This window comes from Cydia amplana, chromosome 3 (assembly GCF_948474715.1).
Source record: "Cydia amplana chromosome 3, ilCydAmpl1.1, whole genome shotgun sequence".
NCBI lineage: Eukaryota > Metazoa > Arthropoda > Insecta > Lepidoptera > Tortricidae > Cydia > Cydia amplana.
In genome coordinates, this window is record NC_086071.1 from 8,776,086 (window position 1) to 9,352,801 (window position 576,716).

A 576,716-nucleotide genomic window follows, 5' to 3' on the forward strand; every position below is an offset into this window, starting at 1 on the left:
ACAGCGCAAATGTTTGCCCCGCGGAAATCTGCAAGCTGTAAATGGATGAAGCAACATTTCACTCGTTGCTTTCAATTAATCAAACATTTTTATATAACCGACGCACTCGGCGATTACGAAAAAGCGAGCTAGTCTGTAAATCTTGGATTTATAACCAGTCAACCAGTGCCAGTGGTTGCACCGCCGAGATACACCGCAGAGCTGGCATGGCTAACCTCGATAAGATCTGAAAGTACAGAGGTATTTGACGTGCAACTAAAGTGCGCTTGGTACGAGCTACCCTCTTTTCAATATTCCAGTAAGGTGCCGAAACATGGAGCCTCAAAAAGTGCGAAGTGGCAAAGGTTGGCGTTTTTTAGATGTGGTGTTAACGAAGACTGCTGGTTATACCAGGACAGCTAGAAAAACAAACCCCTCCATTCTCAGAGAGCACAATATCGCCACTCAGCTCTTCACAACATGCAATGGGTGAGCTGGTAAACCCTTAGATTCTTTGGACATATTATCCAACGCATGATGTGGAGAAAAACATGAATTTAGTCCGAATGAATGGCAATCGTGCTTGCGACAGTCTGCACCGTGAAGTCACACGGCTTACGACCGCACGAAATGGAAACTAATTACATGTGGTCGCGATCTTCAGCAATGAAAAAACGAGAAAGAAGATACATCTCAGTGAGCCTGATGCTAGTTCGACAAAAAAACGATTAAAAGGAAGCCATAGCAGTCCACTATGTCATGTGTCACTATGCCAAATTTCAAGGGCATTTCTGTTTTGTTAAAGTACGACATTTTTAAATAATACGAAAAACCATGGAAATCATGAGAAAATAGAGGGTTACCGATCGAAGGTCAATGAGACCAGGTAACCCCTTATTGCAAGCCAGTTACTAGGGAAATCAAGTTATTATACCTTTCCTATATTAATTTACAAACCCTATTTTACTCACAGCCTATTCAAAACTACACGTAGTTCACTGACCAGCAACCTGGATTAATCAAATTTTCAAGAAAAACAACAGTTTAATGATTTTTCTTAAGAAACCTGAAAGTCAAGGTCACGCCGATTTCACGCCGAAAACACGCCGCCGCCGCCGATTTTTTGGCAAACGCCGCCGCCGATCATTTTTTAATCGGCGCACACGTCTAAGCTATAGTCACATCCAAAATTTCAAGTCTGTAGGTCATTTAGTTCCGAAGTTAAGCGAAAGCAAAGTTTCGCATTTATGACACTCATTCACTCATGATCATCAGAATAGAAGTAGTACTTCCCATAAACTCAGAGAGCTGAAATTTGGTACAAAGTTAGGGTTTAATGGCCACATAAAGGGAAAACCTAAAAATATTGCAATATCAGTCACGTTTTAAAGATCTAAGAACTGCATAAGTAAGTTTGTAATCCCATATAAATATATGATATTACAAAGTTACTGTTGCAGTTCCTACAAATAGTAGGTAAAGTAAAGGTACACTACGATGTACGATGTGAGTATGAATGAAGATATGTTTAGTTATGATATGTGTATACTTAGTATGGGTATAGGTACCCGAAAAGAAGAACTACAAAAAGAGATGAGATCCCATCAAAAACATTACATGTAAAAAAAAGGTGCAAGTCTCGCAACGCTTTTACTACAAAAAAGTTTTGAGATGTAATGTGAAACCAAATCGGTTATTTTAATCTGTGCCAGGGGGTGTTAAAACCGTATCAATAAGATATCTTTAATTTGTAATACATATAATGACATGGCAATCGCACATAATGCTTTACTCGTAAATATGTGTAATGCTCAAACTGCAATTAGCGCTAGCGTTATGTTCAATTAGAATTATTTTTAATAGGTGACGATGATCCTTTTGTCATTATGCAGCCGTGCGATGGCCAAGTCATTATACGTATTACAAATTAAAGATATCTTATTGATACGGTTTTAACACCCCCTGGCACAGATTAAAATAACCGACTTGGTTTCACATTACATCTCAAAACTTTTTTGTAGTAAAAGCGTTGCGAGACTTGCACCTTTTTACATGTAATGTTTTTGATGGGATAAATACTTACTGTACAATATAACAGATTGATACGTCCGGTGGATTCGAAGGTGGGATGTATTGTACCTATTTTGACGAAGCAATTTGCCTATTTCGTTTTTATGTAAGGTTAGTAGCTTTTTAATGTGAATATACAGGGTGTCCCAAGAAATAGTGATGTACTGAAGCTGGGAGGTAGAGGACCTAGAGGGCTATCTGAATCACCCCTATGTATGTTCCGCGATTTTTCGTATTTTCGGAGTTATGATTTTTTTCAATTTTTCACCTAATTTTTAATTCTATTCAACGATCTAACGATACTAAATGTTACCATACTGAATTGGCCTATCTATCAGCTTAGCACACAAAAAAAATCAAGCATCTACCGCAATAATTCACGTCACCATAAATAAAAATCTCATCGTACTCGGCGATAGGTGAAAAATTAAAAAAAATCATAACTCCGAAAATACGAAAAATCGCGGAACATACATGGGGGTGATTCAGATAGCCCTCTAGGTCCTCTACCTCCCAGCTTCAGTATATCACTACTTCTTGGGACACCCTGTATATTAGTTACTAATAAATACGTAATTACATTTCCTGCCTTACACATGAGACCTAAATCACCTAAAGCGCCCCTAAAAAACATATGCGGCCATATGTACCTACAAAGCAAAAAGATTGCGAATTATACTATATGGTATTACGCGCCGTGTGGAAAAATTGCTTGATAAGATTTGTAGTTAACTCAGGTTTTAAAGCTCAACTCTTAAGTTTGATTTATAGACGGCCAGGAATCGATAGCGTAAAGACTGCCTTAATTGAGACCTTGTTGGGACCTTGGGTGCATCATTATGATATACTTTGTTTAAGTTAAAGCAAACTCTGCCTTTTTAGGTCAAGATACGGCACGCGGGCTCATTTTAAAGCAGGAACCTATGTCCCAATTCTGCTTTAAGGTGAGTATCGAGTATCGGGTCAGCTTGATCGCAATGATTTTAAGAGTTCCCGTGTGTGTTTAAATAACTATAATTAGGGAGGTTTTTTTTCACTTCAACTCTTCGGATCTTGTAAGTCTTTAATAAAATACGAGTCTTCAAAATCTCTTCTTTTTTTTAACATCAGTAGGTACATGCAGTCAACATCAATAGTAGCCGATGAAACAATGCTCCAAAAGCATTTGCCATATAGTATTCTTTTCCAGATCGATATACTGTAAAAATAACAACACCTTGAAGATATTTATCCATTTATTTTCTTGTCTTCTTCCAATTCACAATAATCTCTTCTCTTGACAACCGCCTGCTAGCACGACTCAACAACCAAAGAGAGCTGTCCGCCAAGTGTCTTTCTTTTTATACCCAACCAATAACAGTCTTCAATTTCAAACTACCCTTAACTTTAAAAACTTATTAAGTAGGTATGCTAGGTCTTATTTCAAACTACCCGTAACTTTAAAAACGAATTAAATAGGTATGCTAAATACCAAAAACCCTACACTCGTCCATCCTGACTCCGTGTATGTCCTCATACACGTGCCAGGTGGAAACCCTACACTTGGCCGACAGACTACGTATACTACTTAACAGTGGATACACTAATCGCATAGGATACGAAACAGTTTCAATCAGGCATCAGCAAGTCAAAATCTCAAAAACATCATCTAAATAACCTTTCGTATGCCTGCCACACAATTTGGACTAGAATTTACAGTTTCAAGGTTATTAATTCAGTGGTAAATTTTGACTAAAGCATACGACGGGTTAAAATTGTTACTCTTCTGCCGGAGACATCCTGCTGGAGACGGCTCGCACCGGACTCTGGCGGCGCGAGGCGGGCTCCTGCTGGAGACGGCTCGCACCGGACTCTGGCGGCGCGAGGCGGGCTCCTGCTGGAGACGGCTCGCATCGGACTCTGGCGGCGCGAGGCGGGCTCCTGCTGGAGACGGCTCGCATCGGACTCAGGCGGCGCGAGGCGGGGGACGCCGGTAGAGGTGCGGCGCTCAACTTGCTAAAAATATCCAACATTGGGTTAATAATCACAACAGTGTACACCTTGACTAGTAATTCAGGGTAACAGATCATTAATTGCCATTTATTATTCGATTTTCATGAGTAATGATCATCTCTATCTGCAGGTAGATAGTACACGAACCAATTCAATTCTCGTGACTGAAACAACAGAGTACACGAACCAATTCAATTCTCGTGACTGAAGCACTATCAATCTTCCTGCCATATATAATATGAACCAGTTCAAATCTTTTCTAAAATGGTAGTACTTAGCTGTGTCAGCACACGAATCAAATCAAATTCTCGTGGCTTCAACATCATTTTCCATTATCATGTCAAGAAATCTTCAATTATAAACCTCACTCTTGAGACAGGAATATTTCCCGAGAACCTTTTAGTAACTTTAACCCTGACTATAATTTATAAAATATTAAACCCTGACTATAATTTATAAAATATTACTATGATGAATAACAGCGATAATTAAGTAATTATTGTGTACAACTTGACCTATTATGTTCCCATTATCAATGCATTAATCATCTGGTACTAAAAACCTATACCTAATAGCTCCCCTCCCAATGTTTTCAGAGAAGGTCGTATATTCTAGCTTGTTAGGATTTATCCAACCTGACAAAGTACTTAGTCCATCAATTGCAAGACGCGTTGGGATTTTCAGACTATTAGATTTTTTTGTAATATGCATATTGTTTTATGAAAGACTTGAACAGTATATTAATTCACTAAAAGTCTTTACAGCATACCAAATCCTGCAGTTCGGGAATAAACATAGCACCTAATTAGGCGTGTTTCCGCAGAAAAAGGACCAGTAATATTTTCTCTACACGTTGAATTAAATAAATTATACGTTTCAAATGTTACATGGCAGACATAAACGATAGAACTGCAAAAACCTGATGTTTTACCTATCCGTACCTTCAGACTTGTTCTAGAATACAATCAAAAATGTATACCATGGAATCGCATATTTTGTAACTGAAATATGGTATCATTTAACTACTGGGGTGATTACGACGACGTTGTAATTATGTTTAGGTTGTAAGAAAACTGCCCACGCAACATGTATCACCAATATCCACTCAGAGATTTCTTCAAGGAAATACTTGCGTTAATTGAGATCTACATACTGGAGCTTCGCCTTTTTGTAAACATAAAATATTAAGAATAAATCTTTTAATTACGATTTGCGCACTAGTATAAATATAATTATCAAATTTCAAGTTCGGCAATAAGTAAAAGTATAAAAGTGAATTCTTTACCGCAATACGTGTCTTTAATAACCTCCCAGTTGAAATTAATATCTCTTATTATTAAATTATCTCTTTTAAAAACTGCCTCAATGGTAATCTACTATTATTTGACGAGTTTTTTATAGTTCATGCATTATTTAATATATCAGCTTATCTAGTAATGAGATAATGTTTATTATTGTACATCTATTTTTATCAAGTCTTAATTTAAACATAATATTTAAACATAATAATATAACCAATAAGAGGCCATCAATCCTCCTCGATCTCGGTTTAATTGTGGCGAGTTCTACAGGTTCAACCATGCACTCTTCATTATCGCTTATATTAAAATCATCATATTAAAATCATTTCAATGTAATGCTGCAACATTAACTGCAGTAACCTATGAATTAAAAATATGATTCAATAATTCAATGATTCAATAATTCAACGATTCTACAATTCAATAATTCAACGATTCTACAATTCAATAATTCAACGATTCTACAATTCAATAATTCAACGATTCTACAATTCAATAATTCAACGATTCTACAATTCAATAATTCAACGATTCTACAATTCAATAATTCAACGATTCTACAATTCAATAATTCAACGATTCTACAATTCAATAATTCAACGATTCTACAATTCATTAATTCAACGATTCTACAATTCAATAATTCAACGATTCTACAATTCAATAATTCAACGATTCTACAATTCAATAATTCAACGATTCTACAATTCAATAATTCAACGATTCTACAATTCAATAATTCAACGATTCTACAATTCAATAATTCAACGATTCTACAATTCAATAATTCAACGATTCTACAATTCAATAATTCAACGATTCTACAATTCAATAATTCAACGATTCTACAATTCAATAATTCAACGATTCTACAATTCAATAATTCAACGATTCTACAATTCAATAATTCAACGATTCTACAATTCAATCAACCAACGATTCTACAATTCAATCAACCAACGATTCTACAATTCAATCAACCAACGATTCTACAATTCAATCAACCAACGATTCTACAATTCAATCAACCAACGATTCTACAATTCAATCAAGCAACGATTCTACAATTCAATCAACCAACGATTCTACAATTCAATCAACCAACGATTCTACAATTCAATCAACCAACGATTCTACAATTCAATCGACCAACGATTCTACAATTCAATCGACCAACGATTCTACAATTCAATCAACCAACGATTCTACAATTCAATCAACCAATGACTCTACAATTCAATCAACCAATGACTATAATTCAAGCCCAATAACTATAATTCAAGCCCAATGACTATAATTCAAGCCCAATGACTATAAATTATGACTATAATTCAATCAACCAATGACTCGATCATTCAATAAACCAAACGACTCGATCATTCAATAAACCAAACGACTCGATCATTCAATAAACCAAACGACTCGATCATTCAATAAACCAAACGACTCGATCATTCAATAAACCAAACGACTCGATCATTCAATAAACCAAACGACTCGATCATTCAATAAACCAAACGACTCTATAATTCAATAAACCAAATGACTCTATAATTCAATAAACCAAATGACTCCAAATGACTCTATAATTCAATAAACCAAATGACTCTATAATTCAATAAACCAAATGACTCTATAATTCAATAAACCAAATGACTCTATAATTCAATAAACCAAATGACTCTATAATTCAATAAACCAAATGACTCTATAATTCAATAAACCAAATGACTCTATAATTCTATAAACCAAATGACTCTATAATTCTATAAACCAAATGACTCTGTAATTCAATAAACCAAATGACTCTATAATTCAATAAACCAAATGACTCTATAATTCAATAAACCAAATGACTGTATAATTCAATAAACCAAATATAAACCAAATGACTCTATAATTCAATAAACCAAATGACTCTATAATTCAATAAACCAAATGACTCTATAATTCAATAAACCAAATGACTCTATAATTCAATAAACCAAATGACTCTATAATTCAATAAACCAAATGACTCTATAATTCAATAAACCAAATGACTCTATAATTCAATAAACCAAATGACTCTATAATTCAATAAACCAAATGACTCTATAATTCAATAAACCAAATGACTCTATAATTCAATAAACCAAATGACTCTATAATTCAATAAACCAAATGACTCTATAATTCAATAAACCAAATGACTCTATAATTCAATAAACCAAATGACTCTATAATTCAATAAACCAAATGACTCTATAATTCAATAAACCAAATGACTCTATAATTCAATAAACCAAATGACTCTATAATTCAATAAACCAAATGACTCTATAATTCAATAAATCAAATGACTATAATTCAATAAACCAAATGACTCTATAATTCAATAAACCAAATGACTCTATAATTCAATAAACCAAATGACTCTATAATCCAATAAACCAAATGACTCCATAATTCAATAAACCAAATGACTATCAATACTCGATACTCGATACTAGATACTCGATACTCGATACTCGATACTCGATACTCGATACTCGATACTCGATACTAGATACTAGATACTCGATACTCGATACTCGATACTCGATACTCGATACTCGATACTCGATACTCGATACTCGATACTCGATACTCGATACTCGATACTCGATACTCGATACTCGATACTCGATACTCGATACTCGATACTCGATACTCGATACTCGATACTCGATACTCGATACTCGATACTCGATACTCGATACTCGATACTCGATACTCGATACTCGATACTCGATACTCGATACTCGATACTCGATACTCGACCAATAAATAAACAAAGCAACAAATCAATCAATTCACAGAAAATGTGCCGTTAATGAGCTAATTATTGTCCAATTTTGTTTATAATCAGATGGCATTATAAATGTGGAGCTTCCTTGCAGTTCAAATAGAAATCACAAAAGTTGGTCAAAGGCCTGACCGGCTGAGAACCACTCATAGATCGTATCTATTATTTCGTAAGATAAGATATATACGCGTTATTATATCGCATTGACATATTTAGGCAAAAATTTCTCATAATTGGTACACAAGTAATAGTTTCTATCGGTTCATCAAATTTATTTTTCTCAACTTATCCTCTGGCAATATATTCATCTTATACTTATGTTATATGTGCTAGATGTCGATGAACGAGATGAAGTCAAGCAATTCACGGTATCTAACACACATTACCATATCAAATCATTCATAATATAATAGTAAAAGTAGGTGTACATGACCTGATGTCCAGTGGCGCGTGCCTCTCGCTAAGGCTGTCGAAGCGGGGTTACTCCTGACTTTCACAACAGGACTCTGCTTCGGTCTGGATTCCTTTTTCACTGCCGCTGTTATTCCAGCTACATTCCCTTTCGCGAAGACCGAGGCTTCTGGTGTTCGCAAGCGCCGTTGATCATCATGAGTCATCGTCAGCCATATTCTCCAACAACTCGGCATGAAACGTAAAAGTATCCGGTGTTACATATACCTATATACTATATCATAATACCTTATAAACTATAAAGGAATTATATGACAAAATAATGTTTAACGTTTGCATAGTAAGCCATCTACTTATATTCCACAAATTTTAACATTAAGGATCAAAATCAAAACTCAAAATCTTCAATTAAATTGCGAGACCTGGTTATAAATCATAAATATCTATTTATCTCTGAAACTATGCGCCGTAGTGAAGAAATAATGAAAATTAAGGCACCCTTGAATACTCCAACCAACACATATCAAGACCCAGGTGCTGACATATTCTGCCTAATTCCCACATGTGTGTGGGCAAGTAAGTAGCAAAGAAGTTAATAACTACAGTCACGTATCTATTTATTAAGAAGAACACGTGTACTTGATTTTGTTAACTGAACATTATTATGCCTAGCTGTCGTCGGTGGCATGGTGGTTAAATACTTTGAATTCTCGACCAACTGACGCATATATTCTTATGATTACACATTGATATTATGTCCATTTAATTACATTTATGGGTCAAACTAACCTAAGTTTAACTGATATGCAATTAGATAGCCTATAATCATAATCATCATAATATTATTAATAAATGATGCAGGTACTCATTTAAATTAAATAAAAATGTTACCAGTACCATATTTCTTACGTAATCCATTAGAATTTCGTATAGTTAATTAATTATCTCCAAGCTCAGAATAAGGGTCATGTTATCAGTTATCTCACTAAATCAATAAGTAATAGCAGTAGGCGTGTACTTACGTTCTGCACACTTCTGAAGTGTAAAAATAACAACACCTTGAAGATATTTATCCATTTATTTTCTTGTCTTCTTCCAATTCACAATAATCTCTTCTCTTGACAACCGCCTGCTAGCACGACTCAACAACCAAAGAGAGCTGTCCGCCAAGTGTCTTTCTTTTTATACCCAACCAATAACAGTCTTCAATTTCAAACTACCCTTAACTTTAAAAACTTATTAAGTAGGTATGCTAGGTCTTATTTCAAACTACCCGTAACTTTAAAAACGAATTAAATAGGTATGCTAAATACCAAAAACCCTACAATACTCATATCCCTACAGTTCGCGTTTTAAAGTGTCTTTCACAGTCTAATTGTTCTACATACAGGGATATATATATCTTATTGTTAAGTTATTGTTAAGCATCACCTCATCTCATCGTAATCCTCGTGTATAAAAATATAACAATGGCGGCATTGGACATTTCCACAGTCGGTATCTATATTTATACAGGGTGGCCCATTTAGATCGGTCAGTATGGGAAAGTCTGAAACTATAAGACATACGAAGATCTGTTCTTAGGAACCATGTTATCGATTTTAATAACAAGAAAAACTGCATTCATATATTAAAAAAAAAACCTGTACTCTCAATAATAAAAAGGCGGTGGTCATTTCGAACACTTGCTAAAATAAATTTTAAAGAATATGAAAACAATGCATTTTGTTCATTTTAGACATCATGTTTCATAGTAAAATTTACTGCTTAAGACCTACACAATCGATACCTATCTAAATAAAAATAGTTTTAGTTTTATTTTTCAAAACGTCCGGGTTCGATTCCCGAGCTGAGTACAGTTTTTTTAAAAGTATGAATGCAGTTTTTCATGTTATTAAAATCGTTGACATGGTTCCTAAGAACAGATCTTCGTATGTCTTATTAGGGCGAGCGAAGCGAGCCCTATTACTATTCGACAAACTATGCATTCTTGTGGTACACTTTACGGAAAAACTACTGCACTGTTAGGTTTGAGATTTAACATAGTAATTTAAATTCATGTCTAGATGTGTTATCAAACATAAAAATATCATCTTATAAACTTAAAAAAATAAAATAATGTAATAAAACTTTGTATTACTACTAGCGCCATCTGTTGGCAAAATAATGAGTTAACATTCGTGCTAATGTTAATTATTTATTTCTCTAACAGATGGCGTTAGTAGTAAATAAAGAAATAAATATTGGACATTCTTATACAAATCGACTAAGCCCCAGAAAAGCTCAATTGTGGGTACTCAAACAACGATACCTATGTGGTGTTTTCAATTTCAATAACGTCGATGGCGCTTACGCCATTAACAACGATGAATACTAAAGTGGGTTAACATTTTGGATTCAGACCCACCTCGCTTCGCTTGGTTTAATTCCCAATTTAGCAATTAAGTGTCTGTGAATACCTACTAGAATAATCAATCTTGCTGTATATTCACTGCGGAGGTCAATTCACTCGTATGTTTGTGACGCTCATGAACTGATCAGTCATGTTGTGTTAGCAAACTTAAATCGGGTATTTTCAGTTCGAGAAACAGTTTTGGCGCCATTCATTTATTACGTAAGACGATTTTGAGGTGAAGGGGGGTCGAACATATCTTATTTTTTCATTTTTTTCTTACTCGGGGGAGGGAGGGGTTTTCATAGTTCTTACATAAGTAAGATGATAACAAAGATGCGATTTTTTATAATTTCTAGAGGAGAGGGTCAAAAACTGGCAAAATTTTCTTACGTAATTAATGAATGGCGCTTTTAGTGTTACTATTGCTTGGAACTGCTAAAATTAAAGTCCGTCAACCAAATCTTGTCAGTAGTAAAAGGCGGCAAATTTGAAAAATCGCGGGTTAGCAACACTGTGTTCAAATAATTCCAAAACGCGTGTCATCTGTGTTTTATCTGTGGAATGTGGATCGTGAATGACAGCCGTCACCTTATTTGTTTTCATTTGGTTTTCATTCTGAATTGTTTCTGTTTCAAGAGATATTTCTGCTGTCACCATTAAATACCAATATATTAAATAAGAATAAGCAAAGCTAAGGGGCCTACAATGTACAATCATGCTCGTTGATGGTAAACATTACTAAAAATTGAGGTTATGACAAGTATTGGAAGAACTCTTTCGAACTTTTAAGATTATGTTCAGTTTTTTTTGTTTTAGGGTTAAAAGGCATAAATAAAATTAAAACGTATGCCTAAATCTATCCAACAAGACTATAAATTGTGTCCTGGAAACCGTCCATAGGCCCACATGTCTAATATTTTCAGCAATCAGTTGTGACTATTTACAAAGGTAAACCTTTTAAACAGTATTAAGAGCCTTGATTATATCGCCGTTCTTTCGCAATATCTACCTAATCCATACATGTTTGTTGCAGGATTAAATCTTGCCCAATATAAGGCGTTCGTAGTAGGTAGTATCTTTTCAGACAATACTTACCTATGGCGGTTTATGTACGTGTACAACGCAACCAAGTCGAAAAGTGACCCTTATCTTATTTACCTTTAAATTAAATAAACACTCAAATATCAGTTGTTTTATTTTTAATATGTATATTGTACAATATATACCAATAAAAAAAATTACACAGGTATGTCATATTCATCCAGAACAGTACACTAATTTACATTAACAAGTGGCATATTATATTGTAAATAACAAATATATGCACTATCTAATTATCTGCATTTTGATATGATTTTATTTTAGTAAACTTAGAAGACATAGATAGGGAACAAAGAGAATATAAGCACTACGATAGGGAGTTGTTTTTGATATCTTCAAATTTGTTCATCATTTTGATTAACATTGTTTTAACATCGCTTTTAAATTGTCCGTCCATGTTTAAATTTTTTTCAATAAACCGCGAGTGACAATTTGAATATGATTTGAATTGACGTACGCAGGGCGCGCTCAGCGGAAAAAAAAAACTGTTGGTTCGATGTACATTGCTGCTTTTCTTAGCGCAATACTGCTCTTTGAGTGTTGCCCTACTTTAGTTTGCTTTACATTGCTACTGACAAGATTTGGTTGACGGACTATATAAATAAAGTCATATTAATATAGTCTGCGCGGAAAGAGAAGAGTCGTGGAATGTATGGGGCCCAATACATTCCACGACTCTTCTCTTTCCGCACAGACTATACAAACTTCAGTGACTTAGGGCCGATACGTACACGACTACAACTTGTATGTAACTGCAACATATATAGATAGACACACGCTGTTTTGGACATCCGACTCGTCATGTGATCACTGGGTAGACCGGTTAAGTACCCAAGATAGCTGATGCTGAACCCTGACAGTACCTAGTGGAGCTCGGGTTTTATACAACAGCACACGCTGTTTTGGTCATGCGACTCGTCTTGATGAGTACTTAGGAAAGTAGTACCCAAGATAGAGCTGATGCTGAACCTTGGCTGTACTTAGTGGAACTCAGGTTTGGTGTAACACAGGCACGCGCTGTCTTAGTCAATCGACAAGTCTTTATAAGCACTTGAAAGAGCAATACCCAAGATAGAGCTGATGCTGAACCTTGGCTGTACCTAGTGGAACTCAGGTTTGATGCAACATAGACACACTCTGTTTTGGACATCCGACTCATCATGATGTGCACTTGGGAGAGCAGTACCCAAGATAGAGCTGATGCTGAACCCTGGCAATACCTATTAGTGGAACTCAGGTTTGTTGCAACATAGGCACACGCTGTTTTGGTCATCCGACTCGTCTCGATGAGCACTTAGGAGAGTAGTACCCAAGATAAAGCTGATGCTGAACCCGGGCTGTGCTTATTGGAACTCAGGTTAGGTGCAACGTAGACACACGCTGTTTTGGACATCCGACTCGTCTCGATGAGCACTTAGGAGAGTAGTACCCAAGATAAAGCTGATGCTGAACCCGGGCTGTGCTTATTGGAACTCAGGTTAGGTGCAACGTAGGCACATGCTGTTTTGGTCATCCGACTCGTCTTGATGAGCACTTAGGAGATTAGTACCCAAGATAGAGCTGATGCTGAACCCTGGCTGTACCTAATGGAACAGTGTACCTGGTGGCCAGTAGGTATCCAGACGGGATAGTTTTTCGCTCAATTGTGTGGTGTGGACGCAAAAATTAAATTCAAGGACATTGGCTCGCTGACCCAACGTTATGTAGGAAAGCCAGTTGTCTTCCTTACAAAAAGTACTGGGCGACCGTGTAGGATGTAATAAGCGCTTATGAAATTGTATATTACGTGTGGATGATATTGGCAATATGATTTTGTCGTCTGGACACGTTTTTAATGGACAAAGTAAAAGCTGTGACAGACAGGTGTACCGGACAGCAACCGGGGTCCGGTTAGTACATTTCTTTCTTGCTCTCACTTATAGCTGCGTTCTTAACGGACTTATTACGTACCCACTCGATCGAACATGAAACAAGCATCGGATTGGATCAAAGTCTAGGTCCGGTACGTTTAGGTAGAAAAACTCCGCGAGCCCTTACAAAGCTCTGCTTTTTGCTAGTAGTTTCAGACTTTCCCATACTGACCGATCTAAATGGGCCACCCTGTATATTCACATAAAAACAAATTGCATTTAACAAATCCTATCACAAATCAGCTTATAAATAGACTGAGAAATCTTTACAGCAAGCTAGAATATATGGAGCTATTCCCATTTCTTTTTTTGTAAATCGTTTGAACGGCGCACGTAAAAAAGTCCAAAGCTTTTGTTCGATTCGCATCCCTTATTTATGTATGAATGAGCCATTAGTTCCAACGGCCGCCGCAGGCGTCCGGGGCGCGGCGGTAGCAGACACCACACTGCAGGCAAGGAACAGAAGTTAAAAATTAACTATAATTTTAAAATTCAGAGTTTTTTTTTATCAACATAACTCGGAAATGTTCACCTTGTTATAGCAAAAACACTACAGACACGGACAGTTCTACATTATGGTCTAACTCAAATAAAAAGAAAACATTATTTTATTAATTTAGCGGACCGGTAGTTGTACGAAAATCAATTACACTGTACCTATTGTCATCAACATGTATCTTGAGGTGTGTTTATTTGTATTGTATTGTTTTGTATACTCTATTTTATCTTCTAAGAAAATTAAATCGCGCTACAGCTTACATTTTAAGCTATAGGATAGAGTGAAATAAGGTTAGCACTTATCAATCACAGTACGTGTCTCATTCTTACAAGACCGTTGTGTGTGATAGTATGAAACCTTAAAAAACATAAAAAAGTGTGTATAAGTTGTTTTTTATGTGAAATTCGATTTTTAAGATGCTTATTTCCTCGCATGTCTGGAAAATAGCACAATTTATGTCTCGGCAGGAAAAGCAATTCTTGAATTCCTTTTCTTCCGGACCCAGGAATCGACAATGTACTTATTACTTACGTTAAACCGGTCCGTGTCCGGGCCGGAGCTTCCGGCGCTTCGTTTTCTATGGAAAGCATCACGTGACCACCTGTCATTGTCATAGAAACGGACACGGCCCGGTTTAACGTAAGTAATCCGTAAACCTCCGTCTCGACGGATAACTTCAGTGTGTTTGACAAGAGCGTGATCAGGGTTCATGTATATTTTAAGGATGTGGCACAGAAAAAAAAAGTTCTAGCTGAATAGAATGTTCTTTTGCCTACAATGCTTCGTAAAAAATAATAAAAACCTTTTGACAGTTTCCCAGCTAAACTTCAATAAAAAAAAGAATGTCGCTTACGATTCACGTTATTATGTGGCAGTGTTCTTCTGTACGTACCCGAAAGGGCCCAAAATGTTACGAAACCAAGCTGACTGCATATAAATAAATCGAAGGCGTTTGTAATTAAGTGGGTGAAGCTATATGGAGTATAAAAATGTTTACGATTTACCAGAAAACGGGAAAAAATTAAAAAGACCTCCTCCAAAACGGGTCTTGCAGATGTTTTCAAAAAATTCACTTCTATCATTGCGTTCTGGGCCTTCTGAGCAAGAAAACTAAAGAAAAAAGGTTTGAAGATATCTCTAGATACAATCAGAAGGCGTTTGAATGAAAATGGTTTAAAATATCGCAATACAAGTTTTACCGGTCACGCTCTTATCGTACATATAGTGTACCTACCTACCTCATCCAAGAATTCCATGCTTTTCGACCCTAGATAAAAATTAAAGTACATACATACTACTTACTGTGTTCTACTAGTGTTGCGATCATGAAGCCGCCATTGTTTGATTTCGTAGTCTCCTTTCACGGTTCCCCAGGTTGGCCGCACAACACGGAACTACAAATAGAAGGTACAAATACAAACATTTCTCAAAAGACTATAGTTCTGCTTCGACACATACGAGTACCTAATTACCTATACATATAATACAGGACCTCCTTCTAGGAAACTCTTAGAAAATAACGTTGTTTAACTTTATAACAAGTTGAAAAAATGTTTATAAACCTTAGCCAGATTTATAAAAAAAAATGAAATTTTCTTGATATTACTTATGTCAAAGTATGTCATAAAACTATAGATTTTTTATTTTTTTAATTCGATATTTATAAATAAATAAAAAGAATACCTATTGAAAGCCAGGAAAAAAATTAATTAAGTACAATACTAAAATACCGGTACCTAAAGTGTTACGCACAACATAAATTTTTAATCTCAGACTTGATATAAATATGCAATAAATTCGTATTGGAGATATTACACATATGATATAAATATGTCAAAGTTATTACACGTATTATTTTCCCCGATTGGCAATTTTTGGTGTTCGTTTGGTACAAACTAAAGAGCTTCGATAATGCCAATAGTTACTTAATACGAGCCGACATTATTCACCAAACCTTAGTGAGATTATTGAGATTAACACCCTATAAAAGAAGTTTAATCATAAGTACCTTCTCTCTTAGGGATTGGCGACGTTTCACGACCGCAGAAAACGGCGCAGACATAGTTATTCAACATTAAAAAAACAAGCAACGGGTTGCACTCCGGGAGTGCCGGCAGAAGTGAAAACTCAATGACATTGTAACCGATAACTACAGAAATATCTACATTTCACCCGAGCGAAGCCGGGTTTTCATCTAGTATATTTATAAAGCACTCACTCATTTTCTTTCGCTATTTTACACAGACGGTCAAGCTATCATCAGTCACAGTCGCAGTCGTGTGAATAAATACACATGTATCCTTATATATTTGTATCATTCAAACGCTTTTTTAACGCGCGTTGAAAAAGCTGCCATGCGAATAGGGCCTTACGCTTGTTTAAAATTCGAAATTAAAATTTGTAGCGTTAATTGTTTAAAATTCGAATAGACATTGTAAAGTTACCTTGCAGACCTCGCATCTAAATATATTTGGTTTGGTTAAATTTTGAGTTTTATTCACCAGAACTAGAGTTCACTTTTATTAGCGATTTCATCAAGATGTAGCTTTATTGAATTATGTCATTGAGTGGTCCTTACGGTCCTTACGCTTCTTACGCTCTCGAGATTATAATTTTTTCCCCACCTCAAAAAGTGCCCAGCGCCGCTAAAGAAGTTTTCACTTCAAAAATTGATAAATCCGTTTTACCTGGTAGAGGCAAGTAAACGGGTACTGAAGGCGAGTAAAAATAATATACGATTTCAAGCTAGCATAGTCATTGTCATTAACATTACACCACACGCACTTGAAGCTTGCCTAAAACATACTGATGATTATGTAGCGCAATTAGAAGTACTCTATGTCTTACTGTTCCCAATTCCCCCACGTACCCTACGCAGTTTCGTAGTCCTAGATGACTAAAATATATTTTTGTTTTGTATTGTACCTTCACCTTAAGGCGTTATCCTTAAGGAGATTATTAAACCCTTGCTCAACATGTTTACACATAACAAATATTGCTTTGAAACATATGTCAAAAGTAAAATTCAAGTATGAGAAGCGCAGCCCAATAAAGCGTTGTTTGCCGCAAAATTTAATAAGCCAATGCAACTTGAACGCTCTTTTATAAAATGGCTGCCACAGGACGTGTTGTAGGTAATATGTGGCAGAGAGAGGAGATTAAAAATGTAATTTCCGGAACTGTCGTCACTACGGTGGCCGTTAGACACAGTGATGTATTATAAATGTTTACATCTAGACCAGGGATGTAAGGCATCAAACGCATCTTTTTGGAATAAATGTCGTTAGGCTTGGTCCAGCTATTACATCTTTTAGTAAGTTGAAATTCGATTTTAGTAGAAATTAATTACTTAGTCATTATGATATGGAAAAACAATCTTTGCCTCTGCTACTTAGAACTCCTTTTGAAGTTTTTTTAAAAATAGTGTATTTTATCTGCAGTAGAGATTACTTCAGATTACATAGCGCATGCCAGGATATTGTAGAAATCAAATTATTTTTTTCATTAGTTTATGAATATTTTAACTTCACATTCGCTTGACTATCGTCTAATCTCAAGAAATAGCGTAATGTCTAGGTATATAGCCATTGCTATAATGAACCTACAATTTAATTGATTGCTTCCTTTACCTTCTATAGAAACATATAAGTGAATGAACCCGTTCAAAGCTGTCCGTGAAATTCACAGTATACACGAACAATATACTCGTAACTGTCAAGTGACTGTTACATTTGTTAATTCTGTTAATTGGCCTCTCATGTCTGTCGAGCCATATGCTAAAGTGAAGCTCCGAATTTTCATCCTAAGAATATCTCATGAATATTAAATACCATTTCCATTAACGTATGACGGAACGAGCGTAGCGATGTGCCATGGGAATGTTCCCGTTCGATAATACTTCCTGGCTAGGTATATAGCAATAAATAAATTAAAATTAATAAATAACCCTTAAATGCATGATTTTTTCTTTTTGGCCGAAATTAATATATGTATCACATAATTGTTTGCCGTTTCTAGGAAAAATAGTAAAAAAAATTATATCATCGATTTTCACTGCGAAATCAGTGTTAAAAGTTGCATAGGCTAAATCATATTTTTGGAAATATATAGGTATTTGTAAAGGGTATAGGAAAAATCTTAACTGCCATCAGAAAGGTACACTATTTATGGTGTTCCTATGATAAAGTTTGTAAATATAAAATAATTACAAACCCCGAAAAATCTGCCCAAAATCACATACTAAAAATCATCAACTTCCAGGTTTTTCCAAATTTTCCGACATTTCGTCAATAAACAAATGTAATTTTTATGAATTAAAATACTGCGTAAATTTATGTAATAATTCGGAAAATTTATTAGTTTTACTATTGAAATAATATACAAGAACAAATAGAATTTGTTTAATAATGCATAACATTTGATGTTTATGTTGTGTGTATAAATGCATCACTATGCATTTAAGGGATAAATATTAGGGGATAAATAAATAAATACTATAGGACATTTTTATCACGAATTGCGACCCTACGCTCAGTAGCTTAGTAACAGTAGCAGGCTTGTAACAATAACTTTATAAATTTAATTTGGAGGGGACACAAAGAACAATGATCCAACATTTTTTTTTCTAGAATTGCCGTTTAAATTTCAGTACTTAAGTTATCATACATCATAAGTATTTACTATTTATATAACCTGATAATGTGCGTGGATACTTTGGCCCCATCCCACGTCCAGTGCTCGGCCTGGAAACCGGGGACAGCTGCAGAAGATGGCCAACTTAACAAGTGCCGCAAATATGCATTTTAAAAGACAATTACATATTTGTGGCGCTTACAGTCGAAACCTTTGTGCCATGGTTATCAGACAAGTTGTAAAAGAAATTTCAAATAAACTTGTCTGGGTGTCTGGCGACTTTCGGCAAATATTTCGCTCAGCGGCTAAGTTTGTCAATCCAGCGGGGAAACGCAGCAAGCGTCCTGGGGGTTTTTAATGTTTAATATTTGTATCTTGTCAATTTACTTTATTGTAATAAAATATTATAAATTAATAAATAAACCTGATTATTATAATGGAAAAGAATGAAAGTATTTAAGAAAATTATCGTACTTACTAGCATTGTTCTGACAGCTAATCTGTCTGAGAAATGTGTTGTGGGGGAGTTCAATACCAGGTGATTTAAAAATTTAAGAATGAAAAAAGGCTTTACCAGCTTGTAGGCACGATGTAGGTAGAGATCTAAAATATAAAGTAAATAATGTTTAAACTACCCAAGTACCCACTAATTATCTACAAATAAAATAATTATTCATTATCTGAAGTGAATGCCGTTTTCTTTACTGTTACAATCAGGAACACGGTACAATGAGCAGATATTACGGTCCCTCACTATTGGCGCGTCGCAGTTATTAAGGAGATGTGTTTCACCTCCGCTCAGACCAATTACACGGGGTCGCCTCACCTCCGCTGAAATGCAATCAGCGAGCGGTGACATTTAAAAATAAATTCAAACTTGGGACACTGCGACATATATTATAAGATGATCACTGCCGTATTCGAACTTCAAGATATTCACAAGAGACGACACGTACTAGATCTATTCTAGATACGTTATAGTTTAGATTTTAACTAGTTCTCTTTTGCAGCGCAATTCGGGCAACCAATGTCACTTTTACGTTAGATAGAGTTAGATATCTAATAGATGTGAATTAGATCTGTAAGCCATATCTTGTGGAAATCGTTCAAGAGTATCTCCAGAATCGCGCAAATGTCAAATTTGACAGGTTAGATCTTAAACATATCGTTATCGTATCTTGGTGATGACTAAAAGATATCTTATAGATGTCTATTTCAAAATCCGAATCGGGCCCTCAGTCTCATGCATAGCAAAACTTTTGTAGGTTCAACAATAAATATCTAGTATTTATTGTTGAACCTACAAAAGTTCAGCAACTACAAATGCGTCGCATAAATACGTCATTCGCAATAATAACTACCTGTAAATGATATTCCAACTACAAATCATTCCATGTTTTGAACCCAGTTTACATTTTCTATTCCCCTAACAAGATAACACAATTCTACCCTGTTCACACAGAGCATATGATACGAGTAGGTACGAGTAATATAAATGCATGCCTGAACAAGATTCATATGCGCTTAACGTTTTCTTACCCATTGACTCGAATAATTCGCTTCGGCGTACTTCAGTAGCGTAATGGAAAATCTTGAGTAATTCTTGTGAGAACGGTGAAAAACAAACTTATGGTTTTGTATGATTGTCGTCGTTGTTATCTGAAAATTAAAGAATTCCCAACATTAAGTATGTGTTTTATATGAAATATTGGCAATGTGCAATATTTCATATTTTAGCTAGCTAAAATTATTCGTAATTTGATTTTCGAGACTGAAACTAACGTAACGATTTAGTATTTAGTTAGAGCTATAACGTTTTCCACGAAATTTAGGTAAACTAGTATAACGAGGATCTCATTAGAGCTCTTTGCGAGCAAGTAGTTAATTGAAATAGGTATAGGTACATACTTACTTAGTTATGTCGTCGAAGGGATCAGCAGACCTAAGTGCGAATACATGTCCAGACTTCTGGCCGATTACAAAATTGACGTCCTGAATATACAGGAAACGCACGCAAAGGATGATCAGGATATAGAGAACAGAGGCCAAATACCCGGCTATCAACTACTCAAGGCGCGAACCACCGCAGCTACGGTATCGCCACTTACATTCGAGCCGGCCTGTTTCACGCAAGCGTGGTCTATTCTGATGAGTCTGCTGAAAACTACATCATAGTCGTACAAATTGAAGACATCAAGATAGCCAACATATACAAACCGCCTTCGGCATCTTGGGCAAATAATGGGCCTCCTCCTTTCCCTCACCCGTGCGTCTACATCGGCGATTTTAACAGTCACCACACGTCATGGCGCTACTCTAGTGACGACGCAAATGGGCTTACTTTGGCACAGTGGGCCGAAACTTCTAACTTATTCCTCGTTTTCGACGCTAAAGAGAGAGGTACTTTCCATTCGGCCCGCTGGAAAAAAGATTATAACCCGGATCTCGTCTTTGTTACTAAGGATGCCACTGGCAGGCCCCTCCCAACGAACCGGGTCGTACTCAAAGATTTCCCCAACAGTCAGCACAGGCCAGTAATAGTGGATGTAGGCATGAAAATTCCTCTCATCAACTCTATGCCCCTCCCTCGCTGGAATTTCAGGCGCGCGGATTGGAACGCGTTTGCAAGGCAAATCGAGGCTGGTGTCCGTTTCATCCCACCCGCAGCAGGAAACTACAACCGTTTTACGGGCCTCATACTATCATCTGCTAAACGCCACGTGTGCAGAGGTTTCAGGAAGGAGTATATACCAGGCTGGAATAGCGACAGTGAAAAACTGTATAAAACCTATCGGGAAACAGGCGACTGCACAACTGGAACTGAACTCCTGCAGACACTGGATGACAGCCGTACTAGCAAGTGGAAAGACACGGTTAACTGTATGGATTTCAAGCGGTCAAGTCGAAAGGCGTGGAATGTTCTTAACAAACTTACGGGGAAAAGAACGGCACCACGACATGCCTCTGCAATTCATCCGAACGAAATCGCAAACAGGATGGTGTCCATTTCTAGAGCAAAAGGCGTGAAATTGGAGACCAAGAAAGTCAAGAAAAGAATGAAGGAACTTAAGTCGAACCTCGTGGAAGATCCAAAATTAGCAGAACCTTTTACAGCCGAGGAAGTCCAAAGGACAATTAAAGGGCTTCAGATGGGGAAAGCTGCCGGAGTTGATGGTATCTATAACGAGTTTCTGCTTGGGCTGGGCCCCAAGGCGATAAAGTGGCTATCTCTTTTCTTTTCAGATGTTCTCCACTCCAACAAACTCCCCAAAGCGTTTAAACAATCAAGGGTGATAGCACTGCTAAAACCAGCCAAAAGAGACGACGACCCTTCCAGCTACCGCCCGATTTCTTTACTCAGCAACTGCTATAAACTGCTAGAAAGACTGATTTACCGCAGAATAGCTCCTCTTATAGACCGGTTGGTACCGGTTGAACAGGCGGGTTTTAGAGCTGGACGGAGCTGCACGGACCAGGTACTAGCCCTAACAACTCACCTGGAGAACGGTTTCCAGAAAGGGCTAAAGTCTGGGGCTGTTTTTGTGGACCTGACTGCTGCTTACGACACCGTCTGGAGGGAGGGGTTACTCTGTAAGCTACTGCTAGCCGTCCCTAATCTGACCATCTTCAGGCTAATCGCCAACATGCTCTCCCAGAGGCTGTTCAACGTGCACTTAGGTTCGGAAGTTAGCGACACCAGAGTGTTAAGCAACGGGCTGCCCCAGGGATCGGTACTGGCACCTATTTTGTTCAACCTTTACATCCACGACCTCCCAAATACCACTGCCAGGAAGTTTATTTACGCTGACGATATTTGCCTCGTGAATCAGCACAAAAACTTCAAAAACTTAGAGGTTTCACTATCCGGCGATATGGAGGTGCTAGCCAAATACTTCAGGATATGGCGACTAACACCCAGCCCTAGCAAAACAGAGGTATCCTGTTTCCATCTGGCGAATCAATGTGCCACGCAGGAGCTTAAGGTGCATTTTGAAGGATCCACACTTAATCATAATTTTTCCCCAAAATACCTGGGAATCACTCTCGATCGATCCCTTACATATAAGCAACATCTTACCGGCACAGCTCGTAAACTCCAGACCCGAAACAACATTCTCCAGAAATTAAGCGGTACTTCTTGGGGAGCAAGTGCCGATGTCCTGAGAACTTCTGCTCTGTCCTTAGTGTACTCCACGGCTGAGTATTGCGCACCGGCATGGTTGGGCAGTGCCCACGCCACCAGAGTGGGACGTTGAGCTGAATAGGGCCATGCGACTCATCTCCGGTACGCTACTCTCAACCCCTTCCCACTGGCTGCCAGTGCTTTCTCGGATCGCTCCGCCTGACTTGAGAAGGAAAGAGGCCCTGATGCGGGAAGCGGTAAAGATCCAAAAGAACCCAGCCCTACTAATTCATGCGGAGTTTATGAGCCCAGCCAACTGTCGCCTAAAATCCAGGAATGCCTCTTACAGTATCTTTAAGGGCCTTGTCGATACTTGTTTCAACCTGAAGCGTGAGTGGTCACAGTCGTGGAACTCACTGATGGCGGGAAAGCTGGGCTCCGGAATCACTCCAGGTGCCATAATCAAAGGATCTGACCTCCCAAGACGGCACTGGTGCAACCTCAACAGACTTCGCACTGGCCATGGTCGCTGTGCTTACTACAAACACCGCTGTGGATGGGTGGAATCCCCGGCTTGCATTTGTGGCGAGACTGCACAAACAATTCAGCACATTATAGAGGATTGCCCCATAACGCGCTATGCCAACGGACCTCCGGAAGACCTGATCGTCCTTAACGACGAGGCCACCAAGTGGCTGATTGGACTTAATTTGAATTTATAACTGTTTGTTTTCTGTTTACTATACTACGCCATACGATTAAATAAATACTTAGTTATGGAAAAAAATTTTTAGGGTTCATCAGCGTTGGAACGGTAATCCTGTTGCGTCTTACCATTGTGACCTTTATTTTCCATTACGCCATTTTAATCATATTTATGGATAAAAGGACAATAAAGATGCGTGCAGCCCCGTGCATGCGATAGTGGCGAACCTCCCTCCTTCCTTTATTACTTATTATCCTTTATTACTTTTTGATCTCCTGGTACGCGAGCTAGCTTTATCCTATTAGATTCTTTTATGTAATAGGACTTATGGCATTCTCTCTAGACATCTGGTTTTAACTCCCGACGCGTTTTAAAAGTGTGATATTAAAAGTTTAACATGTGTAACTCTCTGTGTAACTTAGAAGCGCGTAATTGGGTGCATTCATTGCATTAGGTACTACGAAATACTTTTATATTGAATGCCCATTCAATAGCTAATAAAAATGTACATTTCCGCCTTAATGCTTGCGTTCACCTCATACCTAAAGTACTGTAATACTCATGTTATTTTATTCGTGTTATCGGTGCGATAAAATTTTATAAGCATACTACGAAATAGGTACCTTTATCCCCATGGAAGTTTTACACCTAAGACACCATTAAAGTAAATCCATGATTCCTATGTGGCGGAAAATTGCAATGTAGTAAGTAGTACTGGTAGTAGTAAACTATGGAGTTTCTTTTCCAGTCTTTTGTATAGGTAACTTCTATCGAACATAGGTAATTATTGAACATTTCATCGATGAAAGAATAGGGAGATTAGTTCAAAACCGTGACACTAGGTTAAAAAAGGACTAACATTACTTTGATTGCTATTGCAATATGATTTTAGGTCAGCAGATTTTTTAGTTTCTCAAAACCGGACGGGGTAAAACCGGATCGTTCCTGTTTTGTACATGTGCCTTTTTTGGACAATACACGGAAAAACGAAGCTTGGGTATAATGTGTATTAGAATTAGTATTGATAAACCTAGTAAGCTACTTATAACCTAAACCAATTAAGTATTATTTAAACTAGAATAATTTTCCAATTTCGTTACTTTTTGTTTAAAACTCGTGGGAAAGTAATTGTAAATAAATGTTTCATTTAAAATTTTAAATGTTTATCATTCAAAATTACCTACCTACTGAGCAAGCATGATAAAATAATAAATGAGCGTTTCAAAGAAGCAATTATGAATCGTTCTTGTAGTAATACTTTTATTGTAAAGTAAATAGAATATCAGTGGATGTCTTTATGCATAGCGCGTCCACTTTTGCGCTATCGTTGTTTCTATTCTCAAAGGCAAATAGCAATCTCTTCGCAAATGTATCTGTTCCTTTTCGATTTCGCTCCGCTCCGGGCAAAGCCGATGGGACACGTTTCTTTGTCTGTATTTTTTTTAATTTGTATCGCCATTTAATTACATAAAGTGGAAAAATTATTAGGTAAATTGTACCTACTACCATAAGATATAACCTGACATCAAAACAATTAGCATGAAATAAATATTAAGAGAACTTCTTAAATATATGATATTTATGTATTTATCTTTCTGTAAAAAAACATGGGTAAACCTTGCCCGTCAATAAATGTTTTATTATTTATTGAAGTGAAAACTTCTTTAGCGGCGCTGGGCACTTTTTGAGGTGGGGAAAAAATGATAAACTCGAGACAGCATAAGGCGATCACGTGACCGTAAGGGGCGTAAGGCGATCACGTGACCGTAAGCCCCGTAAGGTGGCCACTCATAATTTAAATGGCATTTAAATCAATAAAGAAAAACTCAATGTTATTTGACATTTATGTTGCGGACTCCTTTTCAAGACTCTGTACCTATGTTCAAATAATTTGACGTTGTCATGGCAGTATGTAAATAAACATTCAATGAAAAAGTGTGATCTTATTTGAGAATGATAATAATATATAATAAATAAATAGAATACCTCCGCTCAACGTATGTATCGTGTTACCGGGCCTCAGTAACATAGTGAGGTGAGTTTTCACTTCCATCGGCACTCCCGGAGTGCAACCGTTGTTGCTTGTTTATTTATTTTTTATTTATTTATGTTTTCATGTCCATTAATAAATAAAAATGTTACGCAATTTTTTTCTGTCAATTAAATGTATAGTATTTAGCATCATCACATACCTAGCCGTATCCGGTGACGATATCATCTCGTTACAATGTAATATACACTTAAAACGCAAAATATTCTTCATCACACTTGCTCAGTAAGCATGCAATTTCAACTTCCTCTCATGTCATGCAATCTCTTCGATCTGTCTGTCGAAACCTGTTCTTCCAGTAACATGTCTACACGATGCTTGAATTCCGCCGATTGGGTGACATTTATATTTCAGGGGTGTAGCATTTCACGTGGGGTCACTCAATCAATCAATCAATCAATTTATTTTGCTATAATAAGGGTTGGTTTACAGGTGTTATTACAATGTTATGTACATTACTTAATTAGCCATATTCTATAGCATGCAAAATATTCACAATTATTTACATATGTACAAATTCAATTGAAACTTAACTAAATAATATTATATACCAAACTATGGGTCGAAAACGTTGTTTAACAAAATATAATTTATCATATTAAGCGGAAGCGTAATAAATGGACTCACAAGGTCGTATGTTAAAACTTCCGCGTATTAAAAAGAATGTACTTACTAATATACCTATCTAATTGTATTACTCTTATCGAGAAAGTAGATAGGTAAATGATTGCAGGTGACTCCCGTTATCTCTTAATGATTAAAGTGATATATTAAATATCAAAACAATTATTAGATTGAATACAGATAAGTTTATATTAGGTGAGGGTGGGGAGGGTCGATCCCTAGGGGACACTTGGTAAACTTCATTTTCAATCAAACCAAACGAGATACATTTTTTTGCACTGTTAACACTCATTCATTCGTTCCTAACTTCACGTTCTGTCATGGCACTGTATCGGAAAAGTCAGTGGTTCAAAAATGGCGGACGGTGAAAGATTTTCTGCGTACTATATTCAATTTTCGGTAAGCTTTAACTGGATTTATTTTATAATATGAGATGGAAATGATGTTAGTGAGTGTGCTTATTTTATTTGTTGTTTATTGAAGTGATGATTAACTTGGATTACATTGATATACGCGAACACACGTTTCGAGTACGGCACGTTTTATAATCTTACTATGTATGGGGAGACTTTGTCTTTTTCTTCAGGGGAGATATGTTTCCGGGATCATGTCACCCCCAAAGCGATCAAGTACACATTGTAATAAATTTACTTACAAAAAGATTCATAGAGCTATCATAAATATTTTCTTTTCTTTAGTAAATCATGCCGCAAAATTACGACCAGTGAAACACTGATTCAAACTTTCAAGGTTTTTGACTCATTATTGTTTATTGAAACGGAGGTCGCGGGTTCGAACCCCGGCTCGTACCAATGAGTTTTTCGGAACTTATGTACGAAATATCATTTGATATTTACCAGTCGCTTTTCGGTGAAGGAAAACATCGTGAGGAAACCGGACTAATCCCAATACGGGCCTAGTTTACCCTCTGGGTTGGAAGGTCAGATGGCAGTCGCTTTCGTAAAAACTAGTGCCCACGCCAATTGCTGGGATTAGTTGCCAAGCGGACCCCAGGCTCCCATGAGCCGTGGCAAAATGCCGGGATAACGCGAGGAAGATGATGATTGTTTATTGAAACGGGATTTAATGGCGTATAATTCAGTTTTTTAATTATACAACTGACTTCGAACTCCGAAAACTGAATTATCCCCGTGGCCTTTGAAAAGACTAACTAAAGTTGACATCAACATTTTGCGAACTACCCGCACTTGGTCTTGATTATCAAGTTAAACATTTTACACACAGGGGATGTTACTCGGTCGACAAACAACACTTATAACGATATTTGGTTATCAACCGGCGATATTTGTTTTTATTGATGAAATGCTATTTTAATGGCTTTCCGACCTTATGTACTATAGAACCGACGGTCCATAGAAAGGATTTTAGGATTATGCAGCTCAAACACCGTCCTCGAAACGTGAGCAGTAAATTTCTAAACTTATTTAATATAGTAAACAATAACGACCAGAGATGGGTAAAAAAATTAAAATTGCTGTAGGTATCTGACGCTAAAAATACCTTCATAATAACTTTAAAAAATTTAGCTTGTTACAAGAAATTTTATGTTAATAACTTAGATTTTTGTTTTTTTTTTTAACTTTTTTTGGTTCAAAAATTGATTCCCTATTTTATGTTGTTTTATGGATAATACGATTACATTGTTTTTTTTTTTAAAGTATAAGATTATGGATTAATATGTGTTTGATATCTTCATATATTAATTTTCTGTAGATAAAGTGAATAAATTAATGTAGATACTACCCTCGAAATATGACATTGCCGCTTAAAATCTTTTTACCAAGTGTCCCCAAATCTGGAAGACTTGATCCCTTCGGCTTAGACATCTGATTACCGGAAATACAACTTCAAAGCATGGAAGATGCAATATATATATGTTTGCTGTGTATTTTACAAATTATAGATGCATTGCTAATAGCGATCCGAGTTATATAATCAATGAGAATCTGGTATGGGGAGACATGGTAAAAATCTGTTTACCATGTGTCCCAAGAACCAGGGTCACTTGATCCCCCTAGGATCAAGGCTCCCGACCAGGGGTAAACAAGTCTCCCTTACATAGGGGACACATGGTAAAAGTCCACAGTATGGGTTTTCATTAAATAACGGTCTAATTTATTGCACAAATCTGTTCTAATTCAAACTAGAACTGAAGAGATAAATTCTGAATCGTATGGTCTATAAAGTTTTTCAATACTACAAATAGTTAAGAAAATGTATGCTAAAAACAAAAGGGGTGATCAACCCTCCCCAGTTTCCCCTATCCATTTATCATTTGCATAAATATAGACTTGTTGAGACGTCTTGTGTTAGTTGGTGCAGGCTAGTGAAATTTAGAAATATGTGGCGAATAAATTTAGTATTTGTAGCTGCTACGTGCATTTGTAAGTACCTATGATTTAAATCTTTGACATGTCTGTAAATAACCCGAAATAAATAAATATTCCTACCGTAGTAGTCAAATTAATTTAATTACTATAGGTATTTCGAAAATAATACAAGTAATAGTAAAATTAAAATGATCAGCGTACTTTTACATTCTGGAAGAATAATTAAATATCTTAATATCTGCTTCATAATTGCAAAGTATTTATGCAAAGACCTTCAGAACCTTAAAATATGGTTAGTATTAAAATGTAAATCATCGGTTAAATATTAATATACTTTATAAGCGACGATTCATGATGACTGTAATCGCTAGTTATTAGGAATGGTAAGATTTGCTAATTAAATCTACTATCTCTTATACAAAGTCATACCTCCTAACGTCATAACGTTAATAGTTTCAATGTAGTCCCCTCGAACAAAGTACCTAGTCGACTTAAGTGTGTTATTTTAGTTTCAGCATGCGAATGCGCGTCACTGGCAGAAACAGGAGTGGGTTCCAGAAGCCCGCGCTTTACCAATGTCAGATACTTCCGAACTTCGTGGTGAGTGTGTAAACTGTGTTTTATGTTTCTTTCCTTTATGTTCCTTTATTTTTGTCTGTTACCTTCCGTGATTATTTCTCCCTTCATTGGTCTCATCGGAAAATCAGCGCTGGAAGTCGCCAGCAACATGCTGAGATGGGGCCATTTCGTGACACTTTATTTTCATTATGTTCTTTTTGTGTAATTATGTGTATCGTCTGTGTGTTTACGAATAAAAAAACTATTCTATTCTATTTTATGTAACTCCAAGTAGGTCAAAGAACACAAATAAATCAGTTGCCACTAAAGAACGACTAACTTAAAAATTATCAACAATGTTGCTCCACCATTGTTTTCGCTTTCCGCCCTGCGTCCCAATCATATTTTACCTACATTAAAATTAAATTAAAACCGGTCACATGAAAGAGCTAAAAGTAACTGCTTAATTAAACGAATTTACTCAATATACAACGTGTTACCTGATGTAACTCCCCACTTTCAGTGGCTGGTGTAACACCTTGTATATTACCTAAGTTGGTACCGGCTTTTTTTCCAATGGGTACATTTACAATAAGCAGAAATAGTGTTAGAAGGCACTTTATACATATTTTATAATTACCTAACAGGGAACATATGGTGAGTGGCGTAGACCTGGAAGAAGTGGAAAATTCTGCTCAAGGAGCGACCAGCCTCGCCCTAGATGGCACTGAAAACGTCGCCATCATAGTTCACGGGCGAGAGAGCAGCGTCTACAGCGACTTCGGAAGCAGTGTCCGATACTGTAAGTTCGAAGTATACACACTCATAAAGAACCACCTGTGTGGCTACTACCAGTTTGGCACTGACATAAACGTAATTTACTTTCTCTACATCTTACTCGCACTAATATGCGAGTACAAGCGAGATGCATAGAAGGTAAATTACGTTCTCGATAGCGTTTATGTCAGTTTTGACACTGTCAGTCACTCATGGTACGGTCTAAGGTCACAATTCATTATTATTATTATTTATAACTTCTTTAAAATTTTGTGTTTTCTTATTTGTATATATTACGGTAATCTCAAAGTAGATACCCAAAACTATACAAATGTCATATTTCAGCACTCGCCATGGCGGACTTGGTTATCATCATGGTAGATTGGTCCTATCTGTCCTTTTCGTCGTACGAGCTGGCTGTGGCGACCGTGCCCTTCATCGCTGCGGATCTTAGGGCCTTCATAGTGTTCCTGGCCGACGCTGGCTTGAACCTTAGCCGGCTTCACCTTATCGGCTTTGATCTTGGAGCTCACATCGTAGGCATTGCGAATAGAAATGCTGCTGCTCGTGCTGTTAAAATCACAGGTGCGTTAGAGGGGATAGTACTCCCCTATTTTTACCAAATAATGGCTTTGCTCAATATCAAATGAATGAATTTAGGTAAGTATATCTAAATATAGGTTCTAACGACTAATACATCAAACGAGATTATTTTTAGTGTTTCAACTTTCACTTAACCCGTGGAGCGCCCTAACAAGACACGTGTGCTAGTAACTAGTATAGGAGTTCCATACTACGGTAATTTTGGGGCGCTCCAGTGACGTCAAAATTCTTCATTTGTTGAATGAAATTAGCTGAACTGCTCAATAGCATCAAGCATAGTACTGATGAGAAAATTGCTATTCAATTTTTCTTCAGTAAATTACAAAGGCTCTATGTGATATTGCAGCATTGGACCCCGCTGGTGCCCTTTGGGGCGCTTCCTCCCAGCGCCTCAGGGCTAGTGACGCAAACTACGTCGAAGTAATCCACACAGATATAAGCGGAACCAGAGCGTTTGGTACCGCTGATGCCCTCGGTACCTTGGATATCTACCCGAACGGAGGGACCAGGCAGCCTGGCTGTTCAAACAGCGACAACGCGTGCCACCACAACAGGGCCTGGGAGTTTTTCGCGGCGACCGTGGACACTGGTGGACACTTGATGGCTCTGCGATGCGACTCGATGACGCAAGTTGGCAACAATCGCTGCATAGGGACACCAGCTGTGTTAATGGGAACATTGACGCTTATTAAATTGCAGTAAGTTTAACTTTGGTCTTTAGTCTTTACAGAGGAGGTATAAAGTATACTTTTACTTTTATAACTACTACGGGACTGAATCGCGTAAGACTTACGTTTATTTATGGCCTGACGTTTCGAACGTGACGTTACGTTCGTGGTCACAGGCAGACAGAGGTCAGAGGTGGACGTAAGTCTTACGCGATTAAGTCCCGTGGTAGTTATAAAAGTATGAGTGAGAATCGTGTTAGTTTAAAGTAATAGTTATCCAGTTGAACAGTTACATTTATGTACCTACATACATGATAATATAAAAATGTGTTATCTAGTTCATATCCTAGGATCTATATCTAGTTTATTGTTTACATACATACCAACATACCAATAGAGACAACTGCAAAAGAAAAGTGATCATGCTGGTATTTAATCTAAACTTAACATTGTTATTTTTTCAGGACTGGCCTATATCGAGTCAACACTGGCAACACTTACCCTTTCAATGCTTAAAAACTGTAATTAAAAACTTATACATTATTGAATATTAAAATTAAATTAAAAAGATTAAAAATAATATTATTTATTTTCGTAAAATATACACGTGTTTATAAAGTAGGGGATATATGTGTTGGGCAACACCGCTCTTCCTTAATTAACAGATTGTTAAATACACGAAAATTTCAAGTACTAGTTTAAGTATGTCTAATAGTATAACATATGTATACAATTAAGATAAGTGTAACAATTGTTACACAACATTGTTAATATAAGTTAATAAAGAAATTAACCCAAACATGTAGCTTTTAACTTCCGATTCACAATTTAAGTAGAGAACTGTGAGCTATACGACACTTTAAATAAATCATAAACATGGCGTTGGTATGTGTTTTGATATACTTTTTACAAAGGGCCTTCTTAATATACCGAGCGTCGAGTGGCCGTAAAGTGGGGATGGTTTGAAATTTCCGAAACCATAATTAATTTGAAGAAATGCCGAATACGCCATTGTTAGTCGAGATCAACGAAAAACATGCCTGGAGAGCCTATTCATTCCTTACAAAATTGCCGGCAAGACAGATTTTTTTCATGGTCCCATTGTGAATTTTTGAAATTTTGTTTCCATTTATTACATTATAATTAGAGGATTAATTCGTTTAAAGCACTATTGTACTAATAAAGATTGTCTCTGGTATTAATATAGATAAAAATAATTAAAGAAAACTGAGATTACTTTCAACAAAAAATAAATCGAAATTACTTTTTGAACTACATATCAAACAATAAGTATTATTAAATTGTACAACGGGACTTAATCGCGTATGTAAGTTTTAAGATTTACCTCCGACGTTTCGAGGACGGCGTTGTCCCCGTGGTCTCGGAGAAGAGTCGGAGGGGACAACGCCGTCCTCGAAACGTCGGAGGTAAATCTTAAAACTTACATACGCGATTAAGTCCCGTTGTACAATTTAATAATGTGTAAAAATCGTGGAAGTGTAAATCAGTGTCAAACAATAAGTAGGTACCTAATACAGTTTTCGAAGGACAATGTTCCGTTTTTTTTCCATACATGTTTGGTTCAACAACTCGACCTCAACAATCGACTCAAGAAACATGGATGCCGATTCGGATTAAAAATAAATGTTACAATCTTGATCGTATTTTGATACGACTTTGATGAGAACTCTCACTGATTGCTGCTAGCGAAATACACTGAAAACCCGGAGGCCTTTCAGTGCTTAAATTATGTTATTTTTTTAGCATACAGTACTTCAGAAAGTCAGTATTTAAATAAAGAAATTATAGCACATTTTGTATTTTATTCACTGATTCCTTTGAAAAGTCTGTAAAATATAACTTGAGGTGATACAATACATGTAGATACATGAATAAATAGGTTTCTCAAGATTTTGTGCTATAAGGTAAGTACCTACTTATAAACGTGTTAATTATAAAAGCACCGAGTGGAGGTAAAGTGGGAAGAACTCGACCTTTCCGAAACCATAATTAATTTGAAGATGTGCCGAATACGACATCAAAGAAGAATAAATGTCTGGGGTGTAAAAGTAAATTCGGTATGAGATCGATAACTTTAAAGCGTGTTCAATAGGAGCTAACAAGTTAAAAGTTGACAAGTAGCCTTGTGAATTGAAGCAAACTTTTAATAGGTAGGTAGCAAAAGTTGTTAATTTTTAGGGTTCCGTAAATCGTAAACCGCAGTTGAAATTTTCACAGATGATGTATTTCTGTTGCCTGCGTAATGGTACGGAACCCTTCGTGGGCGAGTCCGACTCGCACTTGGCCGGTTTTAAGTAAGTACAAGGTCTATTGCAAACGTAGGTTCTAAGTAGGTACAGTCGCCATCAGATATATCGGAGCGACCAAGGTGCTCACAAATATCTGATCACGCCTCTACTGTCAAGGAGTTAAAGTGCGTGTTAAGATGATTTGAGCACCTCGGCCGCTCCAATATATGTGATGGCGACTGTACTTGGTTAACAAAAATATTGGTCACCATTCAAGGCACCAAACCAATAATGTTAGAAAATAGGATTGAATTTGTTCTGCTTAAAAACGTCGAAAGAAAAGAAATGTAATTTTATACAACGAGGAAATGCCGCCAGCATCCTTGGTACAATGCCTCAAGGGCCTATTTTAAGCTAAGCCTAAGCTAGTTACTAATTAGTTTATTAGTTTTATGTAAATAAATGATATTCAATATTAACTTAAATTAATAAATATTAGTACGTGTACAAGGTGGTATAAGGACATTGCGCTGTACGGGCTTAGACATAGACGCTGCATGTTTTTTTACAAAACTAGGAGGCGTATTCCGACTGTAAAACACAGCTAGCAGCTAGAAGTTATGAATGTGATCTGCTACTGTCAAAAGGGACATTTCTTCTACCATATTGACAGAATAATATCGTCCCTTACTAATCTGCCCTATAAATAACCAATCGATACAAAATGGTATAATTATAGTACTTGTATTGGTATATATGTAGGTGGGTGTAGGAGGTACCTACTATTCATATCACAGATGGTAGAAATGATTCATATGAAATCATTCCACCTTTTTGGACTTGATACAAATGTAAAGATAAATTAATCTATGTCATAAAACATAATCAAAAATCAAATAAACGGACAAGTATTAGTACTTATATAAAGCATGTTATGATCAAAACATTAATGACAAATCAGTCATCATAATTATGATTACGATTGATGTTGACCGCTTTCAATTATTTTGTATATCATAATCAAATTTTATCACTGAAAATTTTATTGAATCAGCCGATTAACGGATAATCATAGATTATCTTTTTCTACTTTTCTATAAAAGTATTGACTAAGGTAATCGCAACAACATTATTTTTAGTATCTCCAGGTTCAAAATGTTGAGTGACAAGTGTGTATTTATCATACTCGCTATATACCGTAAGTTAAAAAATAATAATTCATATGTGACGTTTTATCATAATTACATACTCGTACATCGATGACTTATGGCAATTTAAGTAGCACTATTAGTGATGACAAGACACATTTTTCAAGTGTCTTCTCAGTACTACTCAGGTACGATAAAATAACAAATGAATACTTACCCATTACTTACGTACATCGTTTTAACATTGCTGTAGGTATCGTCAATAGTATGGCATTGTCATTGATTCAGTAATTGTTACGAGTCTTTCTCGCGACTATCGTGAACCTTAGAATTTAGAAGTTGAAATCAAAGCGAACATCAATAACGCTACAACATTACATAAGATGAAGAAGAAGATTGTTCTACTCATCACATCATCACGTGAGCCAAAGTTTAGGTATTATTTTCTTATAAATAAGGCGCAGAATAACATCGAAACATTTGAAAAAAATATTAACTGTATATCACAAATTGGCTCTTACCTATTAAACGGTTCCTTTGCTCGACTCGTACACAGTGATATTGGTCACATCACTAGTCTGTCAGAAACGACAAATGCTACCTAAATGCTACGAGCCACCGATGTTCATAAAACCTTACAAATATAATGGAAAAGCTTAGATAGTTAAGGTTTTAAGTAACAAAAAAAGGTCGAACCTTTTTTTGCTTGATTAAAGCATGAAACTTGGCACAGTTGTTCCTTATATCAAAATAAGCCAATTAAGATCGGTAGCCCGAGGGACCCCCCGCTTAAGCCCGAGAGGGGGGGGGGGGGTCAAGTAGCGCCCCGCCCGGCTTCATTCTAAAAATTCTAATAGGCCCCGTTTAGCTAATAGGTCATATTTGGTATCAATTTCGGATAAATCAATAACGTAGAATTCATTTCTGGTATAAAAAATTGCAATTTGTTGAAAAAAATAATAAAAAAGCACAAAAAATCTAATTTTTCAAGTATAATTTTTGTTTTTTATTTATTGTCAAAATTAAACTGCTTGGTTTTTCTACATACAAAAAATATGACGATAAAGACTATTTAATGTAGATTTTAAAAACATAACTTTTACTTACCTTTATGAAAAAGAAATTGCATTAAAAAAACATATCGTCCCGCGCCGGTGAATATCTTGTTACCGACATAGGCATCGATATAGACAACATCCGAAGTACACACTCTGGAGACCGACTAAATGTGTTGTTTATTATTGTAGATCATATATTAAAGATAGAAAGCCGTACATAATATTTGATTAGAAAAAAAATGTGTCGTTCAGTGAAAAAAGGGACCTTGGAAAAAATTTTCATAGAGCCTCTCTTTTGTATAGAAGCATAGTTAATTTCAACCACTCCATGGACTCCATGGTCCCTGTTTTCAATGAATAAGAAGTAAACTGTAAGTATTATTTAATCTACTTACTTATTACATTATAGAATAATTTGCCAGTAACTGGCCGCTTTAATAACTAGCCGCTCTAAACTAAAAATGAATTCTATTCACCTATAAACAGAATTCATTTTAGTATAATGTTCCAAAAACTGGCCAGCTTTCAATAACTGGCCACTGGCTAGCCTAAACAGAATTTTTGGTTTTGGGTGGCCAGTTACTAAAAGTGGCCAGTTACTGGCGAATTACCCTACCACACTTTAATTTTGCGTCTTGTGTCGTAATACAGTTCCTTCCCCAGACACATAAATGCGTACATTTCATCATTCATGTAGTTGCATCGCGTTTTTTATTCCTGTTTGCATTTACTTCTGGTCAGTTTCAACCATATTCTGACCAAAGCAGGTGTCAGACCAGTGTGGAACCCGTCGTCTGCTTCTTGCTTCCATTGCCAAGAAGTCTGACGGACTGAGCAAGTTTGACGACGAACTAACGTCTGAACCTAAACATCAACCCCTCGGTACACTGCGCGTAATAGGGCATTTATATGGCTCCCTTTTGTTAGAAGTAGGTATACATTATGGAATTTAATAATAAAATAATTTAGCAGTGACTTAATCTCATAGAACAGGTATAACATTATACAACTCTTCATTTCAATATCCCGGTATAACTTGCCTTCTTCAATATTGCACTTATTACCGATCATATAATAACATTTTAGTATTTTAGGGGAATGCTTTTAGCCACTGCTATTGCTCCATCTTGTAAGAGCTTGAATCCTTGTAGTGGTTTGGATGAACTCTGAACAGATTCCATGCTTCGAATTCACTTTTTCTCCCCTTTCCACTGAATGCTCGAAACAGGGGTAAGACTTCCGCTCTTTTAGGGTAAATAAAATATAGTTTACTTAGCTTATAGAATAGATAATTTTATTAGCTTAAAATATAATTCCCTGACCTGGATGAAATGGTGTGTCATGTGATATAATTGTGTTTTCCACTGTGTCAACGTGAGCCCACAATTCCTGTAGTTGGGGAAATATTCGTACGCATGAATCTAGTCTAGCTGCTATGACTACGTTCGTGTCTACTGTGCGTATCAATACCTTGCAATGACTGTTTTACAGCATCTGCAACTAGGGCCATCATATTAAATGAATCGGACTTTTCATGGTTCTTGGAGTATTCGGAATCTCACGAGGAACATTACTTGTGACATGTTTCTCTACACAATTTCGCGATGGCATAAATAAGGACTTTTAACTCTTCGAAGTTTTGTCAACACAGTGTCTCAAAATGATTTACCTAGTGGTAAAGAAATGAGTTTCACTAAAAGATGGTTATAAGTGAAGCTTACCGTCATGGTAAATTAAACTCTAATTTATTTCTATCGGGCCCTGAAAAACCAGGAGTCGTACTCGTATTCCAAGCATTCTCTCGATCGACCTTGTAATACTGTAAGCTCAATAAGACTTGTGATGTGGGTACTACATGATATATATCATATATATTTTATACATACACTCAAAACATCCATAGGTAATTCAGGAACAAGTATTCACGATAAACAGACAAATAAATGCCTTCTAGAATTTGAACCCGGGTTCCCCATTTAATATAAGGTGTATAAAAGTGAGATCTAAGCATGGACCCTTTTTAGCCTGGCCGATACAAGGATTCAAGCTCCTACAGGATGGAGCAATATCAGTAAATAAATAGCATTCGCCAAAACTTTATTATACCTTTATATGATGATAGGCGAAATAACCTTCTTTTTTTTTCGTCAATGAGCCGTCAATGAGATCGGACGTATTTATTAAAATAATTAATTATTCACGTGCATAATTTCGTGATTGTCTGCATTTCAATCGTGCATTATCTGGGTCATTAGTCATCTACCCCGACCTACGGCTACAGTATAATGTATAAGTGGAGTAAACAGGTGTAAGCGAAAAATGTCGGAGAATAGTCCATTTAACCGGAGTGGACTAACACGCCGCAGCCCGCCCTCAACGCCCACGCCGCAGCCCGGCCCGCCCGGGCCCGCACCAGCAAACATGCAGCAGGAAGAAGAGCCCCCGAAGGTAATTCCCACGAGTGACATCCAGACCTGGCTGAAAAAGATCGAACTGAACCTCCACGACGTATGCTCTACATCTGCAGAAGGTAAACTCAACACTGACCAGAAGCTCAGAATCAACAACCTGTGTCGCAGCGTGAACCACTTAGCCTCACAAATGGCTATTGAATACCAATCTCTAAAAAGCCACGCAGTCCAAGCATATCAGTCTCGCCAAGCGCATCAGGAAAAGATGGACCTCGTAAAACGCATCCAAGAACTAAAGGAATCAATTGAGGAATCCAGCCGACAAGTTTCGGGACCTGTATCGTTTGCCGACGCCCTTAAGAAAAATGGAACGAGGTACGTTCAACCATCTAACATTAGCTCAGTCGCAATCTATCCGGTCGACAAGTTAAAATCGAGTGAGGAGACAAAATCTCTCGTTCAAAAGATTATCCGGCCCGAAGAAATGAAGCTGCACGTGAGAGGGTTGCGCAAGATCAAAAACGGCGGTGTAGTGATAAGCACTGACTCAAAAGAAGACGTCATAAAACTGAAGCAATCGGCGCAGCTTACGACCTCTGGACTCACCGTTGACGAGCCACAAAAACGCAAGCCCAGAATTGTAGTCATTGGAGTTCCCGCGGACATGCAGGAAACTGAAGTCCTCAAGTGCATTTTCAATCAAAACTTAGCCGATAAATTACAAGATTGGTCGCTCGAAAAATTTATGTCTTCCACTAAGCTCAGTCACAAATCCGGAAAAAAGGACGCCGAGACCTGTAATTATATAATTGAAGTTTCTGGAGCGATACGCAAGGCCTTAATTACGAACGACAGAGTTTTTGTGAATTGGTCATCCTGCCCTGTTAGGGATTTCACCTTGGTGACGCGCTGTTTCAAATGTCAGCTTTACAATCATGCAGCGAAGACCTGCAAAATGGAGACCAACATCTGCGGCCACTGCGGCGAAGCGGGTCACTCATTCAAGGAATGCACAAAAAAGGACGAAGCACCAAAATGTGCAACATGCTCGCACTACAAGAAACCATGCAACCACCAAACAGGCGAAGCCGACTGCCCAGCTAGAAAAATGGCCGAAAAAAGGTATTTAAACTCTATAGATTATGAAGGCGCCTAGGAGCGCTAACTTTCTACATACTTATATAGCACTTCTTATTTCATTAGTTTAACTACCTATGAACAATATCATATTTTCTGACCTAGATAGTTTCTCTGTATCAGAGTCTAAAGCCTGCGATGTCGAAACCTGCAAACAACATGTTCGTCGCTGTCGAAGTCCATTATCAATTTTAACACAAAACATACGGAGTATCTGCAAAAACTTCGATAATTTTAATGTATTTCAACAAAGACTAGATATTACTTGTGACATCATTGTCTTGACTGAATGCTGGCTTAGTACTCATACCAATCTACCAAATATGCCCGGTTACATTTCGTATAGCACTAAGTATAATTATAACCAAAATGACGGGGTAGTAGTTTATGTAAAAAAATAATTTAAATATCACAGTTGTGGAACCCCATATACTAGATTGCAATCGGCTCTTAATTAAAATCGGATCAGATACTGCAGTATTAGCCTTATATAGACCCCCCTCCTTTAGAGATACCAATAATTTTATCAAGTCCCTGGATGAAAATCTAAGTAAACTAACATCCTTCAAAAATATAGTATTGATAGGAGATATTAATATTAACATTCTATCTGAAAACAGCGAATCCTCGCTGACAGCCCAAAGCTATCTTAACCTGTGTTCTTTTCATGGCTTACTCCCAGCGCACACGCTTCCTACACATCAAAGCGGGTCATGCTTAGATCATATTATGGTAAAATCTAATTCTTCGGCGTTAGCACTTGTTACTAACTCTACAGTGACCGACCACAGAGCTGCCCTACTAACCCTCTATCGTAAATCACGTAGTACATGCACGCGCACGCAATTTGTCAATAAATTAAATATAAACAAACTTGGAGATGATTTACGCAATATTGACTTTGGCCCCGTTTATAATTCTGCTGATGCAGAAAATAGTATGCTGTACTTGACCAAAAATGTCCAGCAAGCAATTTTACGTAACACTAATAAGACTCGTTTAAATAGCAAGAATTTTAACAAAAAACCATGGATAACCACGGGACTTCTTCGATCTGTGAGACACAGGGATAAACTACACTTGAAAGCTAAAGCAAATCCAGACAATCTTATATTGCAACTGACGTATAAAAGATATCGTAACTTTTGTACCAACTTACTGAAAAACATAAAAACAAACTACGACAAAAAACAACTGGAAATTGCTGGAAAAAACAGTAATCCTAGCTTTTAATCTCTATTTAATTTCTGTGTATTTTTAATTGTATGGTGCACAATAAAGAATATTATTATTATTATCTTTATTTATTTCTGATCTTAGGTTAGGTTATTTTATAATATGGATATAAAAATAAAATACAAAAACACTTACAAAAACAATACAAAATACATATAAACACATTATAAAAAACCTAACCTAGGGTGCCGCCAGCAGCGGGGCAAGGCCCAAGCTACCGGTGGTCAGGGCTGCAGAGACAGGAACCGGCGGACTATCCGCGCCGTGTCCAAGATCACCGCCTTCTGCATCTGGCCCTTGATCCAACCACCTAGCGAGAGTCTCTCAAGATGTTGGTCGAGACTCTTCGCTATTAGACCGTTCGCTGAAACAACTATCGGAACAATGATCGTCGAATCAACATCCCACATGGCGGTTATCTCGTGAGCCAAGTCTAGGTACTTACTGGACTTGTCCTTCTCGGCTTTCACGAGATTCTCATCATGGGGGATGGTGATGTCAACGAGCACGGCCCGGCGTTGCGCTCGATCTATTATCACAATGTCAGGCTTATTGGCTACAATAGTCCTGTCAGTGATGATAGATCGATCCCAATAGAGCGTGGCACGACCATTCTCGAGAACTGGCGCAGGTGAATACTTGTAGTACGGTACTTCGCGGTCCACAAGGCCGTATAGGAGAGCAAGCTGCTGGTGAATAATCCTGGCTACGAGATTATGTCTGTGCAAGTACTCGCCGTTAGCAAGATGAGAACAACCGGAAATGATATGCCTGAGTGACTCTCCGGGACGGCGGCATGCCCGACAAATGTCGACCGTACCGTCCTTCAGGATATATTTCCGATAGTTGTTCGTCATCATTACTTCGTCCGCAATTGCACAGGCAAAACCCTCGGTTTCTCCGAAGAGGTCCCCGAATCGTAACCAGTTCACCGACGCGAGCAGGTCCACATCGGGTCCCGTGAGGGCCTTGTAGAACCGCCCGTGTAGCACCTTACTCTCCCATGCCGCCTTGCGATCCGCAGTACTTAGTACCACAGGTTTGCGCCAGTTCTCGTTTGCCAAGGAGAGCGGCGTGAGGTTCCTGTCTACTGCCACCACATCACGATGCATCCCACACTCGTTGTTAAGGAAATAATTCCTGAGATTGTACACCTCGCGGTTGTGGAGATCCTTGGCGTTTAGGAAGCCTCGGCCTCCACATTTCCGTGGAATGTACAATCTCATAACTGACGAGCGTGGGTGTAGCATGCGATGTGCGGTGAGCAGTGATCGGACTCTCCGATCCAGGGCATCCAACTCGGTCTGAGTCCACCTTAGTATGCCAAAGGAGTATGTGAGTAGGGGCATTACCCAGGCGTTGAAGGCGCGCACTTTGTTGCCTCCTGACAAAAGACTGTTAAGGACTTTTGTGAGCCGACTGAAAAAGCGCTCCTTCACCGGCCGTCTAATACCCTCGTCCTCAAAACCCAACGACTGTGACATACCAAGGTATTTATAGGTTTCTGATTCAGAGATAGATCTGAAAGACATTGTCTCAGAAGGTTGTAAATTTGTTGAATTTACAACCCTCCCCCGCTGTACATGCATAACCGCACATTTATCGACACCAAACTCCATGTTGATGGCACTACTGAAGACTTCGGTGGTTTTCAGTAGCTCCTTCAGGTCTTGGTTATTTGGTGCAAATAATTTGAGGTCATCCATGTACAGAAGGTGAGAAATGACTTCACCCTCTCTCCGAAGCCGGCAACCTAGTCCCAAATCCTTCAGCAGGGTGCTGAGGGGATTCAGAGCTAGACAGAACCATAGGGGACTCAGACTATCACCCTGAAATATTCCTCGCTCAATCCTTATGAAATCCTGCGGGCCAGGGCGGTCATCTCCGCTTCCTGGTTGACGAAGGACTGTGTTCCACTGCCTCATACACGCGCTTAGAAAGGCTCTCAAAGCTGCATCAACTTTATACAGCTCTAAGACCCTCCCCAGCCATGAATGAGGCACCGAATCATAGGCCTTCTTATAGTCAATCCAAGCGGCTGAGAGGGCCTCCTTGTTCCGCCGGATTTGTTGGCAAATGGTCATGTCTATGAGGAGGAGCTCTTTAGTACCACGGGACCCAACCCTACATCCATTTTGAGCGGGGGCCAAAATATTGTTAGCGACAATGTGCGCGTTGATTTTTGTCCTCAAAATGGATGTAAGGAGCTTATAGAGTGTAGGTAAGCACGTGATGGGTCTGTAATTCTTCGCTTCCGTGGTACTACCGGACTTATAGAGCAGGAAGGTAACACCAGTTGTTAAGGAAGGTGGGAGAGAACCAAGCTCGAGGGCTTGTTGAAATTGTGCTGCCAAGCACGAGTGCGAGCATCGGAACCATTTTAGCCAGAAGTTGTGCAATCCATCCGGCCCAGGACTTTTCCAGTTCTGGGACGTGCGGATGGCACAACTTACGTCATCGGGGGTGATAGTGACTACCCCCATAGGTTCGATGGACTCGCACTCACGCTCGACAACATTCATCCAACTCCCCTCGGTGTGTCCGACAGGCACCGACCAGATGCTACGCCAAAAGTCAGTCATGACAGTAGGATCCGGCGGCTGCATGTCGGACACACGAAGGTTGGTTTCCTCCCACCTTCGGTACACCTTCCTTTGGTCACTCTGGAAAAGACGATTCTGCTGGAATCGATCCACACGCTCTCTGTAGCGGCGAATACGGTTTGCCCATGCATAGACTTTCTGCTTTAGAAAGTCGATACGCTCCATAACGTTGGCCATGTAGTCGCGGGGCCTGATATCCGTCCCCGCGAACGCCTGGTTTACAAAGCGCATTACTCGGGGGCGATTGTTGCCCCCCCTGAAGCAGATCAGCTTTGCGATAAGAGTCCTAAAGGAGCTGATACGTCGCTCGATCCGTATTTGCCATGCGGGGGCACCTCCGGCGGTCCTAGGTGCACGTTCAGAGTCCGGAAACTTGACTCGTGCAACACGGCACGCCGCGATGGCTCCGCAATACATGATCGCGTGCGTATCAACTAAATCTTTACTAGTCCGTAGATATGGCTCTAGTAAAGCATTTAGGGCTCCCATTAGCGCTATATTGCGTCTATTCATAGGCAAACGTGGTAATCGTGGCCTAGTGTTGGGAGTGGAGCGATACTGCGTAATCGCCTCATCCAGAGTCCTCCTCAGATGCTCATTGGCTGTACTACTCTCACTCTGCGCGATCTCCTCCTCGTCGGCGTTGAGATCCACCCGCGCTACCCCCGGCGCCCGGTCGGGTGTGGGTACCGGATTCGGCGACGTCGCGGGCGGGTCCTGCGCCGAGGTGGAGGCCGCGCAAGCAGAGAGAGCCTCCAGGCGAAGCCGATCAAGTGTCGAGTCATCCAACCGCTTTAGCCGCTGAATGACGCGCACCTGATCCGATAATCGTTGCTCCGACACGGTGATGGTTGGTTCAAGTGCCTGAAACAGTGGAAGCATTCGGACACGATAGGCGCATAAGTTGGTTCCCCCCTCTGTAGCCCCATAGTAGGCGCGCATGACGTTCTCATTTATGGTTTGAGACCATCGCATGCGACGCACTACACCACCGGTAGCGGGAGCCGTGGGCGGGGCAGGATGTCCCGCAGGCCCCAAGCGTGCCGGCAGCGGTGGCCGCCCTCGTCGCGCAGGTGGTCGTGGCGGCGGCGGCGGCGGCCCGCACTCGTCGCTCGACTCGCTGGTGTCGGGCGCGGTAGCGAATTCATCGCCCGACGACGGTTGCGAGGAGACGGACGAGGCGGGCGAGGGTGGTGGGCGTGCGTTGATTGTGATTGACGCTTGTGAACGCGCTTTACTTCGTGTTATCATTTTCCTTTGTATGTTTTTTTTCCTTTCCTTCCTTTCCTTATTATTATTATTATTATTATTATTAAATTAGTTTGGAAACATCTTAAAAACGTAACACACACAGCAAAACAACGTGAATCATCCGCAAGTTTGCTGCAAGCAGGTCCGTCCGAATTGTTGGCTGCAAATAACACAAATGAGTTTTTCGTTAACATAGGCAAAAACCTGGCTGAAAAAGTCCAGGGATTTTCATCGCCACTCCCTTCAAGATTGCTATCCGAACCAAACAAATCTTCCAAATCTTTTGTGTTATTGAATACGGATGAAACTGAGGTTGACAGAATTATCATGAACTTAAAAGAGGATTCCGCGGTTGGTTGGGATGGCATCTCGAACAAAATAATAAAGACCTTCAGACACATCCTAGTTCCACCGCTAACACACATATTTCAAAAATGCATCTCTGAAGGAATTTTTCCGAAATGTTTGAAAAAATCCGTTGTAGTCCCTATCCACAAATCTGGTAGCAAAGCTCAAGTAACAAATTATAGACCGATTTCTCTATTACCAGCGACATCCAAAATCCTAGAAAAAATTATTAATAACAGACTTGTACAATATCTCGAGAAGAATGCCTTTTTGGCAAAGACACAGTTTGGTTTTAGGCCAAAATTATCAACCGCAGATGCTGTACACGAATTGACTGACTATCTAGTTCAGGAATTAGACAAGGGTAACAAGACAATTGGCATCTTCCTGGACCTCGCAAAAGCATTTGACACTGTTTCTACTCCCATTTTACTGCACAAGCTCGAAACACTAGGTATTAGAGGAACACAGCATAGATTAATCGCGAGCTACCTAGACGGACGTACTCAATGCGTAAAAATAGATAACATCATAAGTTCCGATTTAGAAAACACTCCTTTTGGCTTGCCCCAAGGCAGCGTTTTGGCCTCGACCCTATTTTTGATTTATATTAATGACCTATGCAACCTAAAAATAGATAGTGGCAAAATCATTTCCTACGCAGATGACACTGCCCTACTTTTTTCCGCAAAGTCAACAAACGAGGCCTACGAGTACGCTCAACGCGGATTTGATGCTGTAACTAACTGGCTAAAACTGCATCTACTAACACTGAACTCCGACAAAACGAATTTTATAAGATTTTCCATGCGGAAAACAGATCCGGTCGCACATAACCTCAAACTTTACGCACATAACTGTAAGGAAAACTCGAATAATCTCTGCTCATGTCAATCTCTAGCTATTACTGACAAAATCAAGTATTTGGGAGTCATGATAGACGAAACCCTCTCTTTTAAATATCACATTGAAGCATTGTGCAATAGAGTTCGAAAGTTAATGTTTATATTTAAAAAAACTTCGTTCAATCGCTGATTCAAATTTAATCAAACAAGTATACTTTGCGCTATGTCAATCGATACTAACTTACTGCATCTCGTCTTGGGGTGGCACAGCTAAAACTACACTACTCACCCTAGAAAGAGCTCAAAGAGCCTTATTAAAGGTAGCCACTTCCCGCCCATTCCTATACCCTACTGACCTCCTTTATAAATCATGTGAAGTACTAACTGTTCGTCAATTATATATATTAAGCACAGTACTAAAGCAGCACGCCAGAACTCCTTTCAACACTGATTATAGAAATAAAAGGCGCAAAGATATTATATGCATGCAAACCGTACAAAGAAAATACGTATTTTCATCTAGATTCTTTGTCTTTTTGGGCCCATTTTTGTACAACAGGTTAAATGCAACACTAGACTTATACCCACTTAGCTATGCTTGTTGCAAGAATACTCTACGACGCGCCTTTCAAAAAATGACGTACGATGATACAGAGAACTTACTAATAGTCGTAAAATGATTACCTACTGCCTACTGTATTCTGATATTTAATACTTAAGAACCTACTTTTTGTTTAGGTAATAAGACTTATATTGTGTACTACTTATAGTTTATAATTAAGTGAATAATTAATAAATAGTTAATATTGTCCTTCGCTGCCTGAAACACAGGGAATCCTAGTTCAGGCATTTGTAAATCACTTGTCTTTATAAATTCTTAGTCTTTAAGAGCAACCACTGTACTATACTTTTCTCAATAAATTATTTGTATTTGTATTTGTATTTGTAACCTTGTAAAGCAAAGTAAAGTGATACTTACAGATAAAGCCGTTGCTAAATAATTAAAAAATGCCCGAAATAATTCTTTACATGAATCGACTACTGAAATAGAAGCAGCCTTATCAGGATAGGATTATATGTTTGGGGTCAGACTTTAGTTCCTCTTTAAACTTGCTCAGTCCGTCTTCTTGGGAATGAAAGCAAGGAGCAGACGACTGTTTCCAAACTGTTCTGACAACCCTACTGTGGCCAGAATATGGTTGAAACTGACATATATACGTGAATGACGAAATGTACCCATTCATGTGTCGGGGGAAGGAACTGTATTAATACACAAGACGCAAAATTAAAGTGTGGTATAATGTAATAAGCAAGTATATTAAAGAATACTTACAGTTTACTTCTTATTAATTGAGAACAGGGACCATGGAGTCCATGGAGTGGTTGGCACTAACTAAATACGAGTATGCTTCTATACAAACACGAGGCTGGCTGTGATAATTTTTTTAAGGTCCCTTTTTCACTGAACGACACATTAAAAAAAATTGTACGCTTTTCTATCTTTATAATAGAATCTACAACAATAAACAATACATTTAATCGGTCTCCAGAGTGTGCACTTCGGATGTTGTCTATATCGATGCCGATGTCGGTAAAAAGATATTCACCGGCGCGAGACGATATAAGTTTTTTTTATGCAATTTTCTTTTAATAAAGGTTAGTAAAAGTTATGTTTTTAAAATCTGCATTAAATAGGCTTTATTGTCATATTTTTTGTATGTAGAAAAACCAAGCAGTTTAATTTTGACAATAAATAAAAAACAAAAATTACACTTGAAAAATTAGATTTTTTGTGTTTTTTTATTATTTTTTTCAACAAATTGCAATTTTTTATACCAGAAATGAATTCTACGTTATTTATTTATCCGAAATTGATACCAAATATGACCTATTAGCTAAACGGGGCCTGTTAGAATTTTTAGAATGAAGCCGGGCGGGGCGCTACTTGACCCCCCCCCCTCTCGGGCTTAAGCGGGGGCTCCCTCGGGCTACCGATCTTAATCGGCTTATTTTGATATAAGGAACAACTGTGCCAAGTTTCATGCTTTAATCAAGCAAAAAAAGGTCATTTCACTTAACACCCTCACTAAGAAACCTTAAAAGTTTCAATAGGACAGGATTTTTGTTCAATATTAATATTTTTCTATTGAGCTCTACCACTTCACAGGGACAAAATATTAGTTTCTCGCCCGAACAGTTCCTAAAAGCCTCAGAAAATGTTCTGAATAATATTAATGATTTCAGTATCAGGAAGTCAAAGTGAGACAGTACGCCAGGACCAAAGAGTTGGATCACGTTTCTTAGGAACTCTCAACAGATACTACGTATCCTCATGGTAAGCTCATTCAAGGATCAAAATAAACTGGAAATATATCAGAATATAATATGCAAAGCAAAAGACCCTTGATTGAGGAGTACTCCTTTGAACCGTTGCGAATATTTAGTGATGTACCTACAGTAGGTTTATTTATTGAATATATTATACATTAGGTAAATATTGTAGAATAACAATTCGTGCGCTTTAATACCTAATGGCAACGGTACCTGCGGTTATAAATTAGTCACGAGCCACTGAAGCCTAGCCGCATTGGTCTCTCCAATAATATTGGGTACGGAGACCAGGTCGTCTAAGTTCTTCCTGACTCTCCACCTCCCGTCTTCCGTTTTTGTCGGCCCCAGAATCTTTCGCAGAAGAACTGCTAATAAAGACGATATATTAAATAGTGTTACAAATACTTTTCTATATATAATATAAATTAAGATAGCTCCTATAGGAGCTATCTATGGATAGTTATAACTATGAATTAAATTTAATTGACATTAATTGACAGGGGGCTCGTCGTCAATGGCACCGAATACATTAATTTAGTTAACACGGAATCTGCCGTCAATGAACTGGAATTCCTCGACGGGTCACAGAACGTCGCTATAGTCATTCACGGGCGGGACAGTTCAGCCTTCAGCGAGTTTGGCCAAACGCTACGATTATGTAAGAATTGCAAATTTCTTAGATAATATAGGTACTCCTAATAATCCATATTCTCAAGTATTGTACTGGTTCCACGGGTATAGGTATTTTTCTTAGACAATAATAGAGATATAATGTTGTAGTATGATTACCAAAAAGAACCGAACGTCTGCCTTTTTATGACCTAAATCGAAAACTTGACATTGCTGATTACAGTAGAAACAAAGGGTCTCTGAGAAAAACGCATTTAACTGATTTGCAAGACCGAAGTGATCCTATAAGTGTTCCGTGAACAAAGTTTTGTACGGAACACTAAAAAGGACGTAAATATTGTGTTAAATAGAAGAGGTGATTTCTGTAAAAAAAAATCGCGCCATGGCAATTAGCTACTAATTGTAAACTTTTTTGCTAAACAGTTTTTTTATAAGATCGTCTTAAGCTTGATCTTGTTCTAGGTTTTTTGTTGCGTCCTTTACCTTACAAGCGGAGAATTGCCACTCCAAGTAGTCAATAAGCAAATGCTGACCCGTCACTCTTATACTCTCTTGACAGGGTCTGATATCTTGTGATTTAAATCGAAAAGTTTACCTTCATACTCGTATGCAATAAACATGGGACAGCTGCGTCCTACACTAGAGTACCTATTTAAGTATAGGTTTAACTGAGATATAAGTTTTTAGAATAATGGTTAAACTACACAAACTAACCATGGCTTATTTTCAGCGTTTATATCAAGCGATCGTCAGCTGACAGTGATTTTAGTAGACTGGGCTTTAGTTGCTTCTATGGATTATGCAACAGCAACCAACGCGGTACCATTTGTCGCCGACGATATCATCGCTTTGATAGTACAACTGGAGGCTGCGAACAAGATTGATCGTAGCCTGGTTCATATTGTGGGCTTTGATATTGGAGCACACATTGCTGGAGTTGTTAGCAGAGATTCGCGTGCTCGAGTTCAGAGAATAACTGGTAATGGTCGATTAAAAACGGGTATATCTACCCTTGTAATTTTATTACAAGAAAAGTTATTTAATTGTTTAGATACAGAAAATTAGTCTACTAAATAAACAGCTTCAAACAACCACGCTGTTGGATGAAAAAAATTAATCCTACACGCAGGTTTCTTCACGTGTCCTCTGGTATAACGCACACTGGTGAGGAACGCGACGCTGCTGCAGCAGTTATATCCTTTAATCAAAATTTAAGTTTATATAAATCTATTTTAAATTTATCTCTACACAGGTTTATCTCCCGCCGGGCAAAATTGGGATTCCTTTTCCCGTCGTTTACGAGCCACCGACGCTAATTACGTCGAGGTCGTACACACCGATTACTCGGGCACAAGGGCTTTTGGCATTAGAGAGACGATTGGTACAGTGGATATATTCGCTAATACTGGCACAAGTCAACCAGGCTGTTCGAACAACCAGTGCAACCACGACCGGGCCTGGCAGCTGTTCGGGGCGACATTGGACATGGGTGGCCACCTGATAGGCCTTCGATGTGATTCTCTTACGGACATGACGAGAAATCGATGTGTCGGTGCGCCCGCTGTTTCCTTGGATACCAATGATTTATTTAAACTGGGGTAAGCAACTCATAAAATTATTTTATCAATATTTAATTTTATTTAGTATTAATTTTTAGTTTTAATTTAGTTTTATAAGTCTTCGCATATAATTTATTTGGTCAAATTATCACTTGGCATGATTTTACTTTGTCAAACATTTATGAATTATTAAATACAATAATACAATTAAAAAAAAAAACACAAACAAAGACACTAAAACTACCTTAAAATAAAAAATAAAAAAAGCACACTATTAATAAACTAACCTACTTATCGCCCCCATTCCGACCCCCACCCAGCCCAAAAGTGCCAAAGATACTAGCGGCATTACCGCGCTGGATGGCAAGCGATATCTGTTGGACTAAGTAGGAGCCTGAACGTGGATCGCACCCTCTGTCACGTAGACGCCGCCCCAAGTCTCCAACCAACTTCTTCGCCTCCGAACACCACGGCCCAGCGGCTTCCACCGCGACCGGGACAAAATCGTACGCTGGTTCCAGGTTGGCGTATTTTAAGCGCTTGAGCCTCGCGGCATTTGCCGCGGCTGCGCCTGCCAGCCGGCTACCGGGAGCAAGATGAGTAGGCGCAAAAGTACTCACGCAGGTTGCATCCCAGAGCATGCAGCGGCCTTTGGCCCACGGAACTATCAGCGTTAAGCCGTCCGGGCGCTTCCCGTCTGTACGGCTTAAGCCTTGAGGCTCCAGAATGCAAGGCACGTTCGCCGAGACCATGGTACGACGTATTAATTCATTGATCGCATGGTGTCTCGGGAACCGCCCCGCAGCCCGGGAGCAGCTCAGGCCGTGGTGCCCATTCGCTTCCACCGCCATTCCACATATACAGCGATGGGGCTCGCACACCTTGGAACCCAGCCGTAAGGCGACTCCTACTCTCAGGGTGTCGTTGTCCAGTAGAGTCCCTAAATGTGGCGAAGGCAGTGCCTGCAACCAGGCGCCCGATTCAGGTTGTCCTACCGCTTTAAGACGAGCCACATCTTCAACCCTAACCGCCTGAGCCAGCAATTGCGAATATGTTAGCTCGCACAAGGTGTCGTCCCAGAGTCTCTGCAAAGCAGGATCGTCCGGCTGCGTCCCACCAGACGACCGAGTCGACCACTCGTCAAGGGCCTCCTGCAGGAAAGGAAGGCAGATGTTGCCACTGTTCACGGAGAGAATCTTCGCAACAAGGCCCGCCGAAGCATGAGAGGAAGCGAGGAACGAGACAATTCCAATGTCATGCTTACGGCGAATACCTAAACCCCCATACCGAATGGGGAGTGTTGCCTGGCGCCATTGTTCATCAACCAATTGGATGTTTAATAGACCTTCCAGACCCTGTTTGAGCACGGTATCGTAGTCCTCTGTGTCTTGCTTAAACATCCAAGTGGGCGCCGTCCGCAGAGAATAAAGTTTTATAAGTTAGTTTATTATTTTTTTAATGTACAATTACTTCTAACCTATGTTATTAAAATAAATCCTTCCTACTTAACTCAAAGTTGGATCACTACCAGTAAACGAATAAATAATATTTGAAATCTTAAATCTTTCAGTATTTAACTTTAGGGCTCAGGACCGCTTCGGCCTCAGTTTCATTTCGGCAACTTCTTAAGTAGTTCTCATTCGCATTTGGTCTACTGTTCCGATTCGCCAGCATTCCTATATCGTCACTTTCTTATCTCGCCCGCTTTCTTACGTGGGCACTTTGGTCGAAATAGGAACGTAGACAAAAATGGTATATTGACGATATCAGATATTGGACGAGTTGGCACTATGGTCAAAATAGGAATTTAGACAAAATGTGGTATTGACGATATCAGAAAGTAGGCAAGTTAGGAAGGTGACGATTTAGGAATTGTAGGCTGACGACATGGCACTGTGGACGATTTATGGAGATGACGAAATGAAACTGAGGCCGAAGCGGTCCTGAGCCAACTTTAGCACTAAAATAAAAAGACATAAAAAAAGATACAGAAACGTATGTCTTTTTATTTAAAAAATGACTTAGGTACTATGTTACCCGTTATATCATAGTGAGCGCGCCGTCACCGTAATTGGTGTTATATAGCACTTTTCTGAATACGCTTGTTAGGCTAGGCGTTTCTAGGTCATTGGAGACGTCTCTCATAATGGGATATGACGAAGGTTTCAACGGATATACAAAAAAATACTTACTTGATTGGTTAAAGGTATTTTTTCGTAATTCACTTGTATCGGGTCCATAGTAGGTACCTGCGCTAAATATATGCGCTATAATGATAGATAGCATAAATATTTTACGCACTTTGGCATGATTTATCTTACGAACCTTATACCTAGATCAAGTGTCATTGTAAAACCCAAAAATGCTTTTGTATATATTTGGGTTATATTTAATGAACATAAATAATTAAATATTACTGAGAGGGTTCAGCAAAAGAGTGAATTCTAGATAAAAACCTTTTTGACGTCTTATAAATTATATCCGTCGCAATACTCGCAATGCATTCGCGCGCAACACTAAGCACGAGCAATGGAATCATATCAATATCAAAACCACAACATATTCTCAAATCTGAATATACTTATTTAATGCCATGACTTAGTTTGCCATTGAAGAGGGTTTATCTTGGTCCTGATAATAGTGATAATCAAATAAAACATGATTAAGTTAAAAGAGCGAGATGTGTTGCGAGTATAGCAAAATTATTTACATATACATAGTTTAATTATTGAGCTCAAATGATGTTCAGATACATCCAGAAATGATTAAATAAATAATGGGTATTATTTAGAACTTACCGATTTATTCAATCAAACCCATTGTGGTAACAAAACGCAGTTGCGTAGTAGGATCCCTTTAAATTGTTTAAATTGTAATTTATTGTCTTTCTTTCTCAGAACTGGAATTTACCGGATCAATACGGGCAGAGCGTACCCGTACAACTCCTGAGAAGTTTCGAGATTTATTAACATTGTTCCAAATTGTGATAATAAATGTTAAATGCCCAATGTTGTCTTTCATTTGTGGATTTCAGTACTTAAAGATGAAGATAAATTAAATTATTTGTCAAGAGCCTAAGAAGTCTTTAGAGATTAAATCCATATAAAATCGTATATAAATTTAACAATAGACATTGCTTTGAAGGACCTGAAGGTAAATATGATTTCAGTTTAAGATTACGAAATACTTTTATATAAGTAACACTGACATAAAAGGTCAACAGGTTAGGTTGTTTTCTTTACCGCATATGAATCCATATATGTATCGCGGATATGATATTCAACTCTATTGACAGCTATTATAGTTCAAAATTTAAACAAATATGTTTTATTGCATGCAAAAAGGGGTTAAGTTACTGCTGCAATCGCCAACCAAATGTAACTTTAGGGTAACATTCCATTTCTGACCGCAGCTGCACTACTGGTACTGAACGCGTCGCTGTTATTGTCAATTTCCATAGTAAAATGAACAGTAGTAGTGCAGCTGCGGTTGGAAATGGACTGTCACCGGTGATATTCGGATGGCGATTGTAGCTTCATTAATGTTACGACATTACTGCTGCGGCATTGACGCGGCCGCTCTCACTGACAATCTCCTTGACAGCCGACGTTTACAGCGGATAAATGACGATCATAGCCTCATTACTGCCGCAATTTAAAGTGATTATTATTATTTTCGGGGGCCCTTACGAATACACTTCGACCCATAGGGATCTTTAAAGTGATAGTCCATTTCCAACGACAGCTGCACTACTGTTCATTTTACTATGGAAATTGACAGTAACAGCGAAGCGTTCAGTACCAGTAGTGCAGCTGCGGTCAGAAATGGAATGTTACCCTTAAACGTTCAATCCCTCGCTTATTTTATTAAGGAAATTGACACATACATCGGCAGCATCAACGTCGCAACTATTACGCACTGCAGTTAACATCCAAATTCCAAATGTCACCTTAAGGTGATTCTATAAAGGAGATTCTATAGTTGGTCAAACCAATTTGTCAGTAAATAAGAACCAAAAAAACTATACTCATCCTTTTCTTTAGGGTGCTAGTACTAGTAAGACAAATATAGTATGATTATCTCTGTCTATGTTTGAAATGAGAGAGTCCTTTCACAACTTATACAAATACATCTACGCAACTACATTCAACACGTCATATTGTCAATTAGCTTTGTTGTGATTGTGACGCCTTATTTTGAACGAATATCAAATGCCATTCGTGGCATTCAAACTTTTCATTGATTTGATATCGATATGATATATCTTGCACTCTGTTTACCTTTACTCTACCGTGCATGAAAACCGAAAATTACATTGAAAACCTACGTGCAATTTATTGCGCGAGAATACAGTAAATAATTCAATACCTTGTTTTTTTAAATATTACTAACGGTTATTACCTATTCCCTTGAGATGTTGCTCCAAGCTCGCAACATTGTGTTTGTCTTCGGGAACTCGACGGGTTGTAAGGGAAAAGAGAATAAGGATTCTTCACACAATTATAAAACAAGTTACATAAAGAGCTGGTTAACAGAGCTATGGGTACATTTACGCGATACACCTTTTTTAATACTTTTGCTCAACTGTTTCACTACATCTTATTAAACAAATAAGTCCCCCGCCGCGTCTGTCTGTGTATGTATTTCGCGATAAACTCAAAAACTGCTGAACGGATTTGCATGCGGTTTTCTCCTATGAAATCTTATAGAGTGATTCTTAAGGTTTAGGTAGGTAGTTTGTATCAGATGCTTTTTATTGCAAGACAGATTTTCGATATGAAATTGAAATACGTGTTAAAATCGTTTCAGGGGCATTTCAATTGATTAACATCGCCGGCCACCGCCCACGTAAAAGTGACATTCCTACAACCTGAAACGTTATTATGACATTGTAAGATCATATCCATAAATCCAGACCAGATTCATAACCTGTTATTACAATCAGAATAGGCCCCCAGTAACGCTGCTGCAGTTGTCATCTGAAAGTCACCTCGGCTACCTCGCACATGTCTCGTGGAAATGCAGTGTTAGTACCAAGTACCACAAGTAATATGACACAGACACGCGTCTCATTAGTCATCATCAAAGATAATTCATAAAAACTAGGTGACTCCCCCATATCTGATATGTTTTTCTGATAAGGACCAAAAGGGCAAATCCGTAGTAGTCGGGTATATTAAAAAAGAAACAACGGGTTGGACTCCGGGAGTGTCGGCAGAAGTGAAAACTCAATAACTAGTGCAAAATGTCTGCAGCATTATGCATAATTGATGTTAACGCCATCTAGCGTTATTTCGTCGCATTATTTGAACCCCTAAGCACATCACGTTAGTACTCGAGTATATTAATACCAGTTAGAGGGAAACTCACTAGATGACATTTAAATCAATAAAAAAAAACTCAATGACATTGTAACAGTTTTTCGATCAGGTCACGTGTCCGTCTTACGGTCACGTGATCGTCTTACGCTGTCTCGAGTTTAACATTTTTTCCCCACCTCAAAAAGTGCTCAGCGCCGCTAAAGAAGTTTTCACTACAAAAAATTAGTTTAGTTGTGCAGACGATATAAATGATAATCCACAGATATCTAATAGATAATCCATTTTTATCGATTGTGATTTTGCATATAAAAACATCGGTCATTTCTGAGATATTATTAGGTATTGGTTATAGTGAATCTAGAGAAGTCATAAACATGTGGTGGCGAGTGGTTGTCATAGTGGCTGCCTGTTGTTGTAAGTATGATATATCATACTAATTCGCGTACATCCTTCTTTACTTATAAGTAAAGAAGGATGTACGCTCGGAGGCATTCTATATTGAACCGTACTAGTTTAAATTAAAGTTTAATTTTAAATGATAGAAGAAGTATAGCGATGGCTCGATGACACTTGCGATAGGTACACACTTCAAATTGATCCATTTATTCTTGTCATTCAGTTTAGATCGGAATTACATCTCAAGTCTGATAACAGTGATAACATCAATTTCGCGAGACGATTCCGACTGCTGACAATGAATGTAACTAGTGGCTCTGTGAGCTGTAGACCTCGCGAGCATAGCTTATTGGGACCGTGCACGATGACAGCGCCACACAGCGGTTTGATCAATCAACAATACAAAGATTTTAATTTATTAAAAAAAATACGAAGTTAAAGTGAAAAAAAAAAATACAAAAAGTTATATCTTACTGGGGATCGAACCCAGACTTTCTGACCAGTAACGCTGCTGCAGTTGTCATCTGAAAGTCACCTCGGCTACCTCGCACATGTCTCGTGGAAATGCAGTGTTAGTACCAAGTACCACAAGTAATATGACACAGACACGCGTCTCATTAGTCATCATCAAAGATAATTCATAAAAACTAGGTGACTCCCCCATATCTGATATGTTTTTCTGATAAGGACCAAAAGGGCAAATCCGTAGTAGTCGGGTATATTAAAAAAGAAACAACGGGTTGGACTCCGGGAGTGTCGGCAGAAGTGAAAACTCAATAACTAGTGCAAAATGTCTGCAGCATTATGCATAATTGATGTTAACGCCATCTAGCGTTATTTCGTCGCATTATTTGAACCCCTAAGCACATCACGTTAGTACTCGAGTATATTAATACCAGTTAGAGGGAAACTCACTAGATGACATTTAAATCAATAAAAAAAAACTCAATGACATTGTAACAGTTTTTCGATCAGGTCACGTGTCCGTCTTACGGTCACGTGATCGTCTTACGCTGTCTCGAGTTTAACATTTTTTCCCCACCTCAAAAAGTGCTCAGCGCCGCTAAAGAAGTTTTCACTACAAAAAATTAGTTTAGTTGTGCAGACGATATAAATGATAATCCACAGATATCTAATAGATAATCCATTTTTATCGATTGTGATTTTGCATATAAAAACATCGGTCATTTCTGAGATATTATTAGGTATTGGTTATAGTGAATCTAGAGAAGTCATAAACATGTGGTGGCGAGTGGTTGTCATAGTGGCTGCCTGTTGTTGTAAGTATGATATATCATACTAATTCGCGTACATCCTTCTTTACTTATAAGTAAAGAAGGATGTACGCTCGGAGGCATTCTATATTGAACCGTACTAGTTTAAATTAAAGTTTAATTTTAAATGATAGAAGAAGTATAGCGATGGCTCGATGACACTTGCGATAGGTACACACTTCAAATTGATCCATTTATTCTTGTCATTCAGTTTAGATCGGAATTACATCTCAAGTCTGATAACAGTGATAACATCAATTTCGCGAGACGATTCCGACTGCTGACAATGAATGTAACTAGTGGCTCTGTGAGCTGTAGACCTCGCGAGCATAGCTTATTGGGACCGTGCACGATGACAGCGCCACACAGCGGTTTGATCAATCAACAATACAAAGATTTTAATTTATTAAAAAAAATACGAAGTTAAAGTGAAAAAAAAAAATACAAAAAGTTATATCTTACTGGGGATCGAACCCAGACTTTCTGACCAGTAACGCTGCTGCAGTTGTCATCTGAAAGTCACCTCGGCTACCTCGCACATGTCTCGTGGAAATGCAGTGTTAGTACCAAGTACCACAAGTAATATGACACAGACACGCGTCTCATTAGTCATCATCAAAGATAATTCATAAAAACTAGGTGACTCCCCCATATCTGATATGTTTTTCTGATAAGGACCAAAAGGGCAAATCCGTAGTAGTCGGGTATATTAAAAAAGAAACAACGGGTTGGACTCCGGGAGTGTCGGCAGAAGTGAAAACTCAATAACTAGTGCAAAATGTCTGCAGCATTATGCATAATTGATGTTAACGCCATCTAGCGTTATTTCGTCGCATTATTTGAACCCCTAAGCACATCACGTTAGTACTCGAGTATATTAATACCAGTTAGAGGGAAACTCACTAGATGACATTTAAATCAATAAAAAAAAACTCAATGACATTGTAACAGTTTTTCGATCAGGTCACGTGTCCGTCTTACGGTCACGTGATCGTCTTACGCTGTCTCGAGTTTAACATTTTTTCCCCACCTCAAAAAGTGCTCAGCGCCGCTAAAGAAGTTTTCACTACAAAAAATTAGTTTAGTTGTGCAGACGATATAAATGATAATCCACAGATATCTAATAGATAATCCATTTTTATCGATTGTGATTTTGCATATAAAAACATCGGTCATTTCTGAGATATTATTAGGTATTGGTTATAGTGAATCTAGAGAAGTCATAAACATGTGGTGGCGAGTGGTTGTCATAGTGGCTGCCTGTTGTTGTAAGTATGATATATCATACTAATTCGCGTACATCCTTCTTTACTTATAAGTAAAGAAGGATGTACGCTCGGAGGCATTCTATATTGAACCGTACTAGTTTAAATTAAAGTTTAATTTTAAATGATAGAAGAAGTATAGCGATGGCTCGATGACACTTGCGATAGGTACACACTTCAAATTGATCCATTTATTCTTGTCATTCAGTTTAGATCGGAATTACATCTCAAGTCTGATAACAGTGATAACATCAATTTCGCGAGACGATTCCGACTGCTGACAATGAATGTAACTAGTGGCTCTGTGAGCTGTAGACCTCGCGAGCATAGCTTATTGGGACCGTGCACGATGACAGCGCCACACAGCGGTTTGATCAATCAACAATACAAAGATTTTAATTTATTAAAAAAAATACGAAGTTAAAGTGAAAAAAAAAAATACAAAAAGTTATATCTTACTGGGGATCGAACCCAGACTTTCTGTGTGCAAACAAAAAAAGCGATTGTTTACAAAATGCGCCATGATAGTTCTTAGCTAAGCTGACGAAATTCGGCTACTCATTCTCGAGTACAAACTAAATATCTAAATACCGCCTAAACCAGCAATACATTTTTTCTGCATTTTTTGCCATTTACTATGTAAATATGTCTCAAAAAGAAAATACTCTTATGATATCGATACGACTATTTGTTTAAGCGCGAGGTATCACAACTCCTCCATTTTTGAAAATTTCCAAAAACGGGATCGACAATTTTTTTTTATTTAGTCATAGAATCTGGTCACAAAATTTCACAAGAATCGGTTGAGAATTGTGACCTGTAGAGGGGAACATCCGGACATACAAAAGCAAAATGCCCGAGTCAAAACGTAGACCTTCGCTACGCTTCGGTCAAAAAAAACTACTTACTAGTGGCTCTGTGAGCTGTAGACCTGGCGAGCAGAGCTAAAAACTGAAATGTATGGCAAAAATATTTATTAAAATATAGGTATAGTACATGTAATATAAACAAAAAATTAAAAACTACATAAAGCTACAAACAAAAATTAAACGATTAAGCTTAACCCGCGCTTGATAAATAAAAAATACGAAATTTTTCATTTTTTCAAAATAAAAAAATAAAATAAAAAACAACTACACGAAATTTAAGTATTAAAAAAAATAAAAAATTTATGTAGCAGTATACAATTACTGGGGATTGAACCAGGGACCTCCCGATGCAAACAAAAAAAGCGAACGTTTGCAAAATACGCCATTATAGTTCTTACTAAAGCTGACGAAATTTAGCTACTCATTCTCAAGTAAAAACGAAATATCTAAATACCGCCAAAACCAACGATACAAATTTTCTGAATTTTTGGCCATTTAATCTATAAACATATCTCAAAAAGAAAAAACTCTTATGATACCAATACGACTATTTGTTTAGGCGGAAGCTATCACGACTCCGCCATTTTGAAAAATTTCCAAAAACCGGATCGACAAAAAAAAAATTATTTAGTCATAGAATTCGGTCACAAAATTTCACGAAAATCGGTTAAGAATTGCGACCTGTAGAGGAGAACATCCGGACATACAAAAGCAAAATGCCCGAGTAGGGTTTGCAAACCAAATTGCAAACCCTATGCCCGAGTTAAAACGTAAACCTTCGCTACGCTTCGGTCAATTACAACCGGTTTGAGAGGGAGTTAATTTACTTTTTCTGCAACAAGGCAAGCAATGCCACGTGGCAACGTTTCTGCAGTCGCAAACCGAATGTAACCTTAACATACGTATGCCAACGTTTTTGGTTTGCTTTGCAGTCCAAGCAATCTTGACAAAAATCCTGATTGTACGAGTATACTCTTATGTAAATTATCAATCTTATTCGATTTTTAGCAGCTTTTTTGACAGGACTATATTTATTTACAGTACATACAGGGTGCCCAGTAATTAGTGGATAACCTTCTAACCACCGACAGAGCACCTTAGGCTGGTCCAGAAAATGCACTTATAGGTCTAGTAAAAGTTTCGTGGTTTTCGAGATAATCGAACTTTTCTGTCTTTTTTAATCGCTGCCACCGTCGCAAGTCGCTCAATGTCGTGGCAGCGATAACCATAGGTTGGAGCGATACACAGCGATCGGACCTTTCGTTACCACCTATGGTTGTCGCTTTATGGTAGCCACACAAAAAATTCCAAACAATTTTTTCTTAAAAAATTTCAATAAGTTTGATCGTTTGTGGTGAAAAAAAAAATGTATGGAGAACAGAATGGCCAACTTTCTTAAAAATAGTTTATCTAATACTGATTCTAAAATGGTATCACACACGCTAATTACATCTTTACAGACAAAGATATGGCCTAGATTGTGATTAAAGTGAAGTATGGAGCTAGCCATTAAAAAAGACAGAAAAGTTCGATTATCTCGAAAACCACGAAACTTTTACTAGACCTATAAGTACATTTTCTGGACCAGCCTAAGGTGCTCTGTCGGTGGTTAGAAGGTTATCCACTAATTACTGGGCACCCTGTATATTATGGTGTTACTCTACCGCCCTAGGGCGGGATTAAAGGCACGTATGTCAAAAATTTAAAGAGCCATAATGTACTGTAAAACATTGTACAATACACGTGCGAAAATATCCTACTTTTCGCACTTTCATCGTAATGGACTATTTCAATACAGTTTTAGTATGCAAGAGCACCGCAGTGAAACAATCAGTATGGTGCTACGATGTTAATGTTCGGAATTTCGTCAGTTATCATCTAACTTCGTGGTAAGTTACTGTTTGCATGAAATTGTTGTAACCTGAGAGTAAAATGTTCTTCATGTTCGTACCTACCACGAGTCACTGACAGTGTCAACACTGACACATACGCTAACTTCTTCGTAATTTGCTTTCTATACATCTCGATCGCACTAATACGTCAGTACGAGCGAGATGCTTAGTGACTTATGGCCCTTTTGATAGAAAATACTGCAATGGTTTTTAGTATATACCTACCTATTGCTACTTTCGTATCGTTTGAGATTAGGTACTAAACGTTTATTAATATGAATGTGTTATTAAACTTATTAATTATAATATGATACTTATATATTACTATCAGAAACTTTACTATTCACTTTTTAGGCAACATGCAGTTGGAGGTATTGGTATGAAAGAAGTGGAAAACTCTATATCTGGTGTTGCTGCCCTAGACCTCACTGGGAACGAGCACGTAGCTATTGTAGTACACGGTCGAGAAAGTGGTATCTACACTGAGTTCGGGAACACCCTTAAACATTGTAAGTACCACCGATTTATGTACCTACGTTATTACATTTGCATTTCATTTTGTTGCCGTCCCCTTTGTACTTGTTTTTAACCAACTGTACTTATATGTGACATGGAATAAATAAATTTTTAAATGAATTGTGAAGGAAATATCGTTTAATCTGGGGGCACGGTAGTGCCCCCGCCAAGACGAGCAAAGCGAAGCGCAAGGGCACTACCTACCTTTTCTCGAAGCGCTTCGTCGTTTTTTTGAACCCTCATAACTTGGGTTTGGATTATGCCAGATAAACAAAATTCTCGGGATATGATGTCAATAGTGGACTTATTAAACGTAAAAAATTTCAATTGCATAGCTCTTATACTTAAGATTTTATTCATATCTAAAATACCCCAATTTCGTCACTGACTCACTCACTCACTGTTGATCATCAAAACCTCTAGGGTACTTCCTGAAGTCCTAGGAAGCTGAAATTTGGTATGTAAGATAGTATTAGTACACAAACAACAAAATAATTCAAAAACTTGAAATTTTTTTCCCCTAAGGGGGGGAAAAAGGGGGTGGAAATTTGTATGGGAAATCAATAACCGCTGAACCGATTTAGTTGAAATTTGGTATGTAGATAGTTTTTGTAATGGGGAATGGCATTGAATAGTTTTCAATCCCAAAATCACCCCGTAAGGGTGAAAAGGGGGTGGAAAAGGCGTTAGGGGAAAAGGAGGGTTGAAGTTTGTATGGGGAATCAGTAAAAAGTAGATTGTATAAAAGATGCCCCGAGGTACGTATTTCAGGATTTTTAATAGTACCTTAAATCACACGCGCAACCCTTTAAATTAGGGGATGGAAGCAACTTACAAAAAGAAGTGAAATCCCACCAAAAACATTTTCATGTAAAATGTTGCCAAGACGAAACCATAAGGCTCGCACTGACAAAAAGTTATCAGATCTCTTGTAGAGCCAAGCTTCTAACTCTACAAGCCCTAACTTCACAAATTCTACACCTTAGTCAAAATATGTGGCTTGGCCGTTTCGTTACTCCAAGAACTATTGTATTATAAAAAATAATGAATAGTGAATACATTTTTCACCTTACGTCCATGTGCCAATAGCGAAACGGTCAAGCCACATATTTTGACTAAGGTGTAGAATTTGTGAAGTTAGGGCTTGTAGAGTTAGAAGCTTGGCTCTACAAGAGATCTGATAACTTTTTGTCAGTGCGAGCCTTATGGTTTCGTCTTGGCAACATTTTACATGAAAATGTTTTTGGTGGGATACCTTTTGTTTTGAAATCGAACGAGACAAAGGAAATGAAACTCTGATCCAAAATAGTTTAGATTTCATTGAAGTAATTAGTGCTACGGGTAGGACCGTGGGCCTTACAAGGATAGTGATTCAAATTTAAGTCACAAGATTTGAAGCACATATACAAATAAATATGTGTAGGCAGTGAAACTAAATTAAAGTAGGACCGTGGGCCTTACAAGGATAGTGATTCAAATTTAAGTCACAAGATTTGAAGCACATATACAAATAAATATGTGTAGGCAGTGAAACTAAATAAAAGTGTGTAAAAATTACGTTTAGGTGCAATCAAGTCAAATCAAATAATTTATTTCAGAATAAAATTCCATATACATTCACAATAAAATAACTACAATAAAATTAAAATTAACTAAAATAATGAATCTCCAATAATGAATTTTTAAAAAGGCCTTTGCATGCTCACAAGTTTTGATGCAAAGGTGCCTCATACTACTATCTTTATTATATTATTATGTACTTACATATTATGTATTCTCATACTACTTATGTCGTTTGGTAATATTTAATTTGAATTGAGTGAGGAAAATCATTAATATTTTGTTGCAGCCCTCATAACAGCAGACAAACAAATGGTCGTCATTTTATTTGACTGGTCGTTCCTATCTTTTGTACCCTATGAAGATGCCGTGATTTTTATCCCCTGTGTCTCACACGAACTAAGAAGCTTCATAGAAAATATGGTGGCAGCGGGGAAGTTGAACAGAAATCGCCTTCATCTCATCGGCTTCGATCTGGGAGCTCACATTGTAGGCATCGCGAGTCGCAATAGTGTCGCTCGTGCCGTGAAAATAACAGGTACCTAGGTTCATACGACACTAATAAGTTTTATTTTTTAGCCAGTCCACTGACGGTGAAAAAGCGAGCAATAAAATTTTGGCTCGCGCAAGAAATTTATGTCCCGTGTGAACGAATGATAATATAATAAATAAATGCATTACGATAATAATAAAATTTATTAAAACATTACTTAATACCGGATCTATCGCGAATTTACTGACACCTTTAGAGTTTTATTTTCAGTTTATGTTTATAATAATAAAATTGTTGATCAATGACAGAACCCGGACTTGTGAAGAAAAACTCGCTTCTCGCTTATTGCCGCCGGTCAAACGCCTACCGTATCTGCTCACTGCTATTTGGTACGAGTAGCATGACGTCAGCTCCAATGTTATATAGTTGGTCAAACCAATTTGTCAGTCAGTCAGTAAGAACCAGGAAAACTATACTCGTCCTTTTCTTTTGCGTCTAAGATAGTATTATTTTGACATGAGACAGTCCTTTGACAAACTATACTTCTAACTAAATATTTTAGGTCTGGACCCAGCTGGTAATCGTTGGGATGCTTTTTCCCAACGTCTTAGACCTACCGATGCGCAGTTAGTCGAAGTGATCCACACCAATGGTAACGGAGCGCTCGGAAGCACACCTTATGGTATCGGTGAACCCATTGGCACATTGGATTTCTTTCCCAACGGAGGGGACAGGCAGCCTGGCTGTGGCACCTTTGACAACGCTTGTCACCATAAGAGAGCTTGGCAGCTGTTTGCGGGAACTGTTGATACTGGCGGTCACTTAATAGCTTTGAAGTGTCAGAATATGTCTCAAGTAAACAATAATCGCTGTGTTATGACTCCAGTTGCAGTCATGGGGACACTGGCTCTAGTGAAATTTAAGTAAGTTGCGCCGTCTTGTTATCTAGATTCGATAGGAATTCTATTGTGTTCGTCTGATTGATTAGGTATAAACATTGCTATACCTATTTTATAACCTTCAGTTTTTATCTGGGACTCGTACAGTTGAACATTTACTGCGAATAACTTTCTAATTCGTTTTAGTTGTTAGGTATATGGGTAATAACTATTGCTGTATGTGATAAATTTTCAAGGATGTAATTTTCCGTTTATTTATTTTTTCTAGCACCGGTCTACATCGGGTCAATACTGGAAGCATTTACCCTTATTATTAAGTTTAGTTTTGCTGATCAAAATATGAAATCTAAATGTACAGAATTAATTTCATTACAAAATATTTATATCTGAATAAGTACAAGCAAGGTTACTTTTATTTCTATATTTGCTATGTTATCTGTAGTAAAATTATTATAAGGTATAATCCTTGCCAATTACTAAGATGACTTAAAAATAATAACTAAATACATCATTGGCCTGTCAATTATCAGTGTGTCATAACTTTTTTCCAGGACATCTGGTGCTACATTACGATACCGGCATATCACATAAGCACATTACGGGACTACGTCGAAAATTTAAAGGACCCTATGTACTGTAAAACGTTGTACGATACACGTGCGAATAGGTAATTTGCAGCTCGGTCGTGTTTTAAAAATCGCCACTGGTTACGAATCTCCTATTTTTCGCACTTGTATCTTAGATACAATTACAACTAGGTAATTACATAATAAGTTTTTTATAAAAATAGTAAAAAAAAAGTATTTTTTATTCCATTTAACGATACAATACATGATGCTTGTTACAAAACTTTGGTCACTGGGCTTAATTTCACGTCACATATTTTATTGCATTTACCTAATATATATAATATTGTAGCTACTTTCGGTGCTTTCAGGCTTTCATAATCCAATAAAGCAGTTAAACAATAAGGTTATCTAGTATAATTTTATTTGTACAAAAACTTCAAGGGCATATTGCAGAAAGATAAGCGAAATACAATGCAAAACAAAAATAGGTAGTTCATCATACAGCGATAAAGCATTTTTACGATAATTTTGTTTGAAAAATCAAATAATTTGATAGTCTACAAGATTTTCATTTTCACCATTCACGATTTCTGTTTCACCGTATGTAAGTTTTTTTGAGAACTTACTGCATTCGCACTTGTCGTTTACACAAACGCCATAGAGGTAGCCCTTTCGCCGACACAAGTAGTCACATGATGAGTCATTGCAGGCCAATCTTTCAAGGCTATCTGAAATTTGATATTTTAATTCAGGTTCAAAACTGAATTTTAAAAGTAAAGTACAACACAATATGGTAAGTATATTACATATAGTGATTAAAAAATACACGTTTTTGGAACTAAAACAAACAATAGGTATAACACACGACGATTTGTTAGATGTATTTTCCGATATTTTTTTTTTCTTGTATAATAAATTCCGATCGTCTTTTTTCCCTGTATAAAAATTTCCGCACGCCTTTTTTCCCTATAGATATATTTCCTGGTATATTTTTTTTCTTGTATATATAAATCTGAACGCCTTCTTTCCGTATAGACATATTTTCCGATAGATTTATTTTCTTATACACAAATATCTGAACGCCTTCTTTCCCTGTATTTTTGTTGTTTAACGAAAAATTTCATGGTCATTCATTTTACTAGGGGCAAAACTTCTTATTTGCTTGGACCCTGTTTGCAATCTTGTGTGGAATATTTTGTGTATCATGGTTAGTTATCTTTAAAGGAATTTTACCAATCAGTAATCAAATCAAACGAGTGAAACGTTGTACTTAGTTAGGCAAGAAACTTTAATAAACTTTTATGTTGTAGTGTAAGTAGGTAGTAACGTAAACGGGCAAAATTGCGAACATGCGAATACATATTATATAATTTTCTATCAAGAATCATATCTATTTTAAAATTTCTGATCAGGAAAAAAGACAGCCGGGAATTTGTCCCCTAGTAAAATTAAGGACTATAAAATATTGCATTATGTTAAAAAAATACAGGGAAAGAAGGCGTTCAGATATTTGTGTATAAGAAAATAAATCTATCGGAAAATATGTCTATACGGAAAGAAGGCGTTCAGATTTATATATACCAGGAAATATATCTATAGGGAAAAAAGGCGTGCGGAAATTTTTATACAGGGAAAAAAGACGATCGGAATTTATTATACAAGAAAAAAAAAATATCGGAAAATACATCTAACAAATCCACACGACAGCTGCGTCGACAGTTCTTTTTTCTTTTCAACTTGGCTTCGTGTCTAGATTATACCAGGGTAAACTTGAATTTGATTAACCTTCTAACATTATCCGTAATATATAAGTAAGTACATGTGTAAATCATTTATATACGTCTAGAAAACCATGCTTCACCTACCTAGTGGAGAAAATTTGTCGCACTTGCACCTGTTGCCGACACAGATGCCCCATGTAAAGCCGAGTCGTTGACACAGCTGATTGCATGCTCGATTGTTGCAGCCGCCCTCCAAGGTATAATTGTCATCTGAAACGTACATAAATAATATAATACCTATTTATAGAAATTAACTAGGATTAACGTTCGTAGAAAACAACTTTATTAAACAACTACGTGTGCAGAATGATTGTGAAGTAATCCTACCTATTAGTGGAGAAAAGTTGTCGCACTTGCACCTGTCGCCGACACAGACGCCCCCTGTGAAGCCGAGTCGCCGACACAGCTGGTTGCATGCTCGGTTGTTGCAACCGCCTTCCAAGGTGTATTCGTTATCTGAAACGTACATTGATAATATTATAACTATTTATATCAATTAACTAGGATTATCATTCGTAGAAAATAACTTTATCAAACAGTTGCTTAGTTAAGTGTAAGCAGAATGATTGTGAAATAAACCTACCTATTAGTGGAGAAAAATTGTCACACTTGCACTTGTCGCCGACACAGACGCTCCCTGTGAAGCCGAGTCGCCGACACAGCTCGTTGCATGCTCGGTTGTTGCAACCGCCCTCCCAGGTATAATTATTATCTATAACATACATTAATAATATATATATAATACCTATTTATAGCAATTACATAGGATTAACATTCGTAGAAAACAATTTTATTAAACAACTACGTGTGCAGAATGATTGTGAATGAATCCTACCTATTAGTGGAGAAAAGTTGTCGCACTTGCACCTGTCGCCTACACAGACGCCCCCTGTGAAACCGAGTCGCCTACACAGCTGGTCGCATGCTCGGTTGTTGCAACCACCCTCCAAGGTATAATTGTCATCTAAAACGTACATAAATAATATAATACCTATTTATAGCAATTAACTAGGATTAACGTTCGTAGAAAACAACTTTCTTAAACAACTACGTGTGCAGAATGATTGTGAATTAATCCTACCTATTAGTGGAGAAAATTTGTCGCACTTGCACCTGTCGCCGACACAGACGCCCCCTGTGAAACCGAGTCGCCTACACAGCTGGTCGCATGCTCGGTTGTTGCAACCACCCTCCAAGGTATAATTGTTATCTGAAACGTACATAAATAATATAATACCTATTTATAGCAATTAACTAGGATTAACGTTCGTAGAAAACAACTTTATTAAACAACTACGTGTGCAGAATGATTGTGAATTAATCCTACCTATTAGTGGAGAAAAGTTGTCGCACTTGCACCTGTCGCCGACACAGACGCCCCCTGTGAAGCCGAGTCGCCGACACAGCTGGTCGCATGCTCGGTTGTTGCAACCGCCTTCCAAGGTGTATTCGTTATCTGAAACGTACATTGATAATATTCACAGACAAGACATCCTCTAGACTGAGCATAGTAACGCTACCCCCTCTACCACTTATACGGTAGTTTTACTCCATCTTCGAGTCAATCTCGTACCGTGATTGGTCCGTGTCTTTGAACAGACCAATCACGGCACGGGATTCGCTCAACTCGTCCCCCCGCACCCCCGTATTTTTGGCAGCATCGGTTTCATGAAATAATTGCTCTACACTCCGTCTAGAGGATTCCTAGTCTATGATAATATTATACCTATTTATATCAATTAACTAGGATTATCATTCGTAGAAAATAACTTTATCAAACAACTAAGTGTAAGCAGAATGATTGTGAAATAAACCTACCTATTAGTGGAGAAAAATTGTCGCACTTGCACTTGTCGCCGACACAGACGCCCCCTGTGAAGCCGAGTCGCCGACACAGCTGGTTGCATGCTCGGTTGTTGCAACCGCCCTCCAAGGTGTTTTCGTTATCTGGAATTAAATTAAATTGTTTTTAGGGTTCCGTAGCCAAATGGCAAAAAACGGAACCCTTATAGATTCGTCATGTCTGTCTGTCTGTCTGTCTGTCTGTCTGTCTGTCTGTCTGTCTGTCTGTCCGTCTGTCTGTCCGTCCGTATGTCACAGCCACTTTTCTCCGAAACTATAAGAACTATACTGTTGAAACTTGGTAAATAGATGTATTATGTGAACCGCATTAAGATTTTCACACAAAAATAGAAAAAAAAACAATAAATTTTTGGGGTTCCCCATACTTCGAACTGAAACTCAAATTTTTTTTTTCATCAAACCCATACGTGTGGGGTATCTATGGATAGGTCTTCAAAAATGATATTGAGGTTTCTAATATCATTTTTTTCTAAACTGAATAGTTTGCGCGAGAGACACTTCCAAAGTGGTAAAATGTGTGTCTCCCCCCCGTAACTTCTAAAATAAGAGAATGATAAAACTAAAAAAAATATATGATGTACATTACCATGTAAACTTCCACCGAAAATTGGTTTGAACGAGATCTAGTAAGTAGTTTTTTTTATACGTAATCGCCTAAATACGGAACCCTTCATGGGCGAGTCCGACTCCCACTTGGCCGCTTTTTTATTTACCTAGTAATAAGAATTAGTTTTAAAATATTGAGCCAGTTAGTACGTATTTGATAGAGGCTAATTTAAAACATACCCGTATATGTGGTTTGGCTGCATTTGCACTGGCCCACGATGCATTGGCCACTAGCAAAGCCTTGGACGCGACAAATATTTTCACATTCAAGTTCATTACACACCTCTACCGAATCTGCGTTGCCTCCTGGCTTGTTATTTTTGGCTAAAAATATATGTTTTTTTTTTATCATGGCCAAAGTTACATACCACCCCAATGCTTCTTTTTTGTCTGATGAATCGTTAATAAAATTGCTATATAATCTGAAAGTCATTTTAATACGTTGATTGACACAATATCATGACCCTACATTGAAAATGGTTTACACCATTCCTAGGCGTAAAATTATGATTAACGTATGAGTTATATACACTCCCGGCCAAAAGCATGGAAACAAGCTTGTATTACAGTAGAAAAATGTGTTTTTTAGGCGATGGATTGTATACTATTGACAATTTAATAAAAAAATGGTTAAAATAATAATACAACATTATACAAGTAAAATACTCAAATGCTGGCTATGATAGTAGCTAGTTAAACATTTTGTTAAAATGTATGTGTTAATTAAAACGGTATTATAACATTTTACTATTTACATATTTACTTTTTAATAATAGTTTAGGATGTTTTGATATTTATCCTGTATTATTTATTCTTTTGGGGCTGCCTAATGTAAAATTTAGAATTCAAATATACCTAAAACAAAGAAAACAACCTTGATTCCATACTTTTGGCCTTGGATGCCTTGGATGCCTTGGAATCTATGTACTTAAAATACTAATATTTTAAGTTCGTGTCGATGTCGTACGAAACGTTCCATAGTAGAGTAGAGTAGGCAAAAACTAATGAGCTAATTTCGATGAATGAGTATTAATATATTTTCTTTATGGCCAGGGTGATATAGGCTACACAAACTGCGAATTAATTTACTTAAACTTATGGAATTTTCTTTTATTTGGTATACAGATTGAAACTTACCCTCTTCAAATAAATTTATTACAACAGCGGCTTTCACTACACCCAGGACCACTATTAACACGAGCAACTCAAACAACTTAACTCCCATTTTGACAATGTATTACTAAAGCTAGGAACATTCTGCTATGTGATTTTATAGAGGCAGGGCTCCGATAGGGACTTTACCTCACTCCTACAGGAAGTGACTCATTCGTTTTCAATGTCATAATTTTAGTGTTATTTTCTATAATTATTAGGATTTTTTTTGTGATATTGCTTTGCGGTTTTAAACAGGAGTCGGGAATTTACCGCTGTCTATATAATATAGGTACTTGAATCTTTTCATTTAGCAGGGATAATTTTGTCACAAGAATATAGAGAAAATCAACTGTATATTTTTATTTAAGCATTATTACACAAAACAGAAAAATAATTAGGCATTCTCTAAATATCATTGATATTTCTTATATGTACCTATTATGTCGCCCCTAAGAAAGAGACGAATATAGGTTTTTTATTGTACCTACTCTTACTGACAAATTAGCCAGACTATTTTTTATGTTCACAAGTGGATTGTACATGACAGATGACACTACACACTACAAACTACGTGACACTACTATGTTGTATAGCCTGACCAGTAATATATGATAATTGTCAAGAGGGCGCTGTTATTCTCATGTATAGGGTGACAATTCAGTGTAGTATGAAAAAATTAGTTCCAGTGAAATTCCGCAACATGGCGCACCCTCAATAGATCCTGGTTCACCTATAAATGTATTGTAATTGCAGTAAAGATTGAGATCAATTTTATAACGCCATAATGTAGTTTTCAGCTTTTTACGAGTATCTCTAATTTCGAGGTGAAACCCATTATTTGACTGGGTGACTAGATTTGTGTAGGTCTGTAATTATAATTATTAAATACTAAGGTTACTTTATTACCTAACAGATCACTTAAAATACCGACTTATGGTCAAGTAAATTGAAATGCCTGTTACTTAGAGAATAACTAACATTATTTAAGAAAATATCTACCGCGATATAGTAGTAGTTTTTTTTTTAATATTTGTCATTTAAATGACTTTACCCACTATACACAATAGTTTTTGTTTTTAAGGTAAGGTACTAAAATAGGGGAAATGTACTATACATTATGTCGACTTGCATTTTTTATTCTTGTATTATTTCGGTGAGTTTAATAACTCATTATAAAAACTCTCGTTTGTGCTGGTAAAAGTTCTTGGTCTAACGATTGTATAAGTTGTAAAGTCCAGGAATTGTACCATGAACAAATCATGATAAAATTTATTTCAAACCAAATAACCTTTTGTTGGCATTATTTTTTTACCAAGAAATACATTATAAATTTATAGTAGGACTCATTCGGTCTGAACATGTTGTGTAAATAAATAAATAAATAATATATAACATCAACCTAGCCCCAAACTAAGCTAAGCTTGTACTATGGGTGCTAGGCGACGATATATATACTTATATATCTATCTAAATACATAAGTACTTATAAACATAGAAAACACCCATGACTCAGGGACAAATATCTGTGCTCATCACACAAATAAATGCACTTACCGGGATTCGAACCCAGGACCATCAGGCAGGGTCACTACCCACTAGGCCAGACCGGTCGTCAGATAAATACCACAAAAATATTATAGCATAAAATAATTACTAACGAAACTTACATTTCAATATTTTTTGCTTTGTTCGCTTATGCAGCGAATGAAAAAGATATTATGGTTTAAGAAAAAACAATTAAGTGAAAAAAAGTTAACAGGTTAGTACTTCATCGGTAAAGCATAAAAGCCATACAAACCCACACTGGCGGTCTAGCATGAGTTGCGTTCTTACGCGCGACTCCATACATCAAGCGCGACTTCAAGTATGGACTCGCGCGCGAGAACGCAAGTTATGCTAGACCGCCAGAAAATATCTGGCTTTGACTCAAGATTCTTGCTGTCTTCGATTGTGACTTGCCTTTTAACATAGTTCCTTCATCGTCATTCACACTGCTGTGTGTCGGGACAGTTGCAAATTTCCCACGAGGTTGCTCGAGCCCCCTTTTAGCTCAACGCTAAGAATGCACGCGTGACGAGAATACTCACTGATTTTACAACCGACTTCAAAAAAGGAAGAGGTTATAAATTCGACCTTTTTATTTCATATTTTTTACCTCAAAACTTCGTCATTTCTGACCTGATTTGGAATTTTTATTTTCAATAAATCGACGGCTTCCTTTTTAAAATAGTTTTTATTGCAACATTTATGATTGAAAATTATAGAAAAATAATTTCGTAAGTCATCCCTATTAATCCAGGTAGTACCTACTAATATTATGAATGCGAAAGTAACTGTTAGTTTCGGAGATAAGGGTCCGATAAGGGATGATAAATTTATGCCTATTTTAGTTAACTTCGGAATATTTTTAACTGGAAAATAAAATATTTGACATTTTTAAATTTATATAATTTTATTCCATATACAATTAAGACACACATACAGTCAGTCATACTTACAAACTAACTACCAACTAAACATTGCTGCCGCTCCTAGACGCTTCCGGCTTTGACATTGTCACAATAAGCCCTTTCATTTGATATGTTATACGATAATTGTAATAATGTAAAACTTGTTTAGATAATTCTTAATCGTACCTACATAGGTAATACAGGGAGTTTCCTGTAACAGGAGCAATAAATTAAACTGTAGGCTAATATACCACTCAAAGTGAACTTTTGTTAAACAACTTTTAAAAATTATGAATCCTTTAGACTTCCTCTTTTTCATACATCAGTGTATTTAACGTTGCTTGTCACGCTTTAAACATAACAAAATTTGCTATACATTGTGTCTTAGAATAAACTTTTAAGTGTAATAAAAATCAAAACATAAGTTATTTTTAAAAGTTGCTGAACAAATTTTGGTCAGTTTGAGGAGTATAGCCTACAGTTTATTGCTCTTGTTACAGGAAACACCCTGTATATCTTAGCTATTACATTACAATTATACTATTCCTTACAAGTAATGTTAAAGAAAATGGCTGTTCTGATTAATAATATAGTGCTTCCCTGTTCAGTATTCATTTGTTACAGTTATATATAAATATTAAATATACTATCGTAAATAATAAATCGTTTAAAAACGAGGAAAGGTTTCTTGGAAAAATAGGGGCTAACGTAGCGTCGTAACGAAGCAGATAAAAAAAAAAAAACCTTTGATCTGCGTGGGCGCCTTCTCGTTTAAAGCAAATATAAAATTAAAGGGCATCTCAAGTCCTTTCTTAATTGGCATCAGTCAACATGAAAGAAAAGATAAAAATAATTGAGACGCTCTATTATTAGGTTTGTATACAATTTTAATTGCTCTTTCTTGCAGTTATAACAATTTTTAAACAAAATTTAATTATATAATATTTACATGGTAACTTTGAATAACAAAATGATTACTTCAAAAATCTAGCCCTAAACTTGCCTGGGGCATTGTGCCCAGGACACTTGCCGCGTTCCCCCTCTGCACAGTGAGGCTGAGTTTTTGTGCAAAGAAAGCGCCAGCTCGTAGGTCGCCAGACACCCAGACTAGTTTGGTAGAAATTTCTTTCTTTCTTTTTTTTCTTTCTTTTCTTATTAGGTTGTGTTTGATAAAATTGTTTTGAACAATTTTTTATGGTACGGCCGTTTCGTTAGGTACCTTCAAATGGGCGGGCGTAAGGTGTAATAATTCACTGTTCATTAATTTTCTGTTATGTTAGGTGCAGCAACATGTAATATAAAGAAAAAAACCGGCCAAGTGCGAGTCGGACTCGCGCACGGAGGGTTCCGCATTATCAACAAAAAATAGAGCAAAACAAGCAAAAAAACGGTCACCCATCCAAGTACTGCCCCGCCCGACGTTGCTTAACTTCGATCAAAAATCACGTTTGTTGTATGGGAGCCCCACTTAAATCTTTATTTTATTCTGTTTTTAGTATTTGTTGTTATAGCGGCAACAGAAATACATCATCTGTGAAAATTTCAACTGTCTAGCTATCACCGTTCGTGAGATACAGCCTGGTGACAGACGGACGGACGGACGGACGGACGGACGGACAGCGGAGTCTTAGTAATAGGGTCCCGTTTTTACCCTTTGGGTACGGAACCCTAAAAAAGAATAAAAACACATGCATAATTTACAGGATTAACATGATTATATTACACAAAAAGGAATGGGGAAAATACACTAAAAATTGGAAGACGTATATAAGAATATAAAGCAACTATAGAATAGAAACAAAAGCAAACTAATCAGATAACCATAGCTTCTTTAACCTCCCCTTGTTCCACGCAACTATATGTGCCAGTCTGCATGAGCGAAATATACTTAGTTAGATTAAGAAAACTGTCTCGAAGTAGGTAGGTAGACTAACTTTTAATTACCTACACTAATTAGGTAAATACCAACTTGATTGAATTTGTACATAAAAACGACTTCTAATTTCAGTAGGCATTAGCTTATAATTGCACTCACGTTGTACAAGGCCTTAACAACATTATATTGCATTCTAAAATGAGTCATATTTGTTGCACATTAAGGTTCAAATAAAACAAAAATTATCACGTAATTAGATTCGCTAAAGATTTTTTCATTAATGCGTCAATAATCGAACCACGTGAACTAACAACAGGTTTACTGTAATACTATTATTATCTAGAAATGCGTATGTCTTATATGATTATTTAAATCTTATGTCCTTTCAAAAATAAACAATGTACATACTTATAACAATATTTGCATCTTGCTCATTCTTAAGTGGTGAGAAAATAATCACTCGTAGGCATGGCTCTCTCTCTTACTAGAACGATAAGAATTATACAGATGCTTTTAGCCATGAAATATAGTCGTGTGATGATGATTTGTTATGCGGTGTTTTTAGTGTTTGTATACTTCCAAGGTATGTACCTATATTATTGATCTTTAATCTTTATGTAATTCGTAAATTTACGTACGTAGTTACCTGAATTCTATATATTTTTTGACGAGTGACGAGTAGGTTCATGTTTGCATGACTGTTTACGGTTATGTGTATGTTTGTTGCTCGGCTTCATAAAAATAAACGATAAATAAATATATATTATAGGACATTTTTACACAAATTGACTAAGCCCCACGGTAAGCCCAAGAAGGCTTGTGTTGCATGTGGGTACTCAGACAACCATATGCATAATATATGTACAATATTTACTACTTAACTGGAAAAACAGTTATTGAGTTCACGCAGTCGCTAACGTCAATATCAAATGCCAATTCGTAATATATTATATAGCTGATCATTTTATAATTAATCTACATATTTTCTATACAAATGATCAACTTAAAATATGATCTAATTAATTAATTTTTAGTTCTGGTAATAATATCCATTTTTATTTCCAACTTAATTTGATTATGATTGCGTTGCGTTCTCACGCATTTTGCTTGGGGTTATCGATTTTTACCGCTTAGGTATTCGTGCGTTTTCCTTCGTGAACACATTTTTGGCGAATAGACGCTATTCTGATATTTTTAAGGCATTTTCGTTATTTCAAATATAAAAAATGATTAGGTATAAAAAATAAAACCACTATCAGTTATATAATTTGTTCCAGGGGTTTCTGCACTTCAGAAGAAGTCCGTTTGCCGATACAACTGTGAAGACCTCTGTTTGACCAGGGGCAAAAGTGGCGGTGTATGCATGCGAAGTACCTGCAAATGTTTCTCTGCTATAGATAGCTGACCTGAAACGCCTTCCGCCTATATCCCCGGCCAGGAGGACCAGAAAAGATGACAATCGTATATCGACATTATATCGATATAAGCCAATTGCCAGATGCAACAAATATGACATTGTCTTTTAGCTAGGGTCTCCGATGAACCAGACAATACTCGATTACGTATTGCTTTCTCTGAAGGGATATTCGGAATTCTTATTAATCATTTTCATCATTTCATTTAAATATATAAGATAAAAAAAGATTATTGTTATTTTCTTGGACCCACGGTTTAAAATAGAGGGGAAAGGGGAGATATAATTCGGATTTTCGGATCAATTATTTCCGAAAACATTCACTTATTCAACAAATGATCCAAATGGTTTTGAAAAGACCTCTAAACATTCTGAAATACATCTGTAACTAAACAATAGGCAGACACCACTCTTGGAGGCCTATATTATATGGCAATTAATGAAGTGCGGCGTATTTACCAATTTCGTCAAAGCTCGTAAACCAGAAATTCATGTTCATATTAAATTGATAATAAATGGTTGTCGCTCGCACAATATTTCAGCATTTCTAAATGCTCCTTCAACTTCATACGTCACGCAAGCGAATTGTGGTCAGGAGTTTCATATTGTGTGTGCTAAACTAAGTTTTAACCAATTTTGCAGCATTGCAACATACAATGAATGGCTCCCATTCCGTGAATATTTATTTCTGAGAATTATTTCGGGCCACGTTTCAGAAAATGAAATTTGAAACGGGAAATTCTATTTTTGAATTTCACCTTATTGCATGTGGGTTTGCATTGCAATGCAGGTAGGTAAGTATTTATTAGACGAATTGGGTTGATTTGTACAACAAGAACATAAAAACTGTATATAAGAGGTACTAAAAAATTTACGTGAATTGCAATCAAGAACAACCAAATTCGTACAAATCACTTCTAGTAACTTATATCGACCGGGATATTGACCGTGATTACCTTTTGTATTATTTGTTAGCTCTCGATATTTCGACGCAGTTACATGCATGTCACGGGCAAATAAGTCTACTGAAATTAACCGTGAATCATTTCAAAACAGTTCTAGCAATTTTCACATATTTTATGAACTATATGTGGCTTTCCTTCACAGTAGGGCCCTTATGCTTCAAGTGCAATGACCTATTTATCTGAAATTCCAACAGAAATTCTGATTGAAAGGACCTTATTGCACATTAAGCATAAGGACCCTTCTCTAATGGAATGCCACAAATAGTGAACAATGCAGGTTACGGTTGTATTTTAAAATAAAAATATAGAAATAGTTTTTTCGTGGCAAAAAGAAATTAAGAAATAACAGATAAAAAAAGAGGAACAAAAATAAAACTTACACTAAATATTACAACACATATCATTACATAACAATTGATAACAATTGATATACTTTAATGTCAAAATAATTGATATCAGGTTAATCAACATTAGTTTCGTTTTCTAATCATCCTGTTAATTGGCAATGTTATTTTTTAGACCATTACAGAGGGCCTACCGCTAACCACGTTAGACGTAACGATAAACATGAGCGTCTTTCACTTGTTCTCTGCTTGTATTTACTGCTTGACTACGCTCTATTATTTGGCCAATTTTATGGAGAAACCCATAAAGATTAAAAATAACTATACCCAGGGTAGTTCCCCTTATCGATAGAGAAAGTGATGCTAAGATATCGATCTATGAAAAAACATTATCAAAAACATATCTGATGCAATTACTTATTTTCAGACGGTAATGACTTATCTTCAAACAGCAGTAAATTGTTCCAAACTGGCATCGACTGGGGGATAATAAATCCCGAAAAATATTCATTACATTCATTTCTAAAAGATGAACAAAATATCTTCAGAGACTTGTTCCGGGAATACGTCATAATGAATGAGACTGAGCCGATTAATTACGAAGATTGGATCGTTCTAAATAACTTTGGAATGCTGCCCGATACACAAGAGTCTTTGTTCGCGAGGAAAATAACGAAGAGGAGTATGGCGGACAACAAGAGGCGCGGTTCGTCAATAAGTACCGTTCGGAAGGGGGACATATTGATTACAGGTCGAGGTATCGGCCGTCTGCTCGGCCATGCTGCTATCATGACTACAGACTTAGAAATGCCAGGCGGCAGACTAGAGGCTATACATAGAACCGGGATCAAAGACAATAACAGACAGACAGAATGAAGCAAAGCAGATGTCATCAGTCATTGAGAGAAGAGGAGAAAAGGATGTCAGCCAAGCACTTCAAAGTGTGGTTTAAAATAAGTGGTTTGAAGAGCACGCGTCAGATTGGACAACAGTGTATCGCTGCTCTGCGCGGGGAGCTGCAAACGGAGCAGCCTTATGGGCCGATCACACTTACTATAATCAAAGAGAATAGAGTGAATAGAGAGTTACTGTCATGGTAAATTATGTAGCCCCAGTTCATTTACTGTCATCTTTTGACAAAATATTAAAACTGTTAGAACGCCATTTGACTTTGAACCTTATTCTTTGAGTGATATGTGTGAATTTGTAAAATTTTGAAATTAACGCCATCTACCCGAGTGTAGGCCAAAGGTTAAAGCGCCATCGCTCGAAAAGATTGCACCATGCCTTTGGCCTACTCTATTATCTGTATTTTTTTTAAAAGAAAGATTCATAATATATTTATAAATCGATATCTAACGTAGTCTAATATGGAGCCGTATACACAATACACATACTTAATGTACCTACCTACAAAAAGCGAACTGAATGTCATGCTATGATGCATTGTTTACTGAGGTCTAAGGCACAAGTAGGTAATTATAACGGTATAAGTTTTAAGGAATGTGGTGTCTTTTGTGTATTTCCTTATAACATGATGATATTGCGCATGGTTTTACCGCATTGCGTGTCATTATCGGTTAATAATTAGGTACCTATATATTCTGCAAAGAGTTTTACGGTTCATTAATCCCGTGACAATTATTATTATTTATTATCATTCAATTCATAATCAATGTGTCCTGGGGTGACATTAGGTAGGTACTGAAGTGGAAATAAAAATGACGACAATCAGAATAAAGTCATTACGAACATACAGTGACATCAGAATGATATTTAATTATTGTTATTTCATTATCGTCACTGACTTAATATAAAAGAAATAGACACACAAAGCAGAACAAAAACGTCAACAAATGTGGATCCCAATGACGTTTCGCACCATTTGCATTGATGATAAAAACGCTTACGTAAATTTTGAGTCAAGATAAATGTTTCGTACAGAAAAGAGCTTAATGTCGTAAGCATTAAGTGTCAAATTTGCATACATAAGTACCAACACTGTTAAAAAATTTAGTCCGATGGCACTAAACATAACGTATTTACGTCAAGCAACGTCAAACGAGAATAATGAACGAATGGAGTCACTTAGGTACACTTTAATAGGTATGTACAGAAAAACCAATTGAAGTAATAAATAAAACAAATTATATACGTCTTTAAATACTAATTTCCTTGAAATAAATTCAACTTATTAAATAAAATAACTGTGTATTTTAGATCTACATTTACTCATCGCATGGGTGCACGGGGACATTTAGGTACTGATTGGATTTTTTTTATAACTTATAAAAATTTATACTTTATAAAAAAAATCGGGTTATTCCCACTAGTTACCACCAAGTTGATATCAGTGGCAACTACTAGGATTTTTTTTCCCACCTTTTACCACTAGTAACTACTGGGAAAAATAATTCCCACTAGTTACCACCAAAGCGAGTTGGTGGAAATAACCCAAAAAAATCCTGTGGTTGTCACTGTGTTCAGACAGGTTTAGCATTTACAGTTAGTCGATATAAGCCCTTATTGGTTGTCGGAAACAGGGAAATGGGCCGATCACACAAGTGCCGTTTTGCTTTGTTTAAAACTGCATCACAGGGGTGCATCTCTTGCTATAATTAAATAGCAGTCCACTTTGCACGTCGCATAGGTTTTCTTGGAAATCTTGAATTTAAACATAATATTATTCCTTACGAATTCCATATAAAAATAAAAATAAATATTGGCCTCACATCGACTCATTAGATTTTTGTTCCTTGACATCCCTTCTTTGGTACTAACAAATTAATTTATTCAAAACCATAAAATTACCACCAGATTACATAAATTATGTAATGCTATCCAAAGAACTAACCGAAAGAAATACATTCCATCCTTTTTCCTTGTTTTATCATTGTTATTTTTACATACTTTAACGGCACATTTCGTAATTGTTGACAACTTCACATTTGAGCGTTTCAAACAAGACTAAACGAAAAAGTAACGCGTGATCTGTTTCAACGTTACTTTTGTGGGGCCATTTTTTGCGGCTGATTGGGTATCCAGTTCTTTATTCTATATCAATGATTATCGTGCGTCTTTTTCGCGCCAATATATGTACCGATAAGTACGAGCAAAAAGCACGATCTGCACGAAAGCCAAATTACTTCATTTAGATATCGTTCTGATGTCATAGTACATTCGAATTGGCCTGAGGATTCAATTTATTTAGGTTTTAGCAATGGTACAAAGGTACAATAGAGCTCGAAGCTATATTGACTGGCAAATAAGGAAAACGACGGTTAATTACAATACGCTAGGCATTTGTTTTTAATACGGTAGAACAAACATACGTTGTTCAGTAATAGTAACATTTATTTAAAGTGTAGTGAAATGAATTACTATGAAGAGACTGATATCAAAAGTTCGGAGCTTATTTGCTCTGACAAAGCGGGGCATTCTACTTGCAAGGATATTAGTGAAACGTTGAAGTCCAGTTTTCTGACTTTAACTTTCATTGTCGTGACCTCAATTTCGACGGCGAGTGTACTGTTTGGGCTTATTTTTTGGATCCTTATTCCCAGTTACCGGGTGTTCAGGCATTTCGCATTCCTGAATCTACTTCTGGCCAATACTGCGTTTCTTGCTGGAATATTTGCTCAAAAGAAAGCCGACGTGTTCAATCATGTTATATATTATATCTTCATGGTTTTTACTCATTGGCTAATTGTGGTCAGTGGCATGTTTTATTTTGAATTCGCAAACGTATTTGCAACTGAGGTTAACCACGTTTATATAAAATCAAGTGCGTTTTGTTGGCTGCTGCCTGGTGTATGGATAACTATTGGATATTTTACTAAAATTGAATATATTAGTTACGTGTGTATGGTGTTGGTTCTACTTAACTTTTTAATGTATGTAAGAGTATTATATTCTTTGTGTACTGCTAGTGGCCCATGTGAATGCAAACGGATTAGTTTAGCAACATTTGCTTTTATCTGTACAGGGATGGTAATGTACGCGCCCATGATGGTCAAAGTGTACGAAATTTCAGATTTGTCCTTAAAAGATCTGGTGGTGTTTTCTTTTTGCTACGCTTTCACTGTAATAGCCACTAATACTTTCTATTTATTATTAAAAGTTCATAGAGAGAAATGGGCAGCATATCAGAGTAGAGAAACAAACAATTTCCTATAAAACGTTAAGTTTTGCATAAGATTATTATTATTATTTAGGAGAGTACTCCTTGTATTTTACAGCAACAAATTTTTATTAAAAGGGTCTAGCCGCAATCCTATAGTGAAACTGACCCTGGCTGAAGTGTATACCTTTCTTAGGTGCGTTTATTTGTCTTATTATAAGATATCGTTTTACCAAATTTCAAGGCTAGAATCCCCTTGGTTTGGCTAAAAAAAATTTTTTTTAATCGTTTTTATTTTTTGTCCTTTGTTCATGTCCTTTGTGTGTCCTGTCCTTTCAAGGTATTACCTTCAACGGTTCAGGCTATGCGTTGTCTATCAGTATCTACCTAAGACCTAAGTAATGGAATATACAGATGGACTATACCCTAAGAAAGTTCCTGGAAACCCAACTACAAATACATATAGTACTCGAATATAACTAGCATACCTTTGTTTTCTGGTACTCCCAGTCACATGATGGTTGAAATTTGTAGCTAAACTCTGGCGAACTTTTATGATTAGATATGTAGGTACAATCTACCCATACCTGCATACTCAACCAAGTGAATAAATCGAATTCAGCGTAGTATTTTTAATTAAAATTACGTTCAGCTGTTTCTTAATTGTGCCTTGTTATCGTTTAGGGAAGTAATTGATTTCTGTGGGCTATGTAAATTGTTTAGGTAGGTACTCTAATTTTGTAATCGACATTTTGATTTTTCGAATAAAGTTATCCATTACTGAGTTATTGCGAATTTTGATTGAATTTTCCTTGATAACAAAGCAGTGTAACTCGTCAAAGAGTTTTGTGTGGAGTACGGCTAGAGAAAATATTTACCTTGGTACTGGTACTGATATGCAAGATTGGCAGTTTATGAGCCTATTTTTCCTTTCTTATGAGCCGATTTAATCGATTATTGAATCGACATTTAGATGGTGTTTGGAACAATGAAGGTGTGTTTCTTGCTCACTAGCCTACTTATTTATTTAGCAGTTGGGGTTCCAGTAACAGAGATTAACTTTGGTAAGTAAAAGTACATTTAAAATACTGTATTACTAATAAAAAAAAGCAGATAATATCATAGGTACCAAAATCATTAGAATTAGGCTGCACAATTTTGGAGTATTTTATTTAACCACCTTTTTACGTATGTTATTTACATGGAATTGTGTAAAACAGCAACAGCAAAATTAAAAATTATATTGTACAAAATAAACACTCGCGCTCTAATGTGAAGGCCAGCTCCATTTATCCACATGTCGAACTTATCTGTATCGACTTTAACTAAAAATTATAGTATTAAACAAATATTTTTCATTCAAAAATGGAGGGTACGGGCGGGAAAAGAAAGAATGAAATTAAAAAAACATTTCTATGGTTTATACTCATCTGTCAGAGATGACAATTAAAATTATGTTGGCAACAATGTATTTCATACAATATTTTTTAAGTGGTGATTACACGAAGTATCGTAAAAGTGCCAAAAAGATACTGCGTGTATGCACACATATTTTTTCGGGGAATAGACTAAAGACTTGTCTTGACAACTATAAGATAGGGGTTTAAAGGTGTGTACACGACCCTTTAAATTAGGGCTCGCGGTCGAGTCCGTGTTTCGTTTACACGTTTCGAATACCCGTTTTCGAATAACACGTACACGGTTTTCTGGCCCGTTCCGCACGTGTAATTAAGAAACGTGTAATTAAGATCCGTTCCCACGGATAAACGGGTATTCGAAGAAACGGATCTTATTTACCCGTGGCTCCGGAGACGTCCTTGACGAGTAGCGAAGGAACGAACCGGCGTAGGTACTTAAGAGCTACAAATGAATAGACAAAAGATTCATGAGGAGTTTCTGTCATATTTAACCTTATTTCGTGGTTCATAGAGTCGAAATTCAATAAAAAGTTTACAAAACCCTTTTCTGAGCAGGTAGTTTTTGCTTGCAATGTTGCAATACGAGTAGAAAATTAGAAATACAGTAGGTATACCTACATGCTACTATCAAAATAGTATTTTATATAAGACTTCAAATACTAATACTTTATGGTTTATTATATAACTTGATAGCAATAAATATAAAGTGCTAGTAATAAAAAATAAAAGCAATAAAGAGTATAAAGAGAAGACTGTACGATAAAAACTGGCCATGCATGATCTGGTAATACATACAATTTTCTTACCAATTGCACATTATTAAACAGTTCTTATATTTTTAATGATCCGTAAATATAAGTCCTATAAGTATGTATAATTATAATTAAAATTCAATCAATTGTCAATCATATTACTGATATTACCTACAATGTATGTGTGAGTTTTCTCGAATAGGTATGTTTTATCGAATAAATATTCTGTCAATAAGAAATGTATATTTTTTAATCGTATTATTTTTTAACTTACGTAAGCCAGGCATCTAGATGCCTGGCTTACGTAACGTACGTTACGTTACGTATTAAGGTACCTAGGTATTAAGTATTATAGTAAACCATGATAAATAATCATGCGTAGGTATCTGCCGCTGCATTTGTTACAATTTCTTGTGTAGACGTGTTCACCTTATTACACCGACATAAAGCTTATAATTGGTTGTGGCAGTTCTGATAATAGTTTGGGAACCTACTTGTTTTCGGCGACATCAGACAAAAGGGTATTGGAAAACAACACGTTCTAATGAATGGAACACCAGCGGCCGGCATTTATTACCTGAACACTCGTGTGAAAGTGACCCAAGTGAACATGAATGATTACCAATTTTGAGATCTATCTTAATGTTCTTAACAATATAATCGCTAGGTAATCAAGGTAGCATGGGTTTCTTTTTAAGGTTCTCGCATGAAATCTTGCGTTTCGAATGCCGCTTGCGTGTACTTTTTTTTGCGTCGTTGGCAGATTTGCTGTTTTTTCTCAGCAGTAAATTGATAATAATAAGATTTGGTGCCCTCGGGAGGGTGCCCAATACGCAGGCAGCGTTCCCGCGCTGGATTGTGATTGCAATTCTCTGCGCGAGATAGCTACCCCCGCGCGGGGGTCGCCCGTTGGAAGAAGAAATAACCACGAAGTAATTCATACTTATTTTCTTAACTGTTATTTTTAACTAATATAGGTAGTATTTGTCTGCACATCTATTCTTCACGAAACTATATTACTTACACAATAGGCTACATGACTAGTTTTCATTTATGGTATCAATCGATCGGGTTTGTTTTTAGGATCAAATGTCTATATGGGACCCATTGCATTAAAGTAACACAAAAGTCAGAAATTGTAGTCGTCCTACAAAACGGCCATGGGCCGTGACGTCATCGCCCATCTTGTAGTATGGACAAAACAAGAAAATTGCGTTTTTGCCGGTGAAATATTGCGTTTATGTATATAGTTGCTGTACAATATTTTTTTGGATGAAATGTAAGGAATCGAATGGTACCCTTACTTTTATCGTTTTTGGAAGTTAAAAAAAAACTTAAATTTTGAAACTTTCAGGTCCTGTATTTTTGTAATTTTTCAATATTTTATTTTAATATCCACATTATTGTGATAAATTGCTCGTTTGCTATCTATTTTACTAGATTTTGTTATAAAATTCAACATGTGTCATCATCCCTATTATACATGTATACAATGTAATGTTAGCTTAAAAGCAATAATAGTAAAAAAATGAAGGTTTTAATTTAAACTAGGGACGAGTAGGTTTAAAATTAAAAATAGTAGACAATATAGGATAGCCACCTACTTCGATTAATATATTGTATAGTTGGCTAAATATGTTATATCAACACAGTTATAAATAATTTAAAAAAAATCGTACGCCAAACGAGTTCATCTGAAGTCAACATTCAATATTAGACCTTACATACCCAGACCTAGAGCATTGATTGGGTCAACCTGTTTCGGATCCGTTCGGGCCGGCGTTAAGTACCCGTGTAAACGGAGATACGTGTCTGAGAAACGTGTCTTGGGAACGTTTATTGGATACGTATCCGGATCCCGGCGGTTCCGTGTAAACCGTGTTCTTAGCACCGCCGGGCTTAAGAACACGGGTATTCGTTTCGGCGTGTAACACGGATACCGGGAGCCCTACTTTAAATGACAAATAAAAGTACGGGAGTAGAAAAAATATAAAATAATGTCGTAATCTTTTCAGACACACGTCGGTTACTCGTGGACCTCAGTAAGGTCCTTCCTACGGCGTGGGCTTGCTCTAGTTGGTTCCCTCAAAACAGCATCTACTGTACAACAAGTCATCCTTACTCATTAGACACATCTATGTAATACTTATTACTGTTGTAAATTTTAATTAATTTATTTCAAAAATATAAATACACACGTACAAAACTTAGAACTAAAACCCGTTTTGAGCCATGCCAGGTCCAAAGGTCCCCATCACACTTGCAGCGTTACCCCGTATGGCGATGGAGACCTGTTGGACAAGCCATGACTCAAGAACGGGGGTCATTCCCCATTCTGTTGTAAATGATAACCGGTATAGAGGTACCTACAGATTTGTGTACTGACTATGGGTACCTACCAGACCTGTCTAAATTGAGGATGATGAAAACTTGTAGTTTTCTACAAAATTGGGACAAAAAAAGCGGAACACTTTGTAGGGAATTTATGAAGTGTCCGTCTTCCCCTTGAGTCAATCTCGAAGTGCTTTGATCAAACTACCTACTGAATAACTTGACAATTTCAATAATTAATAAAATGTATAGCAAATAGCAATAGAGGTGACGATGACATACCTACGTGATATCAAATTGTTGAGTTTGGTTTCCTAAATAAATTAATTTAACTCCAGTCCTAAATGCTCGCAGATAATGTGGTTACTGTGGTTGTCCGGATACTGTGGCACGTTGCAAGATAATGCTACAATGGGTTTCTTGCACTAGGAGTAAAAAGGACAGTTGCTATCGCGATCCCGGACAGCGGTAACAAGCTGCTGATAAATTGAGTTGCCACTTGTTTCACGGTTCGCTACTCTTGAGTACCGCGAGTTCAAAATGTCTTTTAAAAGGACAATTTATGTACCTATAAATATTGGTATTTTACGTGGTAAATGTTATTCTTACTGCTATGCTGAATAGAATCATTAAGGCAGCGCTGGTCATGATGCGTACTTAATGTTCTGTTTCTCTGATTTTGTTGTATTTTGATACATGTTCGTACATGTTTGTGATTGTCGCGAATAAATGACTTTTATCTTTACTTATCTTTTAAATACAAATCTTTGAAATTTCGCGATCATCTCGCATTTTGAATCATTCGGTAGGTAGGTACATACGGGGTCCCGTTGTTTCCCATTAAAGTTTTAAGTCATAATGTATTGTTTGTCATATTATCATTAAGTAGTCATAAAACTGAAACCGTTAACATTTCAGGATTTTCGTTAAGTTATCCTACAGATAGGTTAGGTTAGGTTAGGTGTGTGTTATGGCAATCCTGAAAAGTGACGCGTTTCTGAACCAAATGAATTATGACTAACGAAAATGCGGGCAAACAATACATTATGGCTTAAAACTATATGGGAAACAATAGAGACCCAGGTAGGTACATACATTTAACCTAAAAAAATTATCAACAAACAAAAAAATCTACCTGTGTAAATTATTAGTACATACCTACTTAATTTAAATAGATAAAAGTGTTTATGTTTAGTGATTAAATCACTTAATAAGGTACTTTGCGGAAATACCTAATAGTCTGTTAGGAAGGAAGGTAGTAAGGTATATTTTAAGATGAAAGCGATTGTCCTAAATTTAATTTTACACACCCCCGAGAAGATTCACAAGTCTAGACGGAACTCCACCGCCCGGCGCCACTTTTGCCATAAAATATCTTGGGTATTGTTTTTCTCCAGAACGCCACTTAGAAAAATTACAGTTTCCTACTGATTTGACGTTATGAATTCCAGCCCTAGTAGCACGGCCGCATTTTTATCGTTTATCACCATGCCTGTCACGTTCTAACAAGTATGTAAGTGCGAAAGTGACGGGCATAGTGATAGTCGATAAAAATGGAACCGTGCTGAGCCCGCGGTTAAAATTCTGAGTGTTGAGCGGCTGCAAATCAAAAGAGAAAATATAGGATGCTAATGATGGTGATAATATTCTTCTATTTGCGAGTTCCTATAATTTGGCTCTGTAATGCTATTTAAAAAGTTAAACAAATATTTCATAGCTGTTGGAATTCCTTGTATAAATAAATAAATAATGCGTAAAGACAAGGAATGAGCCACGCCTCACGGATTGCTCTATTCTTAAAAAAATATCCTATTAAGGTATACCTACATACAAGCATACTTAATTATTTTAGCAGTAGAAAAAAGGAGTTTACCTGGTATACCTATCTGGTTAATTATCTTTAGACATTATATAGAAGATATTATATTCACGATCATTTCATAAAATTCATCTTATTTAGCGGTAGGTACTTAATTGTCCAATGAAAACTAGTATTACAAGTAGCTAAAACTTGCAAAATTTAACACACATTCCACGTACCTATTGCTTGCATATTTTTAGGGTTCCGTAGCCAAATGGCAAAAAACGGAACTCTTATGGATTCGTCATGTCTGTCTGTCCGTCCGTGTGTTTTTATAAAGTCACAGCCACCATTTTGATATTTGAAATATTTTATCAATTTTGCTGAAAGGTCTTCAAGGTGGTCTTGATTCAAGAGCTGAATAAATAAAGCTCATGGCTGAGTTATTACAAAGTTGCCGGCAGACGGCGAAATGCACTTCGTGTACTTGTGATGTTAATTGCTTTGTTTTCATGTATGTTGAAAACCAACAACGTTGTTAGTTCTAAAGATAACTTACAGTTCGTAGGTTCAACATGTCTAGACATTTTATCGATGGTTTAATACGTCTTGTCTATTGATTCTCAATTAGGGAAAGCTAAAACACATAATTATTTAAGCGATTAGCCTGATTACCAGCTATTATTATGTCTGACGTCATATTAGCCGATCTCTGCTGATTACCAATGGCTAAATAAGTTCGATTTGGCCTCAGTTGTAATTCGGATTGACAGTGACACAACTCTATGGCTTGGCACCGACTTCAAACATATGTGTAGCGTATATAAAAAAGGATAATATTTTATATTCTCCAATATGCCTGGAAATGTTCACCTTATTGTAGAAAAATGGTACGGGAAGTTCCTCATTATGGACAAACTCAAAAATCAAAATCATTATTGTACTGTTTTAGCACATTAATGGTAGGTAAGTTATATGAAAATCTATTTATTACCTACCTACAAAAGCATATTTAGCCAAGTATTAAATCACTTACTTAGTTTAGGTATTGCTATCAAATTTCCATTAGCGACAGACTTATTTTAAGTTGAATCTATGAATGTACTATTATTTAAGCATAAATTGGATAATTACCATTGTATCAATCAAATTAGCATAAGTTTTAAATGAATAAAATATTATCTTATCTTATCTTATCACCTTTTCGTATAAACGTAGTCCTCATTTTTCCCTCTGGATATTACATAATTGAAAATATTTTGATACAATTTGTTGCATATGAACTAGCCATCATTGCTCCTACGTTTGTTTTTTTTTTTGATTTTTTTATTATTATAAAAGTCGGGAGCATTTTAAAATTTGTATGAAATCTGTTATTAGCTCCGAATTTTTACAAAATCAAAAAATCAAAAAAAAATCAATCTTAGGGGAATAGCTATGGTTGATACAAATAATAATATTAATATCCAGAGAGGAAAATGGAGAAGCGGCCGTCCCCTTTCCTCTTAACATGGCCCGGTACAGCTAAGATTTCAAGTTAGGTATAGGATAGAGTGAGATAGGGAGATCAGTGACATTACAGCTTGTACTTACAAGACCGTTGTGTATCGGCTGTATTCGAACTTTAAGATACGTCAAATACTAGAGATTGAAACGATATGGAATGGATATGTCAGTGTCAAACACGTGTCAAAAGTGACGTTTCTTCAAACAAACGCGTCACTTTTGACACTTGTTTGACACTGACATATCCAATCCATATCGTTTCAATCTCTAGTATTTGACGCATCTTAAAGTTCGAACACAGCCGTATGATCGTGCAAAATAGTGCTCAATAAAATCACAGACTACACAACTTTCATATTTTTAAGCAGTATGAGTTATATGAGTACATACATGACATTATGAGTCGTGTCTGTTTTTTTTATAATTGTTTTAACGTGTTTGATGTGAAGGTTCGATTTGAGAGATGTTTGATGCTTAGATAAATAATTAATTACCTATGTATAGCTTCGATCGCGCCACTACGTGCACTTCAACTCGTTTGTGGTGCGCGTGCCGCGACCGCTGCAGGGGACCATCGAGTGCGCCGACTTCTGGCCGAAGGGTGTCGTGTTTCGGAGGTTCCGGGGCAAACTGCCGAATCCGACACAAGACCAGACGATTCAACGGAGCCACGCTGTTTTGTCGCCTAAATAGTGTTTAGGTTTTTTTTTTTAAGTTTATATAAAATGCATATATATGTTAGTCTGTAAGGTATTTGTAATATAATAAAATAAATAAATAAACCCTTTATTGTACAGAACACACAAATACACAATTATGGCACAAGATACGCAGTACAAAGGTAAACTTATCCCTTTAAGGAAATTATTTTACATTATTTCCTCGTATGTTTGGAGAAAAGCACTATAGGTATGTGCCTCGGCACTCTTGGCAGGAATAGCAATTCGTAGATTCGACGTCTTTGTAGAATTCAGCTTCGCATCGCATCGTCCGACAAAATCGAAACTCATCCAAGAATTGCCATTTCCCGGCCTGTGCAGCAATGTAGGTACCTATAATTGATTTTGAATTCGAAAAAAAAACGACAACAATCAACTGTTAGAATGGCGTTTAACTAGCGCGTTCAAACGGTTAATATACATAGAAAAACAGGCGTAATACGAGCATTTGCAAAATTTAGTAAGTAATCGTTTATAATACCTAAATACTTACTACGTAATAAAATATATAATAGGTACCTACTATTTAGCATCCACTTACAGTTACATCAAAAACATGGTATAATGATAATAAATAACATTTATTCTACCCAACCAAACATCCTGCTAAAATACAAATAGGTAGTAGGTACTGATGCTATACAGCGACGAGCAAGTAATCCGATTTTTATTATCAGGGCGCGTTTTGTTGATTGAATTTATCTATGTAAGTATGCCGCCGTAAAAGATATATCAGAAAGACATATTTTATCTTAACACTTTACCTGTCACTTTTACACTTGAAATGATTTAGCTTGCCACAGAATAAGTAATAGCATAGCATTTACTCCATAGAAATTTCTAATTCTGTCGCTTAGCTATCATACTATATGATTGGATAAAATAAAATCGGTCCACGTTAAGTTTGGCGCAGGCATACTTACACGTTCACTGCCAAGAGTACCAAGTCGGTGCGAAATTAGCGTTATCCGAGTCTACATTCAATGAGATCCTTGATAGTAAGTATTTATTTGCATTAGGCAACTTAAGTAGGGCCAAGTAAGTGCTGCCGTTAAAATAATAATAGGTGTAAGCCATTAGTTGCTTCGATTCGAATTCTCGGGCGCTTATAGCTGCAACACTGAATTTCCTGAACTGAATTGTCGGTTTTTCTGTACCCTTAGTGTAAACTTTATTTGATAGCGTGACGTGACATACACGTTTGCGTTAAATGTTATTTTTGTGGTGATGATGATGATTGTACATCTTTTATTACTAACAAATTTTGTGAATTCAGCTGTAAGCGCTGCGCGCCGTATGGACGGTCTAACGATCGGCCCTCGGCTGCAGCGCTGCAAGCCATGTATTGCGCTCGCCGCGCGCAGGCGAGGCGCATTGAGTCCCTAGAGACGCATGGTTGTTATTCTTGCTGTCAATATAAAATATTTTATCCGCTAGTTTTGCTTTCGCTGTTTCTCCTTCCTAATTTTATTAATAGAAGTATATTAAAGGCACATTTACCTTCCACTTCTACATTTTATATGGGATTTGGGGCCCGATTCGGATTTTGAAATAGACATCTATAAGATATCTTTTAGTCATCACCAAGATACGATAACGATATGTTTAAGATCTAACCTGTCAAATTTGACATTTGCGCGATTCTGGAGATACTCTTGAACGATTTCCACAAGATATGGCTTAGAGATCTAATTCACATCTATTAGATGTCTAACTCTATCTAACGTAAAAGTGACATTGGTTGCCCGAATTGCGCTGCAAAAGAGAACTGGTTGAAATCTAAACTATAACGTATCTAGAATAGATCTAGTACGTGTCGTCTCTTGTGAATATCTTGAAGTTCGAATACGGCAGTTAACGTCCCGCTTGGCGCGCTATTCTAAAGTAAATAGATATAATGCAAACGCGAATGCACGTCACGCTATAGAATGAAATTGACACCTGGGGGTTCAGTGTTCGATAAGAGTTTGGATTAGCGCCATAGTTTTTTCGTTTACAAACATCATTCGATATCGATACAGCTATCATGAAGTACGTTAGTGCTATTATTGTTTGCGTAGGCGCAGTGACTTGTGTAGATCCGCTGGTTATGACTAAAAACGGATTAATCCGCGGTGTGGAATCAGAATATAGTAAAATAGATAGTTTCTTGGGAATACCATACGCTAGAGTGGACGTAGAAAATCCTTTTTCGGTAAGTGCAAAATAAATTTTAATTAAAACTTCATATTCCTACTACTTTAAAATTAACTTCCTAGTACTTTAAAGTTAACTAAGAGTGGGCCGTAAAGCCAGTAAATTAGAAGAGAACACAAGATATGCGCCCCGCCGCGCGATACGTTTCACGAAACCTTTTTTCAGTAGGTATGTTTGAAAATATACAATTCTGTTTAAAATTTAGCTCGCCGGGTCCATCGGTTATTTCACTGGCTATTTTATACCAATATGATACTGATATGGTATGTAGGGTAACGATCTACAAGTGAAGTTTCGTGATTTTTCTGAGGGAGTTTGCTCTTGCAAATATGTCTAATTTATGTGTGATTTTTTTCCATGGCATTTGTAAAAACACAATATAAAAACTTCAAATTTGTGTTAGCCCCTCTTTAACCATTCTTATATGTGACCTATCTAGTTTTTCCAATGATTCAAATTCACAAAATTGGTTTGATTTTGCAATTTAATTCATAAACGTGGTGAAGAACGCGGAAAAGTAGGGTATCTGGTAACACTGTCCGATATTGCATTTTCAAGTTGATAAAAGTGGAACGATAATATCTTTTTAAGCATAACGCTAAATTTAAACATATTCATAAAACAATAGAAAACGCCGTTTTATATAGATTTTATTTCGTTTTCTGCATCTTTTACGTTGTTAAATTTTATTTAATATTTATCTTTTCCAGGTCACGTTAAATGTAGAACCATTTGAAGGGATTTATAACGCAACAGATGATTCAGTGATATGCCCTCAAAAAGATGATTTAGAACATACTATAGTAGGCACTCTAGACTGCTTGCGAATAAACGTCTACGTCCCACAAGTGGCCAGCTCCACTAACCTACTCCCTGTTATGGTTTGGATCCACGGAGGCGGCTTTAGGAGATGGGACTCTAATAGAAGCACATACGGTCCTGATTTTCTCGTCACAAAGGGCGTCATTCTAGTCACCTTTAACTACAGACTTGGTCCATATGGCTTTATGTCACTCAATAGTTCAAATATACCAGGTAACGCAGGATTGCGAGACCAGTTAAAGGCACTGAAATGGATCAAAGAAAATATTGCAGCATTTAATGGAGATGAAAATAATATAACTCTGTTTGGCGAAAGCGCCGGAGCTGCTTCTGTTGAATTCCACATGTTATCAGGACATTCTAAAGGCTTATTCCATAAGGCTATTATGCAAAGTGGGACAGTTCTTTGTGATTGGGTAATGAATGATCCAGACACACTAGCGCCTATAAAGTTAGCTCAACATTTAGGACTAAATACCGATGATATTGAGAACGCTTTAAGATATATATCCAAGTTTGATCCTCACGACGTGATAAAAGCCACTATTGACATAGGTTACGAAGAATCTTTCAAACCAGTAGTCGAATATGAATTCGAAAATGTATACACTATGATAAACGATAAGCCAAGCAACCTTTTGAAAAAGGTGTCTACGTCAATACCTATAATTATAGGATTCAATAGCAAAGAACAGCAACGAAATATAAATTACTATTTACAATCTCCTGATTATGTAGAGTCGGCAAAGAAAACTTTCAAAGCAAAGATTGATAATTATTTCCAACTCGACGAGGAAGAGTTGGAGACAGCTGAGAAGTTAGTCAGATTTTTCTATATAGGCAGTGAGGATATGACAGCTAATGTCAATGCAATGATAGAGTTTGATTCCGACTTTACGTTTGTATATCCAAGTTTAAGAAATAGCAGATATTATGTGCAAGTTAATTCTGCTCCAGTGTATTTGTATATGTTTGACTATGCTGGGCAAAGAAACTACATGAAAAATAGAATGAATTTGACCACAGAACCTGGTGCTATGCACGCGGATGAGATTGGATATCTATTCGATCAATCGTTCTACACTCAACCTGATTCAGTCATGGACACAGTTATTATAGAACGAATGACATCAATGTGGACCGACTTTGCTAAAACTAGGTACCCAAAATTAATTTCAAACTCTTGGCCGTAGACAGAATTAGAACCACCGCCACTGTACAGATAAATGTAGACACGTTGACGTGCATGCTTGACGAAATGACAAACGTTTTTATTCATAATGTTTATGGTAAACAGTTACTGTATCTGACTGCTTTCTGCGTTCGGTCTTGGTTATGTATAGTTCTAATAGCTTCTGTCCGCGACTTTGTCTGCGTGGAATGATGATGATAATTGTTAAAACTATTCTCTGTCCTTCCTTAAAAAAATAAGGGATTGGGCCTTAAAAAAAAGAAGGGATTGGGATAGAGGCGACTCTAACATTATATTTCTAATTTGGTTTTTATACCTGTCACATTTGGGTTATTGTGATTTTTGTGGTTATAGGTTAGGTATGTGGAAAGAGAAGAGCTCTTCTTTTTCGGCACAGACTCTATCTTTTACTTATTTCTGTCATATGCAAGTTTACAGATCCTAACCAAATCACTTATATTGCATACAAAAATATATATTATTAAATTACACTATTACTAATTATCATACTTACAATTACTTACTAGAACTATTATTAATTATTTTAAACGTTGCCATTGTTATAGTCATCACGGTTAAATTAGAACTAGTCCGAGTGTTTTTTAGTCTAAGTTAGATTTTACAAACTACTCTGGTGAAAACTAAAATTTACTTTTTGTTCAATTCTTTTTTCAGCAACCCCACACCGGCAGCCACAAAAGTTCCCTTTTCATGGCACCCTTCAGCTACTGAACCCAAATTCGACTACGCCGTTCTGAGCAATGGCGTTCAGATGGCTCAGCACCCGTTTTATCAGAGGATGGCTTTCTGGGATACATTATTTGCCACTTATGGCAAAAAAACAAGGTGGTAACTAACAACCGTCAAAAGTGACGATGATCACTTGGGTTGGACGTTACACCCCTTGTTGTAGTTCGAAAGCGACGGTAGGTATAATTATGCATTTTTGAAATGTAGCCGATGATAGTAGACATAGAATACGAGTACCTACTTACATATATAAAAAGCCTCACTTAAGCTTCCGTAGAAATGATGGCCGTCGCGTTTGCATTGCATTGTCCCTTCTATGTATAGATGACATTCGGATGGGAACTGTTACTGCATCACTGAGTGACGTTACTGCTGCGGCCGCTGTCAATTTCAATTTCCTCGACAAAATCGCGGTAGTAATGGGACTACGAACATCACTCATTTTATCAAGGAAATTGACCGTGACTGAACCCGCGTCAAAACCCGCAGCAGTAATGTCGCGACAGTAATGCAGGTGTAGAGTAACATTCCATTTCTGACCGCAGCTGAACTACTGGTACTGAACGCGTCGCTGTTACTGTCAATTTCCATAGTAAAATGAACAGTAGTGCAGCTGCGGTTGGAAATGGACTGTCACCTGTAGTTGCGATCCGAACGTCACCTTGTCTTTTATATAAGTTAGGTCAGTACGATATTGGCATTATGAGTAAATATTTAAGCTTTTAAAAATACCCGTGAAGATACTAGTAAATCATTCAACGTTTGTGTTTTTATTTATATGCATGAAATAATAATATAAGCTCAATTCGTTCAGTTTGATTTGATGAACCCAAACTTTCCTCCTTTTTTCCCCCCATCCTCTTGGATTGAACATTGAAAAACTCTTTGAAAAGGCCTCGAAAATTTCTGGTAGGAATCCAACCTTTACACCTATAATTTCATACCTGCCAAGTATACTTCATATTTCCTTCGGTCCTATTGAAGGTTAGGTGTCCAATGAACTCCAGTCTACTGTTGTAAATAGATTATTTCCAATCCACAGACTCGTCTCAAACGATAAAAATCACATTGTTTACGCAGCAACTGTGGTGCGTGAAAACACTTCGAAAAGCTTTCACGTATTATGTAATATTTGAGTGATATTACAAAATAAAGCCTTTTCTCCACTGAAGTTAATTCTACGGAGAAAGAATACATTCTAAAACAGCAAAATTGTCATAAATAACTTATGAGAAAAAAAATATTTACCCTCGCTTTCTGTAAAAAAATAAGGGTAGAAGTAACCAAATTTTTGTTCGAGCCTTGGCGTTCAATCATGAAATTGACGTCCCTCGGTACCTACGCGGAATTTCTTAAAATAATTCAACCCAGGCAACAGGTGCCACGTGATAATGACTAAACAGCATTTGAATTTGTGATGACGGTACTCAACGATAGGGGAGAAGCACGCTAAGGCCCAGATTAAACAATACTTCAAGATTAAATAACGATACGCCAGTTTTAAACAGGTAAAAGTTCATTCAAACTACATAGTATGTAGTAGTGTAGGAGATAATGAGTACTAACTTAAGTGTAAGTTTTTGCATTCCCGCGCCCTTTTTTACTAGAACTGATAATTTAAAGATAATGGGGCCATTCTACTTTTTGTTGTAGTGTATCATATACATCATTTTTAGGGTTCCGTAGCCAAATGGCAAAAAACGGAACCCTTATAGATTCGTCATGTCTGTCTGTCTGTCTGTCCGTCTGTCCGTCTGTCCGTCTGTCCGTCTGTCCGTCTGTCTGTCCGTCCGTATGTCACAGCCACTTTTCTCCGAAACTATAAGAACTATACTGTTGAAACTTGGTAAGTAGATGTATTCTGTGAACCGCATTAAGATTTTCACACAAAAATAGAAAAAAAACAATAAATTTTTGGGGTTCCCCATACTTCGAACTGAAACTCAAAAATTTTTTTTTCATCAAACCCATACGTGTGGGGTATCTATGGATAGGTCTTCAAAAATGATATTGAGGTTTCTAATATCATTTTTTTCTAAACTGAATAGTTTGCGCGAGAGACACTTCCAAAGTGGTAAAATGTGTGTCCCCCCCCCTGTAACTTCTAAAATAAGAGAATGATAAAACTAAAAAAAATATAAGATGTACATTACCATGTAAACTTCCACCGAAAATTGGTTTGAACGAGATCTAGTAAGTAGTTTTTTTTATACGTCTTAAATCGCCTAAATACGGAACCCTTCATGGGCGAGTCCGACTCGCACTTGGCCGCTTTTTAACACTGTTTTCGTAAAATGCATACTATTTTAGAATCACCATTACTTTCATTTTCTATGTGATGAAGAAAGAGGCTTAATTAGGCTATCAATCCCGATAACTTTGCTTAATAAATAACAACTAAATATTCTTAACCACTCACATGATTCCGATTTTAACAAAAGGTGCCCTGAACTGCTCTGCCATTTCGCAGATACGACGGCACAGTGTCATGATATTTTCAAAAATCGATAACTTTACTTCTGCTAAAGCATTTGCAACGATTCTTTTGGTTTTTTAATGATAAAGAAACAAAGAATTTATTTTACTACTATAGCATTGTGCTGTTATAATAAAAATAATTATTAAAAATTCACAAAGTTGACCCAATGAAATAATGTCCGCGTTATAGTAGAAAACTATTTTTAATTAAAAATCTAAATCGATAACGTATCTTTTTTTTGTATTCAATTTAAAGAAGACTTAATAAGCTTTTAATTGGTACTAAACATCTTGATAGCTCACCTATGAAATTGCCGAGTAAAACTAATTCAAATTCCGATAAGAAACTTTCGAATTGCTCAATCTGCTGTGAAACTATATATTATGTTCATGATTTTTTTGTGGCTAATTTAGACACTGAAGTACTAAAATATAGTAAAAAACAGTTTAAGACACTAATAATCTTGAAATAAAATGCATAACTTATGCAATTATAACGATGATAGTAGCTATATAACTTAAAATAACAAAAGAGTATCTACGTACCTACAAAATTTTGGTGTTTTTATAATTGCCGATCACCAACAACCGAACTAACTTATAACTACACTAATACGTTTAATACATCCACCATAACACACACTTCACAACATATTAAGCACAATAAACCTATAATAACTATTAACACATAAAATTATACTGATTACAAACCTAAATAAGCCGGTAAACTGACTTCTTCCATCTCAAAAATAAAGATGGCTACCCATTTAGGGTGGAGACACAACAGCGCGCGGTGCAGATGTTCAACAGAAATAGGAACTTTAAAACTGTAATACCTAATTAATTATTTATTTAATCGTATAATTATTTAGTTTATTCAATGTAAATAGCAAAGAAATATTAGTAAATACAAATTATAAGTAAGTAGTAAAAAAAATCCCAAAACGCGTATGCAACGCGTCTAGTACACCACATGCCTTACGATATGCAGAAATGCTTTAAGCAACCACAGTGGCCGGGTTTGTACTTACAATTTACCGTCACATGTTTTGATCGCTAATCCTGTGTAATACTCAGTGATTTAATACATTCTATGGTTTATTAATGTAACTTAATAATCGAACTAGTTAATGTCTATTGGTTGCTCAAGATATATTTAGTAATCTTAGAAATGTAGGGCATTCAAATAAGAAACACGTCAAGAATCTACAGAACTATTGTTTTGAAGTGATATTATTTGGTCATCAATATTAAGTAGGTCTAAAATATAGTTTTAAACTAATAGACCAATAAACGCGGAGTAGTTTAATATACATTACTAATAGAAATATCTAAATTTGAATACTTGAGGCATTTTAAAACACGCAGCAACTTTTTACACATCGCACTTCCTGAACAACTTGCAAAGTAAAATAGATAAGAAATACTGTGGTTGTGTCTATATGGTTGAAACATTTTTTAAATATTGTCACGTTGGTAGTCTGTGTTTTAAAAATTGTTTATACCGTATCTGTGCAGCCCTTCACAGATAATAAATAAAAAACCGCATACACTCCTTTTGCAACTCGAGTTGCGACGATCATTTTAGAGGTGCGCAATCTTGAAACTCTAGTTGCTGGAATCATGTGAGTGGTTAACCACAGTAACTCAGTTGGTCCTTGATTGTCTCTCGATTTTAATGAAAATAAGGCCACCACTGCATTACAATTTTTTGAAGTGAAAACTTCTTTAGCGGCGCTGGGCACTTTTTGAGGTGGGGAAAAAATGATAAACTCGAGACAGCGTAAGGCGATCACGTGACCATAAGGGGCGTAAGGTTTAGATGGCCACTCATAATTTAGATGGCATTTAAATCAATAAAGAAAAACTCAATGTTATTTGACATTTATGTTGCGGACTCCTTTTCAAGACTCTTTACCTATGTTCAAATAATTTGACGCTGTCATGGCAGTATGTAAATAAACATGTCAATGAAAAAGTGTGATCTTATTTAAGAATGATAATAATATATAATAAATAAATAGAATACCTCCGCTAAACGTATGTATCGTGTTACCGGGCGTCGGTAACATAGTGAGGTGAGTTTTTACTTCTATCGGCACTCCCGGAGTGAAACCGTTGTTGCTTGTTTTATTATATTACCTACTTATATTTATTTTGATTAGCGAATTCCTATTGTTTGGTTAAGGTACAACTTGGGAAAAAAAATTGTACACGAATTAAATATATATCGTACTTTTTTCTGGCAATAGAATAATGGTCATGAAATTAGAATGACCCAATGGCACCTACATAGGTGAATGTATTCCCCAAATATTTACTTTACTTAAGGCTCCGTTAACGATTTTAGAGCCAAAATGTAAATTGATAGATTTAGTCGTTGAAATTGTACTCCTTTTGTTACGTAATATCTAACTAACAAGTATTGGTTTCTATTAACACGTCTTCTCATCTTGCCTTTTAATAATAAGGTCCCGAGCGTGCGTCACCGGCAATACGTGACGAGAAGGGGCAGTTTTTAAAAATTCATCATAAAATTATAGTTATAAATTATAAAAAATGATGTATAAGAACAGTTTCAGGAAATGTTGCAGATTGTTTAAGTATGAATATTACGTTGAAATTAAGTCGATTTTCACGAAAAATGTTCACTTGTTTTGAAGTAATTTCTGGTGAAAATTGATTTCGTATAACTTTCATTTACTCTCGTTCAGTATCATATAACAAAAATGTAGTCTATGCAAGTTGGAGTATAGGATATGTGTAATACAAAATTACCATTTTTAACAGTCCAAACTTTACGAAATTTACAAATAAGATCGACTAAATCAGTGCTTTACGCGCGTTTACCTAAACGTCCATCAGAAAAAAAATCATTACTAATTTAATGAGTCAGTTTTCAAAAAAATGATCTGTACAAATGCAAGATAAGACGACGTGCTAATAGATACCAGTACTTGTTATTTCTATTACGTAACAAAAGGTGTACAATTTCATCGACTAAATCTATCAATTTTACAGTTTTGCGACTAAAATCGATACCGGCCTCTTAATTGTAAAACGGATTTGTAGAGGCGTATTTGCGTAATTATTACCCACATGTCTCAAGCCACTGTGTACGTGCTAAGTGTGCTGTGCTATTAAAGTCCAGTAACCAAAATATATATCTCCGAAACTATATATATACAGCGACAATGGATTTCCACGCTGAGTTTTATATTAATATATTTTAATTTTTGTAACAACCAATATTATGTTCTGACACTAATCTATGCCGTCTTTTCTTCACATTCTATTTTTTCTCCCATTTTCAAATTTAGAGCGCTTTACAACGAACTGCACGTTGCCAGTCATATTGTGCTACCTTTTAAAACATGTAGGTTTAATTACCTAACGACACAATATCAAGGAAAAAAAGGTGAAATACAAATATTTCTATTTGTAACTAAACTATATAATTAAATTAAATCATGTTTAATATTTCTAAAAATAAATTAACACTAACAGATATACCAAAAACAAAGAAGTTCCACCAAAACCACTAGCTGGCGCTATGTGACAAGTGTAAATATATATTATAACTGTTAACTGCTCCAATACATATATTTGTAATAAATATAGAAGCCAATTCAAATTTTAGTTATTCGATCTGTTTCCGATATGATACTAATCTGTCAATGTCTTTTTTTTAATCTACATATTTAAAAGAAGCTATTATCAATGAGACATGTCGGCTCCGTTGGGCCTCTATATTACATAATTTCAATAAGTGTTACTAAACAACTAGTCATCAAAAACAATAGCCCCTATCTTGAAATTGTTGCGCCATCTTGTCTCGAGTCCGGACACATTCCAAGAAATGTCACTTTAACACTGACAGATCAGGCCCCGTAGACAACATGCCAATCGCTAACGCTACGTAGCGAACGAAACGCAACTGTCACTGTTACACTAATATTCGATGGCGAAGCGCAAGCGATTGTCACCTTGGCTAGGCTGGCAGTATCATATCGGAAACAAATCGAATAACTAAAACTCGAATTGGTCTGTAAGATGCACACCAGTAAGCACATGTACCTAATTATTAATATCCCACCGGTTACGCATTTTCAACATATTAATATCTATCAAAATATTATTTAATCTGTGCTAAAGGGGGAGTGACGTCGCCAGTCTCCAAATGTAACGGTGTGCGTAATACGACTCCTGGTTTAATGACATGAAAAATTAAGTTGCGTCGCATCTCGTGCCTTTTTAGACGGATGAGAATTATCTTTGGTCGCCGGTAATAGCCTTTTTTTGCAGTTTTGTGGCAGTGTATTGGCCTAAGTGAAAACTTCTTTAGCGGCGCTGGGCACTTTTTGAGGTGGGGAAAAAATGATGAACTCGAGAGCGTAAGGCGATCACGTGACCGTAAGGGGCGTAAGGCGATCACGTGACCGTAAGCCCCGTAAGGTGGCCACTCATAATTTAAATGGCATGGCATGGCAAAAACTCAATGTTATTTGACATTTATGTTGCGGACTCCTTTTCAAGACTCTTTACCTATGTTCAAATAATTTGACGTTGTCATGGCAGTGTGTAAATAAACATGTCAATGAAAAAGTGTGATCTTATTTGAGAATGATAATAATATATAATAAATAAATAGAATACCTCCGCTAAACGTATGTATCGTGTTACCGGGCGTCGGTAACATAGTGAGGTGAGTTTTCACTTCTATTGGCGGAGTGCAACCGTTGTTGCTTGTTTTTTAACCGTTTTTTGTGATAAACGGTAACGAAGATTTCAAAATCAACTTTTATTAATCACTTTAGTCATGCGCGTTATCTAAAATCTCCAAGCATCGGATGTACCTAACAATCTTGAAACAGATGTTTGTCAGTACCATGGTTTAGCTAAAACATACATCCTTTCGTCTAGACAAGCCGGTGTACGGTGTAAAGTGAGCGATACTTTACGCCATCGCCATCTTGTTAGCGCTCCGATAATCAAGATGGCGGACAGCTCGGACCACGCTCGGACTAACAAGCCGCATTTATCAATACTGATGGAACTTACGTTCCCATTGACCGGTACTCTGATTTTTAATTAACTCTACAGCGATAGGTTTTCTTTCATAAATTTAGGGTACCTATTTTATCCAAATGGAGTAGGAACAGTAAGGGAAAATACATATACCTATTAAATTATATGAGATAATGTTATTTGTCCTTCAGAGCCATAAAACTAATTTTATAAAAAATAAAAACAGCATTTTAAGCAGTGTTGGTCGAAACGTTAAAGCAATTGACTATTTTTGACCAATAACCATTATAAATTGAACCGTAAACTGTAATCGTCCGTTACGGTTTACGGTTCAATTTGTACTAGTTAATGGTCAATTGCAATTAACGTTCGGCCAACACTGATTTTTTTAGATTGCCTCATTTGAATTCATGTCTCAGGCATAGGCCATCGTTGTTGCCAACACGTGACGCGACGTTGAAGTTCACTATACGTATTGTAGCAGAATGCTTTGCCAATGAGAAAGTTGCAAGTAAATGTCTCAGCTGCAAGTGCGATTTAAATTTATCGTTGAAGTTCGCCAGGTCCTCACAAAGTCGAGAGGGCTTACAGCGGGCATTGGGACAAATGCAATATTCGGTTTCATATTTTGATTTGTGTGAAGAAGTTTAAATTATTGGTCCCGGGTAAACTGTTCATTTTAATTAAAACAGCATTCGTTTCTATTTTAGTCTGTCACTTGCTAGGCTACTAATAATAATAATATAATTATGTTTAATTTTTTTGTGTGGAAATATTAACCACTGTATCACCTTTCAGGCGCAACGAGTCGTGTAATGGTAAATCATGTATTATAAACTTTAGGACATTATTAGGTACAGGAGGCTAATTCTGACTTCCATTTATATAAATGATGTAGGTAATCTGTAATTGATCTACCAACATTTTTTATTAAGATGAAAAGGCCTAAAACGCTTAAGTTCATATTTGTAATCATGAATTAAGTATCTATGTTTTTTTTCATGCAATGTCCTTATGTATAGTAAATATCTTTCTATGAGAAATATTTTTTGTAGAATGTTTTTAAGGTCGTTTTAAACAGTTACAGCAGAAATTTAGTTTTGAAGTTTCAATATTTATTTTCTCGGTTTCAATTTCACCCAGAGACTGTCAATTGCGCAAATCTTGAAATAGACAGATGAAAGACAGAAGTTAGCATAATAATGGGGTTCCGATTGTCATTCTTTGGGTGGGGAATGCTAAAAACTATAAAGTCTTGTACATTCGACCTGAAATAAGTACATATACATAGTGCTTTGAAATATCATTTGTTTATCGAAATATTACGGTTGATGACATACAGAACGCAGATAGACGGACAGCAGTGGCTAATAGTAGATTCCCGTTGGCGCCCTCGAACTTCATCCTTTCATTATTTCCCTCCAGGTGGCTAATTACAAGCACGGCAGCTGTCATAAATCTCAATCAATCCTTGTCATGGCTGACCTAGTTTCTCATTTAGAGAAAACTTACTTAGTTATCTGACGCAATCATAATTACGTGTAATCATTTCTACTCTTTCCTTAATTCTTGCGGTTTCCTGGTCATTTTTGTGATATAAGTATGTAAGTATGACTATTTATTTTGCGTATATGCCTAAGTCCTTGTAGCCAAAATATGACTTGAACTGGCTGGTGAATACCTGACGTTAAGTATTGCACATCGGTCTTTGAAAATCGGTTGCAAAGCTTTGTCAGTTTATCACACACTATCTATTAAAAAAATAATAATTAAAATTAAAATTCATTTATTTCAAGTCTATAAGACGTTTGTCATAAGATGTCATATTTAAAGTTTATATGCCATCGATTTGAAGCAAACTAATAAAGTTTATCAAGTAACTTGTGACTAAAAAAAAACAGAGTTGCATGAACATGTAACATTTTTTTAGTAACTGCGCCCCAACTGAAAATTCAGATGATTTTGATGTTGATTGTAAATAAATAATATTGTCACCTAGCTGTATCGCGGTGGAAAGGCCGTCAGCTGATGCTTGAAGGCCGTAACGCAGTAAACCAGACGGGAGAATCAGTCTGTACTTAATAGGTATGCTACTAAAACAGCCTAGGTGACAGTCCATTTCAAACCGCAGCTGCACTACTGTTCATTTTACTATGGAAATTGACAGTAACAGCGACGCGTTCAGTACCAATAGTGCAGCTGCGGTCAGAAATGGAATGATACCCTTACAGGCCAATTCGTACATACCTATCATTGATGATACATAATACAATTTAGCTGTCGACAGAATACAAATCTGTTGCATGCAACCAAAACTCCAAGTAGTCCATTGTTGAGCAGAAAATTTTCCTAACTAATTCGCAATGGAAGTGAAACGGCGCAAAATTACTTTGCTCATTGGCGGAGTAATTGAAAAGTTGGCCCAATTAAATTATATCACCAGGTCGGATGACCTGATTGCGACACGTTCGTCAATTAATTATTTGGGTCAATTTCTTATACCAGGACTCATACGTATTAACTATATTGGAAAATATTGGTTTAACCTCACTAGTGTGGGTGGGTACCTACGACCTACATACGCTTCTAGTACCTATGTATAAAGATTGCCGTCACAATTTTACACCAAATAAAGTATTTCTTTTTTATTTCTAATACTTATGTTTCAACACGCATTTTGCAATTGGTTTTAATGTATATTATTAGGTACTTTCAAAATGCTGTAAGCTTTTCAATTCGTCAATTTTTCAGGGTTCCGTACCAATCTCAAAATAAAAACGGAATCTTTATAGGATCACTATTTTGTCCGTCCGTCTGTCTGTCTGTTAAGACCCTTTATCTTAGGAACGCGTGGAGGTATGGAGTTGAAATTGAAATTATATACTCAGATCTACAGTCCAGTTCCGTTAAAAACAAGATACGGCCGTTTATGGCCAAAAAACGGTACTTCGACACTCTCAAAGACCTTGACCTAGAACTATGAAATTTCTCAAGTAATATCGTCTTACACTAGAAATAGGTACAGGAAAAAATCTAAAAACTAAAAATTTGTAAAAAAAAGAAAAATAAAGTTAAATTTGTACGGAACCTTCGGTGGGCGAGTCTGACTCGCACTAGTCGCACTTGTCCGGTTTTATTCTGAGTGGTTAGATCCTGTCATGGCTGACCTAGTTTCTCATTTAGAGAAAACTTACTTAGTTATCTGACGCAATCATAATTACGTGTAATCATTTCTACTCTTTCCTTAATTCTTGCGGTTTCCTGGTCATTTTTGTGATATAAGTATGTAAGTATGACTATTTATTTTGCGTATATGCCTAAGTCCTTGTAGCCAAAATATGACTTGAACTGGCTGGTGAATACCTGACGTTAAGTATTGCACATCGGTCTTTGAAAATCGGTTGCAAAGCTTTGTCAGTTTATCACACACTATCTATTAAAAAAATAATAATTAAAATTAAAATTCATTTATTTCAAGTCTATAAGACGTTTGTCATAAGATGTCATATTTAAAGTTTATATGCCATCGATTTGAAGCAAACTAATAAAGTTTATCAAGTAACTTGTGACTAAAAAAAAACAGAGTTGCATGAACATGTAACATTTTTTTAGTAACTGCGCCCCAACTGAAAATTCAGATGATTTTGATGTTGATTGTAAATAAATAATATTGTCACCTAGCTGTATCGCGGTGGAAAGGCCGTCAGCTGATGCTTGAAGGCCGTAACGCAGTAAACCAGACGGGAGAATCAGTCTGTACTTAATAGGTATGCTACTAAAACAGCCTAGGTGACAGTCCATTTCAAACCGCAGCTGCACTACTGTTCATTTTACTATGGAAATTGACAGTAACAGCGACGCGTTCAGTACCAATAGTGCAGCTGCGGTCAGAAATGGAATGATACCCTTACAGGCCAATTCGTACATACCTATCATTGATGATACATAATACAATTTAGCTGTCGACAGAATACAAATCTGTTGCATGCAACCAAAACTCCAAGTAGTCCATTGTTGAGCAGAAAATTTTCCTAACTAATTCGCAATGGAAGTGAAACGGCGCAAAATTACTTTGCTCATTGGCGGAGTAATTGAAAAGTTGGCCCAATTAAATTATATCACCAGGTCGGATGACCTGATTGCGACACGTTCGTCAATTAATTATTTGGGTCAATTTCTTATACCAGGACTCATACGTATTAACTATATTGGAAAATATTGGTTTAACCTCACTAGTGTGGGTGGGTACCTACGACCTACATACGCTTCTAGTACCTATGTATAAAGATTGCCGTCACAATTTTACACCAAATAAAGTATTTCTTTTTTATTTCTAATACTTATGTTTCAACACGCATTTTGCAATTGGTTTTAATGTATATTATTAGGTACTTTCAAAATGCTGTAAGCTTTTCAATTCGTCAATTTTTCAGGGTTCCGTACCAATCTCAAAATAAAAACGGAATCTTTATAGGATCACTATTTTGTCCGTCCGTCTGTCTGTCTGTTAAGACCCTTTATCTTAGGAACGCGTGGAGGTATGGAGTTGAAATTGAAATTATATACTCAGATCTACAGTCCAGTTCCGTTAAAAACAAGATACGGCCGTTTATGGCCAAAAAACGGTACTTCGACACTCTCAAAGACCTTGACCTAGAACTATGAAATTTCTCAAGTAATATCGTCTTACACTAGAAATAGGTACAGGAAAAAATCTAAAAACTAAAAATTTGTAAAAAAAAGAAAAATAAAGTTAAATTTGTACGGAACCTTCGGTGGGCGAGTCTGACTCGCACTAGTCGCACTTGTCCGGTTTTATTCTGAGTGGTTAGATCCTCGTTGCAATGTCATACACAATAATGATTACGTCTATTGTCGTAGTTTGTCGGTTATCGTTTTTTACTTTTGTGTATCTATTAGTACTGTTTCCGGTACCGAGGCAGCCTAGCGAAACTGATGGTTGTCAGACATTATAATTGTAAGTAATCTCAAAGCAGTTCTCAAATACGGTTCTAAAATCACGAAAATATTATATAGATGGGATTTAAAATACTAATAAATCTAAAAAGAAAGGACATTAAAAAAACTACATGAGACCTCGGGTGACCAGGGCCTCATGTCTAGGTCAAAGAATGAAAGCCTTATGGGCACCCTTCCGCAGGAGACAGACTTGGGGGACCTTTCATAGGTGGGTATTTTTTCTATATTTGTTTAATTTTTAAGTTGTTTTATTTTAATGTTAGTTTAGTTTTAATTTGTTTAGTTTATAGATCGTTTTAATTGTAAATATTTAGTATGCTAAATTCAGAACTAAATCTGTTTTAACGATATAACAATTAAGTATCATTATTATTGTAAACGGTATGTACTTATATGCAATTTTAGTACCTTAGTCAATGCAAGTGGTGTTTACCATTAAGTAATTGTTACGCTTAGCTTAATTACTCAAAACGTTTGTTGTTATATTTTACATAGTGTATTATACAATTGTTGGTGAACCAATAAATAAATATAAAATATAGAAAAAAAGATTGGGGTGTTCTTTTTATAACTTCTTTTTATATTTATCTTTTTTTATTAGTATATTTTAGTTTTTATATAATATTGTAAGTATTAGTTTAATTTTTTAAGTAGGTTTATTTTAATTTTAGTTTAGTTTTTAAATATTTAATTTATAGTTAGTTATTATATTACTAAATATAACAGGTCAGATACCTAAATTATATATAAAAAAGTATTTACTTTATATAGAGTAATCATATTTGTTGTAGGTAATCTACTCGTAATACCGTTAAACGAGCAATTCTTGTTTATTTATTTATTTATTTATATAAACGATTTCGATGAAATTTGGTATATAGGGGTTTTCGGGGGCGAAAAATCGATCTAGCTAGGTCTTATTTCTGGGAAAACGCGCATTTCCGAGTTATTATATGTTTTCCGAGCGAAGCTCGGTCACCCAGATATTAAATGTTTAACGGTGAAATAAAAAAAATTAAAATAAAATAGTACATTATTGTCGAGGTTCGGAAGTAGCTACTTGCTGGCTGAGGATTCGTTTTAAACGGACGACCTTGGGAGTCATATATAGTGTTTTTCTCAAAAATGGCGCAAGAAATAGAAATATTTTACAGAAGCAACGTTCTAATTTTCACAGAAAAAAGTAAAACCATTAAAAAGATTTGCTTGCCGCCTTTAAAAAAGAAGTGTATTTTTCTGCTGAAAATACGCCAATCTATTTGAGACACCTAAATAGTCGCGGTACCAACATTATAATAATAAGTGCATCATCTGTTTGGCTGTTTAATGGACCTATGCCTTCATTTGATATGGCCATTTAAAGTTTTAAAAAGTTTGGAACTCGTTAAATAATGGAATTTGTATGCAACATTGCAGTCCCGAAATCGAGACTGCAATGTTTTTAACTTTTTAATTTTTTGAATGACCATAAACTACGCACTTCGCGACCTATTTTTTAACCGGCAACGTCGACTTTGCCGTCCATTTTTGAGAAAAGATATATTATATTACTTATGTACCTATATTAAGATGCTTTGGGCCCTTTGAGTTTGAGAGCTGAAAATGATGGCACAGCATAGGTAGGTATGTTTTGCGGTGCCGAACTGAATTTTTATTTCTAAACGATTCTCATTGATTATTAGTTGATAACATCAAACTTGTACACAATACAATAATTTTGGGATTTTAATAAGCATCCGGTTTTAAATGCTGATATTACAAAAAAGCCAGAGTAGTTTTAGTATCCTTTCAAATATGTATGGACTAAGAAGTATGTTACTAGTCGCAGTGGTGGTAGTATTATACGGGAAAAATATTTCAGTAAGTTGTATCATGCTATATTTTTTAAAACAATGATAGAGCCGAGGGATTCTGACGAACAAATTTTTAACAGAAGTAGATATATTTTCAAGTAAATTATCATATCCTATCCATATCCTAATTTTCCTGGCTTTCATTTTGGTTTACAACTCTCTAATGTAAAATTGAAAATTGTAGTTTCCTAAAAAAATACTAAATTCGAACATTATGTAGAATTTACTAAACCTGATATCTTTAATGTTTAAAATATTTATTTTATCACAGTCTCTATTTTTATATTTACGCATTTCTTTGTTGTTATTATAAACAATAATCACATACCTACTCAGGGTCTGCAAGTGATTCCCGAGCGAGCAATGCTAACTTACGTCAACGAAAAATACATATACAACAAAAACGCAACAGTCAACGTGAGAAGGTACGGAAGGAAGAGTGGATACTACATCAACATTGAAGCAAACATCAAAATGGAGTTCGGAAACAACGTATCGGTAATTTTTATACATGTGGTCTGGCGAATCATTATTGTTGCACTGTATTTTTTTTAATTTGCTGACTTTTTTGGGTTTTTACCAAACTTCTATGAAATTATGACATAAATAACGCTTGCACAGTTCGTGCTATCAAGATCGTTGCAGAGTTCTTGGTCTGACTCTAATAATGTAATTTCTATAATTTAAGAAAATAATAGTCAAGAAGTGTAATCCCCAATCCGCATTGGGCTAGCGTGGGGACTATAGTCCAAGCCCTCTCGCGTATGAGAGGAGGCCTGTGCCCAGCAGTGGGACGTATATAGGCTCCATTTTTTTTTTAATGCTCGATAAATTTGGTAAAATATAATCATTTCGCTATTCTCCTGGACTCCTATTTCTTATACCAGTCAAGTAGAAAGTCCTAGAGGAGGACAACTCCCCCGCAAAAACAATCTTAAAGATTTACTGTTTCGCCTTAATTGTTATCTAAAAATAACGTTCGTTCTCGGCGTGAAAGTTTAAATTGTATCTACCAGAATGTTTTACTTGATACTTGCTCACAGTTGTTATATGATCTCATTTATAAGGTTTAACTCACAGTACGGTACTTTATGTATATGGCTTAGATCGTTTATAAAACAACTAGCGACCCGCCCAGGCTTCGCACGGGTTAACAAATTATACAAAAACCTTCCTCTTGAATCACTTTATCTATTATAAACCGCATCAAAATCCGTTGCGTAGTTTTAAAGATCTAAGCATACATATAGATAGACATACAGCGGGAAGCGACTTTGTTTTGTACTATGTAGTGATAACATATAGCCCGTTTCGACGTATAGGTATCTTAAAGTTCGCATCGGACCGCTATTTTTATGTAGGTATGTATGTAAACATTTTATTGTATATAATACAGATTAAGATACAGTTAAACAAAAAGTACCTATACAATGTACAATGGCAAATTGATCTCGACTCTTCCAATCAACCTTTGAGCACAATTTGTAAACGGATCACTGGTTTATTCCAGTTATATTATTTACAAAATATACATACGAATATGATCTCGGCGGCGAGTTGGAGCTTAAACACGACCCAATAGTAAAAGTGTCTTGACAAGTGACTAACAGCATAAACTATTTAAAATAACTACACTGACCTTACCTTCTAAAAATGCTTTTTATTTTCAGCTTAACTTAGTCTGGTTTGAGTTCCTTCACAATGAGTATAAACGCAGTTTCGTGGAGATGAAGTTCCCGAAGATTTGCGACGCGTTAAACTCGGATCCCTATATTGGCGGAGCATTCAAACTTATTGGTTTGATATGCCCAATACCACCGGTTAGTACATTGAACCGGGCTTTAATGTCATCCTAAGCACTTGTAGTTTTTTTTAACAAAAAGACAAATTCTATTCTAGCTAAGATACTCTGTGCGCCTCTTCCACCTTATGCGCAAACGTGATAGCTCTACTAGAAGAGAACGAAATATGGTGTAAAAAAATAGTGAGGATCTGTTCAAGAGCAAAATCGGCATATTATTCTGATTCAAGGAAAAGTTGAATTTGAATAAGTACAGGTTAAAACGAAAAGTGCGCCTTTGCTTGAAAAACAAACAAATTTAATGTATTTATAATGAATATTACTCAAAGCAGTGATTTTAGAAGTGAAAACTTCTTTAGCGGCGCTGGGCACTTTTTGAGGTGGGGAAAAATGATAAACTCGAGACAGCATAAGGCGATCACGTGACCGTAAGGTTTAGATGGCCACTCATTTAGATGGCATTTAAATCAATTTAAATCAATAAAGAAAAACTCAATGACATTACATGGTTCTAATTTTGTACGGGCTGAAATACGAGGATCTCACAGTTACATTCTAACTTTATATCACTCAAATATAATTCAATAAAGCTACATCTTGATGAATCGCTAATAAAAGTGAACTCTAGTACTGGTGAATAAAACTCAAAATATCATGACCAAATATATTTAGATGCGAGGTCTGCAAGGTAACTTACAATTTCTATTCGAATTTTAAGCAATTAACGCTACAAATTTAAGCTAGCCAGCAATTTCCGAACTAAAGTTTTTCAATAGAAAGCACATAGGTTGATTTCCCCGATTTAGGCGGCCAAAATTATTTTATGGTGTAAATCATGTCTAAATAAGATAAAAAATACGGAAAAATGTTTTCCTTAAATAGACTTTATATTATCTTAATTAAATAAAAATCTGCGAAGAAATTCAAAGGTGTATGTGAAGTCCCCAATCCGCATTGGGCTAGCGTGGGGACTATAGCCCGAGCCCTCTCGCGCATGAGAGGAGGCCTGTGCCCAGCAGTGGGACGTATATAGGCTCAATTTATTATTATTATTTATTATTATAAATAAAAAAAATAAAAAAACATTAAAAAATTAATATAAAAATTATAAAAAAAATATATTAAAAATGTAAATTTAATCTGACATGCATTTAAAATACTTATAATAAATAAAACTAAAAAAGCGTCTATATTTTCTTAAAATAATCGTAATAATATTGTACAAAACAACAAGAACAAAACAACAAATTACATTTAGGTATCTACATGCCTACATAAAAATAAACAAAATGCGTTAATTATAAGGTTAATAGAGGGACAACAAAACAATACAACTAAAGATACTTAAACATTTTCATTTTCTTTACTTTTAAAACATTCCTGATTCGGCATAGGTATATGGTTCGGCAGACATCAAAAGTTCGATTGTCTCCGGCAGAAAGGCTTTGCGTGAGGATGAAGTTTGTTGCATTGGTCTCGTACAACGAATGAATGGATCTGATGTCAGTAAAAGCCTATTATGTACATCTAAATTACACTGCTCCCTCGAAAATTTCCTCGCAAAGTTTAGCCGGTACGCCCTGAAATGTTTACTGCGGGCTTCTGCTGCTTCTTCAGACAACTGTCCAATGGGTAAAAGAGCGTTTTCAATTGCGCAGCATGAACAATGACATCATCAAATATAATGGCACGGACCATTTCTGTTTTTCTTCTCTTACTTCAGTCACTTAAATCTTCGTGGTTTACACGGCCGACCTGGTGTGGTATGAGATGCTACCGAAATCTCGAAAGTTCCTTCCAACCAAGACTGGTTATGGTTTAAAAATCTTTCCTTTTTTTTCTGCTTTCTGCCATCTTTCTTTAAATTGTGACTTAATACGTGAAAATTCATGTTTCAGATATTGTTTGTGATCTTCCGTGTCTCCGTATGATAGTATAAAATGTTTTTCATAACTATCCATATTTTCACAAAATGTTGGCAAATTTTGGCCAATTATCTGCTGAAAAATATATTCCCGGGTAAAAACTTTACTCCCCGAGGCAGTAGAAAGATCTGCAAATAGAAAAACAATGGTAAATCAAATTTAAGAAAAAAAAGTTAAAAAACATGAATTTTGACTGACTAACTTTAAAAGCATCTAAATTAAAAAGGCACGCCTAGGCACGGCTATTTTTTTTTTAATAACAAACTTAAGTATATGGAGTAATAAATGTTGAAAAAATTAGACCTGGGACGACCTGGGAACCTTTTTAAAATGACGATTAAAAATCAAAATTTATGAAAAAGATTACATTTGTACCAGGTCATGTTTAACACAGTTAAAAACTACAATAAATAATGAAAATATAGTACAAAATTATACTTTTATATTGATTCTTACCTGAATAACTAGAATCCATTGAAATAACTTTTTGAAGAACAATAGAAAAAAAAAACACTTTATAAAACTTGTTACTTTTAGGAGCGCCGAGAACAGAAACGTACGCGATGAGTGGTAGTCAAACTTTGACCTCATCCTGAGCTATTTATACTTACCGATAAGGAGTAGGAGAGGTAGCATTATGACCCTGGGTTAATGGGCTACCCCCACGTATAAATTATTTCTCTCTATGTTGATTTTTGGAAAATCGACTTTTGGCCGCCTAAATCGGGCAAATCAACGTATGTGGAAAGGAGGATGGGTCAATTATACATAGTGCTGCAGACATTTTGGACTAGTTATTGAGTTTTCACTTCTGTCGGCACTCCCATAGTGCCACCCGTTGTTTTCTATTATAAACATTTGTAATATTGCGGGCAGGCTTCTCTGCTTTGTACAAAATTAAATGTAAACGGGTCCTTGGTCAATTAGGTTATGGAATATCTGCATGCTCCAAATTTATAAATAAGAATTTTACAAGTAAAACACTGTAATGTATAGGACAAATTAAGACCAATGCCAGAATGTCGGTGTATTATAAATATGATTATATTGCATTTTTTTTTTCAGGGAATGCAAAAGCTGGACAATATAACGGTGCCCATGCATAATTTTCCTAATGTATGGCCCTTTGAAAAATGTAAAGTTGAAGCAACACTGCTCCAGAATAAGAATCGGGAAGTCATGGCTACTGCGGATATTTATGCCCTTTTTAAACAAAGCGCTAACGGAAAATAATAGCATACCACGTGTCCCAAAATTCAACGATAAGCTGGTACAAGAAGATGGACCTGCTCATGACTAGGAGAAAGAAAAGAGGAAAAAGAAGAAAAAAATTTATCTCCATTTATTATGGAATTACAAAATAAATGAAAATCGACACCTCTAGTGTTATTTTTAACGACCATATGTACAATTTTTCAATTCCTTTTTAAATATTTTTTTTTCCTCGAGTAGTCATGAGCAGGTCCATCTTCTGGTGCCAGCTTATCGCTGAATTTTGGGACACGTTGTATAAAGGATTAATTATTCGACACTGCACAATTATTTTTAAGTATGATTGAAGGTATCACCAAACAAATGTTGAGACAATTCTCTTAATATTTATTTTCATTATCAATTTTAACGACATCGCTCTTATTGCACAAATGCACAATGCACAATTCACTCTTTAATTATTATTTATCTATTTAAAGTGCTTGAATAAAAATATGTCCGTTAGTTAATAAAAAGTTTGCTACTCGGTTGTATCGCCCGTGCTGTCATTGATTATCTACTAGGGCTGCCCTAGTAGCACGGTCGCATTTTTATCGTTTATCACCATGCCTGTCACGTTCTAACAAGTATGTAAGTGCGAAAGTGACGGGCATAGTGATAGTCGACAAAAATGGAACCGTGCTGAGCCCGCACTACTGGCAAGTAGAGTTGTAAGAAACAATTTGTCGTGGAAATAGTGGTAAATACTTTTACTGAGTACTAGTATTATTCTTGGATTTGTCATTATTATTTTGAATAGAGACAGTATAAGCGTTAAGTAAAAGTCAATATACATACGTAGTTTCACGGCTTTCCTTGTGAAAAATACGTCCCTATATAAATACTGGACTGATTTGAACTGGTAACTGGTCCGATGACTAGATGGAATTCGTAGTCGTTGCGCTACACATGAAACGATCTACCAGGAAGTACGAGAACTATGGGCCCGATTCTGATTTTGAAATAGATATCTTTTAGACATCACCAAGATACGATAACGATATTTTTAAGATATAACCTGTCAAATTTGACATTTCCGCGATTCTGGAGATACTCTTGAACGATTTCCACAAGATATTACTTAGAGATCTAATTCACATCTTATCATATCTAACACGATCTATCGTAAAAGTGACATTGGTTGCCCGAATTGCGCTGCAAAAGAGAACTAGTTGAAATCTAAACTATAATGTATCTAGAATGGATCTAGTACGTGTCGTCTCTTGTGAATATCTTGAAGTTCGAATACGGCAGTATCACTCCGTTTCTCTATATCACATGCGAGTAAGGTTCTACCTACTCCATGTTCTCAATAGAATACTGGAAAATATCATCAGCAGGCAGATTGCAAAGGAGCATTGCAAGGCAGCAGATTGCAGAGTTTAATATCTGCTCACGTGTGGCCCTGTCCCTAACGAAACCTGTCTGTCGTTAGAGGTAGGGGCACACGACTGAGCAGATATTGAACTTGAGGCAGCTGATCGAAAAGACCAGGGGCCCGTTTCTCAAAATCTTGTAACTTGTAATACAAGCGGATGTCACTTTTTGACAGCTTTTGTTAGAAAGGGATTTCGGGGAAACGGGCACCAGGGAGTTCAATGTGGTTTTTTTAAAGGCAAAAACGAACCTGATCTTGCTGGGCTTCTGAAAGGATATAAATAGTAAACGCGGAATACAGTCTTCATATTAATAGGCACCAAACAAAGCTGATGTTTGAGCAAAGGAAAGGGGAAGAAAAAGTTAGGTAAAATAGTCTAACAAACCCACGTGCACAAGACAGTTAAAATAAAGTGATTAAAACAAAGTGGCTACACTGTGTTTATTGCGAAAGTTTCCATTTTATTAGACGTTTAGAAGTTTGTGGAAAGTAAGAAAACACTGTAACTTGTAGCGAAGTAAACTTGCGAGGCAGCGCAATGAAAAATTGAGATCCCAGCAAACAGTAGAAGTAGAAAAAAACAGGTTTTTAAGTAACGATAATTATGACTTAAATACCTACACATTGATTTGTGTGAGTTGAAGATATTTATAATTGCTGTATTTGCACTATTTGTACTTCTAAAGGATTTTTATGACAGTATGTAGTTACAGTGGTATTGATATCACTTTAATTACATACTGTCATTAAAATTGTTCATGTCAAAAACTTTAAAGAAACCGGTTTCTTTTTCTGCATATTAATTTATTTATGAAAATTATGAAACAACACGTTAACAACCAAACCTGTATATATATATATGACTCGTAGGTTACATTAATATGCTAGCCAAAAATCATGACCTGAGTAATGGTACCGTAAAACGGGGTGAGTAGGTTTCGCAGGGAGAGGTGGGTTATGAATGGGGAGAGAAGGTTTGAGAGGGGGGTGAGAAGAGATTTTAAGGCTACTGCTACAAAAATAATGTATTCCAATTTAAAATGGAGCTATAGTAATACGCATAATAAAAAAAAATCGATCCAACAATCTTCCAAAATCACCTTTGTATGAAAACCCCTCTCACCCCAAATACTAGGCACTACGGGGTGAGGTGGGTTTTCCTCTTTATCGTCAAAGTTATGAAATGGAACTACCCAAAATAAAATAAAAACTTAAATACAAACGTCCGGAACACTTATTATATATACACCATTCAGTTTTCATATGTAAAAATAAAATGTTATCGAGGTTTGAATTTCAGTTTTGACCCTACTCACCCCATTTTACGGTACTGTGCAAGTCTACAAACTACCTCATTAAGATAATGGTGAATCACAATAATTTTCGTTCTATTAATGACGAAACTCCCCATGGTGGCTACCATTTCCGTTCATTAAGACTCAATTTTCAAAACATCGTATTTTTTTAAAGTAGCTCAAAGCAACCGACGTTATTTCGTTCCACTTCCACGCAAGCTGCGATCTAATTGACAGGCTGATTCCGAAGAATGTCGAGACTAGTCGAGAGTCGACGAGAGGCTCCCCACGACGTGATCAATCGCTTCGCCGGCGGCCGACAGTACGACTTGCGATGCACTTCAGTACAGACCTACTTTGATGTTTTCAATGGTTGATTAAGCTACCCATTATTTGTCATTTAGTTACTCGCCTTCTGACACAGTTTTATGGCGTATTTTTTAATGCTTGCATGCTCATGTCGCACAAAGATATCAGTCACATTTTTTTAAATATCAAGTGCAAGAATTACACACATGAAATAACTATGAGGGAAGTAATACAATTAATTTAATGTTATTTTAATTTGAGTTACTTCAAGTGAAAACACTACCACTAAATACTTATATAAATTATAAACAGAAATAAATGTCATATACGAAAGACACCTCATCCAATCTATCTACCACACATTGGAGTGTTTAACAAATCTCAGAGTGTTTTCTACGAAAAAAAGCGCATAGCTCAGCTCCTTGCTGACCAATAGGTACTGGAAGCGTTGGGTGAGCAAGGTTCTGCCTGGCCTTGGTGCTAAGAAAGAAATTTCCCATAGAGAAGACGCTTGTTGTTGACTGTTTGCTAGTTGACGACCTCGCACTTATTGTAAAGCCAGAAGGCAAATCCGAATGGTGAGGATAAACACCAGAACGGGAATTTTAACCAGATCCACCACACGCGTGGTGTTTATACTTTCAGTTAAGTGAGTTTGAAGTATGTATTTTGTGCATTTTTCGGACTTTCACTGGTGTTTTAACACTCGGCCGTTACAGTATGTCAAAAAAATGCATGCTTCCTAAGGAAATAAAGTAATTAAATATTAATAACCAAAAAAGTCATTTCATCTATATAAAGCAGCTGTAATATTTTACTAACCTACCTTTTGTTTTAATAGTGTCATGTGTTCCTATATATCCGGCGGTCTCTAGGGACCTACAATGGACCCGCAATGTCTATAAATCTCACATTTAAATTCGTATTTTATTGTCTTTGCATACGAGTATATAAAGGAAATATTTGGGATCGGGTAGGCTGGCACGATTTAACCCGGGGTTTGCTGAGTCGGCACTGTACTTAAGTAGTACCTACATTTCGAAGTCGTTTTGCAGATATAACTACTATAAGGAATATGAGAATTTGAAAGTTGTTTTTAAGTACGTGACCAACATTTAATTTATAGTTATATGATAGATAATACTTTATAGTTTCTTTTATCACATCTGGTGCACATTACTTAAAAGTCGCAATGGTTTTCAAACATTTTAAAATACAATGCTTCGGAGGTTGTGGTTTGACTAAGTTGCAGATACCGTTCACAACTTCGACATTCGGTCATCATGGTGCTCAATATTACCTGATATTTCTGTTTAGAATGTTTAGATTAATAAACGAGCTTACTCAGTAAACTACTTAAGAGGCCGGTATCGATTTTAGGCGCAAAAATGTAAAATGGATAGATTTAGTCGATGAAATTGTACACCTTCTGTTACGTAATAGAAATAACAAGTACTGGTATCTATTAGCACGTCTTCTTATCTTGCATTTGTACAGATCATTTTTTTTTAAACTGACTCACTAAATTAGTAATGATTTTTTTTCTGATGGACGTTTAGGTAAACGCGCGTAAAGCACTGATTTAGTCGATCTTATTTGTAAATTCCGTAAAGTTTGGACTGCTAAAAATGGCAATTATGTAAATATTACACATATCCTATACTCCAACTTGCATAGACTACATTTTTATTATATGATACTGAACAAGAGTAAATGAAAGTTAGACGAAATCAATTTTCACCAGAAATTACTTCATAACAAGTGAAAATTTTTCGTGAAAATCGACTTAATTTCAACGTAATTTTGATACTTAAACAATCTACAACATTTCCTGAAACTGTTCTTATTCATAATTTTTTATAATTTATAACTATAATTTTTTGATGAATTTTTAAAAACTGCCCCTGCTCGTCATATATTGCCGGTGACGCACGCTCGGGACCTTATTATTAAAAGGCAAGATGAGAAGACGTGTCAATAGAAACCAATACTTGTTATTTAGATATTAAGTAACAAAAGGAGTACAATTTCAACGACCAAATCTATCAATTTTACATTTTGGCTCTAAAATCGTTAACGGAGCCTTAAATCATGTGTCTGAAAACGTTATATTGTATATTAATACCTTTACATATAAGGCGGTTATCAAACTGGATGCGATTGGCACGTTCGCTCGGATGTTTGAGCGAGACAACGCTATGCGCGTGTAGCTCGCACTCACATCGGAGCGACCTGTGAATCGCATCCATTGTGATAACCGCCTAAGAGAGCTCTTTACCTCAATTTTTATCTGTACACTAAGCTGAATACAGTTTCAACATCAATTTCCGACAAGAAAGTGCACTTCATTCTCTCAAATATGCTCGGTCTTTCAATGGAGGCACTCGTTCCATTCGGCTTCAACACATTGATAATTCAGAGCAAAATCTTTTATCAATGGGTGAATGCCTATTATCGAGTAGGCTGATTTCTGAATTAAAGCGTAATTTAATATCCGTGACAGTTCTTTGTTAATGAAAGATGATAACAATGAAGAAAGCCTTGACTCAAGACGGTGACGGCGCTACGAGTAAAATTCCAATACTGATTTTCCAATTTCTGCTGGCTGCATTCTTCAAACAAAACGTCACTTTTGACACTGACATATCTAATCCATATAGACGTATCTTAAATTATGAATCGGCCGAGTGTTCTTGATATATCTCTGCCTTGAAAGCAGAGATATCTCAAGCTCTTGATATAGGCCCGCCTAGCCAATGAAATTAGCCAAAATTACATTGAAAAAATTCTGAGTAGGCTTAAACCTATTTTCTGCTCCTATAACAGGAGATAGGTACCCTGTATGTGCGTAAATTCTATACCTAATATATTCACTCTTCAACTTGATTAGGTATCTTAATTTAATTGAAGGCTACCAGTAAAACCTTTCAAGTATCAAAATAATTAGGCACGTTTAATTAAATTCTGGCAAGGTAAACAAACCTGGAAACCATATGGCACATCCTTTCTAAAATCTTATAACATGAGTAAGTCGTTATTATCATAAATGTATTATAAGGGAATGAGTAGACCTGAATATTTTACTATAAGGCTTCATAAGATTATATCGTGTACTTAACTCTACTTTAGTTAGGATTCGTTTTATTTTTATTTTTTAATGTCTCTTTTGTTTGTTTTTAATAAACAGTCAGCAAAACTATTAGTTACTTTAGCACCCCTGCATACAAAAAAAAAATACTCTACGTATGTAATTTAGATTTAAATGGACATGTATTTTCATATAATTTTTAAGCTTTTTTAGATAAAAAGACTCGTCAAAATTGTTTACCTTTTTCTAATTCTAAAAACACGATACATTACATACCTATAAGTAGTAGGTATATCAATTAATGGTTTTGTTTTCAAGTGTAACTTGTTAGTTGATGACATGAACATTTTCATGAACATCAATCATTTGACGCCAAAATACTAACTTCCAGTTACAAACTAAGTAATATGTTAGGATCTTCCACATTGGTTATCCAGTTACCGTACTCTTGGTAATGTAAAGTCATATGCGACCAAGTTGTTTATGGTAACATGTGTCCGTATCGCACCAAGGGAGCGATTCGCTGCGAACTTATCCCTCCACCGTATCATTTCCCCAACAAGTTGACCTTAAGGAGAGCGATATTGATCTCAGGCCGATGGCAGAAGTCTGAAGTTAAATTGGATTTGTACACTATTATCCTTAGTTGCGAATGTTGCGATACAAGCAAAAAATGTGTTCATTTAAAGTTGTTTTGCAACTGTACCGTAAAATGGGGTGAGTAGGGGAAAAACTGACATTCAAACCTCGATAACATTTTATTTTTATATATGCAAACCGAATGGTGTATATAATAAGATTAATAAGTGTTCCGGACGTTTGTATTTTAGTTTTTATTTTATTTTGGGTAGTTCCATTTCATAACTTTGACGATAAACAGGAAAACCCACCTCACCCCGTAGTCCCTTGTAATTGGGGTGAGATGGAATTTCATACAAAGTTGATTTTGAAAGATTGTTGGATCGATTTTTTTTATTATGAGTATTACTATAGCTCCATTTTATATTGGAATACATTATTTTTGTAGCAGTAGCCTTAAAATCCCATCTCACCCCTCTTTCATCCCTTCTCTCCCCATTCATAACCCAACTCTCCCCGCGAACCCTACTCACCCCATTTTACGGTAACTAGGGTTTTTTTAAGTTTATAATATAAAAAATACGAAGACCGCTTGCGTAAAGGACTCTTTTTAACTTGCCAATGAAGCTGATATTAGAATGATATTGGAATCATAATATGATTATTTATGTAACAGTTAACTGTCATTCGCGCATTTGTTTCTCTCGGGCTTGTCCGCACATGTATAAGTGATTGACATCTAGCTGATATGATTGTAATATTATTCTAATATCGGTTTGATGACAGGTGCACGTTCGAATTGGCATCTGTGTCTACTGTTGTCCGGAGAAAATATTAATAACCAATTAGAATAACCGACTCTCCAAATAAATAAATAAAATTATGGATAAAAGTAATAAGTAAATAAAATTATATATTTATATATTTTCAGCACCCCTTTAATGGTATCTACGTAATCTCATATAAAGGTCGTATAGGCATGTAAAATGTATTCGAGCAAAATAAGTGCCACCTCGATTCTCATGAAATGAGGCTGACATTAAAATATTCGCCACCAAATCCCCGCGTTTGTGTGTGAGGGAAAAATCAGCATATTTTTGGGGCAATACGGACTATAATTTATCGGAGGTCAGGTCGGCCAACCGGCCGCAAGCAGTTAACCGGGTTAGTTTGGTTTCAGATTGACTTATCAATGGAAAACGAACGGATACTTTAGGCGTTTTATTTTTTGCCTATAAAGGCATAGGAAAGGCACTTATGTGTATAAATACAGCTTTGTACAATGTACCTAGTATATAGATTGATAAAATAATATTGTAGGTTAACTGGAAATGATCCCTTATAGGGATAATGTTGCCTTTGTATTATACCTGTCTAAATTTTTCGTACAATAATACAGTACAATAAAGTATTACCTGTTTACTTACCTATTTAATTAAAACAATTATGTTTTAATTAAATAGGTTTTACAAGTTTGAAGTACTCGTAATACAAACACGGGAAGTGCTCTATTTTCATCTTTACAAATTTTATTGACATGACATCATGGTGTCTTTATTAATCTAAATCTCATAATCATAATGAATGTAGAACGATCTCATTGTCGGAATTCTTGCGTTATCAGCGAATACCTTCAATATGATCCCATTTAAACACTAAGTATTTAGTAATGGAGTAATGCGTCACCTTTTCCTTTTCATTGTTAATAGAAGGCATGGTCTCGGGACTTTCCTCCGTAAACGTAGAGGCACTAACTGTCTATTGCGAATTTATAATAAGATGTATTTTGTACCTACATTGCTGCTCTGCTTAAATGTAATATTGAACATTCACTTTCATTTACCGGCAATGTATGAGGCAGGGATACATTTTCGAGCGTTCTATAATTTTACCTAGTTTTTGGTATTAGCCACTGTTAAACACACACTTGAAGATATATAAATTCACATGTGGGACCTAGATAGCAGATAGCAGACAACATTCATGATGAAAACATATTTGGTATTTCTTTGTTTACTCTTGGTGGTCGTGGTTGGCTCTTTTGCTGCAGGGAACCACGGTGTGTATATATTTTTTTTTTACAAACAGTGATAGTAAAAGAGAATTAACGTACTGCGTCAAATATTTTGTGGTCACTGGATAGTCAAACTTGAACTTTTGACAACCAAGATTCCATGACTATTTTTGTTTTCTTTTAGATCGATGATGGGTTGATTGACATGACATACTCACATGGTAAACTTTAATTTATAAATTTATTTTAAGCACAGTGTCTACCCGCGCGTTGTTGTAAAAAGTAAGATAACCGGTGCGATCCAGCTTGGATTTTTAATATATTCGACATTTATTGATATGAATTTACTTTTAACTGGACACGGATTTTTTGCGTTATTTATATCTTGCGTAGATTAGCTTACGTAAATAATATTGGCTCCTGATAATTATTCCAACTTTGTTGCAGAATCTTCGCATCGCCTTGAAAAACGCCAAATAAAAACAACAATAAATGTCAAACCACCGCCGGGATGCGTGTTCTACGAGTGTATCGCAAGCTGCAAGCGACGGGGCTACAAGAACGGCGGCTATTGCACTATTAACGGGTGTCAATGTTTGGGTCGTTCATCTAATATACTTGGTTAAATAATTATGTTTTTTTTGTGATTTGATTTGAGACTAAAATATTATTTTGTAGGTAATATCCATCAGCCACAGCAACGCACATGCTACGAGTCAGACCAATAACTTCGTCTAGTAATTTATATTAGGGATAACATACAAGCATTCATTACTGATGTGAAAGTTACGATGTAAGATAATAAAGATATTTATTTTTAAGGAAGGCAAGACAGGGTTGAAAGTTTATACAAGAAACCATTTTTTTATAGCGAGAGACCTTCGATTGTGAGACCATACACACAATAGTATCAATTAAAATTAATTTCCTTGATGAATGTCAACCGTTACAGAAACGATTTGCATATCCAAACAAAAATTTTAGTTAATAATCCTTAACCTACTATACATGTTGTTATAATGACTATAATGAGACGTGAAATTGTGTACCTGCCTAGCTAACATGTAGATATTATGGCTGGCAAGTTAGGGGTTTTACGCTTTTTAGGGTTCCGTACCCAAAGGGTAAAAACGGGACCCTATTACTAAGACTCCGCTGTCCGTCCGTTCGTCCGTCCGTCCGTCCGTCCGTCTGTCACCAGGCTGTATCTCACGAACCGTGATAGCTAGACAGTTGAAATTTTCACAGATGATGTATTTCTGTTGCCGCTATAACAACAAATACTAAAAACAGAATAAAATAAAGATTTAAGTGGGTTCCCATACAACAAACGTGATTTTTGACCAAAGTTAAGCAACGTCGGGCGGGGTCAGTACTTGGATGGGTGACCGTTTTTTTGCTTGTTTTATTCTATTTTTTGTTGATGGTGCGGAACCCTCCGTGCGCGAGTCCGACTCGCACTTGGCCGGTTTTTTAATGACGTCACTTATTTCTCTAAGGCTGAGTTTCCGTTTGTTGAATGAAAGGAATTGCAAAAAATATATCTATAGAGATGACCAATTATTAAAAGTTCACATTAGGTAGGTACACACTTTTATTAACTGTTATTAATTAGGATCATTCAAACCATGTAACGCAAAAATACTGCAGCGAACTTGGTATATAAAATTTAAAACGTCTGTACCCACATGAAACATCTTGACAAATATGGAGACCATAAATAAAAGGTTATTGATGGAGACTCTATAATTATAAGGTATTATTATAATATGTATAGCTGGGGTTGATATACCTATAACATAAGTGGTCCTTACTTATTGAATTCGTTAGTTTTCTGATTTTGCGACCCGACCGCCCATTCTCTTTCATTCCGACAGTGAGCGCCGAGATCCGAATCCCGAAGGCCGTTAGCTACTTAGCAAGTGATCATATCACTGCGAGTGTAAGATATTTTTTTATGTACGCAAGGGTTTAGTAAAAACTTATTAAGCACATGACTATAATATTGGTTATTGCAAGATTTGCAAGCGACTCGCTAATTGTGTCCATGTATTCATTAAACGTTTGTAGTTGAATACATTAAATGAAGTTAGAATAATTCTCACCGTTACCAAGTAGGTACCTATCTAACAGTCATGAAAAGTTTTTACGCTTTCATATTGGCTGTAATGCTGATATATATTTTTATTAGGACTTCAACTGCATATATACTAAATGGTATGTAATATACATTATATACTATGTAGAAAAACTTCAATTTCGAGGTCCAGAATAGACCAGGAAATAAAATCTAACTAGGCTTTCATGGACTTTTGTTCATGTGAGTGGTCAGGTAAATACAAATTTACGTTTCAATATAAAGTAAGTGACAGTTGCCAGACGCATACAATTAAAACCAAAAAAATGTTTATATTCCTTGTCCTACTATGTATATGCAGGTACTATACTCGTACAGAAACTCTGCCAGCCTTCTAGGCACGCTACCGTTGGGCTCCGAGCTCGAGCCCATTTTTGAAGTGAAAACTTCTTTAGCGGCGCTGTGCACTTTTTGAGGCGGGGAAAAAATGTTAAACTCGAGACAGCGTAAGACGATCATGTGACCGTCTTACGGCCACGTGACCGTAAGACGGACACGTGATCTGATCGAAAAACTGTTACATGTAATGTCATTAAGTTTTTCTTTATTGATTTAAATGCCATCTAGTGAGTTTCGCTCTAACTGGTATTAATATAACTGGAGTACTAACAGTGATGTGCTTAGGGGTTTCAAGTAATTAACGCTAACGCTAGATGGCGTTAACCTCAATTATACATAGTGCATTTTGCAATAGTTATTGAGTCGGCTCTCCCTGAGTGCAACCCGTTGTTTTTTTATATGTAAACAATATAAACATGCATAGGCTTCTAGTTATTTTATAATTTTGTACCTTAGTATGTTTTGTATAATTTTATGTCGCAGATTACCTCTGTCTGAATTAAGTTTAATATCTTAAGTGTCTTAAAAGTATACAGCTCTATCTTCAACAATCATGAGACATGCGAAATTATCAGTCTTCCTCTGTCTGTCTTTGCACATACAAATATACCTGAAAGAAAGCCACGTAAATAGTTAGATGGGTAATAACTTAGGTAGTACCAGGTTTGGGTTCGAAATAGTATAGTTGGAACATTTCAAGGTGTCCGAAGGTTACTTAACGTTTCCTATTATTATAGGTACCTACATTTAAATTAAATAGGTGACTATAGTAGTTACTGGGAACCAGGCATGTCTATCTTAATTAAGTATATGCGTAGGTACTTCATATAGGGTACTTTATACTTCTCCGGCTTTCGTCCGCATAATCCTTCTTGCAAGCTCCCTTTAGTATACCTCAGGTACTTTTTTCCCTTATTTCACCATCTTAGGAAATTAACCTAGGGATTATCATTATATCTTAAATTATTTGTATTCTAAAGACATCCATTTTTACTTATTAAACCAAATAATAGCAAATAAGTATCTAAACAACCATTTTTATTAAACCAATTCTTGTGAAATTATATGAAGGCGTTTCACAATAAATAATATATGTTTTTTTTTGCTAAATGTTTTTTTTTGACATTCATGTGTAATATGATTGATATAATTAGGATTTCACATTATTCCAGCGCCTGCACATCGTATAGATAAGCGCGAGGTCGCAAATTGCGATGCCTATGATTGTGCCAGGGAATGCAAGCTGCACGGATACATGTTTAACAATATCGGCGTTTGTACGATGCAGGGCTGTATATGCGTATAAAATCTAGTGATTAGGGCTTGCAAATATTCGAAACTTTCGGATATTCGAATATTCGACTTTTCCTGACGACGTATTCGAATATTCGAATAATTATTCGAATATTATAAAAAATAAGAAAAGGAACGAGAAATCGGTTTATTATCGTTTTATTCAAAAGCTTTTTTCACATATTGCTAAAACTAAGGATATTTAGCAGAAATCCACTTAATTGACTAGATTTTATCATCCTACTATTTATAAGATGCCCACATTTATAAAAACAAGTAAAACGCCAAAATTAGACGTATTTAATATTTCTAGATAAAACTTATTATAAATACGTCGTTGCGTGAAATAATATAACTTTAACCATCCAAACACCTAGGTATGTAAGATATTTTTTTTAGTAGGTAATTATTTTCCGATTTAAATTAACTTGTAATCACTCAGAGGCCTGTAAAAAGGCCTTTAATTTCATTGTATTTTGAATCTTTATTGACTTTTATTTGTTTTGGCAAGTTATTATTCCTAATGGTCGGCTAATTATATAATATTGGAATATTTAAGGGAAAAAGTTAGTTGAGTACTGGGTGGATTATTCGTCAGCTAAAGGTCCATGGTTAGATTACCAAGTTGGGCAGGTTTGGTATGATTAAATTTGAGAATTGCGATAAGTGGCAAGGTTTAGACTTTAAAAATTCGCTTAATGTATGCTTGTACTGAATAAACAGAATGACCCTTTTAACTTAAAACTTACGCACCGTAAAAATAACATACTTTTTGATTTCGTTTTCTTTTAAATTGAGTTAGGTTTCACTGTATTCACGAAGTCTATCGAGAGGAATACAGTAAAAATATTATTTCCTTCGTATTTGGGTACCTACCGTTCCTCATTCACTGTAAATACCCGTAAAACACACAGAAACTGTAACTACAGCGGATGACATAGATTTTTTTATAGTAATAAAAAATATTCGAATATTCGAAACCTGAGCGGCCGAATATTCGAATATCAAAACAGGTCGAATATTCGACAAATTCGAATATTCGAATATTCGAATTGCAAGCCCTACTAGTGATACAACGAATAGCATTTTTACGGGTACGCATTTTAAGCCCTTCAGCCTAATCCAATAGTTATTAATAAATAGTAGAAAAGTTGTTAAGTTAAAGACACGAATTTTCAAATTGTAAAAAATATATTGTTTAGGTATACAAAGTAAAGGGTGGTCCAGAGATAGAGGCCATTTGTAAATACCTAAATGTCTACGTAACAAAGATAAAATGACAAAACTTGAATTACCTACGTATTCAGTTTTACTTTTATTAACAGTAAATATGCTAAAAAAATTACAACTCAACAGGCCCTTGTTTAGCACATTTCAGTATCTTGGAGCGGAATCAATTGAAAAGTAATTTTCTAGATTTAAAATTCTCCTTAATAATAATAATCCTTAGAAATCAGCTTCCAGATTAGTTTAATTGCTGGGATGCTGTTAGCAGCTAACAGCCAGCTGCTGGCTTATTCCCGGTCGAGAGCAAAGTGTCTTTAATTGGTGTCTCTAGTTCATCGTCCGATATGTAGTATTTGTAGCACGCTATAATTTATTTGAGTTTATTCTCGTTGTCATGTAAACGGCTGCAAAAAGTGGCCTCTATCTCTAACCACCCTTTAAGGTGACAGTCCATTCCCAACGACAGCTGCACTACTGTTCATTTTACTATGGAAATTGACAGTAACAGCGACGCGTTCAGCACCAGTAGTGCAGCTGCGGTCAGAAATGGAATGTTACCCTTACATTGATGTCGATTTGCAGCCTCTTCTGGTTGTCAAAAGTTAACGTTTGACAATTCAGTACCTATAGTCTGTATCCGAATGTTAAATTCTTACATTTAATTTGCAACATTAGGTACCTACCTACTGATGACGTGGACAATGTCACTATCAATCTCATTGATAAAATGAATGTTTTATTATTAAAAACTGTGTTAAATAAGAAAACCCAAGTTATTATAAAACCATTGAGAAATACTCAAACGTAGGTGACACCATGAATAATAAAGCATTTATTCAATAACCAACAATCTTTCATTTTAACAAGAAATACTTTTTTAGTGTACCAATTTTAGATCCCTATAAATTTTATTAATAATTCAGTTCTATCCTTATCTCCTGACGGGGAAAGTTGGATAAGATAAAAAGCCTCTCGTCACGGGATGGTAATTACAACGCTAAAAATATAATACCTATTAAAAAAATAAATATGAATATAGGGAGCAGGAGAAATAATGAAAGACCCAGGTTTCGGTTTTAACAATCCAGCAGTTTTAACAATCAACAATCCAGGAAATAGTTCTTAAGAGCCAACAGGAGCTAAGATTAAAATATTTTAGGTAAATATACCCGTCTCGCTAACGGAAGCGGCTCCTAAAACTAGTGCGATAAGGACAAGGCGAAAAATCCTGCGTAAAAATATCAAAAATCGAGGTTTCGTACTCGACTGTTTCCTCCTCCAAAACTTAACCAATCGTAACCAAATTTGGAAATCTAAATGATTATGACATTATCTGTGTCGGACCGTTTTGATTTTTTGACTAATTGATGTCAGTTTTGAATAGCACGCCTCTCATTGCGGCATAGTCAATTAGGCCATTTTGGCCATTTTTGAAGGGCTATAGCGCCTTAAAAAACAAAAATATCAAAAAAAGCAAAACGGTCCGACACAGATATTGATAATATTAATCTGTGTTGAAAAAATCATTGCTCTAGCTTCAAAACCCACGGAGGAAACAGTCGAGTACGTTTGGAGAAATGACCACTCCTGTTGGCTCTTAATAGAGCATAAAATACTGTACACCTAGGAAATGTACGGTCAGCGGCATAAATAGTTGACCCCCCTGCAAACAATTTCTATGCGGAGGCGGGGGGCAGTTTTATGTACATGTACATTGGAAGACATGTACCTAAATCTACAAAACTACTGGTTGGTTGAGGTTCGTAGTTCTAACCTAACCTATACAGTTTTATAAGCTCCCTGCCCTGTCGAGTGATTCTTTTACTTTTTTACCTTCCAATGTCGCTTATCACATGAATCTGGATCGAAAAAGATTGTAATAAATACGCCCCGAAGCCCTTGCCCTATACCTCTGAAACTACTGTCCAAAATATTGAAAAATTACATAGTTCTCTACTTGTGCCTTACAAGAAAACCTGTAAGTATATACCCAATGAGCCAAATTTTCTTAAAACTTACAATAAATTGAAATTAAAATACGGAGCTTTCAGCATATTTCGTCATAGTTATCATAATAACATTTTGGTACATTGTTCCAGAATACCTACATCTTGCGAAGCGTAACCGAATAATACCAATAGGTTATTTGATCATGAGAACAGAACCAATAAAACCCCCAAGTTACTACGGGTGCTCATTTTACAACGTGATGATGTGCTTTGGACGATAGAGCAATTGGAATCATGCTAGCATTAACGTATAAGTAAACTATTACTAAGTTTCAATATGATTTAATTAAGAATTGGAAGATATAATACGATTTGATACGAAGATTCATAAAAAGTATTAAGCGGAAACACACTACGGAAACGGGAAGCGACGACGCAACGTGACGACACCAATCCACCGTGCACTGTTTACGCTTGTAATATCATTGAGTTTAAATACCTGTGTGTTTATGTGAACATAAAAGCGTTTAAACCACCCATTTTACCGTTATTATTAACCACAAATGTACCACAAAGTGCAGAATACCAACAGATCATTAATGTATTCTATGTAGCTTAATTTCAGTTTATTTAATTTGATGGCAGCTTGTACTGAGTACTAGTGAGTTGTCACAACGAAATGCTTCAGTAGGTAGGTACCGTGGAATGGGGTTACTTTGATCAATTTCAAAATTAATATTGATTTATACCACCAATAATATTTTTTTTAAATACTAATGTGTCCTTTGAAAAAAAATTCTAAAGTGGTGATCAACTTAAAACTTAATTTGGGGTTACTTTGGTACCCCCCTTTTTTTGGCGGGATTCGATAGTAACCCCTATAGGGACTAAAACTTCAAAACATTACAAAAAAATCCGTTCGCAGGTTTAGGATTTTATTGCCTTTGGGGTTACTTTGACAAAGAGAAAAAAGGTTAGCTTAGAAAAATCTACTTTATTGCAAAACAGTCTCATATTTTACTTATTTAAGGTAACAAGCATAATTGAACAATAAAAACCTATAAAAATTTATTAACAATATGTAATAACAATACGATGATGTACGGATGCTTGGCGTATCGACAGCATGCCTTCGACCACTTCTGTCACAGCCCGGTTTAAAACTTTTTCAGAGTAGTTCCTATATGCTCAGGCATTATTCTAAAACAATAATACAAATATCAGTTAAAAAACCTTCAATATCTAAATAATCTAAAAAAACGATATGTCGTCAAAGTAAACCCTTATAGGCGATCAATGACACCCCATGCCACAAAAACCGAGATACTAAAATGGCCGCCATGATTATGATTTGCAACAAGAATCGATGTTATAGGCCGATACATGCCTGATTCAATGGATTACATCAAATTTATGTATTTGCTATATAGAACATTGCACATTAGAAGTTATACAGGCTATTAAAAGTACACAAAACTGATACTTGCATATTTTAATTTTTTTCCCATCGATCGACATGCTTGATCCCACGGACACAAATCACTAACTGACAGTGACGTTCAATCTTGCCAACCGTAAAAAAACAATGCACAGGGTGCGTTCAGAAAGCGTAATATTCGAGTTTGAACACGAAGTAAAGTTTTTATCAAAGTAAACCCAGGATTCAAAGTAACCCCATTCCACGGTACCTCAGATGTAGCAGCCTTTCTAATACACCGCGATCCTACCGATTTCTTGAAAGAGGTTACAACTAGAACTTATTTGCAATCATCTTAGTCGGGTCAAATAGGGATTAAAGTTGAAAGTTTGTTTTTTGAGTTTTGTGTCGTAAAACATAATTACGTCAATTTGTACACTAATCACTCATTTTTCTACCTAATTACTACCTGCTACGTGTACTACTACACTACTACCTACCTACTCTACTACCTGCACTACCGTGGATGCAATTATACGAAATATTTATAGGTTACCTCATTCCGAAACGAACGTTTGGCAAACGAATATGGATGAAAACGAGCTCGTTCTACACGCAGATAACAAACGGTATCGCAAAGAAATATTACGCCAATATCACAGGAAGCATTATCCCGGACGAAAAGCAGGGGGCAGACGAAACGAATCGCGTAAAATGTAGCCCGTGTGTTTATAACTGTAACTTACGCAAGAATTTGAGCTGTGTAGTCATACCCAAAAGGTTCATTTTGGCATGTGTATGCCATCGATTTCGGTAGTTAACGCGTATCACGCATTCGGATTGCCATCTCCACCCAGCCAGGTGGAAGCGTGATCGATTGCCTTTTTGTCGCGTCGCCCCGCGCCGATATTACGAGAAACATTTCTTTGGTTCTCTTCGCGCCCTATGCCTCTCGACGCCGGAATTACGATTGACAAATTACGACGCGGCAACCGTGGCGTGTGACGTGTCTAAATATATATAACCATTGATTGTTTCAACGTGGTGACGTTGCAATATTCAAGATTGAACATTATTTATTGAACTTATTTTTTAAGGTTTTGTTCTGATCGCAGTATTGCTGAATCTGCATTACTGCGGCATTTGGCGATATCACAGTCAAAACCTAACGTTGAGGTCCTATCGTTGGCGTGTATCTGTCGTGGTAAAAACGTTCATGCTTTTTGACCGACGAAAAAAACGGAGGAGATTCTCAAGTCGACGCGTATATATTACCTATATATTTTTATGTATGACCACGCATTATTTATGTCTTGTATGGTAACTACCCAAATCAAACGCGTAAAGGCCTGCGCAAACCGGCGGAGCACAGCGCAGATCACCGAGGAGGATTTACGCCGCGCAGCGCACACCGGCGAGGTAAAATCCCCCGCGATACCGCGAGCGCCCGCCAGCCCCGGCGCTGGCGGCCGGCGCACCAGGGAGCACTTCGGCGCAGGCCGGGGGATGCCGCGGCATGCCGCCGCGTGTACTCTATCACAAGGGATTAGTGACTAGTGTGTACAATTTATCCCCCGTCGTCCCGGCGCTACTCCGGCGCACTCGGGAGGCCTCGGCGCATGCCGGGGGATGCCGCGGCATGCCGGCGCCTTTTATCATCACAAGCGACATTCTCGTGGAATGTCCCTTAATCCGTATCTAACTGACGACTGAAGGAGTACCTAACGCTGGTCGCAATCCGAATGTCACTATAAAAGAGTTTCTCATAGATGATAAACATCTCCAGTCAATAGTTGAAACGCAATAGGCCTCACGTACAAGGCCCAGAAATTTGCTGAAACGAAAAACGGTGATGAGGTCGGGTGTTTCCAGGGTTGCCTCCAACTGTTGTCCGGTAAATTATTACCGTTCATCTAATTCCTGGAGCCCAATTTGACCTTAAATTTTGATATTAAAATGATATAATTTTGTTATCATCGCATTTCGCTCGTCAAGTATTGGCGCGTGCGAGAGGCACGGGCGAATTATAAGTACCCTTGGAGGATACAACTAAACGGAGTAGCCATTAACAGGCTTTCCCCTCTGTCGAAAATAGGCGGCCAACGGTCATACACAATGTATGGACTGACGTTTATCTGACATGGCTATTTTTACGTTACGCATACATTTGACGTTCCCCTCCCCCGCAAAAATCGGCAGACTGTTTTGTACAGAAAATTACAGACATGGCGTCTCCGTTTGATTATATCCTCCAAGTAAGTACCTAAATTACATTCGTCATTTTGACACCAAAAGTTTTGTCATTTTGTCATGTAGGTCCGAATTGGACTCCTGTTTAATGCTAAATGAGGTCGCTGGTTATAAATAGCTGTACCTTAAAATAATAATCATAGATTTATAAGGCACAGATGGAGTGTTCGTATATAACATGTGAAGCCATTTCAAGTGCGACGTCACGTCGCACTCGTGTCACCGTATTCGAACCGCCCTGGCAGTTCTCAAGGTCAAATTGGTTTGTGTACACCTCAGGTTTAAAAATCAAAAACACAGGAAAGATGGTTGTTTGTGCAGTGAATGGGTGTCACAACGCATCATATTATAAAAACAAACAGACTGACATTACATTTCACGCGTAAGTATCGAGTTTAATGTGATATTTTTACGTAATCGTAAATACAAAAATCGTAAGTTTCTTCAGCCGCCATTTCTTATAAATGTTGCCAGTGTAGTGATTTTTTTTCCTCAAAATGAGACATGACGTTTACATTCTAAAATAAATACGCTTAATTGAAGTTCCTTGTATAATTGCATAAAAAATATATATTTTTAAGTATTTCATTATTTTATTTCAATTTATGTATTATTTTTATTATTTTATGCACATTTTAAATAAAAATAGTCAAAATGTATCCGTTTTTTTTATTGAAAACTTATTTCACAAAGTACAGAAATGCAAAAAATCCTTAAAATGAACATAAAAAGCTTTTGCTACAAAATTAAATCTACACACATACAAATTATTAATAACCAAATGTTAAGGATGTGGTTAAAATATACCCCACTTTGAGAGAAATATCTATATTATACTGGCAACACATTTTTGTATATATGTGTGTGTTGCTGAGTGTAAAACACGAGCCTCGCACGCACACATCGATCGAATTTCGGCTTCACTTTTGACAGGTCGGCCGTATGGGGACTATCTGTCTATGCGTTATTCGTTTAAGGTAATAATGATTTAAAAAAATATTTGTAATCTATTCCAAAAAGACTGTAGATTTAAACTCATACGCGTGAAATACCTACCTCATAAACTGGCCTATTTTTGCTTATTACATTCAATGCCAAGTCGGTTCTAGGTACATTTATTATAAACTTGGCTTTCTATTTAATTTCATAGCATAACATTCGTATTACGTCCATTTCTTACGCACTCAGTGTCAACCCTATCCCGACTCTAATAGACATCGTTGACTAAATCGCTTCCACCCGCTTTAATTACGGACCAGATTCCTTTCTTCTCGGCGTTTTTAAATTTTTCTGTGTATATATACGAGTGGCATCAGTTTCAATAACATCTATAGGTAGTTTTAGATCTCACTGGCCAATCCCAACGTACACTGTCATCAGAATGATATTTGAACCATATTACCTATTGAGCTATCGTGCGCCTCGCCCGTGCCAATATCTACATGTAGGTACCTACAGAAAAGTACGATAACTAAATAACACGATTTAAATATCATTCTGATGTCAATGTTGCGCGGTGGTTTACTAGTAGAAGGTAGTTTAGTTTTGAGACTATAATCCAGTTTCAGTTTTTTTTACCCACTTAAAGTAATATTCGGATGATGACCACAGCAACATAGATATAAACCTAGGTACCTCTGAATAAAACGTTTAGAGTTTTATAAACAAACTCGTTCAGAGAGCATTCAAAGTAGCGGGTTAAGACTAACAGGCGTATTCGAATTTTAGTTAATTTGCTTGTGGCGTAGGTATACCAAAAACAAATAAATGTTAAAATTAGATTAGTTTTTATAGGCCTTCCCAATTTTACTATTTTTACTTTTAATTCGTACATTGCTTTACAAACAAAGCTACCACTTTCGCTTATCATAATGTAAAGTAACAAAATTGAACACGACATACGCAGAAAACAAGTCACTTAACCTAAAAGCCTGCATGTATATGAACGTTTCACTCACTCATACTTCGGATTACGGAGGCCTAAACGGGTGAACAAACAAATGTAGAAAGTCCTGCGTAGGTTATTCTAATCAAAAAAGCACCTACCGATAGTCTATAGGTACCTAATGGATGCAATATCTTATATTTTTAGGTTTGTCACTATTTTTATTCTTTGTTGTTTTTGAAAAAGTGGTCGTGGATATCATTTCAGGGATTAGTGACAGTCATCAACACGCCACCATAAAATTCTTCTCTGATGACTGCCTTCCTAGCACGTTCGTTTGCTGATGCTGAGCCTTTCAGTGGTACCTATTTTGACCTGGCCGCGTAGCCAACATGCCAATCGCTTTACGCTCCGTAGCAAACGAAACGCAACTGTCACTGTCGCACTAATATGGAAGAGTGATAGAGAGACATAAAGTGTTTCGTTGTCGAAGCGATTGTAACCTTGGCCAGGCCGGCAGATCCGTCCATATCTTTCGTACTTTATTTATTAGGCGCTTCCATAAGCAGTATTCACTCTCGACAAGCTTCATATCACAACAAATATAAGCTAAATTAGTGAATAAAACTTGTAAAGTACTTACATCTCCCTGTCTGATTAAGTTTGCTTTTACTTTGAAGGTTGTATGTAGGTTTATTGTTATAATAATCATTTGTATCATATCATATGGTGGCCACCAACTCCCCTGCTCACTTATACTATCAATTTAAATGAAATTAGATATAAATAGTGTACTACCTTAAAATCAAGCTTTAGAATTTGTAGAAATATATAAGCAAATAAATTAATGACCTTTTGTGATGCTCATTTAAAATTAAACAATAAGCTGAGATCGTTTATGTAATACAATACGTTGTATATCTCGAATCCGATACAAGGACCGATCGCTCCCGCTCTGTGATGAATAGCTTACTTTACATCAGATAATTAATTACTTGTAACTCTATCCCTGGCTTAATTGTTTCGTTTCCGATTACAATTTATTGCTGCCATTGTTTATGTATAGTGGGCAAATAATATTTATTTGTTATCCAACTTACATAACAGTTTATGTTAACATAATTGTAGAGTTTGTGCGGAAAGAGAAGAGTCGTGGAATATATGTATGAGGCCCAATACATTTCACGACTCTTCTCTTTACGTACAGTCTCTACCTCACGTTTTTAGTGTAGGTGTATATTTATTACGTGTCATATGGTTATTATTTTGGCATACCTGATTTTGCGATTTTATAACTTATGACTTAAGTAGTTCATTTTTGGTCCGATTCTCCTCTTGAAATTCAATATTAATTCTTTTTTTTTTCTCAAACATTTTGGAACTTTCCATACGAGTATACTCTAAGACCCACATGGAATCGTTTGAAAATTGGATAGACGTAATGTGTTGACGTAATTTGGCACCAAGTGTGTTAAATTGATTGATTTGACTGTTGACATATAAAAAGGGCTTAATTTTCGACTATCAGGCCAATACGAACGTTACACCTGACATCAAACCGATATAAGTATTAGAATAATATTGGAATCATACTAGTTACCTAGCTGTCATTCGCTTGTTCATTTCGGTCACACTTAGTCCGCACATGTATTTGTGCGAGCAAGACGCCCATGCGGATGACAGCTAACTGATATGATTCCAATATTATTCTAATATCGGTTATTATCAGTCAGGTGCACTTCGAATTGGTGATTCAGAATGGTTTAAGTAAGTTTCACAAAAAGGCTGTGCAATAGTTTTTTTGCCTTGCTCATTTTACTGTAGTATTTCAATTTCAAGACAAAATCTTATCTCACTATCATACTAAGAGACTATTTTCGCCGTGGTGACGAATTATGCCGCCTGTGTTATATTCACATTATTCGCAGGCTGCCCGAGACGTGCAATTTTGTGCAGCTGCGCATTGTATTAAACTGTCCAGACGTGATGGCAGAAAATTTTACTATATCGTCACCGTACTAAAGGAAATGTTTGAAGACATTTTACTTCTTTTGACAAGAGCTGTCCAGAAAACCATTTGACACTAAGGTTTTTCACGGAAAGTTTTTTTTTTGGTGTTTTAGTCTTATCTAAGTTTGAGTCAGCAGAGCTGTGTAAGAGTAAATAGTATAATATATAGGACAAGAGCTGTTTTAATTTTTTTGAATTTAATAGTATTTGAATTTGAATTTGAGCGGCGCCCATTGAGTCTTGAGATGCCGGACATTTTGGTAATAGGTATAGGTAAATATGTTCTACCTAAGCAATATAAAGTGTATGAGAATTGTTGTATCTGTTCTATCAATTTGTAATCTTTGGTATAATGCGTACGAATCAAACCACTACTTTGTTTAACATGGACCCGTTAAATTTACACCAGTGGTGAATTACACGTTAGATGTGGTTACATCCTTAGTTTCAGTTGGAGTTACGATTCAGTGCCGACCGGCGCGAGTTTTATGGCGGGGTTTCTTTGAATAATGCAACAGCTGGCGCGTGAAGCGACCGGCTACAGAGCTACGTGGTGATTAAAGGTACGATTCAGATTCACATCGACCAGCTGACACAGTGACCAGGACGATGCGGTGGCTGGGCAGCCACCGCGTCGTGGCGGCTGCACGAGCAGCCGGTGACGCGACCACAGAATAAATAATAGTACTAAGTACAGAAGACACACTCTCTAACCACACCTCGGACACTGGCGATCAAATGTATGAAACAAACGCGTTCCTACGCACACAGCCTAAGCTCGTGTAGTAGGTGAACGCGTACCATGCTTGTGTGAGTGATATAAGACATTGTAGGGTAACTGTGAGGTAACCGAGAGCGGGTCTCAGCGGGTGGGCGGCACTTTAACGGGAGGCAGGGAGCGTCCATACTGTATGCTAGTACTCTTTATTATACTGTGCTCTAACAAAACGCGTCTGTTACGATCAGCACAGATATGGCCGCTAGGTAGCGACAGCGCCACGCGCGGCTTATGGCTTTCCCCAAAATTGGGGCCGAACGGATGTACTTTTAGCTACCTGTAGCAAAGCGACGAAATCGCGGAGTGAGACACGCCTGACGCGACGCGGTGGGCGACCACGCAGTCCCACAGCGTAGCTCTATTTTTATTGCCCATATAATAGTAAAAGAACCCGGCCGTCATATACAACCGTGATGATGACGGTGGAACAAGGTTCAAAAACTGAATATATTATAGAGATAGTTATAGGTTAGCCAATTGGGCGCACAACGTCCCATGACAGTAGCCGAACAAGGCCGGTGACGCGTGACAACAGCCGAGGACAACCAAAGCGTCCACAAATTAACCCACGTGGTGCCACGTTGTATATTATATATCTTACCGTAAAAACCCGTTTTTAGTGAGAACGCGTTTTTTATACGGAAATAGTTAAATAGTGAAAGTGAAGTAAGAACTAATTTTCCGTAAAGCCTCGGAAATAGTTATTTTCGATACAAGTGCGAAAAAGAGGAAATTCGAAACGAGTGGCGATAAATTAAAACACGACCTAAGGGAGTGTTTTAAATGGACACGAGTTGCGAATTACCTATTCGCACGTGTATCGAACAACGTTTTACAGTACATATGGCACTTTAAAGTTTCGACATTGCACGAAAGGTGCTATTTTACGCACTAGTACGCACAGTACATATGTACTGTAAAAACTATTTTTAAATACTTATATTTTCATATTTCATATTTATTTCATATTTCTTTATTCAGTATTGATTATACATTGTCAGACAGATAACTTAACAGTAATATGTACAGATAGTGAAATTAATACATTTTTATCAATATAGGTATTTAGACATTGAAAATTCTAATATTATAATTTAAACTATGATAAAAAATCTGCATTATGGGACACAACATACAATTATACATAGGTATCTAAAGAAGTTATTTTAACTTACTTCGGATATAATATACCCGTACCAAAGAGAATTAAATCACTAACCCGTACCACTACCGTACCTGCTGGCTTGAGATTTGAAAACCCCTAGTGTAAATTTCATTCGATAGCGTGACGAGCGTCTTGCGTTTGCGGTATGTCTATTTTTTTGTTGTATAAGATTTTGAACAGCGCGCCAAGTGGCATACTTTTTCTAAAATGTTCTGATCCTGACAACGGTCTATGACACTTGACTCCCAACACTTAAATAAATTGTTGTTGGGAGAATAAAATAAATACGGGAGCTCCACCATGCATAATAGCCGTAACAGCCATTTAAGCCATTTTAAAACTAATTCAATTGTTTACCGTATTTTTGTGCATTCAATTCTAAATTCGTTGTTATGCTAATATAATTTCGTTAATATGTATTGTTTTAATAGTGGCTTCAAAGCCCTATGCCACAGGGCGGACACGCCATACATCAAAAATGATTTGCGTTTATATGTGTGCGCGGCACGTCTGTACACGCGTCATTGAGTTTCTGACGGAATCCTGACGGAATCTCAGTAGAGCGACATATGCACACATTCATGTCGCGGCCAGTCGCGGGCGAGGTAATCCGAGTCGGGGCGCGGTGCGTGTCCGTTCTGTATGATAATACTATTACTTATTCTGTGCCTATGCTGAGCATAACACGATAATTTCTTACTTATGTATTTATGAATTCATAATTACACAACACATAATTCATAGAAAATAAATACATTAAAACAGGTGACTCGGTTTTTATTGTATGTATACTAGCTTAGTGTATAACGACTGGTCTGGCCTAGTGGGTAGTGACCCTGGGGGTGAAGCCCCTTTGTTCCTGAGTCTTGGGTGTTTTCTGTGTATTTATTATATATTATATATATCGTTGTCTGAGTACCCACAACACAAGCCTTCTTGAGCTTACTGTGGGACTCAGTCAACAATGTCCTATAATATTTTTTATTTGATATTTATTTAGTGTGTAACTGCATGTGTATAAATCATTAAGGTTATCTTCGTATACTTAAGTATTTAATGAACTTGGCTGGATACGCTGCCGCGTGTCTTAGGGTGAATCAACTTTTTAGTGTTCACCATCACACGTACAGAGTCCCTGATCGATAATACAAATTTAAATAAAAGTAATGAGTTTTTTAGTATTCCGTTATGTTCCTATTAATATTATCTAACATTTTATTACAAAACATTTTATTTTGTTTACAATTTACCCGTTCTATATTGGTTGTCCAAAAGACCAAAAGTTGGTTTTCAATAGTAGGACAGATTGTCCCCGTGCAACGGTGCACCATAAAACTTTATATCATAAAAAAATACTGTTGTGGAATTGGTATTTAAACACATAATCATGTTTATGGATAAGTATAATTAATAAAACATACCGATTTATTATATTTGCGTTAGTTGGTTTATGAATAAATTGCCTTTTAATTTTGTCCCTTTAATTATCCACGCCATGCAGGTCAACTGGACAACCATAAATTAGTTATGAAATCTAAATATACAATAACGTAGTAAGATACTTGACAACAAGTTCAAATTTATGGTAATCAGATAGGCCTACCCGTCATTTTGATTACACGAAACTCGCGGCGTCAGTCGGTCGAGTACTGTTGGAGAGCGTGGGTGGCTTTATTGCATGTCCATCGGACTACTGGCACAAATATATAAATACTTAACATATTACAATAAATGACATTGTACCAGATACTATTTTATATATATTTTACCGTAAGGGTGAAAAAAAAAAACAAAAAATCCTTAATATTTATTAAACGGCTGAAAGTTTTAGAAAAGTCCCTCAGACAACTAGTCACTTGGACAACGGAAGTGGTTGTCCTTAGGATATTTTGGTTGTCCCTTGGACAAAAACAATGAGATAAGATTTTTATAAGGTATGAAACAAATTTAATTATCTATCAGAAAGCACTAACATACAAATATATGTTATTGCTTTCTGATATTTTATTAAATTTGTTTCATTTAGTACCCTCTTTAAGATTTATTATTAATATTTCCATTGGACAACCAGATATGTCTATGGGACAACTAAGTTGTCCCTTAATTGAAAACCACATATCATTATTTTATTATTTTTAACCTAATGTTTATTCCTTGTTCAGAGACCATACTTTTATATCCGCAACGCAGGCTTCGTCGTTCGTTCGTTTTTATTTTATTTTAAATTCAAGAGCAGTTCATAAATGTTTAAAGATACAATAACACAATATAAAAGAAAGTAGCAGGAGCAATTTTCTTACATTACTATAACTATTTCGCGTTTAAATTAAAAAGTTCCGATTCTGTTAAATAAGAGTTGTTGTTTTAAGGGATATATTGTGAGATTTCGTGAGATATATGCCATATATAAAGATAACATATTAAACTGCATTGTTTAATGAATGTAAGTATAATAATTTTTAAACAATAATTGATATCTAGTTTGTTTAAAAATACTTTTGGATAGTGGCCCAGGGGACAGGGCTGATCTGGGCTGGTGAACATTTTTAGCCAAATTCACTAAATTCTTAAAGAAACAGCTCTGCTGTATGCATAATCATAAACAAGAGAACATTATCTTTAGAATAAAATATATAAATATGGAAAATAAGAACTAAAAATAAAAATCCACAATTTCATCATGTAAATAAATCATAAATCATAAATCATTTATTTTTCGTGATAAACTAGTTAAACATACAAAAATAAGATGATAAAGGTTATAAATTCATAATTACATATTGTTTACCATGAAATGGGCTCGCCTCAGCATAATGCTGACCCGAGAGTCGGCGCTGATCTTCCGGCGAGTCCATTTATTGTGGGCCACGATCGCAGCTGTACGGCACGGCCTCCTAAAACTGAACGCATCCACTTGCGGTGGCTGCCAGCGCCATCTGGCCTACGGGTGTGACAGATACTGATAACCTAAAAGGCAATGCCGTACAAGGTGCTAAAAATAACAAACAAGTTGGGAAATACTAAAACATATCAAGCATACAACACATTAATTAACAGTGAAAACATTACAGATATTTCGATACAAACATACAATATAAATAAATAAGACTACATAAGTAATTAACGTTTAAAAAGTTACCAAACACATAGGTTACTTTACCAAAGTGAAAAGTGAAAAGTTAGGGAGAGATCAAGTAAATATCTTGCATTCCATAAAAGATAGATAAAGATAACACACGCGCAATTTCGATAAACAGACAGCGAAAAAGAAAGGATATGACAGCACAACTATATACATACAGACGCATTGGGTTACAGTGAGGAAAGGACATAAAAACAGGTATTTATTATTATACGCACATATTACTTATAATTTAATAAAAAAAAAATCTTATTATATAATAATTGTCTAATATAATTATTGTCGAGTAGTTATATTCGTCAATAATTACATTAAAAGCAACTAGTGTCATGCCTTAAAGTTTCTTGTTGCCGCTGGTGTTGAAGTGCGAATATTTTGAGTTTGGCTTTAAAACTTATAATATTTTCTAGGTTCCTGAGGGGGGTGGAATATCATTCCAGCAATGGGTGGCCATGTACTTGAAACTCCCACGAAAAGCAGCTGAAGCATGTCGAGGTGTTACCAACTGCACGCTGCAATTACGTGCGCCAAGTGATCTACGAGTGGACCTCCATGACAACTTGTCGAAGAGATATGATGGAGATTTGTGTTTTACAATGCCGAAAAGGAGACCCGCTAGATGAAGCTTGCGACGGTGCAGCATTTTAAGAACACTGTTTTTATTTAAAAATGGAGTAACATGGCCTCTTGGTGGGATATCAAAGCAGAACCGGGCACAAGCATTTTGCACCCTCTGTATAAGTCGTTTTGTTTTTGATAGGAGACGTGGACCATACACTAAATCCATGTAAGGTCACCCGGGGCGAAAGCAACTAAAAAAATAGTATAATCATTTTTGCCGCCCTCTACCATGAGCTATATAATTAGAAGGGTTATTCAAATAAATGTACTTAATTGCTCACATTTCAATGAACGGTTTCAACTTTAATTACACTACAAACAAGCTTAGGTTTTTCAATAATTTATTTTATTGTGCCACGAGAGCAGTAATAGTTACATTGACCCCACCTTGAGGTTAATGTGACTATTACTTATAACATTATTGTAATCAGTAACTAAACGTTGGGGGTAAGAGTACACATTTATTCACGCAATACCTATCCGAAAATGGTATCTAGTGGCAGAGAATAGGGCTTAGTCTCCAGCAAATTCATTTTTTAATTTTTATGGGGTAAATGCAACTATCTTCCATAGTGGCTAGTGTTGGTATACTACTTATCGATAAATCTTCATATGACTTCAGTATTCGTTGAAATCATTAAGCTATGCAGCTTGAGTTTTTATTGTAATTTGAATTGTTTACTGTTAAGGAAATCCGTTTCTTTCCATAGTGTGCAAATAGGAAGATATTTCTTGCTCCAATGTTTTCGAAAATACTGTAGCTTTTCCGGGATTAGACTGCTTTTGCCCGCGTGTAGCGTATACATGTGAAACAGTTGTTGATCGTAGTATATTAAATCGCTCCGCAGCGGCATAACTATTTATCTTTTTTTGCCTTACAAGTTGTACAGCTTCAAGAAGCATTTTTTCTTTAATAGTTTCGAACCATCTGAAATAACATTTTTTTTTATTTGAGCATACACTGTTTCTTATTTAAGCTACTCATTTGTCATTTGTTATAAAAGTCTTACATGCTTCGCACCAATGGGGACTATCGTTTCTTTGCTCACCAGTTGGCGCCACTGTTGACTAAGGTCCAGAGGTATAGCTGTCAAAGTCGACTTTATAAGATCGGCGCCAAAACAAAATTTTAAAACTTGAATCTCATTAAGTTTATTAATTATAAATAACTATCATCATATCGAGTAGCTATGCCGCAATGTTGTGCAGTTCCGTTTCGTACGCAAAAATAATTAAAATATTTTTTGTAAAAAAATGATTAGTCCAAATAATCCATATTTGCGATAATTTCACGAAGGAGATCACTTTTCAACAGGTAAATTAAAGAAATTATAATTTATGTCACGAAACCCGCCACAATCAGCTAAAAGTGAATGTTATTGGACCTCACGCGACACTAGCGCCTCTAGTGGCAAATTCACACGCGATAGCCCCCATTGCAGATCTTAAATAGTCACGAAAATATGCGAAATTCATTTATCGAAATATCGATACGGAACATCACTAGCGAATGGCACTTTTCATACAAAAACTATGGGGCTATTGCAACTGTCATAATAGTTGCAATAACCCATGTGCACGAAAAGTTGAGGTTAATGTAACTATATCAATAAAATATTAACTGCAAGACCTACAGTTCAAATAAATATACCAAATGCACTTACGTTTTATCTTTTCTTTAGGATGAACGTTACGTTTTGCAGAAAACGGTTTGAAATAATTTTTTTGGCACAAAACGTAACACACCACAATGCAAAGCGTTGCTTCAAAATGGCGGTTGATAAAATTTGCTCTGTCGGTACAACAGTGAGCGATTTAGGAGCGTCATCTGTGTTTTATTTTATAAAGCAATTATTTTTCTACCCTCCAACACATGGCGCTTTTTATAAAAACCATTACATTGAGAGAAACTTCAATTAGTTACCTTAGCCTCATAGTTGCTTTCGCCCCGGGTGACCTTAGTTTAATTTGGAAAAAACAAGTGCTTCAACTAACTGAGTGCGCATGTGGACATTTAAAAGTTGATTCACCCCTTAGATAACCCTAATGTTGTTTTGAGTTTACTTAACAAGTTTATTTCTGGGTAAAGGTTTGTTTTTAAAACGAATTAGCTATATCTATATGTATTTGAATATATTCACACAAAAGTATCGTATGACAAAATATACTGCATTTACGCAAGATCTTATCAACACAATGATACACAATTAATGTTGAAAAAATAACCCAAAAAATATTTACAAGAACACAAATAACAGCTATTAGGGACGACAAAGGATGTATTAATCAGAACAATTTTTCTTGGACGAGGGAAAAAGAAGCTCATTCTTTGTAATGCCGTGCCTAATCCTCCTCAATCAAGATAGGGTTTGCCTCGTTGACGGAAATGGCGGGCTTCTGTTGAGTATTCATTGGGGAAACACACACACACACACACACACACACACACATACACACACGAGCGATGTCTGGGAATATGTTGATAGGATTAGACGTTATGTAGGAAATTGCAGTTTTGTGCATTACTACAGCCTTCTTGCACTCTGTATTTACTTACTGCTGTGACGCAACGACTCGAAGTGGATCTTGGCCTCCGACACCAAAGACCGCTACTCTGTCCAAAGCCGTTGCTGTCCAGTCGATGGCTCCGAGTTCGCTAAGGTCTTTTTGCACTTCGTCTCTCCAGCGGTACCTAGGGCGTCCAGACGGTCTTCGGCCAATTGTTACCCCAAGTACGCCCTCCAGACTGCGCGATCTTCACCCCTTCGGAGTACGTGCCCGAGCCATCGGAGTCTGGCGGCTTTCGTTTCTCCAATGATGTTCGGCTCGGACACCAAATCTTCAATATCCTGCTGGTTCTTGCGGAGTCTCTAGGTTCCATCCTCTGGACGTCTTGCACTTTGTAAATACATCATTAAACGTAGTATTAACACTGTACTGGCTAAAATGTCGGAAAAAAGGTAAAATAATATTTAATAGCGTTAATGGCATTAATTATGTGTATAAATCGCGAGATATTAAAGTGTTACGGGCTTTCTCCGTACTAGTAAGGAGTTCGCTTTAGGCCTTGGTCTAGTAAGAATTTCGCTTCGCTCGCTCGTTCGATTAAGTAAATACATACCTACTTATAATTTTTATTTTTACCTGACAGACGACGAAGAGGGTTTAATTAGACTTTTGGGTTTTATAATTTTTCTTATAAATGTTATAAAAAGGGCCTTGCCAATATGGCAAGGAAATTGATTGTCATTTCTTACTAACCGGGAGAGATTGAGATTTTTGCTTTGCGAGTAAAAATTCTTCCGGCCCGGTAAGGAAAACATCGTGGGAAAAATGCACGGTTTAGCAAAATCTTCACGGAAGAATACGTACTTTGAATAAACGTACTTTGCTTTTTGTACACAAATCAGCATGTTTTTATTGTTAAAGTAGGTAAATACTTACACTAAATAGATAGAACCGTTTAAAAAATATGTAAAATAAGTAGGTACCTATTTATAAAAGCAACTTGATTTAAATTTCGCACATTCATATTTAAACACATCGCTATTATTAATATTTTACTGTTTTCAATAAAGGTTTACGAGATAATTTCCTTTTGTTAAGCAATGTTATCGCTGCTACATTAGTGATCGATCTACAAAAGCTATTTTAACATGAGTTTACCTATCAGGGTATTGTTTTCTTTTGGAGTGGAGTTTTGATAGATTGTGATGTATGTTCATGATTGTTTGTTCATGCAATGCAAATGCATTTTCTGGTTATTTTATTAGTGCATTGGGAAAATAGTATTCAATCAGCCACATTTCATAAGCTGCGGTATTTAATAAAACTAAAATTCACGATGTTTTGCTTGTTGGGTGTTTAAGTAGTGCCTACGATACGATGTTTATGTCTTTAGATTCACAGCATATTATATTATCTATTTTAAATTCAGATCTTGTTAAAAGGTTTTGATTTAGACTATTTATTTTATATGTGTAAGTGAGTATGTTTCGTCACGACTATTTAATAGACCGATTTTGTTTAACACTGATTTAATAAAGTATCAAGTGTAACTTCAGTATAGGTAATTATTGTTGTTCAATTACCAACTAAAGAAGAACTCCAACTAAAGAAAAAGTGACTCTTAACACAGGTTTTTGTTACTTAAAAAGAGGCACCATAAGTACATAAGTATCTGAACTAACACATTAGTTACATATAGGTATTTTGTATTCATATCAATTAATTTAAACGGCAGGTGGCGCCGGTGGCCATCTGCGATCGTGGGTCGCATTCAAACGCCCGTGTAGAACTGGTTTAATATTCCTGTCTGAACCTACTGCAGTCGAGATTTGCTGCAGCATAGTATGAAAGCAGAGTGACCTTTTTTGCCGTCTAATGCCTGCGCAACAGCCTTTACGAGCTGTATTACTTTAGACATTAAGTAATACGCTGCTATAAATTGTTGATTAAATTCGCAGCTCTTACAAAGTATCAAGTATAAGTGGTAATAAATCGATCATAAAACTACAAGTTACTCACAAGTGCTTTTATGTACTGATACTACACCTCAAAATGGAGTTCCGCCCTTCTTGGACATACGTAGTTGAGTAAAATTTACAAAAGGATTTTAACAGATTTAAAAAATATGTAACAATACATATTTACTTTATTTTATCAAAACTATTAAATTATAATTAGATAGGAATAAATAAATTTTTAGCTAAGTTAATAATAAATTTGCAAACTTTACATACATTGCAAATTTAAAATATGGAATTTTCATCCGACCATTTTACTACTACTTTACTCACGCCCACGTATTTTGCCTAGGTACTTAAATGTAGTGAGTACCTGCTCAATGGATAATACCATTTCTAGTGGTGTAAAATAAAATGCACTATCTTGTTATACAAATTCTGGCGGTGTGACTGCGACGAGAAATATAGGCGGCAATCCGTCTGTGGCCATTGCAAAGCTCCCTGTCTTCGGCAGATAAAGCTTTGAATTGCTTATAGAAGAATCGAGCACAGATGTACCTATGCAATCTGATATCATACAAATATGTGATGACAGAATTTAATAAAATAAAAATAATCCAAGATGTTTTGACATTCAAAACATCTTGGTGCTGGGCGTGATAGGAATTGGAAGAAAACGTAAACAGTAAAAATACAGTAAGACCGCCTGTTGTTTACCTCTGCTTGTGTTTCTGTTTTATTTTTGTATTGTTTTCTTTTTGTATTGTTTTCTTTTTTGTATTGTTTTCTTTGAGGTGTGCAATAGGGTATTTGTATCATATTGTAAAAATGTTCAAAAATAATTGTTGAATGCGCGGTCATTTCTACCTGGGAAACAAGAATAATCTTTCCTCTTTTACGGTTTCGAAGTTAATAAAACAATGTTAACGAATGAAACGCTTTTCTAACTGTCAACCCCGGGCCTATTGTCTCCATCTGCTCACTGTAACAAATTCAGTATCACAACAGCAATATGGCTCATTGACTCCTCACAATACTCCACGTAAATTGTTACAAAGGATTGTTGCGGTAATAAATTAAGAAAGAAATTAACTTTCATTTGTAACTCATGCTTCCTATTGTCCCAATTAAAAACGTCAGTTTTTACCATATTATGGACTCTTTCAACATGGTTGAAATTTGAGAAAACACTCGTTTGAAATACGAGGTTGCGATTCCATTCAAAACATTCAATAGAAGTTCGACGCTCCTGCTGCAGACGATAAATATTTATGGCATTGTAGTGGCCTGGCGCGCCAAATACAACGTGGCTACAGAGCTGTTGCTAATGTTGATCTTTTTCTTTCTTGGCCAGAAAGTTACATCTTGTTTACATGCGTGATTGCCAAATCCAATATCGCAATGTTAAGAGGCCAACCAACTGAGCCCCTTCTCAGATTTGAGATTTGTAGGTAAATATATCCGTCGCGCTGGTGGCTCCTAAAATTAGTGTGATAAGGACAACTGCATCGCAGGCGAAAAATCTAAATCGTAAAAATAGCAGGAATCAAGCTTTCGTTCTCGACATTTTGTCCTCTAAAACTTAACTAATCGTAACGAAATTTTGGGAACGGAATAAGAAAGAAATTATCTGTGTTTTACTGTTTTGATTTTTGCGTTTCTTTTTGCCGTTGCTTGTTTATTGAATGTTAGGTGTCTGTTTACGGCGCATATATTTAGCCGTTTTAGCGCTGTTTGAAGTAACCTAGTTCTTATAAAAACTAGAATATCAAAAAAAGCAAAACGTATATTGAACTTATACTGGGTGTGGCCTGTAACATGACACGATAAAACTTTCGTTTAACAACATTTGAATTTTTTAAATCCTTTAGATTTCCTATTTTACATGCAAAATAAAATATTGTCTGAACTTATGATTGGATTACGCTGTTTTCTTGAAGGTTTGGAGGTCGTATCGATCCGGAAACACCGCGGGCGACAGTTCATTTCACAATATTGTCTTCAATGTACGCTAACATCGTGATTGACGTTGCTTGTCACGCACTAAACCATACTAAACATAACAAAATTCGCAATACATTGCGTCATAGAATAAACTTTAAATTCTACTAAAAATCTAAACACAAGTTATTTTTAAACCTTACTGAAAAATGTTGGTCAGTTTGAAGAGTACAGCTTAATTTATTGCTCCTGTTACGGGCCACACGGTTTAAGAAAATAATCATCCAAGGTCAAAATTCAGAGAGGAAAGGAAAAGGTTCTCTATAGAAGGTATAGAAAAATTATTGCTAATGTTTCCTCTTAAGTGACGAGACGCCATCAACGCACCTCGCGTTTATTTTTTCTAGTGATTGATTTGTTCTTTCGCCGTTTCATGATTGGATAAGTCAGATATATGTATGGCCTCACTTAGTCAAATATATCATATTTATTCTAATATATTTATATATACCTGCAGTTTACACACAAGTTTTTTTTATAAGAGAAAAGAGTGACCCAAAATTTACATAAGTACCTACATATTTTTCCTTCAGAAAAATCTCTGGTCACTTTTTCGTCCTATCAGGATCGAAGGAGCCCATCATAGAGATAATAGGTTGAGAAGAACTCGTGGTGACGTAGATCAATTACACAGTTACAGTATTAGTATTGCTGTTGATTAAGAATCTTTCCCAAAACAAAAGTAGGTATAAAACTCGTAAACGTTTCGGCTTTAAGTGGCTAACGAGTGCTATTAATGTTCCCCACGGCTCGTCAGCCCAGACGTTTCACGGAAATTCGGTGTGTGTTCCTACTCTGTAAAGACGTGCTCCCCTTTCACGCAGCGCAAACGTAACTTGGCGGGCCAGTAAATTGGTTAGCGACTCCAACTGCTCATGTAATCAGATTTTCAACGAAGTAACTGTTTTGATTATATTACGAGAACACTTTAAAGACTCTTCGGAGTTGTACTGAGAAAGGTCGCTTTTAAGCTTTGATAGCTGCTATTTTTAATTCGGGTGGACTTATAAGCCGGGGATTATAGGTCAACCTGAATAGGTGCAGAACGGTCAATAAGACATAATAAAATTAGTATCAGAATGTTACATTCTGATTGTATTGCATTAGCGTTGCTGATGTATCGCTGCGCTGTAGTAATAGGTACATAGCGGCAAACTACGATCAACTTTGTCAGTTGGTTGGATTATGTGGTAAATATATGGGTACCTTCCTAAAACTGAAGGTAAAAAATGATACAAGGGGTGCCGTCTCAATAAATTTTACTATTTATAAAAAGGGAACCCATAGGACTAATTAGTTATGATTTATGATGATCACAAATAGACAGTTATCTGAAGATCCAGGTTACATTACACTGACATTTAAGAGATAGGCTATTACTATAAACGAATCGTTTTTTATCGGCAAACTAAGCTTTACAAGTTACTTTTATTTTCGGACCTCATTTCACTTCTATTCAAACCTGTCCCCTACCTGTCATTTAATTTTGCCCCCTAAAATCCGGTGTCTGTACCTACATCAGTAATACTTTATAAACACTTTGACAAACGAAATGGTTAGCTCTACTTGAAATGATATCCTTGAAGATACCTTGACGAATTCCTGCCTGTACACTAATATAACATAAATTATAATGTATTATTAATGTATATACACTTATCATGAGTAAACTACACAATTTCAGGAATCGAACGCTTTAAGTTAAATAGGAATACTTACATGAATGTTTATCCTAAATATACAATTAGTGGGATAATGTTAGCGGCGTTTGACTTCAACGATCGGTTAATCTCGGTTGTATTCGACTCGCAATAAGCACCACCGGGTTGAGTTAACTAAAAAACCAATCGAGAACCAATTTATTTAGAATAATAAGTACGTCACAAAGCTCTGTCAGAGGTATGTACCACTAATGGCGTAACTCTGCAGTGGATCAAAGGAAACAGCAACTCACGAGGTAACGATGCAGCCGACATCTTGGCGAGAGGAGGCTCGGAACTGAAGGTGGCAGGACCTGAGCCAATCCTATCTCTGCCATATGCCTGGCTCCGGAACATGCTGCGACATAACACCAAGGTAAAACACCAACAATACTGGTCTAACCTAGGCACCTGCAGGCAGGCGAAGGAAGCCCTCCCGACACTCAACCGCAAGTTGTCACGGAGGCTGCGACAGCTGACGAGACCACAGCTCCGGCTTATAGCTGGGGCCATAACCGGCCACGCCTCATTTAACAAGCACCTACTAACCCTTCGTGTTACAGATAGCCCCCTCTGCAGAGCATGCATGGAGGCAGAGGAGACAGCCGCCCACGTCATTCTAGAATGCCCAGGGGTGGCAGAGTACCGGGCACAACACCTCGGCTCGCCGGGGTCTCTCCCAGAAGTCGTCGGCAACGTCAAGGGTCTGCTAGGCTTCTTGGTAGAGTTGGGTTGGCAAGAATAGTGCCGCCAACCCATCACGCAAAATAGGCGCAATATTATGACGTCGAGTTGCGGAAACCTATAAGTACATCTACTATAGTTTACTTGTTTATCTACGTAGTATGCTTTAGGTAGCACGCGTTGTAAGCAATCCGAAAATGAAGACTTACTGCTCTATTACTACCACCAACACTATTTATATAAGAATATATTGCTGCGAAGTTTGTTTGGACTTGAAAAGCCAGTATTGTTGAACCGCGAACACTGATCGAGATTTATTCAATATTTACTAGTATCTTACTCGCATCTTTTGCTTACATAAGTACATACTGTTCAGTATAATCAGCTTCCATTTCAAACCATCGAAACGATGAGCCATTATGAACGACTAGCATTACTTGTATTGTCGCGCGCGACTACTTACCTAATGTTAAGCGCAAATAGCGCAATGTCAAGTACCTATCGCGCGTAACAACGCAAGATATGCAAAGCGGGGTGGAATTGTTATGAAACACATATTATATTTCAAATATAATAGAAAAATCCTAATGTACCTACCTGCAGGTATGCTACTCGTATAGGGCAGTAGGCACCTTGTCGGTAACCGGTGGGAATAACTCAAACTTCAAATATAATTCGGTACCTAACCACAACCTTTTCGTTGAAGGAAAACATAGTGAGAAGAGGAAACCTAGGTTACATACCCGTCAGCATCAAAATTAGCGGATCAGACTACGCGTCAAAGTATTTAATGACATGCATGTCACACTTGACCAAAACTTGACGCCAAAATTGTTTTCACCATAAAATATTTTTTCAATCGTTTTGGATTTCCTCATACAGTTCCACATAAAAATCACTCTGTAAAGTAAAAAGTAGTCTTCGCCTGCTATACAAATTACAAGCGCCTGTAGATATTATTTTACACGCCATATCAAACACTTAAGTACTTCATTATTAGGTATACCGTAGAAACTCACTGTAATGACGTTATAACGAAAGCATAGAGAAAAAAGCGGCCAAGTGCGAGTCGGACTCGCCCATGAAGGGTTCCGTATTTAGGCGATTTATGACGTATAAAAAAAAAACTACTTACTAGATCTCGTTCAAACCAATTTTCGGTGGAAGTTTACATGGTAATGTACATCATATATTTTTTTTAGTTTTATCATTCTCTTATTTTAGAAGTTACAGGGGGGGACACACATTTTACCACTTTGGAAGTGTCTCTCGCGCAAACTATTCAGTTTAGAAAAAAATGATATTAGAAACCTCAATATCATTTTTGAAGACCTATCCATAGATACCCCACACGTATGGGTTTGATGAAAAAAAAATTTTTGAGTTTCAGTTCGAAGTATGGGGAACCCCAAAAATTTATTGTTTTTTTTCTATTTTTGTGTGAAAATCTTAATGCGGTTTACAGAATACATCTACTTACCAAGTTTCAACAGTATAGTTCTTATAGTTTCGGAGAAAAGTGGCTGTGACATACGGACGGACAGACAGACGGACAGACAGACAGACAGACAGACATGACGAAACTATAAGGGTTCCGTTTTTTGCCATTTGGCTACGGAACCCTAAAAATACATAGATTGCTCACTCCATATAGCGCCGGATCTAGGGTAGAGCGAGTGGAGCGGCCGTTCTAGGCGCCGGATGGCAAGGGGGGCGCCGAAATGGCAAATGAGGAAAAAAAGTTTTAAAAGACGCGAGTATGGCGAGGGGGGGGGGGGGGGGGGTGTAAAATAGGCTTGAAAACTTCAATGAAGGGCGCCAAAACCCGATTTCGCTCTGATCAAGAGCTCGGGCCGGCACTGACTCCATACATCCGTTTTAGTACCAAAAATATACTATTAGCATCTAGCATCGAGTAGCGGAACTATCAGTACTGCTACTTGACAATAGATGTAGCACCGACCGGAAAGTCTTATGCTGTTGAGATAAGACTTTCCGGTCGGTGCTACATCTATTGTCAAGTAGCAGTACTGATAGTTCCGCTACTTGATGCTTGATGTGAGCACTCTTGTCTTACTATATTTCTCTTTGAACGAAAGTAAAAATGTGTGTCAGTTGGTACCTAGTTTTGAAGTTTGCGGCACTTGGCTCGAGCTAGTGTTGGTAGTTTTGATAAGTTGAGGAGCACTGTTCGACTAAGTAATTAGTCAACTTTAATGTACCTATCGGAAAGTTATAGTAATGTAAAGTGATATCTGCTAAAATGTTCCTTTATGTTTCGTTTTTATAAAAATATTAGTATTTTTACGCTAATTCTTCTTGGTTAAAATGAACGTTTGTATGGTTTAGGTAAACCATAATGGCTGTTAGTTAATTTCTGCTACCTATTTATTGTTGTTATAGGACCTATTGAAACACACACGCTAAGTTTTTTTTAAGGTCTACCCATAACGGTTCTTGCGTTAGACAGACAGACGGACGAACAGGGTAACGCTTATCTCCCTTCGGGATGGAACCCTGGAAAAGTAGGTCCTTACCGATATTTAAATATATTGTTCGTCTACAACGTGTTTGCAGTCATTTAGACAAAATTGTAATTACAGAATTCTACATAATATATTCCTAAATAATTACAACCAACATTATGAGCAGAATTTAGGTACCTGATGCTCGGGCCCTATTAAAACCTTTAGAACCCACATCCTAAACAAACGTCTGAAACGTCGGTACCATAAAGCCACTAAAAACACCTAAAAACTGAGTACCTACTCTTAACACGGTGTACAAAGCAAGAGATTTAATAAAACGGGGTGAAATGAACCATGTAATGGAGTTCCTTTCAGATATTCGCCTCGACAAAAGGGCCACGCCAGTCCAGAGGAAATTGGCCCGATCTAAACGTGTCGGCTGTGGCTTAAAGTTTAACGCTCACATAGAGCCCGTCTAAGCTGACTCTGCAGCTATCGTAGACCTGTCGTTGTCACTAATAGGACTCTACGCCTGTTTTGCGCCACATCAGTGGCAAACAAACGTACGGCTCGCCTAATGGAAAGCAATCACTTAATTCTATGGACGCCTGCAACCCCAGAAGTGTCACACGCGCGTTGTCGACTCTTCAAAAACCTGTAGACTACTTTTTTGAAAAAGTTCACGACCCTGTAATCGTTTTTAGAAAATCTTGGTAGGAAGTCCATTCCACAGACGGAGCATTCACAGGAAGAATTCCTTTGAAACTACTTCTACAGTTAATTTATGATTAGTTCTCTAAACGAATTAGGTATGTTTATCGGCCAAGTTATACGAATATACGAATGTTATTTAAAGCCTATAATATAGTACATTTCGTGGCACGTGTGCATAGCGTCATTACGAGTCCCGAGATGTCTTTTATCAGCCGTAGAATAATTTCACTTTTGATACATGTTTTCGTCGCTGACTGTACTTTTCTGTTCACATTTCAACTAATACTCATCGAGATAATGCTTACAACTCCAAACACAATTAAGGATGACACACATTAGACCGGGCCGTGCCGGGCCGCCGTGTTCGGGCCGGAGCTTCTGGCGCTTACTTTTCTATGACAGATGACAGGTGATCTGCACGTGATGCTTTCCATAGAAAACGAATTTCGACCTAAGTCTGTAATGTACTCGTAAGTTCGAAATTACGCAGAAGTTTTTTTTTTCGTTTTTTTCCTCATAAGTATGACGTGGCGGGCGGTACAGGAATAACGAACTCGTGTTAATTAAGCCAATTCACAGTGTCCGTTTGTATGTACGAGTATAACGCCTTTAATACATAATATAACTATTGTGATTTAAAATAGTGACTTCAAAGAAGAATTACCTACCCCAATACAGAGACTATTCCAATAATTCGTACAGTTTCCATGAATTCCATGGTATGGTAGGCAAACAAATCTACAAATTAATTACGAAGAACATCAAAGCAAAATTATACCCCCCAAATACTAATTTAGTACAACATTTATAATCAAGGCTTTAGAAATTTCATTCCGACCGCGAAATAGTTGACTATGAACACATTTCAACGTTTAAATTCCCACAATGCACGTCATGCATGAGCACTAAAGTGTCGGCTATTATGTATGGTACTAAATATGCTATATGTAATATGAGTAGTCCGTGCTATTACGGAAGTAATAAGGTACGATTGGTACGAATTTTCTGAATAGTTGAGATTAATAAAATTATCGTTTCCATTTGCTGATCGTATCCGTCTCAACTCAGTTAGGTAACAGGAATTTTTTTTTTTACATTGTTGCTCATAATAGGTACTGTCTCCTTGCAATTCATGATAGAGTCTGTGCGGAAAGAGAAGAGTCGTGGAATGTATGAGGCCCAATACTCGTACATTCCACGACTCTTCTCTTTCCGAACAGACACATTAAACATGCGAGTTGTTAATGCTGCGTACAAAAATTTGCTCACGGAGTCCTTATGTGATCACTGCGGTCTTTCAAATCGGCTAAACGGTCTGCAAGACCGCAGCGGTTAAGCGATATTTTGACTTAGATAACTATAATTTGAAACAGTTATAGCAACTACCACCACTATAAAACCATATTATAACACTGTAAACATTGTGTACCATTAGAAAGCTTGCAAAAGTTGAGTCGATGGACTGATTATGATTTAATAGGCATATTAAGCAGTAATGCCGTAACCTTAAAGGTGGCATTTACCGTGGAATTTTATTGTACCATAATAATATTGTATTGTGAAACATCTACTCATTTTCATTAGAGTAACAGTCACTTTATAGTTATTCATTGAAATGACTGGATCCCTAACAACGTAGACCAGAAACAGTTTTACAAACTAAAACTTATTTGAATGGTCTAAATTCATATTTTAACCATTCTTCAGTTCAGTACTTGAACAACAAAGCCTGCACGAAAACGGAGTTGTTTTCATTGCTTACGGACAGCTCTGCTCGCTTCAACAAGTCAAATATGATCTCGAGATTAAACAATTTTTCATAGAGAATCGAAAACATTTAAACACACTAAATTATTTTTTGTATTAAGCAGAAACGTCTGCAAACGATGCTATTAAGCTTCGAAATAAATTCAAAGTGGAAAAATTCACTGTCTTGGGTGGGACTTGAACCCACGACCACTGGATCACTAGTACAGTGCTCTGCCAACTGAGCTACCAAGACCGTACCCAACACACTGCATACATAATGGCGTATTATGTGTCGCGTTTTATAAAAGGCTTGGAGGCTATAATTGATGTCGGTCTCTATTTCGAACAATCTTATTTGCTAAAAAGTAACCGTTTTGTTAGTTAAAGCGTGAATAATCCGATATTAATTTATGTGTAATGATTTAAACTAGAGATGCACCGGATATCCGGTTACTATCCGGTATCCGGCCTATCCGGCCGTTATTTTAGTATCCGGCCGGATACCGGATAGTGACCTACTATCCGGCCGGATACCGGATAGTAAAATTAACACATTTTGGGGTAAAAAATGGAATCTAAAAAACAGTCACGGTCATAATGCTAACGACACAGTAGATAGAAATGAATACGTAACCAATGTCACACAATACACTTATTTGTTTACACAAATAACATAACAAATGTGTCCGCGCGAACGTTCACTACGAAACAGGTCGAAACCTGCACGACGCGCACCTGCAAAACTCAAAATATAGGTATAGTTCCGCCGGCCGAATATCCGGCGGCCGGATACCGGATATTCGGCCAGTGTCCAGGCCGGATATCCGGTATCCGGTATTCGGCCAAACAACTATCCTTTGCATCTCTAATTTAAACTGGTCATATTGTCTTGGAAAAAAAAAAAAAACAATGACTAAAATGACTCCGAGGCAATAAATCGCGATTATCAATCAGATAAACGCCGTCAGTCCTGATCGAAGAACGATTGATGCAATTTTAATCGATGCGTCAATGTCTTGGGCTTTAATCTTTTTAATTGACGAAAAAAACGGAGGCGGTTCTCAAGTCAACGCTTTTTTTGTATCAGTACTCAGTAGACGTCTATGTAAAATGCACTATTAGGTATATATTGACTAAATTTCAACACGATAAGTTCATAAATAATAGGTGTTATAAAGGCCGAACTGTTTAACGCCTTTTTCCTCAAAACTATGTTTTTTGACTTGCAGCGTTCTACCATTTGACGGCAGCCTGCCGCATTGAGGGTAGGCAAAAACGGTTGTTTCACCGGACTTGTGAAAGGTCAACCGTAAAGGGACAATCACATGACATATTCTAACTCGTGGATTCCAAATCGCAATACGCAGTCCGTATAAATTATAATCAATCAAAACTCTTGCTCTCTGTAAGCGAAGGGAAGAACACCCCTGGACGGGCCATTAAAACTTGGAGCTCGTCATTCTTGCCTTCAAACCAAATGACGTATTTTGATACATAACATACATCAGTTACGATCTTATTACTCAGCTGCCGCAAGTACAGCACTTTTAATGCATTCCTATTTTTCTCTTTCAAATATTCCCAACATCGTTTAAAATTCTGCCAGCTCAACAGTTGTTTGATATTTTAAATATGTTACGAGCCTATTACTGTCAAGATGTGTAGATGTTAAATGTGACAAATTCCTGTATTGCATAAAAACTGTTCGTAATAAAATATAAAAGTAACTTTTATTTATAATAATGTTTTAATAGTACATAATCAGCAATAAAAATGACACTATTATTTTCACAGCACTTAATAGTATCATTAGAGATCCCATATAGTTACACAAATTAAGTTTTTATAACATTAACGTAACTTAACCAAAACTCTTATTAATAAAAACCCAACATACCTATTAATAAAAACAAGAAGAAGAAGACAAAGTTTAAAGCATATTTGTGTGACATGACCTTTGAAAAACCTAAACACTTCTTGTGAAATCAGTCTACATATAGCATATACTGCAGTTGCACATTATTAATAAATTAAAAGTCTCATCATCATTTCCAAACATAAAAATGATTGTAACTTTGGATCTCTCTGTCAATTTTAATACCGCTAGAAAGAAAGAGATTATTGGTAACTTACTCACGCCATCGCGCGAGTAACTGAGTCGATCGTACAATTATTTGTACAGGGAACTTCGTAAATGTTGAACGATTTGAACGTTTTTTTTATCTGATTCACACGTTGAATTCAAATTTGTGTGGTCTATTGTGATTTCTTGTCCTCGGTCTTGGCTTCACATTCATCGTCGCTGTACTGTTTGGCTGTCTCTCCAGGTTTTAGTAAATGCCCCACGATTTCATACTTTCCTGTAAATAATTTTAAATTACGTATCAATGTATCAGTCTAGAAAAATATTCTTATAGTTATTTGTTACGAGGGTTTGGATTGTAAAGGAATTTCATGGGTAAAACTATAAAAATGTTTACTTTAAAGTATAGCACACTGGCTTTTCTCGCTGGTGAACATAGATATGAAATGAAATCGCAATGTGGACTCGCTTCTTTTATTTCATAGTATCGATAGTGTATATTTTCTTTCTCAGTTCTAATACCCACCAGGCGTAATAACTTATTGCAGGAAATAGAGATCGTCGCACGAGAAGTGTACATTAACAAGGGTTTAAATGTCATGTGCAAATAGTGTTTATGTGACTGCTACATAATAAAAGGCATTAAAACCCGAATGTGGGTTTAAGAAACAAACGAAGTGAGTTTCTTAATAGGACCACACGAGTGTAATGTTGTAATGCCTAATTATGTACAGGTACGTACACTATTTTATCGACACAATTATAAACTCTCTATGATATAGGTATTCACTAACCGCATTAGGACATCGTTGCCCTCTGGCGGAACTCGCTGAAATGAGGTGGCGTCTCCGAAACATCTTTATCGCTCATTTTACACGAAAGTTTTGTTATATTAGATAGTTAAAAACAACAAAACAAAATAATTGAATGAATGAATGAATGAACGTTTATTCACAAGAACATAATTATGGTACAGTACAGTGGATGTTATAATAAATTTACAATGTTGGCCCTTAATATGTTCTGCCATAAGGCATGTGAAAATTGTTTTTCCATGACATGACAAAGCCATCTATGTAAACATTAATTGCGTGCATGCAATATCTTAAGTAAATACTTAGCATATTATGCTATTAGATAATGCTAATTGTATATACCAAACTAATTAAAAGATAAACTGTACGTCAAATGGCGTTAAGTACCTAAATGAAAACTTTTTTGACGCATGACACGCATCCGTTGTTTATCTATTCATTCAGAGACAAGGGGACCTATTGCTATAATCGTTAGATACCAACTAACATGAAAGATTGTCAAAATTGTTTGCAATTAACATTTCATTTCGAATAAAACATCATCTCGACCGATATTAGAATAGAGGTCAAACCAAATTGCTTTTTAACCGACTTCCAAATCTCAAAGAAGGAGGTTATCAATTCGGTTGTATGTTTTTTTTTTTTTTTTTTTTTTTTATGTTTGTTACTCCATATCTCCGTCATTACTGGACCGATTTTGAAAATTCTTTTTTTGATTGTATGTATATGCATACAGATTGGTCCCGTTTTTGTCAAAACTCAGTTCTGATGATGGGATCCATGAGGAATCGAGGGAACTCCTCAAAACTTAAAGGCATACATATAGTGATTTTTGTGTTTTTATCAACAAATCAAGCATATACATTCAGAAACGTGACATTTGATGAAGTGGAACTGCTGATGATGATCAGAACAGAACTCTTCAACGACGCATAGTTCACGTTTGGCGATTGGTCCTCTTCGTTATGTTTGTTAAGCAAGTTAAGTTTTTAAGCCACATTTTTGTCAAGCTCGAGTTCTGATGGTGGGATCCATGAGGAATCGAGGGAACTCCTCAAATCTTAAAGGTGTGCGTATAGAGATTTTTGTATTTTCATCAGAAAATCAAGCATTTTTATTAAAAACTGTCGCATTTGATGAAGTGGAACTGCTGATGATATCAGAACAGAACTCTTCAACGACCCATAGTTCACGTTTGGCGATTTGTCCTCTTCGTTATGTTTGTTAAGCAAGTCTCGAGTTCTGATGATGAGATCCATAAGGAATCGAGGGAACTCCTCAAATCTTAAAGGCATACATATAGTGATTGTTGTGTTTTAATCAACAAATCAAGCATATACATTTAAAAAGTAACATTTGAGGAAGTGTAACTGCTGATGATGACGAACGAAACTCTTTAACGACGCATAGCTCGCGTTTGGCGATTTTTTCTTTTCGTTATGTTTGTTAAGCAAGTTATGTTTTTAAGCCATATTTATGTCAAGCTCAAGTTCTGAACATGGGATCCATGAGAAATCGAGGGAACTCCTCAAATCTTAAAGGCACACGTATAGAATTTTCTGTATTTTCATCATAAAATAAAGCATTAACATTAAAAACTGTCGCATTTGATGAACTGGAACTGCTGATGATGATCAGAACAGAACTCTTCAACGACGCATAGTACATGTTTGGTGATTTCGAATTTCGACTTTGACTTGGACCAGGACCCGGACTCGGATCCAGATCCGGACTCGTACCCGGATCCGGTTCGGACCCGGACCCGGACCTGGACTCGGATTCGGACTCGGACCTGGACTAGACCCGGACTCGGACCCGGACTCGGACACAGACCCGGACCTTGACCCGGAAAACCACTATTATACCTAAACTAAATAAACCACTATGATTACCTACCATAAAATGTAGGTATAAAGTATGATGAGGCCAAACCCCTCCCGCTCAAACCCCCGTACACCGCACCGCATGGGCCGTTAAGTGGGTTAGGTTAGGTTTGAACTGCTATCCTCACAGAACCGAACAAAAGTGGGTTAGGTTAGGTTAGAACTGCGAGCCTTACAGAAACGAAATGCTTCCTTTTCTACATAGCGCACCATCTACAATAATCTTTCACCGGGCCGCATAGAAGTCGGTTTTTTTCTTAAAAATTATTTTCTCGACATGTTCTTTAATTAAGTAATTTAAAAATCGGTTTGATATTATTATTACGCCATAACAACATTTTCACAGATAATAAATTTGTTGTAGCAAAACTGTTTATCTTAATACTGGCCGTTATTTGTGAATTTTGAAAACATCATAGAGGGTTTATGATATGTGTGTAAATCATCATCTTCCTCGCGTTGTCCCGGCATTTTGCCACAGTTCATGGGTGCCTGGGGTCCGCTTGGCAACTAATCCCAGTAATTGGCGTGGGCACTAGTTTTTACGGAAGCGACTGCCATCTGACCTTCCAACCCTGAGGGTAAACTAGGCCCGTATTGGGATTAATCCGGTTTCCTCACGATGTTTTCCTTCACCGAAAAGCGAACTGGTATTATATCAAATGATATTTCGTACATAAGTTCCGAAAAACTCATTGGTACGAGCCGGGGTTCGAACCCGCGACCTCCGGATTGCAAGTCGCATGCTCTTACCGCTAGGCCACCAGCGCTTTTTTTGTGTAAATAAGTAAGATTTTTAACATACCAGTGAATTGTTCCTCCCATTCCTTGGCGGCGGATACTTCATCTGGCGTGAGGTCGCTCACGTCGTCGTACTCCTTGTCGGAACCGGCGACAGTGCCGGTCGCTAGGCCGCGGGTGGCATCCGTGCCAGCAAAAGCTGCATATGGACCTCCTAAAAAAATTTAAAATGTTTATTTAATAATTCATGCAATTAATTGGTTCTGTGGGTACAAACAGCAACACTCTTAACTGTACATCGGAGGACCTTATTACACAAGGCATAAGGTCCACAGTGAAGAGTGTGGGCGATGGTACTAATTTATTAGTGTATGTGTGTAGATAAAATCAAAACAAAATGTTGCAATAGTGCGCGATGTGTAACGCTTTGCGTCTAAACAAGTTGCTTAAATCCGTTTGGTTTAATAAGTATGATACATATATGGTTTCGTAAACGTAGTTTGACATAGCGGTTAAGACTCAAAGTCCCTTGCGCTGACGTCTCAATTGGACACACGTGGGTCAGTGACGAAGGTCGCCCGGTGGGTAATTATCTTATTATAATGCCGAATATGCCGCGCCGTTCACGGCAATATTTTAAATTTAAGTCCCATTTACACTTGCATGCGATTTTCGTTACATTGCGGTATTTGGTCGATTGACTGAATTTATTGCACACTATACGTTAGCAATATTTGGCAATATATCGAATTTTTCATGCAAGTTCTTGAACCGTCTAAATGGGGCTTTATGCGTAACAGGGTAACTTTGACCATACATTAATACAAAATTTGAAAGGGTTGCTTCGAAATACGAGACGCTTGGGTACCATTTCGAATAAAAATCCAATCAATCAAGAACATCATTGTATTATTTTAATACCGCTTCTATTTATAAAAATGCCTTCAAAGTCTTCAAACCACAACAAGTAGGAAGGAAACAAAGTTTACTATTTTCCTCATCGTAAACAGTGGTTTGGAAATACAGATTTTTATATCCTGCTAGTTTTTGCAACCCAGAGATCTTCTCGTATAATTTTTTATATAGTAAGTACCTAGATGTATTAAATTTTTAATAATAATTTAAATATATTCATTCTCAAGATAACCACGTCCCACAAATGGCTCTATTGCCACAGGAGGTAAGTTAAGGTACGATTAATTAATATTTTAGGAACAATCTGCTAAAGATCAACCTACAGGCAAATTCGAACGCACATTTTAATTTCGAAATAATGTCACTTTGTTATCATTTTATGCGTGCATTTACTCGTATATCCATACTTATACCGCTCGTTCTTAAAGGCTATAAGTTATAGCGTTAGCGAGACGCACGGGGGAATGGTAACAAAATGACATCATTTAGCCTCCTAGTCGCAAGTGTCGCAACTAAACAAGGTTTTTGCTACCGACGCCTACTCACTAAACTCTAAATCTTTTTTTTTTTATATCTTTGCTGTTATCTTAAAGAAATAATAATATTTATGACAAAATAATATACAGATAAGGTTATCTTAAAATCATTACTTCTGCAAATACACAACATACGAGTAGGTACATCCAAAAATAGACCGTAATACGAAAGTAACAAAGTTGTTATCAGAGTGATTACAACATTTACAACTCCCCTTTGTAATGATAGCGTAGACACTTAACAATAAGTGGAATTTGTACCTATTCTGTTTAAAGCCAGACATTTTAACTAATTAATGCACTCGCACGGCATAGAAGCGGTCGGCTTAACATTCAATATCCTCAACAAAATTCACATGAAACACATTATTAGTATTGCTATGATACATGAGCTACTTAGCTCCAGTTTGTTATTAACATAGATGGAAAAAGAATGACATTGATAGGTACTCGAACGAATCTTGATAAGGATTTCATACTTTATTCTGTACAATACCGGAGTATTATTTATATATTATATAATTATATTTTTGCCAATGAATTTAAATACGAGCTTAAAAATACGTCGTCAGTTCAGTATCGTCACAAAACTGAGATTGTCCGTGCTAATGTAATGTGGGGTTTATAAGCTACTAAAAACAAACGTCACTTACCGGGCCCATAAAACGACTTCCCCCTGGTCACATCAAAAATCACGCCGTTAACCGCCAGCAATACTCTGCCGTCCGGCTGCGTACCGTTGTATTGTCTTAACTCCTGTACCGTGAGATCTTTGCGCAGCTTTGGCAACCTCTGCACGGGCACAGCTACGGGCTCTGGTTCAAATTTCGCCCGTACTATCTTGTAAATAAGATATGCAATAACTAGGACAAGTGTGAAATTGACAGGGCTCGTCAATTCGTCCCATAAAGTTGGCTCCGGCTCCGTTTGAGACATATTTACGTCTAGTCTGCTCGATCACTGTGTGGATACTGACGTTATCAAGTGGTTAAGGTCGCCTTGTATTAATGTTAAGGCCAGTGTCGACGGCGCGCGCGACGAGTTTTGCTTGTTATTAAGACTCGGCGAGGAAGTATCGAATTCTGTTGTGTGAATCGATATTGTTGTACGCCATGACAATGCATGTTCTGATTCTGACGCAAGCCGGCCCATGCGCATTACGGTTATACGATAACCGGCTCTATTGTCCGCACTTTAAATGCCTAAATGCTTAGCGTAATAATGATAATTAAATAAATTCGCAACTAGTGGTATAGAAAATGCATTTTTTCTGTAGTATTCCTATCTCAAAGACCGCTTTAGTTTTATTCAGTTTGTCCCAAAATAGTCCCTACTATATGATTCCCTCACTTTTCAGGCAGTTCGGTTATGGAATTCATTAGCTTCCGACTTAAGGCATACGACATCACTTCATATTTAAAACTCAAGTAAATGAATATTGTCTATTTATCACTTTTACAATGTTTTTTTTTTACTCTGCCTTGCTCTTGTTTTATTTTATTGCTATTGGTAGCATTTTTACAATTTATATACGTTTGTAAATGTGTGTTATATGTATATATTCGTAAATAACTAAATATGATATTTATTCCTGTACCGTAAGTAGGTAAATATAATATATTATTTGCTTTTTGTGTATGAGTAGTTGTGTTATCTATCTAATTAATAAAGCGAGTTTTATAATAGGATCACACGAGTGTTTTATGCCAAATATTATGTACAGTTACGTAGGTACATTGTTTTATCTACACACGTATTATTTTAAGCTCTCAACGATGTATTCAGGAACCGCCTGTTACGACAGGCATTGCGACATCGTTGCTCTGTCGCAAATATTAGGCGGCGCATTAAATATAATAATAAGTGAAGCTATAAGTAGTTGGTTCATAAACAACAAAACAAATTCATTGCATACAAACGAATAACAAGATAAAACGCCAAAACATGTATTGTACGGACAAACGTACGGCCTCCTGATTGCATGTCGTGAGCAATGTCAGCACCGTCAGCAGTCTAGTCAAAACAAGATTAAAAACATATCAAAATAAATAGTTATAGCTGGTCAAGCAAATCTTGTCAGTAAAAAAAGGCGCGAAATTCAAATTTTCTATGGGACGATATCCCTTCGCGCCTACATTTTTCAAATTTGCCGCCTTTTTCTACTGTAAGATCTGCTTGACCAAGTATAAGACAGATTTGCCTACATTTTTTGTAAATATTATTTTCGAATATCATCTTTACCTACGAGTGTGCGAATATCATATTTTGCAAAAATTTTGTTATGCGAGTAGGTATTATATTTTTAAAATTTATTTAGGAGAGCTATGCGATTCAGTCTTCCCTTACACTTCCAATTAGACCATTTTAGTCAACTAAATTAGGTATGTGTTTTATATCATCAAAATCCAGACCGCGTTCCATAGATTATACGAATTAAAACTCGAAGTCAATTGTTTCGCACGAGCGATTAAAGTGCCCAATTAAAATTGATCTCTGCCCATTTTAATTAACGAGGCAATTTTCGTCTATTTTGCACGCCGGTTTTAAGTGCAGGTACAATTTAAAGCACTTCCCGTGGCATACAGCTGCATGACAGGTATTTATCGTGGACACTTTAATAAAGCTGTTCGGGTTGATTTTGCCACAGTCACAAATTCTGTAATGTCGCTGAGATATTCTGTAGTGGCAGAATTTTCTATTTCAAATGAATCTTGCATTAGAAATACAATGTACCTATTAATTAGATGGTGGAAAGGAAAGGCAAAAAAACCCTTGGAAACGACTTTGTTCGAATTTTACAAAGAGCGTTAAAAGTTTTATAACTACAATAATGTTCATGTGTCCATAACTTATTTTTCACAATTGAACTGTTTTATCTCTATAGGTATTTACCTATAGTTACATTTACTTTTGTGTATTACATAATTATCCTGTTTCTATACGTGCGTTCCGATATTTGGCTCTGTATTGATTGATATTTATTGATATTTAAAATTCATTATATCTTTAATATCTTGTAATTCATGGTAAAAAAATGCTCCCGAATAAACCTTGAGTCAAACCTATCTATAAATTTAATAAAAAATGAATTTACCAACTTCTCATATCTCCTGGAATATCGATTCAAACAACAAGCATTTAAATTTATCCAAGGAAAACCGAAATAATTTTAATATGAATTATTTTTTGTATTGTGATTCCAAATAGGTTTTGATACAAAATGGTAATATCAGTGAAGAAGTAATATGTAAATACATACTAGCTCCCATTTATTATTCGTAAATATGTGTATGTAGATAGGTAGATATTTTTAGTTAATTTCATTTAGTAGGTATTATTTCTGTTTTTATGGGTAGTGACATAAGATACTGATGATGCATTTAAGCTGACTCTACCACATTAGAACTGTTGGTTATGGGCAGTGGACATATAGGTACCTACTCGTATAACGACCACTTAATATAATACAATAAATAGGTAGTTTTTTAACACTGTTGTCTACTGTAATCAGTACCTATTCATAATTTGAAAAAAAAAATGCCATGCCTGTGTAAGTGACACGGTTTTTTTTATATAAATTTGTCTGGAGGCGACGGGTGACAAGAAGGCTGCCCCAAGCGCCCCAAGGCACTGAGCTGGGGCCAATTTTTTATTTATAATTTTAGTTGTAGTTTTTAATTTTAGTTTATAGGTATTACTTGTTATTGCTATATGAAATAAAATTTGTGTGTCATCAAGCAATCTTTAAAAAAGGGATATGCCAGCAACTTGGTAATGATGGACGCGTGGACTAAAGGATAAGAGTATGCATAGAAAGTAAATTACGTAGGTAGACGTTAGCGTATATGTCAGTTTTGACACTGTCAGTGACTCATGGTACGGGTTCTGACTCATTGGTAGATTCGACGTAATCTGTTTTCTTGTTCCTTGGGCTAATATTATGAATCTACGAGTTATTTTTAGGCTTTTCAATATTCCAATTCCAGCAGATCGCGCAGTCGCCATATTAAAATTCGTATGAAGTTCAATACTTGCTCTCGATTTCCATAACCGCTTGCTTGCTGACGTTCTAGGTTACATTTAAATATCATGAATATCATTTTGTAAGATAACAAGCTGCCTTTTCAAATGGATATCTGAAAGTCTTTCCTTTCAAACGAGTTAGTAGTTTACTAAGAAATTAATTATTGTCTTAATGTCTACTTTTTATGGCTTAAGGTCCATTTCCAACCGCAGCTGCACTACTGTTCATTTTATTATGGAAATTGACAGTAACAGCGACGCGTTCAGTAAGCAGAAGTGCAGCTGCGGTCAGAAATGGAATGTTACCCTAACTTTGAGAACACTAACATTTCCATCCATCCCAGTACCTACCAAATAATCAAAACAGGGGAACTTTGCAGAAATGTTTTATCCCATCAAAAACATTACATGTAAAAAGGTGCAAGTCTCGCAACGCTTTTACTACAAAAAAGTTTTGAGATGTAATTTGAAACCAAGTCGGTTATTTTAATCAGTGCCAGGGGGTGTTAAAACCGTATCAATAAGATATCTTGAATTTGTAATACGTATAATGACTTGGCCATCGCACGGCTGCATAATGACAAAAGGATCATCGTCACCTATTAAAAATAATTCTAATTGAACATAACGCTAGCGCTAATTGCAGTTTAAGCATTACACATATTTACGAGTACGGTACGAGTAAAGCATTATGTGCATCATTATATGTATTACAAATTAAAGATATCTTATTGATACGGTTTTAACACCCCCTGGCACTGATTAAAATAACTGACTTGGATTCACATTACATCTCAAAACTTTTTTGTAGTAAAAGCGTTGCGAGACTTGCACCTTTTTACATGTAATGTTTTTGATGGGATCTCATCTCTTTTTGTAGGCAGTCCTTCTTTTCGGGTACTCATACCCATACGTACTACGTATACACATATCATAACTAAACATATCTTCATTCATACTCACATCGTACATCGTAGTGTATGTACCTTTACTTTACCTACTATTTGTAGGAACTGCAACAGTAACTTTGTAATATCATATATTTATATGGGATTACAAACTTACTTATGCAGTTCTTAGATCTTTAAAACGTGACTGATATTGCAATATTTTTAGGTTTACCCTTTATGTGACCATTAAACCCTAACTCTGTACCAAATTTCAGCTCTCTGAGTTTATGGGAAGTACTAATTCTATTCTGATGATCATGAGTGAATGAATGAGTGTCATAAATGCAAAATTTTGCTTTCGCTTAACTTCGGAACTAAATGACCTACAGACTTGAAATTTTGGATTTTAAGTATGTGATTATAGCTTACTGGATGACGAAAATTTCTGCGTTCTGGTCTTATCCAGAGGTTCTCAAATAGGGGCCTGAAAATGCGGCGAAATGGTTCCAGTAAAGGATGGTACGGCAGTGTTTGCTTCGCGCTCGACTTGGCGGGGGCACTGCCGTGCCCCCAGAACTAGCTTAAAATAATTTCTAATTCAATGTCAGAGGCAACCATTGTGTATAGTCCGTTTTTTAGCATTAGAAAGAAGGTAAGCGATCTTGACGTCAGGGGTCGGAAACCGGTATTTGCTCCATACAAAAATACCGGTATTTATTACGTTCTTTTTCGTTCTTTGGTTTATTATTTCATTTTTAATGGAACAATTAACATCATTTGGAGGACAGAAGGAAGCGAGGCGATCTTATTGAGACATCCAAAATCTTGTCTAGATACTACAATGTTCCTAATATTATAGACCTGTACACATCAAGCCAGAATGTTAAGGTTAAGAGGATACTCCAAAAAACATGTCAAACCTCCGTGTGCTAGTAACCCTAGAAAACACTTCTTACCGAATCGTGTGGGAAATGTGTGGAACTCTCTACCAGAAACTGTTGTTAGTGCACCATCGGTCAACACTTTCAAAGATAGACTGGATACAAATTTTAGAACTTTAAAAAGTGCAAAATAAAATACAAGTGCTTCGATATACACGCATCAGCTCCAAGAGCTGCTAGTGTATCAAATAAAATGATAAATAATAATAATAATAATCTAATAATACAAAGTTGTTATCTAAATACACGATTCAGTTCTACGTAAAATGCATAAAATAATTCAACATCTCGAAGTTATTTTTAAAATAACGGTTCCGAGCCGTACTTGACGTGTATTTTTATTAAAAAACACTTAAAAAAAATAAGTAACAGCAAATATGTAACAATTTTAAATCATATAGGTACGATGATTTACATTATTTTGCTTTCATAAGTAAAATAAACTAATTTTTAAAAAGCATTTTTCAATCATTCTCAATATAAAGACACGTCAAGATTGTCTACCTTATAACTAATGCTAAAAGAAACGAACTATAGAACAAGTTTATTTAAGTTGTTTGTTACAGTTTTTGAGTAATTTTCTTCTTCATGTCTAATACCCATGGGATTCCTCCATTGAGCTGCGAGTTTCAGTCACGTTATAAATAATCATGTTATTCTTTGGACAAAAAGGTAGGTATCCTCACTCCTCCAAATAAATAAATATTGGGGGACATCTTACACAGATCAACCTAGCCCCAAACTAAGCAAAGCTTGTACTATGGGTCCTAGGTGACGATATACATACTTATATAGATAAATACATACTTATATACATCGAAAACATCCATGACTCCGGAACAAATATTAGTGTTCATCACACAAATAAATGCCCTTACCGGGATTCGAACCCAGGACCATCGGCTTAGCAGGCAGGACCCACTAGGCCAGACCGGTCGTCAAAATTGAATTAAATAGGGGTAGGTAGGACACGTGCACTATTTATAATTAATGCCATTAATACTGTGATATTTTACTACTTCCTAGTATTTTTAAATGTCTTTAAAAAACGGAGGTTTTCAATTTATCGGAAACATTTAAACATTTTTATTTTTATTATGAGACTTGCAAAAGGTTATTTTACTTTGCGTTTTTAACCCGTGGAGCGCCCTACCAAGACACGTGTGCTGGTAACTAGTATAGGAGTTCCATACTACGGTAATTCTGGGGCGCTCCACGGGTATTATCGAAGATAATTATTAAATTTGTTCATATTTGAGAGATAAGCTTTAGTTGGTATCATGATATTAGATATTTATGTATCTTAGTACCTACTTTTTTATATGTATTAGTCTTTATTTGTATATAATATAAATTTTTAAGTACCTACCTTCTTATTTCACTTATATTTCCCTTAGTTCTGAAGTCAAATGACTAATAATATATTTTACAGTACATATGGGGCTACTTTTCCGCACTAGTGCGTAAAATAGCACTTTTTGTGCGTATGTCGAAACTTTAAAGTGCCATATGTACTGTAAAACGTTGTTCGATACACGTGCGAATAGGTAATTCGCAACTCGTGTCGATTTAAAACATGTTTTAATTTATCGCCACTCGTTTCGAATTTCCTCTTTTTCGCACTTGTATCGAAAATAACTATAAAAAAATACTTACTTAGCTCAAAAGACTAAGAGAAAAAGCCACATTTATTTGAAACTAAAACCTACACAAAACCTGATAAATGCTTTATCTAGGATTTCAATTTTGATGGTAGACAGAATTATCATTTCACGCACTCCGATGAACCAGACTCAAATTGTCCGTGTTGTTTTATCTTTAATACAACTGCCCACGTTTAATTTAAATTTATTTTCTGGAAAGCCTGCAATAATATTCGCAGTAAGCGGTGTTGATTTTCGTCTTCAGCCAGAGACCCAGTCACAAATAGTCTGTTTTTCACTGTGACGTAACTTTGGATTTTTTGTTTTACCTCCGAAATTTTCGACTTGTGATATAACCCGTCATTATATCATTAAAGAAAGGACTTAAATTAGAATCTGAGTCACGGTTTTGATCTTATTTTGATATGACACTGATGTTTGCATCTCACGCGCACCAATATATGCGACCGAAATGCTTAATGACATGAATTTCATTGCAGGTCCACTTAATGTTGTTTCGAACACAACTTCACGTATAAGCCAGGTATCTGTTTTGCAAGACTTGGCGTTTTCGCAACGAGTATACACATTTCAGAGCGAAGTTAGACTAAGTTCCAAATCCGTAATGTTTTGATGCACTCCGTCTGGCTTCCCGATAAATGAGGCTCTGTGTCCATTGCAAGATACCGTTACTTTAGCAAAAAAAAATTAAAGCGTAACCGGGAGGCCACTTCAAACTTACATTTTGACATCAAAATGATTTCTAAATGATGTATATCATTTATATCATTCACCCGTGCGTCTCGATCAATTTTAAATAGTAATATTTTGACGAAATAGGTTGCAGAACTATTAGGGTGACTGCTATAGTTATTGACCACTACATAGCATTTGACCTTTCCTAAGGACAAAATTGCCACCATGTCAATTTTAAATGTATACACAGACTTTTTCTACTCAAATTTAAATCGATTCATATTTTATAAATAAGGATATTTGTTGCTGAACGTTTAGGAGAAAAATGTCTGTATGGCTTTAGTAACCGGTACTGTTGACGACGTACTAATGTTAACTTTAAAAAAAAAGCTTTTTTGTGTTATGTGTATCGTCTATTCAAGACTAGTTTTCACTGAAACAATATTTCAACAATTAGTACTTTTTGTACTGTACGATGGGAACGGATTACTTACTAAAGTGTCATTCAATAGAACTTGCTAAACAAACCGCCATACTAAAATTGACACTGAATGTCAATTTACTAGTAACTTTTGTTTACATAGTTAGCAAGTTCTATTGAATGACACTTTAGGTAAATCTGTATGAAGTTCCTCTACTAGACTTATAATATATCGACCGGGATATGGACCGTGATTACCTTTTGTATTGTGTTCGAACTCCCGATATTTCGACGCAGTCACATGCATCTTGTTCACGGGGAACTGAAGATAGCGGGTGTGTGTACTGACACAAGACGACCGTTAAAAACGAATAGAGGACTGCCTCTATTCGTTTTTAACGGTCGTCTTTGCTCTTTCATAACCTAATTGTACGAAAAAGACTCGTTGCTCATTAATTCTTTCCAGGCGTTGAAACGCAAATAACCGACGTAATATGTTTGCAAAGATTACAAAGTATACTGAAGAGTATTAGAGACTTGCAAAATCGCACTTTGTGAGTTTTTGTTCTAGGGCTATAAGTATTAAACAACGTCATTTAAAAGGTTATCAACCTCAAAATCCAATATGAAACGTCACCCGTAGCTTTCTGCTATTGCTAAAGGAAGATAGTACAAAACTATATTTATCAGACCCAGGTTTTTAAATAATTATAATCTTTAGATGAGACATAAATTCACAGATACAACAATGGAAACGCTCGCTCTTCTAGAAATCGTCGGAGAAGTAATCGCGCAAGTTTCAGAACTGTTTGCATCCAAGATAGGGCGAGGTGTAATGGCCGCCTGTCGTCATGCATCGTAATGACGACTCGTAATAATAGAGTTGTGTTGTGTAAGTACTTAGGGCCCGATTCGGATTTTGAATTAGACATCTATTGGATATCTATTAGACATAGATACGACAACGATATTTTTAAGATCTAGCCTGTCAAATCTGACATTTCCACGATTCAGTAGATACTCTTGAACGATTTCCACAATGTCTAAAACGTCTCGTTATGTATTTTTAGATCTCAAAACGATTTTGAAAGTGACATTGGTTGCCCGAATTGAGCTACAAATAATATCTAGTTGAAATCTAAACTACCAGGTATCTAGTACATATCGTATCGTTCTCTTCTCTAGAACCGATCTTGTTTTCCAAATACCGCGGTTAGTTGTTTATATTTATTTAACTTGTATATTTGATTTAGCACGAGACAACTGATATACACTTCTTAGTAGTAAATTAATAATTTTATATATGTTCCATGTCCTAGGACGCATTTTTTGTTTTACCACACAACCCAAAGTCTACACCTAGGTACGCATTAAAATTGATGAGGTGTGCATAAGCGTGTCCTCTGCGGTATGGCACAGAAGGGAAAAAGGATACGGTCTTGTGTCATTTGTTCTCATTAGTCTTGAGTTTATTCAGGCAACATGTTCCTGTTTTCTCCTTAGGGATTGTTGTAAGTAAAACGGTAGGTATTACTATTTATTATACAAAAACGCAACCGTGATAACGGTAGCGACATTGTGGATCATTTAAACACAGTATCGACAACAACAGAACAATCGAAAAGAAAAATGTATCGTGATGTAACAAAAAATGACGTGATAATTTCCATGCAATCCATACGTTGTTTGAGAAATAAGTTACCCAATTTAATTTGAATAACATGTGTTTCGCCATTAGTAAATATTCTTTTATTGCGCCATAAAATATTAGAAAAAAAAGATTTGTTCTTATCATTCATACTTATACATATAATGATTGGTTTTGCTGCCGTGTCAAGCCAAACTCACGTATCTTGAGATACAGTAGTTTGGGTTAACCGGGCTAAATATCTATTTAAAATAGTGTCTTTTATATGATACAATAAAGATTTCATAATTTTTTGCCTTAATTTTCACATAAAACTAAATTGCCAAAATACTGTAACTCTGGTTTTAACTACCTATTTATGCCATAATCCCGTATCTTTAGTTACCACAATACATGAGTTTGGCGTAAGTAACCGTACTAGTAGGAAGTGTAGGAACTTGTCGCGATCGCAGCGTGTGTAAGTTACGCCAATTTGAGGTATATTTTGATTGTTTTTAGGATGATAAAAAGACATAACTAGATATTGCATGGATATTGAGGCTTTAGTTAACAAATTATTATTTTTTATGATTCAAAGAGAAGATAATCTGATAACAATTATTAAGTTAAATACTGTATTAGTTTATCTAATAATATGTTGACAACTAACAGAATATGGATATGTTTATATAAGAATAAAATAAAAAAACATAATCTTATGTTCCAAAGAATAAGATATCAAAAATTATGTTAAAATTACAGATAAAGTACTAATTTAAGTTTGTTACAGAGGTCCCTGGAGGTTTGGTAACCATTTTTTTGTTTCAAACAGAATTTACCATTAATTATGTTCATTACTACCTACTTTATTCATTTTCCAAAAATGCGGCCTATATGATTTCAAAGCACTATTAAGTTACTGGAGATCGGCATATCACCATCCGTATCGATTGTGCTGCCAACGAAGTAAAGGCCGACGCCATATTACCGTATCTGTAGATACCGTATTTCGCGTAACTTAAAATGTATGCAATTTTAGACCGTCCATGTTTTTAATTTGGCATAATTAATTCATATAAATAAAATTTTAGTTTTAAATACATCTTGTCGGTTGTTCTTGTACTTTTTATTCATATTATATATAAAAATCATAAAACGGACCATAATTTTGTAAGTTATGATAAATTCTTTGTTTTAAACTTTAACATCGTTTTTCTCGAAATGGCCATTTCAAAGATACGTGAGTTTGGCTTGACACGGCAGTTTGTCCATGACATGCTCCCAAATGAAATCTGCAGTCTGGGCTCATGTCAATGGTACAATTCATGTAAAAATTGCATTATTAATTGCACTATCAACATTATTTTCTTCTTTATCAACATAATGACCCTATTTTCTCTGACTGCCGTTATGCCGCTTCAATTGTGGTAAAGTACTTTAATCATGAAAAAAAATACAGATGTTTTAAAATCTTGAGATGAATAAAATGCCAGTAGCGCTCCGCAAACCATTCGACTGCGTCTCGGCAATACTCCACAATATTTAACTTTTAAGTAACGAATACTTACTTACTCCACACTTTTTCCAACACCCGCGCCGTCTTGGACGCAGACATAAATAACAGTAGATGTTGAATGTAACCTTGGCAAAATGAAATCAATCATAATTACATCATTGTAACGTCATCTTTATTGTTATGTTAGGTATTTAAGTATATATGTCTACTTAAATACCTAATATATGTATATGATATATTATGGTTATCTGGTCACAATATTCACTTCTTTAGGATTTAAATACGTAGGTATCAAATAAAATTTCAATTTCAATTCAGCTTCTTATAATTGGATGCTGATAAGCAATAATGTGTCAACCCACAAAAACTTAAAAAATGAGATTTTAATGCCATATTGTAGCTGGTCCGCTCAACTTTATTTTGCAAAAATGACCTTAGTGGTTTGAAATTTATAAATATTCCAAAAGAAGGAAAAAAGGTTAACACAAATCCGTTAACATGGGTTGTCTGTTTTGCATTAATGCGTTTAGTGCCTTAACTTATTGCAGTAATGGCCAGAACGCGTACTAAAATGTCAATAATGTCTTAAGAGAGGTTAACTCATTATTGCGGAAATCACATTCCATTAGTTCTGTTTTGCCAGAAGCGCTATGAAGGTAAATGTTGCTAAAAATTGTGTTTATAATAAGTAATTTTACAAATTTAGTGCACAAATATGTTAATTGTTGCGGTTTTAATGCCGATCGAAATAATGTATTTAGAAAGCGTAATCACATTCGTTTTAAGGGTTTTTTGTTTTGAGGAAAGTTAGCCGCATTAAACTAAACAAAACGGCAGAGTGCTGTAGTTTTTCTAAGAAATTCATTTTAAATGCCAATTTGAATGTATTTGCATTCGTAAAATAATGTTATTTTTATAATTATAATGATTTTAAATAACTTGTTACACTTGAATCATTCTTGCAAATCGAAAAAAATATCATATCAATGCATTATGAGGCTTGATTGATTATTGTAAAACAAAATTTATAGTATGTTAGTATTTAACCACAACAAGTTATGTGCTATAACATGTTGATTATAAGTTCAAAGGCAATTAGCAAAACTGTGTTAAGTATAATGACACGTTCTTGAGAAAGTTTGACGTCATGATGCAATTCGCAATAAACAAAAAGGGGATTATTGCGACAAATTTTAAATTATTACGAAAATTATTAGTATGAATCACTAGTATTAATTGTATTTATACTGACAAATACAACAGTTTAATCAAAATCTTTAATTTTTAGAACAAACACTCAAAAACCGCGAAAAAATCTTTAGACGCCATTTTCTCAAAATGGTGCTAATGTGGGTAAACACATTATTGCTTATCAGCATCCAATTATTGAGAATATTAGGAAGGGAACTCATTATTATTATGCTGCCAGAATTATTCTACATGATTACAAGAAAACATAACCTAAATAAAACATAAATCACAGAGTAATAGGACCTCGTGCTAAGGCTTAGATACTTTAAGTGAGTAAAAGAGATGTATTATTGTCATTACTTACATGAACATTCATGAGATCACATACAACAAAATGAGAATGAAGACTTGGTTTTTGAGTTTTTGATACACGACGATGTTGGTGTGTTAGCGAGATCTACGAACAAATAAATGTCTTTGGTCTGGGCCATAACGTTGCCAGAGTTTTTAGAGTTCTGATGCTCAAGTTTAAACGAAAGTAGGTTTCTGGTTTGATTCTACTATAAGCGCTTCAGTTTACTATCGCGTCGTCTATTAAGCATACGCTCGTTTAGTTTGTAATTCGTTTGTGTTAAGGCAAAACACATAATGAAGTTACAAAGGATGTCTTCTTAGTCAGGTTTACGTTTACGATTAAACTAAATTAATTAATATCGTTATTATTATTCTTATTTAAAAACTACAATTTTGCGTGCCCGCTCTTTAAAAAAAAGCGGCCAAGTGCGAGTCGGACTCGCCCATGAAGGGTTCCGTATTTAGGCGATTTAAGACGTATAAAAAAAAACTACTTACTAGATCTCTTTCAAACCAATTTTCGGTGGAAGTTTACATGGTAATGTACATCATATATTTTTTTTTGTTTTATCATTCTCTTATTTTAGAAGTTATAGTTATATACACACATTTTACCACTTTGGAAGTGTCTCTCGCGCAAACTATTCAGTTTAGAAAAAAATGATATTAGAAACCTCAATATAATTTTTGAAGACCTATCCATAGATACCCCACACGTATGGGTTTGATGAAAAAAAAAATATTGAGTTTCAGTTCGAAGTATGGGGAACCTCAAAAATTTATTGTTTTTTTTTTCTATTTTTGTGTGAAAATCTTAATGCGGTTCACAGAATACATCTACTTACCAAGTTTCAACAGTATAGTTCTTATAGTTTCGGAGAAAAGTGGCTGTGACATACGGACGGACAGACAGACGGACAGACGGACAGACGGACAGACGGACAGACGGACAGACGGACAGACGGACAGACAGACATACAGACAGACAGACATGACGAATCTATAAGGGTTCCGTTTTTTGCCATTTGGCTACGGAACCCTAAAAATCCATCGGCTATCAAACACTTCTGCCTTATAGTAAAACCTGTAAGTTTGAATAAGGTCTGACAGTTATATATTACGTAGTTCGGCACTACAACTCCATTTAAATATCTTGTACCGAGAACCTTTCTCACGCATCCTCAAACTGCGGCATAGCACTAATGCCCTCACGTTTTTATCGCCTTAGGTGTCACGCCGCGCGGAATGCGACCCCCGAGCATCTCGGTATGTGTGATAAAGAGCGGTCGCGCCTTTTGAACGTCGGGCTTGCACTTAGTAAAATAAGACCCTAGACTATTTCATTTTGCCGTGCTTGCTAGAAATGAGTACCTATACAATTTTAAGTCGTTAGACATTTTGTAAGCAAATACGTATGATTGCGCGAAAAGCAGCTGCCGATGTATAAATTATACCTACTTTAACACATTGAGCGTCAGGAACACGATCGGCGGGTTCTCGGTTCGTAGTCGCTTTCCTCTACAAAGCGGGAAGACGCTGGGATCGCTAGCATAGAGCTACGAAAACGTTGACAGGGAATGTGTTAACTTTATCTTATTTTACTTTGTTTTAAGACGTGCAGTGTGCAGTATGTGTATTGCCCGTAGTTGCCTGCTGCTTTGTCGCCTATTGTCCATTTAAAAGCAGATTAAAGTAGGTACCTACTTAGCAAGAAATATTTCTGATTCCTTCGCCACTTCCGCATGTCACTGCACAACAACAAGTTGTATGTGTGCTGAAATGGAGCTTAATTAAAAGAAGCCTTCTAGATTAATTTATAAGTATGTGCTTCTTTATATTCACGTAACGTAGTAATAGTTATTTATGGTACAAGTGCGGAAAAGAGGAAATTCGAAACGAGTGGCGATAAAGACACGAGTTGCGAATTACCTATTCGCATGTGTATCGTACAACGTTTTACAGTACATATGGCACTTTAAACTTTCGACATACGCACGGAAAATGCTATTTCCCGCACTAGTTCGGGGAAGTAGCACCATATGTACTGTAAACATTTTTTACGAATTCTGTCATTGTTAGCATTGACAAATCTCAGAGGAAACTTTAGAGCGAGCGTCGTCGAGTTAAAGGTGAGCAACGTAGTGAAGGGTTGTGTAATAAAAAATCAATCATTAACAATCCACGCTCATAAGTTAAACACATGAGTGTTTCGTATTGAAACTAAATACTCGTATAGCAATTTTATAATTAAGTAATTGTACTTAGTACGTGTCACATACCTGTTGTAAAATTAAACTTAAAAGAGCAAAGCAACTGAACGAATTCCGTTAAACGTAAGTCCCAGAACTCGCTGAATTTATTCATCTACTTCGTATTCCGTAAAAGAGCTTCATTCTTGCTTTTTGCATCAAGCATTTTTACAGTACTAGTGCCTCGAGTGATTTAGTGGCACACAATTCACTCTAAAGAGACAGTGAAATATATACTTCTGTAGTATTAGAACGCAATGAACAACTAACGTTTAAAAGATAAAGTATATACTTGGAAAACAATTTTAAAACAACGCTACGAATATAGCTTCAATCATAATATTATAATATCTACGTCGTATATATGTCGGAGGCAGATCGTAAAATCGGCCATATCGAGATATTCCTAGGCATACCATGAAACGCCGCCATTTCATGATCTGACTAGCGACTACCAGCCATATCGTTCAAACATCAACGTTTGACGATTTGCCTAGCGACGTTTAGGCATATCAAATAAGTAGGGTGTGATATTCCTAGGCATATCATGAAACGCCGGCATTTCATGATCTGCCTAGCGCGACCATCAGCCATATCGTGCAAACTCAAGGGGTGATATTCCTAGGCAGATCATGAAACGCTGGCATTTCATGATCTGCCTAGCGCGACGACCAGCCATATCGTGCAAACCTCAATGGGTGATATTCCTAGGCAGATCATGAAACACCGGCATTTCATGATCTGCCTAGCGACGACCAGCCATATCGTGCAGTGCAAACCTCAAGGGGTGATATTCCTAGGCAGATCATGAAACGCCGGCATTTCATGATCTGCCTAGCGACGACCAGCCATATCGTGCAAACCTCAAGGGGTGATATTCCTAGGCAGATCATGAAACGCCGGCATTTCATGATCTGCCTAGCGACGACCAGCCATATCGTGCAAACCTCAAGGTGTGATATTCCTAGGCAGATCATGAAACGCCGGCATTTCATGATCTGCCTAGCGCGACCACCAGACATATCGTGCAAACCTCAATGGGTGATATTCCTAGGCAGATCATGAAACTCCGGCATTTCATGATCTGATTTTACGATCTGCCGCCGACATATACAATACATCACAGCGAGTTATCTGACAGCACAGCGAATATTTCCGAAAATATTTTCTTTATCCAAAAATGCTTTTCGAAAACCCCTATTCATTTTGAAAAACCTATCCAACGATACCTCAGATTCAAAGAGATTTTTTTTTAAATAAAAGTCTACCAGAGGCGCCATGTCTGTGCTTCACACACAACTTCACAGACATCAGAGGCACCCAATTTTATTTTATTTTTTAATTACAATTTTTTTGCCATGATTGATTTATGTATCCATGCCAAGTTGCAGCAGTTGTTCGGAGCTATCAACTTTTTGTTCTAACTGACAGGCTGATATCGTCGGGCGGACTGGTTCATCAGTGGGCCCCTTAAGTACTTAACGATTTCCCTGTAGAATCGCACCTTTACGGTACCCTATTTTTAACTGGATTTAGCGGCTTTTATGTGCAAATCTGACAAACTGGTGAAAGTTTTAATGGAATAAAATCTTAATTCTCTTAATCTTCTTGTAATAGAGTGGGTACAAAAGAAGTAGTTAACTAAAAAACCCGGCCAAGTGCGAGTCGGACTCGTGCATGAGTGGTTCCGTACCATTACGAAAAAAAACGGGAATAAAATCACGTTTGTTGTATGGGAGCCCCACTTAAATATCTATTTTATGTATTCTGTTGGAGTCTTAGTGATAGGGTCCAAGTTTTACCCTTAGGGTATACGGAACCCTAAAAAGTAGTTAAAAAGAAAAAGAAATGGTCTGTAGCAGCTGCGGCCAGTATCACTTTAGTCGGGTTGGTTTGCGGTGCTCTTTTTTTTTACCATTAATGCTAAGTGAATTTTAATAGATCAAATGATGCTTTAGGTACCTACTGCTATAGTTATTTAGGATTAAGAATACTAAACTGACAACAGTTTGATTTGTTTTCTTGTTATAATAGACCAGGAAAAAAGTTTAGGAAACACATAGGCATAGTCAGCATAAATATAGCGGATGAAACAACGTGTATTTTTTTTTACTTGGGGTATAAACTTTATCTATATATATAAATGCAAGTGTCCTGACTGACTGACTGACTGACTGACTGACTGACTGATTCATCAACGCAGAGCCGAAACTACAAAAGATAGAAAGTTGAAATTTGCACACTAGGTTGCATTTATAAAGTGTACAAGAGATAAGAAGCGATTTTGAAAAATTCAACCCCTAAGGGGGTTAAAAAGGGGATGAAAGGTTGTATGGGGAACAAGTTTTATTTTAAGCTAAGAATTTGAAACTTTGTAAAAATGTATTATATTAAAAAACAAGAAAACTAATTTCAGCGTTTTTGAAAATTCATCCCCCAAGGTGGTGAAAAAGGGGTTAAAAGTTTGTATGGTGATCAAATATTTTTGTGAGTGTGGGACTTGAAACTTTGCATATGGGGATATTATTATAAGACAGGAAAAGTAATTTCAGCGTTTTTGAAAATTCATCCCCTAACAGGGTTAAAAAGGGGTTGAAAGTTTGAATCCATTACAAATGCTTTGAAACTTCTTAGAAAGGCATAATAGCCGATTACAAAAAAAAAGTAATTGCAACATTTTTGGAAATTCAACCCCTAAGGGGGTTAAAAAGGGGATGAAAGTTCGTCTTGGGTTGCAAATTTTATTTTGATCTAGGAACTTGAAACTTTGCAAAAAGATATTAAATTAAAATACAAGAAAACTAATTTCATCGTTTTTGAAAATTGATCCCCCAAGGTGGTGAAAAAGGGGTTGAAAGTTTGTATGGAGATCAAATATTTTTGTGAGTGTGGGACTTGAAACTTTGTATATGGGGATATTATTATAAGACAGGAAAAGTAATTTCAGCGTTTTTGAAAATTCATCCCCTAACAGAGTTAAAAAGGGGTTGAAAGTTTGAATCCATTACAAATGCTTTGAAACTTCTTAGAAAGGCATAATAGCCGATTACAAAAAAAAGTAATTGCAACGTTTTTGGAACTCAACCCCTAAGGGGGTTAAAAAGGGGATGAAAGTTCGTCTTGGGGTGCAAATTTTATTTTGATCTAGGAACTTGAAACTTTGCAAAAAGGTGTTAAATTAAAATACAAGAAAACTAATTTCAGCGTTTTTGAAAATTCATCCCCTAAGGTGGTGAAAAAGGGGTTGAAAGTTTGTATGGATATCAAATATTTTTTCGAGCGCGGGACTTGAATCTTTGCATTTGGGGATATTATTAGAAGACAAGAAAAGTAATTTCAGCGTTTTGTAAAATTCATCCCCTAATAGGGTTAAAAAGGGGTTGAAAGTTCGTATAGGGTTCAAATTTTATTTCAAGCTAGGAACTTGAAACTTTGTAAAAAGTTATTAAATTAAAATACAAGAAAACTAATTTCAGCGTTTTTGAAAATTCATCCCCTAAGGTGGTGAAAAAGGGGTTGAAAGTTTGTATGGATATCAAATATTTTTTCGAGCGCGGGACTTGAGTCTTTGTATTTGGGGATATTATTAGAAGACAGGAAAAGTAATTTCAGCGTTTTGTAAAATTCATCCCCTAACAGGGTTAAAAAAGGGTTGAAAATTCGTATAGGGTTCAAATTTTATTTTAAGCTAAGAATTTGAAACTTCGTAAAAAGATATATTTTTAATATGCAAGAAAACTAATTTCAGCGTTTTTGAAAATTCATCCCCTAAGGTGGTGAAAAAGGGGTTGAAAGTTTGTATGGATATCAAATATTTTTTCGAGCGCGGGACTTGAATCTTTGCATTTGGGGATATTATTAGAAGACAAGAGTAATTTCAGCGTTTTGTAAAATTCATCCCCTAATAGGGTTAAAAAGGGGTTGAAAGTTCGTATAGGGTTCAAATTTTATTTTAAGCTAGGAACTTGTAACTTTGTAAAAAGTTATTAAATTAAAATACAAGAAAACTAATTTCAGCGTTTTTGAAAATTCATCCCCTAAGGTGGTGAAAAAGGGGTTGAAAGTTTGTATGGATATCAAATATTTTTTCGAGCGCGGGACTTGAGTCTTTGTATTTGGGGATATTATTAGAAGACAGGAAAAGTAATTTCAGCGTTTTGTAAAATTTATCCCCTAACAGGGTTAAAAAGGGGTTGAACATTTGTACGGGTTTCAAATTTTATTTTAAGCTAGGAACTTACAACTTCGTAAAAAGGTATTAAATTAAAATACAAGAAAACTAATTTCAGCGTGTTTGAAAATTCATCCTGTAAGATGGTGAAAAAGGGGTTGAAAGTTTGTATTGATATCAAACATTTTTTCGAGCGCGGGACTTGAATCTTTGGATTTGGGGATATTATTAGAAGACAGGAAAAGTAATTTCAGCGTTTTGTAAAATTCATCCCCTAATAGGGTTTAAAAGGGGTTGAAGTTCGTATAGCGTTCAAATTTTATTTTAAGCTAGGAACTTGAAACTTTGTTAAAAGTTATTAAATTAAAATACAAGAAAACTAATTTCAGCGTTTTTGAAAATTCATCCTGTAAGGTGGTGAAAAAGGGGTTGAAAGTTTGTATTGATATCAAACATTTTTTCGAGCGCGGGACTTGAATCTTTGGATTTGGGGATATTATTAGAAGACAGGAAAAGTAATTTTAGCGTTTTGTAAAATTCATCCCCTAACAGGGTTAAAAAGGGGTTGAAAGTTTGTACGGGTTTCAAATTTTATTTTAAGCTAGGAACTTGAAACTTCGTAAAAAGGTATTAAATTAAAACTGCAAAAAATGTATTTCAGCGTTTTTGAAAATTCATATCTCAAGGTGGTGAAAAAGGGGTTGAAAGTTTGTATGGAGATCAGATATTTTTGTGAGTGCGGGGCTTGAATTTTTGTACAGAGGCATTTATTAGAATACAAGAAAAGTAATTTCAGCGTTTTTAAAAGTACATTCCTTAAAAGGGTTAAAAAGGGGTTGAAAGTTTTTATGGGGTTCAAATTTTATTTTAAGCTAGGAACTCGAGACTTCTTAAAAGGGTATTTTATTAAAAGAGAAGAAAACTTATTTCAGCGTTTTTGAAAATTCATCTCTCAAAGTGGTGAAAAAGGGTAAAAAGTTTGTATGGAGATCAAACATTTTTGTGAGTCTTTGTAAAATGGCATTTTATTAAAATACGAGAAAAGTAAATTCAGCGTTTTTAAAATTCATCTCTTAAAGGGTCGAAAGGGTGTTGAAAGTTTGTAAAGTTGCAAACTAACTTGAAACTTCGTAAAAAGGTATTTCATCAAAAGAGAAGAAAACTAATTTCAGAGTTTTTGATAATTCATCCCCATGGTGGTGAAAAAGGGGTTGAAGATTTGTATAGAGGTCAAACATTCATTTGAGTGCGGGACTTTAATCGTTGTAAACTTTGTATATAGGCATATTATTAAAATACAAGAAAAGTAATTTCAGCGTTTGTAAAAATTCATCCCCTAAAATGGTTAAAAAGGGGTTGAAAGTTTGTATAGGGTTCAAATTTTATTTAAAGCTAGGAACTTCAAACTTTGTAAATAGGTAGTTAAGTAGTAGGTTTTATTAAATAGAGGACATGAAAATCTTCTGGTTGAGAGGGATTATATCGAGAACAATTTTATTCAGTTAGGGGCTTGAAGCTTCGTAGATTGTGAAAGACAAGTATCATGCGTTGTAATATTAATAATTAACAAATGATTAACCGTCTTACTGCGATCTTTTGCTGCATAATGTTCTAAGCTAATGTAGAATATATAACCACCAATATACAAATCCACGCGTACGAAGTCGCGGGCAACAGCTAGTTTCTAATAAACAATTAAACATGTCAAAAAATACAATGTAATTAGTATACGTGTAATTAGTACTTACCTATACACTTGGAATATCAACTAACTCCTAGAGATAAATCTGTACAGTCCGCGATCAAAAGTATATTATGTATATTATGTTACAGATTAATAGTTCTACATAAATATCTCTTTTTGTTAAGCTGTTAGAGACTGGTAGATATTTTGAATGCGCAGTCTGATTCGCTACTTTTAACAGTCACTGACCACAGAGCAACATAGACCTACGTGCATATGCATAAAGTTCAATTTCAGTTTGACACTTCGGTGACGTGGCGTCAGCGTGACAGCTTTTGTGTTTGACACGGCGTCGAAAAGGTTAAATATCAAACACAATATATACTTAAATATTAAAAAAAGATTAAAATCACTTCAATAAAATAAAATTGTCAGTATTTCAATAAAATCACAGATTATTATTAATGTTATTATGATGTCTTTCCCGTCACGGAATAATGGTGTTCCGGACCTTTGGGAGGCGTGCGTGGAGCCGAAGCCAACACGTAAGTAAATGCTCTTGGCCCCCTCTGTGGGTGCATACTGCAAACGTTGTACATGGCCTGCCCAGTCCCTATTTAGCCTCATTATTATTCATTATACGCGATATAATCCGGTTATATGGTAAACCATTTTATCATGAATAACTATTGCAGTACCTAACCGAAGACAATATAAAAGTGTAAGTTCAATTGAATTTAGAAAAAACAGATGAACCTGAGACAAAGAAGTGGTAATTGGGTTTTCAAGTAACACAGTCTTGCAGAAGACTAAAAAAGCTTTTATAAAGACAGTCTTCTCACTGGCGCCACAGTGTTGAACAGTGAATAAATTTAACTCAAGCTCCTTTCCGTAGCCGCATATAAGGAGAATTTGTAACCTCAAATTTTATCTATCCGTTTCGCTTCTTTTTCCTCAACTACGGCAAAGTCACAATAGGTTTTAATGGGGGCCAATCAATTCTTTTATGTATAACATTTAACCAACTTCGAAAGAAAAGGATTTTGAATAAAACAAGTAGTAAATGTATTTCCCCTAATGTTGGATTTCCTTTATACGGATCCCGTCTTCTCGCTTATAATAAACATATTACATATAAGTATTATGATATTTATGATGATTTGGCTGCAATGGCATTTGGCAGACTTAGTAGGTACAATTAAACGGAATCTCAAGGTTATCCGTTTTAAGTTAATACTCCACCTGCAAATTTCCATATTACTAGTCTCGACAATTATATACGAGGGGCGTTCAAAATATTCTCGGTATTGATATCTTACAACCTCTTCTAAAATTTCTTTCGTTACTGGCCGCTTAATTACAGAAACGGGTCTACCGCGATATAATTTCATTGTTTTTACCTTTAATTCCGACGTTTCAGCTGAGTTGCACCAGCTGTGGTCACGGAAAGACTGACGCCCCAACACCACCACACCACCACACCACAGCTGACCACAGCTTCCAGCAGGTTTCCGTGACCACAGCTGGTGCAACTCAGCTAAAATGTCGGAATTAAAGGTAAAACAATGAAATTATATCGCGGTAAACCCGTTTGTGTAATTAAATACCTATGTGTACAAAACGCGAGAGTTTAAAGACTTATTTTATTGTCATTTCGAACACATTTTTTTAATAACTTTGTATATGATGTATGTATGTATGTGTGTAAGTAAGCTTTTAAAGCTTACGAATATATTTACTTTTTTTATAAATACATAATATAGGCTAGATACCGTCAGCCTGATTCGAACTTTAATATTCCTACATCAAAAAATTGCTAAAGATACGATATGGATCGGATATGTTGGTGTCAAAAGTGAGGTTTTTTCCAACAATAAAGTCACTTTTGACACTGACATATGCGATCCATGTCGTATCTACAGCAAATTTTTGACGTATCTTAAAGTTCGAAGCAGTCCGCTAGTATTAGAATCTTAAGAATCTGAAATCTAAATGCCATTTCTCGGTCTGTAGAGTTACCCCAAAATATGATTCTGTACTTTCAAGTTGATGTTACAAAGGCATGGCAAGCGGTAAGCACTGAAGATGGGTTCACCCTTTTACTTAAATTAGCGCATCCAGTGCGCTGCGTGACGAATGACAGTACGCGGCGCGCCTCCGAAACATGTCCACACAAAATAACTACAAGTTAATGTTAAATGTTTGCTTGAGTCAGTTTGCAGTTCTATTTAGTCCTACAAATTGTCTAATTTACTTTCCCCAGCTCATATCTTTATTAAAAGTTTTACGTCTAATACTTACAATCATTGGTTTACACAATAGAGTCTACATTTTGAAGGGAGGTTCAAAGTTAAGCTGACAAACGGAGACAAACGGGGCGGAATCCGTGCTTGGCAATCTCTTGGTCCAGTAGACAATATTATTTATTGCCCGAGTATTCATTCCGATTAGTCGACGAATGCCGAGTCTGGAATAATCCTAGATTATTGGAAATTTAAAAATTCAGCGACGAAGACTACTGAGAGAAGTTAGGCAAGATAATAATAATATATTGACATTAAAATACGAGTTAAAGGGTGGCTATTAAACGGTTTATTTTGGTAAAATCCGCGAAAATAGGTATGTACCTAGGTAGAGAACTTAAGGGAGTTCTGTTACATTGATACCTTTTCTAACATTTTTAACCCCTCGCAAAAAAGGGGTTATCAGTTCTATCAGTATAACTTGTACTGTTGTAAAGTCTTTGTGTTTAACATGCAGTAATGTAGGGAGGTATTTTTATTTATTTATTTATAATAACCAGGGGTCGGACAAAAAGTGCGGATGACGTCAAACCACTTATAGGATGATTTCAAATAGTATTTTTGATTTTCATAAACAATTATCACTTATCATTTATCAACCTCTTTATTAAACGATATCGCCACTTGAAATGAGTAAGTACGTTTTTGACTGACATATTGTCAATCAGATGAACAATAAATTGACGTCGTTATTGTTTAGCTATTGTATCTTCACGATTATATTTAGCTAAAATTTATATTTACTAATGTATAAGAAAACGCTCTAAAATGTCATCTTTACTCGAATATTGTGGCAAGTTTCGTGAAATTTATTTTATTCACTACATCACCCTACCACCTGTATTATTAGGTAATTCCATGGATTTATTTACGATTATTTTGTTACTTCATTAATACTACTTTGTTACTACATGTCACACGGAAGTTTAAATACAAACTCAAACATCATCCTGTGTGCAAGATTACGTCATTTTTACGTCATCCGCACTTTTTGTCCGACCCCTGATAATAACAGTACAGCTATCTAGACAGTTGTATATCGGTGTGATATGAAATTATAACTTCCCTGTAAGAGTGTACCTACTATAAATTAATAACTTAACAAAATCTCTGGTTTTAAGAGTGTATACTGTATGTTCCGAAAATCGTTATTTCCTAATTGCAGTTAATACCATTCGCATTATTTCTCACTTTATATTTTTCTCGTAATCTTCCTTTCCCTATAGCAACTTTAGTCATTCGCATATTTTTCCATTCTATTTTTTTTTGAAAAACTTATTTTCCCGGTATGTTTTGTAACCATTCGCATTATTTTCCAACTTAAATAGACGGAGCCCCGCTTCGCGAGGCTCCTATTTCTTGGCGGTTTGCCCTTCGGGCATCTGAAGCTACCTAACGAACCTAACCTACTTACCTACCTACGCTTTTTTCCCCAAAGTGTAATGTTTTCACGGACGTCTCACTAAATCAATAGCTAGGTAGGTTAGGTTCGTTAGGTAGCTTCAGATGCCCGAAGGGCAAACCGCTCAGAAATAGGAGCCCCGCGAAGCGGGGCTCCGTGTAGTTAAGTTGCAAAGGAAATGTTTTTTGAAAAGAAACAGTCCGACGAACTCCAGATTTGATGGACACCCCAGCGTTTTTCATAGTTTGTTGTTGTTATGTCAGGCAGAAAATAAGCTACTAATAAATACATAGAATGGGTAAATATGAAAACGGTTCAAAAACATATCGAGAAAATAAGCTACTAATAAATACATAGAATGGGTAAATATGAGAATGATTATAATTGCTATTGATAAATGAAGCTTACGAGAAAAATAAAAAGTGGAAAAAAATGAGAATGGTATTAACTGCCATTTAGGAAACTACAGTATACACTCGGTTTTAAGGATAGCTTTTAATTTTTTGGTGCGCTAATTTTTATTATTATTATTTTTTGTCAATAATCTGACCTTATACGCGTATAAGCGGTACCTAGTAGGTATCTCACTGAATTTCAGCATTATTCCGATCATTTGACAAATGGGGTATTTAAAAGTACAAGTAGGTACCTATAATATATTTGCTAAATATTAGATGTTCTGGATATTTCGGTACAGTTGTACATGCCGTCTAGTCGGAATAGTTAACTGACTTAGGTACTGCGAATTTTAATTTCAGTCTACCAACACTACTTAGCGATCTACCCACTTTTACACACACATACAAATTTAATTACCCCGTTTCTCACACTAGGTAACTAGTAATTCAATTTTGCTGTAAATATTCGTGAATTTTGATCCTTTGTTTTCACGCGGGCTTCCAACGCTTTGAACCAAATTTATTTACCGGTTTCAATTTCCGCGTTGGAATAAGTTTTTACGTAGAAAAAGCAATATTTCAACCATATGTATATTGTACATACCACAGCATAGAAATCCTTGTGTGGAAAAAATATAGACACCCATTAACACTCGTTTGGTTTTTAATTATTTATCACATCAATAGGGTCTATGCAGACTCAGTCGGCCCGATTCGAACTTTAAGATAAGTACGTCAAATATATATATTTTTAATAGTTAATATAATTAGCCAATAATTTCAAAGCAACATCAGTTTCTATGAAAATGGCTCGTTATATTATAATTATATTCTTGAGGAGCAAATTTCTGCCAATCTCACTTCATTATACAAATTTGCTGTTGGTAAAGTCATAAAAATTAACGTTACCTTTGATTTCCTTAGAAATTAAGTCAATTTTGTTAACAACATATTTTGTTAAGAGCATATGTAAGTTTATTAGCGTATGCTGGAGTTGTTGGCAAGTTGGGACATTGTGTGATAACATTTCTCAGCTCCTGACAGTCGTTTTCCAAAATGTCAGTATTTCCTTGGAGAAATTGCTTGTAAACTAGTTTAATACAAAGGTTGACGGTACATTCCAAAGCTAGATGAAATGTAGTGAATTATTATTAGTATTAGATGGTGATATGAGGATGGTTTATTTCATGAAAATCATGTACAAATTTAAAAAAAATTTTCGTAAAATCCTTTGCGCAGAACTTATTTTCTATCTTATTTTAAATGTAGGTAATGAAAGTTTTACTTCTCATTTAAATTGACATCCCGTCTGAATGAAGGATCTTCATAACATAATTAAAATTGATCAGTATCAATCAGTGCACCTGGTTTAATGAAAGAAATTAAGTTGTCGTTTCGGTAATAAATCAGCCAATATTTATGGCTAGTGAAAAAATGTACGCGTTTCAAACGGTAGCCGGAGTGTTTGGCACGTCGATAGAGACAGGCAGACAGAGTTATTACCATCCATATTCCCCAGCTTTGCAATTGCAATGAGTTTTGTAGTGACCCTGTCTGCGAAGCCGATGGTCCTGGGTTCGAATCCCGGTAAGGTGATGAACACTAATATTTGTTCCGGAGTCATGGATGTTTTCTATGTATATAAGTATGTATTTATCTATATAAGTATGTATATCGTCGCCTAGTACCCATAGTACAAGCTTTGCTTAGTCTGGGGCATGGTTGATCTGTGTAAGATGTCCCCCAATATTTATTTATTTATTTTAAAAGTTGGTAAGAAATAGATTGAGATTTGCATGGAAAATATTTTTCTTTTAATAACTTATCTGATGTTGAGCTTGAGTCGTATATTTTTTTAATTTATTTTAAGATACTTCTTTAAAAGTATTGAACATGTTGACACCCATTAGCCTGTATTTCCAGATATATTTTATTTAAATCAAAATATGGTTCGGACATTTAATTGTAACTAAACAATTATGTAAATACTGACAAACATTATTTTTAATTTTATTATAAATCTTGATCTTAACATGTAGCTGTAATGTATTATAGTACTAACAATATTGTATGGAATTTTTAATATTCTGAAATAATTTTTTTTTATTTTTTAAGAAATAGATTGAGATTTGCATGGAAAATATTTTTCTTCTAATAACTTATCTGATGTTGAGCTTGAGTCGTATATTTTTTAATTTATTTTAAGATACTTCTTTAAAAGTATTGAACATGTTGACAACCATTTGCCTGTATTTCTAGATATATTTTACTTAAATCAAAATATGGTTCGGACATTTAATTGTAACTAAATAATTATGTAAATACTGACGAACATTATTTTTAATTTTATTAATTTTATTATAAATCTAGATCTTATTGTCAAAATGTTGTGTTATGTTAATGATTAATTTTATTGCACTTACTAACATGTAGCTGTAATGTATTATAGTACTAACAATATTGTATGGAATTTTTAATATTCTGAAATAAAGATTTTTTATTTTTTAAGAAATAGATTGAGATTTGCATGGAAAATATTTTTCTTTTAATAACTTATCTGATGTTGAGCTTGAGTCGTATATTTTTTTAATTTATTTTAAGATACTTCTTTAAAAGTATTGAACATGTTAACAACCATTTGCCTGTATTTCCAGATATATTTTATTTAAATCAAAATATGGTTCGGACATTTAATTGTAACTAAATAATTATGTAAATACTGACGAACATTATTTTCAATTTTGTTAATTTTATTATAAATCTTGATCTCATTGTCAAAATGTTGTGTTATGTTAATGATTAATTTTATTGTACTTACTAACAAGTAGCTGTAATGTATTATAGTAGTACTAACAATATTGTATGGAATTTTTAATATTCTGAAATAAAGATTTTTTTTTTATTGAATTTAAATCAAGTTTTAGAACTCGAAAGCATTTGTTATTTTCAGACTTGTGAAACCTTGAAATTTGTGATTTTTTTTCCCAAATACGGCATTAGTCTAGTCACTAAGAAAACTTATTTTAAGCAGCAGTCAAAATTTTAACAAAATGTGTCGAGTCGTAGCTCAACTTCTTGTGTTTCTTTTATTAATATTAACCCTTTTACGAATTAAATAAATTGTATGGTTTGAAAACACAAAAATGTTTTAACTTTTCACATAAATGTTTATCTGACTGAGTAACAAACGTAAAAAAGGATGGTAAACATCGCAATCGCCAATCACCAACAAACAAACAAACATGGCAATTACCAACGTGATAGAGGTGAATAGTACTTACTTTACTCTTTGGGTGAAACGAAAGAAATACATGTTAGTAACAAATAGTAAAGGAGTTCGTCCATTTTAACATTAGGTACATTCTGAATTTAATCTTGTATTATGGCTCATAAAACTAAGTCAACTTTAATTTACGGATCTTTGGAAATAAATTCCAGAATCAAGAAAACTGCTACAATCTCACGCTACAAAGTGCCAGGCGAACGCGGTTCTTGACATAAAACAACAATTTTCGATAGCGATTCGATTCCAAAACAGCGATAAGTGAAAGCTTACCCGTTCGAGTGGCAATGAACGTGACTCGGGAACGGCGTTGAGGAATAATGCTGCCTCCCAAATTAGATCACATTGCAAAGGCGAAATCCCTTACAATGAATTGGCATTGGCACCTATTCGATATTTATTTTGAAAACAAACGGACAAGCCAAGCGAAGCGAAGTTCTTACATTCATCTCATACAGCTGTGTGAGATTAGTTGTAATACTCATTGACACAAAAACCATGGCACTAAATACGTTCTTGGTTTATCAACCAAAAATCCTCAAAAAATAATATTTATAGATGTTCTGTGCAAAAACTAAGTTTAGACGGTTCAAAAACTTGCATGCGATATTCGATACATTGCTAACAACAGAGAACGAAGAATTTAGTCGATCGAGCAATACCTAGAATGAAACGAAAATAGCATGCAAGTTCTTAAACCGTCTAAATGGGGCTTTACATACAATACGAAATAAATAGGTATGTAAGTAGTTATGGAGAGACATTTTTTTTTATTACATAGTCTACCTTTATTTTTGGAGCCAAATCTCGGAAAACAAACGCAGAGTAGTGAATGTGAACGTATTTCATAAATTTGTCCTGACAGTGAACAAATGTGCTATTTACATAACAGCGTATTGTTCAATTTAAAATGCACAACGCCTCGCATAAACGCGACGGTGTTGAAAATTCACCCAAAAACACCAAATAACGTTGGAAATAAAGAATGACTGAAATACTCATACAGACGCTTCTGTGCTATCTACAACTAATTTTGCATTTACCTGCGCTGTTATACATATACATATTTGTAAAGTTGGTCACGTAAAGTTTCCATTTTACGAATAAAAATGTAGCCTGCAATTTATGTCTAATCGGATGCCAGTTACGTGTTATGTAAAACAAATGATAGCAGAATCGTAGCAAAACCATCCTAAGGTCCCGACAGGACTGCACCAAATTCCCTCCAGAGCATTATCCCAAGTAAATTCAGGTAGAAGCCTAAAGTTAAGCAACACGTGATTGGCATTCTTATGTCTATGTAACACCTATCTAATAAATGTCTTACCGTTTGGTATTAAGGCACAATATTGCTTATAAATAGAATGCAGATGCTTTCACTACAAAATAAAGTTGCAGGGCGAAACTAATCACCTTAATTGAATTTTCTGCTGCGCTGTCCGGTCCGTGCTTCGAATTTAGCTAATTCTGTTTTCCATTTTAGCTGCAAACTAACGGCTTTATTTCTCTTATGTTCGTAATTATTCTTAGAGTAGCCGCATTAGCTGTATATAAATCGTCTTTACTATTCTGCGTTATAAAACCAATTTATCGTTAACAAACTTTTTATCAACCGAAAAATTGTCCGCTAAATCAATATTCGCCCGCTATATTATTTTGCTTTAGCTTAAATTGTTGACACAAATAAGTGTCCTTGCGCCATACCTATCGCCTTTATTGATCGGTTGTGGAACTCGTTCTCTCACCACCACTGTATCCAAAATTCTCTGGTATAATCTTGTCTAGTAATTTTGTAATTTACAGTCTCATACCACTTATTTTTTCAGATCTGGCCCTCCTAATTTACGTACCCCTTCGAGCTTCGTCCTAAAACGAACCTCAATATCTTTTTAATTAATATCTTATTAAAAATATAGGTAGAACGGAACCCTTGGGACCGGGCGCATTTTTTATGAATCAATATTCATAAAAAATGCGCCTTAAAACTTAGGTCCCAAGGTCCTTTTAAAAGGACAAAATCAAATCGATTTCAAACTATTATAATGGAATAAAAGAAGGTTTCAAATTTAAAACTGCAAACATGACGCTGATACTTAGGCGGTGAATAATCTTCAGTTTAGTCTATTTTTTGTAATACGGGGCTTGTTTTTGACTTTCAATCCTGTCTTAAAACATCTATTTTCAGCCAGAATCAGTTGCTTCACCTGAACATTTGATCTAAGATAGCTTCTTTCGCCAAATGCGCGTTCTTCACTATTAACATAAGTACCTATAGAAAGTACGACAGTCAATTCTTTGATGCCATTTTTAGGGTTCCGTACCCAAAGGGTAAAAACGGGACCCTATTACTAAGACTCCGCTGTCCGTCCGTCCGTCCGTCCGTCCGTCTGTCACCAGGCTGTATCTCACGAACCGTGATAGCTAGACAGTTGAAATTTTCACAGATGATGTATTTCTGTTGCCGCTATAACAACAAATACTAAAAACAGAATAAAATAAAGATTTAAGTGGGGCTCCCATACAACAAACGTGATTTTTGACCGAAGTTAAGCAACGTCGGGCGGGGTCAGTACTTGGATGGGTGACCGTTTTTTTGCTTGTTTTTTTTTTGCTTTTTTTGCTTTTTTTTTGTTTATGGTGCGGAACCCTCCGTGCGCGAGTCCGACTCGCACTTGGTCGGTTTTTTACTTTTAGTGTGGCGCTAGAAATTAATGAGGTAGGTACTTAAATAGTTTCAACAAAGTCCATGTTTTTCGAAACTATCATTGTCATTAGAGGATTAGTGTGCGGAAGCGTCGTCCGCCTGCCGCGCCGGACAGAGGGTATAGTTCGCTGTTTAATTTTGGACCGGGCGCAGTTCACTGAACAACTAACTTTGTTTGAGCTGAAGTTAGCATTCGTAACTGCGTTTGATGGCCGCTTGTAAAAACCTGTTCTGCGAGTTTGAAAATTTAGGGATTTTTCTACTTTTTCCATCTCTGCCCTTTGTCTGTTAACACTTTGCATATTTAACCTTTGGATATGTGGTGACTCATCGTTTATTTGCACTTGGTTGCAAAAATCGATCTAGCTAGGTCATATCTCTGGGAAAACGCGCATTTTTGAGTCTTTATATGTTTTCCGAGCAAAGGTCTCCCATATATTGTTTTACTAAAGATAAATATAACGCGAAATAAAATTTTTTTTACAAAACATATACAGTCTGCGCATACCTCAGTAGCATCCGCATTTTGCTGGCTTTTACATAAGTCCACTAGAGCTTACACATAAATTAAGCAGTCATCACGGGTGGAATATTCTGGACACTAGCCCAGCTCAAGACATTCATCTTAGCGTTGGAACTGACAGCGACGACAAGACACGTAGAGCCAGGAAACCGGTAGTATGTATTATATTTGGAAAGGAACGCAATGAAAACGAAGGGAACATTTAATTCATTGTTTATTATCAAGCTTTTTTGTTAAGCGTTTAAAACACATATTTACTTCATCAATACACAACCATTATTACTATTTATATGTTTTTTAACTGTTCATAAATTTAATTCCTTTTAGGACATTTCAGATTATGTAACAAAGCGTAAATACAAATAATTTAACAAACGCTTGTTAAATTTATTTAAAGGATGGTGCCGAGTTTAGCCGAAGATTCAACAAAGAGACGTAATTTTATATATAACAGATATTTGTTGCTTCCTACATAGGTACTTACATTTAATATTTATAATCATAATAAGGTTTAATGTTATGCCTTCTATTTTTCGGTTATGATGCATGATGGTACCCGCTACTTAAAATAGGGATAGCAAGGATTACCGTAGTGATAGGGTTACCACCATAACATTGGGGTAAGGAACCTTAAAAGCCACTTAATGTCATTTCGTAGAACTGCGTGAATAGATTGCCGTATCCACTCCGTCTTATAATAAGAATTTTATGAAACATCTATAAATCCGGCAGCGAAGTAAGAAGACATCCAATTTTCTCTAAAGCTAGAGTCCACAGGAGATCTTTGTCGTGATGAATAGAATGTTTGGAAGACAAATCTTTTTCGAGAGTTATTCAACACTGCTTTCTTACTTACTAATGGAATTGCATTGTTGTAGGTACCAGTTTAAACGTAAGTATTGGTAAAAAGCATAGGAAATATAATGTTTTTCTTATGCTTTTTTATGGTTTATATAGGTTTCCGTACCTCAAAAAATATAGGATCACTCTTACAGTCAAACAGGTCAAAGGCATAACAGATCTGAAGGATATTAGAGCTTTTGTACATTTATTGCTTTCCTGATATTTTTTATACTGAAGAGCGTTTATAGCGAAGAGAATAGCAGTAGTACTAACAATTGACCTCGTGAATATCAAATAATATACGTAAATAAATATAACTACGAATAGGTCGAAAAACATGTAACCTCTGATACGGAAACAAATAAAAAATTGTTTGAAAAAATAAAAGGGATTCTAGCATGGCCAATACAAACAGCAAACTGAATCCATCGACGTGGACGAAGCGCAAGCGGGAGCAAATACAATCATTCATCGGCTTTCCGCGAATCATTGAATCAAAAAGTAAACTATTGCAAAAGCAATCAATGTGTTGCCAATAGTCTTAAGAATCGCAATTAAATTTTCTATATAAAACTTGATAAGGCAGCCTAAAAACTTATTCCGAGGGCGTGTCTATAATTATGACAAAGCCAAGTCGTGTGAACTTACTTAAATAACATTTCAGTAGTTTATTGCGTTCCGCAAATTGTCGAATAGGGTCTGTGAGGAAAGACAAGAGTCGTGGAATGTATTGGGTCCCATACATTCCACAACTCTTCTCTTTCCGCACTGACTCTAGAGCGGACGGTAACCCACGGCGGTTGTTTTGATGTGTATCGATAATGTGAAACGGGCGATGTCACTGATAATTTCATCGACATTCGACATAACAAAATCAACCTGTATTTCTGAAAATGTGTTTAGTGGCTAAGTTTTCTCTCATTCATACAGTCAGCAGCAATAGTTGCTACGCGGGCGAGATGTTCAAAATTACCTTGACGCGCTCTTATTCTCTTAACAATAAAGTCACGTCAAGATCATTTTGAACACCTCGCCCGCTTAGCAACTATTGCTGCTGTCTGTACGTTTCTTTTATTTATATCAAAGTTTAGCTTAAAAGTAAAATAAGTCCGACCACATCACATGAACTTTAAGGAATGTTCTGAAAAAATGCCTAGTACCTATATAATTTTTGTCGTTATTGACAATTTATAAAACACGGCAATTTCGTCGGAAACCGTTCAGATTTCATCGACAAAAACCTTCAACGCTCTCCTGCGTGAATAACAATTTCAGATAGTGTCCTCATAATAATTCTGCTCTTTTGCCCTCGGCCGCATCGGAAATTACTCGGAAGGTGAAAAAACACATTTTTGTTCCTAAAAGTTTCATAAAGCTAAGACATTTTTGCAAGCCTAATTCTTTGCTTAATATCGTGATAGGCACCAGTTAATAATTTAAGTTATGCCGTCAACTAGATATTGCAGATATTCTGGGTGACTTCAATGTGTAAATATTAACAGTTCAGTACAAATCGCGCGCCTACTCGTATGAAAATTATTAATTGAATCAACCTAAGATACCGTAAAATGGGGTGAGTAGGGACAAAACTGACATTCAAACCTCGATAAACCTTTATTTTTAAATGTGGCAAACTGATTTATATATATAATAAATGATCGTTTGTATTTTGGTCTTTTTATGATTTTGTGTAGTTCCTTTTCGTAACTTTAATGATAAACACGAAATAGTAGGAAATTACAGCTCTCTCCTTCTTAGTAGGAGGGATTTCCTAATAAGGTGAGTTTTGAAAATTGTTGGATCGACACATTGGGATTATAAACATTATAATAACTTGATTTGTTATTAGAATATATAATTTACGTAGCAGTAGCCTGTAAAAACCAACTCACCCCTCTGTCATCCCTTCTCTCCCCATTCATAACCCAACTGCCCTCGTAATTCCTACTCACCCCATTTTACGGTACCCGTTTGTATGTTCATCATATTTGGCCCATTTTTAACACCTGATGGTAAGAGCCCCCCTCTTATAATATAGGTACGTTAACGTGTGTAGTATGTATGTGTTAGATTTAAAAATATGTTTATGCAGTATGTACCTTTTGCATTTAAAACCTATTGAGGTCATCAAATTAAGTACCTAATCATACTTCATCATATTAAAATTGTAAATATATAAAACAATAACACTAAAATTACTATGTAAGGAAACTATATAGGGATTCAACATTATGTTCGCAAATAGGTACATATACAGCAACGAAACAGTTCAACTATTTAATTTACAGAGCATTACGTTCCATAAATCGCTTAGCTGCACCGTAACCATATTCCATTCTACATGACAACGAAACGCGCGTTCCATAACCGTCAACCTACAATAGCACCGGACAAAATTCACTGCCAAAATGCTGTATGAGCGCCTCCATAAAAGTTAAAAGCTTTCGTCGCAAAAAGTGCAGGGATAAAATAAAACTGCACGCAGAAAGCTGTGGCACAAATGCGAGGTCATGTACATGCAGCATGCAGTGAACCAGTGGAGTCCCACGAGACTTCTAGCCTCGGAAAATATTTCGCGGTTTTGGAGTTTAATGCAGGTTTTTTCGCTAAAATTGGAGGTAGGTACTTACCAACGTCCGCGGCAGGAGTTTTAACTGAACACGTTTACCAGATTGTTCCGTTCTGTGTAATGCTGTAAATGTAAAAAACTACTGTTGATTTTGCAGGGACGGTGCTCGCGCTGAAACCGCGCCGGAATATATTTTGTTTTATTGCCTAAGCGTTTACGCGTGCAATTTTAATTTTATGGTAAGTATTATTCTTAAAATTACTTTGATGATACAGAAAATATTCTCATAGTTTAGACAGTTTTTCAAAACGCACATCATAGTATACCTATATCCGAGCGACTGCGAGAAAGCGACTACATACCTATAGAATATATTAATAAGAAACGCACTTGTATTGTAACATTGTAACTGGTAAGCAGTCCAGTGGGAATATAATAAATTCCTTTATTAATTGTGCAAGTACTTTTTCAAAAGAAAATAATTTTCGTAAAAGACAATTATTATCGCTACTTACTCGCATCTCATGAATCGTCTACGGTGGGAATGCAGCCAAACAACACCTGAAACTAGTGTAACTATAGCTAAAAAATTCGATACTATGGCTAAAGTTTTAGAACATTTCACAATTACTAAATTCATTTTATATATACGTTATATACCTCTCCTATATGACCGGGATTAGCCATTCCATACTAAGATGAAACTACTCAAGCACTTAGCGCCAAAGCGCTCATAGTTCAGTAACCGCCTTTGAACTCCTAACTTCAAACATTCGCAGTATCTAGGTACGAGTAAGTTTTAGAGAATCTATACAATAGTAAGGCAATAACTCCGTCAACTCTAAGTTTGTCAAATTGTCGACATAACAATGAAATTTCATGAATGAGACCTTAAGATTTTATTGCAGTGGTGAATGGCTTTTAAGGCCGTGGACTACGCATTACCGCGCGCCGCTTGCGTCCAATCGGCGGCCTAAGAGGATGGAAGACTACGAGTAATCGATGCACACTTGAATCTACAATAGTTCAGCAATATTATAGAGGGCTTACCACGAAACACGAAAATCGAAAATTTCGTTATCTCTACCTCTCTATCGCAGTTGCAGATAACGAATTTCGATTTTCGTGTTTCGCGGCAGGCTCTCTTATCTCCCATACAATACATAGGGGTAATGCCGTAAGAGTTACTAGGTTCATGCCATAAGTCGAGAGTTGGCAATTTCCCACCATAGCACAAGCAATCTAGTAGGTGCATAGTATCAAATGGTGGTTGATAGTATGGTGTTTTAATAATATACTAACAATTTTCTGTAAGCGTCGTTCTATTATAAACGTTTATTGTGATAAGAATCCTCTTTCACCTTCCATAAACATGGAAAACTTCTATATAAGTAGTTCTATTAAAAGAAGATAAAACTGTCGAAGAAATTAAAATTATAATTCTACTTACATGTAAATTTTACAGTTTTAGCCAAATCCAATTGGCAGCCGCCAATCGGTTTACAATTGGTGAAGTGTTCATTAGTGTTCATCCGATTTAAAAAGCGGCACAAAACTAATGTAATGGAAAAAAATACTTACATCGTCGTGCTTGCAAATTACACTCAATTTACCATCCGTCAATTGAATTGACATGCTGCCAGCGGAATGTAAAAAGTGTCACGAGTGATTTCGTACAACAAAAGCAGATTTATTTGGTTGAGATTAAGTTTATCCGTGATTAATCCGGCCGCAGTTGCGCGTGACGAGGGTCGGAGCTCTGTGACAGAGCGATAATTGTGGTGTTATGATATCGCGTGCGTTTGAACCAATCTGCGACAACCTTAAATGTTACGCTCATTAGGTAACATACCTAGTCAAATCCCTTATAGGAAATGGTCGAAGCTCAGAGGGCCTACCGCGATCCACGTTCGACGTGTTGCCTCCCTGTCACACTTACGTACAAATTTACAAGTGCGACAGACAGACAACACGTCGAACGTGGTTCGCAGTAGGCCCTCAGATAGTTCAGACCTGGAAACATGCACCAACTAAATATTAGTACGAGTAGGTTGTTTACCTACCTACATTTTGTGGAAAATGGTACTTGGACCCCAAAACTGTCACGCATCAGAGAGACATCAGAGCCGCAGGATACTATATCCCAAGTAATGACGTCATGAAATGGCTGCCACCTCGAGTATAAACAGTTAACTCAACAATTTTGGACTGTAATGCATAATGGTCTTAGTGAGTGCTGCAAGCTCTGCAAAATAGTTAACTGTCGAAGTATGACATTTATTAGGGCGAGCAAAGCGAGCCCTATCACTATTCGACAAACTATGCATTCTTGTGGTACACTTTACGGAAAAACTAATGCACTGTTAGGTTTGAAATTTAACATAGTAATTTAAATTCATGTCTAGATGTGTTATCAAACATAAAAATATCATTTTATAAACCTAAAAAAATTAAATATTGTAATAACACTTTGTATTACTACTAGCGCCATCTGTTGGCAAAATAATGAATTAACCTTCGTGCTAATGTTAATTATTTATTTCTCTAACAGATGGCGTTAGTAGTAAATAAATAAATAAATATTGGACGTTGTTATACAAATTGACTAAGCCCCAGAAAAGCTCCAGAAGGATTATGTGTTGTGGGTACTCAGACAACGATACCTATGTGGTGTTTTCAATTTCAATAATGTCGATGGCGCTTACGCCATTAACAACGATGAATACAAAAGTGGGTTAACATTTTGGATTCAGACCCTCCTCGCTTCGCTTGGTTTGATTCCCAATTTAGCAATTAAGTTTCTGTGAATACCTACTAGAACAATCAATCTTGCTGTATATTCACTGAGGAGGTCAATTTACTCGTATGTTTTGTGACGCTGATGAACTGATCAGTCATGTTGTGTTAGCAAACATAAATCGGGTATTTTCAGTTCGAGAAACAGTTTTGGCGCCATTCATTTATTACGTAAGACGATTTTGGGGTGGAGGGGGGTCGAACATATCTTATTTTTTCAATTTTTTTCTTACTAGGGGGAGGGAGGGGGTTTTTATAGTTCTTACGTAAGTAAGATCACAAAGGAGCGATTTTTTTTAATTTCTATGAAATTATGACGTTTATGCTATCAAACACGGTGCAGAGTTACAGAGGTTAGGTTAGAGGAGGCTTAAACGAGCTCAAGTACCTTTGTCCTGTACAAACGTACGTACAAATAAACATTAAAAAAATTTTTTTTTTGAAAAATAAACACTAAAACAAACCAAACGTGTACTCATTTTTTCCTTTAGATTCTTACGTAATATATGGTTATATTGGTAATATAGGAGTGGGAGGGGGAGGGGGTCAGCCTATTCTTATTATTTCTTACATAGGGAAGGGGGTCAAAAACTGGCAAAATTTGTCTTACGTAATTAATGAATGGCGCCTTTAGTGTTACTATTGCTTGGAACTGCTAAAATTATAAATAAAGATCATATTAATACAAACTTCAGTGACATAGGGCTGAACAATAACAGCGATACACGACTGCAACGTCGACTGCACGCCAATTGCAACGTCAGCGTGCAGTTCAACAAAATGACCCAGAATTCTGGCAGTTCCTAGTGAAACCTAGGTTTGGTGCAACATAGGCACATGCTGTCTTAGTCAATTGACACGTCTTGATGAGCACTTGGAAGAGCAGTACCCAAGATAGAGCTGATGCTGAACCTTGGCTGTACCTAGTGGAACTCAGGTTTGATGCAACATAGCACACGATTTTTGGACATCCGACTCGTCATGATGAGCACTTGGGAGAGCACTACCCAAGATAAAGCTGATACTGAACCCTGGCTGTACTTATTGGAACTCAGGTTTGGTGCAACATAGACACACGCTGTTTTGGACATCCGACTCGTCATGATGAGCACTTGGGAGAGCAGCACCCAAGATAGAGCTGATGCTGAACCCTGGCAGTACCTAGTGGAACTCAGGTTTGTTGCAACATAGGCACACGCTGTTTTGGTCATCCGACTCGTATCGATGAGCACAGGAGAGTAGTACCCAAGATAAAGCTGATGCTGAACCCTGGCTGTACTTTTGGAACTCAGGTTTGGTGCAACATAGACACACGCTGTTTTGGACATCCGACTCGTCATGATGAGCACTTAGGAGAGTAGTACCCAAGATAAAGCTGATGCTGAACCTTGGCTGTACATAGTGGAACTCAGGTTTGATGCAACATAGACACACGATGTTTTGGACATCCGACTCGTCATGATGAGCACTTGGGAGAGCAGTACCCAAGATAGAGCTGATGCTGAACCCTGGCAGTACCTAGTGGAACTCAGGTTTGTTGCAACATAGGCTGTTTTGATCATCCGACTTGTATCGATGAGCACTTAGGAGAGTAGTACCCAAGATAAAGCTGATGCTGAACCCTGGCTGTACTTATTGGAACTCAGGTTTGGTGCAACATAGACACACGCTGTTTTGGACATCTGACTCGTCATGATGAGCTGATGCTGAACCCTGGCGGTACCTAGTAGAACTCAGGTTTGTTGCAACATAGACACATGCTGTTTTGGTCATCCGACTCGTCTTGATGAGCACTTAGGAGATTAGTACCCTAGATAGGTTTGGTGCAATATAGGCACACGCTTTTTTGGTCATCTGACACGTCTTAATGAGCACTTAGAAGAGCAGTACCCAAGATAGAGCGGATGCTGAACCCTGGCTGTACCTAGTGGAACTGTGTGTGTGTGTGTTTATGTACCGCCAGTAGGTGTCCAGACGGGATAGTTATTCGCTCAATTGTGTGGTGTGGACGTAAAAATTAAATTCAAGGACATTGACTCGCTGACCTAATATTATGTAGGAAAGCTTCCTAAAAAAAAGTACTGGGCGACAGTGTAGGATGTAATAATAAGCGCATATGAAATTGTATATTACATGCCAATATCATCGGCAATTTGATTTTGTCGTCTGGAGACGTTTTTAATGGACAAAGTAAAAGCTGTAACAGACAGGCGTACCGGACAGCAACCGGGGTCCGGTTAGTATATTTCTTTCTTGCTCTCACTTATAGCTGCGTTCTTAACGGACGTATTCGCACTCGATCGATCATGGAACAAGCCTCGGACTGGATCAAAGTCGCGGTCCGGTACGTTTAGGTAGGAAAACTCCGCGAGCCCTTACAAAGCTCTGCTTTTTGCTAGTAAGTTTATAAGTCAGATAATACCTACGTAGCTACCTACCTAATCTACTAGCTACTACCAGCTAACTGAATTATCCATTACCTTCCATGAAACATTTAACCTGGAATCGTCGACTGCGACAGAATAGTTAACAATGAACGTGCTACAATAAAAACTACCCGAATTTTGAAAAAACTTCATTCTTTATTGTGGAGGTTAAATTTTCCGTCCTTTTGTTTCTGAGTGTGAATTGTTGGGTTTAAAATTCCGCTCCACATGCTCTTACTACAAAGAAACCGTAACTGTATTCACTGTGTGCGCTGTCCGTAATAATTCCCGCGCTTCAGACCGGCCAGAACACTGGCTAAGTTGAATAATTCAAAAATTCTCATCGCACTGACGAAAACAAGTAGGTAGTGTAAACTAGGGTACAGTTGGCGAAAAATACATTTACTCGTGTATGTAGGTACGACGACATGAGTTCATTTATTCTGTTTGAGCTCAGTTTTGTTGGTTTAAACGGATCCTGGATGTAATTTTAGTTGTTTGATGAGAATGGACGAGTTGATAGCTCAGGAGAGCCAGAATAAGAAGTCTCTTCGATTTCGCAACAGTTGTCATGAGATTGCAGTTCATAAGTAGGTAACCAGTCATTCTCGGGGTGCCCTTGCCCCGTGTGAGAAAGGCATTATTGCGAAATACCTATTTCGCCTACGCTCGAACAACCAATGATAATACACAGCTCTATCTAGGGTTTGCACGACGGATCCGAAATGTATGTGAATATCCGCGGATCCGAATCCAGATCCGGATAATTTCATACATTTCGGATCCGGATTGCAAACCCTAGCTCTATCCGATGACGGCCGCCTTACGAATGCCCGATTTGTTTGAATTTTGGTTGTTTCGACGCATAGAGTCCACTCACATGGGTAATGTTGGACACAAAATTGCATATTTATTTGTTTAAACTTTGTTGCACAATAAAAAAATTACAAAGGGCGAACTTAATGCCAAAAGGAATTCCTTTTGGCGTTAAGTTTGCCCTTTGTAATTTTAGAGAATGCTCTACCAGTTAACCCCCGGGCCAGACAATAACAACAGAACAGCCCATCGCCTAAAATTACTTTCAAGGGCGGCGCTGTCCCCGTGGTCTCGGAGAAGACTTGCTTCGTTGACATCAACATCTTCTAGCCGCACGAGTCTTTCAAACTACCCGCACTTGGTCTTGTTTATCTCATCGCATGTTTTGCGTTAGACTACGGATGTCACCTAGTTGATCCACAACACTCACGACTTTTGTTTTTTTCAAACGGCGATATTTGTTTTCGCTTACATTTCCTAATGACTGGATTTAATTTGGATGAGATCCTAAAACCATGGGCCTAATTTAAATTAATATTTTTTTTAAATACAATGGCTTTGACAGCTGCGATATCCTCCTTAAAATCGCCTAGTGAACAAGACTGCCATTGCAGAGCATTTACGTGAATCAGGAGGATTTTCTGAAGGTTCTGGAAGCCAATTTAAATTTATAAATAGCAGTATATTTTTAAACGCAAATAACTTAAATGTTGGGGTGACATATTAGTTCAATCGAAAAAGCCCCTCAATAAAGAAAAAAAAAACTTAAATGTTAAAAAAACCTTTAACGCCATCTACAATAATGCATACATACCTATGCGACACTCGTGACATTTTATGAAGATCTTCCCTGTTAATAGTGGTTCCGTAACTTTATTTTCAATAATATCATTTCATGTAAGAACACCAGGAAAGTTAAATTAGCGCAGAGAAAAATAACTTATCCTAAGTTCGAGTAGCCTAATTAACGACAATGATTCAAGTCTTGCAAACTTCACGAGTTTTCGAAGAAGAAATTTCCCGTTTTAATTAAATGGCAACTTGAGTCTCTTTTTATCAAAATGAATGAATCAAATATAAAGTTTTAAGTAGATATTCTATAAAGTTCGTCCAGGTGAAATTCGTCATTGCAAAGCCGTTTTTTAGCCCGTATGCCTACGTTACACAGAGGACACTCGAACAACCGAGGGCCTCTACAGAGAAAATCGAAAATTTGGTTATCTATCACTCTTGTCTTGCATATTCGAGCGACAGAGAGGCGGATAACGATATTTCGATTTTTGCGGTAGACCTTCAGGTAATCTTTTCTTATCGATCTCAAAAACAAGAGAGGGTAATATGTATGAACTTGGCTGGACACGCTACCGCGTGTCTAGATTTGAACGTGAAGTACGTTTGCTTCATACTTTTCATTTCTCATGCTCTGAAAGAGGGTCATTGTTGTTCTAAAAGTTGTGCAGAAAATGATACGTTTCTGCACTAGAGCATTTTGCGTTCCAAGTACAATTTTATGATTATTTTTACGATAAGCAACTGAAATTTGGGTTATAATGGATTTGTTATACAATTCCTAGTCTGATATTTAACTCGCCATTCCATAAATAATGATACTTTTGACTAAATTGTTAATTGAAAGTACCCTCAAGATTTACTATAAAATGTTATACTTACTTAGTCATGTTTTAAAAAAAACACATGCATTTTACTTTCCTCGTATTCCAAATGAAAAGTAGAGTGTTTAACTCAAGTGAAAGGCATCATTTCAGTGTCGGACTATTGGCGCTCTCACTGCGTTCGAGCACCAAACTACCTCGGCAGAAATGAGTGCCTTTCATCCCTTGATTAACAAGCTACTATTTCAAACCACCTATTCGGAAATAGTTATTTTCGATACAAGTGCGAAAAAGAGGAAATTCGAAACGAGTGGCGATAAATTAAAACACGACCGAAGGGAGTGTTTTAAATCGACACGAGTTGCGAATTACCTATTCGCACGTGTATCGAACAACGTTTTACAGTACATTATGGCACTTTAAAGTTTCGACATACGCACGATGTCGTGTATAGCTCATTAAAATTAAGCATGTTAGTTTTAAGCGTTTTTATTATGTTTTATGTACCCTTTACTTTCATGTGTATTTTTAACTTATATTGTGTTATTAATAATATTATTTGTGTTATATGCCTAGATTTAAGTCAATTATGTTCCTAATAAATATATTTTACCCATTCCCCAATCAAATGTAATAGCGTAAGCTTATTGGTCGAATAAAGGAAAACTGACTCTGCACGTAACACCCACGTCTTAAGTAGGCGTGGCCTAAGTGGCTATGGTGGGGCGCGCGCCTATAAATACCGCCTCCCGCCGTGGTAGCTTACTCACTCATCACCACATACTGCTACAGGCAACATATTAACTATAAATACGTGTTCTTATTAACATACTAACCCACTAACCCCGGTAATGGTGGAATTGGAGGTACGGCAAGCGGACTTCAACGGTATCCTGGCTGGCGCGTTCCTGAGTGCTGTTTCTTCTCTTCTCGCAGAACTTTAATTCAACTTCAAAACTACAGTCTACGCTCCACAATTTGGTCCTTCGCTGCCAGATCAAGAAAGAAACAAGTACGCGCTGAGTTTCAAGTAACACTCAGACTGGAAAAAAGAAACAAGTACGCGCTGAGCCTAGAAGTTCGCTTCGGCTTAGACCCTACCCCAATAACCTTCCCATACCCCACCATTACCGGCTTGCCGGTCGGACCGTGTTGTGTTGTAGGTTCTCCTCCACTCACGTGTCCTGGCAACTTTAGTTGCATGTGTCACATGGTGATACCAACACACTGCTTTCGAACGCTCTAGGCATTGCACTTAGCCATTGCGGGAGATTCAGTGCACCGAGGGATCCACGCTTAGGGGCACTGACGTTGCGCTCGGTAACGTCAGAGCATAGGCGTTAGGTAGGTAAATCTGTATATAGTTAGGGACCCCCCGCGTGTGTCAAGTGTAAGTGTAAAGTGTTTCCAGTGAAGATGTCGGAAAAGGAAGCACGTAGCCTTCGCTCGCGCAGGAAGGGCCTGCCTGCCCCCGCGCCCAACGCGGACACCCCTACCCCCTCATCGGGCAAGACGACGTCCGGCGAGACGAATACGTGGAGCAAAGGCACCAGTGGCAACCAGAAAACTAGTGGTGATAATGAGTCGGTACACTCGGAAGTGTTTGACGATACGGTAGTAGTTCGCAGTAGGTCGAATACGCTAGTACGTAATGAAACCGCTGTCGCGCCGCCGCCGCGGGCGCCGTCTGATCGCGCATCAAATAGGGATCGCGAATCGGTACATAGGGACCGCGATAGTGAAATAGCCGTGCTAATGGCTCGGCTCGAGGTTCATAAAGCCGCTCTAGTCGTTGCTAAGACAGAGTCCGATACTGCAAAATTGAGGCTGCAGATTGCCCAAGTAAAGGCGCAATCTGACGGCAGCAGTATCGCGACTGAAGTCGAAGAACGAACTAGGAATTGGGTAGAACGACAGCCGAAGTCACAGCACGAGATCGCGAATGATAGTAAAATCCCGTTACCGAAACAGACCGCCGCGCCGCGCGCCGCCGCCGACCGGGCTAGCAGACCGCAACCGCGATTTTATGAAGTGCCACATAATAATTACGCACCTATCTACCACAAACCGGCCGAGTTACCCGCCTTCAGCGGAGATATCACAGAATGGATATCATTTAGGGCAGAGTTCGAGGACACGTCCCCCATGTTTAGTGCCGTCAATAACGTCAGTCGTATTAGGCGCGCGCTTAAGGGCGAGGCTCGGACGGCCGTAAAATCGATTATGTACACAGTTCAGGACCCGTACGAGATAATGGAAGCGCTAGAACGGCAATTCGGCGACCCCGAGGAAATTGTGCTTACGGAACTTCATAATATAAAACGCATGCCGCGTTTATCCGAAGACAATTCGAACATAGCGTCATTCGCCGCGCATATCGCGAACGCCGTCGCCACCATTCGATCGTTGCGTCAAGAGCAGTATTTACACGCGCCTGAACTCGTGAACAAAATAGTGGACAAATTGAATCTGATAGTGCGCTACGAATGGGCAAAGTATAGGCAGTCTAACGTAGAATCACCCGGGTTAGTTGCGTTATCCGAGTTTCTTAACGAAGTTAGCACTGCAGCCAAGCGCGTCAACCGACATAGGCCGTCTAATAGATTGCGGAATACGGTGAACACGGTGTCTTTTGAGCACGAACCGAGACGATCGAGCCAAGCTCTCTCTGGGTCTCGCGCCCCCGCGTTCCACCGCGATTATAGTTCGGATTCGGATGAATCAGATTCCCACGAAACATACGCACGTGATACGGGAAGTAGATCGCGCAATAGTAAACCGACTGTAGCTCAAGTCAAGCACCGCGATGGTAATTTGAAAAAAAAGCCCGCGTCAACCGGAGCTAAGCCCAAAAGGCAGATATCGTCCGTCTCTGTCTCGCACGCTACGTGTGTCATATGTAAAAGCGGCAAAGAGCACAAAGTTAGTGAGTGTTCTAAATTTCTAGCTGCGACGATATCTGAGCGTTGGGACTTAGTGAAGGGTGCTAAATTGTGCTTTAGATGTTTAGACGCGAATCACCGTAAGCCGTTTAAGTGCAAATATGTCGCGTGCGGCATGAGTCAGTGCGAAGCCGGACATAATAAACTATTACACGGATTGAACGCGGCCGCGCCCGCGAACGGTAATAGTACTCCGGCGGCATCAGTACTCAACGTTAGACTTCCGCAGACGTACCTCAAAATCATGCCTGTAGAGGTGTCGGGACCGTTAGGTACCGTCCAAACTCTCGCGCTATTAGACGAAGGCGCGGCAATGACTTTGATGCTACACGAAACTGCGGACAAAATCGCGCCTCGCGTACGCGGTGAAACTTTAGAAATAGAAGGTATAGGCGGCGTAGTACGGGACCCAGATTCGTATTCATTACGAGTCGCTATACGGGGTTTTTGTAGCCGACATATGGAAATGATGGAGACGTTCACAGTTTGCGATGTAGGTTTAGGCGCGCAGGGCGTACCGCGAGACGTAGTAGATAAGTGCGATCACTTATCGAAAATCGCGGACGAATTAAGTTACCCGCCCGCAGTACCTACTATCGTCATAGGTCAAGATAACTGGCATCTCATCGTTACTCGGCAAATTTTAGACGGCCCGCCTAACCTTCCTGTAGCGAGCCTAACGCGGCTGGGCTGGGTATTGCATGGCCCCGATCGCACACGGCGCGCCACAGTTCATTTCGTAGGTCACGCACGGCCTAAAACCGCGGAGGACGAGGCCTTGGAACTTATGAAACGGCATTTTGATATCGAGTCATTAGGCGTTTCGCAAAAGTTACCTCGGGCCGACCCCGACCAACGCGCGCTAGACTTATTGAAAGCCACATGCGAGAAGATACCGGGGGAGCAAAGGTATCGATCGGGCTTACTATGGCGGACAGATGACGAGAAACTCCCCGATAACCGAGCGCAAGCATTAAAACGGCTATACAGTCTAGAACGGAAACTAGACCGCGATGCGACACTTAAAGCCGAATATGCGAAGCATATGAGCAATTTGCTCGACAAAGGTTACGCGGAGAAAATGGACTCGCCACCGCCCCCCGATGCACCCCGGACGTGGTATCTAGCGCATTTCCCCACTTTTCACCCGCAACGCGGCAAAATGAGATTAGTGTGGGACGCGGCCGCCACAGCTTACGGACGTTCGCTAAATAGCGCGCTGTTGGCCGGCCCCGATCTGTTAGAGTCACTTTTTGGCGTATTAGTGCGCTTTCGCGAAGGTAAAATCGCCGTGATAGCCGACGTCAAAGAAATGTTTTTACAGATCGAAATAATTGAGCAAGATCGCGATGCGTTACGTTTCGTTTGGCGGGGGGAGGACCGCACCTCTCCACCGCAAGAATACAGAATGAAGCGGCTTATATTCGGATCGGCAGCGTCGCCGACAACCGCGTTATACGTCAAAAACGAAAACGCAAAAACGCATAGTAAGGAATTTCCGATCGCAGCTGAAAAAACGATAAAGAATACGTACATGGACGACATGTTGATCGCACTCGATACGTCGGAGGAGGAAGCCAGACGCGTAGTAAACGAGGTTTACGAGTTAAACATGCGCGCGTCATTCGAGCTTCGCGGGTTCGCATCGAACCATCCTGCGGTAATAGCTGACGTAGTTAAAAGTAAAGAGGAAACGTCGCTGTTAGGCGCGAACGAGAGCGAACGTACCTTAGGTTTGAAGTGGAATCACAAGCGTGACACCTTAGATTTCAACGTAAACTTTCGTAATACGCCCGAAGACGTACTTAACGGTCAGAAATTACCTACAAAACGGCAGGTCACGAGTAGCGCGATGTCAATATTCGATCCGATCGGTTACGTAAGTCCCATATCGGTATTAGGTAAGGCACTAATGCAGGAGATATGGAGAACGGGAATCGATTGGGACTCGCCTATACCCGTCTCGCTCGCACCCGCATGGCGATCGTTCATAGATAACGTACAGCAGCTAAGGGACTTAGAGATCCCGCGTCACGTGCCCGCATTCAACCGCGAAGCGTACATGCATATCTTTTGCGACGCAAGTGAAAAGATATACGCCGCGGCAGTATACCTAGTTAGCATAACTCCCGAGGGGACTAGGACGTCGGCATTAGTAGCGGCTAAGGCCCGCGTGTCGCCACTCAAAGTGGTCAGCATACCCCGTATGGAGCTACAGAGCTGCGTGTTAGCTACCAGGTTAGCGGATTCAATAGTAAAAGAGTCAGACTACACGATAAAGGATAGGTATTTTTGGTCGGACTCCAAAACCGCACTCTCATGGATACGTGCAGACCCGCGGAGATATAAGACGTTCGTTGCGCACAGGTTAGCAGAGATCGAACACTCCACTACCCCCGCCAACTGGCGCTGGGTACCGAGCACGGTTAACGTGGCCGACGACGCGACACGCGGTATACCGGCCCAATTCGGAGCGAACCACCGGTGGTTTGTAGGGCCCGAGTTTATACGTAAACCCGAAGAGTATTGGCCGTCAGAAACAACGCCCGCGCCCGTTGCCGATACGGGCGAGGAACGCGCTAGTAAACTCGTGTGCGCGGTAGGCGCAGTAAAGGATAAATTTGAGTACCTACCAGAGGTAGCTAGGTTTTCGAAGTTCGTAAGACTAGTCCGCGCCACCGCTAGGATTCTGGTTGCCGCCGAGGTATTTAAAGCCTCATTGCTATCAAGGAAAGCAGACACAGAGGTGAATAAGGGGAAGTTAAATTTAGCAGAGATATTGCTAATTCGACGGAGTCAGCACGCTTCATTTCCAGAAGAGATTAAGTTACTGGAAACTGGGCGGCCACTACCGAAGAAATCTCCTCTACACAAGATAGCTGTACAACTTGACAAGAACGGAATCGTCGTGCTGAACGCTAGAATCGACAAAGACGTACACGTACCCGTCCTGCAAGCGAAAGAAGATTTCGTCAAGTTACTAGTACATCATTTTCATGCTCTCTTCAAACACGGCAACCACGCGACCGTCATCAACGAGTTGAAACAGAGATACTACATTATCGGGCTGCGCGGTAGCATTCGCTATCTAGCGAATAAGTGCCAATGGTGTCGGACCTATAAGGGAACCACACTCAAGGTTCCTGTAGGCGACCTACCGTCAGAGAGGCTCCAGGCGAATCAACCGCCATTTACCGCCGCAGCCGTAGACCTATTTGGCCCTATGCACATAACTATAGGCCGCCGCCGCGAGAAGAGATGGGGCGTATTATACACATGCCTCACGACACGCGCTGTACATTTAGAGCTTGCCGCCTCACTTTCGGCATCCTCTATGATACTTTCACTACGCAGAATGATAGCGCGACGCGGCACGCCTACAGTTCTCTATTCCGACAACGCCACTAACTTCTACGGCGCGGAACGAGAACTAGCAGAGGCCAAAAGGACGCTGCCCGACAGTCTCAAGCCATTTTTGACCGAGCGAGCTATAACTTGGAAGAAAATACCGCCCGGCAACCCCTCCGCCGGCGGCGCTTGGGAGCGACTCGTAGGCAGCGTAAAAACAGCACTGAAAGTAACATTAAAAGAGAGAGCACCCCACGAAGAAGTTCTACACACGTTACTGCTAGAATCAGAGCACATAGTCAACTCTAGACCGCTGACACCAGTGAATCCAGACTTAGACGTCGAAGCCCTGACGCCGAACCACTTTCTCATCGGCCGATCGAGCTCCATGTCACCACTGGGCGTCTTCACAGACGCGACTATGTCACTCTCTTCGTGGAAAACAGCGCAGACGCTAGCCGACCACTTCTGGAGGCGCTGGCAGCGAGAATACCGACCCAGCCTCCTCCCTAGGCCAGGTGCTCATCAAAACGTAAAGAAACTACATGTAGGGGACGTAGTCATCGTAGCGGATAGCTCCATGCCACGAGGGACATGGCCTAGAGGCGTAATCGCACAACTCTTTCCCGGCCCTGATGGCCACGTGAGAGTAGCCATTGTCCGCACCCGCGCAGGTGAAGTCCGTCGCCCAGTTTCCAGACTTATACCTATACACTCTTCGCACACAGACGGTGTTGACACACGTGGGGGAGATTGTCGTGTATAGCTCATTAAAATTAAGCATGTTAGTTTTAAGCGTTTTTATTATGTTTTATGTACCCTTTACTTTCATGTGTATTTTTAACTTATATTGTGTTATTAATAATATTATTTGTGTTATATGCCTAGATTTAAGTCAATTATGTTCCTAATAAATATATTTTACCCATTCCCCAATCAAATGTAATAGCGTAAGCTTATTGGTCGAATAAAGGAAAACTGACTCTGCACGTAACACCCACGTCTTAAGTAGGCGTGGCCTAAGTGGCTATGGTGGGGCGCGCGCCTATAAATACCGCCTCCCGCCGTGGTAGCTTTGCCATGACAGGCCACTCGCATGGCTAGCTATGGCCATGAAGCCCCCGCCCTTAGAAAAAGGGCACTAAATAGACCCGCCCGTAGTCACGGGCGGCGATTCGACACCGCCAAAAATCCCCAGAAGGGATGGAAAGGCATCTCATACCTCCCTTCGGGAGGTATGAAAGAAGCAGACGAGGGTAGCTTACTCACTCATCACCACATACTGCTACAGGCAACATATTAACTATAAATACGTGTTCTTATATTAACATACTAACCCACTAACCCCGGTAATGGTGGAATTGGAGGTACGGCAAGCGGACTTCAACGGTATCCTGGCTGGCGCGTTCCTGAGTGCTGTTTCTTCTCTTCTCGCAGAACTTTAATTCAACTTCAAAACTACAGTCTACGCTCCACACACGAAAAGTGCTATTTTACGCACTAGTGCGGAAAAGTAGCCCCATATGTACTGTAAAGAGCTTTTTCTTCCCTGCTAGGAGGGATCAAAGTGGCTCTTTTCCTCCCTGCTAGGAGGGATTAAAAATAATTGTCAAGCTATAGGTCTACGGTTTAACTGAGGCGGTTGGTAAGAAGTTATTATGGTCAGCTGCGGACTGGTTCAAGGCTTGACTGCATGTAATATACAGGGTTACTTTTTAGTCAGTTAACAAACTTCGTATAAATGATCGCTAAGGTAAATGAAATATACGTTTTGTTTTATTTTTATCCCTTCTCAAATGAGAAAAAAGAAAAGTGCACCCAAATGATTCCACAGAAACAGTAGAAGACTTGGTCACCCTACTTTCTGACGGCCGTGGCGGGGGCGAGGAGTGAGCGGGGCACCCGCTCGCGGCCAGTGGCAGCGCTTGCGCAGGGGGTAAGAGTGGTGGGCGGGCGGGGAGCTGTGCGGTGTGGGCAGAGTTCAAAGATGGCCGCTTTTATTCTTCGCCGCGCAGGCGGAGGGTCCCCCCCCCCTCCCCTGTCTTGGACGGGTCGATGCCCGGCGGTTTTAAATTGATTCCAAATCTTCCTTCATACTTTCACGGGCTTAGGACCGTCAAAACCCATGTCGATAGTCAATAAAAAACAAACATTTAACATTTTAAGACAAATTAATTCTCAGATCATAAGAAGACGATAAAGTGAAAAACGACATGTGCTTAGGCGTATTTAAAAATTGGAATCAGCTATTTACAATAATTGTTTAATTTACTTACAAATGGAGTCCATTTCTCCTCACTTTACTCACTTACACTAATTGTATTTTAATAATTGTTCAAAATGCAGTCCATTTTGCTGCAAGCACAGTCTAGCACGTTTTAGGACATTTCCACTAATGTTCCTTAACACGCGTTGTTTATTTTTCACTTGATCAAATGCTAAAATAATTTTGTTTTTCAAATCATCGATATTCTGAGCTTCTTTGACGTAAACTCTACGTTTCACTTCACCCCACAAATAAAAGTCACAAGGAGTTAGGTCAGGTGATCTAGCTGGCCAGGGCACCGGTCCACCGCGCCCTAACCAGCGGTTTCCATACCTCTCATCGAGGTACTCGCGCACGATACGGCTGTGAGGAGGCAATGAGGAGGGGCGCCGTCGTGCATGAAATAAAACTCGCGTAGGTAGCGCAGAGGCACGTTTTCCTCGATGTGGTCCTCAATTACGCCCCGGTATGTACAACCGGTATTTCTTAACACAGGCAGAATCTCTGCCTCGTACAACCTACGAGCCGCTCGCAGATTGTTATCGGCTCTGGCGTACACTCTCACCATTTCATAAAACTCGCGGTTTGAGTACATCGTTTCGCTTTAGCTCAGCGGCGAGCGAGGAGAACATGAAACGACTGTCCGTCAGAGAGCGCGGCGTGAGACTGAGCGGCGCGCGCGGTGGCTTTTGTGTGGCGGCGCGCGCGCTCCCCCGCCGCGCGCACTCCCCCGTCGCACACACTCATGCGTCGTGCGCCTTCCATGACCAGCTGTGTGGTGTAGGGTGTGCGTAAATTGTAAAAATTATTAGGGATAAAAATAATAAATCGTAAAAATAAAAAGTACATGTTTTTTTATTGAAATGGGTTCTATTAACGATACTGAATTCAGGGTTTTTTTTTGTAAGCTGACTAAAAATTAACCCTGTATAAAATAGTTTTCACACCACCTATTCGGAAAAGAGCTTTTTCTTCCATGATAGGAGGCACTTTTCCTCCCTGCTAGGAGGGATCAAAGTAACACTTTTCTGTTCTAGCACACTATTTTTACATTTTTTTTGCACATTATTTTTTTTAGCTTAAATCATCTGTTTTAGCATCAGATTGTGTCAACACTAACATTTTTTTTATTTTCCTCATAGTTGATGTGAAAAGCAGTATGTGTCACACGGTATCAAAATTATTTCGTTTTGGGCGTTAACACTTGAATCCCTCATTACGCTTAGGATTCTACTTTAGTATTGTACAATCCATCACTTCATTCAGGATTCAATGTACGCCCTTGATGGAAATATATCATTTTGATCCCTTGTAACACAAACTACTATTTCATTTCTCATGCTCCGAAAGTGGGTCGTTTTTGTTGTAAAAAGTGTGCATAAAATGAAACGTTCTGCTCTAGAGCACTGTACTTGTAAGTACAATACGTTTTTTTTACGATAGGTAAGCAATTAAAATTTAGATTTTAATTGCATTTGTTTTACAAATTCTATTCTGACAAGCATTGTAAGATTACGTCACAGGCACATAATTGGCACAGACGGACTTAAAAAAAGTACAATTTATTTTAACATTTTATAAAAAGAAATTATGAACATTATATTAAACGAAACAAAACGTCTAATTATTATCAGCTTTTTTATCGTCTCGGGAGGAACCAAGTAAATTAAGTACGAGCTCTGTCCAGAAATGAGAGCCTGTTTACTAACGATTGAAAACAGTTTGATGCAACCGGTCCTTAAAACAATACGAGTACCTAGTCTCTTATTCTTGTTTACCCAAAATACGCATGGCTACGCGCACGTGAGTAGGTATGTGCTTCTAAAACACTTAGATACCTAGTTCATGCAAACTTAGGTGTAGTTATTAGGTCATCTGATAGTAGTCGTTATAACCAGTGAATTTCTTTTAAAATATTTTAGCAAAATTTGTTGGTATCTTACTACCTCTTAAAAAAATTAAGTTTGTACCTTTAATTAGATAAGATAAGTACAACTTAAAAGCTAAATCTAAAACTAAGTTTTTGGCAAAAAAAATATTTTTGGTACAAGCTTTTATCGCCGACTGTACTTTTCTTACGACAGACAACTAATACTCATCGAGACAATTATAAAAACCCCTAACACAATTAAGTTGCGTTGTTTCATCTCAGAGTTCCTATGGCCAGCTCCGTCTCCATCATCAGATCAGCTCGTTGGTACCATAATATTGCATTGTCACCCGACTTACATGTTTATGCAGAATTTGAGCTCAATCGGAAACCGGGAAGTGGTTCAAATTTAACTTGCAAGATTTGATTACAGACCGACAGACAGACAAATAAATGCTTGAAAATAACTATTACTAAACTTAAAATAAACCTACTTAAGCAAAATAATGTCAGTTATGCGCATTTATAGCTGGTCAACCAAATCTTGTCAGTAAAAAAAGGCGCGAAATTCAAAATTTCTATGGGACGATATCTCTACGCCCCTACATTTTTCAAATTTGCCGCCTTTTTCTACTGTCAAGATCTGGTTGACCAAGTATATTTACCTCATTATTTTATTTGTATGATTGTGCTGAGCTCTCATGTCGGGTACGAGGGACTAGGGCGGTAACATTGTTGAAGATTTCAATTTACATTTAGCTTTTGTTGAGGCTTCAATCCCTCGGAGTTATTTAATTATTTGGAGCGGCATGCAGGTCCTTAAAAGAGACGGTCTTTTTAGGGTTTCCATTAAGCCTGAGACAAAATTTCGCCTTTCATTGTTTCTACCATTTCTGAGAATATGGATTCTTTATTTGACTATAGGATTAGTAGTTGAGTTGTTTAAACTTTGTTCTCTTGTTTGTCTTGGTTACATTTCCTAGGGGACTATAAATAAAATAATAATAAATAAATAATAAATTCATTTATTTAAGGACCATCAAGGATCATTTTTTGTTAGTACTTACGACTATGCCTTATAAAATATTGTTAGTATTATGATCTATAAACTATACAATGTCATTTTGTAGCAAAATATAAATAAATTAATTGAAATTAAAAAGAAATGAAATGAAATAAATGAAATGATCCCAAAATAATACCACAAAAAGAATAAGAATAAATATTTAAGATTAAATTGCACCCAGCAGGCATTAAGAATGTGGTGCCATTTAAAAAAAATATGTATATATCGCCGTGTGCCTGCTATACGGCCACAATTCAAAATTTTTAATTTTCTGGATTATTGCAGATTCGTATTCAAAATTGTTCAATTTACGACCTTATTTCGAGAGCCATAGCAAAAAAGGTCTTTAAGAGCCTTTTTCTCACAAGTGGCCTTATGGATTTGACCATAAATTGTCAGACGATTCCCTGCAATACAGCCACTTGCCAGTCTGCCGTCTGGCGTTCGCACGTGAACTGACGGCCCTTTTGAGTTGTGGCTATATAGCACACGTTTTAAATGAAGCTTTTGAGTTGCGTCCTAGAAAATAATAATTAGTTGAGTGATAATTACGATGAATCACTATAAATATAAAAAAAAAAACGGCAATAAAATTGGTTGTGTCACAGCAGTAAGTATTACAGTTATTATTACAAAATTACCAGCTCGCCACCGAAACTACCACAACGCAACAAAATGATTAAGCAAATCTCAACTTTGTTTTCTTACAAGTGCGGTTCAATATGGCTCATCAGTGAGGGTCGTGAGCCTAATACATATTTTTACCCGTCTGAAGAAAGATAAGTATTGAGCATGTTTTCGAAGAGTGTGTATGTATTTAACTAACATTTTATTGTATATAATATTATGTGTGTCTAATACTATAGCACGCTTTACTGCCAATAATATGCAACGGATTTTATTGTGTGAGGTAAATTACTAACTGTGTTCGGGATGGTTGTATTCGGGATGGTGTCATAATATTGGAATTTTGTTAAATATTATAATAACTGCTTTTATTTTGGGGACTTTGGCGCCAAAAATTAAATCACGTGGAAAGTCGTTACTTTGATATATTTACATTAACTTATTTGATAATGGTAAAGGCATTTTCGTGGTAATGACTGTGTTTAATGTTTTTTTCGGTGTGTGTCCTAGCTATTCAATTTATTTCCATTAAAATGCTTTTATGAAGAATGATAGAAACTAGATATAGCTATGTTTTATATGCTTGCTTGTTTTAGATCTAAAATTTCGAGGACTACGAGTAGATCTGCTAACACACGTAACACCTCGGACAGTCTCTCTCGTGTGATACCTTTGTCAAAAGCGAAGGATTCACCAGAAAACAGAATTACCTATGATTAAGTTTAGTGTCCAGTAGTTACGTGTTATTGATGTGTATTGTGTAAGTATTCAATATTGGCCTTTTAAAGGAAAATATACAGCAATTTACTACCTTTGTATTTTGTAAGTCTACTTAAAGAAGACTGATTATTACATACGTTGATTCTACTAAAGTAACGAAAACAAAATATTTTGTATATCAACGCTTTTTTTATTAGTGCTAAGTTGAAATACATTGTGATATTCGTTATTTCTTGTACTGATTACTTGTAAGAAGTTACCTACTTGTAAGAATTAACTTACTGAATACATTATAATAAATAAATTGCCTGCAATGTTCTTAAAGATTTCACAAATTAGCAAGGAACAGTATTGTGTTTTGATTTCTTATTTTATAATATAGTAGGTATTCTAAATACTCTTTATTATTTTGAATGATTTAAAAAAGAAGTTTCAAAGTTTTATTTATTCAAATTTTATAAAGAACCTTTTAAACAATTAATATTATTTGGTAATGACATGGTATAATGTTGCTGATTATAAGCTAGTTACACATAGTATCGCGTACAGTGATCTTGTTCCTATCAAAGTTGATAAAATAAAGGGATTTTAACTATTTTGGTGTTTTTATTTATATTTGCATGGTAACCTTTATCCAATAATTTTGTGTTTAAATTTGGCCGCATCTCAAAATCTTTAAAAAACGTTTCTGCAATACGGCCACAACTCTAAATACCTGTCTTTCGGGCCTTGTGTCTTAAAAAATATACATTTCTGTTAAAAAGTGGCGTGGTCATAAGGAGGGTTATATCATTCCGAGTAAAAAAAGCTAAATTTTAAATTCATAGACCTAAAACTAAAGGAGTAAGATCCTATTAAACACCCTGAACTATACTCTCACAACTTTGAGACGCGATTTCTCGAAAAAACGGTTTTTTGAGATGTGGCAGTGTAGCAGGCACACGGCGATATATTAGGTAGTTATTCCTATCAACTTAATACATTAGAATTACATGCTAAAGCATTTTTCTAACTAAATGCAAATAAAAAGTTAATACGCACTACTACTGTTTTATCAGTTTTTTTTTATTAATTTTGCATTTTTAATTACGCCTTGACCAGTTAATATGCGTTTTTTTTTAACATTTAAAGCTAGTGTCACTCTTATAAAAACGGTATTAGTAAACATTTTTAATAATGCGAGGTCCTCCAAAAAAAATTCATTCATTAATCTTAATTATTAAAAAATTAAAAACCATTTTTATTTCACATACTTTAAAAAAAATGTTGAGATCATTGTGGTAATATAAAGTTTTAGGTTTTCACTTTCAGCTCTTAAGATTTAATGTTGTTTAGGTATCTAATTGGGTTTCATCATTGAAATCAACGCAATCCGCAAATTAATAAATATACTTGGTCAAGCAGATCTTGTCAGTAGAAAAGGAATTTGAAAAATGTAGGCGCGAAAGGATATCGTTCCATAGAAAATTTGATTCGCGCCTTTTTTTACTGACAAGATTTGGTTGACCAGCTATAAATAAGTAGGAACCATAAATAAGCATCCGCCACGTTGTGTCAAACCGATTTACCTAAACTCCAGACAACCGTAGAATTCGATGCCATCCGCCAAACGTCAAGTATAACGAAAATAATTTCATTCTAGTAGGATTACAAGTATTTCGTTGCGTAAAATGTAAGGCCAAAGAGTTATTGTGACTGAAGAAGAGATATAATGTCTAATGGCATAATTATTCATAACACGCTAAAGCCTCAATTAGGTACGAGTATTTAATAGTTTATTTTAATCTGACATTTAAATATACCTATGTATTTGTCAAACATACGCTGACACCAGAATGACATCTAAATGATATCATTGACATCATTTAAATATCATTTTGATGCCAGTGTACTTACGTTCGAATTGGCCTGAAGGACAAATACCGCTAGCTTATACATTTTACTGTACGGGCATCGTACACGACCTTTCCAGCCCTTAATAAAATAGGGTAGGAATAAAATTCCATGCCACCTTCATAATGAAAGACAAATTTTTGTTTAGATGAGCCTTTTGTTCTCGTTTGAAGGGATAGGTTAAGTGATGGACCTTTTATATAGCTGTAAATACGCTTTGGCATAAATATTTGTTTGGAATTGTACATCCATACTAATATTATAAATGCGAAAGTGTGTATGTGTCTGTCTGTCTGTTACCTCTTCACGCTTAAACCGCTGAACCGATTTAGTTAAAATTTAGTATAGAGATAGTTTGAGTCCCGGGGAAGGACATAGGGTAGTTTTTATCCCAGTAGTCATCCTTTAAGGGGGTGAAAAGGGGGGTGGAATTTTGTATTGGGAATCGATAAAAAGCAGATTGGATTAAAAATAAGCTACCCAAATTACTAACTCCACGCGGACGAAGTTGCGGGCAAAAGCTAGTTAATCCATTCAGTATTATTTTATCTTACAAACAATGGATTAGTATTGTTACAATTTGACCTATATTTCTGAAAACGCTCTAAGATTCCATTTTCAGGGATGGATGAGTCAACCCTCAACATGATTTATATGTAAAGGTCATCGTTCACTGGGGTATCCTTTGTATTATAAATTTCCTAAACGGTTCCTCACGTCGTGAAGTGATGAATGGAGATGGTGCTTTGTTTTTTATGAGCGAGAAATGATGGCACAATGAGAGGTTTGGTATCGTGATGACCTAGTTTTATGAGGTTAAAATCGAGGCAATATTTTTCGTGTTGAAAAATTATTACCTATATTTACTCTAAAAGCATGATGGGTTTTTGAAATTTATGCTTGTTTGCTAGGAATGGTACTTTTCATTTTATCTGTGAGTAGTGCTATGATTATAATAATCTAGATATAAACACAACGCAAATAATGGTCATTTTTTTATACGAGCCATACTCTGCGTAGTGACTTTAGGTATAGGTCATACTGTACAACTTTTTTTTATGGGACCAATGCCGAAATCGCGAAAAAAAGTTTGGCTGTTTCATTCCCGTCCCGCAGTGCTGATGTAGATACAGATACCTTTTTGACCAAAGTGTTAGTCACCCAAATTCCACGCTGAAATAAGATGAAGAAAATATTATCAAATTACTGTTTCCAACAACTTTCTCATATCTAGTAAGGTCAGTGCGATACAAAGCCAACGCGAGATAGCAGCTAGAGATATATTCCGCCACCGTCCACGTCCTACCAGATAAACAAATAACCCACTGATATATAAACGTGCTTTTGAGACAAGGGAGTTGAACGTGTACCGGCATATGCACTGTTTAATAAATTAAGAATAGGGAAAGGGGAATTGGCGCGCAATTTTTCAATTTATTTATTATTGTTTTTCGTAAGACGAACACACTCTTGGCCCGAGTGGACGCTCGAGTTGGGCGTGCAGCGGGGCGGGGCGTGCGGCGTGTATGCTAAACAAATGCAAACGTATAGTAGCGGCCTTAGTGCACGCTGCTCAAATCACTTGTGAGCCCGACGCCACGCTGCACGCCCCGCCGTAAGTGGGTTACTATCAAATGTATCTTATCGCTAAAGGACAATATAGCTGAAATGTCTGGATTGTGTTATGTCTTTGTGACAACATAGACATGAATGCTAAATGCCTCTTTAGCAAAACATCTGGATCTTAGAATGTTACAATTTATAATGACTTAGCAGCAAAAATTCTTTATCTTCGAATGTCTTTATTACTTAATAGACATAAACGCTAAATAGTCTGTATTGTGTAATGTCTTTTTTACTAAATGGAATAAACGCCAAACGACCCGTTAGCAAAACGTCTTGATTTTGATATGACACTTGATAAATAAACCTTCCCGCGCATACTTTGTATTGTAAACACATTGACACGTTACATTTCATGACGTTTTGCTACTAACTCGTTCTGTGTTCACGTCAATGAATTATTTTACTTTCGGCTTATGAGGTATTCTAATCATACGGACTATTTATATTTCCAGACGTTTGGCTACTTAGTCATTCTAATTCTTAGCCATCCAGCTAAATTAACTCTTTGCTGACTGAGTATTCTACTTTCATGTCGTCCACCTGAATTGACTCTATGCTGACTGTGTATTTTACGTTTATGTCATCTAGCTGAAATGGTCGTTTAGCGATAAGGTAATTAAGACATTATTTTGGAATATTTTCTTAAGTTCTAAAATTATTAGTTGTGATTTTGTTAGAGGTTTCATATCTGTAGGATAGTAACCTACTTACTGTAATCCTGGCCGACGGCATATGACATATCAAAATGATATTGACGTGCTTGTTATCTTTCTATTCTTGTTCTTGTTTTTACTCTTGTGCTGAATATACTCTGCTTACATATTTTACAATAATATGTGTTTAAATTAACCCATACATCAGGTTATGGTCAGCGTAAAATAGTTTACCGTTGTTGTGAATATGTCGGAAAGTAACAATAATCATTTCTCACACGAAAAATTACGTGGTCGTGAAAATTTCGTCGAATGGAAATTTGTTATGAAAAATGCTTTGATACACGACAATTTATGGACCTGTGTAAGCGGCTACGCCGAGGGCGACACAACAACGCCCGAGGTAAGAAATAGACGTGACGAAAAAGCAAAATCAAAGATTTGTTTGAGCGTCGAGAAGTCTTGTTTCGTACATTTGATGTCGGCGAACACGGCGAAAGACGCCTGGGATGCACTGGAACGTGCGTATGATGATAAAGGTCTCGGTTCTAGAGTGAGAACTCTCCAGAATTTGTGCGCTGTCAAACTTGAGAACTTCAACAGCATGGAAGCTTACGTCAATGGGATTTTATCGCTAGCGCAACAATTAGCGAATATGAACAAACCAGTTGATGACGAGTTTCTTGGTGCGCTGATGCTCAAAGGTTTACCGACGGACTACGAGCCCATGATCATGGCACTTGAGCATTCGGGAGTTGTCATTACGGCCGATCTTGTCAAATCAAAACTGCTGCAGGATCAACGGTGGACTACTCGTGGAGATTCGAGTGAGTGCTTGTCTTCGATGAGAAAAGGCGCTACTACGAGTGACTCCTGGACGAGAAAAGCGCAACAGCACAAGGCCGAGTCTAAAACGAAGGACACTACTGATCGTAAGAGAGAACCGTGGTGCTGGAAATGCAAACAAAAAGGTCACCTGAAGAAAAACTGTCGTAGCGACGTTGGTTGTTTAGGCTACTGTGACTTGTCAGCATACAGCACTGAAGCGTACTCTGAATCTTCGTGGTATGTGGACTCGGGAGCAACGAATCACATGACTAGCAGGCGCGATTTGATAACAGACTTTAGATCGCAGAGTGGATACATCACTATTGCTAGTGGAGATAAACTACAGTGCACAGGTATAGGTAATGTTAAGTTGTCGGATAACGCGATGTTGACTAACGTGCTGTTTGTACCTAAACTGTCTGTTAATCTCATATCTGTTTCTCAAATGATTAAGAATGGTTGTATTGTACATTTTGATACTACTGGTTGTACAATTTCTATGTTGAGCGATGTTTTGATTAAGGCAAATGACGTAGGAGGTGTGTACAAACTTCAGACCTCTAGTCTAAGGGCGAACGTGACTATTAGCACTGCAACTTGGCATAAGCGTCTTGGCCACTTGAGTGGGAACAATATGAAGCTTTTGAGGCAGGGACTTGCTAATGATATTAGTTTTCAGGACGACCCTTGTAAAGATGTCGCATGTGAAGTTTGTTTGAAAGGAAAGCAAGCGCGATTTCCTTTTGTCAGCAATCCTGAGAAGTCTGTGGCTGCAAATCGGTTGGATTTAATTCACACTGATTTGTGCGGTCCGTTGCCGGTGAATTCGCTTGGAGGCAAGAGGTACATCCTGACATTCTTGGATGATCATACGAGGAAGGTGTTCGTGTATTTCCTGAAGCACAAAAGCGAGGTGAGTCAGTACACGAAAGACTTTATTACTCTAGTTGAAACTCAAACTGGTGATAAAGTGAAAGCCCTGAGATCTGACAACGGGACCGAGTATGTGAACAGAGAACTTGACAATTTTTTGAAAGGTAAGGGAATAGTCCACCAGGTGACAGTTCCGTATAGTCCTCAAATGAATGGAGCCAGCGAGAGGCTCAACCGTACCCTTCTGGAAAAAGTAAGATGTCTGTTGTACACGTCAAACCTAGATCACAAATTTTGGGCTGAAGCTGCTCGTACGGCAGCGTATTTGATAAACGTGTCTCCTTCAAAAAGGCTCTCGGGCAAGACTCCTGAGGAGGCCTGGACAGGGAGGAAGGTGAGCTTGAAACACTTACGTGTCTTCGGCTGTGAAGCTTATGCTCATGTTGATAAAGTGAAGCGGAATAAGCTTGAACCCAAAAGCAAGCGTTGTATCTTTCTTGGCTATGAGAGTAATGGATATAGGCTGTACGATTTGGCGAAAAATGAAGTTTTTCGTAGTCGTGATGTTGTTTTTAATGAAACAATTTTTCCAGGTGCCACCAGTAAACGGTCGGTGGAGATATTCTTCCCTGTACGTGACGGCGGAGCTACCGATGAAGAGAGTCTTATGGAAGATCAGCCTGTGATTGAGCTTGAGGCGGAGATGCCAGTGCTACCAAATGTAGAGGTTCAGGTTGAGGCGGAGAGGCCAGCAGTACCTGATGTTTGGTTTGAGGCGGACGCGCAGATGCCGAGTTCATCTACTGATACAGGCGGTGCTTCAAGGGAGCCGCATGGTGACGGACCAGCCTATAATTTACGACCCAGATTACCGAGATGTAATGTTACGTCGGCACTCGATGTAGAGGCATGTGAGCCGACAACTGTCAAGGAGGCTTTGCAGTCGAGTGATAGCAAGCTGTGGCGACAAGCTATGCAGGATGAGATCGATTCATTTAATAAGCATGAGGCTTGGGAGCTTGTTGATAGACCGGCGGGCAAAAATATTGTGAAGAACCGGTGGCTATTCAAAATAAAACGCGACGCTAATGGAAAAATAGCGTGTTATAGAGCACGATTGGTTGCGAAAGGGTTTACCCAGAAGTTCGGAATTGACTATATGGATACGTATTCTCCTGTTGTTCGACATAGTTCGTTGAGAATATTGCTGTCTCTTGCGGTCGACTTAGATCTGAAGATTGATCACCTTGACGTTAAAACTGCCTTCCTGAATGGCAATTTGAGTGAAGAGATTTATATGTCACAGCCGGAAGGATTCATCAAACAAGGCAATGAGCATAAAGTCTATAGACTCAAGAAAGCTGTGTATGGGTTAAAGCAGGCGTCCCGCGCCTGGTACGATAAGGTAAAGGAAGTTTTACACGCAGAGAAGTTCACGCAGAGCAAGTACGAGAGCTGTATCTTCAGTCGCCGTGTGGGTAAGCGAACCATTATTATCGCACTTTATGTAGACGACTTTTTCGTATTTTACGATTGTGACGAGCTTGCAAATAAGCTGAAAATGTCACTGAAGTCTCACTTCACTATAAAAGACTTAGGTGAAGTTAAACATATGCTAGGCATTAAAGTAGATCGCACTAGTAGTGAGCTGAAGCTGAGTCAGAAAAACTATATCGAAAAGATGCTCGAACGGTTCGGTATGAAAGACTGTAAAGTCGCAAAGACGCCCTTAGACTTAGGTCTGAAGTTTTCTGATAATGTTACCCACGATAGTAATCTACCATATCAGGAGTTAATAGGTTGCCTGATGTACTTGTCTGTGACCACTAGACCTGACATTTCATTTGCTGCCAGTTTTCTTAGTCAGTTTAATAATCGTTTCACAGCTGAACATTTTTCTGCGGCCAAACGTGTATTACGTTATTTGAAAGGTACAATGAATTTAGGTCTTGTGTACAGGAAAAGTGATGTTAATGATAAATTTCGTGTTTTCGGATTTACTGACGCTGATTGGGCTAACGGGGCAGATCGTAAATCATACACGGGGTATTTATTTAAGCTAGGTAAGAATGTCATTTCCTGGGGTTGTTACAAGCAATCTTGTATCTCACAGTCGTCTACCGAGGCGGAGTATGTAGCTTTGTCTGAAGCTGCTAAAGAGGCGGTATACGTCCGTGCGATTCTTGCTGAGTTGACAGGTCGTAGTAATACTGTTACTTTGTATAGTGATAACCAGTCTGCTGCTAAGCTGGCTACTAATCCAGTTTTCCACAAACGATCTAAACATGTGGACGTTAGATATCACTATATTCGTGAGACTATTGAGAATAACGTCATAGAGTTGTCATATATGCCTACTGAGCAGATGACTGCTGATATACTTACGAAGGCATTGCCATATTGTAAACACGAGTCTTTTGTTCAGGACTTGATGGAAGTCGTCCAAGATTAAGAGGGCGTGTTAGAGGTTTCATATCTGTAGGATAGTAACCTACTTACTGTAATCCTGGCCGACGGCATATGACATATCAAAATGATATTGACGTGCTTGTTATCTTTCTATTCTTGTTCTTGTTTTTACTCTTGTGCTGAATATACTCTGCTTACATATTTTACAATAATATGTGTTTAAATTAACCCATACATCAGATTTTCACAGCGAGAGCTTTCATTTGATATAATTATCATAAGATATAGTTTGATATTGTTTGTTTTTCTAACATGCAGCCCTAATAGTGACATGCATCTGCATGTTTATAAGTAAAATTAGGTCATTTATACACTTTTACATGTCAGTCTTTGGTTCACAGACTTACAACTTTATTTCAATTCAATTGGCCCGTAGATTTATACAGACGTATAAATCTACGGGTTCCATTTTATCTGTTTGAGGTACATTACCCTAAAAATATATTTACACATGCAATCTCTAGGAGTAACTTTAAGTTAAGTAATGCAAATAGTAGTGTGTCGCAGAAACAGACGTCGCCAGACGAGCGCCGCTAAACACTTCCGCTATAAACAAGAGCCTTATCTACCACTGTAAATAGTTTTGTTAACGTCCACAGCCCAGCTTAGTTAACATCTAGATAAATTTTGTTTGCTGCATTAGTGCAGAAATGGGTCTGTTGGACAGTTGAGCTGAGTGTCAATAGTTAATTACATGTTTATTTGTCATATTTAGTCGCTGTAAAGTTTCAATAATACATACAAGAGTATAATTGACACAATGTCGTATACATACGCTGCCCGTCCATCTGTCTGCCTGTATTCCAGTGGGCTCTATGGCTCTATCAAATTGCAAGATCGTGAGTACCGTAACGCATTAGGTAGACAGTTAAACTTTCCACAAAGTTTATACCTAATATGTAAAGTCAAAAGGTATACTTAGAGTTTCATTTTAAAATATACTGACGGTTAATACATTATTTTTTTGTTTAAGTGTAAAAATATTAAATCAGATTATTTAAAAGCAGTTTGAAACATTTTTACTTGATTTTCAACCGTGGCTGAATGACGGATGGGCCTTCGGTGACTAACCTGTAAAAAAATTACAATACCTACATATGGCCGACGAAAGTCAAAAATGAAACCGTATTTAAGAATTATTTTGTTTAAATATTAGTTTTCTCTTCGGAAATAATTCAATAATATTAAAAAAACGCTGTATATTTTTACTATTTGCAATTAACTAACCTTAAACCCTAAAAGGTTAGTTAACCTTTAAACCTGACATACACGTCATAAAATACAAGGTGGTGGCCAAACCCATAGATAAAAAAGTCTAGTGATGGCATGATGGCAAAATATATACTAATTAATATCTGGGAGACCTAGCTTTGCTCGGAAAACTTATAAAAACTCAAAAATGCGCGTTTTCTCAGAGATAGAAAGATAAGATAAGATAAGATAAAGACATGATTCTGTCTCTCTCCTGTGGCGCTAGGGTAGCCCAAGGACATGACATGGACTTAGACGTGATTTGAGTGAAGTGCGCTGTCAGTGATTTGAACTATTTTAATCAAAGTAAAAAAATTGTTTGCGATGTATTGTGGCGCGTTTTTTGATGGACACTTTTTATACACATAGATTGTTCTCCTTACCTCTACCCTCCATAATAGGCTACATGACTAATTTTCATTTATGGTATCAATCGATCGGGTTTGTTTTTAGGATCAAATGTCTATATGGGACCCATTGCATTAAAGTAACACAAAAGTCAGAAATTGTAGTCAAAGGCCGACAGTCGCACTTCACTCGCGAAACGCCCTATACAAAACGGCCAGGGGCCGTGACGTCATCGCCCATCTTGTAGTATGGACAAAACAAGAAAATTGCGTTTTTGTCGGTGAAATATTGCGTTTATGTATATAGTTGCTGTACAATATTTTTTTGGGTGAAATGTAAGGAATCGAATGGTACCCTTACTTTTATCGTTTTTGGAAGTTAAAAAAAACTTAAATTTTGAAACTTTCAGGTCCTGTATTTTTGTAATTTTTCAATATTTTAGTTTAATATCCACATTATTGTGATAATTTGCTCGTTTGCTATCTATTTTACTAGATTTTGTTATAAAATTCAACATGTGTCATCATCCCTATTCTATGTCTATTTAGCATGTCGAATGAAGGCCTGTCAGTGTCACAATTGGTTTAAAATCTTCCGTGAGATCTCACTAGAGAAAACTTTATTCCTTTAATATTTTTACGCTAATTCTGGAAAGAAAGGGGCTAAGGGGGATTGTAGAACAATGAAGATGTCCAATAATATTAAACCTTTCACCGTCTTTTATGAGAAACCTGTCAGTTCTGGTTTTATCTCATTCATCACTGATTTTATTAATCGGTAAATTTACCGCAAAATTATTTATTCGATTTAACAAAAGTATAATTTTACTGTGAACATAAGTTTACCTACTATGCTTTCCTGCATCCAAAAAAACATAGTACAAATTCTATATTTAACTTATTTTAGCATTTGGTACAAATACTTGTTTTATTTGTATTTAAAATAAGTATTGGTAAATATGTACGATAATAAATAAAGTGTAATAAATAATCTAACAACGTGAAATAAATATACTTGCCGATACCGATACGAAAAAAACACATTCTTAGCCGAGAAGCTAACCTTCCGGCGGGATAAATAAGTATTTGCATACTGAAACATAACTTATTATTATATTCGTATTTCATGAGAACTGGACCAAAAGATTTCAAGAGACAAAGGTTCTCTTGTTACAAGTCCAACTTTAACTAATCATCCCTTTCAGATATTGATAAAAAAGTTCTTCGTGATATGAATGTCGGCGGCAGATCGTAATATCGGGCATATCGAGATATTCCTAGGCATATCATGAAACGCCGCCATTTCATGATCTGACTAAGTTTATCCCAGGCGTATCACGATCTGCCTTATAAAAGAGGCGGCAGATCGGTCAGACCAATGTATTCGTTGATATTCCTAGCTTCATACCGGGCGCATCGTAAAATAATTGATGAGATATTCCTAGGCATATCATGAAACGCCGCCATTTCATGATCTGACTAAAATTAACTCAGGCATATCACGATCTGTCTTATAAAAGATTCGGCAGATCGATGGGAGCAATGTATTCGTCGAATTCCTAGCTTCATTCATACCGATCGCATCGTAAAATAATTGCATTTTTTGCCACTGGTGGCGCTGCATTCTATATGGCGCTGCGTCCGAGTCCAGTGTTGCCAGATCTTACCTTTTAATACAAGTTTACGTTCCTTTTGAGCCTTGAGGTTTGCTCGATATGGCTGGTGGTCGCTAGGCAGATCATGAAATGCCGGCGTTTCATGATCTGCCTAGGAATATCACCCATTGAGGTTTGCACGATATGGCTGGTGGTCGCGCTAGGCGGATCATGAAATGCCGGCGTTTCATGATCTGCCTAGGAATATCACCCCTTGAGGTTTGCACGATATGGCTGGTCGTCGCTAGGCAGATCATGAAATGCCGGCGCTTCATGATCTGCCTATGAATATCACCCATTGAGGTTTGCACGATATGGCTGATGGTCGCGCTAGGCAAATCATGAAATGCCGGCGTTTCATGATCTGCCTAGGAATATCACCCCTTGAGGTTTGCACGATATGGCTGGTGGTCGCTAAGCAGATCATGAAATGCCGGCGTTTCATGATCTGCCTAGGAATATCACCCCTTGTGGTTTTCACGATATGGCTGGTCGTCGCTAGGCAGATCATGAAATGCCGGCGTTTTATGATCTGCCTAGGAATATCACCCATTGAGGTTTGCACGATATGGCTGATGGTCGCGCTAGGCAGATCATGAAATGCCGGCGTTTCATGATCTGCCTAGGAATATCACTCCTTGAGGTTTGCACGATATGGCTGGTGGTCGCTAAGCAGATCATGAAATGCCGGCGTTTCATGATCTGCCTAGGAATATCACCCATTGAGGTTTGCACGATATGGCTGGTGGTCGCGCTAGGCGGATCATGAAATGCCGGCGTTTCATGATCTGCCTAGGAATATCACCCCTTGAGGTTTGCACGATATGGCTGGTCGTCGCTAGGCAGATCATGAAATGCCGGCGCTTCATGATCTGCCTAGGAATATCACCCATTGAGGTTTGCACGATATGGCTGATGGTCGCGCTAGGCAAATCATGAAATGCCGGCGTTTCATGATCTGCCTAGGAATATCACCCCTTGAGGTTTGCACGATATGGCTGGTGGTCGCTAAGCAGATCATGAAATGCCGGCGTTTCATGATCTGCCTAGGAATATCACCCATTGAGGTTTGCACGATATGGCTGATGGTCGCGCTAGGCAGATCATGAAATGCCGGCATTTCATGATCTGCCTAGGAATATCACCCCTTGAGGTTTGCACGATATGGCTGATGGTCGCGCTAGGCAGATCATGAAATGCCGGCGTTTCATGATCTGCCTAGGAATATCACCCCTTGAGGTTTGCACGATATGGCTGGTGGTCGCTAAGCAGATCATGAAATGCCGGCGTTTCATGATCTGCCTAGGAATATCACCCCTTGAGGTTTTCACGATATGGCTGGTCGTCGCTAGGCAGATCATGAAATGCCGGCGTTTTATGATCTGCCTAGGAATATCACCCATTGAGGTTTGCACGATATGGCTGATGGTCGCGCTAGGCAGATCATGAAATGCCGGCGTTTCATGATCTGCCTAGGAATATCACCCCTTGAGGTTTGCACGATATGGCTGGTGGTCGCTAAGCAGATCATGAAATGCCGGCGTTTCATGATCTGCCTAGGAATATCACCCCTTGAGGTTTGCACGATATGGCTGGTCGTCGCTAGGCAGATCATGAAATGCCGGCGTTTTATGATCTGCCTAGGAATATCACCCATTGAGGTTTGCACGATATGGCTGATGGTCGCGCTAGGCAGATCATGAAATGCCGGCATTTCATGATCTGCCTAGGAATATCACCCCTTGAGGATTGCACGATATGGCTGGTGGTCGCTAGGCAGATCATGAAATGCCGGCGTTTCATGATCTGCCTAGGAATATCACCCCTTGAGGTTTTCACGATATAGCTGGTCGTCTTTAGGCAGATCACGAAATGCCGGCGTTTCATGATCTGCCTAGGAATATCACCCCTTGAGACTTGCACGATATGGCTAGTCGTCGCTAGGCAGATCATGAAATGCCGGCGTTTCATGATCTGCCTAGGAATATCACCCCTTGAGGTTTGCACGATATAGCTGGTCGTCGCTAGGCAGATCATGAAATGCCGGCGTTTCATGATCTGCCTAGGAATATCACCCCTTGAGGTTTGCACGATATGGCTAGTCGTCGCTAGGCAGATCATGAAATGCCGGCGTTTCATGATCTGCCTAGGAATATCACCCCTTGAGGTTTGCACGATATGGCTGGTCGTCGCTAGGCAAATCATGAAATGCCGGCGTTTCATGATCTGCCTAGGAATATCACCCATTGAGGTTTGCACGATATGGCTGGTGGTCGCGCTAGGCAGATCATGACTTGCCGGCGTTTCATGACCTGCCTAGGAATATCACCCCTTTAGGTTTGCACGATATGGCTGGTCGTCGCTAGGCAGATCATGAAATGCCGGCGTTTCATGATTTGCCTAGGAATATCACCCCTTGAGGTTTGCACGATATGGCTGGTCGTCGCTAGGCAGATCATGAAATGCCGGCGTTTCATGATCTGCCTAGGAATATCACCCCTTGAGTTTCCACGATATGGCTGATGGTCGCGCTAGGCAGATCATGAAATGCCGGCGTTTCATGATATGCCTAGGAATATCACACCCTACTATTTGATATGCCTAAACGTCGCTAGGCAAATCGTCAAACGTTGATGTTTGAACGATATGGCTGGTAGTCGCTAGTCAGATCATGAAATGGCGGCGTTTCATGGTATGCCTAGGAATATCTCGATATGGCCGATTTTACGATCTGCCTCCGACATGAATAACGGCATCTTGTCGTACCTAAACATTTTCTAAAGAGTTATGAAAGGGGGTCCCGATACGTGGCAGATAAAAAATGTGGTAGTGTATCACGCAACAAATGATGAAACATAAAGAGCGTGAAACGAGGGTTTTGGGATTCATTAAGTACCTTCTAGACGCAGTTAAATACGTAGTGCGTTTACTAAGGGTTGGTCTTTTCATTGCAAGTAAGGCGCCAACGATGAATGGAAAATGAGGTTATAGTTTGTACAGCACTAAGTTGCCAAAAAACGTAGTAACTTAACCAAACGATATATTTGTTTAGCTACCTAGTGTTTTATGTATTTTTACATTTCCCGTAATTGCAAACATTGAATAGCATTAAATGTTGTAAAACCGTAATTAAATAATACAACTGAAAATTTAAAGGGGATAGGTACCAGATTTCTGTATTTTAAGATACTTAAATATTGATATTAGTTTCGTAGTTTTACATATATGCAATACTTTACAAAACTTAAGGTAATACCATAATATGTATATAAACTCTAGAGTTTTTAAATCTAAACAATCGGAACAAAGCATCTAAATGTGATTTTTTTAGCTACTATTTCGTACTTATAATAGGAGAGGCACCTGATTATGTGTATGTAAATCATACTTACAAGTAGAGTTGATATAAATATGTACTCACTTCCGTGCACGCCCGGAGCCCTCGCGAAGAAAAGATTGATGATGTCTTGATGAAGCGAGAAATGTGTCAGAAATGTACGAGGGTAAGTATTCAATTTCAACACATGCATACGATGTAATGGGGTCAGAAAAAATCGCCATTTTATACCACATCGGTGGCAAACAAGCATACGGGCCATCTGATGGTAAGCAGTCACCGTAACCTATGGACGCCTGCAACTCCAGAGGTGTTACATGCGCGTTGCCGACCTTTTTAAAAACCTGTACACTCCTTTTTTGAAGAACCCCATACTGTAGACCCTCGGTAAAACCTCGGAAGGGAGCTCATTCCACAGCTGGAGCGTCCGCGGGAGGAAATTCCTCTTAAACCTCATAGTACATGACCATTTAGGTTCTAGGGTGTGTGGATGAACACCCTGCCGATGGCGAGCGGTGCGGTGATAGAAAGCGGCCGTTGGCCATTTACACTAATTCCGCGCGTATTATTTATACCCAAGTATCTGAAACGATCTAATTGCTTTTGATTTTAGTATTTTGCCATCAGTGACTGTAAAAATTAAATGTACTCGATAATCGTTACCGTACTCTGTGTTATCTGTATTAAGAATCTTTTTTTTTACTTTTTTATCAAGTCTATTTTATAAGCTACAATAAAAGATAAATTAGAACCTGCGAGTGTAAATATATTGCCAGCAGCTTTAATGTGACATTAATTTATTCAGGTACAAGGCGTCTGGAGCCTTTAGGGACAGAAGCTGACTGATAATGTCGAGAAATTAGGCACAATGTATGATGCTGCTGGAATATTTAAAGAATATTCCCATCTCAGGCATACAACCTATATTTACAAACGTACAAACGTTAGAAAAAATAATTACAAGTAAGTACAATTTTCTTTGAAACTTTAATAGTACCTGCTCTAGACACAATAAATAAAAGTTAGAGGATGTGGTTTTTTTTAAACCATACAGTTATTTTTATGACCTAATTATGACATGATGTGCACATGTTTTATTTTATTTATTTGGAAAGCAAACAGAAATAAGTTAACAATAAGTGAGAAATAAGTGAACAGGAGATAAGTTTACAACAACAAATTAAGGACATTCACTTATTTCCTTACCAGCTCTCACCAAGACATGAACAATAGAAATATGTATACTACACTTAACTACTCTTAAGGTACTAAATACAATTATTAACTTACTAACACTAGATGCTAAGTACATCAAATAGAAAGATGATTACTAAGAGAGGAAGAGACAAATAAAAACAAATGAAATGAATGATGATGATGAACAAATGAATGATGTTGAAATGTTTATAAATTTACGTGCTTTACGTGTTTGGAGTGCCCCTTAAAAATTTTAACTTTATTTTTTAAACTAAGTAGCGGCACAAATATACATTAAAATGTGTTTAAAATTTTATTAAAATATAGTTTATAGTATTCTAGTAACATGGCTATGACACACTGACAGACAGACGGACATAACACGACGAAACTATAAGGGTTCCGTGTTTGCCATTTTGGCTACGGAACTCTAAAAACGAATTTATTAAAGAAAGGTTTTTTTTTAGTCAGCAATTGGATTTCAAAGACTATATAAGTAATGAGGCGTTTTGTAATTACGAAATGTTTTCTGTAAATGCGCTTCGCTTTGCTCGTCTTGGCTTTATTTAAATTCAGATTTATTTAAATTCACCGATTCACCGCAACAGTTTGGAACGAAAAGGGCGAATAGTAACGGTTTTGCAATAACAATGTTTTGCGGTCAAAACTTTATATTAAAATATTCGTCGAATTTTTCGGACCACCGCAAAAAGGAACGAACCGTTTTCAAACCACAACTTAACTTTTGTTATGAATTGGTAAGCGATGTAGAGTAACAAAGTTTGAGTTCCTGGTCTAACCGCTGTTTTGGTTCTTTGATATTGGCCGAATCAAATTGAGATTTCGTTATAGACGAACATATTATAGCCCCGGAAAATCTTTATTTTTTTAGAGCAACGAACTGTGTCTAGTTAGTGCGCTAATTACTAGACCCAGGGGTCGGGCCATCATCATTGGATGCCAGAGAATGCAGGCACACACACAGCCACACTGTGTCAACCGGCCGTAAAACTTCCACCAAATACTCAAAAACTTCTTGTACAATAAAAATAAAAAAAGTGTTTTGCTAGGGCATCCCCCTTAAGCGACGGTGCTATGGAGAATGCCGGCAACGAGATACTTGCTACGCCATTCCTAAGAGCGACGCTGGAGAAAAAAAACATTGTTCGAACATAATATCCAGTGAAAAACTCAGACTCGCATCATGGAGTCCCGGCGCAATAAGTATAACAGCTAGGACATATTTAAGCTTAATTCTACGACCAGAGAAATTACGCATGCAGCATGCAAGAGACCTGATGAAAAGGGTCAAAATCCAGAGACATAGTTTTTAACTCTAATGTATTATGTATTATACAAACGTCATTTGATATAGGCACGTGATCAAGTAAGCATTTGTACCTAGTTAAAGATATCTCGGGACTCGTACACTTACATCAAAATTACTGATCTTCCGCATGAAATACTTTTTTTCCATATTCGATTTTTTCCTAAGTACCAATATTATAAATGTACGCCATCTAGTCACTCTACACTCAAAGCTCATTAGTTAGCCATACATTTTCCAATGTTACATGCTCCAAGTGCTTCAGGAAATCTACGAAATATAAATGTCATTAAGCCAATGGACCCTTATCAGAAGACGCTTCCGGAAAGGCTTAGAACACAGTCTAATGACCCGATTTCTGCCTCGTAAAAGACAACTATGTATCTCTCCAGTGCTCTTGCCTATATCTAAATTACTTTGAATACCCATTTGGGATTTCACTGTCGGAATTACGTACGTAGGTTTGTTGGGGTAATTTGGTTAATATTGAATTAATGTACAGGGGTTATTTATCTATTTATGCTTGCCGTGGGAGTTGGGTAATTGGGTTGACTTAGTTTGTAGTAACATGACTTAAGAGTTGAGTAATCAAACTAAAATAATCGTCTTTTAATGTTGTTTACGTTAATCATTAAATAGTATAAAACAAAGTCGCTTCCCGCTGTCTGTCTGTCCCTATATATGCTTAGATCTAGAGGTCTGAACGAATACATAAATAAATTAATTATGTTCACGCTTACTGTTGTAATACGATTAGATTTTATTAATTTCGTTTATATTTGAACGGATTCATTGTAATTAGGATCACATTAACTTTTATTTTACGACGACGCAACTCTAAAAGTAGTTTAAGTGTAGTTTGGATTATGGCCACAACTCAAAATAAAAACCATAAAAGGTCCATCTGGATTTTTGACTGTATTGTAGTAGTAGGGAAGAGGTAGAACATTTTTGGAAAGATGCATACGTACGGACACTTGTGCAAAAAAAGCCTTTAAAGGATACTTTTAATTAATTTTTCTCTCTATCTCTCTTAAATGATACTTAAATGTGCTGCCTTGTAATTAGGTACTTCTATCCTTGTTTTCTTTTAATAAGTATTTGTGGTATACAATTCAGACTATCTATTTGTATTATTACTAGCAACCCGCCCCGGCTTCGCACGGGTTAACAAATTATACATAAACCTTCCTCTTGAATTACTCTATCTATTTAAAAAAACCGCATCAAAATCCTTTGCGTAGTTTTAAACATTAGCAAAATACGATTTTGCTCACTGAGTGAGACAAAATGACATTCAAGTGACCTTTATAGTCAAATGTCATTTCAACATGCGGGGTCTAATACAAGTTCGAAATACTTGGGTTCCATTATCTCTGTCCCTTTCACACTGTTAACAAAAAGAAATAGACAAAAAAAGTTAAAACGACATTCAACGGTATATTCACGGTTTATAATAGACCCCCGAAAAACTTCAGACCGCATCGTTCCAAACCACGTACGAGTATGAATTCTTAATAATTAATTACTAAAAATAAAGTTTAAGATTTGATAAAAACTGATAAAATACTATATTTTAGGTATTTTATTGTACAATTAAAATAATGAACTCAAAAAATACACAGATCATCACGCAAAATTAATTATTTTACTTTTAAGAATTTCTACCATAGTTGACAAATACGTATCCGCAATTCGGACCGTATATTACAAAGATTTTTTTTACAAAAAAAAAGTTGTCGATTGAAGTGTCAGTTGATGTTTGTTATTTCCATCTTATTTTACTGAAATTTATTATTACGTTTTGTTTTTGTGTTCCGTTGCGGTAATTAAACTTAATCGTTTGTATATCTTAAGAAAACATGAGTGCAGGTATTACGTGATGAAGAAGGATTACATTTATTTTTCAAGTTGTCTAATAGGTATGTTCTCACTGCTCAGGTGAAAAATGTTGTGTACTACACGAGATCAAAGTTATTTACATCTCGTGCGCTTTTGAGTCCCTTACTACGCTCAAGATTCTAAATTAGATTCACTCGCTACGCTCGTGAATCTATTATTCTGCCCTCCTAAGCCAAGTAGCGCTATCTCAAAAACAAATGATTTTGAAAATGGATTTCTCAGCTATAGAAACTAAAGTATAAGTTAGCAATGAATTTTGTTTTGAGATAGCGCTTTTCGGCTTAGCAGGGCAGTATAGAATCTTTCGCTTGTACGGGACTCAAAATAAGCACTCGAAGAAATATCAAACTTTGATCTCTTGTTGTACAAATAACTATTAAACTGACATCGTTAATAAGTTTCTCAATGGGTAAAATTACATAAACAACTTTATAAATCACTAGAAATTTCCAAATATTAATAACGACGTACGGGCCTAATTTAACAAAAAAATCTGCTTTATTATTTACTTCGCAACTTCAAACATGCAGGTCATTATTTTTACCATTAGGTATACCCGAAAACACATTTGGTTTCATTTAACTCACCCTTAGCCCTTAGTAAAAGCCAAGAAAAGAGAGACACCGAACCTTCTCAAATTTCTAAGGGACGCAAAAACCTAATGTTGCGTAGCATGACCCTATCACGGCCTATGGACTATTTTGTACACATGCTAGATTATTCATCAACATTAGACCCTAAGATTTTCCCTCGGAGTTGGCAAACGCCTGTAAATGTCAAGGACGCAACGCATTTAAGTCTCGCTTTGTAATTTACAACAAACTGCCTGCCTTTGAAATGATATACTGATAAAGGGCAGGTGCGAGTCAGGACTCATTCGCCGAGCTGAACAAGTAAAACTTAGCAACATGAACTTTAATGAGCTCTCATAAACAAATAGGCCCCAACAAGTTGGACCTATGATCTACCTAGGTACTTAAAGGTGACATTTGATTGGCAACTGCAGCTGTGGCGGCATTAACCTATTGGACGCCTATGACCGATATATCCGCACCGTAGGTTCAACGCCAAAGACCGATTAATCGGTCACATATCACAGAGCAACATAGACCTACGTGCATATGCATAAAGTTCAATTACAGTTTTGACACTTCGGTGACGTGGCGTCAGCGTGACAGCTTTTGTGTTTGACACGGCGTCTAAAAGGTTAACATGTCAACTGCAGCTGCATTACTGTTGCGTCGTTGTTGTCGCCGCTGTATCTGTTGATTTCCGTGATAAAATGAGTGACGGAATGAAAGTCGTAATCGCGGCAAGAGTAAAGGATGACTCACGTTAGACCGGGCCGATCGGGCCGTGTCCGGGCCGGAGCTTTCGGCGCTTACTTTTCTATGACAGATGACAGGTGATCACGTGATACTTTCCATAGAAAACGAAGCGCCGGAAGCTCCGGCCCGGACACGGCCTGGTCTAACGTGAGTCATCCTTAATGCGGCGGCGAACGTTACTCTTTTCATGAAGGAAATTGACAGATACAGCGGCGACAAGAACGACGCCGCAATAGTAATACAGGTGCAGTTGACACTGACGCGACCTTGAATCGAGAACTGTTTGTCAATTTCCTTGATAAAATGAGTGACGGGTTGAACGTTCTAATTGTGGTAGTAATGCAGCCACAAACGTCACTTATGACCGCAGACAGAGACTGGTGGATGAGAGCAGAGCATTACCGATTGTGGAGATTCTTAGTGAGCCCCAAGTCCAGCCGTATTTATATTTAAAGTCCATCCAAGTATTTCATCTCATATTTTGTTATATTACCAGTGATAAATACTGATAATCTAATTATAATTACCAGTTTTCTTTTCGTCGCAAAACATAATATAATCATTGAGTAAGTTTTGTTTCTTAGTCTCACCTCCATCATCATCATCATTTTCCTCGCGTTGTCCCGTCATTTTGCCACGGCTCATGGGAGCCTGGGGTCCGCTTGACAACTAATCCCAGGAATTGGCGTAGGCACTAGTTTTTATGAAAGCGACTGTCATCTGACCTTCCAACCCAGGGGGGAAACTAGGCCTTATTGGGATTAGTCCGGTTTTCTCACGATGTTTTCCTTCACCGAAAAGCGACTGGTAAATATCAAATGATATTTCGTACATTAGTTCCAAAAATCTTATTGGTACGAGCCGGGGTTTGAACCCGCGACCTCCGGATTGCAAGTCGCATGCTCTTACCGTTAGGCTACCAGCGCTTCTCCACCTCCATATTTCTACTTAAAATATTACGTAAAAATACGAGTACCTGTCGTAAAAAAATGTTACTCAGTCGACCCTTCCAATTTCCGTACCTCATTAAATGCAACGCAGGTAACACCCCCACGCAATATGTAAATCAGATCCCGAATCTTCAACCTCACGGAATGTCAACCTTGCACGATGTAGGAAAAAATCTATTAGTGATCTTTTTAGGGTTCCGCACCAAGAAGGTAGAGAGACTGACAGACAGACGGACAGAGTCACACCATAAGGGTTCCTTAGGTGTATGGTGTGACAGACAGACGGACAGAGTCACACCATAAGGAACCCTTATGGTGTGACTCTGTCCGTCTGTCTGTCACATCGCTAAACATCTCGAGAACTACTGAAGCAATCAATTTAAAATTTGGAATAGTTACGAACATTGGAAGTAATCACACCTCTTAAATACTTTTTTGTAATCAAAAAATATTTTCTAATTTAATTTGCAATTTAAGACCCTTTGCAGGTGTTTATTATATCAACAACAACAATTGTTGAAATCGGTTTACATGATAAAGAATTATCCCTGAAAAACGACAACATACCTGCATATTATTATACATGTCGTGCAAATTAGATAGCCAATTTTCCAATAGATGGCGCTGTACACAATTACGCTTAGTATACATGATACTTTCGTCAACATAGTTACATGAAAAAAGCGGCCAAGTGCGAGTCGGACTCGCCCATGAAGGGTTCCGTATTTAGGCGATTTATGACGTATAAAAAAAAAACTACTTACTAGATCTCGTTCAAACCAATTTTCGGTGGAAGTTTACATGATAATGTACATCATATATTTTTTTTAGTTTTATCATTCTCTTATTTTAGAAGTTACGGGGGGGGGGACACACATTTTACCACTTTGGAAGTGTCTCTCGCGCAAACTATTCAGTTTAGAAAAAAATGATATTAGAAACCTCAATATCATTTTTGAAGACCTATCCATAGATACCCCACACGTATGGGTTTGATGAAAAAAAAATTTTGAGTTTCAGTTCGAAGTAATGGGGAACCCCAAAAATTTTTTGTTTTTTTTTTTTCTATTTTTGTGTGAAAATCTTAATGCGGTTCACAGAATACATCTACTTACCAAGTTTCAACAGTATAGTTCTTATAGTTTCGGAGAAAAGTGGCTGTGACATACGGACGGACAGACAGACGGACAGACAGACGGACAGACAGACAGACATGACGAATCTATAAGGGTTCCGTTTTTTGCCATTTGGCTACGGAACCCTAAAAATGATAGTTTATACGGAACCCTCGCCTCGGTGCGCGAGTTAAACGAACTCGCACTTGACCGTTTTTTTATTATTATTTCCTTAACGTTTTATTAACTGATAGGTGCCTACCTACTTTTATGAGAGTGATTACGAAAAATATAATTTAATACGGGCTGAATAAAATTAATTGATTATTAATTTATTATGTAAAAGTCTGTTTGGATTACTCGCGCCTGATTATTTACCTTACCTAGGTACAGTTTACTGTATTTCGCTACAATAAGTATGGCATAAAGTGTCAGAATTATCAGAATCGTCAAAATAAAAGTGACGTGACTGAACTGACCCCTAGAGAAAATGACGTCATTAAGAGAAAGCGGGGGATAAAAGTAATGAGGCTTTTTGTCCCCATTCATAGGTTTTTCGAGGGCTTGTAGTATTCATTATTTTTGGATCGCATTTTTGTCCACTGATGAGGATTATAATTGAGATTCCTAGCTGGAGGTATTTTATTATGGATCTTTAACAGAAAATGCTTAAACTGTTTATACGACAACGGTTTCACTCACTTGAATTTTTAGTCGCTATTGGCGACATGTTTCGGGCCCTTCGGGGGTCCATCCTCAGGCTCGAGTGCTCGCGGCGACTGCAACTGCAAGAAAATGCTTATTTACAGAACGATTCGCCTTGGATGACGATAAAGATACACGCTGTGCAGAGATATGAAAAGACGATCATAATAAAAGACGGGTTACCTAAAACCATTTGAAAATTATACCTACTTTGAATAACATACTCCCAGAGAACTTCAATACAATGTAGTATGTACGCAAGTAAATATTAATATACTATACCACGAATAGACTACATGAATAGACTATACCACCGCCACATTCGCTAGCAACCTCTCCCTAGTACCAATCGATTAATACATTGTGAGATGCACAGAGAGTGAATTTACGCAGTTGCCTATTCAATGTCCGCTGTAAATACCTACATGAATAGAATAGAATAGAAATATTTATTTGCTTAAACATGGTAATTGCATACAGATGACAAGTGTATTAATTTAGTATCACATGTTGAGCCAAATTATGGCATGCAAACTTAAAGCTAAAAAAACCCTTTAATATAAAATCATTAACATAACATGCAAGTCAAGTAGTTTAATTATTACATACATTATAAGGATATTATTAATTCATTTGAAGTCACTATAATATAAATTTAGTTAATAGTTAATCCAGAAAATCGTTTAAAGAATAAAAGCATTTATCTTTTAACCTTTTGTGTAATCTGGTAGTAAATAATTTGTCGGGTAATTGTCTTCTCTCATACGGCAACGTATTGTACACAAGAATACTTATCACATAACAGTTTTCTTAAGTAAAGAGGTCTTACATAGTGGCATCTGTAGCTTAAATTCATCCCTTGCTCTTAACTTACTATTTGTGGACGTTAGTTTGAAATATTGTGGAAGTTTGCGTACAAGGCGCCTGTTTCCCCCTTTGGGGTAAGATTAAGGTAATCCAGCCGAAAGCAGTTATAATTGCTCACCGTGATAGTCATCGCATCGCAAACATCAATTAAAATTCAACTCCACCAACTAACAAGAGGAAACAACGCAAAATTTTCTTTGCTACTCTTATTATGTGGATAAAATGCAACTTTATATTAGGTAGTGTTTGGAAAATAAAGAGAGACTTTACCAGCTGGTGTGGTGAAAGTAATGTTTCTTTTTCGATAATCAAATCATTTTATACAAAGGTGCAAACTTTTGTGAAGCTATTTCTGACTGTATTGTCTTTATAGAAAAGTGTTTCCGCAAAATTTAAAACACTAGTACCTACTTTAAAACTAGATCGTTTACAAACACATTTTATACAGGCACCCAATATTTTTGCACAATATTTATTATTATTAACATTTATACGTTACCTATTGTAATTATAGCCTTGGGTTTCATTAAGGAAGTAAAAGAATTCAAGATTATTTAAAGCAGTACTTAAATGTACAAAAAAAATTATACACGGTACACTAGTAGGTACCTATCTCTATTCATTGAGTAAATCGGTCCAAAAATTATTCAAGGCACAGCCAGCTTCGGATGTCTAGTTAAAGTACTACACTGGTCTTATAATATAAATAGTTCTTCCGCATTATACAAGGTTTGCATACTTTGCGAAGTAAAGGAATTTCCAATAATGTAAGTTCTCTACGATTTCTAAGGAATAAGTTAACTTCATGAATATCTAATAACTCTCAAGTTATGTTCAATCTACTATGTGTTGTATGCCCTGCTTTTATTGATAATTCTATCGCATAAGAATAAAAAAACATATAATACATTTAAAGAAAAACAAACACTTTGCCATCTAGGAAGGGATATTGTCACTGAACCCTGATTTACCAAAATTCTAATTAAACAAAATATTGGTCGTAATAAACGATTGTAATAAACCTCACGTAGATATATTAAAATATTATTTATTTGAGAGACATATTGATTGTGGTCATAATAATACAATAATGTATGTTGTTCCCAATGTATAAAATTATAAATGGACTTTTGCTACCATTTCCATTAGAGCGAAAAATATCTAATTTTAAAAACAAAATTGTGTAGGCACTTAATATTTTCTGTGGGCACACACGTGTCATATAAGATTTCCGGTACAGATATTTAATATGCCCGGCAAGCATTTTTATGGCGGTTATAGGCAAACTTTCCAAAGTACGGGTAAACACGGCCCGACGAGTCAATAAATCATTTGTTCAAAGGCCTAGGGACGACATAAGCGCGGCTAAGTAATGTTGCCAGGATATAACCAAGTTTAACAAAGGGGACGGGCAAATTTACACACTGCGATAAGGCGAAAAGTTTGTGACGACATTTTAACGTAAACATTGTCGCGGCTTGTTTACTCACATTATAAAATGCTTTTAAAAAAAGGTCCTTTGTGCGGACGAACAAATCTGAGTTTAGTCAGGCTGAATGGTTTTATGCTTATGTGTCAGTCCATTTCTGATTGTACAGTCGCCATCAGATATATCCTCTAGCCGCCCATGCATCTGTGAGGAGTTATATTTTGTGCATGTCGAATAAGAAATAAATGGTATTAAATTGTATCCACTTTGTTCATATAAAGTGCGCGGTTGCACTTCCGACTTCAGAACCCGACACCGCACGTGGCAGGATCGCCATGTGGAGCGGGAAGTAGGGCAGCAAGTAAACAACACGAGTATTGCGTAAAGACTGACTTTTATTCAGACAAGCGTTACCTATTTATACTTACATTATTAGAGACATGCACAAAATATAACTCCTCACACATCAAACCTTGCCAAGCAAAATGAAATTTAATGTGTCAACACAAAGTTCAAATTAGAATGGAACAGGAGACCTTTTTATAGGTCTCTAGGCGGCTAGAGGATATATCTGATGGCGACTGTACAATCAGAAATGGACTGACACATAAGCATAAAACCATTGAGCCTGACTAAACTCAGATTTGTTCGTCCGCATAAAGGACCTTTTTTTAAAAGCATTTTATAATGCGAATAAACAAGCCGCGACAATGTTTACGTCGGAATGTTTATATCGGAGCTGCCAAGGTGGTCAAAAATATCTGAACACGCACTCTAGCGTCTTGATAATAGAGTCGTGTTCAGACATTTGTGAGCACCTTGGCCGCTCCGATATATCTCATAGCGACTGTACCTTCGGAACCACCACAAGTGTATAGTTATTATTAAACGGCTCGATCGCGACCCAAGACTAATAATACTCGTAAGGTCATAGGGACTAATCCGTCCACGAGCGTATATTTCTTTGATTTTCAATCGTAGGAAAAAAAATCCATTTGCTTTTGATTGCTGAAACTAAAAGCAATCGCTGCTTTGTCGATGAATTTATCAATTTTGTTCGTTGTTCGAGAAAAACGATAATGGACGAAATAGCCACATTTACCTTATAGTTTATTTTTCCTAATAATACATAATGTTTCCTAAAACGAGAATTCTCAACGGTTAACGACCCTAGAGTGTCTACTCAATTATTCTACCCTGTATTAGAAGGCTTTTGAATCATAAAAATCACACAAAAACATCTCTCTTCATCTACATCAATTTAACTACAAATAAAAACTACAAGCGTGCATAAAAGATTACCCACACTATAAACTATTACGTTATCCAAACCTCCGTTGTCAGTGCAGCAAACAGCTATTCCCATTCAAGAGTGGGGTCGTTAAGTATTAGAATAACGGGCATCTGGCGGTTTTATCATCGCCTGCAGCTGCAACGGCCACAACTTAGATAGCCACAGCGCTATTTACTTAATCTCGCCAACAACGCTGCTCTTTACAAGCTATGCGTTGTTATTGGAGCCCACAGCTTCATTTGCGTAATATGTACCTATGTATAAGGCAAAACATTTTCGAGCCAGAGCGTTAAACTTCGACGGATTCTCGCGTATACAATTCTACAAATAAACATTATGGTTTGGCAGACATTGCATTATATTATTGAGCTTATTTAGCCGTATACAGCTTGCTGAGGGGCCACGTCGATTTGTATAAGATTGTGCCATAATAAACATGTATGTATAGGTATTCCTTAATAAAACTGCATAAAGTCACCACATATGTCCTTGTACGGGTGTTATTTTCCTTATTAGAATGCTAATCTTCGAGCAATACTATTGAGCTGAGAAAGCGTGGGCGATTCTGATTTAACAATTTGTTATAGATAAATAAAAATAAAAGAAATTAAAATAATTGAAAATGTACTATGCTATATTCAGTTTCCTTAAATGTACTTAGCCATAACCCGAAGTTAACAGAGTTGAAAAAAAACACCGAAAAGATATACATATTATATATTTTTGAGCTACTTATGTACATGGTGGGTGTAAAAACTACGGTGTATAATTTAATTATATTTTATAAAACCTATACCTATATATATTTAGTGTCAATCTAAAAATTAGTATTTATTAACAGAAACAATTTTGTCCTACATACCTACATTATAAGTATTCGTAGGTACAGAAACTGACCAACAATTTACGGAGTCAATTATTTGATAATATATTTTCTTTGCAAAAGTGATCTAGCTGTTATTATAGTTTGTTAACTTCGTACAGAGCTCCCTTTTAAATATTCACTTTGCATACTTAGTACTAAGGTGCTCCGCCTTAAACTTCCAAGGTGTTTGGTGCTAGTTAGGACCGAGCGCAAGTTTTCTGCTAAGCGTACCGAAGTTTTCGTTAAAATTATTATTTTGTACATGATTCAAAAACATTAAATACACTATTTAAAGTGAATGAATTCTAGTAAAAGATCTTAGTACAAACACATACTATTTACAGAATCATTACTCATCACTGCGGCAGAGGTCAAAAGGTGAGGTGAGTGAGGTGAGGTGACTGCAGCATCGTTACTGTTGCAATTGTCAATTTCCTGTTTTCGCTAACCAAATGTCACATTTACATTACACGCAAATCAGGAAATTATAATAATTTCTGAAATCTATTTTTACGAAAAAAAGTTTTCTTATTTTGGCGACTACTTACTTACATATTTTCTTCTTTATTCAAGTTAATTTTATTGGTTTATTGGAGTGTATTATGTTGCTGTTTTGTTTGTGGCTGTATCTGTATTTACAGGCAACATTTTCACAGATTTATTAACTTTGTTTACTTTAATAATGGTTAGGAAATTTAGGTTAGGTTAACTTTTAGTATTTACGGAGTACTTTTTAGTTATTACTGAGAAACTCCACAAGCGTACTGTCTACCGGTTTTAAAACTCTAAATCAGTAGGTCCTAAAAACATATCAATTTGTCTCCGCCTAGACCATTCCCGCTAACTGCCCACACTAATTTAACCAGCGAAATGCACAAGGCGTCTTCTTGAAACTTAATTACTTATAAAGATGGTTAAGAAACCATTAACCAGGAATAGTTCACATACCGAATTTTTTAATAAGAAAGTTGAGCGCGGAAAGTTTCTCTGCAGCGCCGCAAAGCGTTCTCGTTCAGTTCTTTGAAGCATGTGTATTTTATAATAGTACTTAGTACACGTACCTACAGTAACTGCTTTAAGTAGGTACCTTAGGTAGGTAGGTAGGTGCTTTAGGTAGGTAGGTAATGATAAAATGTAATTAACGCTCTGGCTCTAATACCAGACTTTAATAATTATAGAGACATCCTTCAAGAGAGGAAGTGATGAGAAGATTTAATCGGGTTATATATAGGAAGCTTCTGTAACTCAATAGAGCGAATGTGACAAACCGTATTTTAAGAAGTCATTCTATGAACATAAAAGGGTAGGTATATAACAAAATAGGAAATTGACAATTTAATTGATACATACCTATGCATAACACTGATTTAAACTTTCACGATTTTTACACATTAATTGTACAACGGGACTTAATCGCGTATCCAAATAAGTAGGTACGCGATTAAGTCCCGTTGTACAATTTAATAACATACCTATGCATTAAGTAAAAGATACAGCTTAAAGAAATACAATCGATTAAAGATAGAGGGAGACAACAGGCGGCTAAAGAGCGATCTCTTCCAGACAACCTTGGGGTAGCGGAAACAAAGCATTTATTCAAAAAAGAGTAGGTTTACAAAAACGTTATGAAGCCTACACACAATGATACATTCAATGAAAGTAAATAAAGATACACACATAAGGAAGCATACATAGGTATTATGATGTCTTCCGGTGACACATGGTATTTACTTTGAGTTAAGAACCCGTACTATAATTAGCAGCATCAATAGTAGCAGATGAAACAACGTGCCAAAAGTATCTGCCGCCCTCGAATACATTTCCCAATATAAATATACCTCTACATTACGCGTTCAAAAGTATCTGCCACAGTCTAATTGTTCTAGAGATATATGTCTCTAGAACTTGACGTATAGTCTGATGTCCTTAACGAAAAAAGTTGTCATGCACTAGCAACGGAAAAAATATGACGAATCCCGCCAAACAATTCGCAGATAAACTTTGCCAGATTCAGGCGGAATCACAGTAGGGTCGCGCAAATTTGGCTTCGGAGTAAATAGGAGTGAGTCACAGACAAGACATCCTCTAGACTGAGCATAGTAGCGCTACCCCCTCTGCCACAAATATACGGTAGTTTTACTCCATTTTCGAGTCAACGTGTCTTTGTGGGACGTCCGTGTCTTTGAACGGACCAATCACGGCACGGGACTCGCTCACCTCGTCCCCCGCACCCCAGTATTTTTGGCAGCATCGGTTTCATGAAATAATTGCTCTAAACTCCGTCTAGAGGATTCCTAGTCTATGGAGTGAGTCAGCGGTTTCTGCGGTCAAAAATGGATGGTAAATCCGACCTAAGCAATCTCCCTACCTTATTTTCCTGAATATATTTAAAGCAGTTATGCTAAAAATAGGCAAGCCTCTTTAGCCGGCCTAAGACAATCAGACAAAACATCTTACAGTTAGTAAAACTGAAGCTACGTACCTTACCTGGTTAAGTATAAGTACATACCTAGTAAGTAATTAAATAAATGACTATTTCTGCCTCGGTGTGACTTTATTTAGGTGGAGTAATATTAATAGCTAACTAATCAATCACCAAAAAATAATGACTTTTATATACATTTTAAATTTTCCAACTGTCCTAACATTTAAAAAAAAAACTCGGCAGAAAAAATAGGTAGTAGGTAACTATCTTGCAAGTGCAAAAATAAAATAGTTTGATATAAAACAAACACGTACATTAAACACAAATACATACATTCTAAACAAAGACACTAAAACTAACCCTAAAAATTAAATACACTTCTGGGATGTCTCAGGACTCAGGAACCTGCCGCTATAGCAGAGGACGCTGGTTCGATTCCGGCCTTGGGCGGCGGCCTCGATCACTTTTTCTTAGTATATGACATTTATTTCAGTTTATAACGAATATATTCTTAACCTTAAAAAAATAAAAACATCAGCCACCAGGTACCTCCATAGCCGGGAACGGTGCAGATTGCGCTTCACTTCTACGAATTCTAAATGACAAATTGAGTGACCGATGCGTATACGAGTAAATGATGAATGCATTACATAATTATGGCAGTACAGTCACCAGCAAAAATATATGACTGTGGGCAGCCGTGCAAAAATATCTGATGCTCCATTGGAGGCATAAGTATATGACGACACTACCTCGGTAAAAATATGTGATGCTTTGTGGCCGGCAAAAACATCGTTACTCTGTATCCGCATAAATATCGGATCGGATCGCTTAAAAATATTTGATTACTCATAAAAATCAAAATTATGTGATTACTCTCATCTGGCATAAATATCTCTCCAATGTGAATGCAAATACATCGGATGGCAAACGGACCGCCTATATATCTGACACGAAATTATGAAATATGTCATCAATCGGCAAAAACGAACCATACCTGGATAGCATAGAGCCTTACATTATTTGAAGTGATTTGACAATTCACGAAAAGAGTGCAGACTTGTCATTGCATATGTCTGTCTCACATATTTCATTTGCAATTTTAAATTGTGACATAATCCAGGTAGACTTTTAATAGACAATGTGTAATAAACCTCCTTCTTACATAAAAAACAATGATGAAGAGGTCAACCTGTGAGACTGACAAGGACAAACAATAATAGCGCTTTCGCTGCTACTCCTACTGAAAGATACATAAGGCTATCCCGTTTTGTCATTTCCCCCACCCCTCATGCCAGATCCAGTTATATACTAGATTCATGATTGCAATACGTTACAATTCAAAATTATATCCAGTTTATTCCGTCAAATCGATGATAGAATATAATGTGAGACAGACATATACAATGACAAGTCGGCACTCTTTTCGTGAATTGTCAAATCACTTTATACAATTTACGGCTCTATACCAAACATGTATGGTTCGTTTTTAAAGGTCGATAACATATTTGTGATTTTCCAACGTGTCAGATAAATAGGCGGTCTGTCGTCCATCCGATGTATTTGCTTTTACAGTGGAGAGATATTTATTCCAGATGAGAGTAATCACATAATTTTGAATTTTATGAGTAATCAAATATTTTTAAGCGACCCGATCCGATATTTATGCGGATACGGACTAACGATATTTTTGCTGGTCACAAAGGATCACATATTTTTACCGAGGTAGTGTCGTCATATACTTATGCCTCCCATGGAGCATCAGATATTTTTGCACGGCTGCCCATAGTCATTTATTTATGCTGGTGACTGTACATTTAGAGTCATATTATATTTATATTAGATAAGTGTGTACTTATCGGTGGGAATTGAGGTGGAGTGTGAATTTATAATTTATGCCTGTATCAGGGGTTCCTTCTAGACTTCTAACTATTTAAACGACACAATCTACCTACCTGTCTGGAACACCACGCTACGCTCCAAGACCCAAATCGTCGATGTAGCTCGGAAGGCCTGCCGAATGCCGAGTGAGTTGTGGGGCAAAATCACGTCAGAGTGGGAGCCCGAAAACTCAAACCGGGGATCTGGCAGACCCTGCCGGCGATGGCCGGATGAACTGGATTCCTTTTTAAAGGAGTGGCCAGACATAGCACTGGACAGAGACTTGTGGAGAAATTGGGGGGAGGCCTTTGCCCAGCAGTGGGACACGACAGGCTCCAAATAATCTACCTGTACATACTTGTATACACAATGATATAAATTAACTAAGTGACAAAACGGTTTCGAAAGAGATTTTTATTCAACTAAAGTGAAGCCAAATGCAGAGCAAGTTTAACTTGACCACGAATTTTTAGTACACGTATACCTCAAGTCGTAATTTGTTTACATGTCTAATATCTAACACTCCGTATAAGTGAAGCCACATATACGTTAAAGCGGTATAAAGGCGTGAACATAACCGGTGATGTCGTTTAGCGACATTTAAAGACCGTTTTAACAGTTTGTAACTCGGTAACAAGGTAAAGGGTACGAGAACGATACTAAAGCGAACTTTATGTTGGTGTTTATCTACATAGCCGGGAAGTCGAATGTGTTTTTACAATTTTAAATGCTCCGTACGCTGCGACGTTTGTTTGGCGCTTGCTTTTTTCTACTGTGTTTTTTAGACTTGTGTGGTTCGTTTTCGTTATTCGTATTTTGCGGATTCTTATTTAGATGGTGGTATCTGAGTTTTATTATTATCAAGAAATGATTTAACCATTCTGTATATTTTTTGTACGAGCCATGGTCACTGAATAAACTGAACTACTTATGCCGTAAACGAATGGCAGGCGCTCGTTACGCGCTAGCTTAAGTAGTCGATAACATGGGAAAAGCGCCTACGAACAGAGAACCCGCCTAGCGGGTCGCTGGCAGTGAATGTGTTAAAGAAACTGATGTTTGGAGTGACCGCTCTTAGTGTAAGGCCTGAGTGGACGCTGGAAGCGAAGCGTTCGACGGGGCGTGCAGCGTAGCGTCGAGCTCCCAAGGGGTTTGAGCAGCGTGCACTAAGGCCGCTACTATACGTTTGCATTTAATGTTTAACATGCACGCCGCACGCCCCGCCCCGCTGCACGCCCAACTCGAGCGTCCACTCAGGCCTTACACTTAGTTTACCTATGCCTGCTTGATATTGATTACATTATTGCAGAGTTATTTACTTTATATGTATAGGTAGGTATACATTTCAAATCATAACTAGGTATAATAACATAGCTATTTATACTTAAGTGTTATATGGTGCTTAAGGTCCCCAGAGCTCCCGAGTTTTGCATGCACTGTGCAATGTGTATGTTGGATGTAGTTATGCAACATTTCAGTCGTCATCTTCAAGGTAATATTTTACCACCAACAAAGTACGTCATGGGATATCACGTACTGAATCTTATTATCTTTTATAAACGAACACAAAAAAACGTCTACAGCCGATGTTGAAATGTGTTTTGTTGCTTTTAGCCGCATTTGATATTGTTACGTCAGTATTACTCAAGAACTTGCAACTCAATCAGCAAAGAGAGTCAAAGTACGCTGAGCATAAACTATCTGGAGTAAATACCGTCTGGTCGAAAGGCGGAAAAACAAGGGGAAGATTTATTATGCATTCCCGCGGCGGCGTCATTCCGCGCGGCGTCTATCTATTTAGTAGCATAGCTACTAAGAGCGATATATAGTATGTATGTATATTCAATCGTCTTTTAGTAGGTTGAATCTTATGTAGGTGTTTCTATTAAATATAACTGTTTCTTTTTTAATTCGATGTGCCGTTTTAATTGTTTCTTTATCAAAGATAACAAAAAATTTACCAAAATGTTTATTTGACATTATAAACAGTAAGGAAGGCCATTTTATTATTTATGCCTGTGGGTTTCTGTATGTATGATAAACTAACGAACTATAATTATATTGATTCTCAAACACTTGGTAGTTTTATTTAATATCAATTTGAAAAAGTGATACCACCTGCTTATCAATGTGATTTGCGCGCAACAACCTTAATGGCAACTGCATTACAGCCAACACAGCGAAGCGTTGCTATAGACCACAAGGCCGTTGGCTCGAGACGAATGCATGCCTGTGCTCGATAAGCAACAAGAATATAACGTTTAAAAGTTTCGCCTTTTGAACACATGTTATAACTCACATTTATAGACTGGTCTATAAATGTTAGTTAAGACTATAACGGTCAAGGCGCCCAGTATTGAACTATTGACCGGGTGGTAAAAATACTTGTCTCCTTTGACTTTTCACACTAGTTATTTAAAACAGTCTACTTTGGATTTCTAAAACTAGGAAACTATTCTCACCCGACGATATAGTAAATATTAATTGTAAAACTAGCAAATGGTATTTTGATACAACTGGACTAAGTTACAACATATTTTTATATTATTTTGTACGATCATATATACTACTTTAATGTCAATAGCACACATTTTTGAACGGGTCATAAAAGTGCAAGCAGCAATTAAAATTGTTACTTTACTAGTTCATTAAGCAAATATGTATCCATTATTATCGTTTCATAGTCGGACCAGGATTATACAGAGTGATATATATTTTTTATTTGTACTATGACAGGTGTTATTTTTCCAAAGTATCTACATGTTCAAGTTCATTAACTGTTAAAGAAAAAGGTCGGATAACGAGGACCAGCAAGAACGCACAAAAGTAACTTGCCACTTAGTATTGTTTTCTACTTGAAAAACTTTTGGGATTACTTAAGAAGTTAAAGAAGCGCCGAAAGAATAATCGAATTGTGTGTTACACCGGCTTTTGGTTGGTTTAAATAGTAAGCACCTAAGTTTGTTGTTGTATCCAGGGCCGGATTAACCCTAAGGCAGAGTAGGCAACTGCCTATGGGCCCCGCCTCGGCTAGGGGGCCCCGGCGGCCCCGCGCACGCCAAAAAAAAATGTGTTTGTCAAGTTTGGCATATGGCCAAAATTCATACCTAAATAATTTTTTATGTTACCTACTTATACCTAATGTCCAATATCAGTTTCTCAGACACACAATCATCAAATGATTATGTAAATTATGTTATTTTATAGCTTTTAAAGTCTGTAAATCGAGCTCGAATTTCAGGCTCCCGAGGGCCTAAAACCTCCTTAATGAAACTTCGGCCCTCCGAGTAACTCTTGTATGACACATATATTATTGTTGAGTAACATTTGACGATTGGTTCGTATCAGAGCGCTGCTTTGATTCATTGATTTCAGAAGCTTAGCCTTTTGCCTCGCATGAAAGCTTACCTCGCTGGTTAAGTACGCTTCGGGCTTGTTAAGTATGTGAAGATTGCTGAACTCGACCTTCACCCTCACTTTTTACCTCAATTTTTGGTTAGCCTACCAAATCTCTTCTTCAGCTTAGCCTTTGGCCTCGCTGCGCCAAGCTGCTGCGACATTGGTTGTCGTCTGTGATCTAGCTGAGCTTATCCTGAAGCACGGCTTTGACCTCGCCTGAAAGCTCACCTCACTGGGTAACTTTGATTTTTAGGCCTTTTTAACACGCTTTCACAATTTTTTCACAAAAAATTTCGCGCTCGCTGCGCTCGCGATTTTTGTTGCTTTTCCGATTTGCCCTGTACTTACATGCTAGTTTGACTGGTTAATGAATAATCATTTAAACACATGTCAAATCTTTATTATTAGGTTAATTTTAATCATGTGGCTCATATGGTCGGACAATCGCTGTTCAGCCTCGCAAAATATTTAACTACATACTTATTGAGAAAAAAGAGCTCTCCCCACACTGGACGCAAGGAGGAATAGGCAAAAACTAATAGAAAAAACCTTTATCGCAAGAGCGAAAAAAACATTCGGCATGTTCGGATTGGCTCAACCGACACCTGAAGGTTGAAATTAAAACCGCAAACTTACTTGCCTGTACTGAACAACTGAACTTATGTATGCAGAATTAACTGTACGGGGGCCCCGAGCATTGCACTGCCTAGGGGCCCCAACTTGCTTAATCCGGCCCTGGTTGTATCCTTTACCAGCCCTTATAAAACATAGTCTGAACAAGACAATTTTAGTAGAAAAAGGAAGCAAATTTACAATTTGGGAATTTCATGCCGTTTTCTACCTTGTTTTGTCAGACTATAGATATGTAAAAAATAAAATATTTAATTAATTTGAACTGACATGTAACTAACATGTAATGAATGATATTATTAATAAATGAGTATTACTAGTAAATATGTTACATTCTTATATTCATATCAACAAGAATATTCGTGATGATAGTAAATATGCCACATGGGTGACATTGCTATCGCCACGCTGCGATAATAGTGTACCTACGCATAAACAATCTCATTTCATTTGATATCTAATATAAACGCCGTACGGAAGATTTTTGAACGGGTACTCATTATGAACTCGCTCCGTCGCTAGGGCAACTCAGCGATGTTTAGGGGTGAGGGGGACGCGGGACGCTACCAGTGCAGCCGGCTCGGCCTATCAGTATCGCCGCTTCGTTGCGCCGGCGTCGCGTGTTCTTGCTAGTATTGCTAGTCTAGTAGCATTTACGTGGCATTGCCATATTTGATTTAAATAAATACGTAAATAAAGGAACTGTTTCCTATCGAAGCGGAGTGAATGTAGTTTCTCAAGTGACATTAATTAATGCTGATGCAGTCAACCTAGTTACGTGTAATCTTACATTAACAGTTTAAATGCAAGTGACAGCTGTTGCATGATGGGTAAAGTGCTACTAGCGAACATATTTAAAAACCTCAAAATGGACAAAAATCTTGTTGACACAACGAAGGGAAAAAAGTATTTGGCGGTGCATAAGGAATTTCGTAGTGATCCTAGCATAGGTGCTTCTGAACAACTTGTTGTTGACAAATTCAATAATATAATATTTTGCCTGCAACGGGACACCATTGAAAATCTTTATTATGCGGATCAGCTGCCCCTTAATCCTGATTTATTAACAGATCGATGTAATGGATTAAAAAAACTTACAGAAGAAATCGAAAAAAATATTGATTTGATATGTGAATTGGAATATTTAATTAGAAGCATTCCTGTTCGAGAAACCAAACACAGTATCCATCTTATCTTGCAGCATTTACGGTTTTCGAGTGAAACTGAATTGATCACAGTGGAAGAGCTGTGTTTAATCCGAAATGATACGCCTTTACTGGCTGTGGGTTGTTATTTTCAGTCATTTAAACTGTACGAATTCTCGTACCTCTACGCAACAAATGAAACCGCTGTAATTTGTCATTTAATTACCAAATTATGTCAAAATGTGGGGTTAGATTGTCTAAAATTAGTAATTGGAGAATCTAATGTTTTATCAACTAGATTCATAGAGTTCACTAATTTATTCCATGGTTTTGCGCCAGAGGTCACCGGAATCATCACGGAAAAATCTGATATAGACTCAGCTGTAGACATTTTTCTTAACTGTGAACGTCATCCATTTCTGCTCTCACGTATATTTGTACAAGAAAGCATATATAAGGATTTTAAGGACATCATTGCTTGGAAATGTAAATCACAACAAAATACCAACATCAGTTTCAAATCAAACTGCACAGATGCTTTCAAATATGAAAACAAAACATTTTACCTGGATTATGCTGGCAATATTGAAGAAACCAAAAATCAAAACGACCAATTGGTATTCGTCGAAGCATTCAGAACAATTAATGAACTGCTTTCTCTCTTAAATAAGTCTCAAAAGCGTCTTTGTTTGTCTATATGGGCAAGCGGAGTATCAGAAGCGAATGAAATGGCACTGAACGTGAACGTACCCATTATCTGGATAAATGATTATTGCAAATTTGATGGACCTCCCGAAGTATCACAGGCCATATTTGATAAAACATACTTAAGTGGTAATGTTTCCACTAAAAAAGAGACTATACAACACTTGTCGCAGCATCAGAAGGCGTGGGAGAAAAAAACTTTCATGGAACGTTATGAAAAAGTTATTAAAGCATTTGAAACGGCTAATCAAGACATAGCAAATGACTTAAAAGCAAAAATAAAATCATACTGGAAGTGCAATAACTTCATTGCAGTGGAAAATAAAACTATGGTAATGGGATTTAAATCTCCTATCCCTTTGATAAGCTTTTATTGGACCTATGAATTAAACCATAATATCAACCATCCTAAAATGGTATCTATATGGCTAAGTTTTGCCAGGGCACTTATAAATGGAAGTGCTATAGGTTATCGCATTATAAAGAGCAGGAATGACGACTTAATATCAGATTTACTTAAATCTTTGTCAGAATTTGGTCTTCCAATAACTGAAATAAAAACCACGGATTCCTCAAATTTACAACATAAGATGATATATAGTTATTATGCTGAATGTTTTCAAACCAAGGTTATCTGGACCAGCTTCGGGACCACTTTTGCAAACTAAAAGAGTGTTTGACTTGTTTGTTTGGTAGATAATAATTATGTATAAGAAAAATTCTACGGATGTCTTAGTTAAATAACGAATTTATAATAATTATTTATATTAATTTTGTATGTGTTTGGTCATAATTCTAGACAAGTAATAAGTTCAGTAGCCTTCTATTAAGACTTTTTACCACACCAGCTCATAAAATCTCTATATATTTCAAAAACAGGTGATAAAGTTGTATTCTTTTTTTCCACAACAAGAGCTAATGTAATAAGATGCTTATTTTGAGTTCTGGCAATGAGGCATCATGTTAGCCGGTGGAATTAACTTTTAATTTAAGTGATCATTTTGGATGAACAAAAATATATATACCTAGCATTAATTTGGATTTGATTTGAGATGTTCATCAGATAGAATTTTCCTCAGTAGCACAATTTGTTTAACACTTGTGCCTTGAATGCCTCGCAACGCTCAAGATTCCACTTTTAGAGCCATTCATCACGCTCGTAGTTAAATTTTGAATTCTTTCGCTCGCTCATTTATCAATTTTTGCACGAAAAGTTAAACAACTGTGCCCCTTGTAAAACAAACAACTATTACAACCTAGGTTTTCTTAGCTTATGTTTTTAACCAGTTAATTTAAGTAAGATTTGATCAATAAAAATTGTTTTAAGTACCTAATAGTTGTTTTAACGTACCTATTTTTGGAAAATTTGAAAATGTTATTACTCAGCCTTATTCTACATAGGTACAACTAATTAACTTCTAACGTCAATAATGGTTTGTGATATTTTATTTAACCATTCATACCAACACCAGGGGCCCGTTTCTCAAAAGCTTGTAACTTGTAATACAAGTGGAAGCCCCTTTCTAACAAAAGCTGTCAAAAAGCGACATCCGCTTGTATTACAAGTTACAAGCTTTTGAGAAATGGGCCCCAGTTCTCACTAATATAGTGCAAAATGAACTGAAAATTTTGTCTGTAGCTTAAAGTGCAGTAAGTTCTGCCAGAAGAGTTTTTGAAAAATCGTAGTGGTTTTTTTTATCACAATATGGTTACCAAAATTTTAATTAGCAAACTTGAGGACTTTTTCTTAAAAATTTGTAACAGTTTTTGCACATAAACTAAAAATATGAAAATTGCTTTTAAAAATGCGCAATTTTATTTACAGTACATATCTACTTACCCGAACTAGTGCGGGAAAGAGTACTTTCCGTGCGTATGTCGAAAGTTTAAAGTGCCATAAGTACTGTAAAACGTTGTACTATACACGTGCGAATAGGTAATTTGCAACTCGTGTCAATTTGATTTATAGTCATTCTTTTCGAATTTCCTCTTTTCCGCACTTGTATTGTAAATAACTATTACAGTACATATGGGGCTACTTTTCCGCACTAGTGCGCAAAATAGCACTTTGCGTGCGTATGTCGAAGCTTTAAAGTGCCATATGTACTGTAAAACGTTGTTCGTTACACGTGCGAATAGGTAATTCGCAACTCGTGTCGATTTAAAACACTCCCTTCGGTCGTGTTTTAATTTATCGCCACTCGTTTCGAATTTCCTCTTTTTCGCACTTGTATCGAAAATAACTATTTTGATCGAAGTCACCTTGATTAGATGACGATTACCAAGAAATACGAGTACCTAAGTAGTAGGTAAGTACCAAATTGATATATACTCGGGCACAGCCACTTGTCAGTGGGAAAAGGCAGCAAATTTAAAAAAAAAATTGAGGGGCGAAGGGTTGATTTCCCATAGAAAATTTGAATTTTAATATCCTTAGTACAAAATTACATACATAATAATTATAATTGTTTCTGAATAAATATTAGCAAAGAGAATACATTAGCTAATTAGATTATATGAATCAGTTACATGAGTCAATTAATTTATTATGCACATAGTTAAAAACAAGGATAACAATAACATTTTTAATAAGTAGTAATTTGTTGAATTAATAATCTTATTGTATTACAACCAATGATAATTAGATTGTGAACGATTTATTTGCATGGAATAATGAGCGCTAATGTTTTCGTTTTACAATTTATCGTTAAGTATATAGGTATTTCAGATGCCGTGCGTCAGCGTCAAAAGCTAGTTTATAATAAAAGTTAATTTTCTACATATATGAGTATGGTGCTAAATAAAAGATTCTGTTTTAATCAAAATCAAACCAACAATAAGTCCAAACCTTTACGGGTCGCAACGAATATACATTTAATTCCACAATTTCCCTCGGGTTTTTTTCGTCGTAACCCACATTTCCTACGGACGGAAGGTTTTATATGAAATGCTCATTCTATTTATAACGAAATTGCTTATAACGTAACAATTTAATAATTGACAGAATTACTTAGATTCCCTAACGACAAATGGAAGATAATTGCGAATGTATTACCAAGTTCTTAAGTTCGAACAGAAATGGGCATTTTTAATTAAATAATTATTTATTTTGAACCTTTATTATGTTAGGGTAAAAGATAATTAATTAAAATAATTAGCAGGCAGAGATAACCGACCGACTGGTCAGTTATTTCTGCAGCTTACTGTACTTACCTACATGTGTAACTTGCCTGGTCTATTCAATAAATTACTTCTACTGCTTATAAATAGTAGCTACCACTCAAGATTTCCTTTAGGTAACCACTAACATAGGAAACGTTATAAAAATGTGACGGTAGATATTACTTATCGGGAGCGGGCTCATCCGGGCAGCCCCCTGGAGAGTGCTAAATCAAGACCCTCTTTCCAGACTTCAAAGATCACAGCAGTCTTGGGATCATGCTATTCGAAACAAAAAATGCCTACAACATTGAAAAAAGTGTTGTTACGTTTATTTATGTTCGGACATACGTATTGATTTTAGTGTACGCCGTCTATTTTTTTTCTATTGGTTGCCGATATTTGAATTCGGAATTAGATTACTTTGAATTCAGTTGACCTACATTTAACTTTTTTGATGCAGTTAATTTGCGTGTCTAATAGAAAAATATAACCTCTATTTTTTTTAATCATCAAATGTTGCATAGAATTTTTCATATAGTCCACAAAAGATTTTTCAGTAGGTAATAGTAGAATTTACCATTTACACTTTGAAATCGTTATAATAATACTTCATTTCTGGAAGTCAGTCAATCAGTGTATGGATTTATGGAGTTTACTTTATTTAAGAGCTAACAGGAGTGGTCATTTCTCCATACAAACGTACTCGACTGTTTCCTCCGTGAGTTTTGAAGCTAGAGCAATGATTTTTTCAACACTGATTAATATTGTCAATATCTGTGTCGGACCCTTTTGCTTTATTTGATATTTTTGTTTTTTAAGGCGCTAGAGCCCTTCAAAAATGGCCAAAATGACCTAATTGAGTATGCCGCAATGAGAGGCGTGGTATTCAAAACTGATATCAATTAACCAAAAAAGCAAAACGGTCCGACATAGATAATTTCATAATCATTTATATTTCCAATATTGGTTACGATTGGTTAAGTTTTGGAGGAGGAAACAGTCGAGTACGAAACCTCGATTTTTGAGATTTTTACGCAGGATTTTTCGCCTTGTCCTTATCGCACTAGTTTTAGGAGCCGCTTCCGTTAGCGAGACGGGTATATTTACCTAAAATATTTAAATCTCAGCTCCTGTTTCGTCTTAAGGAAGTCACGATATAATCAGAGTTGGTTTAAAAGGTTAAATCCCTAACGTAACAAATTTATTCTAGCGTGGAATACATTTTCACCACTTCTTTCTTATAGGTAGCTAAATCAGTGTGCAAAGTTTCATTTTTAGAGTTAGAAGATGACAGATATAGCAGAATGAAGCCAGGTAGGTAACAACAATATCATATGACCTCAATTGACTAGTGGTGGTCTATCAATATCCAGTCACCGGAGGCCGCAGACACAACATCGCCACATGATACAAGTTTAATAAATAACGGGATGGTAGGTATACCGCAGCGGTTGATCTATCATTATACTAAGGGCTTTGCATTTAGCGTCCAAAGTGCTCAAAATGTTTAGATATCGCGAAACTCTTCCAATAGGTAATTAGCGATGTTTTAAAATGGAACGAGAAGACAAAATCGACTGTTAGAGTATACTCGCCTATAATATAGTCACCTATAGTACAGGTATACATTAGTATCAACATCAGTCTACGAATAAATTTCCAGCAGAAACATACTTCGAACGTTGAAGTCGGTTAAAAAGCAAATTATGCGTGTCTTAGATTTAAGCAGATCAATATGGTATGGTATGAAAGCATCGCATACCTACAAGTGTGCGCGGAGGTGCTACATATCAAAAGTAAATAGTACAGAAAAATACTAGTAAAACTTGGTGCAAACAATGATTGCACATATCTCGCTCTATAAAATACCTACACCTGCCTACCTTTGTTGTATAACAGGCTCCTGGCTCAAAGCAAATGAATGGAAGATATTCTCGGACATTCCTCACTAATTGCTCGATCGCTTAATATGCGATGGCACGAAAAAAAGGAAAATTAAAAGAACAAATGAATATTGATATCGTGAGTACTGCCGGATTCCTAAGCTACCAATTCCGAGTACATCCCAGTGGGAATTTAGATTTGAAAGCGCTTTGATTGTTACCGGTAGCGAAATTCTAGCAAACAAGACGTTCAATAAAAATTGATTGTTGTTCTGTTGTTCTATAAAGAGTTTCTTCCATTGCTTGTATCATGTGTTAGCGTTTATTTTATGTATAAGTAGAATATAACTTAAACAACAATTATTTATTTTAATATAGCAACATTTTCGCTTTAGGAACATTAATTGGTACTATTTGGCAACACTACCTCTCACCTCATTGGTTCTCGTCCCTGATTGGTCGAGTAACGGCCAATCATGATTCACCGAGCAGGTAGTCGGTAAAATGGTGGGAACTGTAGTTAATAAAAAGGCGAACAGGCCGTTCGTGAGGCATTCTGTTACGGTGCGCCAAGCAGTTACAACAAGAGTGGTGAAAGATAGTGTTGCCGGACATTAACTAAGGTAAGAGGTATTTGTTTTAAATTAAAGTGTGGAATTTAATGTCTGTAAAATAATTACATTTATTATGAAAATAAAATATTTTGAATTAGCTTGGTGTTTCCCTTTTACATGGGGCTGTCTTATAATTATAAAAGATAGTTTATTCAAGTAGGCATAATTACAACGCGCTTATGAACGTCAATTAAAGCTAGGTAGACCGGCTCCAACCCTACACCTCTGCCCCGAGAAGATTTAACTCCCCCCTCAATTGGAGGAATAAAGTTAATAAACTTGTAAACAAATCAAACATATGCAGATAAACGAAATGTGTTCCTTCCCATGCTGTGAGCTGGCTGTAAGGCTATTTACTTTCTTTGTAATCAAAGTTCTATCAATCATTATTGTCAAAGAAGTGTTGACATCACTTTGATTATAATAAATAATAAATAAATTCATTTATTTGCGACCAACTTGGATCAATTCAATGTGTTAGTGACAGTATCTATCTTAAGGCTAATGTTAGTATAATATACAAAATGATCTACTACTAACTATATACAAATGTGTTTCTTATAAATAAATAAATAAATAAGCAGATTCTCTCAAAGAGCAGTATAAAGAAAATCTGCCCACTCGCCTATTCCTGCGCACATGAGTCATGCAGCAGTTATTTATATACAGCCCATCAACTCTGTCCGCAATCATGGTCAGGATGCTGTTGGAGCTGGCCCGTACTCTGCGCACCAGGGATGTGGCTCGTTTGCGCATCGTGGTGTAGAAGCAGTCTACCCGCGCTTCCGCGAACATCCCTGACGCGCTACAGAATCTGGGCAACCCCATCAGCACCCTGTATGCGTTGTTATATTGAACGCGCAGAGTGTTGTACCGTTTATACGTATAGTCCGCCCACAGGCTGCTTGTGTAGAAACTAGTACAGTAGGCTCTGAACAAACTGACTTTGACTTCTTTAGAGCAGTGAGCAAACCTGCGGGCTATCATATTCGCTCTGACGGACAACGCTCTGCGCTCACGCTCAATATCGGCATCATCTTTAAGGTCAGCGCTCACCAAGTGTCCTAAATATTTAAATTGGCCAACGATGTTTAGCGGTTGACCATTTAATTTAACTGATGGAAACGCCGGCGGGCATTTACCCTTGACCTTAAAAATAACGCATTCGCTCTTGCTGACGTTGTAAACCAACCCATGGCTCGCCGCGTATCGTTCACAAATAGAGATAAGTTTGGCGAGGCCACAAGCCGAGGCGCTGAGCAGCACCATGTCGTCGGCGTAGCTTAAGTTATTGACGCACACCCCATCTATGTGACAGCCGACACGGGTGCTGCTCAGCTCCTCGATTAGGGCGTTTACGTACAAGGTAAACAGTTTGGGCGAGGTCAGCCCGCCCTGCCTCACGCCGCATTCGAGCCCGTACGGTTGCGAATATGCGTCCGACCATCTCACGACATTGACCTGGTTATGGTACCAGTATTTGAATATACCCTGCACATCAGCTGGCATTTTTAGCTCATCCAGCTTTTTCCACAGAACGTCATAATGAACCAGGTCAAATGCCTTGGATAGGTCTAGGAAGCACGCATAAATCGCCGTCCGTCGATCCGTATAGTACCTGACGGTCTGCTTCAGTGCCAAAATCGCACTTTCTGTAGACAACCCCGTTTTAAAACCAAACTGGTTGTCGTGTACCTTTAAATACTTGTCTATTTGGCAATTCAGCAGACCGTCAAGCACCTTGGCAGTTATCGTAGCGAGCGCAATGGGCCTATAGTTGCATTTGTCACTGACATCCCCAGTTTTGTTTTTCACTATTGGGATCACCACAGTCTTCGTCATGTCGGCGGGTAAGTAAGTGTGCTGCATACAGAAGGTGTATAACATCGCCAGTACCCTAGTCAGGTGTGGGCCGGCATGATGCAGGTGCTCGATGCTGAGGCCGTCGTGCCCAGGAGCTTCCCTCGCGCAATAGACCTTAATTATGAATGTGAGCAAAGTTGTAAATAAATAAACTGTTATTTTATACCTAACAAGAACTTTAAAAATTGAATTTGCGCGTCTGTTTCACTTAATATACGATTGTGTCCATCAACATTTACTGTGTTTAGGCATAGAGAAATATAGTAAGACAAGAGTGCTCACTCAATACATCAGTTTTGATACCAAAAAGACTATTAGCATCTAGCATCGAGTAGCGGAACTATCAGTACTGCTACTTGACAATAGATGTAGCAGTACTGATAGTTCCGCTACTCGATGCTAGATGTAGACACTGAAATTAATAGTCTTTTGGGTATCAAAACTGATGTATGGAGTGAGAAATCTATGTTTATTTTTTTTTCTATGGTTTAGGGTTGGTCCTGTTCCCGAATTATCAGTACATAGTATAAAACAAAGTCGCTTCTCGCTGTCTGTCTGTCCCTATACTGTTGACTGTATGCTTAGATCTTTAAAACTACGCAACAGATTTTGATGCAGTTTTTTTTAATAGATAGTGTGTGATTCAAGAGGAATGTTTATGTATAATTTGTTGATCCATGCAAAGCCGGGTCGCTAGTTCTGTATACTTAAATAAGATCTTTAACGACATGTAGATCATCATCATGTGAGTGTACATGTTGCAAGGCCTAAGCTTATCTTTTCGCTAGTGTAAAACAACAGCCTAAGTAGTATCTAGACATTCGTATTTTGTATATATGTCTCAAATGAGTCGGGTGAGACAGTCCCCGAAGGATACAGGGTAAGGAATATCACAGGAAGGGCAGTATGTCAGGGTTGAAATATGTCAGGTTGATTACCTAAATGAAACTGGACAGCCGCTTTTGTTTATTGTCTTTTTTAGGTTAGGGTACCTATTTAAATAACGAATTCATACGTTGTAGAATTTTTATAATAAAAACAAGTTGATACGATTGATACCGTAGTAGGTACGACAAATACATATCGCCACATTAAAACCAAATGTTGGTTTTAACTTTGTGGACTCTGTTGTATAGTTTTGTTATTTCTAAGTCATAACTGGATTAAAGTGGAGTCTTGCAGTTTTTCAGTTGTTACTTTGTCAGTAATTGGCGAAATCAATGTCAATTTTTATGATAAATTAATTTTGAAATGTGGTAAACATTGCTGTCGTTATTGTATCATTCAACTCTGTCCCTCAATTAATTATCAAGGAACGATTTCTCAACCAGAATGAAAACTTTACAACGCATATTAAATTGTGACGATTTTGGAAAGGATTTATCCCTTACTACTAGTCAAAGTAGAACATTTACAGGAAAGTAGGTACCTACATTATTTAATGACTGGTCTGGCCTAGTGGGTAGTGACCCTGCCTGTGAAGCCGCGGTCCTGGGTTCGAATCCCGGTAAGGGCATTTATTTGTGTGATGAGCACTGATATTTGTTCCTGAGTCTTGGGTGTTTTTTATTTATTTATGTATTTGTATATTATATATATCGTTGTCTGAGTAAGTGAGTACCCACAACACAAGCCTTCTTGAGCTTACTCTGGGACTTAGTCAATCTGTGTAAGAATGTCTTATAATATTTATTATTCATTATTTACCTACTTACAATATCTTTCCAAATATAAGTTTTGTGATAAGCAGCGCTAACACACAACACACATGCTAGGTACCTACCTACACATCAACTAAATGCTTTGTTGTAACCTCTTTACTACTGTGGTGTTATTTGAGCTGCGTTCATATATGAAGGTTAGAACTGGGTCGCTGGATTTCTTTATCTAACGTCGTGAATGTTTCGGTTGTCGCGCCCGCGCCCTCGCGGCTCTATCCTTGGTAGGGATGCGCCGTGCCGCGAAATATATCCATCGGAAAGATGTCCGTGGATGGGTCCTGAAATCCGTGATTTTAGGTAATAGGATATGGATTTTTATTATTTGGATTTTCGGAGCGACTATTACCAAAATTATTGATTAACATGATGGAAATGTATTCCAAATCTGTAAATGAAAGTCATTTTTGGAATGCCTATTACATACAGGATTATTTTAAAGTCGTGAACAGCAACCATATTTCCCGGTAAAGCTCCCTTTTATTAACGCTGAGCGCTAATCAAATTCAAGTGACAATCAATTAGCTCCTTAATTAATTACTAATTAAAAAAAACCCTAATTATCAACATTTATGGTCACCCTACTAGTGACTTAATTGCAATGTAAACAATATTCCTAGAAACTGTTAACCAATATTCTTAGAATATACCCAGGAATTTTCACGGAAAAATATATCTCTTACTAAGACTGCTCCCACATCACTACTCCTTACGTGTTGGTGTGTAATTCCGCTGATATTGTATTGTTTCTGTGAATTACTTTAACATTTTGGCTTGTTTATATCATAATTTTGCTTTGTCTCCATATTAGAATGTAATTTATTTAATGCTCGTGTACAAAGATAGCGTTGTGTTAGTGGGCGTTTTATGACAGTTAACGTAATTTCGAAACCGTTCCGAAATATTTAAGATAATTTACATATTATATACCTACATACGTATATTCGAGTTCCATGCAAGTGACAACGCCACTGTCAATGCCGCAACAGTAAAGGATGACTCACGTTAGACCGGATCGTGTCCGGGCCGGAGCTTCCGGAGCTTCGTTTTCTATGGAAAGCATCACGTGATCACCTGTCATCTGTCATATAAAAGTAAGCGCCGGAAGCTCCGGCCCGGACATGGCCCGGTCTAACGTGAGTCATCCTTAATGCAGCTGTGGTCTTTGCCATCGGAATGTCACCAGAAAGGTTTCTGCCGTTATCTTTCAAGCTATCACTCGATTTATTCACTATAAATTGAACTTATCACTTTATGACTTTATTTCCCGCAATTGCACCAACAACGCTTGAGAAGTAATGCTCCAAAAAAACCTCCATGTGCGAGTTTCACTTGCACTTAGCTTTTTGAAGTGAAAACTTCTTTAGCGGCGCTGTGTACTTTTTGTGATGGGGAAAAAATGTTAATCTCGTAACAGGTGTCACGTGACCGTAAGACGTAAGACGGACACATGACCTGATCGAAAAACTGTTACTTCAATGACATTGAGTTTTTCTTTATTGATTTAATATATATGCGTATGCCATCTAGTGAGTTTCCTTCTAACTGGTATTAATATAACTCGAGTACTAACAGTGATGTGCTTAGGGGTTTCAAGTAATGCGACGAAATAACGCTAGACGGCGTTAACCTCAATTATACATAGTGCCGCAGACATTTTGCACTAGTCATTGAGTTTTCACTTCTGACGGCACTCCCGGAGTGCAACCCGTTGTTTTTTTTTATTTGTTGTATACTGAGAACTTACCTATTCCGTCGCTGTTTATACCTATAGTTGGGTGAAATTCTAGACCCAAATGTTGGTTTACGTATTCAGTCTCATACTTTTATTTGTACTTCAAAAAATATCACGAATAAAAATAAGTACAGCCAAGTCTTATCTGAAAACTAACCTGACACCGAGCCGTTATTACTTAGACAACGTTAACAAAAATAATACTGAAGCAACATTAAAATGCGACTGTAATAAGCACCGTTTCCATTAGCAATGATGAGAACCCATCCTAGTAGAAAAAGATACGGAAAGACATCATTCAGACTGTATCTAGTACTTACTGTCACAAATAGCACTATTTATATAAGGAAAATAAATAATATCTTAAGTTACTGTAGTTACCTAAGTAAATATAATTCATGAGTTCAGTAAAAAAAAACTCGATAGGTATAATAATTCCGGGAGCAATACCGGGTGCCATTACACTTCAAAACAACACTGAAGTTAGCCACGAACTTCACTTAGCATTTAAGTTATGACGTATGCGCATTCTTATCGACCGCGCAGTCTTAAACCACCCTACCTTAAGCTTTAGAACCACCATAACAAAAGTAATTGTACGTAGGGCGTAAAACAGTTTAATATGATATTTATCCTAATATAACATTATGAAAAACATATACCTAATCGCAACACCGCAAGCCTATCTGAGCCGCTTACGGCGTATTTCAATTACGTTAAGAATTAGAACCCCTTAAAGCCGGTTTGTGAAAAAGGTGTGTTCTTTTTTACGGCAATTGCAAGTAGGAGAATTATAAGAAGAGAACAAACACAACAAGCGAACCTCCTTAACATCGCATGCACCGCAAACCGAACTTACTGTTAACAAATTAAAAGGCTTGAGATAGCGAACATTTGTCTCTCGAGTTGGTATCGCCCGGCCTTTCACGAGCCCGTATTCTGCCTTTGTTTTCCTTCTGACAAAAGCCGCACCTTTGCGAAGGAAACCCAGCATGTTATGTAAATTAGGAACAGAACCATACTCATACGGCACGTGATGCGTGTAGCTGGCTGAGATTCGAACACTTCATATAAAATCTAATCATAAATAATACTCGCTTGTATATAATACATGTATAAATAAGTACATAAAGTACATAGACACAAAAGGAAGGTAGCTGGTACTTATAGCTCAGGTTTATACCTAATTTAAGTATCAGCGAAAGATCTTGGACAAAATGACATATCTTAAGAAATTATGTATGTGATGTAACCTTTTGAACTTAATAAACTTTATCTTAAAATTTTAAAGTATGAATGTACTTATAGCACAATTGGATTAGGACTAACCGCAAAATCTCTAGAAGAGTCCTGAAATTTGGTATGTATAGATGGTTAAGCAAATCTTGTCAGTAGAAAAAGGCGCGAAATTCAAATTTTCTATGGGACGATATCCCACCGCGCCTACGATTTTCAAATTTGCCGCCTTTTTCTACTGTCAAGATCTGCTTGACCAAGTTTATGTTAATTAAAGGTCTCTTTTTTTCATGTCCACATTATAGGAACGGGTAGTAACTAGTAACCGCATACAGGTACTTACGCTTTAAAGTTTCATGGACAGCATTGTCGCCGTGGTCTCGTGATCGTCAGTTTTTCGAACTACTCGCACTGGGTCTTGCTTATTAACTTGAATGGTTTGCACCTACCTAGGTCCTCAAAACGTCGGAGGTAAGTTAAAGCTTATGTATAAGCGATTAAATCCCGTTAAAGTAAATAATATTAATGTGTAAAAATCTTAAAAGTTTAAATCAGTGTTTTACATAGGTACCTAACGCATTCGCTTAATAGAGCAAGCTAGTACGCTTCGCTGCCGTTAACACGTTTTTCCGTTTTGTAGCGAAAAGCGCCTACTGAGTGAAAACTTTTATAAACACACTCAATTATTGCCGATTGCATAAAACTACAGATTATTATTGACAAGAACTTGGCTCCTAAGACGTATTATCTGTATTGAGTAACTGTCTGCTTTAAAACGTTCTGGCTGGATCAAAACATGAACACAATTTGGTTGAAAGGTATTTTGCTTGACTGATTTAGCTTTGTATTTACAGCTCACACTTTACTGCAATAAAAGCACGTCGTTGTCAGATACTTACCACGCAGCAATCCGTAATACGTGCATAACAAAGTATTCAGTTTTATGGCTATAATATACGCGAGCACTCAATTCTGAGTCCGCGAGAACCTTAGGGAGCTTAATGAAATTTTTTCATTACTTACATAGCATATTTGCTCAGTGACAGTACTGCCCCGCTACAGACAAAAGTATGACACATTGAAATGCGTATTAAATAGTTTTGTAGCTTGCGCTGCAGAATTTCACGACGAAACCTGTTAAGGCGGTGCGCGCCGTTCAAATTCAGGATGCAATGCATGTTTGCGGTATTAGCGAATACATCGCAGCAACTGCATTAATGGGACACTGCCATACCGGCTAACCGGCCCAAGCTGGATGAAAATACAAGTTCAGGTACCACTTAGTTAAAAGAAATCTATTTTAAAATTTTGCAAAAGTAGAGAGACCGTTACACAATTTTCTTTTCATAAGATATTGGTTTCAAATTTTCAATTTAATTTTTGTTCTTATTCTGTATAATATAATTATATTTTTATAATAAGGCTTACTTCGAGACGTATTAGTTGTCATTGCTACATTGGTAGATTTAGATCAATATATAAATACAGTTCATGATACTGTCAAATCCATCAATGCCGATTGGGTCGCAGGGTGAACCAAATCACGTAGGTATCAACAACCTGCCACACTCAAAAAGCACTCCAAAAGACGGGCTTAAACATAATACGATTATATTAAAATGACTATTTAAAAGCGCAAACATTAAATCCAATATATTATTTTGTTAACTCATCCATTAGATCTAACGTACAAAGGAGTAAATATCACCGTAACTTTTTTCACGTACCTATTCGTTTACATCCAAACACTTATAATTTTGTTCTTCGATAAAAACTATGAATTTAGTCTTAATATGTGCCGTAGATATGTTTTTGAAACGAGAAATGGTCTATCAATTTGAGTGCCCATCAATTTACCAAACTTGTTAATATTTTAAGAGAAGTAAAAGATTTTAATTTGTGAGACTGATTATTGTAATAAGCCTTAGTGGTTACGTAATATAAACGTTGCTTTTTGAAATTTAAAACTGTCGTTTTATTAACTCATTAGAAATATACCTTAACTTCGCATATAACGCTAAAAACATAATAAAATACGTGACTTGATGAATTTTTCATCCGCAATACCAATCCGGCCGGAATCGGCCGGATCCGCCGGATTGAGGCCAAAATCCGGCCGGATCCGGCCGGATTCAAAACCAGACCGGATTGCAATCCCTATAGCACAGATTGTGCAAGTGTTATTTTAAACTTCAAAAAATTTAATAGAAGTTAATTTAGTGACGTAGTAGTAGTAGTAGTAAAATACTTTATTGTACAAAAAGAAACATAAAACATGAAAGTGTAACAGGTTTTGTCACTTTTGTTGAGCTGTAGACTCGGTGGTGTTTCTCAGGGATCGTAGGTTCGACGCTTTGCTGTCACACAACCCGTCTGTGAAATTCCTTAAGAAATATACTTACTAAACGTATTTATAACTAGGTATGGGCGCCAGCACGCTGTACAGCGTACAAAAAAAGGTTAAGCTAGAATGAGATAAAGTAAACTATTTCTTTGAGCTTGAGACAGTTATGTATTCTAAAAAAAACTATCAGTTAGTATAAGGAGGTAGTACAGAGGATAACCTTACGCTATTATTATGTATCTAAGCTTAATGCTATTACAGTAGACTGGTTACGCAGTCTAGATTAAAGTTTATCAATTTCTAATCACTGAAGTGTGCACCGAGCATTCAAAGTCTATAGAGAGGCCACTGTCGTGTTTGTTAAAGTTTTAAAATTAACTGAGAGATTAGATTGGACCACACCTGAGTCACGTGTCTGTAGCAGAAGGCAGTGGAGCCGTGGCCACGCTGTTCCAGTGGCGTGCCGAGGATGCAGCCAAAAGTCGCGGTGACACGCGTCGAAACCGTCGGCGCGCGTCCAGTTGGCTGACTCCTCCAGTCACGCCAAGGTCGCGGTGAGCAGCATGGACCACGAGCCCAAGGCTACAGTGGCATCCAGCATTGACACGTGCCCGGAGAAAGAGTAAGCGTGCCCAAGTAGTGGAGTGGACCGATGGATGGACAGATGGGTGGACCGATGGATGGATGGGTAGACCGGCATCAAAGCCGGATTTTCATTGAAACTGTCGATACTAAAATCCCGACGTATGTAAGAATGAGTTTTTAATTTGGCTTTCCTAAGGAATGACGGTACACGACGCCATGTGTGTGCTTGCTACACGAAGTGTGGGTGCATGTTTTTAAGGGATGCCTCCCAGGACAAATTGACTCAAAGACCACGACGCTGTTCGCTCACATGCCGCCGGATCTCAAGTGATGAGAGGATCGCGTTCGACAATCGATTTCCTTTCATTCTTTTTTCTATCTTGCGTCTATGACGCGGAGTCGAGAAATTTTGCCATGTAGCAAACGATGTCCCAAACAACATTTGAAAACAACAAATTAAAAGACTAATTATATTGCGTGTTAATATTTTCGAACAATTAAACCTAAATATTTAAACCACTAAAGAAGATATCTAAAGTTAAAAAAATAACCATAAACAATATAGAAATATAGTTGACTTTCACCTGATCGAGTATCTCTGGATGCCAACAGATGGCGTTAAAATTAATCCGTGACGACAGCTATTCTGCCACTAGATGTCGATAGTAGTATCATGACGAGCTCAAAATTACCACAGTATTTTGAACCGTTACAAAAGAACACACATCATTAGTACAAAGGCGAACTTATCCCTTTCAGGGATCTCTTCCAGTTAACACTTTTTGTGACGTTGGAACTAACATTTGCAGTCTGTGCTAGGTATCAAAATCGCTGCCGAGTTAGCTTGATATGACTCTATAATGGGTATATTTTATTTGTTTTTGATTTTTGGTATTTTATGCCGAAGTAAATAGATATATCTATAGAAATATCTTGATAGCGCAGTATAATATCATATTTAAACCCTGAATCATATTTGAACTGAAAATTAAATTAAACACCTTTTATGGTTCATTTAATTAAATGAAAGCGTGATTCGGACGCGGCAGAGCGTAAGAGAGATATGGCGATGGTCGATGCTGCAAACAATGATTTGTTGCACAATGGCAAGTTATAGCATTCGTGGCAAATACATTATTATTTAACAGGCAAATCATTCCCGGTTCATGGCACTAACGCACATCTTAATCATGCTTTTACCGGTAGCATCCTGACACCATTTTTAGGGTTCCGTAGCCAAATGGCAAAAAACGGAACCCTTATGAATTCGTCATGTCTGTCTGTCCGTCTGTATGTCACAGCCACTTTTTTCCGAAACTATAAGAACTATACTGTTGAAACTTGGTAAGTAGATGTATTCTGTGAACCGCATTAAGATTTTCACACAAAAATAGAAAAAAAAACAATAAATTTTTCATCAAACCCATACGTGTGGGGTATCTATGGATAGGTCTTCAAAAATGATATTAAGGTTTCTTATATCATTTTTTTCTAAACTGAATAGTTTGCGCGAGAGACACTTCCAATGCAGTAGAATGTGTGTGTGTCCCCCCCCTGTAACTTCTAAAATAAGAGAATGATAAATCTAAAAAAAATATAAGATGTACATTACCATGCAAACTTCCACCGAAAATTGGTTTGAACGAGATCTAGTAAGTAGTTTTGTTTTAATACGTCATAAATCCCCTAAATAAGGAACCCTTCATGGGCGAGTCCGACTCGCACTTCTCTAGCATGGTGTTTCGATTTCTGTTTTGTGAGACATAATGGCAACTATGTCATTTTTAGCAACGTCACGACAGTAGTTTTCGGCCTCCGCTTCTACGGGGACTAGGAGGCCAATTCGAACGTACATTTTATATAAAAAATGATGTGATTTAGTTGCCATTCGCGAATGCATTTCGCTCGTTCTTGTCCGTACATGTATTGGCGCGAGTGAAACGCTCGGGAGAATGAGAACAAAATGACTTCATTAACATATTATCATTTTGATGTCAAATTTATGTTTGAACTGGCCTCGTATGTGTCCTAGACATTACATTTGTTCCCTACGTACCTAACACTTTTTTCCCTTCTGCTGCGTAGCTGTATACTTATTTATTCTTATGCCCCTTTTCCTTTACGTCGCCAGCACCCTAATTATATGTGACGTTATCTATAAAAAGGGACCTTATTGTCGATGGCGCTTACGCCATTATTAACGATGCTCCGATAGTAATACAATGTCGCGTAACACTGTGCGGCGTAAGCGCCATCGACAATAAGGTCCCTTCTCAAAGATAATGCCCCATATTTGGCACTAAACTAAACAAACTGACCATCCATATTTAACTACGAGTACATACCTATCCATGTGCCGGTAATTTAATAAGTCGTCATTCTCGTCACTGGATATCGCAGACATGGTGTTATAATTGACATTTTTCAACCTGTCAATTAATTTCGGAACATGTGTCCGACTCATTAATTTTAACAAATTATTATCAGAGTAACCATACACGTGTAACGCATTTTCTGAAACTGAAAAAAAAAAAACATTTATTCACATGTGTAAATATGAGTAGGTATTAATTACCCTACGGTCACACCGAAATTTGAGTCTTACGCGCATTGAGTAAGGCTGTGAAAATTATTGCGAAGTGGAGAAAGTTACGACAGTTCGAGTAACTGGGAATGTTTTCAAAACACTAGATTTGCTTAATGTGCGTATGAATATTGCTTCACGCTGTGAATTAGTTGCCTACAAACATATTTAACAGGTCATGCGAGTTTTGTCAGAGGTTGGTTTTACATGAACGGGCAGAGGTTATTCGTTTAACGCTCGATATTTTTTTTAGACAGATCGTTCTCAGAAATATTGATATAACATATTTCTAAAGAACCCGCTGTAAAACATTGATATAACATATTTCTAAAGAACCCACTGTAAAAACAAGATACACGGAAACTGAGGTTGAAACAGTTGAAACTGTACAGCATAATTCTGAATACTATTTACAAACTACTTGCACTTTAAATACATTTAAATTTCATTTTAACTTTGATAATCTATGATAGGTATAGATAGGATAGGTAGGTATATACACTGGGGTTGTGCATTAACATGCACAGCCCCACGCTAACGCCTGTATACTCAATATTTAATTGATTGATATTGTGCCCAAGACTAAACATAAGAAGCATTATCATACAAAAAAAAACTATATTATTATGTATTAACATAAATTCAATTTAAAACAACACACAAAACTTAATTAAAATGTATTTATTAGTTAGTAGGTACTTAAACTTTGAACAAATAAACTGTCAATGTATAAATTGTGTATCTAAGTACTTACTGTGTACATACAGGGTGCTTCCTGTAACAGGAGCAATAAATTAAACTAAAGGGTGTACTCCTCAAACTGACCAACATTTGTTCAGCAACTTTTGAAAATAACTCATGTTTTGGTTTTTATTACACTTTAAAGTTTATTCTAAGACGCAATGTATTGCAAATTTTGTTATGTTTAAAGCGTGACAAGCAACGTCAAACACACTGATTTCAGCGTACATTGAAGGCAATATTTATTTAGTATGAAAAAGAGGAAGTCTAAAGGATTCATCATTTTTAAAAGTTGCTGAACAAATGTTGGTCAGTTTGAGGAGTACAGCCTTTAGTTTAATTTATTGCTCCTGTTACAGGAAGCACCCTGTATACGTATTAACGATTCGCGAGGTCAATCCAAAACATTTTGAAACTTAAAATACATATTTCATTAGGTACGTTACGTTAGGAAATAAGTTAGTAAGTACCTACTTTGTTTATTGTCATAATAATGCAGTTTGTTTTGGGTAAACAATGTCCGAAATAAGTGCATACTTTATTCACAAGGCATCAGAATAACCTCCAAACCACAGAAACGCGCAATGCCCACCATCGCCATTTCGAGGCAATGGTCCACAACGCCAGTGCGGAAAGCAACATTTAGTTTGTGTCAACATGAATAAGTACTTTAGTCGGGCAGTACCAGTCGTCATATTTGTATCTGCATGAACATTGAACAACCCTAGTACCTGCATTCCTTTTGATTATAGTTTTTCAGGGAAACTGTTATTAAAATGACGATCGATTAAGTAAATATTGTGGTTGAAAAATCCATTCAAATTAAAAATCCTAATATTATATATACATCTATATAGCATTGTTGAATCTAAGGCCAAACTCGACACTGTCCTTTAGGGATGTTATAAGCATTAGACCTATGCATTACTTATAGTATTTTTTTTTAATTATATAAGATGTTTTTATTTAACCTACTTAAACATAGTAAGTGTCCCTTCTTTTAATGATGCTAATATTCGGGAATGTAAGCTCTCGCCTCGTCGTAAACTGACTAACATCGTCGCTTAACGCTAAATAGCGCAGCATCCTCATTAGCAGACGAGTTTGACAGCAATTAACTCAGGCGCGCACTCAAGGGCCATATTTCCTGGTGTAAAACCATTTTGCATGCATAAAGTCGCAGGAGGTACATAGCTTTGAGAAACTATGTCACAGTGTATAATGTAACAACAATACTGGTATTAGTTAGATTAAATGCGACATTTGGATGGCGGCTGCAGCAGCGTTGCTATTGCAGCAATAGGTAGGTACTACTGCAACGTTTACACAGGGAATATTGATGCCAATCTCCATACAAATTGAATTACGTATTGAGCTTTTAAAAAAAAAACTTTTTCGTCAGCATCATCTAAAAAAAAGCGGCCAAGTGCGAGTCGGACTCGCCCATGAAGGGTTCCGTATTTAGGCGATTTATGACGTATAAAAAAAAAACTACTTACTAGATCTCGTTCAAACCAATTTTCGGTGGAAGTTTACATGGTAATGTACATTATATATTTTTTTTAGTTTTATCATTCTCTTATTTAGTATTACAGGGGGGGGGGACACACACATTTTACCACTTTGGAAGTGTCTCTCGCGCAAACTATTCAGTTTAGAAAAAAATGATATTAGAAACCTCAATATCATTTTTGAAGACCTATCCATAGATACCCCACACGTATGGGTTTGATGAAAAAAAAATTTTTGAGTTTCAGTTCGAAGTATGGGGAACCCCAAAAATTTATTGTTTTTTTTTCTATTTTTGTGTGAAAATCTTAATGCGGTTCACAGAATACATCTACTTACCAAGTTTCAACAGTATAGTTCTTATAGTTTCGGAGAAAAGTGGCTGTGACATACGGACGGACAGACAGACGGACAGACAGACAGACATGACGAATCTATAAGGGTTCCGTTTTTTGCCATTTGGCTACGGAACCCTAAAAAGCGGCCAAATGCGAGTCGGATTCGCCCATGAAGGGTTCCGTATTTAGGCGATTTATGACGTATTAAAAAAAAACTACTTATTAGATCTCGTTCAAACCAATTTTCGGTGGAAGTTTGCATGGTAATGTACATCATATATTTTTTTTAGTTTTATCATTCTCTTATTTTAGAAGTTACAGGGGGGGGGGGACACACATTTTACCACTTTGGAAGTGTCTCTCGCGCAAACTATTCAGTTTAGAAAAAAATGATATTAGAAACCTCAATATCATTTTTGAAGACCTATCCATAGATACCTCACACGTATGGGTTTGATGAAAAAAATTTTTTGAGTTTCAGTTCTAAGTATGGGGATCCCCCAAAATTTATTGTTTTTTTTTCTATTTTTGTGTGAAAATCTTAATGCGGTTCACAGAATACATCTACTTACCAAGTTTCAACAGTATAGTTCTTATAGTTTCGGAGAAAAGTGGCTATGACATACGGACGGACAGACAGACAGACAGACATGACGAATCTATAAGGGTTCCGTTTTTTGCCATTTGGCTACGGAACGGAAAAAGGCATTACCTATTGGTCAAATAAAAAACAAACATAATACTTAATTAAAATCTATTCTCTTTAAAAGATAAAGTGTCATCTGTTTTGACTTGATTCGGGTAAATAATAATGGGTAGGTACGGGTAAGAATTTCTTACTAAGAATGTTATTTTTAGATGTTTTTTCAAACCGTTTTACAGTGAAACCTGGATAATTGAAATATCAAGGGGCCGGCAATTTTTTGTCAATTAACCAGGTTTTTCATTTAAGCAGGTCGTGCCAATTAACGAGGTTCAAAAAAGCGTTGTGTCAATTATAGAGGTTCTCATTAATAGAGGTTGCGTTCTGACAAATTTCTTTTATGGAGGTGCAAATAACCATTGAAAGTAGATTTACAAGCGTAGGTACGTTCTAGGTTTCTGGTCTGTATATTATATAACTTGCACTTTTACACTACATTATTACTATTTTATTTTTTTATGATCATTTAGGGTTTGGAGCGCTGGTGGCCTAGCAGTAAGAGCGTGCGACTTGCAATCCGGAGGTCGTGGGTTCAAACCCCGGCTCGTACCAATGAGTTTTTCAGAACTTATGTACGAAATATCATTTGATATTTACCAGTCGCTTTTCGGTGAAGGAAAACATCGTGAGGAAACCGGACTGATCCCAATACGGGCCTAGTTTACCCTCTGGGTTGGAAGGTCAGATGGCAGTCGCTTTCGTAAAACTAGTGCCCACGCCAATTACTGGAATTAGTTGCCAAGCGGACCCCAGGCTCCCATGAGCCGTGGCAAAATGCCGGGACAACGCGAGGAAGATGATAATCATTTAGAGTTTATAAAAAATCCCTTGAATTGTATAAGAAAGTTTTATTGGAATGTAAAAAGCATACCTGGTTTTTGATTTAATCAAAACTATTTCACCTACTACAGTTTGCGATAGATACCTAATACTTAAATAAATTTAATTCTAGATGAAAATTTAAAATAAAATTATCATTGCTATTAAAATGTTGTTTCTGATCTCTACAAGTCTACATTATTTCAATTACAGAGGTAATAAGTTAAACTCGTTTCAGTAATAGAGGTGATAAGAAGAGCTTAAATAACGGATTTTTTAGCACAGTGTCAATATAGAGGTCTTAATTGCGATGTGAGCAATTACAGAGGCAAAATTATGAAAAGCATTAAAATCTAAATTGCAGTTATCCAGGTGCCAATTAACCAGGTTTCACTGTATTTACAGAATAAGTACCTACTGTATTGGTACGGGTTACTATGGTTGTGATTGCACTAATGTTATTATCTTGAGTATTTTTAAGTGCATACATCTCGTGCAAGCATTTTGCAGTAATAAAACGTTTTCACCGGCTAAACGATAGTACCTACTATTTAAAGATTTTATTTTCTTTGGAGATTTATACCAAAAAACAGTTTAAAAAACTAGAAGACAGATAGACAACGATAAAAAGTAACGAGAGGCGATAGTGTTTGGCATCAAAGGTTAAGTACTCGTATTGCCTCGAGCTCGTGAGTACGAAGTAAATCATTCCCTTTCATATCACTACAAAAAGGTGTTATACGTACACCTTCCCTTCAATCGATTGTGAGAAAAATATAAGTTATTTGATTTGCCAGAGAAAGAAAACTCAGTAATGCTGCAACGTGCTTCAAAGAAGTGGATTACGTCTCCCATTCAGAACAAAAATCACTGCACCCGAAAATATTGAAGTAAATCTTCGTCACTCTGTCAGAACCGCCGTAATAGAATAATTTAGTCTGTCACAAACATTACGAAGTTTGCCGAAGTTATGTCAAGTTTCTACCCTCAACAAAGGATATTATAAAGTGTCGTCGACTTGAGAAGTGTCAGAAATAACTAATGATGGTAAGTATCGACACGGGCCCTCCCCTAGCTAAGTGACTTTTTCACAATGAGATAACGCACGACTTTCTTGCCCATTCAATTGGTTAGGAGGGAATGGTCAATCAATAAACGTTAAGGAATAACGCGCAACCATCTAATTTGCCCATTGATGACACATATGTATTGTGAAAAATAATATATTATTATAGTAGATGTATGTAAATGTTTTATTTAGGTTGTGCAATAAAGAGGATTAGTATTGTATATATAGTTGAAATGAAATGAAATGAAATGAAGTATTAATTTGTAAGAAATGGGTATACATAAATGATCTTATTCTATAGTCAGTGTCTCCATTTTCAGCCTATTACAGACATACAAATTAAATAACCTTACAACTATAAAAATTTACAGAACTTATTATATCTATATTTACATTATTGCTTCATTGCGAAATGGCAAAGTGTTCCGAATTGTTGTAATACATTTTTTCTAAACACCATCTAAATAATTTTGATTTAAATTGCGGTAAGTCCAATTCCTTCAATTCGTTAGGGAGATAGTTATAAATTTTTGTGCACATAAATACTATATTTTTATTAACAAGGGCAGAGGTTGTTCCCGGATAATGTAGGTTTAAACCATGTCTGGTATTATATCTTGAGGTTGAAGCAAAGCTACAGAATGAGCTTATGTTATTTTTAACAAATAGACTCGCTTCATAAATGTAGAGTGAATGAAGTGTTATATGTTCAATTTTTTAAAAATTGGTCGACACGAGTCAATCTGTTGAGTCCCGTAGAGTGCGCGCAAGCATTTTTTTTGGAGAAGAAATACTTTTGAAACGTTTGTATTGTTGCCCCATAATATTAGGCCATACCTAAGATTAGACATCACGTAACCATGAAAAGCCAGAAGGGCAGTTTTTTATAGAATAGAATAGAAAAACGTTTATTGCAAAAACCATCTACATACAGCACCACACATACAAATTTAAGAAAGAAGATCTTATACACTAAACAGTTAAAACTATTAGTAGCTTAAACTAACATGCAATAATAATCGTAGTATTGATGCTGCTATATAGGCTACAAAAGGACACCACTCAGCATATGCTCTAACATAATAATATATATGCTATAGCGCTGGTCTTCCGTGGAGCCCAGGGCAAGAAGATAGCTCAGAACAGTAAAGGCAGTGTCAAAATGTGATTCAGTACCTAATTAATATTTAACACAAATTACAAACTTATACATGAAGACAAAGAAAAAGAAAAAAAGTGAAATTTGATATGGAAGTGAGTGGGTTGGGAATATGTAAATATATATAGTCAGGCAAAGCATGTATTTAGTATAATATTAAATATAGTGGAGCATATATACATAAAAAAGGGAACTCGAATAAATAAAGAATTATAATATAAAATAGGTGAGTTGGTAGTTTTTGAGATGTGATGGATTTGAGTGGCTTAAGTGCAAAAACAAAGCGGCTCAACTTATCAATAAGATTTTCAGTATGTTGTTTTCAATCATCATGACAATCCACAGTAACTCCTAAGAAACGAATAGAAGAGACTTGTTCTATCTGTTGATTACAGTTTTCATTGCACAGTAGTCTAACACAGCCATTCTCAAAGTGTGTTCCGCGGAATCCTAGGGTTCCGCGACACCCCTCCAGGGGTTCCGCAAGAATTTAGAATTATGCTTATTACTAAAAAAAATACACTTCTAAAAACTATTGTTTTATTGTAGGGTTCCATCAAGTATTTCGCTTTCCAAAAGGGTTCCGTCAAAAAAAAGATTGAGACCCGCTGGTCTAACACATTTAGGTTTACCTTGGGGCGCATAAAACTCTATAAATTTTGTTTTTGTAACATTAATTTTGAGGTTGTTATTTTCCAACCATGTAATTATATTGTTGAATGCTAGATTTGCTTCTGACTCATAAGACATAGGGTCATCACCTCTTATAACCAGAGAATAATCGTCAGCAGGCAGTACAATTTTATGCTTGGTGACTTCAGGTAAATCATTAATATAGACTAAGAAAAGAAGCGGCCCTAAGATGCTTCCCTCTCCCTAAGTTTGTCAAAGGACTGTCTCATTTCAAACATAGACAGAGAGAATCATACTATCTTTGTCGTACTAGCACCCAAAAGAAAAGGATGTGTATAGTTGTTTTTTTTGTTATTTCCTGACAATTTGGTTTGACTAACTATAGTAGATAAAGATGCCCGATCTAGGAAATTTTATACGCTACTGTTTCTTGACCGATAACGCCACTCTGGACCCAAACTTCTTTTCACTGTGCCTTTAAACAGTTCCTAATAATTTATATGTTATTATAGATAAATATAAATCAATTTGAATGGATATTAAAGATATGACTGAGAATTTTTATGGAATTAAAAAGGAAAAATAATGTTTTTATATAATTAACTTTTAACGTTTACAATAATTTAAGACCGTGGTGTATTGCGTTACATACATACCCATAAAAATGGAAGAGCAGGTTATTCTTTTCATTTCAAAACTGCAAAAGTTAGTAACATTTTAGCTTTCAACGGCAAGATTGTCGAACCCTGTGAAGAGGTCAGCTGGCGGCAGTTTGAACCGTGCAGCCCACATAGCTTAATTCGTCGGTGCGAATAAAAAATATCGCTACGTGTTTTTAGGGTTCCGTAGCCAAATGGCAAAAAACGGAACCCTTATAGATTCGTCATGTCTGTCTGTCTGTCCGTCTGTCCGTCTGTCTGTCCGTCCGTATGCCACAGCCACTTTTCTCCGAAACTATAAGAACTATATACTGTTGAAACTTGGTAAGTAGATGTATTCTGTGAACCGCATTAAGATTTTCACACAAAAATAGAAAAAAAACAATAAATTTTTGGGGTTCCCCATACTTCGAACTGAAACTCAAAAATTTTTTTTTTCATCAAACCCATACGTGTGGGGTATCTATGGATAGGTCTTCAAAAATGATATTGAGGTTTCTAATGTCATTTTTTTCTAAACTGAATAGTTTGCGCGAGAGACACTTCCAAAATGGTAAAATGTGTGTCCCCCCCCCCCCCTGTAACTTCTAAAATAAGAGAATGATAAAACTAAAAAATATATATGATGTACATTACCATGTAAACTTCCACCGAAAATTGGTTTGAACGAGATCTAGTAAGTAGTTTTTTTATACGTCATAAATCGCCTAAATACGGAATGGGCGAGTCCGACTCGCACTTGGCCGCTTTTTTTATGTTTTTTTGATTTTGGCATATTTTAATTCCGTTTTCAATTTCCCGTCGACCTATATCAATATTTTTTTATATCTATATTAGTTTTGAAAATAACTAACAAGATTCGTACAAAAAATAGCTATGTTTTTTTTGCACATAACGAAATTAAATGCCTTGTTTTCCGTCGAGGGTGATGGCGATAATGTTGCACATGGCGATTTATTGACCCTAAAATCCGCTGTGTATCATTTCTCGTGCTACGTTACTTTGGCAACAAATCGCTATGTGTAAACTTTACACATGACGATTTTAAGTGAACCAAATTTAAGTCGCTATGTAGCAAAATTCTGGTTAAAATAATTTATATTGTAAAAATTTACGAAAACAACTATTTATTATCTGCATAAGTATCATGTAAAAACCATTGATCTACCAGAAAAAAAATACAGGTGCAACAAATATATTACAAACAGGAAAATAAACAGTTTTTTTTGTCTCCTGTAAAGTAGCTAAAAAATACATGGCGATTTTTTTATTCGCACCGACGTTATGTATGACCGCACAAAATAGAGACAAATCACATGTGGTCGTGATCCTCAACAATGAGGTTACTAGGATGAAAAAGTTGAATCTTTGAAAATTGGTTATATCGCATTGTTCTCAGACAATAGAGACTGATCTAATTATTGTTTTTAAGTTACATATGTCGTTTTCATATCCAAAGGTAACCCACTAAGTACACAAGTAAATCAGTTCGAGTCGGTAATTAAGCAAATCCAGTTGTCTTGTCAGTTGTCTATTTGAGTTGGTTCATTGTTCCGTGTAGTTTACATTGTAACCAAAATTTCAGTCTTAATTAGTAAGGGTTAACTAGCGAATGGCAGTTTAGCACTGGGCCGGGTTTCTGCCATGGGATGGTCCTAAGTTTTAATGTCACAGTAAAGTTAGAATGGGATTATACTTAAATGTGAGTTTACGGTAGGAAAATTTTTGATATTATGCTCTTTGAAATCGTATTAGGTTAATCAAATTATCAATTGTCAACAATATTCAAAACACGATGGATTGAGCTAAAATTCATAATTTCCAGAACTTGACTGAAATAACCATTTTCAAAATTAGACAATTAGAAATCATAGATTAGATTAGATTATTTATTTCATGAAATAAATTACAGTGCAACTTTGCATAAGCCAAAATTATAAGAATTTACATCACAATCGTCAAAAACTAAAAACGAACATGCAAGAATTCCATGAACCATTATATAATTTAATATTTTATCTCCCAAAAAGAATCGTCAGGGTAATCGTCAAATATATGTCATAAAATGACTTCTAATCATAATCAAGATTTACAAAGACTGATACATGATGTTAATTCATTATACAAGTAACCATTTCCATTATGACGCGAAAAGAGAAAACAAGAACTACAATTCATTACGTGGACGGGTCCACGTCAGCCCAATCACAGTCTGACGAAATCTTATCTAATTATCACAAACACTCACATACATCTTCTTATTAATTTGATGCCTATTCATTAAAAATCACTCCGTCCCTGCAATGCAGTAACAGGGGACCCTCGTCAAAAAAGTATTAGAGAAACAACAATAATTTGTCGCGAAAACAAATACTGGAAGGGGGCGATGGAAAAATAACTTGATTAACAATTACGCAGAGAACGGAAATCTCATTTCTTACAAACGACTATCTGAGGTTTCTAGGAGCTTATTATGACTGTCTTTATCACGTGAAAGTACCTATTCATTAAATCATTTTTAGGGTTCCGTACCCAAAGGGTAAAAACGGGACCCTATTACTAAGACTCCGCTGTCCGTCCGTCCGTCCGTCTATCACCAGGCTGTATCTCACGAACCGTGATAGCTAGACAGTTGAAATTTTCACAGATGATGTATTTCTGTTGCCACTATAACAACAAATACTAAAAACAGAATAAAATAAAGATTTAAGTGGGGCTCCCATACAACAAACGTGATTTTTGACCGAAGTTAAGCAACGTCGGGCGGGGTCAGTACTTGGATGGGTGACCGTTTTTTTGCTTGTTTTGCTCTATTTTTTGTTGATGGTGCGGAACCCTCCGTGCGCGAGTCCGACTCGCACTTGGCCGGTTATTTACTGTTTAAACTCACGTGTTTTTAGTCACTCACGGGACATGTTTCGGAGAGCCTAGATCTCCTTTCTCACGCACTAATAATAGTGCGAGCAGCGTTCACGACTCAGATCATAGAAGTAAGTACCTTCTATGATCTGAGGTTCACGACGACCGTGCTTTGCGTACTGCTGCACGCCGCGTCGCACGCTGGCACTAAACGTCCTCAAATGGTGTGTATCCTTGCAATGCTGGCTGAAAACCATAGTCGCTTTTACGCATATTAAGCATTGGTGTCCCTTAGTCTTCTGGGGCCATGGTTAGTCTTTAGAGAACTGTATAGCGATGATATCTAAGTGACTTAAAAATTGAGCATTAATATACTATAAAGCATCTAATTAGTGCTACTTACTACTTGCATAATAACTAGGTAAGTTTAATAAGTAGAAAATTACTCATCCAAATCCCCTCGCTTATACACTATGATACTGAAGTAAGTATAAAGACCCTAATAATCATGAATTCATACGTGGTGTCGATGCTAATAAGTTCCTAATATTCTTTGCATTCTTATTTGAAACTCCTCTTAATTACGATTTCTACCTGAAACTGTCCTTAAGGTTTTTTCGGTAAAATATATTCATATTATTACACGAATCCGGCGAAGTGGAACAATGAAGGCAATTTGCTACAATGGAGTTAGGAGTACTTAGCGCAAGCTGTGTATTCCTATTGCTTAGGCGCCGAGTGCTGTGCTCACGGAGTCAAACGCTCACGAGGTGAAACTTCATAAGGTGTAAAGAATAAGGCACTCTCGAATTTGAAAGGACTATAACGTTTGTATTACTTATCACTCCCTTATTCTGTTCGAATTAACTGTTACCTTTGCTAAAAAATATTTTATGGGAAGTCTCCGCGGTACCTGATGAGTTACGTTGTCAACCAGTTTTTACGTTAGACATAAAATTAAGTAACAAAATAAAAAAAAATCTTAAGGGATTGTAGAAGTACAACCGAGATGCAATTATAGACAGAAATATTCCTCAGTTACGACCATATAATAACATAACATCAGACCGTTAATAAATGAGGACAACGCACCACCTAATGTTGTAGAGATAATTGAGTAGGTACGTGGAGTGACCCAGACTGGTTTGTCCTGGGCGTCAAACTTCCTGGAATTCGGTAAGCGATTGTAATTGTACACAACGGCCACAGTAGCGGGACGTGGAGGAGTTTAATAGTCGTCCGTCGCTTTCCTATTTTGGAGCTCATTTTACGACAGACTTATTATATACGGCATTATGATGAATAGGAGTATAGAGTAGTGTTGAGTCGCTCACTCGCGAGGCACCTCTTTTGTACCGCTCATTATGTTAAATTGTCGCAGTACTTCACACCGCAAAAATGTCTTACTTCACTCCTCCATTCATTTTACTCATTTACTCGCGCGCATCACATACACCTCTTGCCACACAAATCATTCACACACTTCAAATTTCAATAAACTCTTATCCTTTCAAATTCACTCGCGGGCCTCATAGCTTACACGCCCCTCACAACCAACTCTCGCGCGAGGCGCGAGCCGCTAGGTGCTCGCCGGCTCACTGACACTCAAATTAAGAAACGAGTAACCGTCCACACTGTGAACTGCCGAACTACAAACCTTATTGCAATGGCAAAAGGTCCACCGAGAAATGCGTTGAGTTTGTACCATTCACCGCGTCACTGTGACATTGACATGAACACTTCAAATTCTTCAAAAAGAAACAATGAATTAGAAATACCAAAAGAGGGAGTGAGACAGACACTTCAATATCACGCTTCACCACCGAAAATACGTTAAAAATTAAACACGAAAGACAACAAGCGTAAGTGCTCATAAGTGCTGCACGCTTTCATACATCTTACGTCTTTTTGATCCTAACTCACTTGTCAAAATGGCCGAATGGCGCGGGAAATCTAAGTCATCAGAACGAAGTTCGACATGTTGCTTCTCTGTCGCACTTGTAAATTCGTACGTAAGTGTGACAGGGCGGCAAGACGTCGAACGTGGTTCGCCTCTGACTGAGCATGTGACGTGAGCATTTACGAAGCATGCTTAGAAACAGTAAAGGATTACTGAACAAAATATTATTTAAATTATTGCAATATAATACGGTGAATACGGTCGGTGGTTTACACAAAATGTCACAATTTACGTTAGTGTAGTAATTAAATAGTAAGTATAATTTACTAAGTGTAATAAACATGTACTTTACGTAATGATTTGAATTTGTATTACTTTTTGTTACCGTTCTTCGTAAACAACGTTGAAATAAGTGGTATCCAGACAAGACAATTTTTCGCCAATCTGATGAAATTCTCCGATCGAATCGGCAGGTGCGGACACATATAGCTGGTCAACCAAATCTTGTTAGTAAAAAAAGGCGCAAAATTCAAATTTTCTATGGGACGATATCCTTTCGCGCCTACATTTTTCAAATTTGCCGCCTTTTTCTACTGTCAAGATCTGGTTGACCAAGTATAAATGCCAATTTTCATAGACTGTTTCATAGTAATTATCTATGGAATGCAAATTTCCTGTTATTCTATTTCTTCACTCGACAATCTCAACAATCAACACATTCCGAGAATCAACATGATAAAAGTAAGACTGAATTCGCAAAAAATAGTGCGAAATGAAACGCAATTCATAGGCAGCTGACACTGACAGTAGTGACAGTGACGGAACAAAGAAAAGTATGAGTGTTTGCAACTTTGCAACAATTCTTCGTTTAGTTTTGTCTTAATAGTGATAATACTAATATAGGGTCATTGTGCTAGTTTCCGTCCATGCTCTAGTTTTCGTCCACATGACAGATTAGCAAATAACATATTTGATATTTAATTTACTACTTGCCAAATACATTTTTTATGTAGATAGATATATTGTCTCGACATTAAGGATTGTATTAAGTCCAAATTTGTGCAGCAATGTAGATTTATATTCAATTTCGTCAAGTGGACGAAAACTAGAGCTGGACGAAAACTAACGCACCTACCCTATATAACACCGAAATATCTAAACTCTCGGCTCGTGGCTCTACCTTACCTTGGTGTCTTTTGCATGCGAAAATGTAGTGAAAAATATTGCCGCCTGCGTTACCGGCGGCGCGAATGTTTTTACTATCACATTACTGTTACATGATCTGAGTAAGTTAGTTATTTTTATCTATAATGATACCTAATTAGAAGAAAATATGGAATTTGTTCTCCTTACTTTGCTAAAAAACAGTCGTGCAGTTTTAAGGCTACTATTCTTATTGAAATATATTATTATTAAACTGTAAATAATATCAAGTAGCAAGGATTGAAATTGAATTGAACAATCCATAAAACAGCTAAATTAGAACAAGTTTCATAAAAGCATCAAAGTTTCTATGTAGGATGTGGGTCACTAGGTCCTTGGTTTGATTCTGAGTTCTTAAATTGATCTGTCTTCTGTTGTTCAAGTTCTTTTCTTCACCTCGAGAATTGCATTCAAATTAAATATTTATGTGTAAAGGATAATAGGAGTATAATTATATTATATGGTTTGGCCCAGGACTATCTCATACCAAACAGAGAGAATCATATATATCATACTGTCTATAACTCTATCTTTTCTAGTACTAGCACCCAAAAGAATGGGATGAGTATAACTTTCCTGGTTCTTACTGACTGACATGTTGTGTTTGACTAAAAATTCGGTTTAACTAGTTTTTGTTGCCGATAACTCCGATAAGAACATCGGAGAAAATAGCCGATGCTGATGCTGAAAATATGAAAATATGCCAGTACCTCACCTCATTTGAAGTAAGACATTGTAACACCTCATTTTTGAAAAAGAGGTACTCATACAAACTCATTTTAAATTGATGTCCTGCCCATCACTAGTATAGAGGGCACCTTATCTCAAGGGCTTATTCCAGGACGATGACTTAATCCAATTCTGAATAATTTGATGAATTATATCCTTTTATGTCTGTATCATGTATTTTGTAAGCAGTATAAAAAATATGACTAAACATATTATTAATGTGGAGTACGCTTCAATTTGTCCATGCATCACTAAGTACACTCTTTGTTGCTGCAGGCGCTTAATGCATACTCAATCGTCATTTTTAATGTAGATTGAAGAACTCCACTGAGCTTCTAGTTTTATGTGGTTGCCATTTAACTGTACAAATAAATGTAGGTACATATTATGAGCATCAAGCTAGGCAATACAATTACACAATATAATAGGCCACCCAACCTATAGTTATATTACCATTAATCATTATCAACTTTAGACGAGTTTAATTTTTTTGTAAATATCAATCATTTAATTGTGAGACAATAATTTAGTCGTATTACATAATATATAATAAATATGTTTCGTTATAATGTTATTCATTCTTGTTATTCTATAAAATAAATAGCCCGTGTAGAATTTTGCTTAACAAACCAGAATCAAAGCCATCAAAGGTGATATTATTCATAATTATATAATTACTCCGTCCACGCTTTGATCACCAAAAACTCAGAAATTTAAGTACCTAATAAATTCGTATTTAGGTGCCAGTCTTTGAAATCCGTGAAACAAAGGCATAATTACACACCTTAACTACTTGGTCCAAGTACAGCAGGCGCAAAGAACTTTGCTAAAACACGATCAGGGCAAGTGCTGCTAAGGTGCTCCCAGAAATGAGCGCGATTAACTAGGCAGCCATTTTGCCAAGTTTAAATGGTGTAGGTTCGAAACTTGGCCGATTGTAATTCAAACAGCGACCTACCTATTGTATGTATTGTTCCGTTTTCAAATGAACTGAACTTTTGTTTCGTTATTCTTTAGATTTGACAGTTCATGTTGTTTAGTACAATATTTTGTGTATTAGACATACATTTTTATTTGGGTATAAGCAAGTTAAGGTTCATGCCTGTGCATGTATCTACTCGCCATGAGCAAGAAAGGCTTCTTGTCATGAAGTTATGAATCCCTTCTTGCTAATGACGAGTAGATATTAGTATGTACATTGTATGTATAGACATTCAGTACCTAGATAGGTCCTACAAACCAATAATTAATAAATAGGAGAAAGACAAAGAAATCATTACGAAAACCTGAAAGCCGAGAAGGGCAAGGTAAGCCTAGTACCTTATGCTGTTATAATGGTTATACCTATGTCGCAGTCGGATCGTATAATCCGCCGTATTACATTACGGCTAGCCGTTTTCAAAAACAGGGGCAGTTTGAAATGCAGCGGTTCGACGATTAGCCGGATTGAATGCGGCTGAATGAAAATCCGCCGGAATGTATTCGGCGCCATACGTTCTTCAACTCGTCTAGCCGTAATGTAATACAGCGAGTCATTAGCCGCCGCTTTGACAGTTTTTAGTTCCCATTTTTAACACTCGTGGCGCTGCCTGACATAACAACAATTACAAACTATGAAAAACGCTTACCTACCTAACCTACCTACCTATTGATTTAGTGAGACGTCCGTGAAAACATTACACTTTGGGGAAAAAAGCGTAGGCAGGTAAGTAGGTTAGGTTCGTTAGGTAGCTTCAGATGCCCGAAGGGCAAACCGCCCAGAAATAGGAGCCCCGCAAAGCGGGGCTCCGTCTATTTAAGTTGTGTAGGAAATGTTTTGGAAAATAAACACATGTAGTGCGGTGGGATCATGGTAAAAATAAATTAAATTGCAAACATTGTCAAACTCCGGTTACGTAGGCGACCGAAAGAACTGGTCACTCTACAATCTAAATAGTAGATACGATGCGGCTAAACGTAGGCCGCCTTATTGAAGAACGTATCGCAATGACAATCCGGCTAATCGTCGAACCGCCGCATTTCAAAACGCCCCTGTGTTTGATAACGGCTAGCCGTAATGTAATACGGCGAGTTATACGATCTGACTACGACACCTACACCATATTTTGACAACTACTTATAACAAATTGAAAAAATTACCAATAATAATGAACTTGGCTTGATGCTTAAGTACGCCACGACACATGCACACATTTATTTACATTGATTTGGAAAAAAATCGATCTTTTCTGTTCTACCTCTATAATACTTCGCTAAAGTTCAAAATAATTTTCCTGGTGAGAATTTAATAAGTTCATTTTATGCGAAATACAAAGCTGTATATCACTACATAGTATAAAGCAAAGTCGCCTCCCGCTGTCTGTCTGTCTGTCTGTATTATTAGATATTTAAAAGTACGCAACGGATTTTGATGCGTTTTTTTTAATAGATAGAGAAATTCAAGAGGAAGGTTTATGTATCATTTGATAACTAGTAAACAATTAAAGGAATTTCGTATACTGTATTTAGAATTAATTAAAAGTTTACTTTAGAAAAGTTTACTCACGTTTTGCCAATTAGAAGTTCGTGTTCTTGAAACAGGCTTTGATTTTGTAAGACCACTCGACAAAACCACCATCAAAGCGATCGGGGCCCGTGGAAGTTGAACAAAAAGGAATCCCTTTCAGAACACAGAAAAATCTTTCTCTTTTTCTCGGTTATTAAGTCTACTTATCTGTTTATCTTTACAAAATGTAAATTCACGTAAATAATGGGTTACAATGGAAGCGAAAAAATTCAGTCGTTGCCCGATAACAGTGATCAATTAATGAAATAACTGCTAGGCGTCCTACCTAAACAGGATAATGAACCATTTTTTTAGGGTTTCGTACCCAAAGGGTAAAAAACGGGACCCTATTACTAAGACTTCGCTGTCCGTCCGTCTGGCAAATTTTCACAAATGATGTATCCCTGTTGCCGCTATAACAACAAATACTAAAAATAAAATAAAATAAATATTTAAGGGGGGGCTCCCATACAACAAACACGATTTTTTGCTCTACTTTTTGTTGATGGTGCGGATCCCTCTGTGCGCGAGTCCGACTCGCACTTGGCCGGTTTTTTAAACATACTTCAAAAAGGACTAAAAAAATATTATCCGTCGGTGCCGACCCTAATCTTAAACGCGTTAACACACTGTCGATGTCGAACCGAATACCAATCAGGGAGAAATAAAGCTATCCATTATAGTTACTTGGGGTATTAATGACTAATATATGTATATTTTACCTAACTATTTACTTAAAATTGACAAGCACCCGACTGGTAGGCGTATTCGAATAATAATAATAGTTTATGAATGTGATTTGGAGTTATTATGGATAGATCAATCAGTGTCAAAAGTGACGTTTCTAGTTGAAGAATATTAACACGAACTGAGATTCCGTTAGTCCGGAGGCAATCTGCCGGACGCAGGGTGAGGCCATTCCATTCGGAGCGGCGCGGCGTAGAGCATGGCAATAGCTCTCTATGCGCTGGGTCTAATGAGATACCTAAAAACTAACTAAACTCCGAAACGAGAACACACCACTTTTCCCGATCCTGTCTCTGTGCTGCGTGTGTGTGTGTGTGTGTGTACGTGGTCTGTGAGGTGCTGCGTCGTAAAAGATGATATGTAAAAGCTAAATCAATTAATAATTGCATATCTGTGGCGCTGGGTCTAATGAGATAACATATATTTTGAAAAACTAAATTTATAAATAATTTATGTAACGTAGCGCAATAAAAATCCAGCGAATTAACTGAAATATAAATTTTACCCGAACCCTTGACTCCCAATACGACTCCTCAAGTGGCGATCCAACCAACATTGGCATCGTTTCTTTGATAGCTGACTTTGTTTTAGATGTCGGTCTAAAATTGCTTGATTTAACATACTTGCTCTTAAGTCGATCGCGTTAGAGTTCGAATTACAATGTCAAGTTTAGAGTTGTTAGCGCGGAGTTAGTTTCAAGTAACCGTTTGTTTATTCAAGACCTTGCGGTGAAGTTTAAAAAGGATTGTATCAATTTTTCATGACTCGAACTGGAATACGAAGTAAAGTTTGCATATAACTAGCTTTGTGTGGCTTAAAGTACTTAATACAGCTTAGCAAAGTTAAGATTATTAGTTTTAAGTTGCAGGATAGTTTAGGTAGGTTCAGTAATTATCAAAAGTAGCAGATTAGACTACATGTCAAAAGGATCTAGCCGAGGAGAACATTACAGAACGTACAGATATACAAAAAGTAAAATTTTGCTTTGCATTCGCTCAGTTTATAAACCAATATTACTTATAAGTACCTATCGATTTATTCCCACATGACAGTAAGTCCAATAGAAGATGATGACAAAAAAAAGTGAAAAATATTTCAGATTACGACTTACAAGAGCTCTGCGTCTCTTGTAAGTCGTAATCTGAAATGTTTTTCACTTTTTTTTTGTAAAATAATATTGATATGTATGATATACAGGTACTTTTAACATAGTTGATATTTCAATTCTGATTCAATTTAAATACTTTCTGTCGGCTAAATTCTTTTCCAAAGTCGATGTCTGTTAATAAGCTTAAAAGTTTACAAAGTATTCCTGCGGATTGATAAATCTGTAACTATTGCAGAGAGTTTATTCTTAATTCGGATTTCATTCCCTATGGCATTTATTTCCTAACTTATAAAGTACCTAACTTGCTGGCAGTCAATTAAATTATTTGCTCAGAAAAAGGTCGCGAAATTGTTAAGCACCTACGGTTCACGATGAATTGTAGATTTCTTATCATTATTTTGTCCATCATCATATTATTCAGGCATCTTCTTATAGATAAAGGCAAGTGCCACTACTACAAGATTCTCAGAACGTGAGGACCTTACAATCATTTCCACAATATGCACCGTAGGTAATAGCTATATTTCGCACAATCGTTCATAGCAAATTTGTAAATACAAAGTCTAAATGCCTATTATCCTATAAAAACTAAATAAATAAATATCAAAACTTTTAAAAAATCTATGTTTTTTTTTTAACAAATAATAATGACAACCAAGTAAGTAACAAAATATAATCCTACTGGGAGTGAAGCAAGTAAAAATTCAAGGTTTGTATGTTTGAGTGTTATTGAGTAAATACCTAATACAAAAATGTTTGAACGCTGATAACTCATGGTATAGGTAGGTTTATCCTTAGTTTCAGAATTAGTCGTAACAAAAAGTAAGTTCTAAAATCCGACAACATTCGTCGTACGTAATTAAAAATGTTCAAAGTCGCGGAAATCCGAAAGCAAAATGCTCGAAAGTTAATGCGAGGCTAATGATTATACTTTGGGGTAAAGCAGGTACAGTCGGTAATAAATGCGTAGTTTTGAAAATTACTATATTGACAAAACATGTTTATACCCGTAAACATTTTCTTGGTTTTCATCCTGATGGTGTTGAGTGTCCTGACACTCAACACAAAATGATAAATCGTAATTTCATCATCCAGTAAATCCATAACCACACGCTGAAATGAAATTGTTGCTAGAAATTTGAGAGCTAGGACGAGACGAGACTGGGTGCCGAAATTTGCGACGCTATCTCTTGCAGGACAAAGAACTATGTAGAGTTATTTGAAAGAGATTTATTTGTATTATTAAAAGTTATTAGTGGAATGAGTGTTGCTTTACTAAAGAATAGGTATAATAATACCATGGGTTTGGGTACAACTCTTTTGGGAACAAATCAAAATAAATATAATAATTAATAATACTCTTTAGTGTTTTTAAACTAGTCGCACAACTATTATATGTATAAATGATAACTGAAATGTTTTAAAGAAAAAGTGTCGATTTCTCGACCATACGCCATCTTATAATTTTTTAATCAACATATTTCTAAGTATGTTCTAATTGAAACGGTAGGTAGGTATAAAACATATTTTTTGTAAAATTTTGAAAAGTACAAGTTGAAAGTATGTAAATGTCTATTAAATAAAATCCAAAAAAAATTAAATCACTACAAAGTTTAACCCTAGTAAGTCGGAAGTAAGGAACCATAGTGCGACGCACGAGTTAGAATCGCACTTGGTCGTTTTTTTATAGGAAAATATTATATATGTATATCAAAATCGATTTTCTATATATTAAACCTATTCTTTTGAATAAATTCGTTTTATTATCGTAGTTTATTAATTATACTATCGACTCCACGTATTTCATTTTCTTTCCACCAGTCGTTCCGCTGAATTTAAATGGTGAAGCCTATAAAAAGAGGCTGGAATAGTCGACAGTCGAACGTGAAGTATTCAACCAATAGGATCTTACGCAACACCCGTAAAGAATAAGGCTTAGGTAAAATAAACGAGAAAAAGGTTCTGGCAAAAACGAACGTGCGAGGTAGATCATTCTTGCTGGGTTCTGAAGCTCATTCGTATTTCTTATAGTAGAGTCATGTTAGTACGACTTCGCATATAACAACCAAACGCTTATAGCGACGTAAGTATAGGCACTTGTTTGGTTTTAGTATGAGCTACTATGAAAGTACAACCGTTTATTACGACTCCGCTTATAACGACCGATCGCTTTTAACGACGGAAATTGACTCAAAATCCGTCCGTCAAGTCAGGTTACAACGACGAGCGACGTAGTTTTTACAAATAAATATTTGGTAAGAAGCTTACTCCGTCCAGCGCACCTAACTTCCCTCCCCCTTTTGACTATACGCAGCAAGATGAAATAGTCATGTGACTTTTCGTAATCTTGCAAACTAAATAAAACCCAATTCCCATTATTTAATTGAGCTTAAACTTTACATACATAATTATGTACATAAGTTGGGTACAATGCAATATTTTGGTAGGTACCTTCGAGCTGATCTGATGATGGACACAGGAGATGGCCATAGGAACTGTGTGATAAAACAACGTCAGCTGGATTAGATCCCCAACAATTACGACTGTTTATTTTACGGGATTCGAGTTATTTGCGGATTACAAGTGAGTTGACTACGCGTACCTTGAAAAGTGGCTTCTTCTAAACACACAAGTCTCTCCATTCGCATCAGAGTGATAAACTGCGTAAGAAATACCTCGCACACTACAAATACCTCGTGATATAACATTGATAGTAAATGAAATTATTAATACAGTACCTATGTTTCTTTTTAATGAAATGAATGCATGGATGATTGTCTAGTTTCGAAGGGGTCGATAAAAATCAGAAATATGAATATAACCTGTTACTAAACCTTTCACTGCAAAGTTACTAGACTAACAGCGAAAAAGAAAAGGAACAACGAATCAAAGCGGCTGGTATACAAAACAGCGTTATGGCAAGAAATATTGTTATAGGTACTATTATTGCGCCACGATAATTTTTGTATTAATTTACTCATAAAATAGTATTTTATGCAACCGTTGTTTAAGAGAGGTCAAAAAAGGCGAGTGGCGTGAGTAACAATTTGAGGCGAAGCCGAAAATTGTTAATAAAGACGCCACGAGTATTTTTTGACTCAGTTAAACAACGTTGCATACAATACTTTTTCTACGACCAAGCACTGACTTTGAAATAAAATTGTAAATTTAAGAAATATTTTTAATTCAAGAAGTAGCAAAAATGAAGGGTACGGGCGGGAAAAGAATGAATGAATGAATGAAATTAAAAAAAAAACATGTCTATGGTTCACTTATTTGTCAGAGATGACATTTAAAATAAGATTGGCAACACTGTATTTCATTCAATATTTTTTATGTGGACATTACACGAAGTATCGTAAAATCGCCAAAAAGATACTTCGTGTATGCACAAATTCTTTTTTGGTGAATAGACTAAAGACTTGTCTTGACAACTATAAGGTAGGGTTTTAAAGGTGTGTGCATGACCCTTTAAATGACAAATAAAAGTACGGGAGTAGAAAAATAATGTTTCGTTTAGTTGGGAATGTATTATAATAGTTATTTGTTTTACAAGGGGGCAAAGTTGTTGTTTAACCGCTTAAACGCTTAACCGCTTAAAAGGGTTAAACAAAATTTGCCCCCGAGTGAAACACAAAATTTTTCACCACACCAACCCGAAGCAAATATTTAATTTGATATTTGATATTTATTGAAAACAAATTTTACAGCATTACAGCTAACACCAATGCACTGTAAAATTAAGTAGTAAAATTAAGTAAGTAATAATAAAGCGATTAATAAGCTAGCTATTGCATGTTTAATTCACAAAAACGTAAAATATCTTTAAAAAGTTTACGACTTTGGTCGGCAAACAAGTCGCTTATTGTAAAATATCAAACAAAATCAAGCCAAATCAAATTCAAATGAATGTTATTAAGTATTTTTCATCCAAAATCATCATTTTAAAAGTCAATTCTACCAGCAAACATAAGAAAACAACTCAAAATTTGCATTTGATTACATGTGAAGTTGCACTTTGCTATCCGTTTTTGAAGTGCAAAGTAAGCCTTCCCGAGCTGGTGTGGTGAAAAATATTTTTAGTATTTCCGCTGATTGGATGTTTTATTTGAAAATTGTCTTATTCATAAGGAACTCCAACGGTAAGGCCGTGGGCTTCAAGCAATTATCTCTGGCAAGAAGGTTGTTCGCGTGAGTCTTAAATATTTTCTCTCTTGGTGTTATTTTTATCTTCTACGTAACTTACATTTTCTTTAACTTATTTGTAAAAAAAATAAAAATAAATACTTAATACAATTTTGTAAACTGGATTACAATTTAAATTTAAAATATGATATAATATGAATTACAACCCTACGCCGTGAAGCAAAAATAATATACAGTATGTAAACTAACGAAAAACATTTACTCAAGCCCGTTAATGTGTAGGTCACACTGAGCAACTTTTACTATGGCACCAACCCCGAAATCGCGAAAATAAAATTGACTCTCCCATAAAAAATTTCAATGCTAGACCAGCAAAATATATGAAACAACCAAATTTTTTTTCGCGATTTCGGGGTCGGTGCCATAGTAAAAGTTGCTCAGTATGACCTACACATTAACGGGTTTGAGTAAATGTTTTTCGTTAGTTTACATACTGTATACCTACCAATTCAATTTGGTTTTAGATGCATTAATGATTTTTAAATCGGTAACAGTAACTATTTACCTACATTAAAGGAATTAATACTGACTAGTAGTAACTACTTTTGTGGCAGAGATTTTTGACTATCTGTATCTGTAGATAACAAATGTATTTGTGAGTAAGGTTACTTATACTAATAAATCTTATAAATATAAATATATTATAAATATAAATATATTTATATATTGCAAACAAAATAATAAAATGTGGTCTAAACCAGTGTTTTGAGGTTATTTCGTGAATTTTTTAGTTAATTTATTTAAAAAACAGTAGGTAGACGTTATAAGGCCACGCCACGGAAATAAAATGATTAATTATGATAAAACTTAACGTACCTACCTAGATTTTTAATCAAGATATGTTAGCTAATTGAGTAAACCGGTGTCGCTGTAGGTTCCCAGTAAACAATTTGTTGTCAAACGATATTTCTAATTTATCGCTCAGACCTAGAGGTCATTTGCACAATTTATAGCGGCTATTTGTCACAAACGCGCGAATCGCGCGATGTATTTCGATTTGTAGGTGTCAATAATTTATGCAACAATTCATTTGGTAAATTATCGCTTTTGTTTCAAACAATCATTGGTCTGGTCCTAAGATAACGAAGGGAAATGGCTATTGGGGTGGATAAATGGGACCGCAATTGGCATCTTAAGAACAGTCGTTAATGTTCTTCATTTGTTCTCACTTCAGGCATTATTATGGTCATTACACTTACCTATCGTGTTTCAACAAATAATAATTAAGTTAATACAAAGGCAAGAATACTAATATAAAATGTGTTTTATATTAGAGTTAGAATCTATCAAAGTTGGCATTTAACAAGTACCTACTTAGGTACAGTATTAGGGGAGCGGGGGGGAATTGGAGCCTACTAAGGAAAATTGTTAATAAAAACGACATATGTATAAATTATAATATATTTCAATTATGAACATAAACCTTGTTTATTTGAGTATCAGATAATCACGTTTTGAACCTGCTAAAGATATGCTTTTTGGAAAAACAAATCAAAATATAAAAAAAGTCATTCGCTCTCATTACCCCACCCTTCGGGAAATGAGAGCCTAATACATTTTCATAAGGGTAATGAGAGCCATAATTTAGAATCTTGCTGGATATGATTTTTACCATAACTAAATCAGCAAAACCTTACTCTGCTAATAAAGATAAATCTTTAGATCCTTTAGATCCTTCAGATCTTTAGATAGATTTTTAGATAAATCCTAGGCTCCCATTACCCGCTTACCTCCATTTTGATAAATAATTACATAAATATTTTAATCAGCTTTCTATCAGAATCGATTGAATGGCACTTGATAGATGATTAATTTGTGTATGCAATTAATACTAACTTGTTCAACAATATCATATTTCCATGCTTATCTCGTCGCTGACAATTTGAACTTTTTTATAAGCACGGAACGAAAAACAAACAACCGTCTCCTGCGACTCAATGCTGCACACCAACGAGTCGGCCGCGTTACACGAACATTCCCGAAGGTCGAAGAACACGCCCGAGTGGTCACTCGTGCGCCAATAGGGGTAGTTTTTGGTAAAATACCATCGCTCTCATTACCCGATGGCTCTCATTACCCCCCGTTCCCCTAAATAATAGTAATGTTTATATAATAAATCAGAAAAATGCTTCATAGCATTGAGGTATATACAAGAGACGACATCTCGAACAAAATGTTTCCGCACCTCAGACAGTGCATGCACTTCTTTGCTTTTAGTACGTCACCGACCACTGAAGAGATGCCACACGTACAGAAAATTAAAAAGAAAAAATGCCTTCGTGCGTGTTAAAAAGTTGCAACAATAGCACAAGAAAATATAATAAAAGGGATGGACTAACATTTCACCGGTAAGCAATGGAATAACTGTTGATTTACTGTTATTAATTGTCAAAGTAAATGTTTGGTCGTAGAAAAAGTATTGTATGCAACGTTGTTTAACTGAGTCAAAAAATACTCGTGGCGTCTTTATTAACAATTTTCGGCTTCGCATGCATGCATGCACTTCTCTGAGGTGCGGAAACATTTTGTTCGAGATGTCGTCTCTTGTATATACCTCAATGCTTCATAGGTATATTTTGTTCTCACCTTTAATCACATTCACAGTCGATACATTTGTTTGCCCGGTATCTCGCGGTGAGTTAGACTACCCGTCTTTTTCTAACTACCTATGTTAATGAAAGAGGGACGGGTAGTCATCATGTGCTAGCCCGGCTGATTTCAAATTATTAGTATACATGTGTGTTAATACGTAAGTAACCCTGCAGAAAAAAAAAGTAACGACTTTGTCATTAATTTGATACCACGAAGTTACTCTGTTCAACAAACAGTACAAAATAATGACATACTGCCGTATTCGAACTTCAAGATATTCACAAGAGACGACACGTACTAGATCTATTCTAGATACGTTATAGTTTAGATTTCAACTAGTTCTCTTTTGCAGCGCAATTCGGGCAACCAATGTCACTTTTACCTTAGATAGAGTTAGATATCTAATAGATGTGAATTAGATCTCTAAGCCATATCTTGTGGAAATCGTTCAAGACTAACTCCAGAATCGCGCAAATGTCAAATTTGACAGGTTAGATCTTAAACATATCGTTATCGTATCTTGGTGATGACTAAAAGATATCTTATAGATGTCTATTTCAAAATCCGAATCGGGCCCATTGTTCATTGACTTATACTTTACTTCATAAAGACGTTCCTTAGCCGTTCCGCCTATTTAGACGGTGCGAGAACTCGCATACGAGTTTCATTACATTGCGTCATTTGATCAGTCGGCTGAATTGACGTAACCTCAATGGTTCGCAATGTAACTAAAATCGTATACGAGTTCGCGCGCCGTGTAAATGGACCCTTACGGGCACTAAAAATGGTGCCAGTACAGCGGTGTCACGCACACGAATTCGAGCCAATCGTGCAGTCTAACGCCACAACGCGATTAGTTGATGAGTTTGCATCACGCGCGTGATTGGTCGCAACTAGTTGCGTTAGACTGCACGATTGGCTCGAATTCGTCCCCGTAAGGCCCGTCTTTATATATAAGTCAATGACATAGTTTCTATATAATCTCGCTTATCCTTTTTCTTGTTGAATGCTTAATAAAACGTTTAACACTAATAACTTCTTGAGTGAACCGGGGCGGGGCGTGTTTTGAATAAATTTAAAGTAAACTTCATGAATTATCATATAAATTACGCTGGATAAACAAATGGGCCTATTTAAACACTGGAGGTAAAATATTTACTACATAAAATGCATTCAACATCCCATAAGGCCTAGTAGTACAAACAAGCAGTTAACACTCACATACACTAAGAACAGAGTATCTGTCAACTAGGATTCTACTCTGTGTCCACTGAGAAGAGTAGGTATAGTTTTCAACTAAATAATTAAGGTGCAGTGAGTTCAGGTCCAACTCCGAACGCAACTGGCTTTTCATGTCGTTTCAGACGTATGTTTGTGTTTCTTTTTCCATCGAGCAAAAGTTGTTTTTTTTTTAAATCATGTTTGATCCATGAAGTTATTAGAGAATAGCTATTCATATTTTCAGTGGAGTTATAGGCGAGTTGCTATCGTTAACAAACGCTATTCTTTTGGGTGATAGTTTATAATAATGTGTTTTTCTCACTTAGAAAACAAAAACTCATTTCTAAAAAGGAAAAAAAAAATGCAGTGAATTTAACATCAGGTAATAGGTAAGTACCTACGTATATTATAGATATAGGACAATGAAATATCACGCAAGCCACAAGCCTAATCACATAGGTAATAGGTTTCAAGAAATACATATTTATCTAATACTAGCCCGACGTAATGATTAATTAAGAAATACTGTAACTAATGTTCTTGTTTTTTAGAAAAATAATGATAAATGTATCATGAATCTTGATTGCTTTCCCAAACCCCGAAAAAAGTTTTTCTTCAAAAATTATAGTGAAAATAAAAATGTCTGTTAGATAATACCTACTCAAGATACCATAAAACATTGAAGTTGCAGTACTAAACCCTAGAGCCGTGTTTTTGTTCTCATGGCTTCGAAAGCGCGGGCACACCGAGGCGCCGCACAGTATAACGTGACTCCGACTTCCATAACGACTATGCGTGATCGGAGTGTTTCGTCCTGGAGATCAACATGCCACGCTCGGCAAGCAATTGGCATGACCCTGCTCCACAGTATTCTTGCGTTCACGAGCCGAGGTTAGAGTAAACATTGGAGCTAATTACAAGACGCCGGCCTTCACCCGAGAATAAACACTCCCGCAAACCTGTGGGATGGATGAAAAAACTTTAGACTAATTTATGTTTGAATTAAACGAGCTACGGATCTGATTAAAGCGCCATAATTGTATATAGGCTGACTTGTAATCAAGTGCTTTAAAACGGTAATCCAAAACTATGCACAACTTATAAAAATTAAAAAAAAAATGCAATAAAAATATTAACCTTAAAATATATATATAACTAGCTGTTGCCCGCGACTTCGTACGCGTGGATTTGTATATTGATGGTTACATATTCTACATTAGCTTAGAACATTATGCAGCAAAAGATAGCAGTAGGGACTGTTAATCATTTGTTAATTATTATACACAACCTGGCTACGATGTTTCAAGCCCCTAACTGAATAAAATTGTTCTCAATATAATCCCTCTCAACCTCCAGCATATTTTCAAGTCCACTATTTAGTAAACCTACTACCTAACTACCTATTTACGAAGTTTGAAGTTCCTAGCTTTAAATAAAATTTGATCTCTCTATCAACTTTCAACCCCTTCTTAAACCTTTTAGGGGATGAATTTTTAAAAAGGCTGAAATTACTTTTCATGTATTCTAATAATATGCCTTTATACAACGATTTGAATCGTGCCGCACTCAAATAAATGTTTGACCTCCATACAAATTTTCAACCTCTTTTTCACCACCTTGGGGGATGAATTTTCAAAAACGCTGAAATCAGTTTTCTTCTCTTTTATTATAATAGCTTTTTTACGAAGTTTCAAGTTCCTAGCTTACAATAAAATTAGGACCCCAAGACAAACTTTCATCCCCTTTTTAAGCCCCTTAGGGGTTGAATTTTTAATAATGTTTAATTAATGTTTTTTTTTTTAATTTTATGTTACGCGTTTATAAGAAGTTTCAAAGAATTCGTAATAGATTCCATCTTTCAACCCCGTTTTAACCCTGTTAGGGGATGAATTTTTAAAAAAGCTGAAATTACTTTTCTTGTATTTTAATAATATGCCCATATACAAAGTTTCAAGTCCCGCACTCGAAAAAAATTTCGATCTCCATACAAACTTTCTACCCCTTTTTCACCACCTTAGGAGAAGAAATTTTAAAAAACGCTGAAATTACTTTTCTTGTATTTTAATAATATGCCCATATACAAAGTTTCAAGCACCGCACTCGAAAAAAATTTCGATCTCCATTTACAAACTATACAAACTTTCTACCCCTTTTTCCCCACCTTAGGGGAAGAAATTTCAAAAACGCTGAAATTAGTTTTCTTGTATTTTAATAATATATCTTTTAACGAAGTTTCAATTTCCTAGCTCAAAATAAAACTTGAACCCCATACAAACTTTGGAACCCCATTTCACCCCTTTAGGGGATGAATTCTGAAAAATCCTTTCTTGGTGGACCCCTAGATCTTATAAAGAACCTACTTGCCAAATTTGGACTTTCAAGTCCCAGCGGTTTGGGCTGTGCGTTGATTTAAGTCAGTCAGTCAGTCAGTCAGTCAGTCAGTCAGTCAGTCAGTCAGTCAGTCAGGTCTTTCACGTTTATATATATAGATTTATATTATTCGAAAAACAACAGTCCTAATAAGTTTTATCAATAAACAATCAATAAAATAATCTGAAATTTTTAATTAGCTTAATATCAATCAATTTGTATTTTTAGATGAGTACGTAAATTAAAAAAGTATTTTGTTACAAAAAGGGGATACAGTAGTATATATGCATAGAAACATAATATATTATATCAAAATTATAATGTGTCTCCTTAAATCGTTAACCAATCAATTTGAAACTTCTGTAATTTTATGTAGATACAGAAATTTTGTCGCAGACATTCAAATGGAAAACCAGCGTGAAGCGTTAACATTCGGTCCATTATTTATGGCATCCCCTTCATAAATGTAGTTAAAAATTCCGAATGGAGGCGCTAAAATAATTACTATGTTCGTTACTACGCGCCAACCTGATTACTGCAACGGTAACTAACTTATCCTTGTATAATACCCGCTTGAAATTACTTTGTCGGTATGGGATATCAGATGCAACGCGCCCTGCTACTGGCGGCTGGCGTTAACGTTTAATTTTACTCAAGTAGGATTGTTTGTTAATATCTGTAATTTGATATACATATATTATTGTAAAGTAATAATAGGAAAAAACGGGTTCCTGAATTTTCAGCTGCAACTAGGTACGCTACATATTTAGCAGCTAAAAATCGAGAGTAATAAAACTACGATGCGTGTTTTGAAAACCTTGAAGATTCGAAATATTGAAAAGTTAAAATTTTAATCGATTATGCGTAATCGGAGAGCTTACCGATTTCTTTAGTCCTTGACTCGTGTAGGATAAGAAAGCGATATTAATAATTAACTACAGCGCCATTCCGTGTTGAGTAGCTGAACTACATACATTGGCTTTGGGCGAGCTTTTGTAAGTTAATTAAATACGGTAATTTAATATGTTAAGATTAAAAACGTGATTTTTAAAATCTGCCTGTCTACCTTCCTTAAAATGTAATTATTTACCTAAAACTGAAAACGGCCCATAATGATACATTTCCCAGAAAATTGCTTCTCCTGCCAATCAATCAACGTTTACATAAGTATAAAGTTGAAAACGTTAAAATTGACAAGATTTTCTAATTATAATTTGCAAAATTTCGTCTAAGAAGTTTTAACATTAACGCAAAGTCGGCAAAACATACAGCAAACAAACTTACAACTTTTGCTTCCTTTATTTATGTTTCAACTTTTATTTACCTATATCTGGAGATAGGTACTGTCAGGACAGGTAAGTACTAAGGTAGTCCTTGTACAGCTGAAGAAGTTTTAATCCGAGCCGCCGCCGTCGGCAATCGGGCGGTAAGTCGTTTTAAATTAAAAGTTGTGGACGATCCTGATCCGCCGGATTTACAGACGGGTATACGCCTAAGAAAACGTTCCCGGGATTTGTTTGCCTGCATTAATCAACCAACTAGTTCTGTTTTATTATATTTTGATTGCACGGTAACATAATTTTATTGTACACTGTAGTCTGAAAGTTTTCAAATCGGGTGACTCGCCCACCTAAGCAGAATTAATAGCCTGTCGTGCCGCGCCCCAAAAGCAGTGCGAATATTATTATTTGTTAAACGAGAAAGTACCTACGTAAATAAAATTGACAATTTTAGAGCCAACCTGTAAAAAAATTGACCGTGTTCAAGCAGCGTCTTTATTCCTGTATAAATCCCCAAAGAAATTCAAAGCTATGTTCAAAGGTGTGTATTTATGAATCGCCTAACAATTCGGTTTAGGCTCTAGCCTACTCGTATAAGGTATGCCTTATTATGCCTTGGTATGCCAAGGCATAACAAGGCACATGAGGTTACGAGTACGAGTATTTGCGCCGTTAGGTACTCATTTTTAGGGTTCCGTACCCAAAGGGTAAAAACGAGACCCTATTACTAAGACTCCGCTGTATGTCCGTCCGTACGTCCGTCCGTCTGTCACCAGGCTGTATCTCGCGAACCGTGATAGCTAGACAGTTGAAATTTTCACAGATGATGTATTTCTGTTGCCGCTATAACAAAAAATACTAAAAACGGAATAAAATAAAGATTTAAGTGGGGCTCCCATACAACAAACGTGATTTTTGACCGAAGTTAAGCAACGTCGGGCGGGGTCAGTACTTGGATGGGTGACCGTTTTTTTACTTGTTTTGCTCTATTTTCTATTGATGGTGCGAAACCCTCCGTGCGCGAGTCCGACTCGCACTTGGCCGGTTTTTATTTGATTTGATAACTTCGATCTTATTAAGAACACTCTTGAACTCATCTTTAGTTTATAATAACTTGCGTTCACCTAGTCTTAGAATATCAGAAGGCTAGTCCTAGTCGTCTCGAGTTGCAAGTTTTAATCCCTAAGCCACAGATCTACAGAAATCCTTCTAAATTAAAACTAGCTCCAACGCGCGCGGTACTGGCTCTATGAAAATATAAATGTAGAGGATTCTTCTTTTTATTATAAAACAAATAGCGAATCCAACAAACTTTGTGTTTTTGTGCCATAAATATTAATTTTAACAAATTTATATAAGTACTATTGTGTATTGTGTTTATAACAATTACGAATACTCGAAAGTAATCAAATTAGTGCGTCACAGATATATGACACGTTTTTAAAATAACAATATTAAATTTTTCCATTTTTCCGAAAATTTATTATCACAGTTCAATTTTGGCCTTTAAATTTCCTTTTGTCCGCATATTTAGTAAGTCTTATTGTTTTTTGTCAAGGACTGAACGAATTATTTAGTACTTTTTCTGTTATTTTTATATAATAAAGTGGGAAGCAATCGTTCAAACCGGAGAAAATACACACGTTATTGTTGAGGTTTATCAATACCTACGTAAAACTTATTGTGACTGGTTTTACAAAATTGCTTATTTACTAATTTAAACGGCCTAAATATGGAATGATATATGGTGTGTGTATATGTGAACCATGCATCAGCAAGAATTAGTATTTTGCATAAATTTTAGGTATATTATTCTTAAATACTGTCACAGTCTTTCAATCATCGAGGAAATGTTTGTCGTCTTACCTTATTTCACATAGTTGAATGTCCGGTACATTCAACTATGTGAAATAAGTTAAGACGACAAACATTTCCTCGAATATAAACAAACATATACAAACTACCCACCAACTACTGCACTTTTCTGGCCATTTATTTACACTATGTATTCAACCTAAAACATTATTTATAGCCACAGAGTACAATCAAACATAAGCAACACCGTTACATGCCGCAAATATAGAAAAATAACTCCATATTTTTACGCAGACTGTATTTAATAATATGGGCTTGGCTATTTACACCGTACAAGGACTGACTGGTCCTGCCTCCAGTATTACATTTACATAATGTACTTAGCGAGAAGAGCCGCATACAAAGGCGCTCCCCAGAAAGTGATGAGGCGGAATTTAGTCAAACTAAAATGAATTCTTTTCCACAAGCTCTTAAAATCATTTTACAGTAAACGAGTATTGTTCTTCTAGTGTTGAATTATTACGTGGTGTTTCACTCGAGAGTCTGGAAGTACCTACAATTTTCGTTTATGTTTGTAAACTTACAATGTTTTGTATTTTAGTCGTTAAGTTTGAATCAAACTAGACGTTGTTAACTTAAAGTTGGAAAGCAGTTCATTGTCGCCTAGAACAAAACGGTCATTCCTTTAACCTTTGTAGCCTAAGTAAAATTTACTTAGAAATGCTGCCAAGGTACACGCCATTATTTGATTTAACTAATCAGATAAGATAGCTTTTAAAAGAGATGCTACCATTAAGAAGTTGGTTAATCTTCAATAATCCATATATTTAGTTTTAAAACTTTAAGTATTATTAGCTTGGTTATAATGCTGGTTTAGCTGCCGGAGCAAAAACATCTGAATGTTAAACAAAGTATGTGTTTCCCATCACAGAAGGGGCTTTGGGAGGCGTGCGCGGAGCTGAAACCAACACGTAGAGGCCCTTTTGACACTTAAATGAAATGTACGGGGTACACCAAGCGGATGCTACTGTCCTTGCCTGTGTCATGTACCGGTGTAAAGACTATTGGAAGTTATTGGAATCTAAAATTAGCTGGGCTCAATGGGTGAAAGCGATGGACTAGTACTTAAGTCTATTTTTTTATTCGGTAGACTAAAATGACATTTCATAGTATGAAATGACATTTTATGTTCATACTATGAAATGTCATTTTAGTCTACCGAATAAAAAAATTGACTTTAAGCTACGGGATAAAAAAAACCGGACGCCTGTCTAATAATACATATCTATATATATATAAATGCAAGTGTCCTGACTGACTGACTGACTGACTGACTGACTGACTGATTCATCAACGCAGAGCCGAAACTACAAAAGCTAGAAAGTTGAAATTTGCACACTAGGTTGCATTTATAAAGTGTACAAGAGATAAGAAGCGATTTTGAAAAATTCAACCCCTAAGGGGGTTAAAAAGGGGATGAAAGGTTGTATGGGGTACAAGATTTATTTTAAGCTAGGAATTTGAAACTTTGTAAAAATGTATTATATTAAAAAACAAGAAAACTAATTTCAGCGTTTTTGAAAATTCATCCCCCAAGGTGGTGAAAAAGGGGTTGAAAGTTTGTATGTAGATCAAATATTTTTGTGAGTGTGGGACTTGAAACTTTGTATATGGGGATATTATTATAAGACAAGAAAAGTAATTTCAGCGTTTTTGAAAATTCATCCCCTAACAGGGTTAAAAAGGGGTTGAAAGATTGAATCCATTACAAATGCTTTGAAACTTCTTAGAAAGGCATAATAGCCGATTACAAAATAAAGTGATTGCGACGTTTTTGGAAATTCAACCCCTAAGGGGCTTAAAAAGGGGATGAAAGTTCGTCTTGGGGTGCAAATTTCATTTTAAGCTAGGAACTTGAAACTTTGCAAATAGATATTAAATTTAAATACAAGAAAACTAATTTCAACGGTTTTGAAAATTCATCCCCTAAGGTGGTGAAAAAAGGGTTGAAAGTTTGTATGGATATCAAACATTTTTTCGAGCGCGGGACTTGAATCTTTGTATTTGGGGATATTATTAAAAGACAGGTAAAGTAATTTCAGCGTTTTGTAAAATTCATCCCCTAACAGGGTTAAAAAGAGGTTGAAAGTTTGTATGTGGTTCAAATTTTATTTTAAGCTAGGTAATTGAAAGTTCGTAAAAATATATAATATTAAAATACAAGAAAACTAATTTCTGCGTTTTTGAAAATTCATCCCGTAAGGTGGTAAAAAAGGGGTTGAAAGTTTGTATGGATATCAAACATTTTTTCGAACGCGGGACTTGAATCTTTGTATTTGGGGATATTATTAAAAGACAGGAAAAGTAATTTCAGCGTTTTGTAAAATTCATCCCCTAACAGGGTTAAAAAGGGGTTGAAAGATTGAATCCATTACAAATGCTTTGAAACTTCTTAGAAAGGCATAATAGCCGATTACAAAATAAAGTAATTGCGACGTTTTTGGAAATTCAACCCCTAAGGGGCTTAAAAAGGGGATGAAAGTTCGTCTTGGGGTGCAAATTTCATTTTAAGCTAGGAACTTGAAACTTTGCAAATAGATATTAAATTTAAATACAAGAAAACTAATTTCAGCGTTTTTGAAAATTCATCCCCTAAGGTGGTGAAAAAAGGGTTGAAAGTTTGTATGGATATCAAACATTTTCTCGAGCGCGGGACTTGAATCTTTGTATTTGGGGATATTATTAAAAGACAGGAAAAGTAATTTCAGCGTTTTGTAAAATTCATCCCCTAACAGGGTTAAAAAGAGGTTGAAAGTTTGTATGTGGTTCAAATTTTATTTTAAGCTAGGTAATTGAAAGTTCGTAAAAATATATAATATTAAAATACAAGAAAACTAATTTCTGCGTTTTTGAAAATTCATCCCGTAAGGTGGTAAAAAAGGGGTTGAAAGTTTGTATGGATATCAAACATTTTTTCGAACGCGGGACTTGAATTTTTGTATTTGAGGATATTATTAAAAGACAGGAAAAGTAATTTCAGCGTTTTGTAAAATTCATCCCCTAACAGGGTTAAAAAGAGGTTGAAAATTTGTATGTGGTTCAAATTTTATTTTAAGCTAGGTACTTGAAAGTTCGTAAAAAGATATATTATTAAAATACAAGAAAACTAATTTCTGCGTTTTTGAAAATTCATCCCGTAAGTTGGTAAAAAAGGGGTTGAAAGTTTGTATGGATATCAAACATTTTTTCGAACGCGGGACTTGAATCTTTGTATTTGGGGATATTATTAAAAGACAGGAAAAGTAATTTCAGCGTTTTTGAAAATTCATCCCCTAACAGGGTTAAAAAGGGGTTGAAAGTTTGAATCCATAACAAATGCTTTGAAACTTCTTAGAAAGGCATAATAGCCGATTACAAAATAAAGTAATTGCAACGTTTTTGGAAATTCAACCCCTAAGGGATTTAAAAAGGGGATGAAAGTTCGTCTTGGGGAGCAAATTTTATTTTAACGTAGGAACTTGAAAATTTTGCAAAAAGATATTAAATTTAAACACAAGAAAACTATTTTCAGCGTTTTTGAAAATTCACCCCCTAAGGTGACGAGAAAGGGGTTGAAAGTTTGTATGGATATAAAAAAATTATTTTGAGCGCGGGACTTGAATCTTTGTATTTGGGAATATTATTAGAAGACAATACAAGTAATTTCAGCGTTTTGTAAAATTCATCCCCTAACAGGTTTAAAAAGGGGTTGAAAATTTGTACAGGGTACAAATTTTATTTTAAGCTAGGAACTTGAAACTTCATAAAAAGGTATTATTTTAAAACGGAAAAAAAATTATTTCAGCGTTTTTGAAAATTTATATCTCAAGGTGGTGAAAAAGGGGTTGAAAGTTTGTATGGAGTTCAAACATTTTTGTGAGAACGGGCTTGAATCTTTGTACAGAGGCATATTATTAGAATACAAGAAAAATAATTTCAACGTTTTTTAAAATTCATCCCCTAAAATGGTTTAAAAGGGGTTGAAAGTTTATATTCAGTTGACAATATCAACATTAAATATATTATGTTATAGACGTAATGGCTTACTTTAGATATGTATGGTTAATAGTTACACTATTGTCTTAGGTTTACCTGTAAAGATAGTTGTAAGTGTGGAAAAAAAAATATATATAGGGTTCAAATTTTATTTACTTCAAACTTCGAAAATAGGTAGTTAGGTAAATAGAGGACATGAAAATCTTCTAAGGGGTTTGAGAGGGATTATGTTGAGAACAATTTTATTCAGTTAGGGGCTAGAAACTTCGTAGGTTGTGAAAGACAAGTCTCATGCGTTGTATAATATTAATAATTAACAAATGATTAACCGTCCTACTGCAATATTTTGCTGCATAATGTTCTAAGCTAATGTAGAATATATAACCACCAATATACAAATCCACGCGTACGAAGTCGCGGGCAACAGCTAGTAAGTAATAAATGTGTGTGCTAGGAGTATAAGTAATTACGTATTATTTCTTTTTTTTTCCTAATTTATATAATGGATAAGACCAGTTAAGTATTCCAATGTAGATAGAGTTAGACCAAGATAAATCTGCATCGATTTTGATAGCACACTCAGGGCCAGTGTTATGAAACGTCAAACGTCTATGAAATTATGACGTATAAATAACGCTTGCACAGCGTGTGCTATCAAAATCGTTGCAGACTTGTCTTGGTCTAACTCTATATGTTTTTATAGTCTATCTAGCTTGATCGAATTTGTGTCAAAATTAATTTCTCCGACGGCGTAGTAGGTACCTCTACCCTTCACAAAACTATGACAAAGGTTTATTAGCCCATTCGCAGCAATGTGACTTACGAAACCCAAAAAGTACAAGTCTTTGCAGAGAAATTGGCAGACACCAGTGAAAAGTAAATAATATAGACGATCTGTTACCTCTATACAAAGTTAATTGAGACGAGAGGTGATATTCATTCCGAAATATTTATATTATTTCGTAACTGTGTCGCTCACATAGTCCTCTTAGATGACATTATAACGATATTATTTTTTTGGTATTTTCACTCAAACCCAGCTACTCCAGGCGTGTTACCTGCGCCTTGCCGACACTCTAAAAACCTTGTAGGTACGATGGCGGCCCGGCGAAGTTAAAGACGAAACTAATTTTCATAATAGAGTGAGTGACTGAGTAGCAGCAGTTGTTATTTACCTGTCTCCAGGTGGATACTGCGTAACTAGCACTTATACAAACTATATCTTTGGAAGAAATTCTAACAATACCTAATCACGAATAATTATAGGTACCTACATAAATGAATAACAACTTCGTTCAGTTCGAAGTCGTCAATATACCTAACATGAAAACCTATAAACAGGCTGACTGATTTTTATAGTTTGCCAATGTTACCAAAACGAACGCTTCACCAAAATTAACAATGAAGCCCTAGAGAATCAATGAATCGGCGTAGATATAAGGGGTAATGAACCTCGCAGACTGTGACGTCACTGGCCAATTGCGATGATTATGGTAGCCCTGAGCCGTGACGGACTACGCTTTGTTGAGCATTGATTAGGTAATTTTGTCCTACTGTAAATATTAACCCCCTTACTTATTCATAAAATCTTACGAGCCTGAATTGGTTAAATTATGTTTTATCCCTTTCATACAAAATGACAGCAGATAAAGACAAACGATTTGCAGCTAACTCAGGCTTGTTGTGCATTTATAAATAATTTAAGTAGGTATTCGTATAATCATAATAACACACTGATAAACGTAGCGCCTACTTAAAGAAATGTAATTTTATTGTATGTACTCCTGACGTGTAATTAACTTTATCAATAAAATATGAATAATGAATAATAATAAATAAGGGCGCGTGTACACGGAGCCGCCTCCGCGCCGCCGCCGCGCCGCCGCGTAAAACCCGCGGCGGCGGGCTATACGTGTCTCGTGTACATAGCGCGAAGGTGCGGCGGCGGCGCGGCGGCGGGCTTTACGCGTCTCGTGTACATAGCGCGAAGGTGCGGCGGCGGCGCAGCAGCGGCGCGGAGGCGGCACCGTGTACACGAGCCCGTGCAGCGGCGGCGCGGCGGCGGCGCAGAGGCGGCACCGTGTACACACGCCCTAATAAACCTCGGATTTTTTACAGACAGATATAGAGGTATATTGCGGGAACCCTTGCGGCCGGTAGCAAGTGATTAAGTTTTCAGTTAAAGAATGAAAAATGTAGGTCAGATTGTTCATTCTTTCTAAAATTAATTATAGTAGGTACCTTTAAGCCATTCCTGGTGCCGAAATTAAATACACTGTCTACACCGCGTAATTCACATGTGACTAATATATATGTAAATATTAAATTTTCATGGCAGGATATATTTTTTATACTATACATCATCATCATCTTTGAACTTAAGAACTAACTTTACAAAATAAAAGTAGCAAATGTATGAACTCAGACTAAACAAATCATTGTGTAAGCATCCCCTAATGTTCATAAGTGCTACCATAAAACAATAGTATAAAACCTAATAAAAATAAGCCAGTAAATTTCCAAAATTAAGAAATACGTGGCAAAATAGTTGGAATTACATGTGATCCGAAACATCTGTGTCATTTCCTCAATATCCAACTAGAGCGGCCTACGAGCGCCGATAAAACTGCGGCTATATTGAAGAGAGGCGCTGTCGGTAAAGGTAACCTAACTAAAGGTAACAAATCCAGATGAAATATCAAAATACGCCGCCTGATTTCTGTACAATGACGTGTCCGTCTTATGACGCAGCTGGGTGCCTAGCCAAGGTGACAATCGCTTGCGCTACGACAGCGAAACGCTTTGTGTCTCTCTATCACTCTTATGAGATACTTGTATGCAAGAACTACACATGACACCATATGCAGCAAAATTAACATAGACCCATATAATATTAAACAACTGATAGATAAAGAAGAAACACTCGATTCCCTTGTAAAATACACCAAATATATAATTGACAATTTGAAATCATTTAATAAATAAGTATAATAATAGACATTACATATCTTTTCCACCATCAAACCAACACATAACGCAATAACACCACTAACCACTAGTACAGACAACTAAGATTTAACTGAAAGACAATCGGCCGCCCGTACTCCTAGCGATGACCGATTGACCCTCATCTAATTCTAACTGCATAAAAAAAAATGTGCGACAGGGACAGTTTTGTTTCGTTCGCTGCGGAGCGTAAACGATTGGCATGTTGGCTACGCGGTGTAGCTCGTGGGCTAGCAGTTACTTACGGCCATATTCGAACTTTAAGGGTAACATTCCATTTCTGACCGCAGCTGCACTACTGGTACTGAACGCGTCGCTGTTACTGTCAGTTTCCATAGTAAAATGAACAGTAGTGCAGCTGCGGTTGGAAATGGACTGTCACCTTAAGATACGTCAAATACTAGAGATTGAAACGATATGGAATGGATATGTCAGTGTCAAACAAGTGTCAAAAGTGACGTTTCTTCAAACAAACGCGTCACTTTTGACACTTGTTTGACACTGACATATCCAATCCATATTATCGTTTCAATCTCTAGTATTTGACGTATCTTAAAGTTCGAATACAGCCGTCACGATGGTTATTTTCTTACAACTACATCGCTTCAGATCTGCCCGGATAGCAACAAATTCCAAGGTCCGTACCCCAAAAGGAAAAAACGGAACCCTAATAATAGGATCACTCGTGCGTCCGTCTGTCTGTCTGTCCGTCCGTCTGTCACAGCCTATTTTCTCCGAAACTACTGGACCAATTAAGTTGAAATTTGGCACACATACGTTGTAAGTTTATGACCCAAAGATGGACGTGTAACGTAAACAAATTAATTTTAAATATGGAGGCCATTTGGGGGGAAGGGGGTTAATGAGAAAATTAAAAAATAAAGTTTTTCAAACTATATCGTAACGTGGTACATATTTGAAAGAGCTCATTGTAAGAATCTCAAATATTTTTTTTTATAATTTTAGAATTAATATTTTTGCAGTTATTCAAGAAAATAGGCAAATAATGACCATTCCCCCCCCCCCCTTATCTCCGAAACTACTGGGTCTAAAATTAAAAAAATAAATACACAAAATAGTTCTTTACCTATAGACAGGAAAACCTATCAGAAATGTGCAGTCAAGCGTGAGTCGGACTTAATGTACGGAACCCTTGAAACGCGAGTCCGACTCGTACTTGGCCGGTTTTTTCAATGACTGTTGGCTGGCTGTTATTTATGCTGGAACAGAGATAAAGCCGCATGCTGTTATTCATTTCTTAAGAAGAAGAGAATAAGTAATACAATTTATAACGAATTGAAGCTTGTTAAGCTTTATGAATGAGGGGGTTATTAAATCATGTTTGTAATAAAATACTAAGCCGATCTAATTGAATTTATTATCACAGTTTTAATTTACTATACAAATTACCTTGTTAAATGTGTCGCTAACTTACACACTAAACTCTAAACCTAATGAATGTTATATAACAAGTCCCAAACTGCTGGGAAGGCGTAATACTAGCTACTATACTCAACCGATACAATTTAAGCTAGCGGAAATTAACAGCTTCTAGCGTCGAGGGAAGCGGAGCGGGCGCGGGAGCGGAACCGATTTATCGCTCTCGGTATGTTAGGATGTTTCGGTTTATCGAATGCACTACGTGGTACATGCTCGTACAAGTATGTGTGGGCAGGCAAATGTTGGATTGTTGAACTACCGTAAAATGGGGTGAGTAGGGTTCGCGGGGAGCGTTGGGTTATGAATGGGGAGAGAAGGGATGAAAGGGGGGTGAGATGGAATTTTAAGGCTACTGCTACAAAAATAATGTACCTATTCCAATTTAAAACCCTTTTTATGTGCAAATAAATGATATGATTATGGTTATGAAAATTGAGCTATAGTAATATTCATAATAAAAAAAAAATCGATCCAACTATCTTCCAAAATTACCTTTGTATGAAATCACATCTCACCCCAATTACGAGGGGCTACGGGGTGAGGTGGGATATCCTGTTTATCGTCAAAGTTATGAAATGGAACTACCCAAAATAAAATAAAAACTAAAATACAAACGTCCGGAACACATTGTATACACCATTCAGTTTGCATATGTAAAAATAAAATGTTATCGAGGTTTGAATGTCAGTTTTGCCCCTACTCATCCCATTTTACGGTATTCAACAGCCAATCTATCCGTTGGAATGATTCTAGCTATGGTTTAGGTTCTAGTTGTAATAAGCCTATGTAATCAGAGGATTCAAATGGAATTGCTATAATATTTATCCCGCCCATATGTTTGTGCAAAATTTGTATGGTATACCCATTTAGCGCGTTTATGTCAGACAAAGAAAATGCATGAGGCAAAGAAAACGTATTTTTAGCAACTCGCGATATAAATAACATTATCACGCTGTCACTTCGATAACAGCGTTCAACATAACCATAAATAGGTACTCTTTTCACATTTTATCATTATCATTCAAATTGTCTTTTGTTTGTGCGATGTGGATGTATACTTATGTATAATATACAATGTATTCATTCTCTTCTTTTGTTCCTTTTTTTACCGGTACTTGTTTATCAAATGCATTTATTGCAATTCAGTGCCAGTTTAGGCTTCCCCAATGTTGCATAACTGTCTGTTTAACTGTCTGTCTGTCTGTTTATGTTTATGTTTTAAATCGCTTTCTGTTTTTGTTCCACTAACACTTAGTTTTTAATCTTAATTGTTACTAACCATTGTGGGCCATTGTTGTCTTTTAAAATAAATAAATTGAATTGAATTGATAACTATGCTGTCGCAATTACAATGTAAGTCCTGCAATTTTTTAATCAGTACCTTCGACCTAAAGGTTACATTCAGCACCATTGCGACAGTAGAAAACGGGTGACGTCAATTTCAATCTCCTTGATAAGTGCTTGGAGCAACGGTGAACCAGTAACGCTGCTGAATACGCAATCCGAAAATAATAATTTTTAGGCTGAAAACTCCGATTAAAAATAATCATAAACGTGGATATTAAAGAAATTCCGTTACTCGCTGGGCGTTTTCTAAAATAAATATCGAAAACCTGATACTTTCAAATCTGGATATGTTTGGGCTCATTCTACTCAGAATCGACAGCATTCTCCATCCTTCCATTAAAAAAAGATGTCCCAAAATGTCCATTCCATTACGTCACGTTTTATTATGAGAAAAATTTTCACTTGTATGGACGTGACGTAGTGGAATGTACAATTTTCATAAAAATTTTTGGGACAAGTTTTTTTATCATCAATATTGGATTGAATATGCTGGTGACTCTGAGTTGATAGAACCCAAAAACACCAGGATCTGTGAGAATCGGGTTTTCAATATTTATTTTAGAAAACGGCCCGCTATGTTAAATTAGCATGAGCTGATTTCATTTAGGGGATAATTGAACAGTTTTTACTTAATTCACAGTTTTTACCTAAGAAATAAGCACTCGCAACTATCAGTGTGGCTACCACCAGTTTGGCACTGTCATAAACGCTATCGAGAACGTAATTTACTTTCTATCTCGCTCGTACTCGCATATTAGTGCGAGTGAGATGTACCTATAAAAATAAATTACGTTCTCGATAGCCTATATGATATGTCAGTTTTGACACTGTCAGTGACTTATGGTACGGGTTCAGAAACAACTAGTCAGACAATTCGAAACTAATTCGCCCGATAGCGTAGCTGGCAAAAACTGAGAGTATTCGTTATCAATCGAGTTAGGTGGCGCGCGTTCAGGCGTGCTATTGGCGGAGCTTAACCCTGCTGCTGCTGGAAACTTTAAGTACGCCCCGTAAATTAGAATACACTTTAATAAACCGTAGGTAAGTAGAGAAAAAGCCCCCAGGTGCTTCTGTTTTTGATGGATTTGGAAGCCTTAATATTAAGTCATGAAATGTTTCAGGTATCCATTAATGTAGACTGAAACCTAGTGCATTTTCAATAAAGATGAGTTTTTTAATGACTTGCATTTAGTAGAACTTCAACTTTACTTTTGTGGTTTTTCCCACCAAATATTTTCAGTTCTTCATTTTTATTACTTTGGAAGTAAAGAAACTACTCTAGGATGAAACATTTAAATATGATTTGATTACCTTATTTTGTCGTAACTAGCAAATGCCGTAATATTAGGTATTTACTCACATTATAGATGATACTACCGCTTATCGTCTTCATTTCATCAATGGCCCCTACTTTATTTTAAAGCAGCATTTGGTAGTGGTACCACCAAAAAAGAAACCGAAAAGATCCGAAAAACGGTCCTTTCCTGTGCCAATAATTGGTTAGTTTAAATACCTACTTCACATTAATGTCTTATCTTCTAAATAAGTAAATAATATTAATAATGCACTAATTAAAACACGATTTTTGTTGAATATTAGTGTTACCACCTGAAATACTGTAAAAAACACCTTGAAATGATTATTTGTTCAAACAAAATCAAGGGTCTGGTGAAATAAATCCTATTTTATGCGAAAATAAGTCAGTTATGAGCTTGCGAAATTTAAGTGAATCGGGACAATAGAGAAATTGATTCCGATACGGTCCCTCATGGACAGTCTTCACGTGTGTTATTAATATTTCATCTGGAGGACCAAGTGTCAATATCACACCCGCGCACAATCCCCACGCTATAATATCGACATATTTTGTACAGGCCAAGTGTTATAGGAGTGCCTTATGTCTAACTATTTATTGTTCATTCGACAAATCAGTTATGATCAGATTATAATAGATTTTTCTTATACATACCACGTCGGTGGCAACAAGCATACGGACCGCCTGATGGTAAGCAGTCACCGCAGCCTATGGACGCCCTACCCGGCCCGATAGGTATCTATCTGTAATTGGCATATTATAAGTATTATGAATATTTCTTTACCTACATTGAACTTATTACATGAAAATAATGATAGAGTATGTTAACAGAGAGTACGATAGCAGAAATATTTGCCATTTGTTTTTCTGGTCTTAATAATTTTCTTCTATATTCATAAACAAGTAAGATTGACGAGACTATGGACAAAAAAGGCGCTCGATACTTGTTCTAATACGAGTCGGTCTGACGGCTATATTCGAACTTTAAGATACGTCAGATACTAGAGATTGAAACGATATGGATTGGATTTTGACACTTGTTTGACACTGACATATCCATTCCATATCGTTTCAATCTTTCAATTTGACGTATCTTAAAGTTCGAATATGGCCGTGAAAATCGTTATCATCTGACGTATTTCTAGATAATACAATTATCCTGCTTCTATCGATTCCTGTTCGAGGTAAACTACATATGTCACGTAGTAAAACTTGTTGCTTTTCCCTCATTGATCTGATTAGTATCAGCCCATCGTGACGGACCCATATAGGTACTACAGGCTTAGTGTAAGGCCTGAGTGGACGCTCGAAGCGGAGCGTTCGGCGGGGCGTGCAGCGTGGCGTCGAGCTCCCAAGTGATGTGAGCAGCGTGCACTAAGGCCGCTCCTGTACGCTTGCATTTGTTTAACATGCACGGCTGCACGCCGCACGCACCGCCCTGCTGCACGCCCAACTCGAGCGTCCACTCAGGCCTTACACTTATCGATACGATCTGGCAGTTAAAACCTGAAAAACTGAACAAAGTTACACTTTTATCCTTTTTTGGAAAGTGTCCGAAAATTTCTGTAAATTGCTAAGAATTTTATTACGTTCTATTTAGGTAGAGTCTTAATAACGTAACTGTACATCACTGTAGAGACTTTAGGCCTTATATACTTAATACTTGTCTGCTAGCAACTGACACATAATCCATCACTATAAGTCCGCTGACGTTTTTGTCTTTGAAATAGCCTTTTTTTAATAATTGAAAAAAAAAACAGCTGGGAACTTTATTATTTCTACGTGCTTGGGTGGTTTCAGTTCTTTTACACAGTGACGTAGCAGTAGCTCATTCACAATCCTATATTATATTATAGATATATCTCCCTTAATCACTTTACCAACTATCGCCCAGGAAGCTGTGGCTAACAAAATTTTATTACCGGCTTGGGGTCTATTTTTTATGTATGTACCTATCTTCATATTGTATGTGGGTATGTTTGTATGTATAAAAATACAATACTTGCAATTATCGAAAAAGAAGCCTGTATACGATTGTATAACTAGTTCAGAGGTGGCAGGTAATCTAGAACTATCACAGTGCATAGTACCTATTTAGTATAGTGCGTAACATGCGGTTGGGATTTAGTCATAACACTAGGAAATACGTACGTAATTGTGGGAAATAAACTTCGTTGATACCCGTTTCGAATGGCGTACAAGCTAGCCTAAGTGGATAAATGGGAGCACATTCACTCACGATAAAGTAGATTAACGTCGCTCTCAGAATATCGAAGCATTTTAGTGGTGGCAAAATAAATGGCAAAGTGTCTAAAATTGCTAGATAAAAACAACATGGATTTTTAGCGATGAAACCGGTTTTTTGCCGAAACCTAAACTGACACCGAAGATTCGGTTGGTATAAATAATGCGTGCCGGACCACGCCTATTTTAATTAATAAAGACTACTTAAAATTCACTTCATTATAGAAAACTTGTCGAAGGCAATCCGATTATTCAATGCTATAAAATTTGGCGTGGCCAAAACGTTTGGCAAATGATATTTATAATTTAAGCTGAAACTTCGGGTGGAAACTAATTTTTATACCAAATAGTTGACATGATTATGACATCAATGTGTACAATACTTGTTCATTGGCCTGTACACAACAATATGGTTCAGATTTATACACGCTTACAATCTTTGAAAACTGTGAATCTAAATTCCAAAAACTAGGTACAGTGACGATTGATCTGCTAAATATCCGCATAGAAATCAATCTTGCTTATTTCCTACTCAGGCTTGAATCTCCGTCAATACAAATAACCTAACGAAAACAAAATGTAATTGATTGTCGCACAAAATACTTTGTGTTAGTTCATCTCAACCCTCTGGCGAAACAGATAAACAGCCGGGCCGAGCGCCGTAAACGGAATACAAAGCAAGATTGATGTTTCCACAAAGGGATTTTAAACTTCTTGGTCACAGCGTTGCGACACGAGAGGTGTAAGTCACAAGATTTATTCAATTAACTTCATTCTAACAAATTACCCTATTTTATTGGTTAACATTTATCGTATAATTGTGGTAGAAAATTATTTTTTGGAAGCCTAAAGTTTTTGCCTATAAATGATGAAAACTGCTACTCTAGGTACCTATTATATATACACTTACCTAATAAAGTGTTCCTTAGAGTGGGTAGGGTCCTGAAGGTAACAATTTCGATTATGACCGCCAAAGCGTTACAATAACACTGGACCAGTAATGCCAGTGTTAAAAATAGTTATCCAACAGATGTATGGTCTCTTATTAAACCATATCATGAAAAATGAGCCTTCTTCATTCAAAAGCGATATACATTAATTCATACTTATAAAGGTACAATACAAAATAAGAGAACAACTGTAAAACCACACAACTATAGCAAATAGTTTAGTACCTATAGTAAAATATTGGTCTACAACTTTACTACAAAATACGTAATAAACTACTTATAGGTACTGTGACGTTTAACACAATAAAAGTGCAATGCGAACTACCTGCAAGTCTACACTCCGTTGTCAACCGTCATGGCGAGTGGATTGGACGTAATGGCTCCTCTACACGATGGGCCAACGCCGGCCACTCCAAGGGACGCATTTATGCGTTAGAGGGAGCAAGTGATATTGCTATCTCATTCTACCGCATGGCTGCGTCCCTTGGAGTGGCCAGCGTTGACCCATCGTGTAGAGGAGCCATTACGTCCAATCCACTCGCCATGACGGTTGACAACGGAGTGTCATAGAGGAGCCATAAACTACCCGAGCACAAACTAAGTATGTATTATAAATTTAGGTACCACCTTGTAATACAATACAACGGAGCCCAGACGAAACAAGTAGGTACCTAAATCAATTTAGACCTGCCACAAGCTGGACACTGGTTTCTTGCGCCAGACCCATAAAAGTCACATCCTAGATATATATCTAGGATATGACTTTATAGATACTGCACAGAAAATCGAATCGAAAAGTCTAACTGCGAACAAACTGATGGAATTAATTCGCGATGGATTAAATAAATCGGACTGCCAGAGCTTAATTAATAGCCCTTTATTAATTCAATTTAGTACCGTGCGTGCCTGGGCTCTATTCTCGAACCCCCTGGAATTAAACCGAAATTAAATCATAAATATACTTTTAGCCCCGCGTTGACGTCGTTACCAACTTGTTACCCCATTTTCAACACCTTAACTAATTTTGAACCCCAATAGAAAGAAAGTCCTTCTTATTGAAGCTCTACAGAATGAACTTGAAGAATATAATCTGTTTCAAATTTCAACGTTTTGCCTCAACCTTCAGGCATGTTATAGTTCGTTTTTTTTTGCATTAGAAAGAACTTGAAAGAAGGTAAGAGATTCTGACTATTTCTGACATGTCTTTTAATTGAAAAACACTTTTTAAAAACCAATAACTATTACTTATGAAAGCAGAAGACTATAAAAGATCGTATTAGATTCACAATTGTTACATATTTTCCGTAATTTATTTTTTAAATGTGTTTTTCAATTAAAAGACACATCAAGATTGTTTACCTTATTACTAATGCTAAAAAAAACGAAGTTTAGTGTCTAATTAAAGAAACTGTTTACATACCTTCGCATAATATACACAAAGTACCTACTTAAACTTTAAAACTTTGCATAATAAACATAATAGTATATTTAAAAATTGGTCGCAAAATTAATTAGACCATGACGCACTTACATTAAGATTGACTTTGAATGAATTTGTTTGTCACTGAATACACTCTTGAGCAATCGAGCGGTCCAGGGTGATTTGTAAAGGTCTATCTCCAGCCAAGCACATATGAATGTAAGCTAAACGTTAATGAACGTTTACCCGTTGTGACGTCAAAAGCGTATGAGAACAGTAAATATTGACGAATAAATATTAAATGTGTGATGTTTGGATAACGAGTTCAACCTTTTATTTTATCAGAGGGAATATGCTTTGAGTTTTTAAATTTGTCATAATCAATTGATAGGTCGTAGTGTCGTGACACCAATTGACACATCGATTTTTTTCGGCGATTGGGCCCAGCATGAAGTCGAACGTATATGGAATACTATATCAAATGAATTATACATAATTTGTAGTAACAAAATCGTCTGATTTTTATATTTTTGACGACCTTTCTGGCCTAGCGGGTAGTGTGAGTGAGTGAGTGTGAGTGGGAAGTTGATGATTCAAATCCTGGTAAGGGCATTTATTTGTGTGATGAGCTCAAATATTTGTTCCTAAGTCATACTGAACTTACTGTGGGACTTAGTAAATTTTTGTAATAATGTCCTATAATATTTATTTATTTATTCCTTTAATATGTATTTGTACTGAGAAATTAATTAATAATAATCGCTCGGATATCGAAATCTAAAATCCTGACAGTTAAAACTGCCTAAATTAAATCTATTCTGAGGTTTTCTACACGTTAAGTTATAGATACGATTGATTGTTAATGTTAAATTTTACTTTTACTTAAGTTTTCCCTTATTTTTGTACATTATTGTGTCCTTTACTGAGTGCCACCTAGTCCATCCACTGGGCCTTACTGAAAATCAGCGTCGCGGAGTGTGCCATGTGGCTCATACCGTGACATCTAGCTGAGTGAGGACCATTTAGCGCAACCTCTCATTTTGTGTTCTCTTTGTTAGTTTTTAAGGTTATGTTATTGTGCTAATAAATGCTTTTCTTTCTTCTTTCTTTCTTATACCACTTCTTGGTATTTCTAATTTAACATGCACACAAAATGATGAATTGTAGGACTCTCAAATGTTTGATTTAGTTAATAAGGCTAATGGCTTAAAAGCTTTTATGGTTGGTTAGTCAACAAAGCAAGCTTTACTAAAATAGGGGTACATCGACCCTTGTTAAGATTCCAGCGATACGTCAAAACATCCCACTCCCACTGCAAACATGTTAATATTTCAAAGAACCCGTTTCATGCAGTGACATGTTTTACGACTGTACCTAAAAGAAAACATGCATTAAATATCCAATCAGTTTAAATCATAGAGAAAAAAATACATAGAGGGCTCACTCCATAGATCAGTTTTAGTACCAAAAAGACTATTAGCATCTAGCATCGAGTAGCGGAACTATCAGTACTGCTACATCTATTGTCAAGTAGCAGTAATGATAGTTCCGCTACTCGATGCTAGATCAGACATCAGTTCAGACTATTAATTTCAGTGTCTACACACTGAAATTAATAGTCTGAACTGATGTATGGAGTGAGCACTCTTGTCTTACTTATTTCTCTATGGTTTAAATCGAAAACAATGTCAGTAACCTTGTAGTGTAGGTGTATTCAGAAACGCAAAATAAGATTAAATGGATGTAACCTATGGACTGTGATATTAATAGAAATTACAATTATTGTAATTTCTAAATTCTTGTTCAAAACGAATCTCGTACGTACTAAAATATCAACGAGTGGCTTATGTTAGCGAATTAAGAACTATTTTTGACATATTTTTGAGTAAGTTATATGCACCCATATTTTAACAATTGACTGTACAAAGTAACGGTATTTTTTTACAAGCTTTTATTTAGTTTCACCTGTCCTGTACGGCTATGATGGCCGGCTCTTTATCATTTGTCACCATGGCTGTCACGTTCTAACAAATATGTAAGTGCGAAAGTGACGCATAGCATGACAGGTGATAAAAATACGACCATGATAGCTGGTCTGTTGTCTGTCTGTAATCAAATCTTGCAAGTTAAATTCGATCCACTTCTCGGTTTCCGATTGAGCTGAAATTTTGCATACACATGTAAGTCGGGTGACAATGCAATATTATAGTACCATCGAGCTGATCTGATGATGGAGACAGGAGGTGGCCATAGGAACTCTGTGATGAAATAACGCAACCTCATTGTGTTAGGGGTTTTTAGAATTGTCTCGATGAGTATTAATAGTCTGTCGTAAGTAAAGTACAGTCAGCGATAAAAGCTTGTACCAAAAATGATTTTTTTGCCAAAAACTTATTTAATTTATCACCATTGCGAATTATCTAGTTTTCGCACTTGTATCGTAAATAACAAATATTTTGTTCTGAATCAACTCCTTTCCGTGGCTGACGTAGCTCAGCTACGAATTCCCGGTATTACGGCGTAGCCAAGACAAACAGTGAGTCGGCCATAACAAGGATAAGCTGGTATGTTTGACAGGGGACTCAATAATGTTAGAAAGGGTATCATCTTGGGTCGTACCATTCGTTTTTCGTCAAGTTCTTAAATTAGTTGACCGAAGCGTAGCGAAGGTCTACGTTTTGACTCGAGCATTTTGCTTTTGCAAGTCCGGATCTTCTCCTCTACAGGTCGCAATTCTTAACCGATTCTCGTGAAATTTTGTGACCGAATTCTATGACTAAATATTTTTTTTGTCAATCCGGTTTTTTGAATTTTTTCAAAATGGCGGAGTCGTGATAACTTCCGCCTAAACAAATAGTCGTATCGGTATCATAAGAGTTTTTTCTTTTTGAGATATGCTGTTTATAGATTAAATGGCCAAAAATTCAGAAAATTTGTATCGCTGGTTTTGGCGGTATTTAGATATTTAGTTTTTATTTGAGAATGAGTAGCTAAATTTCGTCAGCTTTAGTAAGAACTATAATGGCGTATTTTGCAAACGTTCGCTTTTTTTGTTTGCATCGGGAGGTCCCTGGTTCCATCCCCAGTATTTGTATACTGCTACATAACTTTTTGTATTTTTTTTATACTTAAATTTCGTATAGTTGTTTTTTTTTAATGAAAAATTTCGTATTTTTTATTTATCAAGCGCGGTTTAAGCGTATTCGTTTCATTTTTGTTTGTAGCTTTATGTAGTTTTTAATTTTAGTTTATAATTTGCGTCTCGCTTGCACCAATACATATACGGACAAGAACGAGCGAAATGCACGATAACTAAATGACATCAGTCAGATGTCTTTCTGATATCAGTGTAGTGTACGTTTGAATTGGCCTGTTAGCCAAAAATTGTTTCGTATGTCCATCTTTTCTACTCTACAGGTCGCATTTCTAAACCAATTCCCGAATTTTGTAAGCAGGTTCGATAGTTAAGTTTTTATTGTCAAATTAGATTCTCTTAATTCTTCTAAACAACAACATTTATTTAGTTTTAAGCTCTGCTCGTTAGGTCTACAGCTCACAGAGCCACTAGTCCTATTCTGCTTTCGTCACCCATTCTACATTCGTCACAATCGTCAGTGGCTTTCAATGTAGGATGAGTGACGAAAGCAGAATAGGACTAATTTAAGTTTAAGAACATGACGAAAAACGAATGGGACGACCCAAGATGATACCTACCTTAGAAAGTAGCTCTCGGTTTCATTGTAAGTGTTCAAAACCAAGTACTACCTACTTATACTTATTCAAGCGAGATTATAATCAGAATGAGTATTAATTACAATAAGGTACCAAAATGACCATATTTACGGCGTAGGCATACCTTGAATCCTGGGGCTCATTTTTCGAACGGTATAAGACTAATATGATTACTCTAAATCGTATAGGTTACCATGGCAACACACTCATAATTTAGACTAATGCCGTTCGAGAAATGGGCCCCTTAACGAAACGAAGGATTCTAAAATAAAATATAATCTCAGAGGCATCTTACAGACAACCTGCTGCCCTTTTATCGTACCGTAGTCAATGAGAAAAGCAATAAAGGGAAAGTGGAAAAACTTGAACTCGTGACTCTGGGACATCACGCCCTGCCAACTGAGCTACCGAGACTTACCAGAGTGAGTTGTTCCTCTTTGTCTCTCTGTCTGTCCGTATGCGGCTTTCCTCCGTGATCGTTAGTGCTAGAAAACTGCAATTTAGCATGGATCCATGCCTATGTCCATCCATGTACCTATGTACATTGATAATATTAGCGACAAAATGGTAAAACATTTCTAGGGCAGGTACCTAGTGGGGATTGTTTTTTTTTTTCGCTTTAACTCTATTATGAGGAATGTCGCTGGAAAAGGTTAACAGGGGTTTCCAACAACCATTTTGTGATAAAGTGGATATTTTCGGTAATAATCGCTCCAAAAAAAATATGCGTTTTCCCTCTTACTCTTGAACCAAAAGGGCATGGGCATCAAAAAATCATCACAGAAAAGCTAAATACTTTCAAATAAAACTATAGCCAACCAATAGCCAACATGATCGATTATGCCGTTTTTGAGTTATTGAGTTATCGCAAAAAGTCTTCCCTTCTTAGTAATAAGACGGGGACAAATTGCAGCGAAGGTACCTACTCCCTTCTGCTTGTAATGTACATGATTATTATTAATAGCTACACTGAGCATGGCCCGACATGCTTCACGCCTGACTACCTAACTAATCCCACTCTAAGAGTTTTAAGTTAAGTATCTCCCTTATTCAGTATTCTACTTATGTCTCGCTACGCAGTCAAAATAAATTACTAGAACAGACCAGCTTAATGAACCAAAATGCCTCCACAGCGCCTAAAATAACTTAATAGATACTTATAGGAATTGGATATATTCTGAATTCAGTTCTGAACATTCGAATACCTGGAAGGCATTTTTCATATGAGAGTATGATTTTTTGGTATTCGGTCAACACACCGGTTTGAGATACAATTTTATTTTTCAATAAATAACTAAGGTAAGAAATCCCTTAAGGGAGGCTTTTTAGGGTTCCGTAGCCAAATGGCAAAAAACGGAACCCTTATAGATTCGTCATGTCTGTCTGTCTGTCTGTCCGTCTGTCTGTCCGTCCGTATGTCACAGCCACTTTTCTCCGAAACTATAAGAACTATACTGTTGAAACTTGGTAAGTAGATGTATTCTGTGAACCGCATTAAGATTTTCACACATAAATAGAAAAAAAAAACAAAAAATTTTTGGGGTTCCCCATACTTCGAACTGAAACTCAAAAATTTTTTTTCATCAAACCCATACGTGTGGGGTATCTATGGATAGGTCTTCAAAAATGATATTGAGGTTTCTAATATCATTTTTTTCTAAACTGAATAGTTTGCGCGAGAGACACTTCCAAAGTGGTAAAATGTGTGTCCCTCCCCCCCCCCCCCCGTAACTTCTAAAATAAGAGAATGATAAAACTAAAAAAAATATATGATGTACATTACCATGTAAACTTCCACCGAAAATTGGTTTGAACGAGATCTAGTAAGTAGTTTTTTTTTATACGTCATAAATCGCCTAAATACGGAACCCTTCATGGGCGAGTCCGACTCGCACTTGGCCGCTTTTTTGCATTAAAGTATTGTACAGAAAACTCAAGATGTACTCCAGATATAAAAGCAAGAATTGCAATGGCTAAACAGACCTTCTATAAAAAGAAAAACCTATTTAAATCACGTATATCCTTAAACATAAGGAAAAGATTTATGAAAACATATATATGGTCCATCGCACTATATGCATGTGAGACATGGACGCTAAATAAGAGAGATCAAAAATATCTACAAGCATTTGAAATGTGGTGCTGGCGAAGGATGGAAGGAATAAAGTGGACGGAAAGAGTGACCAATGAAGCCGTCCTGAACAGAGTGAATGAAAAGAGAAGTTTAATGGACATTATTAAAAATAGAAGAGGAAAAATGATCGGCCACCTGCTACGACACGACCACTTCATCAGAAACATCATAGAAGGGAAAATAAATGGAAGACGAAGGAGGGGAAGACCAAGAAAAAGTTATATGAGCCAAGTGAAGGAGCATGTAGGGGCCGTGTCGTACCAGGACGCTAAAGGGCTGGCTTCGGATCGACCAAGGTGGAGACAAATTCATCACGCTGCACCGACAAGAGCCCAGCTCTTAAATTGAATGATGATGATTGTACTACTACTACTAATTATTACTTTTACTTAATAGTGTTACATGAAAATTAATGCAGCAGCTGTGAATGTAGGTAACTCAGCTCAAAAGTATTAATCACACCTGTTTTACGTTACATATTAAAACTAAAATAAAATACTGCCACATGCTCATTTAATTCGGAACCCAGGTCTTTGAAATAATAATAAAAATACCTTTAGTCTAAATGAAATGCTCGATTTAAGTTTCGAGTTTTAAAGGAGAGAGTATGCAGCACAGTCTAGAATTTTATTTTTATTGTAGGGCCAAATAAAAGTTAAACAGCTATTCACGCACTGGGCGTTTATTATTATAAAACGTTGCATTACCTTCAATTGTCTCAGGCCCTCTCATGTACCGTCAGGTTACTAAACTTGTCCTCAAGGAGACCCGAGTATCAAAGAGACTTATCATTGTTACGTGATTGTTACCTATTTTGCGTTCTCGCTTAAAATATATTTATATACAATATAAGTGGCACGTCGTGTCAAGTAATTTTGTACAGTCAGCTGAAGAGAGAGGTGACCCGTCTGCATAGAAGTTTGTTTGCAGAGGGGTTACCTCTATCTGCAGCTGACATATACATATATCTGTATATTTAATAAGTTTTAGATGCCCTTTAAATTAACCAGTGAACTTGAAAATCTGTAACTGAAATGTCATTTCGTCAGGTGACAAGCAAAAGTCACTAAGGGCCCGATTCGGATTTTGAAATAGACATCTATAAGATATCTTTTAGTCATCACCAAGATACGATAACGATATGTTTAAGATCTAACCTGTCAAATTTGACATTTGCGCGATTCTGGAGATACTCTTGAACGATTTCCACAAGATATGGCTTAGAGATCTAATGCACATCTATTAGATATCTAACTATATCTAACGTAAAAGTGACATTGGTTGCCCGAATTGCGCTGCAAAAGAGAACTAGTTGAAATCTAAACTATAACATATCTAGAATAGATCTAGTACCTGTCGTCTTTTGTGAATATCTTGAAGTTCGAATACGGCAGTAATTGCTATACAATATTGAAACAAAAATCAACCTTCTTTTCGTAGGTACTAAATATGGTTCACTATGGCTATGAACTTGTGGAAGTACTTAGTGACTTTTGCTTGTCACCTGACGATTTATTATTACTCGATGTCAAATCGATGTCAATATAACATGAGGTTAAATTGAAATCGAATTGTAGGTTTTAACTAGAGTTTTTTAATCGATAATCTCAAGTCAAATGAGAGAAATGTGAAAGCGTGATTCATTTTCATTTCATTAGGGATCGCTTAATCAGTTGAGGATTACTGACTTTAGAAATCGCTGAGTAAACGCTTAAATGTGGTTCGTGTGCTAAAAAAGTGTTAATTAAAGGTTTTGTAAAAGCTATTTAACAATGAAATCTATCGAGGTTTAATGCAGTTTGGTTTCTTTTAGAAAACAAAAGAATGTTTCCTTTAAGTAAAATGAGCTTACTTAAAGGAGGGTTTAAGGCACTTTCCCTCCAGGGTCCATATTTTTTTTCCAATCTGTATAATATTATGGTCCCGGTAGTGTTTTATAATTCAATTTCACATATATCTCAAACGCTCACGTTTTTCTTAGCGAGATGTTAGTCATATAAATTAAAGTCATAAAAACCCTTAATTTTACTGAACTTTGCTGTTTGTCGCTTCTTTTCAGCTGCTTTTTTTAGGTATCTATGCCCTTAAATTGTTTCACCTGATATAGATGTACCAAATTTTTAGCTATATCCCAAACAGTGGCCCCTTTGTTGGTATCGTACGCCTTTTGTCCAAGTTCGGATTTCAAGGGTCTGATTTTTGGCCTGATTTTGGTGTGTAATCGAAAGTCAAACCTTTTAATGACAGTTTGGATTGCACCAAAACTGACATGTTCAAGCTCAGCAAGCTTTCTTTAAGTGAATCCTTTTGGAGTAATTCATAATTCATAATTTATTTATTGCATCCATGGTTGTTACATTGATGTTACATAGTGAAAGTGAGTTTGATATGGACCCTGGTAGGGCACAGCAAAGGTAGACCATTTGTTCACAATAGATTTCCTCTTTTCCGCTGCCTACGCATTTTGAGTGTGAAATAATTCATAAGAAAATCAAATAACCTAAGCCAAAGCAGACATTCAAACGGATTGGCATACATTTTAAGTAAAAAAATTCGTTATTCTATCGAAATAAATGTTTGTCAATTTGTATATATGTACTTAACGTCAGTCTTTATGCTGATGACGATAAAAATTAAATTTATCAAACAAGAAATTCGCATCCCGGTAAGGGCATTTTGTTGTGTGATAAGCAAAGCAGATATTTGTTTCTGAATCATGGGTGTTGTCAATGAATTTATTGAAGTATTTGCATATCATATATTTCTTTGTCTGAGTACCCACAACACAAGCCTTCTTCAGCTTACTGTAGAGTTTAGTCAATTTATATAAGGGCATCGTATTGGGTATTATTTATTTAAACAAGAAATAAGCACGTACGTTTTCGTAGTTTAATAACAGCGTCTCAGAATAGTACTTAATCTCAGCTTGAGGAACATCTACCCTTGAGAGCGACGAAAGGCGGTTTCATAGTCGTTATCAGTTACTTAAACACGGTTAAAATAAAAGCGAAAGTTCGAAAACAAATCACAGAAAAAAGTAGTACCTTTGAAGTTATTTGCTCAACATCCTACGTTAAGTTGAATTCCCATCGGCGTCGACACTGCAGAAAAACTCAACTAAATCCAAAAACGTCTTCAGCCGGTACCTTACTCGCCCTACAGGCTTCTGGATCCGTTTTTTCTTTCACGTTCGTCCTTACAGCGCATACTTAATATCTATTTGCTCGTACCGCGAGGTAAGCGGGTTGAGAGAGGGGAGGCAGTAGGGACAGGCGCGTTGGGGTCTCCCCAGCCAGTCGAGGCTGCGGCGTCACACAGAGCGCACTCGCGGCCACCCGTTTATAAAATTACTGAACCACCGTGCCAGTGACGTGATCAGTGCTTGCACATGCGTGTGTGGTGACCGAGTTGATTATAGTGGACGAGTGACTTGTGTGTGTGATTGCGTGCCACTAAGTGAGTTCGGAGCGAGTTTAAGGACGGTGGTTACTCTGCAATCTCTGAAATTGCTTTGGGTAAGTCTTAGTTTTTATTAGTTGTAAAATTTGCATGGTAACGGGATTGCTGTTTATTTGGCCGATGTTATCTTTAATTTATGCAGGTCTATCACATTACCTAATTCAGAGACGTGTTAGGAATACAGACACATGTTTAAACAGATTAATTACTACACTATCCTATTGATTTGCTTTAACTTTGCTGACTATTGATTTAGGAAAACTTTTGGGTCAATGCGGCATCGCATTTATTATTCAGAACATTTAAGTATTTGAACTGACCGGCGCGGTGCCGCAACTGAATCATTTAACAAATATTTAAAGTGAATTTTAAAATACTTCCGAATTTTAAACGATCGTAAATAACTAGAACGGCATCCAAATTTTAAAAATCTGTGTCACCGCATCTCGATTTCAATTAAAAAACACTGAGGAAAGTGGATAACCGCTTCTCCATATAAACGTATTCCCACTCTTTCCTTCCTAGACAAGTACGAGTATGAAACATTAAAGAAAATATTTTTAGATAATTTTATGTATATTAACCTCAACTATGCCCCTTCGATTGATTCTTTTCGATTTACGCTTTTTTAAGCATGACATTTTATAATAATTTCGTATTTACATATTTATTTGCATAAACTGGAACATACCTACTTCTTTTCTAGTATAACAGTTAATGATTTACTTACTCTACACGGTAAAACATCCGAAATCACTGGAACTCGGAAATCCGTAGCAGGTGCTACAGCAACACTTCCAAAATGTAATGGCGGTTACGCCGTAGCAGACCAGCTGCTACAAATCTTTCGTAGCACACTAGTTACGATCAACATAACGGAGCGGATTTAGCAAAATAAAAAAAGTGCGGCCAAGTGCGAGTCGGACTCGCGCACGGAGGGTTCCGCACCATCAACAAAAAATAGAGCAAAACAAGCAAAAAAACGGTCACCCATCCAAGTACTGACCCCGCCCGACGTTGCTTAACTTCGGTAAAAAATCACGTTTGTTGTATGGGAGCCCCACTTAAATCTTTATTTTATTCTGTTTTTAGTATTTGTTGTTATAGCGGCAACAGAAATACATCATCTGTGAAAATTTCGTCTAGCTATCACGGTTCGTGAGATACAGCCTGGTGACAGACGGACGGACGGACGGACGGACGGACAGCGGAGTCTTAGTAATAGGGTCCCGTTTTTACCCTTTGGGTACGGAACCCTAAAAATGAAAATATAATTTGGAACTGATTTTTTTTTGTACCAACCACGTACTAAAAGACGCAGCGAACGGGGTCTGAAGCAAGGGTATTGACGGCATGACTAGAGGTACCTATCCGGATACTGTGTACTCATGAACGAACGTTGTGGAGATCCTTGAGAAAGCATTTATCCAAGAGGAATATTCTGAATGTGTTATTACATTACAGTTTATGAATTTGGTCTCGATTTGTTTTTAGGGTTCCGTACCCAAAGGGTAAAAAACGGGACCCTATTACTAAGACTTCGCTGTCCGTCCGTCCGTCCGTCAGTCCGTCTGTCACCAGGCTCTATCTCATGAACCGCGATAGCTAGACAATTGAAATTTTCACAAATGATGTATCTCTGTTGCCGCTATAAAATAAAATACTAAAAATAAAATAAAATAAATATTTAAGGGGGGCTCCCATACAACAAACACGATTTTTTTGCTCTATTTTTTGCTGATGGCGCGGAACCCTCTGTGCGCGAGTCCGACTCGCACTTGGCCGGTTTTTTTATTCTTCAACCAGAAATGTAACTTTTGATAGCTGCAAGATCATCCATAACAAATCCAGATTAAATTCATATACCAAACCTGTTAGTACAAAAGGAATAAGCGCCCTATTCAGCAATATTTAAAAATAGCTTGAACGGCAATCATCTGGTTACATGTACCTAATTGAATCCTTGTTAAACAAAATTAACTACTAAATACTTAACCTGAACTGAAATAAACTTAAACTGTATTGATTTTACACTTACCTAAACTAAATTTGGTAATTACACGCAAATGTTTGGTTTCACGTGAATATCAGCAGGTGACATGACCATACATCGGGGTTTTCGGTGCGAGAATGTTTCACACTAGCCAAATATCAGATAAAAACCGTAAAAATCGATACTAATTTAACATTTCTAAGCACATTTGGACCTTGCTACCTACGTTTAATTCATAGTTTGGTAATTATTTTACAATAAACAAAGTTATAAATACACGAAATCATTCCCGCACCGAAAACCGAGATGTATGGACATATATGTAAGTACCTACTTATTAGCCTTTTTAATATCTGGTAATTTCTAATGCCCCCTAACTTTTGTGGGAATTTTAATATTATTTCTTCTCAGAATCACGAACTCTTACCAGTCTTACTGAGACAAGAAATGTTCAATTTTTTTGGTGATTTTTGATATGTTTTCAATACCACCTTCTATCTGTAAGAAACGGACAAACAAAATATGCATGAAAATTATATCTAAGGTCAACCGAGGTAAATGCGTCTCTTGTGGTTTACCACGCACGCATTTATGCGTCTCTTGTGGTAAATGCGTCATTTGAATATATCTTCGAAAGGCAACATATTATATAACTATTATAGCCGTCTGCATTAAAATTTCAGTGACCACACTTCAAACAGAGAGGGTTGCAATAGAATAAAATATTTAAAAGACGCATTTACCTCAAGTGACGCATTTACCTCAGTTGATCTTACGTCATTTCTTAGCGGGGCACGGCGTGCCGTGAATCATTCTTTAACCTTCAATAGGTACATAACATGACATCGTAAAAATGATGTAGGCACCTAAGTACTTACCTGTATTAATTAAAGAAAGTAGACAGCTTTTTAGAAATAATTGTTCCATAAAAGAGAAAAGATGTTTTGGTCCTAAGGTGAAGTTGTCAGTACATTTAATTAGTATTTAGCTACTTCTTACCAATTATTAGGTATCGGTTTCGTGATCTTTTGCAAACATTAGTTAATTAGTTAATTTCAAAAAAATCTAAATTTTGAAAGCCTTTACCTCGGAAACTATTCAATCTACAGAGACCGTTCTAATTTCGTATTATAGAAAATTTAGTCTTCTTTAAAAACGTCTAAAAAAGGTACTATCAAAAACTAGTCCTTTAGGGTTAGACTCGCCCAAAACTAAAAAAAAACCGACATTTTCGCGGTTTTTTCGATTTTTGACAAGGATGCGTTCGGCGCTAGTAGTCACAAACTTGGAATATTCATTGGACCAACATCATAAATAAGTCTGCAGAATATCAGAACTAACCGGATTTGACGCAAAAGGGCCTCGTTATAAAATTCGTCAATTTTACTGGATTATATCTAAGATACATACGTAAAATCTAAGACAATTTCGTGCTTCAAATTTACATTTTGCGGTAAATCTGATTGTTAAAAGTTGACAATTCAGTACAGTGCCATCTGTTTTGGATGTCAAACAAAGGACACGTTTTATTCTTAGACCTCTCAATTACAATCATTTATCTTTGCCATAAGTATATGTATAGTAACTAAATATACAAGAGTTGGTGTAGGAACCGCCGCTGTCTGGGATATTCAAAGCTGACCTCGTACTCGTATATTAGCCCCCGTTAGTTTATGCAGTGGACGCCTGCCAATTTGATTACATTACAAGTAGGTACAAGCTTAACTAGTTTTTTTTATTCTGGGCTACTAAATTAGAACAAAACTTGATTTATTAATTTAACAGCTCTAACATAATAAGTTAAATAACATGTTAGTAAAAATGACGCCTTGAAGAACCACATACGTTTGTGATAGTTACGTAAATATAATTACAGGCGTATTCTAATTTTAGTTACTCGATCTGTTTCCGACATGATATTGACCGAGTTTCATATCGAAAACAGATCGAATAACTAAAACTCGAATACGCCTCTTGATCATCGTTCTAAATAAAACTATGAAGTTACTAGAATATCAAAACAGTTTCATTCTAAATTATAGTTCGTTTTTTTTAGCATTAGAAAGAACTTGAAAGAAGGTAAGCGATCTTGACATGACTTTTAATTGAAAGACGCTTTTTAAATATCAGTAACTATTACTTATGAAAGCAGAAGAATATAAATGATCGTATTAGATTCATAATTGTTACATATTTGCCTTAACTTATTTTTAAAATGTGTTTTTCATTTAAAAGACACATCAAGATTGTTTACCTGTTTTCTAATGCTAAAAAAAACGAACTATAGGTACGTAAAGAAACGTTCCCACATGTCTATATCTGAATATATAACCACTATGGTATGCTGATAAATATTTATCTTTGATCGTAACGGCATGCGCGCCGTGTGAAAATATGTAAAACAAATAGCAGTAGCAAAAGATTTATCGAGAGACCCATCGTGTTTCCATTTACAAATTCGAAAAGAAAAAGCACAAACAAATGTGGAATTGCAAGCAACGGTGACCGCGGAAACCATTTGGTTCTGGGGTTGCGTCGAAAAATAAGTAAACTGGGAAAATGGGAAACCGTAGTTCGACACAATACGCCGGGTAGGCTTAGGCTATCACCGTCCCGGGAACTAATTGTGGTTAAACGGCGGTTTACTTGAGTAAGTGAGTATTGTGAGTGTACGAGGGTTAATTTGAAAATAAATGATCTTGGAACGTGATTTTTATGGTGTGTATATTTTGAAAAATTAATCTATATATATACCTAGTTCAAATGTACCTTGCGGTAAATACTTAGGAATATAAAAGCGAAAGACCACAAAATTTTTAAAAAATAAATAAAGTTGGTCGTCTTTGCCATAATGTATCTACAGGTCAATAATTAAGTAAATACATACTTAGTTATATCACTTTTAGTATTTATAACCATAAATATTGTTACATATAGGTATCAATTGTTAAAAGTAATAGTAGATACCTATATCCTATATCATATTATTTAAAACTATACAACCACTCATCGTAAAGGTATTATCTATGTTTTAAGTAACCATTGCTCGTAACATATATTATAAATTTTTTTTTAATATATCCGTAGTCTGTTTTTTTTAAAGATGAAGTAATGCAAGGGCATCCTCCTAGGGGATTTCCTAAGGAGGAAATAGTATGGACAGCTCATTCGTTTCTTGCATAGAAAACGTATACCGTAGTACAAGATAAATAAAATTAAACCATTTAAGAATTATTAAACTCCACTAAAGTTTCTTCATATTTATACTTTATTAACCATTTTCGTCTGTATAAAGTGTCAATTTTTTTTCATCCTACCATCCAAAATCATAAAAAAAAATGTTCAAAGTGATTTATATACCAAGTTACCTACATTATATTCGGTTCCAATTAGGTAAGTTGAAAGACAGAAGTCATACATATGTCTAAAACAAAGCAAAGTTATTTCTAGAACTTTGCTGCATTGAAGTCATTAAAATTTTCGCTTCAACTTTAGTTTGAATCGAACGAACAACGCGAGAATGTATTAAACTGTTTTATTACAAATTTGAATATGAAAGTAAAATTAATTGATTTCACAATGGACATCATGGAATTCATTCACGTCAAGCATGCGTGCCTGAAACAACGAGCTGTAAAGGAAACATTTCAGGCAGCACTTCATTTCATGAAGCGAATTGGAGATTGTTTATTTTTTTACGTTTTAAAGCCTGTATCAGCCTGTAATATTTATTAAAATTTTATTATTAACTAATTTTCGCAAAGTATATTTTTGTCCGTCTACTAGTTCATGGCATAGCTTAGTGATCGTTAGAACTTACTAGAAAGTACTTACACCGAAACTGATAGAATAAAAATAAGTATTCATACAGCTCTTTATATTACTAAATTTAGATGGTTTAAGAATTAAAACGACTGTCATCTTTATAATTTTTTCAACCTAAATTGCCTCGTAGATAGCTCACAAGAGATTTGAAACGGAGCGATTAGGTAGTCCACTGACGTAACCGAGTCTAGATTACCTTGGATTAAGAACGTCGCTTGACAACCAGAGCCACTAGACTTAACAAGCTCGTCTTACAACCCTAGTGTTAACTATAAAAATATTTAAACGAACTTTGAAGGACACCGTTAATAGTTTCGAAATATTAAAGTATAAAGATTACGAGTTAAATTCTACAGGATTGCAAATAAGTTAAGTATATAGGTACTGGCAATAAAATTATCAATTCTGAACAACTAGTGAAGTACAACTTATTTAGAAATAAGTATATCCATTTCTACAACTACTTATTTAACCTTTAGTTCAGTTAAGCGCTTGTTTTACGTTTTTAGGGTTCCGTAGCCAAATGGCAAAAAACGGAACCCTTATAGATTCGTCATGTCTGTCTGTCTGTCTGTCTGTCTGTCCGTCTGTCCGTCTGTCCGTCTGTCCGTCTGTCCGTCTGTCTGTCCGTCCGTATGTCACAGCCACTTTTCTCCGAAACTATAAGAACTATACTGTTGAAACTTGATAAGTAGATGTATTCTGTGAACCGCATTAAGATTTTCACACAAAAATAGAAAAAAAACAATAAATTTTTGGTGTTCCCCATACTTCGAACTGAAACTCAAAAACTTTTTTTTCATCAAACCCATACGTGTGGGGTATCTCTGGATAGGTCTTCAAAAATGATATTGAGGTTTCTAATATCATTTTTTTCTAAACTGAATAGTTTGCGCGAGAGACACTTCCAAAGTGGTAAAATGTGTGTCCCCCCCCCTGTAACTTCTAAAATAAGAGAATGATAAAACTAAAAAAAATATATGATGTACATTACCATGTAAACTTCCACCGAAAATTGGTTTGAACGAGATCTAGTAAGTAGTTTTTTTTTATACGTCTTAAATCGCCTAAATACGGAACCCTTCATGGGCGAGTCCGACTCGCACTTGGCCGCTTTTTTTTTACCGAGCATTAAGTTATATACTTTTTCTACTCCCGTACTTTTATTTGTCATTTAAAGGGTCGCACACACCTTTAAGATAAGTCTTTAGTCTGCCCCAAAAAAGAATTTGTGCATACACGCAGTGTCTTTTTGGCGATTTTACGATACTTCGTGTAATGACCACTTAAAAAATATTTAATGAAATACAGTGTTGCCAACCTTATTTTAAATGTCATCTCTCAAAGTAAGTGCTTGGTCGTAGAAAAAGTATTGTATGCAACGTTGTTTATCTGAGTCAAAAAATACTCGTGGCGTCTTTATTAACAATTTTCGGCTTCGCCTCAAATTGTTACTCACGCCACTCGGCTTTTTTGACTTAAACAACGGTTGCATAAAATACTATAATATAACCTGAGTATGCCTTGTTATTATAGTTTAATAATAACGGAAGATTTTTCCTTCGTTCTTATAATATTTTTTTCGAGTATCTCAAGCAAATAAGAACATTATATAAATAATTACATAGGTAGCCAGTAATAAAAATGTTTCTTTTTTTAATAGTTGATGGATGATTCTTGTAGCCCAAAAAAATATAAATCACTATAATCAGCTTTTGGATGATTCACGATCACTAGATAATATCGGGATAATTAAACTCATCGGGAGCTCGAAATCAATACAAAAGGTAATCACGGTTCATAACTCGGTCGATATAAGTCTAGTTATAATAAATCACTACCTATATTTCAATTAAACATAACAAACACACACGTGAAAAGGGTGTAGTCAAATAAGTGAAAATATACCATCCGTTGCTCGCGGTAACGAGTAACGTATTTACGGGTACATTTTAAGACAAAATAACCAACATTTTATGAAGAATGCCACGAACAGAAATAGATGTGAAATATTTTTATCCCGAGTAATTGAAATATTCTCTCGGGAATGATGGCAACATTTAACTCAGAGCTACGGTAAAGTCCACACATTTAAGGAAAGTTTTTACAGCTAATTCAATTTATTTTGAAACATCAGTCATTGCCAGTAGCAGTATTGGTAGATGAGTATCATTGAGTAATGCTTTTAATGTACGAGTATAACTAATTTACAGTTTGCATATTTACTATAAATACTTAAATAAAGATTAGGGGGCATTTTTTGGAAAATGTAAATGTAAATATAAGTACCTACCTACTATTCTCATTTCATCTTATTATCAATTAGTCCTCACTTAAGGGCAATTGGAAAACACCAAATTATAAAATCCCGAATGGAAGCACGTGTACGCCTCGTAGCGTGGCTACCAGTATTCAACAAACAATTGATATCACCTTTACCTACTCTACGAATATATTCATCACTTTGTTTTGAGTAAGCACACAGACACATACTTCACACATAACACACATAGATTAATAATAATAATAAAACGAATGACCGCAATACAATTGTTATACTCTATCAAAATAATTGTCGATCCTTGTATTGTATAGCCCCAATGCCAGAGGCACTCCCCAAGTAACATTAACTGCTACAGGTCTACTATGTCACTGAATGGCACATAAGATGCGCTATTTCGGTTTTATCCAATCTTCTTAGGTCTTTTATAGGACCAATAGGTGGTATTTGAGAAACGTTCGACTACTATAAGAACCACAAATTGTTACTTGGGTCTGTATGGATAAGCATATCGTGCTCCTTTTACATGTGTAATGGAGCAGGGCAAAGTTATTTATATATAGATCTAAAATACATAATGCAGAACCTAGACCCCGTCGCTGGCTAAATGCTGCACCTGCATGACACGGGACACCATATATGTTTAAATTGTCGCGTACATTCATACTCGTATATACAAACATGTCCCACGGGCATTATTATTTTTACACAACGCTTGTTTTCAGCTACAATCCAAATAGCAGCTTATTTACGACTTCCTGCTTAGCTCTGTTAGCATTATGCATTGAAAATGTTTCTGACGACCCTTCGCTGTTGTTATGTCCAAAAGTTGGAAATAAAGTGTGGTAGCAAGTGTCCGAAGTTGGCCAACGAGACCAACGGTTTAGTATAAAGTTGGCACTGAAACAATTCCGCAATTTAAACTAGGCACTATTTTCTGCATCAGCCATTTAAACAGCCCACGGCTCAAACGTTTCATTGGAATTCGTTTCATTTAGAAAACTAGTGTTTTATAAATATCTTAAATAGTATTTTTCTACTCCCGTACTTTTATTTGTCATTTAAAGGGTCGTGCACACACCTTTAAAACCCTACCTTATAGTTATCAAGACAAGTCTTTAGTCTATTCCCCAAAAAAGAATTTGTGCATACACACAGTATGTTTTTGGCGATTTTACGATAAGTACTTCGTGTAATGATCACTTAAAAAATATTGAATGAAATACAGTGTTGTCATCTTTATTTTAAATGTTATCTTTGACAAATAAGTGAACCATAAACATGTTTTTTTTTCATTCATTCATTCATTCTTTTCCCGCCCGTACCCTCCATTTTTGCTACTTCTTGAATTAATATTACCTATGTATTTGTTAAATTTACAATTTTATTTCAAAGTAAGTGCGTGGTCGTAGAAAAAGTATTGTATGCAACGTTGTTTAACTCGGTCAAAAAATACTCGTGGCGTGTTTATTAACAATTTTCGGCTTCGCCTCAAATTGTTACTCACGCCACTCGCCTTTTTTGACCTCTCTTAAACAACGGTTGCATAAAATACTATTTTATTAGTGATATAAATATAAATGCACCAGTTATACTATACTATTATGACATCACATATTTTATAACAAGGTAAACGAGTACGTTGTCAGAGCGCGATATTACCGGTATTTCGTATATTTTTGCTTTATACTAACAGTTTTTAATTTACATTAAATGTGAAATCTTATGAAATTATAATGCAAACTTTTAATTACGCAACATCATAATTACACCAAGTTTTAAATAATGTGGCAGCACAAAAGCGATATAATCTCACTGAATACATTTTGATGAAAACTGCATCGTAATACTGGCTGGTAAAGCGGCGAATCATGTTTTCATACTTTTCATCGCCACGCAAAACCTTTTTTCCGTCTGTATTTTAACTTGTTTTAACAGTTTATGGCTGTTAAATGTTTTTTATAGCTTCTTTTGCCTGGCTCCTTCCCATTTACTTGGGGTCGGCCCTTCTAATCATGCGTCGCCAGGCCGGTCGGTCCTGGGTCGTCTCTGGTCTTAGATTTCCATTCTTCATATCTTTTCTTACAACTGCCATCCAGGTTGTCAGGGGTCTCCCTGGTCCCCGGGCTGCAACAGCCATATCCAGGACTTTTTTGGTCATGTGTTCTGTTGGTCATTGTGAAATGTTTTTTATAGCTTCTCATAAAATTTATAATACAGTTCATGGATGTTAGAACTAAAGCTCGTATGGTTTCAATTTACTTCTATCTTTTTGTCCTAAATATCTATAAGTAAGATGGGTGGCGGACAAGATGGAAAGCTCAAAAGCCGCCATTAAAACTCCAAACTTTTTGTTTGGAACCATTTCCTGTATTATCATAGTACCTCTAGCCTTATTATAATTTTGATGTCCTTTTCACCTTATTGAGGAATATTAGAAGGACCCTTTGCACGCTTTTTTAACTTGGTATAATGAAATACTTCATAGTTCTAAATAATACTACTACTAAGTAAAAAATAATACTACTAACGTATTGGAACGGGGTATAGCTACTCTATTGTCAACTTAATTATGTTTATTTTTCTAATATTTACAATGATACCTAATTTTAATTGTATATATTTCCGACATACATTTGTATATAATAATGTAAATAACGCGTCTGTGATAATGTATGATCAATACAAATAAAAAATATGATTATGAATATGAATAATACCTACTCAGGTTTTTGGCAACTTTAAGACCTACGGTGCCACAGACAGAAATTTTATTACCTTACAAAGCACAAACAATAGACGTGTTTAATGCCAAAATGGGCAGGCAAATATGGTTTATCAATTCAACTGACCAACCACAATTGGTCTAAATATTGAAGTACATATGTATTATGTACTTGTACCTAACCTTGCCGCAATACCAACTGGCGACTGAGATCATATTGCTATCTCCTTTACCCTTGCTAACCAAGAGTAAAAGAGATGGCATTACGACCTGACTCGCTACTTAGTTTTTCGGCAATTAGTTAGTCTGTGTTCATACCTCGTGCCCTATTAAAGTTTAGTTTGACAGTGCTCTTGTTATTTCTTACTAAAGAAACGTAACATTCATGAGGACTTTAAACATTTTATTATTACTTATTTAACGTTATGTTGTTACCGCTGATACACAAAAGCCATTAATAATAAATAAATAAATAAATATAATAAATAAAAAAGCTTTATTTCTTCCACACATACTTCAAACAAAATAAATATATAACATTAAAGTAAAAGATAACTTAAAAATTAAATTAAAAAATATGTGGGCCCCTTTCGGGTAAAAGCCTCCCCCAAGGAGTTCCATTCCTCTCTATTTTGAGCTATCTCTAGCCATTTTGGACCCGCCGTTTCTACTAGCTCGTCTGACCATCTGCCACGTGGTCGGCCTTTGCCTCTTGAGCCCTGCGGCCCAGACCACTTTACTGTTCGTATGGTCCATCTGTCGTCTCTATATCTGGCAACGTGTCCTGCCCATTTCCATTTTCCCTGGAGTGAGAATGTTAAAGCGTCAGTAATTTTAGTTTTTCTTCTGATATCATCATTCCTCACTCTGTACTTTAATTTTATGCCTAGTAGGCTTCTCTCCATTCGCCTCTGCGTAGTTTGTATTTTTTGTCTGGTTGTGTAATCGAACGTCCAAGTTTGGCAACCTTAGGTGAGGCATGGTAGAATTTCTGAATCTATCACAATTTTTTTGGTTTGGAGTTGCGATTTAAAAATTTCCTTATTTGCCCAGTATTTCTTCCAGCTGATCGCTATTCTTCGGTCGACTTCTGTAGAGTTTCTATCTTTGCTGAAAGAGATTTGTTTTCCCAGATATACGTAGCTGTCGACGAACTCAAGAGGTATATTATTTACTAAAATTGGTACAGTATGTGAATTCGTCATAACTTTCGTTTTTTCAAGGTTCATTTCTAGTCCAATTTTAATACTGGCTTCATTAAGGTCGTTTATCATGGTACACAAAATAGCTCATTTGAAATAATAAACAACCTTATGTACAAAATAACTATTAATCATACCTACTAGTTAACTTTGTCGTTACACGCATTTGAGCCCCTTTTCGACCTTCATAACGTAGGGAGCTTTAAATCCTTCCTGCCTTAGAGGGTGAATTGAAAACCCTCGTTTTACCTCAGGTCCAAACACCAATTCATTTAAACTCTTATCTTTTTAAGTTTAGATAAGAACCCCTAGTATTTAATAATTTAGGCGCCTTTGAATTTATTTATACTTGCGAGTATTATATTATTTCGAAATGAAAGATTAAATTTCCAATTCCCAGCCTGCTGCTGCTTTTCAGTTGAACCACACTTTTTAGGTTGCTAGAAAATACAATGTAGTTGTTAATTTAGAAAGTTGTTAGTAAATTACGTCTTTACGTATTTTGGTTTCAGTTTCAGTTAAGTAAATATCAAGAACAACCAACATCAACATAGATCAAATCGATACTTCCTAAGAATATTGAGACAAGTATCAATTTGACGATATTGCTTTTTCTTTACATATTTAAGTGCTTATTATTAAAAGTTAAAAGCAAAATTGTAAACTCGGGAACCGCTTGGAAGCGTGGTGCCAATTATGAGAACAGGATTCCAAAAAAAATAGATGAACCCCTAGCTAGGGCTATGATTGTATGCAACAATAGGCTAGATGACAAATTTTCATTTATGGTAACAATCAATCAGGTTCGTTTTTAGGATCACATGTCTATATGGGACAGTCAAAGTCCGACAGTCGTACTTCACTCGCGAAACGCCCCGAACAAATCGCTATGTGAATGTGACGTCAAGGTCACTGAGATCACATCTTGAAGTATGAATAAAACAAGAAAATTGCATTTTTGTCGGGGAAATTTTGCGTTTATGTATATAGTTGCTATACACACTTTTTTTTTTTTTGATAAAATGTGAGGAATGGAATGGTATCCTTACTTATTTTGTTTTTGAAAATTAAAAAAAAACTTAAATAATTAAACTTTCAGGTGCTGTATTGTTGTATTATTTCCATATTTTTTTAAATATTCACAATATTGTGGTAAATTGCTCATTTGCTATCTATTTTACTAGATTTTGTTATAAAATTCAACCTGTGTCATCATCCCTATTAGGTATGGACGTAAGCTATCTTTGAATTTAACACCTTATTATTATTTCATTTTCATAAGAAGTTTGACCCGGACATTCAATATTTCGCTCTCTGATAGGGTAAGTATGGCCCGACGTGCTCTTGACTGGTTTTTGTTATCCTCAATGATTACCTATTTCATATATTTAAGTATCTGTATATTTATCACTACGCTCACAGAACAAGTTAGAATGGCGATGCGAGCAGGGTACGTGTCGCCGCCGGTTTTGAGCAAACGCTCGCATGCTACTCGCCCGCGCTGACCGAAAAACGAAGTAAACATGCCTTTTGCGCCAAAATAACCTTCAGATTAAGAAGCCAGAGATCAAATCTGCCTAAAGGAGGCGTATCCACCATGCACACAAGGCGCTAGCTAGTTTTTACTACCGTTGCGCGAGTGTTAGTAAATGTGGAGAGGAACGAGCGGCGACACCGGTCCCGCGGGCGCGCGATAGCCATTCTAACCTCTTTAATATGTTCTGTGCTGTACTAACTGATTTAAAAAAAAATTACAAGTTGACCCTTGGGATGGACATGGCTGCTTTATTAATACGGAATCGTTTATCAGGAAGGAACAATGACAGAGACCAAATACCGGTACTATAATCAAATTATATGAAACAAAGATACTCGTAATAATCAAATATACCTACCTACAACCGACCCACTGATTCGTAGAACCGTGTAATTGAGAAGCATTGATACGATGTCGTAATAATTTGTCGCGGTCCGCTGACTGCTAATGGGGGTGGGTCTTAATCGATGTTATTACTAATTCAGTTCAGAATATTATTCAGTATGAATGGCCGCATTCTAACAATGCTTATAAGATGTCACAGCGATACGATACCGATCTGTCAGTGTCAAAAGTGACTTTTTGATTGACAAAAAAGAAACCTTGGGTCGAGCCGAACTCTACACTGCTTATGGATAATTGCCATTTCCTGCATCAAATCTATACAGTTGGCAACGCTGCAGCAGTAATGCTGCTATGGTTTCAATCCGAATATAATCCTGGAATATTTTTTATGACGCTCTTGGACACGTCAGAGTAAATAAAAACTTATAAAACTTATGTTAATGTTTTTCTCTAAATTAAAATCGGTCGATATCGATTCGGATTTTGAAATAGACATCTATTAGATATCTTGTAGACATCACCAAGATACGATAACGATATGTTTAAGATCTAACCTGTCAAATTTGTAATTTGCGCGATTCTGGAGATACTCTTGAACGATTTCCACAAGATATGACTTGGAGATCTAATTCACATCTAATAGATATCTAACTCGCACTAACGTAAAAGTGACATTGGTTGCTCGAATTGCACTGCAAAAGAGAACTAGTTGAAATATAAACTATAACGTATCTAGAATGGATCTAATACGTTTCGTCTCTTGTGAATATCTTGAAGTTCGAATACGGCAGTCGGTTATCCCTAGACCTCCCACAATGACTGGTCCTTGGGGGAGGTCTAGGGATAACATACAAGCGACCCTGCCTACGAAGCCGGTGGTCCTGGGTACGAATCCCGGGTGATCTCTACCGGGATTCGAACCAGGACCACCGGCTGATGTGATGAGCACAGATATTTGTTCCTGAGTCATAGATGTTTTCTATGTGTTTAAGTTTATATATAATATATCGTTGTCTAAGTACCCACAACCACAGACAAGACATCCTCTAGACTGAGCATAGTAACGCTACCCCCTCTGCCACTTATACGGTAGTTTTACTCCATCTTCGAGTCAATCCCGTGCCGTGATTGGTCCGTGTCTTTGAACGGACCAATCACGGCACGGGATTCGCTCACCTCGTCCCCCCGCCCCCCAGTATTTTTGGCAGCATCGGCTTCATGAAATAATTGCTCTAAACTCCGTCTAGAGGATTCCTAGTCTATACACAACACAAGCCTTCTTGAGCTTACCGTGGGACTTAGTCAATCTGTGGAAGCGTGTACTTATATTTATATTCATTTAATCTATTTATTTTTTTATTTATCCCTTATAGCGGACGTATTCAGGTTTCGACATTAGTAACCTTATCACGCACTCCTGATGCGTGGGACGCGGAGGGTTATAGGGGTAGGTGTTTGGAAGTTTTACAGAGTGGTATTAATGTTAAGTCTGAAAGGTGTAATCGGGATATTTACCTGCCTTAATCTGAAACGACACTTTCGGGCCATTAGCTAATTGTGTTTAACGTTAACGTTTGAGAAGGGTAGATGTAGATATGAAGCCTACATTGTTTTATTGGGAGCAGATGCAAATGTGACATTTAATAATTCTAACAATCAGGGTTAGATTAGACAATAACAATATTTACGATGTATATTTTGTAAACCTGTTGTATTCATTATTAATGGCTAGCATGTAAAAATACCTACATATAATGATTTTGTTATGTCTGAGTATACCTACTCTGAGGGGCGTAAATGTTCAAACCCCGAAATTGCGAGAAAAATCTACTGTCCCATAGAAAACAATGACATAATTTTGATTCGCCAAAATAATACGTAGCAATACTGAAGGTTTTTAGAAAAAGGCCACTTAGAGATCGTATTTATAACAAAATAGGCATATCATTTATGAAAATATAACTCTTTATAATTTTATGAGGTATATGCTATTTGGTCGTTACTTGTGTTTCAGGATTGCCGAAAATTTGGAAATTTTACGGCGAGCCTTATTCCAATTTCGACCTAAGATGTTTTTCGAGTTTTTATTTTAAACGATTTTCATTGTGGGCTCAGCCAACAACAGAATTGGGTACAGGCTTCAGTTATATTTACATAATGAAGCCTACTTCTCGTATACGTCCGTTTATTCTTAAAATTTCAAATTTAAACGCTTTTGCAGTTCTTTAACAGATGATCATAGAGAAGCATGTCATTCAAGAGCGACGTCAAAAGTTCACATCGCAAAAATTGTTATGCGCACTTACTAAAAAATAGTGTCAAAATTTTTTATAAGTATCAGCATTTTCTGACTTCCCTCAATATTACCAATACACTGTTAAAGAATTCTTGCATAAATATTAATGTGTAAAAAAAACTTTAATCCCGATGAACTCTAAACCTCAGAGGACCTAAAATCGCCATACAAAAAAGGCATTGGAAGAATGAGCTGTGTGCGCTTCAGGGTAGGATTACTCTTACGGAACGTTACAACTTCGCCAAATGACGCCATTATACATACTAGGTACATGGAAACGTTAAAACTTTGTGTAAACAAGCCGTTAACCCTAATTTCGCATTCAAAACAAAAATCTAATACACGGAATAAGCGATAACATAATAATGTATGCGCAAATTACGCATTTATTTAAGTGGGTAGTTACGGCAATGCGTGAGCGTCGCTTTAGCCTACAGAACGTTATGATGCTTATAACTCCGTGCTTAAAGGAAAGAGCGTATTGTGATAGAAAATTCTAAGTACGTAGGTCCTTTTACGTAAACGCCAGTGCGGCGTGTTACAAACGGGCGAAATAAAATGCTGAGGGATTTCACATGGAAAAATTAGGTAACCTATATTACTCAAATGTACATCGAAAAACGTTGTGATTTTAAAACGTAAATCTGCATTTATTTTACAAATAATTTTAAACGACTATTAATTAGCAACAAGGTGTTCAACGTGTTGACTGCTAATGTTTAAAATAAAAATAAAAACACTGCATATTGTGCGCAGTAGCACGGTTTAGGGCTAAAACATACAAGCTCTAATTAAGGACATAATTATTAGTTCATATAGGTGCATATTTATGCAAATGAATCATACTAGTAAAGTGATATGATAAAATAAAATAAAATATTTTTATGGGCGAATTCAATGAATTTGTAAAATTATACATAAGTAGAATTCCACTTGAGTTTGCGTCCGCATTTAATTTTCGGCGCCCACGGGAATCTAACTCCCTTCACTTTAATCCTTACCTCCTTAGATTATTATAAATCAAACAAGAAAATCAAATCACACATACGATTTACAGATTTCGTAGTCAAAATGTGAATTGTTGAGGTTGTGAATAGACCCATTTGTAACAATGCTTAGGGTTGCGGAACAAGAACGGATGCGGAAGCAAACGGGTTTAAAGAGGTTCGACTTTCAGTGCATCCGACTGTGAACCCTTGTCTTAGACATTTTACATCACATTCAACATATCACGCTACACGATCCCTACCCTTTGCTTTTATGACTTTGACTTCACTTATTTCGTTTTGTCTTGACGTTTCAACTTTATGCATACATTCTGAATGTACAACAATCCTATCCAAAAAATTGTGCAGTGTCGGCGACCAACGTAGAGGTAACTGCGAATATCGGTGAAAGGCTTGGTCGGAAAAAACGTCCTTTCAGAACGTAATCTAATACCACGCTGACTACGCAAGCAAATGTGGCCCGAGCGCTGCCGAAACCCACAAAATAGATCTCTATTATCGTAATGTGTAACCTGAATCTGATCCAAAAGGCCAGTTAAAAGGAAAATGAGTTGAACAAACGATGGAAAGAAATGTGATACGTGAAGTATAAATGGCTCATGAAATTTAGCTTAAGGATATTGCCTCCTTAGACTCCCGGGCGTTCGAAAAGGAATTTTTTATAGCTTATAGCCCTGATAATACAAACATGAGACCGATGACGTCATTACGCTTATGGTTGTGAGGAAAATACAAAACGTGACGCACAGTAATGAGTATAACCTACAATTAACGCCTTCATTTCTTACAGCTTGTTTGTTGCTTTTATTTGGTACCTACACCTAGGTAACAAATTGAATTATTGTTGTTATTTGTGTTTTTACGTAATCACAATACTATATATAAATTATAAAGTGAAATATATTTTATAGACTAATAAAAGGTAGGTTAGGAGCTTATATAATTTGTATGAGACCTGTTTTTCGTTACTAACCTTTATAATAATTAAAAAATCAAACGGTCAGGCATAGCTATCATGATTAAAATATTAATCTTTTGACAGATCAAAAACACTGCACAATAATGACATTTTCGAAGTCAGCTAAAATGGTGGTCTTCGCACACTACAAAATTGTTGTGAAATTACTAGTTCGTGATATGGCACAAAACGCAAACGGGACATCCATTATCACTGATTACCAATTACTGCTAATGGCTACTTTCAGTTAATTGAAAGATTTTGGGGCACTGAGTACGACATCTGGCTTTATGATTAAGGGTTTTGTGAAATTTAATTTTGAAAAAGTCAAGGATATTTAACGATCATTAAAGCACATATTTTTAATGTATTAATAAGTGTAGGTGTAGATTCTGTGTAGAATAGTAAATACTTATAGTAACTTCAGGTTAGGATACTATTAATTACAATACCACCTGGCTCTTTCAAAGCTTATTTCATGACTAAATTTGGGTCAAACCAATCCACATTAAACTGTACATTTATCAGCATTTCTAATTTTATTATTTCGACTTATTTACTTACCTTCTGTTCGCTCAGTAACCGTATGTGAGACTTGGCCTCCGACAGAGGACAGCGCCACTTCCACTATCCAACACAATCCAACTCCACGGCCTAGGGAGTTATAGCTTTTTTTTACAATCCATAAATCCCGCGGGAACAATATAGACCTTTGCCCTTTAGTACACCTGCATGAAATAAGATATTTTTCAAGCAAGTGCGATGAAAAAAATATTGTAACTACTGCATGGTTCTTATAAAATTAAGTCTGAACTAAATCTTTAATCGTATGCCTTTAACTGCCGTATTTTTACGCCTTAATAACCCGCTTTGGTTCTACATTCCACATCGCAAAGGCAAAAAGCAATTGATGTTTCTTATAAATCTTATTTACCGAAGCGTAGCGAAGGTCTACGTTTTGACTCGGGCATTTTGCTTTTGTATGTCCGGATGTTCTCCTCTACAGATCGCAATTCTCAACCGATTCTTGTGAAATTTTGTGTCCAGATTCTATGAGTAAATATTTTTTTTTTGTCATCCCGTTTTTGGAAATTTTCAAAAATGGAGGAGTTGTGATACCTTGCGCTTAAACAAATAGTCGTATCGATATCATAAGAGTATTTTCTTTTTGAGACACATTTACATAGTAAATGGCAAAAAATGCAGAAAAATTGTATTGCTGGTTTAGGCGGTATTTAGATATTTAGTTTGTACTCGAGAATGAGTAGACGAATTTCGTCAGCTTAGCTAAGAACTATCATGGCGCGTTTTGTAAACAATCGCTTTTTGTGTTTGCACACTGAAAGTCTGGGTTCGATCCCCAGTAAGACATAACTTTTTGTATTTTTTTTTTCACTTAAACTTCGTATTTTTTTTTTATAAATTAAAATCTTTGTATTGTTGATTGATCAAACTGCTGTGTGGCGCTGTCATCGTGCACGGTCCCAATAAGCTATGCTCGCGAGGTCTACAGCTCACAGAGCCACTAGTAATAAATTTGAACAACAAGTCCCAGATCCAACGAGAGCACTCTGTGGATTCTGACCCAAAACTTACGCAACTTCTGATCTGATGATACGAGTAGGTATTATGAAGGGAACTAAAAGCTTCGACTCATTTTATTTAACCTGGATATTACAGTTTCTTATTTACCTTTTCCACGGCTCATTGGCTCCATTCTTCGGTAAACTAGTTAATAACTTTCTCACATTACGCCTTCATACTCTTAGAAGTGTTTGATGCTTCTAGGACAAAGTATTTTACATGGGAAAGCCATAAAGTTGTATCTCCAACGGGGTTCTATAGGACATACGCTTTCTGGATAACAACGGAGGCATTGTATTAGTTTTATGAAAGTATCGTTACGTTCTTAGGTAGTTGTATTAAGAACCTTATACGTTGAGCATTTTCTGCAAGCTTGGGAGTTTATCGGACATCGAAAAAGTCAACGTATTATTACTTAGGAAAAGAGAATGGACCGTTATTAGTTTTGGAATGAACTGGGTCTTCCTATGTGCCGAGTCACTGATTTTCGTGGCATTATAGTATGATTAGGACCGTATTAAGTTGTGCAAACTTCTTAATTAACAATTGGAAAGTCGCGCTCTAGTTTCAAACACTTTTAATCGCTAAGGGGTCCACTACACCCAGTAGTTTTTTTTGTGACTGACTATATAATAACACTATTGCAATATGATGAAATGTGTACACATATTCAAACCATTTCAGAACAGCTAATTGACAAAACTGGCCCCCAATTGGCCCCAAACAGAGCCGAACCGCATAAAACGAATAACAATCAAATGCAAGATAGATCGATATGGTTCTGAAGCGTAAACTCATATATTATTAGTGTCATAGCTAGAATGTTTCTAAATCGAACGCACGAACGTATCAGTATGTGATGAAAGGATGAATGTATTATTGTAGGTATTATTTTTTCTTGTTAGGTACAAGCTAAATTAGTGTCAATTTTTTTTTACCTGATATAAAGTCGTAAGTTACCTACCTAGAAACCTAGACGTTTATGTAGCCCTTAACTATCACATCGAAGTAAGGTACATATATCTTAACTCATCAAACGTATCTTAACTCTCTATTATTGTACCGAAGAGTTAAAAAACTTAGGTCTTAACGTAACGCGATTACAATACTAATATCTTATTATGTAAATGTGAGAATATAATGACTTATATATATTTCTAATGGTTCTAGGCTTTTCTCAGACTCATGATTATATTTTATGATTGCTCAATATTCCCGTTATATTTTGTGATGCGGTTAAACAATCTAGAAATTACAATGATTCATTTAATTAATATTATTTTAATAATTATACTACCCGCGTCTTCGTCTACATGGAATGATGATGATGATGATTGATAAAAACTGTCGTGTCCCTCTTCGGGCCTCAAACTATCTATATAACAAATTTCATCTAAATTGGTTCAGCGTTTTAAGCGTGAAGGGGTAACAGACAGACAGAGCTCCTCACGCATTTATATTACTAGTTAAGTAGATGTATACGTTCAATATCTTGGGGAGCTCAATCACTTAACATAATTGATGATGTCCTTTCATTCCAAGTAGGTACATACTTCCCATATAACATAAACTTTCTAAAGAATGTTTTTCAGATAACTATTCACATAAAACTACCAAAACTTACCAGAGAGAACGAATAGGCCTAAAGGAAACATTGTATGAATAGAGTTTATTCAAAAACCTTTAAAGTGGATTTAGGTAAAGGGTACATGCCTTCACAAGCGCTAGAGGAGCCCTTGCCTGGTACATATTTGCTATGAGATGAGTTGACATAGCGACGTAGGGTACCGCCAGCGGAAACGATATAGTATACCTTTAGTAAAACTGTGAGTTCAAAAATGTAAACGAATATATGACATAAAAATTTGTGGTGGTTATTGACTTAAAAATATAAGGTCATCAATAGCTATGCTATTTTCAATCAAGTTTTAGTCAGAATAATCCATGTAGTAATTAAATATGCGAAAACGGCAGATTTGTCAGTGACCGATACGTAGGTATACTACACATTTTTTTACAAAATACATACAATTTCGATGTAAAGGAACTTTGAAATGGGCCCCCCCATTTCATAAAAATGCTAGAATTCTTATAATAGTATTACAAGATCTAAGTCAAATTACGTTTAATTAAATTAGCACTACATTTTGGAATTTCTTAACTTATACAGCCATATTCGAACTTTAAGATACGTCAAATATTAGATCTCGAAACGATATGGATTGGATATGTCAGTGTCAAACAAGTGTCAAAAGTGACGTTTTTGTTTGAAGAAACGTCACTTTTACACTTGTTTGACACTGACATATCCAATCCATATCGTTTCGATATCCAATATTTGACGTATCTTAAAGTTCGAATATGGCTATAGTCTGGTCGCTTAAAATGTTGTCATTGAATCACGTGAGCAATGTGACCCACGGCCGCTGAAAGGTCACAAACTTGTTCCAATACTTGTTAATAAATCTGTTTATTCTTGTTTTATGGTCCTGTTAACCTTGGAAAATTACAAAGACATAATAGAATCTTATTACTTTTGTGTACTCATGTAACACATCTGAAGTTGCGGGCGTCCATAGGCTACGGAGACTGCTTACCGTCAGGCCATACGACCGGCCGTATGCTTGTTTGCTACCCACGTAGTATAAAGGAGTCATTACTTTCAACCTTAGTTACTTATTAGAAAAATTCTGTGCCAAAATACCAATTACTTTTCAAAACGATTGCCACTATTGCCTATATTTTTTTAAAGTAAGTTTCTGTATTTTATACCAATTAAAACATAATTAACGGATTTTAGGTACTTCGTCTTCCCCAAGTATTCTTCAAACTAAACTTTTCAAAAAGACGTCTCTTCTCAGAACAGTCTAAAATGTCTAAATCGTCTAAGATGGCGTAAATTTTTCACCAACACGACTGGTGCTCGCAAAAACAGGCTTTATCCCCCAGTAACGCAATTTGTAACTGCCCCGCGGTAAGACTGACTGAGTGCGCGACACTTTTGCGAACCGTACATTGACAGAAATGGGTCACTTCTCATCCTGTCGCGCATTTACCTGAAGGCGAAGATAAAGGTGAAGCCCGCTTGTGTGGATTGGGAATTGATAGTGTTACTGTGAACAGAAAGCGTCAAATACTTATGTGCGTATTACCAGAAATGCGTATTTATCAATGCAATTTTACATTACCGTAAAATGGGGTGAGTAGAGTTCGCGGGGAGAGTTGGGTTATGAATGGGGAGAGAAGGGTTGAAAGGGGGTGAGATGTGTTTTTAAGGCTACTGCTACAAAAATAATGTATGGCAATTTAAAATGGATCTATAGTAATACTCATAATAAAAAAACAAACGATCCAACAATCTTCCAAAATCACCTTTGTATCCCAACTCACCCCAAATACGAGGGACTACTGGTCGAGGTGGGTTTTCCTGTTTATCGTCAAAGTTATAAAATGGAACTAGCCAAAATAAAATAAAAACTAAAATACAAACGTACGGAACACTTATTATTATATACACCATTTAGTTCCCATATGTAAAAACAAAATGTTATCAAGGTTTGAATGTCAGTTTTGCGCCTACTCACCCCATTTTCCGGTATAGTATTGTACGAGTATTTACCAATAAGTAGTGTGCTACCTTAATATAATCATATATTATCTACGGTGACGCAATACTAATCTTAACTGGATCAGCGCGTGCACTATGTAACTTCTATATACACTCATGGGCAAATTTAGAGGAACGCAAAAAAAGTTTAATTACTAATTTTGAAATTACTGTAGATGCTATTTTTTTTCTCTTCCTCTAAATTTTTCCATTGGTAATAGTTATCTTTACGCGCTGTAATATTGCACTGGCCTGTACATTTGCAGTAGCATCATTAAGTATATAATTTATGTCTATACATAACTTCGTGTTATCTACGTACCTACCTAATATAATTTTCCAAAAGTATTTTATTAAAACGGACTATGCCAAAGTAACGTGTATAAGTAAGTACATGAAACTTGAAGAAAACCCATTCTAACCGCTAAATAATAATAATCTCTATTTTATTAAATATTGTCGCATATGTTTAAAAATAATAGACCTTAATTACCAATACTTAGACTTACCCCATTATTCATAAAACTTTACAAGCCTCACTTTGTTAATTTATGTTTTATCCCTTTTTTACACATAAATAAATCAAAATGAGAGATTAAGACAAACGATTAGGTAATAGCAAATTGAGGTACCTATGTAGCGCATTTATGAATAACACCATTAGTAAGTATAATTGTTACCAACTATAGGGCACTTGAAATCTGGGGGCACGGCAGTGCCCCCGCCAAGTCGAGCAAAACAAAGAGGCACGGCCGTACCATCCTTTTCTCGAAGCGATTCAGGCGATTTTCGACGTGCTGTAATTTTGTGCTGGCTGAAGCTAGAACCCTGAATTTTCAGTGACATATAGGGCTTAACATGCTTTATATATATTCTGAAAAACATTAAATCTGAACTTGTAGTTTAAGAATTATTGTACGTCAAAGTTCCTTAGTTTCGACACTGACACACTTATACACTCACCGATCATCATTCTCAATCTCATACTTCTAGCATACCCACAAGCTTGAATTTTAAAACATAAGTAGTTTTCAGCTTATCAAGCCATAGAAAACCTAAAAATATTGCAATATCAGTCACGTTTTAAATAAGTTTGTAATCCCATATAAATATATGCTATTACAAAGTTACTGTTGCAGTTCCTACAAATAGGTAAAGTAAAGGTACACTACGATGTGAGTATGAATGAAGATGTGTTTAGTTATGATATGTATATACATAGTATGGGTATGAGTACCCGAAAAGAAGGACTGCCTACAAAAAGAGATGAGATCCCATCAAAAACATTACATGTAAAAAGGTGCAAGTCTCGCAACGCTTTTACTACAAAAAAGTTTTGAGATGTAATGTGAAACCAAGTCGGTTATTTTAATCAGGGATGTTGCGGATGCAGATTTTTTGACATCCGCGGACGCGGATGCGGATGCGGATATTTAAAGGCTCACATCCGCGGATGCGGATGCGGATGCGGATATCAAGATTAGGTAGTTAGAAAACGTCAAATATTACATTTTTAGCATTTTTTTTTAAACGAAAAGTTTAGTATTTGAGCAAGAATATAAGTGCGTTATATTACTTATATTTAATAAACAGTAACTTCGCCGACTTTTCTGGATTTAGACGATTTCGTTATAGGTAATGACGAAATTACCTAGCACTTACGCCGCCGCTAAGACGTTCCTGTACCGTAGTAACTATTTATTAATCTGTGTCTGTACCGACTCTTTCGACATCCGCATCCGCATAAGCTCCGCATCGATTTTATGCGGATGCGGATGCAGATGCGGATGTTGAAAATAATGCGGAAGTTCCGCGGTTGCGGATGCGGATGCGGATGTTCGCAACATCCTTGATTTTAATCAGTGCCAGGGGGTGTTAAAACCGTATCAATAAGATATCTTTAATTTGTAATACATATAATAAATAAATAAATAAAAATTCTTTATTTCAAACTTTTGTCCATAAGTACCTATTACATACTACACCAAACTTACAGCTATGTTAGTAACACAAAGGACATAATAAAGTAATATAAACATTAAACTACAGACCTTACATATACTTATAAATATTACATCTTTATTACATACGTATTACAAATTAAAGATATCTTATTGATACGGTTTTAACACTCCCTGGCACTGATTAAAATAACCGACTTGGTTTCACATTACATCTCAAAACTTTTTTGTAGTAAAAGCGTTGCGAGACTTGCACTTTTTTACATGTAATGTTTTTGATGGGATATACTACTTATTTCAGATATCAGCTTGCGATGTGTGGGTTTCCTCCTATTGCAACCAATTAATTACTATTGCGTCTCACGTAACAATTAAACCCAATTAATGAATCGGTCTCGTACAAAGCCATGCGTAACTCACGTCAATAATATAGTTAGTAACTTAGTAACATATTAGTTAATAAAATTAATGTAGAAGACTTCAAATCGTTGAAACAAGCCTTTATGTTTTGCAAAAGGTTACAACGATTTAGCTCCCGAAGGGGTTTGTTAATTAAAGTAATTTATATTAATTGCTCTTAATGTAAGTTAGTTCTGTATTGTAGCTGTTTGGGGGCCAATTTCAAGCTAACTAGACGATTATAAATCATAAAACTCATGTTGTTTTAAATGCAATAACACGCACCATTTTCGTTAAGGTTTCATTTGGAGGCCAATTCTTGATTAAAGAATTTGTCACGGTTTTGATCATATTTTAATAGACCTTGACCATGGGCCCGATTCAAACTTTAAGATACGTCATTAATACATCTAGAAACGATATGGATTAGATATGTCAGATAGCCATATTCGAACTTTAAGATACGTCAAATATTAGATATCTAAACGATATGGATCGGATATGTCAGTGCCAAACAAGTGTCAAAAGTGACATTTATGTTTGAAGAAACGTCACTTTTGACACTTGTTTTACACTGACATATCATATCGTTTAGATATCTAATAGTTGACGTATCTTAAAATTCGAATATGGCTGAGAGTCAAATGTGACGTTTCTTCTGAAAACAAAAACGTCACTTATGACACTGACACGTCTAATCCATATCGTTTCTAGATATATTAATTGACGTATCTCAAAGTTTGAATCGGACAGTAGATCTCACGCAAAACGATGCGAGCCAAATACATTACAGGCGGTAATGGAAATGAACTAGAGACGTGTTAATACAAGATCATAACAAGGTCGAAATAAAAATAATGTATTCGAAGCACGAATTTCTCTTAAAGACTGCACACATGTAATACAATCTAAAGCTTTGGTAATAACTGCACAGTAGCGCTAACTTGGACACAAATAAATAATTATACAAAGTTAAGAAAAAGAACTAGAAAAAACTCAAATTAAATGAGAACACAAAATCCTCACTAATCTAGGTATGCATCTCATTGTTTTTTATGTGAAAATAAGCTCGTAAGAGAGCCAATGAACTCAGAAAAACAACAAAAGAACGGCGTCATTTAATAGTACATTTTGCTCGCCCGCTCGAAAATAATATGAAACAAAATTTAGGTACTCACCACCGTGTCGTTCGCTTAATCTCCTTTCTTCGGCTTCTCTAATTAACAACTCGTGAATTTAGAGATGCACTAAAAAATACTTAGTCGCTAGACTAATCGTGAATAATTGTGGCCATTTAAGGTAGAAGTGAAGCAGCCTGGAGAAAATGTTTACCGTTACGGTTTTAAATTGAAAAAAATCTATTGCGATTAATAAGTAAAGTTTTCTTGAACTTAATAATTTTTGATTGATAGATAGTCAGAAGTTCAGAACTAGTTTTACCTGAAATTATTTTGGAGTTGTAGGTAGTCAAATCTAATTTTAGAGTTGAATGATGAGTTTTGATTAAATAAACATTGTAGAAAGTTAGCGAAGGTATAAAGGGTAACTAGTTTTAACTTGGGGGATACGCACTTGAAACGAGTTTTTAGGGTAAATGTGAACATTGATTCAAAGTAATCATAATATACGAGTATGAAGCCAATTCGAACGTACACTGACATCTAAATTTATTTAGTTACAGTGCGTCTCTCTCGCGGCAGTACATATAGAACCGAGCACGAGCGAAATGCACGATAACTAAATGACATGACTTAGATATCATTTTTATGTCAATGTACGTTCAAGTTGGCCTGTACCTACCCTTTTTGTTTCCTACTTTTAAACAGAAAACAAGGTTCCTTGAATAATGTCTGCCATTTCAGCGGCTTTTTCCCGAAGTAATCTCCAAGTTGTTTTAGTATGAGCGCAAGAAAAAACATTGAAATGTTTTATTATAATGAGATCCTAACATTATTTTAGAGGCGCTGTTGGATATCATGTTGTATAACGTTAAATTTAATTATTTTTAAAACTAAAAAGATTTTCTCATTATATTATACCCATACATAGAGCCCAGGCATAGGAGTTTAAAATATCTCGTTGAAAATAGTTATTTGTTTTACAAGGGGGCAAAGTTGTTGTTTAACCGCTCGTGCTAATATTGATACCCGAGCAAGCAAAAGATTACAAAATTGAACCACGAGCATAGCGAGTGGTTCGAAAAATTGAATCTTGAGTGTTGCGAGGGTTTCAAAGCACGAGGGTTAAACAAAATTTGCCCCCGAGTGAAACACAAAATTTTTCACCACACCAACCCGAAGCAAATATTAAATGTAATAAAATATCAATCAAAATCAAACCAAATCAAATTCAAATGAATGTTAAATATTTATCATCCAAAATCATCATTTAAAAGACAATTCTACCAGCAAACATAAGAAAACAACTCAAAATTTGCATTTGATTACTTTTCCTCACATGTGAATTACTGATAGCAAAGTGCAACTTTGCTATCCGTTTTTGAAGTGCAAGGCTTACCTTTCCGAGATGGTGTGGTAAAAAAAATATTTTCATCTCAATCTTTATTAATTTTCCAGTTAAACAAACGCAACGTTGTTTTTATTACGTAACATTTTTATGTGACATTGGAATGGCAACCGCGTTTGAATGTCAACTGTAGCTGCATTATCTTCTGTTGCGGCGTCGTTATTGCCGCCCCTTTATCTGTTAATTTCTTTGATAAAATGAGTGACCGAATGAACGTCATAATATCGAAAGTACCTAATGAGGTAAAAACTAGTTATGACAGAAATAAGTTTTTGAACAGTTAGTCAAATCTAGTTTTCACCCAGGCATTTTGCGAAAACTACTTTAGCCAAAAAATACCCAGTTAAGGCTAGTTTTCACCGAGGTAAAACCTGTTTTATCTAGGGAAACGAGTTTTCACTATAAACCGGTTTTTACGGTAAAAATGGGTACATTTAACCTGTCGAATCCCACGATATGACATCACCATAAGCGTTCTGGCTCATATATGAGCCGTGGGAGCTGACAGATTAAACGATAAAGGTTTTGTTTATTTATTGACATAAAAAACCTTTTTCGAAACAAATATTCTTAAAGAAATAATTACTTACTAAAATATATATATTATTTTAATTTTAATGCCTCTACCAACCTTCTTAATGCCTGGAATATTCTCATTTTAATGTTTTAGTACAAGATAAATAACTAGGCACAATACTCGTCAAGATTAATGGTTAATGGTATTTATTGGTCGTTCAGTGTATTAACTGAAATTATACGTTATGTAATTATAATTAACTCCATACCGGCAATAACAATAACCAAGCGAAGACATGCAAATCTCCAACCTGACTCTTTATTAAGAAGTTACATATTATAATGTACGAAACAAGACGGCTTTCATTATTAAGTCGTTACACTGAGCCCTTTGGAGCTCGTCTCCATCGAGCGATTATGCCTTAATTGAATTTTGTATGCGTGAACATTCGGTTTCACGCGTTCCATGTTTTTGGATATTCAGTGTCATTATGTCGCTTTATTTAGTAGGTACTTATATATTTTTACTGAAATTCCCACAGTATAATTTTAATTCTTCATAAGTGAACGTTTTATAACTTTTGATCATTCAATTCATAGAGCAATCACTACCATAAACTGCCACAATAAAATACTCTTCTAATAATAATAATATTTTATATTTTACTTTTATATTCATAATTATTATAAATAACCTCACTTGAGACAAAAAATTAATAAAGAGAATAATATTTCTTCTCTAATAATATTTGTCTTTTATTTGGTCCGTAAACAACAGACATGTACAAACATATATTCTTCGAACTAAACGGTGCACATTCCGTCGAAAAACAATTTCGTTTCAGAACTGCAGAGGAACGGCCAATGCCGTAACTGCAGACAATTACCGAGAAAAATCCACAACAATACCTGCATTTAAGGCAAAGATATTGCTGCCATAAATTCACTTAGTGCGGCCAGATCGTAAAGTTTTTACATCAGCTCAACTTACCGTGTTATAATGCAAATGAGTTTTGTAACTTGGCGGTGGTCGTCTTAAATCTTCACCAGTTTCGTGGCTAGACGTGACAGGTTTAATCTTATGGAGTCCCAGCAGTTAATAGGTTCGCGGTTGTCCAGTTAACAAGAGTTTCCAGCTTTTGAGATGGCTGCTTTTGACAGTATTCGTACACTTAATAAAGGCGAAGGCAATACCTATTAACCCGCCAATTTTGACTGACAATGAGATTAAAATCGATTAATAACTGTTGTAGCTACTTAGATTATAGTATTTTGATGCATTACGGTATAAAACGCTACAGTAGGTTGAATTTCAGTGTCAAAAAAGTATTTATCTAGCGTAGAGTAAGTAACATTGAACCTGATAAAATAATTATGGAAAATAACCTATACAAATTATACAAAAATTTCATAAGAATAAATTATTAATTTAGTTTTATTTAGTTAAGTTAGTTTTTTTTTATTGTACAATTACCTGTTAATTTATTTCTTTCTTATAAAGTTTCTTAAAACATTTAAAAATAAAATATTTTTTTGCTTATTAACTTTGTGTTGTAATTAAATTAGAACAGTGCTCTAATATTGAAGTGAAACTCTTCAGACACTTAGTTTGCACAGAGTGCACCAAGATCTCTATGCTCACCTAAAAGGATGTCATCAAACAATAAACTTTCCGGTGATACTCCTACAGTCCTACAATGCGTAGTTGGAACTGTTTACAGACGTACCATAAAATATTTTATGTCCAGATACAAAACTTTATTTTATGGTCTGTTTATATGACACCAAAATGAGAAATATGAGCTTCGGCTTGAGGAATGGGGTGCTCTAGATTTTGTAGGTATCTCTGACATAGGCGACTGAACAAGACATAAAATGAATTTCGATTATGTCATTTTTAGGGTTCCGTAGCCAAATGGCAAAAAACGGAACCCTTATAGATTCGTCATGTCTGTCTGTCTGTCTGTCTGTCCGTCTGTCCGTCTGTCCGTCTGTCCGTCTGTCCGTCTGTCCGTCCGTATGTCACAGCCACTTTTCTCCGAAACTATAAGAACTATACTCTTCAAACTTGGTAAGTAGATGTATTCTGTGAACCGCATTAAGATTTTCACACAAAAATAGAAAAAAAACAATAAATTTTTGGGGTTCCCCATACTTCGAACTGAAACTCAAAAAAATTTTTTTTCATCAAACCCATACATGTGGGGTATCTATGGATAGGTCTTCAAAAATGATATTGAGGTTTCTAATATCATTTTTTTCTAAACTGAATAGTTTGCGCGAGAGACACTTCCAAAGTGGTAAAATGTGTGTCCCCCCCCCCCCTGTAACTTCTAAAATAAGAGAATGATAAAACTAAGAAAAATATATGATGTACATTACCATGTAAACTTCCACCGAAAATTGGTTTGAACGAGATCTAGTAAGTAGTTTTTTTTTATACGTCATAAATCGCCTAAATACGGAACCCTTCATGGGCGAGTCCGACTCGCACTTGGCCGCTTTTTCGAAATTGCTTTCACGTCTTTTTTATAACATTAGGACATTAAATACAATGTGAATGACTTTTGGGCAGAGCATTGAACTCTAATTATTAACTGACATTAATTTAAGCAAAGATTCTTTCTTAGGTTACTCAAAATTGAAACTTACATCTATGTTTATAAATTGCTAATTTGACAATGACAACTTAAAAGGATTAATGGGCATTTTATCGTATACCAATATATTAGTATATTTCAAAATCGCTAATGTTGCTGACATAAACAATGCCTATACTTTTAATTTATACAAGTCTTTATTTTTATTTTATAACTTGCACTTCATTTATAAGTTGCCTTCGATATTTGCATTTTTTTTTTAAATAATTGAGCAAAAATTTGGGATGTTTGACCAATACCGGTGACAATGTAGCTAAATAGAGCTAATATGATGAATGACGATTGATATTGAAGGTGGCCATAGGAAAAAGGTGATAAAATAAAGCAACGTATTTCAGATTGGATTTATTACAATCGTCTATACTTCATTATGATTGTTTGAAGAAAATTAAAGTTGCCAACATTCTAAACGAAAATGTTTTAAAAAAAACTTATTGACCTACTTACTTATAATAAAAATGTGCTAAATTATTATCATTAAATTTTGCCGTTAAATTCAGCTTAGGTGAGTCAGGCATCAGGGTCAAAAACAAAATCTTATTTTCCTACATATTAACTTTCAAAGCAAATTGAAGAACAGATTGCAAGAAAAATAATGATAGGATTTCGTTCCTCCTTTGAGTAATCACAAGCTCCAGTTCTTTATTTCTTTTCTTTCATTATTTTTATGACTTCATTAAGGTTATCCAAATTGGTAACTTAGAAGCCTGCGCTTTTTATTACGTTACGCATTTGAACACATACTTAATGTTTTCATTTCTCATGCTCTGAAAGGTCATTGTTGTTCTAAAGATACGTTGTGCAGAAAATGATACGTTTCTACACTAGAGCATTTTAAGTTCCAAGTACGATTTTATGAAGTTTTTTACGATAAGCAACTGAAATTTCAGTTTAAATGGATTTGTTATACAATTTCCTTTCTGATATTAACTCCTCATTCCATATATAACGATACTTTTGCCTGAATTGTTAATTGAAAGTTATAGTTTTAAATTTTATACTTAGTCATGTCTTTAACAAAACGCATGCATTTTACTTTTTTTATAATTAAAATACGTGCATGTTAACCGAAGACTATTTATTGTGTGACAGTATGACATGACAGCAATTCATATCAAAAACATATTTGGAACATCACAGTTCCTTATTTAAACAAACACTATAGATGGCGCTGCTGGATATCAAAAACTACACCCCCACTATATCTAAGCATAGCCATCAGCATCATCAGCATTAAAAAAACAGCTTAAAAAAAAACTAAACATACCTACTACTTAGGCACAAGTCCTAACTTCTCAAGAAATCTAAAGTGCTTGACAAACCCTAGACTCTTTGTTAATAAGTCAGCTGGCATCTCAGCTGTCGCTAAGTATTTTGCTTCTACCACACCTTTAGCAATTATATCCCTACTAAAATGGTAACGTATGTCAACGTGCTTCGACCTATTGTGAAACACAGGGTTGGCCAATAACTTCAGCGCACTTTGGTTGTCATTAAAATTTGTAATTAATGACATCTTACTTGTAATTTCATGGTACAATGACCTTAAGTACATAGCTTCTTTAATACATTCAGAAATACTAATATATTCCGATTCACAACTGCTCAAGGACACGCTATTCTGCTTCTTACTGCACCATGAAACTACACTGCCAGACAAAGTGAAACAAAACCCTGAATAGGACCTCCTATCAAGAACATTACTGCCCCAGTCAGCGTCAACAAACCCGGTAAGCTTTGAATCAGACTCACTACTATACCTGAGGCAATAGTGTTTTGTTTTCTTGAGATAACGCAAAACACGTTTGGCATGAGCCCAGTTGTCTCTACCATGACAGTTATTAAACTGGCTCAGATACCCTACGCTAAAAGCAATGTCAGGCCGCGTCAAAACCGCTAGGTACATCAGACTACCAATGAGTTGTTGATAAGGTAATTCAATATCACAGGTCTCACCTTTATCTAAGTTCAATCTTTCCTCCATAGGAGTTTGAACAGCGTTACAGTCTGTCATATTGAACCTATGCAACAACTTGTCAACATAATCCTCCTGATCTAAAGTTATTACATTATTTTCTTTATCAACACACACATTCATACCTAAACACTGTTTGACCTGACCAAGATCTTTCAATTTAAAATGTGAAGACAGTACCTGTTTCAAACTTTTGGTTTCCTCTTCATTATTAGAAAACACAAAGAAATCGTCGACATATAGAGCTACTACAGTCAAACCATTATCATTTTTCACATATAAGCAAGGTTCAAGTTTAGACCTAGTATAACCATACTCGGTTAAGCAATCATCTACCCTCCTGTACCACGCCCTTGAGGATTGTTTGAGACCATATATGGCTCGCTTCAACTTAAGCACCTGCCCTTTCCCTTCAGATGAAGGAAAGCCTTCTGGCTTCTCCATATAAATATCCTCCTCAAGATAGCCGTTCAGGAAAGCAGTAGTCACGTCTAAATGAGAAATGTCTAAATTCAATTTCACAGATAAAGCAAATAAAAGTCTGAGAGTTGTATGCCTTACCACTGGCGCGAAGGTTTCCTCATAGTCCACTCCGTACTTCTGAGTATAGCCCTTGGCTACTAACCTGGCTCGGAATCGCACATTGCCCTCACTATCGTACTTCTTCTTAAGTACCCACTTGCACTTTACGACGCTAGAGTCTTTTGGAACGCTGACAAGCTCCCAGGCCTGGTTGTCTTCAAAACTTTTCAACTCTTCTGCCATAGCTTGTCTCCATTGCTCTTTCTCTGGTCCGGGCAAAGCCTCTGATAGTGAAAGACCACTAGCATCATCCATCCTGCTAGCATCTGAACATAGATTTGAAATGCCATACCTTTCAGGCGCTTTTCTTTGTTCTGCTGTTCTCAGGACTGGTCCTATCCTCTCAGGACTAGGAACATTATCTGGAGCTGAAACACTGTCAGTTGTGGTATCTGGATCTTCATACTCACTAAATGAGTCAGTCAAAGTTCTAGAAATGTCTGGATTGTCATTCCCCACTGAACTTTGACACCCAACTTCAGCTTTCTGTATTATTTGTGGTTGAACTTCAATTTCGCAATACTCCTCTGGTTTTTCAAAAACCTTAACATCCCTCGCTGTGAAAAAAGTTCTTTTTTCAGGATCAAAAAGTCGATATCCTTTGACCCCTTCTGGGTAACCCATTAGGATAGCTTCCTTAGACTTTTTCTGCCACTTTAACCTTTTCTCTTTGGGAATGTGGACCATAACAGTACTGCCGAAGATTCTTAGGTGACTCAGATCTGGCTTGGTCCCTGTCCACATTTCAAAAGGAGTTTTGTTGTTCAATCCCGAAGCGATTGTCCTGTTCCGTAGGTAAACTGCACAACTACATGCTTCTGCCCAGAATTCTGTGGGAAGCTCAGCATCAAATAATAAGCATCTAGCTTTCTCACACACCACGCGATTCTGGCGCTCGCACAACCCATTTTGTTCAGGCGTATAAGGGTTTGTCCTTTGGTGCAGTATTCCATTTACCTTCAGGAACTCGCTGAACTTCTTGCTGCAAAATTCAAGACCATTATCACTCCTTATAATCTTGATCTTTTTGTCAAGTTCATTTTCAACTTTGGCTTTAAATTCTTTGAAACAATCCAGAGCTTGACTTTTCTCTTTCAAAAAATATATAAATGCCATACGACTATAGTCATCCACAAATAGCAAATAATATCGTGATCCTCCAAGAGATGTCACTTCCATTGGACCAGCTATATCCATGTGAATAACATTCAGTAAATCATCACTTCTATGGCAATTATTAGGAAACGGCAGTCTGCATTGTTTGCCTTCACAACATACCTTGCATTTACTGATGTCAATCTTGTCGCCAATACTGAAACCTTCAACTGCATCCTTCATTTTCGCCATGTATGAGCTATTAACATGGGCGAGACGACGATGCCAAGTCTCGGCAGACACTGCCATAGCAACGTTGGTCGTATTTCCTGGCATATTTAATTTGTAAACGCCGTTTGTCAAAGCAGCCGTAGCAACAAGCTGTCCACTTCTATTGTAAATCTTACAACCTTTTTTAGTGAAGTCTACTTTGTTACCTTTCTTTATCAGTTGGCTTACCGATAACAGGTTCGTAGTTAAACTCGGTACACATAAAACATCTTCAACAGTTATGTCGAATTCACTGTCGGGAGTCACAGTCGCAATCTGTACGTTTCCGGAGCACAACACTGACATACATGCCTTATTTGCTGCAACTATCTCGCGAGTAGCCGGCTCGTACGATGCATTCATAACCCAACTTTCATTCGCCGTAAAATGAGTGCTAGCGCCGCTGTCAATGTAATAATCGTTTTTCTTAAAGTCGGCACTTAAAAACACGGCACTGAATGCATTAGACTGTTTACGTGTACTATTTTTTTCGTTATTTGGGCACTGATTTCGATAATGCCCCGGCTCCTTGCACCTGAAGCATTTGACACTGACATTTCTGACTTTTGTCATTTCGCCGCCATCCTGTTTACCACAGACAATCTTTGTTTTATTCTTCTTGTTATGTTGGTAACTTGACGTACTCGCGAACGCACTCTCCGTCTCGTTCCCATTCCTTGTCAAATTTGAATTTTTCTCTTCCATGTCTAAAAGTTTCGTTTTGATGGCGTCTGTCGTGATAGAAATGCCGGAATGCTCTATTGCCATGATCATCGGGGAATATTTCTCAGGCAAACCTGCTAATAATAGCGAGCCAATCCATTCATCGCTAATTGCAAAACCCGTACCACTTAATTTTTGACCATTTTCCACCATTTTCGTTACGTATTCTGTTATCGAAGTCGAATTTTCGAGTCTTATGGAAATTAAATTTCGTAACAACGTAATTTTTCTGGCGAAACCGGAGTCATCAAATAAGCTTTTGAGTTTAGTCCACAATTCAAACGTAGTTTTGACGCCTTTTACATGGACATACAAGGAAGGGTCGATAGTCAAAATCAATTTCGCACGGGCTTTTTCGTCATCTGCAACTTCTGTACCCGTAGCTTCTGGCTTACGCGCAATAAACTTTTGCGTGCCCTCTAGGATAAGAAAATTCTCTGCAGCGAAAACCCATTCACAATAGTTTTCTCGACCACGTAACTTGGGCACATTCGTCACATAGTTTGGTGACGACATCTTCGGATTTCTGTCACAGATCGCACTCACAATATATCACACACGATACACTATAAACTAGCAATCTAATACTGGACTAACCCCCCGTATTTATCAATTTTAAACGCCCATAACCTATAATTAAAATTCTCACTGCGTTCGAGCACCAAACTACTCGGCAGAAATGAGTGCCTTTCATCCCTTGGTTAACAATCTACTATTAGTTTTAGTTTAATCGTTTCGTTGAGTTAAGTACTTACATAATATATTAAGTTATTATATATACTGTATATTACTTATACATAAACTAAATTGTTCAGGAGTACCTTTGAGGGGTGTGCTCATGAAGCCGGCAGTGGACGGGGGAGAAACATAATATGTCCGTAAATTTACCTAATGCTTCAAGGCCCGGCTGGGACATTTGTTGGGACACTTTTTTTCTCTTGTTAGGATCGAAAGAGCTCGTGATTCTGAATAGAAATAACACACATTTTGCCGAATGTTAAAAAATCTAGGCCAGTTTTATGTCGGGCCATGTTCGGTGTAAGGTTCCTTAGTTACCCGCTTGTCATAATAGGCTGCCTTGAATGGCGGCTATTAGGTGGTTTCCTGTGTATAACAAGCAAAAGGTTCAAAAGGAGTACCTTTGCAGCACTTTTGGTTAGGTTAGGTTAGTTTTTTAAAGGGTAGATAGGGTTTTTTGTGTTTATTTTGTGATATTTTATATTTTACTTTTATTTGCATATTTTAAAAACCCTAATCTGAGAAAAATAATAAATAAAGGAAATATTATATTATATTCTTTATTGTGCACCAAGTTGAAAGTTAATTTTTTTTTTTTTATGTTACAGTCTCTTCATACCAAAATACAAATTAAAAAAAATGCTTTAGCTTTCTAGCATTAACGATCACGGAGCAAAGCCTCGGACAGACCAGACGGACGGACGGGTTCCTAGTTGACTACGGAACCCTAGAAATACACAGAAAACAAAATACAAGTTGACTGGAAGAGATCCCTTATAGGGCTAAGTTCGCTTTCTTTTTAATTGTATCTTAACCTGTCTTACGTACAATAAAGTGTTTACATACATACAAGTTTAAAACTAGGTAACAACAGGCGGTCTATCCCAAATTATTATTGTGACGGGTAATTTTAGGAGGTTAATTAAACTCAAGTTTACCCTGGCATAACTAGTAGATTTTGGGTAAAGTCCGAAAATTTAAACAACATTAATCTGTATTCGGCGGCGTTTACCCGTACACATTTAGGTCAACTAGTAAATCAAATAATAAATAATAATAATTATTTGAGCCTATATACGTCCCACTGCTGGGCACAGGCCTCCTCTCATGCGCGAGAGGGCTTGGGCTATAGTCCCCACGCTAGCCCAATGCGGATTGGGGACTTCACATACACCTTTGAATTTCTTCGCAGATGTATGCAGGTTTCCTCACGATGTTTTCCTTCACCGAAAAGCTAGTGGTAAATATCAAATGATATTTCGTACATAAGTTCCGAAAAACTCATTGGTACGAGCCAGGATTTGACCCCGCCACCTCCGGATTGAAAGTCGGACGTCATATCCACTAGGCCACCACCGCTTCAGTAAATCAAATGATATGTAAATCCCAGCAACTTAATTTTAAAATATAAAATAGAATCACAGTAAAAACATAAATTGAAATAAAACTTTAATAAAGAATTAATTTAAATAAGCAAAATATAGAAGTGCAATGATGACTGCAAGTAAAACACTTGCTTTACATATAAAAAAAACATCACTGGCTGGGTAGTGTAAGGTGTTGCATCATCTGTTTGCACTAAGGCTTGGAATTATAAATAAATAAATAATTATATTGCCAAAGCAGATTTTGGGATATTTTAGAATACAACCGACTCACTTATACGAAAAAGGGGATTGGTTACGTGAGAATACTGCTAAGTCCTTTCCAGTTTTTACAGAAATATGAAAAAAAAATTAAATGAAAAATGAAAATGAAAATATTTATTTCAGACACCAGGTATCCATATTTTTGTCTACAAAACTATATTAGTAGGTAACAAAGAAAAATAAAATAAAACTAAAACTATAATATACTTACCCTTTGTGAATCTTAATTCGCCACAAACAAAGCGAAGCACAAATAAATATTATAACAGCAAGCAAAAGGTGCACAACCGCTTCAGTTAAGTAGGTGACACGCTAAAGAATAGAGACGGGTACACGACAAACAGAAGCAACACCCGCGGCGGGCATAAAACGTCCGCTCACAATACAATTTCTGTGTCGAAAGCCTTTGCACAATACTTCTGTGTCGGACGTCGTCCCACAATACGTGTCGTCCCTTTTGTAGTGTAGGTACATCTATATTTTAGATAGCTATATAGCGGGTAGATATAAGCGCTTGTCATTAAATGTGTCATTCTGAATATACCGTTGCTCCGTGACTGCGTGGTTTCTTTTCAATACTCCTATATTACATTTGGCAAACGAGGATTTGGGATTTATTGTTGTTGGAGAGGAACACAAGATGACGATTGGCAAGATTGGCGAGTTTTGTGTGGCATCGGGCAATTGGTCGCTATACGTCGAGAGGTTAGAGATGTACTTCAAGGTGAATACCATTACTACGGATTTGTGGTTGCCCACGTTAATTGCGGTGATGGGCGAGGAAACATACGATTTGTTGAGTAACCTGGTTAGCCCAAAAAAGCCGGCAGAAATGACCTACGAACTAGTCACAGAGGCGTTACGTAAGCACTTGCAACCAAAGCGATCCATCATGGCGGAAAGATACCGTTTTCGTCAACGGCGGCAGAATAAGGACGAGAGCATTATACAGTACATTGCGGAATTGAAGAAACTTGCTAAACATTGTGAATTTGCTTCGGTCCTTGAAGACAATTTACGTGATCAGTTGGTGTGTGGGTTAAAAAGTGACGTCATTAGACAACGGTTATTCGCAGAGGACGGTTTGAAATACGAGCGTGCCGTGCGCCTAGCTTGTGCTTTAGAGACAGCAGAGCGAGACGCGGCGGCTGTGGACCAGGCGGGACCAAGCGAGGCTCGGGGCCAGGCAGAGGGCACGGGCACGGTACACTCGCTGGCAGCACGAGCAGCGCACGCGCAGCAGGGGCACGGTCGACGCAGGGGCGCTGGCTCAGCATCGGCTCGGCGGCCGAGCGGTGCAGCGCTTTGTAACGTGTGCGGGGCGAGCGATCACGCCAGCACCGAGTGCAGATTCAGGAATTTTGTATGTCGCTTATGTGGGAATAAAGGCCACCTTAAGCGAGCCTGTCCAGAGCGAGCGGGGGCGACTGGCAGAGGAAGAGGCCGTTCAGGCGTGTATAGCCTGCAAACTACGGCGAACGGGAAGGCTACGGATGGCGGCCAGTCAGAGGATTCTGAGCTGGAGGGTGATCTTCATCAGTTGTGTTTGAACAGCTACAAACCGGTGAGCGTTAAATTATTAGTTGATAATGTGGAAATGAGTATGGAGGTGGACACAGGAGCAGCTGTTGCCTGTATTAGCAAAAAAACTTATTTACAATATTTTAAACATCGGCCACTTTGTAACTCAGAGGTTGTTTTTAACTTTTACAATGGCACCAAGATAAGGCCGTTAGGTATTATTAAGCCACTTGTAAAGTACGAAGGTCAAGAAAAAGCCTTAGAGTTGTTCGTCGCGGGGGGGATCGAAAGACCGGTTGCGTACGTATCTAGGTCATTAACGGATGCGGAAAAAAACTATTCCCAGATTGATAAGGAAGCGCTTGCTATTGTGTTTTGTTTACAAAGACTGCATCAATACTTGTACGGGCGACGTTTCATTTTACGTACAGATCACAAACCGCTAGTTAGCATATTTGGGCCTAAACACGGGGTACCTACTATGGCGGCGAGTCGGTTACAGCGTTGGGCAGTCAAGTTATCAGCGTATACTTACGACATTGAGTACGTTAATACCAAGTCGAACGGCGCGGATGGTTTGTCACGTTTACCGGTAAAGAGTACCCGTAGCGGGGACGCGCGAGAGGTTCCCGAACAAACCTATTTGCATTTTGCGCAAGACGCTTTATCTCTAGACTGCAATACTGTTAAAAAGTATACACAACGTGATCCGGCATTGAGTCGTATATTAGGGTATTTAAGAGATCAGTGGCCGGAAACAAATGAATTCAAGACATTGCAACCGTACTTTAATCGAAAGGCGGAGTTATATGAGGAGTTAGGCTGTATTATGTGGGGCCATAGGGTCGTTATTCCTGAGTCGTGTCGCAGTAGGGTCTTACAAGCGTTGCATGAATGCCATATGGGCATAGTTAAAACTAAGGCGTTGGCGAGAAGTTATGTTTGGTGGCCAGGGCTTGACGAGGCCGTCGAGGGTCTATGCCGTGCGTGCCCCGTGTGTGCGGCGGAGGCCGACGCGCCACCCAGGCAAGCGCCGAGCCTTTGGTCGTGGCCAAGAAAAGCTTGGTCACGTGTACATATGGATTATTTAGGGCCGCTATTTGGGAAGTTATATTTGGTAATGGTAGACTCGGGGTCAAAATGGTTAGAGGTATTTGAAGTACCAAGTACGGCAGCGCAACATGCGATCGGAAAGTTGAGTGAAACTTTTGCTCGGTGGGGCATACCAAAACAGATAGTTTCTGATAACGGCCCTCCGTACACTAGCGTAGAACTGGCTACTTACTTAAGTAGCGAGGGTGTAGAACATGTTTTTGCCGCTCCGTACCACCCCTCATCTAATGGTGCCGCGGAAAATGGTGTACGCACTATTAAGCGGGTTATTCGTAAAGCGGTACGTCAAAATATTAATATTAATTTAGCCTTAAATAAGTTTTTGCTATACTATCGGAATACCGAGCACTGCTCAACGGGGGTGAGTCCCGCAGCGCTCATGTTGGGTAAACAGGTGCGCACTAAGCTAGACGCGTTAAGGCCCGACTGTGAGTCCAAAGTCCGCGCAGCGCAAAAGCGACAAGAGCGGAACTGTGGGGGCACAGCAGAGCGAATGTATGAGCCTGGAGAACCTGTGTGGGTGCGTCAGTATCAAGGGGGGACGAAGTGGGTCCCAGGTGAGGTCACGCAAAAGCTAGGCTCTAGGGATTATCAGATTTTAGACGAGCAGGGTAGGTCAGCACATAGGCATAGTGATCAGCTTAAACGTAGAACTAGGAACTCGTTAGTTTGCCCTGACAGCCCACCGCGGCAGGGGAGTCGCCCGTCTTTGGAAGGAAAGGTTCAGCCTGGGAGGGACTCCATCAGTCCGGAGGTCGCTAGGTCTTTGATCGCCGACAGTACACCGGAGGCGGGCAGCTTGAGCCCTAATGTAGCGAGTGCAGAGCCACAAGGGCTCGGAGAGGAAGAGGCCGACCTTATTGCTGGAAATGTCATACCGGAGTCGAACCCGCCAACCGCCTTACCGCTCCGACCCCGTCCGGTACGTCAATGCCGTAGGGATAATCCGCCACATTATAAGGTGTAATTACGTAATTAATATAAATGTATTAGTCCGTAATAACATGTATTAGCCATAAGCATTATTAGTTGTTGTTTATAGAATAAGTGTTATTCAACACAAGAAAAATGTATAATTTATACCTATGCCGATCTCAGTGTATAGTTTGTATAATTGGCTATAACTTTACTCATTAGTCCTAAAATGTTAGTTCTAAGGTTCTTGATAAGGGTGGAGGTGTAGTGTAGGTACATCTATATTTTAGATAGCTATATAGCGGGTAGATATAAGCGCTTGTCATTAAATGTGTCATTCTGAATATACCGTTGCTCCGTGACTGCGTGGTTTCTTTTCAATACTCCTATATTACACCTTTCAGATCACTTCCAGTAACGTACTCAAACAAATAATTATGCCGCTTTTATAGCCACACGTGCAGCTAAAATGTAACGTGTTACACGTGCGGAAATACATAGAATGCTTTTGAATGAAGTATCTCAGGGGTTCAATACGGAATAGGAAATTTACAATAACGAAACAGAATATTGTAAGGTTCCAAAATTGTTATCACAAATACCTACGTTTCATATAGGTACTTACAATTTTTTGAAAATACAAAACACTAATTTACTTAATAATGTCTAAACGACTTGACAATTAAAAACAAATTTAATACCAGCGTTGGCTGTAGGTTGTTCAAAAATTGGCGGGTCGCTGCCCATCGACGGAAAACATGAAAATTAAAAAAAAATAGTGAAAAAATAGGCTAGAAAAAAAGACAAGAGGTAGATCGGGAGATTGTCGAGAGCTGAAATGAAAATGAAAAATAAAAAGGCTGACATAAAATTGTTTGTTTTAAATGTTTATTATTGTAATTGATAATAAATATAAGTTTGTGCTACAGTGTTGGAGTTTCACTGACTATATCTTACAATAATGTAATAAGTAAAATATTGGGAAGCGTATGAAAAGCTCATTGATGTAGTTATAATGTTCAAGTTAATCTTAGGTAGGCATTTGTAAAATCACTTTAAATAAGAATATTTTAAGCTTATGGTATTTTGGTTCTAATAGCATTTTTTGCAACTGGTAAGCATGAAAGAACTACAACCATGATTCGGGTCTTATGTTATAGCTTCCATCACGAATGAAAGAATCTGCTTTCGGTTTCGATGAGTGCGTTTTGTTGTAACCATATATTTATTCTTATTAACAAGGGGATAACAAATACATTTAAACAACACAAAAAAAAGACATCTACATTAATATTCATCAATTTGAAACTGATTTCTAAAACTAAATGAGAAAAGTCGTTATTTGCATTATTAAAAAATAGTAAAAATATTTTAACTTAGTCTTATTGCCATTATTAAGTACGAGGATGACTTACAGAATGCCGTTCAACTTACTGTAATTTAATTTAACTGTAAGACTTCTATTGTGTTACCTCGATAGCATTCTTACTGAGATTTTACTTAGAAGTGTACCTATTTCTTTACAATTTGAGATTAGTTGATTCAAAAACTCGTATTAAAATGGCGTTTTGTTCGTCGCAGGTTTTCATATTTCCTACCTAATAGGTAATAATATATTTGATATTATATTTGTACCTACAAAACATTTTCTTTATTTATTACGTAGGTACAACAAATATTATTACACGATATACAGATTACCAAAAATCCTAACCTAAATTAAACTAAATCCTTATGCACAAGCACCAAAACTATTCACAAAATTCGCCCCGCGCCCCTCCAGGTGCAAAGGAGCCCATCATGCACACCGCGTCGAACAGCGATTGGCAACCTTTGCATAAGGAACGGCCCGGAGCAAGGGTCATGACCACTTTCCCGCAAAAGTCCTACTTCCCCAATAAATGTCTTGGCCCCAGCACACCAACAGCCAGTGCTTTCCACGGCAAGAGGGACCAATAAGTAGTTCGTAAACGCTGCGTACCTACTTTAGCATCTCGATATTATAGTGGTATTTAATCACATGTTAGTAAAGATGACCACTTATTATTATTAATTTTAATGTGAATGTATCTGTATCTGAAATAAACATTTTCATTGATTGATTGTAGAAGTACTAATCAGGCGCGGCCCGCCTTAAGGAGCGCTTGTGCGTGCGGTGCACTCCCATATATAATCAAAATGAAATTATGGTACCTATTTAATATATTACTATTTAAGATCGTAAAAAACTCAATACCAATTAAATAATAACCTTTATTCATTATAAGTTTATAGACAGCTCACCAAGTCACCACTACCTACACGGCGTACTCCTATAATTTCATAGAAATCAAAGGTAACGCGCGAAGCGGAGCGCTTTGGATTGCGCTCCTATGGAAAAAGATTTAGTACATTCGATCAATAGGAAATTCAATAAGAGCGAAAGAGAAGTTTTACCAGAACTCCGCGCGTGAAACGGAATATTTTCTATGAGGGAAGAGGCAAAATCGGTGCGGCGCTCCGAGCCCGGTTGATCTGCGCGCGCATCCCGCGCGCCATGTTGATATTGTTGTCACTTGTTTCTAAACAGACCTTAGTCAATTTTAAATTATGTGCGGGAATGCAATTTTGGCTTTTTTTTTCATTCTAAATAATGAAACAAGAGTTTAAACAGTTAAAGCACATAATTTGTTTGTTGTGAGGTGTTCAAAAATGAATGAATTTAACGTGAGAATGTGAAAAAGTTTACAAAATCGACTCGAGTTAAATTATGGACGACCTTGAACTTTCGTAGCAATGTTACTCAAAAACAAAAACTTATATATTTTTTAAATCAGATCAATAACCAAAAACACCGTGGTTGTGTTGTGTGAATGTGATAAAAAAAACTAGCTTATTTTGTTTTTCGTGTTACCTAGGTATATTATGTTTTGTGTTTGGCGCGGGCGCGGGTGACGGCTGTGCGGTGAGTTTGTTTGGACCGAAACAGGTGTGTTAACAATTTAGCACATCTTTCCATAAAATTTAATTAAAAACATTATATCCATTTGTAAAATCGGTGTCTATCGGTCGTGAAGATATTCGTAATACCGAAAATCTATGAGAGAGTTCAATGACCGGGTGGACGAAAACCGACATCTAGGTACTTTGCGACGGTTAATTGAATGTGTAGGTTTAGTTTTTGTTTTTTATTGTGAGTGAACACCCATAATACATAGCTACCAGCCGCCTCTGGTACTAATTACGGCAAATTTATATTTAGCCCGTAATCATTTTATGTATTTTTAGTAGTAAAATAAAAATAAAATAAAAAGCCTTTTATTTCCCGCTAAATTATTACAGATATGATTTCTTATTATGATGGTTAGTAGGTAAATCAATTTTTGTTTTATGCTTAAGTCTAGTATTTTAGAATTGTTAGTTATATTTTTTATTTTTAGTAGTAGGTATAGGTAACTACATAAGTATCTACGCATTTTAACTTCACAACGCCACACGCAACACAATAAAATGGATTCATATATATTTTACGTCCGTTTTTCCACCCTCATTTTATATAAATATTGTTCAAGCATATTGTTGTTGTTTGAAGACCAAAACTTCTAAAGATTCCGTTGTAGTTAGCAAATTAAGTAGGCACCTAACCAATCTGTTTCTTTGTTTCAGATGTGACCGCATAGACTTCTGGTCTATCAAAGAAAGATGTCGACGAAAAAATCGATAGTACCCAGAACAATGGAAAGAATGGGTGTACACTGAAATTGGACAAGAAAAAAGTAAAAATGTCGATTCGAGCTAGCGTGGGTTAAGCAAAAGGAAAAAATGGCCTTCCAAGGTTTTGCCGGCGAGGTGATTGGCTTTTTCCTGGCTGTGGCGTTCTGCATCATATGCCCTGAATATGGTAAGTTTATTCAGTCCCCGAAAAAGTTCTAATTATTTTATAAATTTTCGGACACATTCGGCGCTAGATCAAGGGAGAGGTAGCATCTAAAATATTTGTACATATTATTGTATTTGTACCAAGTTTAAAGTAGCCGCCATTTTGGGATAGTCCTTATTCACAAACAATCGTTAGGTAATCCAATTTAGTGGCGTGTTTGATTGTGCGATGGACCATTGTTCAGCGCATCGTATATATTTAGTTATCTAGTTTGTATAAACTATTGTACATATATTCAATATTGTTCTGTCAACAAGAACTATATTGAATTGCAATTTGTTTCTTTATTTTTAACTCGAATTATTGAATCATATTTGAATTAGATGAACATTATGATTGTGTCTCCAACTGTCCAGTCAATAGGAAGTGATAGGTCAGAGAAAAAATGTTTTGCTTGCATAAAGAGACATAAGATGTCATGTATTAACAGCAAGCCGGATTTCTTAAGAAAATACCTATCATGCGACGAAATTTCAAAATGGCCGCCAAATAGTAATAAAGCGCTGTGTGAATAATAAACGTATGTATGCATAACAGAAAAGCTTAACCAAATTCAAACTCATAAATTTTAGAGCAAAATGGACAAAATTGTTTTGCATTATAAGAAAGAAAGAAAGAAAGAAAGAAAGAAAGAAAATACATTTATTTACGTCAAACAGAATCCAGTTAAATACATAGGTAGTATAAATATATCAGATATACGTTATCACGCAATTCTATTTTTTATTGCCCATTCCATTCTTCCAAATTATATCCCTAATGAGTATGTGATCTGTCGCTGGTAAAAAGAAAAGCTACATTCTTTTCTCTAGAATCCAGATTCGTGTTGTTTTGCCCATGGAAGTTTACGCTTTTAAGATGCTTATGTTCTCTTGTTCTCGCTTTATGTTCTCCAAATCTTTTGCCATTTCGCCGTGGTATTTTTCTAAGCCAATTTAAAAATATTCTTGCGAATATTTCTCAGAATATTACATTCCCTTTTATGTTACTATGCGCAGCTCTCTGAAAAATCCCCTTCAGTGCGTGCGTAGCGTTGAAGTACTTCAGTCGATATTATATCCCTCTATGCAGAAGTATTTGCGATATATCACGTGTCTTATAAAGCTTTTCTTGAATATGAGCTCATTGTCAGCGAAGTTCCAAAATCGAATTCGATTTACAACAAAAATAAATTGTACCTATTCTGTTGGCAAAGGCCTTCATGGGTGAACAAAAACATAATATAGATTCTTTTTATAGTCAAGTCACGTTCAAAGCCGGAGAACTTCATAGCTGCACACGCGGAATAGTTATTATATGTCAGGAAAAAGAAGCATGCGGATGACGTAAGACGTTCTTATTCTTTTTTTTTTTACTTTAAAGTTAATCTACCCAGCCAATTGTTTTTGTTAATCTGTATTTATTAACTGGTGAGAACCTGTAACTGGCTTTTTGTATCACATTTATAAAACCTATTGATATGCTAACAGCTGTTGGATCTCCGAATAGTAAAAAGTTAGTAAGAAAGTAAGTAATAACTGTTAGCCCGAGTTTGTTGATGGGCAACTTGGAAGGATATAATATTACAAGGTGGCTGCCTTAAAATAACCAAGCTTTACTGAATGTTAAAATGTATAAACAATAAAGGTAAGTTGCTTATATGTATATAATCGGTTCGTATAATATAAATGCTTAACACAAGTTAAAGTTGTTACATAAGTTACAATCTAATCCAACTTAAATTTAATAAAAAATCCTAAAGAAATTAATCCTATCTTTAGTAAAAAAACTACTGTTTGTATTACAGCAACTATTGGCGTTCGATTGCTTTAAGCACAAATAACCAAATGAAAATCTGAATTCAATGGATTTGAATAAATTTAAAGTGCACTCGTTGCTAACGACCTTGATAATTATTATTTTAAGAACATTACAAATAAAATCAACAGAAAAATGAATTGCCTCATGCTTCAATCGATACGAGTAAGTAAGGTGTTAAAATAATCCAAATTAAATTTAGTTACTAAAATTACTACACAAAGTAAATGAATCTAATAATTAATGTACATGTTCCACTTTTTTTTTTATTAAAACCATAAACATAATTAATAACAAACTTAATATTAATATTTATAAAAAGTAACCTAAAGTAACTTTCCTCTTTCTGCAGCCCTGACCACCGGCAGCTACTGGTTAGATTTTTTTTATAATGTGTTGTAACGCGAACTTTCCCAAATACATTAATACGCTATGTTTAGTTCGTATGATCTCTTACTAGATGGCGCTAGTAGTCCTCGATTTCGACGTAAACATTAGCGATATTTTATCTTTCCCGTAGTTTTAAAAATCCAAAACCTTGCGTAACCTGTGTTAAGTGTTGCCTAGATTTTTTGAGTACACATAACGAATGTGCAAAGTAAGATTAATGTAAATTAGTTAGCCTTCAGTTCCTATGTAAACCATAGTTCACTGTGTCTTCAAAAGATGGCGTTACTAATACCCAATGTTTGATCTTAATCCTAGTGTTCCTGGAGTCTTAAAATTATGACTTTAAGCATTTCGTAACACTTGTATTTTTACTAAAACGTAGCAAATGTATAGATATAGATTAATGTAATCTTGGCAACTCATACATATATAGTTCACCTATACACACAGAGATGGTGTTAGTAGGCCTATGATATTTCGTTTCTGAAACCTGTAAAAAACAGAACATCATGTAACATGTTCCTAAAAATATAGCGAATGTATCCAAATAGTTTAACATATAAAAACAATGCGCATGTTTGTACAACTTAACTGGTTGCCAAATCACTCACTAGATGTCACTGTACAGTGCGCATAGCCATCCTACATGGCGGTGTTAAGATTTTTCCTAGAATAAGGACCCGATGCATCTAATTTTGTAATTGTTGAGAATTAGTTAGGAGTCGAGACTGCGAACACTCTGCGTACCATTAGGACCTTAGTGGGCCATCTTGACTATTAGTAGTAAAACCTAATTAGAGTATCCCGCGTTTCCTTAGTGCTCGGCAGTTGTACTTATTGGACGCTGTTCGGCCTTAGGAGATACGTTAGTTTAGTCATTATCAGTGTAGTTGTAATTAGCGCCGACTGGAATAGACTCCTGCCATCGTAAAAACGCCTTTGATTTCGCCTTCATCCCGCACGCCCCACCTCTCGGAGAAAACTACTCCTACATCTGGCGCCCAACGTGGGGCCGTGCCGTAACGTCGCAAGGTTTATGCCTGTCGAGACACGAAGAGCGAAGCTATTGCGGCAAAGCGAAGAGATGGCAGTCAATTTGACAGAGAGCCAATTCCAGCAGTTGTTAGGAGCCATCGCGACTGCAGCAAGACCAGCTCCGGCTCCACCCAAATCCAGTTCCTTCGCGAAGGCTACGTTTTCGTACAACGGCGAACGTGATCCGACCTGCGTGCAAACATTTTTAACAGCACCTTCGTGCTTCAAACGCGTTGGGAACATCACCGACGAAGATGCACTGCAGAGTTTGCCACTAGTCTTGACGGATGCGGCAGCTGTTTGGTGGAATGGTGTGGGAAGCGCAGTCAAGACATGGAGTAATTTTGAGAACAGACTCCGTAGAGCGTTTGCACCCAAGAAGCCTGCGCATATGCTCTATAAGCAGATTTGCTTGGCGGAACAAGGTCCTCAGGAGCTCACCGAGACCTTCGTTGCCAAGCAAAGGGACTTGCTGGCACAGATGCCAGAGCCACAACTCCTTGAGACTCAGCAGCTCGATATGGTGTACGGGTCTCTTCACAAGCGGATCAAGGAGAAGATTCCGAGGGAAACCGTTCTTTCCTTCGATGCCCTTCTGGAAGCAGCACAGTCGGCCGAAGAGTTGCTGGATGACGAACACCCTCTACCGCCAACTGTCAAACCGAAGGAGCGTATCCGATGCAGTTACTGCCGAGTGAAAGGCCACACGGAGGACGTGTGCCGTAAGAAAGAGAGGGAGGCAGCAACACGTGCAGCAACCCGAGTAAAAGCTGAAGCGCTGCCACCAGCCACAGCTACAGCCTCTGCGACGGCAACGACACAGGCACCGTCTCCGTCACAGCCCATCTTCGCGTGCTACGGTTGTGGGACGCCAGGCGTAGCTCGAAGCAAATGCCCGAAGTGTGCCGAAACTAAGAAACCGACCAAGACGGAACACGTCGATTTCTGCGCCACTGGGATAGCCGAAGATGACTCAGTGGACATACGCAAGCGACCCATCATTGGCATCGGTATTGGACCAATTACGGGGACAGCGTTCCTTGATACGTGTGCCAAGAGCAATGTGGCGTCATATGAACTTTACACTTGCCTGAAAATGCGTGGCTACCGTATCACTGTCGACCACGCTCGAGTGACGCTTGCCGATGGAATAGGAAGGTTGCAAGAAGTCCTGAAGGTGAAATGCGTCGTAAACGTGTGTGACCGCGCCGTACCTACCAAATTTATCGTGTTCCCTGGGAAACGGGATACACGAACACTCCTGGGGATACCTTTCCTACAGGATGCTGGCATCATAGTGAATGCGCCACAGATGACGTGGCACTTCATTGACAACCCCACGAGCATTTATGAGTTGGGAGAGGAAGATGAAGAGGGGGCTTCATCGACCTACTGGTCAGACCCTGCTATAAGTTATGGCCATGGCATAGCAGCATCGGCGGTGTCAGAGAGCGCTCCTGCGGAACGCATTTCTTCAACGCGCTGCTCAAGAAGGTCATTTCTTCAACGTGCCTTGCCATTCGACGCCGATCTACCCTCCGAGAATGCTACCGTCCCCTACCAATTGATCCCGATTACATTCGCTGATTTGCCGGAAGTACCCGCTCCCAAAAGAGTGAAAGCCCTAGACGCCCCGCTATTTGACGGCTATTCTCCGAGGTTTGTGGACGATATGTACAAAGACGCTCAAAAGACTCTCACCATGACGGAGATTGAGCTATCCCCACATTCACGGGAGTTGTTCCCGGAACCCAGTCGGATCAGCCGTACTTTGTAAGGGATGGGTGCCTCCCAAAGTTTCACCCGGTAACAGACTATAAATACGTCATGAATACGTTCAGTCTTACCGAAGAGGGGGAGGGTTCCCCAAAAGACTACCCCTGAACCAGCAATCACGAGCGGACGTGGACGTCCGCCCAACGGCCTCAACGCAACGAAGACTTTCCTGTCACCGCGCCGGGTCGTCTGCAGTTCCAGAGGAGGAGACTGTAACGCGAACTTTCCCAAATACATTAATACGCTATGTTTAGTTCGTATGATCTCTTACTAGATGGCGCTATTAGTCCTCGATTTCGACGTAAACATTAGCGATATTTTATCTTTCCCGTAGTTTTAAAAATCCAAAACCTTGCGTAACCTGTGTTAAGTGTTGCCTAGATTTTTTGAGTACACATAACGAATGTGCAAAGTAAGATTAATGTAAATTAGTTAGCCTTCAGTTCCTATGTAAACCATAGTTCACTGTGTCTTCAAAAGATGGCGTTACTAATACCCAATGTTTGATCTTAATCCTAGTGTTCCTGGAGTCTTAAAATTATGACTTTAAGCATTTCGTAACACTTGTATTTTTACTAAAACGTAGCAAATGTATAGATATAGATTAATGTAATCTTGGCAACTCATACATATATAGTTCACCTATACACACAGAGATGGTGTTAGTAGGCCTATGATATTTCGTTTCTGAAACCTGTAAAAAAACAGAACATCATGTAACATGTTCCTAAAAATATAGCGAATGTATCCAAATAGTTTAACATATAAAAACAATGCGCATGTTTGTACAACTTAACTGGTTGCCAAATCACTCACTAGATGTCACTGTACAGTGCGCATAGCCATCCTACATGGCGGTGTTAAGATTTTTCCTAGAATAAGGACCCGATGCATCTAATTTTGTAATTGTTGAGAATTAGCTAGGCGATAGATTTGTACGTTCTGTGTACCCCCTGGGACCTTGACGGACTATCTCATCGATTGTTAGGAGTTTTCCCGGTTCCCCTTGCGCACGACAGCTGTACTTCTTGGACGCTGCTCGGCCATAGGAGATTCGTTAATTTTAGTTAGATGTACATATTTGTATATAGTATTAGCGCCGACTGTTGTTAATATACGGCTATCTGCCTTCGACTCCGTGTTTCTCTTCGCTCCTCCTCGCACGCCCCACCACTCCCGAAGTCAACTACTTCACAGTGTTTATTTTTTATATTGTTTTGTAAGTGTTTTTATATTTTAATTTTATATCCATATTGTAAAAAACCCTAACCTAAGAAGAGAAATAAATAAGAATAATAGTGTACCTACATTAAAAACATATATTATATTTTTATTGTGCATTCGCTTGGTAGAAGGCATGAATAACCAAATGAGAGTACGATATGCGACCATGAAAATGTATTGTATTAAATTCCATAAAAGGGTCATTTTATGAAAATCTCATTCCCCTGGCCATACCTATTTGCAAATTTTCAGAATCCGCTTGATTAGCATCTCATTTATGGTGACTGTGTAACACGTGCCAAGTTCCATCCACAACCAAAACAGCTAAGCGGAATCTCTTGGGAATTTGCGAATAGATATAGCCAGGGGAATGAGATTTTTATAGAATGACTCTCTTCCACTCTGTAGGCTTTTCGGTTGCAAGTAAAGAATACTTAAGTATATTAAAAAGTATTACATTTATTTTTCTATTGCGCGTGTTTGAATTACTTTTAGCTTGTATTGAGTAGGTACCTGTCATTTCACGCAGATAGGCCTTGTCACAGACCAACCCCAAGGCCTTGTGCACTAGTGTTGAGTCGCTCACTCGTGAGGCACCTCATTTGTACCACTCATTTTGTTAATTTGTCGCAGTACTTCGTACCGCAAAAATGTCTTACTTCACTCCTCTATACATTTTACTCATTTACTCACGCGCATCACAAACACCTCTTGCCACACAAATCATTCACACACTTCAAATTTCAAAAAAACTCTTATCCGTTCAAATTCACTCGCGAGTCTCGCGACCGTCAAACCGCATACACTCCTCACAACTCGCAACAGTCCCTGGATCGCACGAGGCGCTAGGTGCTCGCCTGCTCGCCGACACTCAAAACTCAAATGTCTCAAATGAAGAAACGAGTAATGATCCACACTGTCAACTGCCGAACTACAAACCTTATTGCAACGACAAAAGGTCCACCGAGAAATGCGTTGAGTTTGTACCACTCACCGCCTCTCTGTGACATGAACCCCTCAAAAATCCTTTCAAAATGAAACAATGAATTAGAAATACCCAAAGAGGGAGTGAGACCGACACGCGACGTATTTCAATATCGCTTCGCGTCACCACCGAAAATACGTTAACAATTAAACACGAAAGACAACAAGCGTAAGCGCTGCAAGCTTTCATACATCTTAAAAAATTGTCGCTGTTGGAATTAATGGAATAGTTGACGGTGAAAATATGCTAGTACCTCACCTCATTTGAAGTAAGACATTGTAACACCTCATTTTAGAAAATGAGGTACTCATACAAACTCATTTTAAATTGATGTCCTACCCATCACTATTGTGCACGATCAACGGAGCTTATTCGGTAGTCTGATATTTGTGCTGTTTTTAGTGCGCTTTTTGGAGTGGCGTGGATTGTGAGCATTGTCAGTAACAGGCGATGGCTGATTGTTTCATCGTGTGCCAACCACACAGACGATCGAACCAAAGGCGAATAAGTTTTAGCACTACCTACCTAATAATTTATAAAAAGCTCAGAAAAGATATGCCCAATTTTTTTCTAAATGAAATATTTTTTATATCTAAGGGTCTTCTTATCCCTCTCATAAATAAATATTATAGGCCATTATTAAACCAATTGACTGAGTGCCACAGTAAGCTCAATAAACCTTATGTTGTGGGTACTTAGACAACGAAATATATAATATATAAATATCTATAAATAGGCACTTGTCTCTGGGGAAGGGGGATCGGGGGGGCAGATTCATTATTATCATTTGCACAATTTTCATGATAAGAGTTCGAGTTACCCCGTTTTGTTTTATGCCAGAATTCGATTTATGTCGATTCATGATTGAACTCTATTTACTATATTATATAGGATATTTTTGTTCCAGAATTCGTAAAGTCACTGATTTGCCTAGTTAAAACGCTCGGTAAGCGACGGAAATACAGGGCGAATTTCGCGGCTCGCAAATATTTTTGCGTCGATGGATTCATTTTTTTTGTAGTATATTGTTTCCGAATTTTGGTTGCGATAGATTTGATAGCTGATGTTTTTGGCACGATGTTTTAGATCGGGATACAAATCTATGTACAAATATTGGCTTGGATGATTATGTAGAACAAAATATTGATTTTTATATTTCCTGCAGCATGCCGTCAGCAGCCATACCGAAAATTGCATTGCTCAATAAAATTACTGTTTCTTGTAGATCAGACAGTTGCTCATATTATCTTTCTGATACGGCGCACAGAGAACGAAAACCAGTACTTTTATAAGTAATCTGTGTAAGAATGTCCTATAATATTTATTTATTATTATTTATTTCCATCTTTTAGTGCTTGAAATTGGAGACCCAGGATGTCCAAAACATGCCAGGAAAGTGACTATTTATATTTTAATTTTTACGCAATAATATTGTTTACGAAATTACAAGTCTTATTTCTAGAATGACATTCTATTTAACTTCAAAACATCTCATGTCATTATAATCTGAAATAGATGTCATATATTAAAGAAAAAGTGACGAAGCCCTCCAGTGGTGAAGGCCGGATACGAACCGGCAGCATCTTTAGCAATCCGGGCTAACGCCTTGAACCCCTTGGCCACCCCGCCACGGTGGAACCCGTCCCAATTTCTCGACTACATGCCATCTTACTAAGACTAGTAAGATGACTACTTAAAAAAACACAAGTCTTAAATCTATATAACGCAGGGAAATGATCAAAACAGAGATTTGAACAAATCTCTAAGGGATATGATCAAATCACGCAGGATGTTAAAATGGCGAATCCATATCATCATTTCCCTAGAAAAATTCAGTCATTTGACCAAATCACTGACTCTGTTTAGTGAAAAGACAAAATCGGCCAATAAACGCGAAACGCTTTTTCATTTCACTAGATTTGTTTAGGAATTTGACAAAATCCCTAACCACGACAGTAAGTTGCCGAAACGAACTCAAAAAGTCAACTAGTTTTATCATTTCGCTAAACAGGTTTAGTAAAATGATAAAGTCTCAACTGGAATATGGTATATGGTGATTTGATTAAATCTCTGAACGGTTTAGAGAAATGACGAAAGCAAGTACAGAATACAACAGTTTACTCTCTACAGTTAAGCGATTTAATCAAATCTCTGACTAGATTAAGTAAAATGGTAAAATAACATGTCAATAGTACTGTAGGTATCAAATTTGTTTATTAAACCAGCTATTTTAATCGAATAAAATAATAGGTGGTTGTAAATTAAAACATAATAATTAATTATTAAGAGGGATTGTCTTTTTAATTATTATAATTATACCATACCTTCTTACTACAATAGACTATGGTAAAGTTACCTTCTAACCCCTGGAGCGCCCCAGAATTACCGTATAGTATGGAACTCCTATACTAGTTACTAGCACACGTGTCTTGTTAGGGCTAGGGATTGCAAATATTCGAAACTTTCAGGTATTCGAATATTCGACTTTTTCTGACGACATATTCGAATATTCGAATAATTATTCGAATATTGTAAAAAATAAGAAAAGGAACGAGAAATCGGTTTATTATCGTTTTATTCAAAAGCTTTTTTCACATATTGCTAAAACTAATGATATTTTGCAGAAATCCACTTAATTGACTAGATTTTATCATCCTACTATGAGACGCCCACATTTTATAAAAACAAGTAAAACGCCAAAATTAGACGTATTCAATATTTCTAGATAAAACTTTTATTATAAATGCGTCGTTGCGTGAAATAATATAACTTTAACCATCCAAACACCTAGGTATGTAAGATTTTTTTATTAGGCAATTATTTTCCGATTTAAATTAACTTGTAGTCACTCAGCAGCCTGTAAAAAGGCCTTTAATTCCATTGTATTTTGAATCTTTATTGACTTTATTTGTTTGGCAAGTTTTTATTCCTAATGGTCGGCTAATTATATAATATTGGAATATTTAAGGGAAAAAGTTAGTTGACTACTGGGTGGATTATTCGTCAGCTAAAGGTGCATGGTTAGATTACCTAGTTGGGCAGGTTTGGTATGATCAAATTTGAGAATTGCGATAAGTGGCAAGGTTTAGAATTCAAAAATTCGCTTAACGTACGCTTGTACTGAATAAACAAAATGACCCTTTAACTTAAAACTTACACACCGTAAAAATAACATACTTTTTGATTTCGTTTTCTTTCAAATTGAGTTAGGTTTCACTGTATTCGCGAAGTCTATCGGGACGAAACCAGTAAAAATATTATTTCCTTCGTATTTGGGTACCTACCGTTCCTCATTCACTGTAAATACCCGGAAAACACACAGAAACCGTAACTAAGTACAGCAGATAAAATAGATTTTCTATAGTAATAAAAAATATTCGAATATTCGAAACCTGAGCGGCCGAATATTCGAATATCAAAACAGGTCGAATATTCGATAAATTCGAATATTCGAATTGCAAGCCCTAGTTAGGGCGCTCCACGGGCTAATGGTAAAGTTGCCAGTTTTGACGGTAATGAAAAACGAAGCTACAAGTGCGTAAACGTAATTTTAATTGAGTACTTTCCTCTGCTTCAAATTAATTATTTCACACCGTGCACGAAATAAAGCACCAGATAATTATTAGAATAACATAGACAGCAGTTATTTTAAACATAATCTCTATTTAATAAATCGGATTGAAATGTAATAAAGTATGTGAGTTGATCGTGACGTCACTAATGTCATTATACAGGTTTTCATATAAATTCCATATTAGGAAATCGTTTAGACAGTTCTAAAAAAGTAGCTGATTTGACTAGTAGGAAAGTAGCCAATTATTTGTTAAAACATGTGTAGATTTGTGGCATCTTGAGTTACACATGACATTATTTTTTTTACAGGCACATCTAATTGATTTGCATTGTGTTTTTGACTTTTCACAAGAACACTTCTTGAACCCCTGACCTCCAAACTTAGCTACAATTTCACGTAGACTGTACTTCGTAGAGGGAACTGCTGCAGCAAATGACGTTGGCTGAAGTGCGTTTCTAGACAGCCAGTCTTTTATGATGCCGGCAGATGTACCGATTTGGTACAGATTATTTTTAATATTTAAAACAATCCCCGGTATATTACTTCCATCTAATGGACCTCTGTCTACCTTAGCAATGTCCACCAACACGCTTGATTTGATTAGCAACTCTTCGAATTTGTGCAGAGAAGTCTCTTTCATTTTTTCAGCTGTTATTTCAAAAAAACATCATTTAATCTAGTCAGAGATTTTATCAAATCGCTTAACTGTAGAGAGTAAACTGTTATAATCTGTACTTGCTTTCGTCATTTCACTAAACCGTTCAGAGATTTAATCAAATCACCATATACCATCTTCCAGTTGAGACTTTATCATTTCACTAAACCTGTTTAGCGAAATGATAAAACTAGTTGACTTTTTGAGTTCGTTTCGTCAACTTACTGTCGTGGTTCGGGATTTTGTGAAATCCCTAAACAAATCTAGTGAAATGAAAAAGCGTTTCGAGTTTATAGGCCGATTTTGTCTTTTCACTAAATAGAGTCAGTGATTTGGTCAAATGACTGAATTTTTCTAGGGAAATGATGATATGGAATCGCCATTTTAACATCCTGCGTGATTTGATCATATCCCTTAGAGATTTATTCAAATCTCTGTTTTGATCATTTCCCTACGATACTGTTTGTCTGTTTATCTGTTTATTTGACCGCGCATCACGTGAAAACTACTGAACGGATTTTGATGAAAACTTTACTAATCTGTCAAGAAAATCCCTGGCCATATTTTAGGCTAGAAAAATTCAACCCCTAAAAGGGGGGGTGGCCACTACACTCAATTAAGTTATGTTTGCACCTGAATCTTATGGCGCTAACTTAAGAAAGTGGTGCAAACTTTTTTTTTGTAGGTACTTTGTAAAAAAAAAACAACATTTACCTTAGTCAATGTCAAACGTCTTTGCAAATACATATTAAACCACATTTATAGACGGGTCTATCGCGGGTCTATTGACAATAATTAACATTATTCTGAAGTGGGTGGTTTGAAAATATGAGGTCTACCCCAAACTTTTTCATACACTTTTAGTCGGGTAGTTGCACAAATCTCTGTTTTGACATTTTGTTGGGACATCAGTTAGCCGCGACCACGACCAGTGAAACCTGTGTCGAAACGTCGGTAAATAATAGTAGTTTTTCTACTCCAGCACTTAAATGTGTCAATTAAATGACTGACAGTGATATCTAAAGCAATGTCATTTGAATGATTTGTCTATAGGCTCATAAGATGACTGCTAGCAGTCATCTTATGAGTATAATACAACTGCTTTATTTTTTTTAAAGATACAAGTTCCGATCATCTTGATTGAAAGAGGTATGTTTTCATTTACAATAATAACTCTTTTTTTTTTAAATAATTAAATAATAACTCTTTTTTTTTAATAATAACTTTTTTTTTTTTTTTTTTGCTGCAGCTGTCATAGAAAAAGTAATGTATGCAACAGCTCATAATTGGTTCTTAAAATTCAAGGGTCTTTTTTTACAAAACTCGACTACGTCTCGTTTTGTAACTTCGACCCTTGAATTTTAAGAACCCTTATTATATCACTGTTGCATAAACTACTATTATGTGACTGTACATAATGAAGGGCATTAAACACGAGTGTGGGTTTAAGAAACGAACGAAGTCAGTTTCTTAAAAGGATCACACGAGTGTTTTAATGCCTAATTATGTACAGTTACATACACTACTTTATCTACCCACATATCATAAGCCGTCATGATGCATTCAGGAGCCGCATATTATGACCGGCATCGCGGTGTTGTTCAGGGCCACTAACAACAATTATTAGTAAAATAAAACAGAAAACAAATGCGAAAATGAAGAAATTGATTTAGAACAATAATGATTATTTACTTACAGTTTGGATGGTGCAGTTATTATAATTCACTTGCCCAGCTCGGACAGAAGTATGTTTCTTTGTATTGTTTCCTTGACTTAGCTGGTAATAAGTCATTTATAACGTTAGTTGCTTTGTCACGGATATCAGGAGGCGTTGCCGAAATATCTATATCATCTTGATCACTCATTTTATGGTTTAAATTCAACAAATTGAACAATTTTATGCAACAAAACAAATTTTAACCTGTAATGGCAGTATTGAAAAGTTTTCTGGCAGCTGTCATAGTTTTTTTTTTAATTCAGAGACAAACTAGAGTCTGCCCCAACTATCATATCGTTCGATATCTTACTTACGTGCGACATTTGTCAAATTTGTTTGAAAATTAACAATTCATTTCGAACTAAACGTCATCTCGACTGATATTAGAATAGAGGTCAAATCAAATTTCTTTGTTTTTCAAAGATGTTCGAAATTTGAATGCATAATATTATCGAAATCGATGTTATTATTTAGCTATAATAACATTGTTACAGATAAGAAATTTGTTCTAACAAAACAATATATTTTTATGGTGGTCATAATGTGTGGTTCTTGGACGCATCATGGAGGGTTTATGATATTTGGGTAGATAAAGGTAATAAAATAATATTCGAGATAGGCCCGTCTATAAATGTGAATTAATATGTGTTCAAAACGCGAAAGTTTTTAAATAGGTATTATACAATGTCTTTGTAAATGTCAAACAATAGGGATGTTGACATTTTTTTGGAACTGGTTTCATTTTGCAGATAGACACGTAATAATTACAGAAAAAAATATATTCATTAATTTTGAATAAAAAAACATGTATAATAAGTTTCGTGTTTAAATTTCGCGCCTAAACGCTCCAAACTGTCACGTGACCTTGATGACGTAACGGCGTTTTAAACAAAGTGCTGTCAGTCATTTTTTTAAATTCTTTATATGGCAACTGACAATTTTTTTAAAAGCCTTAACACACTACCGCATCGGACAGCGACCTTCTTTCTCGCTCTAACTTATAGCTGCGTCCTTAACGCACCACCTTACACACTATCGATTCGTGCGCCGCACCGCACCAAGATCGCGTTTCGGTACGATAATCTGTAGACACTTAGGCAGGTTTTATAACTTGTCTTTGGTGATTCCACTGTGATTACGTCACGCGCTCCGATTGGCGTTTGCAGTCACGTGATACTGGGTATTATTTTAAATACTTTTGATTATTTTTAATTAATTTATTACGCATATTTACATTTGCAAAATATGATTTTCCGCGTTCTAATATTCCCTGCTATGGTAAAAACATAACATGTTATATATTCGCGATTCATGTCAACATTCCTATTTGGGACTTGCAATTTATACTATTGTTCTGTGTTTAAGCACTGACAGACTGGACGCTTCGGGTCTTCGGACCTACATGGAGCTCGGCCTTCGGCTTTCGCATTAGATATCCACACCTAAATTTCACGTAAACCATTGCGTCTGTGTCCCTAACATAGCCTCTCTCAATTATTTTCTATCAAAAAAATTCGCGCTCGCTTCGCTCGCGTTTTTTACTTTTAAAGTTAAGCCTACTTTGATAAAGGTGGCATTCTGGGCGCCCTACCGAGCGACTACTACTACGACTTAAGAACTGACATCCTGGACGCTTCGGGCCTTCGGCCCTACGCGGAGCTCGGCCTTCGGCCTTCGCATTTAGACACTTACACCATTGTTCTGTGATTAAGCATTGACATCATGGACGCTTCGGGCCTTCGACCCTACACGAAGCTCGGCCTTCGGCCTTCGCATTTAGACACTTATACTATTGTTCTGTGTTTAAGCAATGACATCCTGGACGCTTCGGGCCTTCGATCCTAAGCGGAGCTCGGCCTTCGGCCTTCGCATTTAGACACTGATACCATCGTTCTGTGATTAAGCACTGACATCCTGGACGCTTCGGGCCTTCGACCCTACGCGAAGCTCGGCCTTCGGCCTTCGCATTTAAACACTTATACTATTGTTCTGTGTTTAAGCACTGACAGCCTGGACGCTTCGGGCCTTCGGCCCTACATGGAGCTCGGCCTTCGGCTTTCGCATTAAATATCCACACCAAAATTTCACGTAAACCATTGCGGCTGATCTGACTCATTTTTCTATCAAAAAAATTTCGCGCTCGCTACGCTGGCGTTTTAATACGATTTTAAGGGCCTACTTTGATAAAGATGGTATTCTGGGCACCCTACCAAGCGACTACGACTTAGGCCAAATTTTTTAATAATAAGTTTTTAATTTAAGTGTTGTTTATTAAATAATATTAGACCTAAATTCTTTAGGAAGTATGGATTTCTATCTGTATATTTCTTAACTTTTCATGCTTAGACTGATTTGACTGGAGGACAGAATTAGATGATATTTGCCATGGACATGATTTGGATAGGTACAGTCAAGGACGTAAAAATACAAAAGTAGTACTGTATTGTCCGTTATACACCTACTACTCTGTGTCGTTTAAATCACGTCTATAGTTATTTGTACAACAAGTGATCAAAGTTTGATATTTCTTCGAGTGCTTATTTTGAGTCCCGTGCAAGCGAAAGATTCTATAATAGATTCACGAGCGTAGCGAGTGAATCTAATTTAGAATCTTGAGCGTAGTAAGGGACTCAAAAGCGCACGAGATGTAAATAACTTTGATCTCGTGTAGTACACAACATTTTTCACCTCAGCGCAGTGAGAACATACCTATTAGACAACTTGAAAAATGTAATCCTTTTTCATCACTTAATACCTGCACTCATGTTTTCTTAAGATATACAAACAATTAAGTTTAATTACCGCAATGGAACACAAAAACAAAACGTAATAATACCTAAATTCCATTAAAATAATATAGAAATAACAAACATTAACTGACACTTCAATCGACAACATTTTTGAAAAAAAAAATCTTTGTAAGATACGGTCCGAATTGCGGATACGTACTATTTGTCAACTATGGTAGAGATTCTTAAAAGTAAAATAATTAATTTTGCGTGATGATCTATGTATTTTTTGAGTTCGATATTTTAATTGTACAATAAAATACCTAAAATATAGTATTATATCAGTTTTTATTAAATCTTAAACTTTATTTTTATTTATTAATTATTAAGAATTCATACTCGTACGTGGTTTGGAACGATGCGGTCTGAAGTTTTTCGGGGGTCTATTATAAACCGTGAATATACTGTTGAATGTCGTTTTAACTTTTTTTTGTCTGTTTCTTTTTGCTAACAGTGTGAAAGGGATAGAGATAATAGAACCCAAGTATTTCGAACTTTTATTAGACCCCGCATGTTGAAATGACATTTGACTATAAAGGTCACTTGAATGTCATTTTGTCTCACTCAGTGAGCAAAATCGCATTTTGCTCACTGTTTTTAACCACTCACATGATTCCGATTTTAACAAAAGGTGCCCTGAACTGCTCTGCCATTTCGCAGATACGACGGCACAGTGTCATGATATTTTCAAAAATCGATAACTTTACTTCTGCTAAAGCATTTGCAACGATTCTTTTGGTTTTTTAATGATAAAGAAACAAAGAATTTATTTTACTACTATAGCATTGTGCTGTTATAATAAAAATAATTATTAAAAATTCACAAAGTTGACCCAATGAAATAATGTCCGCGTTATAGTAGAAAACTATTTTTAATTAAAAATCTAAATCGATAACGTATCTTTTTTTTGTATTCAATTTAAAGAAGACTTAATAAGCTTTTAATTGGTACTAAACATCTTGATAACTCACCTATGAAATTGCCGAGTAAAACTAATTCAAATTCCGATAAGAAACTTTCGAATTGCTCAATCTGCTGTGAAACTATATATTATGTTCATGATTTTTTTGTGGCTAATTTAGACACTGAAGTACTAAAATATAGTAAAAAACAGTTTAAGACACTAATAATCTTGAAATAAAATGCATAACTTATGCAATTATAACGATGATAGTAGCTATATAACTTAAAATAACAAAAGAGTATCTACGTACCTACTAAATTTTGGTGTTTTTATAATTGCCGATCACCAACAACCGAACTAACTTATAACTACACTAACACGTTTAATACATCCACCATAACACACACTTCACAACATATTAAGCACAATAAACCAATAATAACTATTAACACATAAAATTATACTGATTACAAACGTAAATAAGCCGGTAAACTGACTTCTTCCATCTCAAAAATAAAGATGGCTACCCATTTAGGGTGGAGACACAACAGCGCGCGGTGCAGATGTTCAACAGAAATAGGAACTTTAAAATTGTAATACCTAATTAATTATTTATTTAATCGTATAATTATTTAGTTTATTCAATGTAAATAGCAAAGAAATATTAGTAAATACAAATTATAAGTAAGTAGTAAAAAAAATCCCAAAACGCGTATGCAACGCGTCTAGTACACCACATGCCTTACGATATGCAGAAATGCTTTAAGCAACCACAGTTGCCGGGTTTGTACTTACAATTTACCGTCACATGTTTTGATCGCTAATCCTGTGTAATACACAGTGATTTAATACATTCTATGGTTTATTAATGTAACTTAATAATCGAACTATTTAATGTCTATTGGTTGCCCAAGATATATTTAGTAATCTTAGAAATGTAGGGCATTCAAATAAGAAACACGTCAAGAATCTACAGAACTATTGTTTTGAAGTGATATTATTTGGTCATCAATATTAAGTAGGTCTAAAATATAGTTTTAAACTAATAGACCAATAAACGCGGAGTAGTTTAATATACATTACTAATAGAAATATCTAAATTTGAATACTTGAGGCATTTTAAAACACGCAGCAACTTTTTACACATCGCACTTCCTGAACAACTTGCAAAGTAAAATAGATAAGAAATACTGTGGTTGTGTCTATATGGTTGAAACATTTTTTAAATATTGTCACGTTGGTAGTCTGTGTTTTAAAAATTGTTTATACCGTATCTGTGCAGCCCTTCACAGATAATAAATAAAAAACCGCATACACTCCTTTTGCAACTCGAGTTGCGACGATCATTTTAGAGGTGCGCAATCTTGAAACTCTAGTTGCTGGAATCATGTGAGTGGTTAAGAATCAAAGTACCCTTGTTCGAGCTGCTGAGGTGAAAATATTATTTGAGTATATAGCCTAAGGAGATGTGATAACGATAACGTAAACTCTTCGAACAAATTTTTTCACCACTTTTAGCGGGGGGCAAGGTAAACACCTACAGCACACCACCAAAAGATAAGTAACTCAACAGACACAGATTTTGCTGTTGCGACAAACGCACACTACAATAAAATTCAACACATCAAAAATTACACGCACACAGACAGAGTTTTCACATAACTATGCAGCATACATACGAACATAATAGTGATGGGTCACATCTGAAGAATGAGTCAAATCAGTTTGATGAATGAACTGAATTGTCTTATACTATTTATTATAAAATTGTAAAAGTGAAAATTCTGTACATTGAAGATATTAGGTAGCCAATAAAATGATTGTTTGTATGTATGGTTGTCTGTATTTATGTGTCTTTGTGTCTTAGCCCGCACGCACAGCTAAACTGTGGAATGAACTGTCGCCCGCGGGTTTTCCGGGTTTATAGAAAACTAGCTTTTGCCCGCGGCTTCGCACGCGCAGGAGAGTTTTTTAAATTTTGGACCCCCATTTTTGAATGAATTTCGCGCTTTGAATTTTGAAAAATCCTTTCTTAGTGGACCCCTAGACCTTATAAGGAACCTACTTGCCAAATTTGGACTTTCTAGTCCCAGCGGTTTGGGCTGGGCGTTGATTTAAGTCAGTCAGTCAGGTCTTTCACGTTTATATATATAGATTTGAATTTCGCGCCTTTTTTTACTGACATTATTTGCTTGATCAGCTATATTAAACAAACTGCAGTGATTGAATGAATGAATGATTCATTCAATCATTCAAATGTTGAGTCGCTTTTTTGACTTTGTCACATCCCTTAAGACCGATTCGTCCCCGTACCACTGTATTCATGTTTACATTTTTCTGTCGTTTATGTATCGCAACGGTTTTTTCTTTAAATGGAGATTGTACTTCAATATACATTTAATAGTTAGTATAAATACTTATTTATGATAGGAAACGCAATCTTGTTGCGAATTTGAGCTATCAGATCACCTTTTACACGATAATACTGAACAAGTCACCATTTTTTAAGAGAAACGTCTCGCGACACGGAACGATGCAAAATGGCGGTGAAGCGACTTCAAGTAGTTTTATATAACGTGTTTGAACAGTTGACCAATGTACTTTGCCGGAGGGGGTCGCCCGTGTATCACATCTCCTTAGGCTATATACTCAAAGCTAATATTGGAATAAGGGCGAAAAAAACTATTGGTTTTGGAGTATACGTAGTTTTGTTTAGTGGTAGGTACCTAACCTACCTAATTGTAAAATATTTTATCTGGACTTCAGTCCGCTAATCGTATCCATCTGTCAACTTTACTTCAATTTCCGCCTCCAGGGGGAAAGAAAGAGAAATTAGGGATGAATTAGCTTACTGACACAAACCGAATCCCACGCGGGCGGAGCCGCGGGCACAGCTAGTATATAATAAAATAATTTGATTTGTTCCCAAAAGATGCGTATCTCATGTCATCTTTATCTCGTATGAATAACCAAATAAATTTAATGATAAAAAAAACAATTGGTACTCAGGGCAAACCCACATTATTACCCACAAGTGTTATGAACATTATCACTCATATTTTTATTTCGCCAAGACGTACTACGTCAACAATTTGCATTATTAGTAAAAACATTGTCCATTTTTGTTTATGATATAGGAGGCAAACGAGCAGACGGATCACCTGATGGTAAGCGATTACCGCCGCCCATGGACACTCGCAACACCAGAAGGGTTGCAAGCGCGTTGCCGGCCTTTAAGATGGGAGTACGCTCTTTTCTTGAAGGTTTGAAGGTCGTATCGGTCCGGAAATACCGCAGGCGACAGTACAAAACAAAACTTCGAATACAAAACTTTTGCTTCATTTAATTGGGTATTTCCCTATGGGCCTAAACCGACGTACCCTAATCACGCCGCAACAATTTTCAACGGAAACTATTTCATTTACGTGAAATCCCTTTAGTGTATTTATTGAAAATGAACAAATTTCTCGTCAAATAACAGGAATTCCCATTCGTTATTTGATTAAAAATAGTTGTAACGGGTTATTTTAACTTTTTTTTACTTAAATTATGTACATTGCGATTTGCGACTATTTCATGAAGAATGTATTTACAATTCTATGGGCCCGATTCGGATTTTGTAATAGACATCTATTAGATATCTTTTAGACACCACCAAGATACGATAACGATATGTTTAAAATCTAACCTGTCAAATTTGACATTTCCGCGATTCTGGAGATACTCTTGAACGATTTCCACAAGATATTACTTAGAGATCTAATTCACATCTAATAGATATCTAACACGATCTATCGTAAAAGTGACATTGGTTGCCGGAATTGTGCTGCAAAAGAGAACTAGTTGAAATCTAAACTGTAACGTATCTAGAATGGATCTAGTACGTGTCGTCTCTTGTGAATATCTTGAAGTTCGAATACGGCAGTATGTTTGGAATAGTAGATATCAACATCTACTCAATTATTTTTTATTAACCAAGTCGTTAGCTAACGTAATTTCATATATTCTCGCTGTATTTTCTTTTATTTAGGTATTAATTTTGTAATTGGAACACTCACTATTTATGTTTACTATTTGCAAAGTTAATGTTTGTTTTTAGTTAGTTAGCCAAAAAAAAAACAAAAATAGGGCAATAAATAAATACACTATTCTCCATATCAATTGACTTAAGTACTTGCTGAGTTTATACATACAACGGATAGAATAAAGGTCGAGAGTTATGAGATATACCGCTGTATTCGGAAAACAAGATCCGTTCTAGACTAGAGAACGATACGATATGTACTAGATACGTTGTAGTTAAGATTTCAACTAGTTCTCTTTTGCAGCTCAATTCGGGCAACAAATGTCACTTTTACGTTAAAATATCGTAATAATATCTTGTGGAAATCGTTCAAGAGTATCTCCAGAATCGCGGAAATATCAAATTTGACAGGCTAGATCTTAAAAATATCGTTATTGTGTCTTGGTGATGCCTAATAGATATCTAATAGATGTCTAGTTCAAAATCCGAATCGGGCCCATATAATACACAGTTCATTTCTGTGGCTAGAGCATTTGGTGATTTATATCACCTTTAAAATAATAAAGCAATGTAAAAATAGTACCGACACAAAAGCAAAACTCCGTTCTCACTGCATACAAACTAAACACCATAATCACAACTTGTTCCCTGGGCACTCATAGTTACACGAATTACTTAGCAAATAAATAAAATTAAGTACTTACAGAAAAAAATAAGCAAAACTTAAAGAATAGGCTAGATGACAAATTTTCGTTTATGATACCTATCAATCAATCGTTTGTTTTTAGGATCTAATGTCTATATTGCCCATTGCATTAAAGCAATAGAAAGTCAGAAAAAGATAGTCAAAGTCCGACAGTCGTACTTCACTCGCGAAACGCCCCTAACAAAACGATATGTGAACGTGACGTCAAGGTCACTGAAAGTCCATCTTCAAGTATGAACAAAACAAGAAAGTTGCGTTTTTGTCGGTGAAATATTGCGTTTAAGTATACAGTTGCTCTACAATCTTTTTTTTGATAAAATGTGAGGAATGGAATGGTATCCATCCGTACTTATTTCGTTTTTGGAGATTAAAAAAAAATTAAATTTAGAAACTTTTAGGTGCTGTATTTTTGTATTATTTCCGTATTTTTTTTTCATATCCACAATGATACCTATTGTGGTAAATTGCTCATTTGCAATGTGTCATCATAAAATTCAACGTGTGTCATCATTCCTATTGTTTGCAAAACATATTATAATGAATTATAAAAGGGTACCTATTTAAACAACTACCTACTGAACATGAACAATGTCTACATTATTATTTCTAATTCTGGGAACAATAATCTCCTACCTACACCAAAAACGTTTTCAGTTTCCAGAAGCGTTGATTAATAGGAGCTGTTAAAAATATAGGTATACACGGTTTTATCACACGTTAATGAACCCGCTTCAAAATAGGTCACCAGCGGGTCAGTGCTATTCGCTCCACATGACAGCCGCGATAGAAAGCAGGCTTTAGACTGTGATTATAATACGATATGTGTGCGTAACCGTAGGCTGCCTGTAAAGTGTATTTAATTGGGGTAAGTGCGAACTATTTATCGACAAGATGGTAAGCCATTACGGTAAGATATGAAGTGTACTTTTGGATTCATATTTTGTTTGCAACATATTTACAAGATTTCATTTTTGCTTTATTTAAGCACACAAACATAGGATTTGGCATTTTTGGTAGGTATAATGCGGACTATGTCCTATTATCAACCCTGTTTACTTTAGACGCGTGATTTATAGCAATAATTATGAATCCGGCCTATCTTCATCCCGTTAGGTAAAAAAATCTATATATTTTGGACCAATATTAAAAAGTCACATGATAAATTTAACCCCAGGGAGTTGTCAATAGTGTCAATATTAGTTGGTCAAAAGGTAAACTTCAAATATAAAACAATTCAAATATAAAATAAAGGTTAAACTAAGCGAACTAGTTTTAAGTTGGACTGGAAGTGGGGCGCAATTTTTGGTTTTCTATCATAAAAGACAATTAAATATGCCTTTGTTTTTGAAATACGGGTGATACAAATTTAAAAATGGGGATGGTCATGGGGTTGTTCGGTTGTTCAGGGAAAGGTGGTGGTGGAAGTGACGAAAAGGGTGTTGGAAGGTGTGTGGCTTTCAATAAAATACCGCTTCGTTTTATAGATCCGCTCTTATTCCATATCCGCACTTATACCAGCATACCTTAATGCTAGGTCGTCAATTAAATCGGCTTTGTGCACAGTGTGCAGGTTTAATGGGAGGGGTTACGAGATTTAAATGTGCGCTCTCTAAATTCAATAATCAGACTGGTATAATTCAGCATACTTTTAATATAATATTTAGAACTTTCGCGTTTTGAACACATATAACTCACATTTATAGACGGGTCTAACGCGAAATTTATTCACATACCTTTATTTACCGACGTTTCTCGACGTTTCAAATCTCTGTTTTGACATTTTGCTGGGACATCAGTTAGCCGCGACCATGACCAGTGAAACCTGTGTCGAATCGTCGGTAAATAAAGGTATGTGAATAAATTTCGCGTTAGACCCGTCTATAAATGTGAGTTGTATACTATTATATATTATTAAAAGGCGGTATCGTAATTTAGCGGTCTTCACATCACTACAATAACCTCTGCGACAGCACTATGACGTCTGTCATCTAGAAGATCGGTTTTTGCGCCTAAACGGCGTCGCGTATTACCTAAGTCCCTAACTCTCATATATTGTGATTCTCTAATAAATATTGTTATAAATGGTGCTCTGGTGTTTTTACCCTTACAGCTTCAGAAGTGCGATAGTGATTCCTCGCCTACTACGATATCATTTGTCGAAATTGACATTACGAAATTTACCGCGCGTAGTCCTTCCTTGTTTCATTGTTCTGATCGTTAATCTGATTGTAATGAGTAAATGCACCAACACCACTCATCAGTTAGGGACTTAAATATACAAAGTCCAAGATTGGTGTCAAAATCATACCTACAAGAATAGCCTACAAAACTAACCTGTGCCGGCTATTGGCTGGCGTATCGTACCTTTGCCGTGTGTTTTGTGTGTTTTGTGTTTGATTTCAGATACCTATTTCAGTTTATGTACACCAATGATCATGACTGTCAAAAATAAAACATATTGACAGTGCAATAAAGCTGCTGGCATGTATGTATTACAATATTCACAGCAGAAGATCACAAGACATAAGCTGACAGATACCATTAGGTACAATTGAATTTTGATATTGGTATGAATGAAATAAATCCTTGGGATTATAGAGTAACTCAGGTAAAAGTTAACTCAGGTAAGAAGTCTGTCGATCCAACACCTAACAGTGCTCCGGGCCATAGTGGTAAATGCTGCCTCACTTATATGTTGTGTTATTTTTGTAATCTATGTGCTTTCAGATACATAACATAATGTGATTAAGTATGTCTACATGACATATTAAAAAAAAAAAGCTATGAACATTTTCTAAAGTTTGTGTCATGGTGAAATTTACATTCAAGTAAAAAGCATATTATAAAACAAGTTTGGTAATGTAAATTTAGCCTTGATTGATGCTATATGTATGGTGGTATTATGCTTTCATGATTAACAATGAGTGCTATTTAATACTTTATCCTTTCAGTCAAGTTAAAATAGATTACAAGTTTTCAAAAACACTGGAATATTGGTTACAACAACAATAAGGAGAAATTACTTGTTGTTTCATATGTGTGTGTGTGTATGATATTACACATGCTTATTGCAACTGACATAATGCTTTGTTGGTGTGTTTTTGGTTTGTGTAATTTCCAGAAATTTGACAGCAATGTTTCTTGAATTGAACGACCATACCGTTGAACGCACTAGAGTGACTATCGGGTCAGGCCTCTATAATGAACCCAAATGGACATGGGTAATATTTCAAAGTTAATTGGTTATGGATGCCAGGTATATTATGTCCTAGTGCTCATAATTCATATATGGAGAAAATATGTTGATTCTTAGGCTAAAATAGGCTATTCTCCGATGTCATGGAAAATGAGGTATTTATTTAGAAATAAAATGTTTGTTCATGTTGTACATGTATACTAACGGTCAGTATGTGTTACATTGACTGTGTGTGGTTAGTAAAATGCGCTTTGTGAATAAGCGAAAGGTGACATTTATTTCAAGCTGGTTAGTAGTGTCTGTGACAAATGTAGTCACTCCATGTTTCCGGAGCCTCCCCGGACTGAATATTTAAAAAGACAGTTCATATCACATTTAACCTCCTGCATCTTTGCAATTAACATTAAGCTGCAGACATACTGATAAATAAGGCAGTAAATCATTTGAGATGTTGAGAAAATTTCTGTCTGTATATATTATTTATTATTGATTGGTTCTATGTATGAAAAATCTTACGAATGTTTATACAAATTAATTGCATACAGCTTATAGTATGTTGTGGTTGCTGTTTTGTTCATTGGGATGTTGGTTTAAGTTTGCATTGCAAATATTTTTCACAAAATGTCATGTTATAAAATGAACCAAAGACATATATTTAAACAGACTTACCAAACTAATGAAAGTTATTGGCATGACATTTTCAAGTGTTTGAGTTATTGACAATGATAATCATTTGTGTTCTAACAGTATGTTTCAGATGCATTTCCTTATAACAAAACTTTATTGCTGGTGAAGTTTTGACCATAATTTTATAATACTTGCACCGATGAAGTATGATTATAGGTGTTTCCAAGGTTTAATCTTGTCAAAGAGATGGACATATTGAACTAGATACTTACTGAGCTGAGTATGACACTGGTAAAGCAGGTTGTTGCTAATGGTAAGCGAGGTGAATACTTTCAGGAGTCAATATGAATATTGACGGTCTATATGATATACATGTCTTTACATACAAGTGCTACTGGACTCTAAACGTACCGGTCAGTTAAGTGTTAAATGGATGAATATTAAACGAAGGTAAATAGCTTGGTTAAAGCTTTCCAAATAACTATTTTAACCCATTCACTGCTAATGAACATTGACCGAAGAATATCATGTCATGAGCTACTGTTTGAAGTTATTGACGGTTTTCGTCTGAACTTGTAGTGTGTTATGGTACCGTTTGCATTAATAAACAGTACACTTTTATTACTTCTGGGTTTCATAAATCAGAAGTTATAAATAATAATATGTTTCACAAATTTTGTGGGTTCACTAAGTAAGGTTTCATTGTTTTGAAAAATGCATAAATTGTGGTTTATTATGTTATGAACTCATTTATCTTACAATGTGTGCTTGCATGGCATTTAACAAAATTATTTAGTTTTGTGCAGGTATAAGTTAACCTGGATGATGATGTGTTGAGTTATCTACACATAAAATGCACATGCACAGCTGGAGAAAATCAACCATGTGTGTCTTGGGATTGGAAGCTTTATGGTTTAAGCATATGTGCCATGATTTGACTGATTGGTCATTATCAATATACACTTCATGATGGTTGAAAAATACAATTTGTGAAACCTCGATAAGGCGAACCTGGGTAAGAGAGGAACCTCGATAACATGAACTTCTGTTCAGGCTCTACTGTAGTTCAATGTTGGTATAGTAAGAGTGTTGCCTTTATTTAGGGGCACGGAAGAGGCAAGCCAAGTTGCACATGATCATTTACAATTGGTTGCATAGTAGCAACTGCTTATTATTTTATATTTCCCATGTTAAGGGCAAATGCTGTTATTTCAGGTACCGTTTTCAGATTAAGAACTGACTACGAGTATATTCTCAGATTAGGAACTGAGATATAATTTTATGAGACACTCGGATTGAGAACTGAGTGATTATTTTATTTATATTACTTACTCTCGAGTTCGGAATCGAGTTGTGATTTTGTTTTATCCCAGATTTAGAACTGGGTTACTGTTGTCATACTTATGTGTTTTGTTAACAGGTTTGCCGACTAAAATAAACACATTGTGCTTGATTAATTTTATTAGACACTCGGATTGAGAACTGAGTGATTATTTTATTTATATTACTTACTCTCGAGTTTGGAATCGAGTTGTGATTTTGTTTATCCCAGATTTAGAACTGGGTTACTGTTGTCATACTTATGTGTTTTGTTAACAGGTTTGGCGACTAAAATAAACACGTTGTGCTTGATTAATTTTATTAGACACTCGGATTGAGAACTGAGTGATTATTTTATTTATATTACTTACTCTCGAGTTTGGAATCGAGTTGTGATTTTATTTTATCCCAGATTTAGAACTGGGTTACTGTTGTCATACTTATGTATTTTGTTAACGGGTTTGCCGACTAAAATAAACACATTGTGCTTGATTAATTTTATTAGACACTCGGATTGAGAACTGAGTGATTATTTTATTTATATTACTTACTCTCTTCAATGTCTGCTATAGAGCTTTAATTATTATGTGCTCTTTAAGAAGGGCTGTTACTTTAGTCTTGGCAAGGGATGCTATCCTTAATAGGCTACTTCCTGGCGCCGGTAATCGCAACAGAGGCTTTAAGGAGCGGTCTGTTGCTTGTCACTATCCTTGAGAGGGTGGTTGTTGCTGATATTTGCAGTGTAGGCTTTAAGAAGCGGACCATTGCATGTGATATAAGACTATCCTTAAGAGGATGGTTGTTTACTGGTATTTGCAGTGTAGGCTTTAAGAGGCGGACCATTGCATTCCTTAAGAGGATGGTTGTTTACTGGTGTTTGCAGTGTAGGCTTTAAGAACCGGACCATTGCATGTGATATAAGACTATCCTTAAGAGGATGGTTGTTTACTGGTATTTGCAGTGTAGGCTTTAAGAGGCGGACCATTGCATTCCTTAAGAGGATGGTTGTTTACTGGTATTTGCAGTGTAGGCTTTAAGAGGCGGACCATTGCATCTCATATAAGACTATCTTTAAGAGGATGGTTGTTACTGGTATTTGCTGCAATGCAGGCCTTAAAAGGCGGACCGTTGCATGTGAGCTTAGATTATCCTTAATAGGCTAATTTTGTTACTGGTATATCTGCAGTGCAGGCCTTAAGCGGCGGACCATTGCATGTGATATAAGACTATCCTTAAGAGGATGGTTGTTTACTGGTATTTGCAGTGTAGGCTTTAAGAGGCGGACCATTGCATGTCATATAAGACTATCTTTAAGAGGATGGTTGTTACTGGTGTTTGCAGTGTAGGCCTTAAGAGGCGGACCATTGCATGTGATATAAGACTATCCTTAAGAGGATGGTTGTTACTGGTATTTGCTGCAATGCAGGCCTTAAAAGGCGGACCGTTGCATGTGAGCTTAGATTATCCTTAATAGGCTAATTTTGTTACTGGTATATCTGCAGTGCAGGCCTTAAGAGGCGGACCATTGCATGTGATACAAGACTATCTTTAACAGGCTAGTTTGTTCCTGGTATCTGCAGTGCAGGCTTTAAGAGGCGGACCATTGCATGTGATATGATATTATCCTTAAGAGGACCATTATTTCTATTACCGATGAATGTTTTATCTATATCGTATCGTACTATTTGTTGTTGACCTTGAGAGGTTGGCTTGAGACCTTGTTTACAAAAGGATATTTTAATGACCTTAAGACTGATGATCTCAAGGTTACCTTGAAAGGGTTGCTTGCACTTATACCTTCTAGGGATCGCTGGCGAAGTACCGGATCCAGTAGAGTTGGAGGGAGTGCCTGTTCGAAATACCCAGTTGGAGCGAGTGCGTGCACCGGGCTCCGTGACAACCTTATCGTGAAGGGCCGACTTCTACGGTCGTTGCGCCTACAAGGGCAGTGGTGTCCTAGCCTAGGCAGCTCCGCACATGCATGAGACGTGTCCCATGTTAGCCTCTCACGAGTTGTACGCATTTTTGTGCGTGCATGCGAGGGAGTCTTACATCCTACAACGGAGAAGCCAATTGTGAGTTTGTTCCAAGTCTTTGCTTTTAAAACGACACAAATAGTCATTGTTACGTTAAGCGGTCAGTATGAACGCACCGCTCAATGGAAGGTTTGGGCTAGCTGCATGGGTATACATGCTAGAAATTTATCAAAATCTAATAAATCCTTGAAAGTTATATGACGTTATTCACAAGAAAATAATTTATGTTAGATGGTGTTACAAAAAAGGGGGTGGTTTATCTACCTGCCGCTAGATGTCACGCTCATCGCAATATTTTATTATTTTGCATAATTAATTGGTATTTATATCCTCTTGGTGTCATATGCACGTGAATTAAGCCTTTTGTGTATTTCAAGCAAGTGCTGAGCAGACTTGCATATCCTAACACCTCTCATACCACGGATTATTTGGTACCTAGCCTGGTCATGCTTTCTTACATTTGGTTCAGTCGGCTTAAGCCCTTACTCCAATTCGACTGAAATAGAACTAAATATCTTGGTGTAAGTTGACAATAACGAAATAGACCGTTTCAACGGAACTCGAGTCGAATTACTCAAAAGGACCAAGGCTTGTATATCGGCACTATGACGTCTGTCATCTAGAAGATCGGTTTTTGCGCCTAAACGGCGTCGCGTATTACCTAAGTCCCTAACTCTCATATATTGTGATTCTCTAATAAATATTGTTATAAATGGTGCTCTGGTGTTTTTACCCTTACATTATATATATATTCTTTTATTTATTTCTCTTCTTAGGTTGGTTTTTTACAATATGGATATAAAAATAAAATACAAAAACACTTACAAAAACAATACAAAATACTTATAAACATATTATAAAAAACCTAACCTAGGGTGCCGCCAGCAGCGGGGCAAGACCCAGGCGGTTATCTCGTGAGCCAAGTCTAGGTACTTACTAGACTTGTCCTTCTCGGCTTTCACGAGATTCTCATCATGGGGGATGGTGATGTCAACGAGCACGGCCCGGCGTTGCGATCGATATATATTATTATTACTTACAACTTCAGGTGATAACCAAAAGTTGCTTATTGCAAAGATAACCCTTACTTTATTACTAGTATAATTTAGTATGACTCTGAACGTTTGGTTGTGATTAATGAGATTGGTTGTCACCTGACGATAAGTTTATATAATTATTGTTTCTATTATTATACTAAAACCTCCAGTGCCCAGAGCAGGGCTGGGTGGGCGTTGTGCAGGGCAGGGCCTTTCAATGATTAATATGCTTAAAATATGTTGATCGAATATCTAGAATATCAATATAATAGGTACGTAGGGTGGCCTAGTGGTTATTGCGTCTGCCGCGAATACGGAAGACACTGATCAGTTTTCATGCCTTGTTCACTTTTTCCTTCGTATGTGACAGCTATTTGAATCCATAATTATTAATTTCTTAATTTTTAATATGTACGTTTATTTTAGAATATCTTAAAGTTGGTTTACATTCTGTTTTAAATACGTTACGTTCATCTTACTTCTTTTTGTTTTTAAATATTGTTTAACTAACTTCAAAGAAAAAGTGACGAAGGCCTCCAGTGGTGAAGGCCGGTCTTTTTCTTTAATAATATATATGACATCTTTTTCAGTCTATAATTTATATATAGTAGTGTGACTACTTAAAAAAACAAGTCAAAATATTGAATAAAATAATTTGGTTTGTTCCCAAAGTTGTCTTCAAAAGGCTTGTTATTTCACAACACATAGTGTGTTACATTAGTAAGTATGTGTAGGAATTAAAAAAACCGGCCAAGTGCGAGTCCGACTCGCGCACGGAGGGTTCCGCACCGTCAACAAAAAATAGAGCAAAACAAGCAAAAAAAAAACAAGCAAAAAAAACGGTCACCCATCCAAGTACTGACCCCGCCCGACGTTGCTTAACTTCGGTCAAAAATCACGTTTGTTGTATGGGAGCCCCACTTAAATCTTTATTTTATTCTGTTTTTAGTATTTGTTGTGATAGCGGCAACAGAAATACATCATCTGTGAAAATTTCAACTGTCTAGCTATCACGGTTCGTGAGATACAGCCTGGTGACAGACGGACGGACGGACGGACAGCGAAGTCTTAGTAATAGGGTTCCGTTTTTACTCTTTGGGTACGGAACCCTAATAAAAAAGAAGGAAGCCCTGACGTAAGTTTTCACTATAAAGACGTACCATTTACCGGTCTATCCTGGATTACACCCCGAGTTCCGGGATCTCGCACGTGCGCGGGGCTAAATCTAGATCATCACCGGGATTTGCGATAAATTGAAGGGAAGCTTTCCCGGCGCACTTTTAAGAAACCTTGTCCTTGTGCTTTGAGTATTTAAGCTTTACTTGGCATATGTATACATACAATATTAATAATCAACAATATTTTTATATCAGTCGTGCATGTCGGAAAGGTAAAATATACAATACATAATTAAGGGGATGACCGCTTCACCATAAAACGTAGTCCCCATGTTTTTTCTCTCTGGGTATTAACATTATAGAAAATAATATGCTTAGGTACATAATTTAATGTACTAAATATATTAACCATCCGCTGCCCCTTCGTTAGATTTTTTCAATTAAATAGGAGCGAGCGTTAGAAGTTATTGCGTTATATTTGTATGGAATTCGTTTTTCGCTTATTAACTCTTACAAATATCAAAAACTCGAAAAAAGTCAAACGAAGGCACAGTATACATACCTAGTTAACTAAGGTGAGGTGAATATACAATAAAATGTGTAAAAATATTTTCCATAAAATCAATATCCAGGGACGAAAATAATGGGGACTACGTATATTATGATTTTATCTTGAGAGCTTACCCAAAATATTTGAAGTCCAGAATGTAAGCAAATACGACTTTATGCCTCTTTTGAATTGCTCAGTTAGAAGAAATTCAAAAGGTCAAATCTTTTTTGAATAGAATAAAAAATAATTGCTAAAAGATTTACCGTTATCCAGACAAGAAGGTACAAAGCCATTACAATATTTACAATTAAAAATAATGTTATCTCTATCCCACATAGTTCATGAAATATTGGCAAACAAATGAGTCAATTTTGTTTTAGCTCTCCTGAAAAGTTCATTTTTTTGCAACAAAGATACTGTTATACAAAGTACATTTTGTAGGTACATGAAGATGAAATGTAGTCAAGGAACACGTAGGTAATGAAAACTACTATCCACGTGAACAAATACTTAAAAAAGTATCCTCGTTACGAACTTTAACTATTCTAAGATACGTGACACTTAACTCTTTCAAACAAAGTAGTTAATTACTTGCACTAAGGCACTTAATTAGGAACTTGGAAATTACTAATTTAGGAGCCTGCCCGTGTCTGTGCAGACTTAATTACAGAATTATTTCGTAGAAGTGATTAAACTCTTGTCAGTGTTGTGAATGTCACTTGCTAACGCAAGTTACTTATTTTTATTGTGGATATGTCACCTATAACAAAACTGCTTTTTAATGTAACTTCAGTTAATATCTAATCTAGTTTTATAAAGTTTAAAGTTGGTGCTAAATCCGAAGACGTTCTGTAGTCACGTGCTAAGTCCATCTAGGACTTCCGAAATGAAGGGTGTGGACTTTTCCTAACTTGAGTGTAACTTAGAATTTTTTTTTATTTTTTTTTCTTTATTTTGGCACGAACAGTCATTACAAAAAACATGCATTGGAAAATATTACACATAATATTGACAATACAGTGCCAAAAACGTTATAGATTATAGTTAATATTTTTGTGGCAACGGACCTGAATTAACTTAAACTATGTGTATATAAGAAGAAGATAAAATTGAATGAAGGAAGACGTCCAAGCGCTGACCACTATCCCAGTTCATTAACAGTAAAAAATAACAGCAGGGTGTCATTTATTGGGCATTAATACCTACTAATACGAGGATATGTCGCCAGCATCCTTGGTACAATGCCGCAAGGGCCTATTCTAGATTTAAACTAGTTTTTAATTTCTTTTAGTGATACCACTGTATATAACATGTTTGTAAATAAATGATTAGGTATATACCTATTTCATACCTACATAATCAAATAAATGTTGATAATAGATTTAAGTTTTCTGAATAGAATAAACAAGGAATAGGTGTAGATAAAGAATCACTGTAACGCTATAGGAAGCATTAATCATTGTAATTAAAGCACTAGCTGTATGTATCTACGCATTGAAGCCTCACGCAATATGTCAATTACGAGGGTAAGGTACTATGCGGTGTTTTATAACGGATGGATTGACCGATTTTATTAGAACAATATTGAAATAACATAGATATACTGTTTTCGAGCCCATTTAAAAAAAATTAATCTATCTGTGAACGGGTACAAAAACCGTTTCACAATTTCGATAAGAAAAATAAGCAAACAAACAAAACTAGTTTAGGTCAAAAGGGTCAGCGAAGGAAACTAGGATAGGTACCGTAAAAAATAGCCAAATTTGTTCGTAGAAACTCGAGGATTCTAGATAAAAAGTGGATGATATACTGAAATAAATTACCGGTAGGTTTCGTTTTTATTAGTAATATACCTACATAAATACCTCGGTTAGACTCAGGACAGTTTGGTAACACCCAAATTTATTCACGTTAGACTTGACCTTTGAACTAAGCGCATTGCGGTGCATCCCATACGATTGTTTCCGATTTCGAACGGATACGTCTTTTGCTTTAATTTTGGTAGGAGCAATACATTTTTTTGTAAAAAAAATCATTTTAGATACAAGAATTTATCGCTGACTGTACTTTCCAATTAGTAGGTACTCATCGAGATAATTCTAACTTACCCAAACACAATTAGCATAGAGTTGGTATGGCCAACTCCTGTCTCCATCATTAGTTCAGCTCTATGGTACCATAATATGTATACAGTAATAAACATAAAATGTAGGCCGAGCAAATCGATTTGCGGATAATTTGAGCTCAGTCTCAAATAATTTTCTGGCTGGACTAAACTCTATTTATTTCAGCAAGAGGATGATTTTAGTATTACTCTAAATAGTCATTATGTCAGTTTTTTTTTTTTTGACAAATTAAAAAAGGGTAAGTTATGATAGTTCATTCACTCGCCGCTTAGTTAAAAGCTCTACAGGGTGGCCCATTTAGATCGGTCAGTATGGGAAAATCTGAAACTATAAGACATACGACGATCTCTTCTTAGGAACCATGTCATCGATTTAAGTAACAAGAAAAACTGCATTCATACATTTAAAAAAAAATGTGTACTCAGCTCGGGAATCGAACCCGGACGTTTTGAAAAAAAAATCTAAAATTATTTCTATTTAGATATCGACTGTGTAGGTCTTAAGCAGTAAATGTTACTATGAAACATGATGTCTGAAATAAATAAAATGCATTGTTTTCATATCCTTTAATTTATTTTAGTATGTTTTCGAAATGGCCACCATTTTTTTCGATACATTTTACATAAAAAAAAAATTAAATGTATGAATGCAGTTTTTCTTGTTACTAAAATCGATGACATGGTTCCTAAGAAGAGATCGTCGTATGTCTTATAGTTTCAGATTTTCCCATACTGACCGATCTAAATGGGCCATCCTGTATATTGTCCATGGTGCCTCTTACTTTTCAGGGGTCGTTTCTTACTCGATTACTCTAATTTTTCTATTTTAATTACCTGACGAGTGATAAGCAGTGATCGTTAATTTTTCAGCAATCTTGGTGCAGCATAGTAACAATAAAGGATTTTCTTAAATTTTTTTCTAGGGAGAGGATTGGTTAAGGTTAATATTACTGTTATTAACCCTAATTATCTATTCCACCTAGAGTCGGACATCTGTATGCGCGCAGCATTTTTGTTTAAAAGCATCTGTATGCTTTTAACCAACAATGCTGCACCAAAATTGCTGGAAAATTAACGATCACTGGTGATAAGAGTTTGTAACATGTGATCAAGAATTTAACAATATGGATATTCTCGTTGTGACTAGTTATATTAACAGCTGCTGCAAAAACCGCAAGAACATGCAAAAAACTATGCAACTAATTACACATTCTTAAAGTAAGTTCCACAGTTCTACCATACTTGACGTAACCATACTTTTAGAATCACAAAGAGTGAAGCCTTAAAAGCCACATTATAGTTATAGGTAAGTAGTTATCTAGAAGTTATTAGAGTTTTCTTTTTTATCCTCCTAAGGCCCAAGGTCCTACCTATAGTACTGCTTCAGTTCGATGTAATTTAAACCATGTTCAATGGGAACAGAGTCGCTTTTGCTTTGTTTCGTTCAATTTTGCAAACAACGCAAAATCAACTCTATTTCCTACAGTTTAGGTTCAAATTTCAGTGGCAAATTTTGGATGTTTCGTTTGTTTGGCTGGGCCTTAGGAGGTTATCGTAGCTAGGAGGGTTGGCAGGGAAGCCATTGTTGGCGATTAGCTGTTTCGATATCAGATTGCGGCAGTTTTTGTTCACAACACGCTCTTATTTCGATATACTACTCTTTATTTTACTTAAGGCGCAGTGCGTTCAGCAGAGTTTGGAGAAATCGTAGCGCTTTAAGGGTGGCGTAGCCAAAACGGCAAAAACGAAAACCGTATAGTTTCATGACCGTCTGTCTGTAAGTCACAGCCACTTTACTAGAAAATTATAAGATGTACTTTCATGAAATTTTGAAAGCAGCCGGCAGATATGTGGTGAGGCAATGTCGTCACAATTAAAATATATTTTCCTTAACCTGTACAGTTAAACACAAACTCTTATTTCTTGAAATTTCATGCAAAATATTGTTATGTTGTTTTATTTTTGCACCCTATACATTTCAATGCAAGACTGAAATGTGCAAATATTTTAAACCCTAAGCCGTACATACATATTTTGTAACAATGACCTAAAATTACTATTGAAATAATAATATAACTATGTAGTTCCTTAGTTATTACCAACACGGACGGATTTTACACAGAGGAATAAACTAGGCAGAGCAACAGCATATTGCGTTATTTAGTAACATGTACACCCAGCTGTAAAAGTGCATGGCCAGCGGATTCCCGTTTTTAATGAAATATTTATGTGTGTTAAACTGTGAAGAATAATTTTAATTTTAGTAACTCACGAGTGTTTAAGTTTGATTTTATTTATATCAAAGTAATAAGTAGTAATAACTGCTAATAGCCTCGTAATTCTTATAGAAATAGTAGCTAGTGAGTGAATTATGACCGGAAAACATCCAAATGTGTTAGTTTTTGCAGGTTATTATTATCTGAATTTTAACTATCTGAATTCCAAAAATTTACATTTTTTAAACCTGTTTCTCTGTATAGTTTAGCCTGCAGTGGTTAATGGAAGTAGGTCAGAATCGAACTCTGTGTCTTGCCAGGGGGGTGTCACTCCGCAGTTTAGGTACATTTGGCCGGCGCGCCCAACGAACGGGCGTAAGGCAGTGGGCTGCCGCTCGGCTCGCACGATAGTCGTGTCACGTGGCGCTCGCGCAATATTGAAAAGACGGTGGACATAATGGCTTCGAAACCTAAATCTCGATCTAATCCGTATAAAACATATTGTTCTGTTTACGGATGTCTTAGTAATAGCTAAAATAAACATCCTACATTTATTGAATATTGGTTGTTTATTAGGAACTGACCGACATATTTTCAAAGGAATACGGCTGTGGCATACCTACTTCCGTGAGAATCAGACATACTATCTCCGAATAAAAAAAATATGTTTACAGAATGAACGTTTCGAATTCCTACATATTTATCTTAAAATAATAAATCAGTAGGTATAGGTACCTACAAAAACTTGTCAAGTGATAACCCCGTGCCGATGGTCATAAAACTGCGGCGCGCAAAGAACATTCACGGTTCGTGCGCGGTTATAAGTTTCAATTTTGCTTGCAGGCGGCGATATAGGTATAATTTTATACCTAAAACTGCCTTTCGTAAAGGAGTGAATTTTCTGTACGGTAGTACTATTAGTTATTCTGTGGTCTTGCCTCTAAAACGAGCGACTACATACCTAATGTTTTATTTCAAATTCTTTTAAAGCATGAATTGAGGTAAATCGCAGATTGGAGTTTCTAACATATTTTTGGATGTCAAAATAATCTCTAAATGTGTTAATGCATGTATTGGCGTGAGCGACGCACACGGATTTCGATGTCAAAATGACATCATTTATATAATTATAACATTATGACATCGTGATGTAAGTTTAAATTGGCCTCCTGGTTAAGATCGCTGGTATCTAAGGTTTACGGCAGCGAATTATAATAGGGGAAATTAGTCTTTTAGTTGGTACCTATGAGGATATTGACATAATTATTATAATAGTTTTATTCGTTGCTATGAAGTTACTAATTCATCGCTAAAGGCAGTATTAACAACCCAATTATGCAAACGACGTTTAAAATAAACAAATGTTTCACCCATGACAACGTTAATAAGCGACAGTTAAAACAATCAATCAAATTTTGAATACCTTAATTATTATTTACGTGACAATTATAGTAGAATAGGTCTCGTGACTCAGTTCTCAATCCAGAAGCGTACACACAATTTTAACACGAATAACCTTAGTATTAGTGGCTGTTGTTTCTTAGTATTAAGTTTGTTCGAAGTCACGCAGACCCCCTTCCCCCTTCTCCCTGTAACCTAAGTCGTGTGGCGATTAACCAAATTGCTGGGGAAAGGCTTACGGAGTTGCGGCATTTGTTAAGTATTATACCTATCTAGTATAATAAAAGTTTCTGTAACACGAGCTATAATGTGTTGTTCTAGCACTATTTGTGGAGGACGTCTGGAAATGCGCATACAACCGAAATCATTGTCAAAATACGCAAAATTGGGTAGGTAATGTAACTATTATATTGTTGAATCGCAAAAAAATGCACATCATAGTTAAAAACTGTACGAGTGACTATTTTTATTAACTTAATAGTCTTACTTCTTTCGGTGTTTTATAATTTTTTTGTATAATATGTTTTCTGGTGGCGGAGAATCACTTCTGTAAATTTTCTACCGTGATAAAGAAGTGGGGATGGTGTCCATTGTCGATTTTTTAAATGTTTTTTCAATTCTCAAATTTATCTACAATTCAATGCAAAAATAAAACGCAATTTTGTAAAATCCATTAAATGAATGTATTTTGCTGAGTCATTGATGTTAAGCCATACACGAAAACAGAGGGATTAAGTGCTCAGTTGCTCCATTTAATGTAAATTGCACGTTTCCACAAATTATTTCAAGTCCAACGCAGAATTAACGATTTTCGCTGTGTTGTTTTAATCGTATTCGATTAAATTTTGTTCATCCGTGTTTATTTAAAGTGATACCTACCTACCTATTTGTGGAAATTTATCAATCAATTACACAGTTCAGAAATGAAAGGCATAAGGACAAATATTCTTATAAAACTGACTTTTTTAGTTACATACCTATTTATGTTGCTTAGCATTTAATTTAGAAAACCACAGCTAAATTTCAATTTCGTCTCGATTCAAACATCGTTTATTTCAAAGATACTGTGCTATTGTCTTTAGTCGTGATAACCTTAATTTACTACGCAACAGCTATTGAGGTGGTGTAGAGTTGCACCTTTCTCGACAACGTTCTCTGCTTTGTATAAGAAATGTTCTCGCTCGAACATATTACCCATAGGAAACGGAGAACGTTCTCGAGAACGGCACAACTTTAAGGCGGTGTCAAAAAGCTAGGCCAAACCGTAGACATTTTTTTCCAGGAAATCCACCAAACTGATTAACTAGGTACTTCATATATCAGATTAATAAATGAACTGTTTGATAATGTTAGGTTAGTGGAAACATAAACGAAACCATAGCCCGTACCATGAGTCACTGACAGTGTCAAAACTGACATATACGCGATCGAGAACGTAATTTACTTTCTATACATCTCGCTTACACTAATATGCGAGTACGAGCGAGATACATAGAAAGTAAATTACGTCCTCGATGGCGTTTATGTCAGTGCCAAACTGGTGGTAGCCATACAGTAAATTGAATGAGGTAAAAACAAATAATGTTTCGGCTGTGTTTTGATGATAAACGAACCCCAAAAGATTATAAATATATGAAGCAATATCATAAAACCTGCGATAACACGCCACGGAAACAATATGTAGCTAATAACCCAGAAAATATGACACCACATAATACAGTAAACTAAATGTGGGACGTGTAATGCCGTGTGCACAATGAATTATTCGCAGAGATGGTGCCAACGAGTTAAGCTGATTATCCTTTAGCAATATTGACTGTGGGCCCGATTCGGATTTTGTAATAGACATCTATTAGATATCTTTTAGACATCGCCAAGATACGATAACGATATGATTAAGATCTAACCTGTCAAATTTGACATTTCCGCGATTCTGGAGATACTTTTGAACGATTTCCACAAAATATTACTTAGAGATCTTATTCACATCTAATAGATATCTAACACGATCTATCGTAAAAGTGACATTGGTTGCCCGAATTGCGCTGCAAAAGAGAACTAGTTGAAATCTAAACTATAACGTATCTAGAATGGATCTAGTACGTGTCGTCTCTTGTGAATATCTTGAAGTTCGAATACGGCAATTTGTATCAGTGTTGCAAATAATAGATGACTGAATTAAAGCTGCAAATATTAGTCTTGTTCTGTAAAAAGTATCTGACATATTTTACCTAAGGCCCGAGATACTCTTGTAAGTTTTACTTACGTAAGTAGGGACACAGCTATACTACCTACAAAATGAGGGGTGAATATCGTTATCTCATTCTAACAAATAGCTTCGTCCCTGTTGATTATTGAAGGATGGAGAGACTTGAATGAAACCTCTTACTGCAATTTTACTACATTCATAATTAATACAAAAATGCTTACTTACATTTTGACGATGTGAACGCTATGAAGGTCGGATAGGAAGAGGGAGAACAGTGTTGCCACACGCAGGGGGGCGATTAAGCTGTAAAGTCGGTTTTACACTACAGGATATTTATTTAGGTGTGTTTCATACAGTCCCTTCTTACGTAAGTAAAACTTACAAGTGTATCTCAGGCCTAATAATTTTTCAAATGTAGTTATATTTCTTCCGTTTGCGGTCAAAATCATCGAGATATTAGTACTTTGGTAGAGTAGAGAGGTAGGTCCCATATGCCGACATTGCCAACTGTACAAGCGAGAGCAAGCTAAGTAAAATGATAAACACCGTATTTAAATATACCGCTAACGAGGTCTTGAATATCAACGTACATTTATTTTTCCAATTTTGTTTCGAAGTTAACGGCACATCCATTGGCTATTACCATAAAATTATTATTCATGACTTTCCTAAAATATGTTCATGCGGAAACGAAACGAGGAAAGTTATATTAACTTGAAGAAGTTAGATTAGCGGTTATCCAAACATCTAAAACATGTTTTGTTTTTTCTCAAATGGTAAACACACTTTTGGGCATTAAAGCCACATTATTTTGAAACCCCAGATAACTTTAGTAGCCGTCAAATTGAGTAATTGGGGATAGAGGGGATATACAGGGTGCCCAGTAATTAGTGGATAACCTTCTAACCACCGACAAAGCACCTTAGGCTGGTCCAGAAAATGCACTTATAGGTCTAGTAAAAGTTTCGTGGTTTTCGAGATAATCGAACTTTTCTGTCTTTTTTAATGGCTAGCTCCATACTTCACTTTAATCACAATCTAGGCCATATCTTTGTCTGTAAAGATGTAATTAGCGTGTGTGATACCATTTTAGAATCAGTATTAGATAAACTATTTTTAAGAAAGTTGGCCATTCTGTTCTCCATACATTTTTTTTTCACCACAAACGATCAAACTTATTGAATTTTTTTAAGAAAAAATTGATTGGAATTTTTTGTGTGGCTACCATAAAGCGATGTGTGGCTACCATAGGTTGGAGCGAGACACAGCGATCGGACCTTTCGTTACCACCTATGGTTGTCGCTTTATGGTGGCCACACAAAAAATTCCAATCAATTTTTTCTTAAAAAATTTCAATAAGTTTGATCGTTTGTGGTGAAAAAAAAATGTATGGAGAACAGAATGGCCAACTTTCTTAAAAATAGTTTATCTAATACTGATTCTAAAATGGTATCACACACGCTAATTACATCTTTACAGACAAAGATATGGCCTAGATTGTGATTAAAGTGAAGTATGGAGCTAGGCTAGCTCAGCTAGCCATTAAAAAAGACAGAAAAGTTCGATTATCTCGAAAACCACGAAACTTTTACTAGACCTATAAGTGCATTTTCTGGACCAGCCTAAGGTGCTCTGTCGGTGGTTAGAAGGTTATCCACTAATTACTGGGCACCCTGTATAGCAAATTTTCACTGTGAAATGTAGAAATTTACCTTGATGAAAGATTGACCACTGAGGTGGTATTCGGATGTAAAATGTATAATAGAGTTCGTTTGTGGTCATTACAACAATATATTTATGTTTACCTAAAAGTAAATCAAATAAAAAAATGCACATTCAAACCCCACATTCGTCTTGAGAGGCACCACGCAGTACGAGGTTCACGGAAAAAAAATACATCCCCGCCACGGTTCAATAACATCATGTACGGGAGATATTAGGTGTCCTACAATTGTGTAATATTTATTTTACCACCTTGTGAAATAAATGCTCATGTCAAATTTGATCTTAGTTAGGTCAATGTGGCTAATTCCGTCATACTACCGATTACAGTAAACACAACTGCTAACCAATCCTCGCTGAACTTGGTTCTCCTATAATAATAACTTCCTCCCAGAAATAGATGTATGTATTACTGCTATCTTTTCACAAACTTAAGTCTCACTCCTTTCATTTCATCGGGTTTGTCCGATTGTAAACAAACCACTTAAACAGCTGCTGTCCCGACTGGCGGATAAAAACTTATCCCATTTTCCTTTTATATACAGGAATACCTAGGTTTTATAAAGATGTTTTTGTTCGGTGTGAGGCCAAATATCATAAGATCGTAACTTTCAAAATCGAATGTGAAACAATTTAGCTGTTTCAAAATAAATAAATTATACAAAGATTTCATGGTAATTACGTTTAGGGAATAAAACATAATAAGTAGGTAGGTACCAATCTTTTAGAAAGTTAAATCCGTCACTTATTTTATCAATGAGATCGCCAGTGACATGTCCCGCGTTAAAGCTGGAGCAGTAGGTCACGTTCGTATGCGGCAGTAATGCTGCTACGAACGTCAGTCATATTATCAAGGAAATTGACACTAACAGCGCCGCCGGCGTCAAGGCTGCAGCCAGTTATACCGCAGCAATATCCGGTCTATAACTGGTCCGACAAAGGAAACAAGTTCTAAAAGAATAAGTAACGTCTAGACTTATTACCTCCCTTATTATGTAGGTACTTATTCACGTGACCCTATTTCTTATTTATTGACGTAAAACCTATTTTGACTCAATGACATCCAAGTTCGAAATGTATTGCTTTCGATGCTTGTAGTAATGTTTTACACATAATTATGTGAAAATTGTTCGTAATTAATTATTAGTATGCACTTTGGAAACAGTGTTGCTTATTTATTAAAATTAGATCATAATTTCTGCTGTAATTACTCTGCCAACAGAATTATGTTTGCTTTTGGGGGAAGGGAATAATTGCTCGGCTAATTAAACGTTACTTTCGGAGGTCATTTTTATTTTCAACAGTGTAGTTGTTAATTTTCACGAGAAGATTACTTAGACCCACCGTAAAGTAGGTTATGAAAACCTGGATACATTAGGTATATAACGCCCCGTTAATATAATTATCATACAACTATAGACAAAAAAGTACCGACAAAACAGTAAATGTGAAATAAATCAATCAATTATTATTATCAGCATCATCAGCAGGCCAATTTCACAAAATGCTTTTTTTTAAGTGAAAACTTCTTTAGCGGCGCTGGGCACTTTTTGAGGTGGGGAAAAAATGATAAACTCGAGACAGCGTAAGGCGCGTAAGGTGGCCACTCATAATTTAGGTGGCATTTAAATCGATAAAGAAAAACTCAGCGTTATTTGACATTTATGTTGCGGACTCCTTTTCAAGACTCTTTACCTATGTTCAAATAATTTGACGTTGTCATGGCAGTATGTAAATAAACATGTCAATGAAAAAGTGTGATCTTATTTGAGAATGATAATAATCTATCTATATCTATCTATCTATACATATAATAAAGCTGAAGAGGGTCTAAAGTCTGTACATGGAAGATATTCGAAAAAAAGTTGGTTGGGGATACTTAGAATCGATAACAGAACACGTTCCAACAGTTTTTAGAATTTTTGTCTGTTTTTCTGTTTATCTGTTTGTCTGTTTATCTGTTTATTTGACCGCGCATCACGTGAAAACGGCTGAACGGATTTTGATGCCAACTTTACTAATCTGTCAAGAAACTCCCTGGCCCAATTTTAGGCTAAAAAAATTCAACCCCTAAAAGGGGGGGTGGCCACTACACTCAAGTTATGTTTGCACCTGAATCTTATGGCGCTAACTTAAGAAAGTGGTGCAAACTTTTTGTTTGTGTATGTACTTTGTAAAAAAAACAACATTTTTCTTAGTCAATGTCAAACGTCTTTGCAAATACATATTAAATCACATTTATAGACGGGTCTATCGCGGGTTTATTGACAATAATTAACATTATGTGAAGTGGGTGGTTTTTTGAAAATATGATGTCTACCCTAAACTTTTTCATACACTTTTCGTCGCGTAGTTGCACAAATCTCTTCTTTGACATTTTGTTGGGACATCAGTTAGCCGCGACCACGACCAGTGAAACCTGTGTCGAAACGTCGGTAAATAAAGGTAATAAAATAAATTTCGAGATAGGCCCGTCTAAAAATGTGAGTTAATATGTGTTCGAAACACGAAAGTTTTTAAATTTTAAATAGGTATTAAGTCTTTGTAAATGTCAAACAATTTGGGACTTGCATTTTAAACGCATTACCATACCTTTCCGAAAAAAACGAATTTTTCGCGAAATTCTCGCAACGTATTGAGGTTAAAAGGTAGCACGGTCTCAGGAATCTGAGGAAGAATCAGAGACGTTCACGCAGTGCGAAGAACGGCTGACTGCTCAGCGGATTCGCACGATAGACGCGCTCGACGGTAAGTACTGTGGTGCATCAGCGGGTACTGGAGAGCCCAGCACACACATTAACCTACATTAATACTATTGTTCTGTGTTTAAGCACTGACAGCCTGGACGCTTCGGGCCTTCCACCCTACGCGGAGCTCGGCCTTCGGCCTTCGCACTTGGACACTTATACTATTGTTCTGTGATTAAGCACTGACATCCAGGACGCTTCGGGCCTTCGGCCCTACGCGGAGATCGGCCTTCGGCTTTCTCATTAGATATCCACACCAAAATTCAACCATTGCGGCGGTGTCCCTGACATAGCCTCTCTCAATTTTTTCTATCAAAAAAAATCGCGCTCGCTACGCTCGCATTTTTAACTTTTAAGGTTAAGCCTACTTTGATAAAGGTGGCATTCTGGGCACCCTACCGAGCGACTACTACTACGACGGACGCTTCGGGCCTTCGTCCCTAAGCGGAGCTCGGCCTTCGGCTTTCGCATTTAGACACTGATACCATTGTTCTGTGATTAAGCACTGACATCCTGGACGCTTCGGGCCTTCGGCTCTACATGTAGCTCGGCCTTCGGCTTTCGCATTAGATATCTACACCAAAATTTCACGTAAACCACTGCGGCTATGTCCCTGACATAGCCTCTCTGATTTTATTTTCTATCAAAAAAAATTCGCGCTCGCTACGCTCGCGTTTTTAATACGATTTTAAAGGTTAAGCCTAATTTGATAAAGGTGGCATTCTGGGCACCCTACCGAGCGACTACTACTACGACTTGAGCACTGACATCCTAGACGCTTCGGGCCTTTGGCTAGGGCCAAAGGCCCGAAGCGCACGAAGCGTGCGTAGGCGCAGAGCTCGGCCTTCGGCCTTCGCATTTAGACACTGATACTATTGTTCTGTGCTTAAGCACTGACAGCCTGGACGCTTCGGGCCTTCGGCCCTACATGGAGCTCGGCCTTCGGCTTTCGCATTAGATATCCACACCAATGTTTCACGTAAACCATTGCGGCTGTGTCCCTGACAACATTTCTCTCGTCTCTCAATTTTTTTTCTATCAAAAAAAATTCGCGCTCGCTACGCTCGCGTTTTTAATACGATTTTAAGGGTTAAGCCCTACTTTAATAAAGATGGCATTCTGGGCACCCTACCAAGCGACTACGACTTAGGCCAATTTACCTATAATTAAACATTTTTTTACACTGTTAAAAGTAATTCCCGGTACATACATATATGTAGATATTTAGTTGTGCATACATAAACATCACTGTAAATAAAGTGTAAATACTCGGCCTCAAGTTTTTGATATCTATAATATTCTCCTTTCCTCTAATCTTACTTCTAGACCTAAATTCGAAAGTTTGTTAGGAAGTATGGATTTCTATGTGTATAATTCTTAATTTTTCATGCTCAGAATGATTTGACTGGAGGATAGAATTGGATGATATTTGCCATGGACATGATTTGGATAGGTACAGTCAAGAACGTAAAAATACAAAAGTAGTACTGTATTGTCCATTATACACCTACTATAACTCTGTGTCGTTTAAATCACGTCTAATATTGGAATAAGGGCGAAAAAAACTATTGGTTTTGGAGTGTAGCTTTGTTTAGTGGTAAGTACCTACCTAATTGTAAAATATTTTATCTGGACTTCAGTCCGCTAATCGTATCCATCTGTCAACTTTACTTCAAGTTCCGCCTCCAGGGGAGAGAAAGAGAAATTAGGGATGAATTAGCTTACTGACACAGACCGAATTCCACGCGGGCGGAGCCGCGGACACAGCTAGTATATAATAAATAAATAGAATACCTCCGCTAAACGTATGTATCGTGTTACCGGGCGTCGGTAACATAGTGAGGTGAGTTTTCACTTCTATCGGCACTCCCGGAGTGCAACCGTTGTTGCTTGTTTTTAATTTAGAATTTAGATTAGGTACACTAGTGAGACAGTGCATTATAGTTGCGTTTTATTCGCTACAGAGCGTTAACGATTGCACGTTGGACAGAAACCCTGGAGCAGCTATCAACTTACGGGCCAGCCCTCGTATATAGTTTCAACTAAGCTTCCACGCGCTCTCACGTACAAACACCCCGCTGTCACTCACACATGAATTTATATAAAGGTTGGTCCCCACGGAGCCCTAAAAACCACGAACAACGTAATTTAACTCTAACCTAATACGCAACCTTTCTACCCAGTGTTGCCAACACACTGTGCGCAATTTGGTCAGCTATCGCCCGAATGTATTCCACTTAATATTTATTGCTGCGACGACTCTGGTTGGTGTATTTCTACTCAAGTGATAAGCGAAAAAGGTATTTGTAGGTCAAACAAATTACACTATCTCTTAATGCTTTGAACACAACATCTTTATCTGCAACTTGGCATATTGAGACGCCAAACAGTGCGGCCATTCAGAACGACGGATTTTGTAGTCCTTGAGGAAACATCCGATTTACAGTCAAATCTTCCAATTTAAGTATCGCTTTAACAATTGGTCTCTAAACGTAATGATCCTAACAAATAACATAAAAATCTACTCCATCATCGTTAATAAATTGTTCCACCATCAAAAGATAATTTATAATAAAGGATCTTACTGTTCGAAATTCACTTCGAGAAGAGATCGATTTAAAAATTGAATTACAATAATATTAAAATCTTAGGTAACGTTTAAAACATAGAGGTGATAATCTGATAATTAATTAATATAATTGTTTTTATATCATATATGTCTAAAAGCTTAAACGTTCTAAACATTCACAATTCTGATTAGAAGAGACTTGATTTTATTTACTTGTGTAAAAGTCAGTTTTATTGCGCCCATCCGTTGGCCATTTTATTTGATTCGTTTACCCCATCCGCCCTTCCTCCCTTTCTCCCGCCACACCCCGTTGCGTTCGGCCCGATATGAGTTATCGCCATGTTACTCTTCGAGAATATGGCTGAGCTGTGATAAATGTTTATTTGTTTACCGCTATTATTCCAAGTCGTTTGAACATTAATTAGTGAGATGTTTGCGACTGTGTTTGTCTTATTTTTAATATTTATTAACCCATAAAACAATTTGTGTTGTATGTGTGTGTATTGTTTTATATATTATTATTGTTAGATAGCCTACTTACTTAATTGCATTCCGTGCTTTAATTAGGGTGGCATATATTATTTTATAGGTGCAAAATTAATTCGAATAGTATACTTTTTCAGGACAAGCGCATATGTCTAAGTATACTAAAATAATCTATGAATAATTGAGTAATTTATGATAAATGCACAGAATTCCATGTAAGATCCCGGAATTTTCCGACCGTAATTGTAGACAACGATAACCGATCGGAATGTATTTTATTTATCTAAATATATCAACCTGCGCTGCGTGACAAAGTTCCGGTATTTTGCCTCCGGGTTGTAAAATATGTTAGGGTTTTAGCTATAAAATTTCCCTTCCTGCTGTTTGCTTCGCTTTCGGTTACATTACACTGGATCCCTGGTTCACGTTCGCCATTTTGTGATATTCGATACCGACAATAACAAGGCTCGGAAAATTTACCACGTCTACTTGTAGAATAAATCTGCGCTAAACGTAGGCCATTTTCCGCATACGTGTATGTGCAGCAGTTACGATGTGACGCCGAGAAAAAGAAAATTTTGAAATTGTTTATGGTGTCTTTAAGTAATAACCCATTTAATTGCGCAAAACAAGGAAACATTGAGTTAATAAGGATGGGCTGTTTTTTTATTATGTTAATAGTGACAAAATGCTCTTGTTGAATTCAAGTTTCTGACCTATGGAGCCCAACGACTCATTGTCAAATACTGGAACTAAAACTATTTACTGATACTTTTTTTGATTTGTCAATTTTTTTTTACTAAAGAAGTGAAGACTTAGGATACAATACAAATACTCTTTATTGCATTGATTCACGATTGTATGAGAAAAAAATCTACTTTAGCTACCTTACTTTGTTTTACTTATTATTTCATTAATTTTAGAGATTGTACACTGTTGTTTTTATTTGTCATTCGTCGTTACTTCTGTTTTATTCGTTTCCTCGAAGGTTAACTAGAAGATATCCCATACAGGGATAAGTTCGCCTTTGTTGTATTTAATTTACTCTGTAACAGTGTTTCTCATATATGTTTTTATTTCTATGTGCAATAAAGTATATACATACATACATACATACATACATACATATACAGCATGTGGCCTGTAACACAAGTGAATAATTAAAACGTAGATTCTACTCCTCAAACAATAAAACTTTTGTTCAACAACTTTTTGAAATTATGTAGTCTAAGATTGTCCCTTTTTCAAACAAACTAAATAATATTTTCAATGTACTAAAAATATAAATATATATAATGTAAATATTAAATTCCGTCTAATCAAATTGACATTGCCTGTCAGTCTTGTGTACATACAGGCATAATCAATTTCGTAATACATTGCGTGTTTGAATAAATTTTAAAGTGTTTTAAAATTCAAACCACAAGTTATTTTTAAAAGTCGTTGAACAAACATTGTCTAGTTTGAGGAGTAGAATCTATGTTTTAATTTTTCGCCCGTGTTACAGGCCACATGCCGTATTGATAAAATGCGCCAAGGTTTGTTATGTTATCTCATTTATATTATAAAAATAAAGAATTGTGTTAACACCTAAATACTTTCGCTTTTGGAAGCGTTTATTTTGTAACAGTTTCAAAAACTGGCAAGCAGTACACAATTCGTGAACTCGCGCTCCGTTTTCTATTTTACAAAAGTTTAACTGGAACTGAATTACAGGATGTCATTCTTTGCCTACAACAATATAATTATCTTACCCTTATCGGACTCTTTGTCAGTTTCTCTGCCACTCTTAATGACAGTATAATGGCTGCTGATAGGTATTCGACTGTAAGTTCCATCGAGATTACGTCATGTTGAACTGAAGGCCGAGCCAGCTTAAGATTCTAAATGATAAAGATTTTTCCCGCTTTGTGTTTTTTGTACATTTTAAAATTTTAGGTAGATATCTATTTATAAAAACTATGTGGAGGGAAAATGATTTAGCAGAGATCTATAGCAACTTCAACTATCCAGAATTTTCGAAACGAAAAATTTTCAGGCCTTGTAAATTTTCAAAGTGAAACCTATGCCAAAAACATATTAAAACCTGGGTCTCTTTTCAATAATAAGAATATTTCCTTCACGTTTAATACCTTATTTTAAATAAATAGATTTTTATTCAAAATTGGTTTCGTTTTTACCTATAGTCTACTTTTATTAAAAGACGGCCAAATTAACATTACACAAGCTGTATAATTATTTATTTTTTAACTACTGCTTTCATATGTTCAAATGAAACATTTAGTTATGTGCCAACCGTCTGCTGCAGAAGCCACTACGCGAGGTAGTTACAATGATATATCTCTCTATAGCCATAGCTCTTATTCTCTGAACAAGAAAACTGTGTTCAGATCATTTTGAACACCTCGCCCACTTGGCTACTTTTACTGCTGCTGTCTATACAATATCTGGGGGCACGAGCAAAACAAAGAGGCACGGCCGTACCATCCTTTTTTCGAAGCTATTCGGGCCATTTTCGATTACTCTTTCAGGAAAGAACCTTATCAAAATTTGTACCCACGCAGCAGAAGAGAAATTCAGCCGAATAAATCAAATTTAAAGATATCAGGTTCGAGGTGAGAAACGGACCTCATTTTTCTACAAGGTCTGCCCCCTATTACAACCTACTTCTATGTAAGGTCAGGTGGGGTAAGGGAAACATACTTAATTTTTATCGGGTTAAGAGAAACCGTATCAGAAAAGTCCTTCAACGTAAATATGTTTAAGTTATTTTAAGGGTAGCCTTACTAATTTACTTCAGCAAAAATAAAGGTAGATATTCCATTAATAATTCCTGAATTATTAATGGAATACTCACCCCGAGTCTGATTGACCCGGGACTACACAAAGGCACATAATGTAAGGTTAGGTGGGGTAATAGGAACTATGGGGTGGTGCAGGTGGACACTTATAGGGAAAATAAACAGTTATTATTTTACTTTTGCTGAAGTAAATAAATATAAGATTGTTCGCCTCTTATATTTTCCAACTTTAGTAGCCTATCTAATACCGGTTGACGGATTTCTACAGAATTGTAAGATGTATTTACATTAATCTCAGCTGTGGAAGTAAATGTTAAAAGTAGCGGATTTTGGCGCCACAATGTGTGGTTTTAAGAAATGCGGTCAGGTTTATTCATATGACTGGCTGTTGCAACGTCATCGTCACTGCTGCAACGTAGACGCGGACGACGCGATGTCATTGTCAATTTCCTTGGAAGCGCGCCTCACATACGGTGACCACAACGTGGTGTGCCACTTGACGTTCAACATTCAACAGTTAGGCAGTACACTACAAGAGGTATGCTCTTACATAATGTTTCTTGTTCATAATTTTCATAAATATTTCTGTTAGTTACTCATAAAATGCTCAGATCAGATCTACCGATCAGATTATTTATTATTTATAGGTACCCGGTTTTACGGTCGTAAAATTTGCAGCAAATGTGGTTGGTAGTTTATTTTATAAAGTGACACATATTCATTTTCGCTTCTTTTATAATATATACATGGATCATAGAACATGACCTAGGCTTGACCGAGCCTGACCGTCGGTTGACCGACTTGACCAATAGCTACTGGTTCTATTACAGAAATGCTTTTATCGGCTATCCTCTGGTATTATTGTTCATTAATTATTCAAGCTCAAACTCTGACCGTATATTCCCTTTGTGCGAGCGCGGGCGAGTTGACATTCCGAGCTACTAGTGTAGGCCCGGATAACTCGCCAACTTACACCCGTAGATTCTGATAACTTTTTTGAAAAATGATGTACCATGGTTTTAGTCCTCTTCCCAAAACATTTTTCACGAAGCACTTATGGGATCACATCGGTTTTCCAAATCGGTTAGATAAATTATGTTTTTATATAAGTACTTAATTATTTTATTTTACATAAATCCAAAAAGTAATACCTACACCTTATTTAACAGAAAATAACAAATATAAACAATATTATTATCACCAAATCACTGACAACCCAAAATTGTCATACAATAATGGGTATAAAAGAATGAGTCATGTACGTTTCAGGGCGATTACATTCTAAAGAAAAATGTATGCAGTCTAAAGAGATAAGACAAGCATTAATACAACTTGTATTTTATAGATTGGAATATAGTTAAGTTGTGCGGTTTATTTAGGGCCAAGATGTGTTTGTTATCGGAGAGTGCACTTCCACTTCTTATTCTAAGTACCCACTGCGAGTATCCGACTTCCTCATGCTCTATAAGGCGATTGGAATACTACCTTCGGACACTGGAATAACGGAGTTGGTAGGGACACTACGATTTGCATATAAAATGGGCTAATAATCGGATTAATGTGGATATATGAGTTCCTTTAGATCTGACCGCACTTGTTCCAACCATGAATACCTACTTGTAATAGTACACAGTTAAGTGTACATTTATTTCACTGTATTTAGATAGGTACATACCTATTAATTGTCACTTATTAAAACCTGAGCTTTCCGAATAATCTCAGACTTTCCTGGCCGCTGGCATTTGAAAAAAAGTTCAATTTAACAATAAATATCTGGGTGACCGAGCTTCGCTCGGAAAACATATAAAAACTCGAAAATGCGCGTTTTCCCAGAGATAAGACCTAGCTAGATCGATTTTTCGCCCCCGAAAACCCCCGTATAGCAAATTTCATCGAAATCGTTAGAGCCGTTTCCGAGATCGCCGAAATATATATATATATATAAATAAATAAATAAATAAACAAGAATTGCTCGTTTAAAGGTATAGATATTTAACAATAATAAAAGCTTTAGATTGTGAATGTTGATTCTCGCGGAGTTGTAGGGGGTTATCAGTCTTCTTTGCTTACTAGAGGGCGATTTGAACTTTAAGTATCATAAAGATTTGAAACCGGTATAGATATAATCTGGAAAGATAATATCCATAACAGTTTCATAACCTGATTATAAAGTTTTAAGCGCCCTCCTTGACTCTGCTGTAGCTTTTCGTACCTATGTGCCACAATTATTATTCCCTAAGCTTAATAGTTATTTCCAATCTTAAATTTTACAAAACATAGAATAATAAGGAACGCAATTGTTAACTAGAACGGTGGACCGGTAATGTTGTATGAGCGGTGGATTGTAAATATACGAGTATTCAAAATTATCTTGAAATGATTAGGAAGACAATAAAAACCACCTAAAAGCAGAAATCTGTAAAATGTAATTTTATAAAATATGCCCTGGTTTATTTTTATGGGACATTCAGCGTTCCACGTATGATGACGTCACCGGTGCTGAAGAGATGTGCTTACGCGTGATCGGTTTTACGGAGTTTCCACACCAGCGAACTCGGATAATACTTTCCGTGACAAAAGGACTTAACTCTGTAGGATTTTACGCAAAATACCTTCATAACAATCAGAGCAGAACACCTGAGGGTAACATTACTAAATATACCTGAGACTACACTTAATGACACCAACCAGGTTTTTGAGGTCTGCCGAAGTATGTATATACTTACTTATACTTATATTTTAGTTACACAGAACATGAAATGTTAAAACAGAACATTTTTTTTTTATTATTGTTCAGTAAAGTATACACTATCGCATCGTATATATCGTCACTTTCGCATATAGGTATGATATTTTTAAAAGGATTACTTACGAATACCAATGTTACAATGTACATTAGCCATTGCTGAACTTCTAAAAAAGTAAATACTTCGAAAAGGAACACCCAAAAAAGGGTCAGGACAAAACAAAAAGTTAAAGATGTCGCTATTATTAGGTACTTATGTTGAGTCGATTGGATGCCTCTTGCGTGTCACATTCATTGTTATCTGTAAATTTATTAAATAATTTATGGGTAAATTATAATTTTATCTTGTTTGTCAACAGTGTCATCGGCCCAACGAGAGCTCGGCAAGACACCAGCCAACGCCTCGGCGACGGCCGCCCCGGCCGGCTCCGCGGACAACGCCATCCGACCTGGTGCAGCCGACCCGCGCCCTACTCCCCGCACCGGCCCGTATTTTGACCAAATCGCTTCGAAGAACGTCACTGCTCTGCTCGGCAAGACAGCTTACTTGAATTGCCGCGTCAAGAACATAGGAAACAAGACGGTAAGTTTCCCTTAACGTTCCCTACCCTAACCTTCGAGTTACTCTTAAGGGGACTGCACACACCTGCATTAAAGGCATGTCGGATCCAAAAGTCGATATAGGTTGAAGTTTTTCATGTGTATGGCATAAAGGCGGATGAACTGACGCACAGGAAGACATAACAAAACTAAATGTACCTATGAGTAATGTACGCGGTTTTTTCAATGTTGTCTACGGAATTAATAATCATTTTTCGATGCAGGGAGCAGGGACAATATATGATGATAATGTCTGTTAACATTATCATCATAATATAATGAAAAATCATAATGATATTTTTAAAGCCATATTACTAATTGACCAGGTTATACAGCGAAATGACAGTCATAGGAGGGGATCTTAACGGGCATATCGGCATGGAGTACACAGCATGCAAAAGAGTACACGGAGGCTATGGGTTTGGATCTATAAACGACGCCGGCGAACAGATTATTGCAGCCGCCATGTCGCACGATCTTGCGATTGTAAATTCGTTCTTTGCCAAGAGACCTGAACACCTGATTACCTACAAAAGTGGGTCAGCATGCACACAGATCGATTATATACTTGTCCCTAGATCACATATCAGCAGGGTGAAAAATTGTAAGGTGATACCGGGTGAATGTGTTACTAGTCAACATCGGATGGTTGTGATGGATATGATATTTAGGTCAAAAAAGACACCTAAGAGAGAGAAGGAGCCAGCACTTACCAGGTGGTGGCTTTTGAAAGGCGAGAAATCGGAAGAGTTTAGAAGAGAGTTAGAAGACCTAGATATAGATTTTAAAAGAGATAGTAACCAGATATGGGAGCACCTGCAGAGTAATATCCTCAGAGCGGCTAACAAAGTACTAGGAAGAACATCAGGGGGGAAGAGAATACCTAAAGAAACGTGGTGGTGGACTCGGCCAGTGCAAACTGCTCTAGAAGAGAAGAAAATTGCTTTTAAGAAATGGCAAGTCACTAAAACGGATGAAGATAGGGATGAATATAAAAATCTCAAGAAAGCAGCCAGGAAAGTAGTCGCTCAAGAAAGATCTAAAGCCCTGAAAGGTATTTACGATAGCTTAGAGAGTAAAGAAGGTCAGAAAAACATATATAAACTTGCAAGGAGACGTAATCAGGCAACTAAAGACATTTCAAAAACGAAACTGCTAAAAGGCTCGAGTGGACAGATACTGTATAGAGACCGGGATATCTTACAGCGCTGGTACGAGTACTACGACGCACTCCTGAACACTGAAAGTCCCGCCTTAAGGCTTCCGATACCGCAACCGAATAAAGGAATGATAGCACCTATATCACCATCGGAAGTCAAGAAATCTTTAAACAAGATGGCCAACAAAAAAGCTCTAGGACCAGATGGTATTCCAATTGAGGCGTGGAAGTGCTTAGGAGATAAAGGAGTTGTGGTACTGGCAAATCTGTTTAACTATATCATGCTGGAGTCCCTACACATGCCGGATACGTGGAGGCTTAGTACCATTGTACCTCTCTATAAAGGCAAAGGCAATCGTTATGAATGCAACAACTACAGAGGCATAAAGTTGATGTGTCATACCATGAAGTTGTATGAGCGAGTGATCGATGGCCGGTTACGGATGGAAAGCACGCTCTCTTTCAACCAGTACGGCTTTGTGCCAGGCATGTCGACCATTGACCCAATGTTTGCTCTCAATACCATCGCTGAAGAATACCGGGCTAAGAACAAACCGCTGTGTATGGCCTTTCTGGATATGGAAAAGGCATTTGACCGCGTGCCTCGTGAGACAATATGGTGGTGTCTTCGGACTAAGAACATCCCCGAGGCATACGTCACTGTAATAGCCGACATGTACCGGGAAGCCAGGTCTGTGATCAGGACCACCGCGGGAGTAACCAGCTCAATACCAGTCACCGAAGGAGTTCATCAGGGGTCGGTGTTAAGCCCGTACCTGTTTAGCTTGGTACTAGATACTCTCACGGAGGGTGCTCAGAACGAAGCACGGTGGACATTTATATATGCAGATGACGTGGCAGTATGTAGCGAGAGCCGAGAAGAGCTCCATAGATTATTACTCTCGTGGAAGCATCAGTTACAGAGAGGGGGTCTTGTGTTGAGTGTACAAAAAACACAGTTCATGGAGTGCAATGTCCCCGATTCAGACTCCGAACCAATATTGGTTGACGGACAGGAAGTACAGAAATGCAACCAATACAAATATCTCGGGAGCATTGTGCACGATTCCGGCTCACTGGAGACCAACATTCAACACAGGATTGCGGCCGCCTGGTTAAAGTGGAGAGAGGTGACTGCTGTGACCTGCGACAGTAAAATGCCGATAAAAATGAAAGGCCTCGTGTACAAGACCATCATAAGGCCGGTCCTCACTTATGGCAGCGAAATATGGCCAGTGACCCAGCGACATGTTCAAGCCATCCATGTGGCGGAGATGAAGATGCTGAGGTGGATGTCAGGCGTCTCCAGGATTGATAGGGTTCGTAACGAACACATCCGTGGGAGCCTAGGAGTGAGAGACGTCGCCGATAAGCTCCAAGAAAGTCGGCTGAGGTGGTTTGGGCATGTCAGAAGAAGGCCGCCTGAATACGTAGGCAACAGAGCCCTTAGCTTTGCCTTACCAGGCCCGAACAGGAGGGGCAAACCAAGGCAGCGGTGGCGTAATGTCATCGCCAAAGATTTAAACGCCTGTGGGTTGGCAGAAACCGATGTCCAGGATAGAGCGAAGTGGAAGGAGAAAAGTAGGAAAGCGGACCCCGTTACAGTACGGGACAAACGCTAGGAGGATGATGATACAGCGTGTATTTTTGAAACGAGCACATAATAAAAGGGTAACTCTCTTTCAGAATCATTTCACACCACTAAACCTACGTCTCGTTTATGTTTGTGGTTTATGGTTATATCAAAAATACACGCAGTATAAAACGAGATACTGCAGGTATATTTATGTAGTGTATACCTGTGACATTTACCTCTTAAACTGTAGACATTTTTACAGTAGAACGTGGCGTTAATAGGTATTTACTGTGTTTCCTATAGGTATACTGAAGTTAACTTTTAATAGCGGCGGCCTATATTGCTCACTGTCTTCACCATAACTCGCGCGTGTCGGCTACAATTACCGACTGTTGACGACATAACAGCCGCAATTTAAATGTCCTTTTTCACTATTAACACACACAAGTGGAAGAATAACTTTCAAAACCCAATTTTAATTTTGCATGATGTATAACAAGAAGTTTTAATGACGGTTAATATAAAATAAAGCTGAAGGGGTAACGGCTGGACTGCGCGGCCTACCTTCATAATGGGTAACAACTAAAGCGGTACACGCGTCTAACGAGCTCCATTAAAGGCCTGTGCTCACCGGCTGCGTGTGCGTGACGTGCACGTGCGCGTGTAGCGTTGTAGTATACAGATCCTTATGATGGACGGCACACCGCTTGCGTGACGTGTGCGTGTGCGGCTCCAACATTTTAGCGAACGCGCATGTGCACGTCACGCACACGCAAGCCGGTGTGCACAGGCCTTTACTCGTATTTCGCCAGCCCAATTTACATAGCGGTCACAGCTTCTGGCTTAAAATGAAACGCAACAATGGGACAATGCAACTTTAAGGCTATTGTGGAGTTTATAAATAAAAACCTCATTAGGCAGCCACATCTTCCACATAAATAACAACCCACTAACGAGATCTCACTCAGATGCTTTTAAAAGGAGATTTACCATGCCCGTTTAAATTCTACGCGTCTGACGTAATGATCGCTGTTTTATTTCGCGACGCCCGATTATATTCAGCTTGATGTCTTTTTTCGCACGCCATTTGGGACGGCCACGTTAAATCTGCAGCAATGTTCCGGCTGTTTATGAAGCAAATCAATCTAGTGAGAAAAATGCTTACCTTGAAGTACAAGTCATACTTATTAGTACTGCTGTAGGTATGCGTAATTGCGTAAGCTGTACATTAAACAACGTTTTCTGACGTATTTTTCATCTAGCAGTATCCTAAAAAGTCTACATAGTTATTGCTTATTGTAAAGCATATAAAGCATGCTTTAATGCAAAATATGTAGGTAACACTACTAAACGAAAAATATATTAAATACGTCGTTGTGCTATTGACCACATTACATCGGCCTTCTTGGCTTATTACGGCAGACCAGGTTATTACGGTATCAAAAATTTATTTTCCAACGTTTTGTTTTGACTCAGGTTACACAGTTTAGAAAACCCGTGAATCCGAATAAAGAATACGATAAAACATTACAAATAATAATTATAAATATATAATTATAATTATATTATTTAGTGCCTAAATTTTTTCTAACATGGCCCACCTATATCTTGTACCTATCGACTCCCATTTATTCGTTCTTATCAAATTACTTTAAACAAGTAAATTAATGTTTTGTAGTTTAAGAAAAATATGTGCCCATACTTACACTGAGACTGTTTTCCCTGTTTCCTTTTTTAAATTAATAGATAAAGAAATGAAGAGATAAATCCCGTCCCATCAATATCGATAAAGTTAAAAGTAGGTAATTCTATAAAATTATATACGAACATTTGTCGACGCCAAGCTAAAGTGCCAAGTTAAGATCCAGTTCCCAAGTTCAATCTGAGAAAGTTTTCACCGAAATGAGCCGAAATAAAGTAATAAATTGTGAATCAATTTATCTTCAATATTTGTTTTAATAATTAATTTGATTCATCTTCAAAAGTAATTAAGGGGTGGCACCTTTCTGTTATCAAATTGCCGTTGATTGACAACACCTGAATTTGGAATAATACGAGGCCAATTTAGTAGATGGATGTTGTTTGTTGTTGAAAACAAAAGTAATAGATTAAGGTGCCTCGTCATTTTTCACGTGAAGACAGCCGACTATTAAGTTTCGGAGTTTGTAGCTGTATGCGGTTCTGAGGTTTATTAGGGTTCCACGCCTATAATGGATGTTACGGAAATTCTAGTCATTATCACAATTCTATGTCAACCTTAGCTTATTTCTAAATGAATATACAATATCATGTTTGTAATAATGTTACGTGTTAAGATACTATAACTAATTTCGAAATCATAATTTGTAGTTGTGTGTTTTGCACAGAACCTTTCAGAAGTACTAAATAGAATCGCAGTTGTCAAAAAACTTGACCCCATTTTTTGACTAGACGATAACTTAGTCTTCGTTGTTGTGCTTTCACAACAACGAAGACTAAGTTATCGTCTAGTCAAAAAATGGGGTCAAGTTTCACTTATCACTTATCATTAATTTCAACCTAAATTGTTCAGTATTTTTGGGCTTGAACCCCGAGAGAATTTCTCTAATTTCGCAATCGAAATTTAACCCTTTTGGCGAAAAGCGGCCTTGAAGGGGGATGGTGGGGATATGCCTCTCCCAGTGATGCGGGTAACAATTCAAATTCTAAAAGGAAATTTCCAATCTACGAAACATGAAATTAAGGAGCCGTGCTTTAGGAATGAACGAGACCACACACATACCACCATTTCGGCTGGCCGCTTAAGGACTACTAATGTAATTAAAAATTTCTTGGCACACATTCACATTAAGCATTATTTATGTGATAACATTATATAAATCATAACATTTCAAGATCTTTTGCCTTTTCTCGTTTCTAAATAGCTTGAGTTATAACTTTTGCGTAATAGATAAGAGGTAGTCTGGGTCTTGTTTTAGCAATTGAAATAGGGCTCAATACATTTTTTTCACTACTTTTTTTTCTTTTATTATGAATACTGTCTGAGAACATTTGCTAGATTTTTATTGTAATTATAAATCACACGATAAATAAATTTTGCATAGGAAACGACATCGTCATAATTGTGTCACTGTGATATTGTTCCAGCTGAACATGCAGGTGTCCTGGGTGCGTCACAGAGACATCCACCTGCTGACCGTGGGACGCTACACATACACGAGCGACCAGCGATTTAGAGCCATTCACCTTCCGCATTCCGAGGACTGGACCTTACAGGTAAATAAAGGGGCCCACTGATTATCAGTCCGCCGGACGGTATCGGCCTGTCAGTTGTTCGGAACTGTCAACTTTTTGTTTTATATATTATATTAACTGTATATTTACTTATAATCTTATGGCGTTATTCATAAACGTCTGCTAAGTTAATCAGCTCATGATCGTCGTTTGTCCGTCTCTATGGCACAACGACAGATAGGGACAAACGACGATCATCAACTGATTAAGTTACCAGCCGTTTATGAATAACGCCAGTGTACAGTCTACTCCATAGTCTATGGATTAAGAATAATGTAAAAAATTAAAAAGAATATATCGTGACTACTGGATTAGTGAGATATTTCCGTAAATATTTACAAAATGTTATCTCCAACCAAATCACGAGTATTATTTCATTAATAATATTCGAGGACGCATGACTACCTGCCGACTATTACTTGCAACTTATATTTTGCATACTTTTGAAAGCCACTATAATAGTGGCTATTCTAATAATTAGAACAATGAAATATTATTATTACTTAATTGTTGTTACAGATTAAATATCCACAGCACAGAGACTCTGGCATCTACGAATGCCAAATATCTACAACGCCGCATATGAGTCATTTTATTCATTTGAATGTCGTTGGTAAGTACTCCATAATTTTAACTATAAGCAGCTTTAATACTTAAGTATATTCGGATGGCGACTGTACTTGTAACAGCTTTATTGTTGGAATGTTACCACTGCAGCGTTAAGGCGGGCGGTACTGTGGGCCTACCGCGAACCCCGTTCGACGTGTTGCCTCCCTGTCACACTTACGTACGAATTTACAAGTGCGACAGAGAGGAAACACATAGAACGTGGTTCGCGATAGGACCTCTGTTTATATCCTTGACAAATTACGTCGCTGTCGGTGCGGCATTGCTATCGCGATTAGAACGTTCAATCCGTCAGTCATTTTATCAATGAGAGTGGCAGTGACATCTCGCCTGAACGCTCCTGCAACACCAGTAATGTTACTGCACCCTGAGAACTACACTAGTTTTTTAACAAGAATTATTTTTATTAACACTCTAACTTATTAATTAACTAGGTGGGGAATATAAGCCCAAGCCCTCTCGCGCATGAGAGGAGGCCTGTGCCCAGCAGTGGGACGTATACGTATATAGCATGGTTTTTTTTCAACGGCTTCCATAGCTTCAGATTCACTGCGTACGAAGCTGGAGCTCCCTGGTTCAAATTCCCGTAAAGGCATTTATTTGCGTTATACGTATACGCACGGAATGTTTTTCCTCAAGTAGGATGTATTTTAATACTTATAGGAATAAGCTTTGATGGAGTCGTTTTTCCCATTTATGATTATTGTCTCTACTAAAGACCAAGATTGAAATCCCGACTAGTTAAGTAATGTCCTTAAGTAATGTTACCTACATTGGAATTACAGTCTCTTTTCCCGCAGAAAAATATGCACAACATCTGACGTTATTGAAGGTGGAATTTATTCCACAAATATGACCTTATGGTATTTTTACCTTTTAATCTGTCAGCTCCCACGGCTCATATATGAGCCAGAACGCTTATGGTGACGTCATATCGTGGGATTTGACAGGTTAAGGTATTTCTTGGTCTTTTGCTGTAAGATTGCCAGGTCCAAAAACCCTGAAATCGTGAATATCCTACGGAGAATTTTCCTTTATACCATAAATCTAGTGCTTCCTTTATTCATGACATTGAATAGACATGCATATTGCATATATTCCAGATTGCAATCTTTCAAGGCTTGCAAGATAAGGCGTTGTCAGTTTTGAAATTATTGATTTATTATTCATACAGTCTATCTATAGACTATTAGTATTATTAGACTGTTAGTTATCTTGTGTTATGTATTTAAGCGACAAACATATACCAGTTGACAAAAATATGAGCGTTTTTAAAAATATTTAGTGCTTTTACTCATTTTTATTATTTTATTTAGTGCAATGGCTTGTCTTGTATTTCTTGACTTAAGTTCGTAGTTATTATTAATTTACTGTAGGTACCTATTCTTTTTCAATTATAATGAAATTATCTTTTATGCAATAAACTATATCATTCAATACAAGTAATACAACATGCGGTTATATGGAATTTCATAATTGGAGATTGAATTCAATTTTAATTGATGTGACGAGCTCTTTGAATCATTATACTGAAACTTTTAATGAACCTACCACTTATACAAATATATTAATCAAAGTCATATTAATATTAAAATATTAACATACCCCGTTTAAACGATAATAATTAACGATAATTTGATTTGACATTTTAAATCTTCATCGATAAAATTATGATCATCATATGTCACATCATATATATATAATTCAAAAATATTATAATAGTGTTTATTGCGCGAAGACTAACTTAAAGCGGCAACTTTTGTTTAATAATATTTTTTGGACCCACCTTATTGTAATTTTTCTGTTTGGCCCTTGGTTGACTGGTAGAGAATTAAACGGTTTTTACAAATAACCTGTAAACTTATTTGATATCATGTTTTTAATCAATGCTCGTACTATGAGTATTGAGTATGATATGATATGACTAAAAGTTAACCATCAGAATTATAAAAGCTACTGAAGCAATTTGCAGTTAAAATATTTGATTAGATGCCGTATCAGAATTTAGATTAAGCAGAAATACTGCGTCGTAATATTTTTAAGGTTAACGAGCAATTTAACGGTGAACCTTGGCCATTATCAGCAATTGAATTCCACATTTTTTTTTTACCTTTACCTAAGTGTATTTTCATACGCAAATGAAAAAACCGGCCAAGAGCATGTCGGGCCATGCCCATTGCTCAGTGTGGAGTTCTGTAGTTACGTGTGCGTCACAATACGCTGCCTTGAATGTAATTGAAATTGAATGACACAAAAAAGCAGAATTACCTGCAGCGCTTCTTACGTCGTTTTACTATTTATTTCATGATTTTTTCAACCCATGGTTCTACAGTTAGTGAGGAGGAGTGAAAAACTCACTTTACTTATCAAAAAAAATGTTGTTTGTTTCTATTCGTTTTAAGACCTATCCAACGGCACCCCGCACCATATAGAGTTGAGGCAAAAAAATAATTCATCCCCATTTTACGTGTAGGGGAGGGAGGTACCCTAAACATTTTTTTCCCAGTTTTTATTTTACCACTCTGTAGGCATAATTTATTTAAATATGCAGCCAAATTGCAGCTTTCTAACACTAACAACAGACAGATATACAGCCCGTTCCGACCAATCGTATTAGAGAAATAATTTATGGACGCACCCCATATGAATTAATATGGGGTTATGACCCCATAGTTACATTTATCCCAAGTGACCTTACCTGTATACGTTAATACGTAAACCAAGCGTAAATCACAAACAATCTTACTACAAAAAATACCGTCTAAAGTGAATATAATAACTTCAGACGGCTTAGAAACGAGATGCCATACAGAACGTTATCAAGATAAAATGTTTCCCAAGTAAGTATAAAGTTACTATCATCTCGCATCTGGATTCTGGGCGTACGTTTATACCAGAGCATGTAAATTTTATTTCACGATTTCTAGCTAACATCACAGATAAAATTACTTACAGTGCACAGTATAGACATTCAAATGATTGATATCGACGAATAATAGATGTGATAATGATAAGGTTATGCTCACTGAATTGAAATGAAATTTTAATGTATCGGTTAGTATTTTACCATGGTTGTTTTAATCGATGGTTATAACAAAGCTGCGACACACACATACGCACACACTACATAATACAGATCTACTAGTACACCAAACGAACACCAAATATTGCCAATCGGCGGAAATAATTCGTGTATAAGCCAATTTTAGCATGGGTGTAGGTAATGGGTCTATTAAACAAGATACTAAAAGTAGGATCAATATTTTAAAATATATTAAGGTGGGAAAGTCACGTATAATTTGTTCTAAGGTCGTTTATTTTTAGTTTTTTAGGGTTCCGTACCCAAAGGGTAAAAACGGTACCCTATTACTAAGACTCCGCTGTCCGTCCGTCCGTCCGTCTGTCACCGGGCTGTATCTCACGAACCGTGATAGCTAGACAGTTGAAATTTTCACAGATGATGTATTTCTGTTGCCGCTATAACAACCAATACTAAAAACAGAATAAAATAAAGATTTAAGTGGGGCTCCCATACAACAAACGTGATTTTTGACCGAAGTTAAGCAACGTCGGGCGGGGTCAGTACTTGGATGGGTGACCGTTTTTTGCTTGTTTTGCTCTATGTTTTTGTTGATGGTGCGGAACCCTCCGTGCGCGAGTTCGACTCACACTTGGCCGGTTTTTTTCGTAAATAACTCGTAAATGGTAGCCCACGGCAAGAAATTATCTTTTACGTAAATAATCTATTTGAGATTTCTTATGAAATAAATGCTACTTTTTTTCGCTGGGATCAATATTAAAAAAGATATTGAAGTCGGTTTTCTTTTTTTGAGATTTTTATTTGTTAACTGTATCCAAAGGACCTTTGACTTCGTAATATTAGAACCATCCTTTGACCGGCAACGGCGACCCTTGCTAATTGCAATAATGAGTCCAATGGTGCCATTCCATTCGCTAGTCGAGCGTGGTATCTCGTCGTCTCGTTGTATCTTGGTCAGAGTAGCAAAAACTGGAACGGTATCAATATTTAGCATTTTTTTTGTTCTGACATTGAGATGCTATAAACACGACACAAATCGCAGTGCATTTCGTTCGAACTAATAAGCATAATCGATCATATAATTATCATACTTAGGTACTGTAATATTTTTATAATCTGGATTCTGTTCCTGGCTCTGATAATTTAGGACTATTAGTTTGTTACAAATAGCGGCAAAATATTTAGGTATCGGGTCGTTCAGAAACTCGAAGCTCACATAAGCATAACAAAGGACAACGACACGACTTGATATGGCTCGCTTCCGAAAGTTAATAATAGTGCAGACTTAAGAGCCAACAGGAGCTAAGATTTAAATATTTTAGGTAAATATACCCGTCTCGCTAACGGAAGCGGCTCCTAAAACTAGTGCGATAAGGACAAGGCGAAAATCCTGCGTAAAAATCTCAAAAATCGAGGTTTCGTACTCGACTGTTTCCTCCTCCAAAACTTAACCAATTGTAACCAAATTTGGAAATCTAAATGATAATGACTTTATCTGTGTCGGACCGTTTTGCTTTTTTGACTAATTGATATCAGTTTTGAATAGCACGCCTCTCATTGCGGCATAGTCAATTAGGCCATTTTGGCCATTTTTGAAGGGCCTTAAAAAACAAAAATATCAAAAAAAGCAAAATGGTCCGACACAGATATTGACAATATTAATCCGTGTTGAAAAAATCATTGCTCTAGCTTCAAAACCCACGGAGGAAACAGTCGAGTACGTTTGTATGGAGAAATGACCACTCCTGTTGGCTCTTAAACTTAGCTTCTATAGGCCTGCGCAAACCGGCGGAGCGCAGCGCAGATCACTTTAAAATTATCAATGGATTTTCTTCCCTATTTCAATTACCTTCAGGCATTAATTTAAATGCTTTGAGACCGACCTGGGAGCATCACGGAGGATTGTTACTCCGCGGTATCGAGGAGCACGCTAGAGGATACCGCGGCGGTAGGCGCCGGCATGCCGCCGCATCCCCCGGCATGCACCGAGACCTCCCGAGTGCGCCGGAGTAGCGCCGGGACGACGGGGGAGAACTCGTACACACTAGTCACTAATCCCTTATGATAGCGTACACGCGGCAGCATGCCGCGGCATCCTCCGACCTGCGTCGAAGTGCTCCCTGGTGCGCCGGCCGCCAGCGCCGGGGCTGGCGGGCGCTCGCGGTATCGCGGGGGATTTTACCTCGCCGGTGTGTGCTGCGCGGCGTAAATCCTCCTCGGTGATCTGCGCTGCGCTCCGCCGGTTTGCGCAGGCCTTAAACCTTCGCTTCTTCGTAAACTTTGTGTCGTTGCAATCTAATATGACGTTAGCATTAAACAACATTCTTAATTCTAAGTATAGTATCAGAATTGTGCTTTCAATAGTAACGTATGCTATAGTACTTAATACATATATGGAGCAAATAAATGTGTGTAATTTTAATTTAGACATAATACAACAAATATTTTATAAACAAAAAAATCTAAATCTGTAGCGAGACAGAATAACATTAGTACCCGCGAGCCGCGCGGATCCGAATACTTTCTCGCTCGCACACTACTACTTGTTGCGCTCAGCGGACCGACCGAGCCGAGCGCGCGCGAAGATCTCCGAGCGGCACGCGGCACTGTATAAAAGGCGCGGCGCGGCCGCCGAGAATCATTCAGGAGAGCCACTCGGAACCTCGCACGGACGCACCTCACCAGCACCTGCTTATCCGACCGACGATTTTCTACGAAAATCGAAGCCGGAACGCGCCCGGCCCCTGCCGGAGGGGAAGCCCAGCTGTACCCAGAACCCATCCACCGACGGTCGCCCTGCCCAACAGGACCGACTGACGGTGACGCGTCGCGCAGGTCCCGCATCATCATGGACAAGAAGCCACCGAAGTCCCCCCCCGTCCCTTCGGGGCGGGTGGGTAGACAAGAAAATGGATTTCACAATCCACCCGCAGCCACAACAGTAAAACTCGCGACCCCCCCGGTCCCTTCGGATAGGGTGGGTAGTTCGCAACGCGAGTTTTACGAAGTACCCGAAGACACCAAGACCCCGGAACCCACCTACGGCCGCACAGAGCCGTGGAAACCAGACTTCGACGGCCTCATCGAAGCCCTCGGATGCCCCTACGCACCACCCCCATGGGTAGCCCCAGACCGACTTTCCCCTCGCGGGCAACTTGATCGTGTTCGTATCAAGGCTGCCAGCTTGGCGCAAGTCGGTCACATACCTCCACGCCCGGAAGTATGGCCAACAGCCTTCCCTAGGCTGTTGGGGCACGCCCCTGGGACAGTGGAGCCGTCCCAGGAAGAAGCCCAACCGCAGCGCCACCAGGACGAGCACCCTGTCACTCCACAACCTTCGGCAGTTGAGGAGAAGCCGGAGTGCAGCACGCTCGACAAGCAGGACCAGGAAGGGTCCTGTGACACCACCCCGCCACCGACGGACCCGCGACCCCGCGCCAGCCCCGGAGCCGCCCCGCAGCCCCAACAAGGCCCCTCAAAAGGCCCCACCAACCAAGACGCCGCACTTACAGAGGCCCCCAAGCCGGGAGCCACTGTACCTGCCCCCCCGGCCCCCGCGCCGGCATCCACACCCGCAGCCCCCGGCACCAACCACGCAACCGTCGCAGCCCCGCAGCTGCGCCTAGACATAACGACGGAGCGCGCCGAACGCTCGCGTCCCGGCCGCCTACTGGGTATCGCGCCGCTCCACGCACGCCCCCCGGATAACCGCCGACAGCGCCAGTGCCCCCAGGGCACCGGAGCAAGAAGCCGAAGGAGGAGAAGAAGACACCAGCAAACGGGCACCGCGCCGCTCCACGCGCGCCCACCGGACAGCCGCCAACGGCGCCAGATTTCCCCTCCGGGACGCTGGTGCTAGAGGCAGAGGGAGTCAGCCCACAGCAGCTACGAGGCCCACAGCCACAAAGCCGCTGAAAGGCTAAATAGCAGAAGTCAAAGCCATGACAGGCCACTCACGGCTAGTCATGACGAAGAAGCCACCGCCCTAGAAAAGGGCACTGAAAAGACCCGCCCGTAGTTACGGGCGGCGATTTGAAACCGCCAATAATCCCCAAAAGAGATGGGAAGGCATCTCATACCTCCCTCGAGCGAGAATCATTCGTTAGCTAGCGGTCTAGCTTGGGAGACGGCCTCTGCTATCCTCAAGGTGAACCAATAAATGAGCACGGGTTGTGAACGTCGCTACGTAGCGCCCTAAGCTTCATCCTCGGTTGACCTTTAGTCTATGCAGTGGACATCCCCTGAGGGATCGAGCAAGGAGTGAGAACGCCACAGCGTACCACTTTCCGCTCATACGTCATATGTTTTGTAGCTAGGTACTTCACTTGTATGACTTGATATTGTTCTATTATAAGTTACAACCAATAAATCACTAGTTCCCAATCGGCGTCTCATTCCATTCCTACAAATCGTTTTAATTTTTCTTAAATATAATTGTTACAGTTTCTGACCATGTTAATAGTAGTTTATGCAACAGTGATATAATAAGGGTTCTTAAAATTCAAGGGTCGAAGTTACAAAACGAGACGTAGTCGAGTTTTGTAAAAAAAGACCCGAGAATTTTAAGAACCAATTATGAGCTGTTGCATACATTACTTTTTCTATGACAGCTGCAGCAAAAAAAAAAAAAAAAAAAAAAAAAAAAAAAAAGAGTTATTATTAGAAAAAAAAAGATATTATTAAAAAAAATGAGTTATTATTTAAAAAAAAAAAGAGTTATTATTGTAAATGAAAACATACCTCTTTCAATCAAGATGATCGGAACTTGTATCTTTAAAAAAAATAAAGCAGTTGTATTATACTCATAAGATGACTGCTAGCAGTCATCTTATGAGCCTATAGACAAAGCATTCAAATGACATTGCTTTAGATATCACTGTCAGTCATTTAATTGACACATTTAAGTGCTGGAGTAGAAAAAAATATATTAAAATATAATGTGCTTTAATAATAAAAAAAAACAACGGGTTGCACTCCGGGAGTACCGACAGAAGTGAAAACTCAATGACTAGTCCAAAATGTCTGCAGTACTATGTATAATTTTATTGACCCATCCTCCTTTCTATTGAAAAACTTTAGTTCCGAAATTGCTGGTCAGTGAGCTTAAATTTGTAGCGTTCATTATTGATTTCGAATAGAAATTGTAAAGTTACCTCGCATCTAAATATATTTGGTCATGATATTTTGAGTTTAATTCACCAGTACTAGAGTTCACTTTTATTAGCGATTTCATCAAGATGTAGCTTTATTCAATTATATTTGAGTGATATAAAGTTAGAATGTAACTGTGAGATCCTCGTATTACATTGAGCTTTATTGCCTAATTTAAATAATTGATCTGATTATAATACGTTATGACTAAAGTTCTCTGGTGAATAAAAACGAAACAGGCATAAATTTTCGCCGCGCGGTAGAAAGAGACGGTTACGTCTTACGCCTTACGGTCACGTGACACCTGTTACGAGTTTAACATTTTTTTCCCATCACAAAAAGTGCACAGCGCCGCTAAAGAAGTTTTCACTTCAAAAATGTTTCCGATTAACATAATGCATAAGTATATTTATATGAAGTTATGAAACTTTATTTCATATTATTCTCAACAAACAATTTGTTCGCAGAACCTACGACGGAGATCATTGGCGGGCCAGACCTGTACATAGACCGAGGCAGCACAATAAACCTGACGTGCGTAGTGCTGTATTCTCCAGAGCCACCTGCTTACATTTTTTGGAATCACAATGATGCGGTAAAGGTTTTTTATTTCATTTGACTTACGTTTTTTGAAGAAACGTCACTTTTGACACTTGTTTGACACTGACATAGCCGATTCATATCGTTTCTATATCTAATATTTGACGTATCTTAAAGTTCAAATATGGCTATTAAGCTACTACGGGCGATAGCGACATCGACCATTATTTAACTGTAACTTAGGTATGTACCTATAACCTACAAATAAAATCACAGTCGAAGCTTGTATCAAAGTTTTTGACTGAACTTTTCCACCATTAACCAGTTTACAAAGCCTAAACAAAGCAGCAGCTGATAGTTTAATAATCGTTATTTCAAATGTAGGTAGGTAATAAGTACATTTGTGGAGGACACATTTGTCAATAATTCAAAGTAGACACTTGTACATCCGCTTGTGTATTGAATTCAAACACAATGGATTCTGAATTATTTGACTAAACATTTTGTAACGTTACATATAGAATTGGTTTCTTTGAAACTTTTCCAGTTTACGTCATGTTATTCACCTGTCGCGACTTGATTGAGTTTGTATAATAAATTAGCAAATTTTATATAGGTTCAATGAACAAATAGAAATTAGTGCACCTTTAAAAACTTTATGATAAATATTTGATATTTTAAACTTCATTGTGGTAATTTTATTATATGCTCTTTGAATTGAGGCTGCATGGTAATAAGTGCATATTATAGACAGGACGTTTGCCTTTAAGTAGTGAGTCATCTAATGATGAATTCTAAAATGTCAAACTAACACATTATCAATTTTTTTCGATTCAAACATTTACTCGTATTATGTATTTATGTGTGTGTTTACTCAAAATGATTGACCCCTTTTACCTGTTTAAATATTATTTAGTAACTGTTACATACATTTTAAAGTGACATAACGCTTAAAGTGCCTGCCACTTGCAATATTGGCCGATTCGCGTTAGAATAGTAAATATTGAAAACGTAGATTCCTTCAAATAGCTGTTATTTGCATGCGACTTTTGATGCTCCGTATCATCATGTTCATATTATAGCAACTTATGTTACGATTCGGTGTCACGCGAGCGTTACACACAGATTTAAATTTAATAATTGGCTATTTTCGGCCACGTTTTGATCGTCGATACCTATAATGATAATGTTATTCATGTTTTAAGGTAATAAATTAGTATTGTGCCTATTTACTACTTGTAACAGAACTAAACTATACCTACAATCGGCGTAGAATAATCTAATATTTCTATATACCACTTCCATGGTAAATTCCACCCCCTTCGTCACCCCTTTAAGGGTTGATTTTCGAGATAAAAACTATTTTATATCCTTTCCCGGGACTTAAATTACTTATATCCTTGCCTTTCATCTAAAGCGTAAAGATATAACAGACATTATGAAAATGAAAATAAAAATGAAAAATGTTGCAAACAGCGATTTCCGTGTTCAATGATATTGCAACCCGGAAAAGGACAGAGGATATTTTTATCGTAGAATTTAAAGGGGTACAGTGGGATTGCAATTTAGTACAAGAGTAAGTACTGAGTGGAGAGTAAGTGGTGAGGGGGTAGGAAGCAGTTTCATAATTTATACGCGAATGAAGTCGGGATATAATTATCCCGACTACTATACCGCCCCCCCCCCCCCCCGACAATGGTCCTGACAACTATAATTAGTTGTATCATATTATGTGTATGTTTCTCCTACAGATAATCAGCTATGACTCTCCCCGCGGCGGAGTGTCCGTGGTGACGGAGAAAGGGGAGACAACCACCTCGTTCCTGCTCATCCAGCAGGCCAGGCCCTCAGACTCGGGCACTTACCAGTGCAATCCGAGCAATGCACAATCCAAGAGTATCGTTGTGCATGTGCTTAATGGTGAGTTAGCTTCTCTTTTTACCGTCAACAAAGGTTATTATTTATTTTAACTATCATGGATTAGGATCTATATATTAATCCCTAAAGTCTTTTCTCCTATCGATGCATTCCCTAATATTGTTTGTCATAATGATCAGTTGTCCTAGCACTAAAAACCCTAATTTTGGTTATCCTAATATTGATTACTTATCCTAATATTATTATGCATATTTTCTTTTTTGCGAGTGTCGCAGTTGAACCCTAACCTAACCCACTTTTGTGGCAGCAAGTTCTAAAACCTAACCATTTTTCAGAACCTTACATTATGGAAAAGAATCGTTATGACAATTGATCGTTATGGCATGTGCCCATTAGGACAAACCAGTTAGGGCAAGTGACTTTAGGACAAACGTTGTTAGAGATTCAGAATGACACTGGATTACTCCATGTTTTGATATGTTGGTAATCCTTCAGCGTGTGTTTTTGCTTAAGTAACTCTTGTAATTAGGTAGATGACACAACAATTCCTCGAAATAATATTGTTAAGTACATGTTATAAAATTCAAACCTGCTGTTTTTATTTAAGTAATGCTAAAAATTTGGGAGAATGAGTTTTGGCATGTCGCTTCACTTTGTATACTACGCATTCTAAAAGTGATTTTTTACCTATATCAGACTTAAACTTTGCTTATAAGTATTCTTTTCGTTTAGTTCGGTCAGCATGCTTTCTAAACAGCGTTAAAAATATGGAACTGTTCAGGCGTTTCTTTGATTTAAATTCTATCTGAGTCAGTTAAGTACTCGTTCATTTTATTTAAAGTTATCCTTTAAAAAGGGAGCGATATAAAAAATACAATCTCCGCAATTCAAGGCGGCCTTATTCTCAAAGACATCCCAATCTAGTTGATAAACGAGCGTAAGATAGGAGAAAGGAAATACATTTTTAAAATCCCAGGGAAGAGTAAAAATCCCGAATAAAGGCCATTATCATTAAAACAACGATGGCGATAAATCAAAAGTATGAAACGTGTCTTTCAGATGGGTGCGTTAATGTTTTTATTATGTTCTGGGGTCTGTGTAAGAGATTTGCCGGGGCCGTTTTGGAGATAAAAATTCATGATAATTTTGCCATCACTGAATACTGTATTTTTACGTAAAAACAGCTATAGGTATTTCGTGGTAGTGTATTTTTTTTTAGCTAATATTTATAAGAACAAAGTTACCGCGCAAAATCTCAAAAAAATTCGCGTAAATATTACTAAAACCTCGAAACAAAATATTAAAATCGATCACAAAGAAGTAAACAGTATAATACGCTCACTGCTTAGTGGTAGGAAACATCATCTGCTTAAAGAATATTGCATTAAATTTGTCAATTTCAGTTTACTCTAAAGAATCTAAAGTGACCGGGCACGGAATCGTTAATTCGACCGTCTTCACTACATCACCTGGATTTCCGACTAAATCACCAAAATTCATTGCAATGATATGTATAAAAATTTGGGTCAAAGAGTGCAATGACGATGAAAATTTAAAAAGAGACTCGACCGAAAATATCCGTGGACCGGCATATTAAAAATGCCTGACGTGAACCTGTCCGGTGGCTCTTTCGCTATTTTTATGTAAAACAGTGGTTTTATGTACTAAAAAATCATGAACATAAAAAGCGTGTACGTACCTTTACAATTTGTTTGGACGGCTGTGGTAAAGCCGTTAATCACGAAGGTAGATAAGAATAACGCCGAATTTTATCGATTAATCATCTATTATTTTTTTCTGAACCATTTTAGAACTGTACTCCTTTAAAATTTTATGGCCCGAACACGGGCGAACTTAGTGAATTAACCATTATACGTATTTCCAAATATCGCCCGCACATGTATAAAATAGAGGTCATTTGTTTGGGCATAAACATCATACAAAAATGTTACAGAAAAGTTTCCTCGGCGACTGGAAAATTGATAAGAGTATTTTTTTTAAAGGGGTGACCTGCATTTTTTTGTTGTTAATAGTGGGTAAATTGCGCATGCTAGAGTTATTACACATACTTACATGTTAAACGAGTCCGAATCAAAGTTTATAAGGGTAGGTACTTCCTGTTGACCTAGAACTATGATATGACTATATATTTGGCCATATACTTACATTACAAGATACAAGTACAGGGAAATATCTGAAAACTATAAATTTGTAAAAAGAAAAAATACCTATGTTAAAAAAAATTACGGAACCCTCGGTAGGCGAGTCGGACTCGCCTACCGAAGGTTCCGTAAAATTTGTCCGGTTTTTTTTCTCGTATCAATTTTGATGTAGTTTTGAAAACTTGCCTGTAATGAAGGAACATCTAAGCATGAAGCTACCGAATGACCCCTCTTTTACAAATATGCGACCGATATTTGGACAGATACGAGGGGCGTTCAAAATATTCTCGGTATTGATATCTTACGACCTCTTCTAAAATTTCTTTCGTTACTGGCCGCTAAGGTTTATTCATTGACATTAAAAAAAAGTATAATTCGAACCGAGATGGTCTTTTGTTTTTCTGCAATTGCTGAACAAACATGAACATCATGTGCGAATTGACAATGTTAACTAAATTAGAACATCGATGCGTGATAAAATTCTTGACAAAACAGGGTAAAAATCAAAAAACCATAAAAGAGGAAATGGATTGTGTTTACCGTGAGTCTGCTCCTTCTTTATCTACCATTCAAAAGTGGTCAAGCGAGTTTAAACGCGGAAGGGAGAGTATTGAAGATGACCCTAGACCTGGCCGGCCTGTAGTAGCTACTTCACAAGAAAATATTGATAAAGTGGAAAAACTTATATTGGAAGATGGTCGAGTGAAGGTAAAATCTATAGCACAAGTAACCAATCTCTCTATTGGTACCGTACATGATATTATACATGACCATCTTAATATGTCAAAAGTAAGTGCAAGATGGGTTCCGCGAATGCTGACTCGGCTTCAAAAAGACATGCGTGTAGCTTGTTGTTCCGATTTTATTGACCTGTGCGGTGAAAATCCTGATGAGGTGCTGCAAAGAATAGTTACTGGAGATGAAACCTGGGTTCATCATTATGACCCAGAGAGTAAACAAGAGTCCATGCAGTGGCACATTAAGGGTTCAGCTCATCCCAAGAAGTTCAAGGTCATCCCTTCAGCTGGCAAGGTCATGGCCACGATATTTTGGGATTGTGAAGGAGTATTACTAATCGATTATAAAGAAAAAGGTGTAAATATCACAGGACAGTACTACGCTAACATTCTACGTCAATTAAAGGATGTAATTAAAGAAAAGAGGCGAGGAAAGTTAACCAAAGGTATTCTGCTTCTGCATGACAACGCCCCCGTCCATACTGCTCATATTGCCAAGGCAGCTATTGTTGAATGTGGGTTTAAAACTGTTACTCACCCACCGTATAGTCCGGACTTAGCCCTCAGCGACTTCTTTTTGCTCCCCAATCTTAAAAAGGATCTGCGTGGAAATAAATTTTCTGACGATGAAGCATTGAAGGCGGCAGTGGAGGAGCATTTTTACACGAAAGATAAAAAATATTTTTACGAGGGATTAAAAAAAATAATTGATCGATCTTTTAAGTGTATGAACATAGGGGGGGAGTATATTGAAAAATAAAAATATCAAACTTTTCGTACTTGTTTGTTTTCATTCTCATACCGAGAATATTTTGAATACCCCTCGTAGGTAATGGTTAATTAACTAAGGGTGTCCCCTAGCTGGGACGGTTCCACGGAGTGGGTGAGCGGGTTAAAGAAAAATAGTAACTATGAATAGTAGCTAGCGGACGCCCTATGCGCGTCCGTGTTTGGCGCCATAAAACATTTTGAAAATGGTTGAGATTAATAAAATAAGTATGGGGGGCGGAGTGATTTCTTAATAAAATTAATCATACTATAGGTATAGATGGGTACTTAGTTGACTCCACACCATAGCTGTCCAAAAGGAAAGAAGAGTTTTTGAATAAAATCGCCTTTCATTTTTGTCATTACTGTGAATGTGTCCTTAAATATTTAAGTATTGAGTTATATAAATAAATTGTACCTATATCAATATTGTAACGGCCTTTCTCAGAGCAGTTTTAATTTTTGCCAAAGAAGCAAATTCGATTTTTCCTTTATCAGGTGAGTACCCGGCGGCGATGCAGCGCGGCGGGCAGACCTTCGCGCCAATGTCTCCGACACACTGCCTCGTGCTGGCCGCTTGCCTCATCCTAGCGCTCTCCTGACACATACCTGCCGACATTTACATGTAAATACAGTTTTACACAGCTTCTACTTTTAACATTGACGCTTGCAAAAGCCACATGAAGGCGGAAAGCAAATGTTAAAAAAAGAAGTGAGAGCAACTATTTTCTATTTAATAGTGTGGGTTGTGTTATGTAAAATATAATATTATATCCCTGAGCAAGTAGCTAAGCGCTTGTTTAGTACTGAACTGTATATAGTATATCATAAGTCATCTGAGTATTATTTTTATAATTTTTACTTCTTCTTCTTAAAAGGAGCTTAGCGTTAAGTTTACTTGACTCCAACTATGTTAAAAAACTTAACTTTAATTTCTTTATATTTCGCAAACAATAAAACAGATTTCAAATAAATAGATAAACATGTGATCCTGTTATTAAATAGATTAGAAGCATTTGGAATGTATTTCTTTGAGAGAAACCAGGAAGACAGTATGTACATATAAACAGCTGACAATACTACTTAAAAATGACAGGAAGTGTTTAGAAAAACTGTAAATAATATAACGAGTAAAATTATACGAATCATTACAACTAGCTTTACTATATCTGTGGTGAGAAGTGTACTGTACATTTTTATGTAAGTTTTAGCGAATGTTTTGCAGATTTCAATGATGTTGTAAATAATGTTGTATAGAAAGTAAGTACAAAGGTACCGAAGATGATTATTTGAATCGTATTAATAAATCGAGACCTGCGGCATACGAGTAGCATCTCGTCGTAACAAAAACAGTAAGAATAACATAGTAATGTAAGCATACATTTAGACAAAAAAATATAAATTTTGCATAAAAACTTAGTTAGAAATTAATTCTCATTCCAAATTTCTTGTGTTGAAACAGGATATCGTTTCACGGAAAATTACTAGGAAACCCGCTATGTTTTCGGCAATTTACCCGTCCTAATAATATTTTCATTGATAAGTAAGACCTTGATCTCAAATAACTATTATAAAATATGTACACACATCGGATACTTCAATCAAGTGCTTTCGAGACAGATACTGTCTTTAAATTACCGGTTTGTTTGTGTCGTGAATTTTTATTTAACCCAAATTGTAAATAATTCTAAATCCTTGTCCAATCAATAATACAAAGTTTGCTAAGATTTGAAATAGATGCGACCTTCGAGTACATTGATTTTCGTGGTTTTTCTTGAATAACAAAATCTCGAATAATATTACCAGTTATTATTATGTCAAAAGTTTATTGTATACAGGTAAATGATAGTATTAAAACTTGTTGTATGTATTGTATAATGATACTGAACGGTTTTTAACCGTTACAATATAAATTACATGTGTAATGAATATTATAAAGACACAATAAAGTTTAAAAAAAAATTGACTTTCCTTTCATCCGTTTTTCTGTTGCTTAACGGAAAAAATCCATTCGGGAATGACAGATTGAAGGTAAATTTATTCCGACAAAGAAGACAGGCTGAGCAGATATATACTAATGTATGTATATATCTGCTCAGCCTGTCTTCTTTGTCGGTCGTTGGCGAAAACGGGGAAAATAATAAAGCATTATAGATTCATATTACTTGTGCAACAACAAAAAGTTTGTGTTTACGTATAAGAAACACGAAAGAGTCTGATGTAAATGCTGCTTATTTATTCTTGTGATTGTTTTGTTAATCTGATTGAAAAAATAGGCGGCAAAGATGAAACGGCGCTAAAATCTATATGATAAACGAAGTGAATATGTATTCGTACCTATCAGCAGTTTGTTTGTGTGTATCTATCAGGAATATAGTTAGTGACAAAAATGGAACCCTTGCAGTTTGGTCATGTTTTTCTGTCTGACCGCAGGTATATCGCAGCCATATCATTTTACTCGATATCTAAAAGTTTATTTTTAGGCCGCGGACTAGACGGACGGACTACATTTTGTCTAGCGCAATGCCCTTGATTTGCCGCTCACCTCGCGCCTCGCCTCTCGCCGGTTGCATCCAGTCCGCGGCTTAGGTAAATGAATATAAGTTTACTTTAAACCGCTACAAAAAACCGTGACAAAGAACATACGTAATTACATGTAAGTATGGTGCCTCCTCAAATATTTTATTGGCTACGTAAAAATTCCATTACCTACTTGTGGCGGTGCAAATTCTCGAAAAGGTTGTCTCGTCCATATAAAACAGGCAAATAGGCTTAGGTCCTATTCAGCCAAAGACGTCAACCAATTGTTACATTTGTCATTGTTGCGTTTATTTTTTTTATTTTTATTTTATTGTATTGGTTTAAATTGGAAAATAGTTTTTTTTTTAAGAAAAAAGATATGACGAATCGTAGTCTAATTGAACAGAAACGAAATAAATAGAAATAAAGTCAACGATTTTAAATAGAGTACAAGTGATATTTATTACGTTAGGTATAATTTAATGCTAATTAATCGAATTCACTTAAGCAGTTTTAAGGAAATTTAAAAGTAATGCTGATCAGAAGCATAGAGAAATATACTAAGACAAGAGTGCTCACTCCATACATCAGTTCAGACTATTAATTTCAGTGTCTACATCTAGCATCAAGTAGCGGAACTATCAGTACTGCTACTTGACAATAGATGTAGCACCGACCGGAAAGTCTTATGCTGTTGAGATAAGATTTTCCGGTCGGTGCTACATCTATTGTCAAGTAGCACTACCGATAGTTCCGCTACTCGATGCTAGATGCAGTCTTTTTGGTACTAAAACTGATGTATGGGAGTGAGCACTCTATGTATTTTTTTCTCTATGTCAGAAGCAAAGAAAGGAAAGAAAAAGAAAGAAAGAAAGGTGGGCCAAAATGGTTACCGAGTGGGACCCACGGAACACCATCGATGGTGCGGGCCGGGGTTCAGGCAGACCAAAGAGGAGAGGTAACGCAATACAATGCTGTGCGCTGTGGCAGCAATGCTGCAGCACATGCTGAGTCGGCACCTTGTCCCGACTACACAGTCGTGACAAAAAAAAATCATAGTATGTAGTTAGTTAGTAATTAATTTAGTATAGTACGGAGACATGATTCAGGTTAGGTTAGGTTAGGTTCTAGTTTTATTCTTATTATAAGTTTGTTATTTTTTTTTTGTCACGATAATGTTTTTGAAATAAAGTTTTTATATAGATAAATTTAGCATTTTAGTAGATAGTCTACTTAATACCTATTAATTTAACCACAACGTAATTTTTATTAAAACACGAGTAAATATTTTGTTATTTGTTTCGGAATATTTAGTCAACATATTTATCAAAGAACCTCTAAATAACCAAAAGAATTGCTAATTCTGTTTGAGTAAAGAAAAATGTTTACGTTAATATAGATATGTTAGAGTATGAAAGTTTACTCCCACATACACTGCGGAGGCGTTTGGATGGATCAATAAAACAAATGATTGTTGCTGCAGATGCGTACTCTAGGGAAGAGTTGCCTAGACGATGACAGACTAGGTATAATACTCGTAGTTTGTTCCTTTTTGAATAGTATAAGTTCTTACGTGTTTTACTTTACGACTTATTAAATTCGATATAATTCGAAATAATCGTAGATAAAAATGGACGATTAGACACTTTATTCGAAATTTTGAATAGATTCTGTTCGGAAAGAGAAGAGTTGAATGTATTGGGCCCCATACATTCCACGACTCTTCTCTTTCCGCACAGACTATATCATCATTGTCCGCAGCTCATGGAACCTGATGAGGTCTGCTTAGCAATCTGATTGATTTTTTTACACACAGACACATTTTTACAAAAGCGACTGCCATGTGATCTTCCAACCTAGTAGAGTAAATAAACTGAACTCTAACATCATATTTTTATAAATTTTTCATTATGTTTGTCTCGTTATTAGATATCAATGTCAGTGCTGGCACACATAATTCAGAGCGAGCAAGACGTATCGATATCGATTCTTAGTATCGAGCATTACGCTTTGTAAGCCTCTAAGCCATTTCCATTTGCTACCTGTTCACACGAAAACCGATTTGGTAGGCGTTATTCCCGCCGCTCGCGGTGCCGGTTGGTGATTCTTGCGTGCTTGCGTGCTCGTGGTTGACTCCATAATAATAACAGCCAACGCAATGGACGCAATAATAGATCGATTGATTGCAGGTAGTTCAGAGCTAGTTTGAGATTGGCAGGTGGTTTTTAATCTACTTTAACTTCTACCTTTACCCAAATAAAACATATATCATACTCATACATATATTAGTTACAACACGCTCGTAAAACCGAACGGACAATTCTTATAACATTAACTTCATGATATTAAAAAAATAAATTGTTTTTTTTTTCTGAAATCATCTTTCAATCACAGCATAAAGGTAAAGGCATTGTAAATTTTATACTTCATAACATAACTTACTAAACAGACGTACTGTGAACACTGAACAGGGCACATTGCTTGTAGAAATATATGGTCGATTTTTCTAGGAAATTATGTAATGGCGACTGTCAGGGCTTCTAATCTCAGTGGTGACTGATGACCTGACATCGACTGACTGTCTGACCTAGATAATATATTTGGAACATCAGACAAATTGAATTCTAAAACGACACGACGAAACCAAAATAAGTCAGATGACAAACGTCGTAGGACGATACTGACGATGACGCTGAACAGACCGTTCAGACAAAGAGCGGATAGGCATCCCACAATATGTGGGATAAAGCTGATTTAAAGCAGCAAAGAACCAAGTGAGTATTATATAGCAGGCGATGATTGCGGAAGACCTTATCCTGAAGTCTGTAAGAGATTATGTTAATGTTGATGCTATTAATTGATTTACCTAGTTCCTACGATAATTCCATGTATTTAAATTGAGATACGAGTACATAATTGAGGCGATAATAAGCTTAAAATATACCAACATACCCAATTAGGTACTTTAAAGTGACGAACCTCCAGTTACTAACTTAAATTGAGTTTCTGTACCAATGAGACCTGTTTTCGCCACTTGTATAGGAGACTCGAGAAAATCTACCCTAATGCTGTACGTAAATAAGTAAGTTAGACGCACAAAATTGTTATCTAGACGACTTTTACCGCGGTGCGAGTAACAGGTCGAAGCGGGACTAGTTAAGTATGTTACTTTAAATAGAAAAAATCTACCAAGAACATGTCGGGCTGTGCTCAGTGCTCCGTAGTTACTATTCTGTCAGAATAGGCTAAACGGGGGCTATTAGTAAATATCATGTACATTACAAGCATAAAGGAAGTACCTACGCAGCTAGGGTCCTACCTAGTTGACAACGGAACCCTAAAAAGTGGCAAATATATGCAGCTAAATATAACAAAAATATCAAACATATAATCTAAAACTAATAAAAACAAGGAGTAGTTTAGTCACGCAAACCCCCGCTCTAGTTGTACCTGGAGCAGAGAGAGATCCTCTAATTTATTGTATTATGTTGTATTTTAAGGCCTTAATAAAATAACAGTGAATATTTTATAATCGATATATGATACCGTAAGATTGTGCACCGATTAGTCTATAATCTAACGTAATTTAGGTTCGTTTGTAATCTTCTTACCGTCAGTTTATAATTTAACTAGCGGGATTGTAAACTGACGAGTGTTTATAATTTTACAATGACATAATATGTACCTGTATATACGACGCATATTATATAGACAGGGGTAACCCTAACAGTTTTTAATGATTCACGGTTAGTTTCACTAGACTTATATCGACCGGGATATGAACCATGATTACCTTTTGTATTGTTTTCAAGCTCCCGATATTTCGACAAAAGGTACCTAATCATGATTCATATCCCGGTCGATATAAGTCTAAGGATATTCCTTTCCATAGGCGTCGTTGCCAGCCAGGGCAACTTTCATTTATGTAATTTTAGAAGACGAAAAAATTTATCAGTAATTTTCTTCTCCGCTCATAGTTTTGCCTTGCGCCAAAACAATCTTTAGGGCCCGGCCACATGTCAGCGGTGCGGCGCCGCCGCCGCCGCCGCGCGGCGCGGCACCGCAGAAATCTGCGGCGACGCCCGCCGCAACGCAAAATTTTGCGGTGCCGCGCTGCGGCGCCGCAAAGCGGTGCGCGGTGCCGCGCGCGGTGCCGCAAAGCGGTGCGTTTCGCCGCGCGCGGTGCCGCAAAGCGGTGAGTTTCGCCGCGCGCGGTGCCGCCAAGCGGCGTACGGCGCCGCGTGCGATGCCACGCTGCATAGTAAAGAATAAAATTCGACTACCAGTTGTTTAATCAGACATGGATTCCTTCACAGGTGTTCTGCTCTTGCTGTTGTTATAGCGATAGCGGTTCGCCAAAAAACGCTGCAAATGGTGTTAAAGGTATGAAAATCGGTACGATTGATCTTTAGGACATTTGAAACAATTTGACGCGAAGCACCAACAAATAAATAAAAAAACCGGCCAATTGCGAGTCGACCTCGCGCACGGAGGGTTCCGCACCATCAACAAAAAATAGAGCAAAACAAGTAAAGAAAACAAGCAAAAAAACGGTCACCCATCCAAGTACTGACCCCGCCCAACGTTGCTTAACTTCGGTCAAAAATCACGTTTGTTGTATGGAAGCCCCACTTAAATCTTTATTTTATTCTATTTTTAGTATTTGTTGTTATAGCGGCAACAGAAATACATCATCTGTGAAAATTTCAACTGTCTAGCTATCACGGTTCGCGAAATACAGCCTCGTGACAGACGGACGGACGGACAGCGGAGTTTTAGTAATAGGGTCCCGTTTTTACCCTTTGGGTACGGAACCCTAAAAACGAGAGGAGTTATGACGTCATCTTTTTTTTTGTATGAAATTAAAAAAAAAATTGTTTAGAAACCTATCGTGTGAAAGGGCTTTCTGAGCCGATTCCAAAAATATATCACATCATTACATTTGAGTCATTTTTTTTTAATTATAATAAAAATATTTTTCAAAACATACCAAGTTTGGGTTTCTCCAGATACAATACCGTTAAAAATTTTATCTACACACATGTCATTAGTGCTCTATAATGCGTTCAGAAACCGTAGGAAATGGCCAGCTTTATTACAACCAATTTTACTATGAGAACTTTCTTATCTGTGGTAGATATGAGCGCCGCGCCGGCGCGCCGCCGCCGCCGACAAAATTTTCGCGTCGCCGCCGCCGACGCTGCGCTATCGGCGTGGCATCGGCGTGACCTTGGTAGTTACTACTGCTTTCAGAATCAGATAATATATTTTTAATCCAGTTTAGATCATTAACGGCGCCACTTCGAATAGTTTATAGGCATTCAAAGGGTATTTTAGGCCCATATAATTCAAAAATATCGAAGGCAAATGCAAACTTATCTGTCTAGTAACCGCGCTACTAGTCTTGGGGAAACGAAATTATTTAATATCAATTTTAACATCAATATGCTTGTAACCCCCAATTTAGACTCTCGCGCGAGCCACGAGACGAGCCGCGAGCCGCGCCACGAGACGCGAGTCCACCGCTTACACTCGCGTTCGGCTTGTCATTCGGTTATAAACCTTATGCCGTGCCGTTAGTGTTTAAATTATATTAGCTCGACGAGCTTGCGAGCCACGAGACGAGCCGCGAGCCCACCGCTTACACTCGCGTCTCGTGGCGCGCCTCGCGGCTCGTCTCGTGGCTCGCGCGAGAGTCTAATCCGCCTAGAATAAACATACTGATTTCCTTCCATTTTTATTGTGGAACGTTCCACATTACAATTTATAGATTGTATATATACACTAGACATGTCAATCACAATGAAAAAATTTACTGTGATCAACTCTAGCTAACGTGAGACTCGAACCCACATCTTTGGATTACCGATCCAATGCATAACTAATTTTGCCAGCTAACCATCCGTCATTTACCGCGAATTTAACCTTGCAAGCATGGTTAAACGTTTTTAAAAGGTATAAAATGGGGTTAATTTTGAGATATTAAGCGTTTCCACGTCCAAATGTCCGGCCGTTGGCTTCGCATGGAAGGGCGTCGGAATCGGGTCTCAATTAAACTTGGCCACTGTTGAAATTTCAAGCTTTGCTCTCTCGCAGCTCAATCTTTGGCCTTGCACCGCTCGCATGGAATTAAGCCGCTATCTGAACCTGCAAGTTTTTGGCCCTGTTTGGAGCTCAACTTTCGGCCTGTTTTAAAACGCTTGAGCATTGGTCCTTATCCGATCTTAGCTCCATTTCAGCTCGGCCTTTGGCGTCGCACGAATGCGCCCGCAGGAAAGCTCCAGATCTTTAACACTATGGCTTCAGTCTTTATCGGCTTGCACCCTCGCTCTGCTCTCTTGCAGCTCGGCCTCGCACAGAAGCGCGCCGCAATCGGCGCTCCAGGCGTTCAGCCGTCAGCCAAGCTTACACTTGGCGTTCGATTCTTAGCTGTATGCTTACCTGCAGCTCATCCTCTGGCCTCGCATTGGGAGGCGTCGAAATCAAGTCTTCGGTGTTACATGGAGCTCGGCGTTGGGCCTCACTTTTTGACATAAATCGGTTTTGTTGGGTCGATATTGGTTAATGACGGAGCTCGTTTTTTTTTTTGGACTGTCGACAAGACGTTTCCCTGATACAGTCAATCCGCAATTTTTACCTTAGCACAAAAGATAAGGGCCTCGCTAAGATCTTCCTGCCAAAGCCTCGCCATGATTAAGACCGCCTCTGATGCCGCGCGATACCGCTTATCCACAGTTTATACGATATCAATTTTTTTCGTACCATTATTCAATAAATTATCCTTGAAAATAAAAAATGCATTTATTTCATAACTTCCTTAGAGCAAAAACATGTTTTTTCGGTAAAATTTTGGTTTAAATTCTTTTTTCATTAATCGAAGGTGTTTCAAGGCCACGCCGCCGATTCGCCGCCGTCGCCGACCAATTTTGACCGGCGCGCCGCCGCCGGCTATATGCCTATCGGCGCTCATATCTAATCTGTGGTAGTAGGAAAATTTGTACTGTAATGTTATAAGTAGTTATAACGTTACAAATTTTTAGTATCGTTATGAGTTTAAATTTGGAACAGCAGTCAAAACTCAAGTGGGTCTCTATTCTAGTATCAATAGATATTAAAACAGTTATCGATATGTGTACGGGTCGTACATCTGAGTTGATATGATTCTTGATGGTTGATTGCAATCTTGATGGAAACACTGATTTCGGTATATGTATTTATTGATAACCAAGGTATATAAGTAAGTACTAGCTAGGAGCACGTATAAACGTAAACTAATTCATTAATCGATGTATGGCGTAATCGCAAATACAGCAATTATTATAAAGTCATTGTATTTAATGCTGACGCGAGAAATGTGCGATGCTTGCATTGTACAATATGAAACGTCAGTTTAGTATGTTTTTTAATATTAACCGCACGATATTTGATCTCGAGTGACATGAGAATAGGAACTCTATTCTTTTGTCTAGGAATTAAAAAAAACTATGGATGCGTGACATGCGTGAAAAAAGTTTTCATTCCCCGTCATTTGGCGTACAGTTTATCTTTTAATTAGTTTTAAGTACTTATGTGTTTAGATAAAGTAGTGTATGTAACTGTACATACTCTACATATATAGGCATTAAAACTCGTGTGATCCTATTAAGAAACTCACTAACGTTTGTTTCTTAAACCCACACTCGTATTTTGATGCCTCTCATTATGTAGCAGTCACATAAACTACTATTTTTGTTAAATATACCTCAAATTATACCTAATATCCTCATATCTAATTCTAATAAAGCAATTTTGAAAATATTTACATTTAGTATACCTATTTGTTTTAATTTTTTCTACTCCCGTACCTTTATTTGTCATTTAAAAGGTCGTACCTTACACACCTTTAAACCCCTATGTTATAGTTGTCAAGACAAGTCTTTAGTCTATTCCCCAAAAAAGTATTTATGCATACACGCAGTATCTTTTTGGTACTTTTACGATACTTCGTGTAATCACCACTTAAAAAATATTGTATGAAATACATTGTTGCCAACCTAATTTTAATTGTCATCTCTGACAGATGAGTAAAAGGTGAGTTTTTTCAGTTTGTCTTACATAGATAATTTTTACTGCGACTTATAGATTCCGAGATATAAGCGACTTTTTGGAAAAACCGTTATACTTATATTAATTTTATGCTTTCTATTTAAATATTTAATTGAGAGATTCATAGATCACACTTTGTAAAATTGAAAATTAAAAAAAAAAACATATTTCATGTAATTATTTTCAAAATTGCTTTCTTAGGGTTAGATATGAGGATATTAGGTATAATTTGAGGTATATTTTACAAAAACATATTGAACGGTATTGTATCTGGAGAAGCCCAAACTTGGTATGTTTTGAAAATTATTTTTATTATAATTAAATTTTTTTTACTGAAATGTAATGATATGATATTTTTAGAATCGGCTCAGAAAGCCCTTTCGTTTAATACCACACACGATAGGTTTCAAAACAGTTTTTTCAAATTCCATACAAAAAAAGATAACTCATCTCGTTTTTTTTATTTAATGGTGCTTCGGGTCAAATTGTTTCAAATGTCCTAAAGATCAATCGTACCGATTTTCATACCTTTAACATCATTTGCAGCATTTTACTGAATTTCTCGGTGTACTGCCAGCGCTAAAAGAAGGCGCAGAAATAAAAAAACAATTGAAAAGAAAATTTTGGGTGAACCCATATCTTCGTATAATGAATGAAGATGCAAATCATTTTAAAAGAAAATACCGGCGCGGCACCGCAGAAATCTGCGGCGCCGCACGCCGCTCGGCGGCACCGCGCGCGGCGAAACTCACCGCTTTGCGGCACCGCGCGCGGCGCCGCGCACCGCTTTGCGGCGCCGCAGCGCGGCACCGCAAAATTTTGCGTTGCGGCGGGCGTCGCCGCAGAGCGGTTTGCGGTGCCGCAGATTTCTGCGGTGCCGCGCCGCGCGGCGGCGGCGGCGCCGCACCGCTGACATGTGGCCGGGCCCTTACAAAGGCGTAAGCTCACGTGCCATCGGATAGTCATGAATTTTCTCCCCTTTTTCATTTAAGAGCGTAAAGATATATTTACAGAGTTCAAATAAATTCTAGTCATGCCCCGGTCTCGAACTAGTAAGTTTGTCAATTTCAAAAGAAATGCAAATTTTACCGTGCTGAAGTTTTTTTACCCCTTTTAGCGATAATCAAGACTCACTGTCGTCGAATATCTGAACCCTAGAATGAATGTTTTTAGTATGTTCTTGTATGATAAGCGAATATAACAATATATATGCGTTTCATGATCTGCCTAGGAATATCACACCCTGAAGTTTGCATGATATGGCTAGTTGTCGCTAGTCAGATCATGAAATGCCGCCGTTTCATGACTTGCCTAGGAATATCATCCCTTGAGGTTTGCACGATATGGCTGGTGGTCGCGCTAGGCAGATCATGAAAACCGGCGTTTCATGATCTGCCCCCAATAGTATTTGATATGCCTAAACGTCGCCAGGCAAATAATCAAACGAATACGTATTTGATATGCCTAAACGTCGCCAGGCAAATAATCAAACGTTGATGTTTGAACGATATGGCTGGTAGTCGCTAGTCAGATCATGAAATGGCGGCGTTTCATGATATGCCTAGGAATATCTCAATATGCCCGATTTTACGATCTGCCGCCGACATATATAATACGAGTCTCGAGATGTTTCTTATGAGCGTTGAAAGTACATGACTTCATATGCCCCTCATGACAAGCATATTCTCCATTTATAAACGATTTTTTTTTCGTGGCAAGTTACCCATACTTCAGTACCTATTGTTACAAAATAACTAAAGCACTGCGAGCTAGATGTCATCTAACCACATCTAACACATAAGTAGTACGATCTACCCTTCTTCTTATTTGTATGCCAATTCGATCGTACATAGGTAAGTACACTTGCACCAGAATGATATCTGAATGATGTCATTTCGTAATCATGCGTCTCACTCGCACCAATACAACGGACAAGTACGAGCGAAATGAATGGTAACTAAATGACATTATTCTGACGTCAGTGTACGTTCGAATTGGCCTGTTGGTTTTCCGCAATCTCACTTGAAACTCGATCACGTCCACGACACACAACGTCCACAGTATCAACTTGCTCGTATTTCAAAAAGAGTCTCTTTTCGGTCTGTGAACTGACGTATCGATAGGTAGCTCAAATCCTTCTCGCCCTTTAATATTGATATACTTTTCGATTTACTTGCCTTCTTTGATTAGGTACCTTTTTTAGTCGGGATATACTATACTGTAGTTTTATTGTAAACTAGCGACCCGCCCCGGCTTCGCACGGGTTAACAAATTATACACAAACTTTCCTCTTGAATCACTCTATCTATTAAAAAAACCGCATCAGTAGTTTCAAAGATCTAAGCATACATACAGACAGACAGAGAGACAGACAGCGGGAAGCGACTTTGTTTTATACTATGTAGTGATAGTGATAGTCATAACCTGTTAGCTTGAAATCGTATAATGTGTCACATGAATCTCCTATTAAGTAATTAGTCATTAACCCGTGGTCAATGACTTAAGCAATAGGAGATTCGCGCAAGCAATAGGAGTTAATACGCAGAATTCGCGCCAACTTATGCCGCTCGTGTTTGAGTTACGCCAAAATGAGAGCCGGACGTGCACTATCTGCTAGTTAATGCTGTGGTGACCGGCTTATTAAATAACGCGTATATAGAACGGATTGGACTATAGTATATAGGTACCCACACAGGCCCAAAGCGGGTTGGGGACTTATTTACTAAGCAGGTTTATTCGCGATGTTTTCCTTTACCGTAAAGCTAGTAATAAATATCAAATGACAATCCGCACAGTTCAAGACAGTTCACAGTTACTGAAAAAAAAACATCAAGTTTTCGAACGCTGACTTCCGCCTTGAAAGACACCGCATTGCAAGAACCACTCAGGCACCATCGCTCAACCCACCAGATTACTTTTAAACTACAAAGTAGTCGATCCTTTAATTATTGTGTTGTCTACCTAGTAATTCTAACTTTATTTTTTTCTGCACATTTAAATTTCGGCCATCTTCGTTACAAACATATAGCTGGTTGACAAAAACAATTCGCATTATGCCATCGAGTGATACAACTCGTTACAAATTCTGATTTACTGTTTATAATCTGTGTGGCGTAAGTCTGATATAATGACCCCATCTACTACTTTTGCCCGAGCCTATTTCCTTATACTGGCGGCGTTTCACCAAATTGGCCGCGTGACTTGCTATACCAGGCGTCGGCAGGGGCTTGTGATACACCAAGAGCAAAAGGGTGAATAATCGAAGTAAAATTTTATTTAAAACTTTCGCGTTTTGAACACATATTAACTCACATTTATAGACGGGTCTAAGGCGAAATTTATTCAATTACCTTTATTTACCGACGTTTCCACACAGGTTTCACTGGTCGTGGTCGCGGCTAACTAATGTTCCAGCAAAATGTCAAAACAGAGATTTGTGCAACTACCCGACGAAAAGGAATTGAAGGTAATAGAATAAATTTCGCGTTAGACCCGTCTATAAATGTGAGTTAATATGAAGTAAAATACAACATGCTACAATATAAACGCATATTTTTTGCGTCAGTGACAACCCACTTCTATCTATAACTAGGTTCCTATGTTCCTAATTCCTAATGTATTTTATAATAATAATCCCATCCAAAACAGAAATGAGAGCCAAGTTCATAATTAAGAATATGCGTCGTTGTTGACTTCGAAGGCAATAGAATTGAGATCCATATTGCCAAGTTCTAGCTCACTGATGTACTTAATTGAGAATCAGGATTTGACTTGGCTAGTTTTTGCGTACCTACAGGCTATGCAATATTTGTTTATGTTAAGGATGACAACCGACACATCGTTTTCTATGACGATTATGACAGATGACCGGTGATCACGTGACGCTTTCTAATTCTATAGGAAACGAAGTGTTGGATGCCTCGGCCCGGACCCGGGCCGTTCTAAGGTGAGTCATTCTTTACTTTTCCAAAATTTAGTTTGTTGGTAATACCAACTTGGTATAAACACTAGCCAAGAAAAATCCTGATTCTTAATTACATGAGTGAACTAGAACTTGACACCTAAATCGCAATTCTTTTGACGATGAATTCAAAAATGAAAATTAACCAATTATGGACATTTTCTTAAAAACGTTGGTGTATGGGTCCCCATTCACCATGGGATCTGGAACTTTTAATTTAATTTTATATTTATTAATGTTTATTGTAGCAGCAAGTTGTAGTTTTTGAGATACCTATGAAAGAATATTTAAAAATATGCGGATTAATAATTGTAAGTAACCCTGAGTTAATCGATTAAATTGTGTTATGAAAATTAACTAAGTAGCCTTTATTAGTCACAGTACACATGCAAGTGTGTAAGCGTTAGCTGTAAATTTATAAAATATAAATTAATACAATAAATAATAAATAAATAAATAAATATATACTGACTAATCACATTTCTTAACTACGAACACTTCCTTTCTCACTTTCAATTCATCCCTGTGACAGACAGACATACCTAGACCTACCTGTGATTTTTGATTAAATCAGTTCAAGTTTTTATCGATAGGTAATACAAAAGTAGGTATGGTGCAAGAGATGTGCTGCGAGTGAACAGCAATAAATAAGTTCACATAGAAATTTAATGCTAATATTGAATGCGGTTATTTAATTATTATATCTATCAGAAGGCCGATTCTTAACAATTTGTTAAGGTTTCGGTCTTGTTTTGATACGAACTTGACGATCAGCCACGCTGATTGTTGGGCCCGAAATACAAATTGGTAGTAATTGAGATCTCATTTAAAATTATTAAATTGCACAACGGGACTTAATCGCGTATCTAAGTTTTATGATTTCTTTGTTTTAAGGTTTCTTTTCTGTTAGAAGATGGACAACGCCGTCCTCGAAACGTCGGAGGTAAATCTTAAAACTTAGATACGCGATTAAGTCCCGTTGTACAATTTAATAATGTGTAAAAATCGTGAAAGTTTACATCAGTCTCATTTAAAATGCCTTGACTGCCATTGTTGTGCCCTAACCCTAACCCGTTCGAGGTCAAAGCTATAACATAAACCGATACGAACCGCCCTTCCGCAGTGTAAGTTGTTAAGTAGTTTAAGAATGAACTCAACTTAGGGAATACAACTTGGGGATATCATACAAATGGGTATAATATACCTTTAACTTTATTATACGCTTCAATTTGTAAAATATCAAAGTAGAAACTATTTCTTCGTGTAGGTACCTACGTCTGCTGTCCGTAAATCACATTCATTTTACACTAAAATATAAACATTTTGGAATATATTCAGGTGTATCTTGTATGTCGCTATATAGATACAGTGAAACCTGGTTAATCCTGGTTAATCCAGGTCCCACTGGATAAGTGAGAAACCTCTATAGCTGGGACTCATGGTGCGGTCCCGAGACTTTAGCACTGAATTACCTCTGTTAGTGAGATAAAACGAACCTCTATAACTGGGATTAGTTGTTGCATATATGGTCATAGTTATAAATAGGTAATACTCAATATTTCTTTGCCTATTCAGGCAGGATGTGCTATTCAAAAAATGTTTTATTACATCTTTATTATGATAAAGATGTAATAAAACATTATTGAATGCGGTATGCCGCATTCAAGAAATAAATAAATGATTATGATTATGGTTTTGTGAGTAAGTACCTAGTTAGTACCTACATTATTGAGGCAGGGAAGAATGCAATTGCTGGTTAAGTACCTAGACGAGTATTAGTGTGAAACGGCCGACCGCTGTTATATTCAAAAGAAAAAAAGGGTCAGGCCTGTTCATAGGTTATATGGTAATGTTATGTTATTGTTATTATGTTAATTCAATAAAATACAATACATTTTAAAAATTACTCTATAAAAATCATATTTAACAATAGTGAATGAAGAATCTAACTTGACACATAAAAAATAGAACACTGAATGAAATGTTTAATTAAGAACTTGCCTGGCAGTAATAAAACTATGGTTATTTCTCTAGACGGCAGCGCACTGCAGTGCAATAAAATTCGGTTTCATTGTTATTGTTTGAGTTTTGCTCTATAAATGAATGTTGGTTTAAAATAACAAATGTTTAGGAAAAGATACAATATTTTATAAAAGCTTTGGTTTGATTCATATTATGACACTAGACCTTAAATAGGTACTGTTAATTCTGGTCATCATCCTCTTAGAGAATATCTCCTATAAGGAATAAAAATTAGTCCAGAAGTAGGTACAATCAGCAACAATATAATCGTTTGAAACAACGCGCCAAAGGTATTTGTCATCCTCGATATTTTTCCAAACAGAGATAACTCTTGACATTTCGCGTTTAAAAGTATCTGAAACAGTTTAATTGTTCTTTCTATAGAGACGTCTCTTTTTGTGAAGCTGTGTAGGCGTAGTTTAAGAGAACTTAGGTATGGCCTTACGCAATTCTTCTGTAGGCAGCTTGACACTGACCTGACACGGACATATTCGCTAACGTCTGCGTAACTTAGTTTCTATGCATCTCGCTCGTACTGGCATATTAGATGTATACTTATAAAGTAAGTTACACAAATTTTAGCGAATATGTGAGTGTCAAACTAGTGGCAGCCGCAGTAAGCACGTTTATACAAGGGGTAGGAAACACATATGGAGGCAATGAGACTTACAAATTGAATAGTCTGGCTTCGCCGACGTTTTGTACTGTACTTGCGTCCAACGTGCAAAAAAAAAACACGCAAAAGGCAAAATCCAAAATGGAATATTAATAACTATTATAATGTTAAGACTGTTTCGTTTTCAAAAACTCGGACATCGGCCTAACATCATCACAAATTCTGCGTTCCTATAAAAGCCAGTCCCACAGCTGCCCACGTCCCGGCTGATTGAACCAGCACGTTTGATTACCGAACAGCGATTAACCAAATCGCACGGAAGACCCCGGCCAATCAGGCCTCACGTACTCTTAGTATATCTAGTTGGGATCAGAGGAACTTTATATCAGTAGTCCGTAACAACCGCGGGATTACAACTCCATTGATTGCTTCAAGTTCCGAACCCTTAGTGTTATGGATTCTATTATTGACAGCTGTGGATTGATAGTGGCTTTGTTATAGATAGAGCTTCTAGCTACGAATTTACTACAATGTCATCCTTTGTTTTGCCTACCTATTTGTCAATGTCTTAGATTTATCGATTAATATATATTATTTTGCAATTCTAGATAGATAGAATAATCTTTATTGGCATACCTTAGTAAAAAGATACAAAATAAAAGAACAATTGATTAAATGTAGAGGCAGACAACAGGCATACATAATTTTATCAGGAAAATTAACAGGGACAGCGCCCGCGTCAAGACCACAGCAAGGCCGCAACAATAATGCAGCTAGAGTTGCCATCCAAATCTCAGTAGTCTAAAGGTTACATTCTTATTTAGACTGCATTGTTGCAGGAAATGTCAATTAACGGGGACACTGATTTTGATATTTGTTTCAGCAATGTATTCGGCAGTAATGCTGCTCGTCTCGTCATTTTATCAAATAATTTATATTAAGAGGAAAGTGGCGGACGACTGCTTCTCCACACAAAGGTAGTCCCCATATTCCTCTCTGACGTTTCGAAAACTATTTTAACGCAATTTGATGTAAACATGTAGCCATCTGACGATTCCAGCATTTCAATAATTATCTCATTACTCAAATAGATAAATAAACAAAGTAAACAAATATATGTACACCTCAAAAATGGATCGGGACTTATTGAAAATAAACTAATGCATAAGTTTATAAATACAAACGCTGGGATAGTAAACTGAATAAGACAGACTTTAAAAGACATTACATTAAAAACAAAATAATAACTGACTAAAGGTCTCCAAGGGACTCATAAGAAGGGTAAACTTAAAGAGAAACCCGACCTTAACACTTCAACGTAACATCAATATAAAATGAAATGAGACTCAACATTTTGCTAGAGATGAAATTCTACGCACAAACGCCAGAATAATTTGAGCCCCTTCGGCTATCGCGGAGGGTGAAAGTTATAGTAACAAAGAGAGCAACTGGGGAGCCATAATGAGTAAGAGGGATCAGATTCGAATGGACATTTGGAGTCATTTGGCGCGCATACCCCAATATTTTTCCTGCATCCCTTGTCTCTAGACACTACTTGTGATATTGCATATCTTAAATTGTGCCCTTGGAACTATTCTCATTTGCCATTACTGTAATATTATATTGCGCAATCTTAGATTCTCCTTTTACCAGAGTTCATTATTATGAAAGAGACAATGGATATAGATTGACGGGGTGACTGGAATGGATAATATAACACATAACCTATTTTTACTTCTTATTTTTCTATGAAATTTTTAATGGCAGCTATATTTATGCTGTTCGTATAAGAAGATCACTGCTGGCACGATCGATCACGGCTTTTAGAACACTATCTACCTACCTCCCTTTATATTGTTTTTTTTTCTGCAATTTAGTTTTTTGTTTGTGATTAAAAAATTAAATCTTCATGATTTTTACACAATTAGTAATTCAGTATTTTTTTCAGTATTCAGTTCTTTATTTGCGAGTATAGACAAAAGCTATGCAAATACAATAATAAAATATCAAATAAATACTTAATCAATCAGTCAACAATAAAAACATTATAACAATAACAAAAACTAACAAAGTCTAATCTTGCCTTTATGCCGAAAAAGGATCAGTGTCTTTCTTGCCTTTAAATGTAACGTTCGGATTGCAACTGCAGCTGCATTACTGTTACGACATTACTGCTGCGGTCTTGACGTGTGTGCTGTACCTATCGGTCAATTTGCTTGATAAAATTGATGACGTTCCCCGCCGCATTACAACCGCAAGAATGACATTAAATCAGTCACTCATTTTATTAGCCTCGGCGTTAAAGCGGGTGCTGTCAATATCAATTACCTTGATAAAATAGTGACGGATTGAACATTTTAATCGTGGTAGTAATGCGGCATAAAATGCCACTCACTGTATCCAAAAAAAATCGATAGTGACAGCAGCCCCCTTAACGCCGCAGCAGTACTAAATACCACAACAGTAATTCAGCTGCAATTGCCATCCGAATATCAACTCAAGTCAAACAAAAAACAAAAATGGTTATGATCTCTTTATTTCTTAACGGCCTTAACGCATTACTTTGCATACTTATGCAAATTATGAACATTAGGTACTTCGTTTAATGTAAAAGAGCTTACTGCAGCTGTGTTGGACTGAAGAATGATTGAAATGACACTTGGATGATATTGTACTTTTCAGACACCTACCTGAGGCTGTCTACTTGATTAAGAAAACCGTCACCGAGTCTGTTAGTGTCCCTGACTCCGCCATTCCCAGCTTTCTTGACACTAATATAATTTAAAACCAAAGGCTCGCCTATGTCTGTAGTGTTACTGTGCAGCATATTCCAGCATTGCTCTAGGAAATATTTACTGACGTTATTTATAAACGTCTGTCAAGTCTAACAAGCCCTTGATATTCGTAACCTATCCGTCATTTTGACATTTGCGTTTGTTAGAAACGGACACAATTTAACAAGGGTTTGCTATTTTTTTTTAATAAAAGTATAAATCAATACCTGCAAGCAAGGAATACTGCAGCAGACACTGATGCAGTCTGAATCCGAATATTGCCTTTAATCTGACAAAACATAGCATACCACCATTTAAGCCTAATAATCTCCATATGCTTCACGAGGCACGCTCTCAAGTTCTGTAACAACTTTACTAATGGTGGCATATCAATAAGGTACTTTCTTGCCAATCCCACAAACGTACACTGTTTGGGACTATTTCATTATGCATTCGACCACCCTGCACCCGAGGCAAGTTTAATGCATAGTGCAACCACGGACAAACCTGAATAGATGGTGCAATTAATGAGAGTAGCACACCTACCTAGCGCACGTTACGCAAATGGCACTTAGATGCATTGGGTATTGGGAACGTTCCTGAGTCGAGTGCCTACCTATTCAAAGTGTTTAACTTCCTATCTATAGTACATAGCACAATAGTAACCATAACGTGATAGAGACTGTATTAAAGTATGTTTACGGACTAAAAAAGGTAATTATTATTATTAAGGTGACAAGCTAAGAAAAACATATGTTTTCACATACGTGTCATATGACAAAAGTGTTGTATTGTAAGTCGATAGTATGAATAAACTACAAGATAATTGTGAAGGTAGCTAGCTCTCACCAAACCTGAGACACAATACACTTCATTGAGCCATAATAGACGTGGCTAGTGCCACACACAATGCAAGTGATTTGTGCTCTGGCACACCACAAACCACGTCGCCTGACCGCAAATAATGCCCTATTGTGGTTCAAAACCTGCACTATTTCGGATATCTAGATTGAATCTTTAAACTGTATTATATTTATGACTAACGGTTATGCCTTTGGAAGCGGAAAGCTGCTTCAAAATTGAGAACAATAATTAATCATACTGTTTTATTTATTTCGTAAATTCAATATTAACTGCTACACAAATCTAATAATTAAGCTAATAATATGTGGAATTGTGGATGGCTCAAGGGCAACCGCAAGGGTCAGAGAAATGGCTGCCGTTCAGAGTAGAGAGTACGGACTAAATTGAAATTCGTAGGAAGACACAATATTAGAAACCAAGAAAAGTTATTTCAGTGGTTTTGAAAATCCATCCCCTAATATGGTTAAAAAGGGGTTGAAAGTTTGTATCAGGAACTACCTATTTTTTTTTAACTTAGGAGTAAGTCACACCGTTAGAAAAAGAAATATTTTAGTGTTGTTGAAAATGTATCTTGTAAGATGGGTTTAAATGATGTTGAAATTTTGTATCGGGAACGAAAATGTTTTTGAGTGAGCTTGGATTTTTTTTCCCTGTAAGGGGAGTGGAGATAACAGATATTTATTTCGATTGAGGGAGTTGATACTTTGGAAGAAGACGTTGTGACAAATATGTCTCGTGTATTGATCTGTTTTTTTAGCTGCACAAATTTCAAGTCGTGGTCGTCGTTAGTTATACAGGGTGTTTCCTGTACTGTAACAGGAGCATTAAATTAAACTGTAGGCTGTACTCCTCAAACTGACCAAAATTTGTTTTAGTTTAATTTATTGCTCCTGTTACAGGAAGCACCCTGTATAAGAAAAATATAGAAATACTATTTTGGCCCTTATTATACTGTATGTGTTTCGTATTTCTTACAATAGCAAACTATTCCTGTAACTCAAGCAACACGCTGTAAAGTGACCCGAGGTGTGGCTATTTATTACCCCCTAGGGCAGTTTACTCACATTGCTTGCCGAGCGCATCATATGTGTATATTTACCAGTACATTGATTTCGTGTTACTGGTACAGAATTACTTCAAAATGCAATATATAGTTGGATGTTAAGCAATAATGCCCACACCCACACCCACCTAGACGCCCCACATTCATTTTCCAATAGAATGTCAACTTTTTGAGTTGACATCTTATAATTGTTAAATTAGTGTGGGTTAACACATTATTGCTTATCAACATATAGTCATGCATTTCATTCAGTCACTAAATCTGTCATGTTTATTAATCACGCTTATTTTAACTTCTCGTGTCTCTAACTAATGGGATGCTCTCGGAATGGGGTGGATATGATCCAGGCTGTTGTAAAGTTTAAGCGTTTGCTTTTCAGGCTATGCTTACTTTGTGAAACAATAACTCAGGCTATGCTTACTTTGTGAAACAATAACGCAGGCTATGTACGTTTAACAAGGGAGTAAAATATCGAGAATAGTAATTACTTAAATTTTGACAGTTACTTTATGAAAGCTGGGGTGTGAAAATGTAGCTTCTATTAACAATTTGCTGTTACAGCGCAGCGCAGGGAGACTGTTCGTTTTGCATTAGGCAAATTATACGCAAAGCATATGTAGGAAGTTATTTGAGCTTCTATTTCTGTATAATATACGCTGTTGAAACATTTAATTATGATTTCAACACACTTGCTCGTAATTTATAAATCAATAAAATTTAAGTAGATATAAAAAATTGTGTTTAAGTATATACTAGTATAGTCAGTCAATTGAAGTCTTTATTTAGGTACCTACCTAATAATACCTTTAGATACAGCACGTATGTACATATTATAATCATTCGAGTAAAATCAAATAATAAGTAATACCTACCGTTGGAAGGTCAGATGGCACTCGCTTCCGTAAAAACTAGTGCCTACGCCAATTCATGGAATTAGTTGCCAAGCGGACCCCAAGCTCCCATGAGCCATGGCAAAACTCCGGGACAACGCGAGGAAGATGAATTACTTACCTATAATATTTCTGGTTCAACTTTTAAAAAGCTAATTAAAAATTCACTTCACCTTTTGTCTTTTCTGAAGTGCGATCAAGAACTTCAATGAATTATAACGGCTGTTCGAGATCCGAAGATGAAATTAAATGGAACGAATTAAGAATTGTTACTTTGCTTCCTTCTGCGACTCATATTTCTGCATAGACCAACTCCGACAGGCTTCGCATTATGAAACGTTTTCGAATACTCGAAGTTATTGTACACAAAAGCTCCCTTTACCTATAAAAGACGCAACTCGGCTGCATCTTCTAGCAATTTTCACAATTTTTGTTACAGCCAATTAGGGTTGAAAAAACCCGGAAAAATTCCTGTTTTTTTCTAAAAGCCACGTTTTTTTATGTTTTATTCGAAAAAAAAACAATGTCACTTAGTTTATATATTTTTCCGAAAAAAACAAAACAAATCGGAAATAAACGAAAAAAAACGCACTATGAACAGAACTTGTGAATTTTTCCATTTATATTTAATCCATAGAGGCGTGCTTAGTCGTGTTTTGTTATCTAAATGCTGGCTGGCGATCGTTTGTGAAAATGTCTATTGACTTTGACGCTGTCGTTATACCTAGTTTAAAAAAGTTTCGTTTCTTTCTCAATAAAACTGAAAAATACGGAAAAAAACGAAAATTTCAAATCGTCCTGAAAAAAACGATTTGATTTTTTCGAGAATTTTCAATCCTACAGCCAATATATTGGCTTATATAAGTTAGGTACATAAAATGAGTTAAAAATTACAGACGTAACTTAAATTGGAAGTTACACTTTCACATTAGCTAATTTTAAGTAAGGCAGTGCAGAATGTGGTGACCGTGAGCAGTCAATACTCTATCTAGTTGGTAAGCGTTCTGTACATTTCAGTCTCGAAGTTTTAATTGCTCTCCATCGTCTGACTTGAGAAATTAATATCTTTCCAGAGCCTTAATTCTGTACATTGTTCACGGACAGAACGTGTGCGATGAATTTTATTCCTTCGTTTTGATAAATTGTACAAAAGTCGTATCAATATCAAACTTCCATAATTTGATATTGACACGATTTTCTAAATAGTAAAAGTAAGCGCCTAAAAGATTAGGCCCATGATGATACTACTTTACTCCACAGGAAATCATGAATATTTGTTAAGGTTGTAGTAGTAGTAGTAGTGAACACTTTATTGTACAAAAAGATATATTAAAAAATAACATAAAATTAACTGATTAATTAAGTTAACTGGAAGAGATCCCATACAGGGATAAGTTCGCCTTTGTTGTATTTAATTTACTCTGTAACTATGTTTCTCGTGTTTTTATTTCTATGTGCAATAAAGTATATACATACATACATACATAAAATTAGTAATAAGTACAAAGGCGAACTTATCGCTTTGAGGGATCTCTTCCAGTTAACCATACCTTACTTGAGCGTAGTTATCCGTAATCAATTATTTAGCTTGAGCTTAGATTACATAACCTAACACAGCCTATAAATCTAATAGGTATGTGCATTGCACCATAATTTCCCTGATTGGTACAAACCAGTGACCCATGTCCTATGAATATCTAATAGACTATCAGTACAACATAATATTAACGCAATAGTAATAGATCAGAATATTATCAGAAGTGACAAATGTATTATTAATATTATTATGGTGACAGTCCATTTCCAACCGCAGCTTCACTACTGTTTATTTTACTATGGAAATTGACAGTAACAGCGACGCGTTCAGTACCAGTTGTAGTGCAGCTGCGGTCAGAAATAGAATGTTACCCTTATTCCTTATTAAAAGTGAACCTTTGCTAAAAAAAATTATTAAAGCATTAGGACGAGTAGTTACTAAATATAAGCGTAAAGTAGGCTTTAGCATTATAATAGTTCGGCTAAAAGGTGAGGAACATGTCTGGCTTTGGACGCCGTGATTCGATGATACCTTATCGTAAGTTCCTTACCCTTATGTTTCCATTTGCGACGCTCCCGGCGTGCTTAGTGCATCACATCAATCATGCTGCAATGCCCACCTGTCGATTGCATGCAATGTATCTTCGTCGGAACTAGACGTTTGCTAATCTGCTCCTAATCGAATACTCGACTTGCTACATACGCGAAAATAGAGTGGAGAAAAATGTATGTCTTGCTATAAATAACGTCTAATGTCTGGCCGAAACCCTTCCACCAGATTATCCTAGCACATAGGTACCTTCGTAGTATGAAGAACCGAACTAAGCCGGGGCTCTTGCTGTGACGGAACACGTAGTGATTTGGATTAGACTTACTAATTATATCGGTTTCGATAAGTTAACCGAGGTGACAGAAAAAATCTTGATTCACGGAAAGTGCTGTTTCTGACTGTATTCGGTTTTTCAGATATCGGCAGTATATCAGTATATTTTTTTGCAAATAAAACGTTTCCGGTTTTTATCATTTCTAAACTACAATACGAAGGAACACCGGCTCCGATTTCCCATTAGGGGCATAGACACGATCCTTACATTGAAAAAACATCACATAACGCATGTAAAAGACCTATTTGAGCGTAATAGCACATTAGTGCTCTGGGTCAGGTACCACTAGAGTAGTTACGGAACGGACCGGAGAGACCGGCAGTTTTTACTTTAGTGATTCCAATTTATTTGTGTCTTGTTTTGTTATTGTAATAAGTAATATTTACCTACTGTGTAGACTTGCTTGTCTATTTTGGGAACAATCTTTATGTCGATAAAGATTGTTCCCAAAATAGACAAGCAAGTATTTTAGCAAAATCAGACGTAATTTCCATATAGACCTACCTACTTAAAGAAAAAAGAAACCATCATTTTAAATCTTATGAACTGAATTGGTTGTGCACTTTTAGGGTTCCGGAGTCTGAGGGAATCGTAACCTAGTAGGTAATTAATAAACCTACGCTATCCGCCCGTTTTTCTGCCTGACTGTCTGCGGGTTTTATGACATCGGTAAAGGGAGTTTCTACAATAAAATAGATACTATAAATTAAATTAAAAATATAATTATAAATTAAATTTAAACGTCAAACTTCTATGAAATGATATTACTTCACACTTGCAAAGTCTGTGCTATCAAAATCGCTGCCAACTTAGCTTGGTATGACTCTAGTTGATTTGGTTACCTTCGAAAGCTTTAGGCCTTGCATAACCTTACACTTACACTCACTCCAACGTGGACCTCTAAAAAGTGTGTTGCTATTTCTCAAAGCCTAAACTTTATTAACATTTAAATAATCCATTTAATTCTGAGGTCGCGTTTCTCTCGTAATTCTATTTAAATTTTAATCAAGGGCTGGCCGACGTAGCAGATGTCCGTAACCGATGTTGATTATTAGATATATAAAATATGGCTCTGGTTATTGTTAGAGACATTTTTAAATAAAATGTTATCAAAGAAAGCGAAATAAAATTTTATTAACATTTTGTTCTACAAATGATTTCGAGTATTTGAAACCTAAACTAAATGTTACACAAAATGGCGCGTTTTCATTAAACAAAAGTAAATAAAAGTAAGAAAATTCATTAGTTTTAATTTATTAAGTTCTAAGTTCTTTATTTCGCAAAAGCGTTCTTATATTATACTTTTCTGTAATGAAAACATATATTATTCACAATTCGAGCGGTAAAATATGTGCCTACCTTTTGAGTAGCTATAGAAATGTTGGCGAGATACATGTCAATAAAATACTTAATATGTACCTAAATCAGATATCAGATTGAGACCCAATTAAGTGCGTCTATGCTTAAACTCTGTAAACGGAATAACTGTCGCAAAATATATGTATAGGCATAGGTACTCACCGTATGTCGTATTAACTCATACAATTCAATTAAATTCATAATATATAAGTATATGTAAATTTTTATTGGTATTAATTGTAACACAACAATCGATTTTCCAACGTAATTTGCACTGAAATAAAATATCGCCATTTTATAATAGTTAGCAAGAAAATTGGTAATTTCCTCATCTTTTTAACTTAATAAACACCAACTTTGAAAACTCGATATGAATAACAGCGAAGACATTAATTAACTCAGAAATTACATTTTTGTATAGAGGAGGTACTTTTCCGCTAGGCCTGTGTTTAAATTTCTCATTAAATGTAATCGGAAACATTCAAACAAAGCGTCTTGGGACTAGTGACGTGCCACGAAAATATTCTCGCACCCGTAAACATTCTTTAAATAACGTTAAATAAAAATATAATCTAAAATAAAATTGTAAAGCGAAATAAAATAGGGTTGTTTGTTTTCATTATTGCACTGGAAGCTAGCTTTATTACACTAGCCTCCGCCCGCCGCTCTTTCAACCCATTTTAATCTCCTTTGGGGTTGAAAGTAAAAAAAATATTACTTTGAAATTTGTTAAGCTATACTATTCATAAAGAACGACTTAGCGGATTACGGTGTGCGTTGTCTGTCAACATCTTGGTGAATCAAATATTTATTATTATTATTGTGCCCCGTCAGCCAATCAATTAAATAAATAAGTAATACAGTTTGTTAGAAAAACTGCTGTGCAACGTTATGTTTGATAGATGTAGTAGTATGTAGATGAAAAGGGCTTATAACTACTACAAAATTGCATACTTGGATAATTTAAGTGTAAACCACAGCAAAGAGTCCCAAAAATATTTATTTATACCTATGTATTTATTTTAAATAAAGTATTAAAATAAAACCACTTTTCATTTCTTTTCCTCCTAGAGATAGGTATATATTCAATTGAATATTCTATTCAGAAATATTTACGGAAACAACAACAACATCACTAGTTAGGTACCTGTAACATCGAAGTTTCTGTTTTAATGAGCAACTTTGAAACTAAAGGCGAACAAGGTGAGGGAGTTTTGTTTCCTTTGTCATAGTTTGCTAATTAACGGTGTAGTCCAATCGAAAGCGCTGGAACCGGTAAATAAGATAAGCTATTTCCAAAGATTTATAATACAAGATAGGTTATAGGCGTTCCGAAATTGGAGAAGCGCTTGTGACAAAATGGACAAGTTGCCTTTAGACGCGGCTGGACAAGCGAGAAATGTGCACGTGCTAACGAGCTCCCGCACACCAAAAGAGAAAGAGACGACCTTATGTTTAACAACGAGTGTGACAAAGATGGATAGAATGAGAAAATTAATCAAAAATAACTGATTTCTTCGTAGGCACAGAAATAAATATGGAAGTAGTTTTTGTGCTCCTCAAGTATGAGTATAACCTATCTATGGTAAATGGTTAAAATATAATATCATTGGCTATTTCTGAATAAATGCCTCGCGAACAATATAGATATGTACCTAGATATATAATCTGCAATCCGACGTTGTTTATAGACGAAGATTGTCGATTTCAAGAGAGATGAAACTGTTTGCTCCGTCTTCTTTAATTGAGGTATGCAAAAAAGAATATTTGTATTGTTTAATTGTTGACTCTTGTTTATGTAAGTACCTTACTTTCAACCAAATTACCTATATACAGGTCTCAAACTAATACATGATTTAAAAAACCGACATTTTTAGGAATAAAGTCCAAATAAAAGCAAATACATACCTACTTTAAACCGCATTTATACACTAAAGTTCATAATCAGCGGCATTATGGGTGACTCACGTTATACCGTCACGGGGCCGACCGGGGCGTCCGACAATTCGTTTCTATCGAAAGTATCACGTGATGACCGATCACCCGTCATATAAAATGAAGTGTTCAAGTGGACACCCCTGCCCGGCTCCGGGCCGGTCTAATGTGAGTCATCCTTTACAGGATTACTATCCTGTAAAGGATGACTTGTCAGTTACTACTGACAGTACAATGCCGGTGTAATTAAATAATGATTAAAAGTTATTATATTCTCTTGCCTCTGTTTATGACAACAATTCGTTACTGTCATGAGAACAAATGACAGCTTAGATTTCATTTGAATGTTATTATTAATTAAAATTAATGAAACAGACAGGATAAACATTTCTACTAAAGCAATTTTAGATTTTGAACATAAAATATAGGTAGGTATAACACACGTCAGAAAAATTACTTTGTAAACTTATACCACCACGCAACAACAAGACATATTTAGATATGAAACAACACAATGATACATCCACTTAATATCTTACATTAAGTAGTAAAATCGAATACCGCGCACTATTAATATGTTTAGCCATGTCTGTACTCGCAACGAAGTGTGTTTCGAAATGGCAAACACTTGCAATCTCCTGGCTTTGTCAATCCACCAGGGATACGCCCGGTTTCTATCGCACTGATTCACCTGCAAATGCTCTGCACTCTACACTAGAGAATACTTCTATGTTTCTATGAAAGCACTGTTTCTATGAAAAGTTTGTCTAACTTTTCAACAATGACCATAATACACAGACGAGAGAGAGCATCAGAGCAGAGACATCCTCCAGACTGAGCATAATAGTGCTACCCCATCTGCCACAGATATACTGTAGTTTTACTCCATTTTCGAGTCAAAGTGTCTTTGTGTGACGTCCGTGTCTGAACGGACCGATCACGGCACGGGACTCGCTCACCTCGTCCCCCGCACCCCAGTATTTTTGGCAACATCGGTTTCATGAAATCATTGCTCTAAACGCCATCTACAGGATTCCTAGTCTATGCCATAATATAAATACTTGATATAATAGTTGTTATGTATGTACCTACTATGCCAGTGTCGGCACAATTGATTAGAAAACCTTTTCCTTTCCTTTTAAAGTCCTTTGAGAAGATCTCGAAAAGCAATCTAAATATAGCTAGCCAGAGCATTCGTGGAAATTCCAGCTCCATTTGTATTAAAAAAAAGTTTATTGCAACATCTAGAATAGAAATCTTACATCATTTAAGGTGAGTTCGGGTAAGTTTCGGACGTTTTTCGGTGGGTTGAGATGATGTTGGATTTTTTTTTTCTCAGCTTGTGGATAGGGTATGGACATGATTCAATTACAGAATTGATAATAATGAAATGCTCTATATAATAAAATTTTATTATCTTTCTAGACGTCATAATGAGCGTGTAATGAGTGTTTAAATATAGGAAACAAAATAAATTGACAGCATTCTTTTTTTTACCTGGTGGTGGTGTAAGAACGGACGGGCCTATAAGTTCGGTCCTATTGCCGGTATCATAGAGTTTACTATTGCAAAATAACCGGTATTACCCACTAATTAACATATAGAAGAATTAGCCTAGGAGTAATTCGAGCTATCATATCCGACCCGATTTTTATTTTTTTGCATTTTTTCTGCAGAAATTATGGTTGCCAAACTTTAGATGTGGAGTCAATGAACCCGTGTAGGGTCAATGAACCACGTGGGTTCATTGACACCATAAGCGCGTTAGGTTGAAAAAATGTGATAAAAGAGGTTTTAAGGATAAAATAATATAAAAGTGGAGGAATGAATACGACCATTTTTAATCAGTCTGCGTTTTTATTATTTATAATGATGGAAACATATTTGTTTAAGAATAAGAGATCAATTAAGTATGTGGCGTTACTTAGTTAAGTATGGTAGAACCTTTAAAACATATATAGAAAAAATATATAACTTACAGATAAGACTATTAAAGACACTTGTACCTAAGCATATAAAAAAGAAGCACGAAACAGACTACGCACAACTTTTCAAATACTGTAATGTACTCCCAGTTCAAAATAAATGTAAACTAGCCATACTAACTGAAGAATATCACCATGTCACTAAACTAAAAGAATATAAAAGATGTACAAAACTAAGAAGCCTACAGAACCAAAACAAATATTGTTTACCCAAATATAATAACATATATGGCACTAGGCTGTATACATATATATTGCCTAAAATATTAAATGATTTACCAGAAGATGCTAGAGCAAAATATGTAAACGGGAAAAATATAAAAAAAGTTATTAAAATGCACTTGTTGCAATCTAACGACCTTAGTTACATATAATAATAATTTTAGTTATTATAAGATAGATATGTATCATGATTTCTTTTTCTTGAACTCCCCATCGGCACACAAACCTCCTCAAGGTTTTGCCCACGATGGGTCCTGTAATATTAACATGCATGTAACTTGTATTATTCAATAAATTAAAAAAAAAAAAAAAAGTTAAATGTAGCGATCAATACAAGATGATTTGGGAGCTTTATTTTGATTTAATATCTTCTATTAATCATATTTACCTAATACCTAATTTAATCAGATATAATGGTGACACGAATAAAGTTTGAGCATCCCTGAGAAAATAAGATCGGATGATTAGCATCCGATCTTTTACCACTTCGGGTAAGACCGGATCTCGGCCTACAGGCATCGTATCAAAATTCCAAATATACAGATTTGTCACAAATTTAATAAAAATAATATGCAATCTGTAAAAGAAACAAATAACGCTTCAACTTGCCAGTTATTCAAGAAAAACTGGCGAAGGGTAATTCCGGACACAAAAAAAAATCTCATTTTTTGGACGTTTGCACTTAACCGTATATATCTCGCGACTTGTTAGTCGGAGCGACAAATACGTCCTGAAGGGGGGTGCGGGACAAAACAGCGCATTGCATCACCTTGCCAGCATTAAAAAAAAGCCCCGCAACAGGCAGAAATTTGAATCATACGATCTTACCCGGTGTCCGATCTTAGTCGAACTCACTTAAACATTAATTACAATTCATAGAAAGAAAGAGAAGAAAACAATACCTTAAATATAATAGGTATCTACATATAGGTATAATTTAATTTTACATCATTATTGGGAATGGGTACCAGTCGGTTTTCAGCCTGGTCCCTTTATATTTTCAAGGTCAGCCCTGTTTCAAAGGGTTAAAAATATATCCAAAGGTCGATAATACTCACGGTTATAATGTGTGAGCGACTGTATAAATATGATCGTGTGTTTAATGCTTTATATATTAATACACAGGAACTTAACTTCTGCCTCCGACTTCGTCAGAATAGAATGATGATTTACGTATTAAAACTACCCTACTCGTAAGGGCTCATTTAGACGGTGCGAGAAATCGCATGCGAGTTTCATTACATTGCGTCATTTGATCGGTCGGCTGAATTGATGTAACCTCAATGGCCCGCAATGTAACTAAAATCGTATAAGAGTTCGCGCACCGTCTAAATGAGCCCTAAGTCGTAACAGATATAAACAACCAGGGTAACTTTCTCATTTATAATATTAAAACATTACTAGGGATTACCCCACTATTTCTTTTATTTGCTTACTCAAATGCATTTTTTATTTTTGCCTAATAAGAAAAATATAGGTACCTATGTAAATCCTCCTGAGTTTATTACAGGAAAATAAGAATCCACAAACAATAATTTATTAAACGTATTAAGGAAACAATTTTTTATACAAATGACTGCTTAAACTGTCATAAAATAATGACTGTCTAAGGGTAACATTCCATTTCTGACCGCAGCTGCACTACTGGTACTGAACGCGTCGCTTTTACTGTCAATTTCCATAGTAAAATGAACAGTAGTGCAGCTGCGGTTGGAAATGGACTGTCACCTTAGGGTAACATTCCATTTCTGACCGCAGCTGCACTACTGGTACTGAACGCGTCGCTGTTACTGTCAATTTCCATATAGTAAAATGAACAGTAACAGCTGCGGTTGGAAATGGACTGTCACCTTAAGGGTATGCTCAATGGGGGTAAATGTGAAGAAAATTTTAAAATGTATATTTCCGATTTTTTACAAAATACCTTTAGTGAATGGTAGTATCCGAATCATCCGAATGCGTAGTACCTCTTATTCTTAGATGCACCTATTTTCAAGGATTCCAAAAATTCACAACTCTCTCAATATATAAAATAAACTGTCATCTATCCTGTGTGATCTAAAATGAGAATCTCCTTATTAAGAGGGTAAACAGACCTTGTATTTTATTTCAAGCACGTGGCCGCGGAAATTCACCGTGCCTTATTAAACGTCATAAATCATGCCACCTCCTAAGGTAAAGACAGCAAAATAAAGATTTTTTTACAAATTGTAAATATTTATGATTTTTTTTTTTGAAATAAGTTTTATTTAATTATTTTATTAACCCACTCGATTTACTTAATATCTTAGTAAAACATTCCTTCTTCAGTTTGATCTAGTACATAATAGTAGGTTTAGTAAGTGTCATTATGTTGTTTTATTTTTATTTTTGTGTGTTAATAAAAGTACTTTATGGTGATAAAAAAAAACAAAGTACATAATTAATGTTTTTATCATTAGCAAACTAAATTTTGAGATTGTATGATCTTTCAATCATTAAGAATTTTGTAGTTCCAATTAGTCCCACACTAAGAATGTACTATATGTATATGTATAATAAACCATGAAGTTGTTACTATAATATTTTTAACCTACGAACAAACGCGACAAACCTTAATCTAGCCAATAAATACACGAGGGAACAAAGCAACAACAAAAATGAAAAAATCTAAGCACTTTTTTGACAACCTTACCCGACCTGAGGACAGCAATTTTTTGTAGGTAAAGGTCTCTAATATTTGTTTTCGGGTCGCCTTATTTCTCGCAAGCTGGAGATAGTAGGCTCATTAATAAAATTTCATCGTTCCTAAATCACGAGAGAACAAACAATTTGACAGTTGTGCTTTTCAAAAATGTACAGTGAATTTTCGTAAGGCAGGGGCAGCGTAACTAATTTGAACCCATAATTATGAATAATTAGTAGAATTCTAAAAACATACGGGCTTTTTTTGAGTCAGATTTTGAACCAAATAATTCAGTTAATTTTTAGTGTCATTCGTGGCAGAATCATCACGACTTTATATTATAGGTTCATAGGAAAAATCTGTAAATATTACATAAACCCTCTTTTTTCTAAGACATTATTTAATTCTTAGCATTCTCAGACTAATTTCCACAACCCTTTTGATTCCTTGGTTATTTTTAAACAATTTGAGCGAAAAGAAATTAAATGAGATCAATGATCAATTTAATTACTTTGGCATCATAATAGTAAAAGCGGAACTATATTTTCTCTGCAGGTATACTATTGGGTGAAAGTGATCGACGAAATATTGGACAGTTGTAAATACATATAAATTTTTCGCGTTTGAATAGACACAAAAACCCAGCAGCTTTACTTATCAAATCGTTCACTTCTAATCTCATTCGAGTTTCAATGGGTTCCGTAAATATCTCTAAAACAATGGTGAGATTAAATTTCAATCCCATATAAAAGGCAAGGGTTAAATCCAAACAATTGCGGTAAAACATTTTAATATAAACCTTCGGGTTTCATTTTCGGGTCTTGTTAATTATTGGAACGTTTTCTTCGCTCTGTTTGTATTGTTTGTGGGTCCAGTTTCAATTAAATACCAGAAAGGAATTTCATCTAATAATACAGTACAATATTGGTTTAATCACTTTTTAGGGTTCCGTACCCAAAGGGTAAAACCGGGACCCTATTACTAAGACTCCGCTGTCCGTCCGTCCGTCCGTCCGTCCGTCCGTCCGTCCGTCCGTCTGTCACCAGGCTGTATCTCACGAACCGTATAGCTAGACAGTTGAAATTTTCACAGATGATTTATTTCTGTTGCCGCTATAACAACAAATACTAAAAACAGAATAAAGTAAAGATTTAAGTGGGGCTCCCATATAACAAACGTGATTTTTGACCGAAGTTAAGCAACGTCGGGCGGGGTCAGTACTTGGATGGGTGACCGTTTTTTTGCTTGTTTTGCTCTATTTTTCGTTGATGGTGCGGAACCCTCCGTGCGCGAGTCCGACTGGCACTTGGCCGGTTTTTAATTTATAGGTAAGGAAGAAGTTTGGGACACAATAATTTGGCCAACCCCGAAATCCTTAAAAAAATTTTTGGGATTTCGGGGTTGGAAAAAGCACCTGAATGAAACTAGGAAAAAATAGGCTTGAGGGTGCCTATGTACAGAAAACAAAAGAGGTAAATTAGGTTTGAAATTTTAACTGTCTCAATATTCTAGCACACAGCGATAGCCCATGAACCACCGGAAACTGATCACTGTTGTACGTGCCTGTGAATAAATCTTAGCGTCGCGATCGAATGTTAGTCATGAGAATCTCTCAAGGATTATTACATTTCAAGCTTAGGTACATGCGTTCCCTGAAATGAAAATGAAGACTTTAATCCTCCTAATGTTACCACATGAGTTAAATGGAAGTCCTAATGAATAAATAATAGCACATCATACAGACTACCAGCCTGAAATTGCTACCATGCTAATCATTTATCTATTTATTTATACTTTATTGCACATCAAAAAAGTATAAAAGGCGGACTTAATGCCTTGTAATCATTGCCTGGATAGAAACACAGATTCTCTATCAAACTGCTGTTTATATCTAATTCGCTATTCACTCATTATTAGTAATTATATATACCTACTTAGACAGCTGATTGTTAGAGAATCAATGTTTTCTCAAGTTAAGAAATGTTTAGCATGGTAGACAATTTTACGACAGCAAAATGCTAAAATTAGTAACAATGTTAACGGTTTTTTACATTAAGTCGTTAACCATTAATAACAGCAAAATGCCAGCGCAAGGTACGCGTGCTTCGAGTTTATCCGATAACTCAGGAAAAGTCGTAGGTATATCAGATGTAGCAACAGCGCCTACGAACAGAGTAACTGCCTAGCGGGTCGCTGGCAGTGAATATGTTAACAATTAATATACTTATTTCAAAAAATTTACCGTACAATAATGCATGTCCCAGCAGTAACACCAAGCTTCATACTTTTTTAAATAAACATGTTTACACTCGGCCGTAATAAAATTGTAATCATGTTTAAATACCGTTGAAATAATTGAGTTATTAAAATAAGAAAAAAATTTGAATGATAAAGTTGAATGATATCAAAATAACAGCCGGTATTTTTGTACGTCCGACTGTATGTCTTAACTGTAATCTAACCTTTAAATTAAATTTATTTTTCTCAAAGACATTTTTACATCGTATCACTCAGATTTTTGCAACAGGATGTCCAAAATTTCATTTCCTTTAATATAAACTTCATTATACTTTCACTTTATTATTTGTGACCTTGAAGCCGACCGGATTTCATTTCGAGACAATCAAATATATATTTATTTTAATGTAAACAGACTGTCAACAGAATAAAGAAAATAAAAGGAGCCTATGTTTGTGCGAGGATCCACCAAATTAATTTGACAGTTGTCATATAAATATTTTTTCTACTCCAGCACTTAAATGTGTCAATTAAATGACTGACAGTGATATCTAAAGCAATGTCATTTGAATGATTTGTCTATAGGCTCATAAGATGACTGCTAGCAGTCATCTTATGAGTATAATACAACTGCTTTATTTTTTTTTAAGATACAAGTTCCGATCATCTTGATTGAAAGAGGTATGTTTTCATTTACAATAATAACTCTTTTTTTTTTAAATAATAACTCAATTTTTTTTAAATAATAACTCTTTTTTTTTTAATAATAACTCTTTTTTTTTAATAATAACTCTTTTTTTTTTTTTTTGCTGCAGCTGTCATAGAAAAAGTAATGTATGCAACAGCTCATAATTGGTTCTTAAAATTCTCGGGTCTTTTTTTACAAAACTCGACTACGTCTCGTTTTGTAACTTCGACCCTTGAATTTTAAGAACCCTTATTATATCACTGTTGCATAAACTACTATAGTTGTATACGGCTTCAATAGTCTAATCGGCTATGATGCAGGAGGTCCTGGGTTCGAATCTCGGTCTGGGCATTTATTTGTGCTATGATCACGATTAGTTGTTCCTGAGCTATGGATGTTTTCTATGGATTTTAATTTATTATATTTCGTAATGTGTACCGTAAAATGGGGTGAGTAGGCTCAAAACTGAAATTCAAACCTCGATAACATTTTATTTTTACATATGAAAACTGAATGGTGTATATAATAAGTGTTCCGGACGTTTGTATTTTAGTTTTTATTTTATTTTGGGTAGTTCCATTTCATAACTTTGACGATAAAGAGGAAAACCCACCTCACCCCGTAGTGCCTCGTATTTGGGGTGAGAGGGGTTTTCATACAAAGGTGATTTTGGAAGATTGTTGGATAGATTTTTTTTTATTATGCTATAGCTCCATTTTAAATTGGAATACATTATTTTTGTAGCAGTAGCCTTAAAATCCCTTCTCACCCCCCTCTCAAACCTTCTCTCCCCATTCATTACCCACCTCTCCCCGCGAAACCTACTCACCCCTTTTTACGGTATATTAATTTTTGTACCCTGATGGCGGCGAAATGTGGCATTTAAAGTTTAAGTTCTCATCTACTACATAGGTATAACGCCTAAATAATTCACAGAGCTGGTTCCTTATACAGTTACAAAGGAAAACTGAGGCAAGAGAGTTAGCTTGCACGAGACAGGTTTGTGACTATGAACTTTTAGATATAACAAAGAAGAGGGAATGCAGCAGTTTTGTTTGTTAAAGTTAATAAATTTTATTTTGTCCGCATTGAGGTTAAAGAGGTTATCATTTAACTTATACAGTTAGGGCTCATTTAGACGGTGCGAGAACTCGCATGCGAGTTTCATTACATTGCGTCATTTCATCGGTCGGCTGAATTGATGTAACCTCAGTGGTCCGCAATGTAACTAAAATCGTATACGAGTTCGCGCGCCGCGCCGTCTAAATGAACCTTAACAGAGGGAAACTGAGGCGAGAGAGTTAGCTTGCACGAGACATGGGGTTGTCACTATGGACTTTTAGATGTGACATAGGGGAGAGAATGCAGCTGTTTTGTTAAAGTTATTAAACTTTGTTGTGTCCGCATTGAGGATAAAGAGGTTGTCATTTAGCCACTGGAATAAACGATGCGGGCCTGGTACTGCTGCACTCCCATCAGTATGAAACACTAAGGGCTCATTTAGACGGTGCGAGAACTCGTATGCGAGTTTCATTACATTGCGTCATTTGGTCGGTTGGCTGAATTGCTGTCACCTCAATGGTCCGCAGTGTAACTTAAATCGTATACGAGTTCGCACGCTGTCTAAATGAGCCCTAAGGCTATGTAATCGGGATAGGACATGATTTCACTGTTTCTGAGGTCCATAAACATAGTTTCAGGATTTTTTTTTAACTTTACCTATGTTAAGATAAATAAAGATCCTAGAGATAGTTATTTATATCACTATGTAATAACAGTATAAGTGTATTGGCATAGGTACCTACCTGTAAACTTATACTTGTGTTTGATTAAATAAATAATAAATATAATAAAGAATAAACATAGTTAATTAATATACCTACGCTAAAAATAGCGTAAGGCTGTGTAGTACACGCAACGCATGTGACATACGTAATATTATACCGTAGATGTCAACCTGCGTGGGGACATACTCCATTACATATCCATTGAGGTTCGGATATGTAATGGAGGTCCGTTCGGTGTTTTACTACTACTAATTTAAACTAATTTGAAAAGAGCTTGCGTAATGATTTGTAGATCACTACGAACAGTAACGTCTCAATGATTAGGCGGTATTCTGTTACAATATATTGGTACCTAAAGTACTTTCGGCTTACCTTAAACTAATAATGTTTTACCGTTCACAAGTAAATAATCCTTATGAAGTAAAGTTTCCAGGGATCAATCAATCCAGAACCTCAGTAAAACTTCGCAGAATTTACGATTTGATATCGACAGTTAATCAACAGCTACCGACACATGTCATACTTATAGGTAGAGTAGAGTCTGTGCGGAAAGAGAAGACGCGTGGAATGTATGGGGCCCAATACATTCCACGACTCTTCTCTTTCCGAACAGACTATACAACATGTTTGTATTTTTGGCTTAAATTAGAGCTGTGAAACAAGTGCGTTCCAAGTTGTGGAGTATAAATCAAACGTGGCATGTAACCGCGGAAACTTCTCATCGTTTGCTCACGACAAGACAGCCTGAGGGTAACTCCTTCAACTTTAGAACTGAAAATTTATCTCTTTGAAAAGCAACATTCGGTTTTGTGGCGAGCAGTTTGTGATTTTCCAAGTATTGAGCGAGATAAGGTTACAGAAAACACAATAAAGACATGGCTTTCAGACTCATTTGAATCAGATGGATTTGCTTTCGACAAATGGAATGAACGATAGTGGAAAGTTTAAATCTGTGGCGCAATTGTTAGTTCAGTAACCTACCTTAGCTCACTGTACCTATGAAATCGATAATCAGGATATATCAGATCGATTGGTTTCCCAAGATTTTAAGTCATAAAGTGACGAAGTGAAAGTGAAGAGACAAAATGTGTCTCGGACATTCCTGGTCAGTAAAATTTAAACACTGGCTTGCTAAATTTTTAAACTTTATTTTTCACTCAAAAATATATAATAATTTTTTTTTTTCAGAAAACAAAATGGCAAGCCAAGTCAAATGAGAGGAAAAGCCGGCCAAAATTTAGAAGATTTAATATTTTTATACAATTTTAATTCATGCCTGTGTTCCGATCAAACAATCAACAAAATGGCGGGCATTCTGTAACTTTAACGTATCGTATTTAGCACTTATTTGACTATTTTTTATTTTATTCTTGATTAAAAAATATTTTGTGTAACAATGGTTGCACATACAATACAATACAATTACTCTTTATTGTACACCTCAATAAAAGTAAACAGATACACAAGCAGAAGTAAACAACAGGCGGTCTTATCGCACCATCTCTTAGGCCCAAGATACACTTGTAAGTTTTACTTACGTAAGTAGGACACAGCTATACTACAGAATGAGAGATGAATATCGTTATCTCATTCTAACAAATAGCTTTGTCCCTACTTACGTAAGTAAAACTTACAAGTGTATGTCGGGCCTTATACAGTAGGTATATAACTTTAAGTAAACTTGCCGTAATCTCGCTACTTGCTCCAATAAAGCAACCTACAACAAATATACCTGATAGAATCGGACAAAACGAGACGAAGTTATTTAAAATTAGCCTGATACTAGCAGTACTACTGGTTTAGTAAGCGTACAATGTCATGCCGAGCCGAGGTAAGCGGTGTCATCGCCTGAGGGCGCTTCTGGTTTTGTCCGAAGAGCACAGGCCATTCACCATTTTTGTACGAAAAATTGTTAGCTCCAGAACAATTTTTTGGCCAATACATAAAACAGTCCGACACGCAGAACTAAGCTATGTGTATGTGTGTGTACAAGTGTATTTAAATAATTAATTAATTTAATACCTACTGGAACAGTTTGATCTGGTCCGATGCATTGCAAAAAATAAAATAAAAAATTAATACGCAGAAAATATGCGAAATCATTACTGAAACTTCGAGAACGTATTTTCTTTTTTTGTAATAACATTTTAGTGTGTTCTTTGTTCATTCATATTACTCCGAATATTAACGCGAATTTTCGATCTCATATGCAAAGTAATTTATCCAATATCAAGAGTTCTCGAGTTCGAGTACAATTAACAGGTTAAGTACGTAGAATACAGTTGGTGGCTTTCTCTGGTAAATTCTTCGGTTGTTAGGGTTCTACCAGTCCGGTTATAGTCACGTACGCAAGGTACTCTCATGAAAATTAAACACAGCGTTTAAGCCGACTACACCAGTGGGACTCAACGTCGTTTAGGGTTACGTTTATCCTAAGTGTAAGGCCTGAGTAGAAGACGCTCGAAGCGGAGCGTTCGGCGCGGCGTGCAGCGTGGTGTCGAGCTCCCAAAGGATTTGAGAAGCGTGCACTGAGGCCGCTCCTATACGTTTGCATTTGTTTAACATGCACGCCGCACGGCCCGCCCCGCTGCACGCCCAACTCAAGCGTCCACTCAGGCCTTACACTTACATTAATAATTCGGAAGGATGTATTTTGTCTCTACAAGTTTCTTAGTGTCTGCACCATAGTTTTAACTGTTACAATGCGACGAGACCCCCATCTGTACACAGGCAACACCGAAATTTCTTAGAAAAGCCCACTTAGAAATCATATTTACGAGTACCTATATGTATGAGAAAAGATTCATATCCAACCCAACGTTTTTTTTCTTGTTTAAAATGAACTTGTACGTCTGCGAGTAAATATGGTAAAAATGGACGCAAAATTCGAACCCATTCACACTTATAAAAGTACTCAATTTTTAAAAGTGGGCAAGGTCGGCCTTCTTTGGCGCAGGAACTCGTCTATTTGAGGGTCTACTTTTGTCATTTAACTAGGCAACAATGACCTAAACACTTGTCAAATTTAAGTTTTAGATCCACTTAAGTTACAAAACGTAACATTTTCATGTACCTACTGAATGAAAGACTACGTTAAATTGGTGAGTGTATACGAGCTAACGAGCCGTGGCGAGCGCTATTCTTCTAAGTACACTCAGTCGGACCTTTTATTCCGCTAATAGTTGCGGTGGGCTTGGTACTTACCTACAGTCACGCCTATTTTCAGCTTTGAACTTTTGTCGTTATTATTGGAACTACTCGTAAATAGGAATTAAGGGAGTTTGAAGCAATGTCGAAAAAAATGGTCAGAACTCTAAGAGGGCTGGGGAGGGAGACAATAAGAAAAGCCTATCACTCGAGGTGAGCATTACGAAAGAGTGACAAGGCTCTGACCGATATAACCTAACTGATGTGGTCCGTAAATAAGGAAAAAAATCGATCGCAGAAGATAACATAAACCAAAAAATATTATATAAATAAAATTAAACATGACGTGCTTGCGCGCCTAAACATCAATAGTTAGGTACCTATGTCAATTCTAAAATAGTTAATGTACCTACTCAATTAGCTGGCGAGATTCCGGAGCAATCCATTCCAAAGTCAATCAGCACTTAGTCGGTCCGGATATAGATAGTTCGCAAATGTCACCTGACCTCAGGCTTTACGCTCGACCTACCAATCACACTAGGCACCTCAACTCATTACACATCAGAATAAACACAGCTCACTTTATATAAGGTGAACAAGCTTTGTAACAGCTCAGGAAATGATCCATCTGCCAAAGCAAATAGATTGACAGCATAATTTTTGTGAGTAACCTTTGCTTTTTCTAAGGGTCAGGTGATTGATCAGGGGTCTATTTTATTTTGTGTCTACGTACTAGTGTGTGTAGGTATATAAAATATACCAAAAAAACGTCTTTGTTACTTTTGTATTAAGTAAAAGCTTGAATGACGATGTTAAAAATAATAAAAGCATCTTTTTCAGTTTGAAGCAGATATGAAATAGAATTCTTTGAACACAAACAAAAATCATTTGTATTGGCTTTTCTATTCCGTTCTACGTGTTACGTTTCTATTACGTTGTTAGTCGTCGTTGGAAATTGAACGTTATGATATTTATTTATAGAATTCCAAGTAGGTACCTTAGTGATAATGTGATTACTTCTCAAGCAACATGATGGTTTTGGCTAGCTAAATAGTCTTAGTTTTTCCAGCTCATGCTACGATCGTGTACAGAAACAAAAAATATTGCGCCACCCTACCGATAAAATTAGGTCACAATAATATTAATTCTATTTTAAGAGGCAAGTCACGTCCGAACCTGGTTTAAGCGATCTCCTGTGAACTTTTTCTCGTTATTTTCTTTCTTTTATTACTTATACCTATATTGGTTAAACTTGCCGAGTGACCTTTGTTTGTTTCCAAGTTAGTGTTTTCTCAAGGTTTGACACCTTCATCAGCACTTAATTGCTTATACGCGTAAGTACCTACACTTAACAGGTTAAACCTTGTTTATAATTTATAAGATAAGGGTAAAATGTATATATGGGAACTTTGTTATATTCGAGCTTTTAAATTCCTCTATCATACAAGTCTTCGTTTAATCCATGCATGCTCAACGCAACACCGTGTAGGAATTGTAAATAACTTAGCAATGTAAAATACAAAAAGTTTTAATACTTAGTTAGTTTAAAATATACATGTACTACTAGATGTACCTACTTATTTTACTGTAACAGCGTAAATCGGGCTCGGTACTGAATCCCTTATTCGTACGAAATGTCTGATATCGATAAAATATCTAACATTTCATCAGACCGCACTTGCGGTATAACAATAACTGTTCTATTCAAATTTTACTCGATGGTATGAAATTCTTTGGTGTATTTCGAAATTCAAATTGTGTGACGCATTCAAAGAATCTCTGAATTGGCGTCTCCTTTCGTTCGGATCAGCAAACGTCAAGTGGGTTCTTTAGGCTTTCTTATAAAATAAGTGAAACGGAAGGAGGAAACTTTATAATGAGGGCTGGTAAATAAGTTGGCGTAATGTGCAGTGAAATTTGATCTGTATTCATTTTGTGTATATGCGATATTTGCTTGAATATAGATACAAATCTGTGCTATTACCGTTGGGTTGTATTCTTAGTGCACATACGCCTTTGATTCAGGGACTTTTGGACTGGGATGAATATTTCAAGCATTCGTTTGTCGTTCATTCGCATGTTGCTGTGACACTAAAATTCTTTGGTAATTTTGTTAAATTTTAAATGAGATGTCATGTTTGTATGTAACTGAGCAATAAAATAACATCTACCTACTTATTACCTATGTCAAATTTGCAACACCTTTTTTTTCGCAGACTCCCTCTATACCTTTTCCACTAATAATAACACTTTGCTTATCACTAACATAAGTAACAACTGACAGGTCTACGTATAACCTACGTTTTAATAGATATTTGTTGACAATGGCCAATTTAAACTTTTAGCTATTAGAGTATTTTTCATTAAAGCTTCAGTACGGTGACAGATTATATTGCCTGAGATGTAATCTGAGATCTCATAAGTCAGGTTACCAACTTAATTTTAATTCAAAACTTACCTACACAAAAAAAAAATTAACTTTGAATTTCTAAGCTAGAATATTACTTAGGGGTCATCCATTAATTACGTCACACGTTTAGGGGGAGGGAGGGGGTCAAGAAAATGTGACATGTTGTGACATGGGGGAGGGGGGAGTCACAAACATTGTGATGTCACTTTAACTTCATCAGTAACCGAAAATTAATTTATATTTTTTTATTCGCTGTACAGTTAAATAATGAGATTTTGGATGTAACTTTCGTTGTGTTATAAAATTACTAATATTTATATATCAAAAATATTTTTTTATTAAAAAACTAATGCCGAGTTAATATTGTCGATTTCGTTGAAAACAAAATTGCCTAAAATGTGACGTCACACCAGGGGGGAGGGGTTTGCAAAATGTGACCAAGTGTGACAAGGAGGGGGGAGGGGTAAAAAAACCTAGAAATTCGTGTGACGTAATTAATGGATGATCCCTTAACTAAACAAAATACTTTTAATAAAACCTCTTATGTCTAATGTATTTTGATTCTTAATTAATTTCAACATCGAAAAGCACTTATTCTGTCTGAAAATTAAATGAGGCGGCGCGCCACACTTCTAGTTATTATTATCTGTTGTCATTTATTTAATATTCAGTGTAAGAGTCAAAGAGGTCGCCATGGCCTAAATCGGCCGGACGGATCATCATCATCATTCAGTGTAATGAACTAAGCTAGCTCATTCAATCACTGCTAGTTGAAAATTTATAATCTGCGTGTTTCTTTTTAGGATTCCGTACCCAAAGGGTAAAAACGGGACCCTATTACTAAGACTCCGCTGTCCGTCCGTCCATCCGTCCGTCTGTCACCAGGCTGTATCTCACGAACCGTGATAGCTAAACAGTTGAAATTTTCACAGATGATGTATTTATGTTGCCGCTATAACAACAAATACTAAAAACAGAATAAAATAAAGATTTAAGTGGGGCTCCCATACAACAAACGTGATTTTTGACCGAAGTTAAGCAACGTCGGGCGGGGTCAGTACTTAGATGGGTGACCGTTTTTTTTGCTTGTTTTGCTCTATTTTTTGTTGATCGTGCGGAACCCTCCGTGCGCGAGTCCGACTCGCACTTGGCCGGTTTTTTAATTTAAATACCTATACCGCGCATTGGGGATTGGCGTTGGCACGAGTTTAGCATAAGCATTCATTCATATACCTAGATCCGACATTTTTATCGAACAATTGCAATTTTCACCTTCCTGTAAGTTATTTTATTAATTGGCCAATTTTTTTTCTTTAACTCCCGACGCAAAAGATGGGTGTTATTGCGATTACTGTTATTAGTAATTGCATACCTATACAGATCGCAGTTAGCAGCTACCTTTTTAACTCGCTTGTTTTTTGCCTCTAGTTTCTTATTGTAACAGACATTTTGAAGTCTTGTAACTATATAAGTATATACTTTAATAATTAACTAGCTTCTGCCCGCAACTTCGTCTGATCTCATAAAAAAGATCACATACAATATCATATAATTTGCAAAGCTGTTTACAAGGATACAGTATTCATCATTATCAAACTGAACAACATTTATTTTAGGGGCTGTTCATAAAATACGTCATCTATTACTGACGATTTTTGACTTTATAAAATCATCCAAAATTCATGCTTCGAATGACCCTGTTTCCTCCTACGTCATGCTACCATCATCCGATGTCCAGACCCCTCCCCCCCCCCTCCAATTTGAAATGACGTAATTTATGAATAGCCCCTTAGTTAATAGGTCGGTATAATAGGTCTGTAAACCATACAATTTGAATAAATACTTTAGGAATTATCGTATATTAAAAAAATTGCGCTAAAAATAGAGGGAGACTGTGTGTTGTTGTTGTTGGATGGTGTACTTTACGCTTTACTTACTCCCCGAGCGAAAAAACGTACAGTTCGTATTATAACGGTTAGCGTATAACTTGATAGCTAAAATAGAATTGCAGCTGACTGGTGACATTCATGTTTTTACGTTGATTTGCTGTTGGATGCATACTACGGATTAGATTTTCTTTTCTGCTCAGTTACAATGTATTTAACGTACATACGTACATGATATCACACAGGTTACCAAAGGCGTGTATGTTTATTAAAGTAGACGTACTTAATAGATTTAACTGCGGTCAGAAATGCAATAAATACTTAAGATATGAAAGTAAGTTACACCGCCCTATCCGCTATGTCTCGGCATAGCGCCCGATAAATAGTACAGTCACGGGTACAGTCTAAGAATAGTATATTATAAAGGCTACTTGATATTGTAGGTATACTTTAGGTAATCATCAATTTTCTGTGATTCATCAAGTTCTATTTACTTACTATGGTACTATAATAATTGTTACAGTGAAGTCTCGATAATCCGGTATTTTGATTGTCCGTTACACCCACTAATCCGGCACTAAAACAGGGTATCCGCAAATAATCTAGACATCAGTCGATTGCTCGTTGAATTTATTATTTTTGTTCAGTGTATTTCTACGACATAGGTATTAAAAACATTTTCAAATAATATAATGCGAGTACATATTTGCTCTAACTTCCAATAATTCAATTTTTCCAGTAGGTATATAATTTCATTGCCAGTAAATTATACAACAGACAATACCTAATAACCTTGACCTCAATGATTAATGTACACCATCAATTTGAGTATACACTTATCGAAGATCAATGTCTGTACGTTCAAAAACCTATATTTACCACCCCAATCAATCTATGCGCGTTCAATAAATTTTACAGGCTTTTAGGGCGATGTATTGGTGCGTTCGGGATCGAGGCTAACGGTCTACAAATTGCCGCTAGTCCACTCATAATGTTGGATACGTGATGTGGTTTCTGAACGGGCCGAAGAGGGGTGTTTGAACGCGGCGTGTTTGGAGTTGTGCTTCTAATTTTGATTAGGAAGCGAACCGGGACTGCATTCAGAGACAGCAATATAAATTCAATGGGATGTATCTGGTCTTGGACGGCAGTTATAAGAGGCCCCAAGATGATGAAGCGCGTCAGACGAACGTCATGTAGGTTATTAATAAACCTGCCTGAAGTACAATCAAATTGATACAATATCAGTCAGTGCGTCTATGTTTTTTGTGAGGTTATAATGAAACAATAATAAGAACCAAATTGTCAATCAGATAGCGAAAAGATATTGATCTTCGGCGGCATCAATCTAAAGCTCGGTCAATCATATTCAATCATGTAACTGTGTTTGACAATCGCTTTAGGTCGTAAACCACGCATTGATCGTCTTGGAACCCTAAGTGTAAGGCCATAGTGGACGCTCGAGTTGGGCGTGCAGCGGGGCGGGGCGTGTGGCTTGCATGTTAAACAAATGCAAACGTATAGGAGCGGCCTTAGTGCACGCTGCTCACATCACTTGGCAGTTCGACGCCACGCTGCACGCCCCGCCGAACACTCCGCTTCGAGCGTCCACGCAGGCCTTACACTAATACCGATTATCACTCCGGCAAGAGGTTCTTGATTGGCGTGCTAACAACATAGCGAGGGAATGCAATGAATGAGATACAATTCTAGGGTAAATATTTCGTTTCCGGTGTACCTTTACCAGATGCTACTGTAACCGCCTCTAGGCGCCCAGAGACCTACAAAAAAGTCTCCTGTTCCATTCTAATTTGAACTTTGTGTTGACAAAATAAAATTTCATTTTGCTTGGCAAGGTTTGACGTATGGGCGGCTAGAGGATACACAAATAATAAAATGTATAAAAGAAAATTCAATACGAGGTTGCAAGTAAACATCCGAAGAGATTTTTACAAGTAATCTTTATAAATTAATACAGTTTTTGGTTTATTAAAACTTCTTTGTGAAGTAGCTAGGTACATACCTCTAATAACAACACATTCATTACCTCTGACCTCTTCGAAATCATAATATTGAATTCATGTTTTCAATATCGGGAAGTCTCAAAAACAAACACGTAGGTATATAAGGTAAATACCCAGTTTTCATAGTACAGTCAGCAGCAGAAGTTGCTAAGCGGGCGAGGTGTTCAAAATGATTTTGACGCGACTTTATTATTAAGAGAATAAGAGCGTGTCAAGGTAATTATGAACACCTCACCCGCTTAGCAACTTCTGCTGCTGATTGTAGGTAACTATCCTTATTTTTGCAACAAATCATTTCCACTGAGTTATAAAACGAAAAGCCTACCTCTGTAATACCTCTTTCATTGACAAGTTAAATAAAACGTAATATTTTCTTTGCTTCGTTTCGTTTATAATATTTTCGTCTCCAGAAGGCGGTTATTAAAAAAAAATATTGAAAGGAATTGTTCAAAATAAAGAAAATGTAATAAGTTGGGAATAGTTTCCAGAAAAAAATGCATCGGGATCCTTAAACGGCGAATTGCGTGACTTCAAATAGCGTGGACTTATCGCAGATGTGGTCCCACAGCAATCGCAATAACGACTTTATGAAATTTACGAGTTATGACGTCAAACGCAATCTTTAACGTAAATGATTGTTTTTAACAACTTTTTTAAGACCACCTGAATTGAAAATAATTAAGTCTGGTAATGCTTAGCTAAAATGACAGTTGAAAAAAAAATGAATCCACAAAGTAAATGTAAATGGCGTAAATGGTTTTACATACGCTCGATAAGTGAAGGATTATGTTTGCAGAAAGCGATGTTACAAATAGACGTACCTATAAGGGAGTTAGCTCACTTTAAATATTTAATTGTACCACTAAGAAAAGTTACCGTACCACAGTACGGTACTCAAAAGTAGTTATGTTTTGATATCTCATTTTAATTGGACAAAAAGTAGACATTTTATAACTAACTCGACGTTGTAATTAAGGCTTCCATAATAACGGATGTCAATTCCGTAATTAGTTACGAAATTAAAAATTTTAATTACGTAATTGACCTGATTGAGTGTTTTAAAATAAAACGACAGTTTCTAATTATTGGTTATCTTTAAGGTGGAATTTTGGGGAGTTCAGTTATTTGGAGATCTAATTTGTTAAACATAATTTGCAGCATCGGCTTCTACTATCAAATTTCGAATCACGTCGACACAATGATAATATTTATTGTTGTCTTTATCATATCCAAACTACAATGAATGTCATTAAAGTCTTCAAGTTCTTTCTCTGTAAATTATTTAAATCAAATAAGGATTTCCCAAACTGCTGTATTACTTACCGTTGTTAATATTGTCTTGTTACCGCGATAGTTACTCATAAAACTACTGTTACTGGTCTTGTTTTCTGATAAATTGTCTTTTTACGAAATTTAAAGTAGGTATTTCATTTGAAAAAAAAAAACTTAAATATTTTCAACCCCATTTTAACTTCCTTCAGGACATAATTTTCAATGAATAATCTCTTTTCTCATTTTCTAATATGTCAGGTATTATGATTTTCTAAGGAGTTTCAAGTCTCGCAGTAACAATATTTCAATCCGTTTTTTCACTTATACATATACATAAATACATTTTCAAACACGCTGAAATTACGTTTAATTACTTTTATTACATGTTTGGGGCGAGGAATTCTGTTAGACACGTGCAGTCGCTCGGTCTTCCCGTACGCATAGGCGGTACAGACATACCTTTTGTGGATTGTGCTAGAAACCTGTAGGGCTAAGATGGCCGGCTCTTTATCATTTGTCACCATGGCTGTCACGTTTCTAACAAATATGTAAGTGCGAAAGTGACGTATAGCATGACAAGTGATAAAAATGCGGCCATGATAAGCGTATCATAAGCAGCATGATAAACGGCCTGGGCTTATACATGGATTCGGGTCTTAAATTTGAGAAACATATAAATTTGAAGGTAAAAGCTGCAATGTACAAACTCAAGTCCTTGTATAAAATAAATGAATTCCTTAGCGCTGAAGTGAGACGAATGCTTGTTGAATCGGTAATTTTGTCACAATTTAATTATTGCGACACAGTCTACGGCCCGTGTATATTACAGAAAACAAGTCAGCGTATACATAAAGTTCAAAACTCTTGCGCAAGACTTAGTGAGCGGCTAGGGCGTCGCGATCGTATAACTCCAGCGCTCAATCAACTAAATTCGCTGAAAATGTCCGCGCGGCGGCGGGTCCACCTCGCGTGCGCGACGTTCCGCGTTTTAGCACAGCAAACGTCGCGCGCGCTGGCCGTCAAGCTGCGGCGCGCGGCCGCGTTCAGCCAGCCTATTATGGATAGCTTTATCCATCTTTATCCACGTGATAAAATAACTGTCACTGTTTAACACCGTGGGAAAGAAAGTGACGGACACCGTTTTATCACGCTGTCACGTAGACAAGAACGACCATCATATCCGTACAGGGGGTCATTTCGCTACGCTGCCACCAAATGTTGGAACGATATCCCCCCTCCTGTGCGAGAGGCAAAGAGTATCCAACAGTTCAAATCTAGACTTAAAAAGTTGTACATGAATTATCAAAAAGAGTTTGAGAATATACACGTGACCAGCCCCGTGAGGGATGCGTTCATAAAGTTAACTTTTAGGTAAATACTAACCACACGAAACATATGCTATACTGTTCCTGTATTAAGTACCCCGTAAGGAAACTATTGTTACATACTAAAGTTTTGGTTTTTATTGTGAATTTCATAATTTAAAAAATATTTAATCTTAATACCATTCCAATTACCTGACCAAGGGCGGGTTTAAATTCAGCAAGCTGTACCCGCACCTTTTTCATTACTTACACAATTTGTTGCACAATGTTTAGATAAATACTTACCTACTTACTTCATGTACCTAAGATGGACTAATTACCTAATACCTAACCCTTATATTATACCTAAGAACTGATGTAAAATGTAATGAAATAATTGCATTTTTATTTTGTATTTGTAATATAGTTATTCTAATATTGTCTTTCTTCTTCTAGTTTCAAACTATTTGTACCTGATAGGAATTGTATCCTCCTTCATAACTCATAACCCTATTTGGGAATTAATTTTCAAAAACGGAGAAATTAGTTTTCTTCCTTTGTATTCTAGACATGCATTTAAAAAAAATCAAGTCACTCACTCTCAAAAAATGTTCGACCCCATAAGATCGGCTCATGGTGAATCTATATAAATATTTGACAAAATATTGACACCAAAATTACAGCTGTATCATCATTTGTTATTTTTTAATGTTTGAGCTATACGATGCAGTCTGTGATTCAACCGCCCTATGATTTATGAGCAGAATCAAAATATACGAAATAATCATCATGTTTTGTATGATAAATGGATACCGCATGCCGTTGTATTTAGACACGCCATTAACCAGGCGGTACAAGACGCGTACAGAACTTAACCGTAACTATAAATCAAAACCTGTAACTACAATTATACCCACGCCACGCTCTAAACAATAAACGCTACGCACGTAGCACCTCTCGCCGTAGACGTAGACGTCTGCGCTACGGCGTAGCAATCAACCAATCTAATGTTCGGATGCCATGTCAAAGGAATTCCATAAAACCGACTCGTTGGAAATACCTTTCTTTAGACGAATTGAACGAATGGTGAAAAAAACTTAAGCGGCGCTTTGCGTGACCAAACGTGGTCAATGAAAATTCGGTCAAGCATTAAAAAATAAAGATTTCAGTAAATGTATACACTCTAGTTGGATTGTATGTACAAAAGTACAAAAGTGGTTGGTTGGATAGCCTGTGTGTTAATATCTTGTTGTTGTATTTAGAAGAATTCATATTTGAATATGCGCGGCATCAATTATAATATATTTTTAATAGTATAATTTCTAATTTTAGTATTGACAGATTACATTTAATTTTCACCACGAAAGCAGCACTCATTATTAAGTAACTTATAATCATGAATAAAATAGTTTTAATGATATGAAGAGTGTCACTTTTTGTAAGTACCTGTTGTCCCTTATTTATATGTAACTATTTAGCTACGTTTTCCTACTTGGAGAAATCAATTATTTATATAATCTAAGAATAAATTATCATATTGTCCCAACTACGTTAGTTTTAACTAAATTAGGTAACAGTTTACAGCACTTAGTATAAAAATAAGCCGATTTAAATACCTTTGGAAATTAATTAAACTAAATAAGTAGACACTGTTATTACGCGGTACCCAAATTCTAATTTTATTCCCGAGGCAAAGTGGGTGTACCTAAATAAATAAAATAAAACCTGAATCATTAAAATCTGAATTCTTGATCGACGAACGTTTAAGCGTCCTAAAATAATAATGACCCTTATTTTAATGCGCTTAAGACTTCTCGGGTCTAATATAATTATTTAAAGTACGAGCGGCCGACTCAAGTATTTATGGAATAGTAATACCGTTGTACGTGGCATTTTTTCTAAATTGAGGAGTGTCTAATAATAAAAAAAAACTAATTACGTTGAAGTTATAAGAAGACAGGATAAATCAAATTAAAAAGCGGCCAAGTGCGAGTCGGACTCGCCCATGAAGGGTTCCGTATTTAGGGGATTTATGACGTATTAAAAAAAAACTACTTACTAGATCTCGTTCAAACCAATTTTCGGTGGAAGTTTGCATAGTAATGTACATGATATATTTTTTTTAGTTTTATCATTCTCTTATTTTAGAAGTTACAGGGGAGGGGGGGGGGGACATTTTACCACTTTGGAAGTGTCTCTCGCGCAAACTATTCAGTTTAGAAAAAAAAATATTAGAAACATCAATATCATTTTTGAAGACCTATCCATATACCCCACACGTATGGGTTTGATGAAAAAAATTTTTTTGAGTTTTAGTTGTAAGTATGGGGAACCCCCAAAATGTATTGTTTTTTTTTTCTATTTTTGTGTGAAAATCTTAATGCAGTTCACAGAATACATCTACTTACCAAGTTTCAACAGTATCGTTCTTATAGTTTCGGAAAAAAGTGGCTGTGACATACGGACGGACAGACAGACAGACATGACGAATCCATAAGGTTTCCGTTTTTTGCCATTTGGCTACGGAACCCTAAAAATAAAACCTGTTTCAACCCACGGACCTATGGACCTGTTGCGGATACCGATTTTTTGACATCCGCGAAAGCGGATGCGGATTTTTAAAGGCTCACATACGCGGATGCAGATGCGGTTGCGGATGTCAAGATAGGTACATAAAAAACGTCAAATATTATTATTATTATGTCTGTCATTTACATAATCTCGGGACCATGGGGTCCCGGACATTTGATAGGCGTGCATGGGGCCGAAGCCAACACGTAGAGGCCCCTTGTAAATAGACAATTTACTCTTTGATGTGACACTAACCGACGATTATCCCTGTATGCGCTATAGTAGTGCATCCAAGGACAAGCCCCGGTTAGTGTAGGACTATCGCAAGAAAAGGAATAAAAAGAATTGGGTTATTGGGTTGAGATGCTAATGGACTGGTAACTGGGACTATGGAAAAGACTATGGCACCTGCCCTGATCATATGTTCAAAACACGAAAAAAAATGGACAGGTGGTGACTCGCCAACTCACTATATGGGTCCCCGAAAACGGTCGCTCGCACGGAGCGACACGGTGTCCCCGTGTCGCTCCGTTCCATTGCATGAGCGGCTCAGGGTGTGGAGAGGTGTACACCGCTTTCTACCCAGTGGCTGTAAACAGCCACTGTGCGAACTCGCGCTTACGCAAATTTCACTTCCACCCTGCGAGCATATAGCTCTGACACCCCACTCTGGACGGCCGGTTAAGGCAAGCCAGAGGTGAGAGTCCTGCGGCCCCTGCTCAGTGTTCACTCCGGCCGGCCAATGAAGGCAAGCCGGAGAGAGGGGCCTGACCGACTCTCGGAGGTATGGGACCCAAGGGACGTCACTTCCCTGGGGGCTTATTATTGCGAGCCTATTGTGTCCCACTGCTGGGCAAAGGCCTCCCCCCTCTTCTTCCACTCCTCCCGATTTTGAGCTACATCTGGCCAGTCGCTCAAAAAGGAGTCTAAGTTATCCCGCCATCGCCGACGAGGTCTGCCGGATCCCCGGTTCGACTCACGGGGCACCCACTCCGTGGTTATCTTGGCCCATAAGTCATTCGGCATGCGGCAGATATCACCCAGTCGCCCAGTCCCACTTTAACTTGGCGGCTTTTCGAGCTACATCTATTATTTGAGTTTTAGAGCGCAGCGTGGTGTTCCGGATGCAATCCCTTAGTTTCACACCTAATATGCTGCGCTCCATAGCTCTCTGACAAACCCCGAGTTTGGCCTTCTGAGCTTCCGTCAAAGACCAAGTCTGAGCACCATAGGTGAGGACTGGAAGTATGCACATGTCCATGAGCCTACGTTTGAGAGACAGAGGTAGGTCTCCCTTCATGAGGTGTTTCATGGACCAATAGCTCTTCCAGGCGTTCTCGGTCCGTCTGTCGACCTCTTTTTCTTGTCGCGCCTGGAAAGAGACTCAAATCAAATCGTCAAATATTACATTTTTGTAATTTTTATTTCAAAAAACCGGCCAAGTGCGAGTCGGACTCGCGTTCCAAGGGTTCCGTACATTAAGTCCTACTCAGATTTGACTGCTCATTTCTAATAGGTTTTTTTGGCTAATGACTAAATTACCTAGCAGTCTAGCACTTACTACGATGCTAAGACGTTCCTGTACCGACTCCGCATCGATTTTATGCGGATGCGGATGCAGATACGGATGTTGAAAATAATGCGGAAGTTCCGCGGTTGCGGATGCGGATATTCGCAACATCCCTGCTATGGACTAGTCCGAGCAGTTAGCAGCTTCAATAGAGACCCTTCTTTTGTTTTAAACTCGGCCTATGCCGACTACATTTCATTTTCACTAGATCTAATGAGGCAATGCCATTATCATTATGGCTCATTAGATTTTACGTTCCCTAATTCAGGCGACCTCATTTAGACAATTGTATGAAACGAGTTTGACCTTTATGCAAATTTAATTATGACTACTAAAGCAACCATTGTCAGCAAGTGAACTAAGTTAATCAGTTTATCGTTCGAGTAGAAAATCCCGCCAACAAAAGCCCTACGTAATGCATATTTAAGGGCCACTTGCACCATTCACTAACCCGGGGTTAACTGGTTAAACCTGGAGTGACCATGGTTACCAGTACAATTTGATACTGGGTTAATGGTTTAACCGCTTAACCCCGGGTTAGTGGGATGGTGCAAGTGGCGCTAACACGTTAGTGGAGTAAAGGATGTTTTATAGTGTGCTAAAAGCAGGCCAAATATTAAAAATCGGGTATTTACCTTATCAATTATATGTATAACAAATTAAACCAATCTACGCCTAATAGTTAACTTATACCTACTGGTTAATTATCTGAAATAAGACCTCTGTCTTAAGAGTCATCATCAGTCATCAATTAAAAAGTTTATTTTTGTAATTAGTAAAATAAACACGTGTTATAATTAGGTAATCAGAGCGTAAATCCCCAAATACAAAATTAATTTATCAAAGAGACATCAATAACAGAACTGAATCTGATATACTCTTGGTTTTAAATACCGAAACAATAAATTATTAAGTTAATCAGATCAGCCGGCCTAGCCAAGGTGACAATCGCTTGCGCTTCGCCATCGAATCGCTTCGTGTCTCTCTATCATCACTTCTTCCACAAAACAAGTTAGAATGGCGATGCGAGCAGGATACGTGTCGCCGCCGGTTTTGAGCAAACGCTCGCATGCTACTCGCCCGCGCCGCGCTGACCGAAATTGAACTAAACATACGTTTTTGCGCCACGATAACCTTCAGATTAAGAAGCCAGACATCAAATCTGTCTAAAGGAGGCGTATCCATTCACCAGGCACACAATTTTTTACTACCGTTGCGCGAGTGTTAGTAAATGTGGAGAGGAACGAGCGGCGACACCGGTTCCGATACTAACTGCGCGCGACAGCCATTCTAAGCTGCCGGGCTAGCACATGATTGGTGCGAGACTATCTCGCGGCGAGATAGACTACCCGTCTCTCTTTTATTAACACAGTTAGAAAAAGACGGTTAGTCTATCTCGCCGCGAGATACTGTCGCGCCAATCATGTGCTAGGGGTGCTGTTTAATAATGTTCTGTGACTTCTTCCATATTCGCTACAGTATACGAGTTCACGGCCAGATTCGCTACAGTATACGAGTTGAAGCGGCACACTTCATTTGTTTTAACGTTAATGAACAAATAGGGAAACATGATATTAATTTGTGGTGTGAAACGCTATAATAAAAGGCTGCCTATTGATTACTTGCCAATTAATTGAGTTTCCGTATTGTAATGAGGAGCAGTAGGCGAAGATTTTAATTACGTATAAATTTATTATGGATGTTTCTGGAATGGGTAATCCAACTGTTTCAGTTTCTAGGCCGCATTTAAATATAATCGCATCCATAGAGGTTTGGATTACGAACCTTAGTTATTTTCTATTCACCCGGAAATTGGTAATCCGGGCTTACAGAAATGGTTCATGAATTAATGAAATCTTAATTTCAGGCAACTACAACTACATAACTACATAACTACATAAATAAATAAATTAAAACTAGCATACAATACAGTATACAAATATAATCTAAACACGAAAAAATAAAAATCACATTATGATTGCGATGCAATACGCAACCCCGCAGTGTGTTAATATTGCGACTAGGAAACTAATAGTTATAATCGACAGAAGGACTGTTAAATAAAATTTAAAGATTTGGTCTAATATGTAGTTTGGCAAGAGTCGCTTGTCAGTGAAGCAAAAGCAAAGACAATCATAGAGGTCCTTACCGTTTTTTCATATACAAGTATTATACGGTACGAAGAAGTTGATAACTTGATAAAATTGAAGAAATTTGAACTTAGAATAGAATCACATAGGGTTCTAATCAATTTTGTGTTTCGAGGTGTCAACTTCTTCCCGCCGTGTATGGTATTATAAAGAGACTAAGGTTCAGTTGAAATTGGAAATATTTCCTTAATTCCGATGATAATGCAAATACCACTTCTACATAGTGCTGATCTGATGATGCAGTCGGAAGGTATCAAATGGAACTCCTCGATGGAAAAACACTAACACAACGAGTTTCGGTTCATTAGAAAAGTCTCGAGAACGAGAACCAGCACCCCTAGCACATGATTCGCGCGACAGTATCTCGCGGCGAGATCACCCGTCTTTTTCTAATTAAGTATGGTAATAAAAGAGAGATGGATAGTCTATATCTCGCCGCGGGATACTGTCGCGCCAATCATGTGCTAGCTCACCAGTAATTTTTTTTTATCTAATTTTTATTGAGGCTTTGGACACTCACATTTGTTAAATATTCTACTGTTACTGACAGTGACAAGGCCGCAATAAATACCGCAGTTTTCGCTCACGTTAACGGTGTCGGTCTCTAAATATAGAACGAGATAAATATTTACTAGTTATTTGAGATTAACACCTAGATTTTTGAAGTGAAAACTTCTTTAGCGGCGCTGTGCACTTTTTGTGATGGGGAAAAAAATGTTAAACTCGTAACAGGTGTCACGTGACCGTAAGACGTAACCCTCTCTTTCTACCGCGCGGCGAAAATGTATGCTTGAGCCTGCTGTTTCGTTTAGGCGACGCAGGGCGCTTGCGCGAATGTGCGTGTGTGTTTGTGTTATAGCGTGTTACGCACATCCATGGATGGTAACTGCGGATGGCTCGACCGTCTGTGTACTCGTAAAATTCGCGTATATAAAGTGTTTAAAATATGGAAATTGAACAAAGTGCGTCTATTAATGAAAAAAGTGACGAAGAAATAGCGAAAGAAAATGAGTACTTTATAAATATACTAAATGAAAACCCGGCTTCGCTCGGGTGAAATGTGACTCATAATACACATGTAGGTACAAAATGTAGGTAGATATTTCTGTAGTTATCGGTTCTCGAGGAATATTAAAGGCAAAGCAATGCATAGAGATCGTTCATTGTGTTTAATAAAATATAGGAAATTAAAACTGCAAAAGTCAAGATGGCATCCGGTGTCAGCATAGAAAAAACCGGCCAAGTGCGAGTCGGACTCGCGCACGGAGGGTTCCGCACCATCAACAAATAATAGAGCAAAACAAGCAAAAAAAAACAATCAAAAAAACGGTCACCCATCCAAGTACTGACCCCGCCCGACGTTGCTTAACTTCGGTCAAAAATCACGTTTGTTGTATGGGAGCCCCACTTAAATCTTTATTTTATTCTGTTTTTAGTATTTGTTGTTATAGCGGCAACAGAAATACATCATCTGTGAAAATTTCAACTGTCTAGCTATCACGGTTCGTGAGATACAGCCTGGTGACAGACGGACGGACGGACGGACAGCGGAGTCTTAGTAATAGGGTCCCGTTTTTACCCTTTGGGTACGGAACCCTAAAAAAAGGGTGTGGATGTAATATTTGTAGTTTACACTTCTGCCGGCACTCCCGGAGTGCAAACCGTTGTTTTTTTTTTGCCTTCATAGTGTATATGTCGTAGTCAGATCGTATAATCCGCCGTATTACATTACGGCTAGCCGTTTTACAAAACAGGGGCGTTTTGAAATGCGGCGGTTCGACGATTAGCCGGATTGAATGCAGCCGAATGAAAATCCGCCGGAATGTATTCGGCGCCATACGTTCTTAAACACAGCTAGCCGTAATGTAATACAGCGAGTCATTAGCCGCCGCTTTGACAGTTTTTAGTTCCCATTTTTAACACTCATGGCGCTGCCTGACATAACAACAACAAACTATGAAAAACGTTGGGGTGTCCATCAAATCTGGCCCCTGTTTTGTAAAACGGGTAGCCGTAATATAATACGGCGGATTATACGATCCGACTGCGACATATAACAGGCGATCGGATCGGTTACAAATGAATATGAAAATCATAATTGAATTGAATTACTGTGTTTCTCACGTTGCGAACACAACTTCTGGCTGTGGATGGAACCGGCTGGGCTGAAATTAATTAATCAAGAAACGTCTGCGGCAGGCGAGCCTTCGATTTCCTTACCAGCTTTGCATTTGGAAATGTACTTGTTTTGTCCAACAAAGTTCTAAGAAATTATATAAAAAGTTTTGCATTGCATTTGACTCCTTTTAACCGTTAATGAAATTTGTTATTAATATTGTTTTTAACACGCTTTTATTAGGTCGACCTGTATGTAACTAACATGTAATGGAATCTTGCAAGTTAAATTTGATCCACTTCCCGGTTTCCGATTGAGCTAAAATTATGCATAAACATGTAAGTCGGGTGACAATGCAATATTATGGTACCATCGAGCTGATCTGATGATGGAGACAGGAGGTGGCCATAGGAATTCTGTGATGAAACAACGCAACCCAATTGTGTTAGGGGTTTTTAGAATCGTCTCGATGACTATTAGTTGTCTGTCGTAAGAAAAGTACAGTCAGCGATAAAAGCGTGCACCAAAAATTCATTTTTGCCAAAAACTTATTAATGGAATAGATAAAACAACATCATCATCCTTCGCACTAGGGAGTGATTTGTTTTGATACATTTATGGTTTTAGTTTTTATTTGTAAGCTTTAGTTGTAAATATTTTTTATGCCTTATTGTGTAATAAGTTACTAACTAATTTGTCAAAGTATCCAACAAAAATTCATCTATATTGTAATCATATTTATCTTTTGCAGCAGCATTACTACTGCAGCGTTGAAGCGGGATGTGATACTGTCAATCTCCATGATAAAATGACTGACGGCTGTAATGTCAACAGTCAACTGTGATAATTAGTGATCGGTAACAGGGATGTTGCGAACATCCGCATCCGCATCCGCAACCGCGGAATTTCCGCATTATTTTCAACATCCGCATCTGCATCCGCATCCGCATAAAATCGATGCGGAGCTTATGCGGATGCGGATGTCGAACAAGTCGGTACAGAAACGTCTTAGTGGCGGCGTAAGTGCTAGATAATTTCGTCATTACCTATAACGAAGTCGTCTAGATCCAGAAAAGTCGGCCAAGTGACTGTTTATTAAATATAATGCACCTATATTCTTGCTCAAATACTAAACGTTTCGTATTTTTTAGATAAAAATATTCTAAAAATGTAATATTTGACGTTTTCTAAGTAATCTTGACATCCGCATCCGCATCCGCATCCGCGGATGTGAGCCTTTAAATATCCGCATCCGCATCCGCATCCGCGGATGTCAAAAAAACTGCATCCGCAACATCCCTGATCGGTAACAATAGTTTAATTTCATGGCACCGTCGAGTTAAAGTAAAGGAAAGTAACAATTTTAAATAAGACGATCAATTAAGGTTCATATAAAAGTTATTAACCTTAATTAATAATTTCAGCGGAGTTTTACTGTACAGATTCCTCTAAATCAACAACGCTGCCATGATATTAAACCATTGTTACCGATCACTAGTGATAATTACACATCGGTAACTCGTGGCATTTAGGTAGCACTTAAAAGATTAGTTTAATTCATTCCTTTTTTTAGTGGTTTCTTTTTCTCGACTCGTATAAGGGAGAACATTGTCACATCACTAGTCTGTTAGAAACTGTCAAGTGCTACCTAAGTGCCACCAGTTACCGATGTGTAGTGATAATATAGCTAGTTTCCTGTTAGCGTGTATAATATAAATTGTCAAAAAAATAATCCTGAAAGTTACACAAAATATAAATTAAAATACTATTATTCCGTTCAACAGCAGTCAAGTGACGTTAATTATCGTACTAACACTTAGTTGTCTACCATTTTCAAATTACTCACTAAATACTAACAAATTTTCAGCGATAGTTAATTAACCTTAACCGCATCGCTCTATGTTGTCTAGTTCAGCGTTTGGTCCAAAGTCTGAGTGATAGCGGGATTTGATAAATATTCAATTTAAAGGTGACATTCATATGCAACTGGTTGCGACACTGTTAGATAAACTAACAGGCATATTAGAATTTTAAAAATTACTGTCTCACGTTGAACTCACGGCCTCTCGAGTCTCAAGTCTCTCAAGACAGTAATTTTTCCACTTTTATATTTATTCTAAGCTTAATAGTATCGGTCGCAGACGTTTCTGCTTGTTAAAAATAATATTAGAATTTTAATTATTTTTACTGATCTATCAGTGCCTAAAGTACAGATCGGTATCATATATAAAACAAATCGAATAACTAAAATTCGAATATGCATGTTAGTGACCTTAATAGTAGCTGCAATACTGCCGCGGAAAGAACGTTCTATCCGTCACTCAGTGACAGCACCCACATTATGGCTCGCAGTAATGTAACAACAGTAATGCAGCTGCAGTTGCCACCCGAATGTCACCTTATTAAGTAAATTGACAGTGACAGTTTCAGTATCAATGCCGCGGCAGTAATGCCGCAATAGCAATACAGCTGCCTTTGCCATCCCAGTCAAGCAGAAATGACCCCAAAAACCAAGTTGTCAGCTAAAAGTGTTTATTTAACTTCAACGAGTTCAAGGTCAATTGACCTGGGTAATTTAGTTCACTAGAAATAAAAAAATGGGTTATTAATATTTAGTTTTGTATTAAGCCACAAAACTAATAATAGCATTTCAAAATTTAAGGATGTTATATAGTATACATATAATTTAAGTAAATCCATGGACCTACAATAATCTTTGAAAATATAGATTACTATCAAATCATTAAAAATAATATTATAAAGTACCTACCTCCAGGAACGCTTTCCTCTTGAGGTAGACGCCATACAAAAACAATGAGCATTCGCGTGGGAGAACGTTACGACTCACAAACAACTCGCCAAGCAAGAGGGTACAAATAACAAGTCTTATTAATGCATATAATAAGATCCTTATTTTCTACACCATAAGATCTAGAATCAAGTGGTCCAAACAGATCGATGAAAGTAATAAGAAAGGCTGGAATATGTGGAGAGATCGAGATATCTATGCTGTTAGTGGTAGGAATGGAACACACCCGCGATAAACCAAGATTTATTTAGCATCGGTCCACTATTTGTTTACGTTATAAACGTATGTGATTAGGAGCTTTTTTTACTGCTTTATTACCGCGGTAAAATCGTATACGAGTTCAGAGTGACCCGATTCGGATTTTGTAATAGATATCTATTAGATATCTTTTAGACATCGCCAAGATACGATGAGGATATGTTTAAGATCTAATCTGTCAAATTTGACATTTCCGCGATTCTGGAGATACTCTTGAAAGATTTCCACAAGATATTACTTAGAGATCTAATTCGCATCTAATAGATATCTAACACGATCTATCGAAAAAGTGACATTGGTTGCCCGAATTGCGCTGCAAAAGAGAACTAGTTGAAATCTAAACTATAACGTATCTAGAATGGATCTAGTACGTGTCGTCTCTTGTGAATATCTTGAAATTCGAATACGGCAGCTACTTTTGATTGATAGTACTTATCAAGTTTATAGTATTAGTATGAATGACTGTATTTGAAACGACTCTAACATACCCAAACTCAACGAGGTTGCGATCTTTTAACGAATTCCTATGACCACTTTTGATGTTCTCTTATTACTTAGATCTGCTCGACAACATTATAATATTATATTGCATTTATATCATCCATAAGTCCCCCATCGACTATATGCAGTCATTCTAATTTAGCCTCCAAGAATTGACTAAAACTAACATACATACATGTGTACTAACTAACAACTATTCGATAAATAAATAATAAATAAATATCAGGGGACATCTTACACAGATCAACCTAGCCGCAAACTAAGCAAAGCTAATAAAGTAGGTACCTACCTTATATAAATAAAAGCACGTGACAATCAGATAACGTAAAACTTATACATATCAATTTCGGTGCATTATTGTTGCGTCAAAGGGATTTATTTACCTAATTCCAGCTGAAATGATTAATTGGAGTTAATTAATACCTACTAAATATTATGAACTTTGATCATCCCTCTAGAAATCGTTTATAGCAATTCCTTGAATTCATCTACGCTTGACCATAATTGCTACAAAATTTACGATTTATCGACTTAAAATAACATAAAATATGACCTAAAAACGTCGATGTATGCCAGCTAATTAGAATTACCTACCTATGTACCTATGACTGCAGGTCAGACCCAACTGGGAGAACGCCGAGCCAGCGATAGCTAAAGGGCCCTTGCATAGCTCCCTTTGTGCCTTTGCCTTCTCTACTTAAATGGTCCTCTCAATGAGTAGCTTATAACTATACGAGTACGTCTATTAAAATACTCGTCTCATAAACGTCAAAGAAAAATGTACTGAGAAACCAGAGTAAATTAACACGGTATTTTTTTTTCTAAAAGGTAGAGGTGAATTTAATCACTATCGAAATAACTAATTCAATTTCAATTGTGGCTGAATGTCGACGGGCCTGTGCCTTCAAAGCCTACACTGCCAAAAAATTTTAATACTTTTGGCGGACGAATGTTTGAAATGTCACCGTATTTAAAAATGATTTCGCTTAAAATTTAGTGTGATAAAAAACATTGTAACTCCGGGGGTAGTAATATTGTTACTCGAGTCTTTAATTCACTTCAGCCTGAGGCTGTCGTGAATATACGGACTCTCGTACAATATTTCACTTGCCCTTGACGTTGCACAATGTACCTACATAGCATCTGTCATGCAGATACAGTTCTTCTTTTCGAACGGCGTTTGTCGGTGTACCAGTGTTATCTTGACTAAGCCCCCTGTACAGATTGTACCCCTGTACGAACTAAGTACTTTATCACTAATTCATAATCAAAACATCGTACTATAGTTAGAAATTTTTTAGATTTAGGATAGTAGTATTTATAGTTTTAAAACGAAGCTTAAACAGTACATGCTTAGCCACCAACTTAGCCAGGAAACCTGCTTACACGATACAAGCTGCCTGTAGTTTCTGCTTGTACTTACCACTTAGATTACGTTCCCTTTGCATTGCCATGGCACATTACTTTAGAAATTGCCATCAGTTGTCTGTTTGTACGTAGTTAAATCTGTGAGATCGATAAAATATTAATGTTGCTCATGAAATCGACCTGTCTTCTTCATTTAGTTTTTAGTTTAGTCTGCATAGTTGCCGCATGGCGCTAGCTGTCAGGCGTAATGTACGGCCAAGACGGGTTCGACCCAACATTGTACATAGTAATTTATTGTAATGTATTTTTATCTTTTTGCTATCTTTGTCTTTTGTATGTTATATATTAATTTTGTTTTGTATTCATGTTACCTGTCGTGATTGTTTCACCGGATGGTCTCATCGGAAGATCAGCGCTGGAAGTCGCCAGCAACATGCTGAGATGAGACCATTTCGTGGCACTTTATCCTTTTATTCTCTGTTATATCTCTTGTCATCTCTTGTTATATCTCTGTTATATCTGTTTCTATTTTGTGTTTGTGCTCACGAATAAAATTATTTCTATTCTATTCTTCTATTCTATTCTATTCTAGTAGGAGTAAATTGTACCTGAAATTCAAAAGTAAAAAGTAGGTAACATTTTAACTAAAAAACTTTTTTTTTTATAAAAATAAAGAATTGTATTGATTTACAATCGCCTCACGTTCTATCGTTTATAATTCTAGAATAAAACATCTTAATCGTGCCCGTTAAATATCGGTGATATACCTAATAATAACGATTTACTAAATGTTGTGAACGATATGAAGTCTGAAACAAATTGAAAACACATAAATATATAAATATCAAGCGATCATGCTAAAGATGTTTCATTTTAAGAAAATCTCACACATAGGTATGCTCGTTTAAAAGAACTGTAGTTACACCTAAACAAAAATTTTAAAAAGTTGTATCCTCTTCAAAATATAACCGGTTAGTGAAAGATAGGCAAACAATCACATGGAGGCGTATTCTGATTATAATAACAGGTTATGAATTTGATATGGATTTGTTATAGATATGTCGTATCAGTGTTAAAAGTTACATCTTCAATCTGACCTACATTAAAAAAACTGTCACTTTTAAATAAATCAGAAAATCTGTTTAGGTAATTACCTATATGATCTTGATTTTTGTCCTCGAGCGTATTGTCACAAATTTATTGTCTTAGTAAGGTTAAAAATAGTTACAGAATTATTTTGCAGGAGCCAAACTCCTACGCACGTTTTAAGCCTGATGGAAACGTGAACTTATCCTCAACCAGTTCATGAGCTCACTTAATCCTTTTAAAATAAGAAAGGTTGTTTGTAATGAGATCCACCAACTCGTGTTGGGCGATTCTAAGCGTAAACAAAATCGATATCTATTTTTAGTGACCTACGATTTTTAGTGACTTCTTGGGCTATCACTGATATTTCTTCAGGCACAGAGACTAAGTTTTCGTCTTCATCTGTCATCACTGTTTTAAAACACAAAAGTTAAGTTTTTATTCCACAACCACAATAACCACATTCAAGAAGTAGCAAATAATTGAGGGCGGGAAAATAGCGAATGAAATAAATAAAAAGCGGCCAAGTGCGAGTCGGACTCGCCCATGAAGGGTTCCGTATTTAGGCGATTTATGACGTATAAAAAAAAACTACTTACTAGATCTCGTTCAAACCAATTTTCGGTGGAAGTTTACATGATAATGTACATCATATATTTTTTTTAGTTTTATCATTCTCTTATTTTAGAAGTTACAGGGGGGGGGGACACACATTTTACCACTTTGGAAGTGTCTCTCGCGCAAACTATTCAGTTTAGAAAAAAATGATATTAGAAACCTCAATATCATTTTTGAAGACCTATCCATAGATACCCCACACGTATGTGTTGGATGAAAAAAAAATTTTTGAGTTTCAGTTCGAAGTATGGGGAACCCCAAAAATTTATTGTTTTTTTTCTATTTTTGTGTGAAAATCTTAATGCGGTTCACAGAATACATCTACTTACCAAGTTTCAACAGTATAGTTCTTATAGTTTCGGAGAAAAGTGGCTGTGACATACGGACGGACTGACAGACGGACAGACGGACAGACAGACAGACATGACGAATCTATAAGGTTTCCGTTTTTTGCCATTTGGCTACGGAACCCTAAAAAACAAGTCTATGGTTCACTTATTTGTCAGAGATGACATTTTAAATAAGATTGGTAGGTTGGTACCAATATATTTCATACAATATTTTTTAAGTGGTCATTACACGAAGTATCGAAAAAGTGCCAAAAAGATACTGCGTGTATGCACAAATGCTTTTTTGGGGAATAGACTAAAGACTTGTTTGACAACTATAAGGTCGGGTTATAAAGATGTATGCACGACTCTTTAATGACAAATAAATGTACGGGAGTAGAAATAAATAATTATAAAGAAAAACATACAAACAGGACGTTACATTTATGTTTTTTTTTCTGTTGTTAAATTAATTATTTTATCATTTTGAAACGATATATGGGATTATATATATGGGATTAGTTCCGCCCACTGACCATCCAGCCTCTAGACATAGCATAGTCGCGCTACCCCCTCTGCCACACATACGGTAGCGTTACTCCATCTTCGAGTCACGCCTACACCGCTTACTTCAGTCGGCGGACCGGGCTCGGTCTAGAAACTTCGGTAGCTCGAAGAAGTTTTTGATATCAAAAATGCATTATTGTTGTGTCAAATTGTGTGGCAAGAACACTAAAAACTCTGGTGTACAAAAAAATGGCATTTCATTTCACAGGTAAGCCGATTTTTTAGAGATTTGGATAAAAAATATTTTAATTTAAGCGTCTCATCAAATTTGACAGCGCTTGAAACTCGATGACGTCTTTTAAGAAAGTCTCTTTCTATCGCGCTGCATCCGTATACATCCTTTCTTGTCTTTTATTACGTGACATTCCTAAGCCCAAACTAGTGATGTCCATATCCATAGAATGTGATTGTTTACTATTGACAAGGTAATTCAATTCAAATCGCATAGGTATTTGCGAAAAATTCACTATAATACAAATAAATAATATGAGAATTACACTTACGGTCAGGTACCAATTTTCCCTTGAACATAAACGATATTGTCAATTCAGCACTACATAGGTACTCGTATTACTTTTAGCGATTATAAAAACATTGCAAATTTAAATTAATCACAAGACCAATTTTATACAAAACCACACGTTTGCAATTTAAAATGCATTATTTTGATTCCATTTTTGTTGAGAATAGTGGGCGTCGGTTTAACTTTTTAATTTTTGCTTTTTTTCTGTGTACGACTGCCAACATGGCAATGATACTTGAACATTCGGCCAAATAATTTAAACTTCATTTAGTTAGATTGTGTTAAATAACATTTCATTTACATAATAACAAATAAATATTTGATTTAAACCATGTAATATCTCTTAATAGAATTATACAGGGTGTTTTTAATGGGTGGGTATAGTAGGATACCGCGAATACAGGGTGGATTTTCTTTTTGGCTCAGTGAGGGCAGCTACCAGATCCCGTACTGCTACGAGAAAACGGTCTTAAGAGACCTTCCCTCGATTTCAAATTAATGAAGATTGGCATTTACAGATTTTGGAAAAAACATACAGGATACGAGAAAAAGGTCATTTTTTTTTATGCCAATCGATCCCATTCCTATTGAGGATCAAAAGCTTGTATGGAAGCAAAAAAAAATTTCCGGCTAGAAAAGCCACAAATCGAGGAAAACTTTTCCCATAATATTTGGCCAATCAGTCCTGTCCTGTTACATTTAAGAACCATAACACTGTATGAAGACATTGCTGTACGAATGATGGGCGAGGTAGAAAATTGTGAATAAAATTTCACATTTTCTCCATAGTAAATGTATGGAAAAAGTTTTTATTAATTTGTGGCTTTTTAGTACATTACCGTAAGTCGACCCCTAGGAAACTATTGATACTGGATAGGAATGGAATCGATTGGCATACAAAAGTAGCATGTGAAAAATAAAAGTTTTCATTTTCATTCAAATATTATGGGAAAAGTTTTCCTCGATTTGTGGCTTTTCTAGCCGGAATTTTTTTTTGCTTCCATACAAGCTTTTGATCCTCAATAGGAATGGGATCTAATTTGAAATCGAGGGAAGGTCTCCTAAGACCGTTTTCTCGTAGCAGTACGGGATCTGGTAGCTGCCCTCACTGAGCCAAAAAGAAAATCCACCCTGTATATAAAGCCGCAACCCGACTGATTAATTGACATAATTGCTCTCTCAGAAGGGGGTTCCTGGGGTATTTGACTTTGATACGGTCGTATAGAGGGGGTGGTTTGGTGACTTCCAGAAAAATCCGACTTTTGGTCTACCGGATTATCCGACTTTTGGTCACTAAACGGTGACAGATACGTGGGAGATGCTCGACCAAATGTCATAGAGGGACGCTGACAGTTTCTGAAGCCGCCATTATTTTTTCAAAATGGCGGATTCAAAATGGCGATCATTTTTCAAAATGCTCCCAGCGCGCTAAAATTTTGGTCACGAAAACTCGGGGTCACCTAGCTGTATTCCTATAGAATTTTTTTTTAATAAAACCAATATGGCGGTAAAAATGGCCACTTATTTTTTATGAAAAGCTTCAAAGGTGAGAGATAGGTGGGGGGTGCTCGACCAAATGCCATAGAGGGCCCGAGACAACACAAATTGCATTTAAAAAGTTTCAAAATGTACTAACTAACATAAGAACACCTTGTAATACCATGGTTGCAATAAAGAATTATGATTATGATTATGATATGATTTTTTTTTCAATTTGGTTTGAGCGCGTTGAGATTTGGCATGCGGCGAGCTTGGGGGCCCAAGATTAGTATGTGAATTATTTTTTATTAACACTCAAAATGGCGGCGGACACGGGCAAAGGAAAATTTCCAAGTAGGTTAAGCGAACCCGAAGGGCGAATATCAGGCTGGGAGGCCGAAGGCTGACCCGCCGAAGGCCCGAAGCCTTCACCCCGACTCCCAAGCGTGCAACCCTCAGTAAAGCGAGGCCGAAGGGCGAGCTGCGTGAATGAAGTGCTTCCAAGCAGGGATGTTGCGAATATCCGCATCCGCATCTCGTCTCGTCTCGCGCTTCTCTAAATCCCATAAGACGCCTTTTTACCAATAGTTTATTTTTAAATTAATTATATAAAGCAGATACACCTGCTAACGAAACCACATCGTTATGGATTAATGTTTTCGAACGAACGAATCAACATAGCATTCAAAACATGCTTGCATATTATTACTGTTATTACATTATTGACCGTGATTGACAATGTTATTATTCAACGTGTCACATCACTAGCGCCCGGCAGATATTTCTGTCTGACGCCCACGTGTGTTTGAACGGACCAATCACGGCACGGGACTCGCTCATCTCGTCCCCCGCACCCCTGTATTTTTGGCAGCATCGGTTTCATGAAAGAATTGGCCTAAGTTGAGTCTAGAGGCTGGATGGTCAGTGGTTCCGCCTGGCGAGTGAGCTTTTTTTTTACCCTGGTTTAGTGTCCCACTGCTGGGCAAGGGCCTCCCCTCCTTTCCTCCACTCAACCCTGTCGCTTGCACCCTCCCGTCCCAATCCGGATAAAATGCGTCCAAGTCGTCCCGCCATCTCCTTTTCGGTCTGCCTGAACCCCGACCTGCACCGTCGATGGTGTTCCGTGGGTCCCACTCGGTAACCATTTTGGCCCACCTTTCAGGGTGCATGCGGCAAACATGTCCCGCCCAGTCCCATTTAAGCTTGGCGGTCTTGACACCTACATCTACAACTCGAGTTCTGGAGCGCAGTTACGTGTTTCTGATTCGATGAGTTCTGCGAACACCTAGTATACTGAATGAGCTTTAAGCATAATTAAGTAAAACAATAATAGTGCTAATACCTTTAACAGGTATCAAAGCAACCACAAATTAACTCGTCCGTAGTCGTCTTAATTTTTTCTTTTACTACTATAACTAACCAGAAGGTAGCGACTAGAGCTAGTACAGACGGGTTGCAACCCGCCCCTTAACTTGACCTTAATATGTATGGGAACTGCACGCGGACGCTGCAGTAGGCTTGCAGTCGGCGTGCAGTCCCCATACAAATTGCAGTCGGGTTGCAGTTCATCTGTATCGACCCTTAGTCGCTACTTCAAACCACTTTATTAAATTACTTTATTAATTCCACAAATATTCGTTTTGTTAGGTGTGTAATTACCTACTACTATCTATAAGGTAGCTTACTCTTCAGATTGTTTATTCTAGTCTAGTTTAGTTAACGTAGGTAGCAGTATTTACCGCCGCTATCGGATCTCAATGTTAAAGGTGCATTCAGGTTTCTATTAGCCCCATATCGCTATCAGCTGTCCACCTTGTCGGCCGGAGATTGCTTTCCTAATTACGTAGAAGGAGCGAGCAGTGTTGCCAGAGCGCTTCCAGCTTATGTACGGTCGTACGTCAAAAAAGGTACGATTTTGATAAAAAAAGTACGGTTTTTTTTATTAGTATAATTTTCTTACAGAAACAATATTTATATGTGGGTGTGTGGGTGGGGGGTATGGTGGGTGGATGAGACATGAGTATAGTTTTCCTGATTGTTACTGACTGACAAATTGATTTGACCAACTATAAGTGTAGTGTATACGTCATATACTTGGTCAACCAGATCTTGTCAGTAGAAAAAGGCGGCAAATTTGAAAAATGTTGGCGCGAAGGGATATCGTCCCATAGAAAATTTGAATTTCGCGCCTTTTTTTACTGACAAGATTTGGTTGACCAGCTATAGTTAACCAATTTTGTTTGCATTGATATCATTGATATAGTATAAAGAACTGGATACCCAATCAGCCGCCAAAAATGGCCCCACAAAAGTGATGTCAAAACAGATCATGCATTACTTTTTCGTTTAGTCTTGTTTGAAACGCTCAAATGTGAAGTTGTCAACAATTACGAAATGTGCCGTTAAAATATGTAAAAATAACAATGATAAAGCAAGGAAAAAGGATGGAATGTATTTCTTTCGGTTAGTTCTTTGGATAGCATTACATAATTTATGTAATCTGGTGGGAATTTTATGGTTTTGAATAAATTAATTTGTTAGTACCAAAGAAGGGATGTCAAGGAACAAAATTCTAATGAGTCGATGTGAGGTCAATATTTATTTTTATATGGAATTCATAAGAAATAATATTATGATTAAATTGAAGATTTCCAAGAAAACCTATGCGACGTGCAAAGTGGACTGCTATTTAATTATAGCAAGAGATAGGGGTGATGCAGTTTTAAACAAGGCAAAACGGCACTTGTGTGTTCGGCCCATTTCCCTGTTTCCGACATATACACCACCAATAAGGGCTTATATCGACTAACTGTAAATGCTAAACCTGTCGGAACACAGTGACAACCACAGGATTTTTTTTATAAAGTATAGGTAGACTTTATAAAAAAATCCAATCAGTATCTAAATTTCCCCGTGCACCCGTGCTATGAGTAAATGTAGATCTTAAATACACAGTTATTTAATAAGTAGAATTTATTTCAAGGAAATTAGTATTTAAAGACGTATACTTACGAATTAAAAATTTAATTTGTTTGAATTTGAACCACGAATTAATTTTATTTGAGCTCCCGATTAAATTAAATTTGTTTTATTTATTACTTCAATTGGTTTTCCTGTACAGTAATACATATTAAAGTGTACCAAAGTGGCTCCATTCGTTCATTATTCTCGTTTGACGTTGTTTGACGTAAATACGTTACGTTTAGTGCCATCGGACTAAATTTTTTAACAGTGTTGGTACTTATGTTTGCAAATTTGACACTTCATGCTTACGACATTAAGCTCTTTTCTGTACGAAACATTTATCTTGACTCAAAATTTACGTAAGCGTTTTTATCATCAATGCAAATGGTGCGAAACGTCATTGGGATCCACATTTCTTGACGTTTTTGTTCTGCTTTGTGTGTCTATTTCTTTTATATTAAGTCAGTGATTGATATAGATAGGTACATGAAAAATAAAATTTGTCAAGCCATTTCCGTCAGTTGAAAAAATCGGCAAATTTAAAAAAAAAATTGTGCGAAGGGTTATGGTCCAATAGAAAACTTAAATTTCGCGCCATTTTATACTGACTAAGTTGTTTGACGGGCTATAAATGGCCGGGTGAATTTTGACTACCTGAGTTTTGTAATCTGGATAATAATGCCAAATAAAACGAAATACACTCAGATGACTAAGTAACTTTCTACTGGATATGCAAATGTACATATATAAATTAAAAAGAAATGCATGTGAATAAGATTGGTAAGATAAATAAGTAGGATTTATGGACATGACATGACTTAGGTACCTGACAGCCCGAGAACAAATTCTTTATAATTTTTTTAACTTCTTTTAGCGTTTTTATTATTCTTCGAACAACTGCACTGCATTAAAGTCTATTTTTTTATTCCGTAGACTGAAATGACATTTCATAGTATGAAATGACACATGATGTTCATACTATGAAATGTCATTTTAGTCTACGGAATAAAAAAATAGACTTTAGAAGCAATCACAAAGCAATATTAATAATATTACACATAAATTATTTAATGTAGTTTTATGGATAATTGCCAATACCCTACCAGGGTGCCATGTCATCTATTTCCATTGTAACATCTATTCTATTGTACCATGGGTACTGGGTAACATGGTTTGCAATAAACGATATTACTATTACTATTAGCAAAGCACAGGAAAGAAAGACACAACTGCCGACTGCAACTAAAGAAACGTGTATTTTCTATAGTACTTACATGGTACTTTTTTATGGTTGCTATTGTTGTCAGATTAGATATTTTGCCCTGAACAAACCATCCTAAACCAATACAACGAAAAAAAAAGTTGATAAACAATCGTACATCAAAAGGTACGGTTTTAGTACGATGTACGCTGCTTACAAAAAAGGTACGCAAGGGTCCAAAATAGTACGGAAAACCGTACTAAAAGGTACGATCTGGCAACACTGGGAGCGAGTCGTGCAATTTGTCGACTGACAACTCGGATGCGATGTAGTCACGACATCCTTTCACTTGAAAGGAAATGTGCGATTCTTGTTTTGCGTACTTATTACCTGTATTTTTTAACCGTACCTATTTACTACCGTGCGTGCTAAAAATGTTTATCTATGTGCGTATTTATTTTACCAAATAGTATGAACTGTGTACGTGTAATAGTATGAATCAGTTCTAAGTGGGTCTCATTTAACAAATTTGATTGATAAAAAATATAGGTACTATCAATTTGTGTGAAAATAAATACTTACTCTAGCAATTTACAATTACATTACTATAAATTCAATGCTGATCCTTTCGTACTGCTGCTAAATAAAGGTTACATTCAGATTCAGAAATCAGATTAAATTGCACATTTTCTGCAGCAATGCAATCTATTATAATTTCATTTCAGCATTACTGCTGACTCAATTGCTAAAGGAAATTCCAAACGCAATGTTGATGCTCGTATAATTAACATTTCTTGCTGCAATGCAGTCGACAGCCGTGCTGCACAGCAACACTGCAGCAGTAAAACTGATGCAGTCTCAATCCTTCCTTATATCCTATAACCTGACTGATCATTGTGATTTAATTGATTATTCTACGCCTGCAGAAGTTTAGTTCTACAGCAGAATGTAATTTGGATTAAGACGAATTGCGTTAAATAATAGAAATGTAAGAGTAAGGGCAGCTGAGTGAAAATTAGGAACTCCTCCACTAATAAAAGTTATATATAATACATATAATAAAAGAATAAAGAAGATTTATTGCAAAAACTTAAATATAAATACAAACTAAAAATATAAAAAATAAATACTTACTAAAACCCGTCCCGGGCTGTCCCTGACGCAAAGGTGCCCATCACGCTCGCTGCGTTGCCGCGTTGTATTGCGATGGATAGCCTTTGCATCAGGAATAATAAAAAGATTTTAAGTAGGTATATGATAGTACTATTCTAAAATAATATATTTAGTCTTTACTTACATAAATAGGACTTCCGATCGAGACGAATCACAAAAGTTATAAAGCAACATTTTAGTGCTCGTTTTAAATATTACACATAGATTATATCGTGGTAATATCACATGAAAAAGTTTGATAACTTGGTGCCTTAGTTTTGATATTTAGTAGGGTAACCTTGGACCTAATACTGGAACTATAAGTACGATTGACTTTAATAATAGAACATTGTACACCTAATTGGTACCAATACGTGTACGGGTCGGTAAATTAAGTAGTTACCTATACGCACTATATAAAATTGTTTGTGTCCATTCGATATCATTTTGTAGTGGACTCGTTGGGGCAAAGTGATCAAATTAATGAAACGTATCTACCTAATATTTTGTTGTAAATTCAGCTCACTGAGGCTATTATGGGAAAATGCTGCGCGTCGCGTTATTATAATAGCATAATATTGACAAATTGTGGCCCTACAGTTTGTTACTTGTACCTAATACAAAGTCTCTTTCCAACAAAGATATTTAAAACAGGCGTATAGGTCAATTACATTCTGATTGTGAAAGGGAAAAAGTGCTGTAAAGCAAAGGGAAATAGGCGATGTCCGAGTGACTGTGAGCTTTCTCGTTTCAACTGCACTGAGGAAATGACGGAAACTCAATTTATCAAGGAAGTTAGCAGTGTCATCGCTTATTTTCCGCTACATGCAGCATCCTAGAATTCAGCACAGTGAAGCTTTCTCAAACGGAATGTAATATTTACGCATAGAAGGTAGGATCCTATAGAAGTGGTATATGCGTGCCTCCGTGAGGGACAAAACATAGGCAATGCGACACTATGATTGGTCGAATTTATTTGTTGCCCACCATAATACCTACATACTAAATTTACGGTGGGGAACAAAAAATATGTGAGTCTGTGACAAGGACAAACAATAATAGCGCTTTCGCTGCTACTCTTACTTAAAGATACATAAGACTATCCTGTTCGGTCATTTCCCCCCACCCCTCATGCCAGATGCAGTTATATACTAGATTCATGTATAGAGAGGAACAGGGCCGGAATTGTCCGGCCGACTCTGAATACCATGTTAAAAATTACGCAACGAGAGACTGACAGCTGTCATTTTCTACGGCTGTTCCACTGTCGCATTGTCGTTGGTGCTTCAACTATGTTATGACAAAATAACTCGTGCAAAAATGTCACTTTTGACAACTGATAGATCATTATATAACAGTTTTAGTACAAGAAATTAAATCAGAATCGGATACAATGTCTATTTTATTCCAAGCAAATATTTTTTGTACCTACTTAGCTAAATATTTTCAGTTTACCTTTTACGTAAATAAACGAGGCCTTTCTTTTGAAAAGAAGAAGTTACAAATTACAAGCATTAATTAATTATTTTAATTACCATTAACAAGCCTTGACAAAGGCTATTAGGAATTATTTTCTTTTTCCTTAACTGCAGATTTGTTTGTTGTAATAGAAACAATTACTACGTATTTAAAACAAAACAAAGGATAATTGAAAGTGTGGTCCAAGTGATTTAATTACTGCGAGTATTTCGACACGTGTTCATTTTTAATAACCATGCATTTTAAACCCGTCTTTACTAGGTACTAAGATTACAAAATTATATGACTGTTAATTATTTTTTTTACATTTTAATTAATTACATGACAGGTTGTCTGTATAGTAGTTTTAACATTTAATAAGCTATCACACAAAAACGACTAAACAGATTTGAGTCAGCGAATCTTATTCTAATATTCTAATCCGGTGAATATTTCCCTCACATCTCACACGCATTTATGCGTTAGAGGGAGCAAGTGATATTGCTATCTCATTCTACCGCATGGCTGCGTCCCTTGGAGTGGCCGGCGCTGGCCCATCGTGTAAAGGAGCCAATCTGGAGCACGGCAGTGCCCCCGCCAAGTCGAGCGCGAAGCAAACACTGCCGTACCATCCTTTACTGGAACCATTTCGCCGCATTTTCAGGCCCCTATTTGAGAACCTCTGGATAAGACCAGAACGCAGAAATTTTCGTCATCCAGTAAGCTATAATCACATACTTCAAATCCAAAATTTCAAGTCTGTAGGTCATTTAGTTCCGAAGTTAAGCGAAAGCAAAGTTTCGCATTTATGACACTCACTCACTCACTCATGATTATCAGAATGGAACTAGTACTTCCCATAAACTCAGAGAGCTGAAATTTGGTACAGAGTTAGGGTTTAATGGCCACATAAAGGGAAAACCTAAAAATATTGCAATATCAGTCACGTTTTAAAGATCTAAGAACTGCATAAGTAAGTTTGTAATCCCATATAAATATATGATATTACAAAGTTACTGTTGCAGTTCTTACAAATAGCAGGTATAGTAAAGGTACACTACGATGTACGATGTGAGTATGAATGAAGATATGTTTAGTTATGATATGTGTATACATAGTATGGGTATGAGTACCCGAAAAGAAGGACTGCCTACAAAAAGAGATGAGATCCCATCAAAAACATTACATGTAAAAAGGTGCAAGTCTCGCAACGCTTTTACTACAAAAAAGTTTTGAGATGTAATGTGAAACCAAGTCGGTTATTTTAATCAGTGCCAGGGGGTGTTAAAACCGTATCAATAAGATATCTTTAATTTGTAATACATAAAGCATAATGACTTGGCAATCGCACATAATGCTTTACTCGTACCGTACTCGTAAATATGTGTATTGCTCAAACTGCAATTAGCGCTAGCGTTATGTTCAATTAGAATTATTTTTAATATTTGACGATGATCCTTTTGTCATTATGCAGCCGTAACAACCCAACTAAATGAAACCAACCCACACTAAATGAAAATTGTAAGAAGCAGAGCTTTCTGTTTATCTAGTAAAGTCAGTCTAAATACTAATGTTTAAAAAAAACCGGCCAAGTGCGAGTCGGATTCGCGCACGGAGGGTTCCGCACCATCAACAAAAAATAGAGCAAAACAAGCAAAAAAACGGTCACCCATCCAAGTACTGACCCCGCGCGACGTTGCTTAACTTCGGTCAAAAATCACGTTTGTTGTATGGGAGCCCCACTTAAATCTTTATTTTATTCTGTTTTTAGTATTTGTTGTTATAGCGGCAACAGAAATACATCATCTGTGAAAATTTCAACTGTCTAGCTATCACGGTTCGTGAGATACAGCCTGGTGACAGACGGATGGACGGACGGACTGACGGACGGACGGACGGACGGACGGACGGACGGACGGACAGCGGAGTCTTAGTAATAGGGTCCCGTTTTTACCCTTTGGGTACGGAACCCTAAAAACAACGGGTTGCACTCAGGGAGTGCCGGTAGAAGTGAAAACTCAATCACTATTGCAAAATGTCTGCAGCGCTATGTATAATTGAGGTTAACGCCATCTAGCGTTATTTCGTCGCATTACTTAAAACCCCTAAGCACATCACTGTTAGTACTCGAATTATATTAATACCAGTTAGATTGAAACTCACTAGATGGCATTTAAATAAATAAAGAAAAACTCAATGACATTGAAGTAACAGTTTTTCGATCAGGTCACGTGATCGTCTTACGTCTTACGGTCACGTGACACCTGTTACGAGTTTAAAAAAAAATTCCCATCACAAAAAGTGCACAGCGCCGCTAAAGAAGTTTTCACTTCAAAAAAGAAAAAAATTAAAAGTCAATGCCCTTTACCTAATGCGACCTCTCTTGATATAGGTGAGCCATTAGCGACCACAATTGAATCTGATGACCACAACATGTCGTGTCAGACTGCGGTTGTATGCGATCAGCACGCAGTAAGTACGTTATAAGCACAGAATAAATAATAATAAGTACAGAAGACTCTCTCTACACTCTCTAACAAAACGCGTCTGTTACGATCAGCATAGATATGGCCGCTAGGTGGCGACAGCGCCACGCGCGGCTTATGGCTTTCTCCAAAATTGGGGCCGGAACGGATGTACTCTTAGCTACCTGTAAGTGATGAAATCGCGGAGTGAGACACGCCTGGTATAAGTACTTACTATTAGGTATGTTTTACACATTGCCAATTAGGCGTTGCTAATCTTACGCGCGTCAAAAATCTGAGCGCCTACCGCGAACCACGTTCGACGTGTTGCCTCTCTGTCGCAATTGTAAATTCGTACGTAAGTGTGACAGGGAGGTAACACGTCGAACGTGGTTCGCGGTAGGCCCTCTGTTCGGTCTCACGTTTAGAATAGTCTTGAAGAACATATAAAAAAGGATCTGTTTCATTCGTTACCAGTTGAATTCCGATCAAAAAACCTTACCTGAAAAAACCTGAACCAAAAAAAAAACATTTTGCCTTACATACCGTCGTCGCCGTCGCCGTCGCCGTCGCCTGCGGGCGCAGCATGGTTCCATTTTTATCGCCTGTCACTATGCCCGCCACTTTCGCACTTGTTAGAACTAGAACGTGACAGGCATCGTGACAAGCTCGGAGTAATAATCCAATATGGAGTGGTGACACGCACTAATTTCTATGTGAAAAATTCTGTCGTTTTCGGCGCGGGGGGCGAGGAACGCACACAAATAATGTAAACACTAATGCATTTTGTGCATGCGTCGCTACACACGCACACGACAAAATTATCAAACACTAGCATAAACTATATTCACACAAATACAAGAACAAACACAGACAACCCTGTCCGTGAACGAGATGATGTCAGTTCTAAGTAAACGTAGAAGTGCGAGGGACTTGTCGATAATATTGTCGATATTTTATTGACTGAATTTTAACTGTCTTCTTTAGTCAATTATAACCATCAAAAACATTACATGTAAAAAGGTGCAAGTCTCGCAACGCTTCTACTACAAAAAAGTTCGGTTATTTTAATCAGTGCCAGGGGGTGTTAAAACCGTATCAATAATATATCTTTAATTTGTAATACGTATAATGACTTGGACATCGCACGGCTGCATAATGACATAAGGATTATCGTCACCTATTAAAAATAATTCTAATTTGAACATAACGCTAGTTGCAGTTTGAGCATTACATATATTTACGAGTACGGTAAGAGTAAAGCATTATGTGCGATTGCCAAGTCATGATATGTATTACAAATTAAAGATATCTTATTGATACGGTTTTAACACCCCCTGGCACTGATTAAAATAACCGACTTGGTTTCACATTAGCATTACATGTCAAAACTTTTTTGTAGTAGAACATGTAACAAAAACATTACATGGGATCTCATCTCTTTTTGTAGACAGTCCTTCTTTCGGGTACTCATACCCATACTATGTATACACATATCATAACTAAACACATCTTTATTCATACTCACATCGTACATACATCGTAGTGTACCTTTACTTTACCTACTATTTGTAGGAACTGCAACAGTAACTTTGTAATAGCATATATTTATATGGAATTACAAACTTACTTATGCAGTTCTTAGATATTTAAAACGTGACTGATATTGCAATATTTTTAGGTTTTCGATGGCTTGATAAGCTGAAAACTACTTATGTTTAAAATTTATTGCATCTTTTGGAAATCTAAAAAAATAAATCAAAATAACAATATATTTATAATGTTCATATAGATTTTATCGATATTGGTTTTTATGGTGTCCCATCACTAACTATGGTAGAGTGATACCAGAGTAATAAATTAAAAGTGCCTATTTATGGAAAATGACGGCAGTAAATACCTTATAATAAATAAATTACAATACAAACGTTGGACATGTCAAATAAAAAATATACGATAGAAACTAAGAAAAAATGAATTTTTAAACAGTAGTAGTGCGTTAGTTTTCGACCAGCTTTAGTTTTCGTCCACTTGACGAAATTGAATATAAATCTACATTGCTGCACAAATTTGGACTTAATGCAATCCTTAATGTCGAGACAATATATCTATCTACATAAAAAATGTATTTGGCAAGTAGCAAATTAAATATCAAATATGTTATTTGCTAATCTGTCATGTGGACGAAAACTAGAGACTACCTAGAGCATGGACGGAAACTGCACAATGACCCTATATCGGTAATACTTATCACGTTATTTATGATTTATACTATTTATTTCATTGAATGGATTATGTTGATATAAAAATAAGGTGTTATAGAAAAATAATGTGTTATATAAATTATATAACAATAAGCAACGCAAATTAGAAGTTAGGTATACATAATGAATATTTAGAAAGTCTTCTTTAAATTTTACCCTAAATTAGATCTAGTACCATGAAGTGGTATCACTTTCAGATTGACAATGTTTTTTAGTTTTTTGCTAAATTAGTGCACTATTTCATAATATTTACATGTAATAGTACTTACATATGAAAAGAAACGTGTTTTTTAAGTACGCTAGATGTTTCCGATCGGTTTTTACAGGAGAAAACGCTACAATTCGGCATTTTCTGCTCCTAACATTCCGCTGAATGGCGTATGACGTATGGCAACTAGTTTTATATAACCTCCTTGACCGGCGGCCGCCGACTTTTGGCAGAGGGGAACGCCTGTTAATGGCGGTTCCTGTTGGTTTATTATTCCGAGGTGACAAGCGATAAAAATGTGACCGTGCTACCGCCGCTGGTGTTGGGTGTGTTGTTTCATGTTTCCGCCCTGTATCATTTACAAAACATTTCTTTAGATATATATACCTATGTATTTTTCATTGGCGCTTACAATATAAAATTACCTGTGAAAAATATCTCTTTACTGTGCCATTTCATATTTCAACAGGGATTTCTGTAGCATCAAAATGGCCAACATTTTCTATCCCTGATTTCGAATTCAGTTGTATCGTATCGAGAGGAAATGGAAAAAATTTCATACGTGCAACGTTACATTCTGAAGAATTTATACCATAGTAAGTGTGAGATTTTTTCCAAATACTTATGAACAGACTTTTATGCCTACCAAAAATTGGAAACATCTATTTCCAAAGAACAATATTATTTATATTAGATCATTTTGTATCACTTATTTTAACAAATAATTTCAAAAATCACATCCCAAATGTACATAATAATTATAATAAATTAGTTACAGAAACTATAACATTTTATGATAGTTAATTATCAAATTAGGTATTCGGATAAATGTAATTTAAACATCTGAAATAAAGTCAAAATGAATGTGTTTTTAGGGTTCCATATACCTACCTCAAACGGAAAAAAACGGAACCCTTATAGGATCACTCGTGCGTCTGTCTGTCTGTATGTCCGAAACTACTGGGTCTAAAATTTTGAAATAAATACACAAAATAGTTCTTTACCTATAGATGACAGGAAAACCTATTAGAAATGCAGTCTAGCGTGAATCGGACCATGGAACCCGATTCGCACTTGGCCGTCTTTTTTTATTGTCAGCTTATTTACAACAAGTGCTTAAATACACCGATAAATGTTGTAATGTACAGTCAGAAAAACGATTACCTTAGCACCTCTGCCTACAAATATGTATGCTGCAGAGGCCCTAAGGTAATAGTTTTGATGACTGTACCATTTTACAAGAAATATTATACTTCCCGTTTATTTAAATAGATTTATTGAATTTATTGATAAGTGCTGCATTCATTCCAAAGTGCTTGAATTTAAACTGAAAGTATTAGACTTCGTAATTCGTAATCATTCATGTTTATCTTGCGTATTCTTCAAATGCTTCACACGTATTTTATGTGTCAATAATAAAGTATTACGTCATAAGAAGCATAATTATGTATTTGTCCTGGCAATCAATGTATCTATGCGTTTGGCGTACATGTACAAGATTACATTTTCTTCGCATGCTAAGTGCGTCAGCTTGACGCACAAAACGGTACTAAAAGTCCATAATATTAAATAAAGTTTCAATTTCACAAAATAGCAACATCCAAAACAAATATTTCTATGCTTGCTTAAACATTTCACGCGCCTTTTAGAATAATGCAAATATGGATAAAAGATATCCAAATTATTCATATACGCCACACCGGTACTCACAGCAGTATGTTTACGCGGAACACTCCCCTCATTTGACATCCCACGCCATTGAGGCGTCAGGCTTCATTTACGCTTGTCACCAGTTTAACGAGACCCCACTACCCTCACTAAGTCCTCCTCACATGTGCAGAGTGTAAACGAAACTGAGGGGAGGCAAAGGTCTAATAAAATCGGTTACCGCCTGACATCCTCGAATTAATTAGGCTCCCATCCCATGCTTTTTATTGACGTTTAGACACTGACTTAATATAAAAGAAATAGACACACAAAGCAGAACAAAAACGTCAAGAAATGTGGATCCCAATGACGTTTCCCACCATTTGCATTGATGATAAAAACGCTTACGTAAATTTTGAGTCAAGATAAATGTTTCGTACAGAAAAGAGCTTAATGTCGTAAGCATTAAGTGTCAAATTTGCAAACATAAGTACCAACACTGTTAAAAAATTTAGTCCGATGGCACTAAACGTAACGTATTTACGTCAAACAACGTCAAACGAGAATAATGAACGAATGGAGTCACTTTAGTACACTTTAATATGTATTACTGTACAGGAAAACCAATTGAAGTAATAAATAAAACAAATTTAATTTAATCGGGAGCTCAAATAAAATTAATTCGTGGTTCAAATTCAAACAAATTAAATTTTTAATTCGTAAGTATACGTCTTTAAATACTAATTTCCTTGAAATAAATTCTACTTATTAAATAACTGTGTATTTAAGATCTACATTTACTCATAGCGCGGGTGCACGGGGACATTTAGATACTGATTGGATTTTTTTTTATAAAGTCTACCTATACTTTATAAAAAAAATCCTGTGGTTGTCACTGTGTTCCGACAGGTTTAGCATTTACAGTTAGTCGATATAAGCCCTTATTGGTGGTGTATATGTCGGAAACAGGGAAATGGGCCGAACACATAAGTGCCGTTTTGCCTTGTTTAAAACTGCATCACCCCTATCTCTTGCTATAATTAAATAGCAGTCCACTTTGCACGTCGCATAGGTTTTCTTGGAAATCTTGAATTTAAACATAATATTATTTCTTATGAATTCCATATAAAAATATAAAAAAATATTGACCTCACATCGACTCATTAGATTTTTGTTCCTTAACATCCCTTCTTTGGTACTAACAAATTAATTTATTAAAAACCATAAAATTACCACCAGATTACATAAATTATGTAATGCTATCCAAAGAACTAACCGAAAGAAATACATTCCATCCTTTTTCCTTGTTTTATCATTGTTATTTTTACATATTTTAACGGCACATTTCGTAATTGTTGACAACTTCACATTTGAGCGTTTCAAACAAGACTAAACGAAAAAGTAATGCATGATCTGTTTTGACATCACTTTTGTGGGGCCATTTTTGGCGGCTGATTGGGTATCCAGTTCTTTATACTATATCAATGCGTTTAGATCAAATATGATCTTCAAACAAGTTGAAGTTACATTTGGCGAGAGCCTCTAAATTTAATTAATAATGTATTAAAAGTGAACACATCTAGCACTAAATTTAGTTTTTCGTTAAATAACTCCAAAGAATGAAGTAAATTTTGGGGTGAATTATATTTTTTTTCTGTTCCCTGTTTGTTGGCGAATAGTGCGCTCTCAATATTACACCTATGTACTTTATTGTTATAACTACATACAAACAGAGTACAGAACAAACTGTAACTAGGTATACACTCAATTTAAAATCTCAACATGTATTTTATTATAAAACATGTATTTTTTTGTAAGCGGTGGTGGCCGAGTGGATAAAACGTCCGACTTTCAATCTGGAGGTCGCGGGTTCAAATCCTGGCTCGTACCAATGTTTCGGAACTTATGTACGAAATATCATTTGATATTTACCACTAGCTATTCGGTGAAGGAAAACTTCGTGAGGAAACCTGCATACATCTGCGAAGAAATTCAAAGGTGTATGTGAAGTCCCCAATCCGCATTGGGCTAGCCTGGGGACTATAGCCCAAGAAGCCCTCTCGCGCATTAGAGGAGGCCTGTGCCCAGCAGTGGGACGTATATAGGCTCACATTATTATCCCTTTATTTATTTTTCCTCTTACGTTAGGTTATTTATAATATGAATATAAAAACACTTACAAAACAATAAAAAATACATATTAATATTATTATTTTATTATACGACCTTGACACTATTTCGCGCGTACCTACTATATATTATGCATATAGGTACTTTTTATATACTTACTAACTAAATACATGACTGCAATAAATAGGTTGGAATTTAGAATTAATTGTGTTTCAATAGATATAATTAATTCAGACTAATAGGTTTAATTTACTTTCTTTTTTGTTTGTGATTTGACATGTAATATGAATTATTAAATAAATTCAGACTAAGCGCTAGCTTAATTTATAACTTATGTTTAACTTCTTTTACCATGGTTTGCAATAAACGTTTCTTATTATTATTAAGATTATACCTAACACATGAGGTTTCATTTAATAAGAATACATAAACATTAAATGAAATGAATCATCATAAATAGTAAGTAAAAGTTTATTTATGATCACTAATGTAAGACCGTTGTAAAGTAATCTCAAATGAAAATCTAATGGCTCACGGAACCCTGCTGGCGCAATCGAGTGTGGATTAATCGATTTTTATCAAACACTTGCTAGTCACGCGATTTCCCGGAATTCCTCGACAATCGATGCTTTGGAAATGACGTAGTGTTAGTAATTAGGCAATAAATGACCCGTGCCACATGTGCTGCAAAAAATGTTTAAAATATTATTAAGAAGTAGATTATTGTTTGAGATCAACTAAACCTATACGAGTAGGTATGTACTTAAATTCCGCAATTCGTGCTTAACCACACCTGCCGCACCATCACAGACTGCCTACAGCCATCCCAACATGCCATCGAATACCAACAAATTGTCGAAAAACGGGTTGCAAATTTTGGATACCTACAACTTACTTACGTACTCGTAAGCAGTTAGGTACATACGATCATTGTGAATTACTTAAATAAAAGCGTGCAAAAAGTACAAGAATCATAAAACGTCAGCTTACTCTATGTAATTCTCGCTTGGTACCAAATTTTATACAAAAATACTAATCATGCACAGACGAATTTTAAACGGGATAGAGATAAAATAAGCCGGAATATTGGATTACAATTTGAAAACACGATGAAAATGGAGACTACGGTAAACGGAGCCGGACAGGCAATTAGTGTTGCAAAATTCCAAGTAAAATACGACTTTGGGAATAAGTCAATTCAGGATTTTCTGTCCCATATTTTCACAAAGGTTTTGTTGGTCAGTCGTTTGTATTTATTTAACAGCGTAAACATTGTAAAAAATAAAACGTAAGGGAGACTAAAGTAAAACGAAAATCTGAAAAAAAAAACATCATAAAAATAAAACTAAGTTATTGAACAGAATACAAGAAAATAATGTTTTTATATGTTTTTTTTTTTTGTTATTTGTTTTCATTATCATTTTTACAAGCTTGGCGGCAGATTCTGTATGTAAAGTTTTAGATTTTGTTTTAATACGAACTTGATCGTTTACGCTGATTGGTATGCATTCAGTTAAGGGCGAGCCAGATGACCAATTACCCGGCTTATTAGTACTCGTGAGATGCCTAATGAGTTAATGACATCAGTAACAAAAGATAATGAATCTGCTCTTAGAATGAAACGAAGGAATGTCATCAATCTGGTTAATCAATAATTTGAGATTCGTTTGATGTTATAAAATCATAGTTAAGGTTTTAAGTAACAAAAAAAGGTCGAACCTTTTTTTGCTTGATTAAAGCATGAAACTTGGCACAGTTGTTCCTTATATCAAAATAAGCCGATTAAGATCGGTAGCCCGAGGGACCCCCCGCTTAAGCCCGAGAGGGGGAGGGGTCAAGTAGCGCCCCGCCCGGCTTCATTCTAAAAATTCTAACAGGCCCCGTTTAGCTAATAGGTCATATTTGGTATCAATTTCGGATAAATCAATAACGTAAAATTCATTTCTGGTATAAAAAATTGCAATTTGTTGAAAAAAATAATAAAAAAACACAAAAAATCTAATTTTTCAAGTGTAATTTTTGTTTTTTATTTATTGTCAAAATTAAACTGCTTGGTTTTTCTACATACAAAAAATATGACAATAAAGCCTATTTAATGCAGATTTTAAAAACATAACTTTTACTAACCTTTATGAAAAAGAAATTGCATTAAAAAAACATATATCGTCCCGCGCCGGTGAATATCTTGTTACCGACATAGGCATCGATATAGACAACATCCGAAGTACACACTCTGGAGACCGACTAAATGTGTTGTTTATTATTGTAGATCATATATTAAAGATAGACTTAATATTTGATTAGAAAAAAAATGTGTCGTTCAGTGAAAAAAGGGACCTTGGAAAAATTTATCATAGAGCCTCTCTTTTGTATAGAAGCATAGTTAATTCCAACCACTCCATGGACTCCATGGTCCCTGTTCTCAATGAATAAGAAGTAAACTGTAAGTATTATTTAATCTACTTACTTATTACATTATAGAATAATTTGCCAGTAACTGGCCGCTTTAATAACTAGCCGCTCTAAACTAAAAATGAATTCTATTCACCTATAAACAGAATTCATTTTAGTATAAGGTTCCAAAAACTGACCAGCTTTCAATAACTGGCCACTGGCTAGCCTAAAATGAATTTTTGGTTTTGGGTGGCCAGTTACTGGCGAATTACCCTATCACACTTTAATTTTGTCGTAATTCAGTTAAATGCGTACATTTCATCATTCATGTAGTTGCATCGCGTTTTTTATTCCGGTTTGCATTTACTTCTGGTCAGTTTCAACCATATTCTGACCAAAACAGGTGTCAGACCAGTGTGGAACTCGTCGTCTGCTTCTTGCTTCCATTCCCAAGAAGTCTGACGGACTGAACAAGTTTGACGACGAACTAACGTCTGAACCTAAACATCAACCCCTCGGTACACTGCGCGTAATAGGGCATTTATATGGCTCCCTTTTGTTAGAAGGTATACATTATGGAATTTAATAATAAAATAACTTAGCAGTGACTTAATCTCATAGAACAGGCATAACATTATACAACTCTTCATTTCAATATCCCGGTGTAACTTGCCTTCTTCAATATTGCACTTATTACCGATCATATAATAACATTTTAGTATTTTAGGGGAATGCTTTTAGCCACTGCTATTGCTCCATCTTGTAAGAGCTTGAATCCTTGTAGTGGTTTGGTTGAACTCTGAACAGATTCCATGCTTCGAATTCACTTTTTCTCCCCTTTCCACTGAATGCTCGAAACAGGGGTAAGACTTCCGCTCTTTTAGGGTAAATAAAAGATAGTTTACTTAGCTTATAGAATACATAATTTTATTAGCTTAAAATATAATTCCCTGACCTGGATGCAATGGTGTGTCATGTGATATAATTGTGTTTTCCACTGTGTCAACGTGAGCCCACAATTCCTGTAGTTGGGGAAATATTCGTACGCATGAATCTAGTCTAGCTGCTATGACTACGTTCGTGTCTACTGTGCGTATCAATACCTTGCAATGACTGTTTTACAGCATCTGCAACTAGGGCCATCATATTAAATGAATCGGACTTTTCATGGTTCTTGGAGTATTCGGAATCCCACGAGGAACATTACTTGTGACATGTTTCTCTAGACAATTTCGCGATGGCATAAATAAGGACTTTTAACTCTTCGAAGTTTTGTCAACACAGTGTCTCAAAATGATTTACCTAGTGGTAAAGAAATTAGTTTCACTAAAAGATCAGTGGTAATAAGTGAAGCTTACCGTCATGGTAAATTAAACTCTAGTTTATTTCTATCGGGCCCTGAAAAACCAGGAGTCGTACTCGTATTCCAAGCATTCTCTCGATCGACCTTGTAATACTGTAAGCTCAATAAGACTTGTGATGTGGGTACTACATGATATATATCATATATATTTGATACATACACTCAAAACATCCATAGGTAATTGAGGAACAAGTATTCACGATAAACAGACAAATAAATGCCTTCTAGAATTTGAACCCGGGTTCCCCATTTAATATAAGGTGTATAAAAGTGAGATCTAAGCATGGACCCTTTTTAGCCTGGCCGATACAAGGATTCAAGCTCCTACAGGATGGAGCAATAGCAGTAAATAAATAGCATTCGCCAAAACTTTATTATACCTTTATATGATGATAGGTGAAATAACCTTGTAAAGCAAAGTATACTTACAGATAAAGCCGTTGCTAAATAATTAAAAAATGCCCGAAATAATTCTTTAGATGAATCGACTACTGAAATAGAAGCATCCTTATCAGGATAGGATTATATGTTTGGGGTCAGACCTGGGGTGTTCCTCTTTAAACTTGCTCAGTCCGTCTTCTTGGGAATGAAAGCAAGGAGCAGACGACTGTTTCCAAACTGTTCTGACAACCCTGCTGTGGCCAGAATATGGTTGAAACTGACATATATACGTGAATGACGAAATTTACCCATTCATGTGTCGGGGGAAGGAACTGTATTAATACACAAGACGCAAAATTAAAGTGTGGTATAATGTAATAAGCAAGTATATTAAAGAATACTTACAGTTTACTTCTTATTAATTGAGAACAGGGACCATGGAGTCCATGGAGTGGTTGGCACTAACTAAATACGAGTATGCTTCTATACAAACACGAGGCTGGCTGTGATAATTTTTTTAAGGTCCCTTTTTCACTAAACGACACATTAAAAAAAATTGTACGCTTTTCTATCTTTATAATAGAATCTACAACAATAAACAATACATTTAATCGGTCTCCAGAGTGTGGACTTCGGATGTTGTCTATATCGATGCCGATGTCGGTAAAAAGATATTCACCGGCGCGAGACGATATAAGTTTTTTTTATGCAATTTCCTTTTAATAAAGGTTAGTAAAAGTTATGTTTCTAAAATCTGCATTAAATAGGCTTTATTGTCATATTTTTTGTATGTAGAAAAACCAAGCAGTTTAATTTTGACAATAAATAAAAAACAAAAATTACACTTGAAAAATTAGATTTTTTGTGTTTTTTTATTATTTTTTTCAACAAATTGCAATTTTTTATACCAGAAATGAATTCTACGTTATTTATTTATCCGAAATTGATACCAAATATGACCTATTAGCTAAACGGGGCCTGTTAGAATTTTTAGAATGAAGCCGGGTGGGGCGCTACTTGACCCCCCCCCTCTCGGGCTTAAGCGGGGGGTCCCTCGGGCTACCGATCTTAATCGGCTTATTTTGATATAAGGAACAACTGTGCCAAGTTTCATGCTTTAATCAAGCAAAAAAAGGTCATTTCACTTAACACCCTCACTATCAGTAATAAACTCAAAAAAGTTTTAAACTCCTTCATTAGCACCAATTTATTTGTTAATTAAACAAACAGTGTCATGGGTATTTACTAAAATTTATAGGTTGATCACTCGCAATTCATTCTCAACAATGTAGGTACCTATGTTGGATATCCATAAAATATTTTAATATTTTGACATAAGTACTTAAAGCGTCAGAATGAAAACAAAATCTAATGAAAGCGTCTCATTTTAGCCTTTTATTAAATAGACGTCAGTCATCGCCTGCTCGCCTAAGAAAACGATATAAACATTGCTTTTCTCGACCTTCGTTTAAGAAGCTGCCCAAGTCATAGAAAAGGGCACGTTAATCAAATTAATACAATATACATATTGTTCAATATGATCCATACCTACAAAACCATAATACATATTATGATTGTTAAAAAAATAATCCGTCAACTATAAATGCTTATCTGGGGTGCTTAATGTAAAATAAAATTAAAAATACTTAATTTGTAACTGTCTTAATATTAATAGTTGAAAAGGCATCGGAAAACTAGACAAAGAAAGAAACAAGACACTTCCCGAATCGTGCCATTTATGTAAAAAAATCAATAAAAACTTAGTCCTTAACTGCGACTGTTACTAAGAATTTAAAGCCTGAATTTTGAAAATGTGTTAGTCAGGTCCATTTTCCAGATAATTTTATCATAGGTAACCATGGGTCCTACCAATAAACTACAGAATGTATGTAGAATCAGGTGGCCGTATACTGTATGACGCCCAACGTCGAGCATTGTACTGTGTGTATAGTTGTGTGTTGTATAGGTACAGTAAGTTATTCTCAAACTCTTTCTTATTGGACCAGAGTCTATCTGACAGGCCGATAATGGTGTAGTCTAACACGACACTTATTACTGAAATAAATCATCGACCTACGGCCACGTTATGTTGAACCTTTGTGCGTTAGTTTAAATTACTATTTTGTCGCTCAGCCGTTTCTGGTTGATTGGGTCTGGGAAACAATGGGGGCACGTGCGTCTGTTGTTACAAGCCAGTTAACTGACCTGGCCTGTGCAAATTGTTCTGTTGTTCCTGGTTATTTATTTGTGCCTTTGTTTTATTCTGTCACGGTTTTTCTTTTGTTCGTTAATTTGTCACGTCGTATGTCAAGTAAAAAACGTTTAGGTGATTTTTTTGGTCAATGTCTACCTAAAACAGAATAAAAATAGGTCAAACTGTTTCAGTATTTCCGTGGGTGGTTCATTGGGTGGGTGAAGGTATAAATATAAACTTTGTATTGATCTAAAATGTCTGCTCCTGCAGGGGTTTAATCCCGATTAATTGGGTTAACGAATGATTCCTATTTTAATTAATTAACAATCCTCAGAAAGCCGATATTGAAAGGATAGGTAGATAACAAAATTAGATAGCGGGGGAACGCTTCGTTCGCTGTTTCCCTAAAGAAAATATCGCCCTACATCTGCTGGTCTACATAAATACAGATAGTATAAGTTGTTTAATATTGTCGTAATATGCACTTCTAAAATTTACTGGTCCATATTAAGTAGGGTGTTACATTTTTCCGAATTTTCGATTTTCATCTGACTTTGCTCGAATTCTGGTTCTTCCTGATTAAAAAATATATACCAATAAAAATTTAAATCGGTGAATATTTAGAGGTTGCACAACATCAACAAAGTTTTCTCAAATAACCAACGACTCGACATCGGAGGGTAGAAAATGGTTTAAGCGGCTACCATCTAAGCGATGAGTAGTGTGATACTGAACCTTCTACATATAAATCAATTTTAAAATTAGTAGTTAACATGGATTTTGGTTACTCTATAAATGTTCTAATTAAGATTTTTCTGTTTCGCCACCTGTTTCCAAAGGAAAAGTGGTTTTATCGTGTTTTAGACGCAAAAGTTCAGTTTCAGTTTTTTCATTAGATTTTAGTATCAGTTCATTATATTTTGTTATTAAAAAAAATAGTTAATTTTCACGCAATGTATGGGGTTCTCCCTCCACATTTTCAATTTGTGCAAACGTTAATCGATTATTATGAAAATTGAAATAGATAGTTTTTAGAGTGGGGAGACTCGATTGGTGAGCAAAGTCAGAAAAAATGTCACAACTTTTTTTTCTCCACACAAAAGTGAAACACCCTAATATTAAGTAACTCCATTGTTAATGATAGAATCTTACCTAATAAAACAATCTTACCTAATAATGTCAGGTAAGTAAAAATCAATCAATAGTCTTCATATTTGAAATTTTAAATATGGCCTAAGATTTTCACTCTGAAATTTGGTAGGTATGGAGCCTAGGATTAACATACAAAACTTTCAACCTATGATGGGGGTGCAGTTCTGTATACAGAACTAGTGTACCTAGGACACTTCCCGATGCCCTAGTGAGCTACAAGATCTTACAAAAAGAAATGAGATCACACCAAAAACACATAATTATTAAACTATGGTTTAGGGGTTAGTCAAGTCAGAGCTTGGGAGTTTGGCTTTTGCTGAAATCTCATATTTTTTTTACAGTATAAGTATAACTATGAATTAAATATAAAACCCACTACGCATTACCTATGCCAAATAAAAAAATATGCAAACTGCTGGATAATTTTTTATCAAACCTAGCTAATAAGCCATCGAAATCGTTCCATCTGTTAGAAAACTACCATGCCACAGACAGAGAGACATTGGCATAATCGTAGACTAATTGAACCAACAATCAATATTTATAATATGTTAAAGAAGGCATGTTTTTGTATAATTTGTTTTTTTTTTATTGGGACCCGTATTGATAAGATTTTATTTTTATACGAGTATTTGAAAGGTGAGATGACTAAATTAAATTCTGATGTTCTTTATAAATAAATGTACATGAGGAAGTTTTGTAAAACACTCGGTTTTTTTTTCAATGATTTTCATGGCCACTCTAAACTTTCAAAATAGTATTGGGTAATATAAGTAAAATTATTCCGTAATGCTCGTAAGTTGCTAAAGTAATATCACGAATAGATATTTATATTTATAGAAAGATAAGATATTGATATTTATTCATCCCTACGCGTCAAATATCGGCCGATATCAACACACGTGTCAAACCGCAATTTTCACAGCCCAATTCAGCAGCCCTCATGATATAATCTTTATTATCATTCTCTAAAGCTCACATTATCTTGAATGTTGGATTGAGATACGTGAATCCAAAATGACTTAGCCGAGTTAAACTTTTCGTCACTTTCCAATAAAGTGGATGTAAACAAAACCCTTCCAAACAGACAGCAAAATTACCGGCCGGCACGGAACTGTTGGCTAGAATAAATAAAGAGCCGAGAACGTTGGGTCTTAATTAAACAGGGCGTTAAGTTTGTGCAGCCCTAGTAATGGGAAAGTTGAAGCTGTCGTATGTAGCACATGTATATAGGTACCTATATGAGCTACGTGAATGTATTAGGGGCTACTTGTATTACTTTTCAAGCTTGAACTTGGAGTCGTTTTTCATTACTTGTTGTGGTAGTGTCACGCGTTCACGTGTACGTTGGAGCGATGAGTCGGTGCTGCTCATTGAAAAAAATACCTTCACCTTTTAAAATATTGCAAAACCAGTGGTAGTTAAATATTTGCCAGTTACCAGCACTTTGTATTACTGAGAAAATTTTATAAATGAAAATTCAATAAAATGCATTTGTTTGTCGCGGTTCTCGTCCCTTTGTAGCGAATTACTTCTTTTATTTCCGAGAAAATTCTACATGGATTTCAGTTTTACATTGTATTGCTTTTAAGTTTTAACTAGGTAGCTACATGCTGCGTTCTTAATGGAAAATCTGTAATAGAAACGGTACTACAGGGTGGCCAAATTAGAGGTATACAACTTTTTTTTGCCGCCATTTTATTTTGGCGGTAAATATGACAGTTATTGCATGAAAATTAGTTTGTGTAGATACGGCAAATTTATTATGGAGCGTTTTACGACGGAACAACGTGTTTTAATCATTAAAAACAATAGAAACATTAAAAATAACGTTTCCCGGTCGATTAATTTCGAGAAACGGTGACATTGACTGGCCCCCAAGATCGCCTGATTTAACAGCTCCTGACTTTTTTCTGTGGGGCTATCTAAAGGGACGTGTCTATGCTAATAGACCAACGAACCTTCAGCAATTAAAACAAAATATTCGAAACACTGTCGCTGAGATAACGCCAGAAATGTGTGAAAAAGTGATGAAAAACGCGATGAAAAGGGTTCGCATCTGCCATGCTGCTAGAGGTGGACATTTGTCTGACATTATTTTCCATGTGTAATTGCTGACCCTACATATTATATTTAACAAGGAATACTTAATATTTTTTATGTTTTATAGAATAAAATTTCAAAAATAAAGTGTATACCTCTTATTTGGCCAACCTGTACTACAACCTTATTAATTTTATTATGTTGGTATGCTGCATTTGATATATTGCCGTATTCGAACTTCAAGATATTCACAAGAGACGACACGTACTAGATCCATTCTATATACGTTATAGTTTAGATTTCAACTAGTTCTCTTTTGCAGCGCAATTCGGGCAACCAATGTCACTTTTACTATAGATCGTGTTAGATATGTATTAGATGTGAATTAGATCTCTAAGTAATATCTTGTGGAAATCGTTCAAGAGTATCTCCAGAATCGCGGAAATGTCAAATTTGACAAGTTAGATCTTAAACATATCGTTATCGAATCTTGGCGATGTCTAAAAGATATCTAATAGATGTCTATTACAAAATCCAAATCGGGCCCATAATCTTATTCAAATAAAATTTAGAGTAAATAGATAAATCAGGATTCAACCGGAAGCTCTTAGTAGGTATTCGTTTGTGGAATTTATGACAATTATGAGATGTGAGTGAAGAAAAGGGTGAGATGAAATAGAATAGAGATGAAAGAGTGAAATAGATAAGCACCATAAAGATACTTTGTTAACTTATATTCCGTATGAATACGGACGCCCTGTTTATTAAAAGGAGATGAAAATAAGATAAACATAATTTATTTTTTTATGAGATGTGAGTGAAGAAAAGGGTGAGATGAGAGTGAAATAGATAAGCACCATAAAGATACTTGTTAACTTATATTCCGTATGAATACGGACGCCCTGTTTATTGAAAGGAGATGAAAATAAGATAAACATAATTTATTTTTTTACAAGCAGAAACGTCTGCGACCGCTTCTATTAAGCTTAGAATAAATTTAAAAGTGGAAAAATTACTGTCTTGGGTGAGACTTGAACTCACGGCCTCTGGATCGATATTCCAGCGCTCTGCCATCAGAGCCACCGAGACCTCATCCATAGCCAGCAAATCTTTCCACCATATTATGGGTCTAGGGGACCTTAGCGACATCTACCGTAAGAGCGTAATTTTTCCCATCCAAGACAGTATTTTTTCCACTTTTAAATTTATTCTAAGCTTAATAAGATAAACATATTGTATACGTGATATTAATTACAAATCGATTCTCACACATAGACTAAAGTTTTAAATACCCTAAAGTTAAATGTTTGCCAAAACTCAAAATTATCCCTTTTCATTCCAGTGGACGGTTTTTTCATTATTTCCAACTAATCCGTAAGTACTATAAGAAACACCGACGTCAAATTATATTGAATAATCAATCTAAAATACTAACAGGAAAATGCTCGCGGAATATGCCCAGAGCTAACCTCAAAAATTGTGTGCAATTTATAGAGCTCCAGGCTTTGGGTAAATTTTACCCGACTACGCCAATAGGAAAAAAGCGGCCAAGTGCGAGTCGGACTGGCCCATAAAGGGTTCCGTATTTAGGGGTTTTATGACGTATTAAAAAAAACTACTTACTAGATCTCGTTCAAACCAATTTTCGGTGGAAGTTTGCATGGTGATGTACATCATATTATTATTTTTTTAGTTTTATCATTCTCTTATTAAATTTTAGAAGTTACAGGGGGGGACACATTTTACCACTTTGGAAGTGTCTCTCGCGCAAACTATTCAGTTTAGAAAAACATGATATTAGAAACCTCGATATCATTTTTGAAGACCTATCCATAGACACGTACACGTATGGGTTTGATGAAAAAAAAATTGAGTTTCGGTTCTAAATATGGGGAACCCCCAAAATGTATTGTTTTTTTTCTATTTTTGTGTGAAAATCTTAATGCGGTTCACAGAATACATCTACTTACCAAGTTTCAACAGTATAGTTCTTATAGTTTCGGAAAAAAGTGGCTGTGACATACGGACGGACGGACAGACAGACAGACAGATATGACGAATCCTTAAGGGTTCCGTTTTTTTGCCATTTGGCTACGGAACCCTAAAAAGGAAAGATAGGTGATTAAGTTTTAAGAAGTAATGTATGTAATGTGAGGCTAAGTTTAGACACAAGACGTCAATCAATTCAACTTTTTAATGCAAAAATTAAACATGCTGTAGTTATTTTCGGTCGACAGTTGCCAGTCACAAGGATCTAGTAATGCGTATTAAAAGCTCTCGAAATTGTAATCAATTTCCCAGGGCCAGCTCTCCGTCTAAAAGTGAAGATCCTCCTCTGACATGTCTTGACGTGGGTTCCTTATAGTGCTATTTGACTGAGGAAAGGATTGTATCATAATTTACAATATAACTACATATCAGCTTCATTGTAACTGATATGTTTAGCTTTCTAAACATATCTGTCACAAAGGTTCCTTGTTACGTTGAATACTACCTAAGTATGCATTTTCTCTTGGAAAGCACCAGTACGCTGTGAACTTGATTGATAGTATGTATTTTTTTCAAAAATTGTCGCAAAATTTTAATACCGGCAGCTTAAACTCGATCGCTGTCCATCTCGCTCGCATTGATGTATTAGGGCGATAGAGTTCTAATGTAAAACTTCGAGGCGCTACCTTTACCAGCTGGTGTGGTGAAAAAAATATTCTAACCAAATTACTGATGATGATGAGATGACTGAAATTACGAAAAGTCGAAGTCGCGGGCAAAAGCTAGTACAGTAAGCTGCAGAGAAAAGGTACCCCCCCTGCATAGCAGTTTGTATGCCAAGGTGCTAAACTAATAGTATTGCTGACTGTACATAATATGACAAGTATATAACAATATATACTGTCCGACATGATAGGCACTTGTTGTCCGGTATAATTTTGATAGGTACGTCAAACTCACATTCCAGAATCAGGCGCCTGATAACAGGAAAACGCTTTTTTCTTTTTCAAATAGATAGCGACAAGGAAAATGTTGTTTTATGTAAGATTGGCAACGGGTAAACTAATTGAAATTGACGTGGTCGAGCGCGTTTTTTGGGCGGGTTTTGTTGTTATAGGATGTAAAATTTGTGTTCGTTAATAAATGAGGTTTTATGCTAAATAGGAACGCATCGCTATATATTATTTTATCGTAAAAAAACACTTTCTAAAATGTAACTCTTTTAAAAATCTGGTTAACTGTGAGTAGGGTTTGCAATCCGGATCCGGAATGTATGAATTTATCCGGATCTGGATCCGGATCCGCGGATCTTCTCATACATTTCGAATCCGTCGCAAACCCTAACTGTGGCAACACACAACAAAGGGTTCCGTTGAAAATTCATTCATTAGTTTTTTTTCCTTAAAACAGACGATGGCTATTAATATATTTTTATATGTACATAGTTTTTACCGAGGCCTTACGGAAAACTAGTTTAAACAAATGAAAACGCGTTTTCCCTGAGGCGATACGGAAAACAAGTTCTAACTCGGGAAAACGCGTATTCGCTAAAAACGGGTTCTTACGGTGACATATATATTATAGGAACTATTAATCCTAAAACGAGGGTGATTTGAGTCTTTACTGTGTTCTATTTATAAGCTTGGTTGCAGGTTACTAAAATAATATTCATTTTGTCTTCAGTTTTCATTATTTGGTTTATTATTTAAATTGAAAAACTATTAACTACTCATTCTTTATATATGACGTCCGTATGGGTAGTTAGTGTAGAGCCATACCACCATACTAAGGAACTATTGTATCCAAAAATGAGAAATATATTTTAAACAATCGGGTGTTTTCTTAAGGGGGCCCACAGATTACTAGTTCACCGGACGATATCAGCCTGTCAGTCGTTCGGAACTGTCACCTTTTACGTTTAACTGACAGGTTGATATCATCCGGCTAGCTGGTAATCTGTGGGCCCCTTTACCCCACTTGCCAAAGTTAACTAAGTACGGCAAATAAATTAAACGGACCCAATGCGTCACTGAAACGTCTAAAGGATCTGGCAGCTAACTCAGCCTTCCGACATTCAATCAAATACTGCTTACGAAGAAACTGGACCGCAAATCGCATCTCGGGGTAAGTCCGCATTACACAGAATATACACCGTGTTTTTTTTTCCTTTAATTTCAAGGGTGCATTCCTGAACTTAAATTAAATAACTTTTTCAAAGACACTGGTATTCTAATTAACTCCATTTCGGAGATAATCAATAATTTAATTTTATCTGATAAGGTCCTTAATGAGCGTGTACACTTGCGTGAGTATTTACGTATTAATTAGTATTTAGTACGAGTTTATACTTTTTCTACTAAACGTAAGAACTATCATTGGTATGTTACAGTTTTAAATTTTTTGGTTGAGTTAAATGTAATGCCCATGCTACAACAACGCTATATGCAACATTTAATTATTTTTTTATAGTTTTTTTTTTAATTAACTATGCTATTTAGTTTTCTTAAACGTACTTAACCATACACATGTGTATAAAATCACAAAATAAGGCATTCCGTACATGTATGAGTCATTATCACCATCTCTTCTTAGCGTTGTCCCGGTTTTTTGTGACGGCTCCCTTTCCAACCGGAAAATTTAGATTTGCTAACTTACTAATGAATTCTAGTGACATGTGTTAAAATTGACATTTAACTGTAATCACCCCACGGACGCACGATCATATCAGACCACAAATATTTATACAGTCATACACGCATTATAATAGTGGATATTCAGAGAACTCTCTCTGAATATAGTTTGTATGTAGTAGTCAGTATGTAGTTTGGAATAATCCATTCAGTCGTTTTCAATCTATACTTCGTTTTTTTTAGCATTAGAAATAAGGTAAACAATCTTGATGTGTCTTTTAATTGAAAAACACATTTAAAAAATAAGTTACGGTAAATATGTAACAATTATGAATCTAATACGATCTTTTATAGTCTTCTGCTTTCATAAGTAATAGTTATTGATTTTTAAAATGTGTTTTTCAATTAAAAGACATGTCAAAATCGCTTCCCTTCTTTCAAGTTCTTTCTAATGCTAAAAAAAACGAACTATAGAGTAGTTCAAAGTCAACGCTGAATTGCGAATCTGTAAAGAAATAAAATAATTATATTTGGAAACAATCTTACACAGATTGGCCTGAATCCAATATGCTTGTAATAAAGTAAGTAGTAGTAATAATATCATATTCGTACTAGGCGTCGACTGTAAAATTATTTAAAAAATCTAAAAATAAATGTATTATGATAATATAGAAAAAACATGCCTTATTTGGACTTATGTAAATATTAGCGCTCGTCACATAAATATATGCACCAAGTGGGAATTAAACACCACCTTACCACTAGCTTTGTAGGCTAGCTAGCTAACTAGGCGAAAGTCAATGTTGTGTATAATCATAGAGGTATAATTGTGTGTCAATGACGTAACGTAACTATTAGAATTTTAGCGGCACAAATGCCTTAAGATGATCCCGTGTATGTGCATGCGGATGGAACAAAAAAATTACACAAGTACGACGGACAATCTTTTTGGTTTTCCCTCCTGTACCGATTTGCAATCTGTGTATTGCTGCAAGGGTCGAGCGGTGCGCTGACGTTGCGTAAGTAGCAGCGTGCGTACTGGTGGGAGATTATCTGAATGTCTAGTCTCACTCTAGCCGCATCGCATACCAGTACCTACAAATAATTTCTCTTTGCAATTTTTAGTGTTTGTATTCGTCAAAAAGCACGAAGCTGTGCAATGCATATTTTTTTAGTAAGTTCAGAAAAAGTGAATTCACTTTTTAGTATGAACTTAAAACGCACAGCAACGCGTGAAACTAGTTACTTAACGGGGAATTGTAGTACAATGTAGATGAAATTTTGCAGCTCACTGTACTTTGTGATTACCTTTTTCTAAGTTTAGTTTATAGTATATAAATATTAGAAATATCTAAAAAATACTTTGACCCTTTAATGGGAAAACTTCGACTTTATATGGCAAAAATGACCATGACAATGATTTTAAACTTCATTTCAAAGTGACAGGGTTACATTTTTAATAATTTCTGATACGCTTATGCATTAACCTTTTTCTTTTCTCTGTGTAAGTAAGTAGTAGGCCGTTGTGGCCGTTGGTTACTTAGTAGTAATTAAGTATGCCACACAATAATGATAAATAAAACATTATATAGGTATACCTCGGCCGGGATACAAGCCGGCCTTATGTTCATATAATGGCCCTACGCTCATATTTTCTTGTATCACTTCTTGGCCGACAAGTTCCTATTTCCCGGCGTTTTTAATTATGATCGCAGACACCATCTTAGCTAACTTTTTTTAGTCGTAGATAAAAACCGTGTTTTCGATCAATCAGTCGCTTCAACTTGTCAATATGTAACCTGCCTATATCACTAAACTAAACTATGTATACTTATTTACAAACAAATTTCTCAGTCAATATAATCAAACAGGTACCGGTATCTAGCCTATGTACATATTTCATTGCTACGTAATCTGGCCCCAATTTCACCACGCCGACATTTGTCAGTGACATATGTCGGGTGACAATTGTCAAGTGACAGGTGACAAGTGACAACTTCGTAAACTGTTTTTGTATAGAAGTGCTTATAAACATGACAGGTATTTAGTTACAATTGTCCAATTGACAATGATTTGGTGAAACAAGAGTAGTTTTTATAAGTCGACATATTTGTCAATTTGTCGGTAATTCTTGACATGAGTTCGGAGCTGTGTCAGGCTTGGGTGACAATTGTACTGTTTTCGTTGTTAGCAAATCCCGTTATCATCGTTGCAGTTCATTGAAAATAAACGTTCGCAAAACTGTGTACCCTAAATTCGCCTTTAGGGTACAAATAAAAATCGCTTTAAATCGCTTTTAAATTCTTCTTAACTAGCATTAAATCATAATTCCATTATAAATTGTAATTGTTGCCTATGAAGGCGTTTAGTAATTCAACATTTAGGATTTGGAATAAGTCTCAGTATAGTTTTCATAATAAAAAAAAATATAATGCGAAGTTGGGGACCGGTAGCGAAATTAGGTATGTTTAGATAGGTATTGTAAGTTAAATTTCCGACATGATTGTAAAATTGTTATGGAATAAACTATCTTATCTTATCTTATCTTATCTTATTGTTTTTTTAATAATTTACTTGAGCGAAGTTGGGCACTAACAGTAAAGTTAGGGTTTTGGTTAGTTAGAAAATGAATCTCCGCGAAAGCAATAGTGGTGATATTCTTATACAAGGGAATATATAAAGTACGAATAGATTCCTACTTTGCAGAAAAAAATACTTAAAACGAACAAAAAAATAATGCTTTGACGCCTTGTCAACAAATAATGTAGGTATTGTAATTGTAATTGTAATTAGCCTTTATTATTGAAGCTGGTACATAACATATATTAATTTGATTTATCAACTTTAGCTTCAACTCGTCCTTTGACGTAGGCCTCCTCCATAGCTTTCCATTTGTTTCTTTCTTTTGCTGTTTGCATCCATTTACCTCCTATTCTTGTTAAATCATTCGACCATCTAAACTTTTGTGGGCCACTCTTTCTTTTATTATATCTAGGGCACCACTCTACAAGGTCTCTTGTCCACTTATCCAAGGTTTCTCTCATCATATAATGTAGGTATACGCTGCATTAAATGGGGTCGGGACACAGATGGGATCTCAATCAATATCATGTTAGTGATGACAACACGGCACATCGAAAGCAATTAACGATCTCTTGTGAAGAATTGACAAATATGTCGACTAGTAAACATTACCCTTGTTTCACAAAATAATTGTCATTAAATTTAAGATGGACAATTGTACTAAACTACCTGTCATATTTATATGAAGTTCTATACAAAACAATTTACGAAATTGTCATCTGTCACCTGTCACTTGACAATTGTCACTCGACATATGTCACTGACAAATGTCGGCGTGGTGAAACAAAGGTCTGTCATTTTTTTGACAATTGTCGTACCTGTCAGCTTGGTGAAATAGGGGCCTGGTCGGCATCGGGCAATAATGGGGATTCCAGGAGTGTCTCAAATATTTGAACTAGCGCAGGCCATCATCACGTTTACATAGGCACGATTGTAATTATCAACAGTTGGTAAGACATCACATCAATTTTATTTGAAGACGAAGTACGAATAAATAATTATTAGGTTCAGGAGGTGGTACCTAAAGGGGCCCACTGATTACCAATCCGCCGGACGATATCGGCCTGTCAGGTAGAACAAAAAGTTGACAGTTCCGAACATCTGACAGGCCGATATCGTCCGGCGGACTGGAAATCAGTAGGCCCCTTAAGCTAGGAGGCCGTCAATCTATGTTATGTTGTATGTACCTCAATGTACCTATATTTATCTATATAAGTACGTAATATGTTTATACTATATAAGATTGGGGTGGGTACTAGGTTATAGTACAACCTTAGCTTAGTTTGAAACTAGGTCGATATGTGTAAGACTGCCCTCCTCCCCCTCCCCCAATAAAATCTGGCCCACGTAAATTAATCTACAGTTGTTCCAAATAGAGAGAGAGAGAGAGAGATAAATGAATTAGTTTTGAATTTAGCACTTACCAGTCTCACCACATCCGATCGTGCATAAAAGGCTATTATTTATTTGTATAATAGAGTATCGCGTATGCCCTTTATTTCCGAAGTGTTCCAAAACCAATAATGACGGAATAAAGGCCACCGCAACTGTTCCCGGAGAGTTATTGCCACATTGTCTGCCGCAAATGGGAATTTATCGACAATAAAACTTTTATTCACCTAGGTATATATTCGGAAACTGCAAAAAATGTGGACCAAGTTTAGTTTCAAAATTTAAAGTTCTTTAATCAGAGGCAGCGTGCGTTGAACGTGACTTATATATTTGTGCTGAACTTACTCAATACTCATGGCTTGGCCCAGGTAAAAAAATTTGTCATGCCGTTCTTATCTGTGTGTGTGAAGTTTTCAGATAAACGATCCATAATTATTCACAAATACAGAACTTAATCGCGTAGAATTAAACTTATTCTACTGGTACCTATCGAATAAAAATCTGACTGAAATAGCTTTGACTTGCTTTCCATATAATTTATAACCTTAACATTTCTACTGAATCTTTCAACAAACATACGATTATAAAGGCTCGGCTTCGTAATGAGACGAATTACGATAAATTCCTTTGTGGGAACACCCGGCCTCCGCTTGTTGGAACTTCAAACAACCAATTGACGTGCGGGGCAATTGTTTCACTGGCTCGTTATGTCTGAAATACAGATTGCAATTGGAAATATCTTTTTGTACAGCTTTAAAATAATTACATTTCTGATAGCAAGCAGTAAGTACACATTCCACCGCATTTTATGTTTAACCATTAACATTTGGATGACGATGCAGCTACAGTACTGGTGCGGCATTACTGCTGCGGCTTTGTCGCGGGTGCTGTCATTATCAGAGCTCACCCCCGCCGAGCTCTGCCCTAGTAGCACGGTCGCATTTTTATCGTTTATCACCATGCCTGTCACGTTCTAACAAGTATGTAAGTGCGAAAGTGACGGGCATAGTGATAGTCGATAAAAATGGAACCGTGCTGAGCCCGCTGGTCATTATCGATAAAAAAAACAACGGGTTGCACTCCGGGAGTGCCGCCAGAAGTGAAAACTCAATGACTAGTGCAAAATGTCTGCAGCAGTATGTATAATTGAGGTTAACGCCATCTAGCGTTATTTCGTTGCATTACTTGAAACCCCTAAGCACATCACTGTTAGTACTAGAGTTATATTATTACCACTAGATGGCATTTAAATCAATAAAGAAAAACTCAATGATATTGAAGTAAGAGTTTTTCGATCAGGTCACGTGTCCATCTTACGTCTTACGGTCACGTGACACCTGTTACGAGTTTAACATTTTTTCCCCATTACAAAAAGTGCACAGCGCCGCTAACGAAGTTTTCACTTCAATAAGTGACGGATTTAACGTCCTAATTGCGGCAGTAATGCGGCTACGAACGTCACTCATTTTTTTAACCGACTTCAATTCCAAGAAGGAACCTTCTGTATTGGATAGTGGCTATTTTGTTTAGGTATGTATGATCACCCATTGTTCCAAGCCCCGTGGCCCAATTTGAGTAAGTGTAAGGCCTGAGTGGACGCTCGAAGCGGAGCGTTCGGCGGGGCGAGCAGCGTGGCGTCGGGCTCACGAGTGATTTGAGCAGCGTGCACTAAAGCCGCTACTATACGTTTGCATTTGTTTAACATGCACGCCGCACGCCACGGCCCGCCCCGCTGCACGCCCAACTCGAGCGTCCAATCAGGCCTTACACTAATTCATTTTTTGTTTGAACTGCGGTTACTCCTAAGGTGGTCCCATATCAATTTCGTTTTGATCTGATGATAGGATCCAAGAGGAATTGGGGGATTTTTAAAGGCAATAAATGCGAAAGTGTGTCTGTCTGTATGTCTGTCTGTCTGTTACCTCTTCGCGGGCAAAAGCTAATATTTTCATAAGAGGGCATCGTCCAATCCAGTGGCGCGCTCTTTAGGGGAATTATGTTTTCTAATAAATCAATTAACTTCTGTATAAATCAGTCTATTAATATTGTTGTCCTACTTCTTACCCAAAAATAATTTTGAACACATTCGGACTCCAACGTTGTAGTTGAATGATACGTCATCTTGAGGCGCCGTCTTTAGTCTAGTTTAATGCGACGTTCTTTTATACGACATTGTAAAAGGTTATTAGATCTAATATACCTAACGAGATAACTGAAGTCTTCATTAGTGTAAGGCCTAAGTGGACGCTCGAAGCGGAGCGTTCAGCGGGGCGTGGCGTCGGGGTCACGAGTAATTTGAGCAGCGTACACTAAAGTCGCTGCTATCGTTTGCATGTGTTTAACATGCACGCCGCACGCCCCGCCCCGCTGCACGCCTAGCTCGAGCGTCAACTCAGGCCTTACACTTAGGCGTTTTTGGCGTTGATATTGAAACTTATTCGTCGTACATTATTTATATAAATTGGCAGCGACCTCCGCGTTACGGGCTTTCAATATGAATTGCGTCACGGAAAACGAATTCGATTTATAAGCCATGTTGACAAACTCAGCGCAGGCCCGGGTAAAATATAGGAATAACAAGCCACGTACAAACAGGAAGCAGATCACCTGCCCGGGAAGCGGGCATGTGCTCGGCGCCTCTGATTTTGATTCCTCTCATGCATATTTCATATCGCGCCCGGGTCAGGATGAATGGCCAAGTTTAGAATAAAGCAAAGTTGTTCGCGGTAGATTGCCAATTTTTAAAAATCGTATTATATGTATATTTTCGTTTGTAATTGGGAAGGGTTGTAAACAACTTTAATTTAACCCTAAATCTACGCCATATGCAACTTCTTCGCCACGCCATATCAACTGTGTATAATTAAATATTAACATCGTCATTTCCTAATACAGACAAGTTACAAGTTACAGTAAACATAAAAAGACTATCTTTGTAAAAATATGTGCTATCCCAGGCGTCTTTCTGATAGCAACGAGCAAAGGTTGACGATTTACGATGCACCGGTTTATCGTAAATCGTCAACCTTTGCTCGTTCAATTTATTTATTTGAATCAGAGAGCGTCGGGTAGGAAGTAGGAAAAATTGCTTCATCCTGAGTTGTTACTTCAGTGTCAGCAATAGGTAAATAGTAAATATATTGCTACAGGCTACGGCGTAGCCCTCGTAGCACATGTGCGCACTGAAAGGGTTATTTATTACACGATTGTACCATATACTGCTGTTTATCAGAAAGCTGTTGATAATAATTGTTCCGAAAATTATATAGTTATACTAGCTGAAGCCCGTGACTTCGTTCGCGTGAAAGTTTATCTAAGTTGTTGTAATGATAAATTAACAAGTAGCCATTTAGTTTGTCAAAGAATTTCAAAGTCGTTAAATTCAGAAAATTACAAACATTATGTCAAAGGTACTTTGGGCCTGCTTCAGTAAATTAACGCTGAAATTAATTTTCTTACTCTTTAATTTTCTTAGTCTCTACATTAAGTTTCAAGTTTCTTACTTGAAGGTTTATATCGTCTCTATACAAACTTTAACTCCTTTTTACCCCCTTAGGGGTTGATTTTGCAAGCTCGCTTCTTATTACTTGTTATGCAACTAACCGATTTTGCAAACTTTCTTGATTGTCAGTCAATCATTTAGGTAAGCATTTATATCATTGGTACAGTACGAGTATATTTCACAGGTAAATTGTAAGAATAACGGCCATATTCGAACTTTAAGATACGTCAAATACTAGAGATTGAAACGATATGGATTGGATATGTCACTGTCAAACAAGTGTCAAATGTGACGCGTTTGTTTGAAGAAACGTCACTTTTTACACTTGTTTGACACTGACATATCCATTCCATATCGTTTCAATCTCTAGTATTTGACGTATCTTAAAATTCGAATACGGCCGTCAGCCGTTTACAAACGTGTAAAAAGTCGGCATTTTGTAAAATATCTTATGACATTAACAACGCCGTTTGGAATTTGCCGCGGCATTTTGGTCGAATTAGTTCTTTGATTTACCACGCGTGGCGCTGCTCATCTAAACTATGAAAAACGCTGGTGTGTCCATCAAATCTGGATTTCGTCGGACTTATTAGGGGCGCGTGGGACTTGGGAGGCTTTTGTATCTGGCTCCGGCGCTCTCAAAAGCCTCCCCCGCCCCCACCTGATTAAATTCTAAATATTATATTAAACTATTTTATCAAACAGCAAGCAGCACCCCATAGCGGCTCTTTAGGAGCTTTTGGGTTGTACATATAAAATGGCTACGTATAAATAAATGTAGGTGAGAATAGGAATGAACGATAACACGTTCCCAAAAGTTTTAATCTAGGGCCCTGTTTCTCAAAAACATGTAACTTGTAATACAAGTGGAAGTCCCTTTCTAACAAAAGCTATCAAAAAGTGACATCCGCTTGTATTACAAGTTACAAGCTTTTGAGAAACGGGCCCAAGGTGTCATCTTATTAAACGGAAAAACGAAACCTAAAAATAAACTTGTCTGATTGCGATCACTATTCTTAATAATTTCGTATTAACAAAGCTATAAAACAAAACGAAGTTTTCACCAATGAAACCCCAGCGATAAAATGACTCGATTCCACAGTAGATAAATGACAAAATACCCTAAATCAATCTGAAATGAAAATCGCTTCTAACTAACCTTACGAATTCAATTTCGCGTCTATTTTACATCAAATGTAACTGGCCACTCAAAATATCGGCCAGTGGCGTGCTCAATCACTCGAAATCAGTATGTACGGGCGTTTGGCTGATTTATCGCGGGCTGGCACAGGCACAGACATCATAAATTCGCTTCAGTCGATGCCGTCATTTTAGAATACGAATGAGAGTGCCGAGAAAAATAGTTATTACGGGGATAATAATTATACTGTGGCGTCTATTTAAAATCGATATATCAGATACAATCCGTTCTTGTTTTCGAAATTCCAAAACCATTTGTTTCATAGTAGTACTATTTGATGCAAGTGCTGAAACTGTCATTTTCATATTTCGGTTTGACGGGTGCAATTTGGTATAACGTTTAAAAATAAAAAGAAAGTAACTTAAAAAAGAAAAAAATAAAGTCGACGTGGAAAAAATATGATGTAAGGACGACCTTTATTGGAAGAGATCGCTCGTCAGAGATAAGAACGCCTGATGTCTACCTGTGTCTTTTACTGAGGTGTGTCAATAAGGAGTATTCTGTCTGTCTATCTATTTTGTGGTACTTAGCGGTCAGCCAGCGTAGTAACTTCCTTATTAACTCTTATAATCTTTCCCGCACTACAAGTAAGGCAAACTGCGGTTAAAAGGAAGTCTTGTCTTGATACAAACTTACTAAAAAGTTTAACAACTTACGCCAACCAACCACTTACTTATGGGACACGTCTTGCGAAAAATACTTCTTTATCGCTTCAGAGTTTAACCTAACAGTATGTTGCCAGATGGTGCTCCAACGAGTTTCACTTATGGCGGCTTGCAACATCAAAATGTCCGCAATCTCGAGTAATAATAAACGGGGGTGAAGCTAGTTTTTTGCAGAGGGAATTAGTAAAAGCCTAAAGTTAAGCATATCCAGATACCCCAGAAACCAAGACGAACTTTTAGGGTTCCTTAGTCAGAAGTATAGCGAATTAAGTAAGCAAATACGATAAAATAAGGATGTTGCCTGTATTTCAAATTAACAATTTCACACCATGCTAGAAATAAAGCACCGGAAAATTATTAGAAAACGTAGACAGCAGTTATTCTTTGGCAAAATATCTATTTAATAAATCGGTTAGAGCGAAAAAAAGTAGGTAACTTGGCCGTGATTTCACTTCTGCAATTTTCATTTAGATTCCATGGTAGCTAATCCTTTTTGTAGTCCGAAAAAAGAAATTGATTGTAGGAAAGAAATAAATAATAAAAGAAATAATCATTTATTTACAAACAAGATGGTACAGTACTAAAAGAAATTAAAAACTAGCTTAAATCTAAAATAGGCCCTTGAGGCATTGTACCAAGGATGCTGGCGACATTTCCTAAATAATAAATAAATGTTACTATAGGACATTTTTACAAAAATTGACTAAGCCCCACGGTAAGCTCAAGAAGGCTTGTATTGGGGGTACTCAGACAACGATTTTTGAAATAGGCATATAAATACTTAAATACATACAAAACAACCTTGACTCGAAACAAATATATTTGCTCATCACACAAATAAATGACGTTTACTATATAATAGTTTCATCTGCAGACGAAGCCTGGTTACTATATGTATAACTTTTTAATTCGCAACGTAAACCTTATAAGAAACCCCTATGGCAATCAAGCCTTTTTCAATCTATTTCTATTGGGAGATCGCGCTGTGCTCTCATAGCTCGTGTAAACTTTCTATTTCAGGGTATAAAGGTGGAACGGGTCGACGCATTCATCTTTTCAGTCCGGTATCTAAGCTCCGGGGTCTAAGCTCTGGCTTAGTACTTTGAAAATGGAGCCCTGTAGGGCTAAGATGGCCGGCTCTTTATCATTTGTCACCATGGCTGTCACGTTCTAACAAACATGTAAGTGCGAAAGTGACGCATAGCATGACAGGTGATAAAAATGCGACCATGATAGCTGGTCTGAGCTTAAGGTACACGCTAGGTTGACATTCCGCCCCTGACGAGAGTTGAGCATTTGAGAATACCAGTACATATTGTCCAACTACGCATCCTTGGCTGTTACGGATCGCTAGGTCCTGTTATCTGTATATGTATATGATCAAAAAAATAAACTGGTCCGCGCCTATATTTTAAACAAATTAAATAAGGCCTGCAATGGCTTTGCCTACGCGAGTGCCTCACCACTTAAGGCGATAGTTTCAGAGCGCTAAAAGTCTTATTTGAATATTCCTGGGAGTGAAACGGGGAGAGCGAGCGCGGCGAGATTAAAATAAGTTTTATTTTAACTTGCATTGAAAATACACGTCTTACAATGAATAGGTTTTTGTTTACTACCTAACAATATGATTATACCCGACGTATCTGACGCAATCAGTGACGTTTATTTAATATGATTTTGTTTTAACGAAGACAACTTCGTACATGAGTAAACTTAATAGGTACCTATATATTTTTATAGGAATAGACCTATAAAAATAGAGGTACAATTTAAACATATAGTGCTAATACTGCTAATGTTTAAATTGCGAAACGAGTCACACATTTTATTTATATTTGCTCGAATACCGATTTTGATTTATTTTATAAATTTAAACTAGTTTTCTCCGTACGTACAGCTCTCCATCAAACGTAACAAGTGTAGCAGTTTACTTTGTTAGGTACTGTGACGTTTAGCGTCGCATTTAGAGTTGGATAGAGGTAGGAAGGAAATGAAAGTTGGAAAGAGGTAGGAAGGAAATGAAAGTTTAATTTAGAAAAGTTAATTAATATTAGGTATCTAGAATTACAATAAGTTAGCTAGGGCCGTGAGTCCTTATAACTGAGCCGGCAAGAATGAAATAATGAAACAAGTCTTTAATAGGAGGCACTTTCCTGGGACTCTACTTCGCAAGCGGGCAGTTGTAGATGGCTCCGCTGAACAAAGCAGGCATCGCAGTCGCAGGTCCAGAGTATTCTAAGAAGGCTCCGCACTGTGGTCCAGGATCCTCAGCTCGGAATGGAAACCTTCCAGATTGTGGAGCATGCGCATAGCGCAACCCGGGGTAGTGCAGGCTAGTGGGTTTTCAGAATCAACCCCAGACTTGATCCCTAGCAATATTGGTCTTATTAGAATATGCACACAACGGTGACTGCGTCATCCGGCCCGCAATGAAAAAAATATCAGGAAAGTTAACCTTTTAGCATTTCTTTAGTGTTCACGGATGAAGCAGTCAGAAAAGAACAGATTAGTTAACAGCATAAAAGAATACAACGTAAAATTAATCCCATAAGAAACTTAGATTAAAGATTCACAACACTTACCCGATCCGGGGAAATGTACACAACATAATAAAAGCTTGTGAACACAACAACTTGTGATCTAAAGGTATTCAATCAAGTTTAGTATTTTACATTTAATATATATCAAAGAAAATTTGCGAAAATACGAGAGCAACCTTCACCATATTTTTCATGTGACAGATTCACAGATTCCTGAAGGAATTTTTAAAATGTAATGTTTTTTTTGCAACCGGCCAGCACAAAACGCCGAGCGCAAACGAGGTTTTATAGCAAACCGTTACAGTACTTCCTACAGCGACGAAGATTTAATATCGGACATGAAAGCGATCATTCACTTATAGCCCGGTATACGGTTGCTCTATATAATTATTAGCCTATTATAATTTTTATTACATATTTTTATATAATGCACGCAAGAATCAAACAAACTTTTTCCCCGGGAATCAGTTAAGGGCCATTTTTTGCACAAATAAGGGCGTGTATTTTTTTTATTCAAATAATAATACCTAAATATTTTTATCGCAGGGAAGCTTTTGGCGAGCTGGCTTAAGGCCACTGGCGCCATCCAGGATTAGCCACTTACTCGGGGATAACCGGTTAAACCCGGAATTGCCAGTACAATTTAACCATGTGTAACGGTTAACTCCGAGTTAGTGGCTAACCCTGGATGGTGCAAGTGGCTCTTATTAAAATGATTCGTATATGTTTTCTGTCACAGCTAATTTTCTTCGAAACAATTAGAACGATTGAGTTTAAATTTGGTACCTACATATGTCAGTAACCTAAACCCAAAAACGTGCATAGTTATAGGGGAGATACGGATAACGTAAATAAACGATTTTAAGAAGTGTTCTATTTTTGGGAAATATGGTAAAGTTTTTTTTTAATCTTATTAAATAAAATAATAGAAAAGGTTCAGGTAGTATCATACCAGAAGGTTAAAAGGAGTGGGCAGAGGACCGGATGAGTTGGAGATTGCTCCACCGACAAGAGCACAGCTCTTAAATAAGAAGAAGAAAAATCTACAATCTGTATGAAATTAAGGTTTCTTGTTACAATCTAAATATAATGAAATATATATTTTTAAGTTAATATTTTTTAATTATTTAAGGATAAAGGGGGAAATTGGCCATTCCTTCTCCTCCGTATGTCCTAAAGTAGTTGGCTAAAATTGGAAAAACATACAGAAAGTATAGTAGGGTACAGTCATAATTAGCAGCACCACTTTTGGTGTATGGTTTCATCCGCTACTGTTGAATTGTTGATGCTGAATGCACTATACATACATGTAAATTACATCAAAACTTACGAGGTCAAGCGTGAGGCGGTTTTATAAAAAAAAAGTTTATATAGGTAGGCGTACGGAACCCTTAAAAGGGCGCGAGTCCGACTCATTACTCGACAGTAATCATTATTATAGTAATAATATAACTACATAAGTAGTTGCTGATATTATTTTCCCGGTATCTAGTGCAGATGAGATAAAGGCCGTTACACAGAGCTCTCATTAAATGTGCTTCGAATTAGGCCAAGCGCCTAATTAGTTACGGAAATTCCGTCCCAGGTGTCAGATTATCCTCTCCAAGTCCACCCTCGTGATGACCGAACAATTTCAATTTTATTTATCGTGCATAATATATTTTATAAATTTTCCATTTGGCCTAATGAGATAATTTGAGGATGATGTTAATTGTTTTCAAACGGCTTTAACCATTTTCAATTTCGGTCAAAATTAAATAAGTGTGGGTATTTTAGGATGAATAGAAAATATAGGTTCTTTGAATCAGCGATTTCACATTTTTATAGAGGTACATCAATAGAAAACAAGGCACACTATAGCAATAATTCTTCAAAAATTTGATTAGGTACCTAGTCAAAGCAGCCGAGCCGCTAAGTAAGCAAATTCGGGTAGTTTAAAAATATAAATTGATAACTCCTAAAGTAAATAGGTAAGTTAGCATCAAAATGAGTTATATTTTAATGACGTAGGTATCAGATATTGCTTGACTGTAGGCGGGTGCCGGTAGTCTAATAAAGAAAACAAACTTTAAATTGAATTAAGTAATCCCATTTTTTTTACATTACATTTATGTCCATAAATTGTCTTTTTTTTAAACGTAATTTTTCATAGAATTACCAAGGTATGTTGGTACTTACCTTATGTCAATATTGTATTATTGTTTATCAACAGGCAATTAGTCATGTTTACTTATAAATGTTTCCCTTCGTCTCAACGATCTACGCCTATATAATCCGAATTTATGTTCCAAAAAAGAGGTTGGGTACGTTACATTACGACGTATTATTATGTTAGTTCAGATAAGCATTTGAGCAATACGCACACAGCATTTTTCAACAAAATACGCTGACATTATTACAGAGTCACAGACTTACCGACAATGCAATTTTACTCTTTGTGTTTCACCCTTCACCGGGCTTAAAACATTGGTCGCTGTCGCGTAAACATTGTCCGGGATATAAATTTCAAACTATTTCATGTTTTTATAAAATGTTGAACATCCTTTATAAATAATAATAATATCACATTTTTTATACCGTCTATTCCTACTGGCTAGTTTGTTAAAGAAACCCGTCACCTTCAAAGCATATTTTCTCTGAGACAGGCTAAAAATATAAAAGTAAGTCTTTGTATTTATATTTGCCTGAAGGCTGGAAGATTCCACTTATCTGTGTACTCAGAAAAGGTAAATAAACACAGAATAATCTGAGTCTGACCTTTCTTATGACGTCAACAAATATGGCTACTTTAGCAGGGAAGAAACATAAGATCACGTCTGCTAATCCCCGCTCTGGGCAAACATTACTCAAGAGTGTTCGCTTACACAACACTTCACATGAAAAGGTTTTAGAGTTCCTTAAGTAGCCCGTCAGTAAGTATGGCACGCGCAGACAAATAAACCATGAGTCTAGCCTTGACCTGCTTTTGGCGGTTATTCAAATTTAATTTAATCTAAGGGACATCCTATTAATAATATATAACATTAATCAACAGTCGTAAAAAGTTCATTGTTCGCCTCAAAATACATTTAAGACGGTCAATACTCGCAGTTCGGGAGGCTAGAACCAGGCAAAATATTTAGAGTCAAACGAAGTCACACAAAGTGTGGCTATCTGATCATTAATGTCAAATTTCTATGAAAATAATAACATTTATAATGACACAACCTCACTTTGTCCTAAAGTTCAGGATTTGACTTGGCTAGTTTTTACGTCCAAGCTATATTATATTTTGTCTGGTACATTTCGAAAATTTGGTTTGTTGGTAATGTTGGTATAAAAACTAGCCAAAACAAATCCTGATCTTTAATTATATCCCAAGTGGACTAGAACTTGACACCCCTATAGATCTCAATTATTTTGCCGGCGAAGTCAACAACTACGCATATTCTTAATACCTAAGTATTGAACTTGGCTCTCATTTCACATTTGTTTTTGTTAGAATAATTTTCCGATTTTCAGATATTTGTATACTAATTTGGTTGTTTGGTCGCAAATAAATTGCCACATATTTTTTTTACGTTAATCCCGGTTCAGTAGATGTGGGAAGAAGAGAAAGCCGTCTTGATGGTCACAATATAAATATATTTTAATAATTAAAAGCACAATATAAGGTGAAAAGGGATGTGTATGTTGTACCGTTCACATGGTAACCGAATCGAATATAGAATAAATAGAGCATAAAGTACAGAGCACTGAATTAATAAGAGTTCAGTTCTGTTGGACTTGCCAACAGTAAATTTATTTATGGATGACTAAGAAATCAACATTATGCTCGTTTACATTAATTATATAGCTACTTGTAATTACAAAATTTTAAATTAAAGTTTATTGACGTTATTCATAAACGCGCTACAAGCTATTATTTATTTGTCATGATCTATCAATATGGCTTATGTACTTATTTGTAAGAAAGGGATAAAACACAAATTTGATCTAATGAAAAGTGACTGATGTAACGTGGCCATGGCCACCCCTTTTTTAACATGGAGGAAACAAAAACGAGTGTGTTCTCCCATGATGATATAAGTACGTTAAATTAGGTAGGTCTACAACTTTGCTCAGAACTCAAAACAAATTCCAACTTTTCCCGTTCAGAAATTTACCAAGACTTGAGTATTTATTACGTCAATTTTGGAAGACGCATATTTAATCAAAGGCATATTTAAGAAAATTGTGTTTATTAGAAAAGTTGTGATTAAGGGCGAGGTTGAAGCTTACCGCGAAACAAATTGCACGAAATCTAATTAAGAAGGCTTACCTAACTAATATTGACATAATGTGTCAGCCATGTTGGAGTACAAGTTACGAACGTAGGCTGTCAGAATAGACTAGATGTATTTTTTATTATTTATGGTATCAATCCATCAGGTTTGTTTTTAAAGAGCCAATTGATTACCAGTCCGCCGGACGATATCGGCCTGTCAGTTAAACGCCAAAAGGTGACAGTTCCGAACAACTGACAGGCCGATATCGTCCGGCAGACTGGTAATCAGTGGCCCCCTTTAGGATCGAATGTTTATATGGGACCCATTGCATTAAACCAATACAAAAGTCAGATAGTCGTACCTACTTCACTCGCGAAATGCTCCTAACAAAACGATAAGTGATCGTGACGTCAAGGTCACTGAGAGCCATCTTGAAGTATGGAAAACAAGAAAATTGCAATTTTGTCGGTAAAATATCTTGATCCTATATAGTTGCCTTACAATCATTTTTTGAATAAAATGTAAGGAACCGAAAGCCTCTATTCCTTTTTGGCAGTAAAATAAACCTCATAATTTGAAACTTTTAGGTCCTGTTTTTTTTTTATAATTTCCATATTATTTTAATATCCACATTATTGTGATAAATTACGTGCCCATTTTATTGCTACATTCCGCCTTGCATTTGTTTTTTTTTAATGTTAAGTTGATTAAAAGTGAAAATTGGTTTTTTCAATTCTGTTTTCATGCGCGATATCTTAATATATGCACATGTTGTAAGGTCATGTTCGTGGTGCGTAATTCTTATAGCAAAAACCAAACTTCAACAGAGCTTGAATAAAGTTTTTTCGATTTTTGGGCGACTAATTTAGAAATGTCAAGTGTGTAACTTCTCCGTTACTAAGTTTTTGGTTACGGCTCATTAAAGGAAAAAACATATAGTTTTCAAAAGCAGCGATAACTTAAAATCTAGAACATACCTAGATTTGAGTATATTATGTGAACCACCGGGATTTAAAAATAAAACAACACCCAGCAGTTTGTGCATATTATATAAATGTCAAACACGTCTCTAGCGCATCATATTGCGCAGCTCTGCCCAATATCAAGATATTAAAAATCTAAGACAGCAAACATCAATATACGGAAGGCGGAGATACCCTATATTAATTTCATCGAACACACATTAGCATAGCGCTGCTGTAACTTAATACATATATGTATCAATTCTGCTACACGCAATATATCCCTAACCATCAAAATGTTTTGTGACATCGCTTTCTAAATGGAGCTTTTATATGAAAGAATAAGGTATGATTTCTTATGAAACTAAGGAGTGACTTAAGAGGTTTGAAACGCTAGTCCATAATACTATGTTCTTGTCATGTAACGGCAACATAGTGATCCATTTCTTGACATGACAGTCGATTACGTTGTCTTTTGCTTTCATGAAATTATTATCGGGCGCAAGCTTCGATACTCGACCGATGTTTTTGTTAGTGGCCACGTTATATCGAGACGTGTTCGGAAATTTTATACTTGATTTATTCCGCACAGAATTCAATGAAGTTTTCTAGCGTAATAAAATTGAGTTCTAGACCCATTTCAAAGATAGACGATTTGTGACAGGGATAGAACGACTTGTACATACTCGTAACTGTTGAAGTTCAAAGGTAGATAATCTTTGTTTTTTTTAGCACAATCGGATTAGGTCTAACCGCGAAATTTCGAGAACAGTCCTGAAATTTGGTATGTATGTTAATTAAAGGTCTCTCTTTTATTTCCACACTATTTGACATTTGGGAACCTCGAGGAAACGCAGCCATCTTGAAAAATGTATACCATCCTGGAGAAATTTGCGTTTTACTGTAAATCTACGTTCTCTATAAAAATATGGTGTAAAGCAAGCAACATTAAAGCTTATTAAATTCTACGCGAAAAAGTCCGCAATATCTCTGCGTAAAAAATACATCTTGTTATAGAAAATTATTGCTGAATCCAGATTTAACGCTTATACCCTTTCAGGGTATATTCTTTTAATATAATCTCGTTCAGCAAAATAAAACCATAGAATGTCTAGCTTATTCTATTTTATGTAATCTCTTTAGTTTGTTTTATTTTATATAAGTATGTTTATGTTGAGGTAATGTGAAAATGAGGCGATGGTGAAGATTTGATTGCTTACAAAATAACGAATACTTAAGTTAATTTAAGTATCTACAGGTACCATCAGCCGCAAAAGTGCATGGCGACTTTATCAATGAATCGATTCATAATTATTCCATGTAATTTCGCAGCTCAGTGTACAGTCAGCATCACTAGTAGCGTATGACTATACATCAAAGGACGAGAATAGTGATAATCTCTAATAGCTTTAATTAAGAGTGTGGCAGTTTTAAACTGGCAATGTAGATACATACTTCTATCTATATCTCTAATTGTAAAAATAGTAGAAAGTGGTCAATTCTAGGTAATAGGCGTGTTATTCGAGCTACAATAATAGTCATATAAATTATATATAAAAATCCGGTAGAATACTCTTCAAATTACCTAACACACGATAGTAATTCACAAAAGCACCAGAGATTTGGTCCAATCTTTACAAAACCGGTGGTTTGAACGACTTCGTTATTGTTCTCGTGACATTACCAAGCACTTGCAAATGACACGGTCAGCCACACCAGTATAACTGCGCTGTTTTTTGACGCTTAGTTGTTAGTGTTGTTACAGATATCGAGGCCAAAGTTATTCTGGTCAATGTGACCGTTCGATCCACATACACGCTAAGCAATAGCAATGCGTAGGCCGCTTAACGAACTTGACTTGGCAATTCATTTAATAGGGATTCCCCTGGCTCGTTAGCCTTTATCTAACAAGCGGCGAGCGACGACCACAACACCTTACTCCCATTAGGCGTGGAAGGCTCGAGCTGCCGGGACCCGGGAATGTGGCTAAGATTCTTATTAGGTACGTCTTATCCAAATGACTTAGTATGCAATTATCATGTTATGATTGTTGTCGTATGATTGTTTTGAACGTGCCGCTTAGAAGAGATTCAAAATTCAAACATAATAATAGTGGGAGAGAGAGAGAGAGAGAGAGAGAAGCATTTTCTTTTTTCACGTGTAAATATCGAAATATTTTCAGTGACATCAAGTAACTCGATGAAATTAAATTATCTCTAATACCTATTGGTGTCACTTAGGGACAGGAGAACAAACAAGTGGCTTCGGGAACATAGCAAAGTCACTGATGTAACCAGACGAATAGCGAAACTGAAGTGGGAGTGGGCTGGACATGTGGCCCGTAAAGACGGCTCGTGGTGTAAGAGGCTGGTAGAGTGGAAACCGTGGGGAGAGTCACGCCCAGCAGGAAAACCAAAAATGCGTTGGTATGACGACATCAAGAGAACGGCTGGATCAAAAAGGGGGCAAAGAGCACAAAATAGAACAGAATGGCAAAAATTTAAGGAGGCCTACATCTTAAAGATTGAAAAGGGCTAAAAAGAAGAGAGAAGAGAAGACCTATTGGTGGAAATATATAACTGGTCCCTACGGTCAGAGAGAAATAATAATACTATGGTATGATTTGGAGGTGTTTCAAGAAGTTTCAAGATGACATGACTCTACTGGTACCGCGTCGAGCACCAGTACGTTTACCTTAAACGCTTAAATTAAAAACTTGAATAAATGTTGTAGACTGGATAGAACCAATATGCGGGAAAGAGGGGATTTTGTCAAACAGTTTTTATACCCTTATTTTTAGGCCACTGAAAAAGCTTTAGCCCACGACTTCGTTCGCATGAAATTAGAATGTCTATGTCAAGTATGGCGCTCCCGTATGTTGAAGTTGTTACAGTGCACAGTTAGCATGGAAGGATTTAGCACGCCCTTTGAAGGTTGTAATTATTTTTGAAACCCTGTCAATGAAGAATTTTATATATCTCTGAAACTTGTATTCTGACAAAAAGCCTCTCACAAAGTCCCTCAATTATTAATAATATTCGTTCCCGGTACAACCGTCTCCCTCTCATTAATCTTACTTTTATCCGCTTTTAATCTCTTAAAGGATTATTTTAAATCTATTAATGCTTTGCATTTCGGCGAAATATCTATCTACGACGTTTAAGGTATCTCACAAACAAAATATTTCGTATCTAAAAAAGTAAAAATTTTCGGTTTGCGAACAAGACGAGAGATTACACAAAAAAAATCGTACTATGTAAACAGCAATTACACATGATTCGTAAAGCGAAACATCTGGGCATAGTCTAATCATTTGTTTTACTTGGAAGAAAGTTTTGGATCTGTGCATGGTGGCCTTTTAGAGAATATGGCATGTTACGACAACCCCGACTTTGGTATACAATATTACCATCATGGAGCGTTTCTATCGATCTGCTCTAGCCATGGTTCAACGCCATAAACGTCCGTTATTCGGCTTTGGATTTCGGTAGATTCTTTTAGCTGTTTCCCTCATTTCGCTTGCGTCAGAAATTGACGGAATCCAAAATGCTGCATAAAAAGTCGTTTTCATGTAAAAATAAAAATTCACCACATTTATTCTGTGGATGTTCAATTGAGCAATAATGAAAAGGACACTTAGATGACATATTTTGGCAGCATAATAACCTTTTGTTTCTTTAAATCGTACCAAGGAATCGGTGAAATAGTCTCAAATTAAGGCTTGTCCAAATTATATTTGCTAGACGGTATTGAAATATCATAAAGTCCCTAAAATCAAATAAATATAAAACCTTCTTATATCAGATGTGGCTTAAAATACCCCCAGAATATACCTTAAGAACATAGTAATACAAAATAATACACACGTCAACAGTTAGACCAGGTTTTATCTGTATCCATAATTAACGATACGGTCCTTAATAATATAAACATATATGGGGCATTATCTATGAAAAGGAACCTTATTGTCGATGGCGCTTACGCCGCACGGCGTCGTCGCGTGGCCTTGTATTTATATCTGAGCATCGTCAATAATGGCGTAAGCGCCATCGACAATAAGGTCCCTTTTCATAGATAACGTCACATATTTGTGAAGAGGCCAAATAATATGAAAAACACAATTAAGAGCCAACAGGAGCTAAGATTTAAATATTTTAGGTAAATATACCCGTCTCGCTAAGGGAAGCGGCTCCTAAAACTAGTGCGATAAGGACAAAGCGAAAAATCCTGCGTAAAAATATCAAAAATCGAGGTTTGGTACCCGACTGTTTCCTCCTCCAAAACTTAACCAATCGTAACCAAATTTGGAAATCTAAATGATTATGACATTATCTGTGTCGGACCGTTTTGCTTTTTTGACTAATTGATGTCAGTTTTGAATAGCACGCCTCTCATTGCGGCATAGTCAATTAGGCCATTTTGGCCATTTTTGAAGGGCTCTAGCGCCTTAAAAAACAAAAATATCAAAAAAAGCAAAACGGTTCGACACAGATATTGACAATATTAATCTGTGTTGAAAAAATCATTGCTCTAGCTTCAAAACCCACGGAGGAAACAGTCGAGTACGTTTGTATGGAGAAATGACCACTCCTGTTGGCTCTTAAATACCTAGAAGTATCACGTTTTTCATAATCCTAGCGCTATGTTAAATTAATGCTAATCGGAGACAGGTACTGCTTTGCTCTTTGCTTTGCTTGCTTAATCTCTTTGAGTAACATGAAACATTTTCAGCGATAATTGTGTATTAAGTTTCCATAACGCTTATCTCGAGGCCACCTAGATTGCTGTACTTAATCTTTAGAATTGGGATATACGTGTATATCAATAGATGTAATTCAAGCAGTCGGGACATGCGGGCTGCTACCGATAAGGGTGTATTTTTGATATTCAATGTTTTCGTAATTTTTCTGGTCAGTTTTTTTCTTTAGATAGGTATTGATAACTATCACATAAGAAACACATTCGAAATAGAATTTGATTGCATAAGGCACCGGTTTTAAGTACCTAAATACTTTAGAATAAATAATATATTAAAATAAAAAGGAGAGTGTGGAGTTGTGTCAGGAGAACAAAGCCACGTATTATAAAAAAAATTAAATACCTAGAATTTGAATGGTGTAAAAGGCATATGCTGAACGTTAATAATTTATTATCAATATGAGTTTGGAATAATTTGGGCCAGAAACCCAGGAATATAACGACTAAGGTAAAAAAGTTATGTCATATTCTACATTTTAAATCGAATATAACATTTATAAATTAATTAATAAAACATATTTTTATGCAAAATTTAATGATCTTTCCAATTATGTGTAGAACTTTAATGTAAGTTATACAAATGTGAAGTTATGGTATACATGTTTTGGAGAAAACCGCGAGTGTCACACGTCTCACAGAATTCTTGAGTTATGAAAGGTGTAACTAATCTGACTTTGTTTCATATATGTATTAGATATATTATTTCAGTCACTTAGAATATCTGGGGCCAAACCGAGCAAAATAACTTTTGTCAATATAAATATTAGTCATTGATAATTAGTCATTGATAATTTATATAACTTTCACGATCGAGACGAGATTCGAGAATACTCTGGATTAACGCTTTCATGTACGATTTACTACCTACGTGGAATTACCTACCGCTAATATTTATTTTTTCTGCCTGAAATCAGCCTGAAATAGAATACCTACTCGATAAATACCCCATTAAATGAAAAACTGATGTAACAATTTCTTATGTGCTCAAATCTAGACAGTGCCGTGGGAAATCAAAAGCGTGTGTAAAAAGTTAATCGACCTGGCACTCAACTGAGAACCCGGCTGTGTATTCTCATCTCACTGGTTGCTCGAGCGCTGACGAGTCGAGCTCTCGAGAAAGTTAGTGAAATGTGAATTGGAAATTTATAAACTATCCCCTTACAACTACGTATGTTGTCGTGGATTTCAATAACTGGACGAACCGATGATGGTAAATCTTTAACTTTAAGTACTTGGAGTCAAAAAGTTGTATAAAGTATTCCAATACGCTTAGTTAACGTACATTTCTTATTTTCCAAAATGAGCAAATCAAGAAACTCCGACCAATCAAAGGTTTTACAAAGAGGTAAAAAAAGGTAAATATTATCTAGGCTTGCCGCTACCCAAGTTTTGGACTCAATAACTAATATTTCAAAATCATAAGCCTGGTTATCTAAGTAGCCACAAAGCACACATTTGAGACATATTTTTTTTATAAGTATTTATTTGTCATTGACTCATTGTACTAACAATGTCAAGTTCTGCAGCTGGAGTAGGTACCTGCTGTGCAACTAATATTTGCAACGACATGTATATAATCTGCGCAAACATACACGTACCTACTCTATTTTAACGCGACCTCAATTTGAAAGCGTTTAAAATCAAACTGAAACTTTCCGCGGTACATATTTTATGAGCCGTTAAATGGCGACAAACATGAGCTATCTCTCCTACAATCAACCTCCTATACGTCACTGGAATAGGCCAAAACCACACGTAGTTCGACGCAAATCAATCTGAACTCTAAAGAGTTTACTTTATGGCTCAATTCAGTAAAAAAAACTGCTTTGAAGAAGCGCCGCGCCGTCAAGGTTCGCGCTGCTTGACATTAAACTTTATATCGTATAGCATATGGTTTTTAATAATTCGTAGGTATTTGTTGTTAAAGAAGTGTTGTCAGACGGGGCAAGTTTGATGGGGCTTGCATGTCGTGGTGAGACAGCTGAATCTATCGACTAGTAGTGAACGTGTAATACACACAATATATTATTGAAAAATAAAACAAAATTCTTAAATAATAATGATTATAATGAATTTTTACCTTCTACCGAATCGAAACTTTTAAGTTATATTTTTTATATCGGTTGTAACAGCTACCTACTAGCTACCAAATCACACACAACAATTACTTTTTATTACAAGAACTACTAATTAGTACAGTCAAACTAGCAAACATTGCCTTCAGGGATGTTTTTGCACAAAAGACATTTTTTTAATTCGTTTATGTAAACAAATGTATAAGAATTATGGTAACACTCATATTTTTAAAAGATAAAAACCAAAATAGGTTATATGCACGACACTATAATAACACACATATTGTGTTTAATTTAACTCCGGAATTTTCAGCGAGTTATCAACTGCAGGGTGCATTTTTGCAGGCAAAATCTTGTTTAACACGTTCGCAACGGCAAAGAATTTTTAAGACTTTCCCTGGGCACGGCACAGGGTCTGTTAGATCCGATGCATGACTTTATTCTATGGCGTTAACGGGTCGATAATAACCGTTGGGTATTCTCTTAATTAATTGTTATTATCTACGTTTTTACGATTAATTATGCATATATTTTTTAAATAACATATTCTTTGATAGTCAACCTAGTCACTATTCAATTCGTAGGTAGATTCATTTTAAAATGAAATTGCTGGACAAAAACCAATTTGTCAGATCTCTTACACCCGATATCCGCACTGGCTGTTCAGATTGTCGATATTTTTGTAGTGTTGGGGGTAGAAATAAAACATCGATATCGAAAAATATTAATTTTGATATGGTGATAGACTTATGTGATACCTACTAAAGACAATATTGCAACTAGTGAATAAGTAGTAACACTACTTAAAATATGTTATACATTTTAATTTTTTATTTAAACTAATTTTACTTTTACACAATATTCATATTATTTTTTTATAATGTCCGTTTTTTTAGAATAAGAAACAAACGTAATCGACCATCATTTGTCTAATCTTAAAAAAACGGACTTCAAATTGAATGTATTTTTTTATTATAATAACTATTATGCAGTTATACCTTAGACTTATGTGATTTATTATAACATTCACGACAATATGTTTTTCTACACGCTTCGCACATAGTTTTAACCTTCTTTACTTTATTCCCGGCTTCTTTGCTATTCAATGTTAGTCGTAGTTTGTCATAGCATCCTGAGCAATTTCGTTTTTTTGGGCCCATTTCAAAACTATGGTTTGCATTGCCTGTCGGCGTTGCCATTTGATCAGTTTCTGGCATTATGCTTTGTTTTTTCAGAGAAGTGTTAGACAATTCGCTTCATGATCGATAATTCACTAATTGTCACACCCACACACTTGGACTGCACTAGCTCAACTAGACTTTCATCTAGTACGGCTATCGGGTCATCGGGCATCGGATCTTGACGACCCGATGGCCGTACCAGATGAAAAATTTTTTCGCCCTGGTCGGCATGGGGTCGAAAGTAACCGATACGTATTTTATTACCTATATTGCTTATATTCCAGTAGACATTGTCAAAACACTACCTATCCTTTTTTTACTCTTGCTACATCCAGAGATATCTATCCCGCACCAGCGTACGGAACAGCAAATTATCTCTCGCACCGAAGGAAAGTTCTACAACGGTTACATTCGACCCGATGCCGTAGTGAACGTGTTAAAACAAATGTTAGTAAAAAAACTAGAGCGCCTTTGGATGGATACGAATGATGGATATAAAATAATT

At 36.7% G+C, this 576,716-nt stretch overlaps 10 protein-coding genes, 1 long non-coding RNA gene and 1 other non-coding gene across 13 annotated transcripts; 8 read left to right on the forward strand and 4 right to left on the reverse strand.

The window, feature by feature from the left end:
* The first annotated feature begins 23,202 nt into the window (after positions 1-23,202).
* On the forward strand, positions 23,203-32,122 carry LOC134662674 (lipase member H-like). The gene is made up of 7 exons (XM_063518945.1): positions 23,203-23,931; positions 28,955-29,025; positions 29,487-29,571; positions 30,177-30,331; positions 30,652-30,891; positions 31,256-31,607; positions 32,042-32,122. The coding sequence occupies exons 1-7, from the start codon at positions 23,387-23,389 to the stop codon at positions 32,091-32,093; spliced, it is 1,500 nt and encodes a 499-aa protein (XP_063375015.1). The 5' UTR covers positions 23,203-23,386; the 3' UTR covers positions 32,094-32,122.
* Positions 32,123-34,981: 2,859 nt separating this feature from the next.
* On the forward strand, positions 34,982-65,248 carry LOC134662675 (uncharacterized). Its single transcript, XM_063518946.1, has 11 exons — positions 34,982-35,024; positions 48,108-48,198; positions 48,695-48,852; positions 49,555-49,803; positions 50,077-50,422; positions 51,109-51,278; positions 61,307-61,397; positions 61,755-61,909; positions 63,766-64,014; positions 64,532-64,892; positions 65,137-65,248. Exons 1-11 carry the CDS (start codon positions 34,982-34,984, stop codon positions 65,183-65,185), a joined length of 1,962 nt encoding a protein of 653 aa, XP_063375016.1. The 3' UTR covers positions 65,186-65,248.
* On the forward strand, positions 38,352-40,303 carry LOC134662935 (uncharacterized). The gene has a single exon (XM_063519239.1). It carries the CDS (start codon positions 38,352-38,354, stop codon positions 39,597-39,599), a length of 1,248 nt encoding a protein of 415 aa, XP_063375309.1. The 3' UTR covers positions 39,600-40,303.
* A 2,046-nt stretch (positions 65,249-67,294) lies between the features above and the next one.
* LOC134662676 (tenascin-like) lies at positions 67,295-70,934 on the reverse strand. The gene is made up of 8 exons (XM_063518948.1): positions 70,825-70,934; positions 69,037-69,165; positions 68,546-68,674; positions 68,300-68,428; positions 68,054-68,182; positions 67,802-67,930; positions 67,546-67,674; positions 67,295-67,428 (listed from the first exon to the last, which is right to left on the reverse strand). Exons 1-8 carry the CDS (start codon positions 70,910-70,912, stop codon positions 67,295-67,297), a joined length of 996 nt encoding a protein of 331 aa, XP_063375018.1. The 5' UTR covers positions 70,913-70,934.
* Positions 70,935-77,799: 6,865 nt separating this feature from the next.
* On the forward strand, positions 77,800-78,963 carry LOC134662677 (uncharacterized 30.3 kDa protein-like). The gene is given in 3 exon segments (XM_063518949.1): positions 77,800-77,824; positions 78,319-78,773; positions 78,850-78,963. Coding segments are annotated over 3 exon segments (594 nt in total).
* Positions 78,964-93,399: 14,436 nt separating this feature from the next.
* LOC134662936 (juvenile hormone esterase-like) lies at positions 93,400-95,601 on the forward strand. The gene is made up of 2 exons (XM_063519240.1): positions 93,400-94,715; positions 95,424-95,601. The coding sequence occupies exons 1-2, from the start codon at positions 93,613-93,615 to the stop codon at positions 95,599-95,601; spliced, it is 1,281 nt and encodes a 426-aa protein (XP_063375310.1). The 5' UTR covers positions 93,400-93,612.
* Positions 95,602-97,697: 2,096 nt separating this feature from the next.
* Positions 97,698-364,590, reverse strand: LOC134662534 (uncharacterized). Its single transcript, XR_010098076.1, has 3 exons — positions 364,404-364,590; positions 274,989-275,288; positions 97,698-97,713 (listed from the first exon to the last, which is right to left on the reverse strand). It is a non-coding gene; the product is annotated as an uncharacterized LOC134662534 (long non-coding RNA).
* On the forward strand, positions 110,173-114,796 carry LOC134662603 (uncharacterized). The gene is made up of 3 exons (XM_063518874.1): positions 110,173-110,335; positions 111,508-111,657; positions 114,629-114,796. Exons 1-3 carry the CDS (start codon positions 110,201-110,203, stop codon positions 114,794-114,796), a joined length of 453 nt encoding a protein of 150 aa, XP_063374944.1. The 5' UTR covers positions 110,173-110,200.
* Trnat-agu (transfer RNA threonine (anticodon AGU)) lies at positions 157,653-157,725 on the reverse strand. The gene has a single exon. It is a non-coding gene; the product is annotated as a tRNA-Thr (tRNA).
* Positions 159,654-165,436, reverse strand: LOC134662522 (membrane-associated progesterone receptor component 1-like). The gene is made up of 3 exons (XM_063518780.1): positions 165,099-165,436; positions 163,059-163,208; positions 159,654-159,832 (listed from the first exon to the last, which is right to left on the reverse strand). The coding sequence occupies exons 1-3, from the start codon at positions 165,379-165,381 to the stop codon at positions 159,729-159,731; spliced, it is 537 nt and encodes a 178-aa protein (XP_063374850.1). The 5' UTR covers positions 165,382-165,436; the 3' UTR covers positions 159,654-159,728.
* On the forward strand, positions 257,374-259,154 carry LOC134662504 (uncharacterized). The gene has a single exon (XM_063518752.1). The coding sequence runs from the start codon at positions 257,436-257,438 to the stop codon at positions 259,128-259,130; it is 1,695 nt and encodes a 564-aa protein (XP_063374822.1). The 5' UTR covers positions 257,374-257,435; the 3' UTR covers positions 259,131-259,154.
* Positions 333,228-454,713, forward strand: LOC134662517 (uncharacterized). 2 transcript variants are annotated; one of them, XM_063518771.1, is made up of 8 exons: positions 333,228-333,529; positions 379,122-379,356; positions 432,237-432,460; positions 438,339-438,467; positions 439,005-439,098; positions 447,771-447,898; positions 449,595-449,763; positions 453,860-454,713. In XM_063518771.1, the coding sequence occupies exons 2-8, from the start codon at positions 379,278-379,280 to the stop codon at positions 453,988-453,990; spliced, it is 954 nt and encodes a 317-aa protein (XP_063374841.1). In that variant the 5' UTR covers positions 333,228-333,529; positions 379,122-379,277; the 3' UTR covers positions 453,991-454,713. The 2 variants fall into 2 exon arrangements, with proteins under 2 accessions (XP_063374841.1, XP_063374842.1); XM_063518772.1 differs by having other exon boundaries at positions 333,229-333,529; positions 453,887-454,713.
* Positions 454,714-576,716: the final 122,003 nt, after the last annotated feature.

What these genes read in the sequence shown, in the direction of transcription:
- LOC134662674 (XM_063518945.1), top strand. Translation starts at nt 23,387, where the DNA reads ATGCGACTCATCTCCGGTACGCTACTCTCAACCCCTTCCCACTGGCTG. An exon ending in CTTAACGACGAGGCCACCAA is followed by an intron (nt 23,932 to 28,954) that starts GTGGCTGATTGG and finishes GTCTTGTGTTAG; the next exon opens with TTGGTGCAGGCTAGTGAAAT. An exon ending in TCGTGCTGTTAAAATCACAG is followed by an intron (nt 30,892 to 31,255) that starts GTGCGTTAGAGG and finishes GTGATATTGCAG; the next exon opens with CATTGGACCCCGCTGGTGCC.
- LOC134662675 (XM_063518946.1), top strand. Translation starts at nt 34,982, where the DNA reads ATGTTGAGTGACAAGTGTGTATTTATCATACTCGCTATATACC. An exon ending in TATCATACTCGCTATATACC is followed by an intron (nt 35,025 to 48,107) that starts GTAAGTTAAAAA and finishes TAATGATTTCAG; the next exon opens with TATCAGGAAGTCAAAGTGAG. An exon ending in TCGAGTTCAGAGAATAACTG is followed by an intron (nt 49,804 to 50,076) that starts GTAATGGTCGAT and finishes ATCTCTACACAG; the next exon opens with GTTTATCTCCCGCCGGGCAA.
- LOC134662935 (XM_063519239.1), top strand. Translation starts at nt 38,352, where the DNA reads ATGTCGGAGAATAGTCCATTTAACCGGAGTGGACTAACACGCCGCAGC.
- LOC134662676 (XM_063518948.1), bottom strand. Translation starts at nt 70,912, where the DNA reads ATGGGAGTTAAGTTGTTTGAGTTGCTCGTGTTAATAGTGGTCCTGGGT. An exon ending in CAATTTTTCTCCACTAATAG is followed by an intron (nt 68,675 to 69,036) that starts GTAGGTTTATTT and finishes TGTACGTTTCAG; the next exon opens with ATAACGAATACACCTTGGAA. An exon ending in CAACTTTTCTCCACTAATAG is followed by an intron (nt 67,931 to 68,053) that starts GTAGGATTCATT and finishes TGTATGTTATAG; the next exon opens with ATAATAATTATACCTGGGAG.
- LOC134662936 (XM_063519240.1), top strand. Translation starts at nt 93,613, where the DNA reads ATGGTTTGGATCCACGGAGGCGGCTTTAGGAGATGGGACTCTAATAGA. An exon ending in ACCGACTTTGCTAAAACTAG is followed by an intron (nt 94,716 to 95,423) that starts GTACCCAAAATT and finishes TTCTTTTTTCAG; the next exon opens with CAACCCCACACCGGCAGCCA.
- LOC134662603 (XM_063518874.1), top strand. Translation starts at nt 110,201, where the DNA reads ATGCTAACTTACGTCAACGAAAAATACATATACAACAAAAACGCAACA. An exon ending in AGTTCGGAAACAACGTATCG is followed by an intron (nt 110,336 to 111,507) that starts GTAATTTTTATA and finishes TTTTATTTTCAG; the next exon opens with CTTAACTTAGTCTGGTTTGA. An exon ending in TGATATGCCCAATACCACCG is followed by an intron (nt 111,658 to 114,628) that starts GTTAGTACATTG and finishes TTTTTTTTTCAG; the next exon opens with GGAATGCAAAAGCTGGACAA.
- LOC134662522 (XM_063518780.1), bottom strand. Translation starts at nt 165,381, where the DNA reads ATGTCTCAAACGGAGCCGGAGCCAACTTTATGGGACGAATTGACGAGC. An exon ending in GAAGTCGTTTTATGGGCCCG is followed by an intron (nt 163,209 to 165,098) that starts GTAAGTGACGTT and finishes AAATTTTTTTAG; the next exon opens with GAGGTCCATATGCAGCTTTT. An exon ending in ATGGGAGGAACAATTCACTG is followed by an intron (nt 159,833 to 163,058) that starts GTATGTTAAAAA and finishes AATTATTTACAG; the next exon opens with GAAAGTATGAAATCGTGGGG.
- LOC134662504 (XM_063518752.1), top strand. Translation starts at nt 257,436, where the DNA reads ATGATGGGTAAAGTGCTACTAGCGAACATATTTAAAAACCTCAAAATG.
- LOC134662517 (XM_063518771.1), top strand. Translation starts at nt 379,278, where the DNA reads ATGGCCTTCCAAGGTTTTGCCGGCGAGGTGATTGGCTTTTTCCTGGCT. An exon ending in TATTCATTTGAATGTCGTTG is followed by an intron (nt 439,099 to 447,770) that starts GTAAGTACTCCA and finishes ATTTGTTCGCAG; the next exon opens with AACCTACGACGGAGATCATT. An exon ending in CGTTGTGCATGTGCTTAATG is followed by an intron (nt 449,764 to 453,859) that starts GTGAGTTAGCTT and finishes TTTTTGCCAAAG; the next exon opens with AAGCAAATTCGATTTTTCCT.